The sequence below is a fragment of the Bufo gargarizans genome, chromosome 11 (genome assembly GCF_014858855.1).
Source record: "Bufo gargarizans isolate SCDJY-AF-19 chromosome 11, ASM1485885v1, whole genome shotgun sequence".
NCBI lineage: Eukaryota > Metazoa > Chordata > Amphibia > Anura > Bufonidae > Bufo > Bufo gargarizans.
The window spans coordinates 64,599,677-65,176,392 of NC_058090.1; the positions used below are offsets into that span (position 1 = coordinate 64,599,677).

The 576,716-nt window shown below is 43.3% G+C and overlaps 1 protein-coding gene across 1 annotated transcript; it reads right to left on the reverse strand.

Annotated features, from left to right (window-relative positions):
- Positions 1-13,226: 13,226 nt before the first annotated feature.
- Positions 13,227-391,622, reverse strand: AKAP6 (A-kinase anchoring protein 6). The gene is made up of 14 exons (XM_044271267.1): positions 391,609-391,622; positions 391,388-391,481; positions 390,316-390,567; positions 387,502-388,644; positions 329,335-329,457; positions 322,021-322,117; positions 277,547-277,701; positions 224,806-224,945; positions 222,139-222,259; positions 112,374-112,520; positions 104,008-104,217; positions 56,553-56,765; positions 52,829-55,633; positions 13,227-14,826 (listed from the first exon to the last, which is right to left on the reverse strand). The coding sequence occupies exons 1-14, from the start codon at positions 391,620-391,622 to the stop codon at positions 14,788-14,790; spliced, it is 5,553 nt and encodes a 1,850-aa protein (XP_044127202.1). The 3' UTR covers positions 13,227-14,787.
- Between the last annotated feature and the right edge of the window lie 185,094 nt (positions 391,623-576,716).

Here is a 576,716-nt window from a genome sequence, read left to right on the forward strand (position 1 = left end):
ACAGTATAAAGATGCAAGTGCATCATAAAAGGGGCAATAATAATCATCCCCAGATCAAACATTTAGCATATGTACAAAGTGTGTCATGCAAACATAGGTGTATCCCAGTACTCATGCCAAACACCATAAAGGCACCCCTCATACTTGCTGTAACATATGTTGCGGCAGCACCTTCATCAGCAAGTATGAGGGGTGCCTTTATGGTGTTTGGACACAGCACTTTATTCTTGATGTCTTTCGTCTCTATTTTAATCATGTATTTGAATTAAATGTATTATATATTTGGAGCCTTTTCAGACTCAGACTTTTTTTGTGTAGGTATATAATGTGATCTGGCAGGGATCCAACATACATTAAGTGTCACGTTTCTGCCAGACAAAAATCATTGCATGCAAAAGTTGTTAGGGTACTTTCACACTTGCGTTTTTCTTTAACGGCACTGAGTTCCGTCAAAAGGGCTCAATGCCGGAAAATAACTGATCAGTTATATCCCCATGCATTCTGAATGGAGAGCATTCCATTCAGGATGCATCAAGATGTCTTCAGTTCAGTCTTTTTGACTGATCAGGCAAAAGATAAAACTGCAGAATGCTACGGTTTTACCTCCGGCCAAAAAAACAGAAGACTTGCCTGAATGCCGGATCCGGCATTTATTTCCATAGCATTGTATTAATGTCGGATCCGGTGTTCTATAAAATTTCCTACCCATAAAATTTCCCTACCCTTGTCACTTCCGGCCGCACTGGACATGACGTTCCCAGCTTTGGAAGGAGGTGTGCCTGTGATCAGTCTTACAAATTCCATTAGTTGGCATACGTTTTTCTGGATCTGGCAGGTAGTTCCGGCGATGGAACTGCTTGCTGGATCACTATGACGCAAGTGTGAAAGTAGCCTTATCCATCCGAAACCCAGCACTCATGCCGGAAAGCAGCCGAATTCCATTATTGTCAATGAGGTCCAGCGGTGAATTCTAGCAGCAAGTTCAGAGTGGTACAAAACAGCAATAAATGCATAATACAAATATGACAGTCATTTAAAAAGAATGTAGTCTTGCTAGTATATGGACATTATTTGTGAAATCATGATAGCACCATTCCAATTGAGGACCTCCAGTGCATAGTGGCAAATACAACCCTCTCTAGGATCGTAGGGGCTGTAATTCACCATAGCCATTTATTACATACATACTGATATGTGAATTTTTTATAGCATTACTAATAATTACCTTAGTTAGCAAACATCCAAATGGAGAAAATATTTAGAAAACTACCCTCTTAGTTAAAAAGAAAACAGTAGGCAAAACATGGTGGTTTTGTTATCATTTATTACTGAAGTTCCCATGCATATTAATGAATTTAAGGCCAATACCCCCCCCCCCCCCCCCAATGCTGCACTACAGACACAGAAGCTTTTGTCACTGATATAATACATCCATATATATATATACAGAAAATATTCACACATTTATGGATCTTTCTTTTGCTCTCGAAAAAAACTTCTGCTAACCACATTTATCAAACTATTGAATTAATAAGACATATGGCAAGGCACCCTTTTCTGTGAATGTCCCCCTTAGTGTAATATGCTTATGAACATTGCAGTAATTGAAATTAATTCTGGATAAGACTTTTGTATTTTCCTTAGATAAAAGAGAATGGACGAGCCTAGAAGACAAATCTTTTTACTCTAACTCCACACTTCATAATGGAAAAGGCTCAGACGGTATGTTGTTGCTGACATATGTGCCAATCTGATCTATTTTAATATTGGGAGGTGTTGTACTGCAGTAGTATGTTTATTATGTATAAACAGAGCATAATCCTTTAAAATGTGAAACAATGGGGGTCATTTACTAAGTGATATATGGCACTTTTCTGGCATCTATCTATCGTAGCTTATTTGAGCAGCAACCTGCTAGTTTTCCACGCTCACGCCAGCTCTAAAAAGGGAGTGTGGCGTGGGCAGGGAAGGTGACAAGCTGGCAAGCCTGTCTCATTTATCATGTTCTATGCCTGTTTTAGGCATAGATAATGGTCTAAATTTAAGCCAACAAGGAAGCTAGCTTACATTTAGACCGGTGGTGGATGTGCCGAAGTTATGTAGAGGCAGACACCTCTAATAACTAAATAAATGACTCCCTATGTTTCTTGTGTAATGTTAATATTACTTTTTACCACCATGCTCTTATTGAACCCATGGTCTTTTTGTTTCTCAAAGCAACACTATTTGTCATTGAACATAAAGTTACCTGCAAGATATGTATAATAACCAAGCCGTGGTTTTATGCAATTTAAAAATGTATATATGAAGACATCTCCCATTGTAAAGGTTTAGTTTTATTTTTGAATGCTAGTTAGAAAGGTACATTACACAATAAATACGAATTCCAATTCAGTGAAGTGACAAATTAAGAATAACTCACAATTTTGTTGCCATGAATATATTTCAATATCATAGACTAAGTTCCTTTGGATAATGTGAATAAGCTTTGATACAACACTTATCCTACATTTAGCAGGTGAAATTTAATAAACTGGTGCCCACTATGACGCTGAAATCACTTTTTGTCAAAATGTTGGTTTTTACTAGTACACTCTTAGTTTTAAGACACATATTGTTAGCATAATATTGATCATTTTCGCTTGATTTTTTTTTCACATTAGGCCAATAGCATATCAAAGCTCAGTAAAACCTCTGTGTTGTATGGTATCCATTAAAATAGGGACCCTATTGACATGTAATGAAGAAAATTGAACGGCACGCCACTTACCATTAGATTGCAACTTTGTTTTGTACTGAGTAAAGTGAGTTGACCCCAACTCACTCCCTTCTGATCATGTGAAGATACCAATGATACTGTGGTATTTCTTCATTACATGGATATATTTACTTGGGACTGCTATTGCTGACAATATAATGTTCCACTTTTACCACCTCTTCGATCCTGTTTATTTGGTAGTCTATATATGCCTCTGTAGAGGCTTCATGGCCATTATGTGCATGGAGCTTGAGAGTGAGGATAAACCTGATCTATCTTGATTACAGTTGTCCCTGGTATGTTTGCATAAAAGTAGGAGCTTAACCATTAGTCTTTACCATCATTAAAAAAGACGGAGTAGTGCTCTGAATGGAAGAATGAAATCCCCACACGCAATCTCCTATCCACAAGACCTCCTTCTCTCCTCTCCTCTTATCACCTCTTCTTACAATCACCTCCAAGATTTCTCCCGTGCATCCCCCATTCTCTGGAACTCTCTATCCCAACATATCAGACTCTTACCTACGGTGGAATCCTTCAAAAGAAACTTGAAAACCCACCTCTTCAGACAAGCCTACAATCAGTGACTCTGCTGCCCTTATACCACCATGACCAGCTTCCGGCTCACCTACCGTGTCCTTCTCCCATACCATGTAGATTGTAAGCCCTCACGGGCAGGGCCCTCTCTTCTTCTGTACCTCTTCTTCTGAACTCATCTTGTTCATGCTTAGTGCAATTGAACGTATTATTTATGTATACCCCTTTTCATATGTACATTGTTATGGAATGAATGGCGCTTTAATAATAAAAAAATAAAAAAATAATCCGACTCATAGTATGTGGCGCTGACTACATCGTATGTGGCCCATTCTAATTCCTCTGTCCCTCTAGACTTCTCAATTTATACTAAGTATTGCATGTTGCCTATCCCATATACCATTACAAAGTTATCTTGAAAAACCACATGCTTATCCCTGCAAGTACCCTGCAGGATCAGAATATTGCATTTACACTTTTTTGAACTTTTGTACTTACAAATCTTCGTGGTTTGTAGGTACGGTTGGCACCAGCTCCTAACTATCAAGTTCATTCTCCTGTTATTAAAGGGGTTGTCTCACTTCTGCAAAATGGCATTTATCATTTAGAGGAATGTAATACAAGGCACTTACTAATGTATTGTGATTGTCTCCATATTGCATCATTTGCTGGCAGGATTAATTTTTCTATCACATTATACACTGCTTGTTTTCATGGTTATGACCACACTGCAATAAAGCAGTGCTCTGGCCGTGCTTGCACAATATCAATCACAATACATTAGTAAGTGCCTGGTATTAACTTTGTCTACATGATAAATGCCATTTGCTGAAGACAACCCCTTTAAGATTTATGTTTAACGACAGTGACACATGCTGCCACATGGCCATATTAGGAACCAATTCAAATGAATGAGACTATTCACATGGCCATTATTTCATTGGCAGGGGTATGGTCGGCCATCCAAAGATAGGGCATTTCCTATTTTTGGCTGTTTTCATGGCCAGATGGACCCCATATAAATTAGACATGAGTGATCATTAAACAAGAGGCACACTAATAAAAAAATGGCCTTTTAGGGGTTAAAAAAGAAAGAAATTACTCACGCACAGGGACAGTCGTTCCTCAATTGATGCAGAAGGACCTGCGCTCCCAGTGTGATGATGTCACCATGCGCTTAGCATATGTAATCAGGCTGGGAGGGCATGGTGATGACATCATGCTGGGAGTGCAGGTCCTTCTCCATCAAAAGAGGAGCGATTGTGCTTTTAAGTGCAAGTGGATGAGTTGTTTTGTTTATAACTGAAGGGCACTAGTGTGGGCATTATTATATACTGGAGGCCACTAATGCGGGCATTATAGGGAACAGGCTAGTTTACACCTAAAGCCACTTTCATGCGACACTGCAAAAAAAAAAAAGCTGTTAAAAATAGATACACTGTCAGTATTTCATGGCCATTTTGCATCAGTGGGTTCATCCATTTATGGCTATTATCTGTTTTTGACAGCTGTTTAGCATCAGTTTTTATTGTTGTTAAAAATGATGTTCAGAAAACCCACAGCAACTACTAAATGTTTTTTTTTAGCTCTGGGTATACAAAATAAGAGAAAGAAGCTGATATCTGTGGTGCTGGGGCTGTTAGTACATCCAGTAATATACTCAATTGGCTAACTGTAGATATGGTCCAAGACAAGTTAAAGGGATTCTGTCACCAGGATTAACGATATGTAGATATTTATATGTGCCCATAAGTCTTCATGCAGTGTTTACAATGATCCCTCTGTTTATGCTCTGTGTGCCTTATATTCTTATAAAAAGCGATCTTATTCATATGTAAATGACCTCGGTCAGGAGCCCAAGGGGTTGTCCCACAATCTCCTGGAGCCCAGGCGCGCCCATTGATACAGAGCCCAGCACCGACTACTACTTAATTTATTCACTGCACTATCCTGACGTCATGTAATCCCTGCTAGTCTCGCGCAGGCGCAGTGGACACTATGCAAGTCGGTCAAAATTGTCAAAGGATCGATTGCTGCCAGAATATTCCTCTGCCTAGGACCGACTTGCGCAGAGAGAGTCTTTTCCGGTCCTATCGGGGTGCGCATGGAGCCGGCGCATGCACAGTGGACAAGTTGAAGCCGGTGCCAGTAGTCCGCAATGGCGCAGACTACAGTGTCCACTGTGGCTGCGCAAGACTACGGAGCAGAGATTACATGAAGTCAGGATAGTGCAGTGAATAAATTAAGTAGTAGGCGATGCTGGGCTCCGGATCGATGGGCAGTTCTGTGCTCCAGGAGATCGTGGGACAACCCCTTGGGCTCCTGACAGAGGTTATTTACATATGAATAAGATCGCTTTTTATAAGAATATAAGGCACACAGAGTATAAACAGAGGGATCATTGTAAACACTGCATGAAGACCAATAGGCACATGTAAATATCTACATATCGTTAATCCTGGTGACAGAAACCCTTTAAATCCCCAAAAGTGCTTAAAGAGCTCAGTTCAGTCATTGCTATGCCCCTGTTTATATTTTTTTAAGATTCTCTAGGTACTGGTACAGTGGTAAATGATTGACACAAGGCAAAAGTGGTGCCCATATTCAAAAAAGGATCAAGGTCCTTCACAGGTAATTATAAACCAGTTATACTGTTCCTCATAGACGCTTAATAGGTAAAGTAAGGTCTATAGGCTTGGAAAGTATACAAACCGGATTCCCAAATAGTTGGGACACTAAACAAATTGTGAATAAAAACTGAATGCAATGATGTGGAGATGGCAAATGTCAATATTTTATTTGTAATAGAACGTAGATGACAGATCAAACGTTTAATCCGAGTAAATGTATCATTTTAAAGGAAAAATACGTTGATTCAAATTTTCACGGTGTCAACAAATCCCCAAAAAGTTGGGACAAGTAGCAATAAGAGGCTGGAAAAAGTAAATTTGAGCATAACGAAGAGCTGGAAGACCAATTAACACTAATTAGGTCAATTGGCAACATGATTGGGTATAAAAAGAGCTTCTCAGAGTGGCAGTGTCTCTCAGAAGCCAAGATGGGTAGAGGATCACCAATTCCCACAATGTTGCGCAGAAAGATAGTGGAGCAATATCAGAAAGGTGTTACCCAGCGAAAAATTGCAAAGATTTTGCATCTATCATCATCAACTGTGCATAACATCATCCGAAGATTCTGAGAATCTGGAACAATCTCTGTGCGTAAGGGTCAAGGCCGTAAAACCATACTGGATGCCCGTGATCTCCGGGCCCTTTAACGACACTGCACCACAAACAGGAATGCTACTGTAAAGCAAATCACAGAATGGGCTCAGGAATACTTCCAGAAACCATGGTCAGTGAACACAATCCACCGTGCCATCCGCCGTTGCCAGCTGAAACTCTACAGTGCAAAGAAGAAGCCATTTCTAAGCAAGATCCACAAGCTCAGGCGTTTTCACTGGGCCAGGGATCATTTAAAATGGAGTGTGGCAAAATGGAAGACTGTTCTGTGGTCAGACGAGTCACGATTCAAAGTTCTTTTTGGAAATCTGGGACGCCATGTCATCCGGACCAAAGAGGACAAGGACAACCCAAGTTGTTATCAACGCTCAGTTCAGAAACATAAATAAGTATAAATAATGCCCCCCTTTGTGACCTCAGTATAGATAATGGCACCTTTTTTGCCCCTAATTAGTTCTAAAAATACCCAAACATGGCTGTTTTTCATTGTGGTGTGATTGAGGTCTAAGTCCCTAGTGGTAAAGGCATCCAAGACAATTAAATTATAATTTGTCAAGAGATGTTGAGAAAGGGTGCTGTGTGACTGTGCAAATTTTTGCCACTGCACAGTAATCTTATCACTAGGAGAGGTTACTGGAAAAACAAAACTAGTGGAAATGTATGTTTATAGGACTGTGAACCATTTTCTGAGCAATCAGGCTACCATAGTTTTCATTCCAGCCTCTGACAGCAGTGAGAAGGTTCACAAATAGGATGTTTAAAGTTGGTTGTTGCTCACACATTTAGGTGGTCATTTATTAATCTGAAATATGTCTAAATTTAGTGTATTTTAGGCACAGACTGCCCAAATATGTTTACTACTATGTGTGGCTTTCCTGATGAACAGTTCAGGAGCCAATCAATGCATGAAGTACGCGCCCACTAGTTTTGTTTTTGTTTTGAATGTCCTGTCTTACTCACAAGCTTTCTTTAGAAAAATAACTATTGGTAACTGTTGACAGACTGATGATGAGTATCTTAGAAAGCTTCATAACTTGAATAACAATACTCAAAGACATTTTCTGAGTAAATAAAAAAGATCCCTCGGCAGAAGTGGTTATATGGCTGTAAAATAATAAAAGAACATATACTCGTTATTAGGGCTGTTTCACACGAGCGGATGCCGTGCGTGGCATCTGCTGCGTGAAAGAGTGCCAAGACCCGATGCAGACTGCAGAGGCACGGAGCATTATCAGTCCTGTTAATGCTCCGTGCCTCTGCAGTCTGCATCGGGTCTTGGCACTCTTTCACGGAGCGGATGCCACGCACGGCATCATCTCGTGTGAAACAGCCCTTAGTGTTGAGGGAAGTAAAGCATTCGAAGTGGAATTCAGTCCAAACTTTAGGAAAACTTAGATTCGAAAATAATGGGAATTTTCTTGCGCTTCTTGGTAACAAATCAGAATCTCCTAAAATGGCAGCTGCATGTGTTACAAAGCAAAACTGAGTGTAGAGGAGATAAGCGGGGGAACACAAGATCACCTATAATGCCATACAGCCAGCCAATCCAATCATTAATAGAAGAATATTGGAGAGTGCAGGGAGACTAATGCTGCATCATTTACTTATTCTGACATCAAGTGTAAACTAAGATATGTAATTCAGTACCAATAAGATGGAAGCCTTTATCATTCCACTGCCAGCATGCCAACCAATACCATCCAGCCTGCACCCCTTGGGGGAGGGGGGGGGGCAGGTCTTAATGATGACCATCCTCATCGTTTGTTGGCTTTACTTCTTTCAAATTATATTTCACAGTCTCCATGTCCTAGAAAAGTCAACAAGATGCAAAAAGAGGAGGAGATGGATGTTCCTTATGACATATTCTCATCAATATTAGATAATGTCGTAAAGGAGGAAAATCAGATAGCAGATGAAGGGCTCCCACCTTTAGGGCAGGAGAGCCCTGATGTTGGAGAAGTGGGCATGCCAGAGCAGGCAAGAACAGCAATAATGGGCATATTGTGCCCCCACCTAACCAGCCAAACCCCATACCAACAATAGCCCCTGTTTAAAGGTGCATTAAAGGGCATTAGCTGTCATGTGTCATATACCACTGAGACCAATGATTGGCTTCAGTGGTGTCTGGGGTAAACAGGCACATCAGTGCTGCAGTTGAAATCACAATAACTGCAACAAAGTGGGGAAGGGGGCCGTATTGGAACGTCAGTGCCGAAAACATCAGTGAGTAAAATATGTTCTTTTATTATTTTATGAACATTTCTGACTAAGGGGGAGAGGGCTTTATTTTTAAATAATTCAGACAACCCCTTTAACACAAAAAAATTATAGTGATACAGTTTTCCTATATAAATATATGGATACACACTCACCTAAAGAATTATTAGGAACACCTGTTCTATTTCTCATTAATGCGATTATCTAGTCAACCAATCACATGGCAGTTGCTTCAATGCATGTAGGGTTGTGGTCCTGGTCAAGACAATCTCGGTCTGAGTATTTCACAATCTGCTCAGTTACTGGGATTTTCACGCACAACCATTTCTAGGGTTTACAAAGAATGGTGTGAAAAGGGAACAACATCCAGTATGCAGCAGTCCTGTGGGCAAAAATGCCTTGTTGATGATAGAGGTCAGAGGAGAATGGGCCGACTGATTCAAGCTGATAGAAGAGCAACGTTGACTGAAATAACCACTCGTTACAACCGAGGTATGCAGCAAAGCATTTGCGTAGCCACAATACGCACAACCTTGAGGCGGATGGGCTACAACAGCAGAAGACCCCACCGGGTACCACTCATCTCCACTTCAAATAGGAAAAAGAGGCTACAATTTGCACAAGCTCACCAAAATTGGACTGTTGAAGACTGGAAAAATGGTTTCTTGAACATGACAATGAGTTCACTGTACTAAAATGGCCCCCACAGTCACCAGATCTCAAGTATCCTTGGGATGTGGTGAAACGGGAGCTTCGTGCCCTGGATGTGCATCCCTCAAATCTCTATCAACTGCAAGATGCTATCCTATCAATATGGGCCAACATTTCTAAAGAATGCTATCAGCACCTTGTTGAATCAATGTCACATAGAATTAAGGCAGTTCTGAAGGCAAAAGGGGGTCCAACACCGTATTAGTATGGTGTTCCTAATAATTCTTTAGGTGAGTGTATATTAATATTTTTTTTCTTTTTTTTTTTTAGAAAGCATGATCCCTACATTTAATTTCTACTAATGCCATCAAGTATGATACCCTTTAAAAGTAACCCTGAGATGCTAATATGAAAAACTTTTAGAACAGTTGTAAAAATGTTGTACAAGAACATAACTCAATTTTATATTAGAAATCTGTCAGCACAAGCTTTAAGTGACACCAGTTGTTACAAATGTGGGAAAGTGCCATTACTTTTCAATTTTAAGGCTGATAATATCCTATGATCACCTTGTAAGAAGTGATAAAAAAAGAGAGTTGTCTGCAATACTTTCATTGAACATTATATGGGCTGTCTGAATCTTAAAATAAAGTAGGCATAGAAGCTATTAGAATAATAAAAAATGAGTATGCTCGTCGTCTAGAAGCCCCTCCATTCAGCACCACCAGTCCAATCCTCCCCACCGCTGCAGCCATGACATTGTGTTCTTGGCTGGAATTATGAGGTGCTGGTATATCACATGTGACTGTTGCAGGCAGTCGATGGCCCTAGCACTAGACTGCTGAGGTCAACTGAATGGGAGCTAAGCAGCAGTAACCTAGGGTTTGGGGTGTAATAATTCTAAGGGTAGGCCATCAATAGCTATAGCGCTGGAAACCCCTTTAATTCTGCAGAGTATGATTAGCTGAAAGACTTTGTCCACTTTATTAACCTTAACAAAGTCACCAGTGATCCAGGAGTACATCTTTACTTATCAAACAGAGCCACACAGGGGATGATACTACTCAATAAGATTAAACAATAAACTCTTTAAATGGATAATCATATCAAGTGTGCTGTGCCAGAAAATTGAATTGATTTTGCCTGTTTTGTGGGTGAACTAGGCATTTGCAACAAATTTATGATGTATTTGCGCCATTTATGTGTGTTTTTTTGCCATGCCTCTATATTTACTATGGGGTGGTCAAATGTTTTGTGGACAGATCTACATTTTTACAGAAAAGTGAAGATAAAAAACATCCTGCACGATATGATAAGTAGATATGCGGATGTGCATGGCTACATGTATGCAAAAAAAAAAAAGAAAATAATGGATGCAAACATTATATATGGACTAAGCCCTCATTCTTATATGATGAAATCTGATACCACCAGCAAATATATTTTGGCGCTGGTAGGTGGGCACAGATGTGTTTTGACCAAAATATATTGGCTGAGGGTCTCATTTTTTTTTTTATATCAGAATGAGGGCTTTGACTTTGCCCACATATAATGTTTGAAGCTACATTTTTAGCCAGATTTATCACAGTGACTTCTTGCAAAAAGTCACAAAAAGTTGCAAGTTTACACTAGTTCCCAGGTGGTGCACAAATGGACAGAGCCTTAGAAACAAATATGACTAGACTTTAGGCTAAAGAATCCAAAGGTGTTTCATACAGCAAATGAAAAAAATGTATGTGCTACATTTTGTAAATTTGTCACAAAAAAATGGTTTCAAACCAAGCAGAGCAAAGAGAGCAAAAAGTTGCATATTGATATTGATGCATTACCTCCTAATGGAAGAATATATCAAGTGGGTAATATTTGAAGTCAGTTTTGCTCCAGTCTGCATTAGTGTACTTTGAACTAAATTTAACAAATGTCAAGTCTGTTAAATTTTATGCATCTTAAAAACATTGATGTAGACATCTAAGGCTACTTTCACACTTGCGAACGGATCCGATCATATTAATGCAGACGGAGGCTCCGTTCAGTACGGATCCGTCTGCATTAATAACTTAGAAAAATTTCTAAGTCTGAAAGTAGCCTGAGCGGATCCGTTCAGACTTTCAATGTAAAGTCAATGGGGGACGGATCCGCTTGAAGATTGAGCCATATGGTGTCATCTTCAAGCGGATCCGTTCCCATTGACTTACATTGTAAGTCTGAACGGATCCGCTCGCCTCCGCACGGCCAGGCGGACAGCTGAACGCTGCAAGCAGTGTTCAGCTGTCCGCCTGGCCGTGCGGAGGCGAGCGGAGCGGAGGCTGAACGCCGCCAGACTGATGCAGTCTGAGCGGATCCGCTCCATTCAGACTGCATCAGGGCTGGACGGAGGCGTTCGGGTCCGCTCGTGAGCTCCTTCAAACGGAGCTCACGAACGGACCTATGAACACTAGTGTGAAAGTAGCCTTACTCCAGCTTTTGTACTCCACCCCCTACTGGAGTGAGTTTGAAACTTTTTTGTGACTTTTTAAAAAGTGGTAGTAATAAGTTTGGAGTAAAACTAATTAACATAGCTAACCACTTACAAAACACTTAAAAAACTGGAGTAGTGTAAAAATGTTAAATGTCTCTTTTTGCAAGTATCCTCAAAAAGTTGCAAACACCTTAATTTGTGACTTTTTGAAGCCAGAATTCTGGATTACAGGGCAAAAAATGTTTGTGATACGTCAGGTAAAAACTTTTATTATAACTTAGCGGGAAATTTGTCAATCTGCTGCTCTGTTTTGTGGTGTAAAAATGTCGCAAGTGATGTAGCGTGCAACATTTTGGGCATTTTTTGTGACTTTTTATGATCGTCCCCACTTTCGAAAATAGAATAGTTTGTTAGGATTACAGAATAGAAAATATTTATGTCTGATTTCTGATATCCAGCTTTTTAAAAGTTGCATCTACCAGGCAACAACCTGACGTACTTTTATTGAAATTGGTGAAACAACATCATACTTGAGCCAAATTTAATAAAGCTGAGCATGATCTTCAAAAATTTGGCGAATGGAGCAAAGCAACTGCGGTCCCAAACACACCTACAATGATAAATTACCCCCTTAGGCCGCCTACACATATATCTGGCTATCTGGCTCAGTTCCTGCAGCATTCTGCCATTGTTATCCAATACATTACAGAACTGTAAGGGTTGCATAGCATCATAAATCAGTTAATGCTATGTGACCCCTAACAGTGCCAGGAGTTCAGAACGGGAGCTGCGATGCAGACTCGCAGCGTAACCAACGCTCGTCTGCATGAAGTAGAAAATGCCTGAGGGGAACTGGGTCAGAATTTATCTATGAGATCATTCTCATACATCTGATACATCAGTTGTGATGCCGTATGTTAAATAGCGGCGGACAATAAAACGCAGCATTCTCAGTTTTTCTGACCAGTGTTATCATTGTACAGACTCTGAATCTATGCACTGGAGTGCAGTGTACATATCAGTTGTGTCTGGATACAGCATAAAACAACTGGCCAGGCATACTAATACATGTATATGAACACCTAGCCTTAGTGTTTATAGTCACTATATATATAGGAAGTGTGTTGTGTACAAGATTTTTCCACAGCGATAGGATGTCAATACTGAACAGGCAATAAGCGACTAAGCCTACTTTCACACCAGCGTTTTTGCTTTATCTGTCATGGATCAGCAAAAATGCTTCCATTCTGATAATACAACCGTTTGCATCCGTTATGAACGGATCCAGTTGTATTAACTTTAAAATAGCCAAGACGGATCCGTCATGAACACTATTGAAAGTCAATGGGGGACATTGTTTTTTTTTACTGTTTCTGAGAAAAAGAATCCATCCCCATTGACTTACATTGTGTGTCAGGACGGATCAGTCTTGCTCCGCATCACATAGCGGACAGAAAAACGCTGCTTGCAACATTATTCTGTCCGCAATTGGGATGCACCAAATGTAACGGAATACATTGCGGTGCATTCCGTTTTGTTCAGTTCAGTTTTGTCCCCATTGACAATGAATGGGGATAAAACAGAAGCGTTTTCCCTCCGCTATTGAGATCCTATGACGGATTTTAATAGCGGAAAGGGAGAGTGCAATTTTAAAAGTAGCCTTATCTGGAACATAATGTAGGATCCCTATGGAGTTATAACGCTAATAAAGATGTGAAGGATTGATTTGAAAATTCCTCTAAAAAATGTAAAATGAGAAAATGGCTAAATTTGGCATTCAAAATATTTAACACACCTAAGTGAATCTGTAATGCTAAGGCCCTAGCATACTTTGTCATATATTAAGATAATCATAGGTACAGTATGAGTAATTGGTTATATTAGTTTATTTTCCAAGTCCCTTTTATTGCTTACCGTCACCTCTGAATATAAGCCACTGTAAATGAATGTCTTCTTTTAGTAAAGAGAACTGAATACTGCAATGAAAGATGCCCACTTAGGCAGGCAATGGATTAATCCAACACAGACCCTGCCATATTTCCTATCTTAGCCTCTGTTTTTGTAGGATGAGGAGACTGATGTGAGGTCTGCCTAGTGTGCACATCTTGAGATCACTTATAGCAATAGTATTCCAAAAGCAGCTGACTTCTGCACCATAGAACTGTCTGGATCCTATCCCACAGTTTCAGTGAAAACTTGTGTTTGTACTGGGGCTATGACTAGAGTGAACTTAATGGTCGGAAATGCATCAGTGCTTCTCTTCGTTTCATGTGGTACTGCATTTAGTACTGGAACATTTTTAACTGGATATAACAAAAAAAAATAAAAAATTGAAGTCAGTTGGTACATTTTCACCTTTGCATTTTCCACTATTTTAACCCCTTATGCACTTACATGCTAGGCTTTCTTAGTTCTCAAACTTTCATTTTTCTTTGTTCACATGCTTGTTTATTTGCTTTCTGGTCATACTAATTTTACCTTCCTAGATCCTCACAAACTACATTTCCTCGGTTATTATATGATAGGTAAAATGTTATCCCTTTAGAGTCTCACTCCATTTTACTATGTCCATCGTCAATAACACATTTTCATCTACTGCCTTCAAAACAAATAGTTTTAAAGCCCCAGGAGCCTGTATCTTTATATTAGCACCCAAGAGCCAACATTTCAGGCCTTTTCTGTCTTACCAAAAAATGCAAGGCTCATACTCAGTGTTGTTGGTGATTGCCAGGCATAGAACAATTTATCATCTATACCCTGTTTTATATCCAAGTAGTCAAAGGGTTTATACATTTTTAGTTTCTCACAAAAAGCAAGTTGATGAAATCCCAAGATGCTGTGCGAGAGGAAGCATAGATATGAGAGCAGTGCATACAACACTGCCACCATCACCCTCGTAAAGGATTTGCCCTAGCAAAGAGGATTTACAAGTCCTTGTTGGTTTTGAATCCATTCAATGGTCTCTGGAAAAAAAAAAAGGAGAAGATTATTTTACCTTCATTGTACCTCACAAATTAGAAAGACTGACATTTACAATGTACATACTGATAAAATCTATGAATTTGGTTCAAACAGGTATTTTACATTTATGTAAATGCAGGTTAGTCATTGTGCAGTATAATAAAAAGTTATGGATCTTGGGTTTCTTTCCACACTCCAAAGACATACTGATAGGGAATTTAGATTGTGAGTCTCACTGCAGCAGACAGTGTGTGAAGATAATGTCTGTAAAGCGATGCAGAAGATGTTGGTGCTATATGAGCAAATAAAATAATTAAAAAATAAATATACTTTGTGTAAAAGATTTCTGTTTGCTGTCAATGGAAAGGAACATTCTTCTTAACTTGCAAAGGTTGAAAACCCTTAGGCCTGATTCAGACAGTCATATTTTCCACCTGTGTATTATCTATATGAGCAACAAACTACACATAAACAGCACTTGGACATATACAAGTCAGAAGTGCACTTCCCAGATTCAATTTTCCACATGGATCGAGGGCATTATTCTAGTCTGTGTCTCACCGAACACAGACCTTGACCCCCTAGGAGACAATTGTGTAGTTACTAGGTCCATGCCCTAGGGGCCTAGGACATACAGACCTCATTGTGTGTTAAAAACTGGCGTGTGTTGCAGCCACAGAACAGACAATTTTTAATACAGCCATTTGCATTTGGCATGTGGATTTTCTGCTGCTGAGCAGTGGACAGACAATCGGTAGCATTTGCAGTAGCAGCAAAAAGGCTATATAAAAAATATGCATGGCTGAAAGGAAATTGACCTGTGGTGTTGATTTTACAGAAGATTTGTTGCAGATTTTGTCACAGATATCAAAACAGGTGGCAGTTTTTGCACAGCAATTTATGTCCCATGTAAGTACCTTTAGGCCTAATTCACACAGTGATTGTTTGCCAAAACCAGGAATGAGGTCTGCACAGAGACAAGGTATAATGGACAGATGTGCACCTGACTTGTGTTTTTGACTAACACCTGGATTTGGCTCACAATTACTGATGAAAATCAGTAACCAAACAACAGACCAAAACACTGATGTGAGAAATAGACCTTACTAACCTAAACCATTGGCATAGTACATTGTAAATTGTGAGGAATTTAATCACAACATTTTATGGCCACTGCCAGCAAACTCAGAAAACTGTTACAAGTCTTCCTTATCCGTTCTGGTTGATAGGATGCTAAGGCTATCCGTGGGTTCTTTACCAGAGCCTGCAGCAAGGCCAGATGGACTTGGCTGCTCGGGACCCAGTTTATGTCTGTGGAGTAAGTTAGCAGAAAACATGTGCAAGCTCACTAGAAGCAGACCTTTCAGAACTGCTGGGGTGTAGAGAATAGTAGAGAAGACATGCAGGGTCTAAACCCAGAGAGAGAGATAGTGCCAAAATAGTGAACAAGGGGTTAACCCAGAAACTAGCTGCAGTCCGAAAACAAGCAACAGTCAAATTGCCAGAAGTTCAAATAAAGTAGTAGTGAGTAGCACAGGGGCCAGTATACAACTAAATGGCAATTTACAGAGTTGCAGTCTGTGTTTCGGAGTGGCACTGAGGAAGGAGTCGTAGCCAACTCCGAAACGCGTTTGGTGAAAGAGGATCCCATGCAACCAAATCTACCATCGGAACATTGAAGCGCTTTAAATCTTCTGTAAAGAGAGGGATCGGTATCAACTATAATTGGCAGAAGAAAGCAAAGACAGACCGCCGAAGTAAAAGCTATCCTGCTGCCTGCTCTGCTTGATCTCAGTATCTGGCAGCAATCTTTACGCAAAAAAAATGTTTTAAGTTCGGCACCCCTGCAATTGATGACCGAGGATCCCCCGGACTTTACTTTGGAAGCTACATCACTGTTTGCAAGCGGAATACACGTGGGACGCCACGCTAACCGCAATACACCCAGCCTAACCGTGAGTAGTGAAACCAGCATTTAACTAATATATGCATAGAAAGTAAAAAACTTTGGAACTCCAATTATATTGAATATAAGCGAGAAACATTTTACCTCTATCCGACCACATTGGAATTTTTTCTATGAATTTTACTCTACATTTATAAATTACGGACTGTGCAATAGAGTTCAACCTTTCAGATTTGCTGTGTGAGCAATTTATTGCGGTTATATAGTTGAAAGACCCAATTCCGTTTATAATGTGCATTTTATCTGTGATGTTCATCTTGTCTTTGCTGCCCAAAGAAGCACAGGCCGGAGATTCTGCACTTTAGGAGCAGAAAAATAATCTTGTTTCCTATCTACAGCGCTTTAAGTCCTTCAGAAAATCTTTAAAGAACCTTGTCAGGCTTCATCTGCGGCATCCTCTTTGCTTCAGCTTCGCAAAAGTACATCTACTGTTAGACAGTACACCTTCACACTTTGCCTGCAGAACTGAACTAGAATAATGGGGTTCTGGTAGCTACCTTCTAGGAAGAACTTTCTTGTTATATTAAATCTGAGCTAGCTGAATGAGACTTGTGTGACAGCGGAGATTTATTTAGCTAACCATATTGTTACCAGCTTTCAGGAAAGGCAACAGGAAATCAATTGTACCTGTTGGATATTTCAGTTAGCTCCAAACTTTCAAATACCTCTTCAGTCTTCTGCATATGCCTCTCAAGAAGAACCTTTGCAAGTAGAAAGGCTCAAGCTCTCTGTAGAAGAGCATCAACATAGGCATAACAACAATTTGTATTTATACTGTCGGTGACATAGCAAACATATTCTGTGTATACACCTACGCTCACTGTGCCTGGCTGTATCACAGCAGTGCATGGAAGCTTTATATGCTGGTGTGAGATTTTGCTCGGTTAGCGCTGACATCAGAAAACAAAAGGGTAGTGTGGGAGAGACAGAGGGCAGGTCCTGACTCCCCTCAGGTAAAACAATGCCCTGATGACTCCATAAAGTACGTGGTCATGACATCAGAAACATTTTTAAATTTTTATTTTTTTTGGGGTCATGAGGAGAGATCCTGGGAGCATCAATTCTCCTGATCTCATTTGCATATTAATACATGACAATAAGAAGAGGTTGCATAAAGAAAGGGGTACTTTCACACTCTATGCCTGCTATATCCACTGCTGCTGACATGATTCCATGTGTCTAAGTCATTTGTGCTCACTGACTCTACTATGTTACCTGGCCATGACCAGCTCAATAAATAAACAGTCCTTTATCCTCTCAGTACTCTATGACTATTTAAGGACTCCTCCACCTCATCTCCTTGCCTGACCAACAGATTTTATTAGTTTCTGTAGTGTTTGGATCTGACTTGAATTACCTCTTAGTATTTCTTCTGCTTGCCTTTGATCTTGTATGATTTGATTATTGTATTGCATGACCTCTTTCAGCCCTGACCTTTTGCTAAATTGATTACAAATTCTGTCTCCTGATTCTGCAAGTATGATCTGGTTTCTACTTAGAAACATAGAAACATAGAATGTGTCGGCAGATAAGAACCATTTGGCCCATCTAGTCTGCCCAATATACTAAGTCCTATGGATAGCCCCTGGCCCTATCTTATATGAAGGATGGCCTTATGCCTATCCCATGCATGCTTAAACTCCTTCACTGTATTTGCAGCTACCACCTCTACAGGAAGGCTATTCCATGCATCCACTACTCTCTCAGTACAGTAATACTTCCTGATATTACTTTTAAACCTTTGCCCCGCTAATTTAAAACTATGTCCTCTTGTAGCAGTTTTTCTTCTTTTAAATATTCTCTCCTCTTTTACCTTGTTGATTCCCTTTATGTATTTAAAAGTTTCTATCATATCCCCTCTGTCTTGTCTTTCTTCCAAGCTATACATGTTAAGGTCCTTTAATCTTTCCTGGTAAGTTTTATCCTGCAATCCATGTACCAGTTTAGTAGCTCTTCTCTGAACTCTCTCCAAAGTATCAATATCCTTCTGGAGATATGGTCTCCAGTACTGAGCACAATACTCCAAATGAGGTCTCACTAGTGCTCTGTAGAGCGGCATGAGCAGCTCCCTCTTTCTACTAGTAATGCCTCTCCCTATACACCCAAGCATTCTGCTAGCATTTCCTGCTGCTCTATGACATTGTCTGCCTACCTTTAAGTCTTCTGAAATAATGACCCCTAAATCCCTTTCCTCAGATACTGAGGTTAGGACTGTATCACAGATTTTATATTCTGCTCTTGGATTTTTACGCCCCAGGTGCATTATTTTGCACTTATCCACATTAAATTTTATATCAAGACACGGAGGCTCCTATTGCTTAACCCTTTCTTTACTGTCACACAATAGCAGCAAAGAATTCAACAAGAAAATCAACCAATGGGCACACGGCCCTCCCCTTTAGTCCTAGTATAAAGGGAACACCCCTTCCGTCTGACTTCCTCTTTCTTTGCTGCTGCACACAAAGTTAAGTACCCCACCTCCCTGCCTGCAGGGCTGGTGGTTTTTATTATCGCATTATCGTTTGGTCCTTTTTCGTCTATATTATATTTTGTGTTATGGTTGCTTTGGGGTGACGTTTTTTCCCCTTATTAGGTGAAAGGGTGTCTGTTTGCCCCTCTGTCGATTGATCCTTTTTCCCTTGCGGTCCGGTTACCGCTTCTGCCTCTACCCTCTTACCTCTGGTAGTTGTTCTGTTTCCCCCTGCTCCTTTTCCCTCTTCTACCTGTTTGGGGCCGGAGTTCGGGGGTTCTCTTATTCGCGTCTGCGTCTTTCGCTGCGCGCCGGGTACCCGAGATCTCGCTCTTCTCGCGGGATCTCGGGTGCTTTTCTCTCCGCTTCCCGCTTGCGCTCCTGCGTGCGAATTTTTCTTCCCGCGCGCAAATTTTCCTCCTGCGCGCAAATTTCCTCCTGCGCGCGAATTTTCGCGAGTCCGCGCGAGATTTCGGCCGCCATCTTGAGTGACGCACCGCTATCGGTGTCAGTTCTCTCCGGCGGCAGCTGCGGACGGCGGCCCCTCTCTACACAGGGTGACTTACTCTATATGGAGTGCTAGTTTTACTTATTATCTTTTACTTGCTTCAGGGTCTGATTAGGTCTATTTTGGGGCATAATATACTCGGCACAATGTCTTTACACAATGCCGCCCCTTCAGCCCAGGGGACCCCTTCCCTTGGGGGCTCTCTCCTGTCCCCTCAGAATTTGGGGATCATCCCACGCTCAGGGAGCGCTACTCCTGCTCCGCAGGATGCACAGGCCTTGTCCCTGCAACAATCGATTTCTGAGGCCATCGCCTCGGCCATGGGGTCCATGTCCTCTGTCCTGCAACACTCTATTTCTTTAGCACTTAGCACCAATGCCTTAACCACGGTATCCCCTGACAATGCTCCTATCCCAGCCCCTGATGCCTCCAGAAATAATGTGACTGATGGCCTTGTTCCATCCAATGACGGCGCGCTTCGGCCGCGCAAAAGAGCCTGTCCGCGCCAGGCAGAACGAGCACGGCATTGGAAGTCTGCCCGGTCTCAACCCGAGCTGGATTCTGATTCTAATAGGGAATCTGATGAGGAGGCTTTGCTCGAATCCTATGACGATATCGAGGATTTGGACATTGATGGGTCCCCCATCCAGGGGACGTCCGTCTCTTTTTCTTCATTACCCCGGCGACCGGAGGGGGTCGATCCGGCGGTCCCTGACCCTTCCGTCTCCCTTGTGGATCCGACGGGGGTCCCGTTATTTGACCCAGATTCCCTGCATCACCCCAGGTCCGCGGAGTGGCTTCCCGCCCCTCACGTGTCTGATTATCTGGAGTCCATGGTCCGTAAGCCCCTTAGCAAGGAGACACGGAATAAATTACGGGCAGAATGCCCCCGTCCGGCGGTACCTAATAAGGTTTGCGAAACTCCGGTCGTGGACCCAAAGATGGTCCAGTTCCTGTCCAAGACAGGGTTTAGTCCAAAGAGAGGCCTGGACTCGGCTCTCAAGGCTTGTCAGGACAAGCTGCTGGACATTATGGGGCCCCTTACGAAGATCTTTGATCTGGCAGAGTCTGCCAAGGCAGAGGGTCAAATGGTCGACCCGGAGGAGCTCCGTGGTTGGGCGCAGAGAGCCATTTGCATGGCAGGTAATGCAAACACCTCTTTAAGCATTGAGAGACGCAAAGCCATTTTGCTGAAAATAGAGCCGAAACTGACGAATATGGCTCTGTCAGAGTCGGGTAAGGATGCCCAAGGGTTCCTCTTTGGGGATCCCTTCATTAAGGAGCTGGGGAAGTTTGTGGGGACATTTACCGCCCTGGATAAAGCCCAGGCATCGATGCGTAGAGTGTTTAGTAGTAGGGTTTCCGCTAGGGCCGGCAGTATTAGGGGCCGTCTGTCCGGCCGCTCCTCATTCCAGACCCGTGGTTCGGGCCGAGGCTCCTTCACGTCCTACCGCCAGCCCGCCCATGAGCAGCGGAACCAACCGTCCTTCTTCCCTTCCCGTGGTGCTCCCGGACGTGGAAGACCTTACAGAGGAAACCAGACTCACAGACGCCCATATGGTAAGTTTACCTCCTCTTCTCCCTTTTTCGGAAAGTTATGTAGGGGGCAGACTCCGACATTTTTTGCATGCATGGATGTTCATTACCAGCGATCCCTGGGTGTTGGCCACGGTCCAGGGGTTTCATATAGAACTGGTCAATCGCCCGGTGGTCCCGCCCCCTCTTCCCCCCTCTTTTCGGTCTCGGTTGTCTCAAAACCTCGTAGACACCGAATTGCGGACGTTACACCTCAAGGGTGCTGTGGAACGGGCACCCCCGCTCGATCAGGGCGGAGTGGTCAGCAGTATATTCCTGGTGGAGAAGAAGGGCGGTCAGTTCCGTCCCGTCATCAACCTCAAGGCCCTCAATGTCTTCGTCAGGTACAGGCATTTCAAAATGGAGGGCATCCATCTCCTCAGGGACATGCTACTGCCCGGGGACTGGATGGCCAAACTGGACCTCAAGGATGCCTACTTGACGGTTCCTATAGCGCGTCCCTCCAGGGATCTTCTTCGCTTCCACTGGCAGGGGGCGTTGTGGCGCTTCACTTGTCTCCCCTTCGGACTTTCGTCCGCCCCCTGGTGCTTCACCAAACTGTTGCGTCCGGTGGTGGCGTGGCTTCGTTGTCGAGGGGTGAGATTGATAATATATCTGGACGATATTTTGATCATGGCCGAGGACCGTTCCTCCTTGCTGTCCCACATTCGGGTGTCGGTTCACCTCCTCTCCGCCCTGGGGTTCATAATCAACCGGGAGAAGTCGTGTCTGGTTCCTGCTCAGTCCATGGAGTTTTTGGGGTTCCGGGTGGACTCCCTGTCCTTGTCTCTCAGTCTACCTCCGACGAAGGTTCGTGCGATTCGCAAGGAGCTGCGTCACACCCTATCTCTGTCGCAGGTTTCCCTGCGTCATTTGGCCAGAGTGATAGGTCTCCTATCTTCTTCCATTCAGGCTATCTTTCCGGCCCCTCTTCATTATCGGGCCCTCCAGCGTCTCAAGATTGCTCATCTGCAGGCCGGTGCTTCTTATGCGGATCTGGTCTCTTTGGATCCGGAGACCAGGGACGAGCTGGAATGGTGGATTGCCAATCTTTCTGCCTGGAACGGCAGGGCCCTGTTTGGCCCGCAGCCGGATGTTGTGATAGAGTCCGACGCCAGCCTTCACGGTTGGGGCGCCCATTGCGAGGGTGTGTCCACGGGAGGTCCTTGGTCCACTGCGGAGTCCCACTTGCACATCAATGCCCTGGAGCTCCTGGCGGGTTCTTTCGCGATTCGCAGCTTCACCTGCGGGAGGGCCAGGGCGTGTATTCGCCTCCGTATGGACAACATCTCGGCCGTCCGTTACATCAATGCCATGGGGGGGACCCGCTCGAGGATGTTGACGCACCTGGCCAGGGACTTTTGGGATTATTGTCTGTCCCGCGATGTGTCGGTGGTGGCGGAGTATCTTCCGGGATTGCACAACACGCTGGCCGATTGGAATTCGAGCTACATCTCGGATTCGAGCGACTGGAGATTGGATGTGGTGGTTTTCTCTTCCATCGAATCTCGTTGGGGCCCGTTTTTTCGATAGACCTTTTCGCTTCACGCTGGAACGCCCAACTCCCCAGATACTTCAGCTGGAGACCGGACCCGGCCGCGGAGGCGGTGGATGCTCTTCTTCAACCGTGGTCGGAGGGGGTGTTGTATGCCTTCCCACCATTTTCACTGATTCCCCGGATTTTGGCCAAGATCCGCCTGCAAGCCTCGGAGATGATGTTGATCCTCCCCTTCTGGGGCACTCAGTCGTGGTTCCCTCAGCTGTTGGACCTTCTGGTGGAGGTTCCCCTTCTACTCCCGTCCCGTTCGTCGCTGCTGCTGGACCCTCGGAACCTGCCTCATCCGCTGATACTGGACGGGTCCCTTCGGCTGCTGGCCTGCAGAGTGTCGGGCTGTCGTGGCAGGCCGAGGGACTTTCGGAGACGGCTTTTTTCCTGTTGGAGAGTGCGTGGGCCCCGGGTACCAGAAGAGCCTACAGGGCAGCTTGGAGATCTTGGACTGGTTGGTGCCTCCTTCGGCACGTGGATCCCACTACGGCCTCTGTGGGCGAAATAGTTCAGTTCCTTAGTTCCCTTTTTGAGGACGGGAAAGCCTATCGTACTATAAACGTGTTTCGGTCGGCTATTTCATCGGGGCATCTGGGTTTTGACGGTTGTCCTGCTGGTCGTCATCCTCTGGTGTGCCGTTTGCTTAGGGGTTCTCGCTTTGCGAGGCCTCCTAGACCTCGTTTTTCTAGTTCTTGGGACGTTTCTTCCGTTTTATCTTTCCTTTCGGCCTGGCACTCCAATGAGGACTTGTCCCTTCGCCAGCTGTCGGCTAAATTGGTTACCCTTTTTTGCCTGGTCTCTTGTAAGAGGGTGTCTGATGTTCGGGCTTTGGATCACGACGCCCGGTCTTTCACTCCGGAGGGCGTCACGTTCAACATTTCTCGGCGTACTAAGACTAACATTACGTCGGTTTCTTACCCCGCTTTTCCTTCGTCGGTGGCGCTCTGTCCGGTCGCCTGTCTGAGGGAATACGAGTCTAGGACTCTTTCCTTACGGTCCTCTTCGGCTCCTCAATTGTTTGTTTCCTTCCGGAGACCCTTTGCCCCGGTGGCTGCTGTTACACTCTCACGTTGGGTGAAGTGGATCTTGTCTCTCTCTGGTATTGACACCTCCATTTTCACAGCACATTCGGTTCGGGGGGCGGCTGCAACCTCCTTGACTCTGTCCGGGGCACGCTTGGAGGATGTCATGAGGTTGGCGGATTGGTCGCGGGTCTCCACGTTTAGGGAATTTTATTTCCGTCCAGGTCCGCATCCTTTCGCCTCTATTGTTGGTAGGCTTTAAACTAGCAATAGGAGCCTCCGTGTCTTGATATAAAATTGAATGATTTTCCTAAAATATGACGTAAAGTCATGATTTTATGAAAGACACGGAGGCGAGTATTGCCCCGCCCGTTGGTTTTTTCCCTCCCTGGGGTGTTTTTTATATGTACTCTGTTGGGGGTGTTGTTCACGTTGTTTGTGTTTTGTTATTTATTGGACTAATGTTAATTTATTGTTGCCATATTGACATGTCGGTTGCTTCCGGACGTAGGTATGATGTACGCGTCTTTGACGTCTTTACTATTATTCTTTTATTTGTCTCTCTTTAAGGTGGACCGCATTGAGTCGGTTGGACTGCTGTGCGTATCATTCGTCAGATTCCGGTTTTGGCGCCATGCCTTCCTAGTTCGTCGTTCGTGGATGTGGTGATCGTTTCGTTGGAGTTTCCTGGTGCCGGTTGTTCCTGTGTGTTCGGTGGATGGAGTCGTCGTGTCAAAGAAAGAGGAAGTCAGACGGAAGGGGTGTTCCCTTTATACTAGGACTAAAGGGGAGGGCCGTGTGCCCATTGGTTGATTTTCTTGTTGAATTCTTTGCTGCTATTGTGTGACAGTAAAGAAAGGGTTAAGCAATACTCGCCTCCGTGTCTTTCATAAAATCATGACTTTACGTCATATTTTAGGAAAATCATTCAATTTTAGTTGCCAGATTTTTTTTTTTTTAAATTGTATTTATTTATCATTTTCTTCTTCTCATTAAAACAAGACATAGATAGGGATTAGCCATTACAGAAGTACATATATACACCGTCATAAATTACAAAAGTGTATCCTAACAATTTTTTCCCGTCCTTTTTGCTTTTACAAAGATCCAGAATCATTTTCTTATTCTCTTTAGAACAAGACATAAATAGGGAATAGCCATTAATTAAAGTACAGATATACATCATCATAAGTTACAGAAGCGTGTCATATCAGTTTTTCCCCATCCTTTTTACTTTGCCGAAACCCAGAAAGAGGAAGAGCTTTCCCCCCCCCCTCCCATCCCGACCCCCGCCCTCACCTCCTCCCTCCCCACCACCCTTTTGGTTGTCTTGGGAGTATCCTCAAGGTATTTCCTTTCAATAATCTCTTTTCAGAAACTTGTATTTCCCCCTTTTTGCTCCTTATTTACCCACTGGTTTCACCTGCCTAGCTTTCTCATAGCTTAACACCCTTTCACATAGATTTTTCCATTCTACCACACTTGGCGGGCTGTCCGCTCCCCATCCTCTAGCCAACACAACACGTGCCAGCATCAGACCTTTTTCCCATTTCCTTTCAGTTTCTCTATCTACCCCAATTCTTCTAGTGTCTCCCAGGACTGCTATACTGATCTCCATAGGTGCAGATTTCCTTGTCTCTCTCCCGAGATCCTGGAAAACTTGAATCCAGTACCCCTGTACAATCGGACAAAACCAAATCAAATGCACAAAATCAGCCCTCTCCTCTCCTCTCCACACTTCCAGCATTTTGCCTCTCCTGTTTTATACATCTTACTCAGGACCCTGGGGGTAATATAGGTCCGGTGAAGGATAAAAAACTGCGTCAATCGGAAGCCACTGGAGATGGTACTCCTTTTAACATTTTTATATATACTTCTCCAATCCAGAGTTGCGGGTTCCACCTCTTGTGCCCATTTCTTTTCACTATTAAATCTAATCACCCCTCCCAACCCCTTCTTTATTTTTTTATAAATCTGTGAGATTGAAACTTTACTCCCTATTCCCTGATAACAAAATTCAGCAAAATCTGAGTGTTTCGTAATAAAGTATTCTCTATTCTCCGTTTTATCGAAAGCATGTTTTAATCTAACATATCTAAACCATGTGAGACAATCTTTATCTATACTTAATCCCATTTCCTCTGGTGTCTTCAACTTTCCTTCCACCATCATCTGGGACACAAACCTAATACCCTTTTTATCCCAAAATAAAAAATCTTCAAACTTCCAAAATTCTTTTAAGTTTATGTTTCCCCAAATAGGAGAAAACTTTAGTGAGTGATTTATTCCTAGTAATATTTTTATATTAACCCAAACTAAGTGTATCATATTACTAATTGGGCACTGCCTACCCTTTATTTTTATCATTCCTGCTTCTAAAGTGCTGATGATATTATATTGGAGACCTCCCAGCTCCCCCTCCAAAAAGCGACGCAGTCTGTCATCCTCCATCATTAGCCACTGAAGCTGGGATGCAAAGTAATAACCCCTAAAACATGGGACGGACAGACCGCCGTCTTCCTCATCCAGCCATAGGTATTTTTGTTTCAGCCTGACCCTTTTTCTCCCCCAGATAAGATCATTTATCACTCCTTCTAGTGCATTAAAAAAATGGTCCCCTATCCAGACTGGGCAGGAGGAAATAACATACAAAATTTGCGGTAACAAAACCATCTTTATTATCGCTATTCGGTCCACTTGTCGAATCAGCAGTTTTTGCCAAGAACTTTTTTCCCTAACCCTTTTTAAAAGAGGGTCAATATTGAGTTCTAGATACTCCTGTATCCTCGAACTAACTTTTATACCCAAGTATTCAAACGACTCAGTGGGTTTCAAAATTTTAACATTAATTTCCTCCGGCCCAATTTCCTGGCCAATTGGGAGCAGTACCGACTTTGTCCAGTCCACCCTAAAGCCGGAGATAAGGCCAAACTGATTTACTATCTCCATCAGGTGCAGTACCATTGGTACCCCTCCGTCCACAAAAAAACAGAATATCATCAGCGTAAAGGCATATCTTATCCAGTACACCATTTCCCCCAAACCCCCTTATTTTTTCATCCGCTCGGACCTTACAAGCCAAAGGCTCGACAAATATGGCAAACAGTAATGGGGAGAGTGGGCACCCCTGACGGGTTCCTCTCTGCAGAGGTATTGGCTCTGATATTACTCCATTGATTTTTACCCTAACTTTCGAGTTGTTATATAAGAGCTGTACCCATCTAATAAATTTTTCTCCCAGGTTAAACTCATACATAACCTTCCAGAGATATGCCCACTCCACCCTGTCAAACGCTTTCTCAGCGTCCAGGGACAGGATGGAATGGGCACCCTCCCCATCCATCTGCATGTTCAATAATGTCCGTCGAATATTCGTCTGAGCCTGGCGTTTGGGTACAAACCCTGTTTGGTCCGGGTGTATTAACTTCTCAATAACTTTTCTTAGGCGATTTGCAAGTAATTTAGCACATATTTTAAAATCAGTGTTGAGAAGAGAGATGGGGCGATACGAATCCACCTTTTTCTCATCCTTACCCTTTTTGCCTATCAGACTTATTACAGCTTCCGAGAGGGAGGACGGGAGTTCGCCACTACCCATTGATTTGTTTAAGACCTGCACCAGCACTGGAAGAATGACATCTCCATATCTTCTGTATATCTCAAAAGGGAGGCCATCCAACCCCAGACTGGAATTCCCCTGGATAGTTTTCAGTGTCTCCCGTATTTCCTCAACTTCAATGGGGCCGTTCAACCAGTCCCTCTCCTCCTCCGAGAGTCTGGGAATCGGTACTCCCTCCAGGAAGATTCTAAATTCTTCAGGCCCCCCCCCCCTCCCTCCGAGGAGTAGAGGCCCCCAAAATATTCAATAAATTCGAGCTCTCTCTCCCTGGCTGGATGCCATCCCCCCAGCTCTCTTCTCAACACTAGGGATGAGCGAACTCGAACTGTATAGTTCGGGTTCGTACCGAATTTTGGGGTGTCCGTGACACGGACCCGAACCCGGACATTTTCGTAAAAGTCCGGGTTCGGGTTCGGTGTTCGTCGCTTTCTTCGCGCTTTTGTGACGCTTTCTTGGCGCTTTTTGAAAGGCTGCAAAGCAGCCAATCAACAAGCGTCATACTACTTGCCCCAAGAGGCCATCACAGCCATGCCTACTATTGGCATGGCTGTGATTGGCCAGAGCACCATGTGACCCAGCCTCTATTTAAGCTGGAGTCACATAGCGCCGCCCGTCACTCTGCTCTGATTAGCGTAGGGAGAGGTTGCGGCTGCGACAGTAGGGCGAGATTAGGCAGATTAACTCCTCCAAAGGACTTGATTAACTGATCGATCTGCAGCTGTGGATCATTGAGCTGCTGATCCTCAATTGCTCACTGTTTTTAGGCTGCACAGACCGTTTGTCAGTCACATTTTTCTGGGGTGATCGGCGGCCATTTTGTGTCTTGTGGTGCGCCAGCACAAGCTGCGACCAAGTGCATTTAACCCTCAATGGTGTGGTTGTTTTTTGGCTAAAGCCTACATCAGGGTGAAGCTGTCACACCAAGTGCATTTAACCAGCAATAGTCTGTTCATTTTTTGGCCATATACAAAATCAGGGGCAAGCTGCGCCTGTCACCAAGTGCATTTAACCCTCAATGGTGTGGTTGTTTTTTGGCTAAAGCCTACATCAGGGTGAAGCTGTCACACCAAGTGCATTTAACCAGCAATAGTCTGTTCATTTTTTGGCCATATACTAAATCAGGGGCAAGCTGCGCCTGTCACCAAGTGCATTTAACCCTCAATGGTGTGGTTGTTTTTTGGCTAAAGCCTACATCAGGGTGAAGCTGTCACACCAAGTGCATTTAACCAGCAATAGTCTGTTTATTTTTTGGCCATATCCCAGTCTAATTCTGTCACTAAATCCATACCGGTCACCCAGCGCCTAAATACTAGGCCTCAAATTTATATCCAGCTAAATCTGTCCCTAGTGCTGTAGCTGGGCGAGTTATTTAGTGTCCGTTCAAGCACATTTCTTGTTCTGGGTTGAAATACAATTCCCAATTTAGCAATTTCATAATTTAGTGGTTTCTGCTATATCAGAGCTATTTGAAATCTATCCCTAAAAGGGTATATAATATTCAAGGTGCACATTGGGTCATTCAGAATAACTTCACACACACCCGCTACTGTGTATTTCCAAGTCTAATTCTGTCACTAAACCCATACCTGTCACGCAGCGCCTAAATACTAGGCCTCAAATTTATATCCAGCTAAATCTGTCCCTAGTGCTGTAGCTGGGCGAGTTATTTAGTGTCCGTTCAAGCACATTTCTTGTTCTGGGTTGAAATACAATTCCCAATTTAGCAATTTCATAATTTAGTGGTTTCTGCTATATCAGAGCTATTTGAAATCTATCCCTAAAAGGGTATATAATATTCAAGGTGCACATTGGGTCATTCAGAATAACTTCACACACACCCGCTACTGTGTATTTCCAAGTCTAATTCTGGCACTAAACCCATACCTGTCACCCAGCGCCTAAATACTAGGCCTCAAATTTATATCCCGCTAAATCTGTCCTTAGTGCTGTAGCTGGGCGAGTTATTTAGTGTCCGTTCAAGCACATTTCTTGTTCTGGGTTGAAATACAATTCCCAATTTAGCAATTTCATAATTTAGTGGTTTCTGCTATATCAGAGCTATTTGAAATCTATCCCTAAAAGGGTATATAATATTCAAGGTGCACATAGGGTCATTCAGAATAACTTCACACACCCGCTACTGTGCATTTCCAAATCTAATTCTGTCACTAAACCCATACCTGTCACCCAGCGCCTAAATACTAGGCCTCAAATTTATATCCCGCTAAATCTCTCGTTACCGCTGTCCTGTTGTGGCTGGGAAAGTTATTTAGTGTCCGTCAAAGCACATTTTTTGTTCTGGGTTGAAATACAATTCCCAATTTAGCAATTTCATAATTTAGTCGTTTCTGCTATATCAGAGCTATTTGAAATCTATCCCTAAAAGGGTAGATCATATTGAAGGTGCACATAGGGTCATTCAGAATAACTTCACACACACGCTTCTGTGCATTTCCAAGTCTAATTCTGTCACTAAATCCATACCGGTCACCCAGCGCCTAAATACTAGGCCTCAAATTTATATCCCGCTGAATTTGAATACAATACATTGGGCCAAATAATATATTTGTTGTTGTGGTGAACCATAACAATGAGAAAAACATCTAGTAAGGGACGCGGACGTGGACATGGTCGTGGTGGTGTTAGTGGACCCTCTGGTGCTGGGAGAGGACGTGGCCGTTCTGCCACATCCACACGTCCTAGTGTACCAACTACCTCAGGTCCCAGTAGCCGCCAGAATTTACAGCGATATATGGTGGGGCCCAATGCCGTTCTAAGGATGGTAAGGCCTGAGCAGGTACAGGCATTAGTCAATTGGGTGGCCGACAGTGGATCCAGCACGTTCACATTATCTCCCACCCAGTCTTCTGCAGAAAGCGCACAGATGGCGCCTGAAAACCAACCCCATCAGTCTGTCACATCACCCCCATGCATACCAGGGAAACTGTCTCAGCCTCAAGTTATGCAGCAGTCTCTTATGCTGTTTGAAGACTCCGCTGGCAGGGTTTCCCAAGGGCATCCACCTAGCCCTTCCCCAGCGGTGAAAGACATAGAATGCACTGACGCACAACCACTTATGTTTCCTGATGATGAGGACATGGGAATACCACCTCAGCATGTCTCTGATGATGACGAAACACAGGTGCCAACTGCTGCGTCTTTCTGCAGTGGACAAGCTGATGTTCATAAAAATGAACCAGGCATGGATCCCACAGGACCTGTCCGTCCCTTGTCCAGATTAGACATTAACTACCTCCCCATAACCATATATTATTGGACTCCAGGGCACTTCCTCATTCAATCCTATTTTTATTTTCATTTTACCATTATATTGCGAGGCTACCCAAAGTTGAATGAACCTCTCCTCTGCCTGTGTGCTAGGCCTAAATATATGCCAATGGACTGTTGCAGTGGTGGCTGACGTGAAGCCTCATTCTCTGCTATGACATGCAGACTGATTCTCTGCTGACATGAAGACAGATTCTCTGTTACGGGACCTCTCTGCTCTGCCTGTGTGCTAGGCCTAAATATATGCCAATGGACTGTTGCAGTGGTGGCTGACGTGAAGCCTCATTCTCTGCTATGACATGCAGACTGATTCTCTGCTGACATGAAGCCAGATTGTCTGTTACGGGACCTCTCTGCTCTGCCTGTGTGCTAGGCCTAAATATATGCCAATGGACTGTTGCAGTGGTGGCTGACGTGAAGCCTGATTCTCTGCTATGACATGCAGACTGATTCTCTGCTGACATGAAGCCAGATTGTCTGTTACGGGACCTCTCTGCTCTGCCTGTGTGCTAGGCCTAAATATATGCCAATGGACTGTTGCAGTGGTGGGTGACGTGAAGCCTCATTCTCTGCTATGACATGCAGACTGATTCTCTGCTGACATGAAGACAGATTCTCTGTTACGGGACCTCCCTCCTCTGCCTGGGTGCTGGGCCTAAATATATGCCAATGGACTGTTGCAGTGGTGGCTGACATGAAGCCTGATTCTCTGCTATGACATGCAGACTAATTCTCTGCTGACATGAAGCCAGATTGTCTGTTACGGGACCTCTCTCCTCTGCCTGGGTGCTGGGCCTAAATTTATGACAATGGACTGTTGCAGTGGTGGCTGACGTGAAGCCTGATTCTCTGCTATGACATGCAGACTGATTCTCTGCTGACATGAAGCCAGATTGTCTGTTACGGGACCTCTCTGCTCTGCCTGTGTGCTAGGCCTAAATATATGCCAATGGACTGTTGCAGTGGTGGCTGACGTGAAGCCTCATTCTCTGCTATGACATGCAGACTGATTCTCTGCTGACATGAAGCCAGATTGTCTGTTACGGGACCTCTCTGCTCTGCCTGTGTGCTAGGCCTAAATATATGCCAATGGACTGTTGCAGTGGTGGGTGACGTGAAGCCTCATTCTCTGCTATGACATGCAGACTGATTCTCTGCTGACATGAAGCCAGATTCTCTGTTACGGGACCTCTCTCCTCTGCCTGTGTGTGTGCTGGGCCTAAATATATGCCAATGGACTGTTGCAGTGGTGGCTGACGTGAAGCCTGATTCTCTGCTATGACATGCAGACTGATTCTCTGCTGACATGAAGCCAGATTGTCTGTTACGGGACCTCTCTCCTCTGCCTGTGTGTGTGCTGGGCCTAAATATATGCCAATGGACTGTTGCAGTGGTGGCTGACGTGAAGCCTCATTCTCTGCTATGACATGCAGACTAATTCTCTGCTGACATGAAGACAGATTCTCTGTTACGGGACCTCTCTCCTCTGCCTGGGTGCCGGGGCCTAAATATCTGAGAATGGACTGTTCCAGTGGTGGGTGACGGGAAGCCAGATTCTCTGCTATGGAACCTCTCTCCAATTGATTTTGGTTAATTTTTATTTATTTAATTTTTATTTTAATTCATTTCCCTATCCACATTTGTTTGCAGGGGATTTACCTACATGTTGCTGCCTTTTGCAGCCCTCTAGCTCTTTCCTGGGCTGTTTTACAGCCTTTTTAGTGCCGAAAAGTTCGGGTCCCCATTGACGTCAATGGGGTTCGGGTTCGGGACGAAGTTCGGATCGGGTTCGGATCCCGAACCCGAACATTTCCGGGATGTTCGGCCGAACTTCTCGAACCCGAACATCCAGGTGTTCGCTCAACTCTACTCAACACCATCTATCCTATTACCCCCCCTTTGATGGACAGCAGTGTGGACAGCAGTCTTCCCGACTTCCCAGATTCCCTAAAGTATCGTTCCCCCTTAAAAAACACTTTTTGTTGTGCCTTATCCATCAGATAGTTCCTCAATGCACTTTTAGCCTGATCCAGTTGGCCTATCAGTTCAGGGATTTTCTTAGTCATGAGTTCTAATTCTATTTCTTTTATCCTATCTGTCAGCACCCTCTCCTGTTCTGCAAATCCCCTCTTCAGGCCCTTAATTTTGCTTACCAAAATACCACGTATAAATGCCTTAAAAGCATCCCAAACATACCCTAAACCTGCTGACCCCAGATTATATTTCCAGAACTCCTCTATATCCGCCCTGATGTCCTCTTCCTCCTTAATTAAATTCAACCAATGTGGATTCAGGCGAAACTCACGATTTATTCGTTTTAAGTTTGTTTTAAACCGCAGGCAAACAGGGGAGTGATCTGAAATACTATTTGCTTCATACCTCATGCTAGAGATCTTATTTACTAATTCTGGACTAACCAGTGCCAAATCTATTCTAGACATTATTTTATTTCCCCGACTAAAACAGGAGAACCCTGGCTTATCATCATAAAGGTGTCTCCATACATCTATTAGTGATAGTTCCTGCGATATTTTCCCCAGCACTGATTGTCGCCCCGTCACCTGTTTATCCTTTGGAATCACAGAGTATCTATCCAACTCGTCATTCATGACATTGTTAAGATCCCCCATTATTACTATGGGGCATTTGCTCCTTGAATCTGCATATTCCACCAGTCTATGTATAACCGTTAAGGAGAAAGGGGGAGATATATACACAAAAGCCAAAATACATACAATACCATTCCACTGACAATGAAGAAATACATATCTACCCCTATCATCTATTTTCTCGTCAAATGGAAGGAAGTCTACTTTGTGATGAATGTATACACTGACTCCGGATGAGTATGTGGAAAAACATGAGTGATATTGATACCGGGCCCATTTCTTTTTTAACAGATTTATCTTGTCTTTTGTACTATGTGTCTCCATTAGTCCTACTATAGCCGGGAGATGTCTGGTAACATTATCAAAAACCATTACCCTCTTGACCCTATCTCCAAGACCCCGTACATTCCATGTCATAATACTACTCATTCAGATTTATCACTTGCTTTATCTTCACCTTGGACCCTGCTAGACCTCCCAAGACAACCATTCCCACCCTAATCCCTCCCCTTCCCCTTTTTCCATCCCACCCCCCTTTCTGGTCGGTAGAAATCAAACATTTCCCCCACCTCTTACACTCCGCCTCCTCCCACCCCTACCCCATACCCCCCTGAACCAATCTGGTGCCTTCATGTTCCTATTCCTTTGGCATCCAGCCACTCCACTACCTCCTCTGGAGAGCCGAAAAACCTGACCTGGTCGCGGTATATTATGCGAAGCTTAGTAGGATACAACAAGGAATATTGTATCTGTGCATCGGCTAATCTCTTCTTCACTTCTTTAAACTCACGCCTTTTTGTCTGAGTGGCTCTAGAGAAATCTGGATATATCGCTATATTATTTCCATTAAACTCAATTGTCTGCATCTTTCTTTTGGTTCTCATTATTACATCTCTGTCCTTGGCACTTTGTATTTTAGCTAGGATTGCCCTCGGGGGGCCCCCTTTTACGGGGGGTCTCCCTGGTATTCTATGGGCTCTTTCCACTAAGAACCATTGAGATAGAACATTATCTTTAAAACTATCCTGCAGCCACTGTTGGATGAAGCCCGTTGTATCCTCTCCTTCCACTCCCTCTGGGAATCCCACTATTCTAATATTTGATCTCCTAGACCTATCTTCCATTATAGTAATTCTCTCTAGAAGGTTTTTTTTCTCACCGTCTATCCCTTCAACTCTTTTTTTTACACCTTCTAGATCCTTTTTCATCGTTCCAGAGGATATCTGCAGCTCTTTCACTTTTTCCCTAACTTTATTCATTTCCTCCTTTATAAGGGAGAGGTCCACCTGTACTGAGGTGATCTTTAGGGACAGGTCCTCCAGGCTATGGTTAGTTTTTTGTACCGCGCCTAGGATTTCCTCAAGCTTGTTATCTACCAGGTTAATTCTTTCCACCATCCCCTCTCCGCTGCCCACGCTCCTTTCCGCCCCCCCTATATTCCTCAGCGACCGCCACTTCTCCGATATCCTTTTGACTTTCCTTATGACCCCGCAAAGAGCTCTTAATTTTGGGGGGTGATCTCAGATATTTCTCCATGCTGGTTGTTGTACTATTACCCTTTCCTCCCCCCGGCGAAGAGGTACCAGCCGATCTTCGGTTTATACCCTTTGGGGGCATGACTACGACCCCCCCAGCAGAAGCTGAGGGCAAGGAAATCAATACAAAACACTTAAATATAAATTACTAAAGTGGAAAAAGAATACATAATATCGTCCTCTATCTATAATTTCTCTAGTCAAATATGTGTCCGACGGGCACTACGCTCTTCCACACAGAAGAGATGCAATCCGCAGACCGTCTAGGGACTTAATAATTACATATAATTGCATATAAACTTAAATATAGCTGCTGAGGTAGGAGAGAGAAAAACAAAACAAAAAAAAAAAAAACACATTAAAGTCCAGGGCTCCTCTGGGTACAAATATATCCTGTAAAAAACAGAGCATTCGTCCAAGGTAAGAATATAATCAATGGATCATCTAGTTTCGTATATATCCGACTTACAGTCCACTCATACCACAAAGGCAAATATTATCAGCAGTTCATTTAGTTATACATATATATATGCCAGCGAGGGAACGCCCTCATCCACAAAAAAGGAGAAGAAAAAAAAAAAAAAAAAGGAGAAGCAGGGTTTATTTCACTCTTTTCAAACCCCTGGCCAGCGAACATAGGGAAGAGGATCAAGCGGTTAGCGGAGGCCAATCCTATAAATAGGTCCCCTATTGCTTTTACCGTTCCTTCTTCTTTCCGGATTTGAAGGTAAGCAATAATATCACTATAAAATGGCTTCGGGAAAGAAAAAAGCTTGCAGGTGTATGCTTGATAACTTTTAAAGCAGATACCTGTCCTGATGTCCACTGTTTCCCGTTTTCGGCGGTTGCTGCGCCCGGGTGCTCAGGATTAAACAAGACGTTGAACAGTACCTGTAATTTGACCTCCATTCCTTATTTTCCTCTCACTCTCCTTCTTTTCTCTCCTCTCACCCCTCTCCAGCCACCATCAAGGGAGCTCTCGTCCGAGGCTGCTCACCTCTGGGGGGGCGGTGGGGAGACTGCACCAGTCTTCTCGTGAGGGTAAGTTAGCAGGAGGCTCTCCCAGGCTGCACGCCGTCAAGGGTCCCACCGTCGTCTCAGACCCTGTCCAACAAGATTATGTATAGAGCACCGCAGACACCCAGGCTCCGCGATCCATGGCAGGTGACAGCAGTAGCGAAACGGGCGCCCTCTCGCACTCCCCCCTGCAGCAGCTCCCAGCTGACCAACAAACCGGCTTTTTTTCCCCCTTCCTTCTTTCAGGCCATATGCGACACGCTGCTAACTGCTAGCGTTCGCACACCACGGCTCATGGCTCACGGGGCGGGGAGGGGGCGGGAGCACGGCACGTCGGCGTCTTCACGTCATGCCGTTGCGGCGCCTGGAAAAACCCCTTAAAGGGGTTGTCCAGGAATGATTCTAGTTGCCAGATTTTTGACCATTCCTCTAGTTTTCCTAAATCCTTTTCCATTTGGTGTATCCCTCCAGGAACATCAACCCTGTTACTAATCTTTGTGTCATCAGCAAAAAGACACACCTTACCATCGAGGCCTTCTGCAATTTCGCATTTCTCCTGGACTCCAATGAAACTGTTCCAATCTGATAGGGACTCACATACCACTAATCTAATTTTAGAAAAGTCAGTTTTTCTAAAATCTAAAACTTTTGTTTTTGTGTGGTGTGACTCAGTCACTGTACTTATGGTAAACCACACTGACTGGTGATCACTAGATCCCAAGCTTTCCCCTACAGTAATATCATATACCAAATTCCCATTTGTGAATACTAAATCTAAAATGGCCTTATGTTTGACCAGAAGAGTCGACCTCTATCTGTGGCAACCTAGATGGTCTACTATCTAGTTAGGCCTCATGTAAGAAAGAGTAGACTGTACCACCAAAAACAGAAGTTCAGATACACATATTGCATAGCACATGCTATGGAAAACAATACCTTTATGGTCACATTTACAGATAGTGTTTCATGTTTTTAAAATAACTAAAGGGAACAACTTGGGATTTTTCTACCCTGATCTATTTAAAAGTCTGACTTGAATAGAGCAACTGTTGGTAAAAGCGATGTTCATGCAAAACTTTTATTTTAGTGCAATGCTGGGAGTGTGATTAGTATTGCAGGATCACCGACTTTGCTGAAATAACAGATATCTAACATGATAACGGCATCTTTACAGAAGAATAAATTGGTATGGTCTGAAAATGCATCAACCAGAGGTGGGCAACATTGTTTGGGGTGTATTATGTGTGAATAGTGTTGGGATATATTGTATGTTTCACCCCCTGACAGCGTTCATGTTGTTTTTTGATAAATGTCAACTTGCTCACATAGAAATATGTGACAGAAAGTTCCATACACAATGCAGCATAGGGGTTTACTTGCTAATGTTTGGTCCTTACATCATGCAGAACTCTTTATACTGCATATAAAGAGCTACTGAAATCAAATATCCTACACCTGTTTGGGTCCATTGTGCATATGGTGCTTTATTATATGGGTTAGTGGAAAATATTCTGGATTAGATTATGTTTTGACTAACCATTGCCATAAACTTAAAAATATATCCTGTGACATCCTAGAATACTACATAGGCCACTTTCAACAGCAAACATTTCAGATCCTTGGTCCAGCCATTATTTGGCTGTGTATTTTTTGTATTCTATTATTATTGTTTATATATTAACTTGAATTCATGTGCACGAAGTGCAATAAAAATCCTATATGCACAAAAAAGTCAAATAGACACATTTAAATCTTGAAAATCAGCAACTCTAACTGCATGTGTAACTATCATTTACAGTATTCTCCCAAATTGCACTACTCTCTTGTATAATACAGATAAAAGGTGTTTTCCGGTTTACCTCAACCTCTTTTAAAATAATAATTTATGATGATACCTTTAAGTTTTTAATGTTTTCTTTAATCTTTATTGCTCCTATCTTCCGTTCTGGGTTGTGGTCACATGATCATGTCCCTGCAGCTCTTTTTTTATTTACTGTAATTTTATGTCCATGGGCGTGTCAAAGAAACAACAGGGATAGTGCAGTGTCTACAGTATGTATGGGGAGGAGGATCTGGGCATTGTTAGGGGTTGTACTGGAGCTGTTGCAGAGAAAGGTGAAGTACATCATGGGTTTGGTTGTATGCAGCAACAGGAAATGCTACATACAGGATGAAGAGAAACCAGAGTGATTTGTTACCATGGAGAAAGTAGGTCAGGAGAGTCCAAGCTGAAAAAAAGCTTGGGGAAGATGTACATGAGTTAAGCAACTACATTACCATATCCGTTAAAAACCATAGAAATCCCAGAAAACCCCTTTTAAGCATTCTGTCAGAGCTGCTGTGTCAAGTGCCTGCTTACTACAGATGTTATAAATCCAGCGTTAAAAGCAGGAGTTAACCCCTTCAGTACAGAGCCAATTTTTCCCTTAAAGCCCAGACCGATATTTGCAAATCTAACATGTGTCACTTTTTGTGGTAATAACTTTGGAAAGCTGTTTCTTATCCAAGCCATTCTGAGATTGTTTTCTCGTGTTACTTTGTACTTCATGTTAGCGATATCTATTTAAAAAATCCCAAAATTCGAGAAAATTTGGAAAAAATAATTATAGTAATATAATATAAGTAATAATAATAGTAATACCTCACAAAATAGTTATTACTTTACATTTTCCATATGTCTACTTTATGTTGGCATTATTTTGTAAAAGACATTTCATTTTTTAGGACGTTAGAAGGCTTAGAATTTTAGAAGCAATTTTTAAAATTTTCAAGAAAATTTCCAAACTTACATAATGGAAACTTTTAGAAACTACACCCCTCAAATTATTCAAAACTGATGTTACAAACTTTGTTAACCCTTGAGGTGTTCCACAAGAATTAAAGGAAAATAGAGGTGACATTTCAAAATGTCATATTTTTTAAAGATTTATGTTAATCCTTTTTTCTTGCAAAACAGCAAGGATTAACAGAAAAATAAACCTCAATATACATTACTCTGATTCTGCAGTTTACTGAAATATGTGGTGGTAAACTGCTGTAGGGGCACATGGCAGTGGTCAGAAGGCACCATTTTGTATTTGAAGAAACCTTGACGTACCACTACAGTGGAAACCCTGAAAAACCATTTTGGAAACTACACCCCTCAAAGAATATATTAAGGGGTGTAATGACTGAGCACTTTGACCCTATAATAGTTTTACAGAATTTGGAGACACTTGGCTGTGAAAATGGAAAGTTTCATTTCTTCCAATAAAATGTTGCTTTAAGCCCCAAATTTTTCATTTTCACAAGAGGTAACAAGAGAGAAAGCACCCCATAATTTATTACAAATTTTCTCCTGAATACGGCAACAACCGATATGTGGTGGTAAACTGCTGTAGGGGCACATGGCAGAAAGAAAGGAGCGCCATATGGCTTTTACAGCACAGATTTTAGTGGATTGGTTTATGAGCGCCATGGTTTTTATTTTTCAAGTGAATTGTCTTATGTGGGGGTTCACTTTTTGTGGGATGAGGTGACATTTTAATTGGTACAATTTTGGAGTACATATGACTTTTTGATTGCTCGATATTATACTTTTTGTGAGCCAAGATGACAAAAAATGGCTGTTTTGACAGTTTATTATTATTTTTTTTTACAGCATTCATCTAAGTGGGCATATAATGTGTTATTTTTATAGAGCAGGTAGCTACAGATGCGGCAATACCTAATGTGTTTATTATTTTTATTTTTGTTACGTTTTACACAGTAAAAGCATTTTTGAACAGAATAAAAAAAATTGTTGCCATTTTCTGCCATATTTTTTAAATTTTTCTGGCGATTGTCTTAGGTAGAGTATCATTTTTTGCGGGATGAGATGAAGTCTTGATTGGTGCCATTTGGGGGGGGAAGACTTTTTGATCGCTTGTTATTGCCGTTTGAGAAGCAAGGTAACAAAAAATGGTTTTGGTTTTGGCACAGTTTTTATTTTTACAGCGTTTCCCTGATGGGGTGGATCATGTGATATTTTTATAGAGCCAGTTGATACGGACATGCAATACCTAATATCTCTACTTTTCTATTTTCTTATTTTTTTTTTGCAATTTTATATAACGTATTATGGGAAAAGAGCGCTTAAATTTTTAACTTTTTTTATTATTATGTAAAACACTTTATTTTTCCTTGTTTTTTGCCCCACTGTGGGATGTCAACTTTTGGTGGTCTGATCCCCTCTGCAATGCATTACAATACATAGAAGGGGTTAATGCGCCAGCATCAGTGTTTTCACCGATGCCGATGCATCATTAATAGCAAATGATGTCTGATTGACTCTGGTATACAGTACATAGCTAAGGATAAATGCACATTTGATGGTGTTGACATATAGCGTGTTTAAAAATACTCTGCAGCGGCATGTGTTATGCTTTTTCATATTCCAAAGATTCCAAAAACTGTCCCAGGGGCACATGACACACTCTGTATTATTGGATAAAAAATAAAAAAGACACCGGTCTTAATAAAGCCCTAAGCTGGTGCTGGTGCTGGTGCCACCGTAGTTATGAAGAGGCGCTGGTGGCAGTAAGGGAGTAACCGCGAGGAGCAGCAGCCACTGAGGTAGCGGTGGCTGCAGCAGAGCCATATGGTACATGTTGGCAGAAAGGCAGTAGCATGATGGAGGTAGAAGCAGCCTCACGGAAGATGATGGTTGGCAGGTCACTGCAGTGGCATAATGGCGGTAGGGGCATGATGGAGGCGGCAGGAGCAGCCTTACGGAACGTGATGATTGGCAGGTCACAGCATTGGCTTCATGGAGGTGGCAGCAGCAGTAGTACAGAACATGATGGTAGGCAAACAGACAGCAACAGTGCCAAGAAGGGTTCGGTATATATATATATACAGATACACATATACCTATAATAGTGACCCAACTGTTTGCACCACCAGCAAGGCTAGATCAATTCAACGGAATCAGCAGGAGGAGGGCGAAAATCCTCCTGAAGCCAAGCTTGGTTCATTTTGACAAATGTGATGTTTTGGGCACTGAAAACCCTCTCCGAGATAACACTGGAGGCTAGGAAAGAAAAAAGAAGGAGAGCGTGCTGTGCCAGTTCTGGCCACTGTTCCAGTCCACCTGCCCAGACATCCAAGGGATTCAAGAAACAGGATATGTAACAGAGACTGACCATAGTTTAGGTAGGCCTGAACCTGGGTTTATTGTATCAAATGTGTAGAAAATATAATGAAGTATGACACCTAGATTATGTGTGGCTCATGTCCAACTCAGAGCGCGCACGCTGACACTTGTGCTCGTTGTGACACTTTGCTTTAATGTGCTTTTCAACAATGTAGCAATGTGTTGTCGATTTTATGTGTGAACATTTTCATGAAAATTTTCATTAAAAAAAATAAAAAAATAATAATCTTCATACGATTTTATTGTATGTTTTAAAAGGGTTGATTTTATCATGCGATTTTAAATAATCGAATGTATACGATTTTTTAATGCGATTTTAAATAATCGAATGTTTATCGAATGTATACGACTATATGTGAATCAGAATTCAGGAAACAGGATCTGACATAAGAGTTGGGAGGTATAAGAACACAGCTTTGGCTGATTAGTTTGTAACGCCCCAGATGAAGCAAAGGCGAAACCCGGGTTGGGCATCTACACACGCTTTTTACCTATTGATGTTTGTAATTACAATAAACCTTACTTAATATTAAACACCCTGGCTATTGCACTATGTTCTGTTTCTCCTGAAGGAGAGGAGGAAAGAAACTTTGCTGGTCGGTATCGGGATTGTTATTGGAGATGTGCCTGTAACATCGTGGAATCTCCATAGAATCTTCCTGGGAGTGAAAGCCTGCCTGTGGAAACCTAGTGCAGACCCATACATATGTACTTTGGCTGATTTTCTGGAGAAGGGACTTACTCCAAATTCTGGGACTGCTGCTTCACCTCTTCCTGATATCACACAGAAATTTTATTTATGTTCTGGAGACTAAAATGGCTGCTGCTGTGGTGATTTTGGGGGGGCGGAGAGGGTCCTCCCTTTCAGAGACGCTAGCGGAAGACATCTGTTCACTGTAAGCTGTGGCAAGCTGCATACATAGTGTTTTCTGGTAAAAATGTAATTTGGCCTCCCTTTCTGCGAGAGGAAAACATTCCCTCGTTTAGCTTTGCTAGCCAGAATCTTCAAGCATGGATATCCAGTAGTCATTATACTGCTTGATGTCAACAATATGCCTATCACTATGTAAGCGAACAAGCATAAACGTTCTGGCCAGAGTGCCTGAGGAACTGCGCCCCCCACTGAGACTATTAGTGTCGTGGCTGGTGTCATCATAATTTTCATCATCCTCTTTCTCCTCTTCCTCTTCCCCATAGGAGTTTCTCATTGTGGGTCCCCAACAGCTATAGGGCCAGCTATTGCGTGAGCATCAGCGTCCCTTAAAAATATATATATATGGGGGAGGAAGGACAACTGCAGCATGTGCTGCCAGTGCCTGACCTGGAAACAACACATGCTGACTGCTAAGAGGGTCTGGTGCAGGACCAAATTGTTCATGGCTTTCCACTGCATGTACAGATGCTCGAGCATATGCAATGCTGAATTCTAGCGAGTTGGAATCTCACAGATTAAGCGGTGTAGCTACATACCATTCTGATGCTGCAAGTCCAGAAGAGCGTTCCTCACCACGTGAGAATAGCTGAACAAATGGACAGGCTCCAGGATATTGCCAGCACCTTGGGCAAGCCAGTGCTTTTTTTCTCTTCACACACGACAGCAACATAGAGCAAAGGATCCGCCCCCACAATTGGACAGGAAGCCCCAGAGCAATCAAAAAGGGAACACCCACTTCATCCCTCAGTGTGGTTTCCTGTCCTCTGGACAGAGGAGCCTGGAGCGTGCAGCCTCCAGTGCTGTGATACAAGGAACACCTTATGAAGGATTGAACTTGGGTTATACAGCGAATATTTGTGTTATGTGGTTGGTATGATTCTGTTAATGCCTTTAGCATAATTGATACGTTTGAATCTTTGATATGATATGTTCAGGGCCTGGTTGACGATCTCATGGCTTCATGGCCTGGTTGACGGCCTCATGGCTTCAGGGCCTGGTTGACGGCCTCATGGCTCCGGGGCCTGGTTGATGGCCTCATGGCTTCGGGGCCTGGTTGACGGCCTCATGGCATCGGGGCCTGGTTGTCTGCCTCATGGCATCGGGGCCTAGTTGTCTGCCTCATGGCTTTGGGGCCTGGTTGTCTGCCTCATGGCTTTGCGGCCTGGTTGTCTGCCTCATGGCTTCGGGGCCTTCAGGAAGTAGGGCATACCAGTAGAGCTCTAAGTCTCCTGGTTGGGAATTAAGATATGAGCAGGACTATGTCTTTTGGAAGGCCTACAGGACATATGGTATACCAAAAAAGACCTATATGGCTCCTAGTTGGGTGGAGGAAGATGGGCTGGTCCATTTAGTCTAGATGGCCTACAGGATATATGTCTCCCCAGCAAAACCCTATAAATACTTGCCACCAGGGAGCGTGGCCTGGCCGGCAATGTGAGGAGATGCGTACGTCTGAGCTCCTGAGCAGCACTCAGCAAAATTCTGTGCCATCCTGCAGTTAGAGCCTCCTAATCAACTGAACAGAAGTGGAGGAGCAATGATTTTCGGGCATGACCCGTACTACAAAGAAGGAGAGGGAGGGTCGGGAGGGACCGGGACCAACGCTGGCTACAAAAAATGGCACCGCCACCTCGTCCAGGTCCATGGATGTGACGGCCAGATTAGAGCAGTTTGCCCAGGTTCCTCGTGCAGAAGGAGACCCTGAGAGCACGGACTCACCACTGAGGAGGATTGAGGAATCAAAGGTGAGCTCCCTCATTAATAATACCCTGGAGGAAAGTGTCCGCTAAGATGGCGGATCCCACGTGGATGAGGCAGGAGCTGGTGAAGGGGAAGCCCATAAAGTGCTAAACACACAGTCCATACTACAACCACAGCCACCTTTCCCTACCCTGCCACAAGATATAGAGCCTACAATCAAAGATATATTTCTGGCAATACAAAACTGCGGCTCTGCATTAATGACCCTAAATACATCCATAGGGTCCCTTCAAGAGAGTGTCTTTTTTATCCGACAAGATATATGGAAAGTTAATAAACGTATTTATGTCGGGTAAGGCTCAGCTCATAGTCTGGAATGTCAGAGGCCTGGGGAATACCACAAAACGTCAGGCAGTCTTTGTGGCTGTAGAAAAGTATCAACTGGCCATACTGTGTCTCATAGAAACGCACCTTTCTAAACACTCCCAGAGACTGCTCCATAAGCCGTGGATCTCACACGCCTACCATTCCACCTTTTCTATGCACGCCAGAGGGGTCAAGTGTCCTAGTTTATAGGGCTCTACCCTTTGAATGATATTCTTAGGAAATTGACCCTGACGGCAGATATGTTTGCTTACACTGTTCTTTATATAAAGTGCATTTTTTTTATAATTACTATGTATATTCTGCCACTGTATTCCTGCGATGTGATAAGACAGGCGATGACAGCTGTATTTCTCAGCCCTCCTGTGCCGATACTCATGTTGGGAGACTTTAATAAGTACTTAGATCCTTCTCTAGATAAATTCTATCAGGGCTCCAATCCTGCAGGTACCCCGTAAACCTCATTGGCAAGGCTATTGTGCAAGTTGGATCTTCATGATCTGTGGAGACTCCGATATCCTGATGTACGTACGCAAATATTCTTGTTTCTCAACATCTTATTACTCTCTTTCCAGAATAGACTTGCCTATTGGGTCCCTGGAGGCCTCGTCATATATTTCCTCTATAGAATACCTACCACCTAGTCTGTCAGACCACTCCCCCATCCGTTTAAAGATGCAACTTGTGAGAGGTAGGGAGCACAGGGGACCATTTCTTTGGAAACTTAACCCATTCTGGATCCAGCTATCAGATAAGGGAGATCAGATTAATGAGTTATTTCGCTCTAATTTAGGCTCAGCGGCCATGGGGAGTATGAAAGCTTATGTCTGGGTTTTATACATACAAAAAATTAAAAATGGCACAAAACTAAGACTAGGGGACTTTCTGACTCCTTGCAGCGGGAGGTGAAAGACTCTGAGGCTGCTTATATACGGGATCCATCCATGCGGACTGAGTCGTGTGGAAGGAGACACAGGATAAACTTAATGATCATCTGATCCAAACTGCAGACAACAAACATTTCTTCCTGAGACAGAAATATTTTGAAGCAGGTGAAAGCGCAGGCAGTTTGCTGGCCAGAGTGGTCCGTTTGCAGGAGGGCCCATCCAGAATAGTGGCTATCAGAACTAGAGAGGGAGTTCATTCTACAGATTATTCGGTTATCTTTAATGAGTTTTATAGATACTATAAAGAGTTATACACCTCCGAACTGGAAATGGAGATTGGTGATATCAAATTTTATCTTGCAAATATAGCAATTCCGGTGATGTCTCTGGAATCAGCCAGATATCTACATTAGCCCTTAGAGTTGGAATGAACTTAGGGCGGCCCTTGGTTCTTTTCCCAATGAGAAAACCCAGGGTTTTGATGGCTTACAGGCAGAGGTTTTTTTTAAAACAATATCAGGAAACCCTTCTCCCTCATCTATTAGACACCTTTAATGATGCTTTGTGATCGGGGAAATTGCTGCCATCTATGCAGGAGGCTGTGGTGGTAGTGTTACCAAAACCTGGAAAGGACCCAACTTTGTATGACTCCTATAGGCCCATCTCCCTTCTGTCGACGGATGTGAAAATACTGACGAAGGTATTGGCTAATCGTTTGAATAAGGTTATTACCTCCCTCATACATGAAGATCAATCAGGGTTCATGCTGGACAAAAGTACTTCCATTAAGCTTCGGAGACTTTTCCTTAATCTCCAAAGATCAGTGGATACTGGGGGCTATCGCGTAATAATATCTCTAGACGCTGCCAAGGCTTTTGACAGCGTTGAGTGGAAATATTTGTGGGAGGTTATGGGGGTTATGGAGTTTGGGCAAGGTTTCATGTCATGGGTCAAGCTTCTCTACTGTTCACCAGTAGCCAGAGTTAAGGCAAAAGGGGTTATCTGCACAATTTCCATTGCACAGGGGAATAAGGCAGGGTTGTCCACTATCCCCTCTATTGTTCGCTATAGCTATAGAACCCCTGGCCTGCCTCCAATGTGCTTCTCCTGACTGGAAAGGGCTTCTGCTGGGTTCTCAAGAGGAAAGAGTCTCCCTGTACTCTAATGATATGCTTCTATATACAGGGGACATTGAATCCATGTTTAACAGAGTACCTGTTTTCAATCTGTCTTGTTCTTTTGATTGTGAGTCTTGTCATTTCTTCAAAAAATTGATTTTTCTGATATGTAAATGACGCTGTAAGGAGCCCAGAGGGGCGTTATTCTTTCTCCACGGTGCCCAGGAACGCCCCTCTGAAGTGCCGTGTCCGCCTAAGTTTGAAAACTAATAACGCCTCCAAGTTCATCTAAATCGCCTCCCAGAGGTGCGGCTAAGTGCTCCACACCCCCCCCCCAGCGCCGCACTCTGCAGCAAACACCCCGATCCTCCTCTCGCCGGAATCCAAAATCCCGTGCAGGCGCAGTGCCGTCAGTCATCTTATCATAGCGCAGGCAATCGCCGGCACTGCGCCTGCGCGGGATTTGGGATGCCGGCGAGAGGATCAGGGTGTTTGCTGCAGAGAGCGGCGCTGGGGCAGGGGGGGGGGGTTGTTGAGCACTTAGCCGCACCTCTGGGAGGCGATTTAGATGAACTTGGAGGCGTTATTAGTTTTCAAACTTAGGCGGGCACGGCACTTCAGAGGGGCATTCCTGGGCACCGTGGAGAAAGAATAACGCCCCTCTGGGCTCCTTACAGCGTCATTTACATATCAGAAGAATCGATTTTTTTGAAGAAATGACAAGACTCACAATCAAAAGAACAACACAGATGGAAAACAGGTACTCTGTTAAACATGGATTCATGAAAAAAAAAAAAAAAATTGGTAAATTGCTAGTGACAGATTCCCTTTAAGTATCTGGGTGTGGTGTTAACACCAACAATTACAGAATATGTTAAAGTTAATATGGATCGCCTGATTCATAAATATACGAGCAAGGTTAATGCCTGGTGTAAACTAACCTTGTCAGTTGTAGGTCGTTGTAATCTAATTAAAAATAATACTGATGCCACAACTGATATATATACTACATAATTCCCCCGTGTGGATTCCCCAAAGGGTATTCTATAAGATCCAGGGCATATTCCGCTTCCTGGTGTGGAAAAAGCAGCAGTCTAGAATTCGTATGAAGACTCTCTAAAGGGGCTAAGAGGAGGGAGGTCTCTCTCTCCCAAATCCATAGTTATACTTCATAACCACACAAATTCAACACCTTAAGGGATGGGGACAACGTGCTGGCTTGGGGCCCTCGGCTAGAATAGCTTAATTTATTATGAAGCAAAAGGCACCTATTGCTATGACAGAGTTGGGAAAGCCACAAACATGCTCTGGGAATTATTCTAGAATTTCTCCAATAACTAAAATCTGGTCTAGGTTTAAGGAATTGATTGGTCTCCAAGGATTATATGACATTACGCCTTTGTGTCACAACCCGCGATTATCGGAAATATTTTGACTAGAAGGTTTTTCCCCGTGGGAAGAAAAGGATATTCTTTTTCTCTATCAGATTCAGACGGGAGGTGTTATGAAACCATTGTATCTAGCCTAACACTTTGCGAGGCTCAATGATTATCCCAGCTATTCCTTGTACATAGAGTGTATAAAACCCCTGTATTCTTACACAAGATAGGTCTTCGGACGAACTCATGCTTCCCCCGGTGTGGAGCGAAGGAGGCTTCCCTGACGCATATGTTTTGTGAATGTTCTGCGTGAGATGTCTACTGGAAGGAAGTTTTGCGGATAGTTGCCCAGATGACTCAGATAAAGTTGCCGAGAGATCCCAGAGTCTGTGTGTTAGGTTTCGTAGACTTGTCAGGAGATGATGGCAGAAAGTGTCTCTAAGTTTTTTAAGAATGCTCTTCCAAGCTAGAGTATTGATAGCCAAACACTGGATAGAACAGAACCCACCCACTAAACGGGAATAAGTAAACCGACTTAACAATATTCTGAGATATGAAAGATCAATATATTTAAAAAGAAGATGCCCAGCTAAGTTTATGGCTATTTGGCAGGGATGGTTTGAAGCCCCTGGATTGGCATTGTGGGCTTTAGCAAGAGACTATTTACTGGATCAACTATCCGTACTAGGGCAAATTATATGAGTCTTGGGGACTCCTGTTACGGCTCTGACTATGAGCAAACCCGGCAATCTTGACTATGCAATCAATTGTGAAGATTGCGTCACATCGTACCTGCCATGCACCGTGATGGAGTACCTTCATAATATGTGCTGATGTAGCCATCTCTCCTAAGGGAAGTTGGGGTGAGTTGGGGGGAATTTCTAAAGTATGTATTATGTGTTTTGGTATTTTATAAAAATGTATATTGCAATAATGACAAAATATGCAATATTTGTATTAAGGTAATGCTCTATTATTCTTTGACTCAGATATATGGATCAATGTACAAGAAATATTTTTTCTCAATAAAAAATATACTTGATAAAATAAGAAAAAATTGCCGCCGATCTAGAACTTCCCAGGGAGTCCCTGGAGGGTTGGCGGTTGTCTGCTGGGGTCCTTCGTATGGTAGTTTCCAGCAGTGGGAACCCTAGGAGGTCTGAAGGGGCCAGGGGGCTCTTTGGATCTCTTGCTGCAGATCCGTGAGCTCCTCCAGAAAAGGGAAAGATGCCTCTGTAGGGTTCCATCATGGATGCCAGATTGCGAGCAATGGACCTTGGATCAAAACATCTGTCTAACAATATAATCTGCACCAAAGAAATTGGTGTTCATCAATCATCTTCAGTTTGGATCATTCTGTGTCAAGATAAGTACTTCTCTAAAGATGTTTTGTTAAATCTATTATGATTATTTTTAACACTTGATAGAAACCCATATGAGATTTATTTTATAAGATTATGCTGGGTTTAAAGTATATGTCTAGTATTGAAATTTAGGTTTTAGGATGTGTATTGTTCCAACTTGTTTAGTACGAACCTTTTGTTAGCCTTTGGGTTCCTTATTCTTCCTTCTGGGTATTCTTAGCTTAGATTACTTTTCAAGCACCGTCCCTCCCGAAGGGTGTTTTTTATCTCTGGTATTTGGTATCTCTATGGTGCTGTCATGGGAGAAGGGAAAAATTATGATTACACTTACCGGTAATTTGATTTTCCAGAACCCATAACATCACCCCTCTAATTCCCTCCCTGGTGCTTAATGGTTGATGAGAATTGTTTCTGTCTTTCAAGTAAAAAAAAAAAAAGGAACGAAGGAAGAAAGAATGAAGTTATAGGAATTCTATTTTGTAAGGCTCCTACTGATCTTCTCTGGAATCAACACTGAGGGAGGAAGTGGGTGTTCCCTTTTTGATTGCTTTTGGGATTCTTGTCCAATTGTGGGGGCGGATCTATCTCTCTATGATGTTGTCATGGGTTCTGGAAAATCCATTTACCGGTAAGTGTAATTATCTTTTTTTTTTGCAGGCCAGTTGGAGTCAGCAAGGTGACAGCCAGTGGGATGTTTGCTGTTTGATGTACTTGAGCAACTGCTCGCCAGTGTGAGAACTCTCTTCCATGCCGATCAGCTCCCACTCGGCGTGGCAACGCTTGACTTGACACATGTGATAGGAAGGATGGGCTGTGTGAGTGACACTGTGCCTTGCTGCTCTTGGGGACAGGAGTGTATCCATGGAGAAGGAGGTAGAGGAGGCATATAAGTGCCTGCTGTGGGAACCAGCCCCATGATATGCTCTGCGTTTTCCCAGACTGCCACTGTCGCTGTCCCACTGCCAATGTCGTGGCTAGAGATGCCACTATTACCATCACCATGACCACAGGTATGCATGGGGTCACCATCCTCCTTCTCAGAAGGATGGTGACCAAATGGTTTAGGGCTCTCACACAAGTCGTCAACAGGGAAAGAGAGTTTCCCTTGACTATCGCCCATAGGGCGTGGTAGGGTTTTCTTGCCACTTCTTAGGAAAAAAGAAGGCGCCCCCCTAGGAATGGGCAGTGAAGACTGAGAGGCTTCCAATGAAATTCTTCTTTGGTGCTGCCAGGAGGAGGAGCAGGAGGAACGCAGTAACCCCTGGCTCCATGGCTCGGTGTCGGACTCTGAAGTCACCTCCACGTCATCCTACTGAGGTTTAAGAGGAGTGAGCAATCCAATCCACAATATCATCCTCTTTCTCAATTATAATATTGTGCCTTTCCGAGGCCAAATTCATTATCCCTCACAGATACTTTTGTGAGCTGGCCTGTGTATTGGTGTTGATCACCTATATGCTGGTTTAATTAAATCGAACAAGTCACAAAAAAATAAAATTTCAACTGTGTGGAGAAATAAATGAATGTTAACGGATGATTAAGGGCAAGGCCTCATGCTCAGCTTCACATTAACACTCATACGTAGCTTGCTGCTATACCTTTTGTTTTGTAAAGACATAAATATGTCCCTAAAAAATATATTATTCGAACCGTGTAGAAACTGTATATTCGGAAATGGACGGCTGAGGCCTGACCCTTAAGACTGTATTACACTGGCCGATATTTTGGCTGACAATCGCTAACGAGCTTTTGCCAATGCTTGTTCATCGGGCAATTGTTGGGAGGGAACGCTTCCCTCCTGACAATTGCTTGCTGATCTGCCTTTTTAATACTGGCTTTAATATCGCATTAACACTCCCAGTTAAATTGTTACTGTAGCCCATGTACTGATCACCTATATGCTGGTTTAATTAAATTGAACAAGTAAAAAAATAAATACATTGCAACCATGTGGCAATTGAATAAATGTAAATAGACATTCTCAATTTCATAATAACACTCACAGGTAGATTGCTGCTATACCATGTGTTTTGCTGCAGTAATCAAGTATATATGATAGTTAAATTAATTGAACACCCTCAAAGAAAAATTAAATTGCAACCGTGTGGAAACTGAATAAACATAAACGGCCGATTGAGGCTTGATGCTCAATTTCACATTAACACTCACATGTAGATTGCTGCTATACCTTGTGTATTGCTGCAGTAATCATGTATATATGCTGCTTACTGAAACTGAACCCCACAAAAAAAAATCTGTAAAAATGGGGGATAAAAATAATTCCTTGCAGTTAGCTGCTTTTGAGGTCTGCACTGCAGCCACAGGTCTTCTCTCTCCCTGGCTGTCAGCTTCCCTGCTTGTCCCCTATTTTACACACACCATTCTTTGTTATACTATCATTTTGCTTCACTGTCCCTGGCAAAAGAATACAAGTGGGGCCTGTAATCTAACTAGCCAACAGTAAGGCTGGGTTCACACCTGATCGTTTTACAGCGCGTTCCCACGCGCTGCAAAACGAAACGCTCAACAGGGAGAAACCAATGATTCCCTATGGGAATGGTTCTTTGTACAATGACAGGGAGTACCCCTTAGATGCCGTGTTCAAAGCTGATCGCAGCATCTGACAGCAATAATACAGTGTAAAAAAAGATTTAATAAAATCATACTTACCCTTATCCATTTGATCGCAAAGAGTCACCACCATCTTGATTGTAGATCCAGCGCAAAATCTAGTGCAGCCCGTAATGACGTCATCATATTGGCCAGCGTGGTGACGTTATACATCACCATGCACGCGATTTTGCGTGGGATATTCAATCAAGATGGAGGCTTTTCACACTCAAACGGATGAGGTAAGTATGATTTTTTAATTTTTTACTGCCATTCAGAGAAAATCAATTTGTTACTACGAAGCACAAGGAAATTGGGCTTCGAGTCAAATTTAATTATCCCTGAAATATGAATTGAATTCCACCTGGTGGAGTTCGATTCGCTCAACACTAGTAAAAACCTGATGAGCAAACATACATAACAAAAAATAAATTGTTATTTATTTTCATATGTAGTTTTGCCACATGTACATTGTATTATAGTGCATCCTGCCAGGACCATCCTGCAATCCAGCAGTGTGGGCTGTGTTTGCACACTATAGTAAAAGGTGCCAGCTTCTCTGGTGACTGGGACTGAAGTGTGAATAGGTGCTCTTTCCTATAATGTGCAAGCACGGCCATCATTGCTGGATTACAGGGTGGTCATAATCCCTGAATATGAGCAGTGTATAATGTGATGGAAAATGTATCAAGTCAACAAAGGAGGCAATATGAACAATAACAATGCATTAGTAAGTGCCTTCTATCAACTTTGTCTACATGATAAATGCCATTTGTTAAAGTGAGACAACGTCTTGATTTCTGCATGATGCTTCTGGTTTAAATATTTGAGTGGTTCAGTGGCTTTGGATTTATTATAGTAAATAATGTAACATTTATAAATGTCTACTGTCTTGGTATTAAGAAATTGTATGTTCTATGCTAGTACTGTTAATAATAGTAACACAATTCTAATTACAACTGCTAATGGGAAATTGCATATTCAGGCTTTGCTTTACTTACTGTGTCTATCATTAGATGACAGTTATACTAGCATTTACCTTTTTGTCACGTATGCAGATAGTATAGTCTAACATAGGAGCTAATCCTTAATTACACTAAAAATATTGGGGGTATGAGCCAATGGCTATTAATATTTTTCTTCCAGTTTTTCAAGTGATTTGGAGCTTTAGTGAATTATAAGCGTGTTATAAGTTTGCAATACAACTATTTATTTTATTACAATTTTAGCGTTGCTTAGAAATGTTAAATAAAAATTAGGAAATAACAACTACAATATTCACAGTATGTATATACCTACCTTCTGATGCCCTGCACCAAGATTTGCACCATTTGTTGGCATTGTCCTTTGGTCTCTGACCCTCTTGTGCAGTATAGGCAGGCTAGAGACTGCAGGCTTTACAGAACTTTTGCTTTTAGGCTCTGGGCGAACTTCTTTAGTGGAAGGAAGTTTCTTGTAAGAGATTTTGTTATTGATTCCTTTTGCAGCAACAGTTGAATGATCCGGAAATTTCCGGGCAGAGACTATGTTGGTAGATTGTTGCCCTGAGATTGTGGGTCTGCTCTGAGAGCTCCTAATAGCAGTATCTTTTACTGGCAAGGCTTTTAATATTGGGTTTGAGGATGTCACCTTGGAAGAATCTTTAAGTTCAAAAGACTCATCACTTGTCTGTTCTGTCTTTTCATCTGGACATGCCTCAAGCATAGTTTCTATTTGATCTTCTGTGGATTCATCTACTGGCATATGGGGTGTTGTAGCTCTGACCAATCCACTAAGCTCCCCACAATCACTGTCATGAGAAGAAAGAGATAGGTAAGAGTAGAAGTCACTTCTTTCAAGCTGTTTGCGAGAATGTTCCAACACTTTTTCCCTGATTTGCGCCCCAGTTCCTTGCTTCTGGGCATATTGTGGTGATGATCTGTGGAGTGCATTAGATGTCATGCCCAGAATTTCCTTTACAAAGTCTTGTACAGAACAATCCGGGGTACTAGACCTTTCATGTGCAGAGCTATGACAAGAACAAGACTCGTCATTTGCTGACCCTGAAACAATAGAAGAAGTTGGATCTTTTTCATGTGGCAATGAACTGCTATCAAGCATATCTACATCAGCAACTGAATCACTTGTAACTCGTAAGTTGCTCTTTCTTTTAGAAGATGTTCCTAGCTCACGGGGCTTGTGGAATGCCAATGCTGGCATGCTTGGAGGATGAAGTTTTTCTGTCTTGGTAATTGATATTGATGGATATGGTCCAGATTTTACTTTTTTTTCGGGTATGATTATTTTGTCCAGACTGTCTTTCATTGTAATTTCCCTATTATTTATGTTTCCATTCTCCATATCATCAACCAGTTGAGTTGAGTTCATTAATGTCTCTTTATCACCTACTTTTGTCAAAACCTTGCTAGTATCTTTTTCATTTCCATTGCTCTTTTTCTGTCTTTGTACAGAAAACTGCAAACCCTTCTCAGATTTAGGCGCCCCAGACAAGTCTTGTACTAGTCGATTAATTTTTCTTCTCTCTCCTGGAAAAAAGAATGAAGGCCTTATCCAGGCCTGCAGCTCTCTTCTAATAAAATCAGACCCGAGGGGCAAATCTGTGCCATCCCCAGTTTCATCTCCACTTCCCAAACTAGAGTTTGGCTCCTCAAGTTCCTCTTCCTCCTCTTCCTCGGTTAATGTGAGAGTGGAACTCGACAACAAGTCACTGTCGTCTTCTTCATCAGTGCAGGCTGAGGTACATGATACATTAACAATCATGCTTAGATTGGCTTCACCTTCCTCTCCTCCTAGAGAACGACTCAAGTGCTTACGGAAAGAGGCATTGGAATTGAGCAGCCCTAGTCGTCCTTTTAACATAACCATATCTTCAGATCTTAGTGAAATTTCCTCACTGCTACTCAGTTCGGTCAGCTCAGAACCAACATCTTCATTTCCTGATGATTCTTTATCTTGTGGGGAGTGCAAACCATTAAGTGATGCCTTCTGAGAACCACTCCTTAGAGTAATTTCATCAGAAAGACTACGCTTCATTTTCTGTTCCAAAGGGCATTCAATGTCTTCCAGTCTTTTTAGTAGGTCCAAGGTACGCTTACTTAATTCTTCTCCTGGTTCACTACCTGGGGTAACATCAGCTGAACCTTGCTGACTAAATAGGTCTTCATTGCTCTTATATGAGGCTGGCCAGCTCTCAAGAGACACACTACGCCTGAGAACTGCAGATTCTAGAACTTCACCAGCTCCTGACAGAGATTCCAGTGATGATGAATTAAGGGTAGTGTTTTCAGCACTCAGTACTTCAATAAAGTCCTCAACTTCATCTACTGGACTATGGTCTTCTGAGCTAGCTTTAAGCATTGTTCTGTTTGTACAAGTCTGACCTGGAATACTTGGGAGACAAAAACTAGGCATTAGCCTCTGAGTCTTTTCCAGCATCACAAGTTTTAGTTTATCAGATTGTAATTGTGAAGTATCAATAACTGCGAGCTGACTTTGTGCTTTTATTATGGAATACTGTTTATACCCATTTTCTTTCTCCTCAACTTGTCCAACATCCACATTTTGAACTAAACACCCTTGTGGTATTTCCCCATCAAGGGATAAGCATCCTTCTGAATTGGCAGCAGTCACACCTTCTCCACTTGCAATTCCACTCTCACTCTCAGAGTGGCCACATGAGTCCTTTTGATGTTTTGTCAGATGGAAATCAGGAGTTTGAGAAGATCCATTTGCTAAGTCTGGCAATGATAAAAATGGAAATCCTTGTAGAAGAGAAAGAGAGAGAGGTGCTACGGTGCCAGATTTCTTTGATGCATCTTTAGGTGAAGGCCCTAGGTTAGTTCTAAAAAACTCCATATCATGCACACTATAGACATGATACACAGCAGATGTTTGGAGGGAACTTTGTTGTTGAGCTTGAGCTGAATCACCTTGTCTCCAGCAATGTCTTACACCTGAAACAAAAGTCTCCTCTTTTATTTTTTCATTATCCTGATCACCACATATGGCCTCAGTTGTGATATCAGTCTCATCCCATTCCAAGGCTTCCTCTCCAGGAGCACTACTTAAATCAGCCCAATCAGGGTCCACCAGTAGATCCATCTCCTAAAATATCAGAAATCAGAAGTGAATATAATGTTTAATACATTCATTATACTAGTGATACTAGTATCAGTTGTACTCTTTAGAACTTCTTTATAATAGACAACTCATATTGCAATATAAAAATGCTGCCGACGTAGACATTTGCAATGTTGCATTTAGTAGTAATGCTCTTTTAGAAATAAAGCAAGTCTGTACAGTTGGTGTGATTAAATAGCATTCAGTAGCCAAACAGAGTTTGTTACAAGGACTAACTAAGACTATGTGACCACAGCAAAACTGGTAAAATGATGCTATATAACTTCAGCCTTAAAGGACATATCCATATTTGCAACAATATTTATACCGTTGCATCAGAAATAATAAATAACAATATAAATGGCTTCAATTGCAAGTATCCTACCAAACGGTGTCTAAAAACAGACTTATTGTGCAAAAGTCCATAGCCATGGAGACACATAGGCATTTTTATCATTGTAGACACAAAAAGATAGGACATTTTAATTCAGACCAAGTTACAAAGTTATTTATTTTTCATCTTAGAGGAATTGGACAGTAAAAATGTCTCTAAGGTGGGCATACTCCATTTAAGCACAAAGCATACTATATCCATGCTTGAAATTTAACTTTAAGCCAAAACCTAGCCATGTATCTTCATTTTGCACTGTAGAAAAGTCACATCTCAAATGTGCACATTAGAAATGCATTAAACTACCATGGTATAGCCTCTTACCACCTATCCTTAAAGAAGGTGAGGCAAGATTCCGACTTTATTAGCAGCAGCACCCCTATGAATTGTCTGCTAATATGTGATACTTGCTCTGGAGTTAAAATTAGCTAGATAAATTAAATCCATTTCAGTGTGACAAGCCATAAAAAGAACAGTAAATTGAGCATAATCACTCTTAATTTCCAAACTCACCTGCTCTTCCCCCAGTTCTCGCTGTAGGCGCCTCTGCCACTGTGTACTCTGCATCACAATGGCTTCCCACCTCCTCTCTAAATTGACACTAAGAAGCTGAAGGTTGGGAGCATCATGTTGTGGAATCTGTTCCTGGAGGTTTAGAAGATGGTGACATAAACGCAGGATTGATGCCACACCACGTCTACGCAACTTGAGTTCGGAGCATAGACTCTATAGGGAAAGACAGGAATATATTTATTTAGCATATAGTAGTGAAATAACTTGACAAATAGAAATGTAAGAACTGTAAATCACTTGTTATAGTGTATTACTGCAGGCCTAATAAATATCATGCTTATAAAAGCTTATTAATTATTTCTATGAATCCTATTCTAGCACATCTATGGAAGCATACTCCAATTGCTTAAATGGAAATCCCAGGAATGTTCACAAAATGCGCCTCGACCAGGGCTGTAATGGTTATAGACCCTACAGGGAAATTTCCCAGTGGGCCGATGCCCAGGGGCCGTCCAATCCCTTCTCATGGCTGCCAGCCAGGTGTATAAAGATCTTATGTCAGCATCAATTAATGTATCAATCAGGACGATGATACAGTTTCATACAGTGGAGCGAGCGGAAGTATTTTCTGCTGCACTGTGGTGGTTGGTTCTGCTGGGACAGTACTGTATTTTGTCCTGCACTGTAGTCAGGGCCGGGCCGACACAGAGGCTGGGAAGGCTCCAGCCTCAGTGCGCAGGCCAGCTCCCCAGCCTCTGGGCGGCAGGTGGCCACTGACCACGTCGCTGCTGCTGCCGCGCCTGCCGGGCTGCCGGCCGCGCTGGAGGACGGAGGGAGTAGTGAGCACATGGCACTGACTTACGTGCTCCCTCCCTGCTCCGCCTCCTGGCTCGGCTGCTCCACTGCTCTGGTCTCTGCTCAGTCACTTGCCTGACTGGCCTCGTACAGCACGCACTTTGACCTGACGCGCTGTACGCAGTCAGGTCACATGTGCGCCCTCTGGAGACCAGGAGCAGCGTGGGCAGCAGCAGGCAGCAGCACAGCACTGTGTCACGACCCAGCCCATACATATCTAAATGGGGGGGGGGGCTTGACTTGAGTCATCGACTGATCAGTGATTATCAGAGCATTAGAGCTGCAGGAATAAATAACATCTAAATGTCTGGTGGGGTAGATGAGGGGGGGGGGGGCGCACTTGGGCAGCTCAGCCTCTGTTGGTGGTGGACCTTGTCCCAGCCCTGACTGTAGTACTTGGTTCTGCTGGGACAGTATTTTGTGGTGCACTGTGGTTCTTGGATCTGCTGGGGCAGTATTTTGTATTGTACTACAGTATTACTGGACCTGCCTACTTCTGTTGTCCCTGCCTATATGGGTTAGCCCTGTCTTCTGCCCTTGGCCTCCACCACCGTTGTTCAGTTACCTGCTTTACTATGAAGATCTGGGAATGTCTTCCACTTTATGTAGAACTTATTGGGATGCACCTGTTGGAAGCGTGTTACATGCCACACCACTCCCACTCTGTATTACACACAGTGCAAAGTCTGAGAGCGATGGTATATAATACACTTCTCTGATGAATGTCTCTAGCCAGTCTAGGCCATGTATAGTAAAGACTGCTGTCTGATCTTCTTAACTTGCACCCTTCACTCAGGGGTGCACCTAGCCTTTCTGCTGCCTGAGGCTAAATGTGAAACGGCACCCCAATCCTCCAATGCCAATTTCTTAAACTAAACCCTTCCCTCATGCTCTACTATTAAAGACATACTTGGAAAACCTTGCATACAGTGCTACAAAACATAGAGCGTAATACAGTGCCACATACTGTGCCCACTGTGCTTCCCAATACTATATTGCATAAACAGATAATCCCCCTTCTGCTGCCTCCCTCTTGCCCCTACCTGGTGCCGCCTGAGGCAATTGTCTCACCTTGCCTCATTGGTGGTGCACCCCTTCACTCACTTACCCTGTATAGCAATTCTGTGTATGAGTTATACCTGGATTTTCCACGTAAAGCTTATCAGGAGAATGCTTGCTAAAGAGCATACTGTATCTCCTTATGGAGAGCTCTGCCTCTAATACCACCTGATGTAAGGTAGGTATTTTGACATGACTTAGATAATAATTAAGCCAGCGCCTCATCTGCTGACAACTGTTTCAGGGCGATTGCCCCTTATCAGTGTAAAGCAGAGAGTACTGGCTTAAAGGGAATCTGTCATCAACTTTATGCTGCCCATACTAATGGCAGAAAAAAGTAGAGATAAGTGAGTTGATTCACCGGTCTGTCATTTATAAGTTAAAAGTTAGTAGTTACCGAGAACCAACATCACAATCATTGCAGACTGGGCCTGGAAAAGAGTCACGGCCACCTGAGAAGAGTCCTGGTTATTCATGGATTCCTGCTCTCCCTGCTTTCTGTCACTATTTTGTGCTGTCCTCAGTGAGGTCAGCATAAAGTTGATGACAGGTTCCCTTTAACTGGGTGAGAGGACTAGGTAAAGATTTGGGGGATACTCTATCTCCTTATGGAGAGCGTCTAAACGGCTAAGGAGCATGTAAGCGTGTGGTTTTCAGAGACTTATTTTCCACATATAAGTCTCCACTGTTGCGTATAAGACTAATAGGGCACCATAATAAGAAATCCTCCAATGAGGATGGTGAGAATCTTTAAAGTTTCAATCATATCATTTGCTCTGTGTGATGATCATTGAAGGGATTTTTCCATAAAGGCAAATGGCTACCATTTAATGCTATATTTTCTGAATACAGCAAATCACATTGGCACATGATGTTACCCATGTGGCCTCAACCAAACAGAATTTTCTTTTTGAATAATAACAATAATGAGAAAAATATTACTTCACTTTTTGCTCAAACTGCAGATTCCGAATCCGCAACACTTTCCGTCAATGAAGACATGCTTATTCTAAAAAGCGATGGCAGTGAACAAGTTACTGTAAGTGTCAGCTACAGGAGAACCAAGAGGGCCCATCAATATGATTCGTCTTACACAGACACCAAGTCTGACAAATAGGCCGATTAAAAGGCCACTGAGAGCCATCTCTCTGCCAATTATCACCATGTATCATCCCTGGCCCAACGAGGTAGGCAGAAATATGGCCTTTTAAATGGCACTATTAAAGTGTTCGCTGATAATGAAGCACATGACAAAACTCTAATCACTGCTCACAGGGGAGATGGACCCAAGTACATGTCAGACTGGTAACCAGCCAAGTGGATGAAAGGAGGACAAGGATTAAACAGAGATATACTATTAAATAACCTAGATAAAGTAATACCACATGGTATCACAGCTGTCCGTGTGAGAGACAATCTGGATCTTGTGTGTACCTAGAGATATAAGCAGATTTAAAATAATTCACAATAATTTCTGGATAGAGATATGGAAAGCAGAGTCATGAGCATATAGAAGAATTACTAGCATTGCAGAATCCTCCAAATATTAATGGAATACAGTGGATATAGAAAGTCTACACACCCCTGCTAAAATGTCAGGTTTCTGTGCTGTAAAAAACTTTTTCCACCTTTAATGTGACCTATAAACTGTACAACTCAATTGAAAAATAAACTGAAATCTTTTAGGTGGAGGGAAGAAAACAAAAAAAAAACTAAAATAATGTGGTTGTATAAGTGTGCACACCCTCGTATAACTGGGGATGTAGCTGTGTTCAGAATTAAGCAATCATGTTAAATAGGAGTCAGCAGACACCTGCCACCATACAAAGTGCCTCTGATTAACCCCAAATAAAGTTCAGCTGCTCTAGTTGGTCTTTACTGAAATTGTCTTAGTCGCATCCCACAGCAAAAGCCATGGTCCACAGAGAGCTTCCAAAGCATCAGAGGGATCTCATTGTTAAAAGGTATCGGTCAGGAGAAGGGTACAAAATAATTTCCAAGGTACTGTAGGTTGGTGTAGATATAGGCATTCTTGTCTTTTTTTCTTCTGGATAGTTCAGAAACAGAGAAACTCCTTTTGTTCAACTCACAGTCTCATGCACAGCTACTAATATACAGGTACATACTTTGTCTGCCATTCTTATAGAAACCCTGTAACCCTTATTGGGGCCATGTTTCCATCTCTATTATAGGGGGGCAGGATGGCTGCCACTGTTAGGCCCCTTACAGGCGAACGTGTTCGGATAAGGTCCGGATGTGTTGTGAGTGGGTTCAGTGAAAAAGTGCGCGATTTTGCAAGCAAAGTCATTCAGTTTTGCCTGCGATTGCGTATCGAGCAGGTGCAATGCATTTTGATGTGTTTTGTATGCGTGTGATAAAAAACTTAATGCATGCAAACAACATCTCTTAGCAACCATCCCTAAAAAACCATCGCATCCGCACTTGCGATTTTCATTCAGCTCCATTCACTTCTATGGGCCCAGCGTTGCGTGAGAATCACAGAATATAGAACATGCTGTGATTTTCACACAACGCAGAAGTGATGCGTGAAAACCAACACTCATGTACACAGCCCTAATGAAATGAATGGGTCCAGATTCCGTGCAGGAGCAATACGTTCGCATCACGCATTGCACCCACGCGGAATACTCGCTCATCTGCAAGGGGCCTTATAGGCCACTCTGTCGTTGTTATGACATTTTTTTACCAGGTAGTAGTCACAGTACACAGATTTCCTTCTATACAAACCTATAAATGACCAGATACTGACCCCAGAATACGATGCTAATTTAAAGGAAAGTAAATACAGTAATTATAAACAACTAGGTCACCAGGGATTTGCCACAGTCTACAGCACAAGTACACTAAAGGCAGGCAAGTAACACTTCTGGATTGTACTCTATATTTAATTAGGTTTTATGTACACATAACAGTTGCATATTTCCAAGAGTCATTATGCACACTTCATCATTTGGTCATAAGTTTCAGGGCATTATTACTGTGTGCTACTAGAGGTTGTGTTTTTATTTTTCAAAAGCGTCACTCTGGTCCATAGGCTGCTCAATGATGTAGGGGTGAGTTGCATTACTAGTCACAACCCATCAACTAGAGTGGTGCTGTTACTGAAGAAAACCTCACACACAATAATTTCATACAATCCTGATGGTCTTTATACACACAGAGTAGTACTGAAAACAGCAATGGCTTGTTCTGAACAAGTGCTTCAAAAATTATTCCTTATTGGGCGCAGATATCTGCCCATGTATAAACACACATGCAGTATTGCAAGAAGCAATGGCTTGTTCTGAATAAGCGGTCCAAAAATGATTCCAGGAGCAGCAGTACAATATAGAATCTTACAGACAAGGTAGGAGATGTGAGGTTGTGTAGGGGTATTAGTATTGGCAATAGTAGTCGCAGCGATACAGTATGGAAGCTGACAGATAGGAGATGTGCGGCTGTATAGGCATAGTAGTAGTTGCAGTAGGGGTAGTAGTAGTTTCAGCAGCAGCACAGTACGGAGCATGATGGACAGGTAGACAACAGCAGTGGCCAGTGATAAATAGCCACTGTCAGCAATGGCAGATCTACAGAGCATTTGTAAAGAATTTTGTTCAGTCACTTTCACATTCTGTTATGTTGCAGCCTTGTGCTACAATACAAAAAATTCACGTTTCCCCCCATCAATCTGCCAACCCCATGTGGTTTTCTATTCCTCTTGGTTATCTTTGAGATGTTTCTTCACCTTGATTGGAGTCTACCTGTGGTAAATTCAGTTGATTGGACATAATTTGGAAAGACATGTTTGTCTATAGAAGGTCTCACAGGTAATAATGCATATCTGAGCTAAAACCAGTCCATCAGGAGGAAATAGCACTGTCTGTAGGGCCCAGAGACGTGACCTTGTTGAGGCTCAGATCTGATAAAGGGTACTAAACAATTTCTGCTGCACTCTAAATTCCAAAGAACACAGCAGCCTTTATAATTATTAAATTGAAAAGTTTGGAACAACCAGGACCAGAGCTGGCTGCCCCACCAAACTAATTAATCAGGGAGGTGGGGCCTTGATAAGAGAAGTGACTTTCAGAAAGTCAACCATCACTGCAGCCCTCCACCAATCTGAGTTTATGGCAGATGGCAGAGCGGAAATTTCCCGCTGGGCTGATGCTCAGGGGGCAGGCTGAGCCCTCCTCACGGCCAGTCAGTGGAAGTTTTTGGGGATGTATTTTGTGCTGCTGGGGCAGTATTTTGTGATGGACTGTTGCATTTGGCTCTATTGGGGTGGTATAATAAGCCACAGTATGGTATTGCTGGCCCCGCTTTAAATCAACTTTAAGTTCCCAGTCCACCCCTGGCCACTTCTCAGTAAAATTGGAAGGGGGGAGCCCCTGTTTCCATTTTCTACTCTATTCTAGTACTTGCACAGAACTTTCCACTTACCGTCCTGGAGTTGGCAGCTGTCTTCCTCGCTTGGTAAGCAACCCTGCTCCTATTTTCTACTTTACTCCTCAGTAAAAGAGACATGAAAGTTAAAAAAAAGTGCATAAAGGACTCTTAGACTGAGAGAAGCATGATTCTCTGATCTGTTGCAACCAAGATTAAACTTTTTGGCGTCAATTCTAAGTATCATGTTTGAAGAAAACCCGGCACTGCCCATTGCCACCCCTAAAGTTAAGCCTGGTGGTAGTAGCATCATGCTGTGGGAGTGTTTTTCAGTGACTGGGACAGGGATATTTTTCAGAGTTGAGGGAAAGATAAATGGAGGTAAGTACATAGATATTCTTAATGAAAACATGATCCACTGTGCTCTAGTCCTCAGACTGGTCCTAAGGCTTACCTTCCAACAAGACAATGACTGTATCTAATGAGCAAAGACAACACAGGAGTGGCTTAGGGACAATCCGGTGATATTTCTTGAGTGGCCCAGCCAGAGCCCTGACTTGAACCCAATCAAACATCTCTGGAGAGAAAATGGCTGTCCACCGACAGTTCCCATCCAACCTGAGATTGAGAGGATCTTAATAGAAGAATGGCAGAAAATCCCAGGTGTGCAAACCTTGCGGCATCATACCGAAAAAGACTGGAGACTGTAATTGCTGCCAAAGGTGCTCCAACTAAATACTGAGTAAAGGGTTTGAATATTTATGTTGGTACAATATTTATATTTTTCCTTTTCAATAAATTAGCTTTTAAACATTCTGTTTTCATTTTCTCTTTGTGGGGTATGGAGCACAGAATAATGAGGAAAACTTTGGCACAAGACTGCAACATAACAAAATATGAAAGACGTGAAAGTGTCTGTGGACTTTCCAAATGCACTGTATTCACTGGAGTTGTGTGAAAATCTGAATGGATCCATGCCTGCTTCATTTTCACAAATGTAATGTCTTCCACATTTTTAGAAGGCAATTTTGTCTGCTTTAGTGTGATGACACCTCTGCGACTGGAGGAAAGAAGGTTTGTACACAAACATAGAAGAGGATTCTTTACGGTAAGAGCAATGGAACTATGGAACTCTGTGCCTGAGGAGGTGGTGATGGTGAGTTCACTAAAAGAGTTCAAGAGGGGCCTGGATGTATTTCTGGTATGTAATAATTAGAGATGAAAGAATAATTAGAGATGAGCGAATTAAAAAAAAAAAGAATTGGTTCAATCTGAATATATTTGCGGCAAATTACGTTAAAAAAAAGGTCTATTTCCTGGCTGCTAAGAGCATTTATAGTGGCGTAAAACACTGTGCATTGTAGTAACACACATAGGGAGTCTGCTTTGATAGTGAAATAATACTGTGAGTCTGTGTGACATGCAGATGACAGGCTTTGCTCTTAGAATCACTGCATGCTTCGCTTACTAGGGCAGTCACAGGGCCAAAACTGACCAAATAACTCAAGTATACACTCAACCTTACAGGTCGATGTTAGTGCCACGAAGAAGCGCACTCCTTTTATACCGTGGCTAGCTGATTCCACATGTAAACAGAACCTGTTCTATTAAACGCTTATACAAGTAGAGCCCCTGACAGAGTGGAGAGGGTGTCAGCAGTAAGTTTGTGTTGATGTCACTGATTAATTTGTCAGAACAGGTCAGAACAATCACCCGCAAAAAACGGATCCTGTCTGTGGAGCATACGCCTTTACTCGGTCAGCATTTGCTCAATAATCCATTAGTATTGGTAATGCAAAAAAAAAAAAAAAAAAAAAGGACATCTTGAACGGTATTGTTGGGCGAGCATGCTCGGCTGAACACCAGTTCGGCTTGAGCGTAATATCGTGTGTGTTCAAATCTAATTTTGCCTCTATTTTTGAAAAGTTTCTGGCGGGATTCGAATTCACAACCTTCTACGTTACAGCCCAGAATGTTAACCACTACACTATAGAGCTGCATGGCCAGTTACTTAAAAAAAAATATATATATTTATATGAGACTTCTACTGTATAGGAATACTTACTACTAATAAGTATTCCTATACAGCAGAATTCCCTTTTTTTTTTTTTTTTTAAAGCAACTGGCCATGCAGGTCTATAGTGTAGTGGTTACGATTCTTGGCTGTAATATAGAAGGTTGTGAGTTTGAATCCCACCAGAAACTTTTCAGAAATAGAGGCTTAATTAGATTTGAGTGTCCCCAAGCACTGACTCCATATATGGACATAGCTATATACAGTACAGACCAAATGTTTGTACACATCTTCTCATTCAAAGAGTTTTCTTTATTTTCATGACTATGAAAATTGTAGATTTACACTGAAGCCATCAAAACTATGAATTAACACATGTGGAATTATATACATAACAAAATATGTCATATTCTAGGTTCTTCAAAGTAGCCACCTTTTGCTTTGATTACTGCTTTGCACACTCTTGGCATTCTCTTGATGAGCTTCAAGAGGTAGTCACCTGAAATGGTCTTTCAACAGTCTTGAGTTCCCAGAGATGCTTAGCACTTGTTGGCCCTTTTGCCTTAACTCTGCGGTCCAGCTCACCCCAAACCATCTCAATTGGGTTCAGGTCTGGAGACTGTGGAGGCCAGGTCATCTGACGCAGCACCCCATCACTCTCCTTTATGGTCAAATAGCCCTGACACAGCCTGGAGGTGTGTTTGGGGTCATTGTCCTGTTGAAAAATAAATGATGGTCCAACTAAACGCAAACCGGATGGAATAGCATTCCGCTGCAACATGGTGTGGTAGCCATGCTGGTTCAGTATGCCTTCAATTTTGAATAAATCCCCAACAGTGTCACCAGCAAAGCACCCCCACACCATCACACCTCCTCCTCCATGCTTCACGGTGGGAACCAGGCGTTCACCTTTTCTGCATCGCGCAAAGACACGGTGGTTGGAACCAAAGATCTCAAATTTGGACTCATCAACCCAAAGCACAGATTTCCACTGGTCTAATGTCCATTCCTTGTGTTCTTTAGCCCAAACAAGTCTCTTCTGCTTGTTGCCTGTCCTTAGCAGTGGTTTCCTAGCAGATATTCTACCATGAAGGCCTGATTCACACAGTCTCCTCTTAACATTTGTTCTGGAGATGTGTCTGCTGCTAGAACTCTGTGTGGCATTGACCTGGTCTCTAATCTGAGCTGCTGTTAACCTGCGATTTCTGAGGCTGTTGCTAAGATTGTAGGCTGTGGTTTCTTTCTTTACTCGAGACTTGTGTACACCAGACGCGTTTCGGAGTTAGCAGTGACTCCTTTCTCAGTGGACCACTGAGGAAGGAGTCACTGCTAACTCCGAAACGCGTCTGGTGTACCCAAGTCTCGAGTAAAGGAAAAAAACGCAGCCTACAATCTGCGCACCACCTTTGAATTTCTGGAAGCGCTTCCACACAGGGTAGGAAGAAACGCAAGTCTCGCTGTGTCTGGATTAAAAAGACACAAAGCAACGCCGAACATTAAACAGGGGCTAAACCACCTTTTGACCCCGGTGTCCAAACAGACTGTTTCCATGAAAGAGCGGACCGGAAGTTCAGACCATCGATGCTGTAACACGCGGGACGCCACCCCAAGCACTAGTGAACGGTCACTCCACCACTTCAAAATAGTGAGTAGTGTGTCTAAACACAGTACGGTTTAGCAGCAGACCGACCTCATATACAGGGAGTGCAGAATTATTAGGCAAATGAGTATTTTGACCACATCATCCTCTTTATGCATGTTGTCTTACTCCAAGCTGTATAGGCTCGAAAGCCTACTACCAATTAAGCATATTAGGTGATGTGCATCTCTGTAATGAGAAGGGGTGTGGTCTAATGACATCAACACCCTATATCAGGTGTGCATAATTATTAGGCAACTTCCTTTCCTTTGGCAAAATGGGTCAAAAGAAGGACTTGACAGGCTCAGAAAAGTCAAAAATAGTGAGATATCTTGCAGAGGGATGCAGCACTCTTAAAATTGCAAAGCTTCTGAAGCGTGATCATCGAACAATCAAGCGTTTCATTCAAAATAGTCAACAGGGTCGCAAGAAGCGTGTGGAAAAACCAAGGCGCAAAATAACTGCCCATGAACTGAGTGTGCAGCTGCCAAGATGCCACTTGCCACCAGTTTGGCCATATTTCAGAGCTGCAACATCACTGGAGTGCCCAAAAGCACAAGGTGTGCAATACTCAGAGACATGGCCAAGGTAAGAAAGGCTGAAAGACGACCACCACTGAACAAGACACACAAGCTGAAACGTCAAGACTGGGCCAAGAAATATCTCAAGACTGATTTTTCTAAGGTTTTATGGACTGATGAAATGAGAGTGAGTCTTGATGGGCCAGATGGATGGGCCTGTGGCTGGATTGGTAAAGGGCAGAGAGCTCCAGTCCGACTCAGACGCCAGCAAGGTGGAGGTGGAGTACTGGTTTGGGCTGGTATCATCAAAGATGAGCTTGTGGGGCCTTTTCGGGTTGAGGATGGAGTCAAGCTCAACTCCCAGTCCTACTGCCAGTTTCTGGAAGACACCTTCTTCAAGCAGTGGTACAGGAAGAAGTCTGCATCCTTCAAGAAAAACATGATTTTCATGCAGGACAATGCTCCATCACACGCGTCCAAGTACTCCACAGCGTGGCTGGCAAGAAAGGGTATAAAAGAAGAAAATTTAATGACATGGCCTCCTTGTTCACCTGATCTGAACCCCATTGAGAACCTGTGGTCCATCATCAAATGTGAGATTTACAAGGAGGGAAAACAGTACACCTCTCTGAACAGTGTCTGGGAGGCTGTGGTTGCTGCTGCACGCAATGTTGATGGTAAACAGATCAAAACACTGACAGAATCCATGGATGGCAGGCTTTTGAGTGTCCTTGCAAAGAAAGGTGGCTATATTGGTCACTGATTTGTTTTTGTTTTGTTTTTGAATGTCAGAAATGTATATTTGTGAATGTTGAGATGTTATATTGGTTTCACTGGTAAAAATAAATAATTGAAATGGGTATATATTTGTTTTTTGTTAAGTTGCCTAATAATTATGCACAGTAATAGTCACCTGCACACACAGATATCCCCCTAAAATAGCTAAAACTAAAAACAAACTAAAAACTACTTCCAAAAATATTCAGCTTTGATATTAATGAGTTTTTTGGGTTCATTGAGAACATGGTTGTTGTTCAATAATAAAATGAATCCTCAAAAATACAACTTGCCTAATAATTCTGCACTCCTTGTAGCTGTGAAGATAACCAAATATAAAAGGACTGTATATGTATGTGTAAACCGCTGGCCACAGTCGCAACTTTCATATTAAACACCCGCAGAGACATTGCGCATTAGATCTCGCATAATAGACTTTGCAAGGTCAAACAGTCACAATCCAGTCACTACAAAGTAACAACCAATCAGTTATCTTTTCTACATACTACAGCAACATTTACCCTCTAGATCGGTTACATTCACTGTATTTGTGGTTTATTCTATGTTATGCAATTTTTTTCAAATTTTATATGTAATGTGAATATATTGAGGTACCTCAGCTGATTTTATTCTTATTCATAATATCAATAAATAGTTTTTAACGTATTGGCTGGTGCCCCATGTGATTTTCAGATGAAGGTCTGCCCCTCTTATCCACTTAATTAATAAAAATTAAGTTTTGCCTAAGACAGGAAAGAATCCGTCAGTCTTCAGTTTATTCGACGACATGGTTATGATGGAGAAAGCATTCCAAAAATTAATTTCTCCCCACCTGGAGACGAATCCTGTCAAGAGTGATGCAAGTGCGGTATCGGCTGCTCATCGACCCAGATACTTCTGGGGGAACCTGCCTGGCATGAACAGTCCTCTACTAGCTACAGACAATGAGAAGACAAAACGTCAAGATAGCTTCAAAGCGCCAAGATGAGCCCGGCAGAGTCGCAAAGTTCATCTAGGTACGTCAATCCAGATTTTACCGCATATAACTGCAGTGCTAACCACTGAATTAATTTCGTTTTTCGACTGAAATAGTGCAATGAAGATTTAACCACATATATTCGCAGAGCTAACCGCTGAATACATTTAGTTTTTCCACCAAAATACTTGAATAAAGATTTTACAGCATATAACCGCAGCGCTGACCACTGAATTCATTTTGTTTTTCGACCGAAATAGTTCAATAAAGATTTTACCACATATAACCGCAGCGCTGACCGCTGAATACATTTAGTTTTTCAATCTAAGTACTTCAATAAAGATTTTACCACATATAACTGCTGCACTGACCACTGAATAAATTTAGCTTATCGATCCAAATAGTTTAATAAAGATTTTACCGCATATAACCACAGTGCTGACCGCTGAATAAAATTAGTTTTTTGACCGAAATACATCAATAATGATTTTACCACATATAACTGCAGCACTGACGCTGAATAAAATTTGTTTTTCGACCAAAATAAGTCAAAAAAACTTTACCACATATAACTGTAGCGCTGAACGCTGAATAAATTTAGTTTTTTGACCGAAATAAGTCAATAAACACTTTAACACATATAACTGCAGCGCTGAACGCTGAATAAAGAAATACTTCAATAAAGATTTTCCCACTGTAAGGGGTTGCACTCTCAGGTAGGGCGGCAATGACAGATTCTCTTAAAAACCACAGGGTTAAAGTTCAAATGTTGCTTTATTTATCACACTCCGGCAATACAGGCAACCCCAGTTATAATTGACTAGAGAAGGTGAAGGTCGAACACCACAAAACATAAACCAAACTAAAATAAACACCTGCCCATCTGGCCTCTGGCTAATACAGTGTAGTTCCTAACTCACCTATTAAACATCGTTCACACAGAGAATTCGGCTTCTCTAGCCAGCAGGGCAGCCAGCTTCCTAGACTTTCTCCAGGCATTACTCTCTCCAGACTGACAGCCTGGACTTTGCTTTATTTCCCCTTGATGATCCCAGCTGGCTTCAGCCTGGGATCCCTCAGTTAGGGGAAAAGCTCTCCCGGAATGGGGTGGACTTGGGAGGTCCCTCTACCAATCCTACCTTCTCCCAGTATAAATAAAATCTAGCCCATTAACGTAATAAATAAAACGTTCTCAGCAACCTACACATTGCTGAGACCATTTTAACCTTCTGGATTTTATTTACCTCACCCAGTTGAGGAAGCTGGGTGGGATACACACCGCTTCCAGGACTTTACCATACACTTTTCTGTTCACCTTACCACACCACATATAACTGCAGCGCTGACAGCTGAATAAATTTAGTTAATCGACCAAAATAAGTCAATAAACACTTTACCACATATAATCGCAGCACTGACCACTGAATACATTTTGTTTTTCAACCAAAATACTTCAATAAAGATTTTACAACATATAACTGCAGCGCTAACCACTGAATTAATTTTGTTTTTCGACCAAAATAGTTCAATGAAGATTTTACCACATATATCTGCAGCGCTGACCACTGAATAAATAAAGTTTTTCAACCGAAATACTTCAATAAAGATTTTACTGCATATAACCGCAGCACTGACCACTAAATACATTTTGTTTTTCGACCGAAATAGTTCAATAAAAATTTTCCACATTTAGCCGCAGCACTGACCGCTGAATAAATTTAGTTTTTCGATCTAAATAAATCAATAAAGATTTTACCACATATAACTGCAGCGCTGAACACCGAATAAAGAAATACTTCAGCAAAGATTTTACCACAAATAACTGCAGCGCTGAACGCTGAACACATTTAGTTTTTTGACCTAAATAAGTCAATAAACACTTTAATACATATAACTGCAGCACTGACCACTAAATACATTTTATTTTTCGACTGAAATAATTCAATAAAGATTTTACCACATACAACCGCAGCGCTGACCAATAAATTTGTTTTGTTTTTCGACGGAAATAGTTCAATAAAGATTTTACCACATATGACCGCAGTGCTGACGGCTAAATAAATTTAGTTTATCGACCAAAATACTTCAATAAAGATATTAACGCATATAACTGCAGCGCTGACCACTGAATAAATGTAGTTTTTCGACCAAAATAGTTTAATAAAGATTTTACCGCATATAACTACAGTGCTGACCACTGAATAAAATTTAGTTTTTCGACCAAAATAAGTCAATAAACACTTTACCACATATACAGACGTGGACAAAATTGTTGGTACCCTTTGGTCAATGAAAGAAAAAGTCACAATGGTCACAGAAATAACTTTAATCTGACAAAAGTAATAATAAATTAAAATTCTATAAATGTTAACCAATGAAAGTCAGACATTGTTTTTCAACCATGCTTCAACAGAATTATGTAAAAAAATAAACTCATGAAACAGGCATGGACAAAAATGATGGTACCCCTAGAAAACACAGAACATAATGTGACCAAAGGGACATGTTAATTCAAGGTGTGTCCACTAATTAGCATCACAGGTGTCTACAACCTTGTAATCAGCCATTGGGCCTATATATATGGCTCCAGGTAATCACTGTGTTGTTTGGTGATATGGTGTGTACCACACTCGACATGGACCAGAGGAAGCAAAGGAAAGAGCTGTCTCAAGAGATCAGAAAGAAAATTATAGACAAGCATGTTAAAGGTAAAGGCTATAAGACCATCTCCAAGCAACTAGATGTTCCTGTGAGTACAGTTGCACATATTATTCATAAGTTTAAGATCCATGGGACTGTAGCCAACCTCCCTGGACGTGGCCGCAGGAGGAAAATTGATGACAAATCTAAGAGACGGATAATCCGAATGGTAACAAAAGAGCCTAGAAAGACTTCTAAAGAGATTCAAGGTGAACTTCATGCTCAAGGAACATCAGTGTCAGATCGCACCATCCGTCGTTGTTTGAGCCAAAGTGGACTACATGGGAGACGACCAAGGAGGACACCATTGTTGAAAACGAATCATAAAAAAGCAAGACTGGAATATGCCAAACTACATGTTGACAAGCCACAAAGCTTCTGGGAGAATGTCCTGTGGACAGATGAGACAAAAATCGAAGTTTTTGCCAAGGCACATCAGCTGTATGTTCACAGACGAAAAAATGAAGCATATCAAGAAAAGAACACTGTCCCTACTGTGAAACATGGAGGAGGCTCTGTTATGTTCTGGGGCTGCTTTGCTGCGTCTGGCACAGGGTGTCTTGAATCTGTGCAGGGTACAATGAAATCTCAAGACTATCAAGGAATTCTAGAGAGAAATGTACTAGCCAGTGTCAGAAAGCTTGGTCTCAGTCGCAGGTCATGGGTCTTGCAACAGGACAATGACCCAAAACACACCGCTAAAAACACCCAAGAATGGCTAAGAGGAAAAAATTGGACTATTCTAAAGTGGCCTTCTATGAGCCCTGACCTCAATCCTATTGAGCATCTTTGGAAGGAGCTGAAACATGCAGTCTGGAAAAGGCACCCTTCAAACCGGACACAACTGGAGCAGTTTGCTCATGAGGAGTGGGCCAAAATACCTGCTGAGAGGTGCAGATGTCTCATTGACAGTTACAGGAAGCGTTTGATTGCAGTGATTGCCTCAAAAGGTTGCGCAACAAAATATTAAGTTAGGGGTACCATCATTTTTGTCCATGCCTGTTTCATGAGTTTATTTTTTTACATAATTCTGTTGAAGCATGGTTGAAAAACAATGTCTGACTTTCATTGGTTAACATTTATAGAATTTTAATTTATTATTACTTTTGTCAGATTAAAGTTATTTCTGTGACCATTGTGACTTTTTCTTTCATTGACCAAAGGGTACCAACAATTTTGTCCACGTCTGTAACTTCAGCGCTGAACGCTGAATAAAGAAATACTTCAATAAAGATTTTACCACATAAAACTGCAATGCTGAAAGCTGAATAAATTTAGTTTTTCGACCAAAATAAGTCAATAAACACTTTAATACATATAACTGCAGCACTGACCACTAAATACATTTTATTTTTCGACTGAAATAATTCAATAAAGATTTTACCACATACAACCGCAGCGCTGACCAATAAATTAGTTTTGTTTTTCGACGGAAATAGTTCAATAAAGATTTTACCACATATGACCGCAGTGCTGACGGCTAAATAAATTTAGTTTATCGACCAAAATACTTCAATAAAGATATTAACGCATATAACTGCAGCGCTGACCACTGAATAAATGTAGTTTTTCGACCAAAATAGTTTATTAAAGATTTTACCGCATATAACTACAGTTCTGACCACTGAATAAAATTTGTTTTTTGACCGAAATACATCAATAAAGATTTTACCTCATATAACTGCAGCACTGAACACTGAATACATTTTGTTTTTCGACCAAAATACTTCAATAAAGATTTTACCACATATAACTGCAGAGCTGAATGCGAAATAAATTTTGTTCTTCGAGCGAAATAAGTCAATAGAAAACGTTACCACATATAACTGCAGCGCTGAATGCTGAATAAAGAAATACTTCAATAAAGATTTTACCACATATAACTGCAGCACTGAGTGCTTAATAAATTTTGTTTTTCAACTGAAATAAGTCGATAAACATTTTACCACATATAACCGCAGCGCTGACCGCTAAAAAAAAAAAAGTTTGTCAACTAAAATAGTTCAATAAAGATATTACCGCATATAACCACAGAGCTGACCACTGTATTAATTTTGCTTTTCGACCGAAATAGTTTAATAAAGATTTTACCACATATAACTGCAGCGCTGACCGCTGAATACATTTTCTTTTTTTGACCGAAATACTTCAATAAAGATTTTACCACATATAACTGCAGAGCTGAATGCGAAATAAATTTTGTTCTTCGAGCGAAATAAGTCAATAGAAAACGTTACCACATATAACTGCAGCGCTGAATGCTGAATAAAGAAATACTTCAATAAAGATTTTACCACATATAACTGCAGCACTGAGTGCTTAATAAATTTCGTTTTTCAACTGAAATAAGTCGATAAACATTTTACCACATATAACCGCAGCGCTGACCGCTAAAAAAAAAAAAAGTTTGTCAACTAAAATAGTTCAATAAAGATATTACCGCATATAACCACAGAGCTGACCACTGTATTAATTTTGCTTTTCGACCGAAATAGTTTAATAAAGATTTTACCACATATAACTGCAGCGCTGACCGCTGAATACATTTTCTTTTTTTGACCGAAATACTTCAATAAAGATTTTACCACATATAACTGCAGAGCTGAATGCGAAATAAATTTTGTTCTTCGAGCGAAATAAGTCAATAGAAAACGTTACCACATATAACTGCAGCGCTGAATGCTGAATACTTCAATAAAGATTTTACCACATATAACTGCAGCACTGAGTGCTTAATAAATTTCGTTTTTTAACTGAAATAAGTCGATAAACATTTTACCACATATAACCGCAGCGCTGACCGCTAAAAAAAAAAAGTTTGTCAACTAAAATAGTTCAATAAAGATATTACCGCATATAACCACAGAGCTGACCACTGTATTAATTTAGCTTTTCGACCGAAATAGTTTAATAAAGATTTTACCACATATAACTGCAGCGCTGACCGCTGAATACATTTTCTTTTTTTGACCGAAATACTTCAATAAAGATTTTACCACATATAACTGCAGAGCTGAATGCGAAATAAATTTTGTTCTTCGAGCGAAATAAGTCAATAGAAAACGTTACCACATATAACTGCAGCGCTGAATGCTGAATACTTCAATAAAGATTTTACCACATATAACTGCAGCACTGAGTGCTTAATAAATTTCGTTTTTTAATTGAAATAAGTCGATAAACATTTTACCACATATAACCGCAGCGCTGACCGCTAAAAAAAAAAAGTTTGTCAACTAAAATAGTTCAATAAAGATATTACCGCATATAACCACAGAGCTGACCACTGTATTAATTTTGCTTTTCGACCGAAATAGTTTAATAAAGATTTTACCACAAATAACTGCAGCGCTGACTGCTGAATAAAGAAATACTTCAATAAAGATTTTACCACATAAAACTGCAACGCTGAACGCTGAATAAATTTAGTTTTTCAACCAAAATAAGTCAATAAACACTTTACCACATATAACTTCAGCGCTGAACGCTGAATAAAGAAATACTTCAATAAAGATTTTACCACATATAACTGCAGCATTTGAATGCTGAATAAATTTTGTTTTTCGACCGAAAGAAGTCAATAAACACTTTACCACATATAACCGCAGCGCTGACAGCTGAATTAATTTAGTTTTTCGTCCAAAATAGTTCAATAAAGATTTACTGCATATAACTGCAGTGCTGACCACTGAATACATTTTGTTTTTCGACCAAAATACTTCAATAAAGATTTTTCCACTATAACCGCAGCGCTGACAGCTGAATACATTTTGTTTTATGACCGAAATACTTCAATAAAGATTTTACTGCATATAACTGCAGTGCTGACCACTGAATGCATTTTGTTTTTTGACCAAAATACTTCAATAAAGATTTTACCGCATATAACTGCAGCGCTGACTGCTGAATACATTTTGTTTTTTGGCCGAAATACTTCAATAAAGATTTTACTGCATATAACTGCAGCGCTGACCACTGAATGCATTTTGTTTTTTGACCAAAATACTTCAATAAATATTTCACCACAAATAACCGCAGAGCTGATCGCTTAATAAAATTTAGTTTTTTGACCGAAATACGTCAATAAAGATTTTACCACATATAACTGCAGCACTGAATACTGAAAACTTTTGTTTTTCGACTGAAATACGTCAATAAACACTTTACAGCACAGCGCTGACCGCTGAATAAATTGTTTTTCAACCTAAATAGTTTAATAAAGATTTTACTGCTTATAACTGCAGAGCTGACCACTAAATACATTTAGTTTTTCGACTGAAATAGTTCAATGAAAATGTTACCACATATAACTGCTGCGCTGACCGCTGAATAAATTTAGTTTTTTGACCGAAATAGTTCAATAAAGATTTTACTGCATATAATTGCAGCGCTGACCACTGAATTAATATTTTTTTCGACCAAAATAGTTCAATAAAGATCTTTCCACTATAACCGCAGCGCTGACAGCTGAATAAATTTAGTTTTTTGACCGAAATAGTTTAATAAAGATTTTACCACATATAACCGCAGCGCTGACCACTGAATTAATTTAGTTTTTCAACCAAAATAGTTCAATAAAGATCTTTCCACTATAACCACAGCACTGACAGCTGAATAAATTTAGTTTTTTGACCGAAATAGTTTAATAAAGATTTTACCACATATAACCGCAGCGCTGACCACTGAATTAATTTAGTTTTTCGACCAAAATAGTTCAATAAAGATCTTTTCACTATAACCACAGCGCTGACAGCTGAATAAATTTAGTTTTTTGACCGATATACTTTAATAAAGATTTTACTGCATATAATTGCAGCGCTGACCACTGAATGCATTTTGTTTTTTGACCAAAATACTTCAATAAAGATTTTACCGCATATAACTGCAGCACTGACCGCTGAATATATTAAATTTTTCGGCCGAAAAAATACTTCAATAAAGATTTTACCACATATAACCGCAGCGCTGAACGCTGAATAAAGAAATACTTCAATAAAGATTTTATCACATATAACTGCAACGCTGAACGCTGAATAAATTTGGTTTTTCGACCAAAATAAGTCAATAAACACTTTACCACATATAGCCGCATCACTGACCACTGAATACATTTTGTTTTTCGACGAAAATACATCAATACAGATTTTACCACATATAATCGCAGCCCTGACCACTGAATTAATTTAGTTTTTCGACCAAAATACTTTAATAAAGAATTTACTGCATATAACCGCAGAGCTGGCAGCTGAATAAATTAAGTTTTTGGGCCGAAATACTTAAATAAAAATTTTACCACATACAACTGCAGCGCTGACCACTGAATTAATTAAGTTTTTCGACCAAAATAGTTCAATAAAGATTTTTCCACTATAACCGCAGCGCTGACAGCTGAATAAATTTAGTTTTTTGACCGAAATAGTTTAATAAAGATTTTACCACATATAACCGCAGCGCTGACCACTGAATTAATTTAGTTTTTCGACCAAAATAGTTCAATAAAGATCTTTCCACTATAACCGCAGCGCTGACAGCTGAATAAATTTAGTTTTTTGACCGAAATAGTTTAATAAAGATTTTACCACATATAACCGCAGCGCTGACCACTGAATTAATTTAGTTTTTCAACCAAAATAGTTCAATAAAGATCTTTCCACTATAACCGCAGCACTGACAGCTGAATAAATTTAGTTTTTTGACCGAAATAGTTTAATAAAGATTTTACCACATATAACCGCAGCGCTGACCACTGAATTAATTTAGTTTTTCGACCAAAATAGTTCAATAAAGATCTTTTCACTATAACCACAGCGCTGACAGCTGAATAAATTTAGTTTTTTGACCGATATACTTTAATAAAGATTTTACTGCATATAATTGCAGCGCTGACCACTGAATGCATTTTGTTTTTCGACCAAAATACTTCAATAAAGATTTTACCGCATATAACTGCAGCACTGACCGCTGAATATATTTAATTTTTCGGCCGAAAAAATACTTCAATAAAGATTTTACCACATATAACCGCAGCGCTGAACGCTGAATAAAGAAATACTTCAATAAAGATTTTATCACATATAACTGCAACGCTGAACGCTGAATAAATTTGGTTTTTCGACCAAAATAAGTCAATAAACACTTTACCACATATAGCCGCATCACTGACCACTGAATACATTTTGTTTTTCGACGAAAATACATCAATACAGATTTTACCACATATAACCGCAGCCCTGACCACTGAATTAATTTAGTTTTTCGACCAAAATACTTTAATAAAGAATTTACTGCATATAACCGCAGAGCTGACAGCTGAATAAATTAAGTTTTTGGGCCGAAATACTTAAATAAAAATTTTACCACATACAACTGCAGCGCTGACCACTGAATTAATTAAGTTTTTCGACCAAAATAGTTCAATAAAGATTTTTCCACTATAACCGCAGCGCTGACAGCTGAATAAATTTAGTATTTTGACCAAAATAGTTCAATAAAGATTTTACCGCATATAACCACAGCGCTGACCACTGAATTAATTTTGTTTTTCGACTGAAATAGTTCAATAAAGATTTTACCACATATAACCGCAGCGCTGACTGCTGAATACATTTTATTTTTCGACCGAAATAAGTCAATAAACACCTTACCACATATAACCACAGCGCTGACTGCTGAATAAATAGTTTTTTGACCTAAATAGTTTAATAAAGATTTTACTGCTTATAACTGCAGAGCTGACCACTAAATCCATTTTGTTTTTCGACTGAAATAGTTCAATAAAGATTTTACCACATATAACCGCAGCACTGACAGCTGAATAAATTTAGTTTTTTGACCGAAATAGTTTAATAAAGATTTTACCACATATAACCGCAGCGCTGACCACTGAATTAATTTAGTTTTTCGACCAAAATATTTCAATAAAGATCTTTTCACTATAACCACAGCGCTGACTGCTGAATAAATTTAGTATTTTGACCGAAATTGTTCAATACAGATTTTACTGCATATAACCGCAGCGCTGACCACTGAATACATTTAGTTTTTCGACCGAAATACTTCAATAAAGATTTTACCACATATAACTGCAGCGCTGACCGCTGAATAAATTTAGTTTTTCAACCAAAATAGTTAAATAAAGATTTTACTGCATATAATTGCAGCGCTGACCACTGAATGCATTTTGTTTTTTCGATGAAAATACTTCAATAAAGATTTTACAGCATATAATTGCAGCGCTGACCACTGAATGCATTTTGTTTTTCGACCAAAATACTTCAATAAAGATTTTACTGCATATAACTGCAGCAGTGACCGCTGAATACATTTAGTTTTTCGGCTGAAATACTTCAATAAAGATTTTACCACATACAGACGTGGACAAAATTGTTGGTACCCTTTGGTCAATGAAAGAAAAAGTCACAATGGTCACAGAAATAACTTTAATCTGACAAAAGTAATAATAAATTAAAATTCTATAAATGTTAACCAATGAAAGTCAGACATTGTTTTTCAACCATGCTTCAACAGAATTATGTAAAAAAATAAACTCATGAAACAGGCATGGACAAAAATGATGGTACCCCTAACTTAATATTTTGTTGCGCAACCTTTTGAGGCAATCACTGCAATCAAACGCTTCCTGTAACTGTCAATGAGACATCTGCACCTCTCAGCAGGTATTTTGGCCCACTCCTCATGAGCAAACTGCTCCAGTTGTGTCCGGTTTGAAGGGTGCCTTTTCCAGACTGCATGTTTCAGCTCCTTCCAAAGATGCTCAATAGGATTGAGGTCAGGGCTCATAGAAGGCCACTTTAGAATAGTCCAATTTTTTCCTCTTAGCCATTCTTGGGTGTTTTTAGCGGTGTGTTTTGGGTCATTGTCCTGTTGCAAGACCCATGACCTGCGACTGAGACCAAGCTTTCTGACACTGGCTAGTACATTTCTCTCTAGAATTCCTTGATAGTCTTGAGATTTCATTGTACCCTGCACAGATTCAAGACACCCTGTGCCAGACGCAGCAAAGCAGCCCCAGAACATAACAGAGCCTCCTCCATGTTTCACAGTAGGGACAGTGTTCTTTTCTTGATATGCTTCATTTTTTCGTCTGTGAACATACAGCTGATGTGCCTTGGCAAAAACTTCGATTTTTGTCTCATCTGTCCACAGGACATTCTCCCAGAAGCTTTGTGGCTTGTCAACATGTAGTTTGGCATATTCCAGTCTTGCTTTTTTATGATTCGTTTTCAACAATGGTGTCCTCCTTGGTCGTCTCCCATGTAGTCCACTTTGGCTCAAACAACGACGGATGGTGCGATCTGACACTGATGTTCCTTGAGCATGAAGTTCACCTTGAATCTCTTTAGAAGTCTTTCTAGGCTCTTTTGTTACCATTCGGATTATCCGTCTCTTAGATTTGTCATCAATTTTCCTCCTGCGGCCACGTCCAGGGAGGTTGGCTACAGTCCCATGGATCTTAAACTTATGAATAATATGTGCAACTGTACTCACAGGAACATCTAGTTGCTTGGAGATGGTCTTATAGCCTTTACCTTTAACATGCTTGTCTATAATTTTCTTTCTGATCTCTTGAGACAGCTCTTTCCTTTGCTTCCTCTGGTCCATGTCGAGTGTGGTACACACCATATCACCAAACAACACAGTGATTACCTGGAGCCATATATATAGGCCCAATGGCTGATTACAAGGTTGTAGACACCTGTGATGCTAATTAGTGGACACACCTTGAATTAACATGTCCCTTTGGTCACATTATGTTCTGTGTTTTCTAGGGGTACCATCATTTTTGTCCATGCCTGTTTCATGAGTTTATTTTTTTACATAATTCTGTTGAAGCATGGTTGAAAAACAATGTCTGACTTTCATTGGTTAACATTTATAGAATTTTAATTTATTATTACTTTTGTCAGATTAAAGTTATTTCTGTGACCATTGTGACTTTTTCTTTCATTGACCAAAGGGTACCAACAATTTTGTCCACGTCTGTATAACCGCAGCACTGAACGCTGAATAAAGAAATACTTCAATAAAGATTTTACCACATATAACTGCAACGCTGAACGCTGAATAAATTTGGTTTTTCGACCAAAATAAGTCAATAAACACTTTACCACATATAACCGCATCACTGACCACTGAATACATTTTGTTTTTCGACCAAAATACTTCAATAAAGATATTACCACATATAACTGCAATGCTGACCGCTGAATACATTTAGTTTTTTGGCCGAAATACTTATATGAAAATTTTACCACATATAACCGCAGCACGGACTGCTGAATAAATTTAGTATTTTGACCAAAATAGTTCAATAAAGAGTTTACCGCATATAACCGCAGCGCTAACCACTGAAATAATTTTGTTTTTCAACAGAAATAGTTCAATAAAGATTTTACCACATATAACCGCAGCGCTGACTGCTGAATAAATTTAGTATTTTGACCGAAATAGTTCAATACAGATTTTACTGAATATAACCGCAGCGCTGACCACTGAATACATTTTGTTTTTCGACCAAAATACTTCAATAAAGATTTTACCACATATAACTGCAAATAAAAATCAAATCATCATTTTCGCTAACTTGTGACAAAAAATAAAAAGTTCTATGAACTCACTATGCCCATCAGCGAATACCTTAGGGTGTCTACTTTCCGAAATGGGGTCATTTGTGGGGTTTTTCTACTGTCTGTGCATTGTAGAACCTCAGGAAATATGACAGGTGCTCAGAAAGTTTGTAAACGCTATGATTTTTGCGCAAACCAATAAATATACACTTATTGCATTATTTTTTTTAAGGACATGTATAACAATAAATTTAGAGAAAAATTTATATAGAAATGTAGTTGTATTTAAAAAATTTTACAACTGAAAGTGAAAAATGTCATTTTTTTTGAAAAAAATCGGTAAATTTCGATTAATAACAAAAAAAGTAAAAATTTCAGCAGCAATGAAATACCACCAAATGAAAGCTCTATTAGTGAGAAGAAAAGGAGGTAAAATTCATTTGGGTGGTAAGTTCTATGACCGAGCAATAAACGGTGAAAGTAGTGTAGTGCAGAATTGTAAAAAGTGCTCTGGTCATTAAGGGGGTTTAAGCTAGGGGAGCTGAGGTGGTTAAACAATGAGAATTCACATTGTATTGCTGGAAAGAATACACTACTATAAACTAGTGACCGACACACAACATGTCAAATAAACTAGTCTGTGATTTTGTAATAAAATTTTGCACAATTGATGACCGCTACAATGTGAGTGATGCACAACAAAATATCAGGTACTGTGATGAATGGAATCTTAGCAATAAATTTTAAAAAAATGTTTAAAGGAAAATATGCAATTAGACAATACAATGTAACAGTGAGTGATGCAGAACAACATGTCAGGTATACTAGTGTATGATAGATGGAACTTTTGTCATTATATGTGCAATACCTCAGAAATTAATGTACAATTGGGCAGTGTCTGCAGCAAACATATACGCTGACTGTGACACTTTAAAATACATCTGGTATCTTGTACCCTTAATATTAATTGAAGAAACCCTGCAAAAGCTTTTTTGGAAAAAAAAGGAAATTTGGAAAGCAGCAAAAATATACACTGACCATGATGCTGCAAAATACATTCAGTCAGGTTTCGTACATGACAAAAATTTAAGAATCTTTTCAAAAGTTTAAAAAAATGCCAAATTGGACAGGGTCTGCAGTGGTGACATTCAAGATAGTTTGAGAATATTTGTCATATACTTGAGAATTCAAGAATTCGAGATTATATTCTTGATTGTGAAAATCGACAATGTATTAGAGGCTTCCTTGTCGTGGTGAGTGGGCTTATGCCTTTTGATCAAAATGTACACTAATGCCTCTTGTACAGCATGCAGTATAGGGGGCTGTACACTTTAATATAGCGCTGATTAGCGAGTTAGATCAAAGCATAGCATTGTGGATGTGCGATCCAATTCTGTTCTCCCCCCCCCCCCATGAATACTAATGTCTATTTTTTTCTTTACTGGTATTAGCACTCCTCCCATTCGGCACAGGTGGTTTTAATCACACAAGTCTGCATATAGTGGTCATTGACCTGTAGCTCCTGATAGCAATGGACATGTTGTGTTAGACTGTTCACATGGTGCAGTACTGCGTGGTGGCCTTTGTTTTTGTGGTGCTATTCTGGTGGGTTGGTGGGACCCAGTGCCATGGGTGGCATTGTCAGACAGCAGGGTTGCTGCTTTGACTCCCGGGTCCCGCCGCCTACCAGGGCATAACCGCTTTGTTACCGCACTGCGCTGCACCTTTTTGTCAGAGTAGGTCCCACTCAAAAGAGGCTTCCTTGTCGTGGTGAGTGGGCTTATGCCTTTTGATCAAAATGTACACTAATGCCTCTTGTACAACATGTAGTATGGGGGGCTTTACACTTTATTATAGCGCTGATTAGCGAGTTAGATCAAAGCATAGCATTGTGGATGTGCAATCCAGTTCTGTTCTCTCCCCATGAATATTATTCGCGTAATGCTTGTGAAAAACAGGCGTGGGTCACTTATGCTACATTTTTCAAGCTGGTATAATTTTCCTGAGACTTGAGAAAATGGTTGGCACGGCAGAACATTAGAATAGCTTTATATGCAGATAGAGTACTCCAATATATTAGCGATTTTTTCACAATACGTGCAACTAGTGACATCGCATCACTATGATTGTAGCATGTATGTATGGACAGCAGAACCTATCAGCTACACTATAGATCAATCTAACCTACACTGACTATCTCCCCCTAACTATCTGTATTATATATATAAGTTAACTGTCTAATGTAATGCAACAAAGCACAGAGCACAGCAATGACACTGCTGTCTCTTTCATAACTGCAATAAACTTTAGAAAAAAGCTGCTGGGGAGGTTTATATATAGTAAGGGGTAGGCAACTTTTCTATTGGTTGCTAGGGTGGTTGCTAAGCTCAGACAAAGACAATGCAGCCTTCTCATTGGCCCACAAGCAAGAAGGGAGGTCACTGATATAAAAAAAATCTAGAATATTCGAAATTATGAATATATATCACTATATTCTAAATATTCGCAATAAAACTTTGCTTTTCGAACATTCGCGCTCAACACTAGTCTGCAGGAAAAATATACACTGACCATGATGCTGTAGAATACATCTGGCTAGGTTTATTACATTTAATGAAGAAACTATTCAACAGTTGTGTTTTTTTTATTGCAACTGCACAGTGTCTAGTGCAACTATGATGCTTAAAAAAATCATTAACCAGTACATGTGATTTTGTCAATTTTTAAACTGACCTTTGTCCTGTCCCTAGCTCAAAACTCTCTGTCTATTAATTAACTAAATCAATCTAACTACATCCCTAAATCTTTCCCTATAAAACCCTGAATTCGCTGTATTGTTTGTGTGTCTGAATATAATCATCTTTCTTCGCTATTCTGTGATGTCCTGCGCTTAGAATACACATGGCTTCTCTGATTGGGATCTGCCTGTAACACATCAATATAATCCCTCTGGATTGGCTGAGGCTGACTGCAAGGCATTATGGGCAAGTCTTCTGGCCAGATTCCCATCTGGGCTAATGTGATCTTCCATCTTAATTTTCCCTGCCATGCTGTGCTGACTACTAATATGTAAAATTGCAGACACCACAAATCAAATTACAAAAACTTCAGCTTCATTTGAAAGCTGAACTTTTTGGAAATTCAAAATTAATTTGTTTAGAATTGATTTGCTCGTTTCTACTAATGACTTACACTAGGAGTTATTTTAAAATTGTGCATGTACTTAGTTATTCTGCACCCTTTCTACAGGTAGTTTAACACAGGATGAGTGATGAGATTCTTAGCAGTCAGTTTATGGCTTTACATCACGAGAAATACAATTTATTTCATAAATGTATTTATTACTTCATCTCATACTTTCCAGAATAACATATTGCCTTACTATAGGAATACCCATGTCTATGGGTATGAGCTAACAATACAATTCCTCTGGAGAAGAGAGCACTGCACAAGTTCTTGCCAAGCAGTAGTAAAGTAGATGGGAGCAACCAGGGCAGGGTTCTCTCCCTTTAATGGCAACAAAGAGCTACATTATTTACCTCTATAGTATGTACATCCTTTTGTAAAATGAAGATAAAATTTGTATTTTATCAGAAAATTGTGACCAGTTAATTTGAAATTGAATAAATAAAAACTCGGTGAATAAAAGTAAATTTGAAATCTCATGTGATCGATTTAATATTGTCTCTTTTAATTTGCCTATACAGTGACACCTTTGTAAACAAAAAATGCATTAAGAGCATTTTGATGCTATAGACATACTACTCAATGCATAAAGCTGGCAGGGTATCTGCTAGTACAGGGCTCAATTGCCCTGTGACCTTAGCATCAAGACTTTATTACTGATTATAGTGAGAATATCGATATCTTATTTTGCCTGTCAGAATCACTTACCCTGACACTTGGCCAATGCAGAAGGTGGTGGAAGCTTGTACTAGAGATATGAAGATGGAAGAAATTATGCTCCTCTCAAACTTTACCTAATAGCTGTGTTGTTGATTATATTGGTTAACATTTTATACTATATTGGCCTTTTCTGTTTAATGATATTCTTATTTGCCAGTAAAATGGGTGTTTTTGAGATATTTGGGCAGTTTTATTATGTGACACACAGTACATACTATTAACTGTGTAAGTCTCTATTGACACAAGAGGCCCTGTTAATTGTTCCATTATTTTTCTAGGAAAGGATATAGAGAAGAGCAAACCAGTTGACATTCGCTTTGGTTCCGATTCACAGAATTTTAGAAAAAGTTTGGTTTGGGACAAAAATTCAGATCAAAGTCAATTTGCTTGGCTTCGATTCGCTGAAAACTAGCTTTGCATGTCAGTGTTGCTCAGACTTCATTAACTATTGCTGTCATTTCACCTACATATGCTGCCTCATAAAATTTAACTCCTGAAAATGTTTTATAAATTTCAACTATGTGGAAAGTGAGTACATGGAAACTGACCCTCAGGCATTAGTTGCCTGAAATGTGGGAAAATTGAGGTAGTGAATCATTCTGCACCTTAACCCCTTAAGGACTTAGCCATTATTTGAATATCTGACTAGTGTCACTTTATGTGTGAATAACTTTAAAACAAGGCGTTTTAAAGTTATTCACACATAAAGTGACACTAGTCAGATATTCAAATAATGGCTAAGTCCTTAAGGGGTTAAGGTGCAGAATGATTCACTACCTCAATACTTACCCAGGTCGTTCTGAGTTAGTTTTTTTGTCACATATTGTACTTCATGACACTGCTAAAATTGGGTAAAAGTACCAAATTTACCAAAAATGTGAAAAAATTGTGATGACTTTACATTTCCCATATGTCTACTTCATGTTTTTATCATTTGGGGAATGCCATTTTATTTTTTGGGGATGTTACATAGCTTAGAAGTTTAGAAGCAAATTTTGACATTTTTCAGAAATTTTCCATATCCCACTTTTTATGGACCAGTCCAGGTCTGAAGTTACTTTGTGAGGCTTACGTAATAGAAACCACCCAAAAATCACGCCATTCTAGAAACTACACCCCTCACGGTATTCAAAACTGATTTTACAAACTTTGTTAACCCTTTAGGTCTTCCACAAGACTTCATGGCAGATGGACATAAAATTTAAGAATTTCGATTTTTTGGAAAATTTACAATTTTTTCCAGGATCAAAGCAAGGATTAACTGCCAAACAAAACTCAATATGGGTTTCCCTGATTCTGTAGTTTGCAGAAACACCTCATATGTAGTCCTAAACTACTGTTTGGCCAAACGGGAGGACATAGAGTGAGTGGAACGCCATACGGTTTTTGCAAGGCAGATTTTGCAGGACTGGTTTTGTTTATACCATGTCCCATTTCAAGCCCCCCGTTGCACCCCTAGAATAGAAATTCCAAAAAAGTGACTCCATCTAAGAAAGTACACCCCTCAAGGTATTCAAAACTGGGTTTACAAACTTTGTTAACCCTTTAGGTGTTCCACAAGAGTTAATGGCAGATGGAGAAACAATTTTCGATTTTCGATCTTTTTGGAAAGTTTTCCATTTTTAATCCATTTTTTCCAGTAATAAAGTAAGGGTTAACTGCCCAAAAAAACTCAATATGGGTTGCCCTGATTCTGTAGTTTGCAGAAACACCCCATATGTGGTCCTAAACTACTGTTTGGCCAAACGGGAGAACATAGAAAGAGGGGAACGCCATATGGATTTTGGAAGGCAGATTTTGCAGGACTGGTTTTGTTTATACCATGTCCCATTTCAAGCCCCCCGTTGCACCCCTAGAATAGAAATTCCCCAAAAGTGACTCAATCTAAGAAAGTACACCCCTCAAGGTATTCAAAACTGGATTTACAAACTTTGTTAACCCTTTAGGTGTTCCACAAGAGTTAATAGCAGATGGAGAACCAATTTTGGAATTTCTATTTTTTTTTAAATTTTCCATTTTATTTTAATCAATTTTTTCCAGTAATAAAGTAAGGGTTAAATGCCAAACAAAACTCAATATGGGTTGCCCTGATTCTGCAGTTTGCAGAAACACCCCATATGTGGTCGTAAACTACTATTTGGCTAAACGGCAGGACATAGAAGAAGGGGAACGTCATATGGTTTTTGGAAGGCAGATTTTACTGTACTGGTTTATGTACCCTTTCAAGCCCCCTGCTGCACCCCTAGAGTAGAAAATCCATAAAAGTGACCCCATCTAGGAAACTACGGGATAAGGTGGATGTTGTTTTGGAACTATTTTAGGGTAAATATGATTTTTGGTTGCTCTATATTACACTTTTTTGAGGCAAGGTAACAACCTAATAAGTTTTGTGGAACACCTAAAGGGTTAAAAAAGTTTGTAAAGTAACTTTTGAATACCTACAGGGGTGTAGTTTCTTAGATGGGGGTCACTTTTCTAGTTACATCAGGGGGGCTTCTAATGGGACATGGTGTAAATAAACCAGTCCATCAAAATCTGCCTTCCAGAAACCATATGGCGTTCCCTTCGTTCTATGCCCTGCCGTGTGGCTATATAGCCATTTACGACCACATATGGGGTGTTTCTTGCAAACTACAGAATCAGGGCAATAAATATTTAGTTTTGTTTGGCTGTTAACCCTTGCTTTATTACCAGAAAAAAAGGATTCAAATATAAATTTTGCCAAGAAATGGGTGTTTTGGCACCATTTTTATTTTATATTTTTAACACTGTTCATCCGAGGGGTTTGGTCAAATGTTATTTTTATAGGGCAGATTCTTACCTACGCGGCGATACCTAAAATGTCTACATTTTAAAATGTATTTAGATTTTACACTATATTATCATTTTAGGAACAAAAAAAATAAAAAAATATTTTAGTATCTAATGTAGGGGCTTATTTTTTGCAGGATGAGATGGCGGTTTTATTGGCATTAACTGGGGGTGCATATAACATTTTGATCGCTCACTATTACACTTTTTGTGATGTTAGGTGACAAAAAATGGCTTTTTTTACATGTTTATTTTTTTTTAACGCTGTTCATCGGGGAGTTTGGGTTATATGTTATTTTTATAGAGAAGATTTTTTACGGGCCTCCAGATGTAAAACTACAATTCCCACCATGCCCTGCTGATAGCTGTAGGTTGTCTGGGCATGCTGGGAGTTATAGTTTTACAACATCTGGAGGGCCGCAGTTTGAGGATGCCTGCATTAAAACTAATATTTTTGGAGAAAAAAAAATTGTTTCCGTGTCTTCAAAGTCTGAGAGCCATATTTTTTTATGTTCTCTAGGGCACTGTTGGGGATTAGAAAAATGTAGTACTCCATGGAAGTTTGATACTCCCTGAAGCAATCGATAACTCAGAGGCCCGGATGATCGGGGCAAGAGTCACATTGAGTGGTGGTGTCCTTCCGTATCCCCCTCCTGTGACACACTCTGCATCTTTTTTGGGTTCGTCCCTTCTTTCCAGTATGGGGGACCACACCTGTAAAATGCTGGCCAGGGACGATCCGGGCGCCTCCAATTCCTGAGCTACTCCGGCCTGCTTTTTCCCGGTCTGAAAAAATCAGGTCCTTGAGGACTGCTTCATAGAATTAGAGGAATGTCCCTGTGCTGCCAGCGCTTTGGGATAGTACAAAAGCGTTGTACAAGGCAACCTGTACCAAGTAGACCGCAACTTTTTGTACCATGCCCGGGTTTTGCGCATGGCATTATATGGCTTGAGGACTTGATCAGAGAGATCAACTCCTCCCATATGCCGATTGTAGTCAACGATACAATCGGGCTTGAGGACTGTTGCCGCGGTACCTCGCACAGGGAAAGGGGTGATGCTGTTACCATGGATTGTGGACAGTATAAGGATATCCCTCTTGTCCTTATACCTGACCAGCAACAGGTTTCCACTGGTAAGGGCACGGGTCTCACCCCTGGGGATAGGTACCTGGAGGGGGTGGGCAGGGAGGCCGCGCTGATTTTTCCACACGGTCCCACAAGCAGACGTGGATCTGGCGGCAAGGGACCTGAACAAGGGAATGCTAGTATAAAAGTTATCCATGTACAAGTGGTAACCCTTATCTAGCAGTGGGTGCATAAGGTCCCACACGAGTTTCCCGCTAACACCCAGAGTGCGGGGATATTCTGGGGGTTGAATACGGGAATCTCGTCCCTCGTACACATGAAATTTGTAAGTGTACCCTGAGGTACTCTCACAAATGTTGTACATTTTCACGCCATACCTCGCCCGCTTAGTGGGAATGTATTGGCAGAAACTGAGTCTCCCCTTGAAAGCAATGAGAGACTCATCAACCGCGACCTCCCTTCCAGGTACGTAGGCCTACGCGAATTTGGCCCCGAAGTGATCGATGACTGGCCATATCTTATACAGACGGTCATAGGCAGGATCACCTCGGGGTGGACATGCTGCATTATCTGCATAATGCAGGCATTTCCGGAGTGCCCAAAACCGGGGGCGTGTCATGGCCATACTGTAGAGTAGGGTCTGGTAGAGGACGTCCCCACTCCAGTATTGCCTGACACTCGGTTTTTGCACTAGACCCATGTGCAGCACGAGGTCCCAAAATGTCCTCATCTCGGCTGCACTTACTGGCGTCCAGCCACCACGTCTAGCCAAAAAGGAGCCCGGGTGCTCCACCATCAGATTCACAAATGGGTCACTGAAAAAAAAAAAAAAAAAAAGTCAATTTCAGTGAAGCCCACTGTGGGAATCTAGATTCCTGGATTGCCAACAAAATCCAGAATCTCTGGCTCAAAATCCACTGGGGGACACCAGCTAAGTTCACTGGTAGGGGGCTCCGGTGGGCTTATTTGGTGGGCCGGGAAACCAGTGGGAGCCCCAGGGCCACAGAGTCTCTAGCATGTGGGGCCCCTGGCTCCGCCTGGCGGCGTCTCCGTCGCCTTGGGGGCTCATCGTCATCAGATGATGAGGAGGAGGATGCGGATGACAAGAGGAACGTGAGTCAGAGGCAAGCTGGGCGTATGCCTCCTCGGCCGAGAACGTCAGGTGGGCCTTGGGTATGTGTGTGTGCATGTGTATGTGTGTGCGTGTAAAACTTTATTGTATGTGCGTGTGTGTGGGGGCACGGGTGTTCACGTACTAAAAAGCTAAAGTAAAAAAAAAAAATTGACAAATGTTAGAAAAAAAAAGTTCAAACTTGCTGATCAGCGGTACAGCGCTGATCAGCGGTGGGGCGGACGATGCGCTAACAGTGGCCGGACGCTAAGAGTGCCGGCCACAGTCAGAGCACGCAAAAAAAAAAAGGTGGTGGTGCTATACGTTGTGACAGGATGCCCGCTGTACACAGACATTTATGAATTGTAGGATGAACGGTCTGATATAGCTGATCACTTGTGAATGCAGTATCAAGTATGTTGGCAAAATCTTCTTGGAGAAGAATCAGGGAACACTTTAATGATGTCCGTAATCAAGCAGACACCTCCGCCATGTAACTGACTGCCTCAACGGGAACCCAGGGGTGATTAAATTTCAGGGCATTGAGGTTGTCAGGCCATCCGCAAGAGGCAGGGTTTTGACCGTAGCCTCCTGTAAAAGGAAGCACAATGGATCTTTCACCTAAAAACCACATGCCCAATGGTCTGAATGAACACATGTCATTCGCATGTTTTCTATAACATCAGGATCCCTCTAATATCAATAATATGTGGTCCGTTCATTATATTTGGTCTCAATCCAGTTCTGTATTTGCAGTAACTTACTTTTAGGCATGCCCTGCAATGCACTAGAGGTATCAATTCTTTATTGATTATCCATAATTAACATGTGGCATGTGCACGAATAACGCATTCCATCAGGCACATATATGATACTTCTTTCCCAGTGTATTAAGGGCTGACTCATAAATCCATTCTTGTTTGTCCCCCTATACAATTATACTTTTAAACTTGTATGCCTAATCCTGGGCATACTATGTGTGAATAATCATCATCTTGATAAGGGAATTTCTAATGTCACATATTGCTGTCATGTGTTGCGCGGCTTCCTATTCTGCTATGCGCCTTTACTTACCATCTTAGTGTACTTTCACACTGGCGTTTGGCTTTCCGTTTGGGAGATCCGTTCAGGGCTCTTACAAGCGGTCTAAAATGGATCAGTTTTGCCCTAATGCATTCTGAATGGAAAAGGATCCGCTCAGAATGCATCAGTTTGCCTCCGTTCTGTCTCCATTCTGCTTTGGAGTCGGACACCAAAACACTGCTTGCAGCATTTTGGTGTCCATCTGACGAAACTGAGCCAAACGGATGCGTTCTGACACACAATGTAAGTCAATAGGAATTGATCCGTTTTCTGTGACACAGTAGAAAACGGATCTGTCCTCCATTGACTTTAGAAGGTGTTCACGTCTTGGCTATGTAAAAGATAATACAAACGGATCCGCATGCATATGTTTGTATTATCTGAACGGATCCGTCTATGCAGATCCATGACGGATTAGCACCAAACGCGAGTGTGAAAGTAGCCGTATGCTACAAATTCCTTTGTATAATGTCTCCTCACATATTCTTTCTACCCATGTCCAATTGATATCCACCGTTTAGGTCCGTGTTTATTATGGAGGGAATTGTCCCTCCTTATTGGTCACCCATGGAGCGTCGGCTGATAGGAGCATCTGCGATGTTCATCCTGCTCCGATCACATGACACTTGGTGGGCAGGGCTATGATGTAGATGGGAGGGGTTTCTAGTTTAAATGAGCCTGAACTTCGCGGATGCTTTGCGGCCGCCCCAGTGCGGTGCGCTGCCCCTACAGACAAGAGGGGAGCGCATGTTGCTCTGAAAAGTTTAAATCACTATGCAATCTCTGCAAGCTCCTGATAATATTAGGAAACATGTCACGCTTAGGCAGTGTGGGCACTTAGCATAGTGCAGTATCATGATTGCTATGTGCAGGGAGTGGCTATTTTTTCTTCTTGAATTGGCCTCATTAGGTGTTTAACTAAACACTAGCTGTGTTATCAGGCAGCGTGAGTAGTGTACTCGGCCTGAAAGGTGATACAACACTATCACCAACGTTGGCCAATTAGGAGATCTGTTGATAGGCTCAAAGCCTTATCACTCTTCTTACTAGTTCCACAATTGTATTAGCTGACCCCAGCTGCATGAATAGGCAGTGTGTGTGGCGTGCTCAGCGTCATAGGCGATACAATATAACATAACTTTGTATCAGTTCTGTTATACTGTGGCCAATTAGGAGGGTTGCTTATGGGGCTGGCAGCGTGTGCTGGGGATCCAACATTGCACCTAGCACACACTGGAGCCTTATATCATTTTTTCCACCCGTCTCTGTCAACATTGGATCTGCACCACTGATTATATTTAAACATATGTATTTTTTACTCCCTTCCCTTTTTTACTTCTTTGAAATACTAATAAAATAATTTTTAGTTTTCTTTTTTAGCGTCACTATTTAATTCTACTAGAATTTCAATATATAGGTGATGCAAACCAGAGTTGGCTTCGATTAGCCTAGTGTGAGCTTCTTAAAAATGAGAAATGTAATAATGCTGACGATTAAGTGGTATTGAAAATAATCTTGTATGGCTTTTCTTTTTTTTGTCAATAAACAAATTATTAAATAAATAAAAAAAAGTACCCCCGCTCCAGGGCAATACACACATCCATAAAACTAGCAGGCAAACAGCAAACAAAAAGCATATGGCAGCACACCATTACACATGCAACCAATAGAACTAGGGATTATGGATTATTCTGGATTAAAGTGGTACTATACCTCCTATACATAAAAAATGGAAGTTCTTTGCACACATTTTTGATCAAAGCAACACATGCTGCTGCTGAGGTCATCTGGTTCATGCCAAAAATGTTGCTCCAATGTTGCTCCCATGCCAATGTTGCTCCCATTGTCGGTGCCCACCTTGCCCAGATGGAGTCGGCGGGGTGACAGCCAGCAGGATGTTTGCTTCTTAACGTACATACTTGTTTGCCAGTGTGACTACTCTCTCACAGGCCGAACAGCACAATACATCGTGTCAACGCTTGATCTGACACGTGGTAGCAAGGAGGAGTAATGCATGCGACCCTCTGCCCAGATGCTATTGGGGACAGGAACATGTCCATGGAAAAGGAGGAGGCAGATAAGTGCCTTGTGTAGAAACCTGGTGTGGGAACGATCGTGGGGGATTCAAAAGGACCTGGCCTTGTTGCCGAGGTGCTGCCTTGACGCTGCTGAAAAAAACATTGACCCAATGGGTGGTGAAAGACATGTACTGTCCCTGCCCATAAGAGCTCCAAGTGTCGACCGTGGTGTGAACCTTGCTGCAAAGTGAGAACCTCAGGGAACGGCCCACATTTTCTACATGAGAGTACAAGGCAGGGATAGGTGGCACGGTTTTCCCTCACTACTTTATGGTGATGCTCCATGTGTTGACGCAGGGCCGTCGTGCCAACATTAGCACCCTGGCCACGCCTCACTTTCTACCCACACATCCCGCATAGCGCTATGCTAATGTCCCCCAGTGACTAGGTGAAATATTCCCACACTGCCAAGTATCACATTTTACCTCACCACTGCATGATGCCTGCTTGACTCTGCTTTTATGAACCGAGTAGCAGATGGTGTAACTCCCTGTGTCTGGCTCCAGATCTTCCACTGCTTCCACCCTGCTGTCTCATGGCCATGCTGCCACCCTCACCCCCTGATAATACCAATGCCCCTTCTTCACCTGGCTCCCACGTGCGATCGGCTACATCATCATCTACATGTGTTTGCGAGTCACTTGTGTCACCCTCACCTGTCTCTTGCACACGTCCCTGAGCTCTCGCAACATGTGCTCCCAACTGTCATCATCGGTAGTTCCATGCCTAAAGGGAGTCCACAGCGGACCTGATCTCCAAGTCTGTGCTGGCTTGTAAATGTTGACTGTCCTCACACAGGTCATTGTTGCTGTAAAGCGGAGTAAATCCAGTAGCTACCATTATTTGACTAACAAAGCAGCAAAAGCACAAGGCAGGTTCAGGACAGGTGAGGGCATATAGGCAGTTCCTAGGCCATGCCAACTAAGCATGGTATCAGAGGAACTCACTGATTGTGTGTATCTGTTGAAACCTGAGATGATTGTGAAAAGCGAGTCAACCATTCCAGTACAGCTGGATTGTTGGTCAAAACACGACCGCTAGATGACAGTGGCAGCTCTGGGCTTTTGCTACAGCTGCTACCACTACTCCTTCTTCTGCTGCTACTTGTGCTGGCTACAGCATCATTTTTGCCATTGGAGGGCCCAGGCAACTGTCTGTTGGCCATAGTGTATAACAGCTGTATCGCTAACAGAACGGATTAGCTATCAATTTTGGTGCACTGCACAGTTATGAACACGGCGTTAAATTAGAGTTGCCAGCAAAAGTGCCCTGTAATATTGGCGCACAGTAACTCTACAGCTAACAGAACAGATTAGCTATGAATCTTGGTGCACTGCACCATTATATACATGGTGATAAATTTCAGCAGAGTCTGTAGTTCAGCAGTCTCCTATGCTCTCGCTGAACTCTCCCTCCCCAATAATGTCCTACACTCTCTGTTAACAGTTTGTAGCATTACTGTCCCTAGTGCTTGATCGTCTTGTAACGTCTCTCCCTATGCTCCACTCAAAGGAAGATGGAAGTGCTCAATCTAGTTGTGACATCACAGGGGGATGGCTACCTGCGGATTGGCCGGCTACACGGCATTATGGGTGATCTCGTGTTCTCGGACTTGTCTCCTCTATGCTGCTAGTTTGAATATAATCAGACCACATTTAAAAAAACGAATTAATTGGAAACATGTTTGTAAACAAATAAATAAAGGGAAAGTGATTTAGGCCTGCATTTGTTATCCCTGACAGATACTTTTGTGTGCTGGTTTAATTAAATTGAACAAGTCCCAAAAAACACTTAAATTCGAACTGCGTGGAAACTGAATATACATAAATGGACAATTGAGGCTTGAGACTCAATTTCAACTTAACACACACAGGTAGATTGCAGCCACACCATGGCTATTGCTGCAGTAATGATGTATATATGCTGCTTAATTCAATTGAAAGACCCCCCCCCCCCCCCCAAAAAAAAAAAATAATAATAAAAAAAAGTGATTGTGTGGAAACTATATGTAAATGGTCAATTGAGGCTTGATGGTCAATTTCAAATTAGTAAGTGTGTAGATTGCTGCCACACTGTGGGTATTGCTGCAATATTTGCTTGCAGGTAGCTGCTTTTAAGATGAACCTGCACTTCTGATAGCAGGCACAGTCAGCCACAGGTCTTGTCTCTATTGTACACAGCACATACACTACTCTTCTTTGGAATCCTAGCCTTTACCTACACAATCCCTGGCAATTCTTTTTTTCACTCTCCCTGATTCCCTAAGATTGTTTTCCTGGCAGACACTGTAACACCCAACCACCTTCTCTCAAAGCCCAGCACAGAATAGTGTTCTGTTTGGGCACCTCCTTGTCTGCTGCAGCACTTATTGGTTCATTCAGGCTGTCAGTGTCTGTGAAAACCCTTCTTCTTCTTCCCTAGTGCTTTTTCCCCACCAACATGTGCAGTAAAATGGCCCTACGTACTGTTTTGGTGGATTTGTCCAAAACAAGCCAGGAAAGGTTCAGGTTTGTCTGCCATTCAAGAAATAGCAAAGTTTGGTCTGAACTCAGTTCAGTCTGAACTGGTTTACTCAAACTTAGAAGGAAATCATAGTTTGCTCTGTTACTTAATTTATAAAATACCAGAACGTTGACAGAAACTTGATAACCCTAGTCATAAGACAATGGGACCCATCAAGATTTGTTGAGATCTATTTGAATATAGATCTGTATGGATGGATCAAGGCTCTAGTATTTACAGTTTACAATATGATACTGGTGTTAATAAAGCCTATCCTAGTACTCTATGCAAATACCTAGAAATTATCTTATGAGAACAAGAGGGATATTTATTAAACCTAGTGTAAAGGAAATCTCGTTAAGTTGCACATGGTAACCAATCTGATGCCACCTTTGATTTTCCAAAGAAGCTCTGAATAAAGAAAGGTAGAATCTGATTGGTTGCTGTGGGAAACTAAGCCTTTTTTACTTTAAATCCATTTTGATAAATGTCCCCTCAAAGGATCCTTCTTCCCTTGGCAGCATCTGGTGTACTTTTGGTAAGTTTTTAACTAATGGTGGTCTGATGGATGACACTGTTATGGGGATCTGTGGATGACACTGTTATGGGGATCTGTGGATGACACTGTTATGGGGATCTGTGGATGACACTGTTATGGGGATCTGTGGATGACACTGTTATGGGGATCTGTGGATGACACTGTTATGGGGATCTGTGGATGACACTGTTATGGGGATCTGCGGATGGTGCTGTTATGGGGGATCTGTGGATGACACTATTATGGGGGATCTGTGGATGACACTGTGATGGGGATCTGTGGATGACGCACTGCTATGGGGGCATCTGTGGATGACGCACTGGTATGAGGCCATCTGTGGATGACGCACTGTTATGGGGGCATTTGTGGATGACACTTTTATGGGGATATCTGTGGATGATACTGTTATGGGGGATCTGTGGATGACACTGTTATGGGGGGATCTGTGGATGACACATATATAGCATCTTAGGCTATATACAGTCATGGACGTAAATGTTGGCACCCCTGAAATCTTTTGAGAAAATGAAGTATTTCTCACAGAATAGTATTGCAGTAAAACATGTTTTGCTATACACATGTTTATTCTCTTTGTGTGTATTAGAACAAAACCAAAAAGGGAGGAAAAAAAGCAAACTGGACATAATGTCACACCAAACTCCAAAAATGGTCTGGACAAAATTATTGTCACCCTTTCAAAATTGTGGACAAATAAGATTGTTTCAAGCATGTGACGCTCCTTTAAACTCACCTGGGGCAAGTAACAGGTGTGGGCAATATACAAATCACACATGGAAGCAGATAAAAAGCAGAGAAGTTGACTTAGTCTTTGCATTGTGTGTCTGTGTGCGCCACACTAAGCATGGACAACAGAAAGAGGAGAAAAACTGAGGACTTGAGAGCCAAAATTGTGGAAAAATATCAACAATCTCAAGGTTACAAGTCCATCTCCAGAGATCTAGATTTGCTTTTGTCCACAGTGCGCAACATTGCAAACCATGGCACTGTAGCTAATCTCCCTGGGCCTGGACGGAAGAGAAAAATTGATGAAGGATAGTCCAGATGGTGGATAAGCAGCCCCAAACAAGTTCTAAAGATATTCAAGCTGTCCTGCAGGCTCAGAGAGCATCAGTGTCAGCGTGAACTATCCGTCAACATTTAAATGAAATGAAACGCTATGGCAGGAGACCCAGAAGGACCCCACTGCTGACACAGAGACATAAAAAAGCAACACTACATTTTGCAAAAATGAACTTGAGTAAGCCAAAATCCTTCTGGGAAAACATCTTGTGGACAGATGAGACCAAGATAGAGATTTTTGGTAAAGCACATCATTCTACTGTTTACCGAAAAATAGAATGAGGCGTATAAAGAAAAGAACACAGTACCTTCAGTGAAATATGGTGGAGGTTCATTGATGCTTTGGGGTTGTTTTGCTGCCTCTGGCATCATGAAATGTGTGCAAGGCATCATGAAATCTGAGGATTACCAACAAATTTTTGGTCGCACTGTAGAGCCCAGTGTCAGAAAGCTGGGTTTTTGTCCAAGATCTTGGGTCTTCCAGCAGGACAATAACCCCAAACATATGTCAAAAAGCACCCAGAAATGGATGGCAACAAAGTGCAGGAGAGTTCTGAAGTGACCAGCAATGACTCCAGATATAAATCCCATTGAACACCTGTTGGGAAAAGGCGCCCTTCTAATAAGAGAGACCTGGAGCAGTTTTCTAAGGATGAGTGGTCCAAAATTGTGAGAAGTGTCAGAAGCTTATTGATGGTTATAGGAAGCGACTGATTTCAGTTATTTTTTTACAAGGGTGTGCAACCAAATATGAAGTTAAGGGTGCCAATAATTTTGTCCAGCCCATTTTTGGAGTTTAGCGGCCGGCGATGTATCAGCGTCACCAGAGTAAAAATGGCAGTATTTGCTTTATAAGATGCACTGGCATTTTCCACTGGCGAAAAATACGGTAACTTGAATTTTTAGTATCAAATAGAGAGACCTTTCAATAATCTTGTCACCTATAAGCGTAAACCGAATAGCTGTACTCTGAGGTGCTTACAAACCGCGTTTGAGAATTCGCGAAGATGTAGAATATACAGGGAGTGCAGAATTATTAGGCAAATGAGTATTTTGACCACATCATCCTCTTTATGCATGTTGTCTTACTCCAAGCTGTATAGGCTCGAAAGCCTACTACCAATTAAGCATATTACGTGATGTGCATCTCTGTAATGAGAAGGGGTGTGGTCTAATGACATCAACACCCTATATCAGGTGTGCATAATTATTAGGCAACTTCCTTTCCTTTGGCAAAATGGGTCAAAAGAAGGACTTGACAGGCTCAGAAAAGTCAAAAATAGTGAGATATCTTGCAGAGGGATGCAGCACTCTTAAAATTGCAAAGCTTCTGAAGCGTGATCATCGAACAATCAAGCGTTTCATTCAAAATAGTCAACAGGGTCGCAAGAAGCGTGTGGAAAAACCAAGGCGCAAAATAACTGCCCATGAACTGAGAAAAGTCAAGTGTGCAGCTGCCAAGATGCCACTTGCCACCAGTTTGGCCATATTTCAGAGCTGCAACATCACTGGAGTGCCCAAAAGCACAAGGTGTGCAATACTCAGAGACATGGCCAAGGTAAGAAAGGCTGAAAGACGACCACCACTGAACAAGACACACAAGCTGAAACGTCAAGACTGGGCCAAGAAATATCTCAAGACTGATTTTTCTAAGGTTTTATGGACTGATGAAATGAGAGTGAGTCTTGATGGGCCAGATGGATGGGCCCGTGGCTGGATTGGTAAAGGGCAGAGAGCTCCAGTCCGACTCAGACGCTAGCAAGGTGGAGGTGGAGTACTGGTTTGGGCTGGTATCATCAAAGATGAGCTTGTGGGGCCTTTTCGGGTTGAGGATGGAGTCAAGCTCAACTCCCAGTCCTACTGCCAGTTTCTGGAAGACACCTTCTTCAAGCAGTGGTACAGGAAGAAGTCTGCATCCTTCAAGAAAAACATGATTTTCATGCAGGACAATGCTCCATCACACGCGTCCAAGTACTCCACAGCGTGGCTGGCAAGAAAGGGTATAAAAGAAGAAAATCTAATGACATGGCCTCCTTGTTCACCTGATCTGAACCCCATTGAGAACCTGTGGTCCATCATCAAATGTGAGATTTACAAGGAGGGAAAACAGTACACCTCTCTGAACAGTGAGGCTGTGGTTGCTGCTGCACGCAATGTTGATGGTGAACAGATCAAAACACTGACAGAATCCATGGATGGCAGGCTTTTGAGTGTCCTTGCAAAGAAAGCTGGCTATATTGGTCACTGATTTGTTTTTGTTTTTGTTTTGTTTTTGAATGTCAGAAATGTATATTTGTGAATGTTGAGATGTTATATTGGTTTCACTGGTAAAAATAAATAATTTAAATGGGTATATATTTGTTTTTTGTTAAATTGCCTAATAATTATGCACAGTAATAGTCACCTGCACACACAGATATCCCCCTAAAATAGCTAAAACTAAAAACAAACTAAAAACTACTTCCAAAAATATTCAGCTTTGATATTAATGAGTTTTTTTGGTTCATTGAGAACATGGTTGTTGTTCAATAATAAAATTAATCCTCAAAAATACAACTTGCCTAATAATTCTGCACTCCCTGTAGTGCTATATCTTTGTAATCGCAAATATTCTAGACTTTTTTTCATCAGTACCCTTCTGCTTCTTGCTTGTGGGCCAATGAGAAGGCTGCAATATCTTTGTCTGAGCTTAGCACTGTCCCTAGCAACCAATCGGAAAGTTGCCTACCCCTTACTATATAAGAAACTCCCCAGCAGCCATTTTCTGCTGTTTTATGCAGTTCTGAGGGAGAGAGAGAGCAGTGTCATTGCTGTGCTCTGTGCTTTGCTCATATGGATCCATATTCAATTACATTAGATAGTTAGCTCATATATATAATACAGATAGGGGGAGATAGTCAGTGTAGGTTAGATAGTGATATAGTGTAGCTGATAGGTTGAAGTGCAGATGTTAGGTAGTGTGATAGGAATTACTGTACTGTGCATTTCCCCCAGTCTCAGGAAACTTCTAGCGGCATGAAAAATGTTGAAAAAGTGAGCCACGCCTGTATTGCGCACGTAACACGTGCATATTACATTGGCAATTTTCGCAATCAAGAAAATAATGACTGGAGATCACAAATTCTAGAATTTTCAAATTTATCACGAATATTAGGCCGAACATTTGCAAAATATTGCAAAAATGAATATTGCCCATGCTGCTCATCACTACTTACAAAATGTAAATGAATGTTAAGCATGGGACACAAGTAAGTCATAAAGCAAATTCTGAGAACCTACTGATGAGTCACTAAAATTGTCCCTTAGATTTGAAATGATTGTGTTAACCAGGGATGGACTGCCCATCTGGAAATTCTGGCAAAAGCCAGATTGGACCGCTTCAGGCTATGCTAAATCAATTGTTCCCAGTGCCACCATTAACTCTCATAGGCCACTAGGCCTGAATTCTCAGAGGCAGCATCAGACATCAGACCTGTGGCCTGCTTCACATACTGAAGCATTGAGCAGCAATATTTGTGACTTTTAGGGAAATACAGGGGCCAGTATAACTACTGAGGACACTACATGGTTACACTATAACTAATGGGAGCACTAAAGGGAGATATTAAAAATACTGGTGGCACTACAGGAGGGTATCATTTTAAATAAAGGGGATCATTTTAAATATTGGGGGCATTACAGGGGTATATTATATGTACTGGGGCAATTTAGGGGCATTATAAATACAGGGGCACTACAGGGACCCATCATAACTACGTCCACTATAAAAGGGATTTAACTACTGGGGGCACTATAGAAGGACCTTATTACTAATGGGGGCTCTATTGGGTGCCTTATGGAGGGGCCTTATTACTACTTGGGGCACTTAAATGGTAACTGTCATATGTTTTATTTTATTTGCTAGTTTATTAGAGCTAGGCATGTATACTTGAGTTAGGCTGTCATTGAATGTGAAAAGATCTGTATTAACCTTATAATAACAGCTTTCATTAATGACCTCTATCCTTTCCCACTGCTCCTTAAAAAGGCAGTTGCTATGGCTTTTCTGTCTCTGGCTAAAAAGAAGAAGGAGGGTGCAGTCCTTCACACTGCATCCCTGTATTAGGCTTCAGAGTGAGGAGGCGTGTCTCTCAGTAATCCAATTTGATTGGCTGGCAGGAAGCTGCTGGCTACAGCAAGTGTGCATGGCAAGTGAGAGAAAGCAGTTTTGGCCTCAGAGAACTGGCAGAGGAGCAATCTTGAGAAGGTCCTCATATTGTAAATGTTTAAACAGCCGTAACTAAGGGAAAAACTCAAGGAAAACAGCGGTATGTGAAGAAACTAAAGATTGCTTTATGCATAATTCTGCTGCAGCAGTAACATATGCTAAAATAGATTTTTTTATGAAAACATGACAGTTACCCTTTAATGGGACGTTATTACTATTGGGGATACTTTAGGAGGCTTATTACTTTGGGGGACTTTATCACAACTAGGGGCAGTATAGGACACATTATCACAACTGGGGGTATATAGAGGGCACTACTAGTAATAGGGCACTGTCAGGGAGCATTATCTCTGTAGGGAGCTTGTTAGCAATTGGTATGTTGGGAAATATGAAATTGCAGAGTACAGCAAGTACAGTATTGGGATAGCCGGATCACAGTAAGCATGAATAAAACGTAACTTTTATTCTTAATTTTTAAATCAATGATCCACCCGTTTAGGACAAACCTAAGACCTTAGGTCTTTCTAGGGAGAGTCAGGGTAGGTACGGGAACACAGGCCATCCACCATCAGGCTGTTCCTATGGGTTGAGGTGATAGTGAGGGTTCCCATAGGGTTAGTGGGGTCCCTCGCGTTTGTCCTCTCCCTCACTTTGCGCTTCTCCCACCATTCTTTATATATGTTTGTTCGTATCGTAGTTTGTCCTAAACGGGTGGATCATTGATTTAAAAATTAAGAATAAAAGTTACGTTTTATTCATGCTTACTGTGATCTGGTTTTTCTATATTGCATTAATTCACAACTATAAATATGTATATCCTCAGCGAGGTTAAAAGTGTACAGTATTGGGATAGCAGCAGGATAATGCTGTTTGGTGAAGTGAAGACTAAGATGTATGTGCAGCAAATTCTGTAAAGACGAAAGAAAGAGAACATCTACATTAGGGGAGAGGTCACTGGATGTAATAGATATATAGGTCTGTATACTCCTGTATGTTTGATAGTGCTCAATGTAATGTATATTTAAATATGCCATTTGTACTGGGGCCAGGAATGGGAAGGTCACACAAACAGATTTCATATTCACCCCCACTGTAAGTTGGTCTGTCTGTTTTAGAATGCCAGGGCTGAATTTTAGTCCCAGTCCAGCCCTGGAGTCTGCCTACATAATACATATTCCTTAGTGGCTGCAAAGTAGTAATCAAATTTCTATAAATAGGAAATGTCTCACCTTTAATTGTATAAAGTTGTTATGTTAAAAAAAAAAGCATATTTTGCTGTCAATAATTGCTTGATGCACTGATTTACAATAAATTGATATATTATACATACAAAAGTGGTGGGGAAATGATAGAGAAACTGTGCATCAGCATAAGTAGTATCTGTGACAAAACCAACCTCGCCACAGTGTTTTGGAGGGGCTGTTTGCCAGCCTCTTGCCTCAGGATTATGGCCCATACTAACTTTAAAGGAGAAGACAGACCGGCCGCACAGCTTAAATCTGTCTTTGGAATTGTATTTTATGTTATTATGCGTTCGGTTAAATTGTATGTTATGTGAGGGTACCCAGATAGCTAATATTATTGTATTCGTGTATTCTGAGTGCCATTCACCTAATGATATGCACTCAGACTTAAGCTATCATGTTAAATGTCTGTGTTTGCTGTGGGGGTGTGACATGGGTGGTGATTCCTGTCCTGTTGACTCCACATGTGTATTGGCGATTTCCCTTTGTCCTGAGAGATAATTGGATTGCTCCTCGGGTGTCGCCAGGGCAGAGAGGAGGAAACCATGATGCATTGTGGGGATGTGTTGTTTCTGTGTATCCTGAATTGCTGCATATCTGTCCTGTGTCACAGTCTCCCTTCTGGTCCCCTAGGGGCATGGCCACCAGATGGGGACCTGCATAAATACGGGCGAGTAGACCTCAATAAAGTGTGCCTGTTTTATCCTTCATCATGTTGAGACTGGTGCTTGGGTAACTGATCAAAACTGGGGGATTGCTATACGCTGAAGATTTGCTATACTCCCCTGGCATAACTACTAGCTCTTGTAAGAGCTGTTCCTGCTCTCGGGTTTTAGGAGAGGTTCACCCACTGGAGCCTGGAGCCTTGTCGTAGGTCCAGGGTGGGTAGGAGACGGTGAGACCTCAACCAAGCTTCGGCGGTTTGTGGGGTCTGCAGTGCGTACGGTGTCAAGTGGAGTGCTTGGAGTCCTCGGAAAGCACTAGGAGCATCTATCGACGGAGGTACCCAGTCGGGGTGCTAGGAGATCCGTTACAGTATCTATGGTTTATTTCTACCATGATGACAGGATGCAGCATTCATGTGCACTTTAGTGTAAAGCAAAGAAGTCATTCAAAAGACATTTTGCATCAGAGCCAATGCACCTAGGGCTGTTTTCACATTAATGCTTGTTATGTCTTTATAGGAGCAGATAACAAAAGTGCTAGATTTGGCGCAAAACTGACACATACTGACACATAACAGATTTGAAATTATAAATGCTAATTGAAACTTGGGTCAGACAGATAGTGGCCTACCTGGAATTGGTGCAGCTCTCTTTGGAGTATTTCTTTACGATTCTCCTTTTTCCCTACTGTCAAACTGGAGTTATACAAAGCTAACTCAGTATCTCTAAGCCATGATTTCAGCTCTTTGACTCGCTGATCCAGCTGCCGCACTAGATTCCCACTGCCAGGTGAGAGTACAGAATGGGACACACAACTTGACAGTGCTTCGGCAAGAGATTTCTGTGAAAAAACAGTAACAGAGAGCAAAAGAGACAGTGTTAGAGTCATTATCCAAGGTAGGAAATGAGAATCAAGGAAATCACAAGTAAGCTGACCACAGACCTAGTAATTTTTTACGTTGTTTACCTGATAACAGTTGACATTGCAGCGAAGAGCAGGTGTAATTACAAGGAAGGAACCGTCCCATTGGAGTGAATGGAACGGCTTGTAATTACACCTGTCGGTGAGCAGGTAAACTGAGAAAAGGTCATCAATATTAAAATCCCAGAAAACCCCTTTAAATGGATTTTCCCTATTGATGTACAATCCTTAGAATAGTAGGAGGCTAATCACCCCCCCCCCCCCTTCCCCAAACACACACACAATCCTTAGAAGGAAAGGGCCTCAGCACAGCATGCTCTTTTTTCCAGGCATGGTAACTCATCCTTATCTGCGGCTATGCTTGGAATTGCAGGTCAGTCCAATGTGCCTTCCACTAGAGCACCCTTGCCACTGATTTGGACAAATTATGGTAATCGTTTCGGTTCTATACCACAATCACACTTTGTTGGTTTCTCTTAAAGGGTACTTGTCTCATCCCTAGTAGAATCAGGTACAAGTTCATTAGGCCCCATGCACATGGCCGTATTTTTGGATGCTCATGCGTTTGTCTGTTTCGTTGTCCAAAAAAACAGAATATGACCTAATCTTGTTTGTTTTGTGGACAAGAATAGGACATTTTAACAGGGGTAAAATAATGGTGGCATGCACATGGCCGTGATCCATGCTTTGTAGACCTCAGAACTCTTACGGTCCGGTGCATGAGGCCTTACACAAATGAAGTTCTATGCACATGTACAGTGAAGTGAGGTCTACAGATATGTACAATACCAAAAGGTAGCTCAATTCTGTCCATCAGTCAACTTATACAAACAGTATAATTTCACATATCAAAATATAAATGGGTTAAAGTGCACTTTAACAGACCTTCTAATGACATCAACAGAGATAACTGTATTTACAACATCTGCTTTAGAGATACTGCAAAGAGAAACATTTAGGGGGTCACTTATTAAGACCGCTGTTTCAGTAGCCAGTCTTAATAACTCCTTGCACTGATGGTGGATCCACCAAATATAACTTCAGCGCATCCACCACTTGTCTAAATGTCAGCCAAGGCTTCCTTGCCTAAAACAGGCATAGAATATGATAAATGAGATAGTCCTGCCATCCCGTCTCATTCCATGCCCATTCCACACACCCTTTTTTAGACCTGGCATGAGCTGGGAAAAGTTGCAGACTGCGAAGCAAATAACCTTTGCACTACAATGTGCGACAGATATACGCCAGACAATGGCATATATTATTTAGTAAGTGACCCCCTTAATATGTACTCCTCTTGGCATCCTCTCTTACATAGTTACATAGTTAAATAAATAACCCTAAATTTCAGCATGTCATATTTTTAGGATTTCCTTAGTATTCAGCAGGTGATATTGTTTACTGTCTATGCATTGGGACCTACCACAGGTATTAATTCTGTGGGATATTGTCAAATCATGAGAATGGTGCACCCTGAGGACTGGAGTTGAGAAACACTGCTCTATATCATTTATAAGTTAAATAATAGGGGACCCAGCACTAAATCTTGGGGTACACCACTTATAACCGGGGAACATTTGAAAAGGAATCATTGACCACTTCTCTCTGGACACGGTCTGTCAGCCAGTTTTCAATGCAATAAAAAACTATACTTTTTAGGCCTATAGACTTTATTTTACCTTCTAACCCTTTCTACACCATGCCAGTTTTCATCTTCCTGCCCAGGCCATTTTTTGCAAATCTGACATGTCTCACTTTATGTGGTAAAAACACTTTTACTTATCCAGGTCATTCTGAGAAAGTTTTTTTGTCACATTTTGTACTTCATGACAGTGGTAAAATTGTGTCAAAAAATTTTAATTTTATATATGAAAAAAATACCAAATTTAACAAAAATGTGGTAAAATTAGCAAATTTCCAAATTCCAATTTCTCTACTTTTATAATAGATAGTAATACTTCCAAAAATAGTTATTCCTTTGCATTCCCTATATGTCTACTTCATGTTTGGATCATTTTGTGAAGGCCATTTTATTTCTGGGGGGCGTTAGAAGGCTTAGAAGTTTAGAAGTAAATCTTGAAATTTTTTAGAAAATTTCCAAAACCCACTTTTTAAGGACCAGTTCAGGTCTGAAGTCACTTTGTGAGGCTTACATATTAGAAACCACCCCAAAATGACCCCTCAAGGTATTCAAAACTGATTTTGCTAACTTTTTTAACCCCTTTGGCAGATTTTCAATTTGAATCAATTTTTTTCCACAAACAAAACTCAATATTTATTACACTGATTCTGTAGTTTACAGAAACACTCCATATGTGGTCATAAACTGCAGTACGGGCACACGGCAGGGCGCTGAAGGAAAGGAACGCCATATGGTTTTTGGAAGGCAGATTTCACTGGGAATAATTTTAAGCTGCCATGTCACATTTGAAGACCCCCTGATGCACCCTAGAGTAGAAACTCCAAAACAATGACCCCATTTTGGAACCTACGGGATAAGGTGACAGTTTTGCTGGTACTATTTTAGGGTACATATGATTTTTGGTTGCTCTATATTACACTTTTTGTAAGGCAAGGTAACAAAAAATTGCTGTTTTGGCAACGTTTTTATCTGACAATTAGATCATGTGGTATTTTTATAGACCAGGTCTATAATATTCTATAATAGTCTCCATATTCTTAAAGCCATAGTTTTTTGGGGGGGAGGGCGACTGTCTTATGTAGGGGCAATTTTTTTTCAGTATGAGATGACGGCTTGATTGGTACTATTTTAGGGTGCATATGACTTTTTGATCGCTTGGTATTACACTTTTTGTTATGTAAGGTGACTAAAAATAGCTTTTTTGACACACTTTTTATTTTTTATTTTTTTTTACGGTGTTCACCTGAGCGGTTAGGCTAAGTGATATTTATATACAGCAGGTTCTTACAGACGTGGCAATACCTAATAGGTATACTTTTATTTATTTATTTAAGTTTTACACAGCATCATTTCAGGCTATCAGTAACTGCCAGACCCCGCCACTGATCGGGTGGGCGCAGCTCCTGCACCCGCCCGATCAGCGCGCCATAATAGTACGGCACTGGGTGGCAGGTCACACCCCGTTGCGACGTACTATTACAGCGCTGGTCAGGAAGGGGTTAAACATCTATGAAGGACAGCAGCAAATGCCTTTGCAAAATCTAAGAACACTATATCCACAGCTGCCCCTCTGTCCAGGCTTCTACTCACCTCCTCATAAAAACAATTCTGGTTAGTCTGACAACTTATGTGATTGGCAAACCCATGCTGGCTATCACTTTTGATATTATTAAAGGGGTTGTCCGGGTTTTTTATATTGATGACCTATTCTCAGTATAGGTCATCAGTATCAGATCGGCGGGAGTCCCGGGTGTCTGTATGAGGAGCCGGTGCGTGCAGTGCGCACGTGCCATCTCCTTTATCTCTTCCTGTCTGCTGCTGCTGTCCCATAGACATGCAATAGCTGATCAGCGGGGTGCTGGGTGTCAGACCCCTGCCGATCTGACATATCCTGAGAATAGGTCATCAATATTAAAAGCCCACACAACCTCTTTAACAGTCACATATGCCTGTATACAGTCCCTTAAGAGTCTGTCAAACATCTTTACTACAACGGAAGTTAAGTTTACTGGTCTATAATTACCTGTGGAATTCCTAGAGCGCTTTTGAAATATGGGCACCACATTTGCCTTGCAGCAGTCATTTGCCACCGTACTAGTTGCTAGAAACTCTCTAGCAAATATACAGTTAGGCATATGGATTTACTAACATAGAAACAGAAACATAGAATGTGTCGGCAGATAAGAACCATTTGGCCCATTTAGTCTGCCCAATATACTGAGTACTATGAATCGCCCCTGGCCCTATCTTATATGAAGAAGGCCTTATGCCTATCCCTTGCATGCTTAAACGCCTTCACTGTATTTGCAGCTACCACTTCTGCAGGAAGGCTATTCCATGCATCCACTGCTCTCTCAGTAAAGTAATACTTCCTGATATTACTTTTAAACCTAACAGCTCTTAACCCACTCACTTAATCCTTTCCTTTCTTTTTTATATACAGAGCTACAAAAACATTTAGTAGGTCGGCCCTTTTCTGATCCTCACTGACCCTCTCCATGTTACCATTATTTAGGGGACATACCCGCTCCAAACTTTTTTTTTTGATTAGTTTTTCTCTATTTGGCCACCCATTTGGTATTTTTGAAGATTTGAACTCTTTTTTTTTTTTTTTTACATATTTTATTAAGCCTTTTGTAAATTTCAAAAGCTACATCAGACCACCTGAGAACTTTTTTGAAATTTAGGGGATAATTTACTAATGTGAAGTACACCTAAATTAGGCGTACTTCAGGCGCAGATGCTAGCACAATGGTTAGTTGCGCCTCTAGCTGCAACTTTTCCCCGCTCACGCCAGGCATGGCGTGGGCAGAGAAGGGGACGAGCTGGCAGGCCTGTCTCATTCATCATTTTCTATGCCTGTTTTAGGTGTAGAAAATGGTCTAAATGTAAGACAGCTCAGGGGGAATATAAGATGCATTTAGAACTGCTGCTGGATGTGCCAAAGTTATGTAGAGGCCTGAGCCTCCTCATTACTTTGACGGATCCACCACCAGCTACGGGAATTTATTAAGATCGGCATCTAAAACACCTGTCTTAATAAATGTGTCCCTAAGTTTTTTTGCTCTCCTAATGTTTGCTTCTTACTTTATAGCTCAGGGGGAATATAATTACACTGAGGTCCATAGTACCTACCAAGTGTCTCATGAACAGTGACATTCCCAGCAAGCTCTGTATTGTTAGAAATTACCAGATCCAGAAGAGCATCGCCCCTAGTGGGATTCTCTACAAACTGGACCATAAAGTGGTCCTTGAGCAAGTAGAGGACATTTCTCCCTTTTGCAGCTGAGGCAGAACCATGACCCGTCAATATTTGGGAAGTTAAGATCTCCCATTATGACCTCTGTACCAGCTTGTGCAAACTGCTCCAGTTGGCTATAAGGCTGAACTTCTATTTTCTCTGTGATGTTAGGGGGTATATAGGTTACATCAAATATTATTTTTTGTGTGTGTTTTTCCATTTGTAATTCCATCTATAAGGATTCAAAATCTTCACCATCTTCATTCAATTGCCTCTTTCACATTCACTTTCATATAACTCCTAGCATACAGACATATTCCACCCCCATTTTTCTTATTGGCCCTATCCTCCTAGAGTGTATAACTTTGAATATTAACAGTCCATTTGTGTGAAGAGTCCAACCATGTCTCCTCCATGACAACTACATCTATGTGTTCCTCCAGTATAATGGGTTCCAGCTCACCCATTTTGCTTGCTTGACTTCTGACATTTGTGAACATGCATTTGTGAACATGCAACTCATCGATTGCTGTTTTTTATTGCTTGTTTATAATGTGTGGATCTCCTTATCCACTGCCCAAATAAGCCCCCATAATCCATTTCTCCACCAATATATTCTGACCCCTCTTTGACCACTTCTACCACTTCACTTTCTGCCTTACTTCCCCCCTTCTTACCTAAATAACCCCTGCTAGAATTATCTTTCCCATTCTGATATAAACTATCATTGAAACACCATAGTAACATAGTAACATAGTACATAAAGCCGAAAAAAGACATTTGTCCATCCAATTCGGCCTGTCATCCTGCAAGTTGATCTAGAGGAAGGCAAACCAAAAAACTGTGAGGTAGAAGCCAATTTTCCCCACTTTAGGGGAATAAAAAATTCCTTCCCGACTCCAATCAGGCAATCAGAATAACTCCCTGGATCAACGACCCCTCTCTAGTAGCTATAGCCTGTAATATTCGACCCAGTGCTCTAGGAACCCAAACCCTTTAGCCCTACACCAGGAATTAAGCCATGCATTTAGATTCCTGAGCTCCCACTGCCTTTGCAATTTTGCGCATAGCACAGGTAGTATTCCAGAGAATTTTTTTCCTGAAGCTTGCAATTTAGTTATTTGAAGTTATTCTTACGGAACCTTCACCTTCCATGTATTCTATCATTGGTTCCAACATGGACAATGACAGCTGGGTCATCACCAGTCTCTCCCAGTAATTTACCCACCCATTCCAGCACATACCAAACCCTGTCACTGTCACGGTGGGGAGTGGGGAAAACCCCCCACCGTATAATGTCAAGTATAATGGGGGAGCAGCTAGGCCAGGACGCCAGAATCAGGGAGAAGGTCACCTCCTAAAGCGTCTAATCCCCTAATCCTCACCCTAACTCCTCACCATATGAGTGGACCTTGATGGTAGGACGGCTCATACCAGAAGACCTTTGGCCCTGAGTCGCCCTGATAATCCCTTTAATTAGAGCAGGGGAGAGATTACCTATTCTTCCAAGACACGGGAGAACAGGACTCTCAAATGGCCTAGATGCAGGGAAAAGAAGGAGACTGAATACAGTAGCTAGAACAGCAGGTAAGCACACAGAAATACACTTACCTGCCGTAGCCACCATGACTGGAACCCATGCATAAGTACAGGTGCCAACACACCAAATAGGACACCGTACAGACAACACACACACACAGGTATCCAGCACACCAGCTACTGCCTGGGCCCCATTCAGCAAGGTGCATGGCAGCCCCAGGCAGTGCTGCATACAGGCTTATGGTTCACCCCTCCGGGAAACCAGCCCATTTCCGAAGGTAGATAAGGGAATGTGTAGCATACATGCTGGACAACACAAACAACACACCAGACATGTATCAACAAACTAGACATAACAAAAAAATCCCTAAATCAAACCCTCACCAAACAGACAACAGATAAGGTAGGGAAAGGACAAGGAGAATACAGAGGGGTGACATTGCAGATGACATCAATGTCCTACAAGGTGGCACTCAAGGACTGGGCAGACAGAATACCCTGGACTGGAGAAGAGCTCCAGCACCAACGACGGCTGGAGTACCACTGACTCCAGCCAGCAAGCCACAGGTAATAAAACCCAAGTGACCACACCCAGTCAGGGAGTTAACCCTTCCAGCACCAGACAGAGGGAGGAAACCACTACAAGGGGAAGTGCACACACCAGCCAACAAGCAACACGTTACCACAGCCAACAGCATGCGTGGCAACCATGTCACGGCGCACACAGCATGAGCTGAGACACTGCCACAACATGCCATAACAGTAACACATTGCTACCGGCAACAGCATGCGTGGCAACCATATCACGGAGCACACAGCAAAAGCCAAGACACTACCACCACATGCTATAACAGCAACACGTTGCCTAGGGCAACTGTGAGCGTGGCAAAAGTGTCACAGCACACACAGCAAAGGCCGTGACAGTCACCCAGGAGGCAGAAAACCATTTGGTTGAGGTGTTCTTGGCAACAAAATATTCTACCCATCATCCTGAGGTTAGAAAATCGAGCCCAACAAAGTGGAATTTGATTCGAATTTCAGGATAAATTCGATTCGATGTGAAGCCGAATTTCCTTGTGCTTTGTGGTGGCGAATCCATTTAACCTGAAATAGTGTAAAAAAACAAAAAAAATCATACTTACCTCCTCCATTTGCTTGCGATGGGCCACCACCGCCATCTTGATTGAAGATCTTGGTCAAAATCCCTTGTGTGGTGACGTATGACGTTGTGACGACGACATCTCGGTCCGCGCAAGATCTTCAAGCGAGATGGCGGCGGTCGGCCAGTCGTGAGCAAATGGAGGTGGTAAGTATGATTTAATTTTTTTTTTCTGTTAATTTTAAACATTATTCTTACTCTCTTGCACCCACTACTTACAATTTTTTTGTACATTTCGGTGAAGCGCCTGAATCGAATTTTTCTAAAATTCGCTCATCTTTAATCCTCATAATCTGATGCTCTCCCTTGTCCTGCACTAAATCGCACAGGGCAAGGGCTTTTTCATTAGATCTGGTGATGTTTGGCAAGCAGCAGACACTTAACACACAGCAGACATTCTGTCAAGCAGCCCTCTCAATGCAGCAAGCTCCTATCTCTATTAAAAAAAATCTCATATAGAAACCTCAAATAAATCCTGAAGCATGTGCTCTCACCTTTAGCATATCCCACTTCTCTCTAATTAACTCTTCTTTGTCAGCAGCACTGTCAGGTAATGTAGCACCTTCACTCCTCAAGGTTGCCAGCTGACGTAATAAAGAGTGTACTCGATCCTCTCTCAGTGATAACTCCACACTGCATCTCTGTGAAACAAAGGATATAAAGGAAAGAATAATTGCTATTACTGTGATTTGATGTTAGCCATAATACATTTAACCAGTAATCTGAAAATAAAGCATGTTTGTGCCTTAGAGACCACTGATACATAAAAACTTACATGGAAACCTTATGTATCAGTTACTATTGTCTGGGATGCTTCAGGACCGTTATGCAGTTACTTGTGTGAATGGGTACCATATAGGTTATACATTATGCTATTAAAAATGTATTTTATAGTGGTGTTTAGTGTAAGAAACTATACCCTATATACTAATAGAATAGTGCTGTGTAAATATAGAACCATTATGATTTATATTGACATAATACAGTACAAATATGGGTTAGTAAAAAATACTGTAGCGGTAAAACTCAATGCAGGTTCAATTACATAAACAATAGAGCAAATGCAGGTACAAAGCAAAAAGTACACTGCACAGTAGAACACAGACAGAGAAATAGTTTATGCACCAAGGAGGAAAAGTCATCCAATAATCTAGAAAGTCTGGCAATCTGCCACTTGTTTCCATAGCAGTATAAAATGATACGATGGCTGAATAGGGATTTCCTATTTCAGAATACCCGATTATCTAACACCTACTAAATCCAAATGATACTAGAGTAAAAGAACCCATTTCTAAATTGAATGTATAGTTAAATTCCTTTAATTTGGTTTCAATAAAGCTACATATGAGATATGACTGCATTAATTTAAATATGAAACTGTACTAGTTCTGACATGCCTTCTTTCAGCTGATCGTGGGGAAGCTGATGCCAAGAATTGGCATCGATCTGATATTGATAACCTCTCCTAAGGATAGGTTATCAATATTTAAAGGGTTTCTATCACTTTGCTGCACATATTTAGCTGTCAGACACTAGCGATCCGCTAGTGTCTGCTCTGCCCAACCATCCTAATATAATTGCTTTTGGGGCAGCCGTTTTGCTAAAAAAAGAACTTGTATTAATATGCTATGAGCCTCTAGGTGCTATGGGGGCGTCATTAGCACCTAGAGGCTCCGTCTACCTTCAGAAACTGCCGCCGCAAAATACTGGCATATGAAGAAAGTGGTCTTAATTTGAATATCTATCTACTGTATCTATCTATCATTGCTTATCGCCTACCTGTATTTTTTCTTATTTAACCTAGTGTAAAACTTACTATATTAAATGTTGGCACAGAGTTAAATACAAATATGTCAACATAAAACACATTCCCAGCCCTATCTAAAATTGGTTTTGAGCTTGAACAACCTCTCCCCTTTAAGTATTTGCAGAAAACCCCTTTAAGTTACTGTGCAGTCCCTGAATGGGAAACTGCCAGAATAGGGTGGCAATGCAAGAATAAATCATATCTGGTAGAATCAGAGCTACATGTCCTTCCTCTATTGCACACAGAATGCTTCTAAATTCTTTCAGAAACATTTTTATCAAACATTCTGACTTGGACATGTCTTTATACAAAAGTGTACAAGGAATGTTTGGCTGGGAAGTGGGTATGAATCCCTTATTCTTCTTCTACCCCATCAGAACAATACCCGCAAAGGAGGGTGAAAAAGAACTTCATTGTTGCTATAGAGACTCAATTTAGGAAAGAATAAGGCAGAATACTTAAAGGGGAGTGGTGCTGGGGGAGGGATAAAATATGTCCTAATCCCCATCCTTAGATTCACACAGGCGTTTCAATTCCATGCAGTCTAAGCAATAGAGTTATGGGGTTCACCAATGTTCTCAAATATAATTGTAAGAATGTGGTGTAATTACTAAACTTGATACATCCATATTTATAATTGCTAAACTTGATGCATCCATATAATGTGTCACAACTAAAATAGATATGAGGATTACTATTATTATTAAAATTTCGAAGACAACTGCAAAGTATTTTATGGCACTCTGTCGTTAAAAGTGTAAAATTTTACGCACTTTTTTATTCATAGAATTTTAGAAATAATGATTTTTTTTTAATAATATATGCCAATAAAAGGAGTCATTGCCTAAACAAATCTTGATGACAGCACAGCAATTCTTCTCAGCTCTGTGCAGCTGACAAATAGAATGGAAACACTTCAGTGTAAGTTCTCTAGGCTTGTAGACTTTAACGCTACAGGATCATTCTCACTACCCATAGCATCATTTTCGCTCTTTTTGTACCCCACAAGTTGAAAGAAAATATAGAGGGAATATACTAAAAATGATGTCACTGTTTTTGTACACAAATATTTTTAGTATGCAACCCCCCAGATAACTTATTCTTACACGTGCTGTGTTTCATAATAATTTAAATATTAAAAGTAAAGTTTTATTGTTTGTGTGTTCACATATACAACCTAATTGAAAGGGTTCGCTGGGCTTTTAATATTGATTACCTATCCTCAATATCAGATCGACAGGGGTCCGACACCTGGCACCCTTGCCGATCAGTTGTATGAAGGGAAGGCTCACACAGTATGCACGTGCCATCTCCCTTCTCTCTTCCTGTTCGCTGCTGCTATGTCTATGGCGAGCAGGAAGAGAGAAGGGAGACGGCACGTGTGCACTGTGCGCGCCTTCCCTTCATACAGCTGATAGACGCAGGTGTCGGACCCCCTGAGGATAGGTCTTCAATTTCAAAAGCCCGGAGAACCCCTTTAAAATTATACATTTTAGGCTAATTTTATACCGGTGGCTGGACGTTGTGGCTGGAAGGTCCATCAGACAATGCAGGGAATTGGCCGAACAAAAACTGCTGCATGCAGCAGTATTTGTCCAGCCAAATCCTGGCAGATCTGGAAAATGCTAAAAACAGCTTGCCAAAGTAGCCTCAGTGAAGACCCTTGCAGTGTTCTAGTGACAATTCAGTATCAATCTTACTGTAGAATCTGGTTAACACAACCATATTGCTCTCTGTAGCAGGGCTGGCAATGTAAGCATGCCCATTGCGCACACTCACTTAGTCAATCACTGTAGAAGGGGCTTCCCTTGAACTCACTTCAGATACTTTGCTATAGGATTGATATAAAGAGGCCACATGTATGCACACACCCCATTCAAAAAAATGCAACCGCAAGTTTTTGCATAAAATAATGTCAAGGAAGGAACATCACAAAGTGTCTGGGCAGTTACATCACAGTGTACTATTGGAAGAATAATCACAGTTCTGGGCTATCATATCAATTGGCTGCACAGTGCCTCTCCAAAAGACCACCCATCTAGACCAGATACTTCTGTGACAGATTTTAGATTCCTCCTATATCCTATATATTTTTGCTATATCTTAGCCTGTTCCTTTGGGTGTTTACTTCCCCTTTTTTACTTTATACCCTAATAAAGATTTATTATTTTGATTTTAGCGTCTATTCCAGGCAGTGATACATATTTAGTTTTTAGATGCACACCCTTTTACTTTAGTCTGTGAATTGCAATCCCAGATTTGGTAAGGATCAAGACGGGGGATGAATTGAAGACAGCCTTTAAAGAGGACCTTTCACCGATCCTGACATTGCGAACTAAGTATACAGACATGCCCTTGTTCTGCTGTAGCGCTGGCCAATTGCATCACAGAGCTCACAGCCTGGGAGAAAATAACCTCCCAGGCTGTAAGCTCTGCGCTGCGATAGGCCAGCGCTACAGCAGAACAAGGGCAGACTCCGCCTACCATAACTTAGTGACTGAAATCTCTGCCTACCATAACTTAGTGACCGAAGATACCGGAGGGCATAGCGGGAGAACGGAGCGGCGCCCAGGGATAATAGTAAGTGCAGTGAGATACCCGGGTGCCGCTCTCCATGTCTGTATATTTAGTTCACAATGTCAGGTTTGGCGAAAGGTCCTTTTTAATACCCCTGAAGGTAATTTTGAGAATTTCGTCATGCCTTTTGGGTTGACCAATGCTTCTGCTGTTTTTCAACATTTCATCAATTACATCTTTCATCATCTGGTGGGCAGGCTTGTGGTGGTGTATCTGGATGATATTTTAATGTATTCCCTCGACATGGAGAAGCATTAGGATCACGTGAGACAGGTCTTACAGATCCCAAGGGAAAATAAATTGTATGCTAAGATGGAGCAGTGTGTATTTGCGGTTTCGGAAGTGCAATTCCTGGGTTACCTACTCTCGTCTTTGGGTTTTCATATGGATCCAGAAAAAGTGGACTGGGATCGACCCAAAAATCTGAAAGCGCTCATGAGATTTTTGGGGTTCACCAACTACTACCGTAAATGTATCTTGAATTACTCGACTGTTGTTAAACCATTAACAGATATAACTAAGAAAGGTGCGGATTTCTCAGTTTGGTCTGATGAGGCATTACATGCCTTTTCAGCAGTGAAGGAGTGTTTTGCTTCTACTCTTATGCTGGTGCAACCTGATGTGTCACAGCCATTCATTGTGGAAGTTGACGCATCCGAGGTAGGGGTTGGAGCAGTCTTGTGGCAGGGTGCTTTTCCTAGCAAATGGTGCCCATGTGTTTTTTTCTCTAAAAAAACTCTCTACTGCTGAATGAAATTATGATGTAGGTAATAGAGAGTTCCTGGCCATTAAGTTGGCTTTTGAGAAATGGTGTCATTGGTTGGAAGGAGCGATTCATCCTATAATGGTAACTACTGATCACAAAACTCTGGCTTATCTGGAGTCGGTAAATATCTGAACCCAAGGTAGGCCAGATGGTCTTGCCCAAACCCCTGATGAAGCCAGATTAGCTGGTGAAACATGTTGGGGGGCAGTCTTAGGTTTTAGTTGGCTGACCTCTTATGTTTATATGCCTTCAAGTGTTTGATTAATACACAGATACAAGCTATGCTATAAGCGATCGGTGTGTGCCAGTGCGCACTTCAATCAGAGTGGTGCTGTGGGGAAGTGCACTCCAAGCCACCATCTAAAAACAAAGCAATTCAATAACATAGTGATCTGGCACTAATAATGAGTGAAGAGAAATGTGACTCCATCTTGTCTTCTCTAAATATGTAAAGAATTGTTATAACATCTCACCCACGCACTGTTTCACATTCCCCCGCTGTGAGTTAGGTTCGCTTCTCTGTCCCAGGACAGATTCTGGGAATATCCCAGGACTAGAACAAATGTTCTTGCCTTATTCAGGGTCATTCGGCACAACTGCGTACATTCTTATATGTGACTGATTAAAACCTATTCTTTCTGCTTACTGCACATACACATACCATAATAGGATGTTCTGGTAGTATGTGTGTGAGCACCAATGTTTATCTTTTATGATTGGTTTAACGCTGTTGTTATGCAAACTTTTCTACTGCCTAAGTGATAGCATAATAAAGTTAGAGTATTTCTCAGTGATACCTGTGTGTGTCATGTTATTGCTAGCTGAGAAATATCTCTCCTGACGTCAGTGACATCAAACCAAGGTGGTCGTAGAGGTCCAGAAAGGTCCAAATCTTTTCAATGAGCATCAGATAGTTTTAAACCACAGTGTTTAGAGCTCACTTATAATAGTTAATAGATGTGCTGACTTCATTTTAAACGAATCATTAAAAGTTACATTATATTATCTGGCACAAGAAAGGAAATTAGCCTGTAACTATGTGATTGTATATATATAAGCTAACTAACTATCTAATGTAATTAAACAGTAAAGCACAGAGCACAGCAATGACACTGCTCTCTCTCTCAGAACTCCATAAAACTACAGGAAATGGCTGCTAGGGATGTTCTTATATAGTAAAGGAGTAGGCAACTTTCCTATTGGCTGATAGGGATGTTGCTAAGCTCAGACAAAGACATTGCAGCCTTCTCATTGGCCCACAAGCAAGAAGGGAGGTTACTGATGAAAAAAAAATCTAGAATATTCATGAATATGAATATATATCACTATATTCTAAATCCTCTTGAATTCTAGAAGTGCCGATATTCGCAAATAAAATTTTCAATTCTACTATTCTCCCCCAACACTAGTCCCTACCTGCAGACTAGCAGAGTTTCACCTACTAAACACTGGTCCCTATCTGCAAACTTAGCAGAGTCTCCCCTACTAAACACTGGTCACTATCTGCAGACTGGCAGAGTCTCCCCTACTAAACACTGGTCGCTATCTGCAGACTGGCAGAGTCTCCCCTACTAAACACTGGTCCCTATCTGCAGACTTAGCAGAGTCTCCCCTATTAAACACTGTTCACTATCTGCAGACTGGCAGAGTCTCCCCTACTAAATACTGGTCCCTATCTGCAGACTGGCAGAGTCTCCCCTACTAAACACTGGTCCCTATCTGTAGACTGGCAGAATGTCAACTACTAATGTCACGACCGCTATCCCAGCAGCAGTCGTGTCGCACCAGACGAAGGGGAAGGGTGACCCTTATCTATGGATGGGAAATAGAACGGCTACCCCTGACTAACCCTAAGCTGGCACCTGTCTGCCCTGATACCCTAGACGGGGTGTGAACCCGTGCGGCGAGCAGGATGCCTAAACCCTCAGTCACCCTAACAAGACTAGACTGGGGAAAGGCAGATGGGAGCACTAGTCACCATCACTCATGTCTAGGAGAACAACAGGGGAAGACAGCAACAAACAAACAATCTACAGTAGAGATAGACTTATCCAGTCACGAGCAGAGAAGGTGATCCCAATAACGACAGTCCACGCCAGACCAGAGCACCACAGCAATACCGTCAAACGATCTCCTTCAAAGGTCAGAATAGCACTGGAAGTAAGGACTGTATCTGGCAATGACTGCAAGTGAACCTGAAACTAATATAGTAGCTGGGAGTGGCAGACAGGACTCACCTGAGAAGGAAGCCTACAAACTCCCAGTCAGGGCAAAAAGGTTCACAAGGCAAAACCCGGATGACATACCCTGAACCATGGAGCAAACTCACAAGCTATCGCAAGTAGCAATTGCTGCGACCTTCTCCTCCCAGACCTGTCTGGATCAGTCACAGTCATGACAACTAAACACTGGTCCCTATCTGTAGACTGGCAGAGTTTCCCATACTAAACACTGGTCCCCATCTGCAGACTGGTAGAATGTCACCTACTAAACACTGGTCTCTAACTGCAGACTGGCAGAGTCTCCCATACTAAACACTGGTCGTTATCTGCAGACTGGCAGAGTCTCCCCTACTAAAGACTGGTCCCTATCTGCAGACTGGCAGAGTCTACCCTACTAAACACTGGTCCCTATCTGCAGACTGGCAGAGTCTACCCTACTAAACACTGGTCCCTATCTGCAGACTGGCAGAGTCTACCCTACTAAACACTGGTCCCTATCTGCAGACTGGCAGAGTCTACCCTACTAAACACTGGTCACTATCTGCAGACAACTAGGGGCTCTGACTGCTCTGCTTATATACAGTTTCTAGCTGAACTAGAACCCTCTTTTTTCATATTGGAAAAAGAGAGCCCACCATCATATGATGTGGTGCAATCTGCAGGCATCAGGTTATATATTTTCTGGGGGAAAATATTCCCTAAAACTTGTTAAGGACTAGTGTTGGGTGCAAATATTTGAATCACTGATATTAATCGCGAATATCAGCACTTCGAGAATTCACGAATATTTAGAATATAGTGATATATATTCGTAATTTCGAATATTCTAGATTTTTTTTTCCCATCAGTAACCTCCCTTCTTGCTTGTGGGCCAATGATAAGGCTGCAATGTCTTTGTCTGAGCTTAGTAACATCCCTAGCAACCAATAGAAAAGTTGCCTACCCCTTACTATATAAGAACCTCCCCAGCAGCCATTTTCTGTAGTTTTATGGAGTTCTGAGAGAGACAGCAGTGTCATTGCTGTGCTCTGTGCTTTACTTTTTAATAGATAGTTAGTTAGTGTGTATATATATATATATATATATATATATATATATATATCATAAAGCTATAAAGATAGTCAGTGGGAGATAGTCAGTGTAGGTTAAATCGTGATATAGTGTAGCTGAAATATGTAGTCAGACCTGCTAAAATGTGAAGTTTCACGTCTTGTGCCAAAATATTTGCATCATTAGTGAAGATTAGCGCAATCGCTAATATATTGGAGCACTCTAACTGCATATAAAGCCATTTTTAATGTTCTGCCATGCCAACCATTTTCTCCAGTCTCAGGAAACTTCTAGCAACTTGGAAAATGTAGCTCACGCCTGTATTTTGCGCGCATTACGCAAATATTACATTGCACATTTTTCGCAATGAAAAAATAATCTTGAATTATCAAATTCATGAATATATGAGGAATATTCGCCCAAATATTCATGAAATATCACAAATTTTAATATAGCCCCTGTCGCTCATCACTATTAAGGACTGACAGCTATCTGTGTATTCATAGTTATACTGGGAATGCTATCAAAGAGCAGAGATTTACATGTATAAAAGTATAAGTACTGAATCTTTCCACACAATACTATATAACAATCTGCTCAGCTCCTCCTGCTCTATAACCTGCTGCCTGCAGCATTTTGTGGTGACAGGTCCTCTTTAAGTTACTGTAACTGTCACTCAGAAAAGTGAACATATGAGAAACTATTCTGACGCAAAGCCATATTTTATACAGAACAAGAAAGCATCAGGATCCCTATATACATATATAGTCTTGGTGTTATACCTGAGGACTGACTGGGAGATACATATACATTCCTTCCAGAAACATTGAAGAATACAATCATTTACTAAAAGGAATATGTTGGTTCCCTCCTGCCATATCTCCTCCCACCAATGTCATAGCTGAGGAGTTTGATTGTAATTAATCCCTGACCGAAAGAATGTGTAAAAAAACATAAAGAGGGAATTTTTCCTCCCCCTCAGAATTTCAATCCATAGCCTTTGCTTGCAATAGCAGGCAAGGTGATGTGGAGAAACACTGCAGAAAACTAAGGCTAATGAAAAAGAGGGGTGGGAAAGACAGTCAAGAAAAGGGGGATAGCACAACAACTAAGGGAGACTGCACAAGGAATTAAGACATTCATTATGAGTTATTTTTCATGGGGTGGCCGTAGGGTTAGAGCTGAGAAAACTGAATGAAACCCCTCACCCTGCATTGCAATTGTAATCCTTTTGAAACAGGGAAGCTAAACACTTAACCTGTTCTCTGCCTGAAGCATCACTGATGTAAAGAAGAAAGTTGTATTAATATATATGCAATGCATATTTCTCAAAGAAAAGGAACTTTTACAATTATGTAACTGCCACAAATATGTTTCCCTTTCTTGCAAAGTAATACATTGTAGTTATATTATAATATTGCTTCATTTCCTACAGTTAACTATGCAGTAACTGACATTTTAGTCTTTAAAATGATCAGATACTGAATTATGTTATGTCTCAGGTTGGGAGCCTGGTTATTCAAATGACCTGCCCATAAACATGCATGCTCTGCTTGGTTAAGTGTGCATGTATTCTCAATAGGAAGAGTGGAGTAAGCAGTTTATCACCCCTGGGAACAAAAGCATCAGGCATGTTGAAGCAAAAGCTGCCCGATCCTTCACTGCCATGACATCTGCCTTTGAGGGAGAGTCGGAAGGCCCGAATAAAATTGACATATAATATTAACCTCTAAGGGATACTAATTCATATACAGTCATAATACATTCAATGACATGAAAAATACTATTAAAAATATAAAAGCTGTGATCCAACAGAAAGCAATGTATTTGAGTGCTTCCGTTCTCTTTCACAAAGGCTACTCTCTTCATACAAAGTAGCACAGCCAAATATATTCATAGAGGGATTGGCGGTTGTATCGCTTCTCCACATAATGGTGACTGTAGATGGCATTTGCAGTACTCCCTCTGTGGTGGGTTCTCTTAAAGCCCATGTCTAATTCTATTCAAAAGACAACAAAGAGCCTTTATATCTTTGCATCTCTGCACCGCAGCTCATCTGCACATACACACAGACACACAGAGCAAAGGAATCTACTCAGGATAATGCCGACTAAGAACCTTGTATTTTACAAGCAGGGTGTTTGCATTAAAAGTCATTAAGAACCTTATATCTTACTTTTTCTACATTGTCTTATCTTTGCACAAGAAAATTTGCTGCAGATTTTAGGTTTATGCCCCCCCCCCCCATAGTCAAACTTTATTTCCTTCCCTTGTTTAGTAGAATATAAGTACAATAAACTGTGGTTTTTCAAAAATTGTAGTTGGAAAAGCTCTTTCTGATGGATCAGAACAGAATGTAACAGTCTCCCTTTGATGCAGGTGAGGGATTTATTTTATATATATATATATATATATATATATATATACATATATATATATATATATATATATATATATATATGGCGATTGACAAACAGGTCAACAAGGGTGATAATTTTAAAATTCTTATTAGACTAATCTTAGAACGAATAAGGTAAAAAATGAAAATCAGATATTTTAGAGTAAACGACAACCCCTTTAACTAAATTGTAAGAATATTGTCTAGATAACAATATCCATTCTATATCAATAATTTCAAGTACATTTACAAATAATTATTACCAAAGATATACCATAGAGTGTAGCTAAAGAACATGGAGCTTGAAAACACATTCAAGGACCAGTTTAAAGTTTAAAAAAAGTCTACAAGATCCTTTCTGCAAGGTTTTAGTGTTTGTGTTATGATTGTATAAAGGTATTTGTCAGGAATGAGAATAGAAAATAGAGAGTAACTAATAATTTCATTGGTCAGTGTCAACAAGAAAGTTGTTAATAATGTCTCTCCCCTTTTATACAGTCTAACAAAACTCTGAATAAAAAAACTGTGTTGTATTATTAAAACAAATATTCCTAGACATTCAAAAGTGCTAATGGATCAATCAAGTTAAAGGTTGGGTTGAATGTGGAGATATCCTTAAATTTCCCATGAAGTCTAAAAGTTGCATCCTGAAGGGATCCCTAACTTGTACATCGAGGTCTAAGATGTGACTGAAAAACATGAAAGTCCACAGATTTCCAAACCATTGCCATCATACTACATATAGTATCTTACCAAATGTAAATTCTATGGCAAAACTGTAGTATCTATGCTGTTTTACTAGGTTATAGCTATTCCCACAGTTTACACTGATTATAAGTGTTAGTAGGCTCACGTTTCTTCACGTGTCTCATAGTTCCTTTTACCTTATGGCCCTTGTATTAATTATTTTAGTACAATTCCCCTTCTGCATTTCTTTCTTCCAAACCTATCTTTCCTTCTTGTTCCTTATGTCTCCCTGTTTATGGTATAACTCATCAAGAAGGGAAGAGGTGCTAAGCCATCCTTTAAAACTCTGAGCTGCTTAAGTCGGTTCCGGGCATATTGTTTGCTAATAAACTCATTAGCAGCCGAGCATATTATCCTCATTAATTAGGCAAGACAATGAAGCTGGGTGCTCCATTCTATCATACCTATGGAAAGATTCACTCTGCTGTTCCTAACACAGAAGCAGCTAAATCTTCAAAAGATTAACCCCATCCCACCATATTATTCCTAATACTGAATATTGAATATATGCTATTGAAGTACAAATAGTCAATAATGTATTTGCATGCCTGCCCACCACTGTCCAGCTCTCCCCGTGCCATGTTACTCAACTCTCTTATCGGCAGGTGATAGTCAGGATCCACCAATGACCTTCTACTCAACAGTGGCAGTCCAGCCACTGACATCTCCTGTGATTCCTGCAGGTTGTTCTGCTTTGTGAAGGCCTCCAGGTCTGTCTTTAGGGCACGGAATTCAATCTGTATTTAAGGGAAAATTTGATTCGCCACTAAGCTGAATTTCATCGTGCTTTGTGATATTTTCCCAGAATGGTGGTAATAGAAAAAAAAAAAAAATCATACTTACCTTATCCGTTTGAGCGCAAAGACATGGCCACCGCCATCTTGATTTAAGATCTCACATGAAATCTTGTGCACTGTAACGTATGACGTCACCATGCCGGCCAACATGATGATGTCATTAGGGATGAGCAAATAGACTTCGGATGAAACATCCAAAGTCGATTTGCATAAAACTTTGTTTCAATACTGTTCAGAGCGAGCGCTCTGTACAGTATTAGAATGTATTTGCTCCAATGAGCCGAAGTTATTACCTCGCAAAATGATTTTATAAATTGATTTCTACTGTAAAAACCATTTTCCAAACTCGGGTTCGGTTCCAAGGTACCAACGCTCTGGCACTGATAGAAATGAATGGAGCAGTGGTGCACATTTCTGACCAGCCACTCTATCCATTTCAGGGGGCTCCACAGGATATAGGGTTCTAGTTCTCATGATCGGTGGGGATCTCAGCGGCAGAACGGTAGGACCCCAACTGATGTAATAGTTATCCACAGGATAGGGGATAACTTTCTCAAACCAGAATATTCCTTTAATAAAAAGAAATAATATATAAAAAGATCAGAAATATGGGGCATTGTGCTTAGTATATTGCATAATTGACACTAGAAAGGTGCCCATAAGTTTTGCTATGGAGCTGTAGGAGCTCGGTGTACACCCCTGATCTCACTGCTTGTGTTTGTGTATATATTTTTTACACTCATAAAGTAAGTATACAGTATTATGGTTGTTTCTTTTTTTTTGTTCAATACTGGAGGTCCATGTCTAATTTGTATCCTGCTGTTGCCTCCTCTAGCAGGCAGTTGCATAGTCTCACTTCTCTTACAGTAAAGAATCCCTGTCTACAGTAGGACTAAAGCTTTTTTCTCTAAACACAGAGGATGTCTCTCCTTTTCCAGACTAAACAAATGCAGGTTTGTCAACTGGATAGTTTGATAGTACTATCCACCCATTTCTTTAATTACCTTGATTGCTTTTTTTTTTTTTGTACCACTCTACATCAGCTATGTCCTTCTTATACACGTGTCCAAAATGTACAAAATTTTCCATGACTGGTTTGACTTCTGATTTGTACAGAGGGACAACTAAAGGAGTCATTTATTATCCAGAATTACACCTATATTAGGCTTATTTCTGGAGCAGATTGCAGCAGAACGGTTATTTGCGACTTTTCCCTGCTCATGCCAGATCCAAAAAAAGTGGATGTGGTGTGGGCAGGGAAGGGGATGGGCTAGCAGGCCCGTTTCATTCATAATTTTCTACTCCTGTTTTAGGTGTAGAAAATGGTCTAAATGTAAACTAGCTAGGAAGCTGTCTTACATTTAGACTAGCGCTGGATATGCAGAAGTTATGTAGAGGCCGGCGAATTCATAACGTCGGAAAATCCATTGCCAGATATACGGGTTATTAAGTCTGGCTAAAATGCCAGTCTTAATCAATAAGCCAGTAAGTTCTTGTCAGGAGCATCTATGTCTCTTCTGATGCATTGCATTATTATATCTGCCTTGGCAACAGGTGTCTGGCATTGGTCACTAAAGTTGTTTACCATCCTCCAATATCACTGTCTTTTTCTGTGGCAGTTTTACTCAGCCTTTTACTATTTAATAAATATTGTAATTTTTTTTTTCCTCGGCTCAAGTGCATATCTTTACATTTATCAATATAGAAGTTCATTTGCCCTTACAATATCTGCCCAAGCCGTAATACTCGTAATATTAAATTATCTTCCTCTGTGCTTACTTTGCAGAGCTTATTAACATTAACCCCAATTGTAAAAAAAAAAAAGCTAAATGTAAAATAATGCAAATAAAAACAAAATGTAATGATTAGCTAATATCATAGACCCATATTTGAGTCACAATAGATCATAGAACACATATCAAATGTTGAAAGTGAGACATTTTACCATTTCATGAAAAATATTAACTCATTTAGAACTTGATGGCAGCAACACATCTTAAACTCGTTTGGACAAGATCATGTCTACTATTGTTAGCATCCCCTCTTCTTTTAATAACAGTTTGTAAATGTCTGGGAAGTGAGGAGACCAATTGCTAAAGTTTTGGGAGAGGAATGTTGTCCCATTCATGTCTTAAGTAGGATTCTAGCTGCTCAACAGTCCTGGGTATTCTTTGCCAGATTTTTCATTTCATGATCAGCCAAATGTTTTCTGTTGGTGAAAGGTACTGCAGACAGGCCAATTCAGCACACGGACACTTCTGTGATATGTGTTCTTTGTGAATAAGATATGGGTCTATGAGATTTGAAGATCATTGCATTCAGTTTTTATTTACATTTCTTTACATTTTATGTTTTTGAAATGAAACATTTCAGTATAATATAATATTTTGATTTAGGAAATATTTAGAAAAGTTGGAGGCTTGAGTGGAAAAATGGGGAACTGGATGAAAATTTCTTATGACCTCAGTGTGACCTCAGAAAATATATGCACTAGAGTGCATGGTCAAGTGGCTGATGACCAGGGTCAAAGTGATGTCCTAAGATTTTACATGACAAAAAAGTACATACGGTATGTTACAATATCATGAGAGAATGTTTAATAGATTGTAAAACATGTTGTTATGTTCACATGCAGGTAAGTTAATGAAAGCGTTAAGTATAAAGCACATAGTTGCTTCATGAGCATGTCGTTTTGTAATCACAATTCAATAGTTTATTTTCACATTTTTAGTCTTAATGTTGTTATGGACAGTGGGTGTGGACCCACTGTGCCAACTAACTGGTTTGATTTGGGGCTAAACCTAAGGGTGTTATTATGTCATTTCCCTGGTAGTCACCCTTTAACCCTAACACTGGGATTTGGATTTCGCTTCAGGCTACCAACCAGGTACCTCCTGGAATAGTCCTGGTGTATTTGGCAGCTGATCCATGCAGGTCAGTTTGTGCATATCTGCGAAACTGGTGTGTGGTCAGGACTGTCAGCAAAGGTTCAATATGGTCAACAGGCTATGGTCGAGGCAGATAGCAGATTATCACAGTCAATGAGCAGGCAGAGGTAAAGCAAGCACACCTTCACTGGAACACTAGCACACTAGGAACCTAAAGCTCAGGCACCATCCTACTGGAAAGGGTATCTAAAATATCCATGAACAGCCAGCTGGGAAAGCATTTGAACATGGCCATTTAAAAGGCCAAGAGTATGCATGTGACCTAAAGAACAGGCAGGGAGGACTTGTCGAAGATTTGCAGCCTTCATTCACTGTCAAGGATGCCAAAGACTGAGAGTGCCACTGCAGGTGAGTTAGGCAGGGACGTGGCAGGGTGAGTAGTGCAGTGTTCTTGCCCGAGTAGGAGAGCAAGGCTATGGTGGGCACAGACTCCTGCCATAAAATGTATAATGTAAGAGACAAATATTTTAATCTGAGACTACCTATTGTAGCCAAAAAATAACAAACTTCTTTTTCAGTAAGAATTCAAATTCTAAATGTATTCAGAGCATAAAAAATACATGCTATTCCAAAGTCACTGTGAAAGGGAAGGTCAGATTTGGGGAATTGTTAGGGGGGTTGTCCTTCTGCCTTGAATGAAAAATTATCGAACTGTGACATCAGTTTCCAGGACCTGTGAGTGTGAAATTTTATATTTGGGAACCACCTATTTTTTTAGATTTTGAGTAAGAATTTAAAGCCATTTGTAATATATTTTAGAAACAGGAGTCTATTTGAATGGTCTCCTGATGTCACACAGATCACAGTGTGTCTTGCTGTTGGGATGCTCAGTGGTCAGCTGTAAGCTGCAGAGGAACATGGCAGTAAATGTTCAATTACCCTACAGCACCACACAAGGTAAAATTAAGCATTACACAATGAATTGACATCACAATGCATGGACATACTGGGACAATCAGAGCTACTTCTTGTAGCCATTCTACGTTCTGGCTAACAGATGGGGATCCTGAACAGGGTTGCCCATTCAACTAACTCACAATTCCCTGGTATGGTATTTAAAAATTAATTTTCTAAAGCAGACAAACCTGGTAAAGTTTCTTGAGTATATGCTAAATGGCTATTAAAGGTGTTGGGTGGCCCAAATGGGCTTTCCACATACAATGTAAGATGGAGTACACTAATCTGACAGCTTGACTTGCAAATAAGTGGAACTGTCAGGGAGCTCCTTGAAAAGTTTACAGAGAATCTGTTAAATGAATGAAGATTAATGGAGAGTGAGGGAATGCCTTGAGTGATCTTTAAAGTATGCTGAAGTAAGAAAGTGAAAAGAAGATTACTAGGAGTAATAATGAAGGCTTATAAATGGAAAGTGAAGGGTTTTTTAGAGATGTGTGAAAAATAAACTGAAAGTGAAGAGAACTTTATTGAATATGTAAAATAAGACTTAATGCAGAAAGTGAAGTTTAGAGCGAGCTGGAATAATTCTGTTGAGTATAAAGTTAGTCACTGTTATGATTATGAACAAGAACTGATAAAAAGTAGTAAGTAGTAGTATATTCAACATGGTTAAATATGGGATACAAGGGTCACGGAATGCTAAAGAAAGCTAATAGACAGTAAAAGTATGTATAGCGTAAGTGTGGAAGTGATAATAGATACTACATAAAGAAGCAGAATTATTATTAGAAAGGTTTTCTGAGATTTTAATACTGAAGACCTATCCTCTGGATAGAAACAATGGAGGGCCACAGCAGCGTCTCACCAATAAACTTCTTTATTTGGAATCACACCTCACAACAAGGCATAAAAAAATCTTTGCGGCAACGTTTCGGCTAGAGATAGCCTTTGTCAAGCATGTTAACAATTAAAATCACAGCCTATAAATAGCACATGATAAGACCGCCCACACCGCTGAGCAACCAATGGAGATTAGTATATGTGTAACACACCTGCATGATGAATCCATGAGTGCTGACATAATGAGACAAGTCGGCCAGCTGCAACAAATAGCAATCGTACCTGTGTGGGGCCACCATGTACAGACTTCCTCCGTCCGTCCAGCGTCCCATAATCGGCAATGCGCATGTCCGCATACGTCATCGCATACGTCACCACAAGGCGACATGCGCATGACGTGCCCAACTGAATCCCGATGCATTTGAGTCATCAGGCGGCGGCCGGCAGACGTCACAAGGCCACTCCCACCTGGCGCTCCAGGCTGACGTGTGCATGAGGATTCAATGGAATTACCAATAGAGGGCGCTCGCACTACTATCAAACTTAAACAGTGTGCAGAGCGCTTACTGATTAGAGCCATAATTAGGTGTTATAGGCGCATTGCACAAATTATTAGCGCAAGGAAAGACCAAGGAACCTGTAAAAAGATATAAGCGCCACACAGGTACAGGTACAGGTGCCGCAAAGATTTTTTTATGCCTTGTTGTGAGGTGTGATTCCAAATAAAGAAGTTTATTGGTGAGACGCTGCTGTGGCCCTCCATTGTTTCTACATGCTCTTGGACCGCGTTGGATCTGCGATCCCCTGCCCAGCTGCTGCGTGTTCACCATCCTGGCTCTTTACAAGCCGTCTGTGCTGCTGCTCCTGAACAAACCTACCCTATCCTCTGGATAGGTCATCAGTAGCTAATCGGTAGGAGTCCGACATCCGGGACCCCCACTGATCAGCTGTTTGAGAAGGCACTCCTATGATTGTTGTGGCCTTCTTGCAGCTTACCAAGTACAGCACTGTACATTGTACAGCAGTTGTGCTTGGTAAGGGCTTAGCTACAATCACTTGAATAAGTCTGAGTTGTGCCTAGCCCACGTGACTGATGAACATGTCATCACTGGAAAGATGCGAGAAGGAGGCAAAGCTACTGTGAGCATCACTGCCTTCTCTAACAGCTGATAGGCAGGGGTCCCCGGTGTTGGACCAGAGGATAGGTCATTTTTAATAAAACAATCAATAATTACATCATGATGGTGTCTTAGATTTGGGATTATAGAATGTAGATGGCTATTTCTGAATTATGCTTATGTGCTATTTGTTTTCTTATGTGTTGGCTGATTGACAAAGGGAAAACTTAAAATTTAGATGCCTGGAAGCAAATACATGCAATGCTACCCTCAAAGGACAGCATTTTTATTTGGAAGGGTTTATGGCTTTCTCAGAATCTTCCTTTATTAGGTAATCCAATTTTCACATCCTATTTAGCTTTTTGTATTAAGAGCCCTGTTACAATGCTTGATGCTTGGGAGTAGGAAGAGTGCCAAAATGGCACCCACCTCTCCATTCACCCTTATGGTATTGTCCAGTGATCCAGACCCCTGCCCCTCTGTAATGACCGGCAACACGCACAGGGAGGAAAACAGGGAAAGCCCTGCCCAAGGGAGAGGGAAAGGTGGTGACCCCTAACTCACCTTGCAACTGGCACCTGCCTGCCCTGACGTCCCTAGACGGGTTCCTCACCCGTGTGGCGATCACGTGCCTAAACCCTGGCTTTCCCTGAAATGAGCCCTAGATAATGAACGGGCCGGTGGGATCGCTAGTCCTCACCACTGCACTAAGAGGGAAACGCCAGGGAGAGGACAGACAAACACAGACAAACACAAACACCCAGGTGGACGGCAACAATTGTCCACAAAGGTCCAACAGGGATCCGGAGGGTAGCGTTCTAAGGCAACACTCAGAGAACGCAGCAACACAGCTCCAGTGGGTCAGAATAGATGTCCAGGCAGGAAGCTCTATATCTGGCAACCAGAGAAGTGTGAGAGGGGAATATAAGGAGGATTGGGAGTGCTGGACAAGGAACAGCTGAGAGAAGGAGCTACAGATCCCTGAGTGAGCCAAAAGGGTTTTTAAAGCAAACCCAGAAAGCTACAATAAGGAAACTTCCCTATCTGACATAGAGCGTGCAGCCAACCGCTGCGACCTCCTGACCCCGGGTACAACGGAGTCAGGCGTGGCTCTTGACACCCTCGTGACACCCTCCTCTGCCTCACCCACAGCAGAGTCCTGTTCTTTTGCTGCAATCACAGCCTGCACTCCTCTGCCTGGCCTGCTCTCCCCATCCTAATTCTTCCCCAGCCTATGGCTTGCTGGCCCAGGGTATTTAGCCCTTTAAGGACCTTCCCTATTTTCATTTTTTTGTTTTTTCATTCCCCACACACACCTTCCAAGAGCCATTACTTTTTACATTTTCTGTTCACATAGCCACATGTTTTGCGGGACAAGTATTTTTTTTTTTTTTTAGGCTTTTTAGGCACCACTTAATTTACCTTAGCTTTTATTGGAAAATGGGGGGAAAAAATTGCGGATGAAATTGAAAAATAAAAGCCCCACCTAAATGTTTGGGTTTTATATTGCAAAGTTCACTGTGTGCTAAAATGACATGACAGCCTTATTCTCCAGGTCACTACGATTACAGTGTTACCGAGTTTGTATAGTTTTCATTATGTTTTACGTCTTTGTTCAGCTCTGCTCTGTTTCTGCCTTCCCTAACTCTCCCGCTCTCTGACCACAACCTTCTCTCTTTCACCGTCGGACATCCTCATTTATGCCAGCACACTCCTACTGATCGCACATTCAGAAATCTACATTCAATTTTTCCTAAGAAAATTACAGACTCTACAGTCATCATTCTCCCCAATCTTTTCACTTGTCCTGATCTGGCTGAAAAACCCTCAGAAGCACACCGAATGAAGCAGCACCTCCTACACTTAAAATGTTCCAACACGGAAGAAAGCTGTGGGTGTTCTAGTGCATCAGTCTCTGCTAAGGTGTTCTTTTCCATTTGTCTGCCCTTGTACCAACCTCTGGCCAATTCCTAACTCTGACCTCTGCTGCCGGTCCTAATCTGTGCCTGATCACAATATTGACCCTTCACTGCCTGCCCTGACACTGGACCTGTTTCCCGAATTTGCAGGTACTCTCCCTGCTCTGACAACGGGAGCCAACAGTATATTGCCTTTAGGTTTAGCTCTAAGTCAAATCCGTTGGCTGGTGCACTGGTTTCACACCCTCTGACCATTACAACAACAAATACAGTGCTCGTTTTCATTGGCCTGTTACACAGGCTGATGCAAAGTAATATGGGAGATAAATGATTGCTACTGCAGTTGTCCCTCATTATCTATTTTTTCCCTTTATTTGTATTTTATTTTTTATAGTTTTTTTTGTTCTTTTTTTTACTTATGTGTGTTTATGTTTTTGATACCTAATAAATCGCCCGGTAGGTCACAAGAGACCCATGGGGGATATTTACAATTTGTGTTTGCATTTTTCCACTGTTACTGTGGCATGTATAAGAGCACCACTAACAAAGCTGATCTGGATCTGCTAAAACCCAGTAGCTCTGTCAGAGTCACTGGGAATACAAACTCACGTTAAAAAAAAAAAAAAAAAAAAAGATAAGTGCAGGAACACGTTTTACACTATGGTTTGCCTAACGATGAACGTGAAAGAATTCAGGAATTCAGTTTCATTGAAAAGGGACTGAACAGAATAGGATGAAAAGAACAAATTAAGATAATATAAGTGATAAGGTGTGAAAAATTGAGAATTAGTGAAAAAGTGAACAACAAGATAAATAAAAAAACAAGATAAATAAAAAAACAAGATAAAAAAAAGCAGGTAATTACAGAGAAAATACAATTAATATAGGAAGATGATGAAGGAAATGCCTAGAGAGAGGATGGATGAGTGCATAGAAATAGCATGAGTAGGAAAAGTGACAGTTCACAGATGAAGTGAGAGAGAGGCAGGAGATGTGGTGAGAGAAGGGGAGCAAAGTCTGAGCTGCCTGGGAGCAGTTTGGATTACATCCAAAGTAAAATCAGCCCTGAACAATATTATTGTCCGGCTGTCTATTCACTAAAATTGCTTTCTTTGGGCTGAATATAAATGACACAAAGCCGGAGTTACATCACCGCAGTGGGCAGCGAACTTAACCCCAGAATCCCTCTAGTAGCCTGGACTGAGGGAGGGGGAGGCTGGGGAAAAGGAGCAGGATTGTTCTCATTTCTTTGGGACTATAAACACATGAAATGCTCTTTCTGTTCCCTCCAAGGGTATGAATAAAAATCCTTTTAAACTGCACTTTGGAAGAGGAGAGAGAACCTACAGATATATACTTCTTTACCCTCATACATCCCCCTTACACCATTGTCAGTATTGCAGGTGAGATATTGCAGGTGCCTCTAATGACCATGCCAGTTATTCCATATCATCAAAAACCAAGGCCCTGATTTATTATGCCTTCACTTGAAATTCTGGCTTTAAAAAGTCACTAAATACGGCTTTTGCAATTTTTTGCATTTTTACACTAAAATTTTCAAATGTCAGTGGGAAAAATGGGTGTAGTTAGCTTTCTTAATGATTTTCCAGAATTTTTAAAAAAGTCACAATTTCACTCCAGAAGGAGGCTGTAGTAGGAAAACGAGTGGCTTTTCTAGACAAAAGTTTTAGGTATAAAGATAAGACGCATACCCAACCTGCCACTCCATTCAGTTTGGGGGCCTCAAGGGGTACAGGGTCCCCATTCTCATGATTAGTAGGGGTCCCAGTTGTAGGACTCCCATAGATCCCAACCGTCTTGGATTTGGCGGGACAATCAAGGTTTTTCACCATTGTCTCACTGTCCTGGGCGGTTTCTTGCATGTCCGACTATGCCTGCCTATATATAGGCCCTTATATATAGATAGTAACAGTGCTCTGCTAATTGGTGATAGCAGCCATTAGCAAGAGCTGAAGTACCAGGGATGATGTCACCATCATGTGACCCGTGCAGAATGGATTAAGTTCAGCAGTTAAGAGGCAAAGAGGTAGTAAAGGACCTGCGATGACATGACCATCATGTAAAAAGTGCAGGAGGGGGCTGAGCTCAGCAGTGGAGAGGCAAAGAGGTAGTAAAGGACCTGCGATGACATGACCATCATGTAAACAGTGCAGGAGGGGGCTGAGTTCAGCAGTGGAGAGGCAAAGAGGTAGTAAAGGACCTGCGATGACATGACCATCATGTAAAAAGTGCAGGAGGGGGCTGAGCTCAGCAGTGGAGAGGCAAAGAGGTGGTAAAGGACCCGCGATGACATGACCATCATGTAAACAGTGCAGGAGGGGGCTGAGCTCAGCAGTGGAGAGGCAAAGAGGTAGTAAAGGACCTGCGATGACATGACCATCATGTAAAAAGTGCAGGAGGGGGATGAGCTCAGCAGTGGAGAGGCAAAGAGGTGGTAAAGGACCTGCGATGACATGACCATCATGTAAACAGTGCAGGAGGGGGCTGAGCTCAGCAGTGGAGAGGCAAAGAGGTGGTAAAGGACCTGCGATGACATGACCATCATGTAAACAGTGCAGGAGGGGGCTGAGCTCAGCAGTGGAGAGGCAAAGAGGTGGTAAAGGACCTGTGTGGATGTTCTGTGACATGAGGGGATTGAGCTTTGTGTGGAGGAAAAGAAAGTGAAGAAGTATGAATTCAACGTAAGAGCCCAGGAAATGCTGGGAGTTGTAGTTGTCTCCTCTTAGGCTTCCTCCCTGTAAAGTCCTCAGATATCATATAGCAACAGCCTGGATATACTGGAAGTTGTAGTTCCCTTCTCTTGTACCTCTTAGTGTAATGTCCTCTGATATTACATATTAGTCAGGACATGTCAGAAGTTGTAGTTCTCTCCTCTTATACCCCCTGCTTTAATGTTTTCTGATATCACATAATAGCCTAGACATGCCGGGAGTTGCAGTTCTCTCCTCTTATATCTCCTCCCGCAATGTCCTCTGTTATGACATAATAACACTCTGGACATGCTAGGAGTTACATTTATAACCTCTTATTCCTCCTCCCTGTAATGTCCTCTGATATTCTATAATATCAGCTTGGACATGCTCGGAGCTGTCATTCTCTCCTCTTATACAGTACATTCTTCCCTGTAATGTCCTCTGATATCACATAACATACCATCCTGGACACGTTGGGATTTGTAGTCCTCTCCCTACCAATCTAATTGTTATCCCCTATCTTGTGAATTGGGTGAAGTCTGCCACAGTCAGAATACCCTTTTAATGTCCATTGCAATGTGCAGTTTAACTAGGCTGAACTTGGAGAAGAGCTCCACATGTATAGTAATCCACAAAGTGACAAACTTTGAGACATCAGATATATGCCTTCATAACATGTCACTTGGAATAAAAGAAGGCAATCTTTTCACACTTTGGTGTCTTGGAGTTTCTCTGTTATTCCTTGTTTAATGAACTCTGTTTCATCATAACAAATTTCCAAAACTTAAATATCTAGCTTTTAGTCCTTATGCAAATGAATGCCTGTATAATGGCTCTGTGAAAGTTATATGGGCCCATACTGTACCTCTGCATGCCTCTTTTCACTCACATCCATACGGAACATATGTACCACAGGATTGTAGCGACTTGGTGGATACATATATAATACCTTTATGAGAATTCAGGAAAAAGTGGTTCAAATGCTATTTCAAACTTTAAGGGCATACACTATGGTATTTAGTTTTCCAGCAAGTATATTGCAAGCTTCGCATGAAACAGTACTATTATAATTATTACTAATATCAGCCTGAAGTGGGATACTTTGCAGATCTATCATTCCTACTTCTACAACTTTATTGCTGATGAGTTTTCAAATGTCTATGTCCATGTACAAGCTTTAAAAATATCTTTACTCATCTTTATACAAGAGAATATGTATTAATAAAAAAAAAAATTAACTCCCCATTTATTTTTTGGGGCAGAATTCATGCAATATCATATGCTTCTCTCTAGGCTTGATATAGTCCCCAGACAGAGCATTTCAATACATTTGAGCAGTCAATGGTTAAAATCGCCAACCCCCTCACATGTAAGATATATGGAAATTGTAATTGAGTGTCAACTTGCAATGAAATTCAATCCCCTTTACACCCCAAATGTAATTTGGAAGCTCTGTGCGATATTTACTGCAATGCTAACCACATTTTAGAGCATAATTACATTTCTGGGGAACTCACGGCCAAAACAGTAGAATTGTGCTGGCTCTAAAGCCCCCTGCAGTGGGACAGAATGAAAGGAGGGAGAGTGAGTCAGAGCGACAGGAGTGAGTGTGGCAGAAAATGAAACAGAGATATGAAGCTTTTATTGGTAGATAAATAGGACATCATATGAAAGTGCCCACAAACCCAGGTTCACACAGTGTCATTTGGTGCACACAATTTTTTTTATAACATTGCCAGGTGTGGAATGTGGATTCAAATCAGTGGAAAATTTGGAAGGAAATACTTATGTTTCTCTTTTTTGTATGTAGTCCTTAACAAAAACGGCAAATAAATACATCATATGAACAGGGCCTATGGGGAGCTAAAATCAAATGCAAAATGATCAAATGATGCAAAACATGAAAGACGAGGATCAAACAGAACAGTTTCTGCAGATGCTATGCACTTAGATATATTCATGTTTCACCACATGAATATTATTAGCGAAATTCACTCTGAACACATCAAGTACCTATATGTTGAAGGCAAGTTTTTTTATGATCTATATAAGTGATGCCCAACCATTTTTCGTCTGAGGGCCTCACTAGACATGGTATAAAATTGGCGGACCAGAACCAGGTAGCTTTGCCAAAAAAAGCAAACACTGGGCATTTTTACTGTGAAGAGGCACATCTGGGCATTTTTACTGTAAAGGGGGGCATCAGGGCATTTTTACCATGAAGGGGGCACATGTGAGCATTAATACTATGAAAGGGGCACATCTGGGCATTACCCCCTGTAAAGGGGGCACATCTGGGCATTACCATTGTGAAGGGGCACATCTGTGTATTACCCCTGTAAAGGGGCACATCTGGGCATTACCCCTGTGAAGGGGACACATCTGGGCATTACCATTGTGAAGGGGCACATCTGGGCATTACCATTGTGAAGGGGGCACATTTTGGCATTACCACTGTGAAGGGGGCACATCTGCTTATTACCATTGTGAAGGGGGCACATCTGGATATTACCACTGTGAAGGGGCACATCTGGGCATTACCACTGTGAAGGGGGCACATGTGAGCTTTATTACTGTAAAGGGGCCACTCTCTCTACTGTCAGCCACAGCACAGACCACCTCTACCAGTGTCACTATTCATACCATGACCAATAAACACCACTCATGTCCTGGCCTTCCCAAACAACATGGAGGGGTTCACAGGATATATACCAACTCTCCTCACTAATGTACCAGCAACACTCACATGGGGCAGCCCTCCTGAAACCACACTGCTCATACTCAGACCACTGTCGCCTGTGCCCACCAATAAGCAATAAGGTGGTCAGCCCTTCCTTCCTCCGCATGTAGCAGCGCACACAGGCAGACACAGCACTGCCATTACAAACAACTACTGGGCCACGGAAACTTATTACACATACATTTTTTTCTTGATATTTAGAATGGAGATTTAGCAGTGCGCCACAGCAGCCGCCCAGGCGTGTCACTTCTCCTTCTTCTTCCACTGTGCGCAAGCTCCGCCTCCACTAATTGACGTGCCACATTACACAGCTTTGCAAGCCGTATGTGGCCCGCGGGCCGTAGGTTGGGCATCACTGATCTATATTAGACTAACTATGCCAATCCCAAAATGACAGCAACATCATCAGGGTATGGCCACACAGTCAGGTTTCTGTATGCAGTTTTGGAAGCCAAACTAAAAAAAGTATTTTATACTTTCTCTCCTTTTATGATCCACTCCTAATTTTGGCTTCTAAAACTACATGCAGAAACCTGAACGTGTAGCCGTACCCATAGTCATTACATTTGTATGCAGTTGGAGTTAGGCAACCTCCATCCGGTAAGTACAAGAAATTCCAATTGCTATAGATATGGCTCCTTTGCCTTGGTGGGGGGGGTCCATCTGTCCGGATTCAGCTCTTCTTCACCCAGGCAGCCCCTCTGAGATAAGCATAATGATCCGATGCTCTCCCTTACCCTGTGCTGAATCGAACAGGGCAAGGGTTTTTTCATTAGATTCTGTGATGTACCGGTCTCTGCTAGGCAGAGGCTTCCACCTAGTAGTGAGCTGGTGATGTCATGGCACTAATGGCCAGTCTTTAGTGCTGCCCTAGCCGGTAAAACGGGTAGGGCAGCACTAAACACTGCCCATGAGTGCTGGTGATGGCCTAGCAGTGTAAAAATGTAAACAAAAAAGCGCAGGGCAAGGGAAAGCATCGGAGCATGAAATGCTTCAATGCTCATTTTAGATGGGCTGTCTGGGTGAAGAAGGGGATATGTCCAGGTTCAACTCATTTAACATTAGATACATTGTAGTGGGAAGTGGGAAACATAAATTCCAAATGGGATGGAATTGAAAAAAATGCAATTCTGCCACAGTTTTACGGGTTTTGTCTCTGTGGCATTCCCTATGCAGTAAAATTGACCTGCACCCTTCATTCTCTGGGCCAGTATAATTACAATATCACCACATTTATAAAGTTTTTCTTATGTTTTATTACTGGGGGGAAAAAAACTCTGAAAAAAATAATTTTTTTCTTTTAAATGCCATATTGTGACCCCCATAACTTTTTTATAGTTATGTTTACAGAGCTGTGTGACAGATGGGACAATCTTTAGTTTTGATTGATACAGTTTTGGAATGTGTACGACTGTTTTAGCATATTTTATTCAAATTTTTCGGGTAAGTGAAGTAATGAAAAAATTTTGAAAAGTCCATTTAGATTTTTTTCCAAGCTCTGCCTCTACTGCCACCAGATGTAAGGCAGCTATCCTATAAATGAATGTTCAAGCCTTTAAATATGACTCAGATATTAAGCCTACACCTCATCTGCAGAAAGTGGTTTTGGTGTGATTGCCCCTCATCAGTGCAGTGCAGAGAGACTCCTGATCAGTGATGGTCAGTTCGCATTGTTCGCCCGTGAACCTATGCGGGCTGCCATCTTTTAATATCATCTGTGTATTTGATTCCAGGTCCTCTGATACTGTGCCTTAATAATATTTATATGTTACTTATTTATTGTTATTACGTGAATGGAATAGAATGGAACTTACCATTCCAATCCTCCTCCTTTTGGGCAGAAATAGGCTATTCCTGCTTCCTATCAAGGGAGGGGTTGCAGGATGCTTAAGTGAATTGAGAGTTGGATGGAGACAAGACATGGCGCAGTAAGGGAAGTCTTCCAGGGGAAGCAGCTTGTAGAGCACCACAACTCCTTACAGTTCATAGACTGAGTATTAAGAGGGGGTCAGAGGCCAAAAGCACCCCAATCAAAGGTACCATAACTGCTAGAAGGTCCAGTAACCAGACTGAAGCCATAGATTAGCACAGCAGAGAAAGATAAAGCAAAGTATTTGAGTTTACCTGCCAGCCCCCCAAAACACCTGATTGAGGCAGGGGTGTGATATACGTATAATATACTTTCTATATAGTGCATTTGTATTGTGCAGCATTTGTGTGTGGTTCTGCTGAAATACCGCAGCTATACAGAGGGACAAACCCTATTGGAACAACTAATTGCAACTGGTTTGATATACCTGTTGCCCCCCAAAAAAACTGATTGAGGCAGGGGTGTGATATACCTATAATATACTTTCTATATAGTGCATTTGTATTGTTCAGCATTTGTGTGTGGTTCTGCTGAGATACTGTAGCTATACAGAGGGACAAACGCTATTGGAACAACTAATTGCAACTGGTGTGATATATCAGTTGCCCCCAAAAAAACACTGATTGAGGCAGGGGTGTGATATACCTATAATATACTTTCTATATAGTGCATTTGTATTGTTCAGCATTAGTGTGTGGCTCTGCTGAGATAGCGAAGCTATACAGAGGGACAAACACTATTGGAACAACTAATTGCAACTGGTGTGATATACCAGTTCCCCCCCCAAAATAAATTATTGAGGCAGGAGTGTGATATACCTATAATATACTTTCTATATAGTGCATTTGTATTGTTCAGCATTTGTGTGCGGTTCTGCTGAGATACCGCAGCTATATAGAGGGACAAATGCAATTGGAATAACTAATTGCAACTGCTGTGATATACTTGTTGCCCCAAAATAAACTGATTAAGGGGTTTGATATACCTGCTTCCAGCAAATACTCATTAAGGGGTTCTATATACCTGCTTCCTCAAATACTGCTCTTCTATATGGACATTGTCACAGGGTTATTTTGAAAATGGCAGGCAGAGGAAGAGGCAGGCCATTCTGCAGGGGTGATAGGGGTGCAGGTGCACCAGGCCGGAGCCTAAGTGGGAAGTTAGAGAAGTTGCATACGATTACATCAAAGGACGCACCAGAGTTGGCTTCTGCACCCTCCTCATCCTCTGTAGCAGCACCCTCTTCACTATCTGCTGACACCACCACCACCATAGCCCCTCCACTCGAGTCAGAGGAATTATTTTCCCATCCATTCCCAGACCTTACAGATGCGCAGCCATTCTTGGCATCGGATCAGGAAGAGGAGGTAGCAATGGCCGCCACCCAGTGGTCTGACGACAGTACACAGATCAGCCCAAAGAGGGTGGTCCCAGCTGTTGCTGCCTACTCTGAGATCTCAAATGTTAGTGGTGGTGAAGGTGACAATGATAAAGTGTTGATGGACGTCAGGCGGGTGCCCACAAGAGAGGAAGAGGAGGGGAGTTCAGAGGGATAGACAGTGCAGCAGATTGGGAGGAGAAGGAGGAGAAGCAGACAGAACTTGCAGTGCACAAGAGGCAAAAAGCAGACTGCAAATGTATCTGGAGCGAGCCATCCATCATGCACGGTCACATCTGGCGCTCCCAGGACACCGGCACATGGCTCCGCAGTCTGGGCTTTTTTAATGTGTCAGCTGCTGACAATAGTTTTGCCATCTGCAGCCTGTGCTGTCAACGCACAAGCCGAGATCACCAAACTGGTCAGTCGCAGCCAGGGCGCCCATCAGTGACATCGTACGTTATGCCTTCTTTCTGGAGCATGCATTGCGTTGTGTCATTGATTAAGCCATTGAGGAGCAGGAGCAGGAACATGAGGAAGTCGCAATGCTGAATGAATTCCCAGGGGGGCTACACCATCTGAGACAGGTCAGCAGGAGTCTGAAGAGGAGTCAGAGGAGGATGGTGCCTGGGGGGGAGGAGGAGCAAGTAGAGCAGGTTTTAAACTTGGATCCCTGGTGTTGTCCGTGGATGGAGGGAGGAGACCGAGGATGACATTCTCCTGGGTGATGAGCAGGAGTCAAGCCACTCCATCGCTTCCAATTTAGTACAAATGGGGGCCTTCATGCTCCAGTATTTGAAGAGGGACTCCTGTATAAAAAGCATAAAGGGCTAGGACCAGTACTGAGTGCTAATGTACTTAGACACTCGGTACGAACACAAAATGGCGGACATGTTCCCAGAATCACAAAGGGCTGTCAGAATGCAGCATTTTCAGGCCTTGCTTCGAGTGATGCTGCATTATACTGTTGTGGGAACTGACAGAGGAATTTCCACCCACAGAGAAACAGTTGCAAGTGCCAATCCTACAGTGCATGCAAGAAGAAGCGGTTTGAAGATGTGTTGGTCACTTTCGGATATGAGATCATTCTTGCAGCGAACCCATCGACAGCCGCCCTCCGGATCCAGCCTCAGGGAACGCCTAGACCGACAGGTGTCCGACTACATTGGGTTAACGGCCGATGTGGATGCTCTGAGAAGCGAGGAACCCCTTGACTACTGGGTGTGCAGGCTTGACCTGTGGCCAGAGCCGGCACAATTTACCAAGGAACTCTTGGTTTTCCCCTTGTCGAGTGTCCTGTCCGAAAGGTCGTTCCGCGCAGCAGGGGGGATCGTGACTGATAAGAGAACTTGCCTAGCTCACGACAGTGTGGACTACTTCACATATCTAAAAATGAATGAGGCATGGATCTCAGAGGAATTCAACACCTGTGATGACCACGTTTAATTCAATTTCCTCATGCCAGCCCACACATATCCGCTACCACCCAGAACAAAAAATGGTTCCTGTCTTATGTAAATACAGTGGCATAAAAGGCCTTTTCTGTCTGGTGAATGCCTAATGTTTGGTCCTCGGAGGAATTCAACACCTGTGACGACCACGTGTTATCGAATTTTAACTATTCTCATTTTTTTTTTTTTCAGGAGGGGGGATTTCTTTAGCCATTTTTTAATCCAATTTTATATTTTTAGTTCTTTTAAACATATGTATTTGACATGTATTTGTATTGGCCTGCAGTAAAATTGATATCCAATGACTGTCTAATATATCTCCAGCCACATAATCACTTGATGTTTTCTGACCGGTGAATGAATAATATTTGGGGCCTGTAATCCACTGGCCCGCAGTAAAATTGATATCCATTGACCGTCTAAAATACCTCCAGCTACATGTTCACTTAATTTTTTATGTACGGTGAATGCATAATTTTTGGGGCCTGTAGTCTACTGGCCTGCAGTAAAATTGATATCCAAGGACCGTCTAATATGCCTCCAACCACATAATCACTTAATGTTTTCTGTCTGGTGAATGAATAATTTTTGGAGCCTGTAGTCCACTGGCCTGCAGTAAAATTGATATCCATTCACCGTCTAAAATACCTCCAGCCACATAATCACTTGATCTTTTATGTACGGTGAATGCATAATTTTTGGGGCCTGTAATCTAACTGCCCAACAGTAAAATTGTTATATGGTGTCTGCCTAATGTACCTCCAGCCACGTTATCAATTGTTCTTTTCTGTGACGGTGAATTAATAATTTTTGGGTGTTGTAGTCCACTGGCCTGCAGTAAAATTGATACCCATTGATCGTCTAATATGCCTCCAGCCACATAATCACTTGATCTTTTCTGTACTGTGAATGCCTAATTGTTGGGGCCTCAGAGGAATTCAACACCTGTGATGACCACGTGTTATCGAATTTCACCTATTATTATTTGGGGTTTATTCAAGAGGGGGAATTGCGTTAGCCATGTTTTTAATCAAATTTTATATTTTTTAGTTCTTTTAAACATATGTATTTGACATTTATTTGTACTGGCCTGCAGTAAAATTGATATCTAATGACTGTCTAATATACCTCCAGCCACATAATCACTTGTTCTTTTCTGTACATTGAGTGAATAATTTTTGGGGCCTGTACTCCACTGGCCTGAAGTAAAATTGTTATCCAATGACCGTCTAATACACCTCCAGCCACATAATCACTTGATGTTTTGTGTCTGGTGTGGCCTAAAATAACATCTTTCTAGGCTCCAGCAGGCCACATTTTTGACAGTTTCCCTTTAGGATGCAAAAAATTAGCCTCTGATTAAAATACATTTTTTTGTGGCAAATTTTCTTGTGGCTAATTTTGCCATTGATCCCCCTCTGGTATGTCACTGCCCATGTTGTGGGACTATTTGTGCACTTCTTGTAAGTATTTGGTGGCTGCAATAATGACCTGAAGGTTTTTCAGGTTCGCCTGCCATTAAAGTGAATGGGGTCCTCCGCAAACATTTGATCGCGTTCGCACGTTTGCGAATCGTCCCGGCCGATATTCGTCTATCACTTGTTCTGATATCAGAAATTTATTGCAAGTTTACTCAAGTAAAAAACGGTAAACTTCACCAAGTTAGTCCACCAACCACAACTTCTTTGTTGCTACTGAGCCTAACACTGGGGGAATGACAGTAGCCAGGTAGGAGCACCGTGACACAAAACTATCAGGCCACAATATACTACTTGGCATTCCTAAACAATGGGCCCCCTGGGAGACAGCCCGCCACAGCACAAAGGGATCATGCAACAATCATAGTCAGGAAACAGGCAGATGTCAAGGCAGGCAGAGTTCATGCAAATCTGGCGGCTCAGGGACAGTATGATGAACAAGCACTGGATAGGTCAGGCAACAGAGAGTCAGAATCCAGAAGCTCTTTCACAGGATCAAGCAAACTAGAAAGGCCTATTGTTCAGGCAAGGGATGGAGCAAACAGCCCAACATATATAGGAGAGTTAATTAGCTCATTATTCAAACAGTTGAGCTCTGGATCAGAAAGGAGAATTAACCCTTGCAGGGCTGCAAAGTCTCTCTAATACACACACAGGAAGAGACCTTTCAGCCAGGTTGTAGCCTGCCATGTGGGACACAGGAGTCTGGCTGCCGGACAGAAGCTAGTTGATTGATGAAGCTTCCATGCCCACCACAGATAGTGGTATGGTGGTGGGCAAAGAATGCCGCTGTGACACATTATGCATGTGGAAAGAGTATGTTGTGTAGGGGTAATAGTGGCAGCAATAGTAGCAGCACAACATGAAACAGACAAGGCAGTAAGTGTGCAGCTGTGTATTTGTATTAGTAGTAACAAGTCAGTAGATGTGTGGCTATGTAGAGGTAATGGTAGTGGTAGTAGGGGGAGTACTAGATGTGGCAGTCGCAGCAGCAGTTGTTACATTCAGATGGTATGCTGCTATTAATGTGCCAAAAAGCACAGGAGAAGAAGAGCAGAGTATGGGAGTGGTGGTGGCTCTGGCTAAATCAATCCCAGTGTCAGTTCACACACCCATGCTTCCCTAGGGCCAGTACAGTGAAAGGAGGGAAAACTTTAGCGCTCCTGTCGGATGGTAGTTGGGGTGCCCTTGATGTCACAGGTTTGGTGCGGGTGCAAGGCAGGAAAGGTAGGGTGCAATGGTTGGAGTATGGTGGAGGAGTCAGTAATCAGGCCAGAGGTAGAAAACGAACATCACTCTTTACTAAAGTGCAGAATGTGAGTTGTAGTTCAAAACACAATATGAACAATTCACAATGCATAATCTCCCCAGATATCAATATATGAATTTGAGCAAGGATGGGGACTATAGTAGTCTTTCCTCTCTGTCTTCCTAATGTCTCTTTCTGCAGAATCTATGGCAGGCAATACTACTTTTGCAATTATAGCTATAATATCTAACTGAGTGATACAGGCTTTAAGATACCACTGGCCTGGTCATGTCCAAATATGTTCATCTCACATCAGTAATGCCTACTAGCTTATACAGTCAGGTCCATAAATATTGGGACATAGACACAATTCTAAGATTTATGGCTCTATACACCACCACAATGGATTTAAATGAAACAAACTAGATGTGCTTTAACTGCAGACTGTCAGCTTTAATTTGAGGGTATTTACATCCACATTTGCAATGTAGGAATTACAACAGTTTGCATATGTGCCTCCCACTTGTTAAGGGGCCAAAAGTAATGGGACAATTGGCTTCTCAGCTGTTCCATGGCCAGGTGTGTATTATTCCCTCATTATCCAAATTACAATGAGCAGATAAAAGGTCCAAAGTTCATTTCATCGTGCTATTTGCTTTTGGAATCTTGCTGTCAACTCTCAAGATGAGATCCAAAGAGCTGTCACTATCAGTGAAGCAAGCCATCATTAGGTTGAAAAAAAAAACATCAGAGAGATAGCAAAAACATTAGGTGTGGCCAAAACAACTGTTTGGAACATTCTTAAAAAGAAGGAATGCACCGGTGAGCTCAGCAACACCAAAAGACCCAGAAGACCACGGAAAACAACTGTGGTGGATGACCAAAGAATTCTTTCCCTGGTGAAGAAAAAAACCCTTCTCAACAGTTGGCCAGATCAAGAACACTCTCCAGGAGGTAGGTGTATGTGTGTGAAAGTCAACAATCAAGAGAAGACTTCACCAGAGTGAATAGAGAGGGTTCACCACAAGATGTAAACCATTGGTGAGCCTGAAAAACAGGAAGGCCAGATTACAGTTTGCCAAACGACATCTAAAAAAGCCTTCACAGTTCTGGAACAACATTCTATGGACAGATGAGACCAACAGGGGCGGACATACCGCATGTGCAGCCGGTGAGGCTGCAGGAGGGGGCCCCTTCCTACCGGCAGCAGGGGGACATGAGCGCTTCCATTGTGGAAGCGCTCATCTCTATTCATATGTATCGCTGACAGCGATACGGATGGATGCTGCAACGGGGCAGGAGAGAGGCGTCTCCCTTCCTGCAACCTATCAGAGGACGGCGCAGGCGGCGCGATGACGCCATCACTCCGCCTGAGCCATACATCGTGGGACACAGGCCGGAAGAGGCCTGCATCGCATCGCTGAAAGCGGCAAGGAGGTACATATGTGAGTTTATATTCTTATTTATTTAGACTTTACTAGGAGCCCTATCTGGCACTCATGGGGGCATCTACTGGGGGCCCTATCTTATGTACATGGGGGGCACTATGGAGGAGGAGGAGCACTATGGGGGCCCTATTTTAAATACTAACACACATGAGGGGCACTGTGGAGAGGGGGAGTACGATTGGGGCCCTATTTTATATATTGGCACACATGGGGGGCACTATGGAGGGTCCTATTTTAAATACTGACACACATGGGGGCACTATAGAGGGGGAGAGTACTATTGGGGCCATATTTTATATACTGGCACACAAGGGGGCACTATGGAGGGGGGGAGCACTATGGGTGGCCCTATTTTAAATACTGACACACATACTGGCACTATGGAGGGGGGAGTACTATTGGGGCTCTATTTTATATACTGGCACATATGGGGGGCACTAAAGAGGAGGAGGAGCACTATGGGGGCCCTATGTTAGTTAATGGCACACATGGGAGGTACTATGGAGGGGGAGGACCACTATGGGGACCTTATGTTATATACTGGCACACATGGGGGGCACTATGGAGAAGTGGGAGAGGAGCACTATGGGGGCATCTTCTGGGGCTCTATCTTATATATTGGCAGACATGGGGGGCACTAAGAAGGGGGGAGCAGTATGGGGGCATCTACTGGTGACCCTATCTTATATACTGGCACACATTATGGTGGCATTTTTTACTGGCACATTTTCAGGCACCATGGGGACAAGGGGAGGCACATGATATAGGAGTATTTCATACTGGCACAAATTATAGGGCACTATGAGGACCTGGGCTTAACTGGGGGCACTAAGAGGTTTTTTTTGGCAAACAGTAGGGGGCATTGGCACACATTATGAGGGTACTATGGGGACATTGACTCTACAGGGGGCACTAAGAGGAGATATTTTTTTATACTGCCACACAATAGGGCACTTTTATGTACTGGCACACATTATAAAGAGAATTATTACCACTGGGGACATTATGGTGGGCTTTATTACAGTTGAGGGACTATGAGGAACACGAATACTAGTATGAGCACTATGGGAGCATTATTACTTCTGGGACACAGTGGGGGCATTATTACTGTAGGGGCACTATTATTACTACGTTTTGTCTGGTAGATAATGATTTCTATTGGTGGGACTTTGGGGAGCAGTATTACTGTGGGGGGCACCCTGGCACGGTATCAGCTTAGCACAATTATTTTTGGGGAACATTATGTTTACACTATTAGTGTCAGGGACACTGTTTCCTGGGTGCAGTTATTTTTTAGGACACTGTGTGCCAGTAATTATTTAAGGGGAACTATCTGTGTGTAACTTGTATAGGGAGCACAGCAGGCACAGTATTAGAGGGGTGTTGATTAGGTGAGGAGGATGATGGAAAACTAGGAAACTAAGATGTCTGTCTGTCAAACCCTGCAGAGAGACGAGATGGCTGAAAGAAATCATCATGGTGGTGTGGTCTGAAACAAGAAGATGAGGACAGAGAACATCTACATCAAAGGAGACGTCCCTGGATGTAAGAGGTATGTGGACCTGTATTAGGGTACCTTCACATCTGAGTTACTGATTCTGGCAGAGAACAGCTGCCTGCCGGAATGCTCCAGCACTTAACTATAATGGGGTCTGGCAGAGATCGGCCACAATCTGGCAAAAATGCAGAGAATCAGCGGGACACAAACCGCTGCATGCCTGAGTTTGTGTCCGGCCAATTCCTTGCGTTTTCTGCCGGATTAGGTGGCCGGAGCGTAGTGCTGCAGGTGTGAAAGTAGCCCTAACCTGTATGTTTTGTATTGCTATAAGTAATGTTAGGACGGAATAGGTTATGTTGAGAATTTGGCTTGAGAGGATAGGTAGGGGGGGGGGGGGGTGCCCAGGCACATTCTTTGCACAGGGGCCCTCTGCTGTCTGTGTCCGCCCCTGGAGACCAAGATCAACTTGTACCAGAGTGATGAGAAGAGAAGAGTATGGACACGGAAAGGAACTGCTAGTGATCCTAAGCATACCACCTCATCAGTGAAACATGGTGATGGTAGTGTCATGGCGTGGGCATGTATGGCTTGTACTGACAAAATCAGCAGGATGAATTCTGAAGTGTTTTGGGCAATATTATTTGATCATACTCAGCCAAATGCTTCAGAACTCATAGGACGGCGCTTCACTGTGCAGATGGACAATGACCCAAAGCATACTGCAAAAGCAACCAAAGAGTTTTTTAAGGGGAAGAAGTGGAATGTTATGCAATGACCAAGTCAATCACCTGACCTGAATCCGATTGAGCATGCATTTCACTTGCTAAAGACAAAACTGAAGGGAAAATGCCCCAAGAACAAACAGGAACTGCAGACAGTTACAGTAGAGGCCTGGCAGAGCATCACCAGGGATGAAACCCAGCGTCTGGTGATGTCTATGCGTTCCAGACTTCAGGCTGTAATTGACCGCAAAGGATTTGCAACCAAGTATTAAAAAGTGAAAGTTTGATTTATGATTATTATTCTGTCCCATTACTTTTGGTCCCTTAACAAGTGGGATGCACATATACAAACTGTTGTAATTTCTACACTGTTCACCTGATTTGGATGCAAATATCCTCAAAGCTGACAGTCTGCAGTTAAAGCACACCTAGTTTCATTTCAAATCCATTGTGGTGTCATGACTGTATTAAACATCATGGCTATCACCGCAAACTAAAATGCCCATACTATTAAAATAAAAATAAAAACATAAAATATGGCGTAACGGAAAATAGGGTAAAAATGGCTGATTTGGCATTTTTTCATTGCTTCTCTTACCCAAAAAAAAGTTCCGGAAAAAATGAGCCCCTAAACAGCTTAGTAGTCATTAGTATAGAAAAGTTATGGGGGTCAGAATATGGTGATCTAAAAAAAAATTTTGCTCAAAGTTTACATTTCTATTTACACTTAAAGAACCTATACATATGGGGTATCGTTGTAATCGTACTGACCCATAGAATAAAGGGCATGGGTCAGTTTTGACATAAACAAAACGCTGTGGGAACAAAACCCATGAAACGGTGCAGGGATTGATTTTTTTTTCAAATTCCACCCCATTTGGAATCCTTTTACTACTTCCCAAATAGCATGCAAGATGCTGTGGTAGCCATGCTGGTTCAGTATGCCTTCAATTTTGAATAAATCCCCAACAGTGTCACCAGCAAAGCACGCCCACACTATCACACCTCCTCCTCCATGCTTCACGGTGGGAACCAGGCATGTAGAGTCCATCCGTTCACCTTTTCTGCGTCGCACAAAGACACGGTCGTTGGAACCAAAGATCTCAAATTTGGACTCATCAGACCAAAGCACAGATTTCCACTGGTCTAATGTCCATTCCTTGTGTTCTTTAGCCCAAACAAGTCTCCTGTGCTTGTTGCCTGTCCTTAGCAGTGGTTTCCTAGCAGATATTCTACCATGAAGGCCTGATTCACACAGTCTCCTCTTAACAGTTGTTCTAGAGATGTGTCTGCTGCTAGAACTCTGTGTGGAATTGACCTGGTCTCTAATCTGAGCTGCTGTTAACCTGCGATTTCTGAGGCTGGTGACTCAGATGAACTTATCCTCTGCAGCAGAGGTGACTCTTGGTCTTCCTTTCCTGGGGCGGTCCGCATGTGAGACAGTTTCTTTGTAGCGCTTGGTGGTTTTTGTGACTGCACTTGGGGACACTTTCAAAGTTTTCCCAAATTTTCGGACTGACTGACCTTCATTTCTTAAAGGGTTTCTACCACTTGCATATCACATATTTGGTGATCAGACACTAGCGATCCGCTAGTGTCTGATGTAGCTTACAAGCTAATTATTACCTTAATCCGTTCGGCCCATACCTCAAAAAAAGCACTTATATCTTTATGCAAATGAGCCTCTAGGTGCTATGCAGGCGTTTTTCCAGCACCTAGAGGCTCCGTCTACCTTGCAGTTTGCCGCCCATCGCCTCGCTCCAGCACGCCCATCTCTAACTGTATTCGATCCTCCCCCTGCTTCAGCCTTCCGAAATCTCGCGCCTGTGCCGTTCGTCGCGGCATTCGGCGCAGGCGCAGTCAATGTCTGACCGCTCCGTGCTCAGACATTTCCACTGCGCCTGCGCCGATGACATCGGCGCAGGCGCAGTGGAAATGTCTGAGCACGGAGCGGTCAGACATTGACTGCGCCTGCGCCGAATGCCTCCGAATGCCGCGACGAACGGCGCAGGCGCGGGATTTCTGAAGGCTGAAGCAGGGGGAGGATCGAATACGGTAAGAGATGGGCGTGCTGGAACGAGGCGCTGGGCGGCAAACTGCAAGGTAGACGGAGCCTCTAGGTGCTGGAAAAACGCCTGCATAGCACCTAGAGGCTCATTTGCATAAAGATATAAGTGCTTTTTTTGAGGTATGGGCCGAACGGATTAAGGTAATAATTAGCTTGTAAGCTACATCAGACACTAGCGGATCGCTAGTGTCTGATCACCAAATATGTGATATGCAAGTGGTAGAAACCCTTTAAAGTAATGATGGCCACTCGTTTTTCTTTACTTAGCTGATTTTTTCTTGCCATAATACAATTTCTAACAGTCTATTCAGTAGGCCTATCACCTGTGTATCCACCTGACTTCTCAACAACGCAACTGATGGTCCCAACCCCATTTATAAGGCAAGAAATCCCACTTATTAAACCTGACAGGGCACACCTGTGAAGTGAAAACCATTTCAGGTGACTACCTCTTGAAGCTCATCAAGAGAATGCCAAGAGTGTGCAAAGCAGTAATCAAAGCAAAAGGTGGCTACTTTGAAGAACCTAGAATATGACATATCTTCAGTTGTTTCACACTTTTTTGTTAAGTATATAATTCCACATGTGTTAATTCATACTTTTGGTCTGTACTGTACATACAGGAAATAGATACGGTTCACATACACAATGGTTCTGAGTAGAAACAATTCCTTATATGGAAATAAGGCTAATGTAAATACATTCACCCTCTAGTATGATGTCACCCAACATCCTGTCATTCATACAGATCATATAGCTTATTCTATTTAACCCTTCAGTGCAGACTGTGCTGCTACTGCTAAAGTCACCCACATTCTGACTAACGGATGATGAGGCTTTTCGTTTATCACTGTGTCATTTACCAGACATTTTATTATAAGGCCTATTTCAATAATGCCAAGTGACAGATTATTAAATGGTAGCAAAATTCGCAATTAACAGACAGACACACTGCACATTGGCATTGACAATTTACAATATATAAACAATCAAGTGGTGGATGACAGGTATGTGTCTTGTCTTATGTGTCTTGTCTTAGTGATGTAAGTCCTGGGGGAATTTGTGACCAGTGACGCTTTGTCATTGTGTTTGTTGTATTTACTGGAGTCCAGGACTTAGGCGTACCTGAATAGCCAGGGTAAGAATGTGATTCCAGTACTCAATCCCAGATATTGTCTACCTAAACGGCAGCCCAGGTAGAGTTCACTGTTTATGATGAAAACCAAATTGTCAGAAAGAGCAGATCAAACTGTATGTTGGTCTGAGGAGAAAGATCAACTTGTGTGTGAGCCTAAAATTATCACTATATAAAGTGGACTGAACCTCCAAACTGTTTGAAAAGCATAGAATTTTGTATCCTGACAATAAATTTCAGTTTTTGTTGCTGAACTGAGCCTGTTGACTACATTAGAGATAACTATATTGTTGACTATATTAGAGATAAGTGAATCAATTGTAAACTAATCGGATTCTTTACGGATTTAACTGAAATTTATCAGCCAAATGAATCTGACGCACTTGCAATTTGTTTTGGACAAATTGCACAAAAACATCACCCAGTACCGTTTTATTGAGAATATTAATGGGGAAAACTATGAGTGAGGAAGAAGATGCAGGATCACATAACACTGAGAAAAAGCAATAACAGACTCAAGTCAGTAATGTAGCTGCATTAGGGAAACTACAGGGAAAGAATAGGAAGATATAACTAGGTAGATTTTAGGGAATGTGATCAGCAAAAGCTTTAGGTGAAGCTTTAAAGAGTGAAGGACTGGTCTCCAGGTTATGTGTTTAAAATAGTTGCTGCTGGCAGCTAGTTCTGCATTGCAAAAACCCCTGCAAGAAAAAAAGACTCATTATTTCTGTATATGGACAGACAGATTTTTTTTTTTGAAAACCTAAAGTTTCTACAGTTCATAGGCTTATTGTAGGCACCCCAATAGAGTAAAAAAAAATTCTTCTAAAAATCATTTCAGTCCATTATACTTGTGTTATTAAACACATTACATATTACTGCAAAATAATGAATAGCTATAACATAAGCATTTCATGGAAATTAAAAGCACTGTTATTATACCAGTGTTATTAAACTCACTGCATTTTATTACTAGATAACATTTAAGTATAGCAAAAGTATTTTGCGGCAATAAAACTATTATTATACCTATGTTATTAAACGCATTGCATATTATTGCAAGATAACGGGTAGTTATAGCAAAGGCATTTTTTATGGCAATAACGCCATTATTATACCCTTGTTATTAAACACCTTGCAAATTATTGCAAGATGATGTTCAGTTATAGCAAAGGCATTTTATGGCAATGACGCCATTTATAAATCTGTGTTATTAAACGCATTGCAAATTACTGCAAGATAACGTCAATAATGACATTATTATACCTATGTCATTATCCCCTTAGTGACTATCCTGTTTTGGGCCTTACTAACCAAGCATTTTTCTTCCTTTTTTCATCGTCGCGTTCAAAGAGCTATAACTTTTTTATTTTTCCGTCTATATAGCTTTATGAGGGCTTTTTTTTGTGAGACAAGTTGATGTTTTTAATTGCGCCATTTTGGGGTACACATAAATATATGATTAACTTTAATTAACTCTTTCTGGGAGGGAGATGGGAAAAACAGCAATACTGCCACTGAGTTTTTACGTTATAAATTTTATGGTGTTCATTTTTCAGTATAAATAAAATGATATCTTTATTCTGTGGGTCAGTACGATTACAGTGATACATATAGATACATATAGATTTTTTTTACGTTTTACAACTTTTACTACTGCAATAAAAACCCTTTTTTTAAAGAAATTTTTTTTTTTGCATTGCCGCCCCCCCTCCCCCCCCAAGACCGACAACTTTTTTATTTTTATTTCTATGGAGTTGTGTGAGAGCTTGATTTTTGCGGGAAGACTTGTATTTTTCATTGGTAGAATTTTGGAGTAAATTACGCTTTTTGATAGCTTGGTATTAAGTTTTTTTCAGTGACAACTAAGGATAAATTTGTAATTCTGTCTTTTTTTTTACGGCATTCACTATAGGAGATAATTTACGTGATAATTATGTAGTCCGGCTCATTATGGACGCTGCAATACCAAACATATGGGGGAGATTTTTGTTTAGCTATTTCTTTTCACAAGAAGCATTGCCTGATGTGAATGATGCCTCGCACAAAAGAGCTCTCAGAAGACCTACGATTAAGAATTGTTGACTTGCATAAAGCTGGAAAGGGTTATAAAAGTATGTCCAAAAGCCTTGCTGTTCATCAGTCCACGGTAAGACAAATTGTCTATAAATGGAGAAAGTTCAGCACTGCTGCTACTCTCCCTAGGAGTGGCCATCCTGTAAAGGTGACTGCAAGAGCACAGCGCAGACTGCACAATGAGGTGAAGAAGAATCCTACAGTGTCAGCTAAAGACTTACAAAAGTCTCTGGCATATGCTAACATCCCTGTTAGCGAATCTACAATACGTAAAACACTAAACAAGAATGAATTTCATGGGATGATACCACAGAGGAAGCCACTGCTGTCCAAAAAAACCATTGCTGCACGTTTACAGTTTGCCCAAGAGCACCTGGATGTTCCACAGCAGTACTGGCAAAATATTCTGTGGACAGATGAAACCAAAGTTGAGTTGTTTGGAAGAAACACACAACACTATGGGCTAGATTTATCATTACTCTGACAGCTCACTACACTTTCACATATGGCTAAAGTCAGTTTTAGCTTAGTCAGATTTTTGATCGGCCCTTTAATACTGTGATAAATGTGGTTTGATGGTAGCAGTTTATTCGTCAGTAAGCAGCTTTGCAAAAGTCGCACGCCTTTACAAAAAAGTCACATGTTCTATTAAAAAATCTCATAAGATAAGCCTTCTGGAGTGGCCCAGTCAAAGTCCTGACCTCAACCTGATTAAGATGCTGTGGCGTGACCTCAAGAAAGCGATTCACACCAGACATCCCAAGAACAGACCACAATTTGATAAATGCTTCAACAGCTCATCAGTATATTGAGAATCTACGCAAGCACCTTCAGCATGCATTTGCGTTTGCCCAGAAGAATCTAGATAAAGCTGTAAGCCCCAAAACCTACTATGACCTGAGGACTACTCAAAAGGAATACCAGGTTTCCAATCAGGTTTATCTCTATAACTTTGCCAGGGATCAGGTAAAAAAAAAAGGAAGTTCCTCCCTTCCTGGAAGGGACCTTATGTCGTCATTGACAAATTGTTACCTGTGGTCTACAAGATCAAAATTCCTAAAGGGGATGGATTTATAGAGAAATGGGTGCATATTAATTAGATACTTGTTTGTCATCCTAGGTCACAACTTCACAAAATGGAAGGATTACCGGATGATGAGGAGTGAAGAGATAACAAGGTTCCAGCTAAAGACAGAAACCCAGGATCGGTATCATATAAACAAATGAGTGTACTAATCTATCCTCATGTATTTTTCCTCTGTAACTAATTATCTCTTGATTCACTTCTGAACCAAGAACTTGCTCTGTTAAAGAAAGAAAACTTATGCCAAATTAAAGATGTATGGTAGTATGACTTCTTTTATTGTAGGGTTGATAAAAAGAAAAGTGGAAAGATGTATGTGCTTATATTTGTCATACAATATATTATAGGCGCAAGATGGCATCAAGGATTGTTGCTGTTATTTACATCATCCTAATCTTGGGAAAGGACTTCCACGCTGATCCGATCGTTGTACCAGGCCCTTCATCTGGAATCATGCTGCAGAATAACATGGGATTCATCTATTCTTGACAAGTAAGAGGATTCTATCCCAGAAAAGCTACGTCAGTTTGGATCCACTCATCTCCGTTGAAAGACAGTTCAATGTTTCCGCGATTCAGTCTCCAGAGATAAAGATGTGGTATCAAATACACATCGGTTATTCACATTAATGGATTACACAAATCCTGGAACAGACAAGAAAGACCCTGACCAGGGAACAGCTTTCCACAAGTCAATGACCAAAGCGGTTCATTTCTGCGATTGCAGCTGCTATAATCTTTGGCGTAGTAGACACTGTCATTGCCACCAGTGTATCAGCTGCTAATTCCATCTCTATTAAGACATTGGAACCTGAGATCGGTTCGCTAAAAAGGAATCTGATGACTATTCATGCAGAGATTGAAAATCAGAAACAACATCTATTGGACTTATATTCTGTTATAGAGGACACTATCGTAACCACCAACTTAAATTCAAAGTTATTGACCCACTCATTAAATCTTCATGAGAGTAACAAACAATTTAAACAAGAACTTATATTCCTAAAGGAGCGTATTGACTTCGATACAGAGATCTATCACAATTAAATACAAAATGTGATGCAATTTTTCAGAATCACTTTAACAAAACTCTGGCTAGAACATTACAAACCGAGTCCAAACACCCCAGTTTTTGGGGAACTCGTATGAAAAGCGTTTTTGACATTCCAAAAAAATCCAATTTATTTCAATGGATTAGATTGTAATGCAGGGGGATTTGTTGTGCTTTTTCATAGGTATATAACATTTATATCTAAATATCATAATTATAGTGGATTTGATTATATATAAGAGACCATATTTTGATATATTCACCATTTTCTATGTATTTTAAAGTTGGCCGAAATGGGTTCATGGAGAGGACACAGTTCATATAATTTCTTCTCTGTAGATGTACCAGTCTGAGAAAAGTCATTCTTGTCTCCTTATAGATTTATGACTGAGATAAGAATATTCTCTAGACGTATCTGGTACTAATTATCCCTACAGTTTGATGTCTATTGGTGAAGCAGAAAATCTGTGATATCTGTATACACGTATATGAACCTTAGTTTTCTTAGCATAAGATGATCAATAGAACATATGTATTGTTTTATGTTGTTAAACATTATGAAGGATGTCAATGTATCTATTATCTTATATAGTTCTCACTAGGAACGCATGTACTACTAAAAAAAATATGAGAAGAATTTTAAGTATAGACTTTGTTAGGCTACTTTCACACTAGCGTTCGATCGGATCCGTTCTGAACGTATCCGCTCATATTAATGCAGACTGTGGCTCCGTTTTTTTTTTTTGTTTGTTTTGTTCATGATAGTGCAAACGGATCCGTTTTGACTTTACATTGAAAGTCAATGGGGGACGGATCCGTTTGAAAATTGAGCCATACTGTGTCAACTTCAAACGGATCCGTCCCCATTGACTTACATTGTAAGTCTGGACGGATCCGTTTGCCTCCGCACGGCCAGGCGGACACCCGAATGCTGCAAGCAGCGTTCAGGTGTCCGCCTGCTGAGCGGAGGACAAACGGTGCCAGACTGATGCATTCTGAGCGGATCCGTATCCACTCAGAATGCATTAGGGCTGGACGGATCCGTTCGGGGACGCTTGTGAGAGCCTTCAAACGGAACTCACAAGCGGAGCCCCGAACGCAAGTGTGAAAGTAGCCTAGATGAGTTCCCGTTATTTTAACTAACAATCAATCATCAGTTGAAATGATAGAGGAGGCAGACATGTCTGTGAGAATACAAGGTCTATTATATTATTATCGGTACCATAAATTTGATTAATAGAAAATATATGCATCAAAATTTAAACAAAACGTAATTTCACTACTCAGTATATATTCAAATAATCTAAATCTAAATCTGATATAAAATTCTGATCCTGCAGTATCAAATGTTGCATTATTCCAAATGGGCATCAATGTAATAACTATTGTGTGATGTCCCACTGAAATACCTAATTGAAGCACTTTATAGATTATTTTTAAGCTGAGTAGAGCAACAATTGATACAATTGATATCTGCTGATATATTTATATACTATGGTCAGTAAGGATACTACAGTCGTGGCCAAATGTTTTGAGAATTAAATAAATGTCGGAAATTGGAAAAGTTGCTGCTTAAAGAGGACTTTTCACCTGGAATAACATTGCGAACTAAGTATCCTGACATATACAGCAGCGCCCAGGGATCTCACTGCACCTACTATTATCCCTGGGCGCCGCTCCGTTCTCCCGTTACGTCCTCCGGTATCTTAACTCAGTAGGTTATAGTAGGTGGAGACTTAGGACTCTAGGTTATAGTAGGCGGAGTATGCCCTTGTTCTGCTGGGCTTCTCCTCCTCCTAGCCTGTAGCGCTGGCCAATCGCAGAGCAGAGCTCACAGCCTGGGAGTTTTTTTTTCTCCCAGGATGTGAGCTGTTCGCTGCGATTGGCCAGTGCTACAGCCTAGGAGGAGGAGACGCCCAGCAGAACAAGGGCAGTCTCCGCCTACTATAACCTACTGAGCGAAGATACCGGAGGACATAACCGGAGAACGGAGCGGCGCCCAGGGATAATAGTGAGTGCAGTGAGATCCCTGTGCGCCGCTGTATATGTCAGGATACTTAGTTCACAATGTTTTTCCAGGTGAAAGGTCCTCTTTAAGTTTTTATAATAGCAATTTGCATATACTCCAGAATGTTATGAAGAGTGATCAGATGAATAGTCCTTCTTTGCCATGAAAATTAACTTAATCCCCAAAAAACCTTTCCATTGCATTTCATTGCTGTCATTAAAGGACCTGCTGAGATCATTTCTGTAATTGTCTTGTGGTGAGAATGTTGACGAGCACAATGCTGGAGATCATTATGTCAGGCTGATTGGGTTAAAATGGCAGACTTGACCTGTTAAAAGGAGGGTGATGCTTGAAATCATTGTTCTTCCATTGTTAACCATGGTGACCTGCAAAGTAACGCGTGCAGCCATCATTGCGTTGCATAAAAATGGCTTCACAGGCAAGGATAGTGTGGCTACTAAGATTGCACCTCAATCAATAATTTATAGGATCATCAAGAACTTCAAGGAAAGAGGTTCAATTCTTGTTTAGAAGGCTTCAGGGCGTCCAAGAAAGTCCAGCAAGCGCCAGGATCGTCTCCTAAAGAGGATTCAGCTGCGGGATCGGAGTGCCACCAGTGCAGATCTTGCTCAGGAATGGCAGCAGGCAGGTGTGAGCGCATCTGCATGCACAGTGAGGCGAAGACTTTTGGAATATGGCCTGGTGTCAAGAAGGGCAGCAAAGAAGCCACTTCTCTCCAAAAAATCATCAGGGACAGATTGATCTTCTGCAGAAAATATGGTGAATGGACTGCTGAGGAACTGGGGCAAAGTCATATTCTCTGATTAAGTCTTTTTACGATTGTTTGGGGCATCAGGAAAAAGGCTTGTCCGGAGAAGTAAAGGTGAGCGCTACCATCAGTCCTGTGTCATGCCAACAGTAAAGCATCCTGAGACCATTCATGTGTGGGGTTGCTTCTCATCCAAGGGAGTGGGCTCACTCACAGTTTTGCCCAAAAACACAGCCATGAATAAAGAATGGTACCAAAACACCCTCCAACAGCAAGTTCTTGCAACAATCGAACAACAGTTTGGTGAAGAACAATGCATTTTCCAGCACGATGGAGCACCGTGGCAAAAGTGATAACTAAGTGGCTCGGGGACCAAAACATTGACATTTTGGGTCCATGGCCTGGAAACTCCCCAGATCTTAATCCCATTGAGAACTTGTGGTCAATCCTCAAGAGGCGGGTGGACAAACAAAAACCCACTAATTCTGACAAACTCCAAGAAGTGATTATGAAAGAATGGGTTGCTATCAGTCAGGAATTGGCCCAGAAGTTGAGAGCATGCCCAGTCAAATTGCAGAGGTCCTGAAAAAGAAGGGCCAACACTGCAAATACTGACTCTTTGCATAAATGTCATGTAATTGTCGATAAAAGCTTATGAAACATATGAAGTGCATGTAATTATATTTCACTACATCACAGAAACAACTGAAACAAAGATCTAAAAGCAGTTTAGCAGCAAACTTTGTGAAAACAAATATTTGTGTTAGTCTCAAAACTTTTGGCCACGACTGTATATGTATGCAACCGTGATGCACTTGCACTTTATATTGATTAATATCACCATATACCCCCAACCTATAAGATTTTAAATGTTCTGAGTAGTGAAATTACTTTTTGTTTAAATTTTGATCCATATATTTTCTATTATTGGTTCCAATGCTTCTGATATTGGGTCACATATACATAGATGGGAAAAATATTCATTGGTTGTCTCATAAATTTGATAAATTTAGGAGATGTCTAACTGATACCCGATTGTCTATGATTTAATTGGTACATGTTGTACAAAAAAAGAGCAAGGATTTAATAAGACTCTACAGGGACAGAACATGGAGACGGGGCCACAAAAGGGCTCTACAATGTGGAGAATCACAATGGGGGATAATGTGACCATATACAGCAGGTAACAGACAATTAACAGAAGCTGTGAATATTGGAGTAGTTGCGGGTGCAATTGCTGTTCCCTAGTGTTGAACATCTACCTGACTCTTATTCACAGCGTCCAACCAATGGATGCTGTAGGGTATACTAGAACGGTGCAATAATACTCATAAAGATGGCATATAACAATGCCACTAGTCCCACCCTAATCCAGATACCATGTTACCTACCCATGTTGCTGCTGAAAAGTGGTGACACGGTTCCCCTACCGCTTCAACCTCGACATGTGTTTTGCCGCGTAGGCTTCGTCAGGAACTACTCCAATATTCACAGCCTCTGTTAATTGTCTGTTACCTGCTGTATATGGTCACATTATCCCCCATTGTGATTCTCCACATTGTAGAGCCCTTTTGTGGCCCCGTCTCCAAGTTCTGTCCCTGTTGAGTCTCATCTGTAATAATCATGTGATTTATATTGAATAAAATGAGATTTTTTTACCTTGATAAATCCTTGCTCTTTTTTTGTACAAGTTGTAGTAGGTTGGGGAGTGAGGTTCGGTTTTTGGGTTATTGTAGGCTTTAATTGGTACATGTGTCAAAGTTAATCCCTTTAGTACTGCTTTAGGATTCCATATGTTATGTGTATGGAATGTAAAATGAAGTCAGACCTGGACATTTAACCCTTACTAGTATAATGCTAATAGCTTATGCAATAGTGCCACCTAGGTATGAATAGGTAGCATTGCTCCAACAGCCGAAATGCATTCTGGGTGATACGGTGACATCACAGTCACCCCATCATATGTACACGCCTAACCGACAATTATTAGGAAACTCCAAGTTAGGAAGGTGGGTCTAACTGATTGTTTGTGATCATAAACCACATACATATGAAGGGGGGGGGGAGACACAGAGAAACAAATAATGAAGGAAAGAGGACAAAGAGAAAAAAGGAGGAAAAGGAAAAAAGGAGAGACCCCAGGAGAAAAGTCCCAATGATCAGAACGGACCCGTGCAGCAATTAGACTGGGCCCCCGTAAAAAACATTGGCCCAGCCTAAGGCCCCCTAGTGACTGCCGTAAAAAGGCATATGGGTGGTCACTAAGGGGTTAAGCACATTGCATGTTACTTCAAGATAATGATTAGTTATAGAAAAAGCATTTTAGGACAGTAACGCCATTATTATACCCATCGTATATTATTGCAAGATAGCTTTCATATTGCACGTTGCATATTACTGCAAAATAATGGGTAGTTACAGCAAAAGCAATACCATTTTTATACCTGTGTTATTGAACACGTAGTTCAAAGACATTTTACAGCAAATATTGCATTGTTATACACGTGTTAGTGAACGCATTATTACATGAGACATTATAGTTCAAAATTGCATTTTTATACCTGTGTATGCTTTACTGTTTTAGACCATGTAGTTCATACACATTTTACTGCAATAAAATGTCAACAAACGTTTGCAGTGTGATTGTAGAAGGGGAGGGACATTTCATTGCACCTCTGTCTTTAAATTACAATTTACTTCTGTTCCTTAAATTACTCTTTTGTTAGTAACATTTAATAATTTATTTACCAAACTCACGACTTTTTATTTATATGAAACCTGTGGCTTTTCATTTATAGTCCTCAAAATAAAATGTCCCAGGCCTTGTCATCTGAGAGTCAGAATTTGAGAATAACAGCAATAGCAGCACCAGACAGCCTGCTAGTAATAGTTGTACTAGGTGACAGTTCTCCCTGGCTTCCGATATGCGTCAGATTATTAATGAAGACAAAGAGGATGAGATTATGGAATAGATATCTCACTCCTCCTCTCAGTCACAACAGGATGATGTGGGTCACATCTGAGTCTTATACTGTGCTTTGGAGCCAGGGGTCACAGCATTCCTCCTGCTCCTCCTCCTTGTAACCCCAGAGAGGCCTTTCAATTGCATGAATTCATTTCATTGTCCCTTCCTAGTGGGTCACTTTCTTTTTTTCCTAAGAAGAGGCAACAAAACCCCATGTGTTAGATACTCAAGATAGTCTCCCTGTTGATGACTTGTGTGAAAATAGTCAGCGTTTGGTCTGCAATGAGGAGGAGGTTCAGGCAGAGGTGGAGGACCCCATGCATAGCTGTGTTAGTGATAGCAGTAGTGGCACTTGTAGCCACTATTGTTAGTAGTGGTATCGACGGTGGCACTCGGGGCAGGAGTCTGCAGGGCTGCCAAGTTGTGTGACGATGTGTCACGGCTGGGTGTGGGGGAAACACCCAGCCGTGCGGTGCCAGGAAGATGTAAGGGTTACCCCTTGGCCGGGACCACAGAGTTAGGGAGCAGGTCACCTCCTATTGCGTCCCTAACGCTGACCCTGTCTCCTGTCAGTATGAGCCGACCTTGGTGGTAGGAGGGCTCATACGCCGGAACCTAAGAGTCCCTACGAGCCCTCAAGTCGGCCCTGTACTAGGGGACAGAGTGAGACGACCTGCTCCTCCTTGGCACGGGGGAGCAGGAGTCTCAACGGCCAAGCAACACAGGGGAATACAATAACAGACTTATGGAAATGACAGGTAAGTGAGACTAGTCCTGCACTTACCTGCCACAGACACACAAACCTGGAACCCATGAACAAGTGCTGATGTCCACAGCAACATAAAGGACACAGCACACACCAGACATGCAAGGGAAACCAGGAAACCATAAGCTGCACTAACAAGATAACCCCACACACACCTAGATAACACCATGAAACATAGAATAAACTGACAAAGGTTTATGACCAGAAGGATGGTCCTCACCAGGCAGATGGAGGAAACAGGAGGCTGCTCCAGCCAGCATGGCTGAGAGCAACCTACTGAAGCCTGCAGGAGTCTCAGGCTATATAGGCCGAAAGGCCACACCCACCAGTCAACCACACCCAGTGACAACACACACACTGGGAAGGGAGTTAACCCTTCCTACACCACAGAAGGGAAAACACCAACTTAAAGGGGAATAGCACACACACTCACTCACCTGTCACCGCTGGCAACGGCATGCGTGGCCACCGTGTCCTGCAGAACAACCAGCAGGCAGAGACCCTGCCACCACATGCACAACACCAGACGTTGCCGCGGACAACCGCAGGTGAAGGGAGGTGTCCAAGTGCATACAACCTCGTGCACAACAAACAGACAAGGAAGTGCACACAAACACAGACGAAGGACGTGCACACCAAAACACGTTGCCAAGGGCAACCGCACGCATGCCTGTTATTCGCGGCAACCGCACCTGAGGCAAACCACTAAGTGCCCCCAGCTGCGGTTGCGACAACACCAGACCGCGGATAACTGCATGCGGCTCCCAAGGAGTCACGACCATGACCAGGGGTCGTGACACGATGACTGTGTGTTGGACAGTACCTGGAAGCTGGATTGGGTGTTGGGAGTGGTGGCAGTGACAATATAGACCAGAGGCAAAGTATGGCCAGAACCTCCATAAAAACTGCCAGGGAATTTGATAAAATACATCAAGTAGCAAACATTCTGCTGACTGTCTCCAACTAACCAACTTGGCAAGGTTGACAATGGCAGGAACATTGTGGCCACACTGCATTTGGGGGAAATAACACATGCTCCCTGCACTGTGGAAGTGATAAATTTTGCGATGCAATGCTTTTTTTTAAAGAAGTACAGTGGCTTTCAGAGGATGCTGGACATGTCCAGGAGACTGTCCTCACATGTCAGCTATTTTATATGGCAAGGAACGCTCCCCTAAACTTGCTGCGACAGAACAGTCTGCCATTGAAGTTGAAGCTCCTCAGAGATGCCAGTCATATACTCAGGCCCTTCGAAGAGGCCATCAGATTTGTTAGTTGCGACAATTGCAGCATCAACTACATCATCCTCCTGATATTTATCTTAGAGCAGACGCTCGACAGAAGAAGGGGCGACAGAAGAAGAACAGCTTATATATATAGCTTTTGGGGACCCACATGGAAAAAGTCCCATGGAGAAAAAAGTTCAGGATCAGGAACTACCACTGGAGGAGGATTCAATGGTGAAGGAAGATCAGGACTTGGCTGATGATAATGACAATGACACCGGCCATGATGACCAATCATCCTAGTGGGGGTGGAGACAGAAATAACTGGGTCCATGGGCACGCTGGCAGAATGGCACACTGTATGCTTGCTTACGTAATGACTGACATATCCTTACTTTCAAGCAACACTTTTAGACCCAAGCTATCAGAGCAAAATAGGGTAATGTTTTCCCATTGCCAAATGAAGGCCAGATTACTTTATCACCTGGAAACACTGTGTATGCAGCTTGCCACAGCTTTCGGCAAACAGACTACTGCCTCCCATGTATCTGACAAGAAGACTTCTCTCCACCCCCACAGAGTCACCCACATTTCGCTGTCTCTGCTAGAACAAGCAGCAGAAGTTGCAGCAGCATCCGGTTCAACATGATGGAGAAATGTTTCAGTGTGCTGCACTAGGTTGATTCAAATCAGCAAATTGAGCTATACTGCCTGAACACCCAGGTTCAGTCTCACATGGACTCTGGCCTTTCTCTGGCGCATACTGTGTTTTCTAACCCCATGGACTACTGGGCAGGCAGAATGGAACAGTGACCCAAATTGGCCCAGCATGCTCTCTCTGTACTGTCTTGCCCTGTCTCCAGTGGATTTTCTGCATGGCAGGTGGCATTTTGACACCAAAACTAACAAAGTTGGCCCCTATCAAAACATCACTTTTGTCAAAATGAATGAAGTTTGAATCTGTGAGCATTTATATACATGGTGAATAGATCTGCCCTTTCTGACGGTACTCCGTCATGCCACTGCCGCTGTCTGCCTGCTTACCATTAGTACAACCTATTAAACCAACAAGATGTTGGTAAGATGCATGACATCACATAAAAACCAAAAGACCCGTAGGGACACACATACAAAAAATATGAAACTTTATTAGGTATTTAATGACAAATAATTACAACAACACATGATTCGAGACAAATATCTAAAACAAGTAAAGCAGCACGTTTCAAGTAAAGCAGCACCTTGAAGAAGCAGAGCAAAACGTGCGTCGGGGTGTGCTCATAGCTGACTGAAGGTTGGATCCCTGTATTGTACCATTTCCCAGGTATTTTCTGTCCCTTTTCCCTTTTTTCTGCCTGTAGTTTTTGTATCCACTGAGGGTTTCCTACTGGTACCTTGTGTGGATTTTTGCACACAAGGCATTTGGGATTATGAGATAGTTTCCAGGCGATCATTGGTATATTATTTGTTATTGCTCATTTGCCCTTCTGTTAAGCAAGTTTAGATATTGGGATCTTATACCTTGTCAGTCAGCAGGTGAGCTACTTCTTGCAACACTACCTGTATTGCTGCTTTACTTGTTTTAGATATTTTTCTCGAATCATGTGTTTTTGTAATTATTTGTCATTAATTACCTAATAAAGTTTCATATTTTTTGTATGTGTGTCCCTACAGGTCTTTTGTTTTTTTCTGCTTACCATTATGTTCCGTAATTTATGGCTGCTGCTACTGCTGCCATCCTGCCACTGCCGCTGACTGCCTGCCTACAATCATGTTCTATTCCATACCGCTGCCACCATCACAGGTGCTACTCCCTGCTGCTAATTCCCCTATTGTTACTTCCAATACCGCTGCTGCCACTACCATAACCACTATCTATGATGCTGTGCTCCTGCTGCTGCCGCTACTATTGTGGCCACATGCCACTATTACCCTACCCCTTTCACATCCACACTGTACTGCTGTTTCTATCAATAAAATGAAGAATTTGTACAGGCTCGTTCAGAACAAGCCACTGTTTCTTCGGATAATTAACACTTATGTGTGTAGAAATGTTGGCAAGAATTCTGCCTCCTTTTTGTCAGTTTTAAACACTCTGTTAACACCATCAACCATACGTGTACCTATAGCTATATATGTATTGGTCACTCTGACATTATTTGCTATTCCTGTCATTGCATTCAAGAGTTTAAAAAGGGGAGGGGGGAGAAAGAGCAAAAGCTCATAAAAATTAAAAGAAAGAGAACAAAAATATATCAAAGTCTGAGTCCTAGGAAACCCCAGAATGTCTATTTTTAGGCCATTTGGAGCATATTTGATTTGTGTAGAATTTAACTTACTGTATGTACTAACGCATCAGTATAATGCAACTAACTTCTATATTAACGTTGCCGTATAATGCGTTGGCTTTAACTGGCTGCTAAATAAAATGATGTTTCTGCCGGCACTGCAGGATTTTGGTGATGGCAGATTTGCAGACTGGCAGATTTGCAGTGCATTTACATGAAGCTTTCCACTTGTCAGGTGCTGCCCTGAGTATAAAGCTCACACAGAACCCTATACGTTGATAAAGCTCTGACTTTTCTACTTATTGATTCAATCTACCCTCTGAGCTAGCCCAGAGACGCAAGAACCTGCCAAAATCCTGCTCACTGATTAGCTCACAGGCTGTCTGTCAGCCTCTGAGCCAATTACAGCACACCCGCTGTTCATCCTCCCTGCCCTTCTTCCCTCCAATTTTCACAGTAAAATAGTGCAAATGCCATTTTGCACGAATCATTTGGCAGCAGAATTTTTGTGAACTTTATAACAAATCTGACGAGTTTAGAATTTTCCCTCTCATCTGTACTCAGAATTCTATAATTATCTGAAGTTAATTTGCTTTAGTTTTTTTCCATAATTGTAAATCACCATTTATACAGTTTCACACAGGAACTAAAGAAATTTGTTATTAACCCTTTGGAATATTGAGGTTTCTTTTCTTCACAGTATTTTCTATGGCAATTTAAATACACTGTACATTTTCCTCTAGTAACATATAAATAACACTGTGACAGAACATAGAGTCTATAGGACTAAAGACACCATTAACAAGGCAAGCATCATAGATCATTAAACCAGTTGATGCCTGTTTGTTATAATACAAGCTTGGTGTATTTATAATGTTCCTACATAAATGCAAACCATATCTTCGCATGGATTCAGTTTTGGTGCCATTTCTGTTTGCATAAAATATTCAGTTTTTGTTATTAATATCATAGTTTGCAGAACTTAAAGGCAATGTACACCTTTGGGGGCTGTTTATTTTATTATTGCTTTGTACTCATTTTGAGCTAAAAATCATATTTTCAACTGGTCTTTATTAAAAAATGTAAGCCCCTTGCAGCAGCTGGACTAGACTAGAGTTAAATCACTTTGTACTACACTGGAAGCGATTTTGTGCCCCAGATTGACCACATTGTACATGATAAACCAAATAAATATCATGAATCAAATCTTTTACAACCCCATATCTGACCATTCACCTACTAGTGGTCAAGACATAAAGCAATGCTAACCATTAGAGATGGGAACTGAATGTATCCCTGATCAAATGCATGAAATTTTTTTATTTTAAAACACAACCTTTTCACTTTTTTACAGTAGCATGTGTTTTATGATATTTTTAATGGTATTTTAAATTTTTATCAAATTTTGTACATCTTTGTGTCCTGGCATCTTTCAAGTCCTATATACTGTATAAGCAAGAAAAAAGGCAAGTCTTGTTTTAACAACTAGCAGACTCTGGGGAGTTATCACATCTAGTTAATGTTAAGTTCTTAGGGGTTGCTCATTGAAAAAAAAAGTTTAATTGTACGTACCTCAGCCATTTGAGCGTAAAGAGGCCCTGTGAGGATCCTGCGCAAAATCTTGTTCAACACGCAATTATGTCATCATGTTGGCCGGTGTGGTGATGTCATATGTCACTGCGCACAAGATATTGTACAGAATCTTCAAGCAAGATGGCCACGGCAACCTCTTCGCACTCAGATGAATGAGGAAAATCTATTTGTTATCACGAAGCACAAGGAAATTCTGCTTCGCGGTCAATCTAATTTTTCCTGAAATTCGGATTGAAGTCCACTTTGTAAACTTCGATTTGCTCAACATTAGTAGTGACTGTTACAGTACCGTAACTCTGCTACATCTGCTGTGATTTGTGAGGTTATTTACAGGAAGGGCATATTTGGAGGTGTAATATCTACATTTCTTGTATATTTATGAAAAGTATAGAAATTTACAGTTATGGGCGAGCACACTGCATTTGGACTTGTAAAATCAATAGAATTTAATTAAATCACAATATATAAACACGTGTGCAATATATAAAATACAATATAATAAAAGACAATGAAGTAAAATGAAGTGACGTTCACTTGATATAATAAATCCACAGGGATAGAATAAGTTGATAGGAGTAGTCCCTTATTTGTCTTGGTGCTTGTTTGCACAATTTGGCTAACTGCACTGTGATCTAGTGCTGAGTCCCTCTTCTGTGCGAAGATATAAACAGGCAGTTAAGTCCATAGATTATGTACTGCAAGTCCTATTGCATATAAAGGCTCCAGTGATCCTTGTCACTTTTAAACTGTTAAACGTTGGTACAGTCAGGTGGCTGATACGTCAATTACAGTCCCATATAAGATATTGGATACTATGTTTGTAAGTTGAATCTTTCTTACCTTCCTTCTGTTGGCGTTTTACTTTGGTGAGGATCGAGCGGCGCGGGACGCTGTCGGCGTCTTGTTGTATCCTCCTCCAGCCAACTTACCCGAGAGCGGGAATTCGAGCGAGATTTCAGCTTTGCTTAATATAAGCTATCACCGTTCGATACAATAGGAAGGCAGAGATCTTTTCAGTTTGTTGATTTTAATTTGAATCCTTTCAGCAGTCCTTCCTTCCAACTTTATTGCTTGGCCATGCTTGCATATGCGGAGGTGCTTCTTTACAGGTGTGCGATCCAGGTCAGACGCGCTTCGGAAACTCTCTTTCCCTTCATCAGTGGTACCACATCACCTGTGTGCCTCCGCCTTTTATATCATAACTAGCGCCAAAACATGGATTACTGGATTTCCTTCTTAAACAAGGCTTACCCTGCGTTTTTTCTTTTGCGTTCTCTATGCGTCTTTTTTGTACATATGCGTTTTTTGTACTATATGTTCCTTTCATCCTCCTTAACAACTTGTATGAGCCATATTTGTATTTTGAATTGCATGACTAAGTTAAACCATTTTAAAGTTGGACATGTATCTATACATAAATATTGCCTGCAATTTCATATGGTAGACATTGTTGTGGATTATTACGATACATTTTTACAATTGATATGGTATACAATGATAAAATATTAAAATATTAAAAATTTAGCGTTATAAAGAGGATAAGAGCGTCACTAATAGCGGTTCATTCTTTCAAATGTAATGGATTATATACATATTCAATCACACATATCATTTTATATTGTGGGTCGAAACAATTCGCCATCAGGAGTGCCACTTGAAGCAAACATGGTTATAATGGTGTATATGTGGGAATTTTGGTGCTTCTTGATCAAGTTGATATGTACAAAAAAGATGCATAGAAAACGCAAAAAAAAAACGCAGGGTAAGCCTTGTTTAAGAAAGAAATCCAGCAATCCATGTTTTGGTGCTAGTTATGATATAAAAGGCGGAGGCACACAGGTGATGCGATACCACTGATGAAGGGAAAGAGAGTTCCCAAAACGCGTCTGGCCTGGATCGCACACCTGTAAAGAAGCACCTCCGCATATGCAAGCATAGCCATGCAATAAAGTTGGAAGAAAGGACTGCTAAAAGGATTAGAATTAAAATCAACAAACTGAAAATATCTCTGCCTTCCTATTGTATCCAGCGGTGATATCTTATATTAAGCAAAGCTGAAATCCCGGGTAAGTTGGCTGGAGGAGGCGCGTCCCGCGCCGCTCGATCCTCACCAGAGTAAGACGCCAACAGAAGGAAGGTAAGAAAGATTCAACTTACAAACATAGTATCCAATATCTTATATGGGACTGTAATTGACGTATCAGCCACCTGACTGTACCAACGCTTAACAGTTTAAAAGTGACAAGGATCACTGGATCCTTTATATGCAATAGGACTTGCAGTACATAATCTATGGACTTAACTGCCTGTTTATATCTTCGCACAGAAGAGGGACTCAGCACTAGATCACAGTGCAGTTAGCCAAATTGTGCAAACGAGCACCAGGGACTACTCCTATCAACTTATTCTATCCCTGTGGATTTATTATATCAAGTGAACGTCACTTCATTTTACTTCATTGTATTTTATTATATTGTATTTTATATATTGCACACGTGTTTATATATTGTGATTTAATTCAATTCTATTGATTTTACAGGTCCAAATGCAGTGTGCTCGCCCATAACTGTAAATTTCTATACTTATCAATTTCGGAGGGTGGGTGTCCCTCCTTGGGTTAGTAGCACCTGATCCACAATCTCGCCCAGAGTGAGCCACCGCTGTGCAAGTTATATTTGTGAAAAGCTTTATAGTAACTGTACAGTATACTGGCTACATTTTGGTGTTTTAGATGCTAATGACACTTTTGGAGGTAAATTTATTGTATGTATGCTTACTTTTAATGCATGGTTTTTTGGTTAAATCATTTTTTACATATGGTTTTATAAAAAATCTACAACCATGTGTCTTCTGCTGCCTGCATGTGTTCACATACATTTTATCCTGCTCAGCCACATTCAATGTGAAATCTGTTTGATGAGCTCCCTAATGGCTCAGCCTGTAGCCTTTATCTCTGATCTCCTGAAAAATCTAAAACAATGTCCGTCTTTTAAATCTCTGTAAAACCAACTGAAGCTAAGAAGGAGGGAAATGAGGATTATATATTATAAATAGTGGAGAAGGGAGACCAACAGGGCCATGTGTGGTTATCCATCCCATAACATTTATGCTTTACTTCAGGGAAGTATACTGAAACCCCTACCAAGAGGGCTTGTCCTCTCCCTGCTGGCATACCCCATTGTTGGGATTAGTGAAGCTCCATCAGTCAGATCCTCACTGATAAAACTTATTCTAAAATTATTATAACTACTAAACATAACAGGAAACAGATTTGTTTTACAATATCTTAGTTTAGATAAATTGAATGGTTTCAATAAGTGTATACATTTATTTGGGTGCAAACATATAATAGTCATATATAATTTAGCTAGTGTGGCATATCGTACTTGCAGTACCTACTTATTTGATGAGGAAATACCACAGTATTACTGTACACTGCATGGAATATAGCTCACACAATTCATTGCTTAGTGTTCAGTAGTAGAGGCAATAGTTCTCTAGACTTAGGCTTGCTGCCCTGGGATTGTCTCTGCTTCTTCCGGAGCCCGTGATGGATGGAACCAGTATTTGAAGGAAGTTCTGTGTGTATTCTGGTTGTCGTGGTGATGCTGGGGAGGGTCTTTTTTTGCTGCGCACAGAGTCCCCTTTGTGCACTTGTATCCCATTCACAGCAGCCACACTGGGAAATGCTTAGCCTGCCTCTAAACCTCTCGTTCACATAGCAGATAGGGGGCCACTCCAGTCACTGTGTCATCAGTAATTGGCATTGCCCTGTGCTGATTACATCATCTTTTGCTTACAATGTCAATATTTACTGGCCTATCACTGTTTTGCTTGAAACAAATATTTATCTACAGTTTTATCATTATTAATGCAAATGTAGATTGTCCATTACCATGGGCCTAAGTTTTTTTTTTATTCTATAAAGAAATACTGCAATAAAAAAATAATATGGTATTAGTCAAAATTACATTCCCATCCAGTAATGTGAACATTCATTGATGGCTGTCTGGCATTGAATATGTATTGCTTTATATAAAACTCTCCTATTCAGAAGAATAGATTTATGAATAGTTAACTTTCTAAGATGGTATTATGAGCCTGTGTTAGATCCTCAGCATCCAGGGAAGCATGATCTGCTTTACATTGATACAGCTTCCTCCTCAGTGAACAATTATTCAAAACTGGACTGTGAAAATCTGAATTCTGGCCCATGTGACATTTGTCTGCATACTATATCGGTATATTACCTCTTACAGGCTATTGTACAATGTAACTAGGCATGTAAAATAATGTTTAATGTAACTTGCTACAATTACAATATAACAAATACTAAATCCTAGTACATGAACCAAAAATATATAGTTCCAGGGTGATAGTAATAGAGGATAATGTACTACAAGCTAAAAAGAACTATGTACAGGTGTTAACCTTACAGGGGATTTGGGGTTGTGACCATCTGACCCTCATTACAGATAAGGTTTTTCTGTGCCAAACATAAAGAGGTGACAGTGGGGAGAGACTTCCTGTGGGCAGAAGGCCAGTCCAGCCTGTCTGAGAGCCATGCTAATCAGCACAGCGTGCGGATACTTTCACCCATACATAGCTCATCCTGAGGGATAGCTGCTCTGCCAAAAGTGCACATTCCAGCACCAGGACATTCTAGGATAAATACTGCACTTTCTGTCCTTATGACCTGACTGTTTGTTTGTGGCTTGTGAATGTATTTTTTTTATAGATTCGCTTCTCAGGAAGAAAGTTATTTAAGTATGTAGAGATATCAGGAGCAAGGTATTTTGTAGTTATTAAAAGGTCAGCTTTTTTCACAGAAACAGCACCACTCTTGTTAGTATTCTGCATTTACAGTAGTATCGCAATTCTACACCATTCAAGGACTGAGCAACACTCCAGTCCATTGGCTATGTGTAGGATGGCAGCTGTTTCTGCCACAAAAAAAGACCCTTTTTGTTATACATGTGCAATGCTTTAATACACTTTTATAGGTACTCATTAACTTATACAGGTGAAACTCGAAAAATTTGAATATCGTGCAAAAGTCCATTTATTTCAGTAATGCAACTTAAAAGGAATGGCATTAATGCAGCTTAAAATTAGAATATTGTGAAAAGGTTCAATATTCTAGGCTCAAAGTGTCACACTCTAGTCAGCTAATTAATCCGTACCCCCTGAGCAAAGGGTACCTCAAAATTGTGACTTTGGGGTTTTCATAAGCTGTAAGCCATAATTATCCAAATTATAACAAATAAAGGCTTGAAATATCTCGCTTTGCATGTAATGAGTCTATCCCATATGTTAGTTTCAACTTTTAAGTTGCATTACTGAAATAAATGAACTTTGCACGATATTCAAATTTTTCGAGTTTCACCTGTATGTTTCATTAAAAAAATTAAAAAAAATCCTCCACAATGTATAAACTGCCTGTAAAAATATACCTTAGTAAAACAGAGAAGAATAACAGATTACAGATACCATTGACAGCTCTAAAATATAGCATATTGTCTAACACAGGGGTGCACAACGTTTCCTGGTTGGGGGCCACATTGCCAGACTGAGCCAATGACGAGGGCCGCAATTAAAATGTAAAGGTGTATTAACAACTGAAATATTGTACTTATGGCATATTGAACACACATTATATACCATTAATGTCTAGTTACACTTCTAGGACTCCCATCTAATGGGAGAAATACATAAAAAATGCATGTGAGCAGCCACAAGACATAGGCATACATGTCTGTTACCAGATGGTTGGGGGCCGCACAGAATGGTATCAAGGGCCGCATGTGGCCCCCGGGCCGCAGGTTGTGCACCCCTGGTCTAACAGCTTAGACAATACCTATGTCATCACACAAATTCCTCGATATAATTTACAATTCAATAAGAACAGATGCATTTCTATAATAATTTACGTCATAGTGATAGCAATAATTCTCATGCTTACTATATGACATAGTAAACAGCTGGCATTCCCCATCTAAATGCACCTCAAACTCATATCAATGCATTTTAATTAAAGCAGCAATTTTTACCAATATATGCTATAGTCTTTTTCTTGCGCCAGTTTTAAACTAGACGTGACAAAAAAATGTGTTGCTTTTTTATCAACTAAACAAAAAATGAGAACATACTGTGATAAGGTGGGTACTGCGGGAAGGTGTGTATATCCCACTCAGATACCTCAGCTTGGTGGGATAGCTAAAATCCGGGATGCAATAGTCTCAGCAGCATGTAGGTTGCTGAGACAAGCTTGTTTCTGGGATATTCTGGGCTGGATTTTAGTTGGATTGGCAGATAGGACTGGAAGTTGGGCAGCATGGTAGCTCAGTGGTTAGCACTGGTGCCTTGCAGTGCTGGGGTCCTAGGTTCAAATCTGACCAAGGACAACATCTGCATGGAGTTTGTATGTTCTCCCTGTGTATGTGTGGGTTTCCTCTTGGTCCTCTCTGGTTTCCTCCCACACCCCAAAGACATACTGATTGTGAGCCCATTGGGTACAGTTGGATACTAATGTCTGTAAAGCACTGTGAAATATAGTAGCGCTATATAAGTGCATCAAATAGAGAGAGTGATTTGGAACAGAGACCTGCAGAGGCTCTGAGTGGTTCCAGCCAGGAGAACTGAGGACCCATGAGGCTATGTAAAGATCTCTTCCTGGTGTGGACTGTTGGTTGATGAGCATACTGACTAAGCTGTGCTCTTTAGGTGAGTCAGGGATATGATGCTTGTATTAGCAAGTGCCTATTGTTTATGTTTGGGCTGGTGAAAATAAACCATCATTTGGACTTTAATCCTGGTGTCCGTGAAGAAATCTGTGATTGTGACCCCCTGAAAGAAGGCGATCCCTTACAATGCATTATGGAGAATGTTGGCTGTTATTTTGAAGTTCTGAATCTTGAACATTCTTAGTAGATGATGGAATGGATAAAACATATGTGGGTAACATACCTATCGTGTTGCAGTTTACACTAAATACAAAGTAAAAAATCTAACACAACTGGTAAATTTCTGCAGGGCCGGATTAACCTACAGGCACAGTAGGTACCATATAAGCCTCTAGTGGAAGAGCCCCGACAAACAATGTGTAAATTATACAGTATCTATGTAATGCTCATAGTATTGTACAATTCAGAGGAGGGCACCAAGGAAGTGCAGGAGGAAGGATGTAGAGAGTAGGTATTTCCTATTGTGGTCAGAGGCACAAGCACCTCACAGAACAGTGGGATATATATATATGTATATATATATATATATATTTTTTTTTTTTTTTTTTTTTTTTTTTTTTACAGTACAGACCAAAAGTTTGGACACACCTTCTCATTCAAAGAGTTTTCTTTATTTTCATGACTATGAAAATTGTAGATTCACACTGAAGGCATCAAAACTATGAATTAACACGTGGAATTATATACATAACAAAAAAGTGTGAAACAACTGAAAATTTCTCATATTCTAGGTTCTTCAAAGTAGCCACCTTTTGCTTTGATTACTGCTTTGCACACTCTTGGCATTCTCTTGATGAGCTTCAAGAGGTAGTCACTTGAAATGGTTTTCACTTCACAGGTGTGCCCTGTCAGGTTTAATAAGTGGGATTTCTTGCCTTATAAATGGGGTTGGGACCATCAGTTGCGTTGTGGAGAAGTCAGGTGGATACACAGCTGATAGTCCTACTGAATAGACTGTTAGCTGCTTTTTTCTTGCCATAATACAAATTCAAATAAAGAAAAACGAGTGGCCATCATTACTTTAAGAAATGAAGGTCAGTCAGTCCGAAAAATTGGGAAAACTTTGAAAGTGTCCCCAAGTGCAGTCACAAAAACCATCAAGCGCTACAAAGAAACTGGCTCACATGCGGACCGCCCAAGGAAAGGAAGACCAAGAGTCACCTCTGCTGCGGAGGATAAGTTCATCCGAGTCACTAGGCTCAGAAATCGCAGGTTAACAGCAGCTCAGATTAGAAACCAGGTCAATGCCACACAGAGTTCTAGCAGCAGACACATCTCTAGAACAACTGTTAGGCCTCATGCACACGACCGTTGTGTGCATCCGTGGCCGTTGTGCCGTTTTTCTTTTTTTTTTTCGCGGACCCATTGACTCTCAATGGGTCCGCGGAAAAATCTGAAAATGCACCGTTTTGCAGCCGAGACCGTGATCCGTGTATCCTGTCTGTCAAAAAAATATGACGGATGCACACAAGATTGGCATCCGCCGCACAGACCTGTCACTTACCAGTAGGAGGAGCTCCCGGCCGGACACAGACATCGCAGCAGCCAGCAGGTAAGTATGATGCTTCTACTATTGCTAAGTAACCATGGCAACCATGGTAAGTAACCATGGCAGTAGCGTCCCGGTTGCCATGGTTACCGATAGGAGCCCCAGCGATTAAACTGGGACTCCGATCGCAACTCCGCTGCCACCAATGATCGGGGGGGAAGGGGGGGGAAGGGGAGGCGGCACACTGCCACAAATGTTATTGATGCAATAGAGGGAGGGGGGGGGCCGGGGGAGGCCGCACACTGCCACCAATGTTAATAATGCAATAGAGGGAGGGAGGGGGGCCGGGGGAGGCCGCACACTGCCATCAATGTTAATAATGCAATAGAGGGAGGGGGGGGGGCCGGGGGAGGCTGCACAGTGGCCACCAATGTTAATAATGCAATAGAGGGAGGGAGGGGAGGCCGCACACTGGCCACCAATGTTAATAATGCAATAGAGGGAGGGAGGGGGGCCGGGGGAGGCCTCACACTGGCCACCAATGATATTCAAAATGGGGAGGGGGGGGTCTGCCCCCTGTTGCCTGGCAGCCCTGATCTCTTACAGGGGGCTATGATACGCACAATTAACCCCTTCATTGTAATTCAGGACGGATCCGTTTGGCTCCGCACGGCCAGGCAAAACAACTTTTTTTTCATGTCCGTGGATCGTCAAAAAATCAAGGAAGACCCACGGACGAAAAAACGGTCACGGATCACGGACCTACGGGCCCCGTTTTTGCGGACCGCAAAAAAAAACGGTCGTGTGCATGAGGCCTTAAGAGGAGACTGTGTGAATCAGGCCTCCATGGTAGAATATCTGCTAGGAAAACACTGCTAAGGACAGGCAACAAGCAGAAGAGACTTGTTTGGGCTAAAGAACACAAGGAATGGACATTAGACCAGTGGAAATCTGTGCTTTGGTCTGATGAGTCCAAATTTGAGATCTTTGGTTCCAACCACCGTGTCTTTGTGCGACGCAGAAAAGGTGAACGGATGGACTCTACATGCCTGGTTCCCACCGTGAAGCATGGAGGAGGAGGTGTGATGGTGTGGGGTGCTTTGCTGGTGACACTGTTAGGGATTTATTCAAAATTGAAGGCATACTGAACCAGCATGGCTACCACAGCATCTTGCAGGGCATGCTATTCCATCCGGTTTGCGTTTAGTTGGACTATCATTTATTTTTCAACAGGACAATGGCCCCAAACACACCTCCAGGCTGTGTAAGGGCTATTTGACCATGAAGGAGAGTGATGGGGTGCTGCGCCAGATGACCTGGCCTCCACAGTCACCGGACCTGAACCCAAACGAGATGGTTTGGGGTGAGCTGGACCGCAGAGTGAAGGCAAAAGGGCCAACAAGTGCTAAGCATCTCTGGGAACTCCTTCAAGACTGTTAGAAGACCATTTCAGGTGACTGCCTCTTGAAGCTCATCAAGAGAATGCCAAGAGTGTGCAAAGCAGTTATCAAAGCAAAAGGTGGCTACTTTGAAGAACCTAGAATATGACATATTTTCAGTTGTTTCACACTTTTTTGTTGTGTATATAATTCCACATGTGTTAATTCATAGTTTTGATGCCTTCAGTGTGAATCTACAATTTCCATAGTCATGAAAATAAAGAAAACTCTTTGAATGATAAGGTGTGTCCAAACTTTTGGTCTGTACTGTATATATACACACACATATATACAGTGAATATAAAAAGTCTACCCACCCCTGTTAAAATGTCCGGTTTCTGTGCTGTAAAAAAATGTACCACTCAATTGAAAAACAAACTGAAATATTTTAGGTGTAGGGAAGAAAACAAAAAAAAAACTAAAATAATGTGGTTGCATAAGTGTGCACACTCTTATAACTGGGGATGTAGCTGTGTTCAGAATTAAGCAATCACATTCAAAATTATGTTAAATAGGAGTCAGCATACACCTGCCATCATTTAAAGTGCCTCTGATTAACCCCAAATAATGTTCAGCTGCTCTAGTCGAATTTTCTTAGTCACATCCCACAGCAAAAGCCATGGTCCACAGAGAGCTTCCAAAGCATCAGAGGGATCTCATTGTCAAAAGGTATCAGTCAGGAAAAGGGTAAAAAAGAATTTCCAAGGCATTAGATATACCATGGAACACAGTGAAGACAGTCATCATCAAGTGGAGACAATATGGCACAACAGTGACATTACCAAGAACTGGACGTCCCTCCAAAATAGATGAAAAGACGAGAAGAAAACTAGTCTGGGAGGCTACCAAAAGGCCTACAGCAACATTAAAGGAGCTGCAGAAATATCTGGCAAGTACTGGCTGTGTGGTATATGTGACAACATTATCCCATTCCTTCATATGTCTGGGCTATGGGGTAGAGTGGCAAGACGGAAGACTTTTCTTACGAAGAAAAACATCCCAGCCAGGCTACATTTTGCAAAAACACATCTGAAGTCCCCCAAAAGCATGTGGGAAAAGGTGTTATGGTCTGATGAAACCAAGGTTGAACTTTTTGGCCATAATTCCAAAAGATATGTTTGGTGCAAAAACAACACTGCACATCACCAACTTTGGGGCTGTTTTTCTTCACCTGGAACTGGGGCCTTAGTTAAGCTAGAGGCAATTATTAACAGTTCCAAATACCAGTCATAATTGGCACAAAACCTTCAGATTTCTGCTAGAAAGCTGAACATGAAGAGGAACGTCATCTTTCAGCATGACAATGACCCACATCCAAATCAACAAAGGAATGGCTTCACCAGAAGGAGATTAAAGTTTTGGAATGGCCCAGCCAGAGCCCAGACCTGAATCCGATTGAAAATATGTGGGGTGATCTGAAGAGTGCTGTGCACAGGAGATGCCCTTGCAATCTGACAGATTTGGAGTGTTTTTGCAAAGAAGAGTGGGCAAATCTTGCCAAGTTAAAATGTGCCATGCTGATAGACTCATACCAAAAAGTGCCTCAACAAAGTATTAGTTTAAGGGTGTGCACACTTATGCAACCATATTATTTTATTTTTATATTTTTTATTCCCTCTACCTAACAGATTTCAATTTGTCTTTCAATAGAGTGGTGCAGTTTATAGGCCACATTAAAGGTGGAAAAAGTTCTGAAATTATTTATCTTTGTCTCATTTTTTTACATCACAGAAACCTGATATTTTAACAGGGGTGTGTAGACTTTTTATATCCACTGTGTATATATATGCAGTTGCAATAAAAAGTATGTGAACCCTTTGGAATGATATGGATTTCTGCACAAATTGGTCATAAAATGTGATCTGATCTTTATCTAAGTCACAACAATAGACAATCACAGTCTGCTTAAACTAATAACACACAAAGAATTAAATGTTACCATGGTTTTATTGATCACACCATGTAAACATTCACAGAGCAGGTGGAACAAGTATGTGAACCCCTAGACTAATGCCATCTCCAAGAGCTAATTGAAGTGAGGTGTCAGCCAACTGGAGTCCAATCAATGAGATGAGATTGAAGGTGTTGGTTACAGCTACCCTGCCCTATAAAAAACACACACCAGTTCTGGGTTTGCTGTTCACAAGAAGCATTGCCTGATGTGACTGATGCCTCGCACAAAAGAGCTCTCAGAAGACCTACGATTAAGAATTGTTGACTTGCATAAAGCTGGAAAGGGTTATAAAAGTATCTCCAAAAGCCTTGCTGTCCACGGTAAGACAAATTGTCTATAAATGGAGAAAGTTCAGCACTGCTGCTACTCTCCCTAGGAGCGGTCGTCCTGTAAAGATGACTGCAAGAGCACAGCGCAGACTGCTCAATGAGGTGAAGAAGAATCCTAGAGTGTCAGCTAAAGACTTACAAAAGTCTCTGGCATATGCTAACATCCCTGTTAGCGAATCTACGATACGTAAAACACTAAACAAGAATGGATTTCTCGGGAGGATATCACAGAGGAAGCCACTGCTATCCAAAAAAAACATTGCTGCACGTTTACAGTTTGCACAAGAGCACCTGGATGTTCTGCAGCAGTACTGGCAAAATATTCTGTGGACAGATGAAACCAAAGTTGAGTGTCACCGCCAGATATCTGAGAAGCTCTGACCTCAAGCAAGAGGTTCTTTTGTTTTGCTTTTGTTTTGTCAGTTCGTTTCCCTCTCTCAGCTGTCATCTAGTTGCACTGATTGCATCCCTTTAAATCCCCTCCCATACTGCATTACTTTGCGGTTTATACTACTTCCTGGATTGGAGTGGTCTGCTGGAGGCTTCAGTAGCTGCTTGTTCAGATAAGTATATTAGAGATGAATGAAACAACTCCTGGTTTGTTAAGAATTTCACAAAAATTCTTCCGTCACACAAACCTGAAACTTTACTGATTTTGCTTTGGATGAATTGAGTAAAACGGTGTTCAGCGACATATTACTGCACATGTTGGCAGGCAAACCACAAGGAGGAAGAAGAAGAATGGTCACATGAACCTGGGAAGAAGTGAAGGGGAAGCCTTGCTATGATTGGCTCCGGGGCTGAAAAAACAATCAGAGGTGGCAGCAGGCAGGAAGATGCCTGTGCAGAACATCATTCTGTGTGGAACTGTTGATGAGAATGAATGGGTCTTTGCAGCGTGTGTCAGAAAACTATTTTAGACAGTATATACAGGCAAAAGCAAGCATCTATTCTAGTGTAGCAGAATAGATGAGGGAAGGAATAGAAATAAATAATTGTGTAGAATAATAGGGACTTTGATCAGGGAAAGCTTTGAGGAAGTAAGGGCTGGGGTACAGCGCTTAATAATACACCTGCAGCAGAACCTCGTTCTAGCATTTCTGCAGTACACAGCCACTTGCAAAAAATTGTGTTTTTTTTTCTTCTAAACCTCAAGTTTCTACATAGGCTTATTGCCAGCACAGCACATTTTTCAGTGCATAATATCAGTGTTACTAAACTTGTTGCATTAAAGCAGAAGCATTTTACAGCAATAATCCCATTTTTCTACTAGTGAAATTAAATCCAAATTACACCATAGACAGAAATATTATCGCCTTTCCTGCATCGTTATATTGGTGATAGACAGTGGCATTATCACATTACAAGGTTTAACGTGTGTTTTATAGTACAGAAATCTTTTTGAACCAGTGTTGTTAAACGCAAATTACACAGTAGACAGAACCACCTTTACTGCATTGTTATATTGATAGTAGGGCACATTATTGCATTATAAGTTTGCAATGTGTGTTTTACAGTTTTACAGAAATATACACAGAATGCCTAGCAGGGGTAAATGCGAAGGAATGGATACCTGGTGGTCCTTGTTCTTTGCACAGTTTTATTTTATTCAACCTTTCCATTCAACTAACAAGAAGGTCAAGGCAAATTCCCTCTCTTGCTCGTTTGACCCTGCTGATTGGGTAGAGGAACCCTAGCACATCATTAATCCTGCTCGCATCTTTTCCGTTGCTGCAGTCCAGCTTAAGGACATAATGATTGGCAAGATATAAATGTCCCTGTGGCCAAAAGGAATCAAGTCCTGGCCTGAAGGCATCACTCCAAACTTGTTGGCCACCCAGGTCTCTACAAAACTGCTATGTTTATCTCCCAACATTATTGCTGGTCTTCAATCTCTGGGTCATCAAAGATTATGTAGCTTCCTGTACCACCTGTGCCCAGAATAAGACTCCTAAACAATAACCTTCAGGACTCCTGCCTCATATGCCTCTACCTGAAGCGCCATGGCAGCATATAGTCATGGATTTTATATCAGATCTTCTTCCTTCTTTGAAATGCACTATAATCTAAGTGGTGGCTGACTGATTTTCTAAAATGGATGACTTTGTGCCCATGTCCGGTCTTCCTTCTGCTTGTAAACTGGCTAATTGTTCCTGAAATACATTTTCTGGCTACATGATTTGTCCTTACATATTGTATCTGATCTAGGTGTGCAATGTATTTTTAAATTCTGACATCTGGACTTTCATCTTGCTCAAAAATCATATTATGAGCGGACATCAAACGGACCCCATTATAGTCTATTGGGGTCTTTAGGCTCCGTTACGCTCAGTTAGGTCTCAGTTATCTGCAGAATCTGTCCTTTCCGTTCTCCTGCTCCTCAACGGAGCCGGAGAACGGAAAGGAGAAACGGTGATGTGAAAGGAGCCTTACCAGGCACAATCCAATGGGCAAGTGGAATGCATTAATCAGATTTTAGTTAATTTTTTGTGACACCTCTTTTATGCACACCATGATGACTGGGTTTCGTTGCTTCCTTGGATGGAGTTCTCTTACAATAACTACCCTAGTGAGTAGTGATGAGCAGCATAGACAATATTCAAATTTGTGATATTATGTGATTTTTTTGCCACATATTCGCCCCAAATTAGCAAAAATCAGTAATGTAATATGCGCATATTGCGCACGCAATTTCATTAAACTTTAACATATAATAAACAGACAATTACACAAAGGCTGTATACCAATAACCTATCCATAAGACAAGTACAGTCAGAATACCTTACAATGGCAGCCTTGTGCACTATGAGACATTCAAATCCAGCTCTGATCTGACTGAGAACTAGTAAGCCTCAAAGTTGCTTTATTAAGTTGGATGGCTTGGGGGGACCTGCACACCTAGATCATTATCATTAGGGTGACAAATATTGTATTATTATTTTTTTTATGCCAGCTAACTCTTCTCTCACTGCTTAGGACAGCAGCATAAAAATTGTCAGTTTTCTAATTGTCCTTATATTATATTCAATAACCTTTCTATACTTTGAGGCTTATGAGATGAGAGCTGGTCCTGGCAATATCATAGCCCATAAGGTTTATCTGTGGTGTGATTATTGCTAGTTATCTCATAGTGCACAAGGCTGCCATTGTAAAGTATGCCGACTGTACCTGTCGCATGGATAGGTTGTTGGCTTGCACATACCTGGCTTTTGGCATACAGCCTTTGTGTGATTGTCTGTTATATATTGTATATTATATGTAATGTTTTAATAATATAACATCTAAAAAAAAAAAATATTAATGATAGGTTAAAAAACACTTTTAATAAAAATGTATTAATAGTAAATAATAATAATCGCAAGATCCTTTAGAGATGTTTGGGAGAAATGCACAGAAAGCTGGGTCACATTAACACTAGACCTGTTTCGGAACACAAGTTCCTTCCTCAGTAGTGAAATATAAAATGCATTTTATATTTCACTACTGAGAAAGGAACTTGTGTTCCGAAACGCGTCTAGTGTGAATGTGACCCAGCTTTCTGTGCGTTTCTCCCAAACATCGCTAAAGGATCTTGCGATTATTTTTATTTTTATTCTATTGAATTTGTTTACATCGAGGGCGGTGAGTCAGATACCGTCATCAATGGACATCAGGCTAAAATACCATCTCAGCCGATCCGACGGTGCAGGTATGTTTTATGTACCGATTTGACTCTGCTGCATCAAATTGAATTTTATACCAAAATCAAACTCTGCTTCAAAGGCCTCTGTTATACCAATCACGCCAATCGGACTCTGCTGAACTAGCTACGTCACACAACAGTGAATTGCGTATTTCATTACATCTATCTGGATCAGCGAATCCTTTTTTTGGTTCATCACGTGTGACGCCACGTATATCGACACGAGCGATCACTGTGAACGAGGCGGCAGTAAACATGGACGGGCTGCAAGCAAGGTATCTACCAGCTGCAAGCGCTGCTGAGTGCGATTTTAAAATTCAAAAATCGCAACAAGGGCATTCTCCTTCGAACTATATAGGTTCCAACTACTGGTAAAATTGCACTTAGTCATACGATTGTTATAATCTTAAGTTGTTGAATTATTTTGTATATGGGAGAAAATTGATAATATTTGAAAGCAAAGAGGTCACATGTATTGGAGTACTCCAGTTTTATAGATACATGCGTGAGCTCCGCATTATTTTTTTCTATATGTGTATATGCTGATATGGAATAAGGTCATGTTTTAATATTTTTATATTTTTATATTACATTTATTGGGATAATAAATTTTGTGTATTCAAATATACTGTGAGCCAGCCTGATTTATTATTGATTTAATTCCATTTTTTATCAGCTGGTAACTGATAGGCTGGGCTCCAGTAGCTTGCTGGTGGAGCTTCTCTAGAATTATATTGAATTAGGTGAAATAATAACTATAAAAAAATATGGAAAATAGATAGCATAATAAGGATAAAAAAAATCTAGAATATTCGCAATTACGAAGATATAGCATTATATTCTAGATCTTCGCAAATTCTTGAAGTGCCGATATTCGTGATAAAATTTGCGATTAGAATATTCGCGCTCAATACTACAAGTGAGTTGACTGTAAAATCTCCTTTCTTAGTTGTGTATGGTCTACATATGTGTGTTCCTCTTTCCATACCCGTCTCTTCTTGAGTTCCAGCAGCCGAATCCACTGTCAATAATTACAGCAGTTATGGCAAAAGATTAAGGCTTTTCTTTTACAGGATTCTGCTCACATGCATATATCCATTGATCATAGATGCAGGACTCCACCACAAGATCTGGCTTTCCTACAAAAACATTAGACTCAAGGTACCCTTGTATAAGTAGGCACCTTATGCTATAATTGGTCCTTTTGTGATTTTGAGACCAGGTCCATTACAAGTTACGCCTTCCTTAATTTCTACACTTCACTAATTATTTTCATGTTTACCTTCTCAAACCTGCTGTGTTCAACCACTCTAGATGTTTGGTTCCTAATCCTACTGCTGTTGGTACAAAGAATGAGTATGAAGTTAATGATATTCTAGATATGAAGTCAGAGGTAAATCCTTCATCCTGGTAAATTGGAAAGGTTTTGGGAGAGAGGGAAGACCTTATAAAACAATTCTTTTGTTGTTCTGAATACATTTTTGCAGCATTCTGGACCAAAGAAGAGTGGAAGGAGTGGGGGCAGGAGTGTAGCAGTCGCTATCGGGCCCAGGAGTCTGAGGGGGACCAAAGACCCTTGTGCCACATAAGAAGACACCAGTATTATAGAAAGTGCATGCTGGTCAGGTTAAGCATCTGTCCAGAGGGAAGGGGTTAGGTCAAGAATTTGGCAATGGGGGGGGGGGGGCATTTAAATTTTTGCCTCAGGCAGCATAAAGGCTATGTGCTTCCCCGCCCGTGGCCACAAAGCTCTGAGGGAAGGTGGCCCAAGCTGAACCCTTGCACCAGGACCCATGAGCCTTTAGCGACGCCCCTGGGTGGGGGACACTGTTATAACAGTGAACCACGACCACCACTGCTCTGCAAACCTGTCTTTGTGTTCCACTGCTCTGCAAACCTGCCTCCTGCTCTCCTCTTCTTTCTCGTGGACCTGGCTCTCAGGATTGCTCTGCCTATAGGAAGTACATGTTCCCCTCAGTTTTTAAAAGGACAGCTCATGCACACTAATCTATCCCAGTCCATGGCTGGCAACCTTGGGGTACTTTAGGCAACTTCTCCTGTGGAAGGTGCATGAGCAATAAATTCTAGTCTGCTATTGTCCTTGCAGTTGTGCGCTGTCCGTGTACCAACCTCTGCCTGTTTTCAGGTTTTGACCCTTTGTTGCCTAATCTGATCTCTACCTCATCTCTATACTGACTCTGAGCTGCCCACCCTGACCTTGGACTGTTTAGGAGATTGCATGTACTCTACCTGCCCTGCCTGTCCCCGACTACGGTTTTTGCACTATTCTTTGGTGCTTTGCATCAGTGTCTCTTGACCCCAGTGTGTCAACTGTCAACCAAAAGGTTTCTACTCCAAGAGGTAGCACCTGGTTGTTCCCCTGCAGTAAAGTCCAAATTCCTGTATAGTGATTAAAAACTGAAGACCAGGGGACTACCAGGATAATACCCTAGGAGTAGCCCCAAATCAAATCTGTTTAGTTGATACAATGGTTCCACAACTATCCCATAACAATTTAATTACAAATGTACCATGGCTCTATATACAGCTGGGAACTATGTAGAAAGCTTTCATTTCTGGCTCTTGTTTTTGGATTGTGTAAGAACCTACTGATGAAAACCATCCTCCTTTTATAGCCCTGGAACTATTTTGATGTCTGCAATCCCCATGTAACTTTAAGATGGTTACTGTGGTACCTGTTGCTCTGAACTGCCTGCTGCAGCCTAACCTGCCAGAAATGCTAGGAAAGGACCAGTTTGCCAATCAATAAGTTTGATGTATAACGGTATGCAGTTAGTTTGTAAACTCCCCCTTGTGGTGGCTGCACACAGCCTGCATGTGATGTTTTTTTTTTGTTATACCCTGCATCCCTTTATAAGGCCAGAAGGTCTGCGTTTGAGAGCTAAACACAACTGGGTGCATTTATATAGGGGATTTTGAGCTTTGTATTAGAAAAGCTACAACCACTTCAATGTAGATATATTGAGAAATTCTTAAACTTTTTAGGTAAAACATTGCATTCAAGGGTGGCCAGTCACTTTAAGGTATGACCTACTTTAAAGGCTTTGTTTGTACATGAAATCCCAGATTGTAAAGCACTGTGGAATATGTTGGTGCTATACAAAGAAAGATTATTATTATTATTATTATTATTATTATATGCTGAGACTAGAAGATGTTCTGTGCCTACAGGCTCCTGGGATTACAATTTGGTATTGCCTTTATGCCCATTTTAAACATGTGAAGATTATGGATCAGGAATCAGGATGAACAGAATAATTTCTGTGTCTGAAACTTGATTGTGTAATTTGAACAATCTTGTACTAATAATGATAGATAAGCCACGGTTCATAGATGATTTACGGCATTTAAAATTCTAAAATATCACATTATATGCTTAAAACTGTGCTTGGGTGTGAAGAATTAAAAACATAACCATATTAAATATCAGTATAAACAAGAGAATAGATAAGTAGCAAAGGATCAGAAAGTAACCCGAGGATTTGATGAAACTAATGGTAGGCTCCTTTCTTGTATTTTTGTTGCTGGTTATCAATTTTAGGTTTTATGAGTAGCAATCTGGTCGGTGAAATACACCATATGTTCTCAGTGATTCTGACATGACAGTTTATAGATTTACATCCATAAAATTGCCTAAATGAGCTTGATTTATGGAAGGTTGGTATTTCGGATGGAATATGCCCCCCCCCCCCTCCCCCACTCACTCTCTTCCTTATGTTTCCACCTTATTCTCTGTCATTGTGGATTATCATTTTTTTTCTTCTTGCTTGCTTTGGTCAAAAATCTTTTCAAACCCTTTCAGCACCAGAAAGGTTTGGGTTATAGCTTTTTGTATTTAATTAAACATAGGTTTCCATATACAATATGCTTGGAGCACATTTAGTTATGCCACCATAAATCTATTTACTAAATGAGGTACACCTTGCTTAAGGCATAACTAATTGATTGAAACACTAGCTTCACAGCTCACGCTTGACTCTCCTTTTTTTTATGAGTAAGAAACCTTGTAAACCACAAAAATTGAATCATATTGCTTGTAGGAATAATAAAGGGGATGAGTTTTATAAACTAACATAGCATTTCTATTGATTAGGCATGGTCAGAGTTACCCCAAAGGCAGTTTTGGGGAAAGGACATCTGCTAAAGGGTACATTAAGGGTACTTTCACTCTAGCGTTTTCCGGTATTGACTTCCGTCATAGGGACTCAATACCGGAAAAAACGCATCACTTTTATCCTAATGCATTCTGAATGGAAAGCAATCCGTTCAATATGCATCAGGATCTCTTTTGTTCCATCCCTTTTACGGTATTTGGCCAGAGAAAATACTGCAATATGCTGCGGTATTTTCTCTGGCCAAAATTCTGGAACACTTGCCATTGAAATGTATTAATGCTGGATCCGGTACCAAGTGTTTTGGAAAAACGTATCCAGTTTCCCAGGCTGCACATGCGCAGACCTTTAAATCTGTGAAAAAAAAAAATACCGGATGCGGTTTCCAGATGACACTGGTATCACGACCGGCATGCCTATCACATACGTGACACAAAGGGAGGGAAAAGGGAAGGCCCTGTCCAAGGAAGAGGGAAAGGTGGTGACCCCTATCTCACCTTGAGGCTGGCACCTGACATCCCTAGACGGGTTCCTCACCCGTACGCCGATCGCGTGCCTAAAACCCTGGCTTTCCCTAAGATGAGCCCTAGATAGTGAATAGGGCGGTGGGAACACTAGTCTGCACCACTAACTCTAAAGGAAAACACCAAGGGGAGGACAGACAATACAGACAACATATAATCCCAGGTGGGTGACAACAGAAGACAACAAAAAGCCCAACAGGGATCCGGAGGGTAACACTCTGGAACAACAACCAGGATTCACAGCTCCAGTGGGTCAGTATAGAAGTCCAGGCAGGAAGCTCTATATCTGGCAACCAGAGAAGTGAGAGAGGAGAATATAAAGGAGATTGGGAGTGACAGACAAGAAACAGCTGAGGAGGAGAAGCTACGGATCCCTGAGTGAGACAAAAAGGATAGTAAGGCAAACACAGAAAACTATCATTAAGAAACAGCGTGTTCTTTAGACATAGAGCGCGCAGCCACCCGCTGCGACTTCCTGACCCCGGGTATAACGGAGTCAGACGTGGCTCTTGACACCCTCGTGACAACTGGAGAGACAGATCCGGTATCTCAATGCACTTGTTAGACGGATCCACAAATGATATTCCTTTGTATACAGATTTCCGGATCCGGCAGGCATTTCCAGCAACTGAAATGCCTGCCAAATTTTTCTAACGATAGTTTGAAAGTACCCTAACATGAATACACTGTGTTATCTGTATTCCTATGTAAATCATTCATATGTATTTGTCAAATGGGTTTTCTGTGACTTAAAGGCTATGTACACCTTCGGAGGCAAGTTTTTTTTATGATTGCATTTGGACTAAAGAAATTTTTTATTTGGTCTTTATTAAAAATATTGAGCTGTTCTGTCACAAAGGGTTAACTGTTTGTCTAGCTGTGTGAATAGTACTTTTTACTTTCACTTTGTGCTGGTCATCTAATAACACTTATCTTTAATTTACTAAGAGGTCATAAACACTTATTTAAGGCTACTTAGTCGTCCGGTTTTGAGATCCGGCACAGATTTTCAAAACCGCAGCACAACACTTCAGTTTTGTCCCTATTCATAGTCTATAGGAACAAAACTGAACAAACTGGAATGGAGTGCAGCAGAATGTATTCCGTTCCGTTTGGTTGCATTCCGATGCTGGACACAAAATCACTGCGAGGAGCGTTTTTGTATGTGGTATGGGAAACTGAAGAAGTCCGATCTAGCACCAACAACCATGTAAGTCAATGGTTCCAGATCCATTTTTTTCAGACACGGCACCCATCACCTTACAATGGTTTTAGTGCTGGATCCGGTTTCTTCATTTTCAATATAATACGACCAGATCTGTTCTTAACGGATGCAGCCGGTTGTATTATTATAACAGAAGCCCGTCAGGTGAGCTGGCTGACGGAGCAGAGAGAAAATTCAGATTCCTCTATTAGAAAATTTCAGCCCTGTACAGAAAAAAGGGTTCCATATTTGTAATAAAGACCAATTAAAAAAATGATTTTAGCTGAAAATGAGTACAATGCCATAGTAAAAAAACATTCCTTTAAATATTGATTACCTATCCTTAGAATAGGTCACTATCAGATCGGTCCAACTACCAATCAGTTAAAGGAAGCCCCCCACCAATCAGTTTAGTGAACATTGGTGCATCAGTTTAGTGAACATTGGTGCATTGGAACTAGCATAGCTCCAAACACTGTGCAGTAGCTGGGAAACATACTTCAAGCTCAGTCCCTTTCAATTAGATATTCACAATGGTGTCAGCATGAGTTGAGGACACAGAAAAGAATAATGTAAAGCTACCTAAAGCGCTAAATGTTCTGTACTGATCTGCTGTATTATGTAAGAAACTGCCTGATTGTTGGATATGCACTTGGCATCTGTTTTGGTCCCATGGTCCCATGCTCATATGTGCCCACATTGCCTCTAGGGGCAATGGGGACATTGCCATTGCACATACAGTAGACTCTGTACTCTCTCTGTAACTACCCAGCTCTTTCTAATTTGACTGACATTACCAAGAACTAAAAACATCATTAACGTGGCCGTCAATCAAGGTGCAGAGGGTGGAGCAGTTGCAGAGAGAGAAGAGACTATAGGTGAAAAACGACAACACCTCCATTGCTCTTAGAGGCTTATTTGTATATATTAAAACCCAACTAATGTGTATTTATGAAAGTACCTGACCTGTTGCATGTGCGCTTGGCAGCTAAAGGCGGTTGTCATTACACCTATACAGGGCCAAGCGTGATAATCTTTTCAGTGTCTAGCCCTGTCATTTAAAGTGGGTGTGGCAGTTGCAGAGAGAGCAGAGCCTCTAGGTGTAATGCCAATGCACCAGTTGCTCCTTAAAGCTAATTTGCATATATTAAAACATCATTTTTCTCAGCAATGCAGGCACATATGAACATGGGACCAACACAGATGTCTTCAGCTGCAAAGTTTACATGTGACAGGTCAGCCAGTTTCATAGGTCAAAATCTGCTGACAGATGCTCTTTAAAGGAGCATTAAATCTAGAAATTAAAGGGGTTGTCCGAGTTATGGGAAAAAAAAGATATAGCACTGTAAATCTGATGGTCAGCGATATATAACTAAGCTAAGCAACTTTTAGGCAAAAAAATATCTATTTCCTCATTTCCCTGGTTCTCTTCTGGCCCTTTGCTTACTTGCAATAAAAACAATCTCTGGCCCTTCCCCTGCACTGCTAAGGGGGTGAATACAAGTGCTGCTCTGAGTAAAAATGTCTGACTGCTGGGAGACTCAGCAGTATGATGTATGTATAGAACTACAAGTCCCAGCTGTATAATGACACTGCTAAGGGGGTGAATACAAGTGCTGCTCTGAGTAAAAATGTCTGACTGCTGGGAGACTCAGCAGTATGATGTATGTGTAGAACTACAAGTCCCAGCTGTATAATGACACTGCTAAGTGAGTGAATACAAGTGCTGCCCTGAGTGACATGTCTGACTGCTGGGAGACTCAGCAGCATGTTGTATGTGTAGAACTACAAGTCCCAGCTGTATAATAACACTGCTAAGGGAGTGAATACAAGTGCTGCCCTGAGTGACATGTCTGACTGCTGGGAGACTCAGCAACATGTTGTATGTGTAGAACTACAAGTCCCAGTTGTATAATAACACTGCTAAGGGAGTGAATACAAGTGCTGCCCTGAGTGACATGTCTGCCTGCTGGGAGACTCAGCAGCATGTTGTATGTGTAGAACTACAAGTCCCAGCTGTATAATGACACTGCTAAGGGATTGAATACAAGTGCTGCTCTGAGTAAAAATGTCTGACTGCTGGGAGACTCAGCAGTATGATGTATGTGTAGAACTACAAGTCCCAGCTGTATAATGACACTGCTAAGGGAGTGAATACAAGTGCTGCCCTGAGTGACATGTCTGCCTGCTGGGAGACTCAGCAGCATGTTGTATGTGTAGAACTACAAGTCCCAGCTGTATAATGACACTGCTAAGGGATTGAATACAAGTGCTGCTCTGAGTAAAAATGTCTGACTGCTGGGAGACTCAGCAGTATGATGTATGTGTAGAACTACAAGTCCCAGCTGTATAATGACACTGCTAAGGGAGTGAATACAAGTGCTGCCCTGAGTGACATGTCTGACTGCTGGGAGACTCAGCAACATGTTGTATGTGTAGAACTACAAGTCCCAGTTGTATAATAACACTGCTAAGGGAGTGAATACAAGAGCTGCCCTGAGTGACATGTCTGACTGCTGGGAGACTCAGCAGCATGTTGTATGTGTAGAACTACAAGTCCCAGCTGTATAATGACACTGCTAAGGGAGTGAATACAAGTGCTGCCCTGAGTGACATGTCTGCCTGCTGGGAGACTCAGCAGCATGTTGTATGTGTAGAACTACAAGTCCCAGCTGTATAATGACACTGCTAAGGGAGTGAATACAAGTGCTTCCCTGAGTAACATGTCTGCCTGCTGGGAGACTCTGCTGCATGTTGTATGTGGAGGACTACAAGTCCCAGCTGTATAATGACACTGCTAAGGGAGTGAATACAAGTGCTGCCCTGAGTGACATGTCTGCCTGCTGGGAGACTCAGCAGCATGATGTATGTGCAGAACTACAAGTCCCAGCTGTATAATGACACTGCTAAGGGAGTGAATACAAGTGCTGCCCTGAGTGACATGTCTGCCTGCTGGGAGACTCTGCTGCATGTTGTATGTGGAGGACTACAAGTCCCAGCTGTATAATGACACTACTAAGGGAGTGAATACAAGAGCTGCCCTGAGTGACATGTCTGCCTGCTGGGAGACTCTGCAGCATGTTGTATGTGTAGAACTACAAGTCCCAGCTGTATAATGACACTGTTAAGGGAGTGAATACAAGAGCTGCCCTGAGTGACATGTCTGCCTGCTGGGAGACTTTGCTGCATGTTGTATGTGTAGAACTACAAGTCCCAGCTGAACAATGACACTGCTAAGGGAGTGAATACAAGTGCTGCCCTGAGTGACATGTCTGCCTGCAGGGAGACTCAGCAGCATGTTGTATGTATAGAACTACAAGTCCTAGCTGTACACTGCTAATACACAGAGGATCTTCTCCCTACCTGCAATGCTCTGCAGAACTTCTCTTTCAGCTCCTGTGCCCATCCTTTGTCTCCTCACTGTCTGTTCTGTCAGAAAACCTTAAATTGAACCTGTTACCTGGATTTTGGGTATAGAGCTGAGGACATGGGTTGCTAGATGGCCACTAGCACATCCGCAATACCCAGTCCCCATAGCTCTGTGTGCTTTTATTGTGTAAAAAAAAAAGCGATTTGATACATATGCAAACTTACCTGAGATGAGTCCTGTCCCTGACTCATCTCAGGGACAGGACTCATCTCAGGTTAATTTGCATATGTATCCAATTGTTTTTTTTACACAATAAAAGCACACAGAGCTATGGGGACTGGGTATTGTGGATGTGCTAGCAGCCATCTAGCAAACCATGTCCTCAGCTCTATACCCAAAATCCAGGTAACAGGTTAAATTTAAGGTTTTCTGACAGAACAGACAGTGAGGAGACAAAGGCTGGGAACTGGGTATTGCGGCTGTGCTAGCGGCCATCTAGCAGCCCATGTCCTCAGCTCTATACACAAAATCCCGGTGACAGGTTCCCTTTAACTCGTCAGATTCCCTTACCCCACGTGACTTCCGGGAGTGTGCGCCTCCACGAAAGCACAGTACCACGGAACGGTGCCTCTGCGCAAGTGCAGTGCCAGGGCATGGGTAAGGTAAAATTACAGTTAGCGTTGACTCATGAACACTGCGCGTGCGCCCAACCGCGTGAGCACTCTCAGGGGTAAGGAGGCGCCTTGCCGTGGTACTACGCTTGTGCGGAGGCACACACCCCCGGAAGTCACGTGGGGTAAGGGAATCTGATGAGTTAAGGTTTTCTGACAGAACACCTGCAGCTACACAGTAAACACTTCAGCCCTGAGTCTGTGCAGCTGAAGGGGTAAGAATCCTGGGAGAGAGTAATAAGCAGCAGCCGGCAGTGCAGGGGGGCGTGTCCTGCACAGTGACTTCTTGTGTACAGATCTCTCAGACTTTGTGCACCAACATTACCAGAGCAGGGAGAGAAGCTGACATCACATGTGACCCTGGAGATAAAGTTTCCGTGCGAGTGCAAAACATTGTAATGCGTTTTGCACGCCCATGAAAAAAGTCGGCATGTTTGGTACTCAAACCCGAACTTTTTCACAGAAGTTCGGGCTTGGGATCGGTGTTCTGTAGATTGTATTATTTTCCCTTATAACATGGTTATAAGGGAAAATAATAGCATTCTGAATACAGAATGCATAGTACAATAGTGCTGGAGGGGTTAAAAAAAAAAAAAAAAATGTAACTCACCTTAATTCACTTGCTCGCGCAGCCCGGCTTCTCTTCTTTGCTGTGTACAGGAAAAGGACCTGTGGTGACATCACTCCGGTCATCACATGGCCCATCACATGATCTTTTACTATGGTGATGGATCATGTGATGGACCATGTGATGACCGGAGTGACGTCACCACTGGTCCTTTTCCTGTACACAGCAAAGAAGAAGACAGAAGAGATGCCGGCTGCGCGAGCAAGTGGATTAAGGTGAGTTAATTTTTTTTATTTATTTTTTTAACCCCTCCAGCCCTATTGTACTATGCATTCTGTATTCAGAATGCTATTATTTTCCCTTATAACCATGTTATAAGTGAAAATGATAAAGATCGGGTCCCCATCCCGATCGTCACCTAGCAACCGTGCGTGAAAATCGCACCGCATCCGCACTTGCTTGCGGATGCTTGCGATTTTAACACAGCCCCATTCACTTCTATGGGTGAAAAATGCACAATATAGAGCATGCTGTGATTTTTACGCAACGCACAAGTGATGCGTGAAAATCCCTGCTCATGTGAACAGCCCCATAGAAATGAATGGGTCCTGATTCAGTGCAGGTGTAATGCGTTCACCTCACGCATTGTACCCGCGTGGAAAACTCGCCCGTGTGAAAGGGGCCTTAGACCAGGTCTCAGCTCTCTAGAATGTACCGTTCCTGAGATATACCCAACAAATGCATTAGCCAATATAAGCTTGGTCACATGAACCTTATCAGCCAATAGAAGCTCACAGGCCGTTAGCCTCCACATACAGTTTTACTCCAGGTTTCCATAACAACCTAGCCATTTTTCTTCACTGCTGTAGGTAAGCTTTAAAAGAAATCTGTCACCAGGATAATCGCTATTAAAGTAAAGCCATGGCCTAAAAGCACTTAGTACCTTATTTCAAGATGTGCCTTTGTTTCAGCATATGATGTTTTTATTCTCTGAAAATACAGTTTATTTGTTATGCAAATGAGCCAGTAAGGTGTCCAGAGGGGAGTGTCTCTTGCAGGAAGGAGCCTAGACACGCCCCCTGCCACAATGTGTCCACCCTCAAAAGATGAATTTAAAACCCCGCCCCAGACCCCACTAAGCCATGCCCCTGATCCAGTTAGGCCACGCCCCTAACACTCCACAGCTGATGGGGATTGAAAAACTGAAGGTAAAAATCAACTTCTGTCAGCTGCAGGGTGGGAAGGAGGGTGACTTTCTCCCTGAAGCTCACACTCAGACAGCACAGTGCTGCTGTCTTAGAGTGAGCTGCTTAAAAGGACATGCCCCTGCTCCAGTTAGGACATGCCTCCTCCCACTCCTCAGCTGACAGAGATTGAAAAAATTAAGTTAAAAATTAACTTCTAGGTCCCGCTAATCCACGCCCCAATCCAGTTAGGTCACGCCCCTTCCCACTCCTCAGCCGACAGGGAATGAAAAAATGAAGTTAAAAATTAACTTCTATTAGCTGCAGGGGTGGGAGGGAGGGTGACTTTCTCCCTGCAGCTCACACTCAGACAGCACAGTGCTGCTGTCTAAGAGTGAGCTGTTCAAAAGGACATGCCCTGATCCAGTTAGGCCACGCCCCCTCCCACTGCTTAGCCGACAGGGATTGAAAAAATGAAGTTAAAAATCAACTTCTGTCAGCTGCAGGGGTTGAAGGGACGGTGACTTTTTTCCTGCAGCTCACACTCTGACAGTGAGCTGTTCAAAAGACATCCTTGTGTCCGTCCAGGCCCTGCACCAGACGGAGGACAGGCAGTCTGAAAGCCGGACTGTCCGGCCTAAAACTGAATCTCTGGCCACCCTAGGGGCAGGCTGCTAGGTCACAGTTAAGGGGATGGTCCACTATGGAGGTCAGTGTTAAGGGGCAGATTGCTGTAAAGGCCAATTTTAAAGGGGGTGGGCCACTGTGGTGGTCACTGTCAAGGGGGTGGTGTGTTGTGAAACTCACTGTTAAAGGGGAAGGCTGCTGAAAAGGTCAAAGTTAAAGGGGTGGGCTGCTGTGGAGGTCCAATTTTAAGGGATGGGGCACTGCGGGGGAGGATCAGTTTTAATGGGTGGGGGTCTGTGGAGGTCGCTGTTAAGGGTGCTGAGTGCTGCAGATGTCACTGTTATAGTGGATAGTGTTGATATCTTTTAACGATACACACAAGCATTAAATTAAATAGATTAAATATACCCGAGCGAAGCTGAGTCCTTCAGCTAGTATATACACTCACCTAAAGAATTATTAGGAACACCATACTAATACGGTGTTGGACCCCCTTTTGCCTTCAGAACTGCCTTAATTCTACGTGGCATTGACTCAACAAGGTGCTGATAGCATTCTTTAGAAATGTTGGCCCATATTGATAGGATAGCATCTTGCAGTTGATGGAGATTTGAGGGATGCACATCCAGGGCACGAAGCTCCCGTTCCACCACATCCCAAAGATGCTCTATTGGGTTGAGATCTGGTGACTGTGGGGGCCATTTTAGTACAGTAAACTCATTGTCATGTTCAAGAAACCAATTTGAAATGATTTGAGCTTTTTGACATGGTGCATTATCCTGCTGGAACTAGCCATCAGAGGATGGATACATGGTGGTCATGAAGGGATGGACATGGTCAGAAACAATGCTCAGGTAGCCCGTGGCATTTAAACGATGGCCAATTGGCACTAAGGGGCCTAAAGTGTGCCCAGAAAACATCCCCCACACAATTACACCACCACCACCAGCCTGCACAGTGGTAACAAGGCATGATGGATACATGTTCTCATTCTGTTTACACCAAATTCGGACTCTACCATTTGAATGTCTCAACAGAAATCGAGACTCATCAGACCAGGCAACATTTTTCCAGTCTTTAACAGTCCAATTTTGGTGAGCTCGTGCAAATTGTAGCCTCTTTTTTCTATTTGTAGTGGAGGTGAGTGGTACCCGGTGGGGTCTTCTGCTGTTGTAGCCCACCTTTCTTTCCCATTCTGACATTCAGTTTGGAGTTCAGGAGATTGTCTTGACCAGGACCGCAACCCTACATGCATTGAAGCAACTGCCATGTGATTGGTTGACTAGATAATCGCATTAATGAGAAATAGAACAGGTGTTCCTAATAATTCTTTAGGTGAGTGTATATATACGGTGAGTGCATATATAAGTGCGTCAACGTATGTGGTGAGCACATGTATGAGTGCATTCATGTATGTGGTGAGTGCATGAGAGCATGTATGAGGACACACTCTTACACACACCTACCACATACATGGACGTACCCATACACACACTTACCACATACATGGACGCATTCATACACGTACTCACCACATACATGGATGCACTCATACACGCACTCACCACATAAATGAATGCACTCATACACGCACTTATCACATACATGGATGCCCTCATACTCGCACTCACCACATACATGGACGCACTCATACATGCACTCACCACATACATGAATGAACTCATACACACACTAACCACATACATGGATGCACTCATACATGCACTCACTACATACATGAATGAACTCATACACACACTAACCACATACATAGATGCACTCATACTCGCACTCAAGACATACATGGGTGCACATATACACACACTCACCACATACATGATTGTACTCATACATACACTCACCACATTTGTCTTGCTGACTAGCTCCATCTGAAAGAGCAGGTTTAGCCAAGGGGACAGGGATTAACAATCTTTATGTCCTACTCCACACTGGACAAATCAGGGAGGCTCCTGCTTCAGTCACTTGTCTGACAGCTTTTACAGGACTGTGAGGAGAATGACATGGATGACTTCCAGGGACACAGAGATAAGATTATACATGTCTCAGTTTCTTAAACTGTAATATGCAAAAAACTGGGAATAACAGCATAGGAATGGAAGAATCTATGTTTTTTTTATTTTTGTGTGCAGGTTCTGTATTTTGTATTCCCTTATAGTCAGAGACTGAAGTACTTACGGTCTCTCTACGTCTTTTTGTCGTCCTCTCTGAAAGCCTCCCCTTCCTCTCTAAAGGCAGGAGACGGCACGTCATCACTGATGTCACGTCATCACTGACGTCATCGCCACCTGTCTGCCTTCCCATGTCCCGACGCCTGCACACTACTGCGCATGCGCTGAAACCTGGCCATCTTCTGAGTGTACAGGATTCTATGAGAAGCCTGTACTGACTGATACACAGTGCCATGTAAGCGATGTGTATGAGTCTCAGCATAGCGATCAGCCACAGAGGCTGTGCATGCTGTGCATGTCCCTAGGGTACTGTGGATGGCAAAGGGGGCACTGGGGATGGCGCTGGGGGTGCTGTATGGCAATGGGGGTACTGGCTGGCACATGAAGCGTACTGTTGATGGCACTGGGGGCACTTGATGGCAATAGGAGCAATATGGGCACTGGATGGTACATGAGTGAAACTGTGGATGGAAAGGGGGCACTGGATTGCACATAACGGCACTGTGGATGGCACTAGGGGCACTGTGGATGGCACTGTCATGAGGGCCCTGTAGATGTCACTGTTATGGGGACGCTGTGGATGTCACTGTTATGGAGGCACCATGGATGTCACTGTTATGGGGCACTGTGGATGTCACTGTTATGGGAGCTCTGAGGATGTCACTTTATATGGGGGCACTGTGGATGTCACTGTTATAAAGGTGCAGTGGTTATCACTGTTATGGCGACTCTGTAGAGGTCATTGCTATAGGGGCCCTGTGGATGTCACTATTATGCGGGTGCTGTGGATGTCATTGTTAGGGGGGCCCTGTGGATGTTACTGTTATGGGGGCAGTGTGGATGTCACTGTTATGGGGGCCCTGTAGATGTCACTGTTATGGGGGCAGTGTGGATGTCATTGTTATGGGGGCACTGTGGATGTCACTTTTATGGGGGCCTTTGGATGTCGCTGTTATAGGGGCAGTGTGGAGGTCACTGTTATGGGGTGCTCAGTATGAGTATTAGGGCTCATGCAAATAACTGTGATCAGCTCAGAAAGGTCACTGTTATGGGGGCCCTGTGGATGTCAGAATTAGAGATAAGCGAATCGAAGCTGACGAAGTGGAATTCAATCCGAATTTCAGGAAAAATTTGATTCGCAACAAATGCGAATTTCCTCGCGCTTCGTTTTAACAAATCGCATTTTTCCTAAAATGTCTGCTGCACGTGTGAAGACATGGAGAAGGGAAGTCTAGGAAGGTTGGATCACCCAGACTGACAAGCATGCACACAATCAGCAGCCAGCCCTGTGATGTCACAGCCCTATAAATACGGCGGCCATCTTAGATTCAGACATTTTTCAGCGTTCTGAATGCAGGGACAGCAATAGTAAAAACCTAATTGTGGAAAACAAATGAATAAACGATTTATAAGTGCAGGGAAAGATTATTTAAGGATCCAAATAGCCATTATACAGCTCTGTTATTCCAGCAATTTATTCTTGTAATAGGGGTGCAAGTGCTAAGTTGAAAAGCCTTTAGTGGTCTATTTTAGTACAAAAAGAAAAATATATACGCACTTCACTGTTGCAGTTATTTGTGGTGAAAGTGTTTAGTGGCCTATTGCAGTACAAAAAGAAAAATATATTCTCAGTTCACTTCTTCAGTTATACGTGTTGAAAGCGTTTAGTGGCCTATTTCAGTACAAAATAAAGGTATATATGCACTTCACTGTTGCTGTTATTTATGGTGAATGCGTTTAGTGGACTATTTCAGTACAAAAAGAAAAATATACAGGTCCTTCTAAAAAAAATTAGCATATTGTGATAAAGTTCATTGTTTTCTGTAATGTACTGATAAACATTAGACTTTCATATATTTTAGATTCATTACACACCAACTGAAGTAGTTCAAGCCTTTTATTGTTTTAATATTGATGATTTTGGCATACAGCTCATGAAAACCCAAGTTTCCTACCTAAAAAAATTAGCATATTTCATCCGACCAATAAAAGAAAAGTGTTTTTAATACATAAAAGTCAACCTTCAAATAATTATGTTCAGTTATGCACTCAATGCTTGGTTGGGAATCCTTTTGCAGAAATGACTGCTTCAATGCGGCGTGGCATGGAGGCAATCAGCCTGTGGCACTGCTGAGGTGTTATGGAGGCCCAGGATGCTTCGATAGCGGCCTTAAGCTCATCCAGAGTGTTGGGTCTTGCGTCTCTCAACTTTCTCTTCCCAATATCCCACAGATTCTCTATGGGGTTCAGGTCAGGAGAGTTGGCAGGCCAATTGAGCACAGTAATACCATGGTCAGTAAACCATTTACCAGTGGTTTTGGCACAGTGAGCAGGTGCCAGGTCGTGCTGAAAAATGAAATCTTCATCTCCATAAAGGTTTTCAGCAGATGGAAGCATGAAGTGCTCCAAAATCTCCTGATAGCTAGCTGCATTGACCCTGCCCTTGATAAAACACAGTGGACCAACACCAGCAGCTGACATGGCACCCCAGACCATCACTGACTGTGGGTACTTGACACTGGACTTCAGGCATTTTGGCATTTCCCTCTCCCCAGTCTTCCTCCAGACTCTGGAACCTTGATTTCCGAATGACATGCAAAATTTGCTTTCATCCGAAAAAAGTACTTTGGACCACTGAGCAACAGTCCAGTGCTGCTTCTCTGTAGCCCAGGTCAGGCGCTTCTGCCGCTGTTTCTGGTTCAAAAGTGGCTTGACCTGGAGAATGCGGCACCTGTAGCCCATTTCCTGCACACACCTGTACACGGTGGCTCTGGATGTTTCTACTCCAGACTCAGTCCACTGCTTCCGCAGGTCCCCCAAGGTCTGGAATCGGTCCTTCTCCACAATCTTCCTCAGGGTCCGGTCACCTCTTCTCGTTGTGCAGCGTTTTCTGCCACACTTTTTCCTTCCCACAGACTTCCCACTGAGGTGCCTTGATACAGCACTCTGGGAACAGTCTATTCGTTCAGAAATTTCTTTCTGTGTCTTACCCTCTTGCTTGAGGGTGTCAATGATGGCCTTCTGGACAGCAGTCAGGTCGACAGTCTTACCCATGATTGCGGTTTTGAGTAATGAACCAGGCTGGGAGTTTTTAAAAGCCTCAGGAATATTTTGCAGGTGTTTAGAGTTAATTAGTTGATTCAGATGATTAGGGTAATAGCTCGTTTAGAGAACCTTTTCATGATATGCTAATTTTTTTAGATAGGAATTTTGGGTTTTCATGAGCTGTATGCCAAAATCATCAATATTAAAACAATAAAAGGCTTGAACTACTTCAGTTGGTGTGTAATGAATCTAAAATATATGAAAGTCTAATGTTTATCAGTACATTACAGAAAATAATGAACTTTATCACAATATGCTAATTTTTTTAGAAGGACCTGTATACGCGAATCACTGTTGCAGTTATTTGTGGTGAAAGCGTTTAGTGGCCTATTTCAGTACAAAAAGAAAAATATATTGTTACAGGGCGCCAAAGGCGCACTCAGTCTCCCATCAGCCGCAGACCTGCTGCTTAACTTCGGGAGCGAGGATCTGTGTTTGGCCTCGTTCCCAGGGCGGCTTTGCTAGTTGGGAGGCTCCCTGCTATTAGGTCTGCCTCGAGCGCCGAGCTGATCACTCGGTGCTCGACTTGTCTGTCTGTCGGTCATGTGACGCTGGCCACGTCACATGACCCTCAGACCCCACTATAAATACAGGCAGCCTGCTGGCCACAGGTTGCCTGTTAATTCTAGGTTATTTGCCCCCATATAGTGCCCCCATATCCTGGCTATTTGTTGGACTACTGAATACTACCTGATCCTGTTCCCTGACGATCCTTTGCCTGCTCCTCCTGTACTGCGCATCTCTCCTGGTATCTTGACCCCGGCTTCCACCTGTTGATTCTTTGTGGACTCCTGTTGTACTTCATTTTTCTCATGGTATTTGACCTCGACTTTTCCTGACTATTCTCTGCTCATCCCTTAGTACTGCTTAGCTCTCTAGGTATTGACCCGGTCCGTTCACGTTCCTTTATTTGTATTGTTTGTCTTCCCAGCATGTATGCTAAGTTAGGGACTGCCGTCTAGTTGTTCCCTGTCATTAGGACTTGCGAGGCAAGTAGGCAGGGCCAGGGGTGAGGGTGGAGTGCAGTGGTCACTATCCTCCCCCCTGTGTGTAGTGTACGTGACCGTCACATATATACGCACTTTACTGGTGCAATTATTTGTGGTGAAAGCGTTTAGTGGCGTTAGTGGTACAAAAAGAAAAATATATACGAACTTCACTGCTGCTGTTATTTGTGGTGAAAGCATTTAGTGGCCTATTTCAGTACAGAAATAAAAATATATATACGTATTTCACTGTAGGCAGTTATTTGTGGTAAAAGCGTTTAGTGGCCTATTTCAGTACAGAAAGAAAAATATATATGCATTTCACTGTTGCAGTTATTTGTGGTGAAAGCTTTAAGTGTATAAAATGTATCTGGCCACCTGCGCTACCATGGCCACTTGACACTCCTCACCCGTAAGGGAGTTGCTGCTAGGTCCCCAAACACAGTCTGCTGCTTGGACTGGTAAATTCTGAACACAGGTATATAAAAGAAGTCTGGTTTTTTAAACAACCAGATTGGGTTGTAGTCAAGGGTTTAGAGACACAATACTGATATAAAATTGTGTGGATTGGTACCTTGTAGAGAAGCGATATTTGCATAGAATATCTTCTATGCGTATATCGCTTCTCTACACGTTACCAATCCACACAATTTTATATCAGTATTGTGTCTCTAAACCCTTGACTACACTGTAATCAGCGGAGACTCCCACTCTGGTTGTTTCAAAAACCAGACTTTTTTTTGAAAGCTTTAAGTGGCCTATTTCAGTACAAAAAAGAAAACTATCTATGCACTTCACTGTTGCAGTTATTTGTGGTGAAAGCGTTTAGTAGCTTATTTCAGTACAAAAAATATATATTTTGTCACTTTTAGGGGTAAAATTTGCTTTTAATTTATTTAGTTCAGCTAAAAGTATGTCAGACAGAGAAATGCCAGGCCATGCACAGAGGAGTGGCCTAAATGTTTCAGGAGCAGGCAGAGGTTGCAGCAGGGGGCCTGAGCTCCTGGTGTCATCTAGCGGTTGTGTTTTGACCAGCAACCCAGCAGGTCTTGATTGGTTAACTCATCCACTTCATCCCAAGTGACATCAGACACCCCCAGCCAACAGTAGGTGGGTTTCGTCAGACACAGCCCTTAATTGGCATGGCCTGGGAGCAGGCCCTGTACCCTCACCTGTCCTCAACCTGCCTCTGTCCTTTGCTGTTCCTTTAGCCACAGAAGTATTATATGCTGTGGGCTCAGCTCCACTATACAGTGAAGACGAGCTACTAGAGGACAGTCAGCAGCTACTGCCCAGCCAAGTTGTGGAGGAGACATCGTCCGCTTCCTCCATTAGGCGGGCAAGTAATGATTAGGAGAGTGGCGTGGGAGGTGGTGTTGCGACTGGTCAGGCTCCTGACCCAGAGACCGTTGAGGAGGACATCAGTGACGTGCAGACAGTACTCGATGATGATGAAGCCGATTGCACTTGAGAGCTGGGTGCAGACGGGGCTTCATCATCATTGGGAGAAGAGGGTGGCAGCAGCTGAGCCAGCAAAGTAGTATAATGGCTGGGAGTCAGCAGAGTGGCAGCAGTGGTAGGTCGGAAGCCTAACATGCCCAGGGTAGACCACCTGCTTTGCAGCAGCCTACCTGCCTGGGAAGTAGTGGTGCACGGGTTCACAGCGGCAGTAGCAGTCAGTCAGTGCGGACTGTTGGGGGGAAAATCACCTACTCGGCGTGTGGCAGTTTTTGTTAATCCGCCGGAGGAGGTTAACATGGCCATATGTAGAATATGTGGGCAGAAGGTGAAGCGTGGCCAGGGTGCTAATGTTGGCACAACAGCCCTGCGTCAACATATGCAGCATCACCATAAAGTGCTCTGGGAGATCCGTGGCTCCGATGTGGGGGTCCAGCCTGCCGCAGAAACCGCTGCATCACCCAGTGGCATGCACATGGATTCAGCCAGTCAAGGCTCCACCACCTCAGCCAAAGGGAGCTGTCTGTCATTCCCATCTTCTGCTGGTCCAGATGCTCCTGATTCTCCTCCTCTTCCTACTCCTTGTCAGTCATTCCGTCAGCAATTGATCACCAAAGCAATTGCCAAGATCCAGCAGTATGTGTGCACTCATCCAACGGCGCAGAAGCTGAATGTGCTCTTGGCCAAGTTGCTGTTGCTGCAGTCCCTCCCTTTCCAAGTGGTGGACTCTGCACCTTTCAGAGAATGGATGGCTTGTGCCAAGCTGAGGTGGACCTCAGCCCTGCACAAATATGTAGAACAGAAGGTGGGCCAGTCCTTGAGCGCGTCGATGTCTGCCAAAGTGCACGACAGCGCCTACGTGTGTAGCTGTAACTACGGTCAGGGACAGTATATGTCCTTTACGGCCTACTGGGTGAATGTGGTTCCTGCACAACCACACCAGCAACTTGGCCAGGTCATGGGGCTTCCGCTTTCACGTTGTCACGCCGTTGGTCCTGCGATGATGTCTGCCTCTGCCTCCTCATCTTCCACCATGTCCTCAGCCTCCACTGCAGGGACAAGTCACAGTGCCCCTACAGCATGCCACATGTGCAGGGCACGGCGGTGTCACGCTGTTCTGCACCTTGCTTCCCTGGGCAAATGAAGTCACACAGGGGAGGAACTGCTCCGTGTCCTTTGCCAAGAAATCGAATCTTGGCTTTCTCCCTGGTAACTGACAACGGGAAGAACATTGTGTCGGCGCTGCCTCAAGGAGGGCTGAGCCATGTGCCCAGCATGGCACACGTGTTCAATCTGGTTGTCAAGCAGTTGCTGAAGTCTTCCACCCATCTGCAAGACATCCTAAAAATGGGCAGGAAACTTTGCATGCACTTTTGGCACTCGTACACCCCAAAACACATCCTCCTTGAGTTGCAGCGGCAGAACAGCTTCCCCCAACATAGGCTAATATGCGACATTTCCTCCCATTGTAATTCCACCCTCCGTACGTTGGACCGACTATACGAACAGAGAAAGGCCATCAACAATTTCTTGATGATGCAAGCGGATAGGAGTACTCCCCTGTGTAACTTCGGTCAGCCAGTGGCAGCTCATGTGTGACACCTGCCGTTTGCTCAGACCCTTTGAGGACGCCACATTATTTGTCAGTCGCCAGGACTACGGGATGAACAACGCAATTCCACTGCTTCATGTTCTGGAACAGATGGTGGTAAATCTGTCTGGTCAGGGGACTGGAGACGTGGCGCCTAGATATCATGCCCACATGATCCCTGTGGGGGCTGAACAGGAAGAGGAGGAGGAGGGGGAGGAGGGCATTGGAGCATAGGCAATGTGTAGCGAAATGGGTGTTTTTTCTACTCAGGCGACAGGAGAAGAGAAGCAGGTGCAGCCAGAGGAGCTACATGGCGATGAGGAAGACAAGACAGATGACCCGGAAACACCGTGGCAGTATGCAGTGGAGATGGAGGCAGGGAGTCCTTTGAGTCACTTGCACAAATGGTCCGATGCATGCTCGCTTGCGTAGTGACAGTCAAATTGTCACCATTCGGCAGAGGGACGACTTCTGGCTCTCCACCTTGTTGGACTCTTGCTACCGGTCAAGAATGGGGGCCTTTTTTACACCCACTGAGAGGGAGGACAAACTGAACTACTACATAGACATCCTATGTAGTCAGTTGGCTGCTGCCTATCAAGCAAACACCACCTTCATTATCAAAGAAGCGGATAAGGGCGGCAACGTGGTCCTATGGGATATTGATCTATATACGCGAGAAGCGAATCGACAGCTCAAGAATCTGATCTTCTATACACCTCTGCCTTCTGACCCAACTATGGTCTTTAAGAAAAAATTGGATCAGTTATTAAGAAAAGCATGGGAGATGTTTGTTATCACTAAGAAGGAATATCAATTTTTGGAGGTGAGTCAACCGATTGTTCCAACTTTTTATATGCTCCCCAAGGTCCACAAAGATCTTCAGGATCCCCCAGGGCGACCAATTGTGGCCGGCATTGGGGGTCTGTGTGAGCAGACCTGCACCTATATTGATTTCTTTCTACAACCCCTAGTTCTGGAGTTGCCCTCCTATATTCGAGATTCTCTTCATTTGATCGAGATGTTGGAACACGTGTCCTTTTCATCGGACGTATTATTGGTGACTTGTGACGTTCAGTCGTTGTATACCAATATAGCGCATAAGGATGGGATTGGGGCTGTTTCTCATTTTCTGGAAAGGTCGGTCTCTGCGGAGCCGGCCTACCACGCATTCTTTGTGAGTCTCCTGCAATTTGTTTTGCATCATAATTATTTTGTCTTTGATCAGAATTTTTACAGGCAGGAGTCCGGAACGGCGATGGGGGCGCGTTGCGCGCCGTCGTACACCAACCTGTTTCTAGGTTGGTGGGAGGGGGCGCACGTATACCCGTCGCTGTTATTCCATGAGTGTGTGGTGGGCTGGTTCCGCTATATCAATGACATTTTGTTTTTTTGGCAGGGCCCAAGAGAGACGTGCATCAAATTCATTGATGCATTAAATGATGACAACCTCAATATTCATCTAACATATACCATATCAGAGATTTCAGTCGACTTCTAGGACCTCAAAATATGTAGAGAGGAGGGACGGATCAGCACTTCCCTCTTTCGAAAAAGCATTGCCACTAACAGTTTATTGCACTATGGGAGCTTCCATCCGGCACACATGAGAAATGGAATTCTGAAAGGTCAATTTCTCAGACTACGACGCAACTGTACGCATCTGACTGACTTCAGGACAGCCTCAGAAGATTTGTCTTCACGCTTTAAAGATCGGGGTTACCCTAAGAAAATTATATCCCGTGCCTATGAGTATGCCAAGAGTTCTGACCGAACTAATCTGTTCATCCCAAAATCAAAAACCAGGGATGGCAAGATTATTACTCGCTACAATAATCAGTGGACAGCACTTTATAAGGTTTTGGAAAATCATTGGTTCTTGCTTATGTCTGACTAAAAGTTGGCACCCTATATAGATGAAAAACCAAAAATCATTGCACGTAAGGCACCCTCGCTCAAAGACCAACTTGTACGGGGTCATTTTCAGCGCTCCACACGGGGTCTGGGGAGGGGGGTCAGATTGAAGGGGACATATCCGTGTGGTCAATGCAATGTCTGTCCTTTTATGTTGGGCAAGGACATATTTACAAAGGATGAACAATGTATACGTCTTAAACATTATATTAATTGCCGGACAAGAAATATCATATATGGCATCATCTGTCCATGCAAGAAAATATATGTGGGGCAGACCTCACAGGAACTTCGGAAGCGAATCCAGCATGTAATGTCTAACATTACCTTGGCTGCCCGGGTTAGGTCTGAAAACGAGAAACCTCTCACTTCTGTGGCCACTCATTTTTTGGACTATCACGCTGGTAAGTATAATGGTTTAGAGGAAGTGGGTTTGGAAAAGATCCAGTCTAATATTAGTAATATAATAAGGGGTATACATATGTCACAATGTTTACTCAAAGCTGAATCCCGATGGATTTTCAATTTGGATAGTTTATCCCCTCGGGGTCTTAACAAAGAACTTTTATTCACAGGCTTTTATTCTGGGTAAAAAAGTTTCTCACATACTATACTTTATTACATTTTTTCTTTCTCTCCTTTTTTTTTTTCTAGATGCCTATATGTAGAGTGCACTTTTTTCATTTTGATCACCTTTTCTTCACTTCGGCCTCGGCTGGAATTTACAACATTTCTCTTGTCCTACCCGGATCAGCCTAAGACGAAGGACTAAGAAGTTTCTGGATCATTGCGGTTCCTTTAGGATGATACAATCTGAAAGACCCATTGCTCTTGTTATGGAGGGTTTCGCCCATTTGTTCCTCTTCTCCCTGGTCTTCATCTCCCTCCCTTCCCTGTCTTTCACTCTTTAGTTGTGGGTTGTGAGCAGTGACTCTGTGGACATTGTGGCATGCTTTTCCTGTTTATTTCTTCTTCTTTCCCTTCCCCCTTTTTTTTTTTGTATAATATAAATCTTTGTACAAAAATTAATTCAATATGAATTAGAATCTAAATCGAAATTCAGAACTGTATTTAATAGAGCACTAATTTGATATAATTAATAAATAATATGTATAATAAATATAAAAAATAATAATAAAAAATATAAAAAATAAAATAATAAATAATAGTAATAAAATATAGTTGTAATAAAAAATATAATAAACAGAAATTAAAATAAATAATAAAAAATAATATATAATATAAAAAATAAAATAAAAAAATATAAAATAATATTTAAAAAGAAACTTAATTATAGTATAATAAAATAATTAGAATAGAAGACAGAAATTATATTAAATTCAAAAACACAATGGTAGAACTCACTTAATCAGGGTTTTTTGATTATATATTTATTGGATAGTGAAGGGACGGATTTTCAATCAATTTTTTATTAAAAATTATTATTTTTCTTGATAGTATGCACATATATATGTATGTTTTGGCTTTATATGCAGCATTGGACTAAGCATATGGGTAGATGTATACTGCTGCATTAAATAATCAGGGGTACCAATGATGTCGCGGTCCACTGCTGCATATCTAGTTATGAATATACTCGATTTTGATAAATAACCTGATTTCTCTTGTCCTTCTAATAACTATTTCTTCTTTTCATTCTGTTATGCCGCTATGTCCGCTAGAGCCCCCCTCTCTATGTGCGCTGGTATTGATTTCATCTATTCTGGAGTACTTCCGGTCTTTGACACGCAGTTTGTTGCCTATGAACCTGCTGTTTCCGGGTGTTGGAACGCAGGACGCGCTGGTTCGGTGGCGCACATAGATGCGCATCACTCCCGGCCACTTTTTAGGTTGTCGCCGGCGAACCATGGCTGCCGTTTATTTGCAGCACTCATGTGACATACAGAGCTCCCTCCTCTCTCCTCCCTCTGTATCCCTCCCTCCTGTTTCTCTGGCCACATGTACGGAGGGTTGCTGGATCTATGCCCTCCCCCTTTTCCCTCCCCAACTCCCCCTCCTCCTCTGCCGCCTCAGCACAGGTGATGTTCTGAACATTATTAGTGATTGTTATATGTGTATATAAGGATTCATTGTGGCATTCAGAAACAGGCACCCCTGAGGAAGCCAGCAGAGTCTGGCGATACGCGTTGGGCTTGTTTCCTGACCACCACGCATACCTCCACTTTGTCATCTTTAATGATAAGTATTCAGTTTTCCACTAATTTCATTGTTGATGGATTACATGCATTATATTCTTTTGTTCATCTGTATGTGTGGGGGTTTGCTTACAGATTTGTGGTGAGTCAGGTAGGGCATGTTATATGATTTATTTACATGGCCCAGATTCATTGTATACAATGTTTTTAATCCAATCTTTGTTGTGTCTGTTGTCTCCAATAAATGTGATACTTTTTTAGATGTGCGGCTTTTATCTCGGTATTCTTTCTCTTTTGATTTCATACAGTTGGCTGCTGCCTATCTGCGCCATCGTGTATCCTCTCACAGGTCTGATCGGGGGCGGTCTCTGCACTTACATCCCACTGCCATGGCTACTGGGGAGTGGTGGGGTGGCAGGAGCAGTACCAGCTCCATCAGCAGCAGCCTGAGTCTACAGTCGCAAATGAGTAGCTTTCTTCACCCGCATAGAGAAGAAACTACTCACCAGCAGCAGCAGAACTGGAGCAGGACCTGAACCAGCAGGTTGTGGCATACTTGGACAGCACCCTGCCAACCCACATTGAAGATCCACTGGACTACTGGGCAGCCAAACTGGATTTGTGGCCGCAACTAGCAGAGTTTGCCATGGAAAAGCTGTCCTGCCCGGCCAGTAGTGTGGCTTTAGAGCGGGTGTTTTAGTTACTGTAAATGTCGAGAGACTGACCTTTGTCAAGTGTATCAGACATGGATCAGCCAAGATTTCTACCCACCAATGTCTGATGCATCTGATTAGATCATCCATGCCACCTCACCGAAACCTTGAAAAAAGAGACCGATTTCTTCTGGCTACCTGTCTCGGCTACTACTCTGATGCTGCCACCCGCCTGATGCCACACATCTGATACCAAGTGCTCCTTCTTTCACCCATCTTCGTCAGCGGGTACTGGTATTGCCACCCACGGTCCCACTCTGTCACTGGGTCTCTTTGTGATCTCCACACTATGTCACCTTCACACTCTGTGGTATCCTGATGCTGCTGCTGCCATATCCACACTATGTCACCTTGCCACTCTGCAGTCTCCTGCTGCTGCCATCTCTACACTATGTCACCTTGCCACTCTGTGGCATCCTGATGCTGCTGCTGCCATATCCACACTGTCACCTTGTCACTCTGTGGTATCCTGTTGCTGCTGCCATATCCACACTATGTCACCTTGCTACTTTGTGGTATCCTCCTGATGCTGCTGCTGCCACCACCTCCAGACTCTGTCATTGTGCCACTCGGTGGCCTTCTCCTGATGCTGCCGCCACCCCCAGACTCTGTCACTGTGCCACTCGGTGGCTTTCTTCTGATGCTGCTGCTACCGCCACCTCCAGACTCTATAATTTTGCCACTCAGTGGCCTCCTCATACTGCTGCCACCTCCAGACTCTGTTATTGTGCCACTCAGTGGCCTTCTCCTGATGCTGCCAACTCCATACTCTGAGGGGATAGAGCAAAAGATATTTTCTACCCCTTTGGGGGGCGCCACTATCCCTCGAATGAAAACATATATATATATATATATATATATATATATATATATTGTAAAGGACGCCAAGGTTGGGTCCTCAGTGACAGATATGTATCACCAATATTTGGGTTATGGTGCCTTTAAGAAAGCACTACCTAGGATCCGGTACCCACAGGGTTAACTCACTCTCCTGATAAGAGGAAAAGGAAGTGAGTGAAGGAGGGTGGAGTGTGTGGTGTGGTGGACACACTGCTGTGGCTGGCTGTGAACAGAGCTGGAAACTGAGGACATGTGGAAAGTTTGGCAACAAAGCCGACTGGAATCTACCAAGGACTAAAAAGAACCCAGGGTAAAAATACCTTTATTTTGAACGGACTGTTCTATTGATTATGTTGTTCTGAACTAAGCGGACTTTAAGTTGGGTTTATTTGGACCTTGGCTGCTGGAAGCTGTACCTATTTTTGTTTTGAAAAATAAACATCTGTTTTCTTTAACCCTGGGCTGGCTCATGCACCTGGTTTATTGGAGCGATCTTCCCCCATATTACAATATATATATATAAATGAAGGAAGGCCAGCAGCACACCAAGGATGTAAAAAACCCGTGCGGTTTATTCACCCAATGTCAGTAGTAGCGATGTTTCAACCGCTTATTGCGGTCTTTCTCAAGCTACTGACATAGCGTTATGCTCCTGATGAAGGGGTTTTTCGCATACCCCGAAACGCGTTGAGCAAGATACCTTCACCCTTACCCTGTGGTTCAATAAAGACGATTGACAAGAAGCTTGACTGGACTGCTGTCATTCCGTGAGATCTTACAGGCTAGCCAGGCGTAGGAGGTAATTCGGAGGGTGTTTTGAGTTTATGACATTATCCGATTGATCTCTAAATTAGTTTTTCAATGTGTGTGTGTGTGCTATTAATTTATATACCTATATAAAAGGGGGAAAAAAAATCTGACTCTGTCATTGTGCCACTCAGTGGCCTTCTCCTGATGTTGCCAACTCTAGACTGTGTCATTGTGCCACTCGGTGGCCTCCTCATACTGTTTCCACCTGCAGAGCCTGTCATTGGGCCATTCTGTGGTCTCCTCATGCTGCTTCCACCTCACCACGATGTCATACAGTAGGTCCACTCTGTGGACTTCTCATGCTTTTCCCACCCGCCCCACTTCATGACTGATCCACTATTTTGGCTTTCAGCCATCATCATTCATTTGACCTCTCTTCTGATCTGTTAGAATGAAGGAAAAATTAGACGCACAATGGATCCTGTCTGTGCAGCAGCTGTAAGGCCTGTATGGTCCCATCAGAATTGGCTTATGATTTGGTAGCCAAAAGCAGGAGTGGGTAAAAAACACAGAAGACATGCAAATATTCCATTCACCTGTCATCTGTTTTAGATCCACTCCAGTTTTTTTTGGCATTAGCAATACTGCTGGATTATTGAGCAAATGCTGACCGAGTGAAGGCGTATGCTCCACAGACAGGATCTGTTTTTCGTGGGTTATTGTTCTGACGGATAAGAGGAAGGGCAAATGAATCAGTAACGTAAACAAACTTAGTGTCACAACCAGACAGCTGAGAAGCTCTGACAGAAGCCTTTCAGAACCTCCTCCTTGAGTTTCTTTGTTGTGATGTTCAGTTCCTCATCTCGTTAGCCTCTCTCAGCTGTCATGTAGTTGGACTGATTGCATCCCTTTAAATTCCGCCCCATAATGCATTACTGGGCGGCTTATACTACTTCCTGGAGTGTGTGTGCATGCTGATCTTGTTTTCCAGTCTGCTACAAAGTTAAGTGCTGAACATTTATCTGTTATTTTCTGTTTGCTGGATCCCAGGTGACCCTGACTCCCTCCGTGTCTGGTGTAGGGAGCCGGTGGTCGTGTCCCCTCACTATTGTAGGGTGTTCAGGGGTTATATAGTCGAGGTACGTGGATATGCAACCATCCACCTCTGGGATCTTTGCATAGGCTGAGCAGCCAGGGAAAGTCTCAGGTCTTGTGCAGGGGTCTCCCTTTGGTTCCTTAGCTTTGGATCCAGTGAGTCATATATGCATGTTGCTTTGTCTTGTTTCCTGTACACCGTCCGTGACATTATAAGCCACCAAAACCGTCTCAAGCATGGATCCGGTTTCACTTTTGGCTGAACGCTTCCAGGGTCTTTCATTGGAGGTTCAGCTTGCATTCATGGAGTTTGTTCTGAGCCTAAGATCTCGCTCCCGGATACGTTCTCCGGGGGTAGTGAGAATTTTGTGCGTTTTAGAGAGGCTTGCAAACTCCATTTTCGCCTTCTTCCCCATTCCTCTGGTGATGAGGAACGGAGGGTGGGGATCATTATATCGCTGCTCAGGGGTAACGCTCAGTCGTGGGCCTTTTCGCTGCCGGAGGGGGCACGGCCTCTCCGTTCAGTGGATGAATTCTTTTTAGCCCTGGGTCAGATATATGATGATCCAGATCATATTGCTCTGGCTGAGTCTAGACTACGTCTATTATGCCAGGGTAAACAATCCGCAGAAATATACTGCTCAGAATTTCGGAGATGGGCAGCTGATACTGGTTGGAATGATGCTGCACTCCGAAGTCAATTTTGCCATGGTCTTTCAGAGGGATTGAAGATGCATTTGCCTTTCATGAGAGGCCTATTTCTTTGGACTCTGCTATGTCTCAGGCCGTTCGTATTGACAGGCGTCTTAGAGAGAGAGGAGAGATGTCCCCTTCCTGTCATACTCAGTCCCAGGACAGTGCAGCGGTCTCATTCTGTGCGTAGGGGTCTCGGTCGCTGTCAGCCCCTGCTGAGCAGGAGCCCATGCAGCTGGGGTTGATTGCTTCTGACAATAGAAGATTCAGCTCGCATGGGAGGGTTTGTTTTGGTTGTGGAGGTATAAATCATTTGGCAAATGTTTGTCCTTCTAGGAGATTCAGGCAGTTTTCTGGGAGTAATAAAGAAACAAACAGGAAAAAATCTTTTAAAAATGTTCCGTCTGTTACTATTGGCAGGGTTGAGGCGGAGATTGAAGGTTTTCCGTTTGCTTGTAGTTCCTGTTTTGTCCTGCCGGCTAGGGTGGCATAGAGAGCAAGAACATTTTTTGTGAGATTTTTGTGGATAGTGGAGCAGCTGTCAATCTCATTGATAATCAATTTGCAATAACTCATGGTTTCCAGGTGCGCACTTTGGGAAAGGATATTCCTGTTTTTGCTATTGATTCCGCTCCACTTTCTCAGAAATCATTAAAGGGCATAGTTCACAATATTCGTTTAATTGTGAGTGATGCTCATGTTGAGGATGTGTCATGTTTCATCCTTAGCGGATTACCTACTCCTCTAGTGTTGGGGCTACCCTGGCTCACTAAACATAACCCCACCATTGATTGGCAAGCGAGGCAAATAAATGGTTGGAGTGACTTTTGCAGAGAGAATTGCCTCACGACATCTGTTTCTGAGGTTGCTACTAAGACTGTACCATCTTTTCTCTCAGAATTTTCGGATGTCTTCTCTGAGAGTGGAGTTCAGGATTTGCCCCCGCACAGGGAGTACGATTGCCCTATTAATCTCATCCCAGGCGGCAAACTGCCTAAATCTCATTTATACAATCTTTCCCAACCTGAGAGGATCGCTATGCGTGCTTATATCTCTGAGAGTCTGAGAAAAGGACACATACGACCCTCGAAGTCACCTGTTGCCGCTGGTTTTTTCTTTGTTAAGAAAAAAGATGGTTCTTTAAGACCTTGTCTGGATTTCAGGGAGCTGAACAATATCACTATTCGTGACCCTTATCCGCTTCCTCTGATCCCGGACCTGTTTAACCAGGTTGTTGGGGCTAAAGTCTTTTCCAAATTAGATCTAAGAGGGGCATACAACCTGGTCAGGGTCAGAGAAGGAGACGAATGGAAGACGGCCTTCAATACCCCTGAGGGCCATTTTGAGAATTTGGTTATGCCTTTTGGTTTGATGAATGTCCCAGCCGTTTTTCAGCATTTCGTGAACAGCATTTTTTATCATTTGATGGGAAAATTTGTATTAGTGTATTTGGATGACATTTAGATTTTTTCTCCTGATTTCAAAACTCATAAGGAACATTTACGTCAGGTCTTGCTCATCCTGCGGGAGAATAAATTATATGCGAAACTGGAAAAATGTGTGTTTGCGGTTCCAGAAATTCAATTTCTGGGGTTTCTTCTCTCCGCTTCTGGTTTTCGCATGGACCCCGAGAAGGTCCGCGCTGTGCTTGAGTGGGAGCTTCCTGAGAATCAGAAGGCACTGATGCGTTTTTTGGGCTTTGCCAATTATTACAGGAAGTTTATTTTGAATTATTCCTCTATTGTTAAACCACTCACTGATATGACCAGAAAGGGGGTAGATTTTTCTTCTTGGTCAGTAGAGGCGCTTAAGGCTTTTTCTAATATCAAGGAGAGTTTTGCTTCCACTCCCATCTTGGTGCAACCTGATATTTCTTTACCCTTCATAGTTGAGGTTGATGCTTCTGAGGTGGGTGTGGGGGCGGTCTTGTCTCAGGGTTCCTCTCCTGCCAAATGGCGACCGTGTGCCTTTTTCTTGAAAAAACCCTCCTCCGCAGAGAGAAATTACGATGTGGGAGATAGGGAATTGTTGGCCATCAAGTTGGCTTTTGAGGAATGGCGCCATTGGCTAGAGGGAGCCAGACACCCTATTACCGTATTTACTGACCATAAAAATCTGGCCTACTTGGAGTCAGCCAAGCGTCTGAACCCGAGAAAGGCCAGATGGTCTTTGTTCTTTTCTAGGTTTAATTTTGTTGTCACGTTCCGCCCTGGAGTTAAGAATGTGAAGGCAGATGCCCTGTCACGTTGTTTTCCAGGAGGTGGGAATTTTGAAGGTGTGGTGGTCTCTGCTCTTTTTTCTGAATTGGAGGCAGAGGTGCAGGCAGCCCAGTCAGAGGCTCCTGATCTTTGTCCTCCTGGGAGGTTGTTTGTGCCTATCGCTTTAAGACACAAGATTTTTAAGGAACACCACGATACGGTCCTTGCTGGGCACCCGGGGGCAAGAGCCACACTGGATCTCATCGCTCGGAGATTCTGGTGGCCTGCGCTTCGTAAGTCGGTTGAGGGTTTTGTGGCAGCCTGCGAGACTTGTGCTTGTGCCAAAGTCCCTCATTCACGGCCATCAGGTCCTCTCCTTCCCTTACCCATTCCTTCCCGTCCTTGGACACATCTGTCCATGGACTTCATAACGGACCTGCCTCGTTCCTCAGGGAAGACTGTGATTCTGGTGGTGGTGGACCGTTTTAGCAAAATGGTGCATTTCATCCCTTTTCCTGGTTTGCCCAATGCTAAGACGCTGGCGCAGGCTTTTATTGATCACATTGTCAAATTGCACGGTATTCCTTCAGACATAGTCTCTGATAGGGGCAGGCAGTTTGTTTCCAGATTCTGGAAGGCTTTCTGTTCTCGCTTGGGGGTTCGGTTGTCATTCTCTTCTGCTTTCCACCCGCAGTCGAATGGCCAGACAGAGCGCGTCAATCAGAATCTGGAGACATATCTGCGCTGTTTTGTGGCGGAGAATCAAGAGGATTGGTGTTCTTTTTTGTCCCTTGCTGAGTTTGCTTTAAATAACCGTCGTCAGGAGTCCTCTGATAAGTCACCATTTTTTGGTGCATATGGGTTTCATCCACAGAGAGGGGTCTTCTGGTTTACCTGATGAGGACAGATTCTCCTCGTCTTTGTCATCTATTTGGCAAAAGATTCAGGATAATCTAAAGAGCATGAGTGAGAGATATAAGCGTGTGGCAGATAAGAGACGTGTGCTTGGTCCGGACCTGAATGTTGGTGATCTGGTGTGGTTGTCTACCAAGAATATCAAATTGAAGGTTCCCTCCTGGAAGTTGGGTCCTAGGTTTATTGGGCCTTACAAAATCCTGTCTGTCATCAATCCTGTTGCCTACCGTCTTGATCTTCCTCAGACTTGGAAGATCCATAATGTTTTTCATAAGTCCTTATTGAAACCTTATGTTCAACCCATTGTTCCCTCGCCTTTGCCTCCTCCTCCGATTATGGTTGATGAGAATCTTGAATTTCAGGTCTCTAGGATTGTGGATTCTCGGCTTGTCCGCGGTTCTCTCCAGTACCTTGTTCATTGGGAGGGTTATGGTCCTGAGGAGAGGATGTGGGTCCCAGTGACGGACATTAAGGCCTCTCGTCTCATCAGGGCTTTCCATAGGTCCCATCCTGAGAAGGTGGGCTCTGAGTGTCCGGAGTCCACTCATAGAGGGAGGGGTACTGTCACAACCAGACAGCTGAGAAGCTCTGACAGAAGCCTTTCAGAACCTCCTCCTTGAGTTTCTTTGTTGTGATGTTCAGTTCCTCATCTCGTTAGCCTCTCTCAGCTGTCATGTAGTTGGACTGATTGCATCCCTTTAAATTCCGCCCCATAATGCATTACTGGGCGGCTTATACTACTTCCTGGAGTGTGTGTGCATGCTGATCTTGTTTTCCAGTCTGCTACAAAGTTAAGTGCTGAACATTTATCTGTTATTTTCTGTTTGCTGGATCCCAGGTGACCCTGACTCCCTCCGTGTCTGGTGTAAGGAGCCGGTGGTCGTGTCCCCTCACTATTGTAGGGTGTTCAGGGGTTATATAGTCGAGGTACGTGGATATGCAACCATCCACCTCTGGGATCTTTGCATAGGCTGAGCAGCCAGGGAAAGTCTCAGGTCTTGTGCAGGGGTCTCCCTTTGGTTCCTTAGCTTTGGATCCAGTGAGTCATATATGCATGTTGCTTTGTCTTGTTTCTTGTACACCATCCGTGACACTTAGGCCTCTTTCACACGGTCGAAATTTCCATATGGGTGCATTGCATGAGGTGAACGCATTGCACCCGCACTGAATACGAACCCACTCATTTCTATGGGGCTGTGCACATGAGCGGTAATTTTCACGCATTACTCGTGTGTTGCGTAAAAATCTCAGCATGCTTTATTTTGTGTGTTTTTCACGCAATGCAGGCCCTATAGAAGTGAATGGGGCTGCGTGAAAATCGCAAGCGTCCGTGATTTTTCACACATGGTTGCTAGGAGACGATCGGGATAGGGACCCAATCATTATTATTTTCCCTTATAACATGGTTATAAGGGAAAATAATAGCATTCTTAATGCAGAATGCTTAGGGCTGGAGGGGTTGAAAAAAATAAATAAAATTTAACTCACCTTAATCCACTTGATTGCGCAGCCCGACTTCTGTTCTTTCTTCTTCTTTGATGTGTATGACCTGTGGTGACGTCACTGTGCTCATCACATGGTCCATCACATGATCCATCATTATGTGAAGGGGGAACAATGGGGATTATTACTGTGAAGGGGGCACAAAGAGGGCAATTACAACTATGCAAGGGGCACAGATAGGGCATAACTACTGTGAAGGGGGCACATTGTGGGCATAACTACTGTGAGAGGGCACAATGCGGGCATAACTAATGTGAGAGGGAACAATGTGGGCATAAGTACTGTGAGGGGGCACACATCTGTACAAAACTACTGTGAAGGTTGTACAATTGGGGGGCCACTACTTGTACATAAAGTTTTAGATAGACAGCTCAGCAGGCAGTATGATACAATGTAGGATTAGATACACAGCTCAGGAGGCTGTATTGTACATGATAGGATTAGATACACAGTTCAGCAGGCTGTATCACACAGGATAGGATTAGATACATAGCTCACCAGACTGTATCGTACATGATAGGATTAGATACAGATGTGATTGAATGTGCTTGCTTATTCAAGAACTCTGGAGATGGTTAGTGATGGGATTTAGACACTGAGTGATAAATAAACTAGCAGGATTCATGTATGTGTAGTGGGCAGAGCTCCTGCAGACTGAACAGTGGAGGCAGGGCCAGCCTGTGACTCACTGTGCAGTGCAGCCAGGCTTTGTCAATAAAGATTCCTATTCAACAAACCTGGAATCTAGGAATGTAAAAAGATCTGCGTGGATGGTCTGATGCCGAGGCAGGGGGAAAGAAAGCACAGACATAAAAAACAGGCATTGGGGGCATATATATATATATATATATATATATATATAGTGAGGGGTGTTAGGAGTACATAAAAAAAAATAGATTTTGGGACCGGACAACCTCTTTAAAATGCCATAGATAGAGATGGGGGATTGAATGTGACTCTCATATGCCGCAATCAGCGTTAAACGTGGCATCTGAGGGGTTAAATGATGTGGGGCGGCGTGATCACCATTCCTCATCATTGCCCCCGCTCAATACAATGGAATTAAATTTGTTACAAAGTAATTCGTAACAAGTCGAATTTTCTTGTCAAATTTTGGCGAGGTAGCTGAATAGAATTTTTTAAAACCGCACATAGCTAAAATTAGCGATCATTATTAAAATGGATCTGGTGTGATAAAAATGTGTCCTAAAACAGGTCTAGTTGTGATGATTGCTGCATGTAAACAGGAGTCGACATAGTCATGAATGGCCTCCCAAGGACAGACTGAGATCAATGTTAGGGCTAATGCACGCTGGCGTGTGATGCACCACAATTAGGCACAACCCTCTTAAAAATTCTGGTGCATCTCGGGCCACCCATCCACCAGAACTGAAATCTACTTCAGCCAGGAGCTGAAGTAGATTGCAGTGTAATGTGTGAGATTTTTCCAGTGCCCATGTTGTTAAATGTGTCGGGCTGCAGAGATCCTGCCTGTGGCCTGCCACTCATTCCAGACCCAATTTAAAAAAAGGTGGATTACAGTGGCTGTCCCAGTATGGGGAGGCATTTCCCGCTTTCTGGAAGCTGTCCCTGCGTCCATAGGAAGAAGAGACACTTGACTGTATCATGATGAAGCAGAGAGCCAACATCGGCTCCCTGCTTCATCATCCCTCCTCCCTGCCAGCTTTCCACACCTCTGGTCTGTGCATGGGGAGGGCCAGTCGGCAGTCAGCCTCGGCTCCGCCTCCTTTACAGATTAGAGTAGCCGATGTCCTGCTGCTGCCAGGAAGAAGGTAAGTATGTGGTGTTTGTTTTTTTACCTTCTGTGAGGGGTACAATGCGGGCATATTACTGTGGGGCACAATGCAGGCATATTACTGGGGGAACATAACTAGGCATATTACTGGGGGCACATAGCTGGGCATATTACTGGGGGGCAAAATGTGGGCATATTACTGGGGGCAGAGCTGGGCATATTGCTGGGGGCACATAACAAGGCATATTACTGGGGCAAATATCTGGGCATATTACTGGGGGGCACAATGTGGGCATATATTACTGGGGGGCACAATGTGGGCATATTACTGGGGCACAATGTGGGCATATTACTGGGGGCACAGCTAGACATATTACTGGGGGCACATAGCTGGGCATAATTCTGTGAAGACACAATGTAGGCATAAATACTGTGCATGACAGCATGAAGGGGGAATAATTACTATGTGGGGGCATTAAGGGGACTGGGTGGATTAGGTATATAGTTGTGGGCGGAGTTAGAGGCGTGGCCTAGCAAGGAAAAAATGTGCTGTTGCACGCGAAGTGCACCGCAAAATATGTCCCTCTTTGTTCGTTTACAAAGTTGGGAGGCCTGCGTCTGGAAAAACAATATTTATTGATAAAACTCATTAGCGTGGTTGTAATGAGCTTGTCACTATTTATACCTTAATGGCCACTCGAAAAAATGTTATTCTGGTTCTCCAAAGGTATTCTGCAAGGTTGTCACCTACTGTACCTGCTTCATGGCCTGTCAGAAAGTCTCAAATGCTATTGCTCGTTAGGTATCCCTGCTAAGAAATTACTGAATAGCTAATACAGGTGCACCACTGAGATATTGCTAGTTCTGAGATTTCCCTACACAGCTGTTACTTCTAAAATATGCCTACATTTGTGTGCCAGCAGTGTGGCACAGCAATGTTTCTTGCATTTTACAGTGAACTACTCTATGTTTTATGCAGTCTGAGGCATCCTTACTGAAATATAACTACTTGTGAGATATGACTCTTCTGAGAGCCCAGAGGCAGCCCCCTGGGCCAATGCTGAGTCCTTCTCACGGCTGCTGCCTGGACAGGTACATACTGATCTGATGCTCTCAACGTTAATTAAGGTAGGAGCATCAGGATTTTATGCACCTGGTCGGCAGCCGCAGGTGCCCCCCTGAATTTAACTGTATCACCGTCCTCAGAACATTAAAACAATTAAATATTGCAGTAAGGGTGGTGGTACTTTGTGCTGTACTGTGATACTTGGTTCTGCAGAAGCGGTATTTTGTGCTCAATTACAGTATTGCTGGCTATGCTACTTGTGTTGTCCCTGCCTACTTGTGTTGACGCACTTTCTGTCAATTTGAACTTGCCTACAACATGTGACTACCTTTAGGTTTCTGGGGCCACTTTAAGTTCCCAGTCCGCCCCTGCCCAGGGGTGTGCAATAACTGTAAACCTGGAGTCAAAAATCAGGGCATGGACGCTTCCAGGACAAACTATGCATGTAACATACTGGTCATTATTCTGCATGTGTTTAGCATCTTAAAATTACTTAAATGATGAACCCAAATCCGTGGTGTAACTATAGGGGTTGTAGCAATCCTAGTTGTGACAGGGATCACAGGCCCCCTCACCACACCGAGCATTTGTTTAATCACTTTTATGAATTGCTTTGATATTTGGCATCCAAAGTATCATACATTTGAGACAATGGAGTGTTTGAGACAGGGGAAGGAAATTTACTGTGCGGAACACCCCCCACATTTAGAAAGATCACTAACCTTTTAAAGACAAAAGTAGCAGTAGGTGAGCACAGAGTCAAGGAAGAAAAGTTGTCGCTGCAAGGCTTACAGTGGTATCATATCACATGTCTATATGGAAGAGACTGCTGAGCTGTACAAGAAACTATACTCCACCACTACCAATACTTAGAGTAGAGGTGGTGATGGAGGGATAGTCAGTAACTAATATAAGGCCCATATCAGCGCCTCTAACCTGAGTAGATTAAAGTTGGATGTTCGTGCACTAGTTGACACCAGAGAGCAAGTGTATGCATAGAATAGCACAAAAAACACAATGTGATGTGAAAGCCCTTTCCCACTAACAAACACCTTAGATGCTCATTAATGTGAAGTGGACAAATCCAATCAGAGAAGCTATAACTTCATTGTAATAACTGGCTGCTAGTGCTGCAATAATGGGTCACTTAAAAGACCCAGAAACACTGCTAAAAGGATACAGATGTGCTGCAGCTGGCAACTGTGCGGAGAAGTTGTGCTGGGGGGGCAAGCTGCGCTTTTGCACTGGGACTAGTGAGCCAATCAGGCACTTGGCCCAAAAGCAGTATACCGTACAATTGTGACAATATACAGTATACATGAAATGTTAGTAATGCAGCTGAATAATGTCAAGCAGGGGAACAGAGCTGTCTTGGGTTATCTGTCAGCAGTCTTAGGATGCAGAGACAGTTGATTGCACTGGTGAAGCAGGGAGCTCCCTACTTTACCATTTAAGGTCTATTTCCCACGGTCAGCATGTGATCAGTATTTTGAATGAGTATTTGGTCAGTATTTGTAAGCCAAAACCAGGAGTGGAACCTACAGAGAAAAGGTATAATAGAAATATTTGTGCCTCTTCTGTGTTTTGGACCCACTCCTGGTTTTGGCTCACAAATACTAATGTAAAAATACTGACCAAATACTGACCATGTGAAAGAGGCCTGACTCTGCGTGCTGCTAGTATTGTCCCTTTTTGTGATTTTTAAAAGTTGGGTGGTATGCACGCTACATTGCTAGTATATTAATTAACAACCTTGCACATCTGTAGATGTTGCTCTTCAGACACCAATAATCCAAGACTGTTCTGTACAGTAGCCTCCATGTCAAGCAGCCAGTCCCAGACCTCCTGGCAGTCTCCCTCCAAGTCATGGACACTGCAGAGAAAAACATAACAAGCTTCCGTGAGTAATCAATTTAATTAGCGAATTACTGTTAATGTTACAGTGAACACATATATACTGGATTGTAGATGCTTGAACTACAGAGCCACAGTGGGCTCCCTGACCACCATTAGGCTTGACATCATATGCCCCTCAAACCAAGTGGGCCATGGCATATGCCCAAGCTTTCATTGTGAAAAAGATTCCCTTGAAGGGGCAACCACCATAAATAGTTTTGAGTTAACAAAACATACAGGTCAAGATTACCAATACAGCCTCTTAGTGTGTCATAACTTATGTTCTAGGGAAATGTATTTTATTAAATGACCACCTACCCATTGAATCATCTTAAATATCTAACCTGCATTTACCAATACATTTACTGCTTTCTTTCTTAATAAAATATATTTTTACTTAGATTAATTTATGTTTTTGGGTTGTGGTACATATGAGCTGCTGGGGAAAAAAAGTCATAAAAAGAAAAATGAAATCCCAGACAATGGTGTTTTCATTTTCTGTACCCCATGCATGGAATGCCCACTAGATGCACACTCTATGTCCTACTTATTGTAATGACTACTTGACAGATGCCCATAGCAGTCAATTAGGTTTAAGGTCTCATGGCTGCTGCAGCCTGAACCAGTGATGAGACAGGGCATGTGTCTCAGACTATCACAGACTAGGCAGCATAGTTAAACTGTAGTCAGAGATCTCAGCTCTGCCCTAACAGAGCTCCGCTAAAAAAAATAATCAAGGAGCAGGATCTGAGAAAAGAAATAGCAAGTAATCATTCCCTGAAGGTATTGACTTACAGTACCAGTCAAATGACAGGCACACCACACCTTTTAATTCCATTTTGTCCTACACTGTAGATTAATTTTGAAGACTTGAAAACAATGAGGAAACACATATGGAATTAAGTAGAAGATATAAAAGCGGTAATCCAACCAGAATATATTTTATATTTTGTATTCCACATAGTAGTCCCCTTTTACTTTGATGATAGCTTTGCACACTCTTGGTATTCTCTCAATCAGCTTCATGAGGTAGTCAACTGGAATGGTTTTCCAACAATCTTGAAGGAGTTCACAGAGGTGCTGAGCACTTGTTGGCTGCTTTTCCTTCAATCTGCAGTCAAACTCATCCCAAACCATCTCAATTAGATTAAGGTCCGGTGATCGCAGAGACAATGTCATCTGACGCAGCACTCCATCACTCTCCTTCTTGGACAAATGGCACTTACATAGCCTGGAGGTGTTTTTCGGGTCATTGTCCTGTCGAAGAACAAAGGCTGGTCCCAATAATTGCAATCCAGATGGGATGGCATGTTGCTGCAGAATGCTGTGGTTTGCCATGCTGGTTAAGTGTGTCTTGAATTTTGAATAAATCGCCAACAGTGTCACCTGCAAAGCATCCCCTCACCTTCACATTGTCAGTGGGAACCACACATGAAATAAAACATCTTCTCATCTTTTCTGCATCTCACAAAGAGGTTGGAAACCAAAATCTCAGATTTTGACTCATTAGACCAAAGTACAGATTTCTAATGTTCTAATAAATATTCCTTGTGTTTTGGCCCAAATAATTGTATTCTTATTCTTGTTTCTCATTTGGAGCAATTTGACCACAGAGACCTGATTCTTGCAGTCACCTCTGAACAGTTGATGGTGAGATGTGTCTCTGTAAAGCGTTTATGTAGGTAACTCTTTGTCTTCCTTTCCTGCGGCGGTCCTCTTGAGAGCCAATTTTATAATAATGTTTGATGGTTTTCATGACTGCACTTGAGGATTCCTTCAAAGTTCTCGAAAAATTCCGTATTAACTGACTACATCTTAAAGTAATGGTTCTTGCCATAATATGGATTATAACAGCTGCAGAATAGGGCTAAACACTGTATGGAATTATGTACCGATCCTACCTCTCCAAACCACAAATGATGATCCCAAACACATTATGAAGGCAGGAAATTCCACAGATTAACTCTTGATAAGTTATACATGATAATTGAAAACCATTTCAAGTGATCATCTCATCAAAACAAAAGGGGGCTTCTTTAAAGAATCTGAAATATAACACATTCTGGTTTGTTTAACAGTTTTTTTTTGTTTGCTACTCAATTCCATATGTGTTCCATCGTTTTCATGTCTTCAATATGAATCTACAATCTAGAAAATAAAAAGTAAAAAAAAAAGAAATAGAATAAAAACGTGTGTCCAAAAACTTTTGACTGTTACTATACATATTATTTTTGAGCTTCTGACTGGAAGGTTGGTTTAATAACCATATTGAAATGTAGGATGTCAGACTGCTACCATATATAGCTCTGTATGGCAAAGGGATCAAGTTCTGCAACACTGGGAATGGGAGTTGTGTAATACCAGCACCAGCTAATGCAGAGAAGCTGATTGCCGGGGTGCTAGAAGTTGGGCCCCTGCTGATATATAAAATATAAAAATCCCAGAGAACCCCTAATCAAATATAAAATGTTTCATAAGGTAAGTAGTTATTTGATGATTCTGCAGTGAGAGAGATGCCCTCACCTGTCACATCTCATGCTACTTTTCGGTGGAGGTGGATCAAAATTATGGCTGGTCTCAGTATACTCTGTGCTGTTCAGCTGTAGTGACATCTTGGTTACTGCATCTCTCTGAACTTGTAAGGGACTGAGAGGTTCATTTACCTGTGGAGTGAACAGATAAGTCATAGGTTGCTAACAAACAGTATTCAGCCTGTCCTTGCAACAATAACAATTAAAAATAAATCACATAGACGCTGCAAGTAACTGTCAAACACAATGGTCCCAACAGTGCCACTCGGTGGCCAGAAGTTGTAATGCACATAAAAATAAAAATAAATTAAACAGGGGGCACACACACATAACAGAGCTGCAATGATGTCTGCTGTAGTTAGTCTAGTCAGCAACACAGTTATATAAAATATTATTTGCCTCAGAGCTCAAATAGCAGTGTCCATACACAGACTTATTGCTCAGTTTTTCTTATGGAAGTTTGCTCACCAGATGTCTCATCTTTAAAGATAGCGCCCACTAAAGAGCTGAGCGGGTGCCATAGCCCTCGGCTGCCTGCTGTTTTATATAGCAGACATCCAGAGGCATTGTTCGTGATCGGTGATAATGCCGATCATGGATTTACCTTCTCAGATACTTTGGTCAATTGCAATCACAGCATCTGAGTGGTCTTTTCTCTCTTGGGGACAGAACAGCTCCTACAAGCCAAGGTCAAGGGAGCTTATTGGTGATATAGCAGCTTCTGGCCTTTTGAAGTAGCAGGACTCCATAGAAACATATTGAATCTCTCATAGGCTACAATGTAAAATCATTGCAGTTTATGGCATAATAAATTGGATTATCACATTTTAAAGTCCCCTAGGGGTGATTAAAATAAATGGAGAAAAGGGAAAAAAATGAAAAATATAAATATTTAAATTACTCCGCTTTTCCCATAAAAAAAGTTTATAAAAAAAAAAGATCATCATTAGCATTGCCACATCCCAAAACACTTATACTATTGAAATATAAGAATAGTTATCCTGTATGGTGAACGGCATAACGGAAAAAAAACTAAATGACCGATTCAGCTTTGTTTTGCCGTTTCACCTCCCAAATCAAATACATAAAAAGTGTTGCAAAAGTCATACACACCCCAAAAATAAGCCCCCACACAGTTCCATAAATTCAGATATAAAAAAGTTATAGATCAGAATATGGTGATGCAAAGAAAAAATAAATTTTTCCCAACTTTTCACCGGTCCTGACATTACCATATAAATGCATGTCAGTTTAGGGCATATTGATGATGAAATGCTTAGAGACGATATAGGACACTTCTATTGCCACTTTTTTCTAATGTCTCTATATTGTTTATTTATTTCCACTAACTGTATAGGGTGGTTTCTGTCACCGCACTTGGGATTTTGTATGTGTTTGTTATTTTTGGTACTTATCTTAGTCCAGGTCCAAATATAGGGCTATATATTCCACATTGTTGGAATCCTTCCTGTGCTAGGGTCATCCCAGGGCTATTAGGAGGCAGGGTGGCAGCACTAGGGATATTGCCCCCATCCAAGGCCTAATAGATATCTGCCTACCTTCCTGCAAGCATTAGGCATTGGAATAGCAACTTGAAATCAGGTTTTGTTTTTCTTTTCGATTATTATTCTTTTCTATGATTAAAAGGGTGTATTGACTTTTAACATTTAGGTTATGTTTTAGAAAAGTGGTGCTTCTGTGAATCCTATTCAAATGACAACATTCTACTATAAATCCCCTGAACAGGGTTATGTTCAATCTGTTAGTTTCTATATTGTGTAGGCCCCATAGAAGTGAATGCGGCTGCGTGAAAATTGCAAGCATCCGCTAGCAAGTGTGGATGAGGTGCGATTTTCACGCATGGTTTCTAGGTGACGATCGGGATGGGCACCCGATCATTATTATTTTCCCTTATAACATGGTTATAAGGGAAAATAATAGCATTCTTAATACAGAATGCTAAGTAAATTAGGGATGGAGGGGTTAAGCATTCTTAATACAGAATGCTAAGTAAATTAGGGATGGAGGGGTTAAAAAAAATAAAAAATAAATAATTCAACTCACCTCATCCACTTGTTCGCGCTGTCTCCTTTCTTCTTCTTTGATGACCTGGGATGAAAAGGACCTTTGGTGATGTCACAGCGCTTATCACATGGTCCATCACAATGGTAATTGACCATGTGACGGACCATGTGATGAACGCAGTGACGTCACCAAAGGTCCTTTTCCTCTCAGGTCATCAAAGAAGAAAAAAAAAGACGAGCCGGGCAGCGCGAACAAGTGGATGAGGTGAGTTTAATTGTATTAATTTTTTTAACCCCTTCATCCCTAATTTACTTAGCATTCTGTATTAAGAATCATATTATTTTCCCTTATAACCATGTTATAAGGTAAAATATTAAAATGTACAGAATACCTAACCCAAACCCGAACTTCAGTGAAGAAGTCTGGGTTTGGGCCTGGGTACCACTTTCAGTTTTTTCTCACGTGCGTTCAAAATGCTTTGCACTTGCGCAGAAAAAACGGAATAACGCAACAAAATCGCATACAATACTCACTCTACTCGTACGATTTTCCCACGACACACCCGCATCCTATTTGGCCCTCACACACGATGCCCGTGTGAAAGAAGCCTAAGGGTGGCTGCACACAATGCAGATTACATGCATTTTTTCTGCACAGATTTTGTACCAGCAAAGCAAATGAGATGGAACAAATTTCATATGCTCTTTGCTTGTTTTATTTAGTTGTGGAAATTGACCTGTTGTGCAAATCCTAAAATCTATGAGCCTATCAAACAATAGACCTAATAGTGGGGCACACTCTAAGATATACAGTACAGACCAAAGGTTTGGACACACCTTCTCATTCAAAGAGTTTTCTTTATTTTCATGACTATGAAAATTGTAGATTTACACTAAAGGCATCAAAACTATGAATTAACACATGTGGAATTATATACATAACAAAAAAGTGTGAAACAACTGAAAATATGTCATATTCTAGGTTCTTCAAAGTAGCCACCTTTTGCTTTGATTACTGCTTTGCACACTCTTGGCATTCTTTTGATGAGCTTCAAGAGGTATTCACCTGAAATGGTTTTCACTTCACATGTGTGCCCTGTCAGGTTTAATAAGTGGTATTTATTGCCTTATAAATGAGGTTGGGACCATCAGTTGCATTGTGGAGAAGTCAGGTGGATACACAGCTGATAGTCCTACTGAATAGACTGTTAGAATTTGTATTATGGCAAGAAAAAAGCAGCTAAGTAAAGAAAAACGAGTGGCCATCATTACTTTAAAAAATGAAGGTCAGTCAGTCCGAAAAATATGGAAAACTTTGAAAGTGTCCCCAAGTGCAGTCACAAAAACCACCAAGCGCTACAAAGAAACTGGCTCATATGCGGACCGCCCCAGGAAAGGAAGACCAAGAGTCACCTCTGCTGCGGAGGATAAGTTCATCCGAGTCACCAGCCTCAGAAATCGCAGGTTAACAGCAGCTCAGATTAGAGACCAGGTCAATGCCACACAGAGTTCTAGCAGCAGACACATCTCTAAAACAACTGTTGAGAGGAGACTGTGTGAATCAGGCCTTCATGGTAGAATATCTGCTAGGAAACCACTGCTAAGGACAGGCAACAAGCAGAAGAGACTTGTTTGGGCTAAAGAACACAAGGAATGGACATTAGACCAGTGGAAATCTGTGCTTTGGTCTGATGAGTCCAAATTTGAGATCTTTGGTTCCAACCACCGTGTCTTTGTGCGACGCAGAAAAGGTGAACGGATGGACTCTACATGCCTGGTTCCCACCGTGAAGCATGGAGGAGGAGGTGTGATGGTGTGGGGGTGCTTTGCTGGAGACATTGTTGGGGATTTATTCAAAATTGAAGGCATACTGAACCAGCATGGCTACCACAGCATCTTGCAGCGGCATGCAATTCCATCCGGTTTGCGTTTAGTTGAACCATCATTTATTTTTCAACAGGACAATGACCCCAAACACACCTCCAGGCTGTGTAAGGGCTATTTGACCATGAAGGAGAGTGATGGGGTGCTGCGCCAGATGACCTGGCCTCCACAGTCACCGGACCTGAACCTAATCGAGATGGTTTGGGGTGAGCTGGACCGCAGAGTGAAGGCAAAAGGGCCAACAAGTGCTAAGCATCTCTGGGAACTCCTTCAAGACTGTTGGAAGACCATTTCAGGTGACTACCTCTTGAAGCTCATCAAGAGAATGCCAAGAGTGTGCAAAGCAGTAATCAAAGCAAAAGGTGGCTACTTTGAAGAACCTAGAATATGACATATTTTCAGTTGTTTCACACTTTTTTGTTATGTATATAATTCCACATGTGTTAATTCCTAGTTTTGATGCCTTCAGTGTGAATCTACAATTTTCATAGTCATGAAAATAAAGAAAACTCTTTGAATGAGAAGGTGTGTCCAAACTTTTGGTCTGTACTGTAGATGAATCAGAAGACAAAAAAGTGTTATACCCCAGAACAAAAAAAAAGCGCCAAGGAGGACTTAAAAGTATAACCTTTACTGAATAATATTAAAAAGTATATATTGATTAAAAAAATAAGAAAAAAAGAGAGAAATCCACATACAATAGAAGAACAAAATTCATGTGAGGGACAAACTCTGAGCAGACATGGGGATAATACTGCATAAAGCAGGCACAGCATACAGGTAAGGACACTATACATACACTGGTCACTAAAGGAAAATAGGCAACCCAGCTATAGAAAAATATATATATGCTGTTCCAAGAAGTAAATGAGGAGATGTAAGGCTGCATAAGAAACCCCTGGTATGTACTTTTCTATTTTATTGGTTCTTCTGTATCTGATTTATAGCTTGGGTCTTCTCATGCACTTTACTTGTCAGCAACTTTAACAGAGCATTATAGAAGCAAATTAAGGCACCAATGTGAACAGGACCTTTCCTATCTTTTTAACCTACTAACTTCCCAACTGATGGTCCACCTTACTAATTTGAGGCAAAAAAAAGCCCCTCAAATGAAAAAAAAGACAAAAAAATGAAACCATCTAAACAGTACCAAAAGAATAAAAACACATACAAAAAAAACAGCCACTGAGCAGGATCAAACAAAAAATATTTTTTCTTTTTTTCTTTGTAGTTTAGAGTTTTTAAGGTTTTGGAATTTGGATGTTTTGGTTACTATACCTATACTGACAACAACTGGTCAGGTACTAAGAGCTGCTATTCTACCTGCCTACTTACAAGATGCTGTCTGTAAGTTTAAATGAAATAGCTGGGAGACCGTTTTTAACCAGATTCCACACAGTCTCCCCCAACCCCCTTTTTTTTTTGTCCATCATTTCCCATACTATGCAGTGTGGACCTGTAGGCATTGAGGATCCATTACAGTGGAGTTTGAATGCAGTGAACATGCAAGTAGAGGATGCAGAAGTGGAGAGGACTATGGGCATAGAGGACATTAACATGGTGGATGTTATCGGTCTGGTGAGCAAACCTTTATAAGAAAAACTGAGTGATAAGTTTGTGTATGGACATCATTTAGAGTTTTAAATGTAAGTGATCCAATGGTGGAGATTCATCAAAACTGGTGTAAAGTTTTAGGATAAGGATTTGTGTCACTTATTTCACCAATATTTCAAGTGTGGGGGGTGAGGTGGTTTTAAGTAAAAAGCTAATATTTGCATGCCTTATAATAATTCATATGTTTTATTGGTGTCTGCATTTCTATACCAAGTAGTCAGGATGGATCATAAGAAGAATTGGATGTGTGGTGTGTATATGTATTATGTAAAGCTAACTGCTGCACCCAGCTTTCATTCTCATTCCCTGGTATGTCCACATTGAACTTTTAATGTCTGCTTCACTGCTGGATTTATGAAGTATTTGTTTACATTAACTATTTCACCCCTGTATCTGGTCCTCCCTTGATTAGGCCAAATGTCGCCCTCTAGGTCACACCTCATTGAACACTGAGTGGTATAAATCTAAGTCCTTAGGTCTTTTCAGGCCTTGGTCTTATCAATGTAACATATTTCAAGTGTAACTCTTTAAGTGCACATACCGAATTATACCAGAATTGGACCGGAAGGGGACCACAGGTAATTACAGAAATAGTTAATGCAAACAATATTTATCTTTTTCATCTTACTCTTCCTGAAATACCCCCACATTCATTCACCCAGAAAAGAACTATTCATCTCTCCCTCCATCTTACCTTCTAATCTGACTGCTTGCACAAACCTGTTTGCAACGTAAAACACTAACTTCCCAAGCACACACAGATACCTCCTGCCCTCTCTTATTCTCACCAACTAACACTTTTTCTGCTTCTCCTTAATGCTGGTGATATCTCTCCAAATTCAGGCCCCCCTCAGCAAATCCCCACGTATGTCCCAGTACAAATCTCAGTCTAAAAATTTCTGCAACCTCTTAAACCTAATAATTATTCCTCTGACCCCCTGCTACTTTGGTTCCTCTTGCCAGGAGCATTATGGAATGCACACTCTGTCTGTAACAAACTGTCCTACATTCATGATCTTCTCATTCTCATGATCTTTCCTTTCTGGGTCTCACAGAAACTTGGCTGACTCCCTCTGACACCTCCTCCCCTGCCGCACTCTCATATAGTGGATTTCATTTCACTCACACACCTGCTCCTACAGCCCAATTCCACTGCCACCCTCCATTACGCTCACTTCATTTGAAGTACCCACTGTTGGCATCTACTCTCCCTCCAACCTTCAAGTAGCTGTCATTTACCTCTCTCCAGGCCCAGCCACCATCTTTCTTGACCACTTTAACACCTGGCTACTACACTTTCTTTCTGCCGACATCCTCACTATCATGAAGGGTGACTTCACCATTCCTATTGACACCTGCCACTCAGCCGCCTCTAAACTCCGATCTCTCTCTTCCTCCTTCGGCCTCTCACAGTGGTCTTCCGCTCCCACCCACAGAGATGGTCACACTCTGGATCTTATATTTACCTGCCTCTGCTCCCTATCCAACCTTTCTAATACCCATCTCCCCCTATCTGACAACAACCTACTCACCTTCTCTTCATTGGTCTCTTCTGCAGCTCCCCTGGTCCACACACTAGCACACCCCCACAGGAACCTTAAACATCTCAACTTTCTCTTGCTTTCTGACTCTCTTCTGCCACTCTCTACTATTTGTTCACTCCAAGACACAGATGCTACCACCACCCTATATAACACCATAATAAGTACAGCTCTGGACACTGTTGCCCCCCTCACACACAACAAAACCCGAAAAATCAACAGACAACCCTGGCACACCAACCTGACCAAAAAACTCAGACAAGCTTCCAGGGCTGCTGAGCGGCGATGAAAGAAATCCAATTCTAAAGATCAATTCACCGCATACAAGCAATCCCTCCTCATATTCAAAGCCTCACTCGCTTATGCAAAACAGGCCTACTTCTCATCTGTCATATCTTCACTGGCCCACAGCCCTAAGGAACTTTTTAACACTTTTAACTTCCTTCTCCGTCCCCCAATGCCCCCACCCTCTCCTCTCCTTTCATCTCAGCTGAGGACTTTGCCGCATACTTCAAAGAAAAGATCGTCAACATTAGAGAAAGCTTCAGAGCACAGTCCCCACAGACCCTCTGCACAACTGCTTAGTCCTCTTCCCCCAAAACCCGCTTCTCCACCATTTCAGAAGAAAAACTCTCCACTCTACTCTCCAGATCACATCTCACCACCTGTACACTTGACCCAATCCAATCACACCTCATTCCTAACCTCACCACAATGTTTATCCCAGCCCTAACTCATCTCTTCAACCTATTACTGACCTCTGGTGTCTTCCCCTCTGCTTTTAAACATGTTACTATTACACCCATCCTTAAAAAGCCTTCACTTGACCCATCTTCTTTGTCCAGTTATCGCCCCATATCACTTCTTCCGTATGCCTCAAAGCTACTTGAAAAACATGTTCATTCTAAACTGTCCTCTTAGCTCTCCTCCTGCTACCTCTTTGCCCGCCTACAATTTGGCTTCCGACCCCACCACCCCACCGCTCGACTGAGACTGCCCTTACCAAAGTCACCAATGACCTACTAACAGCCAAAACCATAAAACATTACTTTGTCCTCCTTCTCCTTGACCTGTCCTCTGCCTTTGATGCTGTCGACCTTGGACCTTGGATTCTGCCCTCTCATTCCGACCACATATCCAAGCCCTTTCCACCACCTGCCGCCTCCAACTCCAAAACATCTCCCGCATCTGTGCTTTCCTCAACTTTGAATCTGTGAAAATGCTTGTACATGACCTCATCATCTCCCGCCTAGATAATGCAGCATTCTCCTCTGTGGCTTTCCATCTAGCACTCTCACACCCCTCCAATCTATCCTCAACTCTGCTGCCCGACAAATACACCTCTCAGCCTGTTACTCCTCTGCCTCTCCCCTCTGCCAATCCCTTCACTGGCTCCCCATTGCCCAGCGAATTCAGTTCATAATTTTATAAAATACATACAAGGCTGTCCACAACCTGTCCCCTCCCTACATCTCTGAGCTACTTTTCCGATACATCCTCGCACGCAATCTCCAATCCTCACAAGACCTCCTTCTCTCCTCTCCTCTTATCACCTCTTCCCACAATCGCCTCCAAGATTTCTCCCGTGCATCCCCCACACTCTGAAGCTTTCTACCCCATCATATCAGACTCTCACTGACAGTGGAATCCTTCAAAAGAAACCTAAAAACCCACTATCACAGGTAGAGTCATGGGAATCAAGATAGAGCGGAGGTGCACCCCCTGAGCTGCCACCTGGTCCCCTGTCCTTGCCTACTTGCACCATCAACCCTAGGTGATGGTGCGCAACTGGGCGACAGTCCCTAACCTACTAAGTGCAAGCAGAGAGAAAGAGACAGCAGGGAAGAGGACAGCCACTGAGAAGTTACAATAAGCGGACAAGAGATAGAACAAAAATGGAAGGCGAGGTGGGTCAACTAGCTGAGTTCAGTCCAGGAGGTCACGTCAGAACAAGGGAAGAGGCAAAGACAAATCCCTAAACAAGCCGAGGTCAAAATCCAAGAGGTATCGTCAGGGAGCAGGCAGAAGAGGTGTCAAGAGGTGGATCAAGGTTCAAATTCCAGAGGTAGCTTAATAACAAAGTACACAGCCTATTGGATGAAAATCACAGGCAACCTGTAGCCAGCGGGCCGTCTGTATTTATAGTGGGGAGTGAGGGTCATGTGACGTGGCCAGCATCACATGACCGACAGACAAGTCGAGCACCGAGTGATCAGCTCGGCACTCACGGCTAGCAAAGCCGCCCTGGGAACAAGGCCAAACACAGATCCTCGCTCCCGAAGCTAAGCAGCAGGTCTGTGGCTGATGGGAGAACGATTGTGCCTTCAGGGCCCCGTTACACCCACCTTTTCAGACTACAACCAGTGAACCTGCTGCCTCTATACCACCATGACCAGCTTCCCCCTCACCTACTGTGTCCTACTCCCATACCATGTAAATTGTAAGCCCTCACAGGCAGGGCCCTCTCTCCTTCTGTACCAGTTTGTAACTCACCTTGTTTATGCTTAGTGCAAATGTCTGTATTATGTATATATACCCCTTCTCATATGTACAGAATGAATGGCGCTTTAATAATAAATAATAATAATATTAATAATGTGTAACTCAGTGACTAAACATGCTGCTGATAACTTACCTGTCTGGCATTACAATAGTCTGAACAGCTTTGATTACTCATCTCTACCTGGAATACGATCTTACATCTGTCTATCTGCCTTATCTGAACCTTCATAGAGAGTATTGCTGATTCTGACTAAGAACAGTAGAGTGGCAGCACTAGAAAAGATAAAATCCTAGGCGGTTTTGTCTAGGACACCCGCTGGTCAGATCCTGAATACTGCATTCTTGTCCTCAGGATTTAAGGATTTCGGTGGGCTTTTTATTTTATTATTATTCACAGCATTATAAGTCAACAGCTGGATGGCAGACACGTGCATTCATCTATCCCACTGCGGACAGATGTTTTAAATAAAATGCTATTTACATTTGCTCAGATACTGAGACCTAGTGCATAATACAACCGGCTTGGAACATGCCTTTTGTTATATTAAATTTCTCATCCTCCAGGAGAAGGGAAGTATAAGATTTGTGGTAGATCAAGAGAAGAAATATTTCATATTTCTGCACATTGAACAGCTGGGGCAGGACAGAAGAAATTTAATTATGGGGGTCAGTAAAGAAAAGTGCAGTATTTTCAATTATTTATCATTTTTGTTATAATTAACATACAAATGTTTGCAGAATAGTTTTCATATTCACATAACACAAAATCATCAAGAGTCAGGACCCCTGAATTTCAAAATACCTGTATATATGCTCACTTCAATAGATTTGAAAACTTTTTTTAAATCTGTTAATTTGCAACTCAAGCTGTTCTATAGTTAAAGGAGTTCTCTGGGCTTTTAATATTGATGACCTATCCTCAGGTTAAGGACTCAATAAGGACACGGCTGTAGTTTCGGTCCACATCCGATCTGCTTTATTTATTTTTTATCCTTCAAGTCAAAAAACCTGTTATGTTTAATTTAAAGTGTATACTGCATGTGAGGTCCAACATACGGGTGATTCTGATCCACATTCAAACATTTTGGCATCTAGCTGGCAGAGAAATGTCTCACGTTATACACCTTGTGGATGCAGAACCCTGCATATTTCCACAATCTATAATATCTCTTTTATTTGTCCAGCTGAGGGTCTATAATCATGCTTTTATGTTTTCAGGTACACTAACTAAAACTGGGCTGCATGGATTGTCTTCCTATATAGTGATGAAATACATTGTCTTAAACTGAATTATGTATATTTTTTTAATAGGAAAGATTTGCTCAAATGCACAGTGCTGTGCAAAAGTTTTTAGCTTTAAAAAATAGTGTTAATAGTTTACTTTTCTCAATTAACAAAATGCAAAGTGAATGAACAAAAGACAAATCTAGAGTAAATTAAAGCAATATGTGGTATGATCACGCTTTGCTTTGAGAATAACATCAGTTCCTCTAGGTACACTTGCACAAAGTCAGGGATTTTGTAGGGTTATAGTCAGGTGTATGATTAACCAATTTTTCCGAACAGGTAACAATGAACTTCATTTTCATACTTAGGCCATGGTTCCATTCCGTGCATTGGGGACCACGATTTGCGGTCCCCAATGCACAGGCAACGTCCGTGCGGCGGCCGGGATGGATACAGACCCATTCAACTTGAATAGGTCTGTGATCCTTCCGTTCCGCAAAAAGATAGAACAAGTTCAATTTTTTTGTGGAACGGAAGCACAGATCGGAACCCCACAGAAACACTCCGTGGGGTTCCGTTCCGTGCTTTTGTTCCGCACCACATCTCCGGATTTGCGGACCCATTCAAGTAAATAGGTCCGCATCCGTGATGATCACGGCCAGTGCCCAGTGTATTTCAAAACTGCTGTATGCCGTTTGCTGAACGGAGGGGGAACAGTATAATAATGAGTGTCTGCAGGCAACAGGGAAAGCTGGTGGAGGTTCCTTGGAAGTTTGCGGCTACATTTCAGCAAATGTAGTTGGGAATCTGGTCAGGATTAATTGTGTCCGCAATGCGGAGAAATACATGCTGATACTTACCAATCAAGCAATACCATCACAGAGTCATCAGATTGGCTCCTGCAGCAGGAAAATGACTCCAAAATGACTCCACACATACAGCCAATGTCTCCCAGAGAGCCATGACTTCAACATGTCTGTATGGGATTACATGGAGAGATGGAAAGTTTTGAGTATGCCTACGTCCACAGAAGATCTTTGGTTAGTTCTCCAAGATGTATGTGTAATGCCCCAAAAGTGCATTACCACCTTTGCACCCAGCCACTATCTCCTATGGTTAACCTCAGGTCCAGGTCCTGCACAATGTGTATTCATAATATTGTTATGTTACTGTTAAGGTGTAAAATGCCTGGTTCACCAGTAGGTGGCAGCATATATGGCAGAGCTATCTTACATAGAATGGAACCTTATTTCCATTCTATTTTCTCCCTCTAGGGAGAAGTTTAGCTAGTTAGAAGTAAGAATAGAGTACCCCCTGCTAGGGGAAGGAAGCAGGAGCCTGTCCCTGCTGGATGAGCCTTGCCTAGACCAGCTAGAGCGCCTTCTGCTCTGCTAAATCTTGAGGACACAGCAAAGAAACCTCAGAAGCCAGGAGGAGAAAGTTCCCTGGACAAAGTTAGAGACAGACCAGACTACCCAGTTAACTACAGCAGAAAAGAAAGGAAAATATTCCTATTTATTCTTGTCAGCACAGCAGGGCCAGAGAGCAACCGAAGTAGCAGAGAGGAGTTTGACTGCCACAGTTAATGCCAAAGCCTGCTGGAACTAAGACAAAGCTTGTAAAACAGTTTGGACGAACGTTTATTGAAAGTAAAGCCGTTATCAGCTTCAACACAAGGTCTAGACTCAATTTATTTAATCATCTCCTTCATCAACAACCCCCTATTCACCTATTCATTGCTGCGAAGCCAATGCCTAGGATCCAGCATATCCAGGTAGGAGCACTGAGACACGTGCACAACACCTAAAGGGACATGATAGGCCACCCTACACCACTCTGGCATTCCTACACCTGGGTACCACCACCTACAGTATTACTAAAAGGGGCCCTGTGCCCTTGTTGCTTCACTGCAATTGGCGTCACAACAAAACAAGTACTCTTTTTTTATTCTTAAAGGCCCTGGGGGGAGGTGCCTGCTGCATATACAACAACCTCTGTGCCAAGAAGAATTAATGCTGTTTTAAAGGTAAAGGGTGGTCACACCAAATGTTGATTTGATTTTGAATTCTCTTTTGTTCATTCACTTTGTATATTGTTAATTGATAAAAGTAAACTATTAATGCTTCTGTTTTTGAAAGTATTGTTACTTTGCAGCAGTTTTTCCATGCCTGCTATACAATAATGTATTTCAAAATTTCAGGAGTTTCATCACTACACTGTACATAGGAATGTACAAAGATCTAGCAGGGCTCCATAATGAAACATAGTATGGGTCCCACTTGCCCCACCAAGTTTTCCAGTATGTGTGTGAAACACTCCTATAAAATGTGGAAAGCAAAGTGTCACTTCCCAGATTTTGTTTTAAAAATGTACTTTTGTTTTATTAAGTAAAAAAAAAATGCCTTTGTTGACCATACCAACCAATTACAGTACAGCTTATACACAAAATGAAAGCTTTGATGTGATTGGTTGTTGTGAGTAGAGATGAGCGAATCGAAGTTGACGAAGTGGAATTCAAATCCGAATTTCTTCACACTTCGTGGTAACGAATTACATTTTTTCCTAAAATGGCTGCTGCACGTGTTAAGACATGGAGCAAGGAACTCTGGGATTGAGGGATCACCCACAATGCCATGCATGCAGCCAATCAGCAGACAGCCAGCCCTGTGATGTCACAGCCCTATAAATAGCCTCAACCATCTTGGATTCAGCCATTTTCCAGTGTAATTAGTGTAGGGAGAGACGTCAGCAAACTATTTTGCTGTATAAAAGTTCAGGGAAGGGATAGGGAGGAATCATTCCACAGTTTCGAAGCAGAACAGGGTTCAGTAGGGGAGATTACAGCCTGGGTAAAAGGAACAATCCAATTACACCTAGCTGCACTGACTGGGGATCCAAATTGCCATTACACAGCTCTGTAATTCCAGCAAACCATTCTTGCTATTGGGGTGCAAGTGGTGTTTGATACAGCCATTAACAGGGTTTTGTCACAGGATGACAGCTTCCTGCTCCTCCTCCTCAGTGCCGCCGGCGTCCTGCGGTGAGATCAGAGCAAGGACGTGCGCTGCGTCCTCGTCTTCAGACCAACGAGGCGGGGAGGACCCGACCGCAAACGCCTTCTTAGCGTGGCCGGCGTCCTCCGCCCTCATGGTAATGGTGAGGAGTCTGAGCACCGAGCTGGGCACTCGGCACTCAGCTGTATGCAGGGGGAACGAGTCATGTGACGCTGGCCACATTACATGACTCCTTCTCCTCTCTATTTAACAGGCAGCCTGCTGGCCACAAGTTGCCTGTGATTAAGGTCCTACACTCGGTCTATCCTCCTCAGTGATATTTCCTGGTTTAGGTATTTGAATCTTGTCTCGTTTATTGTCTTCGTCCTCGCCTGGTCCTTGTGTCCGGTTTCATCTCCTGGTATTGACTCCTGCTTGGCTTTTGACTTGTACTCGCCTGCTCCTTGTGTCTAGTTGCTTCTCCTGGTTTTGAATCCTGGTTAGTGTTCTGACTTGGCTTTCGCTTGCTCCCTGGTACTGCTTTGACCTCCTGGTTTAGACTTTGCTTGTTTGACTGTCTTGTGTTTGTCTGTCTTGTTTGTCTCTCTTGCACTTACTCAGGTTAGGGACTGCCACCCAGTTGTGCTCCGTTATCTAGGACGGGTAAGTGCAAGTAGGCAGGGACAGAGGTGTGGGTGGAGTCAGTTTTGCACCCTTCCACACACCCTTTTTGTGACAGAATCAAAGGCCCACCTTATCTTACTTTACTATGGATCCTCTGCAATATCTCATGGATCATGTCCAGAACCTGGCTCAGATTGTTCAGGAGTTAGGGGAAAGGTTACAAGCGCAAGAAGCTACCCGGAACCTCTCTGTTACCCCTTCATCCGCACTACAGGCGGAACGCCATGTTAAGCTTCCAGATCAGTTCTCAGGGGATCTCCAATGTTTTTTAGCCTTTAAGGAGAGTTGTAAACTGTATTTCTGTCTGAGACCCCATTCTTCTGGTTCTGTACAACAAAGAGTGGTAATTATTATTTCCTTATTAGAAGGCGACCCCCAGGATTGGACGTTTTTGTTACCCCCCCTTCCCGACTCTCAGTGTCTTAGATCAGTTGACGCGTTTTTTCAGGCCCTTGGGATTCTATATTATGAACCAGACAGAGCAACTGTAGCGGAGAGTCAGCTAAAGACTCTTGTGCAGGGTGACCGACCAGTAGAAGACTACTGTACTCAGTTTAGAAAATGGTGCGTCCCCTCTGGTTGGAATGAAGCCAGTTCAGGTCTGGTCTGTCTGAAACCCTTAAAGACATGTTAGTATTTTATCCTTCTCCTAGGACCTTGGAACAAACCATGACCCTTTCTGTGATACTGGACAGACATATTAGCGAGAGACAGCGGGAGCATCTGTTTTTTCCACAGTTTATGTCCAAACCCGAAACCTGTCCTTCGGGGGTCAAGTCTGAGCCTTTTACTGATGAACCTATGCAGCTTGGTATGACCAGAAGAGACCAACGCCGCCACCGTGGTACATGTTTCTACTGTGGTGACTGCGATCATTGGATCCGGCAGTGTCCCAAGGTCCCTCCTTCCGGTAGATTACCCAAACCAGAGGGATCTAAAGACAAGGTACTCCCCAGGGTGGTTAAAAAGAAATTATTGTTACCTAATACTATTTCATTAGGATTAAACAAGGGTTCAGGTAGTGCTTTTATTGATTCTGGGTCCGCCATTTAACTTTATTGATCTAAAGTTCAGGTGTGGATACCTATTTTATCCCTTTTCCAGCCCAATTTACATTGTAGCCATTGATTCCACCCCTTTGTTGGGAGGAACGGTTAAGTTTTGCACACCCGAAATAACTTTGACTGTAGGGGTGTGTCATACTGAGAATTGCTCTTTTTTGATCTTGGAGCATTTGCCCATTGAAAAGGTTTTAGGTATGCCCTGGCTCCAATTACATAACCCTGTCATTAATTGGACCAGAGGGGAGGTTGAAAAATTGGGTCCTAAATGTAACTCTTGTTTACCTATTGTGCAGGCAGGAGTCTCTGCAGAATCTAAGACATTACCTTCATATGTCGAGGAATATGCTGATGTGTTTTCCTCATCTGACCTGGAGAGTCTGCCCCCCATAGATCTTATGACTGTGCTATTGATTTAGTGGTAGGGTCCAGGTTTCCACATGAGGGAATATATTAAGGAAAGCCTAATTAAAGGACACATTAGACCCTCTGTGTCCCCTATGGGGGCAGGGTTGTTTTTTATAAAAAAAAGAAGGATGGAGGCCTCAGACCCTGTATTGACTATCAAGAATTGAACAAAAATCACCATTAAAAATCAATATTCTCTTCCATTGATCCCCGATCTGTTCAGGTTCTGGGGGAATCGTGGTTTTCCAAACTCGATCTGAGAGTGGCATATAATTTAATTTGAATTAAAGAAGGGGATGAATGGAAAACTGCTTTTAACACTCCTGAGGGACATTTTAAATATTTAGTCATGCCTTTTCGGCTTAGTAATGCTCCTTCAGTTCTTCAAAATTTCATGAAAGATACATTTCTGAGAATTTATTGGTAGATTTATGATTGTATATCTTGATGATAGCTTTTTTCTTAGAATTGGGATTCTCATGTTATGCACATCAGACAGGTGCTTGAAATTCTAAGAAGAAATTAATTGTCTGCCAAGATAGAGAAATGTATTTTTGGGGTGCAAGAAATGTTGTATTTTACGCGTTTTAACTTCTCTTACTTCTTACTTTTAGGTCAGGAAGTAAGAATGTGAAGGCTGATGCTTTGTCTCAAAGCTTTTGTGCGTTTCAACCTCCTGACACGCCTCCTGAAACCATCTTACCGGCTAACTCATTGTGGCTTCATTATCGGTGAATCTTGTTTATGATATTGATGCAGCTCAACACCTAGCTCCGGCGCAGACACCCACAGATAAATTATTTGTTCCTGGGCATTTCCGTCTCTGGCTGCTGGGAGAGTGCCATTATTCTGTTTTATGTGGTCATCCCAGTATTGAGGCCACCAGGGAACTGGTATCCAGGTATTATTGGTGCACCACGTTATCGAGGGATGTCAGTTCATTTGTCTCTGATTGCGAGGTATGTGCCAGGTCCAAGACTCCTAGAACACGTCATACTGGTGAGTTACGACCACTACCCATTCCTAGTAAACCCTGGTCACTTATTTCTATGGATTTCATTACTGACTTGCCACCCTCTGAGAGTAGGTCAGTGGTTTGGGTAGTGGTCGATTGGGTTAGTAAAATGGTACACTTATTTCCTCTGGCCAAGCTTCCGGATGCCAAGACTCTGGACTCTGTTTTTATTGAGCAAGTGGTACGGTTGCATGGAGTTCCTGAGAACATTGTATCTGACAGGGGTGTCCACTTTGTTTCTAAGTTTTTGAGAGCCTTTTGTCAGAGATGTGAGATTTCAATGTCCTTTTCGTCAGCTTTTCATCCCGAGACTAATGGACACCCTGAACGGTTGAATCAGGCTTTTTAACATTTTTTGTTAAAGATCTTACAACTCTGATAATCAGCAGTTGTGGGTGAAATATCTTCCTTTGGCCTCATGCACATGACCGTTGTTTGGGTCATTTTGGTGGCTCGGATGCAGACCCATTCATTTCAATGGGGTCGCAAAAGATGCGGACAGCACTCCGTGTGCTGTCCGCATCCGTGGCTCCGTTCCAAAAAAAATAACATGTCCTATTCTTGTTCGCGATTTGCGGACAAGAATAGGCATTTATATTGCCGGCGCACGTTCCGTTGCGCAAATTGGGGAAGGCAACACAGGCGCCTTCCGTTTTTTGCGGATCCGCGGTTTGCGGACCGCAAAAAAACGGCACAGTCGTGTGCATGAGGCCTTTGGCGGAGTTTTCCATCAATAACCGTGTGAACTCTTCCACTGGAGTGTCTCAGTTTTTCTGTAATTTTGGTTTCCAGCCTCGATTTAATTCAGAAAATTAAGGCTAATAGGAAGCGTTCCAAAGGGGTGGATTTTAAGGTTGGGAGAAAAGGTTTGGTTGTCCACCAAAAATTTGTCGTTAAAGGTGTCTTCCAGGAAGTTTGCTCTGCGATTTGTTGGACCATATGAAATTCTCGACATTATTAATCCCATATCATTTAGGTTGAAGCTGCCAGACTCATTTTGTATTCACAACGTATTTCACAAATCATTGCTTAAGAAATATATTTCGCCCATACTTCGGTCACAGGCAGTCCCTTCCCCGATACAGGTGAATTATCAAAATTAATTTGTTATATCTAAAATCATTGATGTTAGGAGAGTTCGTAACTCATTTCAATACCTGGTTCATTTGAAGGGTTATGGACCCGAGGAAAGGTCCTGGGTGCTGGTGAATAGGATTCATGCTACGAGGTTGATTAAAAAATGTAAACTCGCTCATCTGGAAAAACAATCTCCAGGGACTTTGGATCTGGTGGCCCCTTGTAGAAAGGGGGGTACTGTCACAGGACCCCAGCTTTGCACTCCTCCTATTCAGTGCCGCCGGTGCCCTTCGGTGAGATCAGAGTGAGGACGTGCGCTGCGTCCTCGTCTCCAGAGCAATGAGGGGTGGGGAGGACCCGGCAGCGCACGCCTTCTTAGCGGTAACGTTGAGGAGTCTCAGTGCCGAGCTGGGCACTCGCTGCTCAGTTGTATGCAGGGGAACGAGTCATGTGACTCTGGCCACGTCACATGACTCCTTTTCCCCTCTATTTAACAGGCAGCCTGCTGACCATAGGTTGCCTGTGATTAAGGTCCTACACTCGGTGTATCCTCCTCAGTGATATTTCCTGGTTTAGGTAATTGAATGTCGGATCGTTTTATCGTCTTCGTCCTCTCCTGCTCCTTGTGTCCAGTTTAATCTCCTGGTATTGACTCCTGCTTGGCTTTTGACTCCTGGTTAGTGTTCTGACTTGGCTTTCGCTTCCCTGGTACCACTTTGACCTCCTGGTTTAGACTTTGCTTGTTTGGCCGTCTTGTGTTTGCCTGTCTTGTTTGTCTCTTCCGCACTTACTCAGGTTAGGGACCGCCGCCCAGTTTCACTCCGTTACCTAGGACAAGTAAGTGCAAGTAGGCAGGGACAGAGGTGTGGGTACAGTCAGTTTTGCACCCTTCCCCACCCCCTTTTTATGACAGGTTTATTACAAGAGAATATTTCTATGTCTTATTTGCCCTTGTGCGGTGCAGTTATATGTTCTAAAGCATTTTTGGGCTTGTATTAGTAGGGAAAAAATGCTTATTAGCCGTTGTGTGGAGAAGGGAGAAAATTACTGCCCTTTTTGACATGTATTAGTGGCAAAAAAATATATATTATTTGCCGTTTACCGGTGCAGTGATATGTTCTAAAGCTCTTTTTGGCGTGTATTAGTGGCCCAAAATATATATTATTTGCCTTCAGCGGTGCAGTTATATGTTCTAAAGCCCTTTTTGGCATGTATTAGTGGCAAAAAAAAATTGCCGTTTAGCGGTGCAGTTATGTTCTAAAGCCCTTTTTGACGTGTATTAATGGCACAAAAAAAAGTATTTGCCGTTGTGTGGTGAAGTGAGAAAATTACAGCCCTTTTTGGCGTGTATTAGTGGCAAAAAATTATATATTTGCCGTTCAGCGGTGCAGTTATATGTTCTAAAGTCCTTTTTGGCGTGTATTAGTGGCAAAGAAAATTTTTATTTGCCGGTCAGCGGTGCAGTTATAAGTTCTAAAGCCCTTTTTGGCATGTATTAGTGCCAATAAAAAGTATTTGCCGTTGTGTGGTGAAGTGAGAAAATTACAGCCCTTTTTGGCGTGTATTAGTGGTATTGTAAAAGTGGAAAAAGTAAGGGCCTATTTGCCATTCAGTGGTTGCCGAAAAAAGATATTTGTCCATCCAGTTCGGCCTTTCATACTGCAAGTTGATCCAGAGAAAGGCAAAAAAAAAAAAAAACTGAGGTAGAAGCTAATTTTCTCCACTTTAGGGGAATAAAAAATTCCATCCCGACTCCAATCAGGCAATCAGAATAACTCCCTGGATCAAAGACCCCTCTCTAGTAGCTATAGCCTGTAATATTATTACACTCCAGAAATGCATCCAGGCCCCTCTTAAATTCCTTTATTGTACTCACCATAACCACCTCCTCAGGCAGAGAGTTCCATAGTCAATAGTGCTCTTACCATAAAGAATCCTCTTGTGTACAAACCTTCTTACCTTCAGATGCAGAGAATGTCCCCTCGTCACAGTCCGGGGGATAAATAGATGATGGGATAGATCTCTGTACTGGCCCCTGATATATTTATAAAGTGAATAACCCTAATTTTGATAATCTTTCAGGGTACTGTAGTTGTCCCATTCCAGTTATTACTTTAGTTGCCCTCCTCTGGACCCTCTCCAGCTCTGCTATGTCTGCCTTGCTCACAGGAGCCCAGAACTGTACACAGTACTCAATGTGTGGTCTGACTATCGATTTGTAAAGTGGTAGGACTATGTTCTTATCACGGGCATCTATGCCCCTTTTGATGCAATCCATTATCTTATTGGCCTTGGCAGCAGCTGCCTGACACTGTTTTTTTCAACTTAGTTTGCTGTTTATTAAAATTCCTAGATCCTTTTCCACGTCAAAACCAAGTGTTTTATCATTTAGTATGTACGGGTGACTTTCATTATTCCTTCCCATGTGCATAACTTTATATTTGTCAGTGTTAAACCTAATCTGCCACTTATCTGCCCAAGCCTCCAATCTATCCAGATCCCTCTGTAGTAGTATATTGTCCTCTTCAGTGTTAATTACTTTACACAGTTTAGTGTCATCTGCGAATTTTTTTATTTTACTATGCAAGCCTTCTACAAGATCATTAATAAATATATTGAAGAGAATAGGGCCCAATACTGACCCCTGAGGTCCCCCACTAGTGACAGTGACCCAATCTGAGTGTGTACCGTTAATAATAACCATCTGTTTTCTATCACTCAGCCAGTTACCCACATACAGACAATCCTGTGGGACATTCCCTGTCAGTATAGAGTCCGCAAACATCAGAAATAAGGGTCTGGCTATGACATTACTTAATTCCCTTAGGATACGGGGGTGTATGCCATCCAGTTCTGGCGATTTGTCTATTTTTAATCTTTTTAAGTCACTGTTGTACTTCTTCCTGGGTCAGACAGGACACTTTTAATGGGGAATTTACTTTTACATTCTGCATGTCATCTGACAGTTTATTTTCCTCAGTGAATACATTGGAGAGAAAAATATTAAACAGCTTTGCTTTCTCCTCATCGCTCTCTGCGACTCCCCCTCATTACTCTTTAAAGGGCTGACACCTTCAGATTTATACTTTTTAACATTTACATAATTGAAGAACATTTTAGGGTTAGTTTTACTCTCTTTGGCAATTAATCTCTCGGTCTTTAGTTTGGCCACTTTTATTTGTTTTTTACATGTTCTATTTTTTTCCTTATAGTTTTTCAGTGCTTCCGTGCTACCCTCCTGTTTTAGTGATTTATATGCTTTTTTTTGTCATTTATTGCTTTCTTTACAGTTCTATTTATCCACTTTTTGTTCCTTAACCTTTTATTCCCACAATGAGATTTTAGGATGCTTTTAAAGATATCCCATTTTGTGGCTGTATTTTTGTCCCAGTTAGTTAGGCCTATGGCCTCTCTTAGTTGGCTAAATTTAGCTTTTTTGAAGTTTGGTATTTTTGTTCCTCCCTGTAGAAACGCTCTTTTTAATGATAATTGGAAGGTTATTACTTTATGGTCACTATTTCCCAGGTGTACCCCAACCTGCACGTGTGTTGTTCTGTCAGGCCTATCAGTTAATACTAAGTCCAGTATGGGCGTCCCTCTAGTTGGGTCCAGAACCAGTTGGGAGAGGTAATTGTGTTTGGTTATTGCCAAGAACCTGTTTCCTTTATGAGATATACAAGTTTCAGTTTCCCAGTCTATATCTGGGTAGTTGAAGTCCCCCATAATAACCACCTCGTTATGATTTGCCGCCTTGTCTATCTCGTTTAGTAGTAGATTTTGTGTGGATTCTAGTATATTAGGTGGTTTATAGTAAACTCATATTAGTAATTTATTATTGTTTTTATCTCCATGTATCTCTACCCACAATGGGCATAAAATATATATTTGTTCAGTGGTGCAGTTATATATTCTAAAGTCCTTTTTGGCATGTATTAGTGGCAAAAAATATATATTTGCCATTCAGCGGTGCAGTTATATGTTCTATAGCCCTTTTTGGCATGTATTAGTGACACAAATTATATATTTGCCGTTCAGTGGAGCAGTTATATGTTCTAAAGCCCTTTTTGGCGTCTATTAGTGGCAAAAAAATATATATTATTTGCCATTCTGCAGTGCAGTAATATGTTCTAAAGCCTTTTGTGGCGTGTATAAGTGGAAAAAAGTAAGGGCCCATTTGCCGTTCAGCTGTGCAAATATATATTCTAAATCCTTTTGTGGTGTGTGTATAAGTGGAAAAAAGTAAGGGCCTATTTGCTATTCAGCGGTGCAGTTATATGTTCTAAAGCTATCTTTGGCGTGTATTAGTGGGAAAAAAAGGGCTTTATTAGCTGTTGTGTGGTGAAGTGAGAAAATTACAAACTGTTTTAATTTCCTTGCTATTTATTTGATCTAACAGTATCAGTATAGTTTCCGTATTTGATAAGTTTTTGGCGGATCGGAAATGGAAACAGTAACTTATTAATGACCAAACACATGAGCAATATGGGCTGGGCATAGCATTTCTACAGTATGGATCTGAAAAATATGGATGACATACAGATTTGTTCAATGTGCGTTCCGTATTTTTTGCGGACCCATTGACTTGAATGGAGCCTTAGACCGTGATTTGCGGACAATAATAGGACATGCACTATTTTTTGCACAACAAAAATACGGAAATGGAATGCACGCAGAGTACCTTCTCTTGTTTTTGCGGACCCATTGAAGTGAATGGTTTTGCATACGGTCCGCAAAAAAAATAGAACAGAAGCGGAAAGAAAATACATTTGTGTGCATGAGCCCTGAGGCTAAGTTCACACTTGAGTTAGTTGGTCAGTTTTGGCCCCGTAACTGCCCAAATAAGTGAAGTGTGCAGTGATTCTAAGAGCAACGCCTGTCATCTACATGTCATAGTGACTCACAGTATTGGTTCACTACCACAGCAGACTCCTTATGCGTGTTACTGCAAGGCACAGTGTTCTACACCACTATAAAGGCTCTCTGCAGCCAGGAAATAGCAGTTTTTTAATGCGATTCACCACAAATTAATTTGAATCGAATCGAATTTTTTCTGAAAATTCTGCAAACCAGTCGATTTTTGAAAATTCACTCATCTCTAGTTGTGATCAGTAAAGACGGTTTTTCTTTAAGACAGTTTCATATATTTCTGAATGCATTTACATCACGAGTGACATAAATACACTGATACATCTCCCTTATACAGCTCTGTCTGTAAGTGTGTTATAAAACTGGTTGCCTGAAACTACCATTAGGGGTGCACAGGAAGTTATATAGTAACCATTGACCGTAATGGAGGCTGCAAAGTCTTTTTGCATTGGGCTCATCCTTGTGGTGGAGCATGGAAATGCAGTATTTTCATGTCGGGAACAGAAAAAGATGTTCAGCACCACGCCCCCATCCCTTCCTTTGGGCCCCAAAACAGTCGCAATGTCTGCCTCATTGGAAGGTACGCCTCTGGCTTTATGCCACTTTAAGGTGGTCATGCAAGTTCAAAAGTTTTCTGCCTAATGCTCATTATAATTCAACATATGCGGTCCTTGTTTTCCCCAACATGTACCAAACAAACATCGGCCAAACTTCTAAGAAACATTAGATAGTTGGCCAATCCACCCAAAATTGAGAAATTGTCATAATTTGCTTGTTTTACTTATCTTTAGATCAATGTCATCACCAGTCCTGTGCGAAGGTCTGGCAGACGTTCTTCTCTACCTCTTGTATGATATTCTTTGTTTTGGTTTCACTTTCTCATCTCGTTTCCTTCTGCCAGGTGCCACTTATTCAGACTAATCCTTTTCCTTTATATTCCCTCCCATACTGCCTCACTTTGCGGTTTATATTACTTCCTGGATGAAGTGGTCATTGCTGGAGGCTGTGTCTGCTGTTTGTTCAGATAAGTCCTTTACTTTATTGTGTTTCCTTGCTGGCTTGATTCTAGGTGACCCTGACTTCGTCCGTATTAAGTGCAGGGAGACGGTGGTTGTGTCCCCTCACTATTATAGGGTTTTTAGGTGTCACACAGACTTAGGTACGCGGGCATGCAATCGTCTACCATAAAGACATTTGCATGGGCATAGCAGTCAGGGAGAGCTCTTAGGGTTTTATAGGGCTCACCTATATGCTCCTTAGTTTGTTTTCAAGCCTGTCGCTCCTTTATTTATAAGTTACAGCTTTCTGCTAACACATCCGTGACAATCAATTAACTAGAAGTGAGACATGTTGAACTTGATTAACTCGTGTCTTTTTTGGTGCACATTTATCAATCCCCTACACCAGTTTTTCAGCATAAAAAAGTGCACATTTTTGGCCAAGCCTCCACTTGAGCATAAATTTGCTACTTTTGGGGGGGCTTATGCCACACTCACCATTTTTCAAAAAAGTCAGTGATGCGGGGTGGGGAGTGGTTGGTTCAGGGCCAAGCCTAGGAGGCTTGCCACATTTACTATAATTTATGAGAGAAAACTTGTTTACATTTTATTTAAATTCAGCTGGCATAGATTTTAGTTCTGGCGCACAGACCTACTAAGATACACCATATTTATTAAGGGGTGCGAGGATCTGAAGCCAGTGGGGCAGAGGTTAAGACCAACTTAAATGTCCCCATATGTCTCTAGGCAATACTGTATGAAGCAAAAGTGTTTGGTCTGTGCCTCTCTTTAGCCATTGCACTTCATTGCATTACAGTAAAAAGTATATTATTAAGAGATGTGAAAGGCAAAGTATGAAGGTTAATGGGATTTATTTCTAAATTGTGTTTATGCTAAGCTTCTTGTGCCCTAGTTGTTGGAACAGTTCTATTTAAAGACAGCAGTCATCTTTTAAAAATATATTCTCAGTTGTCCAATGGCAATGTAAACCTTATACAGTGCTTAAAGAGGACCTTTCATGGGTCTAGACATTATAAAATAACTAGCAGGTTATGTAGGGCATAGTGCAGGGATGAAATATTGCTTAATATTTTCTAGGTGACGCTATGTTTGCCCGCTGTGCCCCGTTCACTTTTTCCACCTGGTATGCTAATGAATAGTATTGGTACAGGGAGGAGACTGCCCTGTTTCTCAATGGGCATCTCGCTCTCCCTGGCTGTAGCGTGGTCCAATCACAGCAGAAAGCGTCACAGCCAGGCAGAAAGTGAGTTGTTTTTTTTCTCCCTGGCAGTGACGCTCTCTGCTGCGATTGAACCGCGCTTGTTGGGTGGGACATCGAGCTTGTTGGTTGTGCTAGAAACTATAGGTTTTTATCCACAATTCAAGAATATTACTTGTTGCAGCTGACAAGGAGACATAATTTGCTGGATCTGGTCTTTTCAAACAGAAGATATATGATGTACAAGTCCGGAGGCACTTGGATAACATCATAATATGATGAGTTTCAATATAATATTCAATAAGGTCCTAAAAAAGGAAGCTATAAAAACCTGGAACTTTAGAAAAGTTAAATTCAGTTGATTAGGGCTCAGTCTTATAAACTGGGATCAGGTGCTAGTAAATAGGGACACTGAAGCAAAATGTGGATTTTTTAAAGGGAATCTCTCACCTATTTAGACTCCAACCCTTGGCAATACTATGTTGTGTTGCTTAACATAATCAAAAACATACCTTTGTTAGTATTATTCTTAGTTTAGAACGGCAGAAAATGCATTTTTATTGGTATGCTAATGAGGCCTTAAAGCGCCCAGTGGGGTGTGAATAAAAGTTCCAAGAGCCCAAGACCACCTCTACCATGAGCCCAAGACCGCCTCTTTACTGGGTAGCTCCCCTTGCACCATCCAGTCCTCCCCTTCTCTACGACATCACGATCGGCATAAAACTCCTGCCTGATCATCATGTCCTTCTGTGATGTGTTGGAGGCAGATACACAGATCTCATATGCCCCCATAGTTAAACTTAGCATGGTCCCTCTGCTCTGCCAAGTTTCCCAATATGCATGCAACAATCACTCTTGGGCAATGCAAATGTTTTTGTTTTTATTTTTTATTAAGTGGAAGACTTAAAAATATATAATAAAAAAGGTCTCCTGCCACCTCACCTTCTGTGTCGGAAAAAGTGGAACAGGTGCTTAATAAATATGGCGCTCATTCTGACCACCATATTTTTCATTGGAAAATATACCGTACATTCACAAATCTCCTGATTTCTTTTTTATTTTAAAGATGGCTACCTGCAGTCACCACTAGGAAGAGCTCAGTGTATAGGAATTTAATGCAATTACAATTTACTGGAAGTTGAAAAAAATCTCTTTGCATTGTGCTCTCCCTAGTGATGGCTGTGTGAAAATGCCAGGGATCGCTGGTGGGTAGGGGGGTACTTCCTCTTCCGCTCCAGTGTTTTGGAGATAGAGAGCTGAATGCTTCCATGGGAAATTGTGGAGATGCTTGGTGACCCAGGTGGTGTTGCTGCTGGCAGATCCTCTGTTTGCGGGGTGGCAGGTGGCACGGTGACTCCAGAGGTGGATGAAGAGGCCGAGACTGCAGCAGAAGAGGAAGCAGGAGGAGCCAGAGACCTTTCTTGGTTTTTGAGGTGTCTACTCAACTGCAGTTCGTGCTTTGCACTAAGATGCCTGGTCATGCAGGTTGTGCTCAGGCTTAGAACGTTTATGCCTCGCTTCAGGCTCTGATTGCACAGCGTGCAAACCACTCGTGTCTTGTCGTCAGCACATTGTCTGAAGAACTGCCACGTCAGGGAACTCCTTGGAGCTGGCTTTGGTGTGCTCGGTCCCTTGCTGCATTGGGCAGTAGCAGGCGTACTGTCTAGGGGACGGCCACTCCACTTTTGTACCCTGCTCCCTCTTTTGCTGTGCTGGTGGATCTGTGCAACCACCACCTCTTCCTCCGAACTACACAGGTCACTCACATAACCTTGATTTCATGTGGGGTCAAGGACCTCATCATCCTCCACATCATCTTCCACCCAGTCTTCACCCCTGCCATCCTGGTCGGTCTGCACACTTTCTAAAGCCACAGCAGTTGGCACCTGTGTTTCGTCATCATCCGAGATGTGCTGCGGTGGTCCTCCAATGTACTCATCTTGAAACATAAGTGGTTGGGCATCGGTGCACTCAATCTCTTCCACTTCTGGGGCAGGGTTGTGTGGATGGCCCTGGGAAACCCTGCTAACAGAGTCATCAAATAGCAGAAGGGATTGCTGCATGACTTGGGGCTCAGACTGCTTGGTTGATTTGCAAGGGGGTGAGGTGAAAGACTGATAGACATCGGCTGCAGGTGCTAACACTGATATTTCAGCAGGAGACTGGGTGGGAGACAATGTGAAGGAACTGGAGGCACTGTCAGCAACCCAATCTACTATCGCCTGTACTTGTTCTGGCCTGACCATTCGTAGAGCGGCATTCGGGCCTACCAAATAACACTAAAAGGTTCTGTCGCCTACTCGCACCTGAGGAAGGTGTTTCACTTGTGCGTGTAGCTGGCACAGATCGACCACGTCCTCTCCCTGCAACAGGAGCTCCACCAGCAGCACCACAAACTGGGCCTCGTTACTTATTCGACGCTCTCCTCATTCTCCGCAAATTTTGGATCTTGCCCAAAATGGGTGTTTTTTAATAACAGAATAGAACAGCAGTATCTGACCCATGTATCTCACACTGACATATGTAGCAAAGGCTGCAAATTTTGTTTTTTGACCAAAATGGTGGGGGGGTTTTAAACCCAGAAAATTATTGAAGTATTGCAAGCTTGTATTTCACACTGACAAATGCTGAAAAGTCACCAAATGTAGGATATTGCCAAAATGGGTGTTTTTTTAAACCCAAAATATTATTGCAGTATTTCTAGCTTGTATGTCACACTAACAAATGCAGCATAAGCCCCAGATGTAGGGTATTGCAAAAATGGGTGTTTTTTTAAACCAAGAAAATTATTGTAGTATTGCAAGCTTGTATTTCACACTGACAAATGCTGCAAAGGCACCAGATGTAGGATATTGCCAAAATGGGTGTTTTTTTTAAACCCAGATTATTATTGCAGTATTTTAAACTTGTTTTTTCACACTAAAAAATGCAGCATAGGCCTCAGATGTAGGGTATTGCCAAAAATGGGTGTTTTTTAAACCCAGAAAACTATTGCAGTATTTCAAGCTTGTATTTCACACTTACAAATGCTGCAAAGGCCCCAGATGTAGTGTCTTGCAAAAAATGGGTGATTTTTTAAACCCAGAAAATTATTGAAGTATTGCAAGCTTGTATTTCACACTCACAAATGCTGCAAAGGCACCAGATGTAGGATATTGCCAAAAAATTGTGTTTTTTTAAACCCAGATTATTATTGCAGTATTTCAAGCTTGGATTTGAATGTACACAAATGCACATATACTGTGCTGGTGCACTGAGCTTGCATAAAGTGGCCGCCGCAGCCCACCTGACTAACAGATGGATAAAAGTTATTTTTCTGTGTCACTGGGCTCAGGGCAGGATAAAAAGATTGTGTTCTGCACCGACAAAACTAAATCTATGTAGATCGCTGAGTTAACAAGCACTTCTGATTAAAGATTCTTTCCTATTCTCTCCTTCAGAGCAGCAGCATCCTCTCCCTACACTAAGCACAGCAGAGTGACATGCAGCGCTATGTGACTCCAGATTATATAGAGGCTGGGTCACATGCTGCACTGGCCAATCACAGCCAAGCCTTTCAAAAAGCGCCATTAACTCGCCGAACACCGAACCCGAACTTTTACTGAAAATGGCTGTAAGGAGGGATTTGATAGATGATGATCCAAGCCTGTAGTGCACATAATGTCAGCCACACAGGAGAGACTGATCTGTCTGCATAGGAGTGCAAGCTCTGGTCAAACTGGAGATCACATGACATTGCTGCCTATAATGAATTCAACTGAGCAGGGATGAAACAAATTAAACTTCTAGAATATTGCTGGTTAGTAAGCATTATGTGTCCAAAAAAATAAATACATTGCACTCATCTCCTGGACCACATGAGTGCTACAAATGTAAAGCAAGGCAGGTAGAGAAGGGATTCAAAAATCTTGAAATGACATAGGATCCACAACTGACAATAGGTGATGGTCACAGCTTAACTACTCCCCCTGCCTGCACAATGACCTCTGCACAGGTCACAGAACATGGCAAAAACACACTTTATAGCATATCTCACCACACACCGTATCTCTAAATGCAGCTCAAGCAAGATGCCTCATAATCATGTACAGCCTCATAACCATGTACAGAATATATACCTTACAAAAATAAAAACTGATAAGTAAAACATTATGTGTCAGTATCTGGATTCAATATTAGCTTTATTTAGTCAAACCAGGTCTAAGTTTATAAAAAAAAGTGTGACGTTTCCCTTGATGCCATTGTTGGATAATGGTCTCTGTGCATCAAATGTTTAATCCAAGCCAGTTATGTACATTACATAGAGCTTTCAGATGATGGCAGGATCAATTCACAACTTAATATGTAAAGGGCAACCTAAATGTCTCCAAATAACTTGTTTTGAGGAAAACAAGGATCAGGCATGTTGTATTTCAACATACCTCATCCTTTGCTTCCCCAAGGAAAAAGAGATAAGCAGTCTGACTGAGGCAATACATATGACTGCATGGCCATTGGATTTCTTCCGCTTCTGAAGGTAAATGGATTATTGAAACTATGAACATAGAGATAGGGGCGCTGATCATTAATAATAAGTTAACTCTCACTGCAACATGTGAAAAATGTTGACTTTTTGTAATTACAATTAACATTAAAACTACAGGGTGGGCCATTTATATGGATACACCTTAATAAAATGGGAATGGTTGGTGATATTAACTTCCTGTTTGTGGCACATTAGTATATGTGAGGGGGGAAACTTTTCCAGATGGGTGGTGACCATGGTGGCCATTTTGAAGTCGGACATTTTGAATCCAACTTTAGTTTTTTTTAATAGGAAGGGGGTCATGTGACACATCAAACTTATTGGGAATTATACAAGAAAAACTATGGTGTGCTTGGTTTTAACGTAACTTTATTCTTTCATGAGTTATTTACAAGTTACGGACCACTTATAAAATGTGTTCAATGTGCTGCCCATGGTGTTGGATTGTCAATGCAACCCTCTTCTCCCACTCTTCACACACTGATAGCAACACTGCAGGAGAAATGCTAGCACATGCTTCCAGTATCCGTAGTTTCAGCATATGCTGTGAAGATACGAGGTGTGCAGCACCTAAAACTACGGATACTGGAAGCCTGTGCTAGCATTTCTCCTGCGGTGTTGCTATCAGTGTCTGAAGAGTGGGAGAAGAGGGTTGCATTGACAATCCAACACAATGGGCAGCACATTGAACACATTTTTTAAGTGGTCAGAAACTTGTAAATAACTCATGAAAGAATAAAGTTACGTTAAAATCAAGCATACCATTGTTTTTCTTGTGAAATTCCCAATAAGATTGATGTGTCACATGACCCTCTTCCTATTGAAAAAACAAAAGTTGGATTCAAAATGGCCGACTTCAAAATGGCCGCCATGGTCACCACCCATCTTGAAAAGTTTCCCCCCTCACATATACTAATGTGCCACAAACAGGAAGTTAATATCACCAACCATTCCCATTTTATTAAGGTGTATCCATATAAATGGCCCACCCTGTATATAAGATACATAATCAGTCTCTCTCTGCTACTTGGGAAAAAAATAAAAAATTTAAGTACAATTTAAAAAACTTTTTCAAATTCTTATGCCTTGCTACTGGGAATGGCTTGAGATAACTGGTCGGCCCAATTTGGTGAACGGATCCAAGGCCGGGTTCACATCACTGTTTAGTTTTCCATTCTTCTGATCCTTAAGAAGAACAGAGAAATAAACCAAAAAACTGATCCGGTATTTTAAGTATTGGTTATGCTCAGTTATGCACATTTTGCATCTATTTTAGCCATTTCCACCTGAGATTCATTATTTTCTAGACCAGGGATGGCCAACCTGAGGCTCTCCAGCTGTTGCAAAACTACAACTCCCAGCATGCCCAGACTACCTACATCTATCAGCCTACAGCAGGGCATGGTGGGAGTTATAGTTTTACAACAGCTGGAGAGCCGCAGGTTGGCCATGCCTGTTTTAGACGGAAAAAAAATCCTACACAAAGTATTTTTTTCCCCATCTAAAATAACGGATTTCCGGCAGAAATGGCTAAAACGGATACAAAATGTACATAACTGAGCATGACGTCAAGAAAAGTGGTTGTAAGACTAAATATCTCTCTTTTTACAAAAATGGAATTTAGGTACATTATCAAATTAAAATAACTGCGTCTTTCTCAACTTGAATATATTCTTTCTCAACTTGAATATATTTGATTATAACAAATCGATCAATGTATACTTATTTGTAAAATCCTTTAGATGTTCAATCCTTGCCGTATTGACTGATACCTTAAAGGTTTAGTATTCTTCTTCTTTTCTTTTTTCCTCCCCTACCCTCCCCCACCTTCCCTGGTTACCTGATTTCTACCCTTGTTTCCTCGTATCTCCCCTATTTAACCTTTTTTTTTTTTTTTTTTTTTTTCATTTCAAAAGTTTTTATTGAGTGATTCAGAGTCATACATGAAAAACTAGAGAAGTGGGAGGATGGCAAATCCCCACTACTCATAAACAGCACAGAACTTATTCCAGGCCTGACATATACAAAATTCGGGTCATAATATTCTCATACATGTTGTACATCATGAAGACAGCATATCTCAAAAGCTGAATGACTGTTAACATTTCGGTTATATAAACTTAGACGTGTTTACGACAATAATTGCTTAAGAGGAGCAATCAAAGAATCTGAACTAGACTTCCGTGGGTCAAGTTTGCAAGTCGCAAGCAATCAACACAAACTTGAAGTCAATCTTAGCTGCTATTCTTTGGAGATATATCTTGTGAGACAAATCCTGTGAGACACATCCGAGACAGGTCATGGGGTGAAATCCAGCTGGGAATAGGGAAATTCAACTGAGGCTCAGATTACCCTTGGGGTGCATACTACCGGGCCTCACCCTGTAGGCCCCGTATAACCTCTAAAGGAGATCCAGTTACTCCAGATCTTCAAAAATTTAGGGTGGGATCTCATTTCCCAAGATGACAATTCCTCCAGGCGATAAATCTGGTCTATTCTTTGGAGCCATTGCTCTGTATCTGGGACCTCGACTGACAACCATAAAAGGGGAATTAGTAATTTAGCCGCATATATTAACTGTTTAAACAGTGCTAAATTAGGTGAGGGAGGATCAGTAGGGAAAAGGTTAAGAAGGGCAACCTCCGGTGATGGGACAACATTAGATTTACAAATTTTATTACTAGTCTGAAAAATCTTTATCCACCAACTAGCTAGGACCGGGCATGACCACCAAATATGGAGAAAAGTACCTTTGTTTTCAGAGCACCTCCAGCATGTGTCCGAGGCCGAAACAGAGTATAAGCAGGTTTTGTCAGGGGTTTTATACCAGCGAGAGAGAATTTTGTAATTATTTTCCTGTATTTTGACACAGCGTGAAGCCTTGTGAGAGGAGTTAAAGATATTAGCGACAGCCTCAGGGGGGAAGCATTTATCTAGGTCTCTTTCCCATAATCTGATATACGCCGGCGTCAGTGCAGTAGGGGGAGTCCTTATCCTGTTGTACCATTGTGAGATTGATTTACGTGGTGGGGATTTTAAGGAAATCAGATGCTCAAACCATGTTACAGGGCGTAGTAGATCCTGTGCTTGAATGTGTTGAGACAAGTAAGCCCTTAAAAAGAACGTGCCGTTAAAACTAGAGCAAGGGACCTTCAATAGGTCGTTTATCGCTTTGACAGAAAGCAGCTGTCCATCTGTATAGAGGTCAATCAATCTCACCTTAGCTTTGAGTATTTCGGCCGGTAGACTTTTTTGCAGGGCCTGGGGGGCCAGTCGTAGAATATCTGTTATATTAAGGATAGGAGATGGAAAAGGAGAGCTAAGGGGAGAGGATTGCAGAGCTTTCCAGGCATTTAGGGTGGCTTTCATTACTGGAGAGATGTTCGGATGGTGAGGCGGCAAAGACATTCGTCCTAGTAGCGCAGTTCTAAAAGGAAGTCCTAATAAGGCTTCTTCCATAGGAACCCAAGATTTATGTTTGGGGGCTATCATCCAATCCACCACTCTAGTGAGTAAAACTGCTTTCCCATAGATTTCAGGATCTGGTAGTGAAACCCCTCCTCTCTCCCTCGGATAAGACAGCAACTTGTAGGACAACCTGGCTTTTTTCCTGTTCCATATGAAGGCTCGGAACATGGACCGAAGTTTAGTGTAATATGTAGAAGGGACTGGAATAGGAAGAGTCTGTTGGAGGTATGTGAGCTTAGGGATAATTAGAGAAAGTAAAATGTTTTTCCTCCCAAACCATGAAAGTATGGGGACATCCAGGGAATTTAGATCTTCGGACAGCTTGCTTTGGAGAGGGGCATAGTTCAAGTTGAAGAGTTGATTTGGATCCATGGACATTTTTATCCCCAGAAACGTTAAAAAAGGGGCAGACCAATTAAAGGGAGAGTTTGCTTCCAGGTGGACTTTTAAGGAGTTCTTAAGTCCTGTGGAGATTATAAGCGATTTACTGTGGTTAACTTTAAAATTGGAATATGATCCATAAATTTCCAAGTGCCTGTAGATAATAGGGAGAGCTGTCTCAGGATTACTAATTATCAACAACAAATCATCCGCGAATGCAGCTATTTTATGTTGTTGATCTCCCAATGTTATTCCCTGGATGTCCCCATCTAACCTAATGGTCTGCAACAGAGGCTCCAAGGCGAGGACGAACAGGAGCGGGGAAAGGGGACAACCTTGGCGTGTGCCATTCCTAATTTTGAAGGGTTCAGAGAGGGTATCATTTACCCTAATTGAAGCCGAAGCATGTCTGTACATGGCCTCTATTGCTAGGATAAAAGGAGGTGGGATACCTCGAGATCTAAGCGCCGAGTACATAAAGGACCAACGAACCCTATCGAAGGCCTTCTCAGCATCAGTGCTGAGAAGGACAAGAGGGATGTTCTTTCTTTTAACATAGTGAATGATATTAAGGATTCGGGCCATATTATCCTTCCCCTCACTTTGTTTTACGAACCCAACTTGATCCCTGTGTATAAGAGATGGAAGGACTACAGCCAGTCTATTCGCAAGCATTTTAGCTAAGAGCTTTAAGTCTATGTTGAGGAGGGAGATAGGCCTGAAATTGGGGCATAACGTATGGTCTTTACCCTCTTTAGGAATTAAGGTAATGTGGGCTCTTGTCATGTCAGGGGAGAGGGGTGTGCCAGTTAATGTGGCGTTATACACTGGAAGGAGGTGTGGAATCAATATCTCCTGAAACGTCGAGTAGTAAGGAGTAGGAAGGCCGTCAGGACCTGGGCATTTCCCTCTAGGGGAAGTTTTAATAGCTTCCAGTAGTTCCACTGAAGAAAAGGGAGATGTCAAACGGGCCGCGCTTTGTTCTGGCAGCGAGGGAAGATCCAACGCCTCTAAATAAAGAGAAAGGGGTGAAGGCGACGTTGTATCACTCGGGGGAGATTGATGTGGGTTAAGATTATAAAGGGATTCATAATAGTCTCTAAACAAGGAAGCTATTTTGCTAGCTTCAAAGGTTAGAGCGCCGTCCGGGGTTTTTAGCTTGTGTATGAAGTTTTGCATTCTCCTACTTTTTAACCTGGACATCATAAAGCGGGAGGCCTTGTTTCCATGGGCAAATATTTTATGTTGAGAGTGTAAGTAGAACTTAGCGGAATTTATGTTAAGAAGATTCTTGAGAGAGGCCCTGCATGAGGAAAGTTCCTGTAGCTGAGACTCTAATAGAGAGGTTTTATGGGCTCTTTCCAGGAAGCTAATTTTCTCATGAAGGGAGTCTATCTGTCTTTGCCTTTCTTTTTTTAGATGAGCTCCCATGCTAATACAATGACCACGTATGTAAGCTTTGTGGGCGTCCCAAACTGTTTGTGATGAAACCTCAGGAGTACAATTGGTGTCAAAATATTCTCTTAACAATTGAGACATTTTAGATATGTTATTCGAAGAGTTAATAAGTTGTTCATTAAATCTCCAGTGGCTTCTATGTTTCTGGTTAGAGGGCTGTGTCATATGAATAAATATTGGGGCATGGTCGGATAGGATTATGGAACCTATTTCAGCTCTGGAACACAGCTGGAGATGCTCTTTCGACACAAATAAATAGTCTAAGCGCTGGTAAGACTTGTGCATATGGGAGTAAAAGGTATAGTCCTTGGAGTCTGGATTCATGGTACGCCAGACATCTATCAAGTGAGCTTTAGATAGACTTCTCAATAGAGAGCGGATACCCTTTTGAGATTGGGCCGATTTTTGGGAGGAAGAGTCTATGAGGGGGTTCAGGACTAGGTTCAAGTCACCTCCTACTACCGTGACACCGCCTCTAAAAGTTTCTAATTTCTGAAGAGTTGAATTCAGCCACGATATCTGGTGATCATTTGGGGCGTAAAGGTTCACAAATGTGTATAAATGTTGTCCAATCTTTCCCTTAATCATCAAAAACCTCCCATCCGGATCACATAATTGATCATCCAGAATGAAGGGTACTTTACTGTGGAATCCAATGCTAACCCCTTTAGAGTTTGACGAAGGGGATCCGCAATGGAACCACGTAGGGTAATAAGAAAAGGAAAGATTGGGGAAATGTTGTAATTTAAAATGAGTCTCCTGTAAATAGACTATGTTTGCTCTGTTTCTCCTCAGTAACCCAAAGACCTGACTCCTCTTAGAAGGTGAATTAAGTCCCTTGACATTGTAAGAGGCAACACTAATAGCCATATTGAAGATAAAGAGGGGGGACCAAGCATTCTATCAGAATAGTACCATGAGGATGTGGTATGACAATGAGTAAAGTATGGGACTTATCATCTAGTCGTAGTACAATAGACAGCCGTCTTATTCCTGAAGATGAGATGACCCGTCTCGGATGTGTTCCCCTATGGGGATGCTCAGACCTGGTGACAAAAGCAAAGAACAAACAAGAATTGAACTCAAAAAATACAAATGTAACAATAACGGAAAGGTCCTGAGGGACCTGGTCTAAAGGGGGAAAAGGCATTTGCCCATAGTAGACCCGACCATACCTTTTGATAAACTGAGCTGCTATAGAACCAGTAGGTTGAAGTGACAGGGTAAGTGGAAATGGGCAAGGCATAGGAAATACAGGGGGATGGGCCTGAACTGCTGTCCCTCCTTAAAACCTAGGGGGAGTTGAGTGGGTGCTAGGTGTCTCTTATGGATGGGCCGATAGAATTTGTGGAGGCGATATCCTATACTATTTAATTATTGAATGGTAGATCAAATTTTTTTTATTTTATTTTTTTCCTTTCTTTTTTTTATTTTTTTTTATTTTTATGTATTATAATTAAGTACAAAGATACCCTTGTTGGAAAACTCAAGCTGTCTATCTTTCTAATACGTTCGTGGCCTTGCGAGTATTAGTTGTGTCTTGCACTTAAATCCTTGCGCAAGGGTCTTATGGTTGAACCCTGCTAGGTTAACCGTATCTCTGTAATTATGCGATTTAAAGTGGCAAATATATTCGCATATCTCAGTTAATTCCGATTAAATGCGCAATTGCGACTAATGAGATACTCACTCCTAATCTTGGATTTTAATCCAACAGCAGCACATCCCGAATCGCGTTGAGCCCATCCATATCTACCATCTGGAAATTATCTATACAATATTAACTCTAGCATCTCAGTGATGGCTATTAACGTATCATATCATAAAAACCCAGCAATACAAGGGAAAACCCCTATGTGTTCTCACTCTCGTCTTATACACTTCAGTATTTGGAGAAGAAACGGGAGGTATACCCCCATACAATAATACGGGAGTAAGAAGGGAGAACAGGGGTAACATATAGAGAGAATATAAGGGGGCTATACTCATCAGATAAGATAATGACTATAAAAAGGCGACCCGTCTGCTTCTTTAGAAAACGTCTGTAGAAATGCGTCTAGGGGTGAGAGGATGACTCTTCTTCTTGTCCCTCTGTCTCTGTGCCTTAGGAGTATTCTTCATCTCAAATGGAACTATTCTGGGGAGACTTGGCAATGACGAAATGTCTTTAACAGCGTCCCAATCTGGAATCTGCAAAGGTGAAATGTCCAGAAGATCATACGCTGCGCCCAGGTCTAGGTGAGATTTAATGGTGATCCTCTTGCCCTGATAAGAAAAGGACAACCCAAACGGAAACTGCCAGCGATAAAGGATTTTATGATTTCTGAGCCAGTCAGTGAGGGGTTTGAGGCATCTTCTTTTCTGGAGCGTCATAGGAGCCAAATCCTGGTAGATGTTGATTGGCACTCCCTTGTATTTTGCTCCATTCGGTGGACGAGCTTTAGTTATTAAATCTTCCTTATCCTGGAAGTGAAGGAACCGGCAGATGATATCTCTGGGGGGCTCGTTGCCCTGTGGTCTTGGGCGCAGAGCACGATGCGCTCTCTCTAGTATAATCGATGCCGAGCGTTCAGGGCCTAGTAACCCCTCACATATCTCCTTAACCACTTCAGCTGGATCCTGGGGAGAGTCAAGTTCTGGAACCCCTCTAAAACGCAGGTTATTTCTTCTTCCCCGGTTTTCCTGATCTTCCAGGGCATTGAATGCTTCATTAAGGTGGAGCTGGCACTGTTGCAGGCTAACGGCAGTTGCTTCCTGGAAGTCCAGGATCACCGCCTGGTTGTTCTCCAGTGTTTCGACCCTACTTCCCACATGCCTCATATCTTGCCTGAGGGACGCCATTTCACTCACCAGCGGTTCCATTGCCCTCTGCAAAGCCGAATCCAGGTATTTCCTAGAGATCGGAAGGTGCTTGCGGAGTTTAAGATCTTCCAGATCACTGCTGTCTGCTTGGAGATCAGGTTCACTGTCTTCCGTCTCCTTGTTAGGCTCCGGCGCCATCTTAGATTCCCGGGCCGCGCATATTGCCGCGGCTTTTTTAATAAATTTGTCCATATCCCCACAGTTTGAAGGCTGCTTGTGGGAAAGGGAAGAGTCCCCTGTCTTTTGCTGGCCGACTTTGACCATATTTGCAGCTCAGCAGCTAACGTTTGCTGTGAAAAGGCCGGGATCAAGCAGCAGAGCTCAGACGCACACGTCCATTCAGGTCTGGCGCTAGCTCCGCCCCCCTTTAACCATTTATTTTAATGTTATAATATCTTATGTAATATTTGATGCAAGTATTGTGCTTTAATACTTATATTGTACGATGATGATTATACAAACTTGTTACTTGTACAACTGTCAAAGTGAAACTAAACTTTGACAATGTTAATTTTATTACATTTCAACCAAATAAAAAATTTACAAGAAAAATAAAAAATAAAAAAATAAAAAAAAATAATAAAAAAAAATAAAAGTGCAGATTCCTAACTTTTTAGACTGATTTCTATATATGTTACTACAAGCATATTACCTTTCCTAAAAATGTTCTAGTATGTCCTAAAATGACTGATTGATTAAATCTTTCTGCTTTAGGTTAGGATCACATCTCCGTTCAGCATCCCAGTAGTCTGTCCCGGCAGAGGAGCAGACAACCGGACTTGCCACTACAGCATAGCGGGACACTGCCAGGCACTGCCAAATCTTTATTCACTATAATTGGATCTGGCGGGCAAAAAATCATACAGTAATTCCGGTAGTCTGCTCCTTTGCAGGAATAAATTACCGGAATGCCGAACGGAACTATGAACCTAGCCTTACATGAAATTGGCTGCTACTGACTTAAACGATTCTGTCATGGCAATGGTTTTTAGAAGTTAGTATTTTTTATTTGCTATTTAAATGAAAAGAAAAATTATAAGCAAAGAAAAGAAATTATGTTTTAATTGAGATATGTTGAAAAATGAAGGCAGTGTTTTAGGCAGGTGCAATGCAGGATCCCATTAATATAGTTAATTAACATTAGCCTCTGCTTTAATTAACATGCACACTTTAATTAGCAAAGCATTAGACAGCATTAGAACAAAATGGATTTTCACACTGTCAAAAGATCATTGGGAAATTCAGAACATTTTCTATTTGGGCCATATAAATTGCACATAAATACATTACAATTAAAAAGAAGCATGACCATAAAATATTAACTCTGTTAGGAGCTAGTAATGTAAAATTTGTATAATAATTTGAGTTACTTGATATATTTAATAGTCCATGTAAATACTTTATACACAACAGAGTTGAAGCTATAAGGGGTACAGAAGATAGTTGTCACACCTGAGCACTAAAGCCTAAGGAGGCACAAATGTCCCTCTCCCACATATGGAGATGCCAGTGTTTTAAAAAGCAGGTGGTAATAGGGAGACTCTTTTATACAGATGTAGCCAAGCTAAACTTGACTCTAATAACACGTGTCACAGTGTTAGCTTGTGACAAAAGCCATTGAAATCCCTTGAGAAAGTCAATTAACATTTTCTTGCATTGTTTACTTAATGTGTTAACCATCAAGTTTTGCTCGGCTACATCTGTATGTTTTGCTTTGAGGCCCAGGAGCTTCAAGTTACACATCTGCTCATGCATCTACAGTAAAGACACAAATACATTTTCCTGGTTCAGAATTCATCCCTAAATTCCCCAAAAGTTCAGACTCTAACTAGCCCACATGATGAAAGACATAAAGAGACTAGTATGCTACTCTGGGTTTCTGGGCAATATACAGTAAATCTTTTTCTGGTGTGTACTCTATATATGTATTACATGAGCAGGGTATTGCAGTCTAGGCAACACACCTCTGGATTTCTGGGAAAGATATTCAAATTAGATTTCCTAAGCTTATATGATGCCAGCAGATTTAAGATGTGCTAATTTTCATATATTTTTTCCAAGAACCAAAGAAGAGTGTTGACCGGCTTACGATAGACCTCATGCATATTTGGCACCCTTCATAAGGAGAAATAGTACCCTAACCAAGAGCTGACAGGTAGCCAAGCAAATTTTCTTTGCTCAGCTCTGTTATCACACACTCAGTTTTCTTGTCTTTTTGGAAAAGAGACTAGCTTGTATGTCTCTTTTCCAAAGAATCATTATGTGGGAACGCAGAGAGTGTTTTCTGTCATGGCAATTGGAGCATATTAGATTCAAGTAGGATCAGTTCATATTTAGATCAATTTTTTACATTAATTCAGTAAATCAGACCAGAAACGAATTTCAAGAAAATCTCTAATCTACAGACATATGCACTATTGTGCAAAATAGTGCACACATTGTTTGCTATAGCTTCTTCATTTTTAAAGATAGGTTGTGACCTGGATTACCATGGCAGGTGTATGAAATGTTATAAGATCATTCTTTTCTAAAGACTTTGAACAAGTTACAAGACCTTTGAATTAAGCAGACAGCTAGGATTTGTAAAAAAAAGATGCAGCATTAGAATATGAACCAATAGATTAGTTAGGTTCCCCACATTTTACAGAGTGGTCAGTAAAGTATTTTCCACCTTGGATACAAACCTCCTCTGGCAGCCAAAGAGTTATATTCCCCTTCCACCCTCACCAGTCATCACACGTGGTAAAATGACCTTGTATTTCATTAACTGATAATGAAATGGATTTATTCCGCTAACGGTTTTAATTAAAATGCTGGAAGTATTGACTCTGTCTTCTCATCCTGATTCCCCAAGATGAATAATAAAAAAAGTGAAAATAGAGTGCTGAATGTGGGAGACTTTCAGACTAGAGTAGGTGGGGGGTTTTAAGTGCATGATACCATCTAACAATTTATATCCCATCCCTACACTCTCGTCATTTCTCACTGCAAATCAGTTTGCTAAGGTTTTTGATGTCTAATTGTTTTATTTTTTTAAATTCAAATCAATTTCTGCTTACCTGAGTGTTTAATTAAAAAATGTTATTTTTAAGTGTAATTAAACTGACTATTTCTGGAAGAGAAATTCACTGCTTGCTTTAGGAAAATAAGACAATATTTTAGTTGGTTTGCATCACGGTTGCTGATTATTGCTGAAATTCAGAGACGTGTGGGTAATACTCTATTCTGTTATTTAAGAAAGGCTATAAAGTACCATATACATCAGTTAAGTGACCATGTTTCCAAGCTCTATGATAGAGATTGATTTGGCACCAACATGTTACTCATTCCTTGACCTGTCAATAGAGTTGAGCGGACACCTGGATGTTCGGGTTCGACGGATTCAGCCGAACTTCACAAAAAAGTTCGAGTTCGGGACCCGAACTTGACTCAAACTTGATCCCGAACACGAACCCCATTGAAGTCAACTATGGAGCACTAAAATGGCTCTAAAAAAGTCATGGAAATGGGCTAGAGGGCTGCAAAAGGCAGTAAAATGTGGTTAAGAGCATGGCAAGTGCTCTGCAAACAAATGTGGATATGGAAATGACTTCAAATAACATAAAATATGTAAAAATAGAAAATAATAATCTTGATCTAGTAGAAGGAGGTCCAAATGGAGTAGGAGGTTGAGGAGGCGGTGGATGTGGCGGTGTAGGTGGAAGCGGCGGTGGAGGAGGAGGAGAGGTAGCCAACACTGGTTTCTGGTTTTGGTTTTTATTTTATTTTATTATAATTTTTTTATGTTAAAATTTGTGTAGACCCCAAAACATTGGCAAATATAAAAAATAAAACAAAGACAAAGTGCGCTGGAGTACAACAATGTCTGGGTGAGGCCGGTATGCATGTCTATTCTGCACAAGGTACGGACAAGTCCTATGGGATCTCTGCCTGGTTCATTTTAATGAGCGTGAGCTTGTTGGCTGTGGACAGGCGGCTGCGCTTGTCTGTTATAACCCCCTCCTGCTGTGCTAAACAAATGTTCAGACAATACACTGGCTGCAGGGCAGGCCAGCACCTCCAAGGCGTAAAGGGCAAGCTCAGGCCATGTGCCCATTTTGGAGACCCAGAAGTTGAAGGGGCAGACCCATCAGTCAGTACGTGTAGGCGTGTGAACATATACTGCTCCAACATGTTGCTGAAATGCTGCCTCCTCCTAAGACGCTCCATATCAGCTGCTGGTGCTGGTTGTTGTGACATGCTGACAAAGCTTTTCCACATTTCGGCCATGCTAACCCTGCCTTCTGAGGTGCTGGCGGTACCCCAGCTGCGTTGGAGACCTCTTTTTCCTCCTCAGCCTTCGCCTTGTGCTTCCATTGAGCCCCTGCTGTCAGGTGGGAATGGCATCAGCAGCACGTCGACCAGCGCGCGCTTGAACCCGCACGTCGCATATGAGGCGGTGAGCGGGATGGCCGAAGTTACACTGCAGCGCTGACAGGAGAGTAGCAGCAGGGTGAGAAGGCCGAAAGCGCGTACAGACAGCCCGCACTTTCTGTAGCAGCTCTGACATATCGGGGTAATATTTAAGGAACCTCTGCACCACCAAATTCAGCACATGCGCCAGGCAATGGATGTGCATCAAACCGGCTAGGCCCAGAGCTGCTACGAGATTTCTCCCATTATTGCACACCACCAGGCTGGGCTTGAGGCTCACTGGCACCAACCACTCATCGGTCTGTTGTTCCATGCCCGTCCACAGAGGAGGAAGCGAAGTAGGAGGAGGAAGCAACAGGAGGCAAAGAGAAACGCCCTGCAATCCTCAGTGGTGGAAGAACATGCGCCAAACTGCTATCCGCCTCAGGTCCAGCCACCACTGCATTTACCCAGTGTGCTGTTAGGGAGATATAATGTTCCTGACCGTGCTTACTGGTCCACATATCCGTAGTTAGGTGGACCTTGCCACAGATGGCGTTGCGCAGTGCACACCTGATTTTGTCCCCCACTTGGTTGTGCAGGGAAGGGATGGCTCGCCTGGAAAAGTAGTGGCGGCTGGTCACAAAGTACTGTGGGACAGCCACCGCCATCAAATTCTTAAAACTGTTAATGTCCACCAAACAAAATGACAGCATTTCAAAGGCGAGGAATTTGGAAATGCTGGCATTCAGGTCCAGGGATCGCGGGTAGGTGTGTACTTCCTCTTTTGCTCCAGTGTTTGGGAGATAGACAGCTGATCGTTTCCATGGGACATTGTGGAGATGCTTTGTGACCGAGGTGGTGATGTTATTGGCACATCCTCTGTTTGCGGGGTGGCAGTTGCCACTGTCACTTCAGAGGGGGATGAAGAGGCCCAGACTGCAGCAGAAGAGGAAGCAGGAGGAGCCTGAGACCTTTCTTGGTTTTTGAGGTGTCTACTCCACTGCAGCTTGTGCTCAGGTTTAGGAAGTTTATGCCTCGCTTCAGGCTCTGATTGCACAGCGTGCAAACCACTCGTCTTTTGTCGTCAGCAGATTGTCTGAAGAACTGCCACGCCAAGAAACTCCTTGGAGCTTGCTTTGGTGTGCTCGGTCCCTTGGTGCGGTGGGCAGTAGCAGGCATACTGTCTAGGGGATGGCTTCTCTGCTTTTGCACCCTGCTCCTTCTTTTGCTGTGCTGGTGGCTCTGTGCGACCACCGCCTCTTCCTCCGAACTACACAGGTCACTCGCATGATCTTGATTCCATGTGGGGTCGAGGACCTCATCATCCTCCACATCATCTTCCACCCAGTCTTTACCCCTGCCCTCCTGGTCGGTCTGCACACTTTCGAAAGCCACAGCAGTTGGCACCTGTGTTTCGTCATCATCCGAGACGTGCTGCGGTGGTCCTCCAATGTACTCATTCTGAAACATAAGTGGTTGGGCATCGGTGCACTCAATCTCTTTCACTTCTGGGCCAGGGCTATGTGGATGACCCTGGGAAACCCCGCTAGCAGAGTCATCAAAAAGCAGAAGAGACTGCTGCATGACTTGGTGCTTAGACTGCTTGGCTGATTTGCAAGGGGTGAAAGACTGATGGCCATGTGTTGCAGGTGCCAACTCTGATCTTTCAGCAGGGGACTGGGTGGGAGATAATGTGAAGGAACTGGAGGCACTGTCAGCCACCCAATCTACTATCGTCTGTACTTGTTCTGGCCTCACCATTCATAGAGCGGCATTCGGGCCTACTCGCACCTGAGGAAGGTGTTTCACTTGTGCGTGTAGCTGGCACAGATCGACCACGTCCTCTCCCTGTAACAGGAGCTCCACCAACACCAGCAGCACCACGACTAGGGCCACTTCCCTTATTTGACGCTCTCCTCCTTCCTTGCGTTCACCAACCAAGCTAACAGATGGTTTTTGTCAGGCGACAATGTAACCACCAATAGTCAACAATTAAGTTCACTAACAGTAAGGCTGTGTCGGTGTCATAAAGAGAAAACATTTCTTGAGGTCACACAATAGTGTGACAGGCGAATTTAATACAATTACTTCACGGTCACAAAAAATTTGAATTTGTCAACCAACAATGTAACAGCAGTATTTAACGGTTGTATTGGACTGTCAGAAATGCAGCACAGGCCGCAAATGTACTATCTCCCACAAAAAGGGTGTTTTTTCAAACAAAAATATAACAGCAGTATTTAACGGTTGTATTAGAGTGTCACAAATGCAGCGCAGGCCACAAAGGTACTTTATGGAAAAAAAATAAGATTTTTTCACCCACATTGAAACAGATGGATTTACTAATTTTATTTCACTATCAAATTTTCAGTGCAGGCCGCAAAGGTACTTTATGGCCCCCAAAAAAATGTATTTGTCCCCCCAGAATCTAACAGATATGCCAGTTGTATTCACTGATTATATTTCACTATCAGATTAGCAGTGCTGGCCGCAAAGGTACTTTATGGGAAAAAAAAAGATGATTTTTTTCACCCACAATTAAAAAGATAGATTTAACTGATTTTCTTTCACTATCACAAATGCAGTGCAGAGCGCAAATGTACTTTTTTTTAGCAAAAAAAAAAATGTATTTATCCCCCCCAGAATCTAACAGATGGATTTACTGAATTGATTACACTCACATGCAGCACAGGGGTACTTCACAGAAAAAAATGTGAATATGTCACCTCCTGGGTCCCTGACGGATTACCTATGGGTGCACTTAGAAAATGGGTATATGTTGCCCACTGAACTAAAAGAACAGGATTAAATTATTGTCCCTGGAACGTATGCAGTACTGGTGCACTGAACTTGCACAAAATGTCCGCCGACGCCCACCTAACTAGCAGACGGATAAAACTTATTTTTCTGTGTCACTGGGGTCAAGGCATGGTACAAAAATGTTGCACTGCACCCACAAAAAAAAGAAGAATCGCTGTAGATCGCAGAGTTAACAACAAGTTCTGATATCAGATAGATTCTTATTACTCTACTACACCTGCTAGTAAATTTTTGCCATGTAGAAATATAATTTCTACCAAAAACAGTGATTGATCAGATTAGTGATGTCTGACTGCTATTATTTTGAACACAATTGTATATTGTTGTCTCAGGCTGCAGCCATGTTTACCATTCCTCCTTCTCCCCCTCTTATGTAAGTTTAGGGGGGGAGCTGGGTATAGTCTGGATAATGTTTGTAACACACTGCGAGAGAGGCCATTTTGTTGGAAGGAATCTCCTAGTTAGTAATGGTACAAAATGCATTTGGTTGAATCATGTGGAACTATAATAGACTGCAGAATACTAAAACTACCAAGATAAATCCCCCTCCCCACTCAAATATATACAAATATAACCCAGACAAGGGTTTGTAGCGACAATTTGTAAGATAAAATGCCTGTTCTGATAGAAATCTTCCCCATCTGTCAAAATCTATTATTCCTCTGTAGTGGTAGTCATTAATACTGAAGCGTGTAAGGATTTTATTACGGGGCAACAGTGGATATTATAAGGAGAGGGATTTAAGAGGAGAGGAGCAGGATGAACAGGAGAGGAGGAAGATGAACAGGAGGAGGAGGCGTTGGTGGTGCAGGGGGATGAGGCTAATCATGCTGATGATGAGGACACTGGTCATGACCAATCACTGCTGTGGAAGGCGGAGCCTGAAAGAACTGGGTCCTTGAATGCCTGCTTTTTTAATTGCTGACAGTCATATCATTAGCATCAAGAAAACCGATAGTCATGTTTTTAGACCAAATGGGAGAAGTGAAATGGGAGAATGTCAAAAGGGAGGCAAAATTGTTGTATAACCATATGCTCTGTAGCTTTCACTGAGTAGATACCCGCTGTCCATGTGTCTGACCAGGAGGTCCCTCTCCATCCCCCTCCTGCCATCTTTGCTAGGATAAGTAGCAGAAGCGGCACGAGCAGCAGTCAATTCAGTTAGATGAACATGATGGAACAGTTTTTTCAGTTGCTTTTTCAACCTGGTGCACATCAGACAGAATTCAGTGTGGCTGGTGGTGTTATCATTTTCTGCGAGCAATCATTTTCTGTGGCAACAACTACAGACTGACTGGCTGACTGTAGAAGCCTACGGCCTGTTCCTACATTATTATCGATTGGGGTTTGGGCTATCCTAGTAGTGCTGCCTGACACTGTGTGGTGTGCAGAGTCTCTCCTACTAGAGACCTGTCACATTCACCCACTGTTTCAATCAGGTGCCTATGTATGGAAGCTATCTATACACCCCAGATAAATAAAGGAACACGCCATATATCATTGACTCCTTATATTTTGGAGCTCTAGTGGTAGGGATGATTATAGAGATCAGCATCATCAGTCTGAGATATCCCTTTTCACCCTACCAAGCCTAACGTGTTGCAGATAATTTTAATATATAATTTAATAAAAATAATTTTAACGTACTTTATTTAGGCAGTAAAAAGATACACTTTGAGCTAGTACGTAAACGCTATTGTGAATCACCAGTTAATTTGGTGGTGTTATCACACAAGTTCTTCACAAGTGTAGAAAGCATTACATTTGTGAAAATGAATGGAGTCTGTAACTTAAAGGATTTTCACACACCTCCAACTGAGGCCAATAAATAGATCTGCCATTGTGGACAGTGGTCCTTTATCTCTGGCTGAGTTATGCTACTGCGACTGTCTGCGTGTCCATTTTCCATACAGTATCGCTGCTGCTGCACCAGCTGCTACTTCCACTGCTGTCACTACTACTACTTCTAAACAGCCACACAGCTGCAGCCCTGTCTATCAGGTTCCATAATGTGCTGATACTGCTGCCACTACTATTACCCGTACATGGCCACACATTTCCTGCCTTGTCCATAAGGTTCCACATCCATGCTGTACTACTGATGCTTAAAAAAAGGGATAATTTTTGGACACTTGATTAGAACAAGCCACTTTCTTTTCTGACACAATTATGTGGGTGTGTATGTATAAACACAAGATGGCATCTGCCCCAGTTACATCATTTTTTGACCTCTTGTTCAGAACAAGCCACTGCTTCCTCAAATACGAGTGTGTGTGTATATACACAGGCAGGCATCTTCCCCTATTAAGCCATACTTTTTGGACTGCCTGCTTGTTGAGGACAAACCACTGCTTCTTCCAATACTACTATGTGTATAAACACTTGCAGGCATCCTCCCTCCAATAAGACAATTTTTGCAACTTTTTAATTTTATAAAAATATTAATCGATGGTACTGTGTGTTTTTAAACAGCCTGTTTAACACAAGCCACCATGCATTTACCCACAGCTATCTATGTCACTGTCACTCTGACATTATTTTTAATGCTGTCTTTGTGTTCAAGTGCTTAAAAGGAAGGGAGAGAGAAAATAATGAAAAATATAAAAAAGATGAGAAAGCCTTACATCTGTGCCATACATCAGTTTTCAGGCCAATTGAAGCACTTTCAAATTTATTTCTACCAAAATCGAATTTTTGACCAATTCTAAAAGACTAAGAATACGTGGAAGGCTATGAAAGACTAGGGGGTCATTTATTATACTGAAATAGACTTATATTAGGCGTATTTTAGACACATGACAGTGCAACAGTTATTTGCGCTGCAATCTGCAACTTTTTCCCGCTCATGTCGGGTCTAAAAAAGTTGAGGTGTTTTGGGCGGGGAGGGGGCGGTCTGGCAGGCCTGTGTCATTCATCATTTTCTACGCCTGGCTTTAGTTTTTTTTTCTGTATGAAGAGGCTGCGGTGCTTCGTAAGCGCCAAAGTCTGTTCCTAGGCCATATTACATTGTTCACATGGTCTAGGTGTAGCTCTGTCTCATCTCAGTGATTGGGTCTGATCTGTAATACCAAGCACAGTGCTGCTATTAAATGGACAGAGCTGTGCTTGGTAAGGAGCAAAGAGGCTGCGGCGCTCACTTTAACATCACAGTCTCCTCAAACAGCTGATTGGTGGGGGTGCCAGGAATCAGACCCACACCATCTCATAACTCTCTGAGTACAGATTTCATATATGTTACCTGCAGTCCTATGTAACACCCCATATAACACAGTGAACTATTGTGGTATGTGGGGTGTTACATAGGACTGCATGGAGCATCTACTACGTTATCTGCAGACAGAAAGTTATCACTGTTATTTGGGCTGTTACATAGGACTGCAGGTGACAAATTAAAATGTTATTTTTACATACGATTATGATTAAAAAAAAGACAAGATAAGACACAGGTCACAGTAGTGAGCCAGCTCTATATATAGGGGAATATACAGGCATTATTACCTGGAGCACAATATAGGGTGTTATTATTACTGGGGGCACTCTAGGGGACATTATAATAGCTGTAGACACTATAGGGACCTTTGGGGTAATTCATCAAACTGGTGTAAAGTAGAACTGGCTTAGGTGCCCACAGCAATCAATCAGATTCCACCTTTAATTTTCTAAGGGAGCTGTGAAAAATGAAAGGTGAAATCTGTTGCTATGGGTAACTAACCCAGTTCTACTTTACATCAGTTTGATAAATTACCCCAAAGGTCCCTATAGTGTCTACAGCTATTATAATCTCCGCTAGAGTGCCCCCAGTAATAATAACACCCTTTATTGTGCTGCAGGAAATAATGCCTATATAGTGTCCCCAAAAATAATGTCTCCTAATAGAAATGCCCCCACACTACCCCCATATAGTAATTTCCCCCACACTGCCCCATATAGTAATTTCCCCCACACTGCCCCATATAGTAATTTCCCCCACACTACCCCATATACTAATTTCCCCCACACTGCCCCATATACTAATTTTCCCCACACTTCCCCATATAGTAATTTCCCCCACACTGCCCCATATAGTAATTTCCCCCACACTGCATCATATAGTAATTTCCCCCATATAGTAATTTCCCCCACACTGCCCCATATAGTAATTTCCCCACTCACTGCCCCATATAGTAATTTCCCCCTCACTGCCCCATATAGTAATTGGGGGCAGGTGTAGTAGAGTAATAGAAATCCAACAGACCCAACAGTCATGACATGCATGTTGCTGATTCTCTGTAATTCAATCACTTATTGAAAGGGGCATGTTCAAAATAATAGCAGTGTAGAGCTCAATGAGTGAGGTAATTCATTCTTTGAAAAACTGGTGGCAATTCTTGACCTTATTTAAGGAAGGAAGGCAGCAAATATTGTACATGCTAGTTACAGCGCATTTCTCTCTGAAATTCTGAGGAAAATGAGTCATTCCAGACATTGTTCAGAAGAGCAGTGTACCTTGATTAAAAAGTTGATTGGAGAGAGGAAAACATATAAAGAAGTGCAGAAAATGATAGGCTGCTCAGCTAAAATGATCGCAAATGCTTTAAAATTGCAACCAAAACCTGAAAAACGTGGAAGAAAGCAAAAAAACTACAATTTGAATGGATAGAAGAATAGCCAAAATGGCAAGGACTCAGCCAACAATCAGCAACAGGAAGATCAAAGAGGGTCTAAAGTTACCTGAGAGTACTGTTACAATTAGAAGACGCCTATGTGAATACAAGCTATCTGCAAGAAGCCCCCGCAAAGTCCCACTGTTGAAAAAAAGACAAGTGTCTAAAGAGACATTTTGTGGACTGATGAAAGTAAGATTGTTCTTTTTGGGTCTAGTGGCCGGAGACAGTTTGTCAGACAACCTCCAAACAATGAATTCAAGCCACAGTACACTGTGAAGCATCATGATAGGGGATGTTTCGCATACTAAGGTGTTGGGCCTATTTATCACATACCAGGGATCATGGATCAGTGTGAATACATGAGAATACTTGTAGAGGTCATGCTGCCTTATCCTGAAAAGGAAATGCCCTTGAAATGGGTGTTCCAACAAGACAACGACCCCAAACACAACAGTAAACGGGCAACATCTTGGTTCCAGACCAACAAGATTGATGTTATTGAGTGGTTAGCCCAATCCCCGGATCTTAATCCAATAGAAAACTTGTGTGGTGACATAAAAAATTCAGTTTCTGAGACAAAACCAAGAAATATAGAAGAACTGTGGAATGTAGTCCAATCATCCTGGGCTGGAATACCTATTAACAGGTGACAGAAGTTGGTTGACTCCATGTAACAGCAGTTCTCAGAAACAGTGGTTATACAACTAAATATTAGTTAAGTGATTCAAAGGAAAGCAAAATCTTCAAACATTTTTCAGTTTATATAGTGAATGTTTGAGTTTGTAAAGAAGAATACAAACACAGCAATTTTTTTGAACAGTCTAATATTCACTTTTCTTAAAAAAAAAATTAAGGAACAACCAAATTTGATATATTTATCTTCATGTTTTGATTTGTAATAGAATATGTAGTGTTCCCAATTCATTTGTGTGTATGGAAATGGAAGCTATTAGAAGGATTTTGAGCTTTATTCACTTTTTTAAACACACTGCTATTATTTTGAACACAACTGTACTTCTTTTCTATTATGTGTTTCATGGTCTGTAATTGTGATTACTAACAAAACAAAAGCAAATAACAAAGACACATAAGGAGATTATGTTACGTTTTGTTGGTTCTTTTTTTCTGTTTGTATTTTGGTTTAGTTCCCCTTTAAAAAGAACCTGATAAAAAATATATAATAGAAGACAGTAAATATGTATGCTAACACTATAACTGAAGCTCGTAACCTAATCAGGACATATATTTCCCCAAACAGTCCAAACTAACTGTCCCTCATTTAGGGCTCATTCACACGACTGTATTTATGGGTCCGCATCTGTACCTTCATTCCGCGGTCCCACAAAAAACATAGAGCATGTCCTATTCTTGTCCAAAAATGTGGCATTTCTATCATAGGGCTGGCTGCATTTTGCGTAATGCACGCGGCCAGTATCCATGTTTTGCGGAACTGCAGTTTGCAGTCTGCAAAACACATACAGTCGTCTGAATGAGGACTTAATCATATAAAATATGATGATAACAATGGTTATGAAATGCAGTATGGGTATCACCTTTTTTTTAAGATTAGTATCCAAGGTCAAACCCTAAAGACTTGAGGCATATAAACATATGCACACATGCCTGTATCCTCCTGTACTCTTAATTTTAAACCTTACAAATCTGTAGATCGGTCTGGGAATTCTTGAAAGGCAATCGGTCTACTGCATTATGATTCTGAGGACAAAATAATCAGCATTCAAAATATTTTACAGCTCTGAGGGGGATCATTTAGGAGGGGACGAAAAGGAGGAGGGTTGAGGGGGAAACACCACACACAGTCAACAACAACAAGAACATATGTTGAAGGTAATAAGAAACAAGGTTTTATGGGTGCCAGGAGAGAGGAGAACAGAGTATGTTTGTACAACTTTAATGACGTGGTATTGTTCATTGAGCGTATCTTTGAAATATATTATACTTCTAAGAAGGAAAAATGGTGTCCTCTAAGGGTTCCTGTAGGCAAATAGTAAAAATTTTAACCCTTATGCTGGTAGAAAGGCCTGCATTGCACAATTTGCACAAAAAACTGCACTAGACTGCAAATACTATTTTCCACTGACAGAGCTCAAATAAAAACTGCTATTGCTTCCACCCACTTTTTCTTAATTAGTCAAACTGCTCATTAGATGGAGTCATGTGACCAAATGAGAGTGAAATCGTTATTATGATTTATTAATGTAACAAATATTTTATGGCCCTGGTGTGGTACACCTATGGGACACAGCACTTCGAGTCCTCCTCTTTAAAGGAATACACACTATTAAACATATACAAAGATCATCTGCAGGACAAGCAACATTAAGCCCATAATTTTTTTTACCTTTTTTACGTGTAGAGACAGTAACTAAGAATACACTTCTGGCAAGAGGCAGAGATGGAATGACCAACTGAATTTGAACTGCTTGCATGGGGTAGAGAAGGAATGAACAATCAAGTATGAACTGCTTGCTTGGGGCTGCAACAAGATTACCAATCAAGTATAAATTGCTTGCATGGGTCAGAGAAAGTATTACCAACTAAGGCCTCATGCACACGACCGTGCCGTTTTTTTGGGGTCCGCAAATAGCAGATCTGCAAAAAACAGAAGCCCCCTGTGTGGCTTCCGCAATTTTCGGAATGGAGCGGGCGGCCCATTGTAGAAATGCCTATTCTTGTCCACAAAACGGACAAGAATAGGACATGTTATATATTTTTTTCGGGGCTACGGAGTGCTGTCCGCATCTTTTGCGGCCCCATTGAAGTGAATGGGTCCACACCCGAGCCACAAAAACTGCAGCTCGGATGCGGACCAGAAAAATGGTTGTGTGCACGAGGCCTAAGTATGAAGTGCTTGCAAGGGCAGAAAAGGAGTGAACTGAGTATGAACTGCTTGCTTGGGGAAGAAATAGAATTACCAAATGAGTATAAACTGCTTGCATGTGGCAGGGACAGAATGAATATGAACTGGGACTCGCCTAGCATGAACACCTTTTACCAGTCCGTATATAACAACGTGTGCCCTTTGTGAGGCCTTTTTGTCTCACCTGTGATTCACTTACATCTTCTGGAAACTCATCTTCCAAAAGAATTTCTGCCTTGAGTGTATCAAGAGCACCCATAATCCAGCCATGCTGCCTTCGTATCTGTTTCTGCAGCTCCTTCCACTGTGTAGTAATCATCTGCAGCATCTCTTGAAATCCTGTATAAAAGGGACAAACATGATGATTCTGAGACAAATGCTCTGTATGAAAAAGTGATCATGTACATGACAAAATTCATATATCACCTGCATTGTGCAAGGTGCAGCCGGTGACATCTTACAACACAGGTGCTCGGTCTTCAACACAGCCTGTGGTGTTCATGGGTCATAAATATTTTGATCATATGGGGGATATTTAGTAAGGTAAATGCAATTAAAAATGGTGTTTACCTTGAATGACTATTTACTCCAAACAGATGTGACCACTTAGTAAACATCTGCAGCAATGCCAGGATTGTTAGCACCAGCACAAAGGTGGAGGACACTTTAACCTCTACAGAGTCTTACAGCTGGTGAGCTGTGCCTGACATAGTCCATTAACAACATTGTAAATCAGTTGTAAATAACTATCAGTGACAAAATGTGTCTGCATATGTAAGAAGCCAGGACCGCTTTGTTTCCTGCCAGCATTTCCCACAAAGAAGGGTGCCCTCTAGCCTAATGAAGAAAAGAGCATTCTGCATTCTGCAAAGGGGAGTATACCATATGTATAGTAGGTGATACAAATGAAAAGAGTTAAGCCCCGGTTTACACCTGTGTTTTGTGGTTACCAGTCCACTTTTTAAAAAGATCTGCTTTTTAAAAATAAAATAACTGACTATGAAAGAAAATATGTGTTTTTGGCCAGACTTTTATTAAGAGTACAGTGTGCTCTACCTTGTTCTAGGGAGGAGATAAATGGGGAAACTTTACAACACCTGTCAGCAAGTTGTTGTTTTTTTTTTTTTTTTTTTGCTAACACTGGCATAGACGCCAATTAGAGATGAACAAAGTCCTTGAAATTAGTTCCAGGTCTGATTCTAATGAATCAATTAGCCAGAAAATTTGTAAATTACACTCTCATTTTTTAATTTTATATATTTTACTTTTGGTGTTTTTTTCTCTCTCACTTCCTCTTTCAAGCTCTGTAATGCAGTTATAGGAATAGTAAATAATGTGAGCGTGATACTGACATAAATAGCTATAGGTAAACACATGGTTTATGGTGTTAACAAACAGCATGTTTAAAAACACACTGTACCATCGTATATGCTATATTGCTTAAATTTAAAATTGTTCCAAAAATTGTCCCTTATTGGGGTCAGATGCCTGCCCGTGTTTATATACACACACTGTAGTAACGGAAAAATCTGTGGTTTGTTTTGAACAAACACTAAAAAAATTCTCCCGTGTTTTGGGGAGCAGCAGCAGTGCAGTGCGGAACCTAATGGACAAAGCAGATGTGCAGCCGTTTAGGTGTAGTAGAAGTGGCAACAGGGGGAGTAGCGGCTGAGGCAGCAGTAGCTACAGTACAGTGTGGGGTACAATGAACAGGCAGGCAGCGGCAGTTGCATGATTGGGCCAGCGATAAATAACCTCTGTCAGCAATGGCTGATCTATTTATTGTCAACAGCCGAAGATGTGTGGAAATCCTCGTGAATCCACGTGTCCAATTCATTTTGACAAAGGTATTGTTTTGGACACTTGAACAGGACAATTTTCCCACTTGGGTGTGAAGATACCAACTAGAGATGAGCGAATTGACTTCGGATGAAACATCTGAAGTTAATTTGCATAAGACTTTGTTCCAATACTGTACGGAGCAGGAGCTCTATACAGTATTAGGGCTCATGCACACAACATGTGTGCCATTCATTTCAATGGGTCCACAAAAGTGCTGTCCGCATCCGTTGCTCCAATCTGTGACCCCGCAAAAATTATGAGACATGTCCTATTCTTGTCTGTTTTGCAGAGAAGAATAGGCATCTCTATAATGGGCCTCCTGTTCCGTTCCGCAAATTGCGGACCGCAAAAAAAGACACAGCCGTGTGCATGAGCCCTTAGAATGTAGTGGCTTCGATGAGCTGAAGTTATTGCTTCACGAAGTCTCGCGAGACTTCGGGTAATAACTTCATAAATTATTTTGTACTGTAAAAAAACATTTTCCGAACTTGGGTTCGGTTCCAAGTCCTGCTTTCATTAAGAGAATGAGTGAGCCATCCAGTTAACAGTGTAATTCTCTTTGGCCCTAATAATAATCTGTCACCATACTTAACAGACAGAGGCGCAATTAAACATCTCTCCTCTTTTGTGAACATTTATAGTGGTATATTGATGCGTTTAACGGGTATACTAATGCCTTTAATATATTGATTGTGTTTAATTAAACTTGTATATTAACGCAACACCATAATGCATTAAAGAGGTTTTCCTATCTCAGACAATGGGGACATATCGCTAGGATATGCCCCCATTGTCTGATAGGTGCGGGTCCCAGCACTAGGACCCGCACCTATATCGAGAACAGAGACCCGAAAGTCAAGGAGGGCGCACTGCGCATGCGCAGACGCCCTCCATTTATTTCTATGGGGGGCCGCCTAAAATAGCCAAGCGCTGGCTCGGCTATTGCCGTCCGCCCCATAGAAATTAATGGGAGCATGGGCCATGCGTGGCATGCTCCTATTCACTTCTATGGGAAAGGCGGGGATTGGTGGTGGACGGACCTGGGAAATCTAGGATCCTCCAGCCATAGCGCTCCCTGCTCCTTTCTCAATATAGGTGCGTGTCCCAGCAGTCGGACCTGCACCTATTAGACAATGGGGGCAAATCCTAGTGATATGCCCCCGTTGTCTAAGATAGGAATACCCCATTAAATTGCCTTAATACAATAGTATAATCCTTTGAAACTATTCTATTAATGCAACAGTATAATGTGTTAAATTTAATGATTATACTAATGCAACAGTATAAAGGTTTGAACTGCTTAATTATCGCAACAGTATAATGTATTATGCCTCATTCACACATCAGTGTTTTAGTCAGTGATTTCCATCAGTGATTGTGAGCCAAGACCAGGTACGGCTCTAACCACAGAACAGGTCCCTTATACTTTATGTCTGGGGAGGCGTTGGCTCACAATCACTGACCAAAAGACTGACATGTGAATGAGGCTTTATTAAGGTCGCAGTAAAAGTGTTGAATTTAACTGCTTTATTAATACAACACTATAATGCATTGGATTTAACTGGTATATTAACAGAACAGAAAAGTGTGTTGAATTTAACACAATTGCATAATGCTTTAAATGCAAAACAACAGTTTAAAGGGGTAGGGCAGGCGATCTGATTGTCAGGGGGCCAGCACCCACCACATCTACTGGTCAGCTGTTTGAAGAGGAGAAGGTCCTCCATGCCAGCACTGCTACCTGTTCATTACAGTACATGGTGTTTCCCCTGTATAGGTGGCAAAATGTAATTATAAGTACTCGTTCCATTCAAGTGAATTGAGTGAGTATTTGTAATTATGTTGCACTTCCAAGACGGCGGGCAGTGTAATGAAGAAGAAGCAGTGCTCGCATGGAGCGGTGCCTCCTCTTCAAACAGCTCCTCGGCGGGGGTGCTGGGTGTCAGACACCTGAAGATCAGTTATTGAAGACCTATCCTGTAGATAGGTCATCAATAAAAACAGGCTGCACAACCACTTTAATGTGCTGAATTTAACTGCTTTATTAACACAACAGCATTATGCATTTAACTGGTATTTTAAGCAACAGTATAATGCAATGAATGTAACTGGTATAGTAATGCAACAGTAAAATGCATTGAACTTCTTTATTAATGCAACAGTATAATGCATCAAATACAAATGCTTTATTAACACAGCAGTATAATGCATTACATTTAGCTAGGATATTATTGCAGCAGTATAATGCATTGAACTGGTTTATTAACGCAGCAAAATAATATGTTAAATTGAACTAGGATATTAATGCAACAGTATAATGCAGCATATTTAACTAGTATATTACCTCAGCAATATCATATAAACTTGGACTAGTATATTAGTAGAGCAGTACAGTGCTTTGAACTGCACAATTTTAAATAGTGGTCAAATTGCAGCTGGTTTTGAGAAAGAAAAAGGCTCAATTGCACAAGTCACCAGCGAAATGTATGCTACGCTGCTGGGATTGCATTTGAATATGTATATAAAACATGTAGCAACTGCAGAAATGTCAGGCTTTTCTTAAAAAAAAATGCTGGCCACAGAAAAGGAACTGCAGGATTTTGGTTATTGCAGTAGCTTTCTACTTGCCAGCAGCTGCCCTCAGTATAAGGCCTCTTGCACACGGCCATGTGTCCCCCGTGGCTGTATTGCGGCCCGCATATACGGTGGTTCCGCAAAACACAGGACACCGTCCGTGTGCATTCCGCATTACAGATGCAGACCCATTCACTTGAATGGGTCTGCAAATCCGGAGATGCAGTGCGGAATGTAACCACGGAATGGAAGCACTACAGAGTGCTTTCGTGGGGTTCTGTTCCGTGCTTCTGTTCCACAAAAATATAGAACTTGTCCTGTCTTTTTGCAGGACAGACAGATCAAGGACACCTTTCAAGTGTGCCCGTGCATTGCGGATCGCAATTTGCGGTTCGCATTACACAGGAACGGCCAGGACACGCTCGTGTGCAAGAGGCCTAAAGCACACACACCAAGAAAATCTGAGTGACCCAATGTTTCCCTGATATAACCCTCTTTTTTCTACCTATTCATTTAATCCACCTAACTAACTATGTCCCTTGACTCTCCCAACAACACCCTAAGATTGCTGGCCTGTACATGTCTTGCTTTCTGCCAGACATCCAACACACTCGTCTCACATTGCAAGCTAGGCGCAGAATGACATCTGTGGCCTCTGTGTAAGCCCAGAGACTGAAGGTCCTGCCAAAATCCTGCTCCCTGATTGGCTCACAGACTATCTATCAGCCTCTGAGCCAATCTGGGCAAGCCCCCCTTCCTCCCAGGGTCATATGATTCTCCATTTTCATCCTCCCTGCCCACTTTCCTACTAATTTCCACAGTAATATGGGCACCGTTTTGTGTGATTTACCAAAACAAATCACCAAAACCTTTGTGTCGCTTGTCGTCAGAATTCTTGTGAAATTAGTAACAAATCCAATTAGTTTGGAATCAATTTGCTCCATTCTAATGTCAATGTAGAGATGGACTGGGCATAAATGAGATTCCCCCCATATCACTTAGCTATGCAAAACAGGGAAATTGGAGACCAGTCTGATAGCATATTCCAGACATGAAAATTAATGCCTCAGCTGATCATGATTGACCCCATGTTTGGGGATTATGACTGATGGAATCATTTATCATGATCCACAGATCAGATGCCCAGATGTATTCAACTGTAAGTCTTTACAGTTGCATTAGTTTTCCACTAACTCATATATTACGTGGTATACACAACTTTTTTTCTAGTATACAGTTGTACAAAAAAGTGAAATTGAGTGTGATTTTCAATATAGCTGAGGCAAATACATTTGTATGGGACAATTACATGCCAAAAAGACACTTTTGGGCCAAAAACTCAATAAGCATGCTATATGTACTGTATGTACAGTATGTCGGTCTGCGGGTCTATAAGTTAAAGTGAATGTAAAAGTGTCAATTAGAAATCTGAAATATAGCAAACATATCATAGTTGGGTTCATAATATGCAAACATTTATATTAGTGAAATGTTTTAGATTTGTTCTGTAAAACACCGGTATGAAATTGTCAGTTTACTGCTCAGTAAATTAAATGGCACCTATACTGAATTTTTTATCTCAATCCTAAACTGCATTGATCAAACCTGTCTTTAGTAGATGCTTTTGTAAGGGCTATATTATATGTATGACTCAGGGGCACTATGTGTATATAACAATCTTTGTCATACTAGGTGGAGGTCTCAGTGTTAATGTAAATTTTAATAATACATCAGAAGTCAGCTTGTTATTTACAGACACACAGTATGATACTCAGCGTCACTGTGTGCTTTCCCTGTAACTCATTACTATTTCATGCAGAATTTCATGCTTCAATAACAAGTCACAGCTGGGAGTCTCACTGCATACAAAGGACAGGCTGTGCCAGCTTTACCCTCGGATAGCCACTGACAGATGTCCGCCCTCTATAGGAATAAACTTGTAACTAGAAATGTGGGTGAACACGTTTCTTGTAGAAAAAAATGTTGATAGATTATTTAAGTGAAAGAGATTTCTTTAAAAGTTTTGCATTTGCTGAATCAAACAGATCAATATTTTTCACAATGATCTGGTCACAGGAAGCAAGGGTTAACAGAAGAAAAATGCTGAAATGCAAATATACACATACATCCAGGGCCTTAGGTTCAGTATTGCTCTGTGCAGTACTTTATATTGATGGCCCTATATATGAAGTGCCATATAGTGCCCAAATAATGCAATCATACAGTATCCAAATAACTTTGTCATAAGGAATTTAAATAACACTGTAGGGTCTGAAAACTAGGAAATATAGCCACAGCTGGTGAAACTGCATTTTCATAGGTTAAGTCACCAAATCTGGGATAACAGTTTTTCAATTTGCAGGTGTCCATTCCACCAGGTATAGATCAGTAATAATTATATATATATATATATATATATATATATATATATATATATACAGTCGTGGCCAAAAGTTTTGAGAATTCCATAAATATTGGAAATTTGAAAAGTTGCTGCTTAAGTTTTTATAATAGCAATTTGCATATACTCCAGAATGTTATGAGGAGTGATCAGATGAATTGCATAGTCCTTCTTTGCCATGAAAATTAACTTAATGCCAAAAAACCTTTACACTGCATTTCATTGCTGTCATTAAAGGACCTGCTGAGATCATTTCAGTAATCGTCTTGTTAACTCAGGTGAGAATGTTGACGAGCACAAGGCTGGAGATCATTATGTCAGGCTGATTAGGTTAAAATGGCAGACTTGACCTGTTAAAAGGAGGGTGCTTGAAATCATTGTTCTTCCATTGTTAACCATGGTGACCTGCAAAGAAACGCGTGCAGCCATCATTGCGTTGCATAAAAATGGCTTCACAGGCAAGGATATTGTGGCTACTAAGATTGCACCTCAATCAAAAATGTATAGGATCATCAAGAACTTCAAAGAAAGAGGTTCAATTCTTGTTAAGAAGGCTTCAGGGCACCCAAGAAAGTCCAGAAAGCACCAGGATAGTCTCCTAAAGAGGATTCAGCTGCGGGATCGGAGTGCCACCAGTGCAGAGCTTGCTCAGGAATGGCAGCAGGCAGGTGTGAGCGCATCTGCATGCACAGTGAGGCGAAGACTTTTGGAAGATGGCCTGGTGTGAAGAAGGGCAGCAAAGAAGCCACTTCTCTCCAAAAAAAACATCAGGGACAGATTGATCTTCTGAAGAAAATATGGTGAATGGACTGCTGAGGACTGGGGCAAAGTCATATTCTCCGATGAAGCCTCTTTCCGATTGATTGGGGCATCAGGAAAAAGGCTTGTCCGGAGAAGAAAAGGTGAGCTCTACCATCAGTCCTGTGTCATGCCAACAGTAAAGCTTCCATCAGACCATTCATGTGTGGGGTTGCTTCTCATCTAAGGGAGTGGGCTCACTCACAATTTTACCCAAAAACACAGCCATGAATAAAGAATGGTACCAAAACACCCTCCAACAGAAACTTCTTCCAACAATCCAACAACAGTTTGGTGAAGAACAATGCATTTTCCAGCACGATGGAGCACGCATAAGGCAAAAGTGCTAACTAAGTGGCTCGGGGACCAAAACGTTGACATTTTGGGTCCATGGCCTGGAAACTCCCCAGATCTTAATCCCATTGAGAACTTGTGGTCAATCCTTAAGAGGCGGGTGGACAAACAAAAACCCACAAATTCTGACAAACTCCAAGAAGTGATTATGAAAGAATGGGTTGCTATCAGTCAGGAATTGGCCCAGAAGTTGATTCAGAGCATGCCCAGTCGAATTGCAGAGTTTCTGAAAAAGAAGGGCCAACACTGCAAATACTGACTCTTTGCATAAATTTCATGTAATTGTCGATAAAAGCCTTTGAAACTTATGAAGTGATTGTAATTATATTTCACTACATCACAGAAACAACTGAAACAAAGATCTAAAAGCAGTTTAGCAGCAAACTTTGTGAATACGAATATTTGTGTCATTCTCAAAACTTTTGGCCACGACTGTATATACACAGTCAGGTCCATAAATATTGGGACATCAACACAATTCTAAAATTTTTGGCTCTATACACCACCACAATGGATTTGAAATGAAACTAACAAGATGTGCTTTAACTGCAGACTGGCAGCTTTAATTTGAGGGTATTTACATCCAAATCAGGTGAACGTGGTAGCAATTACAACAGTTTTCCTATCTGCCTCCCACTTATTAAGGAACCAAAAGTAATGGGACAGAATAATAATCATGAAACAAACTTTTTAATACTTGGTTGCAGTCAATTACAGTCTGAAGTCTGGAGACTTCACCAGACGCTGGGTTTTATCCCTGATGATGCTCTGCCAGGCCTCTACTGCAACTGTCTTCAGTTCCTGCTTGTTCTTGGGGCATTTTCCCTTCAGTTTTGTCTTCAGCAAGTGAAATGCATGCTCAATCGGATTCAGGTCAGGTGATTGATTTGGCCATTGCATAGCATTACACTTCTTTCGCTTAAAAACTCTTTGGTTGCTTTTGCAGTATACTTTGGGTCATTGTCTATCTGCACTGTGAAGCGTCGTCCAATGAGTTTGGCTGAATTAGAGCAGATAATATCACCCGAAACACTTCAGAATTCATCCTGCTGCTTTTGTCAGCAGTCACATCATCAATAAATACAAAAGAACCAGTTCCATTGGCAGCCATACATGCCCACGCCATGACACTACCACCACCATGCTTCACTGATGAAGTGGTATGCTTAGGATCATGAGCATTTCATTTCCTTCTCCATACTCTTCTCTTCCGATCACTCTGGTACAAGTTGATCTTGGTCTCATCTGTCCATAGGTTGTTACAGAAATGTGAAGGCTTTTTTAGATGTCGTTTGGCAAACTCTAGTCTGGCCTTCCTGTTTTTGAGGCTCACCAATGGTTTACATCTTGTGGTGAACCCTCTGTATTCACTCTGGAGAAGTCTTCTCTTGTGACACACATACACCTACCTCCTGGAGAGTGTTCTTGATCTGGCCAACTGTTGTGAAGGGTGTTTTCTTCACCAGGGAAAGAATTCTTCGGTCATCCACCACAGTTGTTTTCCGTGGTCTTCTAGTTCTTTTGGTGTTGCTGAGCTCACCAGTATGTTCCTTCTTTTTAAGAAAGTTCCAAACTGTTGTTTTGGCCACGCCTAATGGTTTTGCTACCTCTCTGATTGGTTTGTTTTGTTTTTTTAGCCTAATGATGGCTTGCTTCACTGATAGTGACAGTTTGGATCTCATCTTAAGAGTTGACAGCAACAGATTCCAAATGCAAATAGCACACTTGAAATGAACTCTGGACATTTTATCTGCTCATTGCAATTGGGATATGAGGGAACAACACACACCTGGCCATGGAACAGCTGAGAAGCCAGTTGTCCTATTACTTTTGGTCCCTTAACAAGTAGAAGGCACATATGCAAACTGTTGTAATTCCTACACCGTTCACCTGATTTTGATGTAAATACCCTCAAATTAAAGCTGACAGTATGCAGTTAAAGCACATCTTGTTCATTTCATTTCAAATCCATTGTGGTGGTGTATAGAGCCAAAAATGTTAGAGATGTGTCGATGAAGGGTCCATCATTTTTCACTTTACCTTTGGAGTGCTGCCTCATCTTTTGAACATATACCTATCCATTAGCCGTTGAGCCTGCGGCTGGGAGGATTTGCACCCTTGCTATTGGACTAGTGCTGCTGTGGAATTTTTAGTTTGCTGCATATATATACAGTACAGACCAAAAGTTTGGACACACCTTCTCATTCAAAGAGTTTTCTTTATTTTCATGACTATGAAAATTGTAGATTCACACTGAAGGCATCAAAACTATGAATTAACACACGTGGAATTATATACTTATCAAAAAAGTATAAACAACTGAAAATATGTCATATTATAGGTTCTTCAAAGTAGCCACCTTTTGCTTTGATTACTGCTTTGCACACTCTTGGCATTCTCTTGATGAGCTTCAAGAGGTAGTCACATGAAATGGTCTTACAGCAGTCTTGAAGGAGTTCCCAGAGATAGCACTTGTTGGCCCTATTGCCTTCACTCTGTGGTCCATCTCACCCCAAACCATCTCGATTGGGTTCAGGTCCGGGGACTGTGGAGGCCAGGTCATCTGGCGCAGCACCCCATCACTCTCCTTCATGGTCAAATAGCCCTTACACCGCCTGGAGGTCATTGTCCTGTTGAAAAATAAATGATGGTCCAACTAAACGCAAACCGGAAGGAATAGCATGCTGCTGCAAGATGCTGTGGTAGCCATGCTGGTTCAGTATGCCTTCAATTTTGAATAAATCCCCAACAGTGTCACCAGCAAAGCACCCCCACACCATCACACCTCCACCTCCATGCTTCACGTTGAGAACCAGGCATGTAGAGTCCATCCGTTCACCTTTTCTGCTGTCGCAAAAAGACACGGTGGTTAGAACCAAAGATCTCAAATTTGGACTCATCAGACCAAAGCACAGATTTCCACTGGTCTATTGTCCATTCCTTGTGTTCTTTAGCCCAAACAAGTATCTTCTGCTTGTTGCCTGTCCTTAGCAGTGGTTTCCTAGCAGATATTCTACCATGAAGGCCTGATTCACACAGTCTCCTCTTAACAGTTGTTCTACAGATGTGTCTGCTGTTAGAACTCTATGTGGAATTGACCTGGTCTCTAATCTGCTGTTAACCTGCGATTTCTGAGGCTGGTGACTTGGATGAACTTATCCTCCGCAGCAGAGGTGACTCTTGGTCTTCCTTTCATGGGGCGGTCCGCATGTGAGCCAGTTTCTTTGTAGTGCTTGATGGTTTTTGTGACTGCACTTGGGGAAACTTTCAAAGTTTTCCCAATTTTTCGAACTGACTGACCTTCATTTCTTAAAGTAATGATGTCCACTCGTTTTTCTTTACTTAATGCTTTTTTTCTTGCCATAATACAAATTCTAACAGTCTATTCAGTAGGACTATCAGTTGTGTATCCACCTGACTTCTCCACAACGCAACTGATGGTCCCAACCCCATTTATAAGGCAAGAAATCCCACTTATTAAACCTGACAGGGCACACCTGTGAAGTGAAAACCATTTCAGGTGACTACCTCTTGAAGCTCGTCAAGAGAATGCCAAGAGTGTGCAAAGCAGTAATCAAAGCAAAAGGTGGTTACTTTGAAGAACCTAGAATATGACATATTTTCAGTTGTTTCACACTTTTTTGTTATGTATATAATTCCACATGTGTTAATTCATAGTTTTGATGCCTTCAGTGTGAATCTACAATTTTCATAGTCATGAAAATAAAGAAAACTCTTTGAATGAGAAGGTGTGTCCAAACTTTTGGTCTGTACTGTATATATATATCTCCTTATCACAGAAAGGGATATTTAGCTTTCAGGTGAAATGTATGCAAAACCGTAAAAGCTTATGCTACATGATAATATATCATGAAAGTATGGCATTTAAGTAGAAGCAGCAATGATGATTTCCTCATCCCAAACAATTTATTGAAACAAAAGCCAACAACAGTGAATTTTTTAAATGTCTCAATAACTTGTCATGTGGCCTTGAGCATCAACTACAGCCTGACAATGATGTCTCATGTGACCTTGATGAGCTGGCGCATTGCCGTCCATGAAGATGAAATTACAATGAATGGATTAATGTTGTTATTCAAGTAGTATGGGCTTGTCACTGTGCCATTCACAAAGTGTAGGGCAGTTCTGTATTGACCAGACACACCTGCCCACACTGTAACACCACCAAAGGCTCATCTAATGACAAAAGTGGCTGATGCATAGAGCTCTCCTTAACATCTCCAACATTATAGCTTGCTGCTTTTCCAAGTGCTGCTTGTTATAAGTGCATTGGAGATATTCAGGAGATACTCAGGAGGTAATCTGGAGGTGGATACAATCTAAACAAGTAAGATTTGTTTGTTGAAAATCTTTCTCCTCTTTACAATGGCAGACCTGGTTCTGTGCAGGAATTGTTGTGCTTTTATTTCAGGTTCCACTCTTCAGAGGTTTGGATACTGTCTGATCTGTAGACAGCTCTCCATAATGCAGCAGAAAATTACCTTTTTGAAATATGAGATTTTTTAATTAACCACTAAACAAACTCAGGCTGAGAACATTGCAATGCCACTGCCACAGAGGCCCCCTAGAAATGGAAGATGGGTTTCTGTAGGTTCAGGTAGACTGAGAGTTGTGGATAGAAGGCATGTCCCACAGTCTGTGGCTCTCCATAATTCATTTGCAGCACTTTCAGAGTGCAAGAGCAACATGGAGGATGGCTCAAGCACAGTGGGTGAGAAACAATCATCTCCCATGCCTAAGGTATGTAAGACTGCAGCCAAAGACAAAAAGGAGAAGGTGAGGATTGATAGTAAGCAGCTGTTGGTGGGCGATTCCATCATAAGAGGTGTGAAGTTTGAGGAGAATGGTGTTGTGAGATGTCTCCCTGGTGCTACCGCTAGCAGGGATAGACGACGGATCCTAAATATTGTTAGGCAAGCAAAGCAGGAAAGGGAAGTGGATGTTATTCTCCATTTTGGGACAAACAATCTGGCTTGCAATGAGGTTTCAAGGGTGAAAGAAGCTTTTCATACACTTGGAAAGGATATACGGGAGGTTGCATCAACTGTTTCATTCTCTGCAGTTTTGCCTTTGCAGAACCTTCAGCATGACAGGAAGATGCGCATTAAGGAATTCAATGTATGGCTTGGTGAATGGTGTCTTAACCAAGGGTTTGGCTTTGTGTCTCATGTTAGCTCTTGTTGGAATGGAAAAGAACTGTACAAGAAAGATGGTTTGCATCTTTCTCTCAAGGGAACGAATGTCCTCGGTGAACAGTTCCAAGTATTTGCTAAGAAGCATTTAAACTAGGAAAGGGGGGCAAAAGAGTGATAATCCAGCAGTCCAACTGCCCCCCGGAACAATGTCAGAAGAGGCCAGTAGCACAAAGGTTAAGAAATGACAAGCTCAGAGTCTTGTCTACAAATGCTCGCAGTCTAGAGAAAAAGATCAATGAACTTGAGGCTATAATGGCATCTGAGAATATAGATGTAGTGGCTGTTACTGAGACATGGTTCAAGGGGAGTAATGACTGGGATATATCAATAACAGGGTTCTCTCTATACAGGAAAGACAGAGAAGGCAAGAAGGGGGGAGGGGTGGCCCTGTATGTGAAAGATAGCATAAAATCTAATTTGATACAAGTTAGCGAGAACAATTTAGAGTCAGTTTGGGTTACCTTGCAGCTTGATAATAAGGTAACTCGTGTAGGTGTGATATATAGACCACCTAGCCAAGTCAAAGAATTAGATGATCTACTAGTTGAGGAAATAGCTAAAATCACATTAAAGGGGGGAAGTTATCATTATGGGAGACTTCAATCTTCCAGATGTAAACTGGAAAACCAAAATAGCTAGTTCTGCGAGGAGTACAGATATTCTAAATTCCCTACTGGGATTATCTCTACAGCAAGTAGTGGAGGAGCCAACCCGGAAGGAGGCCATTTTAGATTTAGTATTCACAAATGGGAATTTGGTATCTGATATTACTGTAGGGGAAAGCTTGGGATCTAGTGATCACCAGTCAGTGTGGTTTACTAGAAGTACAGTGACTGAGTCACACCACACAAAAACAAAAGTTTTAGATTTTAGAAAAACTGACTTTTCTCAAATTAGATTAGTGGTATATGAGTCCCTATCAGACTGGAACAGTTTCATTGGAGTCCAGGAGAAATGGGACTACTTAAAAGTGGCACTATTGAAGGCAACAGAAAATTGCATTAGGCTTGTCAGTAAAAGCAAAAAAAGGAAGAGACCACTGTGGTGAAATCATTAAAAACAAAAAGATAGCATTTAGGAATCATAGAAAATAAAAAAAACGAGGATGACAGACAAATTTATAAGGTTAGGCAGAGAGAGGCCAAACAAGTTATAAGAGCTTCTAAAGCACAGGCAGAAGAGAAATTAGCTAAGTCAGGGAAAAAAGGCAATAAGGCATTCTTCAGATACATAAATGAAAAAAGGAAACTAAAACAAGGAATTACCAAATTAAAAACTAAAGAAGGTATATGGAAGAAGATAAAGAACTAGCTGACTGCCTCAATGAATACTTCTGTTCAGTTTTTATAAAGGAAAATGAAGGAGAAGGACCTCAGTTAGGAAAGACTAATGAATCTTTTGACACATGTGTCTTTACAGAGGAAGAGGTTCTAAGTCAACTATCTAAAATTAATACAAATAAGTCACAGGGGCTTGATGGGATAAACCCAAAGCTATTAAAAGAGCTCAGCGGTGAACTAGCAAAACCATTAACAGATTTATTTAACCAATCACTGGCAACAGGAGTCGTCCCAGAAGATTGGAAATGAGCAAATGTTGTGCCCATTCACAAGAAAGGTAGGGAGGAATCGGGCAACTATAGGCCAGTAAGCCTGACATTAATAGTGGGGAAATTAATGGAAACCATACTTAAAGAGAGGATTGCGGACCATCTAAAATCCCATGGATTGAAAGATGAAAAACAGCATGGGTTTACTTCAGGGAGATCATGTAAAACTAATCTTATAGATTTTTTTGATTGGGTGACTAAAATAATAGATGGAGGTGGTGCAGTAGACATCGCTTAGCTAGACTTTAGTAAGGCTTTTGATACTGTCCCACATAGAAGGCTTATCAATAAAGTGCAGTCATTGGGCTTGGACTCCCATATTGTTGAATGGATTAGGCAGTGGCTGAGGAACAGGCAACAGAGGGTTGTAGTCAATGGAGTATATTCAGACCAAGGTCTTGTTACCAGTGGGGTATCGCAGGAATCTGTTCTGGGACCCATATTGTTTAATATCTTTATCAGCGAAATTGCAGAAGGCCTCAATGGTAAGGTGTGTCTTTTTGCTGATGACACAAAGATTTGTAACAGGGTTGATGTTCCTGGAGGAATACACCAAATGGAAAAGGACTTAGGAAAACTAGAGGAATGGTCAAAAATCTGGCAACTAAAATTTAATGTTGATAAGTGCAAGATAATGCACATGGGATGTAAAAACCCAAGAGCAGAATATAAAATCAGTGATACAGTCCTAACCTCAGTATCTGAGAAAAGGGATTTAGGGATCATTATTTCAGAAGACTTAAAGGTAGGCAGACAATGTCACAGAGCAGCAGGAAATGCTAGCAGAATGCTTGGGTGTATAGCAAGAGGAATTACCAGTAGAAAGCGGGAGGTGCTCATGCCGCTCTACAGAGCACTAGTGAGACCTCATTTGGAGTATTGTGCTCAGTACTGGAGACCATATCTCCAGAAGGATATTGATACTTTGGAGAGAGTTCAGAGAAGAGCTACTAAACTGGTACATGGATTACAGTATAAAACTTACCAGGAAAGATTAAAGGACCTTAACATGTATAGCTTGGAAGAAAGACAAGACAGAGGGGATATGATAGAAACTTTTAAATACATAAAGGGAATCAACAAGGTAAAAGAGGAAAGAATATTTAAAAGAAGAAAAACTGCTACAAGAGGACATAGTTTTAAATTAGAGGGGCAAAGGTTTAAAAGTAATATCAGGAAGTATTACTTTACTGAGAGAGTAGTGGATGCATGGAATAGCCTTCCTGCAGAAGTGGTAGCTGCAAATACAGTGGAGGAGTTTAAGCATGCATGGGATAGGCATAAGGCCATCTTTCATATAAGATAGGGCCAGGGGCTATCCATAGTATTTATTATATTGGGAAGACTAGATGGGCCAAATGGTTCTTATCTGCCGACACATTCTATGTTTCTATGTTTCTATTGTTGGCAGCCATAATTTTTGCTCAGCGTGAATCATCATTCATCAGTGAACCGCACTGAGACCCACTGGTCCTTTGTCCAGAGTAGATGCTCCCTGGCCCATGCAAGACGTTGATGCCTGTGGTCAGGTAACCTTGCAGGTCATCTAGCACGCATACCATACTGATGTAAATGGTTTTAAATGGTCTGACATGACACTTGGGTGCCTCTCACCTCCCTTAAATGTGCCTGGAGTTGTGTGGCATTCATCATCTGGTTCTGGAGGGCATTATTCACAATGAAGCGGTCATCAGTGTGAGATGTGGCCAAAGGACATCCACTTCTATGCCTTTATGTGACTCTTCAAGTCTCTCTGTATCTCTGTTGCAACCTGCTGATGACAGTCTGTGACACTGTAAGCTCAGTGGCCACTTCCGTCTGAGAACATCCTGCTTGAAGCCTCACAATGGAGAGGTACTGTTGATCAATTGTTAGGTGTCGCCTTGGACTCATGATGTCAAAATGTGAACAGCATGATGAGGAGGACTGTTAAAATACTAATTCTAATTGAACTAGGAAATGTATTGGGCAGTTTATGGATCAAACCCCAGTTGCAAATTTTGCCATTAAGCTCCTTGTTAGAGATCAGCAAGTTGTGCAAAAAGTACTGAAACGTTGAACAGTTGGACATGGCATTCAAAAGTTTAGAGAAGGTCACATTAAGTTCACCTGTAAAGGTTATAGTGCATTTTAGGTTCATCCTATATATATAGATTATGTGCACAAACAAACCAATCCAGGGCAGCACACCTTAGTATAAAGAGAAGGAGTGCCAGCAGTATAAACTTGACCACTGTTCCATCAATAAATTAAAAAAGACCTCAGCACTTCCAATTGGTGAAAAAATGTGAAGTCCTTTATTCACCCATGCGACGTCCCATCAAGCCGATTGAAACGTTGTGTGGGTAAATAAAAGACTTAACATTTTTTCAATAATTGGAAGTGCTGCTGTATTTTTCATTTTTTTTAGATATACAGTGGATATAAAAAGTCTACACACCCCTGTTAACATGTCAGGTTTCTGTGATGTAAAAAAAATGAGACAAAGATAAATCATTTCAGAACTTTTTCCACCTTTAATGTGACCTATAAACTGTACAACTCAATTGAAAAACAAACTGAAATCTTTTAGGTAGAGGGAAGTAAAAATATAAAAATAAAATAATATGTTTGCAGAAGTGTGCACAGCCTTTGGGAATGAGTCTATCAGCATGGCACATTTTGACTTGCCAAGATTTGCCCACTCTTCTTTGCAAAAACACTCCAAATCTGTCAGATTGAGAGGGCATCTCCTGTGCACAGCCCTCTTCAGATCACCCCACAGATTTTCAATCGGATTTAGGTCTGGGCTATGGCTGGGCCCTTCCAAAACTTTAATCTTCTTCTGGTGAAGCCATTCCTTTGTTGATTTGGATGTATGCTTTGGGTCGTTGTCATGCTGAAAGATTTCTAGCAGAAGCCTGAAGGTTTTGTGACAATATTGACTGGAATTTGGAAATGTTCATAATTCTCTCTAGCTTAACTAAGGCCCCAGTTTCAGCTGAAGAAAAACAGCCCAAAGCATGATGCTGCCACCACCATGCTTCACTGTGGGTATGGTGTTCTTTTGGTGATGTGCAGTGTTGTTTTTATGCCAAACATATCTTTTGGAATTATGGCCAAAAAGTTGAACCTTGGTTTCATCAGACCATAACACCTTTTACCACATGCTTTTGGGAGACTTCAGATGTGTTTTTGCAAAATGTAGCCTGGCTTGGATGTTTTTCTTCATAAGAAAAGGCTTTCGTCTTGCCACTCTACCCCATAGCCCAGACATATGAAGACTACAGGAGATTGTTGTCACATGTACCAAACAGCCAGTACTTGCCAGATATTCCTGCAGCTCCTTTAATGTTTCTGTAGACCTCTTGGCAGCCTCCCATGCCAGTTTTCTTCTCATCTTTTCATAAATTTTGGAGAGATGTCCAATTCATGGTAATGTCACTGTTGTGCCATATTTTCTCCACTTGATGATGACTGTCTTCACTGTGTTCCATGGTGTATCTAATGTCTTGGAAATTCTTTTGTACCCTTCTCCTGATACCTTTTAACAATGAGATCCCTCTGATGCTTTGGAAGCTCTCTGTGGACCATGGCTTTTGCTGTGGGATGCGACTAAGAAAATTTCAGAAAAGACCAACTAGAGCAGCTGAACTTTATTTAGGGTTAATTAGAGACACTTTAAATGATGGCAGGTGTATGCTGACTCCTATTTAACATGATTTTGAATGTGATTGCTTAATTCTGAACACAGCTACATCCCCAGTTATAAGATTTCAGTTTGTTTAATTTTTTTTACATCACAGAAACCTGACATTTTAACAGGGGTGTGTAGACTTTTTATATCCACTGTGTGTGTATATATATATATATATATATATATATACAGTACAGACCAAAAGTTTGGACACACCTTCTCATTCAAAGAGTTTTTTTTATTTTCATGACTATGAAAATTGTAGATTCACACTGAAGGCATCAAAACTATGAATTAACACATGTGGAATTATATACATAACAAAAAAGTGTAAAACAACTGAAAATATGTCATATTCTAGGTTCTTCAAAGTAGCCACCTTTTGCTTTGATTACTGCTTTGCACACTCTTGGCATTCTCTTGATGAGCTTCAAGAGGTAGTCACCTGAAATGGTCTTCCAACAGTCTTGATGGAGTTCCCAGAGATGCTTAGCACTTGTTGGCCCTTTTGCCTTCACTCTGCGGTCCAGCTCACCCCAAACTATCTCAATTGAGCAGCACCCCATCACTCTCCTTCATGGTCAAATAGCCCTTACACAGCCTGGAGGTGTGTTTGGGGTCATTGTCCTGTTGAAAAATAAATTATGGTCCAACCAAACGCAAACCGGATGGAATAGCATGCCGCTGCAAGATGCTGTGGTAGCCATGCTGGTTCAGTATGCCTTCAATTTTGAATAAATCCCCAACAGTGTCACCAGCAAAGCACCCCCACACCATCACACCTCCACCTCCATGCTTCACGTTGAGAACCAGGCATGTAGAGTCCATCCGTTCACCTTTTCTGCTGTCGCAAAAAGACACGGTGGTTAGAACCAAAGATCTCAAATTTGGACTCATCAGACCAAAGCACAGATTTCCACTGGTCTAATGTCCATTCCTTGTGTTCTTTAGCCCAAACAAGTATCTTCTGCTTGTTGCCTGTCCAGAGCAGTGGTTTCCTATCAGATATTCTACAATGAAGGTCTGATTCACACAGTCTCCTCTTAACAGTTGTTCTAGAGATGTGTCTGCTGCTAGAACGCTGTGTGGCATTGACCTGGTCTCTAATCTGAGCTGTTGTTAACCTGCGATTTCTGAGGCTTGTAACTCGGATGAACTTATCCTCCGCAGCAGAGGTGACTCTTGGTCTTCCTTTCCTGGGGCGGTCTGCATGTGAGCCAGTTTCTTTGTAGTGCTTGATGGTTTTTGTGACTGCACTTGGGGACACTTTCAAAGTTTTCCCAATTTTTCGGTCTGACTGACCTTCATTTCTTAAAGTAATGATGACCACTAGTTTTTCTTTACTTAGCTCCTTTTTCATGCCATAATACAAATTCTAACAGTCTATTTAGTAGGACTATCAGCTGTGTATCCACCTGACTTCTCCACAATGCAACTGATGGTCCCAACCCCATTTATAAGGCAAGAAATCCCACTTATTAAACCTGACAGGGCACACCTGTGAAGTGAAAACCATTTCAGGTGACTACCTCTTGAAGCTCATCAAGAGAATACCAAGAGTGTGCAAAGCAGTAATCAAAGCAAAAGGTGGCTACTTTGAAGAACCTAGAATATGACATATTTTCAGTTGTTTCACTCTTTTTTGTTATGTATATAATTCCACATGTGTTAATTCATAGTTTTGATGCCCTCAGTGTGAATCTACAATTTTCATAGTCATGAAAATAGAGAAAACTCTTTGAATGAGAAGGTGTGTCCAAACTTTTGGCCTGTAGTGTATATATTGTAAGGGATTGTCTCTTATTCGGGGGTGATTCTCACAGAATTATATTCATAACAACTGGGTTTCAGGTCCAAACAGTGCGATTTATTTTACACTTTTCATACACAACATAGCAGAAAACAAAAGCCTGCCCGTCTGGGCTCTACCTAAACATAATAAACATTGTATCCCTAACTCGGCTATACGATAGCATTCCCACATGGAACCAGGTGCGGCTTACCCCGGACATACAGTCCACCAGCCCTCAGGCTGTAACAAATGCACTACCTTTGGAGGAGGTTGTGGTCTAGCAGTCCTTCCGACTCTGACCTTTCAATGCTTGTTCCCGGGCGTCGCTGAGTCCCCCAAAGTCCAGGCTATTGCATAGCCTCATGGCCCCTCAGCCTTGCCTAGCTGAGACCACACTTACAGAGCCTCACCATGCCTCTGTCTGCACACTCTCTAGAGTGAGACACACCCAATTCCAGAAACCAGATTAAATGGAATCCCTGGATGTGAGCATGCCCTAAGTCCCAGACTGGAGCATGGGAACAGGCACCCACCCAAAACATTGCCTGTTCCCAGTAAAAGCCCGCCCTGAAATAGATGAACCAGCTACACTATCTATATGGTGTCCCCCAACTACTTTAGTGGACACCTGGACTAGGGCTTTTACTCCACCAAGGCCGGGCCCCTTGGTGACACGCTCCTGGTGCAAACAACACCTCAATGTTCACATATATATAGTGATGCTTAAAAGTTGGCGAACCCTTCAGATTTTTCTGTATTTCTGCATAATTTTGACCTAAAACTATATTAGATTTTCACCTAATTCATAAAAAGTACATAGATGAAGTAAAACAAATTACACTTGGTCATTTATCCAATGTGGAAAATGATCCAATATGATATGTCTGTGAGTGGCAAAAGTATGTGAACTGTTGCTTTTAGTATCTGGTGTGACCCTCTTATGCTGCAATAACTGCAAGCAAAATATTCTAAACTAAATTCTAAATTCATCAAATCAAGTCTAAAGTTTTTTGATTTGTTTTGGACGAATTGCATAAAAAAAACGTCAGCCAGCACCATTTTACTTAGAAAATTGGAGGGGGAAAAATGAGGGATGAAGAAGATGAAGGATCACTGAAAAAAATCTGAAAAAAGGACATACAAAATGAACAGCGGGTGGCAAAAGAGAGCAAAACAAATCCCAAACACTTCTGTACATTTATAAATGCTAACTATACCAAGGTCTGAGCAGGTAGGTTTCCTAAATAACTGTAAAGGGGGGTTAGTCACTGGAGATAAGGAAAAGGCAGAGTTAATAAATGGCTTTTTTATCTTTGTACCGTACATAAAAAAAGAAGAGAAAGGAGCTGATATCAGTGGTGCAGAGGCTGTTAGTACATCCAGTAATATACTCAACTGGCTAACTGTAGATATGGTCCAAGCTAAGTTAAATAAGGAAAATGTGAACAAGGCTCCGGGTCCAGACGGATTACACCTAAGAATTCTTAAAGAGTTCAGTTCAGTCATTGCTGTGCCCTTGTTTATAAATTTTTAAGATTTTCTAGGTACTGGTACAGTGCCAAGTGACTGACGCAAGGCAAATGTGGTGCCCATATTCAAAAAAGAATCTAGGTCCTGCACAGATAATTATCGACCCATTAGTTTAACTTATGTTGTGGGTGAGAAAAATCTTTGAAGGATTCTTAACGCCTTCGGGTCCACGATCATTTTCACCTTAAGGACCAGGCTATTTCTTTCAAATCTGACCAGTATCACTTTAAGTGGTGATAACTTTAATACACTTTGACTTATCCAGGCCATTCTGAGACAGTTTTTTTTGTCACATATTGTACTTGATGACACTGGTAAAACGGAGTAAAAAAAATAATAATTCTTTTTTATTTATAAAAAAATACAAAATTTACCAAAAATCTAGAAAAATTAGCAAATTTCCAAATTTCGATTTCTCTACTTCTATAATAGATAGCAATACCTCCCAAAAATAGTTATTATTTTACATTCCCCATATGTCTACTTCATGTTTCGAGCATTTTGGGAATGACATTTTATTTTTTGGGGACATTACAAGGCTTAGAAGTTTAGAAGCAAATCTTGAAATTTTTCTGAAAAAAATAAAAAAACGTTTTAAGGACTAGTTCACTTTGTGAGGCCTACATAATATAAACCACCCAAAAATTACCCCATTCTAGAAACTACACCCCTCCGGGTATTCAAAACTGATTTTACAAACGTCGTTAACCCTTTAGGTGTTCCTAAATTTTTGGGCTAATTTTCCATTTTAATCCATTTATTGGCCCGATTCTGTAGTTTGCAGAAACACCCCATATGTGGCCGTAAACTACTGTACGGGCACACGGTAGGGCGTAGAGGGAAAGGTGCGCCGTGTGGTTTTGGGAAGGCAGATTTTGCTGGACTGGTTTATTTACACCATGTCCCATTTGAAGCCCCCCTGATGCACCCCAAGAGTAGAAACTCCATAAAAGTGAATCCCATTTTGGAAACTACGTGATAAGGTGGCAGTTTTATTTGGAATATTTTTATGGCACATATGATTTTTGGTTGCTCTATATTACGTTTTTGTGAGGCAAGGTTACGAAAAATAGAAATTCTGAAATTTCATCTCCATTTGCCATAAACTGTTGAGGAACACCTAAAGGGTTAATAAAGTTTGTAAAATCAGTTTTGATTACCTTGAGGGGTGTCGTTTCTTAGATAGGGTAATTTTTATGGAGTTTCTACTCTAGGGGTGCATCAGGGGTTCTTCAAATGGGACATAGTGCCAAAAAAAAAAGGCCATCAAAATCAGAAACCATACAGCGTTCCTTTCCTTCTGCGCCCTACCGTTTGGCCATACAGCAGTTTACGACCACATATGAGGTGTTTCTGTAAACTGAAGAATCAGGGTAATAAATATTAAGTTTTGTTTGGCTGTTTACCCTTGCTTTGTTACTGGAAAAAAACAGTTTAAAATGGAAAATTTGCCCAAAAATAGCTGTTTTTGCATAGCTTTTTTATTTTTATGTTTTTGACCGTGTTCATCTGAGGGGTTAGGTCATGGGGTATTTTTATAGAGCAGATTCTTTTCGACGCGACGATACCTAATATGGCTAAATTGGAGAAGGGGAATATAAATGTACTCCATGGAAGTGTGGTACTCCCTGAAGCAACCAATAATGCAGAGGCCCGGATGATCGGGGCACGTATCACACTGAGTGGTGGTGTCCTTCCATATCCCTCTCCTGTGACACACTCTGCACCTTTTTTGGGTCCGTCCCTTCTTTCCAGTATGAACCTGGCGCCTCCAGTTCCCGAGGTACTCCGGCCTGCTCTTTCCTGGTCTGAAAAGATCAGGGCCTTGAGGACTGCCTCATAGAACTGAAGGAATTTCCCTGTGTTGCCAGCACTCCGGGACAGTACAAAAGAGTTGTACAAGGCAACCTGTATCAAGTAGACTGCAACTTTTTTGTACCATGCCCGGGTTTTGCACATGGCATTATATGGCTTGAGGACTTGATCAGAGAGATCAATTCCTCCCATATACCGATTGTAGTCCACAATACAATCGGGCTTGAGGATCGTTGCCGCGGTACCTCGCACAGGGACAGGGGTGATGCCGTTACCCTGAATTGTGAAGAGTAAAAGGACATCCCTCTTGTCCTTATATCTGACCAGCAACAGGTTTCCACTGGTAAGGGCACGGGTCTCACCCCTGGAGATAAGTACCTGGAGGGGGTGGGCAGGGAGGCCACGTTGATTTTTCCGCAGGGTCCCACAAGCGGACGTGGATGTGGCGGCAAGGGACTGGAACAAGGGGATACTAGTATAAAAGTTATCCATGTACAGGTGGTAACCCTTATCTAGCAGTGGGTGCATAAGGTCCCACACAAGTTTCCCGCTAACACCCAGAGTGGGGGGGCATTCTGGGGGTTGAATACAGGAATCTCACCCCTCGTACACACGAAACTTGTAAGTGTACCCTGAGGTACTTTCACAAAGTTTGTACAGCTTCACGCCATACCTTGCCTGCTTTAATGGAACATACTGGCAGAAAATGAGTCTCCCCTTGAAAGCAATGAGAGACTCATCAACCGCGACCGCCATTCCAGTACATAGGGCTCCCAAAATTTGGCCCCAAAGTAATCGATGACCGGCCTGATTTTGTACAGGCGGTCATAGGCAGGATCACCTTGGGGGGACATGCTGCATTATCTGCATAATGCAGGCATTTCCAGATGGCCTCAAACCGGGAGCGTGTCATGGCCGTACTGTAAAGTGGGGTCTGGTAGAGGACGTCCTCACTCCAGTAATGCCTGACATTAGGTTTTTTGACTAGGCCCATGTGCAGCACGAAGCCCCAAAACGTCCTCATCTCGGCTGCACTGACCGGAGTCCAGCCACCAGCCCTAGCCTAAAAGGAGCCCGGGTGTTGAGCAATGAACTGTTGGGCGTACAGGTTCGTTTGCTCCACCATCAGGTTCACAAAGTGTCCACTGAAAAAATACTAAAATAGTCATATCCAGTGAAGCCCACTGTGGGAATCTGGACTCCTGGTTGGCCAACAAAATCAGGAATCGCAGGCTCAAAATGCTCTGGGGTTCACCATGCAAGTTCACCGGTAGGGAAATCCTGTGCACTTAACTGGTGGGCCGGAAAACTAGTACGAGCCCCAGAAGTGCTCGTACTAGTTTGGGCCACAGGGTCCCTAGCATGGCGGTCCCCTTGCTCCGCCTGGTGGCATCTCCGCCGCCTTGGGGGCTCATCATCATTGCTAGATGACAAAAGGAAAGTGGGGTCATCCTCGTCCTCACTGGGGCTCTCGGACTCTGAGGCAAGCTGGGCGTATGCCTCCTCAGCTGAGAACATCCGGCAGGCCATAGGGGAGTGTGTGTGTGCGTGGAAATCTTTAATTGGTGTGCGTGTGTGTGGGGGCACGTGTGTTCACGTACTTACACTAAACCTAACAGACAAAAAAAAAACTAAATTAAAAAAGGCCAAAAAATGAGAAAAAATAAATAAAAATTCGAACTCGCTGATCAGCCATCCGAAGTTGATCAGCAGTGGGGTGTGCGATGCGCTAGCAGTGGCCTGTTGCTAAGAGTTGCTACCACAGTCACCGTATGCAGAAAAATTATAATAATAATGCTTGCGCCCCCAAAAAAGTTGTGGGGGGGGGGCAGGGGGGACGATTTAGAGTGATGCAACAAAAAACTTTCCCTAAATATCCCTGCCTAACCTAACCTTTCCCTAACCTTACCCTAAATACCTTTTAGTGCCAGATGGCACTGTGAAGGGTCAGAAGGGGGTGCTGGGTGTGCTGGGTCAGAAGATCGATGTAGCGTTCCTCTCTCCTCGGCTCCCGGACACAGAAAGGAGAGGAGCGATTCAATAATTTAAAGCGACCGCCCGCCCCTGCAGCCAATCAGAGCTAATCCTGAGAGGTGATGTCACCATCACCTCTCAGGATCGCAGGATGGTGATTGGTGGTGTATTATCACACTACCGATCACCATCCTGTTCCGGGTTATAGGGGCCCCAACAGGTTAAGAGACTATATACAGGATTCACTGTAAATAATAAGTGATAATCAGCATGGGTTTACCAAGGACAGAAGTTGTCAGACTAACCTGATTTGTTTTTATGAGGAGGTGAGCAGAAGCCTAGACAGAAGGGCGGCTGTGGATGTAGTGTTTCTGGATTTTGCAAAGGCATTTGATACTGTCCCTCATAGGCGCTTAATAGGTAAAATAAGGTCTATAGGCTTGGAAAGTATAGTTTGTAATTGGATTGAAAACTGGCTGAAGGACCATGTCCAGAGAGTTGTGGTCAATGATTTGTATTCATAATGGTCCCATGTTATAAATGGTGTACCCCAAGGTTAAATTTATTTAGTCTTGAGAAGAGACGTCTAAGGGTGGATAAAAAATATAGTGAAAAACGATTCCATGTAAAATGCGCTCAAAAGACAAGGAGGCACTGCCTCCGACTGGAGAAGAAAAAATTCAGTCTCCAGAAACGTCCAAGCTTCTTTACTGTAAGAACTGTGAATCTGTGGAACAGTCTACCACCGGATGTGGTCAGAACAGGAACAGTGGACAGTTTTAAAAAGGGTTTAGATGAATTCTTAAAAGTAAATGACATTAATGTTTATGTAAATGTGTAGAAATAGTCTCACTCCCTTCTGAGATTCATATCCCCACCTATGCCTTGATGGACTTAACTTGATCGACTTGATGCAGGCAGGATATTCTGCTTAGAAGGAAGAAATATAATTCTGTTCCTAGTTAGGCTTGTGAAAGGATGTCTTGTGGCTGTGTTTACCAAGGAAACAATTTCATAAACAAGCTGGTTACTAGGAACACTATAGAGACACTATAGGGAGAGAATACAGTCGGGTCCATAAATATTGGGACATCGACACAATGGATTTGAAATGAAACTAACAAGATGTGCTTTAACTGCAGACTTTCAGCTTTCATTTGAGGGTATTCCTTGGTTGAACTTGATGAACGTTGGTCTTTTTTCAACCGTATTAACTATGTAACTATGTATTTACATCCAAATCAGGTGAACGGTGTAGGAATTACAACAGTTTGCATATGTGCCTCCCACTTGTTAAGGGACCAAAATTAACCCCTTAGTGACCAGGCTAATTTTCACCTTAAGGACCAGGTCATTTTTTGCAAATCTGAACAGTGTCACTTTATGTGGTGATAACCTTAAAACACTGACTTATTCAGGCCATTCTGAGATCGTTTTTTCGTCACATATTGTACTTTTTTTTTAAATACAAAATTTGCCAAAAATTGGGAAAAATTTGCACGCCCTGTGTCCTTTAGAGGTTAATGGAACAATTGGCTTCTCAGCTGTTCCATGGCCAGGTGTGTGTTATTCCATCATTATCCCAATTACGATGAGCAGATAAAAGGTCCAGAGTTCATTTCAAGTGTGCTATTATGCATTTGGAATCTGTTTCTGTCAACTCCCAAGATAAGATCCAAAGAGCTGTCACTATCAGTAAGACATGCCATCATTAGGCTGAAAAAACAAAACAAACTCATCAGAGAGCTAGCAAAAACAATAGGCGTGGCCAAAACAACTGTTTGGAACATTCTTAAAAAGAAGGAACACACCGGTGCGCTCAGCAAAACCAAAAGACACAGAAGACCACGGAAAACAACTGTGGTGGATGAACCTAAGAATTATTTCCCTGGTGAAAAAAAAACCTTCACAACAGAGCGGCCAGATCAAAAACACTCTCCAGGAGGTAGGTGTATGTGTGTTACAAGAGAAGACTTCACCAGAGTGAATACAGAGGGTTCACCACAAGATGTAAACCATTGGTGAGCCTCAAAAACTGGAAGGCGAGATTAGAGTTTGCCAAACGACATCTAAAAAAGCCTTCACAGTTCTGGAACAACATCCTATGGACAGATGAGACCAAGATCAACTTGTACTAGAGTATTGGGAAGAGAAGAGTATGGAGAAGGAAAGGAACTGCTCATGATCCTAAGCATACCACCTCATCAGTGAAGCATGGTGGTGGTAGTGTCATGGCGTGGGCATGTATGGCTGCCAATAGAAATGGTCCTCTTGTATTTATTGATGATGTGACTGCTGACAAAAGCAGCAGGATGAATTCTGAAGTGTTTCGGGCGATATTATCTGCTCATATATCTGCTCATTGGATGGCGCTTCACACTGCAGATGGACAATGACCCAAAGCATACTGCAAAAGCAACCAAAGAGTTTTTTAAGGGAAAGAAGTGTAATGTTATGCAATGGCCAAGTCAATCACCTGACCTGAATCCGATTGAGCATGCATTTCACTTGCTGAAGACAAAACTGAAGGGAAAATGCCCCAAGAACAAGCAGGAACTGAAGACAGTTGCAGTAGAGGCCTGGCAGAGCATCACCAGGGATGAAACCCAGCGTCTGGTGATGTCTATGCATTCCAGACTTCAGGCTGCAATTGACTGCAAAGGATTTGCAACCAAGTATTAAAAAGTGAAAGTTTGATTTATGAGGATTATTCTGTTGTATGTGGGAGGCACATATGCAAACTGTTGTAATTCCTACACTGTTCACCTGGTTTGGATGTAAATACCCTCAAATTAAATCTGACAGTCTGCAGGTAAAGCACATCTTGTTTGTTTGTTTCATTTCAAATCCATTGTTGTGGTGTATAGAGCCAAAAATGTTAGAATTGTGTTGATGTCCCAATATTTATGGACCTGACTGTACATACAGTAGATATATATATAGATATATTTGGGTAGATTGTAGATTGCTGAGTTTTATCAGGGAAAGCTAAGCATAGAGAGTGAGAAACTGGTCACTGTCCCAATAATTTCATACAGCCTGCTAGCAAGTTCCACATGACAGAATCCAGCAAGAAACATTTCTGTGTGAACAACCAGACAACTTTCTTTTTTTTTTGTAGAAAAAAGCTTCTATAGTTCGTAGTCTTATTTCCAGCACCTCAATAGCATACATTAAGCTACAAACATTTTCAAACGTTGAAGAATTGCCCCTTCCCCTTTTTGCCCCCTAATTTGCTATTTGTAATTAGGCATTTCAGTGTATTATACTTGTGGTATTGAATGTGTTGTATATTACTGCAAGATACCATTCGGTGTTACAGCAAGCGCATTTTACTTCAATAATGCAGTTATTATACCTGTGTTATTAAAGATGTATATTACTGCAGAAGACCATTCAGTGTTATAGCAAACACATTTTACTGAAAAAAATGCCATTATTATACCTGTGTTATTAAACAAACTGAATATTACTGCAAGATACTGTTCAGTGTTACAGCAAACACATTTTGCTACAATAACTCCATCATGATTACCCGTGTTATTGAACATGTTGTACATTATTGCAAGATACTATCTGGTGTTATAGTAAAAGCATTTTACTGCAAAAACTGCATTATTATCATTGTAAATTGTCACTACTGGTGTGCATTGTGTATGTAGAAGGAAATTGAAATTTAATTGCACTTCTGTCTAAATTACAGAAAACACACTTGCAATTTTGCTAGTACCGTTTAATAATCTGTGTATCAAACCCATGATTTGTCATTTATAGGCCTCATAATAAACTGTCTGTTAAACGGAAGAGTGGCAAATGAAAGAGCCATGCCTCCACATGTGAGATTCAGAATGTGGGTAGTAGTGTAAACAGTAGTATCAGCACCAGCCGTCCGTCAAGCAGTACAGTAGTAGTAGTAGGCCTCAGTTCTTCCTGGCCTCCAATTAGCTCCACATTATTATTAAGAACAAAGAGGATGATGAGATTGTGGACTAGATGGCTCGATCCTCTCCATCACAGTAGGAAGATGTTGAGGTCACCTCTGAGTCTGCCTTTAAGCTAAGAATCATAGCATTCCTCCTGTTCCTTCTCCTTGCAACCCCATAAAAGCCTTTCAGTTGCATCATCTTTGCCTTCACTGTCCCCTCCTACTGGGGAGCCTTCTTTTTCCCTAAGAAGAGGCAAGAATTCCCCATGTGCTATTGAGGATTCTCTAGATAGTCTTTCTGTTGATAACCATAACATCTAAAAGTGTGAAAATTATCTTATTTTACTGTGTCAATACCTGTGTATAGTATGGTCACAGCAGGGGATGTTTAATTTAATCTATTTGTTACTAAAAAACCTGTTGCAATTTATTCTAATGTTTATAAGTGAACAACACAAATAATTCCCACCAGTTTATACGGTGATCTGAGCCAGGAGCTATTCAAATTTATTTATTTTTTCTAAAAAACCTGTTGCAATTTTTTTTTACCATAAATAAGTGCACAAATAAGCCCATTTAGGCTTCATAAAAAAGTATCTGGTAAACAAAATAGTGGAAATGAAAGACCCGTGCCTCGCGGGTGGAGGTAGTAGTGCAAACAGCAGTAGCAGCACATTTGCCAGCAGCCGTCTGGTGAGTAGCAGTAGTAGCAGCAGGCCACAGTTCTCCCGCTCTTCCAGTAGGTGACAGATTATAATTGATGCCAAAGAGAATGACACTTCAGCAAATAACTTTCTTTACATAATAAATGCTAATACGAGCCACTTACTAATATATTGTTATGATCCATATTGCTTCCTTTGTTGGCTGGATTCATTTTTCCATCACATTATACACTGCTTGTTTCCATGGTTACAGACCACCCTGCAATCCATCAGTGGTGGTCGTGCTTACGCAATATAGGAAAAAGCACTAGTCTATGTCGGCTCCCATGGTCCTGGCTACAAGAGAGGCTGATGCTTTTTCCTATAGTGTGCAAGCAGGACTACCACTGATGGACTGCAGGGTGGTCTGTAACCATGGAAATAAACAATGTATAATGTGATGGAAAAATGAATCCGAGGGACCTATAATGATTTTTTTTGTGGGTGCAATACACCAGCTTTGCAACCCTGACACATAAATATAATAATAAATATGGCTGTTAATTCTGTGGGTGACCTATAGCGATTTTTTGTGTGGGTGCAATGCACCATTTTTGTACCCCTGACACAAAAATATAATAGTTAATCCATCTGTTAGTTCGATAGGGTGACATATACCCATCTTTGGTGTGAAATACACGTGCACTACATACGTGACAGGGAAATGAATATAGTTAATCCGTCTGTTAGTTCGGTGGGTGACATATACCCATTTTTGGTGTGGGATACATGTGCACTTTATACATGACAGGGAAATTAACATAGGTAATCTGACTGTTAGTTCGGTTGGTGACCTCAAAGAATGAGGAGAGCACCAAATAAGGGACGTGGCTCTGGTCGTGGTGTTAGCTGGGGGAGCTCCTGTTGCAGGGAGAGGACGTGGTCGATCTGCGCCAGCTACACGCCCAAATGAAACACCTTCCTAAGGTGCACGTAGGCGACAGGACGTTCAGCGTCATTTTGTAGGCTCGAATACCGGTGTACGAATGATGAGGCCAGAACAAGTAGAGGCGGTAGTAGATTGGATGGCTGACAGTGCCTCCAGTTCCTTCACATTGTCTCCCACCCGGTCCTCTGCTGAAACCGCAGAGTTGGCACTTGCAGCCCATGGGCATCTGTCTTTCACCTCACCCCTTGCAAATCAGCCAAGCAGTCTGAGTCCCAAGTCATGCAGCAGTCTCTTTTGCTTTTTGATTACTCTGCTGGCAGGGTTTCTGCGAGCCATCCACCTAGCTCTGCCCCATAATTAGAAAAGATTGAGTGCACCGATGCCCAACCACTTATGTTTTAGGATGTGGACATGTGAGGAACACCGCAGCATGTCTCTGATGATGATGACAAAACACAGGTGCCAACTGCTGCGGCTTTCTGCCGTGTGCAGACCGGCAAGGAGGGCAGGGGTGAAGAGTGGGTGGAAAATGATGTGGAGGATGATGAGGTCCTAGACCCCACACGGAATCAAGGTCATGCGAGTGACGTGTGAGGAAGAGGTGGTGGTCACACAGCGCCAGCCACACAGCAAATGAGGGAGAAGAGTGCAAAAGCAGAGTGGCCGTCCCCTAGCCAGTACGCCTGATACTGCCCACCGCACCCAGGGACTGAGAACACCAAAGCCAGCTCCAAGGAGTTCCCTGGCTTGGCAGTTCTTCAGACAATGTGCTGACGACAAGACGCAAGTGGTTTGCATGTTTTGCAATCAGAGCCTGAAGCGAGGCATAAATGTTCTAAACCTGAGCACAACCTGCATGACCAGGCATCTAAATGCAAAGCACGAGCTGCAGGGGAGTACACACCTGAAAAACCACAAAAGGCTCCCCTTGCTCCCTCTTCTGCTGCGGTCTCGGCCTCTTCCTCCCCCTCTGGAGTGACAGTGGATGTGGCAGCAACCATCTCCACCACCGTTACAACACTGGAGAAAAAGAGGAAGTACTCGCCTACCCACCTGCGATCTCTGGCACTGAATGTCAGCATTTCAAAATTCCTGGCCTTTGAATGCTGTCATTCCATCTGGTGGAGACACAGACTTTTAAAACCTTATGGCGGGGGCTGTCCCACAGTACTTGGTTCCCAGCCTCCACTACTTTTCCAGGCGAGCAATACCTGCCCTGCACAACCAAGTGGCGGACAAAATCAGGTGTGCACTGCGCAATGCCATCTGTGGCAACGTCCACATAACTACCGATACGTGGACCATTGCATACTGTTGCCTCCTCCTCCTACTCCGCTCACTCCTCTACTGCCTCTTCATCCGGTCAGCGTAACACCTTCACCACCAACTTCAGCACAGCCAGGGGGAAACCACAGCAGGCTGTTTGAAAACTAATCTGTTTGAGGGAAAAAGTTCACACCGCGCAGGAGCTGTGGAGGGGCATGAAAAAACAGACCAATGAGTGGTTGGTGCCGCTCAGCCTCAAGCCTGGCCTGGTGGTGTGCGATAATGGACAAAATCTTGTAGCAGCACTGGGGCTAGCCTGTTTGACGCACATGTACTGAATTTGGTGGTGCAGAGGTTCCTGAAAGATTACCCCGACATGTCAGAGCTGCTGCAGAAAGTGTGGGCCATCTGTGCACGCTTTCGGCGTTCTCACACAGCTGCTGCTTGTCTGTCTGCGCTGCAGCGTAACTTCGACCTTCCCGCTCACCGCCTCATATGTGATGTACCCACAAGGTGGAACTCTATCTTGCACATGCTGGAGAGACTGTGCGAGCAGCAGCAGGCGATAGTGGAGTTTCAGCTGCAGCACACACGGGTGAGTCGCTCTGCGGAACAGCACTACTTCACCACCAATAAGTGGGCCTCCATGCGAGACATGTGTGCTGTGTTGCGCTGCTTCGAGTACTCCACCAACATGGCCAGTTCCGATGACGCAGTCCTCAGCGTTACTATCCCACTTCTATGTCTCTTTGAAAAAACACTTTGGGCGATGATGGAAGAGGATGACACAAGAGGAAGTGGAGAAGGAAGAGGGATCATTTCCACGGTTATCAGGCCAGTAATTCACAAGTGGCTCGGAGGGTGGGTTCCTGCACCAACAGAGGCTAAGTACACAACTGTCCAGCCAGGGCACAGTTCTGCAGGATGAAAAGGAGGAGGATGAGGAGGAGGAGGAACCGTGTTCACAGCGGGGTAGCACCCAAAGCAGCTTGTAGGCATCAATGGAGCGTGGCTAAAGGGATAAAGAGGACACAGATGATACACCTCCCACAGAGGACAGCTTGTCGTTGCCTCTGGGCAGCCTGGCACACATGACCGCAGAGTTGCCCACATTCTAACCAGTGCTGATTATTGGGTGGCCACCCTGATGGAATCCCGGCTACAAGGACAATGTGCTGTCCTTAATTCCGTCACTGGAGCGTGATCGGAAGATGCACAAGTACAAGCGCACGCTGGTAGACGTGCTGCTGATGGCATTTGCACCTGACAGCGGGGGCTCAGTGGAAGCACAAGGCAGAGGAGGAGGAGGAAGAAGTTGCCAACGCAGCTGGGGCACCACCAGCACCTCAGAAGTGAGGGTTTGCATTGCCAAAATGTGGAAAAGCTTTGTCAGCAAGCCACAACAACCAGCACCACCAGCTGATATGGAACGTCTTAGCAGGAGGCAGCATTTCCGCAACATGGTGGAACAGTACGTGTGCACATGCCTATACGTACTGACTGATGGGTCTGCCCCATTCAACTTCTGGGTCTCCAAATTGGGCACATGGCCTGCGCTTGCCCTTTATGCCTTGGAGATGCTGTCATGCCCTGCAGCAAGTGTATTGTCCAAACTTGTGTTTAGCACGGCGGGGGGGATCACAGACATGCGCAGCCGTCTGTCCACAGCCAACATGGACAAGCTCACTGGATTTTTGTAGGACTGCGCTGCCTCAATTATTCGCGAAGTAATCTTCCTAATTCAAGGCTATCCACATGTATGGGTATAGGAAAACATCGATCACCACATGTATCCTCTTTTCCTTTATCGGACACCTCTGTGGAACATCAAAGAGTCACACCAATCGTTAAGTAACCAAGGGTCAGCTATTTAATATACTCACAAACAAGTTAAAATAACAGGCATTTCAAAAAGGTTTGACGATCCTCGTGATGCTGCCCGACCCGGATTCCGCTCTGCGCTATAAACAATGTTTGGAATTTTAAAAAAGCCCCAAATCTTCGCAATCATTTGGTGCGCAGTTTCATCACTATGAGAACCCCAAAAGAAGAGGGAATACATTTATATGGTGTGGTTTTTGCCTCGCATGCAAGAATAGAACTAAGGCAAAAAGAGGGATGCATACACGATACATTCCAATAAAGGAAACCAGAACTTTAAAATAAGTGGGGAAATTACCTGTGAGAACTCCGGTGTTGTCTACGTATTGTAGTGCTCATGTGGCCTCCAATACGTGGGAAGCACAATGAGGAAATTAAAAACAAGGGTCCAGGAATATATTAGAAATATTAGGAAGGGGCTCGAAACACATAGAGTCTCTATACTTTAAAAATGTTCACCATAAAATCCCGGAAGGATTAATCTTCACTGGTATAGAACTGGTTAAACCCCATTGGTGTGAAGGAGATCCTATCGCGAAAATCAACCGCTGTGAAGTTGAGTGGATATACAAATTAAACACATTACAACCACAGGGTTTAAATGTGGAGTTTGACCTTAAGCCCTGTCTAGTCTGAGTGGTTTGCGTGGAATATTTAGAACAGTATTGTTTTAAAAAAGGTATAGAACAACATGATTGATAAACTACGACCTTTGGGAATAGATAGTGTGTAACCCATGATAGATGGAGAAGTCTCACGCGGAAGGCCATGTGGCGATGGAGATTTGTGAATGTGAACAGTGGAGTTCCGCTTCAATTTGAATGCACCATGAGATGGAATGTAGATAATAGTATGTTGCCGTAAAAGCTACGTTATAGGAGGAGATTATAGGTGATTTATGTTTAATGGGATAGTCTGATGGGAGTGATAGATAGTCTGATGGGAGTGATTGGTCTGGGAGTGATAGATAGTCTGATGGGAGTGATTGGTTAAGATAGTCTGATGGGAGTGATTGGAATGTTATTTTTATGGGTATTTTATACATCATTGTTTATTTGTTAATTAGCTGATGACCCGGCATTGCTCGGGTATTCATTTATTGCAATTTTATATTAAATAACAGTTACCACCCGTTTAACAGTGACTTTCACAATGACCGCCCCTTTAACAGTGACTTTTACAGTGACTGCCCCTTAACAGTGACTTTCACAGTGACCACCCCTTTAACAGTGACCGCCCCTTTAACAGTGACTTTCACAGTGACCACACCTTTAACAGTGACCGCCCCTTTAACAGTGACTTTCACAGTGACCACCCCTTTAACATTGACTTTCACAGTGACCGCCCCTTTAACAGTAACTTTCACAGTGACAGTCCCTTTAACAGTGACTTTCACAGTGAACGCCCCTTTAACAGTGACTTTCACAGTGACCGCCCCTTTAACAGTGACTTTCAAAGTGACCGCCCCTTTAACAGTGACTTTCACAGTGACCGCCCCTTTAACAGTGACTTTCACAGTGACCACCCCTTTAATACTGACTTCCCCTTTAACAGTGACCTCTACAGTGCCCGCCCCTTTAACAGTGAACTCCACGGTGCCTGGCCCTTTAACAGTGAGCTCTGCAGCGCCCGTCTGTTTAATAGTGGCCCCTGCACCCCATGCATGTAGCAATGTAGTTGTGCCATGATACGTCATATGACTGAATATTTCAGGACCTGCAAACTGCTAAAACCTGAGATCAGTTGTTATGGCAACCTGAAGTAGGACCTGTGAGCTTCTATTGGCTGATAAGGGACATGTGACCGTGTGTATGGCAGTTAGGATTTAAGTGAAAGACTTGCAGGCTTGTATTGGCTAATGTAGGTCATTTTGGGGAAATATCTTGGGAATGGTACATCCTAGAGAGCTGAGGCAACCGCAAGATTTCTTTCCAGGCAAGGGATGTCTATACCAAGTTTCATTGAAATGGATGGTTGCGTTTTTGAGTTTTCGTAGAACATACATATATACACACATACATACATACATACACACATACATCCTTTTTTATATATACAGGTGTGTGACGACTAGTAGAGGTTGAAATAAATTGTATATTTAAAGACATCCCACAAGAGAGAGCAGTATCGCCCCTGATGAAGCGCAGAGCGAAACCCGGGTCGGCCAGCAGCACGAGGTCCTCTAACCTTTTTGAAATGCCTGTTATTTTAACTCGTTTGTGAGTATATTAAATAGCTTTTTATTAGAATTGGATTTTCGGGTACGACGGATTCGGCCGAACTTCACAAAAAAGTTCGCGTTCGGGACCCGAACTTGACCCCGAACCCCATTGAAGTCAATGGGGACCCTGAACTTTTGAGCACTGAAATGGCTGGGAGGTTAATTAAAATTAATTTAAAAAATATATATATGATTGAGCGAAAAAAGTGGGACAAATTATTGAAGCACAAAAGTTATTAAAGTTTAAGCATTGACTTAAAGGAGGGGACGCACATCAATTAAAGAAGAATTGCCTGTCACCTTTGCAGAGCAGGGGTTTTGTATACGGCAAAATTGGTAAAATGTCACCTTGTAACAGATGATTTTGAAATGTAGGTCCCTATCACCTATGCAGAGCAGTGGTTTAACCACGGCAAAAATGGTCAAATGTCACTCAAGAATGTAACAGACAAATTAGTGATTTTTTTTTACCTGTCTACTAGGTATAGCAGTGGTATATCACACCCAAAAATTGGTGAATTTCACCCAAATATATAACACAAATTAATGCATTTTTTTCACCAAATATTGATTGAGGACTGCGATATACCTGCTTCCACAAAAAACTGATTAAGGGGATTGATATACCTACTTCCACAAAATACTGATTGAGGGGTTCGATATACCTGTTTCTACCAAATATTGATTGAGGCCTCCGATATACCTGCTTCCACAAAATACTGATTAACCGCCTCCGGACCGCCTAACGCAGGATCGCGTTCCGGAGGCGACTCACTCAGGCACAGTCACACATCTATGCGTCATCTCCGGCAGAAGTTACAGGACAAATTCGGCATCAGCTTGCCAGCCAATAATCGTCGCTGGCAGGCTGATGATTTAAAAAAAAACTAATCAGAAGCGATCTAACACATTATATTTATAAATATAATGTGATAAATGGATTCTGTGCTCTTCTGCTGGTCCTTTTCGTCGGTTCCAGCAGAGGAGCACACATCACAGTGAGTACACCCAACACAAAACTTAGCCCCCAGATCACCCCCCATCACCCCAATTAACCCCTTGATCACCCCTTGATCGCCCCTGTTAATCACCTAGTGAAAGGGGAAAAAGTGATCAGTGTAAACTGTCACTTTTTTTTCTCACTGGTATTGACTGTTAGGTTTTAGGATAGTTTAGGCCCCTTGGTTAGGTAGTTAGCGATCGTTTAGCACCCAGCCACACCGCACCGCAGTCACTGATTCGCTGATTAGCGTATCGCTAATCAGCATTTGTACTGTTATAGTATCTGTAAGTGATCAGAACTGATGACAGGCAGATCTATAATAGTATTAGTGTCATCTTAGCTCGCCCTCCACCCAAAACGCAGTATTTGTCCGATCAGGCCTGATCGGTCACCCACACGTGCGTTCACCCACGCCCGCCCCGCCGCAGTGAAAATTTTTTAATATTTTATTGATCACTGCACAATCACTTTACAAGCGCTGCGGTGATAAAAAAAAAATCTGTTTTGATAATTTTTATCAATCGCAGTGGCTTCCGGTACTTCGCTAGCCTCCCATTTGTAAGACAGGCTTGCTTTTTTTCTTGGGTAGTCTCAGGGAATACCCCCTAAATTTAGTTGACCAAAGGGCAAATAAGGGGTATTCTTCTGAAGAGGCCTACAGGCTTCTGACCCAGTCGGATGAGGAATGGGAACCCTCATCTGACGAATCCGGCGGGTCAGAATATTAACCTGTAGAAAGCAGTGACAGTCTGACCCAAAGTTCGGACGAGGAGGTTGAGGTCCCTGATACCACCAGGCGTACCCGGCCCCATGTTGCTACACCACAGGTTGCGCAGGATCCGCTTCAAGGGCAGCAGAGTGGGGCTGGCGCTGTCGGATTACGTGGTGAGGCATACACCAGCAGCGCAGCCCATCCTGGACCTAGTACCAGCACTGCCGTAGAACATGGTGAAGTGGCGAGCACCAGAAGGGCAGTTGAAGGTGGCACGTGCAGTAGTTACCCTGTTGCAGCCACCGCACAGACAGGCCCGTAGAGCCCCTAGAGTCCCTGAGGTGCTGGCAAACCCTGATTGGCAGCCCCAAACTTCAGCCACACCAGTAGTTCCCCCTTTCACCGCCCAGTCTGGAGTTCGGGTTGAGACAGCTCAGATCGGTTCGGCACTGGGATTTTTTTAGCTGTTCTTGACTGCGGAGCTCTTGGACTTAGTCGTGGCAGAAACAAATCGGTATGCCACTCAATTTATAGCCGCCAACCCAGGAAGCTTTTATGCCCAGTCTTTCCGGTGGAAACCCGTCCAAGTTTCCGAAATTAAAACTTTTCTGGGCCTTCTCCTAAACATGGGCCTAACCAGACGCTGGTATAAGAAGGTGTCTGTATATTTAATTCAATTGGCTGTATATAATAGTTTTGTTCTCTACAGTAAGGCTGGGAGAACAAGATCCTTCCTCAAATTTCAGAAAGAGATCATTGAGAACCTCCTGTATCCAGGAGGTTCCGTAGCCCCATCCACCAGTGTAGTGAGCCGTCTACAAGAGCGACATTTCCCCAATGTCGTTGCTGGTACCTCAACCCAAGCGTCACCCCGAAAAAGATGTTGTGTCTGTAGCAGGAGTGGAATAAGGCATGACACCCGCTATTTCTGTCCTGACTGCCTTGACCACCCTGGATTGCATCTCACAGGACAGGCACACAGGGCCATTAAGGCCCTTTCACACAGAGCTGCTGCAAACCTCTCCTTTCACCTGGGACAAAGTGCATAATGTACTTCGCCACATCTCTGGGTGATTTGCGCTTTGCACATTGTCCCATGGAAGGAGAGGTTTGTCCTATAAAAAAGGTAAAAAAAAACTAAACAAAAAAAAAAATCACCGGTAAGCAAAAAAGTAAATGTTCTGTTCAAAAAGTTTAATAAAGTTTATCAATGTTAATGTTCTGTTCAAATGTTATTATAATGTTAATAAATTTATTGCATTGCGGCCTGTTGTTACCTTCTAGGTGGACCAACCGATGAACCAGCTGCAGCATTGTGCTGCTGTCAGATTACACAAAAGTCGGTGTATGCGGCGCTGCAAGACGAGATTTCTCCTCTGCAGTAAAAGATACATTTGCCGAGGCTTATGAGCTGAGGGGGCAGTGGTGTTCATATGCTTTGGCAAACACTTTGTATATAAAAAAAAATAATCCTGGCAATGATTTATTCATCCACATCGATTGATGTGAATGGAGAAATCGGGTTTGCCAGGGCATACGAGCTAAGTGGGTTTGGATGTTGGGCGGAGCTCCTATGTCCTGGCAGAAGCCTTTCCCCTCCTTTTTTTTTTGGGCAGAGATTTTTTCATCCACATTGAACGATGCGAATGAAGAAATCTGTGCCGTTCATTTTTTTCTTTCAGCCCAGAGGCTGAACGGAAAAAAAATATCTCATTACCCGTATGCTCAAAATTTTAGTTTACTTTTTATTATAAAAAATCATATTTTGATTATATATTATTATGTTTTTAGTATTTACTATAAGTGGCATCTAATAAATCACATATTTTTAAGTATTTATTGTATTTTAATGTATGCAAGCAGCTTTTTTATAGAAAACGCACCTTGATAAGATAAACCGCTCAGGAAACGCACAAAGAACCACATCTCTAAATCCGGGTTTTATGTCTACCAACAAAGTACTGTGATTCCAGTCCGGTCTTTGACATCCATCCCAGTATAAAAGAAGGAGGGGAAAGGCTGTAAGGTTACCACTGATGAAGGGGCACACCCCCGAAACGTGTATGGGCTACACCTTACTCCGGCATGCTGGCAAAGAGTCTTCCCTAGACATGAAGTAAACTTTGGAACCTCAGAAATAACTCTGACGACGCATGGTCCCACGGAATGCTATACCCGCTGATGATACAAGGCACAGTCAGCTGATTCCCACCAGACCATCACATCAGCGTCTAGAGGAGCGGAACGACCAAACTAAGGTATTAGTTCAATAGCAATTACAAATAGGTGGGACGCCACCCTGAATGCTCACTATACCAACCGACTGGTCTTCCTGTTTTATTGAAAAGAACTGGGATTATATCCGTTATATTGGCACATCTAGCCATAAGCGAAACTATATACATCTAACAACTTTGTATTAGGATTAACTTGTGACTTTGTGCTGCAAATTGCCATTTTGTGCTGACATAAAAAGCCAGAAGTGGTAGATATATATCCGACATTTTGGATTCAGAACCATCTGTGACTCGGTACTACCTCTATATGACCTAAAGGGCCATATAAACGCACACAAGCTTGCGGTTTTCTGTTGGACTCTAAATAGCGGTATCGCTGGATCATCACTTGAACTACCATTGTTGTGGTTTAATTCATGCTATTGCGATATTGGACATGTATTATTGCTGCTATTGATTGTGATATATTTTTAATACTATTGTTCACAGTTTATGTTGATTTTATTAATTATTTTATATACGTATCAAATAAAAATCTCACTTTTGACAACATATATAGAGTGCCTGGTCTACCTCTCTCCAAAATTGGGAAAACATTGAAAGGATTTCCTTGCAGGTAGCTGCTTTTGAGCTTTGCAGTCGCTGCAGTTCTGCTAGGAGGCACAGCCAGCCCCAGCTCCTCTCCTGGCAGCTTTCCTGCTTGTCCCTATTCTATGCACACAATTCTTGTAATTCTACCCTTTCCCCTCACTGTCCCTGGCAGTAGAATACAAACTTGATTGATTTCTGACTGTCCCTGACTCCCTAAGATTGTTTTCTTGGCAGACATCGCTACACCTAACCACCCTAATTTACAGCCCAGCACAGAATAACGTTCTACTCGTTCTGAAGGGCACCTACCTGCCTGCTGCAGCACTGATTGGCTCATCTAGGCTGTCTGTCGGTCTGAGAGCCAATCAGGGGAAGCCCCCCCCCACCCACCCACTTCTTCTCAGGGTCATGTGAGAACCCTTCTTTCTACCTAGTGCTTTTTTCAAGCCAACATATGCACTAAAATTATGCTACATGCCATTTTAGTGGATTCGTACAAAACAAACCTGAAAAGATTCAGGTTAATCTGCCGTCCAAAAATATAGCAAAATTAGGACTGAACTCGGTTTGGTCCGAACTGGTTCGCTCATGGCCAGCTGGCCGTAAAACATGACACATCATGCTCCTCATCTTTGCTCAGTTCTCAGTCATTATTTCGCCAAAAGGCCATCCCAAACCTGTACTTTCATATAGTAGAGAATATGGGCCTGGAATAGCTGTTATGGGCAGGGATTGGGTCAATGGCAGAAGTGACAAAGCACCACAGCAACTAGGCCAAGTCCTATTGGCACCTCATATTTGTGTTGGGCAGGTGTTTATGCATAATCTTCCTCAACGGACATCCTCCATCCCTAACAGATACAGGATAGAGCATTGCTTACACCCTCCCTCTCTTCTTTCATAGGTGTAAACTGAAGCTTGGCCATGCTGTCTGATGATCCTGGGAGTGAGAAGCAACAGATAGGATCAGTAGTTAAAGTGCATCCAGCAGCAAATATCCCACTGGATATCTCCCCACCAACTACAACTTTGAAAGGTGGTCAGCGACAATGGCAGGAACATCATGGCTATGCTGCATTTGGGGGAAATAACACATGCTGCCTACATGGCGCACGTGATAAATTTAGTGCTGAAATTGTGTGGCTACAGAAGGTGCTGGCCATGTCCAGGAGAGTATCCATGCATTTCAGCTTCTCTTATATAGCTAAGAATGCTCTCATGAACTTGCAGCAACAGATTGGTCTGTCATTACACTGCTCGATATGTGACTTTAACAACTCACTGGAATTCCACCTTGCATACGGTATGCCGGAGAGTCAGTAGGAGCAGCATAACGTGGTCAATGATTACATCATGTACAACCACACCACAGCTCATCAGGGACATGTGTTGTATACTCAGGCCCTTTGAATTTAGAACAAACACTTGTGCTGATGCTACATGGGATGGTGGAAGAAGATCAGTATCTACATCTTGCTACAGATGCAGCTGAACTAAAATTGATGGTTAATACTTTAAGTAAACAATGACAAGAAAATGTTGATTGACTTTTCAATGTATTTCAATGGCTTTTGTCACAAGATAACACTGTGACATGTGTTATCGGAGTCAATTTTAGCTTGGCTACATCTGTACCACTGGAGGAGGAGAAGCAGAAGGATGAGGCTAATGATGATGATGCTGACACTGGTCATGACTAATCATCACAGTCGGGGACGGACCCTGAAAGATCTGAATCCTCAGCACGCTGGTGAGCATGGCAAGCTGAATGCCAACTTGCTTAAGTACTGACAGTCATATCATTAGCATAAATCAAACCAATGACTATTGGATAGCCATGGCTTTGTGATCCTCTCTATCATAGCAAAATGGGGAAATGTTTTTGTGATGAAAAAAGGGAGTCAACATTGTTGTATTACCTGTGTACACAGCTTGCAACAGCTTTCACTGGCAGATGCCTGACTCCCACATGTCTGACCTCCCATTTCTCTGCTATGACAAGTAGCAGAAGCCGCAGCAGCACCAGTTTGATGAACACGATGGAGCAGTTTTTTTCATCTGCTGCACCAGGCTGATGTGCATCAGAAAACAGATTTGTACCACCTGAACAACCAGGTTCGGTCCCACTTGGACTGTGTCTTTTCTTCGGCACATACCCTGCTCCCTGACCCCATGAACTTCTGAGCAGTGTCACTGTATTGTCTTGTCCAGTCTCTAATGTCATTTCATAGGGGGGTATTTTCTGTGGCAAGCGACGTTGGCACACCCAAAGGACAAACTTGTCCTCTGCAAGTGTCAAAATGAATGCATCATCGATCTGTGAGGATTTTCACACACCTCTGGCTGAAGCCAATGAATAGATCTGCCATTGCTGATGGTGACTATTTATTGACTGCCCAATTATGCCACTGCCACTGTCTGCCTGTCATCATGTTAGCCGCCACTACTGTGTGTGTATAAATGTGGGCAGGCATCTGTCCCCGTTAAGGCATCTTTTTGGACTGTTTTAGTACTCAAATCAATTTTTTTTTTACTGACTCCTTAGGCTTGTTTCACACTAGCGGCAAGGAACTCGGGCAGGCTCGGGTGAACAGCCTATCGGATCCGTGCTGCTGCTAGTGCACGCGTGCCCCCGGACTACCGCTCTGGCCCCATTGACAGCCTGCCAGAGTTCCTTGCCGCTAGTGTGAAAGTACCAATAGAATAAGATCCAAAACAGAACAAATTTCAAGAAATTCCCTAGTGGTATCCTATGTCTGTAATGGTCCAGAGCTGAACCATTTCTGCTGACGTTTTGTTGATGAAGCCAAATGATTTTTCACATTCCTGGGGAAGCAGTCACAACTTATCTGAATCTATCTAAGAAAATTTGGGTATCTAAAGTGTTACATTTCCGGTGTGTAAATAAGGCATTTATATTATGTGTTTTCTTATTTTAGACCAAGATTAAAATTCATTTAGCTATGGGTAAAGGTAGTTTTCTGCTGAGGTTATTTGTTTGCTAATTGTTATTATATTACGTTTTCCCCATTTGCTAACCAGCTCTCTTTGGGGTTTCTTTGGCTCATTAAATGTCTTTTTTCTGGTTTAGCTAGAATCGAGCACAGGAGATCTTGCACACATTATGAAATGATCTAACTGTAGCATATGCAAAGGACTTTATATTTTCTGTGTGGCTTCAATAAGTCTCTCCTGCAGTTCCAGATCATTGTCCCAAATGCCAATTTCACAGGCATAGAGGTCTTTCAACATTGTTTTGTTCTGCGGACGCATTTTAGGATTCTGAGTAGAGACGTGAGCTTATCTCTGTACTGTAGGCTCCCTTGACATTTGTGGCAGATAAGTGTGTTTCTAAAAGATTTAAGACTGTATTGTTATATATTATTATGATTAACTACAAATTCCCTCTCCTGATTTTGCTACTACAAACTTCTACTCACATCAGCCGTTGCCCATGAGGTGCTGACCTTCATCCGTGGCAATACGAAGGATTCCCTATCCAGGCAGACCTTGTGTCCGTTTCCTTGTATGTCTCCTTATAATGGTTAGCTTAATAGTTTATATAATGTCCTTCAAGGCTTTAGTGTGTAATCTTATATAAATCAAGCACAAAATTCTTAGAATCCTCTTTTATATGGGTTTGGTTACCTGGTCTGTGAGAAACCAGCACTTCCATTAGTCGATGACCTTCTTCTAGGACTGCATCCTTTAGTGAACAGTGACCATCCACACTCTGCTTAAAGTTCTACAAGAGATTAAGGAAGACTTTTCATATCATTCTGGCATCATGTTAATTGCAAAACATTGACTAAACACATTTATTCTGATGGTCAATTTAGTTTAATTTAATTCATTTAGTTAATCTCAGATTTCCTTTATTTATTTAATAAGATTGAATATTTTGAATACAAGAACATAAACATTATGCAGAGATACAGTTGCAAGAAAAAGTATGTGAACCCTTTGAAATAATATGGATTTCTGCACAAATTGGTCATAAAATGTGATCTGATCTTCATCTAAGTCACAACAATAGACAATCAGAGTCTGCTTAAACTAATAACACACAAAGAATTAAATGTTACCATGTTTTTATTGAACACACAGTAAACATTCACAGTGCAGGTGGAAAAAGTATGTGAACCCTTGGATTTAATAACTGGCTGAACTTCCTTTGGCAGCAATAACTTCAACCAACGGGTAATTCTTGACCATTCCTCTTTACAGAACTGTTTCAGTTCAGTAATATTCTTGGGATGTCTGGTGGGAATCGCTTTCTTGAGGTCATGCCACTGCATCTCAATCAGGTTGCGGTCAGGACTCTGACTGGGCCGCTCCAGAATGCGTATTTTCTTCTGTTTAAGCCATTCTGTTGTTGATTTACTTCTATGCTTTGGGTCGTTGTCCTGTTGCAACACCCATCTTCTGTTGAGCTTCAGCTGGTGGACAGATGGCCTTAAGTTCTCCTGCAAAATATCTTGATAAACTTGGGAATTCATTTTTCCTTCAATAGCAGTCTGTCCAGGCCCTAACGCAGCAAAGCAGCCCCAAACCATGATGCCCCCACCACCATACTTCACAGTTGGGATGAGGTTTTGATGTTGGTGTGCTGTGCCTCTTTTTCTACACACATAGTGTTGTGTGTTTCTTCCAAACAACTCAACTTTGGTTTCATCTGTCCACAGAATATTTTGCCAGTACTGCTGTGGAACATCCAGGTGCTCTTGGGCAAACTGTAAACGTGCAGCAATGTTTTTTTTTTGGACAGCAGTGGCTTCCTCTGTGGTATCCTCCCATGAAATCCATTCTTGTTTATGTTTAACGTATTGTAGATTTGCTAACAGAGATGTTAGCATATGCCAGAGACTTTTGTAAGTCTTTAGCTGACACTCTAGGATTCTTCTTCACCTCATTGAGCAGTCTGTGCTGTAATCTTGCAGTCATCTTTACAGGACAGCCACTCCTAGGGAGAGTAGCAGCAGTGCTGAATGCTCTCCATTTATAGACAATTTGTCTTACCGTGGACAGATTAACAGCAAGGCTTTTGGAGATACTTTTATAACCCTTTCCAGCTTTATGCAAGTCAACAATTCTTAATCGTAATTCTTCTGAGAGCTCTTTTGTGCGAGGCATCATTCACATCAGGCAATGCTTCTTGTGAAAAGCAAACCCAGAACTGGTGTGTGTGTTTTTTATAGGGTGACACCTCACTCCAATTAGCTCTTGGATATGTTATTAGTCTAGGGGGTCACATACTTTTTCCACCTGCACTGTGAATGATTACATGGCGTGTTCAATAAAAACATGGTAACATTTAATTCTTCGTGTGTCATTAGTTTAAGCAGACTGTGATTGTCTATTGTTGTGACTTAGATGAAGAGGGAGAGGCAGCTTCCTTCTCCGTTCCTCTGATAGACTGCAGGCAGAGGCCATTGCAGGCGGTGCAATGACGTAATCGCGCCACCTGAGCCGTACAGCGCAGGACACATCCAGCCTGATGGAGGTAAGTATAAGTATTATTTTTTTTATATGGTGCTACTTACCGGCATCTATGGGGGCACTTGTTACTGGCACATGATTGGGGGGCATCTATGGGGGCTCCAGTTACTGGCACATGATTGGGGGCATCTATGGGGGCTCCAGTTACAGGCACATGATTGGGGGGCATCTATGGGGCACTTGTTATTGGCACATGATTGGGGGGGCACTTGTTACTAGCACATGATTGGGGGGCATCTATGGGGCACTTGTTATTGGCACATGATTGGGGGGCATCTATTGGGGCACTTGTTACTGGCACATGATTGGGGGGCATCTATGAGGCACTTGTTACTGGCACATGATTGAGGGGCATCTATGGGGGCACTTATTACTGGCACATAATTGGGGGGCATCTATGGGGCACTTGTTACTGGCGCATGATTGGGGGGCATCTACGGGGCACTGGTTACTGGCACATGATTGGGGGGCATCTGTGGGTGCACTTGTTATTGGCACATGATTGGGGGTACTTGTTATTGGCACATGATTGGGGGGCATCTATGGGGGTACTTGTTACTGGCACATGATTGGGGGCTCTATGGGGGCTCCTGTTACTGGCACATGATTGGGGGGCATCTATGGGGGGCATTTGTTACTGGCCAGGGCCGTCTTTAATGCGGGGCTAAAGGGGGAGTTGCTCCTGGGAGGCCCAAGGCAGCTGTGTCCCGATCCTATCCTTCACTATGCAAGTGGCATGGCTTGCATAGTGAAGGACTTACCCGGAGGACCGGGAAGCGGTGAAAGCTCTATACTCACCTCTTACTGGTACTCAGCTCTCCGCTGCGAAGGCTGTGCAGATGTGATGTCGCGCTGTGACCTCACGCTGTGCGCGCCAGTTCACAGCATAGCAGACTGAAGAGGAGAAAGACTGAGCGTTGAGGAGCGGCGGAATGTGTTTTTCTTTATTTTACTTTATATGAGACTGATGGAGGCACTGGGGGCTGAAGAGAGGCATATGGGGGCTATGAGGCATATGGGGGCTGATATGAGACATATGGGGGCTGATATGGGGGCTGATATGAGACATATGGGGGCTGATATGAGGGCTGATATGAGGCATGTGGGGGATGATATGGGGGCTGATATGAGGCATATGGTGGCTGATATGAGGCATATGGGGGCTGATATGAGGCACATGGGGGCTGATATGAGGCACATGGGGGCTGATTTGAGGCATATGGGGGCTGATATGATGCATATGGGGGCTGATATGATGCATATGGGGGCTGATGAGAGAGGCATGAGGCTCTTATCTGAGGTCTGATTGGGGGTCATTCACATTGGGGTCTGAGCTGAGGTCTGATTGGGGGTCTGATCTGTAGTCTTATTGGGGTCTTATTAACATTGGGGGTCTGATTGGTGGACTGACCTGAGGTGTCATGAAAAATATTTTTTTCTTATTGTCCCCCTCTAAAACCTAGGTGCGTCTTATGGGACGGTGCGTCTTATAGGGCAAAAAATACGCCACTTGCTTGCCCCTCCTCCCGACCTCCCCTGCCCTTTGCGTACGCCTTATGCTGTGACGTCATGCTGAGGCACTGCAACGCTAGGGTGCGCCAAGCCCCGGTCTCCTTCCTGAACTGCAGAGCGGTGCCCACTTCCAGCCCTGAGCACTGATCCTGAGCCTGCTGGAGTCTTCAGAACTGTAAGTATTTACAGTAATTCACTGTAATATATATAATATATATATTACTTGTTTTATGTGAGTAAGGGTGCTGGGTGGTTGGAGAAGGGGGAGGGAGGGGTAGATGGAGGGGTTAGTAGTACAGTACTATCTGCACATTGTAAAAAAAAAGTAATCTGCAAAATACTATATATTTGTCTCAGAAGTTGTGCTGTTTTAATTTTTTGAATAATGATACAGCCATTTTATTTGATACTTTTGTGCTGATTCTTTTTCCCCCTCTATATTAAGGGACACTATAGTCACCAGTGGTTCTGGTGTCTATAGCATGTCTCTGCAAGCTTTTTAATGTTCACGCTAAACACTCCTCATAGAAATGCATTGATTCAAAGCATCTCTATGAAGCCACGCATGCGCAATAGCCAACCAATGCTTCCCTACGCAAAAGCAGTGGGTTGGCTATGATATACTCACATACTGCACAATTTTTGTGTGTGAGTTGTGGTGGAGGGCATGATTGCATGCTAGGGTGTGGAAAGGTGGGATCCATGGGACCCAAGTAAATTATTGCCCATGGTCCAATCAATATTAAAGACAGCCCTGTTACCGGCACATGATTGGGGGGCATCTATGGGGGTACTTCTTACTGGCACATGATTAGGGGCCTCTTTGGGGGCTCCTGTTACTGGCACATGATTGGGGGGCATCTATGGGGGAACTTGTTACTGGCACATAATTGGAGGGCATCTATGGGGGCACTTGTTATTGGCACATGATTGGGCGGTACTTGTTACCGGCACATGATTAGGGGGCATCTATGGTGCCCTTGTTACTGGCACAAGATCGGGGGCATTTATGGGGGCTCCTGTTACTGGCACATGATTGGGGGGCATCTATAGGGGCACTTGTTACTGGCACATGATTGGGGGCATCTATGGGGGCACTTGTTACTGGCACATGATTGGGGGGCATCTATGGGGGTACTTGTTACCGACATATGATTGGAAGGCATCTATGGGGCACTTGTTACTGACACATGATTTGGGGCATCTATGGGGGCACTTGTTACTGACACATTATTGGGGCATCTATGGGGGTACTTGTAACTGGCACATGATTGGGGGCATCTATGGGGGTACTTGTTACTGGCACATGATTGGGGGGCATCTATGGGGGTACTTGTTACAGACACATGATTGGAGGGCATCTATCGGGCACTTGTTACTGACACATTATTTGGGGCATCTATGGGGGTACTTGTTACTGGCACATGATTGGGGGGCATCTATGGGGGTACTTGTTACCGACACATGATTGGAAGGCATCTATGGGGCACTTGTTACTGACACATGATTTGAGGCATCTATGGGGGCACTTGTTACTGACACATTATTGAGGGGCATCTATAGGGCATATCTTACTGGCACATTATTGGTGGCACTTTTTACTGGCACATTATTGGGGGCATCTATGGGACATCTACTGAGGCCACAAAGAAGGGGTATTTTATATGGCTAAAGGGGGAGAGGAACACTATAGGGGCTTCTACTGAGACCACAAAGAAGGGGTATTTATATGGGGGCTCTGTATTGGGGGACATTATGGTGGGAACTATGGGGAAGTGGAGAGAGGAGTACTATGAGCTCATCTATAGGGGGCACTAAGAAGGGGTATTTTATACTGGCACGTTATGGGGGCACTATGGGGACATTAGCTCAACTGGGAGCATTAAAAGGGGGTATTTTATACTACTGGGGGGCATTATGATGGGCTTTATTACTACTGGGGGTCTATGGGGAACATGATTACTAGTATGGGCGCTATAGGAGCATTATTACTTTTGGTGCGCAGTGGGGACATGTTGGGGGCACTGTAGGAGCACCATTACTACCATGTGTGCTCTAGCAGATAATTATTCCTATTGGTGGGACTTTTGGGAGCACTATTACTATGGGGGCACCTTGGCACAGTGTCAGCTTACCACAATTATTTTTGTGGGACGTTATGTTTACACTATTAGTGTCAGGGGCACTATTGCTGGGCGCAGTTATTTTAGGGCACTGTGTGCCAATAATTATTGAAGGGCACTATCTGCATGGTACTACTATTATCAGGGGGTTTATCTGTTTCTGCAGTATAGTATTGCAGAGCACAGTGGCACAGTATAGGGGGTGGTAGGATGATTTGTCCAGAACATGGGAGGATGATGGAAAAGTAGTAAACTAAGATTTTGTTTGTCAAACTGCAGAGACGAGAAATGGCTGAAAAATGGTGGTCTGGTCTGAAGGTCTGAAAGGAGAAGAGGAGGAAAGAAAACATCTACATCAAAGAGACGTCACTGGATGTCAGAGGTATGTGGCGCTGTATTACCCTGTATGTAGGGGTGGATGGAGTGGTTAGTAGTACAGTACTATCTGTACATAGTAAAAAAATATAATAATAAGTAATCTGCAAAATACTATATATTTGTGTCAGAAGTTGTGTTTTTTTAATTTTTAGAATAATGATACAGCCATTTTATTTGATACCTTTGTGCTGATTCTTTTTTTTCTCTTTATTGAGGGACACTATAGTCCTAGGTATGCTCCCAGAGATAGATAAAAATAAAACCGAGCAATTACTTTGGTTACGGGGCATTGCCTTGGCCAAAATAATAATAGTTAAGTATCGGGGCTCTTCGAAGTATCCAAATATCCGGGAGTGGACGGAGTATATGAATAGGGTAAAGCAGTACGAAAATAGTCTTGCTCAAACGGTGGGAAAGAAAGCAGCTTGGCTGCGGATCTGGGGCGATTGGAAATGACAACACTAGGTAATGACGGCAGCTCCGTGGAAAAAGGGGGTTGGAGGGGGGGATGGGAGGGTGAAGATAAGAGGGAGACTTGATATAAGATGAGATTATGTTGTACTATATTGTTATTTATAATGAATGGGAAGATTGTAAATTCTTACTTTTTGAAAAAAAAAAAAAAAAAGGGACACTATAGTCACCAGAACCACGACAGCTAAACGTAGTAGTTCTGGTGTCTATAGCATGTCTCTACAAGCTTTTTACTGTAAACACTGCCTCCAGAAAAAAAGGCAGTATTTACATTACTGCCAAAGAAACACCTCTAGTGGCCACTCATCATTATTAAAGTTTATAACTCTACGAGGTGTGTGGATTTTTTTTGTGTGTGTGTGTGTGTTGTGGTGGAGGGCATGATTGCATGCTAGGGTGTGGCAAGGCAGGATCCAGGGGGCCCAAGTAAATTCTTGCCCAGGGTCTAATCAATATTAAAGTCTGCATTGAGATAGGGAACTTAGATTGTGAGCCCCATTGGGGACAGCTTGGTGCTAATGTCTGTAAAGCGCTGCGGAATATAGTAGCGCTATATAAGTGCGTATAATAAATAAATATACACTGTTTACCTGATCATCATCGACATCACAGGTGTAACTACAGCTTCTCTATCCCATTCACTTCAATGGGAAGGAGCAGTTATAATCTGCTCTTTCCCATTGAAGTAAATGAGACAGAGAAACTGCAATAACACTTGCTTGTCGCTGCAATAAGGATGGCGAGCAGGTAAACAGTAAAGAAAACACAGTGCTTGCTCGAGCGCTGCATTCTCATGTAACAGCTGATCGGCAGGGGTGTCAATTTGATATTGATGACCTATCCTCATGATAGGTCATCATCAATATAGGAAACCAGCCAACCCCTTTAATTAGAAGTGAAAAACACAGAACAAAATTTTGTGAAAATTTACAACACAGACAATATGGTTCTGATAACTTTCGTTCATCCCCCTCACCAGGTGTGTATGAAGATAGAGTTGCAGGGCCTCGGTTTCAGGCTGAGGAGAGGTCCAGTTCTCGGTGGCTTCCATAGCATCTTGCAACCAGTGGATAAATTTATCAAGCTTGGATACAAAGCCCTGAGTTTTAAAATAGACAAATAATTGGTAAAATTAAATAAAGATAAATCACACACAACAATACTGCCCTCTGGTGTTCAGTTTTATCAACAAGTATAGCGAAGCTGCAACTCAATGTATTATTTTTTATAATAGAAATACAGCTCTACTTGCTTTAGATAAACCAAAATACCTACATAGAAAAGTCAACATATTTGAGAGGCTAAAACCAAAAGTATTGCCTTAGGCCTAGCACATTCAAGCTATCCTAAATGTATTTAGATGTCTTTAGTGTTATATTATTTTCGCCACTACTGAAACTTTAATGCCTGCCCTAAAGATCAGATTCACAATATATGTACATTGTATGTATATATATATATATATGTATATATATATATATATATATATATATATATACAGTACAGACCAAAAGTTTGGACACACCTTCTCATTTAAAGAGTTTTCTTTATTTTCATGACTATGAAAATTGTAGATTCACACTGAGGGCATCAAAACTATGAATTTACACATGTGGAATTATATACATAACAAAAAAGTGTGAAACAACTGAAAATATGTCATATTCTAGGTTCTTCAAAGTAGCCACCTTTTGCTTTGATTACTGCTTTGCACACTCTTGGCATTCTCTTGATGAGCTTCAAGAGGTAGTCACCTGAAATGGTTTTCTCTTCACAGGTGTGCCCTGTCAGGTTTAATAAGTGATATTTATTGCCTTATAAATGGGGTTGGAACCATCAGTTGCGTTGTGGAGAAGTCAGGTGGATACACAGCTGATAGTCCTACTGAATAGACTGTTAGAATTTGTATTATGGCAAGAAAAAAAACTGATAAGTAAAGAAAAACGAGTGGCCATCATTACTTTAAGAAATGAAGGTCAGTCAGTCCGAAAAATTGGGAAAACTTTAAAAGTGTCCCCAAGTGCAGTCACAAAAACCATCAAGCGCTACAAAGAAACTGGCTCACATGCGGACCGCCCCAGGAAAGGAAGACCAAGAGTCACCTCTGCTGCGGAGGATAAGTTCATCCGAGTCACTAGCCTCAGAAATCGCAGGTTAACAGCAGCTCAGATTAGAGACCAGGTCAATGCCACACAGAGTTCTAGCAGCAGACACATCTCTAGAACAACTGTTAAGAGGAGACTGTGTGAATCAGGCCTTCATGGTAGAATATCTGCTTGAAAACCACTGATAAGGACAGGCAACAAGCAGAAGAGACTTGTTTGGGCTAAAGAACACAAGGAATTGACATTAGACCAGTGGAAATCTGTGCTTTGGTCTGATGAGTCCAAATTTGAGATCTTTGGTTCCAAACACCGTGTCTTTGTGCGATGCAGAAAAGGTGAACGGATGGACTCTACATGCCTGGTTCCCACCGTGAAGCATGGAAGAGGAGGTGAGATGGTGTGGGGGTGCTTTGCTGGTGACACTGTTGGGGATTTATTCAAAATTGAAGGCATACTGAACCAGCATGGCTACCACAGCATCTTGCAGCGGCATGGTTTGCGTTTAGTTGGACCATCATTTATTTTTCAAAAGGACAATGACCCCAAACACACCTCCAGGCTGTGTAAGGGCTATTTGACCATGAAGGAGAGTGATGGGGTGCTGTTCCAGATGACCTGGCCTCCACAGTCACCGGACCTGAACCCAATCGAGATGGTTTGGGGTCAGCCGGCCTGCAGAGTGAAGGCAAAAGTGCCAACAAGTGCTAAGCATCTCTGGGAACTTCTTCAAGACTGTTGGAAGACCATTTCAGGTGACTACCTCTTGAAGCTCATCAAGAGAATGCCAAGAGTGTGCAAAGCAGTAATCAAAGCAAAAGATGGCTACTTTGAAGAACCTAGAATATGACATATTTTCAGTTGTTTCACACTTTTTTGTTATGTACATAATTCCACATGTGTTAATTCATAGTTTTGATGCCTTCAGTGTGAATCTACAATTTTCATAGTCCTGAAAATAAAGAAAACTATTTGAATGTGATGGTGTGTCCAAACTTTTGGTCTGTACTGTATATGTAACATTAGTGCAAAGATTATGCAAATATAATTATGGAGCATCTTGTCTTAGAAATCTGCATTGTGGCATCTCTCAGTTATTCCTCCTGGAAATATGGGAATAAATTGACAAAGGGGCATTGTCAATCTATGTTTGTCATGTCAGAACTAGATATGCCCTTTGTTGTCAATCTATTCCATCATTTCCAGGGGGAATTGTACAATACAGAATTATAATTGAAAAAAGATGCTCTAGAATTATTTTATGGAAAATATGTGTTTACTAAAACAGGCATGTCAGGACTGCTGACAAGTCCTCTTTAAGGGCTCAAGAACACGAACATATTTTCTGTCTGTGTCCGGACCGCATGCAGAATTATTCATTTCAATGGGTCCGCAAAAAATGGAAGTTACTCTGTGTGCATTCCGTTTCCATATGTCCGTTTGTCCTATTATTGTCTGCATTACGGACAAGGATAGTACTGTTTTATTAGGGGCCAGCTGTTCCGTTCCGCAAAATACGAAATGCACACTGATGTCTTCTGTATTTTTTGCGGATCCGTTTTTGCAGACCGCAAAATACATATGGCCGTGTGCATGAGCCCTAAGGTTGGTCCCACATATTGTTTTTTGGAAAAAAACACTCACTGCAGTTTTTTGTGGCTGTTTTTCATTTAGTTTTTTATTTGTTTTAAAGCAAAACCCAGAAGTACCTGTACATTCAAAAGTAAGTGAAAATATTAAGGAAGGATTTATACTTCTCCTTGCTGCTGGGTACACTTCTGGCTTTGGTTGGAAAAAAAACGTAGTTCAGTTTTCCTAAAAGAATGCTGGGGCAGATTTACTAAACCTATAGATGGCGTAAACTTAAGTAGGCTGTCTAAACCTGCACTAGATCTATCACAGTTGCTCAGACTGGATTTAGACAAACATTAGTAAATCTGGGCCTAAGTGTATAAAAACACCCTAAGTTCCTGTAACTGGCCAGCTAAGACCTCTCCTAGGTTGCTAGTATAGCTTATATGTTTATGCAGCTGGACCTGCCAATAACCTTAATACAGTTCCTATGTTTATGTGTTAGAGACAAAAGCAGAGTTATTAACTGTGACATCATGTTTTGGATCATGTTTTGGATGTTTGTGTTCACAGAAGCAGAAAGAGATAATATGCCTTTAAGATTCATTTTGTAATGTAAGATAAGGACAGTGACACAGCAGAAACAACAGAAAGCATAGTGTTAATCTGTTGCTGCTGGGCAGAAGTCTAGACCGATCACAGCCAGCTTCTTACATAGCAAGAGTTTTCACCAATCACAGCCAGCGTCACACATAGCCTGTCTGGGAATTTCCCTAGAGCTGCTGGAATCATTATTTACCAGAGACGGGAGCTGAAGAGACATTCACTCCACTGAGAGCTGTGTTTTTATGGGAACAAGAGGCTAAAATAGGTATTTAGAACAGTTATATAATGTTCATATTGTTAGTATTGTGATTAGAACTGTATACTGAACCAGTTATATATGTGTTTACTTACAGTTCCACCAAATACAATTTGCAAGCTAAAATTGCAAACTACAAAGTTCACAATCCAAATTCAAATTCCATATTGCAATCCAAATTGCATACAACCATACCAGATCATACTGAAAACCCAGTTTAGCCATTAGAACTGTTAAATCTCGGATATACCTCTCAGAGAGATCATAAAGGGCTTAAATAACTTAAAGTGACAGTACAGATACTGACGAGAGAAATATATCCACCATTTTATGTTGAATGACAAGATTGAACAGTTGAACCACCATCTTATGCATACCGCCATTTTGTGATATCTTTTCAACACGTGTTTTGTACATGGACTATCTGCTGCGGAGGCGGCAGCGTTATATATGAAGAAAAGTTGAAGTTAATAAAGAAGTTATTTGAAGCATTTGGTGTGCTCGTTAAACCTACTGTTTCCATAGAATGGCGCTAGAGGAATTACAGAGTAATAGACAGTCTGGTTAGACTAAAAGTCAAAGATATCAAAATTCTTCTAATCCCACAGAGCAAAAGGCACTTCATAGTGCTGCACCTGCCATTTTTTTTATTAGTCATTGTGGCAATGTGAACATTTGAGGTGTTGTTTCCCCAGGTTAATCCTGCTACTGGATCCTGGGTGTGTCTCACTCTGGAGAGTGTGCAGACAGAGGCCTGGTGAGGCTCTGTCAGTGTGGTCTCAGCTAGGCAAGGCTAAGGGGCCACGAGGCTATGCAATAACCTGGACTTTGGGGGACTCAGCGACACCCGGGATCAAGCATTGAAAGGTCAGAGTCGGGATGACTGCTAGACCACAACCCCCTCCAAAGGTAGTGCATTTGTTACAGCCTGAGGGCTGGTGGACTGTATGTCTGGGGTAAGCCGCACCTGGTTCTATGTGGGAACGCTATCGTATAGCCAAGTTAGGGATACAATGTTTATTATGTTTAGGTAGAGCCCAGACGGGCAGGCTTTTGTTTTATGCCATGTTGTGTATGAAGAGTGTAAAATAAATTGCACTGTTTGGACCTGAAACCCAGTGGTTATGAAGATCATTGTGAGAATGACGCCCGAATAAGAGGCGATCCCTTACAATTGGTGGAGGATGCGGGCAATAACAACAGCAGGTTGCTAGGGGCAACAACCTGACAGAAAAGAGCAGGTACTGCTGAATGTTGCCAAGGAATTGCTGTGTTGCTGTGCAGTGATTTAAAGGGCCGGAAGCCTGCTTGTTCGCTGAAGCAGGTGCTGCTGGAAAACTGATGGTTAATCTGGACTTTTTTTTTTCTGAGGTGCAAGGTGTTCAGGGATTTAAAGGGCACAGTAAAAGAAACTGACCTGTCAAAATGGCTGCCAAATGGTGGAGCGTGTGGGAAAAGTCCTGTGAGATGGTGATCGAGGGGATCCCGCTGGGGGTTATATTAGACTCCCGCCAACAAGTGTCTCAGGTCCTGCCCGAAATTCTGGACTTTGAGACAAGAGGGCCAGAGACAACAACTAAGGTGTCACTTACCTTTATAACAGACTATGGCCCTGTGCAATGGGAGCTCTTAAAATGTGAGACCCTGGAAGAGGAGTTTGTGCTTGGCAAAGACATCCCATTATTTTGGCAGCTGTGGAGTGGAGAAAATGCTACAAATTGTGTACCTGGAGAATCCAATGAACAGCAGATATGTGTCGTTGCCAAGGGCAACCGTCGGGAAAACAAAGAGGTGGAGAGCGGTGCGGTTCTCAGGAGTGCATATCTTCCCTGCGACTGTGTCCGGAGTCCTAGAGAGGGAGTGCGGAGGTGCGGTAAAGCTGTTGCTAGGAGCAACCACAACCTTGATGAGTCCACGGGAGAGAATGTCACTGCTTTACCAGAATGGGTGATTACAAAGGGTAAGACTGTTCCTGTTATTAACTATGTGGCAGACCCAGTGAGCCGGCGGCAGTTGATACCTGCTGGGCCGGTAGGTGATAAGTCACACAGAGAAAAAACTGAGTCTGGACAGGCGGATAAGCCTGCTGTGATTGCTCCCTCGCAGAAATCTACAGACGAGAAGGTTTCTGTGTTACCTCAGTTGCCCATGACCAAAGCTAGTTTTGGGATGACAAGGATCCGGGATCCCATGCTAACCCGGGTAAGAGGTAGCACAATATTGAAACCTGAGACTGGTAAAATAATAAAGGTGGTGGACAGTCGTGCGGATAAGGACTGATGAACTTGATGTTACAGATAAGCTTATGCATGAGGGAGTGTTGGGGTGTAATTTTCCCTTATGCTGGGAGTTGTGGCGTAATGGAGACCCTTCTGCAGAGAGTGCAAAAACTCCTGCAGAACTTGTACCTGTACCTTTAAGTGAATTCGTAAGGGAAAGGACCATTGAAAACAGTGATGGTACCATGTTTGTTGAAATGCATAATGGAAATGTGAAGTTATGTGATAATAATGACATGCTTTTTCCTTTGCAGGCTGTGATTGGGGAAAAAGCTCCCCCTGTTGGTAAACATGTGTCTGATATAAAAGTGTTGATAAATGTTGAAGAAACACCGCTAGGAGACCCCATTGTAGACAATGTGTCAGGGCTAAAGAGTGTACCACATGTACCAGAGGTGGATGTGCAGTCTCCACAGGTTTCTATGATTAATAAAATGTCCCAGGTGGGGATTGACTCAGGGGTGCCCCTAGAGGCCAGGGTTAATAATGACACGAGCAGTATAAGTGGCCTATGTGCCGTGACAGTTAGCAACTCCGAGAGTGAGGCTACCATGTCAAGACCCAGCAAAACTAAAGTGGTTACTGGTAGCGACCAGGTGACAGTTATATCTGACGAGACGAGAGTTCAGTCGGGTGACAGCCTAGTGTCTGAAGCTCATATCCAGACAGTTGTAGATGACCTGACAGGACAGTACAGCTACAAACTTGAAGATGTGTTTGCTTGCTCTGCACAGTCCCTAGATACACTAGAGATGGGGCTAGCGGTTCTCGCAGAGCAAGTGCAGGAATCTCCAGAGGAGTCACAAAAAGAGATGAATGAACTGAAGGAACTAGAGTCACTAATAGAAGTGGAAATTCTCCAACTTCAAGAGGAACTTGCAGCTTCTGAATGATCCAGACTTCATGCAGAGCAGGAAAGAGATGAACTGGCTGATGAGGTTCAAAACAGCGCCTCAGAAAAATCTGCTCTCTTGGAGGAGAAAAGACATTTGGAAGCCAGGATGGCTCAACTTGATCAAGAGTTATGTGATCGGATGGTGGACCTGGACCACCAGAGACAAACTGTATCTAGATTGGAGAAGAAACAAAAGAAGTTTGACCAGCTCTTGGTTGAAGAGAAATGCATATCGGCTCGATATGCCGAAGAACGTGACCAAGCGGAGGCTGATGCTCGGGAGAAAGAGTCCAAGGCCCTCTCCTTGGCTAGAGCCCTTGAAGAAGTGCTTGAGGAGCGAAATGAATTAGAGAGGCTGAACAAGCAACTCAGAGCAAAGATGATGCCATCTATGAGGTGGAGAAGCCTAAGCGTGCTTTTGCACAGCAGGTGGAAGAAAATGAGAAACCGGAAGAGGAAGATCCTCTGGAAGGTGCCAAGAAGTCAGAGCCTTGTAAGAGTGGGTCTGGAGATGGTGGTGCCAGGGTGCTGGCCAAGGCAGAGAAGGTGGAAAAGTTATCGGCTGAACCAGTTGATGGGGCTGATGTGGATGCAGAGGCCAAGAATCTCATGACAGTGTGTAACCAGGACCAGGTCGCAAAAGACGTCCCCTCCGCCTACAAGGCCTTCCAAGTAGCCAGTAGCCTGCTGGGGAAGAAATATGAGGAGATGGACGACCAGTATGCAGATCCGGGCTATTACGATGGGCTGTCTCTCCTGACTCCTCCCCAAAAGGAGACCAGTGTCCTGGGTGAGCCTCTGGAGAAAACGCCAGAAGACAATGAGTATGCTGAAGACCCCAGTGCCTCCAACCTTGATGCGAAATGGAAGGAGGAATTAAGAAAGCAAGGATATGATGCCATGTCCCTGAATGGTGAAAAGGCTAATAAAGTAAAGGAGGACGCCAAAGAGACAGAGGCCAAGGAAGCTGAGGCCGAGCTCTTTAAGTGGGAGAAATCCTTGGATGTTACAGAGATCAAGGGTAAAGCCGAAGTTGGGAGAGGCAGTGAAGAGGCAGAAGTCCCTGAAACTGAGGCACCATCTGAGGAAACCACTGCTGAAAAAGAAGCGAACGGGGGCAAGCCATCTCTGCTGACGGAGTTTCGCAAAGACAAGAAGAAAAGGCCTAAGCGTCTGCAAGAGCCAGCAAAGTCAAAAATATATTCTGAAGGGAGTTCCAGAAGCCGAGATCGAAATTCTAAGAGTAAAGGAAAAAGAAATGTACGATCTGCTGTTAAAATAAAGAGACAAAAAGAGGCGAGTCATAAGAAGCGTGCTCGGCTGAAGCAGCTGTGTAAGTCAAAGAGAGAGAAAGATAAAAAAATTAAAAGAGAGGGTCTGCCTGTCATATGGACATGGGAACATTGTAGACAATGTCTCTTGGGCAAGATGGGTCTGGCAAAATAAAGGGAAGCCTCTGACGCTGACCACATCTTCCAGGGAATAGGTTGAGCCAGGTGATGGCAAGAAAATGCGGATGCCCTGTCACGAGCATCCAGTTGGTACATGTGTTCACCCCCACAGGTTTGAACAGAAGGGGGGGGAGGGCATATGTGGCAATGTGAACATTTGAGGTGTTGTTTCCCCAGGTTCCAGCTAGGGACTTAGGGCATGCTCACATCCAGGGATCCTATTTAATCCTGCTACTGGATCCTGGGTGTGTCTCAACTCTGGAGAGTGTGCAGGCAGAGACCTGGTGAGGCTCTGTCAGTATGGTCTCAGCTAGGCAAGGCTGAGGGGCCATGAGGCTATGCCATAGCCTGGACTTTGGGGGACTCAGCGACACCCGGGATCAAGCATTGAAAGGTCAGAGTCGGGAGGACTGCTAGACCACAACCCCCTCCAAAGGTAGTGCATTTGTTACAGCCTGAGGGCTGGTGGACTGTATGTCTGGGGTAAGCCGCACGTGGTTCCATGTGGGAACACTATCGTATAGCCGAGTTAGGGATACAATGTTTATTATGTTTAGGTAGAGCCCAGACGGGCAGGCTTTTGTTTTATGCCATGTTGTGTATGAAGAGTGTAAAATAAATTGCACTGTTTGGACCTGAAATCCAGTGGTTATGAAGATCATTGTGAGAATGACCCCCGAATAAGAGGCGATCCCTTACAGTCATGTAAACTGGCCCTAATTCTTCCTCTCTTTAGAATACATTACTGTTTTTTGCAAAAAATAAATAAAAATTATACAAAGATCTTCAGCTTCTTGTCACAATATTTGCACTTATTTTACTATGAAATAGGAAAACTAGTTTAAGGTGAATTCCTGAGGTTTACAATACGTTATGTAGAAAAATTTTAAGTTGCCTCACTTTCACTTACAAAAGACAAATCAAATTATTCTATAGCAGGACATTGCAATTCTGCCACTTCCTACCTTTAAAAATGTCAGCAGGAAACACAGGGCTATTTGGCTGTAAAATTAGAGGCAATAAATCTGAGGCCTTCGCATTATGCTTTATGAATGCAGTACAAGTTCTTTCTGGTCTGAACTTTGATATTGAGCGGCAATAAAAATATGTTGGAGGCAGAAATGCACCAAAAACAGTCTGCGCATATAAATATTATCCTTCAGCCAAGGGCTCGTTCACACAAACGGTTTTTGCGTTCCGTATATGGGCCGTTTTTCAGTTCCGTATACAGAACCATTCATTTCAATGGTTCCGCCAAAAAAGAAAACTAAATGTACTACATATGCATTCCATTTCGGTATTTCAGTTTTTCCGTTTTGTTCAAAGATAGAACATGTCCTATTATTGACCGCAATTCACGTTCCGTGGCTCTATTCAAGTCAACGGGTCCGCAAAAAAAATGGAACACGCATGTCTTCCGTATCCGTTCCGGTTTTGCAGAACCATTTATTGACAATTTTATGCCCAACCCATTTTTTTTTCTATGTAATTACTGTATATGCCATACTGAAAAATGGAATGGAACTGGAAACACTACTGAAACAAAAAGCGGAAAAACAGATGTGTTAAAAATGGACCACAAAACACTGAAAAAGCCATACAGTCGTGTGAACAAGCCCTAACACAGAGGAGATCCTTTGTCCTTTACAGTTTGGTTCATTTTACTTCATTCTCACAAGCTTAAAGGAGTTAAACCAAGGATAAATTTCACAAATCCAAAAAAGCTGTTAATAGCTGTTTTCTTTTATTTCTATCATATTAAAATACAATTCTCATCATTTTTTCTTTCATGTGTCCTCGTTGGTGCTGCTAATCTGTTGTCACGTCTGTGACAAGTCACAGGAGGTCTTAAGGATTATCTATACATTAGTGATCTGACAGCCTCTTTTAGTTTCACTTTGTCTGTGTGTTGCTGATATGTCCACACCTCCTGTTCAGGTGTGGATAATGTGACCTTTACCTCTCCCTATTTAGTCTGACTTTACCAAGAACTCTTTGCTTGGGATAGCTTCATTTGGTTTTGGAAGAGCTGGAGTGTGGTTCTTGTTGGAGTCCTGTTCATCCATCATCTTTGGAAGTTTCTAAGTTTCTAGTTGTGTTTTGTCCCCCCGTCCCCCCCCCCCAGTTGTTTACTAGGCCTCAGTGAGACGCTAGTTCCTTCACCAGGGAAGGAACGGGTTGTCTCTGCCCTGTCATTATCTTTAGGGCATCCAAGGGTCACCATGGTTTCCTAGGTTCCTGTGTATGGGCATCGTGACCATACGGTTAGGAGTTAGGGCCAGGAACAGGGTTTTATAGGTGGTTGAACCTTTTCCTTCCCAAGCGGTGAGGCCTAGTGTCTTTCCCCTTCCTTCTAGTTGTCTTTTGGTGTTCTGCCCTACTACATCCATGACATCTGTGCTCAGCTCTGAGCAGAGTTTTCCTTTCTACATTCCCTTCCTTCCTACCTCCTTCCTTCCTCTCTGCTGTGAATCGTGGATTACAAGGCATAGACCTAAGGGCTCATGCCCACATTTCTTTGGGCTCCGTGCTGCAGGACAGCAAATAGCGGTCCACAATGCACGGGCACCATCCGTGTGCACTCCATTGACTTGAATGGGTCAGCGATCCGCAAGATAAAGCAAAAGATAGGCCATGTCTTGTCTTTTGCGGTGCAGAGGCACGTACCTGAACGCCAACGGAAGTGCTTAATAGTGTTTCCGTCGGCTTCCCATCCATGTCCTATCCTATGGACCCATTTAAGTCAATGAATTGGGCATCCGCAGAACAGGGTGCACACGTTCGTATATTGTATGGAGCCCTTATGTTTGTCCTAATTGTGAGGAGACTGAGTATGCCTAACCAGCAGCACTCAATAGCAAAATGTGCACATTGCTATACGCTTTGAACACAAGCTGGGGGCCATACTATGTAAGTAAATGTCATAATTTGATTACTTTTTAACTAAAGGTAAGGGTTCATGCACACAAGTTATTTTTTTATTTACGTTCCGTTTTTTGCGTTCCGTATACGGAACCATTCATTTCAATGGATCCGCAAAAACAAAAAGGAAGGTATTTTGTATGCCTTCCATTTCCGTATTTCCCTTCCGTTCAAAGATAGAACATGTCCTATTATTGTCCGCATAACAGACAAGGATAGTACTGTTCTATTAAGGGCCAGATGTTCCATTCCACAAAAAACGTCATCCGTATTTTTTGCAGATCTGATTTTTGCGAACCGCAAAATACTGAAAAAGCCATACGGTCGTGTGCAAGAGGCCTAAAAGCAAATGGCAAATAAACATTTATTTTCATATCTATAGATCAATATCATATTTAAAGGGCATCTGTCAATAGATTTGTACCTTTGAAACTCGCTGACCTGTGTTGGTCCCATGTTCATATGTGCCCACACTGCTGAGAAAAATTATGTTTTAATGTATGCAAATGAGCCTCTAGGAGCTCTTATACCATGATGCTCTGATCTCTCTGCAACTGCCACGCCCTCTGCACTTTGATTGACAGGGTCAGGCGTTATGTTTTCAATGTCTGGTACTGTCAGTGTCTCAGCAATGCGGCTACATATGAACATGGAATGAACACAGATGCCTTCAGCTGCCAAGTGCACATGTGACAGTTCAGCCAGTTTCATAGGTAGAAATCTGCTGACAGATGCCCTTTAACAGTGAGACAACTCGTTTAAACAGAAAATGTCTACTCATAATGAGGTGATGGCTTAGACTAGGGCCATTGATGTGAGGAGCAATAGTATATGAGTGTGTTCTTTTTCTGGTGCTATCAGGTAGCATTTTGGAAGGGACATACAATAGCTCTGATAAAAGTAGGTCATAAAAGCAATTTACAGTGGCAAATTATATAGAACAGCTCTTTTTCATGTGATTCTTATACAGGCCATTTCAAAGCTAGATACTACCACCAATCCTACAGCATCAACAGATGCTGTGGCCTTCACAGAGAAAGTCCTTGATGGCCAGTACAAAAATAAGGTTCTGCATTCTGATAAATAACTCGCTGTATGCATACAACTGGCATTGTTTAACATGCAGAATCAGGGCCTAGGTTGACAAAACCGAGCACATTTGTAATTTATGAGATTTTTCTCATACAGTGAACTTCCTGAGTATGTTCTTGTTGTTTTTAAACAGCTCTGCTTCTCTGAGAATCATGGAATAAATAGAAGTGTGGTTGTGGGCAGTACAAAGCTAATTACCCAAGCGTTAAGAAACGCTGCTAATATGCTCCCTCATGCACTTGATTGATTCCAAAAGTCATCTGTAATAGTCCCCTGAGAAATTACTAAAAGCTCAACAAATTTCTCTTCCGAATGTGTCTGTAGTCAAAATAAATCAATTTCTGATGCATTCTACCAAAAATGAAGCCATATAAAATAGTTTGCGGCAGGTAAAAATCTGACATGTTTTACCACGATTTTTAAGCAGGACACATGGGTAATTATTATTATCTACAAGAGTGTCTGATATTCTAGGTTAGCATATATTATGTGTGATTATTATTATTATTATTATTATTTTTTGAGGGGAGCATTTTTCAAAGATGTGAAAGGACAATACACACTGCTCTAAAGAGGCAAACATGTTTTTGTGTATATAATTGTATAGGTTAATGTCCCCCCTTAGACGCCTTATCACAAGACTAAATAAATGTCATTATTTGAATATTTCCTTATAAGTAAGGCTACTTTCCCACTCGTGTTTGGTGCGCATCCGTCATGGATCTGCACTGACGGATCGTTCAGATAATACAAACGCCTGTGTCCGTTCAGAACGGATCCGTTTGTATTATCTTTAACATAGCCAAGACGGATCCATCTTGAACACCACTGAAAGTCAATGGAGGACGGATCTGTTTTCTATTGTGCCAGATTTTCACTGGAAAACTGATTTGTTTGGCTCAGTTTCGTCAGACAGACACCAAAACACTGCAAGCAGCATTTTGGTAACCGTCTCCAAAACAGAATGGAGACGGAACGGAGGCAAACTGATGCATTCTGAGCGGATCCTTTTCCATTCAGAATGCATTAGGGCAAAACTAATCCTGTTTTGGACCGCTTGTGAGAGCCCTGAACGGATCTCACAAACAGAAAGCCAAAACGCCAGTGTGAAAGTAGCTTAAGACCCTCCATGCCCCTTATCAGTTTAGTCGCTCTCCTCTGTACTTTTTCCAGCTGCAGTGTGTCCTTTGAATAGACTGGTGCCCAGAACTGGACTGCGTATTCCAGATGAGGCTACAACAACGCTTTGTAAAGTGGTAATATTACATCCCTGCCCAGCGAGTCCATGCCTCGTTTAATGCATGACAATATCCTGTAGCCTTAGAAGCAGCTGATTGACATTGTATGCTTTTATTTAATCTTTGATCTACAAAGACACCCAAATCCTTTTCAATAAATGGTTCTCCCAGTGTTACTTGCCCTAGGACATATGATGCATGTACATTGGACATGAGCGAACCAGTTTGTAATGAACCGGGTTCATTACGAACTCCCCAAAATTTTGTGTCACAAATTTACCTGTCCAGGCTCCAGCGGCAAGATCTCCAGCTTCGGAAAGACTGTGTCGGGAGTGACAAACTGCTAAGCCACGCCCCCCCGGTGACACAATAGAGTCATTAGTAACAGAATGCAGTGCTCTTGCCCCCCACAGCAGTCATGTGCTGGAGGAGACTAGCAGTGGGCCAATTACTCAGCTGATCTATTCCTGTGTGCCAGTGTTCTGACTAAGGGTACTTTCACACTTGCGTTAGAGGATTCCGGCAGGCAGTTCCGTCGCCGGAACTGCCTGCCAGATCGGGAAATCCGTATGCAAACGGGTAGCATTTGTTTCCGGATTTGGATGCGGATCTGTCTAACAAATTCATTGAAATACTTGATCTGTGTCTCCGGTGTCATCCGGAAAAACACTTGGTACCGGATCCGGCATTAATACATTTCAATGGAAATTAATGCTGGATCTGGCATTCTGGTAAGTGTTCTGGAATTTTGGCCGGAGAAAATAAATACAGCAGCATGCTGCTGTATTTTCTCTGGCCAAATACTGTAAGAGGGACTGAACTGAATACATCCTGATGCATACTGAACGGAATGCTTTCCATAAAAAATACATTAGGATAAAACTAAAGCGTTTTTTTTTTCTGGTATTGAGCCCCTGTGACGGAACTCAATACCGGAAAACTTTAACGCTAGTGTGAAAGTACCCTAATGGCCTTATATGAGTACAAGTGATAGTCATTGACTCCCTAGCTGTGCACCTGGTTCCGGTTCTGTGTGTGTTTGGATTCCAATATTAACCTCGGCTTGCCTTTGACCACACTCTCGTCTCATCTTTTGGTACTATGTTTCTCGTCTGGTTCTGACTTCAGCTTGGCTATTTGATTATTCCCCATCTTCGATTTGGTACTGTATCCATTTCCACACGACTCCTTCTCTGTGTTGTTCTGTCTGTGTGTGTATGTCTTGCACTTTAGCAGAGTAGAGAACAACGACTTGTTGTGGACTTGCTGCCTTGGGCTTGTAGTGCAACTAGACAGGGAAAGTGGGCAGGGTTCCAGTTAGGGCTCATTGTCCGTGTATAATGCAATTTTGCTACCAGGGAAACTGAATGTAAAGTACACTGTACAAAGAAATCAAACCACCTTCCCTCTACAGTTCAAGTGTTAGTGTGGGAGAAGGATTAGCTGCAATACAAATGTGCAACATGTGCTCTACAATTATGAGGATAATGTTTTAAACCTCTAAGTGAAAACATTTGAAACAGTAGGCTAAAATCTGTGATAGAGCATCTCCAGACATTTCAAGTGTTGGTGTGGGGGTAATAATCTCATAGTAGTGTTTTACACTAGAGAAAACTTTTTTCTAAGTCTGCATATTTTAACGCACATAAGACATTAGGCCCAAATCTGTTACTGGCACCGATACAGCATTATTCTCAAATTAAATTGTCATTAGCAGTGTCTTAAGTGTGTTTGTAGAAAGCGAAGAACATTTATTTGTGCCTCTCTATCTTTAAGTTCCTAAAAACACACTTGCAAACGTTCCATACTTTGTTTGATGATGTGCCCTGGAGGCAGGGGGTCACAGTATTCCTCCTGCTCCTCCTTCTTGCAGCCCTAGAGAAGCCTTTCAGTGCTGTCCTCTGTCTTCAAAGAGCACTTTGGCAGATAGTCAAGGAAGTCTTCCTGTTGATGACTTGTGTGAGAGCAGTCAGCGTTTTGACTTTCCTGAGGAAGAGGTTAAGGGGGAGGCAGGGACCTCATGCATAGCAGTGGTGGTAGCGATAGTAGTGGCACCCATACGCACGGTAGGGGCAGTAGTAGTGACAGTGGCACTCTGGGGAAACACAAAGCTGGGAATTGAGAGGGGGACCAAGGAGTCCACCATACGATATTGCAGTCTGATAAAAGTGGCAGGAAGTTGAGGACTATGATGGTGTTTGTGTGTTGGAAGGATCTGGAAGACAGATCAGGGTGCTGAGGAGCAGCAGCAATAAAGAGCAGAGGTGACACATGGCCAGAACCTCCCAAAGCCCTGCCGGGGCAAAGATCTGCTTTGGACACTGGGGATGCCACAGATAACGTGGGGACAGCATACCTGAAAAGTACCAGGGCAAAGGCAAGCTCAGTGGCAGCTAGCTTTGTGCAGAAATATATATATGCCGTCTGGCAGTTTTTTTCCACACTGACAGAAGAAAGCAGCATTGCCCTGTGACGTATTTGCCCTGTGACGTATGGCTAGAACTTCCCAAAGCACTGCCAGGGCTAGATCTGCTTTGGGAACTGGGGATGCAGCAGATAATGTGGGGGCAGCAGACCCGAAACGTGCCAGGGCAAAGGCAAGCTCAGTGGCAGCTAGCTGTGTGCAGAAATATACACTCACCTAAAGAATTATTAGGAACACAGTGTTGGACCCCCGTATACTAATACGGTGTTGGACCCCCTTTTGCCTTCAGAACTGCCTTAATTCTACGTGGCATTGATTCAACAAGGTGCTGATAGCATTCTTTAGAAATGTTGGCCCATATTGATAGGATAGCATCTTGCAGTTGATGGAGATTTGAGGGATGCACATCCAGGGCACGAAGCTCCCGTTCCACCACATCCCAAAGATGCTCTATTGGGTTGAGATCTGGTGACTGTGGGGGACATTTTTAGTACAGTGAACTCATTTTCATGTTCAAGAAACCAATTTTAAATGATTCAAGCTTTGTGACATGGTGCATTATCCTGCTGGAAATAGCCATCAGAGGGTGGGTACATGGTGGTTATGAAGGGATGGACATGGTCAGAAACAATGTTTAGGTAGCCCGTGACATTTAAACGATAGCCAATTGGCACTAAGGAGCCTAAAGTGTGCCCAGAAAACATCCTCTACACCCACCAATACACCACCACCACCAGCCTGCACAGTGGTAACAAGGCATGATGGATACATGTTCTCATTCTGTTTACGCCAAATTCGGAGTCTACCATTTGAATGTCTCAACAGAAATCGAGACTCATCAGACCAGGCAACATTTTTCCAGTCTTCAACAGTCCAATTTTGGTGAGCTCGTGCAAATTGTAGCCTCTTTTTCCTATTTGTAGTGGAGATGAGTGGTACCCGGTGGGGTCTTCTGCTGTTGCAGCCCACCTTTTTTTCCCATTCTGACATTCAGTTTGGAGTTCAGGAGATTGTCTTGACCAGGACCACAACCCTACATGCATTGAAGCAACTGCCATGTGATTGGTTGACTAGATAATCGCATTAATGAGAAATAGAACAGGTGTTCCTAATAATTCTTTAGGTGAGTGTATGTCATCTGACAGTTTTTTTCCACGCTGTCAGAAGATAACAGCCATGGGCAGTCAAACACAGACATAAGCACCACAGCTCTACTGAACCACATGAAGCGTCATCACTTCATCCCATGGTAAATAAATAGGTGGCCACTAACTACCGCAACAAGAATTCCTCCTTCTCTCAGTCTCCCTTGCGGCAACCAGGCTGCATCCACAAGCAGTATAGTGACTTCTACATTGTCATCATCACTTACTGCTTCTCCCGCTCAGACTCCTGCCCCTTCTCCCCCACTCCATAGGAAAATAATTCTATTAGGCCTTGATTCTGTAATTGGGGTTAAAAAGTGGTCTAATACTACTGTTTTTATGGTGTCCGCATTGTTTTATACATACTGTAATTCTATAGCGCATTGATTCTGTAATTGCGGTGAAATAGCGCTCAATTGTTTCAGTTATTTGGTTTTACTTGTGTCATAGATAAGCAATTCCATTTGGCCTTGATTCTGTAATTGGGGCGAAAAGCGCTCTATTTTTACATTTATTTTGTTTTCCTCCTGTAGGCTGGCAAGTAGCGACGATGAGAGTTGCATGGGAGCAGGTTTTGCGAGCAGTCAGGGACACGATCATGGGACTAAACGGTTATTTGCAACCTAGCTAGTACATTAACAATTTATAGAAATAACACAATTTGGTAGTATGTCTTCTGAGGACAGAGTTCTTAGTATAGATCAGGTCATCAAGTAACAAGGGCAAAACTGGAACGATGAAATCGTTAGTTTTTATTCTAAAACTACACACAAAAATATATATATTAAAGCTGACAGATGAATATACCGGCCAGTTGAACAGATTGGTTTGGATAGAAATAGGTAGAGGTGGAAGGGAATAGAATGTCTGTAAGTTCAGAATTACCGTGGTAGGGTCCAGTAATAGGCAAAGTCTTTGTAGAATAATCCAAGATGGTGGGGTGTGCCCGTGTCACGCGGGCGGTCGCGATGTTAGTCGATGTCAGATGGTAGAATAAGGACGCAGGACCTGAGTGTGTCACTGTTTTTACCCACTCTGAAGCGGGGAGTGGTTATGACACGTTCAGGTCCAGCCTTGTGTAATTGGAACAGGGGCAGTCCTTTGCCCCATAGGGAGAAAATCTGGCAGAATCTTTGCTCTGCCCATTTCTCCATATCCCGTAAGTCCAATCAAGAAATATAGTTGATATTGATAATCAGTACAATTTTACGCATCATCTGATAACAAATACGACTAAAAGATAATACAGGGTGCCCGAGAACCTTTATATCTCTGAGCGGGAATCTCTGATTTGCCCGCGGGTTTCCTAGAAGGTGGGTTAGAAGAACTAAAACCATCTCCGAAAAGATGGTTCCTTTAACATTTCCATAACCCATGAAATATTAGGAAAATATGGGAAAAATATGAAGCTTATGGATTGAAGGGGACTTTCAGGTCATCTTCCTTCCTGTACCAACCAGCTGTGTGATAAGGATCTGTCCTTTTCTTCTGAAGCTCGCTGCCCAGGCTAAAGGTGTGAGACCCCTGCTGGTATTGGAGACACTATGGCTGCAGAAAGACCAGGTTTATGAGGTTCTGTCATAAGAGAACTAGATGGATGGGTACTCAACTTGGCATGGGCAGGAAAGGTTGGTCACAAGGTGGTGATAATGGCACCTCTGCTCTGTGAATTACTTTTTTAGTCAAAAGAGAAGATTCTTAGTGAAGGCTCTTTTGTCTTTGTGATTGTGAAATAAGATAGGGCCAGGGGCTATCCATCGTATTCAGTATATCGGGCAGACTAGATGGGCCAAATGGTTCTTATCTGCCGACACATTCTATGTTTCTATATTTCTATGTTGATATGGCGCATTTGCGATTTCCTAGTATCGCTGTGGATCGCAAAGCGTCACACCTCCCCCCTTTGGAAGATTGGGGCAGGAGTGGTCAGCAAGACTGGGACTGAAGCAATCCCAACTACCTATTTGAGCTCGTTACAGCGGGAAAGTCCGTCAGCATTCTGATGGCGACTTCCCGGTTTGTGCTGAATCGTGAAATCGTACTGTTGGAGCGCTAAGCTCCAGCTGAGAAGTTTTCCGTTGGTACCAGAAGTACGTTTCAGCCAGCTGAGAGGGTTGTGATCTGTGATGACCATGAAGGCTCAGTCCATATAGGTACGATTGTAGTTTCTGTAGGGCCCATACGATCGCTAGGCACTCCTTCTCAGTGGTGCAGTATGCGGTTTCCCACGGGAGTAGTTTTCGGCTCAGGTAGAGGACAGGGTGCTCATTCCCGGTTGCGTCCACCTGACTAAGGACGGCTCCCAGACCGTGGTCTGAGGCGTCAGTTTGTACTAGGAACTGACGGGAGAAGTCGGGAGCTTGAAGGACAGGAGCGCTAGCTAGCGCTTCCTTCAGGGCCCGAAATGCCTGTTCTAGTTCCGAGTTCCCTGTGACCGTGTTGGGTTGTTTTTTGCCCGTTGCATCGGTCAGCGGTTTAGCCAGAGTACTATAGGATGGAACAAACTTCCTATAGTACCCTGCCGTTCCCAGAAATGCCTGTATTTGTTTTTTGGTGTTAGGCCGTGGCCATGCTACAATGGCATCGACCTTCCCTATCTGAGGTTTCAGGGTCTGGCTGCCTACTCTGTGTCCTAAGTACTGAACCTCTGTCATGGCAATCTGACATTTGTTGGGCTTAATGGTCAGATTGGCAGCGGACAGTCTTCCCAATACCTGTGACAGATGGTCAAGGTGATCTTCCCAGGTTGGGCTATATATGGCTATATCGTCCAGATATGCTAGGGCATAACCTTGCATTCCTTCCAACAGTTCATTCATGGCCCGCTGAAAGGTGGCGGGCGCATTCTTCATCCCAAAGGGCATACGAGTAAACTCATAGAGGCCAAAAGGGGTGATGAATGCGGATTTCGCTCTCGCCTCTGGCGCAAGCGGAATCTGCCAGTATCCACGGCTCAAGTCCAGGATTGTTAGATAGCTGGCGGACGCCAGCTGATCCAGCAATTCATCAATTCGAGGCATGGGATACGCATCGGTTATGGCGATGTCATTCAGTCTCCGATAGTCGACACAGAACCGGGTGGTCTTGTCCTTTTTGGGGACTAAAACAACCGGGGCGGCCCATGGACTAGATGATTTCTGGATGACCATTAACTGTAGCATCTCATCAATCTCTCGTTTGATTTCAGCCTGCACTTCGGTTGAGGTGCGATAGGGGCCCTGCCGTAAGGGCTTGTGGGTCCCTGTGTCAACTCTGTGAGCGGCTAGGTTGGTTTGGCCAGGAATGCCTGAGAATGTGGCGCTGTGCGCACTCAGGAGAGTGGTGAGCTGAAGCTTCTGTGGGTACGAGAGGTGGGGGTTTATGTTCCAATCATCTGCCACGTCTCGTAGCTCTGCTAGCAAGTCTATCAGTGGATCTGGCTCTTCGGGTTCTAGCTGGCTACACACTGCTAATACATACTGCTCTCTTTCCTCGTGTGCTTTTAACATGTTCACGTGGAACAGTTTCTGTCGCTTACCCCCGAGACTCACTAGGTAAGTGACTGGGTTCACCTGTTTCAGAATGGTGTATGGCCCGTCCCAGGCAGCCTGCAATTTGTTCTGCCTGACAGGGAGTAGGGCGTATACCTTCTGACCTGCTTGGTATGACCGCTCTCTGGCATGCTGATCATACCAAGCCTTCTGTTTGGCCTGTGCCTTTGCAAGGTTTTCCGTCACTATGGTCATGAGGGACTCCATCTTGTCCCGAAATTTTAGGACATATTCAACCACGGAGACTTCTGAGGGGTCACCTTTTCCCTCCCAGGTCTCCCGAATCAGTTTTAATGGCCCTCGGACGTCTCGTCCATATAGGAGTTCAAAGGGCGAGAACCCAGTGGACTCCTGTGGCACTTCTCTGTAAGCGAACAGCAAATGAGGCAGGTGCCGCTCCCAGTCCTTCCCCTGCGATTCCACGAATGTGGCCAGCATTTGCTTTAACGTTCCGTTGAAACGTTCGCAAAGGCCGTTGGTTTGCGGGTGATACGCACTGGAAGTAGTGTGCTTGATTTGCATCTTCTCACAGAGGGCTTCCATTAGCTCCGACATGAAGCAAGAGCCCTGATCAGAGATCATCTCGGCGGGGAAACCTACACGCGAGAAAATCCCGATCAAGGCGTCTGCCACCGTGGCCGACCTAAGGGAAGACAGTGCTACCGCCTCTGGATAACGGGTGGCATAGTCCACGACCGTTAAGATGTAGCGCTTGCCAGAACTGCTAGGAATGGGAAGGGGACCAATTATATCCACTGCCACTCTCTGGAAGGGCTCTGTGATCACGGGCAGTGGCTGCAAAGGAGCTTTGCTGGGTCCTCCAGCCTTCTTAACCCTCTGGCAAGTGGTACACGATCGGCAGTACTTAGCTATGTCCGTTCCCATCGTGGGCCAGTAAAAATGGTTCTGAACACGTTTGTGGGTCTTTCTGATACCCAAATGTCCTGCAAGTGGAATGTCGTGGGCTGCTTTGAGCACCTGTGCCCGAAATTCCCTAGGGACTACCAGCTGTCTCGTGTTCTCACCTGCGCCACCTTTTGTAGGCTGTACAGCTTCACAGTACAGTCGGTTGTTCTCCCAATAGATTTTATATGGAGTGCCCTCACCTGGAGGCTGGCCAGCTCGGGCCCTAAGTGCCTCCAGACTAGGGTCACCCTTTAAGGCCTGCACGAATGCAGCGCCACCGGTCTTCTCCAGCTGACCAGTGACGTATGAAGTCAGCTGTGGAGAGTTACCGTCAATGCTGGGGTCAGAGGTGTGTGGAGGGACAGCTGGTTCTGTCCCCGCAGCCCCATCTGAGCCCAGGTTACTGGCGACACTGGAAGTGTCTACCAGCTCAGTGACACCATCATCATCACATGAAAAGGTCTTTCTCGCATTGTCATCCGCCTGAGGGTCAGAATCGCCCGAGGGGGTCCCTTCGGTCGGTTCTGAGTTCAGGCGGCTGGCCATGGAACGTGTAATGGTCAGAACAGGTAAAGTATCATGTATCCATTGCTAACACTAACACACGCATTCGGATCAACAATGACAGGTGCAGAAGTAGGCAAATGACATTCGGTTGCTTGTACATTTAAATCTGATACCTCCCTAGGTGCGTTAGGGACAGTAGAAATAGCAGGCAAAGTGTCCCCGTCTCCCTGTTTCCCCAAAGGGCTGTACAGTACCTGGTTTTGGTCAGGGAGTCCTGCTTGGGCCTCCTGTGCGCTTGCAGGGTATTCGTAATGGGAAACAAGGGTGCCCAAATCAGTGCCAAGCACTGTGGCAACGGGAATATCATCCAGGACCCCAACAACCCGATTTTGCCATCCCATTCCCCAATCAATGGTGACTTGGGCTTGGGCCACATGAGTGCTAGTGCCCCCAACTCCGGTCAGAGCGAGGTACTTTCCTGGAAGGATATCCTTCTCCGTAACAAGATGTGAACGGACCAAGGTGACATCTGCACCGGTATCACGGAATCCGATGACAGTCTGGCCGTTCACAGTGACAGGCTGGTGATTCTGGGATACGCGGTGCACCTCGGGTCCTCCGACCAGCAATACAGCAGACGAGGTAGGTGTGGAAGCGTTGGCCCCTTTAGGGCTTGGCGTCGTCACGGTGCTAGGAGGTTGGGCCGGCTTCCCTGCGTAACAGGTTTGCTTGGTGTGACCGGGCCTGCGACACAGCTCACACCAGGGCCTGGTTGTCTCACGGTTCACAGGGCCAGTGGGCCTGCCTTCTCTCCAGTTCTGGGACATGGCTCTGTCCTGGTTGGGTACTGGAGTTTTGCGGCTGTCGGGTACCAGGGGTTTGCAGATGTCTGATACCAGAGGCCTGCGGATGTCCGTTATCACAGGTTTGCGAATGTCCGGTACCCGGGTTGCGACAAACATGTCTGCCAGCTCAGCAGCTTCTTTCACAGACTGGGGCTTGCGCTCCAGCACAAACTGTCTCACATCTGTAGGGCATATCGCAAGGAGTTGGTCATGGATCATCAAATCCTCAAGGTTAGCATAAGACTTTTCTTTAAGAATTCTAGTCCATTGGCGGAATGTGGTGCATAAGCGGCTAGCCACATCCGCGTAAGAGTCTGTGGATCCTTTCTGGATGGCACGGAAATTTCTCCGGCAAACCTCAGGGGTTAACTGGAACTTAGCAATTATGGCATCCTTGATAGTTTGATAATCGCAATCTTGGTCTGTGGGTAGTTCCGCAAAGGCATCCAGCGCTTTACCAGTCAGCTGAGGCTCAGGTGTAGAGCCCACCGATCCTCAGGGATGCAGAACTGGCGGCACGCTCTCTCAAACGAGCGTAAATATAAATCAATGTCCCCGTTTTTCTCCATAACTGGAAACCTTGCTTTGGGGACCACGGGTAGAGGAATGCCTCCTGTAGCAGGAGTGTTAGGAGAGGAAGACCGCTCGGCCTGTCTCACTTGGGCCAGTTCTAGTGCACGCTGGTGCTGCAGCGCTTCTCTCTGAAGCTGGAACTGCTGCTGTCGCTCCTCTCTTTAGAGCTGCATCTCCAGGTATAAACGCAAATCCGCGCCAGTCAGGCCCGGTAACAACTGCTGCCTCATAGGGCCCAAGGCAGTGAAGTTTAGTCCAGAGCTGCTTGTTCCTTGCTGAGGGTTAGCAGGAGCTGTGGACATAGCGTAATCCAGGGTACCTGCATCACCCGGAGCTGAAGTAGCAACATCAGCACTCCCATAGCTGGCGGTGCTGGGTGACGTTGAACGAAGGGGCAGCGAAGCCTCCTGTATGGGATTGGAATCCTCCATCGCTTGGCCGTCTCTCTCCGTCAAAGCTTTGATCAGCTGTGATCGATTTTTGTTCAGAATGGCAATGCCTTGCGACTCACACACGGCTTGTAAGTCGGCGACAGACCAACTTTGGTAATTTGGAACTGAATCAGACATTCAGAAAAGAGGAAAAGAATAGGATGTAGCAAAGAAAAGGTGGGTAAAATGTAAACCAATCTATTCCTATCAATGTGTACCGTTTTGCGCCCGGAACTCAAGTTCCGCAGGACAGGATACTAAGTAACCACTGTCCTATTGTTATGATTGCGCAAAAAGTTGCACTTGTCAGTTCTTTGTGCTCTGATCTCCCAAAAGCTGACTTCTGCCTGGTTTTGGGTTCTGCTATCCCACTAGCTGCCACCAATGTGACAACCACCCGCCAATCCCGTCGTACTAAGCCACAGTTGCCATACAGGTCTCCACTAGAGACTTCTGGAGGCGAATCCACTGTGAGCACAGAAGACGTTTAAGATTGGTTGGTGGGCCCAGACAGGATGCAATCACGATTGTATGTACAATCGGTCAAAATAAAATTACTGATTTCACGCTGGAAATCAAATTAATTTGCTGCCACCACTCTTCGTATTGAATCGGGGCGAAGAGACCCCGGCTAGCTAATCCTAAAGGGACGAAATGGTTATTTGCAACCTAGCTAGTACATTAACAATTTATAAAAATAACACAATTTGGTAGTATGTCTTCTGAGGACAGAGTTCTTAGTATAGATCAGGTCATCAAGTAACAAGGGCAAAACTGGAATGATGAAATCGTTAGTTTTTATTCTAAAACTACACACAAAAATATATATATTAAAGCTGACAGATAAATATACTGGCCAGTTGAACAGATTGGTTTGGATAGAAATAGGTAGAGGTGGAAGGGAATAGAATGTCTGTAAGTTCAGAATTACCGTGGTAGGGTCCAGTAATAGGCAAAGTCTTTGTAGAATAATCCAAGATGGTGGGGTGTGCCCGTGTCCCGCGGGCGGTCGTGATGTTAGTCGACGTCAGATGGTAGAATAAGGACGCAGGACCTGAGTGTGTCACTGTTTTTACCCACTCTGAAGCGGGGAGTGGTTATGACACGTTCAGGTCCAGCCTTGTGTAATTGGAACAGGGGCAGTCCTTTGCCCCATAGGGAGAAAATCTGGCAGAATCTTTGCTCTGCCCATTTCTCCATATCCCGTAAGTCCAATCAAGAAATATAGTTGATATTGATAATCAGTACAATTTTACGCATCATCTGATAACAAATACGACTAAAAGATAATACAGGGTGCCCGAGAACCTTTATATCTCTGAGCGGGAATCTCTGATTTGCCCGCGGGTTTCCTAGAAGGTGGGTTAGAAGAACTAAAACCATCTCTGAAAAGATGGTCCCTTTCACATTTCCATAACCCATGAAATATTAGGAAATTATGGGAAAAATATGAAGCTTATGGATTGAAGGGGACTTTCAGGTCATCTTCCTTCCTGTACCAACCAGCTGTGTGATAAGGATCTGTCCTTTTCTTCTGAAGCTCGCTGCCCAGGCTAAAGGTGTGAGACCTCTGCTGGTATTGGAGACACTATGGCTGCAGAAAGACCAGGTTTATGAGGTTCTGTCATAAGAGAACTAGATGGATGGGTACTCAACTTGGCATGGGCAGGAAAGCTCTGTGAATAACTTTTTTAGTCAAAAGATTCTTAGTGAAGGCTCTTTTGTCTTTGTGATTGTGAAATAAGATAGGGCCAGGGGCTATCCATCGTATTCAGTATATTGGGCAGACTAGATGGGCCAAATGGTTCTCATCTGCCGACACATTCTATGTTTCTATATTTCTATGTCGATATGGCGCATTTGCGACTTCCTAGTATCGCTGTGGATCGCAATGCGTCACAGCAGCAAATTAAGTTAGTTTCCCACGCAAAATCGATAATTTTATTTTACCGGTTGTATCATGTTTGGGCACACCAACCAATCTTAAACGTTTACTGTGCTCACAGTGGATTCGCCTCCAGAAGTCTCTAGTGGACGAGACCTGGATGGCAACTGTTGCATAGTACAACGGGAGGTTGGTTGTCACAGTCGCCGGAGGACTTAAGCGTGACCGTGTGTAGAATGTGTGGGCAGAAGGTGAACCGTGGCGAGGGTGTTGGCACCACGACCCTGCATCAACACATGGAGCATCACTATAAAGTGGCATGGGAAAACTGTGGTGCTACTGTTGTGGTACAACCTGAGGCATCTCCTAATGGACACAACCCTTTTCCAGCAGTCAAGGTTCCACCACCTCAGCAGAAAGGATCTGTGTTTCCTTCCCATCATGAACTGGTCCTGATGCTCCAACTACTCCTTGTCATTCATTTCGCCAGCAATCGATCATGGAGCTGATTACAGAAAGATAACAGTATGTGTGCACTTCTCCAATGGCATAAAAGCTGAATGTGCTCCTGGCCAAGTTGCTGGTACTACAGTCCCAATTTGCGGAACGGCACGGACAGCCTTTAATATAAATGCCTATTCTTGTCCGCAAAGTGCGGACAAGAATAGGACATGTTATATTTTTTTAGCAGGCCTACGGAACGGAGCAACAGATGCGGACAGCACACAGAGTGCTGTCCTCATCTTTTGCGGCCCCATTGAAGTAAATGGGTCCGCATCCTAGCCACCAAAACGGGGGGTTGGTTTCAGACCAAAACAACGGCTGTGTGCACATGTTTCTGCAACGCACAGTGATGTACACTGAGATACACTCTCCCTGCAGGCAAGGAAATAGCTGATTTATAATGTGCTTCATGACTAATTAATTCTGATCCAACCAAATTTTGGGGAAAAATTAGTCGAAGCGTCCAAATAGAAATTTTGAAAACTTCACTCATCTCTAGTTATTACCAGAAAACACTGTGTACGCAGCTTGTTGCAGCTTTCAGCCAGCAGACTCATGCCACCAGCATGTCTGAAAGGGAGGCCCCTCTCCACCCCCGCAGAGCCACCCACTTCCAGCCGCCCTCTGCGCAGCCACAAGCAGCAGAAGCTGCAGCAGCAGTAGCAGCAGCCAGCTCAGTATCCTCAACATGATGGAGGAGTTTTTCATGTGTTATGCCAGGCTGAGGCAAATCAGCAAGCAGAGACCTTCCATCTCAATGCCCAGGTTCAATTCTACCTACATTCTGGCCTGTCTCCAGAGCCTACCCTGACAATCTTGTGTGCCTCTGTTTTTTCACAAACCCATTGACTTGAATGGGTCCGCGAACCGTTGTCCGTGAAAAAAATAGGACAGGTCCTATTTTTTTCACGGACTGGAAACACGGATCATGGACGCGGATGACAAACGGTGCATTAGCCGAGTTTTCCACAGACCCATTGAAAGTCAATGGGTCAGCAGAAAATGATGGAAAACGGAACAACGGACACGGGACACAACAACGGTCGTGAGCCTTACTCAGCTGGAACACACGTGTATGTTGTCCGCTCTCTACCAAGAATAAAGAAATTGGCTCAGCATGCATCGGTGAGTGCCGTCCTTTTGTCTCTTACATGTGCAATATTATTGAAGCAGTAACTGCCTGGTTACATGTTGGACAGAGCACCACCAGCAGCACCTATGCCACACATGTATACCCGCCAAGTACCCTGGTGACGAGTGTATGATACAAAAGGGACCCATTTTTGTTTAAGTGCAGTGCCACTCTTACCTTCACTACAATCGCAATCACAAACAAAGAGGTGTCTGTAGGCTTAGGGGGAGAAGCTGGCCACCAAGCATGAGCTTCTGAAGTCAGAGAGCAAGCGTTGTAAAGAAATGTGCAAGTCACAGCATAGAGGCAGAGCATGAGAGGTATGCCAGCATCAAAACCCAGGACAGCATGATCTCAGCACTAGCATCAGATTACATCACAGAGTGAGTCTGAGGGTCCATTTACACGTCCGTGTGTGTTTTCCATAGATCCGCGTATCCGCAAAACACGGACATCACCGGGACATAATAGAAAATGCCTATTCTTGTCCACAATTGTGGACAAGAATAGGACATGTTCTATTTTTTTCGGGACAGAATTGCGGACCCGGAAGTGCAGATCCGCAATTCCGGATCCGGACAGCACATCCTGCAATTCTGTTCCGCAAAATGAGAAATTTCGGACATCTGAATGGGGCCTAACTCCTTAAGTATAAAGGGCACCTGGTGCCTGGTGGAAAAACTGTTCCCTAAAGTGAAGTGAGCTGCATTGCTGTATATTTGCCCCTGACAACAGGATAGTGTTTGTCTCAGATCAATAAGGAATCCATAAAAAACCAAGTGAGGGCCGTCGGCCATAGTGACACAAACGGTGAGTGGAGTTTCCTCTTTCAGTGGGGGGGAGTGAACGCAGCATTGTCCTAGGGGGATATTGTGAAAGTAATTAAGCATCATTTCCATCCATCTAACGTTAAGTTTGTTCTGGACATTTCATAAGCAGCCCCAGGTATTAACCTGTTAATGAGAGGTATATTGTGCAGTGTGAACCCTGACAGACTACGTGCGAGACAGAGAGAGAGAGGGGGACTCTCTTCACACAGGCATGAAGACAGGGTTAATCCAGGATTGTTTGCTGAGTTTATGGCAAACTGCATACCACTACAAGACAGAGACACGGGCAAAATCAACTTTGGAGAGAGATGGTCTTCATCCAGAGCCATCTCTACTATGGTCCCGAGGCTTGGGAGTCATGCCACCACCATACAGACACAGGTCCCTGGGGCCCCTGCATTGACGTGCCTCTTAAGACATTTTGAAGGCATCCACTTGGATGGTCCCCTGGACTGGTGTAGAAGATGGAGGAGACAGAGGTCTCTGGGATGTTGGTGCAAATTGAAGAGATTCTCTCACATCATAACGTGGTTCTAATGTAAATCGGAACCTCCTGCAGACAAGACTTTAGTTGTAGGTAAGGCAGTGGGTGAGGCAATGGTCAAAGCTTTCAGGCCAGTGGACATGCTGCATTTGAAATCCAGCAGTCACTCGTGGTGGTCTTGCAGTTGCAGCAGTTGTTGGCATACTTCAGGCAAAGTCATCTAAGTTGGGTCAGCGGAATCTATGGCCTGATTAAAATGTTACTGTAGTTGTGGATTCACTGTGTCAACCACCAGGCTGCTGACCCACAGGTATCAGAGACACAAAAGGGAGGCACAAGAAAGCAGGCTGTGGTCTTGGGCAGGCATAGTTCAAGCAGATCCGCAATATAGTCCATAAGTCAATATACAGCAGGCAAACTCTTTTTAGCAAGGTCTGGAATAAAGAAGAAGCCAACTGGTCTGGTTAATCAGCAAGGACCGAAAAGATTTGATTTGATCCGAATGTATTCATGGCGAATCGTGTTAAAAAACTGCTATTTCCTGGCTGCAGAGAAACTGTATAGTGGTGTAGAACAACGTGCCAAAATTGTTACAAATTTGAGACTTCCCCAGATACTTGATGGGATGCTCCAACTTGTCTACCATATTTATAGGCTAGATCCACCACCTTGTACATATAAAGGTCTAACTCCTCCCTGCGCTGAGGGTTAATAGTACAGACAACATCCCTGTACAGACTAAAGGCTAGGACGAACTCCGGTATGCTGAGTTTCCTGTTTAACCTCACATCCTTAGATTTGAGGACAACCAAGACCTCCCCACAGACTATGGTCTTGTGGTCTGGCGCCTCGTGGGCTGTTATGAGTAAGGATGCTAAGTTAACGTCCTTGCCGTCAATTATGTCCTGCCATATGTTGGCTGGAATGAAGTGGGATGGTGCGATAGAGGGTGTAGTACCTAAACCACCAGAAATGCTAGCCTGGGAGCTAGAAGAACCTGCCGGACTCTGGCCCACCAAACGGGCAGCTGTATTGCCTGGGGTTTTGACTGACTCTAGCCTGGCCTGAAAGTTCGACATCGATGATGCCATGGAGTTGGTGGCCGTGTGTAGTTGAGTAAGCGAGGTCTGAATAGTATCCATGGACACCTCCTGCTGGTTTTGGCCCACCGGAACTGAAGACAGAAGACCTTCCTTGCAGAAGCTGGAAATGGAATGCCTCTCTTGCTTAACTCTGCCATCAATTTGGGCACAGTCCACGACCTCAATGATGGTGTGGAGTCTCTTGCGGAATGCAATGCCACGCTCCCACGGGATGATGATGTATCGCCCACAAATGATTCTTGAGACATCCTACTAAAACATAACATGATTAATGCAGAAGGTGAATACCTGACACCATGCTTGTGCCACTCACCAGTGTCACACAGACCACCGATGTGCCAAGAACCGCCATACCGGCACCCAAGATACCTTGCAGCATGCGGAGCACCCCTTCCCCGAAGTGACTGAATATGGGAAGATGTGTACACCGCAGAATTTACTGTGACCTAAGTTGTCTTAAAAGCGCCTGAACGTGTGCAGACTGAAACATGACAGTGAAACAAGGCATGCAGTGTAGGATTGTGTCCTGTAGTCGTGACAGGACTTAGTGTCTGTAGAGGTGACAGACGTATCGAAATGCTGCCTGTAGTCGTGACAGGACTTAAACGTGTCTGTAAAGGTGACAGGCTTGACAGATTGCTGCCTGTAGTCATGACAGGACTTAAACGTGTCTGTAGACGTGACAGACGTATCAAATTAATGCCTGTAGTCGTGACAGGACTTAAACGTGCCTGTAGACGTGACAGACATATCGAACTGCTGCCTGTAGTCGTGACAGGACTTAAACGTGCCTGTAGACGTGACAGACGTATCGAGATGTAGTTTGTAGTCGTGATAGGCTTGAGCATAGCTGAGGATATAATAGACACATCAGAGTCCTGCCAGTCAAACAGACTTGCCACTACCTGCCTTAAAAGTGTACTTTTTTCTTTTTTTTTTCTTTTAACCACTACCTCGTATGTGGAATGTGAGTACACAACCACGACGCTACTGTACCTGGCAACTGCTTGCTTGTGAATGAAACATAGCTAAACATGTGAAAACAGAGTATTAGCAACTGTTCAATACCACCTAACCTGAATAATCCCCTTCTGTAATGTATAGTAGCTTAATTGACCCCGATGTCAACGTGCTCACTATGTATGTAGCCGCATCTGCTGGTAGGAACCCGTGCAGCCGATAGATAGAAGGACCCACGAATCTATGGAAAGCATGTATAATAAGATGTGGTTGTGTACTGTAGCCTAACCACCCCTCAAGAACAGGGCATGACAGACCTATAGACAATTGACCCAGTAATTGGTAAGTAACGTATAGTTTGAGATCCCCCCCACCAGTTCATGAGAGACTGCCATAAGGTGAGGTGCCGTGACCAGGATAAAACAATGCAAAACCAACGGCACCCCTGCAACCAGATATGACCCCTGTGCGACTGAGTATAAACCCGTGTATATCGCCCCGTCCTATGCTGTAGCATGAGACTGGATATACATATGACCCATACATTATTTAATTTTTTTCTCTTTCTTCTTTTTTTTTTCTCTCACAAGATGGCAAAACACTTCCCAAGCATAAGCTGAGTAGTAACGAAGATATAACAGGAACTATGTGCTGTAATGCCTCAGCCGACCAGCAGATGGCGTGCTGGGACAACTAGAGGCAGCAGAGCACGGCTCTGAACACGTGGAAGCCGGCTCTGCTGCCCGCCGAGATGAAGCAGGTAAGAAACATGCAGCGTGCCGATTCCCCCCCTCCACTGCCCTGGGATGAGGCTGCAAGGCCCCGATCTTACCGCTGCCTGATGCCGATGCCCATGGGGAGCCAGAGCCTGTTACTCACGTGCGAACCGCTGCGCCCGGAAGTGACGCAGAAACGAACCGGCGGTCCAGAAACGAGCCGCTGGTAAGGAGAGGAAGAAGGCTGGGCTTATAAGCATCATGCCCCGCCTCCCCTCACACAAATGCGGCAATTAGTCAATTGCCTATAACTTATATTTTGGGTTTAAAAAAAAAATCACCCATTTTTTACAAGACCCTTTGCAATTATATTCTGGGTTTAAAAAAAACAACCATTTTTTTGCAATACCTTACATCTGGCACCTTTGCTGCATTTGTCACAGTAAAATGCAAGCGTTAGATACTGCTGTTATATTCTGTTATTACAAAAACACCCATTTTGGCCAAGTTAATAAATTTGCGGCCTTTGCTGCATTTCTGACAGTCTAATACAGGCGTGATATACCACTGTTATATTCTGGTCTTCTTCATCCATTTTGGGAAAGATAATATATTTGTGTCCTTTGTTGCATTTGTAACAGTGAAATACAACCCCACATGTGGGGTCTTTGCTGCATTTGTCACAGTGAAATACAAGCTTGAAATACTGCAATTATATTCTGGGTTTTAAAAAAACGAAAAACTTTTGCAATACCCTACATCTGCAGCCTTTGCTGCATTTCTGACATGAAATACTGTCACAAATGCAACAAAGGCCATGAAACATGTTTCTAAATGTATCATCTTGCCCAAAAAAACACCCATTTTGGGCAAGATGATACATTTAGAAACATAGAAACATGTTTCATGGCCTTTGTTGTATTTGTGACAGTCAAATACAAAGTTTAAATACTGCAGTTATATTCTTGGTTTAAAAAAACACAAATTTTTTGCAATATCCTACATCTGGGGCCTTTGCTGCATTTGTTACAGTCAAATACAACCAGTCAATACTGCAGTTACATTGTTGGTTGACAAATTATTACTTTTTTTTGGACTGTGTAGTAATTGTATAAAATAACACTGTAGTGTGACCTCAAGAAATGTTTCCTCTTTATGACACCAGCACTGCCTTACTCTCAGTGAATCTAATTGCTGACTATTGGCAGTTACATTGTCGCCTGACAAAAAACATCTGTTAGTTTGGTGGGTGAACGCAAAGAATGAGGAGAGCGTCAAATAAGGGACGTGGCCCCGATCGTGGTGCTGCTGGTGGAGCTTCTGTTTCAGGGAGAGAACGTGGTCGATCTGTGCCAGCTACACGCACAAGTGAAACGCCTTCCTCAGGTACGAGTAGGCGACAGAACCTTCAGCGTTATTTGGTCGGGCCGAATGCGGCTCTACGAATAGAGAGGCCAGAACAAGTACAGGCGATAGTAGATTAGGTTGCTGACAGTGCCTCTAGTTCCTTCACATTGTCTCCCACCCAGTCTTCTGCTGAAAGATCAGAGTTGGCACCTGCAGCCCATGTCCATCAGTCCTTCTTCACATCACTCCCTTGCAGATCAGCCAAGCAGTCTGAGCCCCAAGTCATGCAGCAGTCTCTTCTGCTTTTTGATGACTCTGCTAGCAGGGTTTCCCAAGGCCATCCCTATAGCCCTGCCCCAGAAGTGGAAGAGATTGAGTGCACCGATGCCCAACCACTTATGTTTCAGGATGAGTACATGGGAGGACCACCGCAGCACGTCTCGGATGATGACTGCTGTGGCTTTCTGCAGTGTGCAGACCGACAAGGAGGGCAGGGGTGAAGACTGGGTGGAAGATGATGTAGAGGATGATGAGGTCCTCGACCCCACATGGATTCAAGGTCATGCGAGTGACCTGTGTAGTTCGGAGGAAGAGGCGGTGGTCGCCCAGAGCCACCAGCACAGCAGAAGAGGGAGCAGGGTGCAAAAGCGAAGCGGCCATCCCCTAGACAGTATGCCTGCTATTGCCCACCACACCAAGGGACCGAGCACACCAAAGCCAGCTCCAAGGAGTTCCCGGGCGTGTCAGTTCTTCATGCAATGTGCTGATGACAAGATACAAGTGGTTTGAACTCTGTGCAATCAGAGCCTGAAGCGAGGCATAAATGTTCTCAACCTGAGCACAACCTGCATGACAAGGCATCTAAGTGCAAAGCACGAGCTGCAGTGGAGTAGAAACCATATAAACATTTCAGCTTGATCACATTGAAGTTGATAGAGCAGATATCCAATTGGATCGTGGACATTACGGGGACATGCGACATGGTGGAGCAATATGTGTGCACACGCCTACACGTACTGACTGATGGGTCTGCCCCCTTCAACTTCTGGGTCTCCAAATTGGGCACATGGCCTGAGCTTGCCCTTTATGCCGTGGAGGTGCTGGCCTGCCCTGCAGCCAGTGTATTGTCTGAACGTTTTTTTAGCATGGCTGGAGGGGGTTATCACAGGTTATATTTCCCAATGTTTTGGGGTGTTCCCTTATTTAAACAAAAGAAAAAAAATTAAAACCAAAAAGAAGTGTTGGCTACCTCCTCCTCCACCGCCGCTTCCACCTACACCGCCACATCCACTGACTCCTCAACCTTCTACTCCATATGGACCTCGTTCTCCTAGTCATTTCCCTATCCACATTTGTTTGCAGAGCACTTGCCATGCTCTTAACCACATTTGCTTCCATTTGCAGCCCTCTAGTCCTTCCCAAGACTTTTTTAGAGCCATTTTAGTGCTCAAAAGTTCGGGTCCCCATTGACTTCAATAGGGTTCGGGGTCATGTTCTGGACCCGAACTCAAACTTTTTTGTGAAGCTCTGCCGAACCCGTCGAACCCAAACATCCAGGTGTCCGCTCAACTCTAATCATAAGAAATACATGTAACATTGGCCAAATGTCTTTCTGGCTCTCTAATCATTAGGGACTTTCTCCTTAAGATCTTAGTAGTTGAAGTAGAGTAACAGCAAAATAGGAACTTTTGAATTATGTACAGATGTAACCAGCGTTATATTAACAAGCTGAGAACAATCAGGAGAAGAAAGCGCTGCCGGCACTGCTACACCTGACCAGTATGCAGGATAGCTAGGAAGACACAGGTAGTGCGATTCAGTGAATGGATACGGTGGTGCTCTGCTGAGGCAGACACAGTGGTATATTTGAAGGAGAGATGAGAAGAAACAGTGGCACTCACCAATTCCAAAGTAAAACGTTCAGTTTATTAAACCTGTTAAAATCGTATACAAGCAGGTCTGTGCACATAGATCAGTAAAGGTACAGCCATTTCACGCTAAACGCGCTTCATCATGCCTTTCATGCTGTGGAGGTGAGTGACTGACCTATAAAGGTCAGGTCAAGACACTCCCCCTACCACATCACATAGAGCAGGCATCCTCAAACTGCGGCCCTCCAGCTGTTGTAAAACTACAACTCCCACAATGCCCTGCTGTAGGCTGATACCTGTAGGCTGTTTGGGCATGCTGGGAGTTGTAGTTTTGCAACAGCTGGAGGGCCGCAGTTTGAGGATGCCTGACATAGAGGAACAAGGTATTAACTCATTCAATACTCTATAGGACCAAAATCACAATGTATCAAACAAAAACAAATAAATCATTCCTATCATTAAAACCTAATGGTCCCATCGCTTCTGTCTTAATAATCCATAATGCTTCTCTCTGTAGGAGAAGCTTTTTTCTGTCTCCGCCGCGTGGCGGTAATTTCACTATTTCTAGACCTGCAACCTGTAAAAGGTCCTCGCGGTTTTGATGCGTTTCTTTCATATGCTGAATTAATCTGGTAGCTCCAATTTCTGTTTTAAGGCTATGCTTGTGCTCTCTAAAACAAACAAAGAGAGGTCTAAAGGTTTTGCCAATATAAAATTGGCCGCAGGGGCAGAAAAGGGCATAAACTACACAGGTGGACCTGCAATTAATGAAGTCTCTCACTCTGTGTTTTATCATTCCAATTTTCAGGTGTGCCCCTCTCCGCATCTGTTCACACATAGAGCAGCGTCCACACCTGAAGTGCTGTCCGCATCTTTTGCGGCCCCATTGAAGTAAAGGGGTCCACACCCGAGCCTCAAAAACTGCGGCTCGGATGCGGACCACAAAAACAGTCGTGTGCATGAGGCCTTAGTGAAATAAAACATATTTCACTAATAAAGTATATAACAAAAATGCTTCACATCCCTGTCCCTACATAGTATTAAAATATACAGTGAAAGGACGTTACACTTTCATTATAAAAATGGCTGGTTTCTGAAGTGACATTTTGTTTCCATTTGTTGACGTAATAGGAATTCCAAAATTATATAAACATTGCTAAAAATTAAGGCTGTCATTACAGACATCAAAGTTTGCTTAATTAATATTCACGGCAGGTCAGTGTATTGCCCGAAAGGCCAGCAGGCCCGATCGCTAGCAAGCAGTGCCACCAGCGCCCGGTTTCCATGGTTACCTGGCTGAAACTCTTAGTACAGGAGCTCCGGCCAATCCCTGCAAACACCAGCCCCTCCTGCTTGATGACATCACAGGGGTCACGTGATCCTGGGTGTCTCACATGATCACTGGGTGGCCCTAAAAACAGGCAAACTGCTTTCACGGTTACCTGTGAATAAGGTCTTATGGCATTCTGAATTGCTGTGTATTGCTGTGGAATTCTTGACTGGTATTCTGACTCTATATCTGCCTGACGATTTGAACCCTGACGTGACTTCTTGGTATTGACCCGGTGTTGGTACCATATTGCTCTTGGATTCTGATTTTGCAAATGCGGTCCACAATACGGCAACGGGCAGCACATATTTGTGTGCAGGAGGCCTAATACATAATATGTTTAGATTGCACTTTTTTAATTATGAGCCACCTTGCTTCACATTTTTTGAAGTGGCTAGGATAAAGTATTAGCATAATGTAATAACATTCAGAGGGCAATTAATAGGAGTTAGTCATACCAGCCCACTTCTTAATAACATTTTCTGGTAGACTTGAAAAATGACATGCTTTGTATTCTATTATTTTTTTTTCTTTTATGTTAACCCCGCAGTTAAACGAGACACCTAAAAAAACAATCATCATTGACTGATGCATCTAGTTGTTTAACAGTCGGAATTGGAGTTATTATATATTTTTTTGCTTTTTGGGATTTTTTTACGATTCAGGGGTCGCAGTCACTGCCCGTGTGCAACTCGTACTGCGACCCTATTCATTTCTATGGGATCAGTGCTACACTCTGATGCCCCTGTGATCCTGGCCACGACCAGTATCGTTGTGTAGCCCTTAGCTTAACCTAAAAGCTAAAGATGAGCGAATTTCCACTTATGAAATTCGTTCACACTTTGTTGGTTAAAGGTGAATTAGTGAGGTGGATCCGTTTTGAAGCCCATAAACTTCTATTATGACGGAATATATACAGAATGCTTCTAAAGGCATTCGGTTATGCATTCCGTCATAGAATTGCGTTATGGTCCTTGGTAATGGAATCCATAACGCAATTCACCTTTTACCTAACAATCGAAGTGTGAACGAATTTCAAAAATTCTCAGCAATGCAGACACATATGAACATGGGTCCAGCACAGATGCCGTCAGCTGCCAAGCGCACATGTAACAGGTCAGCCAGTGTCACAGGTTCAAATCTGACAGATGCCCTTTAAATCTCCTGGGTAGTGATGAGCGAAGCAAGCTTTGAATCCTAGATCCAAAGCTTTGGATTAATGCTGTACGGAGATCCATCCATACAGCATTAAAATGTACGGCCTCTGATGAGGTGAAGTCACTTATTCCCTTAATAACTTTGTTATTTGATTTTTAAACTGGAAAACCATTTTAAATCTTAGATCCGTATTCGGATCTGGTTCCGATTGGTACTCCGGAACCGAAGCCGAATTTTGCGTCACCGGGGGCCGTACATTTTAATGTTGTATGGAGATCCAGCATTAATCCAAAATTTTGAGCGAAGCGACTTCGGATCTAGGATTTGATGCTTGCTTCGCTCATCCCTACTTCTGGGCCCCAGGATATTTAAAGGGCCAAGGAGTGGACATACCATATGTGCAACTTTTACAGCTTCATAGGGCTCTGCAGGCAAGGGTGCCACTTCTATTTTACAAATAATAGTGTGATAGCGGTGAGGGTTTTTCTGGAATGACTGAAGTGGTCTATGGCTAGCACCCCACTGTCATTAAATTAGCAGCAAGATATTAATATACTATTACTATACAGTACACTAGTCCTGATGCTATTAATCTTTGTGTAAGGTGTTGCAATATCACCAGAATCATTTAATCTGGCAGCTAACTGTGCAATCATAAATGCATTTTTGTCACAGCTGATGTGACATCACAAGTTGTTTTCACTCATATTTGCTGCAGTGACATCACAAGTGGGTTTTACTCAGAGACGCTGCAGCAACACAAATGGGTTTCATCTAGATAAACTAATGAGACATCACAACTGTGTTTATGTCAGGTAAGCCGCTATGACATCACTATTCGGTTTTATCCAAGTAAACTCCTATGACATCACGTTTTTTCTGTCCGGTAAACATCTGTAAAATCACAACTTAGTTTCATTCAGGTAAACTGTTGTCAGTTTCAATGACATGACAAGTGTTGTAAACTGCAGGGACAGCACAAGTGGGTTTCAAACTGGTAAGCTGCTGTCACATCACAAATGTGCATCATTCAGTTAAAGGGGTTATCCGAGCCTGGAAATTCACGCCTCATATGCCTGGGCCCCTCACGCTGATTCTACTTATCTGGCTCCCCGTGCTGCTCCTGGTCCCCGCACTGCTGATGCTTCTCCCCGTGCACGGGGAGTGGGAATTCTGCCAATGGTAGGCGGTGACAGGGATGAGCTTCAGTAGCGTCACCACAAATGCTAAGGAGGCTAGTCCCCGTCACTGCCTGCCATTGGCTAACCCCCTTCCCAACACCAGATGTTTTTATCCGCGCATGGGGAAACGCAGCAGTGGCCGTGTGGGGACCAGGAGCGGCCCAGGGAGTGGGGATCCAGGTAAGTAGAATCAGTGTGAGGGCCCTGGGCATATGGGAAGGGGGGGGGGGCATTTCCAGGCTCGGATAACCCCTTTAAATTCCTGTGAAATTACCACTGGTTTTAATAAGGTAAAATATTGTCATTGTATAACAATGTTTCATATGTGCCATTAAATTAGTACTCAAGGTTCCCCTTAGGGTGCTGCCATATGTTCAGGTTTTTAAATTCTGCCAAAATCAGGTGTAGATCATAACAGGAGAGAAAGCATAAAAGGCAAATACAACTTCTCCACTTTTTTTTTAAATCCACTCCTAGCTTTTGCTTCAAAAACTGCATCAATAAAACTGAATATGTGTCCGCACCCTAAGGGCTGGTTTGCATTGGCGTCATTGAATTCCATTATGGGTTCCGTTATAACAGAGTTATAACGTTATATAATGGAATTGTAGGACAGAATGCAAAATGGAAGCCTTTAAGAGGCATTCTGTTTTGCTCCATCCTAACACATGTCTAGGGGGCAAGTAATTTAGCGAACTGACCGAATGGAATCACATCATATAGATCAACTCTATACAGTCAAATTCATTAATTTGTCATGTATTACTTTGACATGGAGAAATAAAGCCAATTCAGTTAGTTAAAGGGGTTATCCAACCTCTATAATGGCCCCCAAAATGCTCGGGCACCTCATATAGGTTATACTTACCACACTTCCCAGCACCCACGTCGCTCCTGATGCCCGGATTGCCGCCACTGCATCTCCCCATCATGTGGATCAAAAAATCCAGCGATGGATGGTGGCAGACAATAGCAGGCCGCGACGAGGACAAGCCTACCTAGCGTCGGTTGTGTGGGTATCAGAAGTGACGTGGGTGCTAGGGTGAGTATAACCTGTATGAGGTGCCTGGACATTTTGGGGGGCATTATAGGGGTTGGATAACCCTTTAAGTAATTTCTGGCTGGTATATGATTACTTGAAAATTCTAACCTTAGCACATTCATTCTATGATGTGCAATACTACTACTACTAGTGACCACAAGATGGCAGTGCAATCCACAAAATAAAATCATTGGACCACATGTACATATTTTACTGCAGCACAACCATTATTAACATTGTTATAAATTATATTATTACATAGTTGCTTGAAAGCAGTGCAGAATTTTCTTTATTTCTGCATACATTTTACCTAAAACTGCATCATACTTTTGCCAAATTGGATAATTTTCATCAATAAATGAATGACCAAGTCTAAGATGTTGACTCACTTGTTTAATTATTTTATCTTTATCTACTTTTAGGACTTGTGTGAAAAACATATGTAGTTTTACGTCACATTTGTGCAGAAATAAAGAAAATTCTGAAGGGTTCACAAACTTTCAAGCACCACTGTTTATACTGAGTCACAATGTAAAAGCTATGCCTGATGATACATCTACCTACTAATAGTAGGTGTACACTATCGAATTCGTCCACCAGGCCCACCAGAAGAAATTACTCCCGGGACCTAACCCTTATATCATAGATAACGTCTAATTGATTCAAAACCTAAGACATAGACCCTAGTGGAGAATTAGCTCAAAATGCTATTTTTCTCTTGGACTTTTTCAGGTCCATTGTGGCTTCATAAACTGGGCCCACTGAGAGATCCTCTAGTACTCTGGAGGACCAGTCCAACAATGTAGGTGTATCATATAGTACTATAGCGGAGAGTGCTCCAGTTCCAGTCTTTTGAAATCTACAGTAATGGCTACCCACCTTTCAGGAGCCTCAATGATGGGAATAAATACAATGCAAATGCCTCTGCGAATTGTCAGTCCTCACCACAAAACACTCTTATTACTACCCTGGCTTCAACACTAAAGACAATCCTGGTTTTGATTGTAAGTATCAAGAGCTAGTGACATCACACTAGATAATCCACACTGTTACCACATAATAGTACCAGGGCAGTAATAACAGCCACACAAAATTGTTCACACCATTACTCCAGCCAGTAGGCATAAATTAATCCACGGGAAGACCTATCATATATGCAACATGTACAGCTAAAGGTTCCCTGCATCCAAGTGATCTTCTACCTTACAAAAATGTACAAATTTCCTTTATTGTTGGTGTCTGTCCCATCTAAGCTACTGTGATATCACAATAGTGTTGTCTGGTAGGGTACTGTGGCATTACAAGTGTATTTCTGTCAAGTCAGCAGCTGTGAGATTACAAGTGGGCCTCAGTCAACTATGTGAACAGCTGTAACATCACATGCATGTTTCTGAGAGGGCACTGTTGTGACATTGGTACGGACAATGGTTGTGGAACCACTGTGTCATCTAGCTGGTTTGACATTGGGCTAGTCCTGGTGGCGTTATCCTGAAGGTTTCCTGGTTTTCACTCCTTAACCAGGGATCTGGGCGTTGCTGCAGGGGATCCACCAGGCCGCTACCTTATGGTATAGTCCTGGTCAGGGGCGGACTGGGCCGGGGGGCAGGGAGGCAATTGCCCCCCAGGCCTCCCTAAATAAACGGCCGCTGGGCCGCCCGTCTAAAAAAAATAATTTTTTTTTATTCTTCAGGGCCGCACCGCCGATCTCCACAGGCGGCGCGGCCCTGGATGTAATTGCGGCGGCGGCTGTGAGCTGTGGGGCAGGGGAAGGAGAGGCGTGTCCCTCCCCTGTTCTTCTGATAGGCCGCAGGCACTAATGCCTGCAGCCTATCAGAGGCCGGCTCAGGAAGCGCGATGACGTCATTATCATCGCGACGCCTGAGCCGGCAGCACACGCTGCTGATGGAGGTAAGTATTTTTTATTATTTTTTCTTCTTTGCGGAGATCTGTCACTATGGGGGGGGCGGAGATCTGTCACTATGGGGGGGAGATCTGTCACTATAGGGGGGGAGATCTGGCACTATGGGGTGCACTATAAGGGGAGCTGGCACTATGGGGCACACTATAGGGGGAGCTGGCACTATGGGGGGCACTGTAGGGGGAGCTGGCACTATGGGGGGAGATCTGTCACTATAGGGGGGGAGATCTGGCACTATGGGGTGCACTATAAGGGGAGCTGGCACTATGGGGCGCACTATAGGGGGAGCTGGCACTATGGGGGGCACTGTAGGGGGAGCTGGCACTATGGGGGGCCTATAGGGGGAGCTGGCACTATGGGGGGGCCTATAGGAGGAGCTGGCACTATGGGGGGTACTATAAGGGGGGGCTGGCACTATGGGGGGGTACTATAGGGGGAGCTGGCACTATGGGGCGCACTATAGGGGGAGCTGGCACTATGGGGCACACTATAGGGGGAGCTGGCACTATGGGGGGCACTGTAGGGGGAGCTGGCACTATGGGGGGCACTGTAGGGGGAGCTGGCACTATGGGGGGGCCTATAGGGGGAGCTGGCACTATGGGGGGAGGGCTGGCACTATTGGGGGAGCTGGCACTATGGGGGCATTTCTTACTGGCACATTATGGGGGGGCACCATGGGGGAGAGGAGCACTATGGGGGTAACTGGGGGCTCTAAAGGGGCTTTATTTTTAATTATTGGCACATTCTGGGGGGCACTATAGGGGAGAGCAGCACTATGGGGCATCTGGTGCTACTATAGGGGCATTATTTGGGGGCACTATGGGGAAGTGGGGGCTCTAAAGGGTCCTTTTGTATTGGAACATTATGGGGGGCACTATGGCATTTGGTGGCACTAAGGGGGCATTTTTTACTGGCACATTATGGAAGGCACTATAGGGGAGAGCGGCACTATGGGGGAGTGGAGCACTATTGGGGCATATGGTGGCACTAAGAAGGGGCATTTTTTTACTGGTACATTGTGGGGGAGAGGAGCACTATAGGGGCATCTGCTGGGGGCACTAAGGGGCATTTTTTACTGGCATATTATGGGGACACTATGGGGAAGGGGGAGAGGAGCAGTATGAGGGCATTTACTGGGGCACTATATAGGGGTATTTTATACTGGCATACATTATGGGGACATTAGCTCAACTGCGGGCACTAAGCGGGGGTATTTCATGTACTGTCATATTATAGGGAAAATTAGTACTACTAGGGGGTATTATGGGGAGCTTTACTACTACTAGGGGCTATGAAGAACATGATTACTAGGGCACTATAGGGGCATTATTACTACTAAGTGTGCTCTGGCAGAGAATTATTTCTATTGGTGGGATTTTGGGGAGCATTGTTACTTTGGGGGCACCCTGGCATAGTATCAGCTTAGCACAATTATTTTTGGGGGACTTTATCTTTATACTATTAGTGTCTGGGCGCAGTTATTTTTTAGAGCGCTGTGTGCCAATAATTGTTTAAGGGGGCACTATCTGTGTGGTAGTAGTATTTCCAGGCGGACTGTTTCTGCAGTATAGTATTGGGGGCATAGCGGGTACAGTATTGGGGGCACTATCTGTGTGGTAGTTTGTATTTCCAGGGGGACTGTTTCTGCAGTATAGTATTGGGGGTGGCAGGAAACTAATGTCTGTTTCTCAATCTCTGCAGAGAAGGGAGATGGCAGAAAAATCATCATGGCGGTCTGGTCTGAATGGAGAAGATGAGGAAAGAGAACGTCTACAACAAAGGTGACATCACTGGATGTAAGAGGTATGTGGTGCTATGTAGGAGAGGAGATGCTCCGGCTCCTCCTCCTGCCATTTGCAGAAGGAGGATTCAGAACTGGGTGAGGATGACGAAAGGGGGCAGCAGGCCACGGGCGGGTGGCAGATGGTGGGGGGAACCACAGGCCTTGAGCAGGATCAGGGTAGGGAGGAGAGCGGAGGAGCTTCCTGGCTGTAGCTTGTTATATAAGCAGGTAGTGCAGCCAGGACGGCCTCCCCTCTCCGTATGATGTGTAGAGACAGGCCGCAACTATAGAATGTCAGCTGTAAAGTGTGTGTTGGGAGTGGCCTATTATATGTAGGAGGGGCTTTTAATGATGGGCGGGGCTAAAAATGGGCCACTTGACTAGATTTGCCCCCCAGGACTAAGGCTGCCAGTCCTCCCCTGGTCCTGGTGTAGTTGCCAGCACACGCTCTGGGGTTAGACTCCAGCACAAAGCACCAGAGGCACAGGCAAAAGACAGAACCAGGCAGAGAACAAGCTGACAGGGTACATGCGAATCAAAGGCAAACACATACTGAATCAGACAAGTACATACTAATCCATGGAACAGACATAGGGAAATAACAGACGGAACTAGGTCAGAAGTCAGACACAGAACCAGAACAGATCTAAACACAATCTGGAGAGACCAGGCTGACAGATATAAGCTCCATCAAAGAACAAGCAGACAGGAACTGAACAGATCAAAACAGAACTTGGAGAAAAAAAGCAGAGGGCACTTGATGCACAACCAGGGACAGGACACACAAACTAAGAAAATATATAGCAGGGAAGTTAACTCATTAGACAAACAGTGCGCACACACACACAGAGCCATGGAGGGTCAACCCTGGCAGTACTGAACTGAGATGAGATACAAAGCACAATGGCCCATATTCAAACCAACAAGATATATCTTGTGTACCATAAAGTTAGCAATTGGAAATTGAAGATCCAATATACTGTTCATGCACAGGGCATTGCTGTCCATTAGTGAAGTAATCACATATCCACACAACGGCAAAGGCCATAGAATTTCATGCACCATAGAACAGTCAAACCCATGAATCCACTTGTAGCATCATAAATGGCATATGATGGGTGAGGGGGACTGTTGTAGATTTTACATTGGGGTCCAGGAGCTTCTGCAGTAACCCAGAAGACTACTGCGAAAGGGTTAACTATTACCAAAAGAGTTAATGTAATGTTAACAAGTTAAATGTTATGATTTGTCGTTAAATTCCTTAACTCATTGTGAGATCGTAACAGCAATGTATGGGCAATATAGGGTTAACATTGGCAAACTGTTTAGGTTGTGAGGGTGATGGACTTAGTTAGTAGAGAGGAGTCTAGCCTGGACAGTGCTAGAGGGAGGACGTGTATGTAAAAGTTCCTGCAGACCAAGCCCAAGTCCAGAGAACCTCTTGTCTCTTAAACTAGGAGCCACTTTACTACCAAAAGAAAGAGACCATAGGGGAGACTCTCACTGTGAGCTGTGAATATTACCACCATTCCCATCCTACTCACAGTCCTTCCCATGCAGGCTTGCTGAACTTCAAGTTACACCTTTGATGCCTACATTGACTCAGCTCCATCTAGTATGATTTATCTTTATGCATTTATAAAGACATATGTCTCATAACACAACTTCTTTTGATTGTTCTTTGCTGTTTCTAGGTAGATTATGAGCCACAGAGGTTGGGGCTCATTTGTGATTGCTACCCTTACAACTATTATAGCTTTCTCACTGTGCTGTAATAAGGATGATAATAATAGAATTTTTATTAGAGGCCATTGCCTACACATTCACCCATTACCAGTTCTGCATTTTACTGCTGTTACCATAATGTGGGACGTGCATGTACTGTGATAAGCAGAATATTGACTGTATATTTGTAAGCATAAATCAATGAAAGAGTAGGAGTGCAGATGTATTCATCAACTTTACAAATTTATGTGAGATGGTGGGGGGTATTTCATATAACTGAGACATAAGAAGATTTTCACAGACCCGCATGCAAGCAAAATACAGATAACTACCATGCGCATCCAGCAATTTCTGCAGGCCTCATTATGCAAATGTATTCTTATTCAAAACAGACAAGAATAGGACATGTTCTATTTTATTTACGGGACGGACATGTGGTCATACGCATGCAGACAGCACACGATGTGTGCGGATTGGATCGAGAAAAAAAAAATAATGTCTCACTTTAGCAAATAGCATTTATTATGTGGAGAAAGTTGATACAAGGCACTTACTAAAGTATTGTTATTATCCATATTGCCTCCTTGGCTGACTTGGTTAATTTTTTCATCACATTATACACTGCTTATTTCCATGATTACGACCACCCTGCAATCCATCAGCGGTGGCCGTGCTTGCACACTATAGAGCCAGCAAAGGAGGCGATATGGACAATCACAATACATTAGTAAGTGTCCTGTATTAACTTTCTCTCCATGATAAATGCCACTTGCTGAAGTGACAACCCCTTTAAGCAGAAGAATAATAATAAAAAAAAAAGCTTGAGTCTTCAAGCTTAAAGTAATACACAGAATAGGTCATACAATCATAAAAACAAGAGAGAAGATAGACCTAGGAACTTCTGTCAGAGAGGCATGAGAACAGATAATCATTGATAGTTCGATCATCAAAGAAACAACAGCAGCATATTGACAGAATCTGTGAGGTTGAGGAGTAGAGACAGTCTAAAAGCTTAGAAGACTGAAAATAAAATTAAATATACAACTAAAGGGGTAATGGGGATTAGGAACAAAGGAGGATAGAGGGCACAAGGATGTGGGGGCGTGTGGACCATCCCAACAGGATCATCACATAAGTTAGTAACAGCAGAGCACTTCACTAAAAGGAAGAAAAGGGAAACTTCAAAGGCACGACCCTAGCTAATTGGCAGTGCTCCTGCTATCGCTTGGTTCGGGTTGGTATACTGGAAGCAGTTAAGTACTTGTGTTTTATTTCGAAGAGGTAGGATATCAATGAATGGTTCCCACAGGGTAATAAAAATGCTAACATTGGTTTCTTTGTGCTGGGTAGCTTCTACCCAATCCATTCAGAATAGGTGGGACAGTTTTTGTTAAAACCATCTTAAGGGCGGGGCCTGCAGGGAAAGCCACTACTGCAATATAGTCTTTCAAGCCACACTAGACAGAATAAAAACAATTTTTTTTCCCTCAGGAGAGCAGTAGTAAACCTGGGGGTCTAGGTGACCAAAGATCACCCACAAAGGAAAAAGAGGGATAAAATTTACTAGGTTGATTCGATCCTCTTTCAAAACTGTTGAATTATAAGGTAACCCCAGAAGCAACGGTACAAGTCTCCTTCGAGTTGTGTGCACCTAGGACATGAGGAGTCAAGTATTCTTCCCATAAGGAAGTTCCTTAATGGTGAGATGTATACTCTATGGGTGATTTTATCCCAGTATGATGCTGAAGGTAGGTATAGGGATACTTTATATAATGTGTTTACGATGTCTTTGCATGGGAGATCCAGGAAGTGCTGGGCCCAGCAGGATATTCCCATGTGGGATTTAGAACAAAGCTTGATGGGTCGGAGAAAAGTATAATATCTGGATATTTTACCAGGTGTGTCTCTTGTGGATATTAAAACGTTGGCAATTAGATCTTGATTCTTATGTGCTTGGGTGTCGTAGATGATTTTTGTCCATAACTTGAGGCTTGTTGGGAAGGAAAGATAGTTTATGGGGGGAGATTATGTTTTTCCCAGAATCCTCCGAAACTAAATGTGACCATCGGCCTTTAGCAAGTAATGGACTCTTCTCACTCTCCTCCGAGCCCAACAGCTGAAAGCACCTGGCACTTTCCCATCCTGGAATTGAGGGTTACCTAGGAATGGCAACAATGTGGATACGTGAGATGGCAGGTTAGCTTGGCATCTAATTATGTGTCAAGTTTTGATTGTGCTGGGCAAGAGGAGGTTGAGACAGATCTCCTCTGGTAGTACCTCCTGGAGGCATGTAGGATATACAGGAGGGAATAGGTTTTAGCGAATTGGGGGTCCAAAGAGGTTATGAAAGTAGAGATATTGTGTACACGATCAGTAAGTAATCTGATGTGAGCCACTAGGTTGTAAAGGCGAATGTCTGGGAAGCTGAGTCCCCCGTTAAACCTGGTTTGTTGTATGACCAGTTTCCAGGGTACAAAAACAGAGTCCAGAAACTATTTAGGCCGGTAAGTTTAGCATCTGTCGTGCGTAAACTGTTTGAAGGTTTTCTAAGAGATGCTATCTTGGAGCACCTCAATGAAAATAACGCCAGCATGGCTTCATGAGGGATCAGTCATGTTAAACTAATTTAATCAGTTTCTATGAGGAGGTAAGTTCTAGACTGGACAGCGGCGAATCAATGGATGTCGTATATCTGGACTTCTCCAAAGCATTTGACACTGTACCACATAAAAGGTTAGTATATAAAATGAGAATGGTTGGACTGAGAGAAAACGTCTGTATGTGGGTAAGTAACTGGCTCAGTGATAGAAAACAGAGGGTGGTTATTAACGGTACACACTCAGATTGGGCCCTTGTCACTAGTGGAGTACCTCAGGGGTCAGTATTGGGCCCTATTCTCTTCAATATATTTTTTTATGATCTTGCGCAGTAAAATATCAATTTTTGCAGATGACACTAAATTGTGCAAAGTTATTAACACAGAAGAGGACAGTATACAGGTCCTTCTAAAAAAATTAGCATATTGTGATAAAGTTCATTATTTTCTGTAATGTACTGATAAACATTAGACTTTCATATATTTTAGATTCATTACACACCAACTGAAGTAGTTCAAGCCTTTTATTGTTTTAATATTGATGATTTTGGCATACAGCTCATGAAAACCCAAAATTCCTATCTCAAAAAATTAGCATATCATGAAAAGGTTCTCTAAGCGAGCTATTACCCTAATCATCTGAATCAGCTAATTAACTCTAAACACCTGCAAAATATTCCTGAGGCTTTTAAAAACTCCCAGCCTGGTTCATTACTCAAAACCGCAATCATGGGTAAGACTGTCGACCTGACTGCTGTCCAGAAGGCCATCATTGACACCCTCAAGCAAGAGGGTAAGACACAGAAAGAAATTTCTGAACGAATAGACTGTTCCCAGAGTGCTGTATCAAGGCACCTCAGTGGGAAGTCTGTGGGAAGGAAAAAGTGTGGCAGAAAACGCTGCACAACGAGAAGAGGTGACCGGACCCTGAGGAAGATTGTGGAGAAGGACCGATTCCAGACCTTGGGGGACCTGCGGAAGCAGTGGACTGAGTCTGAAGTAGAAACATCCAGAGCCACCGTGTACAGGTGTGTGCAGGAAATGGGCTACAGGTGCCGCATTCCCCAGGTCAAGCCACTTTTGAACCAGAAACAGCGGCAGAAGCGCCTGACCTGGGCTACAGAGAAGCAGCACTGGACTGTTGCTCAGTGGTCCAAAGTACTTTTTTCGGATGAAAGCAAATTTTGCATGTCATTCGGAAATCAAGGTTCCAGAGTCTGGAGGAAGACTGGGGAGAGGGAAATGCCAAAATGCCTGAAGTCCAGTGTCAAGTACCCACAGTCAGTGATGGTCTGGGGTGCCATGTCAGCTGCTGGTGTTGGTCCACTGTGTTTTATCAAGGGCAGGGTCAATGCAGCTAGCTATCAGGAGATTTTGGAGCACTTCATGCTTCCATCTGCTGAAAACCTTTATGGAGATGAAGATTTCATTTTTCAGCACGACCTGGCACCTGCTCACTGTGCCAAAACCACTGGTAAATGGTTTACTGACCATGGTATTACTGTGCTCAATTGGCCTGCCAACTCTCCTGACCTGAACCCCATAGAGAATCTGTGGGATATTGGGAAGAGAAAGTTGAGAGACGCAAGACCCAACACTCTGGATGAGCTTAAGGCCGCTATCGAAGCATCCTGGGCCTCCATAACACCTCAGCAGTGCCACAGGCTGATTGCCTCCATGCCACACCGCATTGAAGCAGTCATTTCTGCAAAAGGATTCCCTGACCAATTATTGAGTGCATAACTGAACATAATTATTTGAAGGTTGACTTTTTTTGTATTAAAAACACTTTTCTTTTATTGGTCGGATGAAATATGCTAATTTTTTTAGGTAGGAAACTTGGGTTTTCATGAGCTGTATGCCAAAATCATCAATATTAAAACAATAAAAGGCTTGAACTACTTCAGTTGGTGTGTAATGAATCTAAAATATATGAAAGTCTAATGTTTATCAGTACATTACAGAAAACAATGAACTTTATCACAATATGCTAATTTTTTTTGAAGGACCTGTACTGCTACAGATGGATCTGGATAGATTGGAGGCTTGTCAGAGAAGTGGCAGATGAGGTTTAACACTGACAAATGTAAGGTTATGCACATGGGAAGGAATAATGCAAGTCACCCGTACATACTAAATGGTAAAACACTGGCTAACACTGACATGGAAAAGGACCTAGGCATTTTAGTGAACAGCAAACTAAGCTGCAAAAACCAGTGTCAGGCAGCTGCTGCCAAGGCCAATAAGATAATGGGTTGCATCAAAAGGGGCATAGATGCCCGTGATAAGAACATAGTCCTACCACTTTACAAATCGCTAGTCAGACCACACATGGAGTACTGTGTACAGTTCTGGGCTCCTGTAAACAAGGCAGAGATAGCAGAGCTGGAGACGGTTCAGAGGAGGGCAACTAAAGTAATAACTGGAATGGGGCAACTACAGTACCCTCAAAGATAATCAAAATTAGGTTTATTCACTTTAGAAAAAAGACTGAAGGGAGATCTAATAACTATGTATAAATAATCAGGGGTCAGTACAGGGATATCTCCCATCATCTATTTATCCCCCGGACTGTGACTGTAACGAGGGGACAACCTCTGCGTCTGGAGGAAAGAAGGTTTGTACACAAACATAGAAGAGGATTCTTTACGGTAAGAGCAGTGAGACTATGGAACTCTCTGCCTGAGGCGGTGGTGATGGTGAGTACAATAAAGGAATTCAAGAGGGGCCTGGATGTATTTCTGGAGTGTAATAATATTACAGGCTATAAGCTACTAGAGAGGGGTCGTTGATCCAGGGAGTTATTCTGATTGCCTGATTGGAGTCAGGAAGGAATTTTTTTCCCCTTAGGTGGGGACAATTGGCTTCTACCTCACAGTTTTTTTTTCTGTCTTCCTATCATTGCAGGATAAACAGATGTCTTTTGTCAGCCTTCTAAACCATGTTACTATGTTACCTTTTGGGCGATTCGTGGATGGGAACACTTTCATTTAAAAGTCCTAAACATAGTCAAGATACATTTTTCATTTCTTGGCTTGAGATAGATGGAAGTAGTTTGGGAAAAGCAACACGTTTTGATAAGTTGACCCTTCCTGAAAAGGATAAAGTAAAGGCTTGCCAAGAGTGAAGTAATTCCTTCAAATGAGGGATGTGCTGACTGACCCCTTTTTTTCTTTGCAGTTAATGTTCATGGAGTACAGTTTATTTAGATTTTTGGGAAGATTAATACCCAGGTACTTAATGGAAGTATGAGACCATTTAATAGGAATGTCATGACCCCAGGATGGGGGTGTAGGGCCTCGCAACAGTAAAGCCTCAGATTTGGCTAGGTTAATCATAAATCCAGAAGTAGGGCCATATGTAGTTATCAGCATTTAGGTTGGGAGCAGTGTTTGGCGTAGATTAGGGAGGAATGGTAAGAGATGATTGGCAAAGGCTGAAACCTGTATCTCCTGAGCCCCTACCTCAATTCCCTGAATTCTGGGATCTGAGTTAATGAGATGTAGGTGGGGGTCAAGGTAAATGTTAGGTGGACAAGGGACATCCCTGCCTAACTTGCAAGAATTAGTATTCTTTCACTTTGTGTAAGCAGGAAGATTCTCTAAACTGTCTTACTCTTCAATAGGGAGATAGAGAGATCTATACAGCTCCTGGAATAATGATAAAAAGAGGGGAGAAATGTGAGAGCAATAAGGTCATTGTCAACATTATACCTGAGTATAACCTGAGTGATTATGTTATGCATATATTCATATAGATAAACCATATTTCAATAATAGGTAATGTATTTTTTGCTTTATAAGAAGAACTTCCCCCCCCCCCCCTCAAAAGTGGGGGAAAAAATGTCCCTGCGTGTTATAAAACAAATACTAGTGAGCACTTTAATTATGGAAGCGCTCATTAGTATGTATTAGGAGCGGGGAGTGAAGCGCCTCAAGCGTAGGTAATACTTACCCTCCCTAGTCTGCGCCGCGGCTGCTCTTCAGGCTGTCATGCTCCCATATTCCCGTCAGGATTTATTGAGCGTACTATGACCTGACGCTGCACGCAGTCATGTGACAGTGCAGCGCAGGCCGGGAAGATGGGAGTGCGACAGCTGAAGAGGAGCCGCAGCGCAGTACAGTTAAGATGATTTTTTATTTTAGTCTGAACTAAGGTCTGATGGGCTATTCTGAGGTCTGGGGGTACTGATGGGCTGATCTGAGGTCTGGGGGTACTGATGGGCTAATCTGAGGTCTGGGGGTTCTGATGGGCTAATCTGAAGTCTGGGATTACTCATGGGCTAATCTGAGGTCTGATTGGGGGTACTGATGGGCTAATCTGAGGTCTGATGGGGGTCTGATGGGCTAATCTGAGGCCTGATGGGGGTCTGATGGGCTAATCTGAGGCCTGATGGGGGTCTGATGGGCTAATCTGAGGTCTGATAAGGGTCTGATGGGTTAATCTGAGCTCTTAAAAGGCTTTGAGTGGGCTGATATGAGGTCTGACGGGAATATTTTTTTCTTATTTTCCTACTCTAAAATCTGGGGTGCGTCTTATCATAGCGTGCGTCTTATAAAGTGAAAAATACGGTATATACTTTGTGAAGATTAGTATTATTGCCACTGTTTCATAATGCCTTGGCCTTAGAACACGTTTTTCTTCAAGACCATCTGTATTAGTGCTGAAGTCTGCATATTTGTGAGGAAAAGGGAGTATTTCATCCAGTTTGGAACACAAGGAAGAAAGTTGATAAATGTGTAGTGTGAGCAGATTTGTATCAATGTTCTCATGATTCTAGGAAATGTTTTTCTACATAAAGGATCCAGATTGTTGGTGTACGTGTCCAACTTAAAGAGGACCTTTCACCTGGAAAAACATTGTGAACTAAGTATATTGACATATACAGCGGCGCCCAGGGATCTCACTGCACTTACTATTATCCCTGGGCGCCGCTCCGTTCTCCCGTTATGTCCTCCGGTATCTTCGCTCAGTAAGTTTATAGTAGGCAGAGACTGCCCTTGTTCTGCTGGGCATCTCCTCCTCCTAGGCTGTAGTGCTGGCCAATCGCAGCGCACAGCTCACAGCCTGGGAGAAAAAAACCTCTGGGACTTCATCTTTTGGGGGTCAGATCCCCTCTGCAATGCATTACAATACATCTGTATTGTAATCTATTGCCTGTTCATGTACTACAGTGAGTAGTACACAAACAGGTTGCCTAGGAGACCCAGCCTGAGGCTGGATCTCCTCGGCACCCTTAGAAGGGAGGTCCCGATGCTGTGCAGGGCATTGGGAAGCCTCTGCATGGCATCGGGCTGCCTTGTCACGCATCAAGTCCCCGCCGACAGCAGCGCGGGGACTCGATGTGCTGCTTCACCCACCGGAAACCACTTCTATGTCGCGGTCTCTGAGAAAGAAGTCTCTGAGCTCGACACCCATTCTCCATCAAAACTCTAAAGTTCATTTACAGATTACAAAGCTTCTATTGACTTTAAAATCAGGAAGTAATGCTGTAAGTTGCCCATATACAGACGTGGACAAAATTGTTGGTACCCTTTGGTCAATGAAAGAAAAAGTCACAATGGTCACAGAAATAACTTTAATCTGACAAAAGTAATAATAAATTAAAATTCTATAAATGTTAACCAATGAAAGTCAGACATTGTTTTTCAACCATGCTTCAACAGAATTATGTAAAAAAATAAACTCATGAAACAGGCATGGACAAAAATGATGGTACCCCTAGAAAACACAGAACATAATGTGACCAAAGGGACATGTTAATTCAAGGTGTGTCCACTAATTAGCATCACAGGTGTCTACAACCTTGTAATCAGCCATTGGGCCTATATATATGGCTCCAGGTAATCACTGTGTTGTTTGGTGATATGGTGTGTACCACACTCGACATGGACCAGAGGAAGCAAAGGAAAGAGCTGTCTCAAGAGATCAGAAAGAAAATTATAGACAAGCATGTTAAAGGTAAAGGCTATAAGACCATCTCCAAGCAACTAGATGTTCCTGTGAGTACAGTTGCACATATTATTCATAAGTTTAAGATCCATGGGACTGTAGCCAACCTCCCTGGACGTGGCCGCAGGAGGAAAATTGATGACAAATCTAAGAGACGGATAATCCGAATGGTAACAAAAGAGCCTAGAAAGACTTCTAAAGAGATTCAAGGTGAACTTCATGCTCAAGGAACATCAGTGTCAGATCGCACCATCCGTCGTTGTTTGAGCCAAAGTGGACTACATGGGAGACGACCAAGGAGGACACCATTGTTGAAAACGAATCATAAAAAAGCAAGACTGGAATATGCCAAACTACATGTTGACAAGCCACAAAGCTTCTGGGAGAATGTCCTGTGGACAGATGAGACAAAAATCGAAGTTTTTGCCAAGGCACATCAGCTGTATGTTCACAGACGAAAAAATGAAGCATATCAAGAAAAGAACACTGTCCCTACTGTGAAACATGGAGGAGGCTCTGTTATGTTCTGGGGCTGCTTTGCTGCGTCTGGCACAGGGTGTCTTGAATCTGTGCAGGGTACAATGAAATCTCAAGACTATCAAGGAATTCTAGAGAGAAATGTACTAGCCAGTGTCAGAAAGCTTGGTCTCAGTCGCAGGTCATGGGTCTTGCAACAGGACAATGACCCAAAACACACCGCTAAAAACACCCAAGAATGGCTAAGAGGAAAAAATTGGACTATTCTAAAGTGGCCTTCTATGAGCCCTGACCTCAATCCTATTGAGCATCTTTGGAAGGAGCTGAAACATGCAGTCTGGAAAAGGCACCCTTCAAACCGGACACAACTGGAGCAGTTTGCTCATGAGGAGTGGGCCAAAATACCTGCTGAGAGGTGCAGATGTCTCATTGACAGTTACAGGAAGCGTTTGATTGCAGTGATTGCCTCAAAAGGTTGCGCAACAAAATATTAAGTTAGGGGTACCATCATTTTTGTCCATGCCTGTTTCATGAGTTTATTTTTTTACATAATTCTGTTGAAGCATGGTTGAAAAACAATGTCTGACTTTCATTGGTTAACATTTATAGAATTTTAATTTATTATTACTTTTGTCAGATTAAAGTTATTTCTGTGACCATTGTGACTTTTTCTTTCATTGACCAAAGGGTACCAACAATTTTGTCCACGTCTGTACTTCAATGGTTTGTACATACGTGCATGCCCTACCTTATGGTGTCAGTACAATATAGAAGCGGTGACTGCAGTGGAATCATATCTAAAAGAGTGACTGTACTTTCACAAAATTTCATTTAATAGAGAATGGTGTAACTAGCAAATTTCTAAATCACTTCACTTAAAAAAATGCCTGCATCCACCTGAAAAAAAGCTGTAAAGTCATGGCCAATAGGGGTTTCACTTCCACCTAATTTGCAGTCCACTGCCTGTTGTCCGGCAAGATCCATCTCTAGTAACAGAGACACAGCAGACGACAAAGAGGAAGTGGGGACGTGTCAGAGCCAGCTGAGATCCTGAACCTGATTAAAGATCTGCTTTTACACGGCTTCTGAACATCACAGAAGTGTCCTGCCTTTCTGTAAGTGTGATCTTCCCCTCCCTATCTGTTCTGTGAGCTCCGGAGCTGAAAATAATCATAGTAGAAAGTAAGGAAAAGGATGTCACAGCAATACAGTGCTGGCAGATTCCACAGAAGGGACACACACCCTGCTTGTGAGAGAAATGCATCTAGCCGTGAGGCTGAAGAGGGGAATAATTAGGCTGAGAAAGATATTAGGGAAGCCCAAAAAACAACTGTTCCTTCACAATTATGATTACACAAACATGTACAACCATTATGCAAACTTTTTTTTGAAAACTCAAGTACGCTTAAAGTAGTGTGATTATAATTATGGTAGCCTCATCCTCCATGACAAGGTGATATGAAACAGTACAGCACGTCTTAAATCATGTCTTCAATCTCAGAATTTGTATGCCCATAAATGCAGTCAATCCTCATAATCATTTTGTCAAGATAAGCAGGAAATGTCATTTGTCTGGAGTTTTGGATAATATTTATATTTTGTATCATTCGATAAGTACAATTGAATTTGTTAGAGATCCATTCCCACAGCAGTCTGAAAGTTTGAATCCATGTATTACTAGTGTAAAAAATGTTTGATATCTTGAATGTGTTAGAAAATGGCTGATGAGAGAGTCACTGAGAGCAGCAACTGCTTACCCACCGAAATTAACTTACTTCTAGAATAGAGCAGAAGCATGGAAAGCTTCTGTGAGACAGACACTGGTGTTTGGCACCTTTATAAAGTACTGTAGCTTATTCTGTGCAGGCGCCACCAAGGCCTGGGAACATTCACAAATGAAGAAACACAAACTGCAAGCATGGCTATGTAAACATACCTTGTAAGTATATGACTACATATGATATCTGGCCCTATGACGAAGTTAGGTGTTAAAGGGGTTGTCTCATCTCGCCGTTACTAAGGTGAGATGAGACAAAGTTCCGACTACCTCCTGGCCGGGAAGCAGCAGAGCACTCCAGTGCACTGTTGAAGAAGAAGAAGAAGAAGAAGAAAAAATCCCTTTATTGTCCCTCAGTGGGGAAATGTTGTTGTTTGTTGTTGTTTGTTGTTTCAGTAGCTCTCATTGCCGTGCATAAGAACTACAGAAACGGCATAGCACAGCTAGCTATGCTGTTTCCTTGTCCGAGTTACATAAAATAAAATAAAAGTTAACCTGATGGTCAACAATAAGCTAAGCAACTTTTAGGCAAAAAAATAATAATATTTACCTAGTTCTGTTTTGGCCCCTTAGTTTACATGCAGTTGCAGAGCTGTGGGGTCCTGTAACAACAAACTGTGATTGTGTCAACAAAGACTGCCCTTCCACTCCCCTGCTCTGCAAAGGGGGTAAATAAAAGTGCAGCCCTGCCTGCAGTCTGACTGCTGGGATACTCAGCAGCATGTCTTATGTGTAAAACTTTTCTGAAGAATCCAGTGGGAGGGGAGACACAGGGCAGACGGCTCAGCCAGCAGATCGGCAGTGCAGGGTGGGCGTGGCTTGTCACTCTAACCAGCACAGCCTTCATACTGACGTTTGGTTCACAGAGCAAACATGCTCCCATAAGGCCATCAGAGCAGGGAAAGCTGACATCACAGGTCATGTGACACTTAGCTAACTAGGAGAATGGGGCCACTGGAGATTAAAGGTGTTGTCTGGGTTCAGAGGTGAACCCAGACATATCCCTATCTTCACCCATCCAGCCCCCCTGATATGAGCAGGGCTCTCCTTTGCCCTGACATTTTTTGGAGATCTGGTGACGTACCGGGCTCTCCATGGCGTAAGATTCCACCTAGCAGTATGCCCGGTGACATCACCTGCACTAATGGGCGTGTTTAAGCGCTGCCCTAGCCTGTAAAATGGCTAGGGCAGCGCTAGACCCCACCCATCAGAGCCAGTAACATCACCAGGAACACTGCTAGGTGGAAGCCTCTGCCTAGCAGTGTAATAATATAAACAAAAAAGCCCTTGCCCTGCCCTATCCAGCACAAGGCAAGGGAGAGCTCATGTCAGGAGGGCTGGAGGGGTGAAGATGGGGATATGTCTGGGTTCAGCTCTGAACCCAGACAACCCCTTTAAGTAAGTGAATTGAAAATCCCTTACATTTTGGTTAGTTACCAAAAATAAAATAAAAATTACTTGGACAACCCTTTTAACTCAGAAACAACATATCTTGTTGTGCTACTGCTGTTTCCATAGCTCTTATGCACGGCCGTCCGGGAGTTGGTCAAGACCGTGTTTCACCCCACCTTAGTAACAGCAAGATGACACAACTATTTTAATTAAACTAACTACTAAATTTGTGCGCCCACCACAAAAATAATGGTGTAGGTTTACCATATATTAGCTGGGCTGAACCTGAAACCATAATAAAAAAACATACAAAAAAAAATGAAAAAAATCTATGTACTAATAAACAAGCAACAAATAAAATGTATTGTACCATAAACTTAAAAGTTGATATTAATACTTATCACAGGCATTTAACCTCTCAGATGTTGTAGTCAAACCTGACCACGGTATCTAAGCGCGTGAAATACCAGAAGCGCGCGCTTCTAGGTATGCTCCGGCTTCCCCGTGTGGTGATCGGGGGTGCCAGGACATGTATGCGGCAGCCCCTGTCCTTCAGAATGGCAGGAGGCTGCTGCATAGTAGTTTCTATGGCGCCAAAATGGCTGATTCACAACAAATTAAATTAAAAGTGATCAAAAAGTCATACACACAGCATTGCACACATAACTACAAAAAAACTAGTTATGTGTGCTACGAAAAAAATAAAAATGTTCAATATCAAAATGTAAGAAAAACCAGAAAAACCAGATTCGGACTGACCTGGAGAACGAAGAGCAGTTTTACCGCATAATGAACCATGAAAAAAAAAAGGGGAAAACTGGCAGAATTGCGGGTTTTTTTTCAATTCCACCCCATTTGGAACTTTTTTCCCACTTCCCACATATATTTTATGCAATATTAAATGGTGGCATTAGAAATTACAACTTGTCCCACAAAAAAACATACAGCTATGTGAATGGAAAAATTAAAAAGGTTATGGCTCTGGGAAGACACGGGAGCAAAAACGAAAACGCAAAAATAGAAAATTGCCTCCCCTTCAAAAATGTCCCCTTCAAAAATGCCTACAACTTCTGTTTAAAAGACTTAGGATTTGGGCTTTATTATTGTATGAGCTTGTAATTATACAATTAGTGTTTACCTGCTAAAATGTTCTACTTACAGTACAAAAACACAACATGGGAAATGTGAATTGATCAGTGACTTACCTGAATTTTTTCCCACACATGCCGATCATTGTCCTGTCTCTGTATATCCCACATTAGCCTCTGTATAAGTGCTGCTCTGTTCTGTCGTACACTGTTTGCTGGAGCACCAGGCTGTGGGGTTGATCGGCCACTGCCATTTAAATACAATGCCATCTCACTGGGAGTACTTGGAGACATACAACGGGGAGAGCTGGGCCCAAGCTCTGAGCCTGAACTGATCTCCCAATCCTCTACATCCCTCAGTGGTGGTTGGGGCTCTCCAGGAGTTGGAGATACCAGCTGTGAAAGGCTACCTAGGCGCAAGGTAAGGAGGTCTGCTTGGTGTAAATGTGACGGTAAAGCTAGGAACTCATCTGACCCATACCAACTGTCTGTCCCTAAATTCTGTGGTGGTGAATCAAGCAGTCTGTTATCCTCTTGATCTTTCTGATTTTCATTTGGTGTGCTGCAGTTTAAATGATCAGCATTACTGGATGATGCTCTGCTATCCAGACACTGGTGCCCCTCACTGCAGTTCTTTCTTCCCACTATATTTTGTTTTGTGACATCATCTTCAGGTACCTGGCTTTGAAGAGATGATCGGACTGTGGAGTAGGTGGGAGTCAAGCTAAGACCAAAGTGAATTTTGGGGGAGGTGGGACATTCTGGTAAAGGAGAGTGAGGTTCATTGAACGACTGGTTGTCTGCTGGTGCCCAGTTAGTCACATCATTCAGAAACAGTCCCTTCTTTGGCAAGGAGGGACGAGTGGGGGAGTCTCCTCCATGGTCACTACTCTCCTGAAGAGGTCTTTTTGGTGTGGTGCTTTCACTGGGAGTGAACATTTTAAGAGACTGCTGCCCTGGTTCTTCAATCATTTTAGGTGCTGAATCTTGTTCCACTTCAGCATTGAGGATGATCTCTTTGTTAGGAATCACTGTCAGCAAGCCTGGCCCCTTAACCAGATCTGGAAACTCCTGTTGCATAGCGTTAAATGTCCAATCTTCCAAGGGCTTCGCAGGAAGAGGTGGCGTATCCTCCTCCCTAGGACTGTAGTCTGATAACTCAAAGGCAGTAATCCCACAATCAAGAGAGAGATAATCTGGTGGGCATCTAATGGTTAATTGACCAGAGCCATCAACTTCAGTGAGAGCATCCAGCCTATCCTGAAGAAAAGAAAAGAGTTAAATGTGGACTGTCATATACATATCAGTCCCTAACATATCAACTTAACATACTTGGTGTACTGATTCCAAATGTTTTCACTATATCCATCCACTATGTACCTGTTCTCATGTTAAAGAGGACCTTTCACTAGAATAAAAAAAAATCTAAACTAAGTATGCTGACATGGAGAGAGGCGCCCAGGGATCTCCCTGCACCTACTATTATCCCTGGGCGCCGCTCCATTCTCCCAGTATAGGCTCCGTTTTTTTCAGATTTTTGGCTCAACTGGGTGGAACCTGCTGGCGTCTCCTTCTCCCAGGCTGTAGAGCTGGCCAATCGCAGCGCTCAGCTCATAGCCTGAGAGGTTTTTTTTCTCTCAGGCTATGAGCTGAGCACTGCGATTTACCAGCGCTACAGCCTGGGAGAAGGAGACGCCAGCAGGCTCCACCCAGTTGAGCCGAAAATCTGAAGATACCGGAGCCTATACCGGGAGAACGGAGCGGCGCTCAGGGATTATAGTAAGTGCAGGGAGATCCCTGGGTGCCGCGCTCCATGTCTGTATAGTTAGTTTAGATTTTTTATTCTAGTGAAAGGTCCTCTTTAAAAGAGTGTTTGTATAAACGGGAAACCCATGCAATCAGACTTTATATCTTTCAATAACTAGCTAAATATAAACCTAAGCAAAATCCATTTAAAGGAGTTGTCTTACTTTGGCAAATGGCATTTATTATGTAGAGGAAGTTAATACAAGGCACTTACTAATATATTGTTATTATCCATATTGCTTCCTTTTTCCATCACATTTTACGCTGCTGATTTCCATGGTTACAACCAGCCATGCAATCCATTAGTGGTGGTCGTGCTTGCACAATATAGGAAAAAGCGCTGGCCTATTGTATGTGCAGTGCCATGGTCCTGGCCACCAGAGAGGACGGCGCTTTTTCCTATAGTGCAAGAACGACCACCACTGCTGGATTGCAGGGTGGTCATAACCATGGAAACCAGCAATGTATAATGTGATGGAAAAATGAATCCAGCCAGCAAAGGAAGCAATATGGATACTAACAATACATTTGTAAGTAGCTTGTATTAACTTTCTCTACATAATAAATGCCATTTTCCAAAGTAGAATTCTATAAAAGTCCTTCTTGCTTAGAAGAACATTACCCTGCCTCAAAGTTCGCTGACATTTTTGTACTGGTCATAAAAGTGAAAAAAAACGAGTCAGAAAGAATATTTTGATTTGTTGGTAAAAGTTACATTGAGATATGCATTCTATAAAGGATGAAGGTTATTACATTAGTCAGAGGGTGGCATCTGTGATCATAGCAATATGATTTACATTAGGAAATAGATGCTGTAATGACAAGACATTATTTTGGGCACTGGTCCATGGGCATAAAGTTGCCATGGGGGTCCCAAAATAAACTAGCAGCTTCCCAGTGCTCAGTACTTGATTATACAAACTATTTTAGTATTAAGATATCTTCTAAATTTAAAGAAGAGAGCTGTGAGTAAACAGTTGGTTAGTATGCGTCAAAGAAGATTAATAAGAGATGCAAATATAGAACAAAATCCATTATTTTGCATGCAGGGGCAGGATAGGTATGTCTTTGTAGATTCTGTAGGTTTGAAGAATGGGGTGGGTTAGTTTGTGTGCTACTCCTTGCCTCTTGTTCCTCCTTTGTAAATGCCTGCAGGATGTCCGTCTGCCGTGTATAGTTGCCGTTGCTGTCCTGCAGCCCTTGTAGGATCCTCTCCCTCAGGACCAGCACAGACACCCGCAGCTGATGCCACAAGAGCTGCACTGTATGTATATCAACAATCACATTTACAGAGTACGACAGGAGCTTCAGGGAAAACTCGGTGTCCAGCAGAGCATGGATCTGTTCCACATGATCCGAGATATCCTCACAAATGTCCTGTCATATAATAGAGAGAAAATCAATATTAGAGGTGAAAAAATCAGCAGAAGAAGCAGATACAAACAAAGGGCATTTATGAAAATATGAAAACACAGGAGTAAATAGAATATTGGCAATGTACCTGAAATGTCCTGACTAGAAAAACATATTTTACTAAATTATTTCCTTTGTTAATATGGACAAAGGAACTTCAGCACAACCTCAACATGACTACAACAAGCTGTCCTTGAATAAACCACAGCAATAAAATTACAAAAAGGAATGCCACGATTGTGAATGATGTTTCAAACCTAAAATTATTTGCAACTTAGTCCTAAAATGCGCTATTCCTTCTGATAAAAATAAGCTGTTGCCTTTGTAAAGTAAGCATGGCGTTGGGCAGCCCCTGGCTGTGCGTGTCCCGGGATTCATGACATAAGAAGACAGCTGCCATTACACTTTCAGCTGTCGGGACATTTTGATTCTAAATCACACAAACACACTAAGCTGCTTCAATTGCTTGTACTGTCTAAGGCTTTACAGACAAAGCTTTACATTCTCCTTTAAAATACCCACAACCTGTAAGACAGCTTCAGTTGATCTTTTACAAGTACAAGATTCTGTATATGCAAGCTGCAGGATTACAGAAAAAAAATAAAATACATTTTATAAGCGAATTATAATTTCCTACAAAAGAGTTTCATTCTGGCAACATGGTGAAGTGTAATGCAAAGAAATACAGTCATGAAGTCTCAATACAACGAGTTACATGTCTCCATCAGTGACTGTTAGAACAATAACTGACATAGGAACTGAAAATAATCCACATGTATCTTACCTGACCACCATTTATGACTCCACACCTGGTCTGCCAATCAAACCTGGGATTTACGGCCTTTCCCAGAGTCGGAAGGGCCCTGACTGAACCATGTCTTGTGTGAAGCTAGTCCCTCAATGCCCCTCCCAGGGACTATTTTTAGGAGTTGATTTCTTACCCAGGGGAATGTGATAGAAGATGGGAGAGACCCTTAACCCAGATGCAGCCTGGGAGGCTGGTACATTTCACTGGTCATGTTAGTGGAAAGAAACACTAATACAGATTACTGTGAACTATGTAACATTAGTACTGAGTCACACTAGAGTAATGTATGTAGCTGAAGAGCAAGCTATGTTATTAATGTAGAGATCATTTCCGCTACAGTGTGTTGAATCAGCCATGTCTAAATGCCTTATACGTTTTTATCTTTCCTACAGCTTTACATTATAAGGTCTATTGTACAAACACATATTACAGCTCTATACACTAATAATTCATACAGACATAACAGCATCGAGGCCCTACTGCTTCTCTCCATGGCTCTCATTTTATTTGGAACCATAGAGAGACGATGGTGGCATTCTTCATCATACACCATATTACAGAGCTATTTTCCATTCAAAGCATTGATTCTAACAGAGAATAACTGCATTATACAGGAGCCTTCATCAAAGTGTTGACCATTGTCTTGTAATGATCATGACTGTATGCACTGCATTTAGCACATCTCAATGTTCCCATACAACTTTAAAGTGGCATCCCCATCTTATAAAGTGATGACATATCGTTATTTGTTTTCCAGATTTGACCCTTCTCTGCCTGACCTGACCCCAGCCTGATCTCCATACTGACCCTGAGCTGCCCACCCTGACCTTGGACTGTTTATTGTTTTGTAAGCACTCTGCCTGTTATGACCTCAGCCTGTCACTGACCTGAGACTGAGAGGGTCAGCTGTCAACAAAACAGACACTACTCAGGAGGTAGCGGGCTGGTGGCTCCCCTGCAGCGGTTCAGATTCATGAACTGAGGTTCAAGGGTGAAAAACAGGTGACTACCATCATAATGACCTTTGGAGTAGCCTCAAGTCAAATCTGGTTGACACTTCTACTCCCTAATCTCTTCTGTGCCTTTACCAGGGCAATCTAACTGTGGAACAGTATTCTATACAGTTCTGAACCCTTGCCTCTGAGTTGTCATAGAACAATAAGGCCCTGGTAGCTGCTGTCAGGGCACATAAAGAATGAGTTGGCGGGTCGAGATAAACCATCTACCCTGAATGACCTGATTACCCTGGCAACCTGGATTGACCTCCTCTTCTTTCTGGCAGGCCGGACACCCAGGATTGCTCTATTCTTCCATGCAGGTTGTGGCTTGCTTGCCAGCCAGGAAGCTGACCTTTGTTTTTCTGTAGGGCACGGCACTCCCTCAGGTTTTTAAAGGGCCAGCAAGCACGCACCCTAATTCACACTAATCACTGGCTGGCCAGCTTGGGGTACTTAAGGTATCTTCCTCTATGGGAAGGTGTCTATGCAACAGGTTCTAGTTCTCTAGTGTCCTGCTAGGCATGCTGTTTTTCGTTTGTCTCCCTGTATACTGACTTCTGCCTATTTTTCCAGATTTGACCCTTCTCTGCCTGACCTAACCCCATCCTGATCTCCATACTGACTTTGAACTGCTCTCCCTGACCTTCGATTGTTTATCGGTTTGCATGCACTGTGCCTGCTTTGACCGTTGGCACGTCCCTGACTATGGTTTTGCCTGATCCCTTGGTGTTCTGCACTGGCATCTCTTCATCCCCATGGATCAGCAGTCAACCAAACAGAGACTACTCCAGGGGGTAAGGGCTGGTGGTCACCCTGCAGAGAAGTCCAAATCCCTGTACAGGGGTTAGGAGTAGCCCCAAGTCAAATCTGTTGATAGTATTTACTGGATAGTGGATAGTGTCAGACTAATATGTAACAATAAACTCTTCATTCATCAATGTGAAGATGGAGTTTCCAGCGTGTCCCTCTAATGTATCATAGGCAATCACAGAGGATTACTTAATGTGAGTAAGGTAGACACTACATTTTTCAAGTGATTAACTTGCTGCTCATCTTCCCCACCCTGTTTAGATGTGGTATAACTTACAGAAACTGTAATGTAGTAACAAAATAATTGCTTTGTTGCAAATACATTGTTATACTATGGCCGCCATCCATTATAGAACAGCTCAACTATTAATCAGTGGGCCCAACCTGCTCACAAAATGTGATCATGACAGCTAGAGTGCAAACACAGAAATATCTATAATGCTTAGGAAGACCATGGATTGTATGTCAGCAAGACTGAGATCTTCATGCACAATACCAAGTATAGACTGATGTGATATAAAGCACCACAACTAGACTGAAGCAGTTCAGATGTGTTTTTCTCCTGATAAACAACAGTTTTAGGAAGGTCCTATGTCAAGCATGACAGATTCCCTGTGCAGAGTTATAACCCCCAGGCTTTACAGATTCACCAGGGCTGTTCTGGATTCTTGGACCAGTCCAGCTGTCCCTGACGTTCCCTTCTACATCTCACCCCATCTCAAAAGAACCAGCAAGCCTGAGAACTAATAGGGCTCACAAAGCTGCAATAATTCTGTGTCTGTTTAAGAGAAGACATAACCTGATTGACTAGCAAGTGGCAGCATAACTAGTGATGTGCCCCTTTATATGGTCACCCTTTGGTTGGCACTATACAGAGGAAGCTGTGGCAGGTACTTGTATTATACTTGTGTGGCAGGTACTTGCATTCAGATATCCATGCTCACTACACATTTTTATGCTTATTTGTGGTCCATTTTTCTTGTGGGAAAATCGGAGCAGGGAGGTACATGCTACAATTTTCTTGGCACAGACCAGAGGTCACACAGAAAACTGATCATGGGAATTGATCCATTGACTTTACTGCTCAGTATTCAATCTGAGTGATATCTTTTCTAAAACTGTTCCAAAATGTAGTCAGCCCATAACTATGAAACAATAGTATAGAACAATTCCATATTAATGGCTATCACATAGGAATGTAATGCTCCATATGAATGTATGGGTGTGATGTTTGGCTTTCCACATACATTTATCACATCATCCTTTAAATGTGGCTTAGGTTTGCACCTTCACCTAAATGTAATTCTTCTGTCCATCTATTGGACTCTTTCCTAGGTGTAAGACAGAGCAGTAGGAGGCAAGGATGGCAAGGACACTGTACTGTTTGTGGATGCAGCCTGTCTGTTGCAAAGAATATCGGGAGAAGAACTATTTTGTTCCGAATGCTGATTAGTTGATACAGATCATGGAGTGTGGACCCACTGTGCAAGCTAACCAGTTTGGCTTTGAGCTAACTCTAAGGGAATTATTCCTGGTAGTATAAAAGCAGGCAAACGCAGGAGAATCGGAGAAGCACTTTACTTCAACACCTTTGCTGGTCGCTAGGAACCTAAATGCTCAGGCAACCCCTGCTTGAAAAGGGAGCTTTAAACACCCAGGGACCCCTAGCCATTGGTTCGAGAAGCATTTGGAATTGTGGCTGGATATCAATGTGTGTGTGTCCTAGGGGTACAGTGGCTGGAGAACTAAGCAGAAACATGGAGGCTATGTTTGAGTTTGAACGCTAATTTTATCTTGCAGAACTTGCACATGGCAGTGTTTTTTGTGCTGGCTCTGTAGAGAAAAACTACCATACGGGACATACTCCCACAGAGCTATTAGCAGCCAAACCAAGCTACTTAAACAGAGCTATCAGCAGCCAAGCTTGGCTTATGTCTGGCATATGTTGGGCATGTTCCCAGTCTAACTGTGATAGAAGTAGATCTGGCCCTGGCAGGTTTTTTTTTTAGGTTTTAGCTATACGTTGCCTCTTCTATTGCTACCATGGTCACCACCCTCCTCCTCAGATGTCACCTCCTCAGCACTAGTGATGAGCGGCAGGGTCAATATTCAAATTTGCGATATTTCGCAAATATTTGGGCGAATATTCATCATATATTTGTGAATTCGAGAATCCGCGATTATTTTCTTGAGTGCAAAAATCGGCAATGTAATATGCACGTATTGCATGCGCAATACAGGCGTGGGTCACTGTTACTACATTTTTTAAGCTGCTAGAAGTTTTGTGAGACTTGAGAAAATGGTTGGCACAGAAGAACATTATATGCAGATAGAGTGCTCCAATATATAATAATGGCAATTAATGATGCGCATATTTTTGTGTCTGACTACACATTACTGATTGGTGCACTAAGTATTGTTGTGAACTTGTGACATCACAGCACGTATGTACGGACAGCAGAACCTATCACACTACCTAACACCCTGCACTGGAACCTATAGCTACACTATATCACTATCTAATCTACACTGACTATCTCCCCCTAACTATCTGTATTATATATATAAGCTAACTAACTAACTAACTATCTAATGTAATTAAACAGTAAAGCACAGAGCACAGCAATGACACTGCTGTCTCTCTCAGAACTCCATAAATCTACAGAAAATGGCTGCTAGGGAGTTTCTTCTATAGTAAGGGGTAGGCAACTTTCCTATTGGTTGCTAGGGATGTTACTAAGCTCAGACAAAGACATTGCAGCCTTCTCATTGGCCCACAAGCAAGAAGGGAGGTTACTGATAAAAAAAAAAAATCTAGAATATTTGAAAATACAAATATGGTATACAGCACTATATTCTAAATCTTCGCGAATTCTCGAAGTGGCGATATTCGCAATTTAAATTCGCGATACGAATATTCGCGCCCAACACTACTCTGCACCTCAACCTGACTTCCAGGTCCTGGCAAACAAACAAGTGGTATTTTAACACTGCAGTATATTACTGCAGTATATTGCAACTAACTGGTACATTACTGGTATATTAACCCCTTAAGGACTCAGCCCTATTTCACCTTAAGGACATGGCCATTTTTTGCAAATCTGACCAGTGTCACTTTAAGTGCTGATAACTTTAAAATGCCTTTACTTATCCAGGCCATTCTGAGACTGTTTTTTCATCACATATTGTACTTCATGACACTGGTAAAATGAAGTAAAAAAAAAAAAAAACATTTTTATTTATAAAAAAAATACCAAATTTACAGAAAATGAAGTAAAAAATTGCAAATTTCCAAGTTTCAATTTTTCTACTTCTATAATACATAGTAATACCTCCAAAATTAGTTATTAATTTACATTCCCCATATGTCTACTTCATGTTCGGATCATTTTGGGAATGATATAAAATTTTTGGGGATGTTACAAGGCTTAGAAATTTTCAAAAACCCAAATTTTAGGGACCAGTTCAGGTCTGAAGTCACTTTGCGAGGCTTACATAATAGAAACCACCCAAAAATTACCCCATTCTATAAACTACACTCCTCAAGGTATTCAAAACTGATTTTACAAACTTTGTTAACCCTTTAGGTGTTCCACAAGAATTAATGGAAAATAGAGATACAATTTAAAAATTTCACTTTTTTGGTAGATTTTTCATTTTAATAATTTTTTTCCAGTTACAAAGCAAGGGTTAACAGCCAAATCAAACTCAATATTTATGGCCCTGATTCTGTAGTTTACAGAAACACCCCATATATGGTCGCAAACTACTGTACGGGCACACGGCAGGGCACAGAAGGAAAGGAATGCCATACGGTTTTTGGAAGGTTGATTTTGCTGGACTGTTTTTTTTTTACACTATGTCCCATTTGAAGTCCCCCTGATGCACCCCTAGAGTAGAAACTTCATAAAAGTAACCTCATCTAAAAAAACTACACCCCTCAAGGTATTCAAAACTGATTTTACAAACATTGTTAACCCTTTAGGTGTTCCACAAGAATTAATGGAATATAGATACAATTTAAAAATTTTACTTTTTTGGCAGATTTTCCATTTTAATATTTTTTTTTACTTTTACAAAGCAAGGGTTAACAGCCAAACAAAACTCAATATTTATGGCCCTGATGCTGTAGTTTACAGAAACACCCCATATGTGGTCGTAAACTACTGTACGGGCACACGGCAGGGCGCAGAAGGAAAGGAATGCCATACTGTTTTTGGAAGGCAGATTTTGCTGGACTGTTTTTTTTGACACCATGTCCCATTTGAAGCCCCCCTGATGCAACCCTAGAGTAGAAACTCCATAAAAGTGACCCCATCTAAGAAACGACACCCCTCAAGGTATTCAAAACTGATTTTACAAACGTTGTTAACCCTTTAGGTGTTCCACAAGAGTTAATGGCAAATGGAGATGAAATTTCAGAATTGACATTTTTTGACAAATTTTCAATTTGAATCCATTTTTCCCCGTAACAAAGCAACAAAGCAAGGGTTAACAGCCAAACAAAACTCAATATTTATGGCCCTTATTCTGTCGTTTACAGAAACACCCCATATGTGGTCGTAAACAGCTGTACGGGCACACGGCAGAGTGCAGAAGGAAACGAATGCCATACGGTTTTTGGAAGGCAGATTTTGCTGGACTGTTTTTTTTGACACCATGTCCCATTTGAAGCCCCCCTGATGCACCCCTAGAGTAGAAACTCCAAAAAAGTGGCCCCATTTTAGAAAATATGGGATAGGGTGGCAGTATTGTTGGTACTAGTTTAGGGTACATATGATTTTTGGTTGCTCTATATTACACTTTTTGTGAGGCAAGATAACAAGAAATAACTGTTTTGGCACCGTTTTTATTTTTTGTTATTGACAACATTCATCTGACAGGTTAGATCATGTGGTATTTTTTGATCGCTTGCTATTACACTTTTTGTGATGTAAGGTGGCAAAAAATAGTTTATTTAGCACAGTTTTTATTTAACATTTTTTACGGTGTTCATCTGAGGGGTTAGGTCATGTGATATTTTTATACAGCCGGTCGATACGGATGCGGCGATACCTAATATGTATACTTTTCTTTATTTATGTAAGTTTTACACAATAATATCATTTTTGAAAAAAAAAAATCATGTTTTAGTGTCTCCATATTCTGAGAGCTATATTTTTTTCAGATTATCTTAGGTAGGGTCTCATTTTTTGTGGGATGAGATGACGGTTTGATTGGCACTATTTTGGGGTGCATATGACTTTTTGATCGCTTGCTATTACACTTTTTGTGATGTAAGGTGACAAAAAATGGTTTATTTAGCACAGTTTTACACAATAACAGCTTTTTTAAAACAAAAAAAAATGATGTTTTAGTGTCTCCATATTCTGAGCCATAGATTTTTTGGGTGATTGTCTCAGGTAGGGGCTCATTTTTTGCAGGATGAGGTGACGGTTAGATTGGTACTATTTTGGTGCGCCTTTTTGATCGCTTGCTGTTGTACTTTTTGTGATGTAAGGTGACAAAAAAAATTGTTTATTTAGCGCCTTTTTTTTTTTACGGGGTTCATCTGAGGGGTTAGGTCATGTGATATGTTTAGAGAGCCGGTTGATATGGACGTGGCGATACCTAATATGTATACTTCCCCCCCCCCCCTATTTTTTACCAATTTTTTACCAATTTTTTTTAACTTTATTTGGGGAAAATGACGTTTTTGTTTATTTTTACTTGAAACTTTACATTTTTGGCAGGGAAATTTTATTTTTTCAACTTTTTTTAACTTTTTATTTTGTCCCACTTTGGGACTTGAACTTTTGGGGGTCTAATACTTTACAATTGCATTCCAATACTTCTGTATTGCAATGCATTGGCTGTATGAGCAATACTGTGTGTATTACTCATACAGCTTCCGGTCTGTGAGATCCAGGGGGCTGGATCTCCCAGGCTCGTCACCGGAAGGCAGCGCGATGCCTTCCTTAGGCATCGCGCTGCCTTCTATGCCATCAGATCCCCCCTACAGCAGCATGGGGACCCGATGGTACTGCTACACGCCGCCGCAAACCGCAGGTAAAGCCGCAAACCGCAGGTCTGAATTGACCTGCGGTTTGCAGCGATCGCCGACACGGGGGGAAAACCGGACCCCCCCGCGCATTTAGCCAAGGTGCCTGCTCTTGGCTAAATGCGTGATGAGTGCGATTACGTCATCAAAGGTCCTTTTGCAGGACCTGAAAGAAGAAGAAAGAAGACGATCCCGGCTGAGCGATCAAAGGGATGAGGTGAGTTAATTTTATTTTATTTTTTTAACCCCTCAAGCAACATTTTACTAAGCATTCTGTATTAAGAATGTTATTTTCCTTTAAAACCATGTTATGAGGGAAAATAATACAGTCAATTTACTAACATCTTCTCTTAGCAACCATGCGTGAAAATCGCATTGCATCTGCACTTGCTTGCGGATGCTTGCGATTGTCACGCAGCCCCATTCATTTCTATGAGGCCTGCCTTGCGTGAAAAAATGCGGAATATAGAACATGCTGCGATTTTCACGCCACGCACTAGTGATGCGTGAAAATCACCGTTCATCTGCACAGCCTCATTAAAGGGAATGGGTCCGGATTCAGAGCAGGTGCAATGCGTTCACCTCACGCATTGCACCCCCGCGCGGAATTCTTGTCCGTGTGAAAGGGGCCTAAGAATAGATGCTCCAGAATTGTTTTTACAGGAGGAATGCTAGTAGTTACTATAAAAGACATGTCAGGAGAGGTGACAGGTTCTCTTTAACTCATTGAGCACCGGATGAGTTTTTCATTTTTGCGTTTTCATTTTTCTTCCCTGTCTTCTCAGAGCCATAACTTTTTTTATTTTTCCATTCACTTAGTCTTATGAGGACTTTTTTTGCGGGACAAGTTGTACTTTCTAATCCCAACATTTAACATATCATACAATGTACCGTATGGGATAAATATTTTAATAGTTGCATCATTTTGGGATGCAGAAATCCCCATGATGTTGTTTTGCTTAGGCCTCATGCACACGACCGTTGTTTGGGTCCGCATCCGAGCTGTCGTTTTGGCGGCTCGGATGCAGACCCATTGATTTCAATGGGGCCGCAAAAGATGCGGACAGCACTCTGTGTGCTGTCCGCATCCGTGGCTCAATTCCACGGCCCCGTTAAAAAAATATAACATGTCCTATTCTTGTCCGCTCTTTGCGGACAAGAATAGGCATTTATATTGCCGGCGTCCGTTCCGCAAATGGGCACCTTCGGATTTTTTGCGGACCTCAAAAACCGGCATGGTCGTGTGCATGAGGCCTTAGACTGTAGTTCATAGAAGTTCCATTTACCCCCCCCCCACTTCCTCCATACATGTACGGTGCTGAAATTCAAGGGGTTAACACAGCAGCATAAGGCTTTATGCACACGGCCAATTGCAATTTGCGGTCCCTAGTGCATGGGCAACAACTTGAATGGGCCCTTGAAAATGTTCTATTTTTTTGCGGTGCGGAGGGACAGACAGAAACACCACGTAAGCACTCCGTAGTGCTTCTGTGGGGTTCCATGCCTCCGTTCCGCACCCCAGTTTCGAATTGCAGACCAATTCAAGTAAACGGGTTTGCATCCGTGATGCGGGGAGCACACGGCCGGTGCCCGCATATTGCGGACACTCTGTTTCCGGGGCGCGGTACGGCCGTGTGTATGAGGCCTAATGAATTAAATTTAACTGCTACATTAACGCAGCAGTATAATTTGCAAAAACTGGTATATTAACTGCAGTATACTGTGTTAAATTTAACTGGTATATTTACACAGCAGTATAATTTGTTGAATTTAGTTGCAATCCTAAGAACATTTTTAAACAAATTAAAAACTATATAATTCTGGTATTGCTGTATTCATATTGACCCGCAGAATAAGCGCACACTGAACGCCGGAATATTAAAACCCAAAAACCTAGGCGGAATTTTTTTCAGTTTTACCCCCCAAATAATTTTTTCCCTACTTTTCAATACAAGACATGGTAAATTAAATAGTCTAATAAAAAAATCCATCTTGTCCCGCAAAAATATATGGAGAATTGAATGGAAATTGTAAAACGTTATAGCTTTTGGAATGTGGGCAGTAAAAAATGATAATGTAAAAAAGGAAATGGGCTTCATCTTGAAGGGGTTAAAGTGGACATTTCATAAGCGTTTTACATAAAGGGGGCATACAGAGTGACCTTGATTAACAGCCTGATGTCCCATTGTATTACCATGGAGCCACTGCCTGACTGCACGCTATGGCTAGTTTCACTAGCGCTAAAATGGTCCAGCAGGCAATTCCGGCAGAGGAACAGTCTGCTGGAGTTCATCGCATCTGACATAGCCAGAAACTGCAAGAGCACAGCCAGGCCCCATTTACTATAATGGGACCTGGCGGGGATCTGGCCTGTTTCCAGCATTAGTGCTGGGATTTGGCCGAACAAATACCACTGGAAGCAGCAGTTTTTGTCCAGCTGAATCCCAGCACTAATGCTGGATCCCCACAGAGTCCCTTTATAGTCAATGGGCTCAGGTGGGGAAAGTAGTATCCGGTGTGGTAATGTGCACAGTATGAGTGCTGTAAGGTGTGTATATCCCACCCAGATACCTCAGCTGGGTGAGATAAATAAAATCCAGAAGGCTGCAGGGGTTTCAGCAAAGCATAGTTTGCTGAGACAGTTTTGTTTACATTTTGTTCTGGGCTGGATTTCATTTGGACAGGTGGATGGTTTGGTAGTGGGATCTGCCAGTCCACACCCTTCCAGTCCGGGTATTGTCTTTTACCTGAGGTCATCGCAGGTGACGCCTGCTGTAATCAAGGAGGGCTAAAACCAACCCTCTGTGTGTCAGTCTGGAGAGAGAAAACTTGGAAACAGAGGCCTACAGAGGCTCTGTGTGGTCTCAGCCAGGAGGGCTGAGGGGCCACAAGGCTATGTGAAGCCGGATCTCTTTCCGTATGGACTTGTGTCTGATGAGAAGACCTGCTAAGGCTTGGGGCCTGAGACCCTGTGCTTAGAGGTGAGTCAGGGAAAATATTATGTATTAGTTAGAGCCCAGACGGGCAGGTGTTTGTTTCATTTTGATGCTTATGTTTGTGTGGGTGCTGAAGTGCCACAATAAAGCACCAGTTTGGATATTAAATCCAGGTTGTCTGCGAAAAAGTCTGTGACTGCGACACTCTGAGAGAAAGCGATCCCTTACACCGGCTATACCAGATACGATGAACTCTGGCAGGCTGTTCCACTGCCGGAATAGCCTGCTGGACCATTTTAACACTAGCCTAAATCTCTACAGGATAGGATGGTATAAATCAAGATGATGCTTTACATAAGCATGAATTTACATGTTTTGTTTTTTTCACATCGCGATATATTGATTCCACATGCAGTACTGAAAAAAGCCACTAGATGGAAGTCTAATTCAAGAAATCTCTACAGAATTCTTCATTGCTTAGGAAGAAGCATTTGCGCTCCCTCACAAAATTGTATTTTGATGACAATGAGATGAATACATAAATACCAAACCGCCCTAAGTGTGCTATTGGAGACTATTTCCAGGTCTAAGCCTTGCCACTTTACATTCCTGCATAATTCTGGGATTATCTACTGCCTGTCTATTCTTTTGTACTTTAATGTCACTGTTTAGCCTGTTTCAGCTAAAGCTACTGATAATCTACATAACAAGCATTCCTGGTTATTTTGACCAGTTTGATGTTCTAGGATAGTAATTAGCTGATATTTTGCTATTCAGAACAATGATTAAAAATGTACTCTGCATTGCAAATAAAAATATGTACATTTCCTCTTCTACCCCTGGAGTATCTGATGCTTTGCATGTTATATTGAAAAAAATACATATTCTTTACACCAGGAAGGCAGGATGACACATTGCTATTTCCTATGCCATTATGCCTATGCCACTGTCATCACGTTAGAAGCCGAGACATCACAACTAGAGATGTGGCGAACATAAACATTTTCGTGTCGCGAACGGCGAACGCAAATTTCCTCAAATGTTCGCGAACGGGCGAACCACCATAGACTTCAATAGGCAGGCAAATTTTAAAACCCACAGGGACTCTTTCTGGCCACAATAGTGATAGAAAAGTTGTTTCAAGGGGACTAACACCTGGACTGTTGCATGCCGGAGGGGGATCCATGGCAAAACTCCCATGGAAAATTACACAGTTGATGCAGAGTCTGGTTTTAATCCATAAAGGGCATAAATCACCTAACATTCCTAAATTGTTTGGAATAACGTGCTTTAAAACATCAGGTATGATGTTGTATCGATCAGGTAGTGTAAGGGTTACGCCCGCTTCACAGTGACAGACCAAACTATGACAGACCAAACTCCCTGTTTAACGCACCGCAAACAACCGCAAACAGTCCATTTGCACAACCGCAAACTCCCCATTTGCACAAGGTTGGATACCAAGCTAACCATGTCCCGTTCCTTGTCCTCACTGATGTCATTGAAGGTCTCTTCCTCCACCCAGCCACGTACAACACCAAGGGTCCCTCAAAGGTGACAACAAGCCCCCTGGGACGCCTGCTGTGTTTGGTCTTCCACCTCCTCAAAGCCACCTTCCTCCTCTGACTCCTTTTCTTCAGACTCCTCTCTCTGCGTTACCTCTCTCTCTGCGTTATTCTAAGGTGTGTTAAGTAGTACTATTCCTATCAGTTTAATCCCTGTTACGTCCCCTATCAGGGGATGTGTATATGGAATCGATTTTAGGAACCAGGAGATGGAAAAAGATGCTTGGTCGGTCCTCCTACTTCCAATTTGGGGCACTGCGCGTGCAATCTACTGTGCCACCAGATAGGAGTGGTGTGTTACATAGTACTATTCCTATCAGTTTAATCCCTGTTACGTCCCCTATCAGGGGACGTGTATGGAATGGATTTTAGACAACCGCAAAGAGTTGTCAATAGTTGACACACTCATGACATATATTGTATTCCTCTATGCGTCAATCTTGGTGTAGTGATGACTGTGCTCGTGCGCACGTTTGGGAGATTGCAGGCAATGTTTTTTTTTCAAAGCCTATGGTCGTGCTGAGGTAGTTCAGTGACCCAGAAAACAATGATTCTGCAGTGTGGGCCCATTGTTGGCCTAGTAGGCTTTAATGATCACCTTAGATGATCACAAAGAAAATGAATGTTTTTTCTATGCAAAATTATCCAGCCGATCGCTTTTGGTCTGTTCACAATGAAGCACCGACCTTATCATCTGGGGTGTGCCAACATTGCCATTGCCAACACACTCATAGAGGTGGTCGCTTCATTGTGATACGCAAGCCCCTTCACCACAATCAAGGTAACGATCACTAAGGGGAATTGACACATTGTATGTGCCTTTTTTTTTGTTTTGTTTTTGCAGCCACAGTGCAGCACCAGAGGCCCAAAAAATAAGGCATGTGAAAAATTTGGTATTGTTGCAGCCTGTTTCCCAGGCAGAAAGTGCCCTAAAACATTGCGGCTTGAACTCTAGTTGGTGGTGGATAAGTCACGCAAGTCATCCGGCATTCAGAGATAAAATACAGCAGCGTGTGTACCATTTTTAGCCCAAGGCAGCTCATCTCATCAGGCCTTTTTAGTTGAATGTATCGCCCACTGTCAGTCCTTTTGGGATCCATTCCTCATTCATCTTAATAAAGGTGAGGTAGTGTAGACTTTTTTGACCTAGGTGACTTCTCTTCTCAGTGACAACACCTCCTGCTGCACAGAAGGTCCTTTCTGACAGGACACTTGAAGCGGGGCAGGACCGGAAGTTCTATCGCAAATTGGGATAGCTCAGGCCACAGGTCAAGCCTGCACACCCAGTAGTCAAGGAGTTCATCGCTCCTCAGAGTGTGAATATCTGCAGTTTAGGCGAGGTAGTCTGCTACCTGTCGGTCGAGTCGTTCTCTGAGGGTGGACCCCAAAGGGCTGTGGCGATGCGTAGGACTTAAAAAGCTCTGCCTGTCCTCCATCAACAACACATCTGTAAAGCGTCCTGTCCTTGCCGGCGTGGTCGTGGTAGGAGGAGGATTACTTTCACCTCTCCCCCTGTTAGATTCCCGTTGTGCTGTGACATCACCCTTATACGCTGTGTAAAGCATACTTTTTAATTTATTTTGGAACTGCTGCATCCTTTCCTGCTTATACCGGTGGTCTAGTAGCGTGGCCACCCAGTACAGGTCGTTCTCCTTCAGCCATTTTATATGAGGGTCCCTCAACAGGCACGACAGCATGAAAGACCCCATTTGCACAAGTTTGGATGCCGAGCTACTCGTTCCTCGTCCTCACTGATCTCACTGAAGGTATGTTCTTCTCCCCAGCCACGTACAACACCACGGGTACCAGATAGGTGACAACGAGCACCCTGCAATGCCTGCTGTGGTTGGTCCTCCTCCTCCTCAAAGCCACATTCCTCCTCTGACTCCTCTTCCTCAGACTCCTCTTCCAGCGTTGCCGCAGGTCCAGCAAGCGATGCTGATAAAGCTGTTTCTGGTGGTGATGGTGACCACAACTCTTTCTCTTCACGCTCATCTACGGCCTGATCCAGCACTCTTCGCAGGGCACGCTCCAGGAAGAAAACAAATGGGATGATGTCGCTGATGGTGCCTTCAGTGGAACTGACTAGGTTTGTCACCTCCTCAAAATGACGCATGAGCCTACAGGCATTGCGCATGAGCGTCCAGTAACGTGGCAAAAAAATTCCCAGCTCCGCAGAGGATGTCCTAGCACCCCGGTCATACAAATACTTGTTGATGGCTTTTTCTTGTTGGAGCAGGCGGTCGAACATTAGGAGTGTTGAATTCCAACGTGTCGGGCTGTCGCAAATCAAGCGCCTCACTGGCATGTTGTTTCGCCTCTGGATATCTGAAAAGTGCTCCATGGCCGTGTAGGAACTGCCTGAAATGGTCACACACCTTCCCGGCCTGCTTGAGGACGTCCTGTAATGCCTGGGTACTTATGCACAAAGCGTTGTACGGTCAGATTACAAACATGTGCCATGCACGGCACATGTGTCAACTTGCCCAAATTCAATGCCGCCAACAAATTGCTTCCGTTGTCACACACCACTTTGCCGATCTCCAGTTGGTGCGGAGTCAGCCACTGATCCACCTGTGCATTCAGGGCGGACAGGAGTGCTGGTCCGGTGTGACTCTCTGCTTTCAGGCAAGTCAACCCCAAGACGGTGTGACACTGTCGTATCCGGGATGTGGAATAGCTCCTGGGGAGATGGGGGGTTGCCGTTGATGTGGAGCAAGACGCAGCAGCAGAGAGGTTATTGAAGAGGATGGAGTAGGAGGAGTAGAGAAGGTGGCAGCAGGCCTGCCTGCAAGTCGTGGCGGTGTCACCAACTCCTCTGCAGGTTTACCCAATGAGCAGTGTAGGTGATATACCTGCCCTGACCGTGCTTTGCAGACCAGGTATCAGTGGTCAGATGGACCCTTGCCCCAACACTGTGTGCCAGACATGCCATGACTTCCTTTTGCACAATCGAGTACAGGTTGGGGATTGCCTTTTGTGCAAAGAAATTTCGGCCGGGTACCTTCCACTGTGGTGTCCCAATAGCTACAAATTTTTTGAAGGCCTCAGACTCCACCAGAGTTCTGACAAGCCAGCTGTCAGATGCCGGGCAAGGGGGTGACTTTGTGACATTGGCTTCTTACGCTCAAACATGTCCTTGACAGGAACTGCTCAAGGCGAGAGACGGAGTGGCGGATGGTTGAGAGGGGGCAAGGAGGACAGCAGTGGTTGACGTGGCTTAAGATGCTGGACCAGGAGGAGGATGGCGGCTTTTAGTTTGTGTGATGCTTGTACTCATGTGTTGATCCCATAAGCGTTTGTGATGTGCGATCATTCATATGCCTTTGCAAAGCAGTTGTACCTAGGTGGGTGTTGGACTTCCCACGACTCAGTTTCTTTTGGCACAGGTTGCAAATGGCATCGCTGTTGTCAGAGGCAGACACACACACAAAATGCCACACTGCTGAGCTCTGCAATGACGGCATTCTGGTGGTGGCAACAGCATGCGTTGATTGGCGTGATGTCTGGCTGACCCCGGGTGCCGATACATGCTGTCTGACTGTGCCACTAGCTCCTTGCAACGACCTCCCCCTGCTTCCAACACGTCTCCTCCTCCTCTCTGTCTCCCCATCTGAACTTTCCCCCTGTTCTTCTTCTCTTCTAGCAGGCACCCACGTGACATCCACAGGACACATCGTCATCATCAACCATTTCACTTGTATCTGACAACTCAGAAAAGAAAGCAGCAGCAGCAGGTACAACATCATCATCATCACACCGTACGTCCATGTGTGTAATGCTGCCTGACTGAGACATATCCCTGTTATCTACATCCTCTGGCAATAATGGTTGCACATCACTCATTTCTTCCAACTGATGTGTAAATAACTCCTCTGACAGATCAAGTGAAGCGGCTGTGGTGCTAGTGTTGGTGGTGGCGGCAGGCGGGCGAGTGGTAACTTGAGAGGTGCCCGAAGCTAATCCAATATTGATGGACTACTGACCAAATGCTGACCGAGTGAAGGCGGATGCTCAACAGACAGGATCCGTTTTTTTTTTGGGTTATTGTTCTGACAGTTCAGAGTTACGGCAAACTAATCAGTGACGTCAACACAAACTTACTGCTAACACCCTCTCCACTCTGTCAGGGGGCTCTACTTGTATAAGCAATTATATAGAACAGGTTCTGTAGACATCTATGTGGAATCAGCTGATGACTGTGTAAAAGGAGTGCGCTTCTTCTTGGCGCTAACATCAACCTGTAAGGTTGAGTTCATAATTATTTGGTCAGTTTTGGCCCAGTGACTGCCCAAATAAGTGAAGTGTGCAGTGATTCTAAAGCTACTTTCACACTAGCGGCAAGGAATTCCGTAAGGATGTTCCGGCGGGTGAACAGCCTGTGGGATCCGTGCTGCCGCGAGTGCACGCTTGCCCCTGGACTACCACTCCGGCCCCATTGACTATAATGGGGGCAGTCCGGAGTCCCGGCGGCAGTACAGCAAACATGCCGAGAGGCGACCGGAATAAAACTACGACATGTTTGCCGTTCTGCCGTCGGAACTCTGGCCCGCCCCTGTTACAGTCAATGGGGCCGGATCTGTAGTCCAGGGGCACGCGTGCACTAGCGGTAGCATGAATCCGCCAGGACAGCCTGCCAGAGTTCCTTGCACTAGTGTGAAAGTAGCCTAAGAGTGATGCCTGTCATCTAAATGTCATACGGACTCACAGTACAGTCGTGGCCAAAAGTTTTGAGAATGACACAAATATTAGTTTTCACAACGTTTGCTGCTAAACTGCTTTTAGATCTTTGTTTCAGTTGTTTCTGTGATGTAGTGAAATATAATTACACGCACTTCATACGTTTCAAAGGCTTTTATCGACACTGACATGACATTTATGCAAAGAGTCAGTATTTGCAGTGTTGGCCCTTCTTTTTCAGGACCTCTGCGATTCGACTGGGCATGCTCTCAATCAACTTCTGGGCTAATTCCTGACTGATAGCAACCCATTCTTTCATAATCACTTCTTGGAGTTTGTCAGAATTAGTGGGTTTTTGTTTGTCCACCCGCCTCTTGAGGATTGACCACAAGTTCTCAATGGGATTAAGATCTGGGGAGTTTCCAGGCCATGGACCCAAAATGTCAACGTTTTGGTCCCCGAGCCACTTAGTTATCACTTTTGCCTTATGGCACGGTGCTCCATCGTGCTGGAAAATGCATTGTTCTTCACCAAACTATGTTGGATTGTTGGAAGAAGTTGCTGTTGGAGGGTTTTTTGGTACCATTCTTTATTCATGGCTGTGTTTTTGGGCAAAATTGTGAGTGAGCCCACTCCCTTGGATGAGAAACAACCCCACACATGAATGGTCTCAGGATGCTTTACTGTTGGCATAACACAGGACTGATGGTAGCGCTCACCTTTTCTTCTCCAGACAAGCCTTTTTCCTGATGCCCCAAACAATCGGAAAGGGGCTTCATCGGAGAATATGACTTTGCCCCAGTCCTCAGCAGTCCATTCACCATATTTTCTGCAGAAGATCAATCTGTCCCTGATGTTTTTTTGGGAGAGAAGTGGCTTCATAGAAGTGGCTTCTTTGCTGCTCTTCTTGACACCAGGCCATCTTCCAAAAGTCTTCGCCTCACTGTGTGTGCCGATGCGCTCACACCTGCCTTCTGCCATTCCTGAGCAAGCTCTGCACTGGTGGCACTCCGAACCTGCAGCTGAATCCTCTTTAAGAGACGATCCTGGCGCTTGCTGGACTTTCTTGGACGCTCTGAAGCCTTCTTAACAAGAATTGAACCTCTTTCCTTGAAGTTTTTGATGATCCTATAAATTGTTGATTGAGGTGCAATCATAGTAGCCACAATATCCTTGCCTGTGAAGCCATTTTTATGCAACGCAATGATGGCTGCACGCGTTTCTTTGCAGGTCACCATGGTTAACAATGGAAGAACAATGATTTCAAGCATTACCCTCCTTTTAAAAGGTCAAGTCTGCCATTTTAACCCAATCAGCCTGACATAATGATCTCTAGCCTTGTGCTCGTCAACATTCTCACCTGAGTTAACAAGACGATTACTGAAATGATCTCAGCAGGTCCTTTAATGACAGCAATGAAATGCAGTGGAAAGTTTTTTTGGGGATTAAGTTAATTTTCATGGCAAAGAAGGACTATGCAATTTATCTGATCACTCTTCATAACATTCTGGAGTATATGCAAATTGCTATTATAAAAACTTAAGCAGCAACTTTTCCAATTTCCAATATTTATGTAATTCTCAAAACTTTTGGCCACGACTGTATTATTTCACTACCAGAGCAGACTCCCTATGCGTGTTACTGCAAGGCACAGTGTTCTACACCACTATAAAGGCTCTCTGCAGCCAGGAAATAGCTGGTTTTTTTTAGCACAATTCGCTGCAAATAAATTTGGATCAAACTGAATGTAATTTTTGAAAAATTTGCTCATCTCTAGTAAAGACTTATACAGAATTTCATATGCATTAATGTTATTTAGTTCTAAGTATCTAATCTTTTTTTTTGTGTGACCACATCCTGAGGTAGACTATACTCCACAGATTCACAGCTCTCATGGGGAAGTAGTCTTGTCGCCTCTGGAATGAATGAAAAATTCTCTAGATGGAAGCAGTGCCCTCTTGTCTCTTGAGAGTATTTTTTGGAGGGGATTGAAGTTTATTTTTTTTTTTTATAATCTTAGCTTAGACACACCGCTTAGACACACCCCGCCGTTTAGCCTCATTTAGCCTCATTGGCCTAGCAACCTGAAGCCTATGAGGAGCGCTAATGTGCATGGCATCATTGCAACTTCCTGTGTCGGGTCATAGGTGGTGTGACAATGTCATCACGCCACCAGAGACTCCGCGCAGACCAACTGTGCCGTAATGCTAGGAAGCCAGGGCAGCAGTAACAAGGTGGAAGGATAACATGCGCAGACAGTGAGAGTAAGGTGAGGTTTTTTTTCCATTTGGTTTGTGACCACTACTGGGGGCACTTTTTTGGGAGGGATTGGTGCATTATTTACTGGGGGACACTATATCTAAAGAGGCACCATTGGGGGGCTATATTTAAAGAGACCACTACTGGGGGGCACTTTATGTTATGAGACCACTATTGGGGGTATTATAAGTGAGAGGGTCTTACTGGGGGACATTATATGTAGATAGGGCACTACTGGGGGCATTATGTCTACTAGGGCCTAAACAAGTATGATTTATAAAGTGTTATTATTGGCAATGTTGGCCACATATTCTGTAATATGTACTTTATTGTGTTCTGTTATCTGGGGGAGGGTTTGCCCTGATTGGCTGATGAGGTTTTATTTCAACCTCTGAGCCAATCAGGGCATCACATCGGCGGTCCGTGTCTTGCTTTCCTGGGCAAGCGCGAACGTCGCTCTACTCTCCCTATGTGAATTGGAACTAGTGCTCTGTGAACTGTCTTTCAGCACTGCAAGAGTTTATCCTTTTCTCATGCCCTTGTCCAGGGCCGTTTGAAGGAATTTGGGGGACCCAAGCAAAATAGACATGGAGGCCCCCCCCCTCCACGCCCTCCCCACCTTACGCACGCAAAGCCTACAGGAACCACAGTATAGCCATACAGTTTAAGTTCACCCACACTTTATATAAATAAAAAAGGAGGTTTACAGTGCAAATACTGCTGTTGCATTTAATGTGCATGAAATTTGAACATTTTCAACAAATGAACATTTGCAAAAAACACCACTGTACCATACAATCCAATATACATTAAAAAAAAGTGCACAATAACTAAATCCAACATACTTAAAACACACACATTAACATTTTTCACAGTGTGAAAGAGCTCCCTGTCCTGCCCCCTTTCCTATAGAGCTCTCTTCTTTCGTCCCTTAGAGCTCTGCACCGGCCCCCTCTCTGTGTTCTCCTCACCCCCCTTCCCTGTGTTCTCCTCATCTCCTCCCCCCCTCCCTTTGTCCTTCTTATTCTCCCAACCCCACCCCATGTCCTTCTTACTCCCCCTTCCCCTCTCCTTCTTACTCCCCCTCCCCCTCCCTGTGTCCTTCTTATTCCCCTCCCCGTGTGCTTCTTACTCCCCCCTCGCTTCTTATTCCACTACCCCATGTCCTTCTTAGTCCCCCCTCCCCCTCCCTGTGTCCTTCTCTACCTCCTCTACCGAGCTCTCCTCCTCTACCTCCTGGCTGTCACTCAGTCCGGCCGGGAACCGCGTGGTACAGGTCAGGAGATTCTGTTTCCTGTTCCTGGCCGCGGCCGGACTAAAAGGAAGTGAGCACTCACTCAGTGTGCACCTCCTGTCAGTCCGGCCGGGAACAGGAAACTGAATCCCCTGTTCCTGTACCGCGCGGTACCCGGCCGGACTGAGTGACAGCCAGGAGGTAGAGGAGGAGAGCTCGGCCATGCTACAGAGCAGCAGTCAGCACAGCAGAGGAGGAACCAGGAGTGCTGCAGCCGCCTGAGGCTCTCTATAGAGCGCTCAGGCGGCTGCAGCCTTAAAGGAAGCAAAACAAGCAACGGCTCTGCTTCGGGCCCCGGGCCAGCTCGGGGCCCCAAGCAATTGCTTGTTTTGCCTGTCTGTTAGCGACAGGCCTGCCCTTGTCCAGGTGCTGGCTAGGTTACTGTTCAGTCCAGGGCCATGACAACAGGTAGTCAAGGGTAGATGCACACCTAGGGGCCACCTCGCTACCCTGAAGTGGGGTGCAATTATAGCCTAGTAGCCTGAAGCCTATGATGACGTCACCGTGACCTCCTTGCGCCAGGTCACACGCCGAAGTCTTCGCACAAGAATCGGTGCAGGAACGGAGTGAGGTAAGTGTTTTTTTTTTTCTTTACTGTAAGCAATGGCCTACAAATTTATACTGGGGGCACCAAAGAAGGAGGCAGAGGAACATCTATAAAACTGGCACTATAAGGAGGGGGGGTGCATTATATACTGGCACTAGGGTGGAAGGGGCCTTATAAATATTGTGGGCCCTGGTTGCATTATTACTACCAGGCATACTGTGGGGGATTATTATTACTGGGCACAATATAGAGGGCATTGCTGCTAATAGGGCACTCTTGAGAATTATTATTACTATTAGGGCACTATTACTAATCGTCGGGGAGCACTATTACCACGGGGGGGAGGGGGGGCTTAACTGTAAGGCACAGATATATGGCACTATCTGTATATTTGACAGTATAGTGTTTGTCAGCATATGGGAGCACAAAGCCGACAACTCAGCTGCATTTGCAAGTTGGATCTCTACAGGGGGCATTCAAATACAGACTGGAGCACCAAAGGGCTTATTATAATACAGGGAGCACTAAAGGGGGACATTATAATACAGACCAAAGCACTACAGGGGGAATTATAATACAGGCCAGAGCACCACATGGGGGATTACAATACTGGCCAGAGCATTATCTCTGTAGGGGCATTATAATATATGGGGCACTATGGGTGGCATTATAATACAGGGGGCACTATAAGGAGGATGTTATAATACAGGCTAGAGCACTAGAGGGAGCATTATAATACAGGTCAGAGAACTCCAGGGGGCACTATAATACAGGGGGCACTACAGAGTGCATTATAATACAGGCAGGAGCACTACAGAGAACATCATAATTCAGGAGGTATTATAATACAGGGGGCACTACAGGGAGGGCGTTATAATACAGGCCTAAGATTTAACGGGGGCATTATATTATAGGGAGCACTACGGGAAGCATTATAATATATACTAGAACACTACACAGGGCATTATAATACAGGGGGTATTATAATACAGGGGGCACTACGTGGGGGGACATTATAATATAGGGGACACTACAGCGGAGGCATTATGTATATAGGCACTAGATGGGACACTGGGGGGATTATAATACAGGCTGGAGCATTACGGGGGGGGGGGTATTATAATACAAAGGACATTATAGGGGGGTTATAGTACAGGGGACGCTACATGGGGAGCATTATACATACAGTCTTTATAGGGGGGATATTATACATACCGGTACTACAGGGGGTCATTATAACTACAGGAAGCAATGAAGGGGGCTTTATATTGGGCTACTACACGGAGCATTATAAATACTTGGAGCTACTACAGGGGCACCTGGAGGGAGCATTATAATACAAGCTGGAGCACTACAGGGGAGCATTATAAAGGCCAAGCAAAGGCTCTTTTTTCCTGAGGAAGTTAAGGAAAACTAGGCTTCTGACACAGCTTTTAGTGAATTTTTATAGGAGTGTAATAGAAAGCATTCTCTCCTCACAATTTGTTTGTGTTGTTGCCATTTGGTAGATTCTAGACCATCAAATCAATGATTTAGACCGATAAATAGACTGAGAAATGGCTTCCATTCTAGGGCGGTGACGTCAGTGAGCAACACTGTTTCTCTGCCTTCTATTTTCAACATATGTATAGATACAAAGATTACTGTTAGGGGTAGGAGTAGAAGAGATTAGGGGTAGAAATGTCCTGAAATATGGTTGAAAGGCATGTTATCAGATGCCAAGGTGAAATCAACATCATCCTTCTGTTACTGAAATGATGAGTAAGCCATCCAGTCCCTAATGTCATCCTCTTCCTCCTCAATAATAATCTGTCACCTAGTAGAACAAAAGGAGAGCTGTGGGCTGCTACTACTGGCCTGATGGCTGGTGCAGACTGTGCTGCTGCTTGCACTACTTACTACAGCCACATTCCTACTGGCAGATGAAATTGTATTGGTCTTTCATTATCCATTATACCACCCAATGCCACTCTTTGTCATTTACCAGAAATTTTGATTTGAAGCCTATTTAACTCTTTCAAGACCTTTTCCGTTTTTTGCATTTTCGTTTTTTACTCCCTGCCTTCCCGGAGCCATAACTTATTTTATTTTTATGTTCACATAGCCATGTAAGAACTTTTTTTTTTTTTTTTTTTTGGCGGGACAAGTTGTGCTTTTTAATGGCACCATTTACTATTGCATACAATGTAGTAGGAAGCTACATAAACATTCCAAATAAGGTGGAATTGGAAAAAAAACACAATTTTGTTTTTTATGGAGTTCCCTGTGCAGTAAAACTGACCTACTGCATACATTCATTCTCTGGGCTAGTATGATTACAATAATATTTAGTTTTCCTGGTGTTATAATAGTAAAAAAGCATAACAAATTGGGAAAAAAATCGTTTCACCATATTCTTGCCCCTCATAACTTTTTTTAATAGTTTTTATTGATACCATTGTATGACTTTTTGATCACTTTTTTTCACTTTTTGGGGGAGGTGAAGTGATGAAAAAATAGTAAATCGTCCATTTAGATATTTTTTTCTGTTACACTGTTCGCCATATGGGAGTAATATTTTAATAGTATAGCCATTTTTGGACATGGCGATGGTCATGACGTTTAATTTTCTTATTGTTTAATTATGTTTTTATTCTAGGAAAATTTGATTTATTTTTTACTTTTTTTGTACTTTCACTTTGCTTGTCACCTCTCTGACTATGGCCTCATGCACACGACCGTTCCGTTTTTTGTGGTCCACAAATTGCGGATCCGCAAAACACGGAAGCCGCCAATGTGCCTTCCGCAATTTGCGGAACGGAACAGGCGGCCCATTGTAAAAATACCTATTCTTGTCCGCAAAACGGACAAAAATAGAACATGTTATATATTTTTTGCGGGGCCACGGAATAGAGCAACGGATGCGGACAGCACACAGAGTGCTATCCGCATCTTTTGCGGCCCCATTGAAGTGAATGGGTCCGCACCCGAGCCGCAAAAACTGCGGCTCGGATGCGGACCACAACAACGGTCGTGTGCATGAGGCCTTTAACAAGCAATTATTAGATTGCCACATGTATTTTCTAAATGGTATCTATGCATTACAGAATCTGCAGACCAGCATTGGAATATATACTAATAAACAGCCTGGAAGCCTTCACAGGCTTAAACCTATTGCTAGTACAGATCGCTTTCCCTGATCTCAGCCAGGGGAAGGCGCGCAACTGCGGGTTTGGTATTAGCTCTCTCACATTTGACCACTGCATCTAAGGGGGTTAAATGTATGTGATTATCATTATTGCTGATTTCAGACATTAGCCTAGGGACTCTGCTGCCCTAAAACAGCAGAAACCTGGAGGGTATGGCAACCCTGGGTTTGCTAGTGGGCACCATCTTAAAGACCAGACTTCCATCATACATGTACAGCAGAGGTCTGGGTTCAACAATGAGATACAGATTGCAGGTTTGGTACACTTGTTAAATGAAGAAACTCTGCAACAGGTTTATTGAAAAAAGAGCGCAATTAGTCATCGTCTGCAGCAAAGATATACACTAATAGTGACACTGGATAATACAATTACTGTACACTTATTTATTATTAATTGAAAAAAATTGTAGCAGGCTTTTGTAAAAAATGTGCAATTAGACACAGTCTGTACAAAAATATTTGCTGAAGGTGACACTGGAAAATATGCTTTTTGTACTGTCACGGTGCGCTCTGTGTGGAGGCAGGGACGACCGGGGCACGCTCGCATTATCAGCGCGCCCGGCGTCGCCCATTCCCATGGTAACCGCAATGAGGCTGAGCTGCTCTCTCGGCGCTCGGCTGTACTAGAACTCAGGAGTCATGTGACGGTGGCCACGTCACATGATTCCACCAGCACCCTATTTAAACAGGCAATCTGCTGGCCACAGATTGCCTGTTATTGAGGTCCTCCCTGCGATTACTTACCTGGAAGGCTGTTCTCCTGCTCGTGTTAGACTTCCACCCGTCTCATCCCTTGGTCTTGGTGTTCCCTCCTTGTTCTGACTTTGGCTTTCTCCTGACGATCCTCTGCTTGCTCCTCTGGTACCTTGCTGCTCTCCAGGTTTTTACTCGGCTCGTTAGATTGCTCTGTTTTGTGTTTTGTCCATCTTCCCTGCACTTATCCTAGTTGAGGGTTTGTCGACCAGTTGTCCCTTGTCACTAGGACTTGCAAGGCAAGTAGGCAGGGACAGGGGTGCGGGTTGAGCTCAGTGGTCACTTCCCTACCCCCTATGTGTGTGACAGAATAACAGGCCCAAATTGCCACTGTTACCACGAATCCTTTGGTTACCCTGACAGAGCATGTTTCCAATTTGACTCAGATGTTTCAGGAATTGGGGGATAAACGGAGTCAGGACAGAGTGTCTCCACTCCGCATTTACCTAGTCATCATATGGAGCCCCAGATTAAGCTTCCTGAACCATTTTCTGGTGACCGTAAAAAGTTTTTTTCTTTCAAAGAGAACTGTAAGATTTACTTTAGGTTACGCTCCTTGTCATCCAGCTCTGAGAGTCAACGAGTAGGCATAGTTATCTCCCGACCTACAGGATTGGGCTTTTTCCTTGCCTTCCAATGCTAGTTGTCTCAGTTCCGTCGAGGGTTTTTTTCAGGTTCTGGGAATTTTGTGTGATGAATCTGACAGGGCCATGGTAGCTGAAACCGTTCTTAAAGCTCAGGGAGATCAACCTGCAGAAGAGTATTGCACCTAGTTCAGAAGATGGTGTGTCCCCTCTGGCTGGAATGAACCAGCCCTTAAAAGCCAGTTCAGGTCAGGCTTGCCTGAGAATCTTAAAGGGACTCTGTCACCAGTTTCTAACCCCCCCTTTTATAACTATGGTTCTCTCCATGGTCCCCTTCTCATTACAAAGCTGTTGTTATAAGTTAAATCCGCCGTGTAGTTTTCATAAAAATCGCTTTTATCTAACCTGTCAATCTTCAGGATAAGGTGCCCAGGGCGTTTCTGATGGTCTGAATCTGCCGCTCTTCGCCGCCGCCGTTGGTGCCCAGCTCCTCCCATGATCCTTTCAGCGCCACCTCGATGTAATGCAATCCGCCTCCGGCTCTCCTCAGTGCCCCCTCCTCCTTTGCAAAGATCTCGCGCGTGCGCACAGGCCTGTGCCTGATGTGCCCGTGCGGACGTTTAGATTCTGCCTCACTGAGCGAAGTGCGCATGCGCGCGCACGCGCGAACGCGCGCGAATATGCGCGAACGCGCGCGAATGCGCACTTCGCTCCACGAGGCAGAATCTAAACGTCCGCACGGGCGCATCAGGCACAGGCCTGTGCGCACGCGCGAGATCTTTGCAAAGGAGGAGGGGGCACTGAGGAGAGCCGGAGGCGGATTGCATTACATCGAGGTGGCGCTGAAAGGATCATGGGAGGAGCTGGGCACCAACGGCGGCGGCGAAGAGCGGCAGATTCAGACCATCAGAAACGCCCTGGGCACCTTATCCTGAAGATTGACAGGTTAGATAAAAGCGATTTTTATGAAAACTACACGGCGGATTTAACTTATAACAACAGCTTTGTAATGAGAAGGGGACCATGGAGAGAACCATAGTTATAAAAGGGGGGGTTAGAAACTGGTGACAGAGTCCCTTTAAAGACCTATTAGTTAATTATCAACTTCCTGAGACATTGGAGGAGACTATGACGGCAGGAACGTTTGCTTTTTCTCCAGGAGGCAGTACAGCCAGAGGTCTGTCCTATGAGCAGAGCTCATATTTCTTCTGAAGTGTCGCCGACGTGGGGCTTGTTTCTATTGTGGAGACTCAGACCATTGGATTAATCAGTGCTCCAAGAAGCCTTCCTCCATTAAATCAACCAAAACAAGGTACCAGGTATATCCAAACATGGTCAAGAGTAAGGTATTAGTACCTATTACTATCTCCATGGGTAATAACAAATGTTCTGATAATGCTTCTATTGACTCTGGTTCTGCTGCAAACTTTATTGATCATAAATTTGCACTAGGGTTGGGCATTCCGATTTTAACACTACCCACTCCCATCCACATCATGGCAATTGATTCCACCAAATATGCTCCCTGTTAGTTCTTGAAAACTTACCAGTAGAGGTAGTACTGGGGATGCCTTGGCTCCAGTTACATAATCCCATTATTGACTGGACCAAGGGAGAACTGGTGAAATGGGGGTCTAAATGCCACTCGTGCTTGTCTGTGGTCCAAGCTGGGGTCTTAGCAGAATCCGATACATTGCCTCTAGTCATAAAGGAATATATGGATGTGTTCTCCTCACCTGACCCCGAGTCTTTACCACCCCATAGGTCTTACAATTGCACCATTGAATTGGTAGGGAGTGCCAGGTTTTGCAAGGGACGCATCTATAATCTTTCTAGGCTTGTATGCAAGGCCATGGAGAATTATGTCAAGAAGAGTCTCAGTAAGGGGCACATTAGACCTTCGGTATATCTTATGGGGGCCGGATTTTTCTTTGTTAAAAAGAAGGATGAAGGCCTCAGACCTTGAATCAATTATCGGAAATTCAATAAGATAACGATTAAAAATCAGTACTCCCTCCCGTTGATTCTCGATTTGTTTAATCAAGTACAGGGGGCTTCCTTGTTCTCTAAAATTGATTTGAAGGGGGAATATAACTTAATTCGAATTAAGGAGGGAGACGAGTGGAAGACAGCTTTCAATACTCCAGCTGGACACTTAGAATATCTTGTAATGCCTTTTGGACTCAGCAATGCGCCAGCGGTGTTCCAAAATTTTATGAATGATATTTTCAGAGAATTCTTGGGTAAATTTGTGATTGTTTACCTTAATGATGTTTAGATTTTTTCCCCTGACCTTGAAAGTCATGTGTTTCTTTTTAAACAAGTGTTGGAGATTTTGAGGAAGAATCAATTAGCTGCCAAACAAGAGAAATGTATTTTTGGGGTACAAGAGATATCATATCTTGGGTATGTTCTCAAAATGGATCCTAGCAAGGAATTAGCAATTATGGATTGGGTAAGGTCATCATCCTTAAAGGCCTTACAATGTTTTTTGGGGTTTGCTAATTATTACCGCAGATTTATAAAGAATTTTTCGGTAATTGCTAGACCCTTGTCCGACCTCACCAAAAAAGGGGCGGACCTGGATAACTGGTCTGTTGAAGCTACTGTAGCATTTGAAACTCTTAAAAAGGCCTTCAGTAGCGCTCCTGTTTTGATTCAGCCGGATCAAGAGAGACCTTTCATTGTGGAGGTGGATGCCTCAGAGGACGGAGTAGGGGCGGTCCTCTCTCAAGGTCCCTCTACTCTTACCAATTTAAGGCCTTGTGCCTTCTTTTCCAGAATATTTTCTCCCACCGAGAGAAATTATGACGTGGGGAATCGGGAATTGCTAGCCATTAAATGGGCGTTTGAGGAGTGTAGGCATTTTCTTGAAGGGGCTAAACATTGTGTCACCATTGTCACTGATCACAAAAATCTAATGTTTCTTGAGTCTGCTAAGGGTACTTTCACACTTGCGGCAGTACGGATCCAACAGGCTGTTCACCCTGTCGGATCCGTCCTTCCGCTATTTCGCCGTGCTGCCGGACCATCGCTCCGTCCCCATTGACTATAATGGGGATGGGGCGGAGCTCCGGCGCAGTATGACAGTTCGCGGTGAGAGGCCGCCGGACTAAAAAGTCGGACATGCATGACTTTTAGTCCGGCGGCCTTTCGCCGTGCACTGCCGTGCTGCGCCGGAGCTCCGCCCCGTCCCCATTATAGTCAATGGGGACGGAGCGGCGGCACAGCGAAATAGCGGAAGGACGGATACGACAGGGTCCGTTCTGCCGCAAGTGTGAAAGTAGCCTAAGAGGTTGAATCCCTGTCAAGCCAGATGGGCATTGTTTTTTACACGTTTTAATTTCTCCATCACTTTCAGGCCAGGAAGTAAGAACGTGAAGGCCGATGCCATATCTTTGAGTTTTTGTGCGTTTCATCCTATGGATGCACCGCCTGAAACCACACTGCCAACTAATGTCTTTTTAGCAGCCTTGTCCCAAGACCTTACGATTCTTATTAAGGCAGAACAACATCTGGCCCCGGCACCAACACCTACAGATAAGTTGTTTGTTCCCAAACAATTCCATCTCCGAGTGTCATGACTCTATTTTGTGTGGACATCCTGGTATCAAGAGTACTAAAGAGCTGGTATCAAGGTCTTACTGGTGGCCCACCCTAGTCAAGGATGTCAAGTCCTATGTGTCGGCCTGCGAGGTTTGTGCCAAGTCTAAAACCCCTAGAACTCGCCCTGCTTTTGAGTTGCAACCCCTACCCATTCCCAGTAGACCGTGGTCTCATATTTCTATGAATTTCATCACGGACCTGCCACCTGCGGAGGGTAAAACTATGATTTGGGTAGTGGTCGACAGGTTCTGCAAGATGGTACATTTTGTTCCTCTTTCTAAGCTTTCTAATGCTAAGACTCTGGCCGCTGTATTTGTAGAACAAATTGTACGTTTGCACGATATTCCCGAAAACATTGTATCGAATAAGGTTTGTGTCTAAATTTTGGAGAGCCTTCTGTCAGAGGTGCCAAATTTCATTGTCTTTCTCGTCTGGCTATCATCCTGAGAGTAACGGGCAGACTGAACGACTTAGTCTGTGGAACAGTTTCTAAGGTCATATGTCTCTGATGATCAACAATTATGGGTTAAGTACCTTCTTTTGGCAGAATTTGCGATAAACAACTGTGTTAATTCCTCTGCTGGTGTCTCCCTATTCTTTTGCAATTACAGTTTCCATCCTCGTTTTCATTCTGGGTCATCTGTCTCCTCATCTAACCATGAGGCGGATAAGGTCTCGTCAGAACTGTGCACAGTTTGGGCTCGGGTTCAGTTGAACCTAGAAAAGCTCAAAACAGTATTAAAATCAAAGCGAATAAGAAACGTTCTATGGGGTTGGATTTTCAGGTTGGGGATAAGGTGTGGCTATCTTCTAAAAATTTGTCTCTGAGGTGGCCTCCAAAAAGTTTGCACCTCGCTTTACGAGATTAAGGAGGTAATTAACCCAGTATCTTTTAGGTTAAAACTGCCCAAGTCTTTCCACATCCATGACGTCTTCCACAAATTTCTGCTTAAGAGACATGTTGCACCTGTTGTTCCTTCGCAGTCCGCTCCGCCGCCAGTACTGCTTAATAATTCCGTGGAGTTTGTGGTTTCCAGGATACTGGATGTTAGAAGAGTCCGTAACTCTTTACAGTACCTGGTGCACTGGAAAGGCTATGGACCAGAGGAAAGGTCCTGGGTACCAGCTAAGGATGTTCATGCCTCTAGACTTGTCAAAATTTTTATGTGGAACATCCTGAGAAGCCGTCGCCTGGGGCCTTGGGTCTGGTGGCCCCGCGTAAAAGGGGGGGGGGTACTGTTATGGTGCGCTCTGTACAGAGGCAGGACGACCGGGGCGCAATAGCGTCATCAGCGCGCCCAGCGTCGCCCATTCCCATGGTAACCGCAATAGGGCTGAGCACTGAGCTGCTCTCTCGGCGCTCGGCTGTACTAGAACTCAGGAGTCATGTGACGTTGGCCATGTCACATGACTCCACCAGCGCCCTATTTAAACAGGCAATCTGCTGGCCACAGATTGCCTGCTATTGAGGTCCTTCCTGCGATTACTTACCTGGTTTGCTGTTCTCCTGCTCGTGTTAGACTTCCATCTGTCTCATCCCTTGGTCTTTGCGTTCCCTCCTTGTTCTGACTTTGGCTTCCTCCTGATGATCCTCTGTTTGCTCCTCTGGTACCTTGCTGCTCTCCAGGTTAAAGTCTGGACTCTGTGGTGGCCAATCCATGTGTGAGAATGATGTCTCATGCTCCCTGAACCACTCTTTCACAATTTAAGCCCGATGAATCCTGGCATTGTCATCTTGGAATATGCCTGTGCCATCAGGAAAGAACAAATCCATTGATGGAATAACCTGGTCATTCAGTATGTTCAGGTAGTCAGCTGACCTCATTCTTGGAGCACATACTGTTGCTGAACCTAGACCTGACCAACTGCAGCAACCCCAGATCATAGCACTGCCCCACAGGCTTGTACAGTAGGCACTAGGCATGATGGCTGCATCACTTCATCTGCCTCTCTTCTTACCCTGATGCGCCCATCACTCTGGAACTCATCAGACCACATGACCTTGACTCATCAGACCACATGACCTTCTTCCATTGATCCAGAGCCAAATCTTTATGCTCTGTAGCAAATTGAAGCATTTTTTTCTGGTTTGCCTCACTGATTAGTGGTTTTCTTAAGGCTACACAGCTGTTCAGTCCCAATCCCTTGAGTTCCCTTTCCATTGTGAGTGTGGAAATGCTCTTACTTTCACTATTAAACATAGCCCTGAGTTCTACAGTTGTTTTTCTTCAATTTGATTTCACCAGACGTTTAAGTAATCACCAATCACGATTTTTTTCCGGCCACATTTCTTCCTCGAATACGATGGGTCCCCACTATCCTTCCAGTTTTTAATAATTTGTTGGACAGTTCTTAACCCAATTTTAGTAGTTTCTGCAATCTCATTAGATGATTTCTCTGCTTGATGCATGCCCATGATTTGACCCTTCTCCAACAGACTAACATCTTTTCCACGACCATGAGATGTGTCTTTCGACATGGTTGTTTAAGAAATGAGAAGCAACTCATTGCACCAGTTGGGGTTAAATAACTTGTTGCCAGCTGAAAGATAATCGCCCATGCTGTAAACTTTCTGATTAACTTTTATTAACTGTTTCTGGGAGAGAGATAATTTTTCGGCATAAATTACATATCTTTATTCTCTGGGTTAGTACGTTACAGTGATACCAAAAACATATATTTTTTTAACGTTTACTACTTTTGTGCAATAAAACCCCTTTAAAAAAAAAAATTGGCATTGCTGTATCCCAACACGCATAACTTTTTTATTTTTCTTTCTATGGAGTTGTGTAGGGGGGAGTTTTCATTGGTATCATTTAGAGGTTTTTGATCGCTTGCTATTAAGTATTTTCTGTGGTGACTAAGAATAAATTAGCAATTCTGGCATTTTTTTTCTTTTTACAGCATTCACCATAGGGGAAAATTTGTGATAATTGTGTAGTGTGGGTCGTTACGGTCGCAGCGATGCCAAACATGTGGAGATTTTATTTTCAATTTTTTTTCATTGAAAAGCGCATTTCTATTTCCATAGGGCTCGCATTCCTGGCTCCAAAAGGGAGTTGTTAAAGAGGACCTTTCACCAGAATAAAACTTCTAAACTAACTATACAGGCATGTAGAGCGGCGCCCAGGGACCCCCCTGCACTTACTGTTATACCTGGGCGCCGCTCCGTTCTCCCGTTATTGCCTCCAGTATCTTCATAGTTAGGCTCCACCCAGGGGAACCTGCCGTCGGCTCATTCTCCCATGCTGTAGTGCTGGCCAATCGCAGCGCTCAGCTCACAGCCTGAGAGAGAAAAAAGCCTCTCAGGCTATGAGCTGAGCGCTGTGATTGGCCAGCGCTGCAGCATGGGAGAAGGAGGCGCCGGCAGGTTCCCCTGGGTGGAGCCAAACTGTGAAGATACCGGAGGCTATACCGGGAGAACGGAGCAGCGCCCAGGTATAACAGTAAGTGCAGGGAGATCCCTGGGCGCCGCTCTACATGCCTGTATAGTTAGTTTAGATGTTTTATTCTGGGGAAAGGTCCTCTTTAATCTTACAGAGACTACTCCAGGAGATAGTGGCCTGGTGGTTCTCCTGAAGCAAAAGTGTAAATCTCTGTACAGGGATTAATGGGTAAAAACCAGGGGAATGCCAGGAAAACTGCCTTAGAAGCAGCCAAAAGATCAAATCTGTTGGTTGACACAGTGGTTCCACACTGACTGCCATAACAAACTGGTGTTGAAGATGGAAGCAAGGGAAATTTGACATAAGCACCAATGCAGTGAAACACCCCTTTTAAACATCTAGGGGTAAATTTATCAGGACTGGTATGTAGTACACTGGTCTTGATGCTGCCAGAGGATGTGCTTAATTTTCATGAGGCACAGGCCTTGTCAGAACTTAGGTGCATCCTCTGGCACTCCATGCACCTAAACTAAAATATACGGCAGCTTATGGTTGCTGTAGATTTTAGTTTCCGTTTACACCAAAAAACTGGCATAGGCGGCGTAGGTATTTGAAAGTGGCAAAGGCGGCGTAGGTATTTATTTGCAGTGGTGTTTAAAAAGTCACAAACACAGAATTTGCAACTTTTTTTCCAGCTTTTTTTCCAACTGACGCAGGGGGGAAGATAAATTCCTCCCCAGTATTTGCTTTGCTCCTGTCTGTATCAATATTAAGGATGCATTCACTAGTCTATCATTGACACACAGAAGTAAGGCTAATTTCACACTAGCGTTTTGCTGGATCCGGCAGTGTTCAGCAAAAACGCTTCCTTTACTGATAATACAAGCGTCTGCATCCGTTATGAATGCATCCAGTTGTATTATCGTTAACATAGCCAAGACGGATCCTTCATGAACTCCATTAAAAGTCAATGGGGGACAGATCCGTTTACTATTTTGGCAGATTGTGAGAGAAAACGGATCTGTCCTCATTGACTTGCATTGGGGGCAATGCCGGATCCGTCTTGCTCCACATCCCAGGATGGAAAACAAAATACAACATGCTGCGGTTTGCTCTCCGGTCTGGGAACACAACTAAACGGAACGGAATGCATTTTGGAGCATTCCGTTCTGTTCAGTTTAGTTTTGTCCCCATTGACTATGATTGGGGACAAAACTTAAGCGTTTCTTTTCCGGTATTGAGCCCCTATGACGGAAATCAATACCGGAAAGCATAAACGCTAGTGTGAAAGTCCAGACTTGGTAACATAGTAAATAGTAACATATTTACTTTTCAATGAGTATATTGTAGGCACAGCATGAAAATAAAGTGGAAAAAAAAAACGATTTTTCTCTACTGTCCTCACCTTAAGTTGCATTAGATGCACATCAACGTGCTTGCTTTGAGGGTCTTCTTGCACAGATTGTGTAAGCCCTCTTACTCTTTCAGCTGTGCTTCTTATCCAGGTATCAATTTCAGGCAGGTGCAAGATAATTTTCCAGTCTGCCGCTGTATGTACAGGAGGAGGCTTTTCAGAGCGCTTGACACAATCCTGCCCAAAAGAGGGCGCTATTTCATATGAGTCACCATCATTAGGGTCCATGATATCTGCTTCTTGGGATCTAGTAGTTGTCAGACTCATGACGTACAGCTATTCATACCTAGGGGAGTAGAATAATAGTAAAGTTTTTGCGACATATTTGCAGAAATGTATCGTGCCAGTAGCAACCAATTACATCTCAAGAAACAAATTCCACAATTTGATTGATTGCTATGATTACATCATATGAGTACTATAAAATGCCCACAGAATGATGTATTCCTATATCAAATAATAATAGCGCCCTACAATGCCGCTGTATAGTTCCTCGATAATGCTAACAAACCATGCAAATATGATGCATTGATCTTTTTTTATGTAAGTTTCTAGAGACCACTCAGGCCAAATAACACTTCTAGAAGGCAAATAACATTTCAAAGACCTGTTCAGTAATAGTATAAAGTAGAGATCCTGCTTGGAAGCGTTTAACCACAGGTTAACACAAGTCTCCAGAAGGCGACAACCAGAAGCAGCAGCAGGAACATGCAGACCGGTGTTGCCACAGCCTCAAAAACATGTATTTAGGATCTCATTGAAAATGTTATGCATCCACATGGTTAGTTTTTTGGTTGCAGTAAGGGGGACTAAGGGGGTCAACACTATTATTAGGGGGCACTATGGAGGCAGCACTATTTTAAGGGGGTACTAAGGGCGCAGCACTATTGTGAGGGGAGCACTAAAGGATCATTCTTACTGTAAGGGGACAATTCGGGGCAAATACTAATGTGATGGGGCATAAGTACAGTGCGGGGGCAATAACATGGACATGTGTGAGGGCCCTAAGGTGCATTTTATTGAGATGAAGCACTAAGGGGGCATAACGTGTGAACAAATCCATGGTCTCCTTGGCTCAAAGAGAAGCACCCTGCTATGTGATTCCTTCAGATATACATGTAGGTTTTATAAAGGTGACCTGTACTTTCCTGTCATAAGCATTTTAAGTGTCAGCATTACATGACTAGTATGTAAAGTATTATGATAAGCTATCTATAAACTTCACAACTTCTCAGTACATAGTTGGAACATTATTTTCTTGCCACGCACATACCCTCCCCCACACCAGCCTCCCTATCAATAGCAGTTTACAGACAAGTGGTTAATCCAGAGCAATATGGATGGAACAGAATTCTTGTCTCAATTCTGGGCTAAGGGGTCACTTAGCTGTATTGAGAAGGAAAATCAACATTGGGTTACACATTACTGCTATTTTTATTTGCAGAGTGAGCAGCACTGGCCTGTCAACACAACTCCTAACATACTGTATTTTTAAAAGCACAGTATAAGGCTACACATGACAGTGAAAAACAAAACGGCTGTTAAAAAAGCATACACTGTCCGTTTGTCATGAACATTTTTGGCGTCATTTATCAATCTGGTGTAAAGTGGAACTCGCTTAGTTGCCCATAGCAACCAATCAGATTCCACCTTTCATTTTTCAAAGGACCTGTCAAAAATGAAAGGTGGAATCTGATTGGTCGATATGGGCAATTAAGTCAGTTCTACTTTAGACTAGCTTGATAAATTACCCCATTTATGTCCATGTATACATCTATTTTCTATCCGTTTATCGAGATAAATTTTTTAAAAGTTCAGTCCAGACCCAAATCAATTTGGGCCATACCAAAGTTTCTCCAGTTGCCCTGAAAATTGGTATATAGCCCCCTCTAGCCTCAGATTTTTTAGGAAAATGTATCTCTTTTTATTTTGTATTTTACAACACACACAAGTGGCTCGTTGTGAGCTAAAATAATCAGCTTTTTAACTGGGAGCAGCAGCAGCAGTGCAGTGTGGATGTGGAAAGGGTACGGTACGGATATAGTGGCAGGAGGTGGCCGAAATAGTAGCGGCAGCAGGAGCAGTATAGCATGGAACATAGAAGGCTGTCTATGGGTAGTAGTAGTAGTATTAGCAATAGTAGTAGTGGTGGTAGTAGTGGCAGATGCTTTGCATTAATAGCGGTGGCAATAGGGGATTAGCAGCTAGGAGCAGCGGCAGCTGAGGCAGCAGCAGCAGCCATATGGTCCATGTTGGTACACAGCAGCACGATGGAGGCAACAGCAGCCTTACGGAAGATGATGGTCGGCAGGCCGCATCAGTGGCATGATGGTGGCGGTGGCATGATGGCTGCAGTAGCAGCCATATGGTGCATGTTGGTAGACAGCAGCATGATGGAGGCAACAGCAGCCTTACGGAAGATGATGGTCGGCAGGCCGCAGCAGTGGCATGATGGTGGCGGTGGCATAATGGAGGCAGCAGCACCCGTACAGAACATGGTGGTTAGCAGGCTGTGGCAGTGGCATGATGGAGGCAGCAGCAATACAAAACATGATTTTCAGTAGGCTGCAGCAGTGGCATAATAGACAAGTGAAAACAGAAAAAAGGGAAGTTACTCCAATCCAAGGGGATCACAAATAGTCCCAAAGGAAATGAAGGATAGGTGTCGACAGGAAGGGGATGATAAGGTGGAAAAAGGGTAGGCAGCTATAGCGGGTGTTTGACAACAGTCAACCACCTAAAACAAGGGGCTAGAAATAAGGTGTCGGTCACATCGGTGGCCAAGATCCATAGGTTAGTGCAAATTGCTAAGCGCCACTCCCCAGAACCAGAAGGAACTGACATACACAAAATAACTGTACAATAATTATATCAGAAGGACGTATGTGACAACGGGTCAAATATCACCAGTGCAATAGTAGGAAATTAATGCCATGGATTCAGCATATAGTCAAAGTGCATAGAAAGCATAAGGCCATGCAGATGAAAAGAAGATGGACCTCCTAACTTTAATATTAGACTATATAAAAGGTACATTGACGATATTATAATTGTGTGGGATGGGACCGCTGAAGATCTATTCAAATTTGTAGAAACTCTCTATGAGAACGAGGGAGAAGGTCAGATTCCACTCAAACATCACCCAGAAGACGCAATCTTTCTAGATCTGCATCTGAGTATAGTAAATAATTCGATCACCACCAAAACACACTTTAAACAGGTTGACACGAATAGTTACTTAGATTTCAAAGGTTGCCACCATCACCACTGGAAAAATAATATCCCCTACAGCCAAATGAGGCGAATCCGGAGAAACTGTTGTGACGACAAGGCACTCGTAGAACAGTTGGACTTAATTGGGAAGAGATTCCGCGAGAAGGGCTACCCGTCTGGTTTAATCGACGAATCAAAAAAAAAAAAAAGAACCCTACTCGTAAACCAAAAGGAGAGTTTATTGAATAAAAGAATTAAACCATCGAATTCTAAATATTGCCCCATAAGTTTGATCACACAGTATAATACCAAACATGTAGAGATCAGGAACATCTTAACCAAACACTGGTCAATATTAAAGAAGCATCCCATCATAGCACGAGTATCCTTATAGCCCCCCATCTCACATTTCGTAGGGCTAAAACCCTTAAAGATATCCTTGCACCATCCTGTTCTAAAGGGAAGGTAGCATCTGACACACAACTGCCTCTGCCTACAAATACAAATGGGTTCAAAGTAGGGTCGTTTAAGTGTGGGAAAAATAGGTGCATGTGCTGCACTATGATCTCAAATAATAAAAAGGAAGTGACATTGACTACCATGATAAACCCCATTCCCTTGCGACACAACAGGAATTGTGGCACGTCAAACGTAATTTACCTATTACAGTGCTCTAGCAACATCTATTATGTGGGCCGTACCACGCAAACTTTGCGTGAACTCATGAACGAGCTCAGGTCTAATATAAAACATAAAGATAATACCCATAGTGTGTCCCGGCATTTCTCTCAACATCATGATGGGGACCCTACTACACTGACAGTAACTCCACTTGAATGGGTCCCCTATTCCTATCAAACATTGTGCTGCAAGGAGATGCACTGGATATTTAAACTGAACACTTTGACTGCGTTTGGACTTAATGAGTCACTTGAGTATGTAAACTATTAGACCCATTGGGGTTAATGGGTACGTGGGATTGAGTGAAGCACATACATAGACATGTATTACCCCTGTTATATCATTTACATATGCAATTGGAGGTTGTTAGTGTTTTTCCATGTCCCTACACGTACTTTGACCTTTTTGTACATACTTGGGTAACACGAGTGCACCCATAGGCTTCATATGAGTTTTTTATGTTGTGTCGTACATGTCTATTTTATACTCATGTACTATTTTATACTCGTGTACTATCCAAAGTTTTTTTATATTTATATATTTTTTATATATATATTTATATTATTGCTATTTTTTATTCTTGATTTTTATTTTATTTCTTTTTTAAAAATGTTATCATTATTTCTCATATTTCTTAGATATATTAATATGCTTTTAATGTTGCACCTAATGCTACTATACAGACATCTACGGATGCTAGAGTACTTGTGTGTATGTGTATGTTTCTATACACATATATATGCACTATTTACTGATTATTTTTTTTGTATTTGTTTTTTGATGTGCATGGATGGTTATACACCTATTTCAACCCTTAATTGAATTATGGATATAACCTATACCTGTCTCCCATTATTATTTTTAGACATACTGTCCCAATTTTAGACATATTATATATATTATAATATAGTGTCCTATTATTATTATTATTATTATTATTATTATTTTATTATTATTTGCCATTAGGACTATAATATCTGTATATTATTTATTAGAGGCACAGGTGCATGTATATATATGTGTATGTGTCCTCATTTATCATCAGATATTACAGTTTTTGTCTTGTTTCAACGATCAGTATGGATGGAGGCGCAGGTTTCCAATGTTGATTTGGAGCTGTTCACAGACGCGTCAGACGTGCATTCTGTCAGGGTCAATGGAGTGCGGGGCCGTGGCCTGATGAGTGGCGGGGGGCGGGCTCCCTGACTAATGCAGTATGCCAGTCCTTCAGGGTGAGCGAATGTGAGGTCACGGGGGTCAGTTAACGGACCGAGGGTTGCTCTTAGTACTCAGTTTGTAGGATACCCTGGGCAGGCTTACAGCAGTGATGGAGAGGCTGGCACGTAGATCCTCTGGGGCACTCTCTGGATTTAGGGACCAGGACGGGTGATAGATGAGGTGCCCTGGATGTTGTAGGTTTGGCGTGCCTGTGGCAAGATCCCTTACAGTTCGTGACGCCAGTGCCGGTAACGGTGGCACACCGATTGTTAGGAGGAGTAATGGAGGTACACACGATTGTAGTGAACTAGAATTCCTCTTTACTGAACAGTTCAACTATGTACAAGCTTCAGACAGTTCCATATGAAGGATATTGGTATCAGGCAGGCTTTACATAAACGGCAGGTAGAATCCTAGCAAGATAACTCAGAGGGAATAAAACTCACAGATCAGGCTGTACTTTCTGCAGAATCCTGTCTGGCTTTCTCCAAGGCCTGTATGCATAATAGTTGGCTTTATCCTTGGGTATAGAAACCTTCTTCTGGTATAAATCCTCTTGCTGTAAATAAACTTCTGCCCTTCAGCTTTCTACTTGGCTGGATAAGATTAGCACTGCTCTGTACTTTGCAAGATGCAGGATAACTTCAGGAGGAAACTTCCTCTCCTGGACTAACCTCTGAGCTACACTTGCTCAGGACTTCAGGCAGGCTAGACTGAACTACTTAGCCTCCTAGACTAGACTGGACTAACTCTTTCCTGTCTGGGCCTAACTATATATACTAGGGAACTCCCTCTACAGCATAGGAGGAGAAACTATACCCCTAGCAGGGCTGGTACACAGGAATTAACATGGAATTATGCAGTCATACAATACAAAACATAATAGCAATCTCCCACAGGAGGTGGGGGATAACATGACCCAATTGACCCTTAGTAGTGCCCACCTTTACGTAGTGGGACACTACACTAACCTAGCCTTATTGGAACTGTTTCCTATCTTCTTGGCTATTGAGTTATGGGGGGAATTGTTTCGGAATAAACAAGTTTGTTTTTGTTGTGATAACTTGGGTGTTGTACAAGCTATCAATTCGCAGTCTGCTAGTTCTATTTTTTTTTAGCCGCTGTTAACAGCAGCGCTATTACCTGTGGTACCTCTCCTTTATAACGTTTCCGCATCCCAAATATCTGCGATATTGACTGTAATTTTTTCTTAGCCGCTGTTGACAGCAGCGCCATGACCTCCTGACGAAGGCTTTTTTTGGCAAAACGTGCGTCGAGGTGCAGCTCTGGTCATACACTTTGGGTTCCAGCATACCATGGGTAACTTATGTTTTGTTTCATGCATGGTTAGTTTATTTTAGTGTTACTGCTTGCACATAGCATTCTTGCTTCGCCCTTACTTTGTGATGCAGTTTGGTTGTCTGTATTCCCATGATGGCCATTCATGTTACCAATGGTGGGCAAGTCTGCTATGTGTGACCGTATTGATCCTCTACATGTATGCAACACACATATGTTTATATGTTACTTTGGGCGAACTTACAGCTCTCCCATCTTTATGCGGTTTTATACCCAGTATTTATGACTCCTTTTCCCTGTTAGTCAGGTATATGTGAGGGTGGTTGCTCACGGTCCTGTTACACGGGGCGTCCCACTCTCCTTTACCTTGTGCCCTCTTGTTATATTAATTGTATTGTGTCTTAATAAACTCATTTTCTATGGGGTTATTGTTTTTTTCCGTTTGTTGGCTAAGTATATTATACTAGACCCCAGTGTATTGTATACACCCAATTTAAGTTTTTTCTTATAGGTTGGTCTAACTGACTGCAGCGCCATTACCTGTGGTACCTCTCCTGTATAACATTTCCGCATACCAAATATCTGTGACATTGACTGTAATGTATTTGCGCATACACTGTGCTACTGTACGTGTGACATACTTGAATATATACCATTTAATATTATGAAGGCGAGCAGTAAGGGACAGAGAAGTGGCCGAGCTGCTAATGGAGCACGCAGAGGCCGTGGCCCTGGGCGCGGTGAAACTGTACCTGCTAGCAGAGCCCAAGAAACACACTCATCCACGATACCTAGCTTCATGTCCCAGTTTGCAGGGCGGCGCAGGACACCACTCTTGAAGTCAGACCAGTGCGAGCAGGTAGTCGGTTGGATTGCAGCAGATAATTATTCCAGTTGGTTAAGCATTATTCTTTCTTCCAGTAGCTCAGTAGCCAAGAGTCTGGTCAACAGAATCATCGCCCTGATCCTCCTTCCTCCCACCATGGAGAGTCTTTGCAAACTACTGATCCCACACTCGGATATTCCGAGGAGCTCTTTTCATCGCCCTTTTTTTTATTTGGGCCTCTCGCCAATCCCACTTGAAGAGGGACATGAGGAGATCTTGTGCCCTGATTCCCAAAGTCTTGAGCATCCACAGTCAGAAGAAGATGGCGGTGAGGAACAGCAATTAGTGTTTCACAAGGTGGATGATGATGATGAGACACAGCTGCCAATAAGTCAACGGCAATTAGTGTCTCAAGAGGTTGATGATAAGGGTGAGACACAGTTGTCAATAAGTGAGGTTGTTGTTAGGTCAACAAGTCAGGAGGATGACCAGAGTGAGGAAGTGAAAGAGGAGGTGGTGGACAATGAAATCGCTGACCCAACCTGGGAAGGTGGCAAGCTGAGCGAGGACAGCAGTACAGAGGGGGAGGGATCCGCAGCACCGCAACTGTTCTCCGGAGCACCCCCTTGCAGAAATCTCCCTTGCCAAGGGACTTTTTTGATGAAAGTGCGGACGATAAAATAATTGTCATTTGCAACCTGTGCCATACCAAAATGAGCAGGGGCGTGAACACTAGCAACCTCACCACCACCAGCATGATCCACCACATGGCATCAATGCCTGGATCCACAATTAGCGTCTGCGGGTCACATCACTGCCTCCTCTTCCCCAGTGTTACATGCTGGCCAATCCACTGTCGAAGATGCAGGCCCGGATGCCTTAGCACTAAATACACCTTTCCAAATTACTGGCCCTGGAAATGTTGCCATTTAGGCTTGTGGACACTGAGGCTTTCTGCAGCCTGATGGCGGTGGCTGTCCCTCATTACTCAGTCCCCAGCCGCCACTATTTTACCCGATGTTCTGTTCCAGCCTTACACCAGCATGTGTCCCATAACATTACCTGACCAACACAGTTATTGGGAAGGTCCACTTAATGACTGACACATGGACAAGTGCTTGTGGCCAGCGAACGTTGTGGAGGTCGGGAGCGAGTCGTACCCTGGGATGGCACAGGTGCTACCGACGCCAAGGATTGCAGGCCCTACTTTCATCAGAATTTCCACCACCACCTACATTAGTGGCTGCAACCCCCCCTTCTCCTCCTCCACTTCCACCTCTGAATTGTTATCTTGCATCACCAGTCAGCCATCAGTCAGTAGCTGGAAGCAGTGTAGCACTTCCGTGATGAAACTTATTTTCTTAGGTGACAAACAGCACACCACTGCAGAGCTGTGGCAGGGTATAAGAGACCAGACTGAGCTGTGGCTCTTGCCACTCAAACTTCAACCAGGCATGGTTGTGTTTGATAATGGCCGTAATTTTCCGGCTTTGGAGCTCGGAAAGCTCACACACATACCATGCCTAGCCCACGTGTTAAACTTAGTGGTTCAGCGGTTTCTAAAAACCTACCCCAATTTGCCTGAGCTACTGGTGAAGGTGCGCCTCGTGTGTGCCCATTTCTGAAAGTCATCTACAGCTGCCGCCGGGCTGGCAGCGCTGCAGCAGAGCTTGCAATTGCCTGCTCACCGACTGTTGTGCGTCATGAGCACGTGCTGGAACTCCACTTTCCACATGTTGGTCATGATCATCAGTGTAACCATCCCACTTCTGTGTCTACTCAAACGCTTGCTGCTCACAATGAAGGCGGACGCTTTGCATGTGGAAGAAGTGGAAATGAGGGAAGACGGTAAACAGGGTGATAGCAAGACCACCCTCATTTCGTCTTCTCAGCACAAATTGGATGATGATGATTAGGAGGAGAAGCAGGAGGCAGTTGCCTTTGCTACAGAGGGTAGTACCCATAGCAGGTTTATTCCATATGTTCAGCGTAGATGGGCAGAAGAGAAGGAAGAGGATGAAGAAATTAAGAGTCATCCTCCTGATGAGGACAGCAAAGCCTTGTCTGTTGGGACTCTGGCACACATGGCTGACTTTGTTAGGCTGCCTTTCCTATGACCCTAGCTTTGTACACATTTTGGACAACCCCGATTACTGGTTGTTCACCCTTCTTGACCCCCGCTACAAAGAGAACTTCTCATCTCTCATTCCTGTGGTGGAGAGGACTAGAAAAATGGTGCAATACCAGAAGATCCTTGTGGAAAAATTGCTCCAAAAATTTCCAGCTGACAACGCTGGCAGCAGAGTAGGTAGTTCTTTGAGCAACCGAGGAGAGGAGGGGAACACACAGCAGTTCCAACAGAGGCAGGGCAACACTCTCCAAGGCCTGGGACAGTTTCATGACACCCCACCAGCACCATCACCCTGATGCACAGCCTACTGTCAAAAGGAGGGAAATTTTTGGGAAGATGGTGAAGGAGTACGTAGTAGACCGTGTCTGCATCCTCAATGATCCCTCTGTGCCTTACAACCAGTGGCGTAGAGATCGCCATAGCAACCATAGCAGTGGCTATGGTGGCTATGGTTGCAGACAAGAGTAGGACATGTTCTATTTTTTTTTCGGGAACGGAATTGCGGACCCGGAAGTGCGGGTCCGCAACTCCGTGTCCAGGCTGCACATCGTGTGGCCCCATAGAAATGAATGGTTCCGCAATTCCGTTCCGCAAAATGCAGAACAGAATTGCGGACGTGTGAATGGGCCCTTATTGGTAGGTGCCAGACCAGATGTGACAACTCCAGACCCTAAGACTTTTCTATGCTCATTGCGGTGGGAGATCTAGGATGGGTGTTTGGGTGGGAGCTCTGGAAGGGGTGGTGGGAGGCGCGATAGATATGTGGGGGCTGGGGGGGGCCCATTAACATTTTTTGCTATGGGGCCATGAATTTCTAGCTACGCCCCTGCTTACAACTATTGGGTGTCCAAGCTGGACACATGGCACGAACTGGTGCTGGAGATGCTGGCCTGCCCTGCTGCCAGCGAATTGTCAGAGTGGGTATTTAGTGCTGCTGGGGGCATAATAACTGATAAGCGCATCCACCTGTCAACTGAAAATGCTGACCGGTTGACTCTTATCAACATGAACAAGACCTGGATTGCCCCTGACTTCTCTACTCCACCAGAGGAAAGAAATTTGAATGTGGCTTTTTATAGTGTATTGAATACACTGTATTCCCATGCAACCCTTCCACCACAAAAAAGGGTATTCAATCTTCCTTTTCTCGTCCTTCTCCTCCATCATCAACATGCTTATTAGGCTATCCTCGCTCCTAATGTTTTAGAGTGTCAGCTCAGCAGCAGGCCCTCAACCATAATTTTTGCTATGGTCAGATCAGCAGCAGGCCCTCGGCCCTAATGTTTTAGAGAGTCAGCTCACCAGCGACCCTCACCCCTAATGTTTTAGATGGTCAGCTCAGCAGCAGGTCCTCGCCCATAATGTTTTAGATGGTCAGCTCTGCAGCAGGCCCTCACCCATAATGTTTTAGATGGTCAGCTCAGCAGCAGGCCCTCGCCCCTAATTTTTTCTATGGTCAGCTCAGCAGCAGACCCTCACCCCTAATGTTTTAGATGGTCAGATCAGCTGCTGGCCCTCACCCCTAATGTTTTAGATGGTCAGATCAGCTGCAGGCCCTCGCCCCTAATGTTTTAGAGGGTCACCAGCAGGCCCTTGCTCCTAATGTTTTTGAGGGTCACCAGCAGGCCATCAATCATTATTTTTCAAGGGTGTGTATGATGCCCTCCTTTATGTGTAATAAATGGTATATTGGAGTGCTGGTCCCTTGTAATTTTTGGCCGCCCTTAGTGCATAGGCTTTATGAGTGTAGGAGTCCCACTACCTGAACAATTGTACTACAATGTGAATGAGGCCCTCCTTTATGTGATATACAGGTTGTATCGGAGTGCCTCTTCCTTGTAATTTTGGGCAGCAATTGCACTTTATATACAGGTAAATATACAGGAAAGCATGTTTCCTAACAATTTTCCCTCTAAAATCGATTTTATCTTCAGTTTTGTGCATATTATTGTCAGTGTGTAAAATTGGAGTACTACTCGGACAACATGGTTCCCAGCAGCGACCTGGGAGTCCAAGATGTATCTAGCCATCCTCCCAATGCTGTTACCGAACCATTTCAGTGGTGTTTCCATGTCACCCAGACACCCTCCCCTCTTCAGAGCAGGGGGTGCCTGGTTTAATGTTCGGATTCTCCCATTCACTTCCATTGTGCTCTACCAAGCACCCGAGCATCCCGAGGTGTTCTACTAGAGCACCCGAGCACTTTGGTGCTCGATCAACACTAATTGTGACCTATTGGCTTAAAAGTCATCATCATCCATAACAAAATGGAGAGGCTTGAACAAGTTTTGAGACCGACACAAAATTTGTTTTTCAGAAAGTTTGCTTCTTCAACTTTTATGGTGCTAATTTGCATTACATCTAGATTGTTATAAAGAGTAGTTATATGAATTGCAATAATAACAAAGTCCTTCCTTGCCATGAAAATGAAAGGGATTGTCCAAGTTCAGGGCTGAACCCAGACATAAGCTCCCCTTCACTCCTTTAGCATGTACGAGTGGAGCATTGGATCATTTCCTTGCTCAGATGCTCCCGTTGCCTTGCACTGCATTGCACAGGGCAAGGTCTGTTTGTTATGAGCTGGTGATGTATCGGGTGTCACGCTTCGGTGTGGGAGGGAAACACAACACTAAAGATTAGGAGGGAAGGGGGGGGGGACAGGCTATCAGGCCTGAGAACTAGGGAAGGAAAATGGACACTTCCTAGTGAAAACCCTAACCAAAATCCTGACTGACTACTAGTATGAACAGACGAAAAGGTAGGTAAGTTCATACGCAGGAATATCTAGAGTTCTATCAAGCCCTATAGGACCCTAGTACTAATGGTAGGGATGAGACTACCTGTTCCTCCAAAAGGATGGACGAACAGGAGTCTCCTTCAGCCCTAATACAAACAATAGGGAAACGCAACACACAAAACCCAAACAAAATACAAAAGGGAAAGGAAAGACTTAACTTCAAAGGAGCAATGGAAGCACCAGGAACTCAGCCGAGATCCAACCACAATCTATCCAAAGGTCCAAACAGAAGCTATAAACTGTACAGCATTGTGGGAGAAGCAACTATAAGCAACTATAAATAGAGAAGGTTAAATGGCCCTAATAGCCACACCTGGGGAAAGAAGGTGTGGCAAGCACTAGAAACAACACAGACGTCATTTGATCCAAACGGAAAACATGTCAGATCAAACCACGTGTTGCCAGTCTCACCGATCTCCTGCCAAATGTCACGGGAACATCCGTGACATCATGCGTGAAGCAGTGGATCAGTGTTCTAGGGGGAGACTTCGACCTAGCAGGGAGCCCGGTGACATCCCCAGTCTCACAGGCAGGCTGTCTGTGTATTACACTAGTAATACACTTACAGTCAATGTATTACAATACACATGTAGAAGGGATCAGACCTCCAATAGTTGAAGTCTCACAGTGGGACAAAAATAAAAAGTTTAAAAAAAAGTTTAAGAAAGTGTTTTCATAATAAAAAATAAAAGTTTCAGGTTAAAAAAACAACAACACCCCTTTCCCATAATAAACACATATAGCCAGGGGCGGACATATCGCCTGTGCTGCTAGTTCAGCTGCACAGGGGCCGAGAGAGGGAGGGCCTTCCCAGTGCCAGCTGAGGTGTTTTTTTATTTTATTTTATTATTTTTTCCCTCCTTTCCTCTGCGAGGGTAACCTTGGTCACCTTGGGGTAAAGGGGGGGAGGGGTGTGTTGGGGGGGTTCTGATTAGGACTTACTGTGAATCTGCTGCCCATTCTGCCTATACTCCATAGCTGAAGGACCTGCAATGGCATCATAGTCATGTAATCTTTTCAACACTGGAAGTGGAGGTAGGACCTGTGATGAGGTCACCATCATATGACCAGTGCAGAAAAGGCAGCACTCAGAAGGGGAGACCTGTGATGCCATGGAATGAATGTGTGTGCCAGAGAAATGCTGAGAGATGTGGTTCTCCCCTATTAACCACCTCCGGACCGCCTAACGCAGATTCGCGTTCCGGAGGTGGCAGCCCTGCGCACAGTCACGCATATATGCGTCATCTCGCGAGACGCGAGATTTCCTGTGAACGCGCGCACACAGGCGCGCGCGCTCACAGGAACGGAAGGTAAGCGAGTGGATCTCCAGCCTGCCAGCGGCGATCGCTCGCTGGCAGGCTGGAGATCCGAATTTTTTAACCCCTAACAGGTATATTAGACGCTGTTTTCATAACAGCGTCTAATATACCTCCTACCTGGTCCTCTGGTGGTCCCTTTTGTTAGGATCGACCACCAGAGGACTCAGGTAGGTCAGTACAGTCGCACCAAACACCACACTACACTACACTACACCCCCCCCCGTCACTTATTAACCCCTTATAAACCCCTGATCACCCATGATCACCCCATATAAACTCCCTGATCACCCCCCTGTCATTGATCACCGCCCTGTCATTGATCACCCCCCTGTCAGGCTCCGTTCAGACGTCCGTATGATTTTTACGGATCCACGGATACATGGATCGGATCCGCAAAACGCATACGGACGTCTAAATGGAGCCTTACAGGGGGTGATCAATGACAGGCGGGTGATCACCCATATACACTCCCTGATCACCCCCCTGTCATTGATCACCCCCCTGTAAGGCTCCATTCAGACGTCCGCATGTGTTTTGTGGATCCGATCCATGTATCCATGGATCCGTAAAAAATCATGCGGATGTCTGAATGGAGCCTTACAGGGGGGGTGATCAGTGACAGGGGGGTGATCACCCTGATCACCCCCTGTCATTGATAACCCCCCTGTAAGGCTCCATTCAGACGTCCGCATGTGTTTTGTGGATCCGATCCATGTATCCATGGATCCGTAAAAAATCATGCGGATGTCTGAATGGAGCCTTACAGGGGGGGTGATCAGTGAGATGGGGGTGATCACCCTGATCACCCCCTGTCATTGAAAACCCCCCTGTAAGGCTCCATTCAGACGTCCGCATGTGTTTTGTGGATCCGATCCATGTATCCATGGATCCGTAAAAAATCATGCGGATGTCTGAATGGATCCTTACAGGGGGGTGATCAGTGACAGGGGGGTGATCACCCTGATCACCCCCTGTCATTGATGACCCCCCTGTAAGGCTCCATTCAGACGTCCGCATGTGTTTTGTGGATCCGATCCATGTATCCATGGATCCGTAAAAAATCATGCGGATGTCTGAATGGATCCTTACAGGGGGGTGATCAGTGACAGGGGGGTGATCACCCTGATCACCCTGATCACCCCCTGTCATTGATAACCCCCCTGTAAGGCTCCATTCAGACGTCCGCATGTGTTTTGTGGATCCGATCCATGTATCCATGGATCCGTAAAAAATCATGCGGATGTCTGAATGGAGCCTTACAGGGGGGGTGATCAGTGACAGGGGGGTGATCACCCTGATCACCCTGATCACCCCCTGTCATTGATAACCCCCCTGTAAGGCTCCATTCAGACGTCCGCATGTGTTTTGTGGATCCGATCCATGTATCCATGGATCCGTAAAAAATCATGCGGATGTCTGAATGGAGCCTTACAGGGGGGGTGATCAGTGACAGGGGGGTGATCACCCTGATCACCCTGATCACCCCCTGTCATTGATAACCCCCCTGTAAGGCTCCATTCAGACGCCCGCATGTGTTTTGTGGATCCGATCCATGTATCCATGGATCCGTAAAAAATCATGCGGATGTCTGAATGGAGCCTTACAGGGGGGGTGATCAGTGACAGGGGGGTGATCCGGGAGTCTATATGGGTGATTACCCCCCTGTCATTGATCACCCCCCTGTCATTGATCACCCCCCTGTCATTGATCACCCCCCCCCCTGTAAGGCTCCATTCAGACATTTTTTTGGCACAAGTTAGCGGAAATATATATATTTTTTTGTTTGTTTTTTCTTACTAAGTCTCATATTCTACTAACTTGTGTCTAAAAATAAAATCTCACATGGACGCACCATACCCCTCACGGAATCCAAATGCGTAAACATTTTTAGACATTTATATTCCAGACTTCTTCTCACGCTTTAGGGCCCCTAAAAAGCCAGGGCAGTATAAATACCCCACATGTGACCCCATTTCGGAAAGAAGACACCCCAAGGTATTCGCTGAGGGGCATATTGAGTCCATGAAAGATTGAAATTTTTGTCCTAAGTTAGCGGAAAGTGAGACTTTGTGAGAAAAAAAACAAAAAAATCAATTTCCGCTAACTTATGCCAGGCCCCTCATTGAATACCTTGGGGTGTCTTCTTTCCAAAGTGGGGTCACATGTGGGGTATTTATACTGCCCTGGCTTTTTAGGGGCCCGAAAGTGTGAGAAGAAGTCTGGGATCCAAATGTCTAAAAATGCCCTCCTAAAAGGAATTTGGGCCCCTTTGCGCATCTAGGCTGCAAAAAAGTGTCACACATCTGGTATCGCCGTACTCAGGACCTTGGGGTGTCTTCTTTCCAAAATGGGGTCACTTGTGGCATAGTTATACTGCCCTGGCAATTTAGGGGCCCAAATGTGTGAGAAGAACTTTGCAATCAAAATGTGTAAAAAATGCCCTGCAAAATCCGAAAGGTGCACTTTGGAATATGTGCCCCTTTGCCCACCTTGGCAGCAAAAAAGTGTCACACATCTGGTATCGCCGTACTCAGGAGAAGTTGGGGAATGTGTTTTGGGGTGTCATTTTACATATACCCATGCTGGGTGAGAAAAATATCTTGGTCAAATGCCAACTTTGTATAAAAAAAATGGGAAAAGTTGTCTTTTGCCAAGATATTTCTCTCATCCAGCATGGGTATATGTAAAATGACACCCCAAAACACATTCCCCAACTTCTCCTGAGTACAGCGATACCATATGTGTCACACTTTTTTGCTGCCAAGGTGGGCAAAGGGGCACATATTCCAAAGTGCACCTTTCAGATTTTGCAGGCCATTTTTTACACATTTTGATTGCAAGGTACTTCTCACACATTTGGGCCCCTAAATTGCCAGGGCAGTATAACTACGCCACAAGTGACCCCATTTTGGAAAGAAGACACCCCAAGGTATTCCGTGAGGGGCATGGCGAGTTCCTAGAATTTTTTATTTTTTGTCGCAAGTTAGTGGAATATGAGACTTTGTAAGGAAAAAAGAGAAAAAAAATAAAATCATCATTTTCCGCTAACTTGTGACAAAAAATAAAAAATTCTAGGAACTCGCCATGCCCCTCACGGAATACCTTGGGGTGTCTTCTTTCCAAAATGGGGTCACTTGTGGCGTAGTTATACTGCCCTGGCAATTTAGGGGCCCAAATGTGTGAGAAGAACTTTGCAATCAAAATGTGTAAAAAATGCCCTGCAAAATCCGAAAGGTGCACTTTGGAATATGTGCCCCTTTGCCCACCTTGGCAGCAAAAAAGTGTCACACATCTGGTATCGCCGTACTCAGGAGAAGTTGGGGAATGTGTTTTGGGGTGTCATTTTACATATACCCATGCTGGGTGAGAAAAATATCTTGGTCAAATGCCAACTTTGTATAAAAAAAATGGGAAAAGTTGTCTTTTGCCAAGATATTTCTCTCATCCAGCATGGGTATATGTAAAATGACACCCCAAAACACATTCCCCAACTTCTCCTGAGTACAGCGATACCATATGTGTCACACTTTTTTGCTGCCAAGGTGGGCAAAGGGGCACATATTCCAAAGTGCACCTTTCAGATTTTGCAGGCCATTTTTTACACATTTTGATTGCAAGGTACTTCTCACACATTTGGGCCCCTAAATTGCCAGGGCAGTATAACTACGCCACAAGTGACCCCATTTTGGAAAGAAGACACCCCAAGGTATTCCGTGAGGGGCATGGCGAGTTCCTAGAATTTTTTATTTTTTGTCGCAAGTTAGTGGAATATGAGACTTTGTAAGGAAAAAAGAGAAAAAAAATAAAATCATCATTTTCCGCTAACTTGTGACAAAAAATAAAAAATTCTAGGAACTCGCCATGCCCCTCACGGAATACCTTGGGGTGTCTTCTTTCCAAAATGGGGTCACTTGTGGCGTAGTTATACTGCCCTGGCAATTTAGGGGCCCAAATGTGTGAGAAGTACCTTGCAATCAAAATGTGTAAAAAATGGCCTGCAAAATCTGAAAGGTGCACTTTGGAATATGTGCCCCTTTGCCCACCTTGGCAGCAAAAAAGTGTGACACATCTGGTATCGCCGTACTCAGGAGAAGTTGGGGAATGTGTTTTGGGGTGCCATTTTACATATACCCATGCTGGATGAGAGAAATATCTTGGCAAAAGACAACTTTTCCCATTTTTTTATACAAAGTTGGCATTTGACCAAGATATTTTTCTCACCCAGCATGGGTATATGTAAAATGACACCCCAAAACACATTCCCCAACTTCTCCTGAGTACGGCGATACCAGATGTGTGACACTTTTTTGCTGCCAAGGTGGGCAAAGGGGCACATATTCCAAAGTGCACCTTTTGGATTTCACCGGTCATTTTTTACACATTTTGATTGCAAAGTTCTTCTCACACATTTGGGCCCCTAAATTGCCAGGGCAGTATAACTACGCCACAAGTGACCCCATTTTGGAAAGAAGACACCCCAAGGTATTCCGTAAGGGGCATGGCGAGTTCCTAGAATTTTTTATTTTTTGTCGCAAGTTAGTGGAATATGAGACTTTGTAAGAAAAAATAAATAAAATAAAATCATCATCATTTTCCGCTAACTTGTGACAAAAAATAAAAAGTTCTATGAACTCACTATGCCCATCAGCGAATACCTTAGGGTGTCTACTTTCCGAAATGGGGTCATTTGTGGGGGTTTTCTACTGTGTGGGCATTGTAGAACCTCAGGAATCATGACAGGTGCTCAGAAAGTCAGAGCTGTTTCAAAAAGCGGAAATTCACATTTTTGTACCATAGTTTGTAAACGCTATAACTTTTACCCAAACCATTTTTTTTTTTGCCCAAACATTTTTTTTTTATCAAAGACATGTAGAACAAAAAATTTGGCAAAAAATTTATATATGGATGTCGTTTTTTTTGCAAAATTTTACAGCTGAAAGTGAAAAATGTCATTTTTTTGCAAAAAAATCGTTACATTTTGATTAATAACAAAAAAAGTAAAAATGTCAGCAGCAATAAAATACCACCAAATGAAAGCTCCATTAGTGAGAAGAAAAGGAGGTAAAATTCATTTGGGTGGTAAGTTGCATGACCGAGCGATAAACGGTGAAAGGAGTGTAGTGCCGAAGTGTAAAAAGTGCTCTGGTCATGAAGGGGGTTTCACCTAGCGGGGCTGAAGTGGTTAAACCTCCTCCCTGCTTAGTGGTAGGGAAATATCTTATTTAACTGGGACTGTATGCTAGAGATGCTGAAGGGAGAGGATGGGTGTTAGTTACATGGGACTGGAGAGTAAGGTTACTTTCACACTAGCATTTTAGTTTTCCGGTATTGAGATCCATCATAGGGGCTCAATACCGGAAAAAAAAAAACGCTTCAGTTTTGTCCCCATTCATTGTCAATGGGGACAAAACTGAACTGAAAAGAATGTAATGCTCCAAAATGTATTCCGTTCCGTTTAGTTGTGTTCCCATACCGGAGAGCAAACCGTAACATGTTGTAGTTTGCTTTCCGTTCTGGGATGCAGAGAAAGATGGATCCGGCATGACCCCCAATGCAAGTCAATGGGGACGGCTCCATTTTCTCTGACACAATCTGACACAATAGAAAACTGATCCGTCCCCCATTGACTTTCAATGGAGTTCATGACGTATCCGTCTTGGCTATGTTAAAGAAAATACAACTGGATCCGTTCATAACGGATGCAGATGGTTGTATTATCAATAACGGAAGCGTTTTGCTGAACACTGCCGGATCCAGCAAAACCACTAGTGTGAAAGTAGCCTAAAAAAGTGATGTTATTTTCATGGGACTATGTGTTGGAGGGGCTGAAGGAGGGTATTCAAGTTATTTACATGGGACTGTATGTTATAGAATGTAAGGAAGAGAGGTTATTTACATGGGACTGTATCATATAGAAGACTGGTAGGAGAGCACTGGTGTTATTTACATGGGATTGCATGGTATAGTAGACTGGAGAGTGAGGAGTGATGTTATGTACATGGGACTGTATTGTATAGAAGACTCTAGGGAGAGGACAGGCATTATAATGTATGTGGACACTACAGAGAAGATTATAACTTCAGGGGGTATGGCAGGAGGCATTATAATTATAGGGGGCACTGCAGGCAACATTATAAATACTGTGGGCAGTGGTGGTGGGCATTACTACTGAGGGCTCCATAGGAGTGCCTTATAGACTGGCCTTATTTCTATTAGAGGTGCCTTATTAGTACTGAGGGCACTGTGGGGGTATTACACAGAGAAATACACTAACAGGTTGCCTGGGAGGGGGCTTCCGTCTAGCAGTGAACCCGGTGATGTCACCGGCACCAATTGACTGGCACTGCCCTAGGCTGTAAAGCCACACTTCAGTGCCGGTGACAGGAACACTGCTAGGGCTGTACACAAAAGCCCTTGCCCTAAGGTTTACAGCGCAGGGCAAGGGAGTGCATCAGAGTGTGAAATGTCAGAGGGGCTGAGTGGGGGGAGAAAGGGATATGTCCAGGTTCAGCTCTGAACCCGGACAACTGTTTTAAAGGGCATCTGTCAGCAGTTTTGAACCTATGAAACTGGCTGACCAGTTGATGTTTTAATTTATGCAAATGAGCCTCTAGGAGCCATTACACCTAGAAATAAATGCAAATAAACCGGAGCCTCTAGGTGTAATGTATAATAACAAACGCCATCTTCTGCTCGTACCTCCAGGCCTCGGATGGTGCAGGACTGCACTCCCACAGCGATAAATGTAAGCGATTTCCAGCCACCGGTATTGGTAAAATCCATTACAGGCCTCACATCTCTCTGACGCGTTTTAGGTACATGCTTGTAGCACCCTGAGTCAGAGTCAATAACTAAGGGTGCTACAAGCATGTACCCGAAACGCGTCAGAGAGATGTGAGGCCTGTTTTGTATTTACCTTTTGTAACTGCTTTTAATGGAGAAAAAATAAAATTTTATGGATTTTACCAATACCGGTGGCTGGAAATCGCTTACATTTATCGCTGTGGGAGTGCAGTCCTGCCCCATCCGAGGCCTGGAGGTACGAGCAGAAGATGGCGTTTGTTATTATACATTACACCTAGAGGCTCCGGTTTATTTGCAACTGCTGCTCCTCGTCTACTTTGACAGGGCCTGGCAGTGAAAATGTCATCACAACTGGCCATGTCAAAGCGCAGAGGGTGCGGCAGTTACAGAGAGAGCGGAGCCTTTTGGAGTAATTGTAACGCCCCCGTTTGTATATAATAAAACATCATTTTTCTCAGCAATGCAGGCACATATGAACATGGGACCAACACAGATGCCTTCAGCTGCCAAGTGCACATGTAACAGATCAGCCCATTAATTGTGCAAGCGTATGAGGGAGTCCCGAGGGATAGCTGAAGGCCTAGGCAGCATTTTACCATCTAAAAAATATGGAGTTCAGTGGGGGGAGGAAGCTGGCACTAAAGTGCCTAGGGCAGCATCAAATCTAAATATGGCCCTGGCTCCACAGCAAAAGCACAATGTAGTGTCAAACATCACACTGCTACTGTAAAGGGAGGACAATATCTGGGCATAGCTACTGCGAAGGGGGCACATATCTGGACATAACTACTGTGAGGGGCATATATCTAGACATAACTACAGGGAAGGGGGCACATAGTTGGGCATAGCTACTTTGGAGGGGCACATATCTGGGCATACCTACTGTGAAGGGGGCAGGTATCTGGAAATAACTGCTGTAAAGGGGGCATCTCTGGGCATAACTACTATGAAATGGACACAGATCTGGGCATAACTACTGTGAAATGGGAACAGATCTGGGCATAACTGCTGTGAAGGGTTGCATTTCTGGGCATAAGTGCTGTGAAAGGGGCACACAACTGCTGTGAAGTGTGCATCTCGGCATAACTACTGTGAAGGGGGCACAATGTGGGCATTACTACTATGTGCAGGTACAAAGGTGGAATAATTACATTAAGGGGACTGGTTGTGTATAGTTATGCTTTGGGCAGAGTCAGAGGCGTGACCTAGTATGTAAAAAATATATATACATACATATAGACCCATATTAACCCCTTCCCGACATATGACGTAATAGTACGTCATGGCGGTAAGTGACTTGCCGCATTTTTACATACTATTACATAATTGTGATCGGGCAGGCACCAGAGTGATGCGGGGCCCGCAGTCCCTGATAGCTGGGCCCCTGCTGTATCCACCGACATCTCTGCATTCAGCGCTGACCGCGGCATAGATTTGCAACGGGTGAGGGAGCCCATCAGGTCCCCGCGTTGCTGTGGCGGGGACCCGATGAGTGACAAGGCAGCCCGATGCCATGCAGAGGCTGCCCCTGCCTTCTACGGGGGCCGAGGAGATCCAGCCCCAAGCTGGGTCTCCTAGGCAACCTGTTAGTGCATTACTCTGTGTAATACACTAACAGACAATGCCTTACAATACAGATGTATTGTAATGCATTGCAGAGGGGATCAGACCCTCAAAAGTTGAAGTCCCAAAGTTACAAAAAAGCAAAAAAAAGTGTTTTTAATAAAAAAAAAGTTTCAAGTAAAAAAATAAAAAAAGCCCCTTTTCCCTGATTTTAGAATAAAAAATAGAAAAAAAACACACATATAAGGTATCACCGCGCCAATAACGACCGTCTCTATAAATATATCACATAATCCACCCCGTCCGATAAACATCATAAAAAAATAAAAGCCATTTTTGTCACCTTTCATTACAAGGTGCAACACCGAGCGATCAAAAAGGTGTATGTCCCACAAAATAGTACCAATAAAACCGTCACCTCATCCCACAAAAAATGAGCCCCTACATAAGAAAATCACTCAAAAAGTAAAAAAAAAAACTATAGCTCTCAGAACATGGAGACATTAAAACATCATTTGTTTTGTTTCAAATATGCTATTATTGTGTTAACGTAAAATAAATTTAAAAAGGAGATATAGTAGGTATTGCCGCATCCGTAGCAACCTACTCTATAAAAAATATCACATGACCTTACCCCTCAGGTGAACACTGTGAAAGAAAAAAAAGGAAAAAACGGTGCCAAAAAAGCAATTTTTTTGTCATCTAACTTCACATAAAGTGCAACACCAAGCGATAAAAAAGGCATAAGCCCCCCAAAATAGTACTAATCAGACCGTCACCTCATCCCACAAAAAATCAGACCCTAACTAAGACAATCGATCAAAAAATAAAAAAAAGCTATGGCTCTCAGACTATGGAAACACTAAAACATAATTTTTTTTGTTTCAAAATGCTATTGTTGTGTAAAACTTAAATGAATAAGAAAAAGTATACTGTATTTTCCTGCGTATAAGACAACTTTTTAACACATGAAAATCCTCTCAAAAGTCAGAGGTTGTCTTATACACCGGGTGTTGTCTTATATGCCGGTATACGGCGTGCTGGAACTTACTTTCTAGCCGGACTGGAGGCTAGGTGAGCCACCGTGCGCTCAATCCGGGCCAGCCGCTCCAGAAGCAGCCCCCTCTCCCTGCTCTCATTGGTTTTCTCATGCCGGTATGAAGACAGGGAGGGCTGGGCAGGCAGGGAGGCTTTGTATGCAGTGTGCACAGAAAATACCGGTACATTGCTTGCTGTGATTGGCTGGTTGTTGTATAATGGGTTGGATTGGCGATTCTGAGGGGGAAGCAGGAGCATCTGCACTTCAGCCAATTCTAATTTTGGATCGGCGGATCTCTAATGAAGTTTGGTGTGAATCTTATCTGTGGGGAAAAAATGCGTCTATCTGGGGAGCAGATACATACAGTACAGCACCAGTACATATAGTACAGTATACAAATGGCTAACAGTCTAGACCCCATCATGGCTCTACCAGCAAGAAGAAAGAAATATGAAGCCAGTTTCAAACTTTAAATTGTAAACTTTGCCATGGAACATAATAACTGCGCTGCTGTAAGACAATATGGAGTAACAGAAAAGATGGTTCGGGACTGGAAAGCAAATTAAAAAGCATTAAATGGTATGCCAAGGGGTAAGTGTGCATTAAGAGGCACCCCACATTGGCCAGAACTCGAAAAACATGTAGCAGACATGGTGAATGAGCATCGCCAAAACGGTTATGTAGAGACACGTAATAAACTATGTTTATGAAGATTCGGTGAGTGCCGCCTTGTTTTTTCTTTTTCTTCTACCATTCATGACATTCAGCTATTTATTCAGGCAGAGCACCACTCGATTTTTTTGCATGGACGTTGAGAGATAATCCGTACTATACCGCAGAGTAGTGCCGACTGTGTTTCCTCTTTTTTCTTTTAATAAACTACGTTTGTTTGCACTTCAGTGGGCCAAATCTAACCCAGATCACAGCAACAGATTTAAGGCCACTGTATCCTGGTGTACTAGATTCTTGGAAAGGCATAATATGGTACTGAGGAAAAAGACGAAAATTGCACAACAATTATCTGCAGATCTTGATGCCAAAGTAGTTTGCGTTAGAGGGGTAGTCTTACTCAGTGAGTATAGCCCAAACCCTATATTTTAACTGGAAAAGTTGGGTGTCGTCTTATACGCCAGTCATCTTATACGCCGGAAAATATGGTACATATTAGGTATTGCCACGTCGTAAAGATCTGCTCTATAAAAAATGTCACATGACCTAACCTCTCAGGTGAACGCTGTAAAAATAAATAAATAAAAACTGTGCCAAAACAACCAATTTTGTAGTCACCTTGCCCCATAAAGTGTAATAATGAATTATCAAAAAATCATATGTACCCAAAAATGGCACCAAAAAAAAGCCTGAGGCTGGATCTCCTCGGCTCCCGTAGAAGGCAGGTCCCGATGCCGTGCAAGGCATTAAGCAGCCTCTGCATGGCATCGGGCTGCCTTCGGAGACTTCGAGTCCCTGCCACAGCAGCGCGGGGACTCGATGCGCTCCCCCAAAACACAAACCCCTTCTATGCCACGGTAGTGGCATAGAAGGGGTTAATCCACCCCGATCGCTGATACGAGGGGCGTCACAGGACCACCCTCGGCATTGACCCAAGGTGCCTGCTCCTGCTGATTTGAGCAGGCACCTTGTTCCGATCGGAAATACACAGGGCGTACAGGGCGCCCTGTGTCCTTAAGTACCAGGACATCAGGTCGTACCTGTATGCCCAGTGTCCTTAAGATGTTAATGGGTACTATTTTGGGGTGTGTATGACTTTTTGATCTCTTGGTAGTGCACTTTTTGTGAAGTTGAATTTTTTTTTTTTCAAGGTGTTTACCTGAGGAGATAGTTCATGTGATATTTTAATAGACCTGGTAGTTACAGGTACGGCAATACCTAATATGTCTACTTTTTTATTTTTTTACTTTTAACACAATAAAAGCATTTTTGAAAAAAATAAATATATTTTAGTATATTCCTATTCTGAGAGCCTTGTTTTTTAAAATTTTTACCCGATTGTTTTATGTAAGGGCTCATTTTTTGCGAGATGAGGTGACGGTTTGATTGGCACTGTTTTGGGGTGCATACGCCATTTTGATCGCTTGGTGTTGCACTGTTTGTGATGTAAGGTGAAAAAAAAATTGTCATTTTATATTTTCTACAGCGTTTAGGTGAGGGGTGGATCATGTGATATTTTTATAGAGCAGGTCATTACGGACATGGAAATACCCAATATGTCTGTTTTTTTCTTTTTTTCACAATTTTATGTGTCTTATTTTGGGAAATTTTATTTAATTATTTATTTATTTTTTACTTGAAACAGTATTTTTTTTTTTTGTACCACTCTGGGACTTTTATGCTGACAGCCTGCCTGTGAGACCCAGCCTAAGAGCTGGATCTCACAGGCTTGCTTCCATAGAAGGCAAGCCCCGATGCCTATGGAAGGCATTGGGCTTGCCTTCTGTGCTATCGGGTCACCGCCACTGCAGGGACCCGATGGAGATGCAGAGGACACCTGTACCCTCCGCAAACCTTCTGCAAGGAGTTAATACGCCGGCATCGGTGTCTTTACTGATGCCGGCGTATGCAGCAGGGGCCTGGCTGTCAGTGACTGCCGTGTCCATGACACTGATCGGGCGGGCGCAGCTCCTGCACCCGCCCCATCAGCCCGCCATACATGTACGGCACTGGTCCTAAAGTGACATCCACCAGCGCTGTGTAAAATTCTGCTGTTAATAAATGTGCCCCATAGTATTTTGTATTTAGGCTAAAAAAATTATCTTTGGTCGCATCTGACCAGAGCATCTTTTTCCACATGTTTGCTGTCCTTTACATGACTTGTGACAAACTGCAAATGGGACTTTTTATGGCTTGCTTTCAAAAGTGGCTTTCTTTTTGCCACTCTTCCATAAAGCCCAGATTTGCTTAGCACTTGCCTAATAGTTGTCCTGTGGACAGATTCTCCTACCTGAGCTGTGGATCTCTGCAGATCCTCCAGAGTGACCATGGGCCTCTTGGCTGATTCTCTAGTTAGTGATCTCCTTGCCTGGGCTGTCAATATAGGTGGATTACCATGTCTTAAGCAGGTTTGCAGTTGTGCCACATGCCTTCTATTTTCAGATGATGGATTGAACAGTGCTCTGTAAGATGTTCAGAGCTTCAGATATCTTTTTGCTAACTCTGCTTTACACTTCTCCACAACTTTATCCTTGACCTGTCTGGTGTGTTTTTTTTGTTTTCTTAATGCTGTTTGATGCTAATGTTCTCTAACAAACCTCTGAGACCTTTACAGAGCAACTGTAGTTATACTGAGAATAAATTACACACAGGTGGACTATATTTACTAATTAGGTGAATTCTGGAGGCAATTGTTCACACTGGATATTATTTAGGGGTATCAGAGTAGAGGGGCCTGAACACAAATGCACTGCACACTTTGCAGATTTTTATTTATTAAAAATTTTTAAAACCATGTATGATTTTCCTTTCATTTAACACATACTTGCAACTTTGTGTTGATCTATCACATAAAATCTCAATAAAGTACATTTAAGTGTGTGCGTGTGACAGAAAAACAAATGTGGAAAACTTCAAGGGGTATATATACTTTTTCAAGGCACTGTAGTTCTCAGAAAGTGGCTGTTCTGGTACCACAGAAGCTATTCAATAGCAATATTGCTTTCATAAACCAATCCATCAAAATCTGTGTTGCAAAAGCCAATTGGTGGTCTTTCCCTTCCAAACCCTGCAGCATACCCAAACAGCAGTTTATTTATATCCACATTTATGGAATTTCAGTACCCAGTAGAATCTGCCTAATAATTTAAGGGCATGGTGTGTCTCACATGGCACGAGCTGGGCACAACATATTGGGCACTGAAATGCCATATCTGTGGAAAACTTGCAATTTTAAGTTTACACAGTCTGTAGGGTCAAAATGCATTCCCCACCCCTTAATAAATACCTTGAGGGGTGTAGTTTTCAAAATGAGGTAATTTCACATGGCTTTCAATTAATATTTAACCCCAGAGCTTTTACAGTTATCAGTACACATTGGGCCTCAAATGCACATGGTGCTCTTTTACTCCTTAGCCCTGTGGTATATTAATGGTATGTACAGGAAAAAGGTGAGGTCCAAATTTATAGTGTTTATAAAACCAGGAAGCATTGTCTAATGATAAGAGAGCTGATTTGTCACATTTGCGTACTCTGTGCACAACATATTGGGCACTGAATTGATTTTTGCAAAACATCTGTGGAGTCAAAATGTTTACTATAGCGCTTGGTAAATTCTGTCAGAGGACTGGTTAATAAAATGGGATCACTTCTTGGCAAAAATAGATTAAAATTGTACAGAAAATAGATTTAAAAAAATGGAATTTTAAAATTTTCATTTAATTCTTGTGGAACACCAAAAGTGTTAACAAAGTTTGTAAGATCGGTTTTCAATAATTTAAGTGGTGTAGTTTCCAAAATGGGGCACCTTTTGGGGTTTCATCTGTAGAGATACCTTTGTATTCATAAGAGACACAGTACCTGAAAATTAAACAATATGACACTCCTTCCATTCTGAGCCCTGGCATGTGCCCATACAGCACTTTACAACCACATATCGGGTGTTTCTGTAAACTGCAGAATCAGGGAATTAAATATTGAGATGTATTTGACTGTTAACCCTTGAAGTGTTACTGGAAAAAATGGATAAAAATTTAAAAATCTGCAAAAAAGGGACATTTTAAAATTTCACTTAATTTAATCAGTTTCTATGAGGAGGTAAGTTCTAGACTTGACAGCGGCGAATCAATGGATGTCGTATATCTGGACCTCTCCAAAGCATTTGACACTGTACCACATAAAATGTTAGTATATAAAATGAGAATGCTCGGACTGGGAGAAAACATCTGTATGTGGGTAAGTAACTGGCTGAGTGATAGAAAACAGAGGGTGGTTATTAACGGTACACACTCAGATTGGGTCACTGTCACTAGTGGGGTACCTCAGGGGTCAGTATTGGGCCCTATTCTCTTCAATATATTTATTAATGATCTTGTAGAAGGCTTGCATAGTAAAGTATCAATTTTCGCAGATGACACTAAACTGTGTAAAGTAATTTACACTGATGAGGATAGTATACTACTACAGAGCGATCTGGATAGATTGGAGGCTTGGGCAGATAAGTGGCAGATGAGGTTTAACACTGACAAATGTAAAGTTATGCACATGGGAAGGAAAAATGCAAGTCACCCGTACATACTAAATGGTAAAACACTCGGTAACACTGACATGGAAAAGGATCTAGGAATTTTAATAAACAGCAAACTAAGCTGCAAAAACCAGTGTCAGGCAGCTGCTGCCAAGGCCAACAAGATAATGGGTTGCATCAGAAGGGGCATAGATTCCCGTGATAAGAACATAGTCCTACCACTTTACAAATCGCTAGTGAGACCACACATGGAGTACTGTGTACAGTTCTGGGCTCCTGTAAACAAGGCAGACATAGCAGAGCTGGAGAAGGTCCAGAGGAGGGCATCTAAAGTAATAACTGGAATGGGGCAACTACAGTACCCTGAAAGATTATCAAAATTAGGGTTATTCACTTTAGAAAAAAGACGACTGAGGGGAGATCTAATTAATATGTATAAATATATCAGGGGTCAGTACAGAGATCTATCCCATCAGCTATTTATGCCCAGGACTGTGACTGTGACGAGGGGACATCCTCTGCGTCTGGAGGAAAGAAGGTTTGTACACAAACATAGAAAAGGATTCTTTACGGTAAGAGCAGTGAGAATATGGAACTCTCTGCCTGAGGAGGTGGTGATGGTGAGTACAATAAAGGAATTCAAGAGGGGCCTGGACGTATTTCTGGAGTGTAATAATATTACAGGCTATAGCTACTAGAGAGGGGTCGTTGATCCAGGGAGTTATTCTGATTGCCTGATTGGAGTCGGGAAGGAAGTTTATATTTGGTAGAAAATTGGCTTCTACCTCACAGGGTTTTTAGTTTTTTTTTTGCCTTCCTCTGGATCAACTTGCGGGATAACAGGCCGAACTGGATGGACAAATGTCTTTTTTCGGCCTTATGTACTATGTTACTATGTTACTTCCATTTTCTTTTAATTCCTGTGAAACACCTAAAAGATTAATAAAGTTTGTAAAATCAGTTTTTGAATAATGTGAGGGGTGCAGTTTCTAAAATGGATGTTTTCTATTATGTAAGCCCCATAAAATTACTTCATAACTGCATTGGTCCTTTAAAAAGTCAGTTTTGGAAACTTTCTTGAAGCCTTGAATCAGATTGCTTGATGCTAACAATATGCCTGTCCGTGCATGAGCAAGCAAAAATATAGCTTCCCATTCTCTCTCGCATGTCTGAGGACCTAGTTCTTTCTGGGTTCACCCCCCAGTGTGATGTTTGGCCATCATGGCCAGTTACATCATCATTATCATTAGCCTCGTCCTCCAGTAAAAGTGACTCCTCCTCTAGTGGTAGCATCTCTTCTTCCACTTTCTCATCCATGGTAGTTTGTACATATGGGTCCCCAACAGCTACAGAGTGGCCAGCAAGATGTGGAAGCTGTTCTTCTTTCACCATCCCTTGTTCTATCAACATGAGTGTTTGCTCTAATATAAATATCAGGGGGATAGTATTGTTGATGCTGTAGTTGTCCCTATTAACAAATCTGGTGGCCTGTTCGAAGGGCCTGAATACACAAAATATGTCTCTAATGAGCTGCCATTGCCTGACTTCAAAACAACACATTCTCCCTGCTGAGGTGATCTGGTGCATGATGAACTCATTCACCACTTTTTGCTGATCGTACAGACACACCAGCATATGCAAGATGGAATTCCGGCGAATTGGAACATTGCGGGTCAGTTGGTGCAATGGCAAACTGTTCTGTTGCTGAAAGTCCAGGAGGGCGTTCCTTGTCACATAAGAATGGACTAAATGCGAAGACAGTCTTTTGGACATGGCCAGCACCTTCTGCAATCCGCAGTACTTTTTCAAAAAGTGTTGCACCACTAGATTTATCACTAAGCAATCCAGAAATTTACACATATGATAGGAGAGAGAGGGAGTAAAAGCAATGCTCTGCCCTCTTTCTGTTAGGGACAGGAAGATGTCCATTGAGGAAGACATGGAGGAGGCAGATAAGCACTGGGTATGGGAACTGTAGTGTCCCACTAGGTAGGGGTGGGCACTACACAAGGGTCAATTGGTGTGCGCGTTACTCCTACTCACAAGGAACAGAAATGTTATATTTAATTGTGCATTTAATGTATTTTCTAATGTGTTTTCATATGCAATGCACCCCTGTATGATGCAATAGCAGGCCTAGTTGGGTGTAGTTAGACACTAGAGACGCTTAGCTTGACTGGATTTGTTTGCTGCATCATCTTCATACTAAATTGGCGGTAAAAATTGGCGCCTTCTGCTGAAAAGTGCGGGAAGGCTATATGCTGGCACCACCGCCCTGTCTGGACATTTGCATGTCTGCTGGAATGGACTCCGCCTCCCCCGTGCTGGAGTGCCTGGGGGGCGGCCTCCCAGTGCAATGGGAGGATCTGTCTGAACTTGTTGGCGCCACCCTGTCGCTCTCCAGAGAAGGATCGAGCATGTTGAGGAGTGAGGACTGCTCTGCTGAGATGTCTGCGCCTGATCTACTAAAGATGAATGTTACTCGTGTAGAGCAAGAGGACGCTCCACCGGCCTACTCTCCGGGACCGGAGAGACCCGCCTGCCCGCCACCGAGGACGCAACCGGAGACCTACTATGGCTCCTGGAGAGACTTCTTCCAGCCGTCGTTTAAGTGGTCAGCGTTGATGGCAGAGATCCGGGAGGCCGAAATAAAGAAAACGACCAAGACAAAAATCTATTATGAAGAACTGGCAAAGACCGTTCATGAATGCCACACTGACACCCAACCCCGCCTGGAAAGGAGAATGGGGTTGGTTGTGGCCTTTGACAAGGACCGAGGCTTCGGTTTCATAAAGGACTATCTTACTGGAAGAGACTTATATGTCAATCGGAGGTCCGTCAAGCGGAGCTACCTCCCAGAACATTTGCATAACCTCCTGCGAGGGAGAGGAGGTTGAGTACAGCCCTGCTGAGGGCCTGTGAGGCCCCTACGCCACTGCCGTGTCCCGTCCTAAAAAGAAAACGGAGGACTGGGACCTTGATGAGGACCACCCTGGCTGCGAGCGCGAACCTGTGCGCTCTCGAGAACCGGCCCATCATGCCTTCCAAGAACGGGGCTCCTTCATTGGCCCGAATGTATTTTGGCAACCAACAGTAGGTGGAGAAGAGGGTAAGCCCATAGCCCTCACCTGAGCTGCCTCGCAGGGAAAAGACTGTACGTGAACTACAAGATGCAGAAAGATTCCGTGCTACCCTGGAGAATATCCGGAGAGGGAGAAAAGCGGACGCCTCACCTGAGCCTGCAGCGGCTGCGCAGGACGTGCCACCCACCTTACAAGTGCCGACGGCGACAGCGGAGAACAGCGATCCCGACTCCGAAAGCCTGGACGACCAGATCGTGCGGCTGGAGATGAAACTACGGGAGCTGCGCCAGATTGCCTCCGCCAGGATCCAGACTCCACCTGACCTAAAAGAAAGTGGACGTAAGGACTCGGACGTCTCCGGGTCTAAGGTGAGAGTACCTGTCCCTTCCAGCCGTCCCTCCTTAGTATCGGCACCTGCGGTGAGGTCTTCTTACGCTGTGCACCGGCGCACAGAGCCAGTCGTCCACCGGACCGCTTGCAGCAGCGGTACCCAGGCCAGTGCAGCAGCCCACCATTGTCATGCCTGCACCGGTGCGGTCAGCAACTTTGATCACTCCTAGGCCTATGGGGCCTATACCTATTAGGGGTCCGTTTATGCTGCAGTTGCCCCCCAATACAGTGTTGTGGGCACATCCGTCTGTTGATCCTCAATACAGGCCCAATATACAAATGGAGCCAGGGAGCACCACTGAGATGCCTAGTGGATATGACTTGCCCCTGTGAATTGGCCTGCTAGGCCCTTGATGTTTGATTTATTTTGCCAAGGGACCCTATAAAGAAGATTTAACCCTTTCAGGACAGGAGTCCTTCGTTGTTTTGGCCCTCTGTTGCTGCTGCCAGTTACCCACGGCTCAGTGGAGGCGGCAAACCACTGAAATACCACATGCAGCAAGGCCATCTTGTTTACAGGACCTCCTGCCTGCTTTCTCAGAGTGAAAACCCAGTTGTGCCTATTTTCATATGATGCAACTTTAACCCTTTAACCCCCTTTTCAGGTTGATTAAGGGTATTACAGCACTTATTTCTATATGGATGCCATTTAAATAATGTGGACTATTTTATGTGCTGCCATTTTATTATGCAACTTAAATTCCAAGGATTGTGCCCAGGGAGAGACTCAGATGCACATGAGCCTCTGAGATTTTGCTACTACTTTAAAGAAATGTGCCCAGAGATGGACTCCACCATATGCGAGCCTCTTGCTTTGCTGTCTGTGAAATCCTTACTTGTCTGAAGAGAAAAGAACCTGGGTACGGACTCATTTTATATGCTTTGAGCCTCCAAGAATTGTTATTTAATGTTTTTACATTTTCTATGGACTACAACTGTTCTATCATGGACAATTTGCACTTTAACGTTTTCTATGGACTATCCTGGTATTTATTGTAACGCTGTGCCAGGTCAGCGCCCCTGTTCCCTTACATGATCCTGAGAGAAGAGAACGACGCCCCTTTTCACCGTTACTTGCTCCTAAGCCCAGTGGAACTGCCTGATATATATACATATAATGTATTTTTCGCAAATGTAGATGTGTGTTCCTGCTTTGCATTATTTTTTCTATTACAGGTGCAGTGTCCAGCTGGGCAGGGCCCCTCCATGTTGCGCCGAGGACGGGCAACGTTATAGCGTGGGGGTATGTAGTGTCCCACTAGGTAGGGGTGGGCACTACACAAGGGTCAATTGGTGTGCGCGTTACTCCTACTCACAAGGAACAGAAATGTTATATTTAATTGTGCATTTAATGTATTTTCTAATGTGTTTTCATATGCAATGTACCTCTGTATGATGCAATAGCAGGCCTAGTTGGGTGTAGTTAGACATCCCAGACACTAGAGGGAGATAGGGAGCCCCTAGTATAAATGTCCAGGCCTAGACAGGGAGAGTTAGTGCAGAGTCAGGAGTCTGAGAAGACAGAGGTTAGAAAGCCTTCTCCTGACATGCAGCTTGATAGCCCTGGCTGCTAGCTATGACCAGGAGGCTAGTGAGGAGACCTAGCCTGCCTGAAGCCAAGAGAGCCTTAGTTAGCTCTGAAGTCACCCCAGTAGCAGGACAGAACCTCCTGGGAGAAACCCACAGTCATCCACCCACCAAGTAAGGAAATCCCAGGGAAAGATAAGTAAACCTGATGGGCAGATGCATTACAAAGTAAAGCAAGGATTTAATTAATACCAGAGGAAGAGATAGTTACCGAGGATTTAAGCCACCATTTAGGCATCCGGGCCTTGGGAAAGAAAGCCAGACAGGAGTTCTAGAAAGAACAGTGTACACTATTTCTGAGGAAAGGTACAACCTGCTTCTGAGTGCATTGTGAATTTAACCTCTGCGTATCTTGCATAATTAATACCTGCCATTTTGTGGAGAAAGCCTACTTGTGAAACTGTGATTTAAAGACTGTGTTACCACCTACTTGTACAAAGTTGGACTGTTCAGTAAAATAACGTTTGGTTCACTATACTACCTGTGTACCTCCATCATTCCAACTACCAACCGGTGTGCCACCGTCAAAGGCACTGGCGTCACGAATTCAAAAGGGACCTTGCCCCAGGCACTCAAAATACCTGTAACATCCAGGGCACCTCATCCACCATCAGGCCTCGTCCCTCCATACAGAGTGTGCCCCAGAGGAACCGTGTCTACCTCTCATTCACTGCCACGCGCCTGCCCAGGGTTCTCCAGTACAGTGAGCAACCCTCGATTGCCCATAACCGTGACCTCACTTCGCTATACCCTGCAGGTCTGGCGTGTTGCAGAACCACACTGACACAAATGTGGAAATGACAATAGGACCTGGCCTTGTTGATGTGGTGCTGTATCGCCGCTGCCACACAAAACATTGACCCAGTGGGCCTTCAAAGACATATCCGATAATGCAAGATACATGATATTAAAGAGTATTGGGCTTAACACTGATTACCCCGCTGCTGAGTTTAGCACATTTGTAGTATGTACCATTTATAATGTCCCATAACCAGTTCTTTACACAAGTGCCAGGTGTGTAGCTATAGGGGAAGCAGGGGAAGTGGTTGCTTTGGGGCCTGAACTCAGAAGGGGCCCCCTCAACAGTTTTATAAAATGAAATTATATAAAAAGACCCTGTATAAAAATGGATTGAGTGGCTGCCGGGTGATCTTGACTAGCCACAGGAGTGGCAGAGGGGGTTTCAAAGTTGCCCGGGATGCCCTGTTCAAAAATTTGCGGGACAGGTGCAGACCCATTTATTTCAATAAGGCCGCAAAAGATACGGACAGCACACCGTGTGCTGTCCGCATCCGTAGTTCCGTTCCACAGCACTGCAAAAAGAGCCAAAATACAAGAATAGGCATTTTCTTTGATAGTGCCGGTCATGTGCGGTCCACAAATTGCAGAACGCACCCAATTACCTTCTAACGTCATATAATTATTTTAATAAGGTCCCCTTTTTACAATTGTCACATGATCTATCACATGATGTGAGTATCGTAGTGAAAAGATTGGCCAGCAACCGAAGCAGATTGGTCAGTGCTCAGTGGTAGGAATACTCCATCAATCATTTTTTTAAATACAACGGCACTTCCAAAAAAACACCAGTGTTTTGGTCCCACCCAACTCATGGAATTTGTTCATGGACAGAAAGAGAACCGTCGTAGAGCGTCACAGTATATCTGTCCTTACCACATACTAGCCGCTGCCTGCTCCTTCAGGCCATGAACAAGGTCCATGCTTTTGGACTGAAACGCTGGTGTCAGACATTTTTTTGTGGATTCTGGAGCACCTATCAATAAAGACAAGAAAAACTGCTTGCATACAGGAGAATGCTGTAGTATTCTTTTTAAATGATGTGGGTATAAATACACCTGTTCCGAAAGGCCCCTGAATCTGCAACACTATATTATAACAAAAAGGGAATTAATATGGCACAACTGCAAACCTGGGTATGGTATTGGCCAACATGGTAAGCACTATTGTTGGCACAAACCTATCACCCAAAGAACACCATACAGTGTGCACAGTGCATGTACGGCTACCTCTCCATTCAACTCTATAAGATTGCCTGAAAAAGCTGAGCCAGGAATCGTCTACTTTCGGAACTCCCATTGGAGTGAATGGAGGGTGGTCACACTTGCGCCGTGCTTTCTCATTTACTTTCTGGAAATAGGAGTTGGTCCCAGAGGTGTAATCGTGAACCTACCTCACATTGGAAGCATAGCCATGTATGAGATGAGACAACCCCTTAAAGTCTTAAAAGTCTTTAAACTGCCTAGTCCAGTGATGGCTAACCTCCGACACTCCATCTGTGGTGAAACTATGACTCCCAGCATGCTCAATTCATTTCTATGATGTTCTGAGAACAGCCAAGCAAGTGTATATCTTGGGAGCTGTTGTTTTACCACAGATGGAGTGCCATAGGTTAGCCATCACAGGCCTAGTGTCACAGTGGAGAGTGGGGGAAAACTCCCCACTGTATAGCATAGGAAAATGGGGAATCAGCTAGGCCTGGACACCAGGAAAAGGGAGCAGGTCACCTCCTAATGCCGCCTTAATCCTGGCCCTGACTCCTAACCATATGAGCAGACCTAGATGGTAGGTGGGCTCATACACAGGAACCTCGGACCCTGAGTCGCCCTGAAGATCCCTGCAATGAGGTTAGTAGCAGAAGATGACCTGTTCATCCCACATGCAGATAATCAGGAGTCTCCACTGATCTAGCTACAAGGAAAGCGACAGCCAGTGAACAGCCACTGAATCGGCAGGTAAGAGCCCAGAAACAACACACACTTACCTGCCACGGCCACAACAACCACTGGACCCCCATGCAAACAGGAAGAATGGCGGCCCCAGGCAGAGCTGCTCACTGACTTGTGATTCCCACTGCGGGGAACCCAGAAACCCCCTTCCGGAGGGTCAACAGTGGAAATGTCTAACAACCATGCTGGAAACCAACACCAAACATACTAGACATGAGACACAAAACTAGACATAAACACACACCCAAAACACCAACCACACCAAACAAGACAACAATTGAGGATGGGAAAAGGACAAAGGGAACATAGGTGAGACATCATGGTGACATCGGAAAGACATCAATGTCCCACTAGGTGGCCATCAAGGACTGGCCAGATAAAACACCCAGGACAGGAGCAAAGCTCCAGCACCAACAAAGGATGGACTCTCCAGCCTGAAAGCCACTGGTGATAAAACCCTAGTGGCCACACCCAGCCAGGAAGTTAACCCCTCCAGCACCAGACAGGGGAGGAACCAGGAGAAGGAGAGCAAAGCCCATACATGCTGACAGCTACGTGTACAGCTAATGTGTCATGGTACACAACAAAGACCGTGACACCTAGTCAAAGCCCAGACCTCATTGAGAATTTGTGGCATGACCTGGTGATTGATGTGCACTAACCCATATAACTTGAAGAATTTGTAGTAGTCTTACCTGAAAAAATCCCAGGTTGTAAATGTGCCAAGAGACTTGCATTTGTAATTGCAGCAAAAGTACACAACGTACAGATTTTTGGAGTGTGCATGGTTTTGGAGTGTGGATACATTAAGGGCTTATTCACACGGCCATTGCCCCTCCATTGCCATATTGCAGCCTGCATACGGCGGGTCAGCAATACACAGGGCACCGGCCATGTGTATTCCGTATCACATATGCAGGCCGATTCAAGTGAATCCGGAGATGCGGAACGGAACCCCACAGAAGCACTACGGAGTGCTTCCGTGGCGTTCCGTTCCGTGCCTCCGCACCGCAAAAAAGATAAAACTTGCTCTATCTTTTTGCAGAACGGATGGATTGCGGACCCCATTCAAGTGAATGGGTTCACGATCCGCATGTGGCTGGCCCACGGTCAGTGCCCATGCATTGCGGTCCTCAGCACGGGCAGGGCAGGACAACGGCCGTGTGAATGAGCCCTAAAGCTGTTTTTTTGTCTTAAAGGGGTTGTCCAGGTTCAGAGCTGAACCCGGACATACCCTTATTTTCACCCAGACAGCCCCCCTGAGGCTAGCATCGGAGCATCTCATGCTCTGATGCGCTCCCTTGCCTTGCGCTAGATTGCGCAGGGCACGGGCTCTTTTGTTTACCATAACACATTGCCGGGCGGAAGCTTCCGCCCAGCAGTGTGTTCTGTGACGTCACCGGCTCTGATGGGCGGGCTTTAGCGCTGCCCTAGCTGTTTTACTGGCCAGGGCAGCGCTAAATCTTGCCCAACAGTGTCGGTCATGTCACCGGGCTTCCTGGCAGCCCCATGGAGAGCCCAGTATGTCACCGGATCTCCAAAAAATGCCTTTTTCCTGCGCGTTTTAGCTCAGGGCAAAGGAGAGCATTGGAGCAGGAACTGCTCCGATGCTCAAGTCAGGGGGGCTGCTGGGGTGAAAATGGAGGAATGTCTGGGTTCAGCTCTGAACCCGGACAACCCCTTTAATTGTTGTCTTCATAACTTTTTATGTTTGTATTTTGAAAAGAAATAAATTATATGGAACAAAAAAATTGTCTGCATTACAGTAAAAAATATTTTGCACTTTCAAAGATTCAAAGTGGTAGGCATGTTGTGTAAATCAAATGGTATAAACCCACCAAAAATACATTTTAATTCCAGGGTGTAATGCAACAAAAGAGGAAAAAAACTTTTGCTAGGCAGATAGCCAGTATACATTTCTCTATAACACACATACAAAAGGAAGAGCAAATTGATTCTACCAGTTCAGGAACTCTTTCTGATTTTTAGAAACACAATTTTTTTTTGAGAGCGAGAGCCTAGTATCCCAGGGGTGCACCCTTTCTTATTACAGAGAGTGTCTAGTATGCATAGTACATGTGCGGAGTATTGTAGGCCAGGCAATGCAATTCTGGGTTTCTGAGAAAGATATTTAAATTTACTTTCCTAAGCCTATCTGAAGACAGCATCTGGGTTTCTGTATCTTTTCCAGAAACCCAGAGGAACGTTGACTGGCTTTAAATACTCCCTCTATGCACCCTTCATAAGGAGAAATAGTACCCCAACCAAGTTTCTTTGCTCAGTTCTGTTTAAGGCCTCATGCACACGGCCGTTGCCCGGCCGTGGCCGTATTGCGGCCCGCAATATGCAGGCACCGGCCGCATGCTTCCCGCATCACGGATGCAGACCCATTCACTTGAATCAATTTTTGGATTGGTCTCGATCAGTCCCGGCTGCCGCGCGGACGTTGCCCGTGCATTGGGGACTGCAAATTGCGGTCCACAATGCACGGAATGGCAGCGCAACCACCGTGTGCATGAAGCCTAAGGGTAGTTATACAGAAAGAGGTGGGTATCTGGTATGAGACACTCAGGGGCACATTTATTAAGACTAGGGATGAGCGAATCGACTTCGGATGCTTCATACGAAGTCGATTTGCATAAAACTTTTTTTTAATACTGTACAGAGCTAGCGCGCCGTGCCGTATAGTATGAGAATGTATTGGCTCAGATGAGATTCAGAAATGTATTTCTACTGTAAAAATCCTTTGTATATAAGCCGAGTGGAATCTGATTGGTTGCTATGGGCAAACTAAGCCATGTGAAAAACATGTGCAATTCACTATTCTTTCTGAAAGATTAAAAACTATCTCTCCCCCTCTCCCCAGGCCTCCTGCTCCTTACTGCTTTCAACTGTGTCTGCGCCCAGAGGATGCAAGCACAGTTGAAAATGTTGCTACAACTGCCATGGGGCTCTATTAAGGGCAAACTTGACTCTTCGGTCCTGCCAAATCAAGTTGCTAAATTCACTGCTGTATTGAATTGTGCTAAATATCCACATATAGGTATATAGCTACTTGAATGTGTGAATAATGTAAATATACACATACAGGTATAGCGCTACTTGAATGTGTGAGTAATGTAAATATACACATATAGGTATATAACTACTTGAACGTGTGAGTAATGTAAATATACACATATAGGTATATAGCTACTTGAACGTGTGAGTAATGTAAATATACACATACAGGTATAGCGCTACTTGAATGTGTGAGTAATGTAAATATACACATATAGGTATATAACTACTGTATTTGAATATGTGAGTAAAGTAAACGTGCAAAGGTATGTAGTAATTACACTCATAGGGGGAGAGTTATGAAAACTGGTGTAAAGTAGAACTGGCTTATTTGCCCATAGCAGCCAATCAGATTTCATATTTCATTTTCCAAATGAGCTGTGAAAAATGAAGGGTAGAATGTGTTTCGTTGCTAGGGGCAACTAAGACAGTTTTCCTTTACACAAGTTTTGATAAATCTCCCCCATAATGTAGTAAACAATTTTAAAATTTTGGGGTGATTGGGCTACCTACTCTCAACACAGCCCAGGGCCCATGGTACCCTTACTCTGATCCTGGTGCTGAATAGGGTGACTATTTACTATTTTTAAAAACACACTATCCAGAAATAAGTCTGGGTTAACATCACATTTTTGCCATCCATTTAGCGTACACACATAATGTATACAGTACATTAATGGATGCTTCAGACTGGTGCCATACAGAGGTATCTGTTCATCATAGAGTTCTATTGTAAAAAAAAAAAAAAAAAAAAAAAAAAAAAAGAGTATACGTTAAACAGATGGCAAAAACAAGATGTGAACCCACCCTAAGCCTGACATTTCTAACACTATCTAACATTTTTGGATAGTTTCTATTTTTACATACAATAGGGGCAGACTATGGGGTTTCTATGGGGCTGTTTGAAAGGGGGCAATTCTGGGTTAACCTCGTACTTATTTTTGTGAGTGATATTTTGTGGTCTCCACAAGAAGTTTAATGTCAACAAACAAGGAAGTAAATGTGAAAAATGGAGCTGGATGGATTTACCAGGATCACTGGTAAATGTCTAGGAATCACTAGGAATGTGGTAGTGTCAATACAAAATCTGGCCCCAATACAAAATCTGCAATAGGGCTCTTTGGGTCCCTTCAGGCATCAGGGCCCTGATGTGACAGCTTCCTTTGCTATAACTACAGTACGCTACCCAGTGGCTGTAAAGCACAATCTGAAGAAGCATTTTTTTTTTTTTGCTACTAGACCTCCATCTTCTATATATGCTACTAAGGATGTGAATTTAGTCTAAGGGCCATTTTATATGGGCCAAGAATCTGTCACGGTCTCTTCCGTGACAGGGGTCAGAAGATCTAAGAGAGTGGCTGCACATGATGTGATCTGACAGCCTCTTTGGTTTCACTTGTTTCTGTGTTGTTGGGGGTTATGACATCTCTTGTCTCAGGTCAGGTGTAGCTTATGTGGTCATTCCAACTCCTATATTTAGTCTGGTCTTACGCATCATGCTATGCGGTTGATAGCTCCTTTTTGGTTGTGGAAGTGCTGGAGTTTGGTTCTCCACTGAGTTCCTACTTGTCCACGTACTACAGAGTTAAGTGTCTTTTCCTATTTCTAGTTTGCTGTATTCCCCTATCTTTTGGTATTAGGTCTGAGGGAGTCTACTGTTCCTTCGTCTGGGAAGGAACAGGTCATCTTTTGTCCTGACACTTTTTCCAGGGCCCTTTAGGGTCATTAAGGCTCTAGGTCCCTGCGTATGAACATTCCTACCATCGAGGTTTGTTCATACTGATAGTAGTCAGGGCTCAATTTAGGGATTCAATAGGTGGTGACCTTTCCCCTTTCCCTAGTTTTCATACCTAGTACCTTTTTCCTTCCCTCCTGTGTTCAGTGTGGAGTTTTCCTCCCACACTGCGCCGTGACATTATCAACCGCCACTAACCGTCATTTTTTGTCTGTGTCAATGAGGCTATGGATCCAATCGCTGCGCTGGCTAGACAATTGCATGGTCTGTCTACAGAGGTAGCTAACCTCTGCACGCAGATCCAGGGATCACAGGCTGCTGGTGGTAACCAGGCCTGTACTGAACCTATGGTTGCACTTCCAGACAGATTTTCGGGGGAAGCGATCATTTCATTCTGTTCAGAGAGTCGTGTAAATTGTACTTTGAGTTATATCCACTCTCATCTGGGGATGAGAGTCAAAGAGTGGGTATTATCATGTCGTTGCTTAAAGTGGACGCTCAGTCTTGAGCTTTTTCTTTACCAACCGGATCACAGCCCCTTCGGTTGGTAGATGAATTTTTCAGAGCTCTAGGTCTTATCTATGATGACCCAGATCGGATCTCCCTGGCCGAGACCAAGTTATGTGGTTTACGGCAGGAAAAGCGTTCTGCTGAGATCTATTGCTCTGAATTTAGGAGTTTACCTCCCACACCACACTGTAACAGAATCGGGCCAATGAACATTGGTAAGAATGATGGTTTCACGTAATTTTGTTGTGCTGCCGATTGCTCGAGAAATGAGCAAATGCAATCACTTTTTTTTGTGGCACCAATAGAATCCTCATTTGTAAGCTAAATATCTCCCTGTGCTGCCAAAATTATGCAAACTGAATAGGAGACAAACAAGCACAATAGCAATTATTTGTCCCCCTTTCACTTTGCATTGGGCCCCCATTTACCGAAAGGTGCCAATTGACGTGTATATCATCGAACAACGCTAATTATTGGCCCAGCATCAGGCCAAGTAACAGGCCCTAAGCTTGGCTGTGCCTAAATTATATGTGTACTACTATTTGATATTTCATTAAAGGGGTTTTACTAGATATTTTATGAGATGTTTGAGAAGGCACTGACGCTTGCAGTAGCTCTGCAGCCTTTTCTCAGCTCACCAATCACAGCGCGCACATTGTATAGCAATTATGCTTGGTATTGCAGCTCAGCCTCACTCACTTCAAAGGGGATGAGCTGCGCCTAAGCAACTTGTCTGAAGAACATGACATCACATGGCCAATGCAAAGCTGAGAGAAGGTCGTGGTGTTACTCCAAGCGCCGGTGTCTTCACAAGCAGCTGATCGGAAAGGGGTCCCGGGTGTCGGACCCCCACTGATCAGATATAGGGTTGAGTGAACCCGAACTGTAAAGTTCGGGTTCGTACCGAACTGTAGGATTTTTGGACCCTGGACTCGAACCCCGAACTTTTCAGTAAAAGTTCGGGTTCGGTGTTTGCCGAGTTAGGGTACTTTCACATTAGCGTTTTTCTTTTCCGGCATAGCGTTCCGTCACAGGGGCTCTATACCGGAAAAGAACTGATCAGGCATATCCCCATGCATTCTGAATGGAGAGTAATCCGTTCAGGATGCATCAGGATGTCTTTAGTTCAGTCATTTTGACTGATCAGACAAAATAGAAAACCATTTTATCTCCGGCGAAAAAAATTTAAGACTTGCCATTTTTTTCCATTGGAATGCATTAGTGCCGGATCCGGCATTCAAAATACACGCATGCGCAGACCTTTAAAAATTAGAAAAAAATAAATACCTGCTCTCCATAGGTGACAGGGACCTAATTTTTGTAAAATTGTCTGTTCAAATGATGGGTGACATGAACACAGTTTTTCCGTGAAAAAAAGCCTGCTCTGCGTAGGTGACAGGGACCTAAATTAAAAAAATCGTCTGTTACATTGTCAGGTAACATTTTACCAATTTTGCTGTATACAAGCCCCTGCTCTGCATAGGTGACAGGGACCTAATTTTTGGAAACTCGTCTGTTCAATTGGTGGTGACATGAACACAGTTTTGCCATGAATAAACCCCTGCCCTACATAGTTGACAGGGCCCGAAATGTTTTAAAATTGTCTGTTCCAATGATGTGTGACATTAACTTATTTTTGCCAATGAAAAACCCCTGCTCTGTATAGGTGACAGGGACTTGAATTTCTAAAATTCGTCTTTAATTGGCCCTTTCATTCGATCCTTCCGCTTTAATAACTTGGCCCACATTTTAGATTGATCACATTGCAGCTATTGACCTCCCTTGGATGTGGTATCCCTTTCTCAGGCTCCCTCTCTGGCGTGAAACCCTGATTCGCCACTAACCGTGATCACCATGGTAGGCGCAGAAAAGAACATCAAAAGTTGATAGAGCAGATATCCAATTGGATCATGGACATCACGGGGACGTGCGACATGGTGGAGCAGTATGTGTGCACACGTCTACACGTACTGACTGATGGGTCTGCCCCTTCAACTTCTGGGTCTCCAATTTGGGCACATGGCCTGAGCTTGCCCTTTACGTCTTGGAGGTGCTGGCATGCCCTGCAGCCAGTGTATTGTCTGAACGTTTGTTTAGCATGGCTGGAGGGGGTTATCACAGGTTATATTTCCTAATGTTTTGGGGTGTACCCTAATTTAAACAAAAGAAAAAAAAAATTAAACCAAAAACCAGTGTTGGCTACCTCCTCCTCCACCGCCGCTTCCACCTACACCGCCACATCCACTGCCTCCTCAACTTCCTACTCCATAAGGATCTCGTCCTTCAAGATCAAGATTTTTATTTTATTTTTTATGTATTTTAAAGTATTTTCCCTATCCATATTTGTTTGCAGAGCACTTGCCATGCTCTTAACCACATTTTGCTGCCGTTTGCAGCCCTCTAGCCCTTTCCATTTTAGTGCTCAAAAGTTCGGGTCCCCATTGACTTCAATCGGGGTCAAGTTCGGGTCCCAAACTCAAACTTTTTTGTGAAGTTCGGCTGAACCCTTCAAACCCGAACATCCAGGTGTCTGCTCAACTCTAATCAGATACCGATGACCTATCCAGATGATAGGTAATCAGTAAAAAATCTCCGAAAACCCTTTAAGTACATTTTTCTAGGAATGGATTCATATTTTTGTGACGGACTTTTCATAATTTAGAACATAGAAAAAATCACTAAAAAAAATCGCTAAAATACTGAAATAACACATGTGATAGTGTTCTTCAACATGAGTATTATACAATAATAATAAAATATTCCATTGACCACTCATGTTTTCTCAGTATAAAGCATATTTGCTGTCTAATGCCCTCATGAGCCTCTTATCTCAATATTCTCCTGTTCTCTTACATCCAATCCCATTTTACTATTGAGGCCTCTCATTTCCGCCTGTCACAAGCATGAAATCTGTACACACTTATAAATAGTGGATAGTTTTCAGGCCTCAGGCAGTTCACAGAATCTGGCAGCAATTAATGTCCCCAAGGTCACTGAACTATATCCTGCTGCCTCTCCACTCAGAAAGGGTAACCTAAACTGTGTAAGTGGGGGGTCCAAATTAACTCTTTCATTGTGATTATTAAACAGTTCTACAAAGATGTCAAGTATTTCCATAGGTTAGGGATCTCCACAGACATTTTTTGCAATGATGCATGCACCACATGTATTAAGTGCCTGAAATATAATTTATGAAGCTTTCTCAAAACAGGATTTCATTTGTTGGTAGAATTCAATTTTTCTAAAATGTGCTAAAGACAATGCAAGGCAAACCTACGTAGAAGTTGCAAATGCAACATTTCAAACTACATTTTAGTTTATAGTGCTGGTACTTGGTCCAGTTTACAGATAAGCCTACAATAATTTACTGAATTTGGCTCAAGTCCTGTAAATTTTGTGCCATTTTTACTTAAAAGACACCTTTTAAACATAAACTCTTAGGCTCCTTCTAAGATGTACACTTATGAAAGGAAAGAGTTAAAATAACATTTTGAATAACACTCCGAATAACAATTCCAGAGACCAAGGCTTAAAAGGGCCCCCAGTTAGAGGCACTCCAAGCAACAAAAGGGTTAATCCAAGTTGGGTGTTGAGATGCTAAGCACATCTGGAAAAGAACAGAACCACATGGAAGAAATTCTATTCTTTACATTCATCTGTGTAAAATAGCATTTCACCACACCGGCATAGCAAGGGGAGGGGCGGCAATGGAAAATCAATATTCTGCGAAAACCAAAATCATCCTGCCCTTTAAAACAGCTTAACGGGGAACGCCCTGAAGTCAACTGGACTACAAGAACCATGATACACTGCAAAGCAGCTATGACAAGGCCTGGCGTTATGGTAAAATGATAAATCAGCAGATGGAGGAGGCTAGTGATACACCCAAAATTAAAAAGAAGTAAGACGAAACCAGCAATTATACCACAATGCAAGAATATAAAGTTTCATTTGCAAGAGCCAGAGGGATGTACATGAGAATATATATATATATATATATATATATATATATATATGTGTTATTGGCAGCAGAATAGAGTAAATGCGGTGAGCTCCTAGCATTATTATCTATGCAGAGATACAGTAATGATCATTTTATACATAATTCACTAGGACATCACAATTCGAACATAGTAACCATTTACAGAAATAATACAAAATAATGTACACTGGTTAACACAAATCTGGTAGGCAAATAGCTCATCAAAATATGTATTGTATAGAATACTAGCAATAAACAGTGACAGGATTAGTTTCCATGGTTGATATCGTTATAGTGTTACAGCTTGCAGTGGTATTTCCCAGCGTGTGTATAGGTGGATGCTCATTGATTACATGCAGTGTACTATGTAGATGTGTAGCAGCAGGTGCCATGTGTCTTCTCTTGTAGATGAATATCTGTCTGTGCTTTCACGGTGAGGCCTTTGTCTTCTAGACTGCCTGTGAAGGCCTTGTGTATCCGCACCATCCCTCCCTTCCTCTACTCCCTAGGCTACAAGGGTGGGTACCACTTGTCTCCGAGCCATAGCAGATACATAGAGTCACCGCTGTCCTTAGCAGCATCCTCGGCCACTTAATGGTCTGGGGCTCACTCACCTCCTTCTGGACTGCAGTCCCTGTGTTTGAGGCTCTGGGCGGAGAGCGGCTGGTACTGTGACCTGCTGGTTGATGCTGTGACATCAACTCAGATGATGTTGCTCATTAGGGTTGCAGTTGCCTTAGTAACCTAGGATGTGATACAGGGAGGGTGGGAGGATGGATATGACTAGGATGATGGGAAGTACCTTCAGACAGAGGTTTAACCCTTCCCGGGAGAGGCTGGGAAATAACAATGACAATTCACATTTGCCTCCTATGAGAAAGCAACACCAGGAGACACACCTATTTAAGGAAAAGCAGCAAATCTTCAGGATAACCCGAATTTGTTGGGACTCACATGTGAAGATTTTTTTTTATCAGTGTCGCCAACACTAAAATGAGTTGATATTTAGATAATAGATGATAGATAGATAGATAGATAGATAGATAGATAGATAGATAGATAGATGCTTTAGGCCCGATTTTAAAAATGACGAGGGCATTTCAATAATGTACAGGAAGCTCCTTCTTCAAAAAGAGGTTCTGCAGTATCCTGTGTACTCCCTGCAATAAATTATCACAAATATCAGTAATGGGTAGGATTGCATGCAGACTTTTATAAGGTCACAAAGCATTATCCTATACATAATAGATGGATTATAGCCCAACAAAATGGGTCTGGTATCTAAAAGGCTAAAAATCAGGTGAACTATATAAAAATAAAAAAAGGAGCATTTATCAAACCAGATACGTCAGGTTTATGGTGTACAAATCTTGGGCCGACATGCCAATTGCGACTTTTTTACAACATTTAGGAGACATGATACTGTGGTCTATATTTAAGGCAGAAAGGTGAGATTAGACCTGAATGATGGAGCATTTGCTATCTGCAGCACTTGAAATTTCACAGAAAAGTTGCATCCTATGCTGGCCAGCCCCCTGGTGTATTTTTTAAGATTAAGTCATGCATTTGCACCAAAGACATGAAAACTGTGATTTCATAAGTTTTGTGCAACCATACAATGCAAAACCAGACTTAAAGGGGTTGTCCGGGCTTTTACTATTGACGACCTATCCTCAGGATAGGTCATCAATATCAGATTGACGTGGTCTGACACCAAGCCACCTCCGATGATTAGCTGTATGATAGACATCAGCAGCAGACAGGAAGAGAGACGAGAGACGGCACGTGACCCCCGCCACTCACCCGTGACCCCCGCCGAACAACCCTTTTAAAAGTGACATGAAAAGGATCTCACTTGATAAATGTCCCCCAGAATCTTCAAAATTTGGTAGTGCGCTGCTGGACAATAGGATCCCTTGCTGTTTCTTGTTGTATGTAGTCAATGTCCATTTTACTCAGGGTTCTGCTATGCTGGGCCGGTGCTACCATAAGGCAGACCAAGCGGCCGCCTTAGGGCGCACCCTGGGGGAGGGCGGAAAAATGTGACATGGAGGGGGAGAAATGTGACATGGAGGGCTGATGTGACATAGGGGGGTGATTTGACATGGAGGGGGAGAAATGTGACATGGGGGGCTGATGGATGGGGGCTGATGTCTGACATGGTGGTCTGATCTGAGGTCTGAATAACATTGGAGGTCTGATTGGGGCTGTGAGCTGAGGTCTGATTAACATTGGGGGTCTGATTACTGGTCTGACCTGAGGTGTAATGGAAAATATTTTTTTCTTATTATCCTCTAAAACCTAGGTGCGTCTTAGAGGGCGAAAAATACGGTCCTCAAACCAGTGATTGTCTGAAGCAGAGAGAAGATAACAGGACCACACAGAGGAGAGGCCAGCTTCCTGCAGACGGGACCAGGGCCAGGTGAGCTGTGAGGGGGGGGGGGGGGGGGGCAAAATGTAGCTTCGCTTGTGTTGGCAAAAATCCTTGCACCGGCCCTGCTGCTATGTAACTCTGGCAATGACATTAATAGGCAGCGGGGGACCTCAGTGACCAGAGGTTTGGGTATGTCAATGGATTTTAATTGATGTTTTTGTTACGCAGTCAAGTCACATTATGACCTCCAGGTAATATCCAGATTAACTGCGGTGTGCAGCATGGACAGCAGCTAGATGGGCTGGGTGTGACTCAATAGGGTCTTGTTAGGTTGTCACAGGCATCGTACCTCTTATATTCCCACAAGCCACCTCACAACATGTGACTTCCGTCATGAGCTACCAACATCGAAAGTAGGACATAAAGGTCATAATATTTGTGATGCAAAAGTGTATTATTTGGCTGTATATTACGAAACAACACATATATACCATCCTGATAAAAAATGAACACCTAAAGCAATGCAAACTCTATTGTAAACTGTCAGACATTGTATAAAATTGTCAATGCATTCCTGCAGAAGAAAATATGCATGCCGTCATTACCAGGATAAGATGTATCTCAGTTATTATTAGTCATATAGTTTTAAGGGATTCAGAATCTGTAATACAGCTTTAGTCATGTGGAAGGTCTATCTACTAAAAGGTGTACAAGAAACAACCATGGTCATCTATATACAGTACAGACCAAACGTTTGGACACACCTTCTCATTCAAAGAGTTTTCTTTATTTTCATGACTATGAAAATTGTAGATTCACACTGAAGGCATCAAAACTAGGAATTAACACATATGGAATTATACACATAACAAAAAAGTGTCAAACAACTGAAAATATGTCATATGCTAGGTTCTTCAAAGTAGCCACCATTTGCTTTGATTACTGCTTTGCACACTCTTGGCATTCTCTTGATGAGCTTCAAGAGGTAGTCACCTGAAATGGTCTTCCAACAGTCTTGAAGGAGTTCCCAGAGATGCTTAGCACTTGTTGGCCCTTTTGCCTTCACTCTGCGGTCCAGCTTACCCAAAACCATATTGATTGGGTTCAGGTCTGTGGACAGTGACTGTGGAGGCCAGGTCATCTGGCGCAGCACCCCATCACTCTCCTTCATGGTCAAATAGCCCTTACACAGCCTGGAGGTGTGTTTGGGGTCGTTGTCCTGTTGAAAAATAAATGATGGTCCAACTAAACGCAAACCGGATGGAATAGCTTGCCGCTGCAAGATGCTGTGGTAGCCATGCTGGTTCAGTATGCCTTCAATTTTGAATACATCCCCAACAGTGTCACCAGCAAAGCACCCCCACACCATCACACCTCCTCCTCCATGCTTCACGGTGGGAACCAGGCATGTAGAGTCCATCCGTTCACCTTTTCTGCGTCGCACAAAGACACGGTGTTTAGAACCAAAGATCTCAAATTTGGACTCATCAGACCAAAGCACAGATTTCCACTGGTCTAATGTCCATTCCTTGTGTTCTTTAGCCCAAACAAGTCTCTTCTGCTTGTTGCCTGTCCTTAGCAGTGGTTTCCTAGCAGATATTCTACCATGAAGGGCTGATTCACACAGTCTCCTCTTAACAGTTGTTCTACAGATGTGTCTGCTGCTAGAACTCTGTGTGGTATTGACCTGGTCTCTAATCTGCTGTTAACCTGCGATTTCTAAGGCTGGTGACTCGGATGAACTTATCCTCCGCAGCAGAGGTGACTCTTGGTCTTCCTTTCCTGGGGCGGTCCGCATGTGAGTCAGTTTCTTTGTAGCGCTTGATGGATTTTGTGACTGCACTTGGGGACACTTTCAAAGTTTTCCCAATTTTTCGGACTGACTGACCTTCATTTCTTAAAGTAATGATGGCCACTCGTTTTTCTTTACTTAGCTGTTTTTTTCTTGCCATGATACAAATTCTAACAGTCTATTCAGTAGGACTATCAGCTGTGTATCCACCTGACTTCTCCACAACGCAACTGATGGTCCCAACTCCTGTTATAAGGCAAGAAATTCCACTTATTAAACCTGACAGGGCACACCTGTGAAGTGAAAACCATTTCAGGTGACTACCTCTTGAAGCTCATCAAAAGAATGCCAAGAGTGTGCAAAGCAGTAATCAAAGCAAAAGGTGGCTACTTCGAAGAACCTAGAATATGACATATTTTCAGTTGTTTCACACTTTTTTGTTATGTATATAATTCCACATGTGTTAATTCATAGTTTTGATGCCTTCAGTGTGAGTCTACAATTTTCATAGTCATGAAAATAAAGAAAACTCTTTGAATGAAAAGGTGTGTCCAAACTTTTGGTCTGTACTGTATATATAAAGAAGGACGTATATATGTGTGTGTGTGTGTGTGTGTGTGTGTGTGTGTGTATGTATGTATGTACGTTCCGCGATGACTCAAAAACACAACCATCAATTTCAACGAAACTTGGAATGCACATCCCGTGCTACCTGGAAAGAAATTTTATGGGGGTCATAGCTTCGTAGGACATACCATTCCTTAGATATTCCTAAAAAATGACCTGCATTAGCCAATACAAGTCTGCAAGTCTTTCTCTTCATATCCGAACTGCCATACACACGGTCACATGTCCCTTATCAGCCAATAGAAGCTCTCAGGTCCTTAGTCTACACATACACACAGTTTTACTCCAGGTCTCCATAACAACCCAGCCATTTTTCTTCACTGCTGTAGGTCAGCTTTAAGCTAGGGCCAGCTTTAAGTGTCAGCTTAGTGTCGCGCGACAATACGACACATAGGGCACAACTACACTGCTACACGAAATTTACTCCTCTTTAATGATTTTTCGACTTCTTCAGGACAAGTTGTCCAAACTCCTTGCTCTCATTAAATGTTTTTGCTTGGTTAAATCCGTCACCCTGAGGCAGCTCCAGTCCCTTCTCGGGCTCCTGGTTTTTGCTTGCAGGGTCATGCCCATCGGTAGGGTTTTTGCCCCCTTTTTTTGCGGGGGTTTCGGCCATTGTCGCACAGCGTCGGATAGCGGGTGTTAGCTTTCACTTTGTATTGTGTGGCTGGCCGACGTCACCAGAATTTTTATAGTTCCTCAAGCGTAAAGAACATGTCCAGCGGAAGCGCAGGCGCCCTATTTCATATCAGCTCCTTGCCCAACTGGTTCAGGCTACATTTGTGCATCACCTGTGGAAATTTTACTTTTTCGAGCCACTTTTGCCTCTCTTTTTTCAGTGCCCTCAGAATTGGAGAACATCTTCCCCAGTTTAGTTTTATTCGCCGATCCAAAACTGATGTTTTTCCCCGGGGGGCTTGGGTTTCTTTGTATCGTTTTGAGGACCCAGTTTGCCCTTATTGAGCCGTGCCGGAGTTTCAAGCTTCACGCCCCGTCGGCTATTCCTCTTTGTGCCATGCCTCCGGCTTGCCTCTCACCCGTTTTCAGTTTTGTTCTATCTTTCGTCACTGCCTTGCGCGCCTGGGCCTCCTCCATCTGAATACGGCACCCATTCTTTCTGCATTGAGGCGGCCATGGAAGCCACCAGGGTGGGGTTACCCGATTCAGAAATGCAGCGCATCAGCGGGTGGAATTGAGACCTGAATTGTTGTTCTGATTTTCTTTCAGGTCTCCCTCGCCCTACGGTTTGTTTTCTGGGGCATTACTATATTTAATGGTCCAGGCAGAGAGCCGAGTTTTGACCGGGTGGCCGCAGCCACGTGGAGGACACTTTGCGGGGAAATCAAGGTCTTCGCTGGCCAGAGACTATTAACATCTGTAAGGTTGTCCAATCCCCTGTTATTCTGGTCATCCATGCTGGGGGAAATAACCTCTGCATGCTTAAGGTGGCGGATCTCATTACTTCCATTAGAGCTGACTTGTAACGTATCCCTTTGTTTTTTCAAGAGGTCATTGTTGTCTGGTCAGAGATGTGCTCTAGGGTCTCTTGGTGGGGCGCCAGAGATGCAAGCGCAGTAGAGAGAGACAGACATACTGCCTGGATCTCTTGCCTTGTTCGTTCCCATGGATCTCTGCAACTCGACATTGGGTTGGTAGTGTGGTTAGGTTCTCGTCAGTCTTTCCCGCTGTTGTATGAGCGTGATCGTCTGTTCTAAGATAAATATCAGGCGGATGGCATCATTCATGCTGCTGTTGTCTCTACTGACAAATTTTGTGGCATCTTCGAAGGGCTTCAACATGCGACAGGCATCTTGGATGAGCTGCCACTGCCTGACCTCAAAGCTGTACCAGCTTTACGCTGCTCATACAGACGCTCTAAAATGTGCAAAGTGGAATTCAAGTGAGTTGGAACATCACCGATTAATCAGTGTAACAGCAGACTGTTCTGTCACTGCAGGAAGTCCAGGAGGGCGTTCTTTGCCACATAAGAATGGCTGAAATGCAAGAAAAGTCACCTGGGCATTGCCAGAACATTGTAAAAAGTATTGCATGACTAGGTCTATCATGTGTGCCTTGCAGGGAGCATGTGTTATTTCTTCCAGGTTCAGCACAGCCACAATGTTGCAGCCATTGTCGCTAACCACCTTGCCCTGTTGGAGTTGGCGGGGAGAGAGCCAGTGGGATGTTCACTGCTTTATGTACTTTAGGAACGTCTCACCTGTGTGGCTACCAATTCCTAGGCCGATCAGCTCTAACACCGCATGGCAATGCATGTGTAGGAAGTGGGAGTGAGAGCAATGCTCCACCCTGCCGCCGTTGGGGATGGGAGGATGTCCAATGGAACTCACATCGAACATTTGTAGTGTATAGATAGAACTTGGATAGTGTTTTTTATGTTAATACATTTGTGTTATGTTCTCTCAGTTATTCATACCAAGGCTATCATTTTGCACCACCCTGCCATTTCTAGCACCAGTATTACTAGCAAACCTCACCAGCATATTAGGCACTAGGTAATAATCATCTGGAGTTCTGTACACCAGAAAAGGAAATCTATGCCAGCAAAGGAGCCCACAGTTGATTTTTGGTCTAATGGCGCACATGTTAAATAAGTGGGGCTAATGAGATCCCACCCATGGCTTGCCGACTTTTTGTAAAAAAGATAGAGGAAAAGTGGCAAGGGTCTTGTAAAAGTGCAAAAAGTCTCAATTTTGGTACAAAAACGGTACTGGAGCTGAAAGTGACATATTATCTTTATACTTATTTTTATATCTAAGGGGTTAATCCGCCAGCATCAGCATTTTTAGTGACGCCAGCAGATACAGCAGGGCCCTGGCTGTCAGTAAGAGCCTACCTTGGAATTGATTGGGCATGCACAGCTTCTGGGACTCCCTGATCAGCTTGCCCGCTGCACTGTAATAGTACGGCGCATGTTGGGAAGGGGTTAAATGTAACGTACAAATGTCCAAGTAATGGTACAGTAGACCCACTCTACTGTCCCCTGAACTGATGTGCTCCTTGTCTCCCAGGCTGTCCTTTTTAAAAGGACATGTGGACAGCAATCAAAGTGGTTGTCCAGGAATAACAACATATGGATGCAGTCACATGACTGTCTATGTTTTTGTGGATCACAAATTTCGGATTCGCAAAACATGGGGACCAACCATGTGGGTTCTGCATCTTGCGGATCGGAAGTTCCTGCCCCACATAATTGCCAAACGGATGTGGAAAGAAAAATACGGTCCTCTGAATGGGCCCTAATACTGATTATCATTATCCTTACTGATGGTGAGCCCCATTGGGGACAGTGAGCGATGATAATGTCTGTAGTTCACAGTGAAATATGTCAGCACTATATAAGTAAGCAAAAGAACGAGTACAGTACTTGGCTACCGCTGGCCGTCCTACACAGCTTGAATGGAGCAGCAGCAGTCAAACCCTCAAGCATTAAACACAGATAGTTGATAAGGTATCATTCTGGGGCAACCACTTTAACCCCTTCATGCCCAGGCAATTCTATTATAATTTTTTTCTCTCTTTATTGTTTTTTAATCCCAGCCTTCCCAAAGCCATAACTTTATATTTTTCCATTCACATAGCCATATGCGGGACAGGTTGCACTCTCTAATGGAACTATTTACAGTTGCATACAATGAAATCGGAAGCGGGAAAAAATTCCAAATGTGGTACAACCAATTAAAAAAAAAACACACACAATTCTCCACACTTTTATGGGTTTTGTTTTTACAGCGTTTTCTATGCAGTAACTGACTTGTTACTTTCATTCTCCGGGTTAGTACAATTACACCACATATGTATAGTTTTTCTTGTGTTTTAATACTGAAAAAACTAATAAAAACTTTGGGAAAAACACAATCATTTTTCCTTTTTTTTCTTTTAGCCATTTGCCATATGGGATAAATATTTTTATATTTTAATAGTGCTGGCATTTTTACATGCAGCAATGCCCATGCTGTTTATTTTTTTGTTTAGGTACTTTTATTTTATTTTTCGGGAAAGGGGGGTGATTTGAAATTTGATATTTTTTTATACTTTTGTTTTATTTTCTTCACACTTTTTAATAGTTCGATTACCATTGGAGTCTATGAAAATTTCACTGTGTTCCTATGGAATCCTGCCACAGGCAGGCTATCCATAGGAAGTTATGTGCGGCAGCCTCCGATCATTCAGGAGGACCAAGGCTGCTGCACACACTATCCAGCTTCCCCGTTCTTCGGTAGGGGAACTGGTGCACGTCTGGGAGCGTGTGCTCCGGGTTTTTAACCTCACAAATGCTGTGGTCACATTTGACCACGGCATCTGAGGGGTTAAATATGTGTGACCAGAATTGTTGCATACCTTAGCCCTTGCTGCCTGCTGTGTAAAACAGCCGGCACTCTGCAGCTATGGCGCCCGTTGCACTTGAGAGCAGGCACCATCTTTAAATATCTGACCACTGACATGTATATACGTTTGGTGGTTGGGAACGGTTTAAGGAATAAGCCTTGTTAATCATTACCTTTACTCCAGTAAGTAGTGCAATTTAACCACCTCCGGACCGCCTAACGCAGATTTGCATTCCGGAGGTGGCAGCGCTGCGCACAGTCACGCATATACGCGTCATCTCGCGAGACGCGAGATGACGCGCTTTGCCGGCCCGCGCATGCGCATCGCGGGCCGGCAAAAGTTAAAGGGGGGTCACGTCAGCAACCTGCCAGCCAATGATCGTTGCTGGCAGGTTGCTGAGTTTTAAAAAATCCAATCAAAGGCCAGATAACAGATCATATTAGTAAATATGATCTGTTATATGGCTGCCCTGCTCCTCTGCTGGTCCTTTTCGTCGGTTGGATCCAGCAGAGGAGCAGGCTTCACAGTGAGTAGCACCAACAGTACACTTTAGTCCCAGATCACCCCCTGCACCCCAATTAACCCTTTGATCACCCCTTTGATAGCCCCTGTTAATCACTAGTGAAAGTGAAAAAAGTGATCAGTGCAAACTCGTCACATTTTTTTTTCACTGGTATTGACTGTTAGGTTTTAGGGATAGTTTAGGCCCCTTGGTTAGGTAGTTTAGGGATCAGTTAGCGCCCAGTCCACCGCACCGCAGTCACTTATTCGCTGATTAGCGTATCGCTAATCAGCTTTTGTACTTTTATAGTATCTGGAAGTGATCAAAACTGATCATGGTCAGATCTATAATAGTATTAGTGTCACTTTAGTTCGCCCTCCACCCAAAACGCAGTGTTTGCCCGATCAGGCCTGATCGGTCGCCCACACGTGCATTCGCCCACGCCCGCCCCGCCGCAGTGACAAAAAAAATATTTTTTTTTGATCACTGCACAATCAGTTTTGATATTTTTTATCAACCGCAGCGGCCTCCGGTACTTCGCTAGCCTCCCATTTGTAAGACAGGCTTGCTTTTTTTCTTGGGTAGTCTCAGGGAATACCCCTAAATTTAGTTGCCCAAATGTCAAACAGGGGGTATTCTTCTGAAGAGGCCTACAGGCTTCTGACCCAGTCGGATGAGGAATGGGAACCCTCATCTGATGAATCTAGCGGGTCAGAATATGAACCTGTAGAAAGCAGTGGCTCTCTGACCCAAAGTTCGGACGAGGAGGTTGAGGTCCCTGATAGCACCAGGCGTACCCGGCCCCGTGTCGCTAGACCGCAGGTTGTGCAGGATCCGATTCAAGAGCAGCAGAGTGGGGCTGGTGCTGTCGGATTACGTGGTGAGGCATACACCAGCAGTGCAGCCCTCCCTGGACCTAGTACCAGCACTGCCGTAGAACATGGTGAAGTGGCGAGCACCAGAAGGGCAGTTGAAGCTGGTACGGTGGCACGTGCATTAGTTACCCCGTCGCAGCCACCGCACAGACGGGCCTGTAGAGCCCCTAGAATCCCAGAGGTGCTGGCAAACCCTGATTGGCAGTCCCCAACTTCAGCCGCACCTGTAGTTCCCCCTTTTACCTGCCCAGTCTGGAGTTCGGGTTGAGACAGCTCAGATCGGTTCGGCCCTGGGATTTTTTGAGCTGTTCTTGACTGCGGAGCTCTTGGACTTAGTTGTGGCAGAAACAAATCGGTATGCCACTCAATTTATATCCGCCAACCCGGGAAGCTTTTATGCCCAGCCTTTCCGGTGGAAACCAGTCCAAGTTTCCGAAATTAAAATTTTTCTGGGCCTTCTCATCAACATGGGTCTAACCAAAAAGCATGAATTGCGGTCATATTGGTCCACGAACCCAATTCATCACATGCCCATGTTCTCTGCTGCTATGTCCAGGGCACGATTTGAGGCCATCCTGCGTTTCCTGCACTTTAGCGACAACACCACCTCCCGTCCCAGAGGCCACCCAGCTTTTGACCGGCTCCACAAAATAGACCACTTCAACCAGAAATTTGCAGATTTGTATACCCCTGAGCAAAACATCTGCGTAGACGAGTCCCTTATACATTTTACCGGGCGCCTTGGCTTCAAACAAAACATCCCAAGCAAGCGCGCCCGGTATGGGGTCAAATTGTATAAGCTCTGTGAAAGGGCCACAGGCTATACCCACAAATTTCGTGTCTATGAGGGAAAAGATCAGACCCTGGAGCCGGTCGGTTGCCCTGACTACCTGGGGAGCAGTGGGAAGACAGTCTGGGACTTGGTGTCACCCTTATTCGGCAAGGGGTACCATCTTTATGTGGACAATTTCTACACAAGTGTGGCCCTCTTTAGGCGTTTGTTTCTAGAACAGATTGGCGCCTGTGGCACCGCGCGAACTAGTCGCGCGGGCTTTCCCCAACGGCTCGTTACCACCCGTCTTGCAAGGGGGGAGAGGGCTGCCTTGTGTAACGAAGAACTGCTCGCGGTGAAATGGAGAGACAAGCGTGACGTTTACATGCTCTCCTCCATTCCCGCAGACACGACAATACAAATTGAGCGAGCAACCCGTGTCATTGAAAAGCCCCTCTCAGTCCACAACTATAACCTTCACATGGGAGGGGTGGACTTCAATGACCAGATGTTGTCTCTGTATTTAGTTTCCCGCAGAACCAGACGCTGGTATAAGAAGGTGTCTGTATACCTAATTCAATTGGCTCTGTATAATAGTTTTGTTCTCTACAGTAAGGCTGGGAGAACTGGATCCTTCCTCAAATTTCAGGAAGAGATCATCGAGAACCTCCTGTACCCAGGAGGTTCCGTGGCCCCATCCACCAGTGTAGTTAGCCGTCTACATGAGCGACATTTCCCCAATGTCGTTCCTGGTACCTCAACCCAACCGTCATCCCGAAAAAGATGTCGTGTCTGTAGCAGGAGTGGAATAAGGCGTGACACCCGCTATTTCTGTCCTGACTGTCCTGACCACCCTGCCCTATGCTTTGGAGAGTGTTTCCGGAAGTACCACACACAGGTACACCTAGCATAGGGATCACATCTCACCAGGACAGGCACACAGGGCTTTTAGGGCCCATTCACATACAGCTGCTGCAAACGTCTCCTTTCACCTGGGACAAAGTGCATAACGCACTTCGCCACATCTTTGGGCGATTTGCGCTTTGCACATTGACCCATGGGGAAGGAGAGGTTTGTTCTATAAAGGTAAAGAAAAAAGGTTAATGTTTAGTTCAAAAAGTTTAAGTTTATATGTTCTGTTCCAAAGTTAATAAAATTATTGCGTTGCGGCCTGGTTTTTTCTTTTTTACCTTCCAGGTGGACAAACCGATCGACTAGCTGCAGCACTGATGTGCATTCTGACAGAAGCATTGCGCTGCTGTCAGATTACACGCAAGTCGGTGTATGCGGCGCTGCAAGACGAGATTTCTACTCTGCAGTAAAAGATACGTTTGCCAAGGCATACGAGCTGAGGAGGAGGCGGCGTTCCTATGCTTTGGCAAACACTTTGTATATAAAAAAATAAGATAAAATCCCGGCAATGATTTATTCATCCACATCGATTGATGTGAATGGAGAAATCTGGTTTGCCAGGGCATACGAGCTAAGTGGGTATGGATGTGTTGGGCGGAGCTCCTATGTCCTGGCAGACGCCTATCCCCTCCTTTTTTTTTTTTGGGCAGAGATTTTTTCATCCACATTGATCGATGCGAATGAAGAAATCTGTGCCCTTAATTTTTTTCTTTCAGCCCAGAGGCTGAACGGAAAAAAAAAATCTCATTACCTGTATGCTCAATATAAGGAGCTGGGTGAGATAAATATCTTGGTCAAATGCCAACTTTGTATAAAAAAAATGGGGAAAGTTGTCTTTTGCCAAGATATTTCTCTCACCCAGCATGAGTACATGTAAAATGACACCCCAAAACACATTCCCCAACCTCTCCTGAGTACGGCGATACCAGATGTGTGACACTTTTTTGCAGCCAAGGTGGGCAAAGGGGCACATATTCCAAAGTGCACCTTTTGGATTTCGCAGGCCATTTTTTACACATTTTGATTGCAAAGTACTTCTCACACATTTGGTCCCCTAAATTGCCAGGGCAGTATAACTACGCCACAAGTGACCCCATTTTGGAAAGAAGACACCCCAAGGTATTCCGTGAGGGGCATGGCGAGTTCCTAGAATTTTTTATTTTTTGTCACAAGTTAGTGGAATATGAGACTTTGTAAGAAAAAAAAAATCATCATTTTCCGCTAACTTCTAAAAATAAAAAGTTCTATGAACTCACTATGCCCATCAGCGAATACCTTAGGGTGTCTACTTTCCGAAATGGGGTCATTTGTGGGAGTTTTCTACTGTCTGGGCATTGTAGAACCTCAGGAAACATGACAGGTGCTCAGAAAGTCAGAGCTGCTTCAAAAAGCGGAAATTCACTTTTTTTTGGGGGGGGGGGGAATCGTTAAATTTCGATTAATAACAAAAAAAGTAAAAATGTCAGTAGCAATGAAATACCACCAAATGAAAGCTCTATTAGTGAGAAGAAAAGGAGGTAAAATTCATTTGGGTGGTAAGTTGCATGACCGAGCAATAAACGGTGAAAGTAGTGTAGTGCAGAAGTGTAAAAAGTGGCCTGGTCATTAAGGGGGTTTCAGCTAGCGGGGTTAAAGTGGTTAATGGAATGGTTTAGGTCCAGAAAGCAGCCGGATCCCTGCTAGATCCCATTATAGATAATTGGGTCAGGCAGTGAACACCAGTACCCGGGGCGGACTGGCCATAGACCCTACAGGGAAATTTCCCAGTGGGTCGATGCCAAGAGGGCTGCCCTCCTTATGGCCACCAGCTGGGTAAATTATGATCTGATGCTCTAAGCATTAATTGATGCTATGAGCATCAGGTACTTGTGCACCTGGACAACGGCCCTCCTGACCTCAACTGTATCACCATCCTCAGGACAGTTATACAGTTCAATACTGTGTTGAAGGTGGCAGTATTTTGTGCTGCTCTGTGCTATTTGGTTCTGCTGGGGCGGTATTTTGTGCTGCACTACAGTATTGCAGGCCAAGCTTACTTCTGTTTTCCATTCCTACTATATCGGCCCTACCTACTTGTGTTGCCTTGCTTTCTTTCACTTTGGACTCACTTTGGGCCACTTTTAGATTTTCTTTTTATAGGGCCACTTTAAATTCCCAGTCCGCCTGTGAGCTGTACCCAGCTAGGCCAGATCCAATGAACTCCAGCAGGCTGTTCTCTGCTGGAACAGACTGCCAAATCCAATAAATGTAAGTGTGAACCTACCATAAGTGACAAGTTTTAAGTTAATAAGAATTTGCACTAATCAAGAATTACAGTCTGTGTTATATCTCAGAGCTGCATTCACAAAACCGAAGGCTGCAGAACTGATATTACCCAGCATTCTTTGCTGGCTTGATATCCCTACAGAGCTTGCTCTTTGTAATTAGCATTCCATTTCATTACTGAATGAGGCCTGATTAGTGTTGGGAAGGAATTTTTTGCCCCCCTAAAGTGAGGAAAATTGCCTTCTACCTCACAGTTTGTTTGTTTTTTGCCTTCCTCTGGATCCACTTGCAGGATAACAGGCTGAACTGGGTGGAGAAATGTATTTTTTCAGCCTTATAAACTGTGTTACTATGAGGCACTAGCCAGTAAGTCACCAACAGTCCAACTGCATCATTGGCATTCAGCCAAGCGAACTGTTCCCAAAGGCAACCAGCTGGAATGTCAATGCAACTGTGAGCTATAGTACAGGCTAAATGCCAGGATCAGTGCAAGACAAGTAAAGCAATGCCTTTACAGTACATTACAAAGACAATGTGCTTTTAATGAACAGGACCAGGAGTAGTATAGTACAGTGCAGACAACAATATATAATGCAAACAGGACATACAAACTCCACAGAGATTGTCCTTGGTTAGAATTGAATCCTAGGAATTGAATCTGCTGCAAGAAATGAGTGCAATAGTATCTATACTCAGGGCTGGCACTGGAGAAAAGAAACTGGGCAACTGCCCAGGGCCCCCATCCTCAAAGGTACCACCAGAACTGAACCATGGCTCTGTAGCTTAAATACTGCCCCCAGCACTTAAAGGGGTTATCCCACCTTAGACAATGGGGGCATATCGCTAGTATTTGCCCCCATTGTCTGATGGGACCCGCACCTACAAGGAGAACGGAGCGGAGAAAGTAGAGGAGGGCACACTGCGCATGGGCAGCCGCCCCCCATTCATTTCTATGGAGCCGTTGAAAATAGCCGAGCGCTGGCTCAGCTATTTCCGTCAGCCCCATAGAAATGAACAGGGGCGTAGCTAAAGGCTCATGGGCCCTGGTGCAAGAATTCAGTTTGGGCCCCCCTTCCCTCTGTGCTTTGTGGCCAGTGGCAGGGGAGAAGAAAATTGAAACGGCACCACCCAAGCCAAATCTTGACCTAACCCCTTCTCTCCAGCCAGAGGTGTAACTTGACCAGCATGCGCTTTCTATAATACCGGTGTGTTCTTATGAAGCACAAGGGTCTTTGGGCCCCCTCAAGCTTCTGGGCCCGATAGTGACTGCTACCTCTGCACCCCCTATATCTACGCCCCTGGGCAGTTGCAATGCAGTAACGTCATGGTTACTGCTAAGCTGAGCAGAGGGAGAACACAGGATAGGGGGAAGGTGTGCTCCAATCATCTTGGGGACTGGGATAGGTGAGTATTACTTTTTTATTTTATTAAAACTACAGGGCAGCACTATTGTGGGGGACACTAAGGGGGCCACACTATTGTATAGGTGGCCTTGTAAGGCCGCACGAAGGGCCAACACTATTGTAAAGGGCATTAAAGGGACAACATTATTGCAAGACGGTCACTAAGGGTACTTTCACACTTGTGGCAGGACGGATCCGACAGGCTGTTCACCCTGTCGGATCCGTTCTTCCGCTATTTCGCTGTGCCGCCACTTCGTTCCAATTGACTATAACGAGAGGCCTTTCGCCGTGCACTGCCGTGCTGCGCCGGAGCTCCGCCCTGTCCCCATTATAGTCAATGGGGACAGAGCAGCGGTCCGGCGAAATAGCGGAAGGACGGATCCGACAGGGTGAACAGCCTGTCGGATCTGTCCTGCCGCAAGTGTGAAAGTACCCTTAAAGGAAGCAAAATTGTGAGGAGGGCACTACTGAGTCAGCCTTACTGTGAGCAGCACTTGTGTTGTGGGGCACAGCAATGTGTTAATAGGGCAATACTTCCAGCATTAACAAGGACAGAACATGCAGGACCAAGTTGTATCATAGCCTCCCACTGAACTGGTGAGCACATATGAAGTCACAGTCCTGTCCCAGCCAAATAGGTGTCAGCTATCCAGGGAATGGAACTTGGAAAGGGATGTAACCACGTGCTGCTCCCCATACAGAGACAGCTCCTCACACACAGAGACCCCTCCTCATATTCAGACAGCGCCTCACACACAGGTTGCTGACCGTGACCCTCTGCTCGTTACGCCACCAACCTCACCTCCCTCACCTCCCTCACTCGCGAGTCGCATCTTCTCCCCCACATCTGGCCAGTACTGCCACGGGAACGGGACCTCCATCCTCTGGCTGAGCCTGCGCCTGCATACACTGCTCTGTCTCCGCCCCTCTGAACTTAGCCGCCGGCGCCGCCTGCAGCGCGCAAGTGTTATAAACTACCCGGGCCAAGGCTTTACTCCTTATCTCCTGGGGGGCCCCGTGGGCCCCCCTGACTTAGGGGCCCGGTCGCAATTGCGACCGCTGCGACCCCTATAGTTACGCCACTGGAAATGAATGGCATCAGTGGCAACGCATGCGCGGTGTGCTTCTATTCACTTCAATGGGAGAGGTGGGGAGCTGTGCCTGGTGGTGGACAGACCCAGGGAAACCCGGGATCCTCCAGCCACAACTCTCCCTGGCTCTGTTCTCCTTGTAGGTGTGGGTCCCAGAGGTGGGACCTGCACCTATCAGACAATGGGGGTATACCCTAGCGATTTGCCCCCATTGTCTAAGATGAGATAACCCCTTTAATGATCAGGCAAAGCTGTAATGAAACTCTTTTGCCAATCAAAGGAAGCTGTGTGGCTCTTCATCTACAGTAGCGCGGTCCTCTCTATCCCATCCCTGTATGCATCTTCTACAGCCAGTGGACGGAGGGAACAGGTTAACAGTGTAAACGTGATCACACTTGCCTGATCCTGTCAAAGTGCAGAGGATGCAGCAGTTGCAGAGAGAGCAGAGCCTCAAGGAATAATGGCAAGGCTCATTTGCATACCTCACAACCGTCCCGGATCCAGCGGGACAGTCCTGGATTACAGTGGCTGTCCCGCTGTCCTGGTTCGGGGGAGGTATGTCTCATTTTTTGGCAGCTGTCTCTGCCTCCATAGGAAGACCAGAGGTGTGGAGAGCTGACAGGGGGGAGGGATGATGAAGCAGGGAGCCTGCTTCATCATCCCTCCCCCCTGTCGGCTCTCCACACCTCTGGTCTATGTGGGGGGTGGGGCCGGCCGGCAGTCATTCTCGGCTCCGCCTCTTTCACAGACTAGAGCAGCTGATGTCCTGCTGCTGCTGCTAGGAAGAAGGTAAGTATTTGGTGTTTTTTTTTTCTTTCTGTGAGAGGCACAATGTGTGCATATTACTGGGGGCAAAGCTGGGCATATTACTGGGGCACAATATGGGCATATTTCTGGGGGCCCACCTGGACACAATTCTGTGAAGACAAAGTATAAATACTGTGTGTTGGCATGAAGGGGAAATAATTACTATGTGGGGGCATTAATGGGACTGGGTGGGATTAGGTGTATAGTTATGTTTTGGGCAGAGTTAGAGGCATGGCCTAGTGTGTGAAAAAGCCACACAATGTGTCCCTCTTTATTCGTTTACAAAGTTGGGAGGTAAGCATTTGCATATGTTAAAATTTAATTTTTCGCAGTAATGTGGACACATATGATCATGAGACCAACACAGGTACCTTCTGCTGCCAAGCACACATGTAGCAGGTCAGCCAGTTTCATAGGTACAAATCTGCTGACAGATGCCCTTTAAGTAAAGCATGTAATATATCATCACTTGTTGGCATGGCAATCCAGCTTTGAATGGGACCCTTCCAAAAAGCATGAAAGGGAGGAAAGGTGTTATAGGGGAAAAAAAATTCTATCAAACAATTGTGTGGATTCCAGTGGTCAAATGCCAACCATGACAGTATAGTAAATATACTGTCGATCACTGCTTATTTACTGCAGTCAAATGTAAAGGGAGATGTGCTGCCTAACAAGCATTTTATTGGCGCATAAAAAAATGTGATCAGCTGAAAAACAAGCATTTGCGGTGGTCGTGGCATGTTTACACAGGGCAATGAGTGGGGTGAATAAACCTTTGTACTAATGTTCATTCCCAAACATCAGGGTATAAGGACCCTAAAAAGGGATTTAACCCCTTGATGCCTAATGCCCTATTTGCACTACTGTAAAGAGATACATTTATTCTTCTATCTCTAGTCTGATTTCCTGACTTCTACACCATACTCTGAATATTGCACTCTACACACCCTGCCTTACACCCATCTCAATAAACTATATCAAGAGCACTCGATCATCAGGCAGGAGCCCCAGACTGACATATAGTTTTGTGGGAAAAGATTCAGCAAAAAGTGTTTTTTATTAATTTAAAGTACTGCTCCTTCTGGGATTTGAAGTCATGGAGGTGGTCCTGATGCAGTACCACAGAACAGGGTACTTGCAAATAGTTTTTGATTTATTATTTAATCTGTTCATGCTTTGTATATATTCCAAAAAGCTGTCTGTAGGTGGCAATGTTTAATTAGTTAGGCCCAACCTCAGAGGAAGGAAGCTAACCCTGCCTTCCCTGAGGGAGCGTCTGTCTAGTTAGTAATGCATCAGCAAAGCTGAGTTTTAGCTCTGCCCAGGGATGTACAAAGAAATGACTGGGCCCCATAGCAAGAATCTAAATTGGGCTCCCATGGCCCATTTATAGCCACTCCGACTACCTGTTCCTGGCCAGTATATACAGCAGTGTACTGATATGTGAGGTATGAGGTATAAATTTGAGCTTGTACCTGCTGTATATACTATATTTATATATCTTAACACACTGCATCTATTATACCCTATACCTCACATATCAGTACACTGCTAGGTATACTACATACCTGTGTCCATTGAATCTATTATATACAGTGGATATAAAAAGTCTACACGCCCCTGTTAAAATGTCAGGTTTCTGTGCTGTAAAAAAAATGAGACAAAGATAAATCATTTCAGAACTTTTTCCACCTTTAATGTGACCTATAAACTGTATGTAAGGGACTCTGCAGTTTTGGTTCCCTTGCGGGCAGATACGGTGGGGCGTCCGCATGGGCGCCGGAAGGGGAGGGCCGCGGGGATCTCTGAGGCAGAATTGCCGGGCTGATGGCAATACATCACAGCCGGTCCTGCCTCCGGTGTCTCCTGCGGGTTCCGTTCCGGCATCCATGCTGGCACAATTCCGTGCCCGTGCCGAGTCTGTTAGCCGTCCGCGTGCACGCCAGAGGGGTTATTCGCAAAGGAATGCGTGGCCGAGTGTGCGTGCATCTTATGCGCTACGTCGGCCACTGGCAGGTAATGCATCTGTGCACTAATTCAAAGTTGATTAGGGATTTGCTGCACAAGTGCTAATGAGTAGGATCATCGCATGACCTATGAGGTTCTGACAAGCAGCACTCTGTGATTGGCCAGCAGGTTTTTAAAAGGTGATCTCCCTGGATGATCAGTGCTCACTGTTGTCTCTACAACCTGGGAGTATGCCGGTTCAGATTCACTAAGTTTGTTCCATGCATGAACTCTGTGTGTCTCCATTTAGTGAATGCCTCTGGAAACCTTGTCTCTGCTCTACAGTTGCACCGTGTGTGGCCTCGGATCGGACCTTGGATACTTCACCGTCTCATCCTTAGGTATTTGCTTTCACAGGACTATTCTGTATGATCTTTGGCCTGGTCTGGCTTTTCTCTGACATTTTCCCACAGAGGTTATTATTTGGACTACGTTATTTCTATATGATTTCTAGCTTGGACTTTACTGCTGTGTTTTCAATAAATCCACGTTTGTTCAGATCTTTGCCTGGTTGCTTGGGGTTCTACAGCATTACAGAACAGTGAGCCCCAACTTCCAGTTATTATGGATCGTATCCAACAGCAGCTAGTGGAATTGACCGGAGCAGCAAACGTCTTGGTCCAACACAGGATAAACATCTCTGCTGTGAATATTAATAAGATCCATGCACAACTGGCAAAAGTCGGGGACGAGCTTAAAGTATAACAGTCATCATTTTATTTATTTTTTTGGGAGTATTGGATTCTGGTGATTAATATCTCCTTGGTGGCCCTATTTCAACTTTTGTTCCCTGTACTGCCTACTTTTACCTGTGCTTAAAATAGGGTTGCTAGGCATGGTCCGTCTATGTGTTGAAGGACGGAGGATGCACAAGCACGCAGCCTGCAAGGTCACATTAGTGACAGCCAGGGACTGTAAGTAAATGATTAAAGCCAGGTCCTCCCCAGCAGCTGATAACAGTGCCTGGGCTGTGTGCACTTCTCCCTGTCCCTGTGCTTGGCAGATGCTCCCTCACTCAGCAGAGCTGGAGAATGCAGAGTTGAAGCAGCGCAGACCAGGGAAGGGAGATCTACCATCTGCTCAGTGTATAAGTGAAAGCAACATGTGGTAAGAGGACCCCTTTGTGCTGCAGGAAATGAACCCTTTAGGGGGAGGGCTGTGGTTACTGACACTTTTGGGGTGCTATTGTTACTGGCTAGTGAGGGCAGGCGGGATTAGCCTCAGGGTGAGGGCAGTGGCGGCCATCTTAACTGAATAGTGAAATTGCAGTTTTATGTAGACTGGTTTCTAAGGGCTGAATCTTATTAAATATGGGGTAAGTCAGTCTAATAGTAACTGATTCTGGAATATCATGTTATTAGTAACTACATATATTAAAATTGAAATTAGGGTCTAAGTGTGACATTTATCCTTTAAAATGCTCCTCCAGGGTTTGCCCGACCCGACTTCAGCAGAATGCCCAGTGGAACCCAAGATACCCCTACCTGAGGTTTTTTCAGGTAATAGGCAGGAGTTTCTCAACTTTCGTGACTCCTACCGCTTATACTTTGAACTGCGCCCTGTATCATCGGGTAATACCAAACAAAGGATTGGCATAGTGATGTCTCTATTGAGGAAGGACCCGCAACGATGGGCCTTTAACCTCCAGACAGGGGATCCTGCATATGACTCAGTAGAGGCCTTCTTTCATGCTATGGGTTTTTTTTATGACGATCCAGATCGCACTCGAACTGCTAAGACTCAACTGGAACACCTCTAACAAGGACGACACACAGCGGAAGAATTTGCTGCAGAGTTCCGTCGCTGGGCCACCTTTACCAACTGGGGGGATGCTGCTCTTCGCCACCGGTTCTGGTTGGCACTCTCCGACCCTGTCAGAGATCTACTATTATCTCTACCATCTCTATCATCTCTAGATATGGCAATCGACGCTGATCGTCGCATTCGAGAACATCGTCTGGAGCGTGCTTCTCATTCAGTTTTTTTCCACCCCATCTCCACGACCCAGTAAACTGGCTGATGAACCCATGGAACTGGGGTCTTTGCGTCATACCCCTACGGAGAGGGCTGGTCACCAGAATGAGGGTCTTTGCTTATATTGTGGAGGAGTTGGGCACCGACTAAAAAAATGTCCTTTACTATTGTCGGGAAACGACAAAGCCTAGTGGAGATTGAGGAGAATCCACTAGGTACTCTGCTGCCTCCTCTTAAAAGAAGTGGTCTTTCTATACCTATTACTATTGAGTGGCAAGGGAATAACCATCCTATCTCCGCCTTACTTGACTCGGGAGCTGCCGGTAACTTCATTGACTCTTCCCTGGTCCAACGACTACAGTTCCCAGTCTTCAAACCGGGAGAAGCCATTTCCGTCACTGCTGTGGATGGGTCTCCCCTTCAAGAAGGCCGGTCATTGTGGATGACACCTGGGTTGCTGCTAAAGGTAGGGGATGGTCAGCAGGAAGTCTTAAACCTTTTAACCCTGGACATGCCATCCACTCCTGTGATTTTGGGCCTTCCCTGGTTGAGACTTCATAATCCAGTTGTGGACTGGCGTTCCGGCCAAATTTTCAAGTGGAGTTCTGACTGCTTCACCAGGTGCATTTGCCCGGTGTTGCCACTTGCATCCACAGAAGTGCTGAGTGCGTTACCCAAACGCTATCATCACTTCCAAGACGTGTTTAGCCCACAAGGGGCTGATGTGTTACCTCCTCATAGGCCATATAATTGTCCTATTGATTTGTTGCCAGGTACCATGCCACCCAGAGGGCATCTGTATAATCTCACTGGGCCTGAAATTCAGGCCCAGCGAGAATATATAAAGGAGAATCTTGATAAGGGTTTCATCCGACCGTCCACTTCTCCCGCTGGGGCAGGATTCTTTTTCGTGGAGAAGAAAGACGGCGGATTGAGACCCTGCATTGATTTTCGCGCCCTCAATCGAATTACGGTGAAGAATCGGTACCCCCTTCCACTTATTGAAGATTTGTTGCTCAGGTGGCAGGGGCCCGGATTTTTACCAAACTCGATTTGAGCGGTGCGTACAACTTAGTACGTATTCGTAAGGGTGACGAATGGAAGACCGCATTTAATACTAGAGACGGGCATTATGAGTATCTTGTGATGCCTTTCAGTCTCTGTAATGCTCCCTCAGTCTTCCAGGAGTTCATCAATGATGTCCTCCGGGATTTCTTGGGTAGATTCGTGGTTGTCTATTTAGATGACATACTAATCTACTCAACAGACTTGCAGACTCACGGGGATCATGTTTGTTAGGTTTTCCAGAGGCTGAGAGAGAATCACTTGTACGCCAAGCTCGAGAAATGCTTGTTTGAAGTGAAAGAATTGCCTTTTCTAGGGTGTATATAGTCTCTGAACGAGGCGATGGACCCCTCCAAACTCTCAGCTGTCCTGGACTGGCCTCAGCCTAGAGATCTGAAGGGATTGCAGCGTTTCCTAGGTTTCACCAATTTCTATCGCAAATTTATTAAGAACTTTTCTGCGGTAGTGCTGCCTCTCACTAACCTCACTAAGAAGGGGATGAACCCTTCTGAGTGGACGAAAGAGGCTGGCGAACCCTTTGAGACGCTAAAGCAAGCCTTTTGCTCAGCTCCAATTCTCACTCATCCAGACCCTTCTCGACCTTTTTTCCTCGAGGTTGACGCCTCTGAGGTCGGAGTGAGGCGGTTCTGTCTCAGTACTCTGGAGATCCTGAGAGGCTTCATCCTTGTGCCTTTTTCTCTCGGAAGCTCTCTCCAGCCGAGCGTAACTATGATATCGGTAATAGAGAGCTTTTGGGGGTTAAGTTGGCCTTTCAAGAGTGGAGACATTGGCTAGAGGGTGCGGAACATCCCATTACGGTTTACAATGACCACAAGAACCTCAAGTATATCGAAGGGGCTAAGAGATTAAATTCTCGCCAAGCCCGCTGGGCATTGTTTTTTACCCACTTTAATTTCCGCTTAACCCATAAACCAGGAACCAAGAATGTCAAAGTGGATGCTCTTTCCCGTTGTTTCCCTGAAGCCCCTTCTGGACATGACACTGAGCCAGAACCCATTATCCCTGCAAGGTGTTTCGTAGCCGCCTTGGACACCTCAGGGATAATCAAGGATCTGTCTTCACTGCTCTTACCTTTACAGACGGAGAGCCCTCCGAACTAACCGAAAGGTCGGCTGTTTGTGCCTTTTAAATTTCAGACTCAGGGTTTTGCAACAATTGCATAATTCTAAGTCGGCCGGGCTCCCGGGGATAAAGAAAACCATATCCCTTTGTAAACGTCATGTCTGGTGGCCCAAGATGCTTTTTGATGTCAAAGCCTATGTCCAAGCATGTAGTGTCTGTGCTCGCTGTAAATCATCTCAGTCCGCCCGTTTCTGGTACTTTGCTTCCTCTGTTCATTCCTTCGGCCCCGTGGACCCACGTGTCTATGGATTTCATAACGGATCTGCATAGGTCTTCCGGCTGTACAGTAATTTGGGTAGTGGTGGATCATTTTAGCAAAATGGCTCATTTTATTCCACTTCCTGGATTGCCATCGGCTGTATAGCTGGCAGATCTGTTTGTGAAACATGTCTTCCGATTACACGGGGCACCGGAGGATATTTTTTCAGATAGGGGAGTTCAGTTTATTTCCCGTTTCTGGCGTTCCTTCTGCTCCCGTCTAGGGATTAGGCTGTCATTTTCATCTGGTTTTCACCCAGAGACTAACGGGCAGACAGAAAGAACGAACCAGACCCTGGAACAGTATCTCCGGTGTTTTGTGTCAGACTGCCAGGAGGAATGGGCAGCTCACCTCCCCTTTGCAGAGGTGGCTTATAACAATCAATGGTTCCAGGATAGACAGCCCATTTGGTTGTTGATGCAGCGGAATCTTCGTAAGGCGGTGGCACAACAGAAAGAATTTGCTGACCGCCATCGCACTACGGAGCAAGAGTTTAAGGTAGGAGATCCAGTGTGGGTCTTCACCCGAAACATCCCGTTGCGTCTAACAGTCTGCCAAACTGGGGCCTAGATTCATTGGTCCCTACCCGGTTATACAAAAAATTAACCTGGTGACTTACAAAGTTGCTCTTCCTCTGTCGATTTGAGGAATGAACTCCTTTCATGTTTCACTGCTCAAATTGGCGGCCGAGTCAGCTCCCTTCATTCGAACTCCATCTCCGGTGGAGGTTCAAGGGGAGCCGGAATTTGAGGTCAATGAGATTTTGGATTCCCGCTTTGTCCAGAGATCTCTCCAGTATTTAGTGGACTGGAAGGGATTTGGTCCAGAAGAGAGATGTTGGGTAACTGCCCACCAGGTTCATGCGGAGGAATTGGTAGCTACTTTCCACCGTGAGAATCCGGGTTAGCCCCGTTTGGAGTCTTCTGAGTTGCCTCCTCAAGGGGGGGGTAATGTAAGGGACTCTGCGGTTTTGGTTCCCTTGCAGGCAGATACGGTGGGGAGTCCGCATGGGCGCCGGAGGGGAGGGCCGCGGGGATCTCTGAGGCAGAATTGCCGGGCTGATGGCAATACGCTGCAGCCGGTCCTGCCTCCTGTGTCTCCTGCGGGTTCCGTTCCGGCGTCCATGCTGGCACAATCCCGTGCCCATGCCAAGTCTGTTGGGCGTCTGTGTGCACGCCCGAGGGGTTATTCGCAAAGGAATGCGTGGCCGAGTGTGCATGCATCTTATGCGCTACTGTCGGCCACTGGCAGGTAAAGCATCTGTGCACAAATTCAAAGTTTTCAAAGTTGAGGGATTTGCTGCACAGGTGCTAATGAGTAGGATCATCGCATGACCTATGAGGTTCTGACAAGCAGCACTCTGTGATTGGCCAGCAGGTGTTTAAAAGGTGATCTCCCTGGCTGATCAGTGCTCACTGTTGTCTCTACAACCTGGGAGCATGCCGGTTCAGATTCACTAAGTTTGTTCCATGCATGAACTCTGTGTGTCTCCATTTAGTGAATGCCTCTGGAAACCTCGTCTCTGCTCTACAGTTGCACCGTGTGTGGCCTTGGATCGGACCTTGGATACTTCACCGTCTCATCCTTAGGTATTTGGTTTCACTGACTATTCTGTATGATCTTTGGCTTGGTCTGGCTTTTCTCTGACGTTTTTCCACAGAGGTTATTATTTGGACTACATTATTTCTGGCTTGGACTTTACTGCTGTGTTTTCAATAAATCCACGTTTGTTCAGATCTTTGCCTGGTTGCTTGGGGTTCTGCAGCATTACACTGTACCATTCAATTGAAAAACAAACTGAAATCTTTTAGGTGGAGGGAATAAAACAAAAAAAAACTAAAATGATGTGGTTGCATAAGTGTGCACACCCTTATAACTGGGGATTTAGCTGTGTTCAGAATTAAGCAATCACATTCGAAATCATGTTAAATAGGAATCAGCATACACCTGTCATCATTTAAAGTAAACAGTGGGGTTGCGCGAAAGCGCAAAAAAGGACCACAAAGGGGGCGCCAGTATCCCTAATGTCTAGGGTTATGATGGTGTAAAGCACAAAGGTAGAGGCTTATCTTTTTTACCTTTTTTTTGGGTTATGTGTGTACACTCACCGGATATTGTAGTTGATCGGTATACAATAGGTTATTACTTTAGTAGTTAAGAATAAGATAACAATAGCGATAAGATATCATTTAAAGTGCCTCTGATTAACCCAAAATAAAGTTCAGCTGCTCTAGTTGGTCTTTTCTGAAATTTTCTGAAAGCTTCCAAAGCATCTAAATGGATCTCATTGTTAAAAGGTATCAGTCAGGAGAAGGGTACAAAAGAATTTCCAAGGCATTAGATATACCATGGAACACAGTGAAGACAGTCGTCATCAAGTGGAGAAAATATAGCACAACAGTAACATTACCAAGAACTGGACGTCCCTCCAAAATTGATGAAAAGACGAGAAGAAAACTGGTCTGGGAGGCTACCAAGAGGCCTACAGCAACATTAAAGGAGCTGCAGGAATATCTGGCAAATACTGGCTGTGTGGTACATGTGACAACAATCTCCCGCATTCTTCATATGTCTGGCCTATGGAGTAGAGTGGCAAGACGAAAGCCTTTTCTTATGAAGAAAAACATCCAAGCCAGGCTACATTTTGCAAAAACACATCTAAAGTCTCCCCAAAGCATGTGGGAAAAGGTGTTCTGGTCTGATGAAACCAAGGTTGAACTATTTGACCATAATTCAAAAAGATATGTTTGGCGCAAAAACAACACTGCACATCACCAAAAGAACACCATACCCACAGTGAAGCATGGTGGTGGCAGCATCATGCTTTGGGGCTGTTTTTCTTCAGCTGGAACTGGGTCCTTAGTTAACCTCTGCCGGACACAGGGCGTACAGGTACGCCCTTATGTCCTGGTACTTAAGGACACAGGGCGTACCGCAGGTCAATTCAGGTGATCGGTGGTGTGATTTTTACCCCACCAATCACCATCCTGCAAACCTGAGTGGTGATGGTGACATCACCTCTCAGGATTGCCTCTGATTGGTAGGAGGGTGGGCCGGCAGGAGATTCAAGTGATAGCAGCGCTCCTCTCCTCCTCCTTTTGTGTCCGGAGCCCGAGGAGAGAGGAGCGCTGCCTGCACGTGTCGGATCTGAGCCAGCATCACCCCATCTGTGCCCCAGCACCCATCCTTGCCCCAGGACCCGATCTGTGCCCCAGCACCCCCCCATCTTATCTGCAGGTAATTAGGGAAAGTCTAGGGAAAGGTTGGGCTAGGCAGGGAAAATAAAGGCAAAGTTAGTGGTAAAAAAAAGTTTTCTTGCATAACCCTAAGTAGGATGTCTGGGGTCCACAGCACAACTGTGTGACCCTAGACCCCCCAGGGGTGCTGCCACTTGCCCCCCTGCCCCCCCGCCCCCCAACTTTTTTGGGGTGTAGGCCTTTTTTTGTTTTTTGGTGTACGCTGACTGTGGCCGGCACTCTTAGGCCCCTTTCACACGGGCGAGTATTCCGCGCGGATGCAATGCGTGAGTTGAACGCATTGCACCCCCGCACTGAATACCGACCCATTCATTTCTATGGGGCTGTTCACATGAGCGGTGATTTTCACGCATCACTTATGCGTTGTGTGAAAATCGCAGCATGCTCTATTTTGTGCGTTTGTCACGTAACGCAGGCCCCATAGAAATGAATGGGGTTGCGTGAAAATCGCTGCTAGGAGACGATCGGGATGGAGACCCGATCATTATTATTTTCCTTTATAACATGGTTATAAGGGAAAATAATAGCATTCTGTATACAGAATGCATAGTCAAATAGCACTGGAGGGGTTAAAAAATTTTACGGGAACACCCGCACATTTTCCCGCAACGCCCATGTGAAAGAGGCCTTAGCGTTCGGCCACTATTAGCGCATCGCACACCCCACCACTGATTAACCTCGGACGGTTGATCAGCAGTTTAGATTTATTTATTTTTTTACTTTTATCACATTTTTTTCCCCTTCTTTTAGTTAGTCTTTTTTAATTTTTCTGTTAGTTTTAGAGATAAGTACGCGAACACCCGTGCCCCCGCACGCATACCAAATAAAGATTTACACACACGCACATACACACGCAGACACACACTCCCCTATGGCCCGCCGGACGTTCTCGGCCAACGAGGCATACGCCCAGCTTGCCTCCGACTCCGAGTTCCAGTGAGGACGAGGATGACCCCACTTTCCTATTGTCATCCGTGTCCTCCTCATCTAGTGATGATAATGAGCCCCCAAGGCGGCGGAGACAAGGGGACCGCCATGCTAGGGACCCTGTGGCCCACCCTAGTGCGAGCAGCTCTGGGACTCGTACTAGTTTTCCGGCCCACCAGTTAAATCCACCAGAGCCCCCTGCCGGTGAACTTGTCTGGTGTACCCCAGAGCTATTTGAGCCCATGATTCCTGAGTTTGTAGGCCAATCAGGAATCCAGATTTCCACAGTGGGCTTCACTGAATATGACTTTTTTAGTAATTTTTTCAGTGACCAACTGGTAAATCTAATGGTGGAGCAGACGAACCTGTACGCCCAACAGTTCGTTGCTCAACACCCGGCCTCCTTTTTGGCTAGGCCCGGTGGCTGGACCCTGGTCAGTGCAGCCGAGATGAGGACATTTTGGGGCCTCATGCTGCATATGGGCCTAGTCAAGAAACCTAGTGTCAGGCTTTACTGGAGTGGGGACATCCTCTACCAGACCCCACTTTACAGTACGGCCATGACACACTCCCGGTTTGAGGCCATCTGGAAATGTCTGCATTATTCAGATAATGCAGCATGTTCCCCCCAAGGTGATCCTGCCTACGAGCATCTGTATAAGATACGGCCGGTTATCGATCACTTTGGGGCTAAATTTGTACAGGCCTATGTAGCTGGAAGGGAGGTCGCGGTTGATGAGTCTCTCATTGTGTTCAAGGGGAGACTCATTTTCCGCCAGTATGTTCCCTCAAAGCGGGCGAGGTATGGCGTGAAGCTGTACAAACTTTGTGAGAGTACCTCAGGGTACACTTACAAGTTTCGTGTGTACGAGGGGCAAGATTCCCGTATTCAACCCCCATAATGTCCCCCCACTCTGGGTGTTAGCGGGAAACTTGTGTGGGACCTTATGCACCCACTGCTATATAAGGGTTACCACCTTTACGTGGATAACTTTTATACTAGTATCCCCTTGTTCCAGTCCCTCGCCGCCAGATCCATGTCCGCTTGTAGAACCGTACGGAAAAATCAATGCGGCCTCCCTGCCCACCCCCCCAGGTACCTAACCCCAGGGGTGAGACCCGTGCCCTTACCAGTGAAAACCTGTTGCTGGTCAGATATAAGGACAAGAGGGATGTCCTTGTACTGTCCACAATTCATGGTAACTGCATCACCCCTGTCCCTGTGCGAGATACCGCAGGAACGGTCCTCAAGCCCGATTGTATCGTCGACTACAATTGGTATATGGGAGGAGTTGATCTCTCTGATCAAGTCCTCAAGCCATATAACGCCATGTGTAAAACCAGGGCATGGTACAAAAAAGTTGCCGTCTACTTGGTGCAGGTTGCCTTGTACAACTCTTTTGTGCTCTCCCGGAGCGCTGGCAACACAGGAACATTACTTCAGTTCTATGAGGCAGTCCTCAAGGCCCTGATCTTTTCTGACCAGGAAAGAGCAGGCCGGAGAACCTCGGGAACTGGAGGCGCCCGGATCGTCCCTGGCCAACACTTTCCAGGTGTGGTCCCCCATTCTGGAAAGAAGGGACGAACCTAAAAAAGTGCAGAGTGTGTCGCAGGAGGGGAATACGGAAGGACACCACTACTCAGTGCGACACGTGCCCCAATCATCCGGGCATCTGCATTGACGGTTGCTTCAGGGAGTATCACACTTCCATGGAGTACTAAATTTATATCCCAATTTAGCCACTGACTATCAGATAAAAAAACTGGTTCTCAGACTTGAGAAACCCCCAAAAATTGTAAAAACTAAAATAATTTTAAAAAGTATACAAATTAGGTATCGCTGCGTCGGTAATAATCTCCTCTATAAAAATACCCCATGACCTAACCCCCCAGATCAACATGGTCCAAAAAAAAACAAAAAAATGGTGCAAAAAATAACTTTTTTTGTCACCTTAGATAACAAAATTTTTAATAGCAAGCGATCAAAAAGTCATATAGCCCCCAAAATAGTGCCAATAAAACGTCCTCTCATCCCGCAAAAAAATGAGCCCCTACATAAGATAATCGGCTAAAAAAATAAAAAATAAATGACTCTTAGACTTTAGAGATACAAAAAAATGTTTTTGGTATCAAAAAGGATAATATAGTCTAAAACCTAAATAATTGTAAAAAAGTTGACTTATTAGGTATCGCCGCGTCCGTAAGAATCTCCTCTATAAAAATACCCCATGACCTAACCCCCCAAATTAATACGGTCCAACAAAAAAAAGGTGTAAAAACAGTTATTTATGGCACTTTTCCATTTCAATCCGTTTTTTCCGGTAACAAAGCAAAGGTTAACAACCAAACAAAACTTAATATTTATTACCCTGATACTGCAGTTTACAGAAATGCCACATTTGTGGTCGTAAACTGCTGTATCACTAAAAAGCAGGGCGCAAAAGGAAAAGACCGACATGGTTTCTGGAAGGCCTATTTTGATGGCCTTTTTTATTGACACCATGTCCCTTTTGAAGCCACCCTGATGCACCCCTAGAGTAGAAACTCCCTAAAAGTGACCCCATCTAAGAAACTACACGCCTCAAGGTATTCAAAACTGATTTTACAAACTTTATTAACCCTTTAGGTGTTCCTCAACAGTTAATGGCAAATGGAGATGAAATTTCAGGATTTCGATTTTTGGTAACCTCACAAAAATGTAATATAGAGCAACCAAAAATCATATGTACCCTAAAAATAGTCTCAACAAAACCGCCACCTTATCCCGTAGTTTCCAAAATGGGGTCACTTTTAGGGAGTTTCTACTCCAGGGGTGCATCAGGTGGTTGAAACAGGACATGGTGTAAATAAACCAGTCCATAAAAATCAGCCCTCCAAAAACCACACTGAGCTCCTTTCCCTCTACGCCCCGTCGTGTGGACTGTACAGTAGTGTACGGCCACATATGGGGTGTTTCTGTAAACAGCAGAGTCAGGGCAATAAATATACAGTCTTGTTTGGCTGTTAACCCTTGCTTTGTTAGTGGAAAAAATGGGTTAAAATAGAAAATTTGGCAAAAAAATGAAATTTTGAAATTTTATCTCCATTTGACAATAACTCTTGTGCAACACCTGAAGGGTTAACAACGTTTGTAAAATCAGTTTTGAATACCTTGAGGGGTGTACTATCTTAGATGGAGTCACTTTTAGGGAGTTTCTACTCCAGGGGTGCATCAGGGGGGTTGAAACAGGACACGGTGTAAATAAACCGGTCCATAAAAATCAGCCCTCCAAAAACCAAGCGGCGCTCCTTTCCCTCTACGCCCCGCTGTGTGGCCTTACAGTAGTGAATGGCCACATATGGGGTGTTTCTGTAAACAGCAGAGTCAGGGCAATAAAGATACAGTCTTGTTTAGCTGTTAACTCTTGCTTTGTTAGTGGGAAAAATTGGTTACAATTGAAAATTTGGCAAAACAAATGAAAATTTCAAATTTCATCCCCATTTGCCAATAACTCTTGTGCAACACCTGAAGGGTTAACAAAGTTTGTAAAATCAGTTTTGAATACCTTGAGGGCTGTAGTTTCTTAGATGGGGTTACTTTTAGGGAGTTTCTACTCTAGGGGTTTATCAGGGGGGCTTCAAATGGGACATGGTGTAAATAAACCAGTCCAGCAAAATCTGCCTTCCAAAAACCATATGGTGCACCTTTTCCTCTACGCACTACTGTGTGCCTGTACAGTAGTTTACGGTCACATATGGGGTGTTTATGTAAACTGCAGAGTCAGGGCAATAAAGATACAATCTTGTTTGGCTGTTAACCCTTGCTTTGTTAGTGGGTTAAAATGGAAAATGTGGCAAAATGTGGTTTCTATAATATAAGCCTCACAAAGTGACTTCAGACCTGAACTGGTCCCTAAAAATTGGGTTTTTGAAAATTTCTGAAAAATTTCAAGATTTGCTTACAAACTTCTAAGCATTGTAACATCCCCAAAATATAAAATACCATTCCCAAAATGATCCAAGTAGACATATGGGGAATGTAAAGTAATAACTATTTTTGTAGGTATTACTATGTATTATAGAAGTAGAGAAATTGAAACTTGGAAATTAGCAATTTTTTACAATTTGTTTAGTTCATTTTACCAGTGTCATGAAGTACAATATGTGACGAAAAAACAATCTCAGAATGGCCTAGATAAGTCAAAGTGTTTTAAAGTTATCAGCAAATTGAAATTGACCCCCCCGGCGTTGTGACAGGATGGCCACTGAATGATTTCAGCGGGCATCCTGTTCCTATTAACCCCCACCGCGCCGCAATGTAAATTTAAACTTAGGACGTACCGGCACGCCCTGGGTCCTTAACCACCTCAGCTCCCCTAGCTTAAACACCCTTAATGACCAGACCACTTTTTCCAATTCTGCACTACACTACTTTCACCATTTATTGTTCGGTCATGCAACTTACCACCCAAATGAATTTTACCTCCTTTTCTTCTCACTAATAGAGCTTTCATTTGGTGGTATTTCATTGCTGCTGACATTTTTAAATTTTTTGTTATTAATCAAAATTTACACTTTCAGGTGTAATTATTTTTTTTAAACAACATCTATATATACATTTTTCTCTAAATTTATTGCTCTACATGTCTTTGATAAAAAAAATGTTTGGGTAAAAAAAAATGGTTTGGGTAAAAGTTATAGCGTTTACAAACTATGGTACAAAAATGGGAATTTCCGCTTTTTGAAGCAGCTCTGACTTTCTGAGCCCCTGTCATGTTTACTTGTGTAACATCCCGGAGTATGTTACCAAACTCTTTTTCCCCGCTGCCACATGTTAAGTGTATGTGTATTGTCAGTCTGTATAAGCTATTGTCATTATATGCATTTTCTAGGCCTGTTTTATGCATTTGCTGTAGTTTTCTATGTACACCAGCAGGTGGCAGCAATATGTAGCAGGACCTTAGACAGTTTAGTTATGCTAGACTGGAATAGTTCATTCCAGTTTAGTCCCCCCCCTCTGTGAGCAGAAGTGGGCTGGTCCCATGTCCTGTCTCATGGTGTCACGAGGGTGTCAAGAGCCACGCCTGACTCCGTTGTACCCGGGGTCAGGAGGTCGCAGCGGTTGGCTGCACGCTCTATGTCAGATAGGGAAGTTTCCTTATAGTAGCTTTCTGGGTTTGCTTTACAAACCCTTTTGGCTCACTCAGGGATCCGTAGCTCCTTCTCTCAGCTGTTCCTTGTCCAGCACTCCCAATCCTCCTTATATTCCCCTCTCACACTTCTCTGGTTGCCAGATATAGAGCTTCCTGCCTGGACATCTATTCTGACCCACTGGAGCTGTGTTGCTGCGTTCTCTGAGTGTTGCCTTAGAACGCTACCCTCCGGATCCCTGTTGGACCTTTATGGACGATTGTTGCCGTCCACCTGGGTGTTTGTGTTTGTCTGTGTTTGTCTGTCCTCTCCCTGGTGTTTCCCTCTTAGTGCAGTGGTGAGGACTAGCGATCCCACCGGCCCGTTCATTATCTAGGGCTCATTTCAGGGAAAGCCAGGGTTTAGGCACGTGATCGCCGCACGGGTGAGGAACCCGTCTAGGGACGTCAGGGCAGGCAGGTGCCAGCTGCAAGGTGAGTTAGGGATCACCACCTTTCCCTCTCCCTTGGGCAGGGCTTTCCCTGTTTTCCTCCCTGTGCGTGTTGCCGGTCATTACATTATATCTGGCCCTTATTTTTGTGTAGGTAAAAAAAAAAAAAAAAAAATAATAATTTTTTACCTACTTAGAATCCAGTATGGATCCAATTGCTGCTCTTTCTGAACAATTTCATGGCCTGTCTTTGGAGGTGGCAGGATTGAAGGCGTCGGTCCTCCAGCAACAGCAGCAATTACAACAGACCGCAAGCCCAGCGGTTGCTACTGGTAACCAGGTTGTTGCGGAACCCAAGGTCCCTCTCCCTGACAGATTTTCTGGGGGAAGGGACAAGTTTTTGACGTTCCGTGAGGCCTGTAAACTATACTTTAAACTGCGCCCTTACTCCTCTTGTAATGAAGATCAGCGGGTGGGGATTGTTATTTCCCTGCTGCAGGGGGACCCGCAGTCCTGGGCGTTCTCTTTACCTACTGATTCCCAGGCTCTTCGGTCAGTGGATGAGTTTTTCGGGGCCTTGGGTCTCATATATGACGACCCTGACCGAGTAGCACTGGCTGAATCAAAATTACGGAGACTCCTACAAGGAGAGCGGCCGGTAGAGGAGTATTGCTCTGACTTCCGTAGGTGGGCTACGGATACCCAATGGAACGACCCGGCTCTCAGGAGTCAGTTCTGCTCTGGGTTATCCGAAAGGGTTAAGGATGCGCTTGCATTGTATGAGACCCCCTTTTCCCTTGATGCAGTTATGTCCCTTTCTATCCGTATAGATAGACGCCTTAGGGACAGGTTGAAAAAACCGGAGCCATTGGTAACCCCTCCCAAGCAGCAGTTAGTCTGTACGGACTTAGACGAGCCTATGCAGCTAGGAGGAACTACTCGTCAGGTCCGTCCTCCTGAGGTTCGCCGTAGGCGCGGGGGTTGTTTTTTTTTGTGGGGAGAGGGGTCATTTCATTAACGTCTGTCCTTCTTTCCTCAGAAACAAAAAAAACGTCAGAAAACTACTAACCCCAGGCTGTGTGGAGGATGTCAGCCGGGGGGTATACGTTTCCTCCATACGTACATCGCAATTTGTGTTGCCAGCGGTTATTGTTTTTGGTGATAAGACAGAGACTGTTTCTTTCTTTCTAGACAGTGGAGCAGGGGTAAATTTGATAGATGCCCATTTTGCCCGCACTATGGGTTTGTCTCTCTGTACGTTACAGAGACCTATTCCCATATTTGCTATAGATTCTGCTCCTCTGTCTCAGAGAAACCTCACCCACATCGTTCATAATTTACACCTTCGGGTAGGGGACCACCATAACGAGATGCTTTCATGTTATGTTCTGGAGGGGCTTCCCACTCCGGTGGTGCTGGGCCTTCCCTGGTTGGTAGCGCACAATCCAGTGGTGGATTGGCAGGCCAGGGAGATATTGGAGTGGAGTGAGCCGTGCAGAGAAAATTGCTTAAATAGCTATTGCTTAGTCGCCTCCATAACTACCCTACCTACATTTGTTTCGGACTTTGAGGACGTTTTTTCTGAAAAGGGTTGTCAGAAGTTACCACCTCATCGTCCTTATGATTGCCCGGTTAACCTCATTCCCGGCGCAAAATTACCCAAGACCAGGTTATATAATCTTTCGGGTCCAGAGAGACAAGCCATGAAAGATTATATCTCCGAGAGTTTGGCTAAGGGACACATCAGACCCTCTTCTTCACCCGTGGCTGCAGGGTTTTTCTTTGTTAAAAAGAAAGATGGGGGCCTGCGTCCTTGCCTAGATTTTCGTGAATTAAATCGGATAACCATCCGAGACCCATACCCTCTTCCTCTCATTCCTGACCTGTTTAACCAGATTGCGGGTGCTAGGTGGTTCTCCAAACTCGATCTTAGGGGGGCCTACAATCTGATTCGTATTAAAGAGGGGGATGAGTGGAAAACAGCTTTTAACACCCCTGAGGGGCATTATGAAAATCTAGTTATGCCTTTCGGCCTGACAAATGCGCCTGCCGTCTTTCAACATTTCGTTAATGACATTTTTAGTCATCTAATCGGCAGGTTTGTGGTAATATACCTAGATGATATCTTAATTTATTCGTCTGATCTGAAAACACATGAGGAGCATGTCAGACAAGTACTACAGGTCCTACGGACGAATGAATTATATGCTAAGATTGAAAAATGTGTTTTTGCCGTTCAGGAGATACAATTCCTAGGTTATTATTTATCTGCGTCAGGTTTCCGTATGGATCCTAGGAAGGTCCAGGCAATTTTGGATTGGGATCTTCCTGAGAACCTCAAAGCACTACAACGGTTCTTGGGCTTCGCTAATTTCTATAGGAAATTCATTAAAAATTATTCGGTGATCGTAAAACCCCTTACTGACATGACTAGGAAGGGGACTGATTTTTCTAAATGGTCTGACGCCGCTAAAGTTGCTTTTTCCTCTCTAAAAGAGAGGTTTACCTCAGCACCTGTACTAGTCCAACCTGATGTCTCTCAGCCTTTTATTGTTGAAGTCGATGCGTCAGAGGTGGGAGTGGGGGCTGTACTGTCTCAGGGTCCGTCTCCTGGCAAATGGCGTCCTTGTGCTTTCTTTTCTAAAAAACTATCTGCAGCAGAACAGAACTACGATATTGGCAATAGGGAACTGTTAGCTATTAAACTTGCGTTTGAGGAGTGGCGTCACTTTTTAGAGGGGGCAGTCCACCCCGTCACTGTGTTTACGGACCACAAAAATCTGCTGTACCTCGAATCAGCTAAGCGTCTCACCCCTAGACAGGCTAGGTGGTCGCTATTTTTTACCAGGTTTAACTTTGTGATTACCTATCGTCCTGGGGTAAAGAATACCAAGGCTGATGCACTATCTCGTTGTTTCCCTGGAGGGGGTAATGTGAGTGATCCGGTGCCCATTCTACAAAGAGGAGTGGTTGTCTCTGCGGTACACTCTGCTTTGGAGGGGAAGGTGTTAGAGGCCCAGGGGGACGCCCCGGTCTCTTGCCCCTCAGAGAAATTGTTTGTACCGTTGAACCTACGTCTCGAATTATTAAAGGAACATCATAATTCGGCACTTGCTGGGCACCCGGGTAGTAAAGCAACCTTAGAGCTATTGTCTCGTCGTTTTTGGTGGCCAAGGTTGCGTCAGGATGTAATGGATTTTGTGTCCTCTTGTTCTACCTGTGCGCGCGCAAAAGTTTCACATACACGTCCTGCAGGGTCTCTATTACCACTCGTCATTCCCAATAGACCATGGACACATCTGTCTATGGATTTTATCACTGACTTACCTTTGTCTGCGGGTAAAACAGTGATTTTGGTAGTAGTGGACAGGTTTAGCAAAATGGCACACTTTATTGCGTTACCCGCACTACCTAATGCTAAAACTCTTGCTCAGGTATTCGTCAGTGAGATCGTGAAGCTTCACGGGGTCCCCTCCGATGTTGTTTCGGATCGGGGAACCCAGTTTATTTCTAAATTTTGGAAAGCTTTTTGTTCCCGTTTGGGGGTTCACTTGTCCTTTTCCTCAGCTTTCCATCCTCAGTCGAATGGACAGACTGAGCGTACCAACCAAAACCTGGAGACATATCTAAGATGTTTTGTGTCTGAAAACCAAGAGTTGTGGTCGTCATATTTACCGTTAGCTGAGTTTGCCATAAATAATCGCCGTCAGGAATCCACTGGCAAGTCACCTTTTCTTGGTGCATATGGTTTTCATCCCCAATTCTGTACTTTCAAAGAGGGGGGGTCTTCTGGGGTTCCCGAAGAGGAACGTTTTTCGTCATCTCTTTCATCGGTATGGCAGAAGGTGCAAGCTAACTTGAAAAATATGGGAGGTAAATACAAATGCATGGCTGATAAGAGACGGTCGCCAGGTCCGGACCTAGGAGTGAATGACTATGTGTGGTTGTCTACTAGGAATATCAAGTTGAAGGTTCCCTCTTGGAAACTGGGTCCTAGGTTTATTGGTCCTTACAAGATTGTAGCCATCATCAACCCCGTGGCTTTTCGCCTGGAGTTACCTCAGACTTTTAAAATCCATAATGTCTTTCATAAGTCGTTACTCAAAAAATATGTTCCACCTCTAGAACCGTCACCGCTGCCACCCCCTCCTGTTGTCGTGGATGGTAGTTTGGAATTTCAGATATCCAAAATTGTTAATTCTCGTCGGGTCCGCCGCTCTCTCCAATATCTGGTGCACTGGAGAGGTTACGGTCCCGAGGAAAGAATGTGGGTTCCTGCGTCTGAGGTAAACGCCGACAGGCTAGTCCGGATTTTTCATGCCTCTCATCCTGAGAGACCTGGTCCTGAGTGTCCGGAGGCCCCTCGTAGAGAGGGGGGTACTGTCACGAGGGTGTCAAGAGCCACGCCTGACTCCGTTGTACCCGGGGTCAGGAGGTCGCAGCGGTTGGCTGCACGCTCTATGTCAGATAGGGAAGTTTCCTTATTGTAGCTTTCTGGGTTTGCTTTACAAACCCTTTTGGCTCACTCAGGGATCCGTAGCTCCTTCTCTCAGCTGTTCCTTGTCCAGCACTCCCAATCCTCCTTATATTCCCCTCTCACACTTCTCTGGTTGCCAGATATAGAGCTTCCTGCCTGGACATCTATTCTGACCCACTGGAGCTGTGTTGCTGCGTTCTCTGAGTGTTGCCTTAGAACGCTACCCTCCGGATCCCTGTTGGACCTTTATGGACGATTGTTGCCGTCCACCTGGGTGTTTGTGTTTGTCTGTGTTTGTCTGTCCTCTCCCTGGTGTTTCCCTCTTAGTGCAGTGGTGAGGACTAGCGATCCCACCGGCCCGTTCATTATCTAGGGCTCATTTCAGGGAAAGCCAGGGTTTAGGCACGTGATCGCCGCACGGGTGAGGAACCCGTCTAGGGACGTCAGGGCAGGCAGGTGCCAGCTGCAAGGTGAGTTAGGGATCACCACCTTTCCCTCTCCCTTGGGCAGGGCTTTCCCTGTTTTCCTCCCTGTGCGTGTTGCCGGTCATTACACATGGGGAGGAGAAGGAAGTCTAGTTAGTGTACCAGCTACATCTGCTTGGGGAAGGCTGTGTTAATAGGAGCTCCCAGTTACAGGGATCCCAAGCCCGGAACTTGTCTCGGTTGAGACCAGAGAACATTCCCAGCCTGAGCCATCAGCCTCAGCTGGTTGACAAGCAAGCAGCCATCTCCAGCCTCCAGGAAGAAGCAATCCCTGTGAGCATAGCTGTGAGTACATATCCAGAGACCAGGAGAAGTCAAATCCCTCCTCAGCTAGTCAGGCCCATACCAAGCAGAAGATAGATACCTGTCACATATTCTCCAGGCATATGATCAGAAGCAGAAGAGATATTGATCCCTGCCACATATTGCCAATACCTGCTGGGACCTAAAGTACTATTGCTGTAACTCATGTGGATTAATGCTGCATTAAGTAAAGACAAGTTGGATTATATCACCAGTCTGGATCTCATTCCTTACTACCAAAGTTCCTCAGTTACTCCTACTAGCAACACTCCATTTATTGCAAGTGAACCAGGATCCAGGAGTCGAGCCATACCCAGGTAGGAGACACCGTTGACACCATACCTATTACACAGAGACATTATCCCCCTCTTGCATTCCTCATCTGGTACGTGAGTTATTGCATCTTAAAGGGTCCTGCACATTGCAATTGGCGTCACGAACAAAAACTATTAACTATACCTACACCTGACCCAGTCAGCACTTAGTAGTGCACCAGTGTGCATTGGTCCCAATCCGGCTTACTGCACTGGGTATTGCAGATGTGCTAGCGACCATCTAGCAACCCATGTCCATAACTCTATACACAAAATCCCAGTGACAGGTTCCCTTTAAGGCCTGTTTCATTCTGGACAGCGTGCCCGAGGAGCCACTTCTTTCCAGCTCAGCCCCTCATTGAGATGGCTAGATGTCTTGGGCAGTGGATCCTCATCATCGTCCTTTTACTCCTTCACCTCTGACTCTTCTTCTTGCAGTGGAAGCTCCCCATCTTTGTCATCCTCCATCATACAGATCCTTGAGCATGTGCAATGTCAAATTCCAGGTTCAGGGCAACCACGATGTTTGGCCATTGTCGCTGTCCACATTGCCCAGTTGGAGTAAGAGGGGTGACAGCCAGCAGGATGTTTGCTGCTTAATGTACTTAATAAACTGTTTGCCAGTGTGGCTACTCTCTCGTAGGCTGATCAGCTCTAACACGGTGTGGCAACGCTTGACCCGACACATGTGATAGGAAGGAGGGGTAGTGCGAGAAACTGTGCCCAGCTGCTGTTGGGGAAGAAACGTGTCCATGTAGGAGGAGGAGATGGATTAGTGCCTGCTGTGGGAGCCAGGCCAACAAAATCGTGGGGGGGTCAAAAGGACCTGGGCTCATTGCCGGGGTGCAGCCTCTCCCCTGCTAGAAAAAACATTGACCCAGAGGGCTGTGAAAGAAATGTACTGTCCCTGCCTATAAGAGCTGCTCCAGGTCTCCACCATGTCATGAACTTCGCCGCACAGTGAGAATCGCAGGGCACAGTCCACATTATCCGCCACATGAGAGTACAAGGCAGGGATGGCTTTTGTGAAAAATAATGCTGGCTAGGACTCTTCCAGCGAGCCTGAGTGTAAGCCATTAGCTCTGTAAAGTCAGCAGACTTAACTAAATTGTACAGCAGCAAATACACTGTCAGCAACTGCACCGCCAGCAACTTGACCAGGTAGAAATTAAGCTTGCGCACCATCCACTTGCTGGGCGTGTAGAGTTGTTTAGTGGTGACACATTACATCATTGGTGGTTGACGATGTGGAAAGGGATGATAACAATGTGAAATACACTGTACTGCTTGTGGATGCAGCCTAGTTGGCGTAAGGTGGACTGGGTTGCGCTTTATGTGGTTCAATAGAGCTGTGGTGCCTATGTTGGAGTTTGCCTGCCAACATCTTATTAATCTCTTGTAGAGCTTGCACAAGTCAATGGAGAAGAAATGCCAGACAGAAGATAATCGCACAGAAGGGGTAGAGGCAGCCAAGCTGGGCTTAGCTCTGGCATGTTTTGGCCTAACCCACCCACATCGTCAGCGACATCACCAGATCCCGAAGTAGACATGCCCTTGGCTGATCTTTGGGAGGTACTTGGCTTCTGCTCTTTATTGCTGCTGCGATCACCCTCTTCCTCTGATGTTGTCTTCGCCTCAGCACCCTGATTTGTCTCCCAGGCCCTGTCCAGCACACAATAGTCAATTGAAGACCTTAGCCTCCCTTTTGCTTATACCAGACTGGTATATCATGGTGGTTCTTTGGCTCCCTTTCCCTGGTCTTCCCCGACTGCTATTGTCGCTGCCTCCAACATCAATAGTGCGGCTACAGAAGCCACTACTACCACCATCAACACAGCTATGCCTGGGGTCTACTGCTCTCACACATTAGCAACAGGGAGACTTTCTTGACTATCTGCCATAGGACGTGGTGGAGTTTTCTAGCCACTTCTTAGGAAAAGGAAGGCTCCCCTCTGGGAAGGGGCAGTAAAGACTGGGAGGACTCCACTGAAAGCCTTCTTTTGGGCTGTGAGGAGGAGAAGAAGGAGGTACGCTGTGACCCCTAGCTCCAGTCTCTGAGGTCACCTGCATGTCATCCTTTGACTGAAAGGAGGAGTAAGTCATCCAATCCACAATCTCATCCCCTTTCCCTCATCGATAATGTTGTGCCTTTCCAAGGTGGTATTGATGATGCAGTAATCATGTATATATGCAGCTTCATTAAATTGAAAAAAATGAAAGCATTTGCTTGCAGGTGCTGCTTTTGAGGTCTGCACTGCAGCACCTGCACTTCTGATAACAGGCAGTCAGACACAGCTCCTGTCTTTTCTCTCCCAGTCTGTCAAGCTGCCCTGCTTGTCCCTATTCTGCACAATACGCTGAATTCTTCTTTGGAATCCTAGCCTTTACTATCAGCATTAAAGTTTTCTGCGATGATGCTTTGTCACAACAGTTTTAGAAGTAAGTAGCGTATATGAAAAAAAATTGACTTTTAAAAATACCTTTATTTAATAATCAAGCGGGTATAGGTATGTATATACCAACAGTAGTGTACTACAGTTATCAGGATTTCTGAATAGGGGAGTAGTGGCCCCCAAAAAGAAAAAAACATTTATGGTGACGGGATAGATACTTGGGTTAGGGTGGAGGGATGTAAGTTTAGCCCAAAAGGCAGCAGGGTAGAAAAACTTACCCTAGAGGCCCTAAAAGACTATTAAGCCCAGGGCGACCCCCTGATGGTGGAGGTTCCCTGTCCCCGAACCTAACGCTATCCGGTCCCTAGAAAACCATAAACAGGGAAAGAGATAATATCAATAATAAGGTAGCGAGTGGCTGGTTCTCCTAAGAGGTGGACATTACCACCACTCTCTATATCAAAAACATGGTTTAGAGAGGTTTGGTATTATTAAATAAAGGTAATTTTAAAAGTCACATTTTTTTCATATACGCTACTTGAATCCTAGCCTTTCCCTTCACTCTCTCTGGCAATATGCTCGATTGATTTCTGACTGTCCCTTAACGGGGGCACTTCAGTAAGTGGCATTGATGATGTAGAGAAAGTTAATACAAGCTACTTATTAATGTATTATTATTATCCATATTGCTTCATTTGCTGGCTGTAGTAATCCATCAGCGGTGGTCACGCTTGCACACTATATAAAAAAGCTTCAGCCTCTCTTGTGCCCGGGATCATGGGGGCGCACATAAACTAGTGCTTTTTCCTATATTGTACAAGCACGACCACTACTAATGGATTGCAGGGTGGTCTGTAACCATGGAAACAAGCAGTGTATAATGTGATGGAAAAATGAATCCAGCCGGCAAAGGAAACAATATGGATCATAACAATATATTAGTAAGTGGCTCGTATTAGCATTTATTATGTAAAGAAAGTTATTTGCTGAAGTGTCATTCTCTTTGGCATCAATTATAATCTGTCACCTACTGGAAGAGCGGGAGAACTGTGGCCTGCTGCTACTACTGCTACTCACCAGACGGCTGCTGGCAAATGTGCTGCTACTGCTGTTTGCACTACTACCTCCACCCGCGAGGCACGGGTCTTTCATTTCCACTATTTTGTTTACCAGATACTTTATTATGCGCACTTATATATGGTAAAAAAAAATTGCAACAGGTTTTTTAGAAAAAATAAATACATTTTAATAGCTCCTGGCTCAGATCACACTATACACTGGTGGGGATTATTTGTGTTGTTCACTTATAAACATTAGAATAAATTGCAACAGGTTTTTTAGTAACAAATAGATTAAATTAAACATCCCCTGCTGTGACCATACTATACACCGGTATTGACACAGTAAAATAAGATTAAAGGAAGCAATATGGATAATAACAATACATTAGTAAGTGGCTTGTATTAACTTTCTCTACACTTATTAAAGTGAGACAACCCCTTTAATGATGTCTGACTCTCCCTGACTCCCTAAGAACACTTTCTTGGCAGACACCGTCACATACAACCACCCTCATTCACAGGCACAGCACAGAATAACGTTCTGTTCATTCTGCTAGGCCACCTCCCTGCCTGCTGCTACACTGATTGGCTCATCCAGGCTGTCTGTCAGGCTGGGAGCCAATCAGGGCAATCCCTCACCCCCACTTCTCTCAGGGTCATTTGAGAACCCTTCTTCTTCCTCCCTAGTGCTTTTTTCCCACCGATATACGCTCTAAAATGGGGCTACATGCTGTTTTAGTGGACTCATCCGAAACAAACCCGTGAAGATTCGGGGCCGTCTGCAGTCTGAAAAATAGCAACGTTCGAACAGACCTCAGTTCGGTGCGAACTGGTTCACTTATCCTTACTTTGCAGGTGTTTTGTGTTGATTATCCATCTAGAGTGTGACACCATGGGTTTAAAATATTGAACTTTTTCACAATATTCTAATTTTATGAGAGACTGAATTTTGGGTTTTAATTAGCTGTAAGCTAATTAAAAGAAATACATGTCTGAAATAGATCACTATGAATTATTATAAGAATTTCACTTTTTGAATTACAAAAATAAATTAACTTATTGATGATATTCTAATTAGATTTGCACCTGTATGCCTCAGAGGTTGTGTGAAAATTTTGGATGAATTCAGATATATTTGCTATGTGCTCAATCATATGGGGACATGAAAATGGTTTGGTCAGACAAGTCATCCAAAATGATGTACTCTTACCCGTAAGCATCTTTCAATAGATCTCAAGCAGTGTGTCACTGTACAAGTATGTAATCCTTTCTGAATTGTTACTGGGAAGCAGAGCAGCAAACAGGAATCAGCAGATGAGAGCAGAGTCAGAATATAAAGGCCAAACTCATAGCCAGAAGACAGAATAGACTTGGGACAAAGGAATGGACCAAAGCCAAACCAGAACATGTAACCATGAGTCATAACCATTAGACAACTCTCAGCCAGATGATAAAATCAGAGGGGAAAAAAACTGAATCAGGACAAAGATTCTAGTGAACAGGGACAAACATATTACATGTGCTATGTGCTGTGGATTGTTACAGAGGTGAATGGTTCTGTAGAGAGCCTCGTCTGTGGCTAGCACACCACTGCCATCAAATTAGCACCTAGAAGCAGGGCCGTCTTTAATATTGATTGGACCCTGGGCAAAAATTTACTTGGGCCCCCTGGATCCCGCCTTTCCACGCCTCAGCATGCAATCGCCCTCCACCACAACACACACACAAAAAATCCACACATCTGGTAGAGTCCAGTGAATGACTGTAAATACTTCCAGTTCTGAAGACTCCAGCGGCTCAGGATCAGTGCTCTGGGCTGGAAGTGGGCACCGCTCTGCAGGAAGGAGACCAGGGCTCGGCTCACCCTAGTGTTACAGTGCACCCCAGCACCCCACAGTATGCAGTATAGCACCCTATAGTATACAGCACCACACAGTATGCAGTTTAGCACCCCACACTATACAGTACCCCACAGTATATAGTAGAGCAGTATAGCAGCCCACAGTATACAGCACCTCACGGTATACAACACCTCACGGTATACAACACCTCACTGTATACAGCACCCCAAACTATACACGATACAGCCCCCCACACTATACAGTACAGCAGTATAGCACTCCCCCCCCACTATACAGCCCCCCCCCCCACACTATACAGGCCCCCCACACTATACAGGCCCCCCCACAGTATACAGCCCACCACACAGTATACAGCCCACCACACAGTATACAGCCCCCCCCCCCCCCCCCACAGTACAGGGAGTGCAGAATTATTAGGCAAATGAGTATTTTGACCACATCATCCTCTTTATGCATGTTGTCTTACTCCAAGCTGTATAGGCTCGAAAGCCTACTACCAATTAAGCATATTAGGTGATGTGCATCTCTGTAATGAGAAGGGGTGTGGTCTAATGACATCAACACCCTATATCAGGTGTGCATAATTATTAGGCAACTTCCTTTCCTTTGGCAAAATGGGTCAAAAGAAGGACTTGACAGGCTCAGAAAAGTCAAAAATAGTGAGATATCTTGCAGAGGGATGCAGCACTCTTAAAATTGCAAAGCTTCTGAAGCGTGATCATCGAACAATCAAGCGTTTCATTCAAAATAGTCAACAGGGTCGCAAGAAGCGTGTGGAAAAACCAAGGCGCAAAATAACTGCCCATGAACTGAGAAAAGTCAAGCGTGCAGCTGCCAAGATGCCACTTGCCACCAGTTTGGCCATATTTCAGAGCTGCAACATCACTGGAGTGCCCAAAAGCACAAGGTGTGCAATACTCAGAGACATGGCCAAGGTAAGAAAGGCTGAAATACGACCACCACTGAACAAGACACACAAGCTGAAACGTCAAGACTGGGCCAAGAAATATCTCAAGACTGATTTTTCTAAGGTTTTATGGACTGATGAAATGAGAGTGAGTCTTGATGGGCCAGATGGATGGGCCCGTGGCTGGATTAGTAAAGGGCAGAGAGCTCCAGTCCGACTCAGACGCCAGCAAGGTGGACGTGGAGTACTGGTTTGGGCTGGTATCATCAAAGATGAGCTTGTAGGGCCTTTTCGGGTTGAGGATGGAGTCAAGCTCAACTCCCAGTCCTACTGCCAGTTTCTGGAAGACACCTTCTTCAAGCAGTGGTACAGGAAGAAGTCTGCATCCTTCAAGAAAAACATGATTTTCATGCAGGACAATGCTCCATCACACGCGTCCAAGTACTCCACAGCGTGGCTGGCAAGAAAGGGTATAAAAGAAGAAAATCTAATGACATGGCCTCCTTGTTCACCTGATCTGAACCCCATTGAGAACCTGTGGTCCATCATCAAATGTGAGATTTACAAGGAGGGAAAACAGTACACCTCTCTGAACAGTGTCTGGGAGGCTGTGGTTGCTGCTGCACGCAATGTTGATGGTGAACAGATCAAAACACTGACAGAATCCATGGATGGCAGGCTTTTGAGTGTCCTTGCAAAGAAAGGTGGCTATATTGGTCACTGATTTGTTTTTGTTTTGTTTTTGAATGTCAGAAATGTATATTTGTGAATGTTGAGATGTTATATTGGTTTCACTGGTAAAAATAAATAATTGAAATGGGTATATATTTGTTTTTTGTTAAGTTGCCTAATAATTATGCACAGTAATAGTCACCTGCACACACAGATATCCCCCTAAAATAGCTAAAACTAAAAACAAACTAAAAACTACTTCCAAAAATATTCAGCTTTGATATTAATGAGTTTTTTGGGTTCATTGAGAACATGGTTGTTCAATAATAAAATTAATCCTCAAAAATACAACTTGCCTAATAATTCTGCACTCCCTGTATACAGCCCACCACAAAATATACAGCCCACCACACAATATACAGCCCACCACACAGTATTCAGCCCACCACACAGTATTCAGCACCCCACTATACAGTAGTTTACAGTATATTAACATAACAGCCCCTGTCACCTTTTTCTGATGTAATCTTTACACAAAAAAGCTCCACAGTAAACTTCTGCAACATTCAGTAGGACCTGTGATGACCTCATAGCCATGTGACCAGTAATTGCTAGGTTACTGGTCACATGGTAATGATTTCATTAAGGTCCTAGAGCAAAACTCATTAAGGTCCTAGAATTAAGATCATTAAAGGGGTTCTGCACTTTCAATTAACTGATGATCTATCCTCTGGATAGATCATCAGCTTCTGATCGGCGGGGGTCCGACACCCGGGACCCCCGCCGATCAGCTGTTTCAGAAGGCAGCGGCGCTCCAGCAGCGCCGCGGCCTTCTCACTGTTTACCGCCGGGCCGCCCACTGTCGTCACGACTTGTATCAACTAGAGTGGGCGCGGCTAAGCTCTGTTCACTTGAATGGAGCTTAGCCGCGCCCACTCTAATTGATACAAGTCGTGACGTCAGTGGGCGGGCGGCCCGGCGGTAAACAGTGAGAAGGCCGCGGCGCTGCTGGAGCGCCGCTGCCTTCTGAAACAGCTGATCGGCGGGGGTCCCGGGTGTCGGACCCCCGCCGATCAGAAGCTGATGATCTATCCAGAGGATAGATCATCAGTTAATTGAAAGTGCAGAACCCCTTTAACAAAGTACGATCATGATGCCTGTGTAGCCGACAGCCTGATACCCGGGGCAGTAGCTAGCAGGGCTCAAGAGGCAGCTGCCTTGGGCCCCCCAGGAGCAACTGGGCCCAGGGCAGCTGCCCCTTTTGCCCCTTGGTAAAGACGGCCCTGCCTAGAAGTCAAGGAGCAATATTCTATTTGCCTTCCTTCCCTTGGGGAACCTACTGTAAAATTATAATGTTTCTCTCTTGTAGGCAGCTGAGACAACACTAATGCATACCTCCAAACCGTCCCAGATACGGCATGACAGTCCCGCATTGCAGTGGCTGTCCCGGTACGGGGGAGGTATGTCCCACTTTCTGGCAGCTGTTCCTGCTTCCATAGATAGCAGCGACAGCTGCCTGTAATGATAAAGCAGAGTCATCCATCGGCTCTCTGCTTCATCATTCCAGCCCCCTGTCTGCACTCTACACTGCAGGTCTGGCAGGGGGCGGGGCCAGTGGGGAGCTCCATGTGTGGACTGCTGTTGGTGTTGCTGCTGGGGAGCGAGGTAAGTATGTAAAGTTTTTTTTTACTGCTTGTGAAGGGGGCACAGCACTGGGCATATCACTGGGAGATGGGAACAGCACTGGGCATTTCACTGGGATGGGGCACAGCACTGGGCAAATAACTGGGAGGGGGCACAGCACTGGGCATATAACTGGGAGGGGGCAAAACACTGGGCCTATCACTGGGAGGGGGCACAGCACTGGTCCTATCATTGGCAGGGGGCACAGCACTGGGCCTATCACTGGGAGGGGGCACAGCACTGGGCATATCATTGGGAGGGGCACAGCTTGGGCATATCAGTTGGAGGGGGCACAGCACTGGGCATATCACTAGGAGGGGCACGGCACTGGGCATATCACTGGGAGGGGGCATAGCACTGGGCATATCAGTGGGAAGGGGCACAGCACTGGGCATATCATTGAGAGTGGACACAGCTGGGCATATTACTGTTAGGGAACACATATCTGGTATAATTACTGTGAGGGGGCACATATCTGGACATAATTACTGTGAGGGGGCACATATCTGATATAACTACTGTGTAGGGCACATATCTGAGTATAATTACTGGGAGGGGAACATATCTGGTTGTAACTAGTGTGAGGGGGTACATATTTTAGCATAACTACTGTGAGGGGGCACATATCTGGTATAACTACTGTGAGGGGCACATATCTGGGTGTAACTACTGTGAGGGGCACATATCTGGGCATAACTACTGTGAGGGGCACATATCTGGGCATAACTACTGTGAGGGGCACATATCTGGTATAACTACTGTGAGAGGGCACAATATGGGCACAAATACTGTGTGGTGGCATAAAGGGGGAATAACTACTAGGTGGGGGCATTTAGGGGCCTGGGTGGGATTAGGTGTAGAGTTATGTTTTGGGCAGAATTAGAGGCATGGCCTAGGGTGGGAAAAATTTGCTGTGGCGCACATTTTGGCCCTATTCCTTCTTTTCAAAAGAGCTGTAAGTGTATTTAGTCAGGTAAGATGCTGTGACATCAAGTGATTTTGACTCAGGTTCACTACTGTTACATCACATTTGGGTTTCAGTCATCTAAGCTTCTGTGACATCACAACTGTGTTTTACAGTAGTTAGGTAAGCCACTGTGACAGCACAAGTGGGTTTCACTTCGGTAAACTGCTGTGACATCACAATCTGATTTCAGTCAGATAAACAACTTTCAACTTTCTGTGACATCACAAGTGTAGTAAAGTGAGGTAAAATGCTGATGTTGCAAGTGGTAATATGCTGTGACATCACAATTAGTTTTAGCTAGGTAAGATACTTTGATATTTTACAATTCTTTCAGTCAGGTAGGCTGTTGTGAAATCACAATTTTACTTCTGTCATGTACAGTACTATGACATCACAACTAGTAAGAGCATCACTAGATCAAAGAGGTTTTGTCCAGGCTCTTGAATGTAGTGGACGCTGGCCTTACAACCAGGCCGTAAGTCTATCAGGCAGTAGAACAGTGAAAGTGGTCACAAAGCGATTGTCACGGGTGAAGTTTGCAGATAGCTGGAACTTATGAATAAATGAGCGACTGGCTTGATCCCAAACTAAGGAGCTTATACGTGAGCCCTATAAAACCCTAAGAGCTCTCCCTGACTGCTATGCACATGCCCACGTACCTAAGTCTGTGTGACACCTGAAAACTCTATAATAGTGAGGGGACATGACCACCGGCTCCCTGCACTTAATACGGACGGAGTCAGGGTCACCTAGAATCAAGCCAGCAAGGAAACACAATAAAATAAAGGACTTATCTGAGCAAACAGCAGAAGCAGCCTCCAGCAGTGAACACTTCATCCAGGAAGTAGTATAAACCGCAAAGTGAGGCAGTATGGGAGGGAATATAAAGGAAGACTATTAGTCTAAGTAAGTGACACCTGGCAGAAGGAAAGGAGATGAGAAAGTGAAACCAAAACAAAGAACCTCATACAAGAGGTAGAGAAGAACATCTGCCAGACCTTCTCACAGAACTGGCGGTGACAGCGATGATGTCATTAAGACTGTCTGCGCCAAAATGCAGGTGGTGCGTTGATTTCATTGCAACCAACTGAGCAAACACACCGGCAACTCAGAGCACAAGCCAGAAGAAGCCTGTGGCCTGCATGACAGATGGTGGGATGTAGCCAAAAGTCAGGTGAGCATTTTGGTTTTGTTTGTTTTTCATCACTATAGGGGGCATTATAACTACAGAGGGGCACTATAACTACTGGGGATACTTCTGGGGTGCATCATATCTAAAGGGGCACTATAGTCAGCCATTATTATTACTGGGGCACTACAGAGGGCCATTATAATTGCTGAGGGCACTTTAGGGGGTATTATACCTGTACTACAGGGGGGCAAGGTCCTTGTGTTTTGCAAAAGATCCTGATACTTGCGTGTGTTCCTGACTTGTACTTCGTTTCTGGATTCTGCTAACCGTCTGATCCCTGCCTGCTTGCCTTGACTCTCCTGTTGCCGACCCAGATTGCCTGACCTGTACTTGTGCCGACTGCCCTGACCTTTTGCCTGTCTGACTATGCCTCTGCCTCATTCTTCGGTCCTGCATTGTTGCTCTTGGTAATGACTCCACCTGCCTGACTACGCTTGTACTTCTGGTACCTTTCTCAGGTACCTCCTGTTCCGCCTGGACCAGCTGCCTCGTGTGCCTACTCTCCTCGAGAGGTAGCGACCTGGTGTTCCCTTTGGGAAAGTCTATCCCTACCATCAGTACTGTGAAGAATCGAGGGATTAATTTAGACAACGCCCTTAGGGGAGGTAGGACACGTGGCACAGTGGGTTCACACCCGCTGGTTCGTGACATGTATCTGGTCCATTATGTTATTTCCTGACTTTTTAACATTTATGCTATTTATCTATGTTGTTATTATTGAGGGCAAAAATGTATATATTTTAATTTTAAAATTATACAAATTTTATACATTTTTTATTGTCTGATTTCAGTATTTAATTTGTATATATTCTGCTCCATGCTGTGCTTTCATTGTGTCTGATGAAGAAAGTGGCACGCTTTTGAAATGTGTTGCATGAATAAAGTGACTCTGTGGTATCCTGCGCTCCTCAGCCTGCTTCTATTGGACATTTCTCTGCTTATTACTACTGGGGGCATTTTTGGGAGCTTTATCACTACTGTGGTTATATGCGGGGGGAGCATTATTATTATTGGGCACAATATGGAGGACACCACTGATAACAAGGACATTCTCTGGGAGCATTATCACTGTAGGGGGGGTGGGGGTTTACTAATGAGGACACTATGGGAGAGAATTATTACTATAGGTGGGACTTTTGGGAGCACATTCGGGACTATCTCTAAGGCACTATTAATTATAAATATAGTATTTAAGGTCATTGTGGGTACAGTATCGGGGTAAAAGAAGGATAACACCGTTGGGGCATCAGGAGGATGCAGAAAAGAAATGTGGCTGAAAGAAATCATCATGGTCTGGACTGAATTTAGAAGATGAGGGAAGAGAACATCTACATTAGAGGAAATGTCATGAATATAATAGGTATGTAGTGCAGTATTCTCCTATATGCATGATAGCGCTGAATGTACTGTCCATCCAAATATCCCTGAAGCACTGGGGTTATGGCTTGGATCAATATTTTGACACATATGAATTGGAGCTTTGGCCCCAACTCTTTTAAGACCCTAGCACAGGGGTGGCCAACCTTACAGACACAAAGAGCCAAAAAAATATACATATGACTACCAGGAGCCACAAGCTGTACATTTACACACAAGTCATCTAGGTTTTAACAAAGAAAACTAAGAGAAAAAAAATATTTTTCATCTGATCTGAGGTCTGACAAAAATATTTTTTTCTTATTTTTCATTAGCAGGGGAAAAAAAGATAAAATATATTTTTCATCAGACCTCAGATCAGACTCCTAAATCAGATCCCCAATCCTCATCTGACCTAAAATAAGATCCCCAAACCTCACCAGACCTCCAAATCAGACCCCCAATGCTCGGATCAGACAATACAAATCAGACTCCCAGAGTCAGATCTCCCCCTTCTCAGATCTGACCCCCCATGCTCAGATCTGACCCCCCCCCCAAGATCAGATCTGACCCCCCCCCCCCATGCTCAGATTGCTCAGATCAGGACCCTCATTGCTCAGATCAGACTCCCATTGCCCAGGCCATGACCCCCCCCCCCCCCCCCCCCCCCATGCTCAGATCAGAACCTCCCATGCCTAGATCAGACCCCCATGCTCAGTTCTATGATTTAAAAAAAATCTCTTCCCTCTCCTGATCAGGCACTGGGCTCTTGCTCGGGCACCTGCTACTCTGCAGATCTGACACGCTCTCTACTGTGACCTGAAGAGCACAACGTCAGGTCATAGTGTGTGTCCCCACGTACTACGTTCTCACACTGTGTGCATCAGGACATAGTGGAGAGTGAGCTGGAGCTGCAAAGTAGCAACAGTGCCCGATCAGGAAAAGAGATCTGAGCATGCGGTGGAGAGTGATCTGGCCTGACTGCTTTCCGGCTCCACAGCTAGAGCCGCACTTGAAGAAGCAAAGAGCCACATAAGGCTCAGAGCCACAGGTTGGCCACCCCTGCCCTAGTAACACCTCTGACAACTAGTTGTATTTAGTGGAACTAAAAAGCTCTCCCCAGGAACTAAGTCAAAAAAAAAGCTGCAAATGTTATAAAATAACAAAAAAAAGCTCTGGTAGACACAGTCTTTGTTTACAAAGTTGGCACATAACTTCTGCTCTCAGTCAGTGGCCTCAGCAGTCTCATGCTGTATCACTGTTTAGTTGCTGTTTTTATTTTAAATTTTTTTCAAAAGTTGGATAACCATGAGAGTAAGGCTACTTTCACACTAGTGGCACAGACCCGTCAGGTGAACAGCCTGTCGGATCCGTCATGCCACAAGTGAACTTGTGCCCCCAGACTGCCGATCCGTCCCCATTGACTATAATGGGGGCGGAGGCATGGCAGCGCACAGCAAGATGCTGCCGGAATAAAACTACGACATGTCCGACATTTATTCCGGCAGTCTCTCGCGTGCGCTGGAACTCCACCTCGCCCCCTTATAGTCAATAGGGACGGAGCGGCAGTCTGGGGGTACACGTTCACTAGCGGCAGGACGGATCCGACAGGCTGTTCATCTGACGGAACAGCCTGCCAGAGCTCCATGCTGCTAGTGTGAAAGAGCCTAAGGCTAGTTTCCAGAAAGGGCTGGAGCACTGCTAGGCCCATTGACAATAATGAGATCCGGCAGAGATCTGACCAGTTTCTGGCATTAGTGCTGGAAACAAGCACCAGTATTTGTCCGGCACAATCCCAGAAATAATGCTGGAAACATCCCGGATCCCCACCAGGTGCCATTATAGTGAAAGGGCTTCAACTGGAAACGGCAGTGTCCAGCTATGCTTGTGACGATGAATTCGGGTAGGCTGTTCCTCTGCTAGAACAGCCTGCTGAATGATTTTAACGCTAGTGTGAAACTAGCCTAATAAGTTATACGTTGTTAAAAGAAGGATAAGTGACCTGAAGTATAAGGCTAATTTCTGACAAGTGTGTCCACTGCAGAAAAACCCGCTCCGTGTGGGAAAGGGACTTCTTGCAGAGTCCAGAAAAAAAAACTTGTATGTATATATTTATTTATTTACAATGGAACTCTATTCGGATGGATGCCACTGTATGACGTCCATTAGAGGCATCCGTTTAAGGCTACTTTCACACTTGCGTTCAGAGTGGATCCGTCTGGTGTCTGCACAGACAGATCCGCTCCTATAATGCAGACGATGGTATTCGTTCAGAACGGATCCGTCTGCATTATATTTTACAAAAAAATGTACGTGTCTAAAAGTTAGTCAGACGGATCCGTCCTGACTTTGCATTCAAAGTCAATGGGGGACGGATCCGTTTGAAATTGCACCATATTGTGTCAATGTCAAACGGATCCGTCCCCATTGACTTACATTGTAAGTCTGGACGGATCCGTTTGGCTCCGCATGGCCAGGCGGACACCCGAACGCTGCAAGCTGCGTTCGGGAGTCCGCCTGCTGAGCGGAACGGAGGCCAAATGTTGCCATACTGATGCATTCTGAGCGGATCCGCATCCACTCAGAATGCATTAGGGCTGTATGGATCCGTTAGGGGCCGCTTGTGAGAGCCTTCAAACGGAACTCACAAGCAGAACCCCGAATGCAAGTGTGAAAGTAGCCTTGCCTATATGCTTTTGTATACGTTAAATATGAGACAAAAACGTAATGTGAACCCAGCCTCATTTTATTCTGTTAACACTGTTTTCACATTTAGCTTTCAGCCCTGGAATCCTTAGAAAACACCACTGATAGTAGATGATATACAAGCAGGTATCCCCAGCAGGTGGCAGAAGACACAACAACGTTGAGATATCATTTTCTTATTTCCACTGGGAGGATCTTGATATGTTGGCTGCTTCGTTGCTACTATAAAACACTCTGCATGTCAATTATTAATGAATATTTGACATCTACAGAAAACAGCTTTTATATTTATAGATTTATATATATATATATATATATATATATATATATATATATCAATCTATCAATCCATACAAAGGGTCTGTCAGCACTCCTTTAGAAATTGAAAAGCAGGGTGCCCGGGGTGATCCCTCGATTCAGGATGATGAATACACAATAAAAGTCCGCAGCACTCCTTGAAAGAAGAAAAATTGCAATTTAAGCACACATGTCAAGTGACAACGTTTCGGTTCTCTCACAGAACCTTTTTCAAGTCAGGTGAAACAAAGTGCAATAGTGCTAGTATGTATACATAGTCATTACCAATTAATTGATCAACCTATAAAAAACGTGCACTCCCCTTTAAAGGAATGTTACAATTCATTCATTTCCATACCACATTTCAGTGTGAACAGGGACGCGAAAAACGCCCCACACCTACTTCATACCAATCCATATATCATGACAGTGATTTTGATTATACACTTCACATAATCATAGTGCATATAATAAAGTGCTCAGTGCATTACAAACATATACACTAAAATGTACCTTGCTGGGAGATTGAAGCTGTATGTTCACGTGACGAACAAGGAGAATAAAGCTTGCTTCTTAACTCGCGGTGGTTCACGCTAATCCAGCGCGTCTACCACTGTCCAATGCACATGTGTCAACCCTTGTCCCTCCTATTGGGCGGTACATAACTATTGCACATCACCAGAGGCGGAGCCGGAGACCAAACTATCGCAACGTCAGTTGTCCATGTAGTGTCGGCGAGTCCAGCGCGCGCGAACGTGCCCGCGGACCTATAATCCACAGTACTCGCCGTGCATCATTCAGCATCTCCACCATTTTGTCTAAGGCCAATCTTTTGGGCAAATGTATATATCTAAAACATCCTTCTTGTTCCACAATGCTTGTATACACCAATCCAGAACCCAGCAAATCGGTTTCCTTGTTTTTCACTTATATCACACAGAGATACCAAAAATCATATTGTGGCATTATTTATAGAACTGCAGTTATACGTAACGTCCACTGGATCCACCTAATACAGCAATATAAATATATACAGAGCCATGAGGAATGGACGACAGGGCACTAGCCCACCATCCCCCCAGTTACCCTAAATCCAACATTTAAACATAGAGGAGGAGCGAATACACATGGATTTGAATATTAAACCAACTGATAAAAATACACTATTGCATTTTACTAGTGGACATCCGAAGAGGATGGTAAATTCTCTACCATTCAGTCAAATGTTGAGAGGAGGATAGTAGTCAAGGAGGACAATATAAACCAGGCTCTAAAAATATGGAGCAGTCCTTTGTGGACAGAGGCTACCCTAGGAACCTGGTACATAGACATGCAGATAGAGCAAGAAAAATGTCAAGAGAGGAATTGTTAATTACAAAACAGAAGCAAGAAATTTAAAGGTTACCTTTTGTGTCATCTTATAATGAGTTGAGCCCAAGTATTGAGGCGACATTGGGGGATACTCAGAAGTGGCCATCCTACAATAGAGGCCTTTAGAGCCTCCCCCCCCCCCCCCCCCCCTATGATGGAATATAAAAGAGCAGGGAATGTCAGAGATAGAGTAGAAGATAAATAGAAGTGATGGCTGGCACTCCACTAAATGGTATCTTCGGTGCTCAGTGATGGAGATTGCCTCCGATAATATCATAGAATAATTCACGGCACTCGAATTGAAATGAATGAAATAATAATATTTATTGTATAGAATTTGCCACCAATAGACGTCAGTTATATGGGCCAACGTTTCGGTCCTCCCGGACCTTGGTCACGGCCTATTAATTATAATAGCATACAATCAGTACAATATGGAAATAATTTTAAAAAAATATAATATTAGAAAATTTTGGCAAAAGAGAAAATATATATAAACATCTAGGGGCAAGTCTTACGTATATCTATATGCATAGTATAATACAATACTGATATAATAATCAAAGCTGCAACTGCATATAAAAAATCAATCGATCAATGAACTGATAGTGGGATAGTAATCACAGAAATTAATCAATGAATAGTCTATTTCAAAAACATTAAGGACCATCAAAGTGGTAAAAGCAAGTACATAAAACCACAGAAATTAACATCAGAGATATTCACAATAAAGATATAGTATGGTTATGGGTGTATTGAGCTCCCATGGAACAATTGAAGCTCCATGGAACAATCGCAATCTGAACATTTGTATATAAGGAAAAAAGAGAGGCTACAAATTAGATCATTGCGTCTATATGGGTATCAGTACAACAATAGTTTAACCTGCTAGATGAAAACTGATTCAGTGATTGATTTAAGAAGGAAAAAGTACTGAACCCACATAGAGAATAATTCACAAAATAAACTGCATACGTACATGTCACTTACATACCTTGAGATAAACTGGTTAGAGGAGAGTGGCGTTGCGCTGGGTGGCCTGCGCATGTCCGGTATTTATGCTGAGTCTGGTCTCGCGATACTGAGAAGACGTCATAGAACCGGAAGTCCGCATTCGCGATCGGAATAGCGGAAGTCCGGTTATCGGAAAAAATTCGCAAAAAAATTCGCAACTGCATAAAATTCGCAGGTGAGAAAAAAATCGCAATTAGTAAAAATTCGCAAATAGTGAAAAATCGCAACAAGTGAAAAAATCGCAAATATATAGAATTTTTTGAAAAATCCAAAAAAGGAAGAAGTCGGGTCAAAAAAAACAGGACCATCGACTCCTAATGCGAAAATTACACAAAGTTCATTTAGAATACTCGGTCAAAATATATATAGTTAGATATCATCCCAGTATCGGAGGGCAGACTACAGACATAATCAATAAATCAATAGACAAATAATAATAATTACAGACATATAGTTATAATTGGTATATTAGTATATTAGATGTTCATATTTGAAATATATTAATTGACATTAATATTAATAGATTAGTTAATTAAATCAAACGAGCATGATCAGGAGACTGTAGTTCCATAAAAGATAATAGATAATAATCCTACCTTCGGACATTATCATTTAGTCTGCAATAGTCATATAGAAAAGAAAGAAAAGAAAATGTTATAATTCATTGTATATAAAATTCAAAATCACGATTTAAACCTAAGGGAGCTAGTGTCTTTAATTCATGGATCCAATATGATTCACGATTTTGAAGTGTCAGTTTACGATTTCCGCCTCGACGTGATAAGGGAATATGTTCGATAATTTGGAATCTGAGTTGACTTATGTGATGACCGGCCTGAATAAAATGATGAGGTATCGGAAGTTCTGTTTTCCTACAGCGAATATCAGATTTATGTCTCCCCAACGTAAGCGAGGCCGCATGGGCATTTGATGAGATAAATAACAAAGGATGTAGCACATGTGAAAAAGCCTGTTATCTTATATGTCTTGCCCGTGTGTGGATGCGTGAAGGTACTCCCCTTCATGACATGTGTACACTGTGCACAATTTAAACAGGGAAAAGTGCCCATTTTTGGACTTGACAACATAGTCTGTCTTAATGGCTTCTTCTCAGGGCCAATATCCGCTTTAATAAGAGTATCGCGTAAGTTTTTTGGACACTTGTAACACATTCTAAATGGATTATTGAATTCCTTAATATCAGGGTAGAAATGTCACTACCAGTGGAATTCTAGGTGTACAATGTTGTGTTCTTTGAGGTCTCAACTCCTGGGTCCCCTGGGTAATCAATTTAATCTCCTTCTCTAGGAGGCCACGAGGATACCCACGTGCTTTAAACTTATCCGACATCTCCATCAAACGTTGTTTTTGCACTATTGGATCACTAACTATTCTTGACACCCTAGTAAACTGTGACCGAGGTAATGATGCTTTCGTGTTCCTAGGATGACAACTTGAATATAAAAGTAACGTATTCCGGTCTGTTGGTTTAGTGTAAATATCAATTTTCAAGGAACCAGTGGAATCCTTGGTTACAGAGGTGTCAAGAAAGTTAATTATGGTTTCATCAATATGAGCGGTAAATTGGAGACCTTTGACCGCATGATTGATATGCGTGTAGAAAGTTTGGAAAGACTCCCTATCTCCAGTCCAGATACAAAAAACATCATCAATAAATCGGCGCCATGTTAATGCATGGGCTCGAAATAATGAATGTGGATAAACATGATCCTCTTCAAACTGGGCCATAAAGAGGTTGGCATATGGGGGGGCCACATTCGCCCCCATTGCCGTACCCTTCTTTTGAATATAATAATGATCCCCAAACATAAAAAAAAAATTTGTAGAACAAATTGTAGTAATCAGTAAAAAGAAGATGGAATGGTCACTCTTATATGGAAATATAGGACACTTTATTGGGCATATATCATGGAATTGTGTGCAATAAAATTACAATAAAATGTTAAAACTAAATTTTGATCAATAATATTAAAAAATAAAATGAAACAAAAAGCAGTGTTGAATGGGTGCTGATGGCTCCAAATAAAACCCCTCTCTATCATTCACATCCAGACTTGTCCAGTCCCAGGTGCGATAGTTCTATCTGGTTTGCAGAGGTAGGTTGGTGCAAACAGCATTCACTCAGCTAAAAAATCCATATAATAGCAAAGTACATCAGATATAATTATACATCAGATATAAAGTATATAATCCTATAAACAATTAAAAAGAAATGTCACACTGTTTGGGATCTGTGAATGTCTAGATTTTTGTTGTTCACTTGTGTTTGAACACAATTGGTTAAACCGTCTGTATCAAAAGGCTGCTACAAACTGGTTGAATAATGTCAGTTTTCCTGCTGCTGACTGTTGCAATCTACTGTTTGTTTGGCTTGATTGTAGCAGAAATCATTACTTGAATAACCAGCAGTGGTTCATTTGATATGATGCTTCTTAGTTATAATACCCACTACTGTGGGCTTACCTTCACCCGCGCCGTTGGTCAAAAAAGGGACTTACTGTTGAGCTCTTACTCCGTTGAATCTGCCGGCGTCCCGGCTATGGAGCTACTCACGTCCCACGTGTCTCTCACAGGTGATGTTAGAATCCAGTCCAAAGTGAGGATCACAGACCTTTCTTTTGCCGGCGCTATTGGATGGCGTGTTGCAGTCTTTTAGAATAGATGGATTTCTTTTGTTTGTAGTGCACTAGGTAGAATCGGAAAGTGGGGTATTCATCCAAGTTTGCTTGACGCCAGACGCGTTTCGGGGAGACGCTTCCCCTTCCTCAGTGGCATACCCCCATTCCTTAAATCGAGGTAATTTATACCCGATGATGGTTCTTCAAAAGATCCGAACTGGATTTGGAATTATATTTTCAAAAGGTGGTCTGGAATTTTTGAATTCCATTCCAGTATTTTCATTCTGGTTTCAATGGGTCTTATTCTGATATATATTGCTTGTAATACTTATAATAATGTGGGTTCTCATTCCTCCCATATTTGCTATTATCATCATTTACTTGTACAATACATTTAAAAAATAAAATCCATTTAAAACAATAAATATATATGCACTCAAGGCAGTTTTCCCAAGCCTTGCGTGGAAGGGTTGTCCCTCCTCCATTGGGATTCTTTCTCAAAAAGCCTATTTAACCGAAAAAACATATAGCAAAACAAAAAAAAAATATATGTTTTTTCTTTCAAAAAACGCATATGCGATTTCAATGCGTTTTTTCTGAATTTGATGCGTTTTTCTTTCCCATTACCTTTAAATCATGATTTTAGTTCATCAAAGTGTCTGGAACATAAATATTGTTGTAAATTATTTTCTACAGACATTATTTGTAATTCTTTTTTCTTCTAAATGACTACATATTATTGATGGATAGGGGGGGCATAATATGTAGTCATTTAGAAGAATAAAGAATTACAAATAATGTCTGTAGAAAATAATTTACAACAATATTTATGTTCCAGACACTTTGATGAACTAAAATCATGATTTAAAGGTAATGGGAAAGAAAAACGCATCAAATTCAGAAAAAACGCATTGAAATCGCATATGCGTTTTTTGAAAGAAAAAACATTTTTTTTTTTTTTTTTTGCTATATGTTTTTTCGGTTAAATAGGCTTTTTGAGAAAGAATCCCAATGGAGGAGGGACAACCCTTCCACGCAAGGCTTGGGAAAACTGCCTTGAGTGCATATATATTTATTGTTTTAAATGGATTTTATTTTTTAAATGTATTGTACAAGTAAATGATGATAATAGCAAATATGGGAGGAATGAGAACCCACATTATTATAAGTATTACAAGCAATATATATCAGAATAAGACCCATTGAAACCAGAATGAAAATACTGGAATGGAATTCAAAAATTCCAGACCACCTTTTGAAAATATAATTCCAAATCCAGTTCGGATCTTTTGAAGAACCATCATCGGGTATAAATTACCTCGATTTAAGGAATGGGGGTATGCCACTGAGGAAGGGGAAGCGTCTCCCCGAAACGCGTCTGGCGTCAAGCAAACTTGGATGAATACCCCACTTTCCGATTCTACCTAGTGCACTACAAACAAAAGAAATCCATCTATTCTAAAAGACTGCAACACGCCATCCAATAGCGCCGGCAAAAGAAAGGTCTGTGATCCTCACTTTGGACTGGATTCTAACATCACCTGTGAGAGACACGTGGGACGTGAGTAGCTCCATAGCCGGGACGCCGGCAGATTCAACGGAGTAAGAGCTCAACAGTAAGTCCCTTTTTTGACCAACGGCGCGGGTGAAGGTAAGCCCACAGTAGTGGGTATTATACTAAGAAGCATCATATCAAATGAACTACTGCTGGTTATTCAAGTAATGATTTCTGCTACAATCAAGCCAAACAAACAGTAGATTGCAACAGTCAGCAGCAGGAAAACTGACATTATTCAACCAGTTTGTAGCAGCCTTTTGATACAGACGGTTTAACCAATTGTGTTCAAACACAAGTGAACAACAAAAATCTAGACATTCACAGATCCCAAACAGTGTGACATTTCTTTTTAATTGTTTATAGGATTATATACTTTATATCTGATGTATAATTATATCTGATGTACTTTGCTATTATATGGATTTTTTAGCTGAGTGAATGCTGTTTGCACCAACCTACCTCTGCAAACCAGATAGAACTATCGCACCTGGGACTGGACAAGTCTGGATGTGAATGATAGAGAGGGGTTTTATTTGGAGCCATCAGCACCCATTCAACACTGCTTTTTGTTTCATTTTATTTTTTAATATTATTGATCAAAATTTAGTTTTAACATTTTATTGTAATTTTATTGCACACAATTCCATGATATATGCCCAATAAAGTGTCCTATATTTCCATATAAGAGTGACCATTCCATCTTCTTTTTACTATATACTTCAATCTTTGAGGGGTGACTCAAATTTTGGTTTGGAGCACCTATCCTGAGAGAGTAGAGGTGAGCGGATCCCTTTTTTTAAAATTGTAGTAATCCAATGCAAAAGATTTGTTGGTCATTGGTAAGGATCGTGGTCACCAGTGATTTGCGAACAGCCTGTACTCCCCCATCATGGGAGATGGAGGTGTACAGGCTGCTGACATCAAGGGTGACCAAAAGTGCATCAGGGGGAATTGTGCCTAGAGAGAGGATAATTTCTAAAAAATGTGACGTATCAAGTAGATATGATTTTGTATTCCGTACTAGAGGAGTAAGGACCCTTTCCAAATAAATAGATAGTGGTGCCAACAAGGAGTCAGTCGACGCCACTATTGGGTGCCCAGGTGGTTGTTGAAGGTTCTTATGTATTTTAGGCAACACGTATATAACTGGCATTATAGGATAATCATTATGTAAAAACTTATACGTGTCTTGATCAATTGTGCCAATCCCCAGATGATAATCAAGATATGACTGTATTTCTTTTTGTATAGTAAAAGTTGGATTATTATATGTAAGCTCATATGTTTCAGTGTCGGCCAACTGCCTATTAATCTCTTGTTTGTAGTAAGATTTATCCATAACTACTATGGCTCCACCTTTATCAGCTGGTTTAATTGTAATCGACTTATCAGTTCTAAGTGATTGTAACGCAAGGTATTCAACGTTTGGAAGATTTGAGTGAGACGGATAATGACCCTTCCTAAAAGAGTCAATATTCGCCTGAACCTCACTATCTACCAAACTGATGAAGGCCTCAACTGCATGTGATACTTTAGGGGGCATAAAATTACTTTTGTTCCTCAAACCTAAATGAGCTATGGACAAAGGATTAGACACTAGTGGTGATACAGATTCATCAATACGATCATCTTTAAAGTGTACTTTCAAACGAAGAGACCTAAAAAACCTGTTCAAGTCCTGCATAAATGTGAATGGTTGAAAAGAATCTCTTGGACAGAAAGACAGTCCTTTTGACAAAACACTGTATTCAGCTGGAGACAGAGTCCTAGAGGAGATATTAATAACTAGGTTAGTACCTGTGACCTGGTCAGAATCATTGAGGGTTCTGGTTTGTCGGGAGTGTCGTCCCCTGCGTATCCTTGTGGGCGTCTTCTGGTTCTGTGGCCTCGCCGGGGAAAAAAACGATATGGTCTGCGCCGTGAGGACCTGTCGCTCCCATACGAGGAGGAAGCATAATCCCCAAATTGTTGATAACCATGAGATTCCGATTCTTGCCATTGCCAGCGATAAATGCGATTTAATTGATAGTCTTCTGTATCTCGGAAGACTATAGTGCACTCAAGATTGCCTGATAAAGGCCAGTTAAGGCAAACATTTCTGAAAAGGAAGAGTACAGGGAGTTTCCCATGTTTGGGATGTGTGAACTGTAAACTTATGCACAAGGGACCAGTATTCACACATCCGGACAAACAAGAAACTTTTGACATCAAACATTATCTTACATGTGATTCATCTTGGTGTCATGGTCTTACCTCCTTGCTGTTCCCTTCGTTGGACATGTGCTGGCGGCCATCTTGGTTTCTGGGTTTTCTTGTAGCCTCCCACCCTGCGGCTCCTCCTTCCCACTGGGAGGAGCTGGATGCCTAGCTCATATATATAGGAGGTCTGTGGCTTCAGTTCCTTGCTTGGTCCTCCTGTGTTCACATGCTTCCAAGACTGCTGCTGCTTCTGGTTCCTGATCCTGGCCTCGTCTGACTACCCCGTTGGTTCCTGATTCCGGCTTCGTCTGACTACCCCGTTGGTTCCTGATTCCGGCTTCGTCTGACTACCCCGTTGGTTCCTGTTCCTGGCTTCGTCTGACTACCCTTCTGGTTCCTGACCTCTGTCTCCGCAAGACCCTGCTTCGGTTTAGCCATCCGTTCGGACTTTGCTTACGGCTTGCTCTTCAATAAAACCTTCTTATTTTCCACTTATCTCTTGTTGTACGTCTGGTTCATGGTTCCTTGACATTAGGACCAAGCCATGAATTCTGACGGTACAGGGCCACCCTCGCTACCTACGCTGGTTGCCAGACTTGATCAGCAGGATCACCTGTTGGGTCGGTTCGCTGTGGCGTTGCAAACCCTGCTTGAACGCACGGCTCATTTAGCTCCCGTTGCCGATGGGTCGGTTGTCGCTCCTGGGCCCGCTCCTACTGCCGCTCCGGTTGTTGCGCCAGAGTCTACCCTGACACCTGTTGCTGCGCCTGTGGTGTTTCAGGGTATGACCGGTTCTGCCCCCCTTCCACAGCGCTTTGGGGGAGAGCCAACTCAGTGCCGAGGTTTCCTTAACCAGGTGGGCATTTACTTCGAGTTGCTGCCACATGCCTTTCCTACTGAGAGATCAAGGGTGGGCTTCTTGATCTCGCTGCTCTCGGACAAGGCCTTAGCCTGGGCCAGCCCTTTATGGGAGAACAACAATCCGGTGGTTGCCGAGTTTTCCGGTTTTGTTGCTTCTCTTCGGAAGGTATTCGATGTGCCGGCTCGTGCTGCCTCTGCTGCGAAGCTCCTTATGTCCATCAGACAGGGTTCACGATCCGTAGCTGAATACGCCATTGAGTTTCGTACCCTGGCAGCAGAGGTGGGCTGGAATAATGAGGCTCTGGTCGCTGCTTTCTCTCATGGTCTCTCGGATGCCTTGAAGGATGAGGTTGCAGCTAAGGACCTACCAGTGGAGCTCGAGTCTCTTATTTCTTTCCTGATTTTGATTGACACCAGACTCAGGGAGAGACCTTCCTTTAAGGAGAGCCTGCGGAGGTCTCCTAACAGATTGGCGCCTACGTTTGCTGTCCCACCCGTGCCTCCCTCTCCTCCCACGCCTCCTGGGGATGACTTGTCTGGGGGTGAACCCATGCAGCGGGGGTTTGCTCGCCTGTCTGAGGGGGAGAGGGTACTCCGGAGACGCGAGGGCCGATGCATGTACTGTGGTCTCGGTGGGCATTTTCGGTTGGCATGTCCGAACCGTCCGGGAGAACACTCGCACCTGAGGTCCTGTCGGGGGCAGATCTTGGGTGGAGTCTCCTCATCCCCGGTTTCCCGTGTTGACAAACCACTGATCACGGTTGTCCTCTCCTGGGTCGGGGGCTCGGTGACGACCCAGGCGTTGGTGGACTCTGGTGCTGGTGGTTTGTTCATTGATAGAGTGTTCGTTGCCGCCAATTCCATTCCTCTGCAGCCTCGAGGTTCCCCACTGGCTCTTGAGGCGATAGACGGCAGACCCCTTCTGCCGCCACACGTGACTCATGAGACCCTTCCAGTGGGGATAGCCATTGGTGCCGTTCACAGAGAGTCGGTCTGTCTCCAGGTTATTTCGTCTCCACACTACTCGGTGGTCTTGGGGTACCCCTGGCTCCAGAAGCATAATCCGACTTTCGATTGGAGATCGGTCGAGATCCTCTCGTGGTCACCGCAGTGTGGGGCTAGTTGCATCCATGGGCCTGTCAAGTTGCTGTGTACTTCCTCGGACTCTCTGTTGCCTCCTGAATACGAAGAGTACCGGGATGTATTCGATAAGGTGCGCGCGGTTGCCCTACCTCCGCACCGCCCATACGATTGTGCCATAGAGTTACAATCCGGTGCCGTTCCTCCTCGTGGCAAAGTCTATCCACTGTCGGTAGCGGAGAATGAGGCCATGGAGGAGTACGTGAGGGAGGCGCTTTCACGCGGACACATTCGCAAATCCTCGTCCCCGGCAGGGGCTGGATTTTTCTTTGTGAAAAAGAAGGGCGGCGAGTTGAGGCCTTGCATCGATTACAGGGGTCTCAATCGCATCACGATCAAGAACGCTTACCCGATACCCTTGATTTCCGAGCTGTTCGATCGCCTCAAAGGGGCCACGGTCTTTACCAAACTCGACCTGAGGGCGGCATATAACCTGGTAAGGATCAAGGCGGGCGATGAGTGGAAGACCGCGTTTAACACCAGGACCGGTCATTATGAATCCTTGGTTATGCCCTTTGGGTTGTGCAATGCGCCCGCAGTCTTCCAGGAATTCATCAACGATGTTTTCCGTGACCTGTTGCAGCAGTGTGTGGTGGTCTATTTGGATGACATCTTGGTATATTCTGCATCCATGGAGGCCCACATTCTGGATGTCAGACGAGTGTTGCAACGCTTACGAGAGAACAAGCTGTTCGGTAAGCTTGAGAAATGCGAATTTCACCGATCCCAGGTAACCTTCTTAGGTTACATCATTTCCGCTGAGGGGTTCTCCATGGATCCTGAGAAGGTTTCGGCTGTCTTACAGTGGCCCCAGCCCAGTGGGCTTCGTGCCCTGCAGCGCTTTTTGGGCTTCGCCAATTATTATCGGAAGTTCATCAGGGACTTTTCCATGCTAGCCAAGCCTCTCACGGATCTGACCAGGAAGGGCAGTAATCCTCAGGTCTGGCCGCTCGAGGCCATCCGAGCTTTTGAGGCTCTAAAGTCCGCCTTTGTGTCGGCTCCGATTCTGTCGCATCCCAACCCTGGGTTGCCTTTTGTCCTCGAGGTGGACGCGTCTGAGACGGGAGTAGGCGCCCTCCTGTCTCAGCGTAGAACACCAGAGGGTCCTCTGCTTCCTTGTGGGTTTTACTCCCGGAAACTGTCTTCCGCGGAGTGCAACTATCAGATTGGTGACAGGGAGTTATTGGCCATCGTGCAGGCCCTTAAAGAATGGAGGCACTTGCTCGAGGGCTCGGTGGTTCCGGTTCTCATCCTGACGGACCACAAGAATCTGACCTACCTCTCTGAGGCCAAGAGATTGACACCACGTCAGGCCAGATGGGCTCTGTTCTTGTCACGTTTTAATTACGTGGTCTCCTACCTACCCGGCTCCAAGAACATCAGAGCGGATGCCTTATCACGGCAGTACTCCGAGCTGTCCGGGGAGGAGTCGATTCCGACTACGGTCATACCCCCGAATCAGATCCTGGCCGCTATTCGCACCAGCCTGACTTCTCCTCTGGGTGAGCAGATTTTGGCGGCTCAATCTGGTGCTCCCTCTGGGAGACCCAACGGCAGATGTTTTGTGCCTGAGGAGTTGCGCACTCGGTTGTTGCGAACCTACCATAACTCCAAGGCCGCAGGGGCACCCTGGAAAGAATCAGCTGTCCTGGGCGGTTTCACGTCTGTTCTGGTGGCCTTCTCTACGTTCCGACATCGCCGCATATGTAGCGGCATGCTCCGTTTGTGCCCAGAGTAAGTCCCCTCGGCACCTTCCGTTGGGCCTTTTGCAACCCATAGCCACCGGGGAGCGTCCATGGTCACACCTGGGGATGGATTTCATTGTGGACCTCCCTGCATCCCGAGGCCATACGGTCATTCTCATGATTGTGGATCGGTTTTCCAAAATGTGCCACTGTGTTCCTCTCAAGAAGTTACCCTCTGCACAAGAGTTGGCCTCGATTTTTGCCAGGGAGGTCTTCCGGTTGCACGGTTTGCCCAAGGAGATTGTGTCGGATCGGGGGAGTCAGTTTGTGTCCAGGTTCTGGCGCGCCTTTTGCTCCCAGTTGGGGATTCATCTCTCTTTCTCCTCGGCCTACCACCCTCAGTCCAATGGGGCCGCAGAACGATCCAATCAGGCCTTGGAGCAATTCCTTCGTTGCTATGTCTCCGATCACCAAGACAATTGGGTTGACCTCCTGCCTTGGGCTGAGTTTGCCAGGAACACGGCGGTGAACTCTTCCTCTGGGACGTCTCCCTTCATGGCCAATTATGGGTTCCAACCTGCCGTGTTACCGGAGGTATTCTCTCCCCAGGATATTCCGGCTGTGGAGGATCACCTTTCCGTCCTACGTGCTTCTTGGGTACAGATCCAGAGGTCCCTTGAGGTCTCTGCGCAGCGCCAGAAACTCCAGGCTGATCGCAGACGAGCGCCCGCTCCTTCCTACCAGGTCGGAGACCGCGTATGGTTGTCCACCCGCAACCTCAACCTTCGAGTGCCCACTCCCAAGCTGGCGCCTCGCTTTGTTGGTCCCTTCCGAGTGCTTCGCAGGGTAAACCCGGTAGCCTATGCCCTTGCGCTTCCTCCTGGCATGCGGATCTCCAACGTGTTTCATGTCTCCCTGTTGAAGCCACTGGTGTGTAATCGTTTCACTTCCTCGATTCCTCGGCCTCGTCCGGTCCAAGTGGGCAATCGTGAGGAGTATGAGGTGAGCAATATCCTGGACTCACGCCTGGTCCGCGGCCGGGTGCAGTTTTTGGTCCATTGGCGTGGTTATGGTCCAGAGGAGCGTTCCTGGGTTCCCTCCGCAGATGTCCATGCTCCTGTCTTGCTCCGAGCCTTCCATGCACGCTTCCCTCAGGAACCGTTCCTTACTCCGCGGAGGAGGGGCCCTTGAGGGGGAGGTACTGTCATGGTCTTACCTCCTTGCTGTTCCCTTCGTTGGACATGTGCTGGCGGCCATCTTGGTTTCTGGGTTTTCTTGTAGCCTCCCACCCTGCGGCTCCTCCTTCCCACTGGGAGGAGCTGGATGCCTAGCTCATATATATAGGAGGTCTGTGGCTTCAGTTCCTTGCTTGGTCCTCCTGTGTTCACATGCTTCCAAGACTGCTGCTGCTTCTGGTTCCTGATCCTGGCCTCGTCTGACTACCCCGTTGGTTCCTGATTCCGGCTTCGTCTGACTACCCCGTTGGTTCCTGATTCCGGCTTCGTCTGACTACCCCGTTGGTTCCTGTTCCTGGCTTCGTCTGACTACCCTTCTGGTTCCTGACCTCTGTCTCCGCAAGACCCTGCTTCGGTTTAGCCATCCGTTCGGACTTTGCTTACGGCTTGCTCTTCAATAAAACCTTCTTATTTTCCACTTATCTCTTGTTGTACGTCTGGTTCATGGTTCCTTGACACTTGGGTAATCTATGTATTATGGTGTCCATGCAAAATGCTCTACGTAGGGGAAACTACACGTGACAAAATTATATATATCTCAGGTACACGTCCCTAAATACAAATATAATGAAAGAGGACGCTTAAAATGGAGCAAAATAATAAATATTTATTGTGCTCATGTAGGAAGGGAGTGAAACCTATATAAATCAGTAAGGACCAAAACCATCTATCCTAATATAACCAGCCTCATATAAGGAAGGTATCATTACCCATTAGGAGGACTTATTATAAATATTATGGAGGGGATAGACGGACTAATAATCTAAAATCCACCGCACTAATACATGGATAAGGTGCTCCAGAAGGCAAAGTGTAGCCTATTAGATTAAAGTGCTGGCGGAGATAAATGCGATGTGTTATGAACCCTGTGAGGATTAACAATATGTAGAGATCCCACATTGATCACAGGGATTTACACACAACGCAGACACTGAACTGACCAATGACCGGCGAGTCACTGAGCAGCGGCGGTGAGTAATAGGAGCGGCCGTGCACTATGCCGACTCATAAACTCTAACCGCCATAGGTGAGTGAACCACATAGACGCTTGCTGCTGCTGGCAATAACACTCCAACAACCAGCTGGTCTAAACGCTGAGCTACGGCTCTACGCGTTTCTGTGCAGTTGATATATGCACGTCATCAGGAGCCAAGTAGCACCTACACCTAGACTGCCTAACGCTGGTGACACAGGTTTGAGATCGGCTAGATACACAGTGTGATTAACGAGATGCACCGAGACCTAGTGTGGGGGACGGTGTACTGTTTGTTATAAACATAGTCTCGGCTCTGTAATGCAGCAGCAAGCGTCTATGTGGTTCACTCACCTATGGCGGTTAGAGTTTATGAGTCGGCATAGTGCACGGCCGCTCCTATTACTCACCGCCGCTGCTCGGTGACTCGCCGGTCATTGGTCAGTTCAGTGTCTGCGTTGTGTGTAAATCCCTGTGATCAATGTGGGATCTCTACATATTGTTAATCCTCACAGGGTTCATAACACATCGCATTTATCTCCGCCAGCACTTTAATCTAATAGGCTACACTTTGCCTTCTGGAGCACCTTATCCATGTATTAGTGCGGTGGATTTTAGATTATTAGTCTGTCTATCCCCTCCATAATATTTATAATAAGTCCTCCTAATGGGTAATGATACCTTCCTTATATGAGGCTGGTTATATTAGGATAGATGGTTTTGGTCCTTACTGATTTATATAGGTTTCACTCCCTTCCTACATGAGCACAATAAATATTTATTATTTTGCTCCATTTTAAGCGTCCTCTTTCATTATATTTGCATTTGTCATCAATTAGGGACGTGTACCTGAGATATATATAATTTTGTCACGTGTAGTTTTCTCTACGTAGAGCATTTTGCATGGACACCATAATACATAGATTACCCAAGATGAATCACATGTAAGATAATGTTTGATGTCAAAAGTTTCTCCTGTGTCCGGATGTGTGAATACTGGTCCCTTGTGCATAAGTTTGCAGTTCACACATCCCAAACATGGGAAACTCCCTGTACTCTTCCTTTTCAGAAATGTTTGCCTTAACTGGCCTTTATCAGGCAATCTTGAGTGCACTACTCTATCTCTGACATCCCCTGCTCTTTTATATTCCATCATAGGGAGGCTCTAAAGGCCGCTATTGTAGGATGGCCACTTCTGAGTATCCCCCAATATCGCCTCAATACTTGGGCTCAACTCATTATAAGATGACACAAAAGGTAACCTTTAAATTTCTTGCTTCTGTTTTGTAATTAACAATTCCTCTCTTGACATTTTTCTTGCTCTATCTGCATGTCTATGTACCAGGTTCCTAGGGTAGCCTCTGTCCACAAAGGACTGCTCCATATTTTTAGAGCCTGGTTTATATTGTCCTCCTTGACTACTATCCTCCTCTCAACATTTGACTGAATGGTAGAGAATTTACCATCCTCTTCGGATGTCCACTAGTAAAATGCAATAGTGTATTTTTATCAGTTGGTTTAATATTCAAATCCATGTGTATTCGCTCCTCCTCTATGTTTAAATGTTGAATTTAGGGTAACTGGGGGGATGGTGGGCTAGTGCCCTGTCGTCCATTCCTCATGGCTCTGTATATATTTATATTGCTGTATTAGGTGGATCCAGTGGACGTTACGTATAACTGCAGTTCTATAAATAATGCCACAATATGATTTTTGGTATCTCTGTGTGATATAAGTGAAAAACAAGGAAACCGATTTGCTGGGTTCTGGATTGGTGTATACAAGCATTGTGGAACAAGGAGGATGTTTTAGATATATACATTTGCCCAAAAGATTGGCCTTAGACAAAATGGTGGAGACGCTGAATGATGCACGGCGAGTACTGTGGATTATAGGTCCGCGGGCACGTTCGCGCGCGCTGGACTCGCCGACACTACATGGACACCTGACGTTGCGATAGTTTGGTCTCCGCCTCTGGTGACGTGCAATAGTTATGTACCGCCCAATAGGAGGGACAAGGGTTGACACATGTGCATTGGACAGTGGTAGACGCGCTGGATTAGCGTGAACCACCGCGAGTTAAGAAGCAAGCTTTATTCTCCTTGTTCGTCACGTGAACATACAGCTTCAATCTCCCAGCAAGGTACATTTTAGTGTATATGTTTGTAATGCACTGAGCACTTTATTATATGCACTATGATTATGTGAAGTGTATAATCAAAATCACTGTCATGATATATGGATTGGTATGAAGTAGGTGTGGGGCGTTTTTCGCGTCCCTGTTCACACTGAAATGTGGTATGGAAATGAATGAATTGTAACATTCCTTTAAAGGGGAGTGCACGTTTTTTATAGGTTGATCAATTAATTGGTAATGACTATGTATACATACTAGCACTATTGCACTTTATGTTTCACCTGACTTGAAAAAGGTTCTGTGAGAGAACCGAAACGTTGTCACTTGACATGTGTGCTTAAATTGAAAATTTTTCATCTTTCAAGGAGTGCTGCGGACTTTTATTGTGTGTGTATATATATATATATATGTATGTATATATATATATATATATATATATATTTGGCCAAGCAATCAGGCCTTAATAAGATACTGGGAAAACAAAATGTAATAAAAAAGTTAGAAAAAAAATTTGAGGAGTGCTCCTATAACCTCGTTGCCATGATATTATTTATAACAAATGCTACCTGGTGTGGTTGTGAAATCAATAGGCACAACAATACTTAGCAGCACCTTGGTAGATTAATGACTTCTGAGCCTACTGCTAGACCTCCTTGTTAATTCTCCCATTTCTTCTGCCTTATAAATAGACCAGTGTGGGATCAAAACATGTCGCCTGCGATTTTTATCTGCATCCTTCTGCCTGGTAGCAATTTTCTATTGTCGGGACCCCAAAATGGAACCAGCAGTACCCATAACTTAGGATAGTAGATGATTTCTATGAGAAAATAAAAGGATATTGCCCCTAGAAATGCCCTGATTTAGGCTGGATAGTATTAATTTATGGATAAGCAATTTTCTGAAAGTTTCTCTGCTACATGAATGGAGTATCTTTATTTCAATGTTCACTGTTCAGTTACAAAATGTAATTATATTCAGTGAGGGATCACTGGAGAATAAAGGGTAGCTTTCTTGAATGGGAGCTGAGCTGCAGGGCCCCAATATCTAAGTACAGGAAACCCCTTTAATTGACTTCCTATGTAATTGTTCTAGTGTGTCTGAGATAGGCAACTTTGATTATAAGTCACATTAGGGACAGTTGTTAGTCATGACCATCTCTGTACAAGGCTGCGGAATGTGTAGGTGAAATAAATAATAGTAAACATAATCAATAGGTTCCCAGTGGTTGGACCACCGATTAGACTCTTGGGCTGTGTTCATAAATGGATAAATGGATGCCTCAGCCAGATACCATATAGTGGCTTCTGTCTCCATAGGGTTCATGTACACATTAAGGATGTAGGATGGAAAAGCATAGTATATTACACTTTTGAATCCTTTTTTTTTTTTCCAGCGTAGAGTGCATTGGGAAATCTTCAGATCCTTTCGTCTTCACATGCTAAAATAAAATAAAAAAAAGTCAAAATTTTTCAACATCATTCTGCACTCAAAACTGTCTTAATTGCCCCTAGCAACCAATCAGATTGATCCTTTTATTTTTTAAAGAAGCTCTGAAAAATCAAGGTTGGAATGTGATTGGTTATATGCAATATGCATTAACCTCTTAGTGACCACCCATATGTGTATTTACGGTGGTTACTAAGGGGCCTTGGGCTGGAACGCTGCCTTTTTACAGCGGCACTTCAGCCCAAGCTAGCGCTACAAAAAAGTGCAAGAGCTCCCTGCCCGCAGCTACCGGAGGTAGTTGAGGGCTGGGGGCAGTGATCAGGGACTGTGACAAGCGGTCTCTGATCACTTGATCGCCGTGATACACTGCAGAGCTGCCAGCAGTAAGCTATCTCCCTCCTCTCATGTGAGAGAAGAGGGAGAAAGTCTGCATGGATCGGGTCCCCCAGCTTCCCCATAAGGGAAAGTTGGGTCCCGATCCTCACCCCACCCCCCAGTACCTCAACAAAGATGGCGGCGGCCCGACACATGAGCACACTGTATGCCAGCCGCCACCGCCCCTGCACTGGTTCTCTCTCCTCAGGAGAGGAGAGAGAGTAATTATTTATGCCCCGATTGGGTCCCTGTAGCACCCCAATCAGGGCAATATGGCCCCCAATATTGCCCTGATCGGGGTGAAGGCCGCCCCCCCATTAAAATAAAATAAAATACAAAATGGCGCAGACATGTGCACTAGTTACTGTGCTGAAGTAACCATCAGGGACCATTACTATTGGTCCCTGATCATGTGGTCTCCATGGTAAGGGTACTTTCACACTTGCGTTTTTCTTTTCAGGCATAGAGTTCCATCATAGGGGCTCTATACCGGAAAATAACTGATCAGTTTTATCCTAATGCATTCTGAATTGAGAGCAATCCGATCAGGATGCATCAGGATGTCTTCAGTTCAGTCTTTTTGATGATCAGGACAGAGATAAAACCGCAGCATGCTACCGACAAGGAGGGCAGGGGTGAAGACTGGGTAGAGGATGATGTGGAGGACGATGAGGTCCTCGACGGCACATGGAATCAAGGTCATGCGAGTGACCTGTCTAGTTCGGAGGAAGAGGCAGTGGTCGCACAGAGCCACTAGCACTGCAGAAGAGGGAGCAGGGTGCAAAAGCGGAGCGGCCGTCCCCTGACAGTGCATCTGCTACTGCCCACCGCACCTAGGGACCGAGCACACCAAAGCCAGCTCCAAGGAGTTCCCTGGCATGGCAGTTCTTCAGACAATGTGCTGACGACAAGACACAAATGGTTTGCACACTGAGCAATCAGAGCCTGAAGCGAGGCCTAAACGTTCTAAGCCTGAACACAACCTGCATGACCAGGCATCTAAGTGCAAAGCACGAGCTGCAGTGCAGTAGACACCTCAAAACCAAGAAAGGTCTCTGGCTCCTCCTGCTTCCTCTTCTGCTGCAGTCTCAGCCTCTTCATCCCCCTCTGGAGTGACAGTGGAACCTGCCACCCCGTAAACAGAGGATGTGCCAGCAACACCACCACCTGGGTCACCAAGCATCTCTACAATGTCCCATGGAAGCGTTTAGCTGTCTATCTCCCTAACACTGGAGCGAAAGAGGAAGACCCTTCCTGGCCTTTGAAATGCTGTCATTCCCTCTGGTGGAGACGCAGAGTTTTAAAAGCCTTATGACGGTCGCTGTCCCACAGTACGTGGTTCCCAGCCGCCACTACTTTTTCCAGGCGAGCCATCCCTTCCCTGCACAACCAAGTGGGGGACAAAATCAGGTGTGCACTGAGCAACGCCATCTGTGGCAAGGTCCACCTAACTATGGATACGTGGACCAGTAAGCACGGTCAGGGACATTATATCTCCCTAACTGCACCCTGGGTAAATGCAGTGGCGCCTGGGCCTGAGGCGGATAGCAGTTTGGCGCATGTCCTTCCACCACCGAGGATTTTGTGTGTTTCTCTTTGCCTCCTGTTGCTTCCTCCTCCTACTCCGCTTCCTCATCCTCAACCGCTTCCTCATCCAGTCAGTGCAACACCTTCACCACCAACTTCAGCACAGCCAGGGGTAGCAGGCAGCAGGCAGTTTTAAAACGTATCTGTTTGGGGGACAAAGCCCTTAACGTGCAGGAGCTGTGGACGGGCATGGAACAACAGACCAATGAGTGGTGATTACTGGGTGGCCACACTGCTGGATCCCCATTACAAGGACAACGTACTGTCCTTAATTCCGTCACTGGAGCGTGATCGTAAGATGCGCGAGTACAATCGCATGCTGGTAGACACGCTGCTGATGGCATTCCCACCTGACAGCGGTGCACAGTGAAAGCACAAGGCAAAGGCAGAGGAGGAGGAAGAGGTCACCAACGCAGCTGGGGACCCGCCAGCACCTCAGAAGGCAGGGTTAGCATAGCCAAAATGTGGAAAATCTTTGTCAGCACGTCACAACAAGCACCACCAGCTGATATGGAACGTCTTAGCAGGAGGCAGCATTTCAGCAACATGGTGGAGCAGTATGTGTTCACACGCCTACACGTACTGCATTATGGGTCTGCCCCCTTCAACTTCTGGGTCTCCAAATTGGGCACATGGCCTGAGCTTGCCCTTTACACCTTGGAGGTGCTGGCCTGCCCTGCAGCCAGTGTATTGTCTGAACTTGTGTTTAGCACGGCAGGCGGCGTTATTACAGACAAGCGCAGCCGTCTGTCCACAGCCAATGTGGACAAGCTCATGTTTATTAAAATGAACCAGGCATGGATCCCACAGGACTTGTCCGTACCTTGTGCAGAATAGACATGTATACCGGCCTTACCCAGCCATTGTTATACTCCAGCGCACTTTCTCACTTTAAGAAAAAATAAATAAAGTGAAACCAAAAATCAGTGTTGGCTACCACGTTCTCCTCCACCGCCGCTTCCACCTCCATCGCTACGTCCACCGCCTCCTCAACCTCCTACTCCATATGGACCTCCACCTCCTAGATCAAGATTATTATTTTTTATTTTTAAGTACCGTAATACTTGCAATTGATAATCTAAAATGTGGTTATACTTGTGATTGATTATCTACATACTAAGCTTACCACTGTCATTGTTTGTACTTTGTCAAATCTTGATATTTATGTTATTTCCTTTACTCTGTTTATAGATTGATAAAGGCCGTTATTGGTCGAAACATAACACCAGCAGCAGATTCAATAAAAATACGCATAATTCATAAAGCTACAACCAATTTCTGGAGTTTTTCTTCATACCTCCTCTTTACTTGTCAGGGATTATGATCCCAAATACAGATGATGAGATCTTTAGCTGAATCTCTCTAGGAATAGAGTTCATGAGCAGATGTGGCTAAGGGTACTTTCACACTTGCGTTTTTCTTTTCCGGCATAGAGTTCCGTCACAGGGGCTCTATACCGGAAAAGAACTGATCAGGCATATCCCCATGCATTCTGAATGGAGAGTAATGCGTTCAGTTTGCATCAGGATGTCTTCAGTTCAGTCGTTTTGACTGATCAGGCAAAATAGAAAACCGCAGCATGCTACGGTTTTCTCTCCGGCAAAAAAAACTGAAGACTTGCCTGAACGCCGGATCCGGCATTTTTTCCTTTAGAAATGTATTAGTTCCGGATCCGGCATTCAGAATACCGGGATGCTGGATCCGTTGTTCCGGCATGCGCAGATCGGTAAAAGTGAGAAAAAATGTACAAGACGGATCCGTCGGTCCGCATGACAAGCGGAGAGACGGATCCGTCCTTGCAATGCATTTGTGAGACGGATCCGCATCCAGATCCGTCTCACAAATGCTTTCAGTCAGCGGCGGATCCGGCGGCCAGTTCCAACGCCGGAACTGCCCGCAGGAACTGCCCGATGGGTACGAACCGGATGGAAGCCATTTTTTTTTTCTCCTAATCAATGCTCCCTAGACAAAACGAGTCATTATAACTAATGAAAGGTATTTGGGAATATATTTATAATAAAGTAATATTTGCATATTTTCATTTTCTTAACTTTACAGCCTATGTTATAGTAAGAAAGAAGCTAAAGTTTATTATTCTTCACTGGACAGTTGACACTGACATTGGAAACACAGAAAAGATTGAGTAGTTTGTTTTATTTACAGCAGTGTGCTTGATTTTATGCAACTGTTTGCAAAGGGTGTGGCTAAAACACATGAAATCATTAACTAGGAGGAGAGGAGGATCCATACTTTCAGCTGTACAGAGTACGCTGCACATTAAGGTCAGTTTCACACAGCCTCATTTCCAGGATTGACCATGACTCAGCTGACCTGGACTCTCTGCGACATGAGTCACTGTGTGGCAGGCACAGCACTATGAAGTGCCTTTTGCACTGTGGTATTAGAAGAATTTTTATATCTTTGACTTTTAGTCTAACTAGACTGTCTGTTACTCTGTAATTCCTTTAGCGCCGTTCTATGGAAACAGTAGGTTTAAAGAGCACACCAAATGCTTGAAATAACTTTTTTATTAACTTCAACTCTGCAGCAGATTGCCCTTGTATAAAACACGTGTTGAATAAAGTATCATAAAATGGTGGTATGCATAAGATGGTGGATCAACTGTTTAATCTTGTCATTCAACATAAAATGGTGGATATATTTCTCTCTTGAGTATCTGTACTCTCACTTTAAGTTATTTAAGCACTTTATGATCTCTCTGAGAGGTATATCTGAGGTTAACCAATAGTTCGCTTGCTCTACTTGTTTTGCAGTTTGCTCTATACAATTGATTATGATCTGGTATGAGCAGTTCGCATTTGTATGCAATCTGTTTGGATTGTATGATTGTATGGCTCAGTAGTTCGTTTGTATGCAACTGGTAGAACTGTAAGTAAACACTGCGAGGGGTAGCTTTCTTTCAGGGGATCATCCTCACAGATAAGGCTTCAGGACACCAAGGTCCAAACAGTGCATTTATTGTGGCACACCAGAAAAAGCAAAACAAGCAAAACAATAAACACTCGCCTGTCCAAGCTCTAACTAAACACAGTATTCCTGACTCACCTAAGTCACCGTTCACACACGTGAACCCATGCAGCTTTCCCAGCCAATGTCCCACAGCCTCCTGGATGTACAGAGCACAGTACATCCACTGTCTCCAGTCCAGTGTCTCTTGTGGGGGTTGGGGCTCAGTAGTTTGCCTATAGCCCTGCGACCCTCTCAGGCGTTGCTTCATCCCCCAACTCCAGGCTATCTCCCAGCCTCGAGGTCCCTCAGCCTTGCCCAGCTGAGACCACACTCACAGAGCCTCCAGGCCTCTGTCCATGGATAACACACTCCCCCTTACTGACACCCTGGTAGATGCTTTATGCCAGCCTGAGTACCTCCAGCTGGTCTCACCTTTGGTGGAATAGGGGTGTGGACCGCACTATCCACCTCTTCCTTGCCTCTGACCTGTGTGACACCTGTCACTGTCTCACAACACTAATATAACTAGTTCAGTATACAGTTCTAATCACTATATCAACTGTTTTAAATACCTATTTTGGCCTCTTGCTTCCATAAAACATAGCTCTTAGTGGAGTGTGTGTCTGTTCAGCTCCTCTCTCTGGTGAATAATAATTTCTAGCAGCTCCTGCTAGAGAATTTCCCACACAGGCTGCGTGTGAGGCTGGCTGTGATTGGCCAATACTCCTGAGTTTGAGGCTGGCTGTGATTGGTATAGACTCCTGCCCAGCAACAACAGTTTAACTCTATGCTTTCTGTTGTTTATGCTGTGTCATTGAGCTTACCTCACATCCATATAATGAATCTTAAAGGCATATTATCTTTTCTGCTTCTGTGAACACAATATATGTAACAGTTATATGACATCCAAACGAAGTCACTGTAAATAACTCTGCTTTTGTCTTTAACACGCAAACATAGCAACTGTATTAAGGTTAGTGGCAGGTTTAGCTGTGTAGACATGTAAGCTATATTAGCAACCTAGGACAGGTCTTAGCTAGCCAGCTACTCTCCAACCAAAATTACCTATAATTCTATGTTCTTAGTGGTAGGACTTGAAGATGAATTTGAGGAATTTTCCATCAGGTTCTCAACTTCCAAGTGTCTTTTATCACTCTCAAGTAGAACAACTAACTTCTGTATAGGTCTTTCCAACTTGAGCTGAATAGTGAGACGTTTTCCTTTTTTTTTTTCATTGACCTTTACGTAAATCTTCTTCTTTTACTAAAACTATGTCACCAACTTGGACATTTCTTCGGGGTGTTTGCCATTTACTTCTTAGCATAAGATTGTCTAAGTACTCTTTCCTCCATCTATTCCAAAACTGGTCTGATAGATATTGAACTCTTCGACATCTCCTTTTAGCATATAAATCCTCTTTGGTGAACTTGCTAGGTGGTGGCTGTATGCAATCAGACTTTTTTTTTTTTTTTTTTTTTAAATATTTTATTAATTATAATACAAAAAAATACAGATCAATACAACATTTGTAATACTATAAAATCCACAAGTCCGTCTATTCCAACCCTGAGCATACTCGGCAATAATTACATAAAGACAAATGCCCATAACCATATGAGTATTGAAAATCAAATGGAGATCCCACCCTCTGGGGGAGAGGCCAGAATCCCCCAGCATCCGTCATTTAATGCCTGAGGGACCTGCCATCCCCCAGCATCTCTACAGCTTCTGCAATACTCCAGAACAACTGCACATTCTTTGCCGATACAGACAAGTAGAAAAGACCGGACTTATGAGATCTTCCCCATCCCGCCCCCCAAACCCCCCACCTTGCAGGAAAAAAAAAAAAAAAAAAAAGGAAAAAAAAAAATAATAATTCCCAATTAATTATCCGTGTCCCAATCTTCCCACAGCTGACTCCACTTTGCGCAGGATCCTCTTTGTTTGTACAGAATCCTCTCATAGTTTCTCACTTTCTCAACCAGACCCAGCCAATTACTGCAGTCTGGAGTAGAAGAGCAAAACCATGATCTGGAGATGAGAAGCCATGCAATCAGACTTAAGGTGAAGTATATGGTTAAAAGTTAAAGGGTTCAAACTTGTTGGATTATTGATGTAATCAACTGTAAGTGGACGACTGTCAATAATAGACATTACTTCATAGAATAGGGTCCTAAGTTAAGCATCATCTATTCTTCCAGTGTTCCTTTTCAACACTGAACTTAACACATTTCTTACAGTTCTGATTTGTCTTTCCCAAACTCCTGTATGGCTTTCATGTGGAGCATTCATGTGAAAATCACACAGTTTCTCGAACAAATACTCAGTTACTTTTTCTTTATCGATCTCTTTTAGAGCTTTCTTCAATTAATTATTTGCTCCAACAAAATTAGATCCTTGGTCAGATCTAAGCTCTCTGACAGTACCTCTAATGGCTATGAAACATTTCAAGGAGTTGATGAATGCATCAGTTGACATATCCTCTAACATTTCCAGGTGAATTGCTCTGGAGCTCAGACATGTAATTATTAGTCCATATCTCTTGTACTCCTTGCGGTTCTGTTTGGTGATGAATGGGCCAAAACAATCCATTCCACTATAAAGAAATGCTGGTGATGGTTTTACACGATCTGTCGGTAAATCTGCCATTCTTTGTTCTTTGGTAGGTCTATGTCCCTTTCTGCAGACTACACATTTTTTTTCAATTCTTTTTAGTGAGCATACAAAATACACAAGGTATGCAAAGTACACACAACGGTATGTACCATACGAAAATCACAATTACAATCTGTACCATGTCATATCACCTGTTCGTGTTACCAAATACACATTTTCACATATATTGTTATGGTTGTTTTTTTCACATTCAATACATTACATGAGCTCACAATTGCCTCGACATATTAGCCAGGGAGTTAGAAAGATCCTGTCGAGTATACATTGACTGCGGTGAGGAACACCACCTTTCCCATACCTTAGCAGATTTAGAGGCACACCCTCTATTTTTGTATACAATATTCTCATATGGAATGATGGAATTTACTAAGTTTTTCCATTGATTCAATGTGGGCCTTCTCTCCCCCATCCACCTAATTGCCACTGCTTTCCGTGCAAAAAACAAGGTCTCCCTCAAAAATATTCTATCATAGTGATCCCATAATTCATTGTCTAAAATACCAAAGATACATAATTTGGGGTTCATGGGTACTATGCGACCCATAAGAATAGTTAAGAAGTCAGTGATTTTTGTCCAAAACCTCTGAATGTGCGAACACATCCATATCGGATGCCAAAAATCAGCGCCTTCTATGGAGCACCTATGACAACAGGAATGTGATAGTGCACCAATTTTTGCCAAACGCAAGGGAGATAAGTATCCCTGGTGTATTATGCATAACTGAATAAACTTATTATTTATAGCTGGAGATACCAGTACCGGAGATTCTAGTAAATCTTCAATATCTTTGTCAGTAAGATCTGGTATCAATGATTGCCATTTCAATATCACCTTTAATGGGGTTAGCTTACATTTAGCGTTAAGTTAAGAGTGTATAACCCCGAAATAAATCCCTTGGGGCCCTGGGATCGAATCACCCCAATCATAGGGAATCTGGTAATCTGAATGTGGTTGGTACCAAAATGTGTCTGACGTATCTGTAAGAATCTATGAAATGAACTCCTAGGCAAGTCATATCTATTACACATTGTGTCATATGTACAGAAATTATTGCCGTCATACACATTTCCTAACAGATGCACATTATGCTGTTTCCAAAATTGAATTCCGGGTAATGATAGTAAAGATGGGAACATGGGATTATCCCATAGAGGAATATCTGGAATGTGATCCGAATAATTATGCAAGGTTATACATGCTCTCCACACTTGAATAACCAATCTATGTATTAGCAGTAGCTGTCTAGGGAATAGACTTGGTTGTTCTAAAACAGGCCACAATGATTTAATGTTCAGAATTTCAGCTAAAAGGCATTCAGATCTGGGTACTTGGATATCAATGGTCAACCAGGCCTTCAGGTAGCGCAGCTGCCCTGCTAAGTAGTAAGTATATAGGTCCGTCAAGGACATGCCCCCACACCCCCTCTGATGGTATAAAGTATCCACCGAAAGCTTGTGTCTATTAGGCCCCCACAGAAAAGGCGCTACCATGGACTTGTACTGTTGGAAGACTTTCTTTGGAATAATAAAGGGTGCATGCTCCATAACATATAAAAATTTGGGTAGGACAACCAATTTGATTAAATTGATGCGACCTGCTACCGACAATGGTAGGCCTCCCCAGACCTTAAATGTATCCTTGCAATAGTCCAAAAGAGGTCTAACATTGGAAGCATGAAAAGATTCTGCATCTTTTGTGATAGTAATACCCAAATATTTAAAGCTAGATACTATAGATAAGTCCCCATTAAGAATTTGTACGGGGTCCATGGCATATAGAGGAAAAAGTATTGATTTAGACCAATTGATTAGGAGACCAGAGAAGCGGCTAAATCCATCAATTAGTGATAAAGCTCTAGGAAGAGTAGCCTCCACCTCTGACATGAAAAGCACCATGTCATCAGCATATAAACCTGTTCTGCCCTCCCCCTGTCCCAGACTCACACCCCTGAAAATCCCATCCCCTCTAATGCGTATGGCCAGAGGCTCTATAGCTAATGCAAAGAGCAAGGGGGAGAGTGGGCAACCCGGCCTTGTGCCTCTACCCAACTGAAAGCTATATGAGCATATTCCATTTGCCAAAATATTAGACTTTGGTTCCTTATATAATATAGAAATCTATTTGATGAAATTAGGACCAATTCCAAACTGTTCCAATGTGGTAAGTAAGTATGGCCACTCTATGGAGTTGAAGGCTTTGGCCGCATCTAATGAAGGCAGCGCCTATTTCTGTTTTTTAGCTAGGCCTATCTGCGTAAACACCTGTACCCTTCTGATATTATCAGACGTAGATCTCCCAGGTAGAAAACCCGACTGATCTGGATGAATCAATGGGCTGACCACCCTGCCCAATCTAGATGCTCGAATTTTTGTCAATATTTTGTAATCCAGATTCAGTAAGGATATCGGTCTGTAAGAGCTGCATTCTGTTGGTTCCTTCTCTGGCTTCAATAAAATCACAATAGTTGCATCATATAGGGATGGTGGTAACCTTCCCCGTATAAACGACTCTTTGTACATGTGCAACAGAGGCTGAGCCATAGAGGTATTTGGAATAGATTTCCACTGGTAGCCCATCCGGACCAGGGGATTTCCCTTTTGCAAGCATGGATATAGCATCTGAGATCTCTTGAGCTGTTATCTGGGCTTCCAATATATTCCTTGACTCCTTCTGAGAGTTTAGGGATCTCAATGTCTGATAAATAACTCCTCACCTTATCCGTTGAATATTCCGCCCTCCCAGTATATAGCATCTGGTAATACTCCCTGAATCTACTGACAATGGCATCAGGTTCAGTTAGTAAAGCACCATTTACATCCCTAATTCTAAGTATCGCTGGGAAGGCTTGATTTTGTTGGATTATATGAGCTAATAGCTTACTGGATTGGTTCCCCAATTCAAAGTAAAATTGTCTGGTGAAAAATAACCTGCGCTAGGCATTCTCTTTCAGGAGGTTCAAATATTGACTACCCTTAACAAGCCAATTCTGCTTGTTTTGTTCAGTGGGATCGTTGATGTATAATCTCTCCAATACAGAGCATTCAGAAGCTACCTCTTCCTCTAGCCTAGCCGAAGCCTTTTTCACAAATGAGATGGAGGATTTTAGGCAGCCCCTCAAGTAAGCCTTCGGTGTATCCCATCTCAGCAAGGGATCCACATTGTCATCATGAATCTCTACAAACACCGCCAATTGATCTGGGATACGGTCATTGGATGAGAGAAAAGTTAGCCAGAAGGGATGTATCCTCATCGAGTGACCAGCCTTCCTAAGCCCAGGTAGAAATGTTAGAAGTACCGGTAAATGGTCAGATATTCCTTTTACCCCATATTCAATCCTATAGTCAGTAGAGCATACATCAGAGTTTCCCATAACGTAATCTATTCTAGATAGACTATTGTGACTGGTAGAGTGACAAGAGTAAATTTTGTGTTCAGGATGTTTAAGTCCCCACATGTCTATCCATCCAACTTCCGCCATTAATTTAGCTAGAGAGGATCCAAGTACATCAACACCCTCCGTGGTCCTCCTCAGGTAGAACCTATCCATGACATTAGACATAATTATGTTATAATCTCCCATGCACAGCACTCTAGCTGAAGGGTAGGAAACAGCAAAACTAATAGCCTGGTGAATTATTTGCAGAGAGGATGGGGGGGTATATACACACCCAGCAGGACATATAGCATGCCTTGGATGTATACTGCTACAATTATGTATCTACCAGCAGGATCAATCTGCATTTGCTCAAGCTCCCACCGCAATGATTTATGTATCATTATAGATACTCCTCGGGACATATTTGTATAGCAGGAGTGCTGCACCCATTGCTGCCATGGTTTTCTCAGCCTCTTGACCGTATCTGTGGTTAAGTGTGTTTCTTGCAAACACAAGATGTGTGGGTTGAATTTCCTTATCTCAGAAAATACCATGGCCCTTTTCTTAGCACTCCCTAAACCCCAGATATTCCACGACATTACTCGCATGTCCGCCATTTTGGTATACAAAACTCAATGATTCGGGTTCACTGCAAATTCGGATACCTCCCATCCCCCTCATCTAATACCCTAGCAATCTCATGTCCTGGCGAGCTCCATAGTGTAACACTGACATAGTACAAATCATTGAACACATAGAAATATAACATAGAACAATATAGAGAAGCAGGACTCGGAATACAACGTATTCCAGGCAGACGATCTTCAGTCCTGCAAGTGACTAAACAATGTCAAGGCCCCCATGGCAACAATTAAACGGGGAGTACTAATGGTAGATTTTTACCAATCTCACTGATGTTATCAGCTGTAACATGCAAAAACGCATACCCTAACTTTCACATATTTAAATGAACAATGTGTATACGCACAACTTGAAAACATTCTTATATACGATGGTGCCAACGTTATAAATGCTGCGGTCCGGTGAGGCATCTAACCTCCCACCCAACCATACATACATCTACAAATATATGTTAACTACCATTCTCATTGTAAAGCATAGGATATTATAGTATTATACGATTATCTCTAGAGGAAAGATGCCTCCCCAGCTACCCCTTTACAGCCTAACATGTTCAAGATCCTAAAACCTCACGGCAACATGTAAACGTGTAGCATAAGGCAGAACGTGAATGATAATGATGAGTTGCGCCTACCAGGTTAATACCTGCAACACCAAGGCATAGTTGAAAACAAATTGCTTTCCCAGTAGTAAGGCCATACAACTTAATAGCGTTCACCTCTCATAGTATGTTAGCATACCACAAGTGTCCCTAAGAATAGAGTCATCTGTGATCTCTGGCAGGACGGGGTCTGCTCTCCAACCAGGTGACCGCTTCTGCCGGCGAGTTGAAAAATCTGCTCCTCTCTCTGTCTGTGATCCGCAGTCGGGCTGGGTACGCCACAGAATATGGTATGTCCAGATCTCGAAGGCGCTTTTTCACTGCCACAAACTTAGCTCTGCGTTATTGTAATTCCGCAGAGAAATCCGGGAAAAGCATAACTGTGGCGTTTTCAAAGCACAAATTCTGTTTGCGCCTCGCCAGTTGAAGGATGTGATCCCTATCATTGGAATTCAGCAATCGTGCCAACAACGGGCGTGGAGGAGCTCCTGGTGGCGGTGCTTTGGCGGGAACTCTATGAGCTCTCTCTACGATGAATGCACTGGAGAAGCTTGCATCAGGAAAGGTAGACTTTAGCCATGTAGTAACGAAAGTACCAGGATCAGTACCCTCCGCTCATCTTCCGGCCACGCCCCGCAGACTACATATTTACTTATATACTTTATATATAACTTTGCTTCCTTTCACTATCCAGTAACCACCTTCTCTCAAACAGCTTTGGGTAAAACTTCTTCCTTGATGCAAGGATTTGTTGTGGTAGTGATCAATAATCAATCTAGTGAAGGTAGAGTTTTGGGGTAGAATTGCTGGATGCTTCACTCTGCTAGGTAACGATTAGTGTTGATCGAGCATCAAAGTATAATGGAAGTAAATAGGAGAACCCGAGCATTAAACCAGGCACCCCCTGCTCTGAAGAGGGGAGGGTGCCTGGTTTATAGGAAAAGGTCAGAACTTGATGTAAACACCACCAAAATGGTTCGGGAACAGCATGGAGAGGATTTCTTGATGCATCTTGGACTCCCAGGTCACTGCTGGGAACCATGTTGTCCGAGTAGTACGCCACTTTTACAGACTGACAATAATACGCACAAAACCCAAAATTTTAGAGGAAAAATTAAGAAACATTCTTTCCTGTATATTTACTTGTATATAAAGTGCAAGTGCTGCCAAAAATTACAAGGAAGAGGTACGCCGATACAACTTGTATATCACAATAGTTCAGGTAGTGGGACTCCTACACTCATAAAGCCTATGCACAAGTGAAAGGGCTGCCAAAAATTACAAGGAACCGGCATTCCAAAACACCCTTTGTTACACATGAAGGAGGGCATCATACACACCCTTGAAAAATTATGATTGGTGACCCTCAAAAACATTTGAAGCGAGGGACTGCTGATCTGACCATCTAAAACATTAGAGGGCCTGCTGCCGCATTGGTGACTCTAGATAACCTCTGGGCGATTGCAAGTCCCCGTGATGGCGACAATCCATTTGGATGTCTGCCCTATCAACTTTCGATGTTCTTTTCTGCGCCTACCATGGTTATCACAGGTAATGGGGAATCAGGGTTCGATGCCGGAGAGGGAGTTTGAGATGATCCTGTTAAAGATTGTAGGTGAGGGCCTGCAGGTGAGCTGACCCTTAAAAACATAATATGCGAGGGCCTGCAGTTGAGCTGACACTGTAAAACATTATATGCGAGGGCCTGCAGGTGAGCTGACCCTGTAAAACATTATATGGGAGGGCCTGCAGTTGAGCGGACCCTGTAAAACATTTTATGCGAGGGCCTGCAGGTGAGCTGACTCTGTAAAAAATTATATGCAAGGGCATATATGCAACGAATAAGCATGTTGATATGCTACTGCCCTCTGCTGCTCACAAAGCCTGGCCAACATGTGGAACGTTGAGTTCCAGCGCCTGCTCACGTCGCACAACAGCCGGTGAGCTGGGACAGGGAAGTGGATGTGGTCGCTGATGGTGCTTGCGAAAGTCTAGGTGCAGGGTGGGAGGCATCCTCGTTTGTGCCTGCGATTGGCCAGCACATACCATAGGGGAAGAGGAGGCAGTGGTTTGACCCGCAGACACAGATTGTGGACCCAGGCATTTGTCACACTTATTACGGTGCTTGGATGCCGTGTGACGGATCATGCTGGTGGTGGTGAGGTTGCTAGTGTTCACGCCCCGGCTCATTTTGGTGTGGCACAGGTTGCAAACTACTATTCTTTTGTCGTCCCCACTTTCCTCAAAAAAGCGCCATACTGCAGAACACCTACCCCTTGGCAAGGGAGATTTCCTCAAAGGGATGCTCTGTGGAGCAGTTGCGGGCCTGTGTGGTGTGGCCAGCCTTTTCCCTTTTGCCACCCTACTGCCTCTTCCAGCCTGTTGCGGTGTTGCAGATCCGACCCCCTCTGTACTGCTGTCCTCGCTCGGCTTTCCACCTTCCCAGGTTGGGTCAGTGACCTCATCGTCCACCACCTCCTCTTCCACTTCCTCACTCTGATCATCCTCTTGATTTGTTGACCTAACCACAAACTCAACAGTGATTGACAACTGTGTCTCATCCTCTTCATCAACCTCTTGAGACAGTAATTGCGGTTCATTTATATGACACACACAGAATCCCTGAGCAGGTTGCGACGCTCTATTTAATATGCTATAGGGTTTATGGTCACTAGGACTTTAGCTTGACTTTTGCAACCTCTCTGACTAGTAAGTTATAAAATATATCTTTAATATTTTCTCTTAAAATACATATACTTCTTGGGAAATGGTTTAAAATTCTATCTCCTGTTTATTTTATAATGTGTATTCAGATTCGACTTGTATAGTACGAGATATCTGGTCACCTCTAGAGTTTGCCTTGTCTATCTGTATACACTGTCCCACTGTTCAGCCTGCATGTCATCCCCTGAAGACGCAGAGTAAACGGCAAAACATGTAGGGATGCAGGAATAGATTTTAGTTCAGGGATTAGAGGTAGACAAGGCAAATTAGCAGAGTCCGGTGACTCTAGAGGTGACCAGATATCTCGTACTATACAAGTCGAATCTGAATACGCACGAGTAATTGTGGTTGACTCATTGGCAACTGTCTTATCATCATCCACCTCATTAAACCATAATTGCCGTTCCCCACCATCATGTTCTTGTGAATGCTTAAGAGGTTGGGAATCAGGGCACAAGATCTCATGTCCCTCTTCAAGCGTGCTTGGCAAGAGGGCCAAATCAAGTAATATCGATGAAAAGAGCTCCTTGGAATTTCTGTGTGGGACCACTTGTTTTGCCAGACTCTCCTTGGTGAGAGAAAGGAGGATCAGGGTGAGCATTCTGTTGACCAGAATCTTGGTTACTGAGACTGGACTTGGTGGAAGACAGGGTGGTGCTTAACTGACCAAAAGCATTATCTGCTGCAATCCAATTGATCACCTGGTCGCACTGGTCTAACTTCAAGAGTTTTGTCCTGTGCCTCCCTGCAAACTGGGACATGAAGCTAGGTATTGTGGATAATTGTTTTTCTTGGCTCTGGCAGCAGGCACAGTTTAAATGCGCCCAGGGCCACGGCTTCTGCGTGAACCATCAGCATCACAGCCACTTACCCGTTCCTTAATGCTCGCCTTCTTCATATTAAACATTATATGCATGCTTGACACACAAGATGTGGCACGGATGTCACAGTTCACAGCAAGCACAGTATATGGAAAAAGTACGTAAAAGTATGGAAAAAGGAAAATAGATTTCACTTATATTTTTCCTATCTCTGGCCCTGACACACAGAAGGTATTGAACAGATGTCACAAGTCACTGCAGTAAGGGAAAACTAGCATATTTTTTCCATAATTTTCAATACTTTATCTATAAAGGGTATCTGCAGTGACTTGTGACATCTGTGCAATACCTTCTGACACCCTCTATAGATAAAGTATTGAAAATCATGGAAAAAATATACTAGTTTTCATTTATATTTTTCCTATCTCTGGCCCTGACACACAGAAGGTATTGCACAGATGTCACAAGTCACTGCAAGAGTCACTGCTAGAAAAAGCATTGAAAATGATGGAAAAAAAAAAAAATTCTGGATATATTATATTGCTGCCACCACACACAATAGTCCTTAAAAGGACTTTTGGGTCTTTAAAACATTTTTAAACTAAATAGATTGTGATCACACTCCCTGCACTATCTGTGCCTTCCTAAGCGCAGCTCTCCCTGACTACAAATGAGCCGAACATGCGTCATTGGGTGCCATATAGCACCCGATAACGCATTCCGGACAGCCAATCACTGTAATGCCAGTAGCCAACATGGGCATTATTTATCTGCATGTTTATTGGCAGCATAACAGCTGCGAAACATGTGGGAAAGAGACTTGAGCATGGCGCTCAAGCACATGCAGTACTCGGCCGAGTACCGCCATGTGCCGAGCAACATGCTCGCTCAACAGTAGTAACAATGCATTTTCCAGTCTCCCTCCCACCTTCAGTATACCATCCTGCAGAACAAGATTAAGTTTGTACAATGGGTGGTTGTTTGGAAGCCTTTCTCTTTAATAGATACTTCAAAGAAGAACTTCTCTTTACATTCCATCCCAATCCAAGTACGTCCTGAACTGGAAGATGATCATAATTGAGATCTACATTCTTCATTGTTGATGCACGTTCAGAGTCACTGATGGATTCCAGTACCTCTCTGTTGTTTGAGATGAATTGATGAAGGCACAGGTTTCCTCTTGTGCATAACTCTTGGCTTATTTTCACTAGTTTGATTGCAAATTCTCTGGACTCTAGACTTATCTACATGAAAGTTTTTCTTCAGAAAGTTTGCTGTTGATGGGCAATGGCATGGTGCGCGCCTCCTCCTCCTCAAACAGCTGATCGGCAGGGGTGCCGGGTGTCGGACCCGAGCCGATCTGATATTGATGACCTATCCTGAGAATAGATCATCAATAAATATAACTTGGACAACCCCTTTAAAGCTGTGTGTTGTATGTAGCAGAGTTATGTATGTGTATAATATTAGTTCTGCACAGATGTGTATTTGCATAATGTCATGATCATGGAGAAAAAAAAAAAAAGAAGCTATAAGAACAGGCATGGAAGGACACTACAGAGCAAGGACAGGGGACACATTTACGTGGGCAGGTATACTTAATGAGGTGATCACATGCGCCATTGCGGTTTGTTACAATAGTCAGCAGCAAGACATAGCAGCTGACCAAAGCTGTCAACCCCCTCTACACTAGATGTCTTAGGGCCCTTTCACAGGAGCGTGTGTCCCTTGTGGGAATCATGCTCTGTGTGAGTGAGGAATCATGCAGTCTGGACTATAGAAGCGCATGGCTTAATCATGATTGATAATGCTGTGTGCCCATGCCTGACCTTTCTGCAGCAGAATCATACTGACAGCTTTATGTTACTAAGATTCTGTAACAGGCAGAGGCACACAGCATTGTCAATCATAATAATGCTATGTGCTTCTATCGTCCAGACCGCACACTCTCTCTCTCACACAGAGCGAGATTCCCGCAAGGGACATGCTCATGTGAAAGAGGCAAGAGCCATTATAGCATGAAAAATAATATATATTTTAAGGCCCATTTGAAGAGGACCTGTCACCTTCTCCTGACATTCCTGTTTTAATAGCTACATGCATTCCCCATGTAATAACAATTCTGGATCATCTAGTCTTATTATCTCTACTAGAAGTTACGAATGAATTGCTAGCAGTCTGCGGTAAGGGTACATAGGGGAGGTAATCAGTTGGGGGGGTGTACCTGCACAGTCTGAAAATGGCAGCACTGAGTGGATAGAGTGAGTTTGTGCAGTGACATCCCCCAACTGGTTAACTCTAACTTCTAGTAGAGATAATAAAGGAATGGCACATCCTAGAGCCATAAGAATAGATGCTCCAGAACTGTTATTGCACGGGAAATGCATGTAGCTATTAAAACAGACACGTCAGGAGCTTCACAGACATCTCGTGGCTTTAAGCCGGCGCTCTGCGATCCTCAGCGCTGCCTCCAATTGAGATGTATGGGAATCAGAGAGGACTTGGGCATCAGCAGGTTTCCAGCAAGGCTGTCCATGTCAAAATTCCACTTATAACAGGGATGGCCAACCTGCGGCTCTCCAGCTGTTTCAAAACTACTACTCCCAGTATGGCCAGACTGCCTACAGCTATCAGCCTACAGCAGGGCATGGTGGGAGTTGTAGTTTTACAACAGCTGGAGAGCCACAGGTCGGTCATCCCTGGCTTATAAGGGTCGCTGTGTGAACATCCACGGGCGTTGTGGGAAAATGTGCGGGTGCGTTACGGGAACACACGCGATTTTTCTGCGCGAGTGCAAAACATTGTAATGCGTTTTGCACTCGCGTGAAAAAAATTGCGCATGTTTGGTACCCAAACCCGAACTTCTTCACAGACGTTCGGGCTTGGGATAGGTGTTCTGTAGATTACAGAATGCATAGTCAAATAGCGCTGGAGGGGTTAAAAAAAATAAATAAAAATTATTTAACTCACCTTAGTCCACTTGTTCGCGTAGCCCGGCATCCCCTTCTGTCTCCTTTGCTGAACAGGACCTGGGGTGAGCATTCATTACATGAACAGGACCTGTGATTACGTCACTCCGGTCATCACATGGTCCGTCACATGATCTTTTACCATGGTGATGGATCATGGGATGGAACATGTGATGACCGGAGTGACGTCATCACAGGTCCTGTTCATGTAATGAATTCTCACCCCAGGTCCTGTTCAGCAAAGGAGACGGAAGGAGATGCTGGGCTACGCGAACAAGTGGACTAAGGTGAGTTAAATAATTTTAAAAAATGTTTTAACCCCTCCAGCGCTATTTGAATATGCATTCTGTATTCAGAATGCTATTATTTTCCCTTATATCAATGTTATAAGGGAAAATAATAATGATCGGGTCTCCATCCCGATCGTCTCCTAGCAACCGTGCGTGAAAATCGCACTGCATCCGCACTTGCTTGCGGATGCTTGCGATTTTCACGCAACCCCATTCACTTCTATGGGGCCTGCATTGTGTGGATTATCGCACCACAACGCACAAAGAGGAGCATGCTGCGATTTTCACACAACGCATAAGTGATGCGTGAAAATCACCGCTCATGTGAACAGCCCCATAGAAATGAATGGGTCGGTATTCAGTGCGGGTGCAATGCGTTCACCTCTCGCATCGCATCCGCGCAGAAAACTCGTGTGAAAGGGGCCTAAGACTCCTCACACTCACTACACATCTGGATCATTCCATCACCCCCCCCCCCCCCCACCACCACCTACTGATTTCCAAATAAGTATTTGATCCCACTATATAAAAATTGAAACTCGACCAAGATTTTTGGTTTGTTTGTCCCTGTACATAAAAAATAAATAAAAACAAGAGTAGTGCCAGAGCAGCAACCTGCTGAGGGCTCAAGCACACGTATTTTTTTTCTGTGCCTGTTCGTTTTTTATCTGTGTTTTGTGAAACGCAAAACATCCAATGGTCGTGTGCATGAGACCTAAAAGCTAGGCACACATGAGGTCACCCAACATGGCCAACCTATTGGTCATTATCGTACACTCATTACAAGGTAGTTCAACATGCCCTTCTAGACACACCTTTATAAGGAACCTATCACCATGAAAATGTTATCCAAGCAACCAGCAGCATGTCAAAGAGTAGATTGGTATACTGTATTTTCCAGACTAGAAGACGCCGTTCTTATCAAGAAAAATCTAGCTAAAAAGTGTCTGCATCTACAGCCTGACTGTAGTGTCAGACCTCCCTGCTACCTTGATCATCTAGCACAGGGATGCTCAACCTGCGGCCCTACAGCTGTTACAAAACTACAACTCCCAGCACGCCCTAATAGCTGTAGGCTGTCCGGGCATACTGGGAGTTGTAGTTGTGCATCTAAGATCTAGCAGAGCGCTCATACAGTGTGTTGCCCCATCAGTGACAGAGGTGGATGTCTGCACACTTCTCTCTCCCTGCCCGACACCGATCTGTATAAAATCAGTGCAGACAGGAGAGAAGGCAAATGCAGCAAAAAGACTGATGGTAAAAAAAAAAAAAAACACACACCCCTGGCTGAAGGTCCTCTCCAAGCTGCTTGATAGATCCCATGTCACCGGTGGGTGGGGCCAGACAGGAAGTGCAGGAAAATGAACCGAAATGAGTAAAGCTATTACTAAATATCTACCGCCTATGCTTGTATGTGTATTGCAGTGCTGTGTGTGCCAGTTACTGACATTGGCCCTTTCACTTCATTAAACCAGCAGGGAAGGTTTACATAGAAAACAGTTTTTCATTATTTTTTTTGTCTAAAACTGGGGTGCGTCTTATAGTGCAGAAAATACTGTAGATATTTTATTTATTTAAAACGAACCTGTCACCGTGAAAATGTCATGTAATCTGACAGCATGTTATATAGCAGAAGGAGCTGAACAGATTGATATATGGTTTTGTAAAAATATTCAGTATAACTTGTATTCCATTCATTAAATTCTTGCTGATTCTGAGCTTTGAAGTCAAGAAGGCAGTCCTATCGGTGATTAACAGCCATCTCTGTATACACAATCCTAGAGAGAAGGCTGTCATCACTGATAGAACCGCCTCCTTAACTTAATAAAGCTTAAAATGAACAGCAATTTAAATGAATAATTTTCCCACCAAACTATATATCAATCTGCTCAGATGCTTCTGCCCTATGACATAAGGCTGCAGATTCCACTGCACTTTCATGGAGTCAGGTTCCCTTTTATTCTGGGTACAAGAGTCATGTTGACAGAAATCACAAAAAATAAAAATACTGAATTGTATGAAACTGTATATCTGTATACTTTGGCTCATCCTTCCTTAGGCCTCTTGCACACGAACGTATTTCCTTTCGTGTCCGTTAATTATAATTTTTTTGCAGACCGTATACTGAACCATTAATTTCAATAGGTCAGCAAACAAAAAACAGAAGATACTCCGTGTGCATGCAGTTTCCGCATTTCCGTTTCGCAAAAAAATAGAACATGTCCTATTATTGTCCGCATTATGGATACATATAGTACTGTTCTTATAGGGGCCGTTCCGCAAAATACGGAATGCACATGGATGTCATCGTATTTTTTGCGGATCCATTTTTGGCGGACCACAAAATATATACGTTCGTGTGCAAGAGACCTTAAAAGTAGGGATGAGCGAACTCGAACTGTATAGTTCGGGTTCGTACCGAATTTTGGGGTGTCCGTGACACGGACCCGAACCCGGACATTTTCGTAAAAGTCCGGGTTCGGGTTCGGTGTTCGTCGCTTTCTTCGCGCTTTTGTGACGCTTTCTTGGCGCTTTTTGAAAGGCTGCAAAGCAGCCAATCAACAAGCGTCATACTACTTGCCCCAAGAGGCCATCACTGCCATGCCTACTATTGGCATGGCTGTGATTGGCCAGAGCACCATGTGACCCAGCCTCTATTTAAGCTGGAGTCACATAGCGCCGCCCGTCACTCTGCTCTGATTAGCGTAGGGAGAGGTTGCGGCTGCGACAGTAGGGCGAGATTAGGCAGATTAACTCCTCCAAAGGACTTGATTAACTGATCGATCTGCAGCTGTGGATCATTGAGCTGCTGATCCTCAATTGCTCACTGTTTTTAGGCTGCACAGACCGTTTGTCAGTCTCATTTTTCTGGGGTGATCGGCGGCCATTTTGTGTCTTGTGGTGCGCCAGCACAAGCTGCGACCAAGTGCATTTAACCCTCAATGGTGTGGTTGTTTTTTGGCTAAAGCCTACATCAGGGTGAAGCTGTCACACCAAGTGCATTTAACCAGCAATAGTCTGTTCATTTTTTGGCCATATACAAAATCAGGGGCAAGCTGCGCCTGTCACCAAGTGCATTTAACCCTCAATGGTGTGGTTGTTTTTTGGCTAAAGCCTACATCAGGGTGAAGCTGTCACACCAAGTGCATTTAACCAGCAATAGTCTGTTCATTTTTTGGCCATATACAAAATCAGGGGCAAGCTGCGCCTGTCACCAAGTGCATTTAACCCTCAATGGTGTGGTTGTTTTTTGGCTAAAGCCTACATCAGGGTGAAGCTGTCACACCAAGTGCATTTAACCAGCAATAGTCTGTTCATTTTTTGGCCATATACAAAATCAGGGGCAAGCTGCGCCTGTCACCAAGTGCATTTAACCCTCAATGGTGTGGTTGTTTTTTGGCTAAAGCCTACATCAGGGTGAAGCTGTCACACCAAGTGCATTTAACCAGCAATAGTCTGTTCATTTTTTGGCCATATCCCAGTCTAATTCTGTCACTAAATCCATACCGGTCACCCAGCGCCTAAATACTAGGCCTCAAATTTATATCCAGCTAAATCTGTCCCTAGTGCTGTAGCTGGGCGAGTTATTTAGTGTCCGTTCAAGCACATTTCTTGTTCTGGGTTGAAATACAATTCCCAATTTAGCAATTTCATAATTTAGTGGTTCCTGCTATATCAGAGCTATTTGAAATCTATCCCAAAAAGGGTATATAATATTGAAGGTGCACATTGGGTCATTCAGAATAACTTCACACACACCCGCTACTGTGTATTTCCAAGTCTAATTCTGTCACTAAACCCATACCTGTCACCCAGCGCCTAAATACTAGGCCTCAAATTTAAATCCCTCTAAATCTCTCGTTACCCACCGCTGTACTGTTGTTGCTGGGCAAGATATTTAGTGTCCGTCAAAGCACATTTTTTGTTCTGGGTTGAAGTACAATTCCCAATTTAGCAATTTCATAATTTAGTGGTTTCTGCTATATCAGAGCTATTTGAAATCTATCCCTAAAAGGGTATATAATATTGAAGGTGCACATAGGGTCATTCAGAATAACTTCACACACACGCTTCTGTGCATTTCCAAGTCTAATTCTGTCACTAAATCCATACCGGTGACCCAGCGCCTAAATACTAGGCCTCAAATTTAAATCCCTCTAAATCTCTCGTTACCCACCACTGTACTGTTGTTGCTGGGCAAGATATTTAGTGTCCGTCAAAGCACATTTTTTGTTCTGGGTTGAAGTACAATTCCCAATTTAGCAATTTCATAATTTAGTGGTTTCTGCTATATCAGAGCTATTTGAAATCTATCCCTAAAAGGGTATATAATATTGAAGGTGCACATAGGGTCATTCAGAATAACTTCACACACACGCTTCTGTGCATTTCCAAGTCTAATTCTGTCACTAAATCCATACCGGTGACCCAGCGCCTAAATACTAGGCCTCAAATTTAAATCCCTCTAAATCTCTCGTTACCCACCGCTGTACTGTTGTTGCTGGGCAAGATATTTAGTGTCCGTCAAAGCACATTTTTTGTTCTGGGTTGAAGTACAATTCCCAATTTAGCAATTTCATAATTTAGTGGTTTCTGCTATATCAGAGCTATTTGAAATCTATCCCTAAAAGGGTATATAATATTGAAGGTGCACATAGGGTCATTCAGAATAACTTCACACACACGCTTCTGTGCATTTCCAAGTCTAATTCTGTCACTAAATCCATACCGGTGACCCAGCGCCTAAATACTAGGCCTCAAATTTAAATCCCTCTAAATCTCTCGTTACCCACCGCTGTACTGTTGTTGCTGGGCAAGATATTTAGTGTCCGTCAAAGCACATTTTTTGTTCTGGGTTGAAGTACAATTCCCAATTTAGCAATTTCATAATTTAGTGGTTTCTGCTATATCAGAGCTATTTGAAATCTATCCCTAAAAGGGTATATAATATTGAAGGTGCACATAGGGTCATTCAGAATAACTTCACACACACGCTTCTGTGCATTTCCAAGTCTAATTCTGTCACTAAATCCATACCGGTGACCCAGCGCCTAAATACTAGGCCTCAAATTTAAATCCCTCTAAATCTCTCGTTACCCACCACTGTACTGTTGTTGCTGGGCAAGATATTTAGTGTCCGTCAAAGCACATTTTTTGTTCTGGGTTGAAGTACAATTCCCAATTTAGCAATTTCATAATTTAGTGGTTTCTGCTATATCAGAGCTATTTGAAATCTATCCCTAAAAGGGTATATAATATTCAAGGTGCACATAGGGTCATTCAGAATAACTTCACACACACGCTTCTGTGCATTTCCAAGTCTAATTCTGTCACTAAATCCATACCGGTGACCCAGCGCCTAAATACTAGGCCTCAAATTTAAATCCCTCTAAATCTCTCGTTACCCACCGCTGTACTGTTGTTGCTGGGCAAGATATTTAGTGTCCGTCAAAGCACATTTTTTGTTCTGGGTTGAAGTACAATTCCCAATTTAGCAATTTCATAATTTAGTGGTTTCTGCTATATCAGAGCTATTTGAAATCTATCCCTAAAAGGGTATATAATATTGAAGGTGCACATAGGGTCATTCAGAATAACTTCACACACACGCTTCTGTGCATTTCCAAGTCTAATTCTGTCACTAAATCCATACCGGTGACCCAGCGCCTAAATACTAGGCCTCAAATTTAAATCCCTCTAAATCTCTCGTTACCCACCGCTGTACTGTTGTTGCTGGGCAAGATATTTAGTGTCCGTCAAAGCACATTTTTTGTTCTGGGTTGAAGTACAATTCCCAATTTAGCAATTTCATAATTTAGTGGTTTCTGCTATATCAGAGCTATTTGAAATCTATCCCTAAAAGGGTATATAATATTGAAGGTGCACATAGGGTCATTCAGAATAACTTCACACACACGCTTCTGTGCATTTCCAAGTCTAATTCTGTCACTAAATCCATACCGGTGACCCAGCGCCTAAATACTAGGCCTCAAATTTAAATCCCTCTAAATCTCTCGTTACCCACCACTGTACTGTTGTTGCTGGGCAAGATATTTAGTGTCCGTCAAAGCACATTTTTTGTTCTGGGTTGAAGTACTATTCCCAATTTAGCAATTTCATAATTTAGTGGTTTCTGCTATATCAGAGCTATTTGAAATCTATCCCTAAAAGGGTATATAATATTGAAGGTGCACATTGGGTCATTCAGAATAACTTCACACACACGCTTCTGTGCATTTCCAAGTCTAATTCTGTCACTAAATCCATACCGGTGACCCAGCGCCTAAATACTAGGCCTCAAATTTAAATCCCTCTAAATCTCTCGTTACCCACCGCTGTACTGTTGTTGCTGGGCAAGATATTTAGTGTCCGTCAAAGCACATTTTTTGTTCTGGGTTGAAGTACAATTCCCAATTTAGCAATTTCATAATTTAGTGGTTCCTGCTATATCAGAGCTATTTGAAATCTATCCCAAAAAGGGTATATAATATTGAAGGTGCACATTGGGTCATTCAGAATAACTTCACACACACCCGCTACTGTGTATTTCCAAGTCTAATTCTGTCACTAAACCCATACCTGTCACCCAGCGCCTAAATACTAGGCCTCAAATTTAAATCCCTCTAAATCTCTCGTTACCGCTGTCCTGTTGTAGCTGGGAAAGTTATTTAGTGCCCGTCAAAGCACATTTTTTGTTCTGGGTTGAAGTACAATTCCCAATTTAGCAATTTCATAATTTAGTGGTTCCTGCTATATCAGAGCTATTTGAAATCTATCCCAAAAAGGGTATATAATATTCAAGGTGCACATTGGGTCATTCAGAATAACTTCACACACACGCTTCTGTGCATTTCCAAGTCTAATTCTGTCACTAAATCCATACCGGTCACCCAGCGCCTAAATACTAGGCCTCAAATTTATATCCCGCTGAATTTGAATACAATACATTGGGCCAAATAATATATTTGTTGTTGTGGTGAACCATAACAATGAGAAAAACATCTAGTAAGGGACGCGGACGTGGACATGGTCGTGGTGGTGTTAGTGGACCCTCTGGTGCTGGGAGAGGACGTGGCCGTTCTGCCACATCCACACGTCCTAGTGTACCAACTACCTCAGGTCCCAGTAGCCGCCAGAATTTACAGCGATATATGGTGGGGCCCAATGCCGTTCTAAGGATGGTAAGGCCTGAGCAGGTACAGGCATTAGTCAATTGGGTGGCCGACAGTGGATCCAGCACGTTCACATTATCTCCCACCCAGTCTTCTGCAGAAAGCGCACAGATGGCGCCTGAAAACCAACCCCATCAGTCTGTCACATCACCCCCATGCATACCAGGGAAACTGTCTCAGCCTCAAGTTATGCAGCAGTCTCTTATGCTGTTTGAAGACTCCGCTGGCAGGGTTTCCCAAGGGCATCCACCTAGCCCTTCCCCAGCGGTGAAAGACATAGAATGCACTGACGCACAACCACTTATGTTTCCTGATGATGAGGACATGGGAATACCACCTCAGCATGTCTCTGATGATGACGAAACACAGGTGCCAACTGCTGCGTCTTTCTGCAGTGTGCAGACTGAACAGGAGGTCAGGGATCAAGACTGGGTGGAAGACGATGCAGGGGACGATGAGGTCCTAGACCCCACATGGAATGAAGGTCGTGCCACTGACTTTCACAGTTCGGAGGAAGAGGCAGTGGTGAGACCGAGCCAACAGCGTAGCAAAAGAGGGAGCAGTGGGCAAAAGCAGAACACCCGCCGCCAAGAGACTCCGCCTGCTACTGACCGCCGCCATCTGGGACCGAGCACCCCAAAGGCAGCTTCAAGGAGTTCCCTGGCATGGCACTTCTTCAAACAATGTGCTGACGACAAGACCCGAGTGGTTTGCACGCTGTGCCATCAGAGCCTGAAGCGAGGCATTAACGTTCTGAACCTGAGCACAACCTGCATGACCAGGCACCTGCATGCAAAGCATGAACTGCAGTGGAGTAAACACCTTAAAACCAAGGAAGTCACTCAGGCTCCCCCTGCTACCTCTTCTGCTGCTGCCGCCTCGGCCTATTCTGCTGCTGCCGCCTCGGCCTCTTCCTCCGCCTCTGGAGGAACGTTGGCACCTGCCGCCCAGCAAACAGGGGATGTACCACCAACACCACCACCACCACCTCCGTCACCAAGCGTCTCAACCATGTCACACGCCAGCGTTCAGCTCTCCATCTCACAAACATTTGATAGAAAGCGTAAATTCCCACCTAGCCACCCTCGATCCCTGGCCCTGAATGCCAGCATTTCTAAACTACTGGCCTATGAAATGCTGTCATTTAGGCTGGTGGACACAGACAGCTTCAAACAGCTCATGTCGCTTGCTGTCCCACAGTATGTTGTTCCCAGCCGGCACTACTTCTCCAAGAGAGCCGTGCCTTCCCTGCACAACCAAGTATCCGATAAAATCAAGTGTGCACTGCGCAACGCCATCTGTAGCAAGGTCCACCTAACCACAGATACGTGGACCAGTAAGCACGGCCAGGGACGCTATATCTCCCTAACTGCACACTGGGTAAATGTAGTGGCAGCTGGGCCCCAGGCGGAGAGCTGTTTGGCGCACGTCCTGCCGCCGCCAAGGATCGCAGGGCAACATTCTTTGCCTCCTGTTGCCACCTCCTCCTTCTCGGCTTCCTCCTCCTCTTCTTCCACCTGCTCATCCAGTCAGCCACACACCTTCACCACCAACTTCAGCACAGCCCGGGGTAAACGTCAGCAGGCCATTCTGAAACTCATATGTTTGGGGGACAGGCCCCACACCGCACAGGAGTTGTGGCGGGGTATTGAACAACAGACCGACGAGTGGTTGCTGCCGGTGAGCCTCAAGCCCGGCCTGGTGGTGTGTGATAATGGGCGAAATCTCGTTGCAGCTCTGGGACTAGCCAATTTGACGCACATCCCTTGCTTGGCGCATGTGCTGAATTTGGTGGTGCAGAAGTTCATTCACAACTACCCCGACATGTCAGAGCTGCTGCATAAAGTGCGGGCCGTCTGTTCGCGCTTCCGGCGTTCACATCCTGCCGCTGCTCGCCTGTCTGCGCTACAGCGTAACTTCGGCCTTCCCGCTCACCGCCTCATATGCGACGTGCCCACCAGGTGGAACTCCACCTTGCACATGCTGGACAGACTGTGCGAGCAGCAGCAGGCCATAGTGGAGTTTCAGCTGCAGCACGCACGGGTCAGTCGCACTACAGAACAGCACCACTTCACCACCAATGACTGGGCCTCCATGCGAGACCTGTGTGCCCTGTTGCGCTGTTTCGAGTACTCCACCAACATGGCCAGTGGCGATGACACCGTTATCAGCGTTACAATACCACTTCTATGTCTCCTTGAGAAAACACTTAGGGCGATGATGGAACAGGAGGTGGCCCAGGAGGAGGAGGAGGAGGATGAGGAAGAGGGGTCATTTTTAGCACTTTCAGGCCAGTCTCTTCGAAGTGACTCAGAGGGAGGTTTTTTGCAACAGCAGAGGCCAGGTACAAATGTGGCCAGCCAGGGCCCACTACTGGAGGACGAGGAGGACGAGGATGAGGAGGAGGTGGAGGAGGATGAGGATGAAGCATGGTCACAGCGGGGTGGCACCCAACGCAGCTCGGGTCCATCACTGGTGCGTGGCTGGGGGGAAAGGCAGGACGATGACGATACGCCTCCCACAGAGGACAGCTTGTCCTTACCCCTGGGCAGCCTGGCACACATGAGCGACTACATGCTGCAGTGCCTGCGCAACGACAGCAGAGTTGCCCACATTTTAACCTGTGCGGACTACTGGGTTGCCACCCTGCTGGATCCACGCTACAAAGACAATGTGCCCACCTTACTTCCTGCACTGGAGCGTGATAGGAAGATGCGCGAGTACAAGCGCACGTTGGTAGACGCGCTACTGAGAGCATTCCCAAATGTCACAGGGGAACAAGTGGAAGCCCAAGGCCAAGGCAGAGGAGGAGCAAGAGGTCGCCAAGGCAGCTGTGTCACGGCCAGCTCCTCTGAGGGCAGGGTTAGCATGGCAGAGATGTGGAAAACTTTTGTCAACACGCCACAGCTAACTGCACCACCACCTGATACGCAACGTGTTAGCAGGAGGCAACATTTCACTAACATGGTGGAACAGTACGTGTGCACACCCCTCCACGTACTGACTGATGGTTCGGCCCCATTCAACTTCTGGGTCTCTAAATTGTCCACGTGGCCAGAGCTAGCCTTTTATGCCTTGGAGGTGCTGGCCTGCCCGGCAGCCAGCGTTTTGTCTGAACGTGTATTCAGCACGGCAGGGGGCGTCATTACAGACAAACGCAGCCGCCTGTCTACAGCCAATGTGGACAAGCTGACGTTCATAAAAATGAACCAGGCATGGATCCCACAGGACCTGTCCGTCCCTTGTCCAGATTAGACATTAACTACCTCCCCATAACCATATATTATTGGACTCCAGGGCACTTCCTCATTCAATCCTATTTTTATTTTCATTTTACCATTATATTGCGATGCTACCCAAAGTTGAATGAACCTCTCCTCTGCCTGTGTGCTAGGCCTAAATATATGCCAATGGACTGTTGCAGTGGTGGCTGACATGAAGCCTGATTCTCTGCTATGACATGCAGACTAATTCTCTGCTGACATGAAGCCAGATTGTCTGTTACGGGACCTCTCTCCTCTGCCTGGGTGCTGGGCCTAAATTTATGACAATGGACTGTTGCAGTGGTGGCTGACGTGAAGCCTGATTCTCTGCTATGACATGCAGACTGATTCTCTGCTGACATGAAGCCAGATCGTCTGTTACGGGACCTCTCTGCTCTGCCTGTGTGCTAGGCCTAAATATATGCCAATGGACTGTTGCAGTGGTGGGTGACGTGAAGCCTCATTCTCTGCTATGACATGCAGACTGATTCTCTGCTGTCATGAAGCCAGATTGTCTGTTACGGGACCTCTCTGCTCTGCCTGTGTGCTAGGCCTAAATATATGCCAATGGACTGTTGCAGTGGTGGGTGACGTGAAGCCTCATTCTCTGCTATGACATGCAGACTAATTCTCTGCTGACATGAAGACAGATTCTCTGTTACGGGACCTCTCTCCTCTGCCTGTGTGTGTGCTGGGCCTAAATATATGCCAATGGACTGTTGCAGTGGTGGCTGACGTGAAGCCTCATTCTCTGCTATGACATGCAGACTGATTCTCTGCTGACATGAAGCCAGATTCTCTGTTACGGGACCTCTCTCCTCTGCCTGTGTGTGTGCTGGGCCTAAATATATGCCAATGGACTGTTGCAGTGGTGGCTGACGTGAAGCCTCATTCTCTGCTATGACATGCAGACTGATTCTCTGCTGACATGAAGCCAGATTCTCTGTTACGGGACCTCTCTCCTCTGCCTGTGTGTGTGCTGGGCCTAAATATATGCCAATGGACTGTTGCAGTGGTGGCTGACGTGAAGCCTCATTCTCTGCTATGACATGCAGACTGATTCTCTGCTGACATGAAGCCAGATTCTCTGTTACGGGACCTCTCTCCTCTGCCTGTGTGTGTGCTGGGCCTAAATATATGCCAATGGACTGTTGCAGTGGTGGCTGACGTGAAGCCTCATTCTCTGCTATGACATGCAGACTGATTCTCTGCTGACATGAAGCCAGATTCTCTGTTACGGGACCTCTCTCCTCTGCCTGTGTGCTAGGCCTAAATATATGCCAATGGACTGTTGCAGTGGTGGCTGACGTGAAGCCTCATTCTCTGCTATGACATGCAGACTAATTCTCTGCTGACATGAAGACAGATTCTCTGTTACGGGACCTCTCTCCTCTGCCTGGGTGCCGGGGCCTAAATATCTGAGAATGGACTGTTCCAGTGGTGGGTGACGGGAAGCCAGATTCTCTGCTATGGAACCTCTCTCCAATTGATTTTGGTTAATTTTTATTTATTTAATTTTTATTTTAATTAATTTCCCTATCCACATTTGTTTGCAGGGGATTTACCTACATGTTGCTGCCTTTTGCAGCCCTCTAGCCCTTTCCTGGGCTGTTTTACAGCCGTTTTAGTGCCGAAAAGTTCGGGTCCCCATTGACTTCAATGGGGTTCGGGTTCGGGACGAAGTTCGGATCGGGTTCGGATCCCGAACCCGAACATTTCCGGGATGTTCGGCCGAACTTCTCGAACCCGAACATCCAGGTGTTCGCTCAACTCTACTTAAAAGGAAGATTAATAGACGCTTAATAAGTAAAGTAAGGTCTAATGGCTTGGAAAGTACAGTTTGTAATTGGATTTAAAACTGGCTGAAGGACCATGTCCAGAGAGTTGTTGTCAATGATTCCTATTCAGAATGGTCCCAGGTTATATAAGTGGTGTACCCCAAGGTTTAGCGCTGGGCCCTTTATTATTTAATTTATTTATTAATGATATTGAAGAGGGGATTATTGCACCATATCTATTTTTTAAGATGACACTAAGCTGTGTAGAACGGTATGGTCTATGGAAGATGTCCATATACTACAAGCTGACTTGAGCACTCTGAGTGATTGGGCATCAACTTGGCAAATGAGGTTTAATGTGGACAAATGTAAAGTTATGCATCTTGGTAGTAATAATCTATGTGCTTCATATGTCCTAGGTGATGTAGCACTGGGAGAGTCACTTCTAGAGAAGGATTTGGGTGTCCTTGTAGATGGTAGATTAAATTACAGCACACAATGTCAATCAGCTGCTTCTAAGGCCACCAGGATATTTTCATGCATTAAACGAGGCATGGACTCGCGGGGCAGGGATGTAATATTACCACTTTACAAAGCGCTGGTGCGGCCTCATCTGGAATACGCAGTCCAGTTCTGGGCACCAGTGCATAGAAAGGATGCTCTGCAGCTGAAAAAAGTACAGAGGAGAGCGACTAAAATGATAAGGGCCATGGAGGGTCTTAGTTATGAAGAAAGATTAAAAGAATTTAATTTATTTAGTCTTGAGAAGAGACTTCTAAGGGGGGACATGATTAACCTGTACAAGTATATAAATGGGCCATACAAAAAATACAGCGAAAAGCTGTTCCATGTAAAATGCCCTCAAAAGACAAGGGGGCACTGCCTCCGACTGGAGAGGAAAAAGTTCAGTCTCCAGAAGCATCAAAGCTTCTTTCCTGTAAGAACTGTGAATCTGTGGAATAGACTTCCTCAGGACGTGGTCACAGCAGGAACAGTGGGCAGTTTCAAAAAGGGTTTAGAAGAATTCTTAAAAGTAAAAAACATAAATGCTTATGAAAACGTGTAGAAATCGGAGTCTCACTTCCTTCTGGGATTCGCGTCCCCACCTATCTCTTGGTTGAACTTGATGAACGTTTGTCTTTTTTTAACTGTATTAACTATGTAACTATGTAAGATGGACATTGATCCAGGGATTGCCACATCTGGAGTGGGAAAGGATTTTTTTTTCGCTTCTTTTTTTGTCATCCCTTAGATCAATATAGCAGGATTACAGGTTGGACTTGATGGACCTTTGTCTTTTTCCCCACCTTAACTATGTATGCGTTTCTGTATCACTACACTTCACTGCCTCAATGAAACTAAAAACAAACCTTTATTAAATATACTAGTGTTAAAATTGCAGGTATTGGGCAGAAAGAAACTTGTAGTAGAAAAAAAAAGTTCCCAATTTCCCACTTTGAATGTTCTCCAAATCCATGTGTAATAGGTGAGTATTAGTGATGATCGTGCATGTTCGGCCGAACACCAGTTCTGTTTGAGCATCTCGATGCTCGGCACATGGCAGTATTCGGCTGAATACCGCATGTGCTCAATTACAATGCTCGAGTCTCCGCCCCGCACATTTCTTGGCTGCTACTCAGCCAATAAACGTGCAGGTAAGTACTGCCCTCACTGTAATTCCGTAGCCATGTTGGCTGCTGGCATTACAGTGATCGGCTGGCCGTAACGCTTCATCACTTTTCCAAGACAGAGTGGGGCAGCAGCAATATATATTTTTAGCGCAACCTGCGCTAAATTGCTGAAACTTTAGAGACTTAAAAGTCCTTCTAAGGACTATTGTGTGTGGCAGCAATATCTATTTTCAGCGCATCCTGCGCTAAATAGCGCACAATAGCTAGGCCGCTGCAGACAGCGACATTAGCTGCGCCACA

Coding starts and splice junctions, on each gene's coding strand:
- AKAP6 (XM_044271267.1), bottom strand. Junction 277,702..322,020: donor GCTGGTTTCTCACAGACCAG/GTAACCAAACCC, acceptor CCTTTTATACAG/GATTTCAAGAGATGCTGCAG. Junction 104,218..112,373: donor AGAAGTGGGATATGCTAAAG/GTGAGAGCACAT, acceptor GTTTTTTCACAG/AAATCTCTTGCCGAAGCACT.